The sequence below is a fragment of the Polypterus senegalus genome, chromosome 1 (genome assembly GCF_016835505.1).
Source record: "Polypterus senegalus isolate Bchr_013 chromosome 1, ASM1683550v1, whole genome shotgun sequence".
NCBI classification, from domain to species: domain Eukaryota; kingdom Metazoa; phylum Chordata; class Cladistia; order Polypteriformes; family Polypteridae; genus Polypterus; species Polypterus senegalus.
In genome coordinates, this window is record NC_053154.1 from 231,136,468 (window position 1) to 231,627,312 (window position 490,845).

General features: G+C 38.2%; 1 protein-coding gene and 1 long non-coding RNA gene across 2 annotated transcripts; one reads left to right on the forward strand and one right to left on the reverse strand.

Moving 5' to 3' along the window:
- Window positions 1–86,543: 86,543 nt before the first annotated feature.
- LOC120542303 (clarin-3) lies at window positions 86,544–200,585 on the reverse strand. Its single transcript, XM_039774699.1, has 3 exons — window positions 200,354–200,585; window positions 140,223–140,405; window positions 86,544–86,749 (listed from the first exon to the last, which is right to left on the reverse strand). The coding sequence occupies exons 1-3, from the start codon at window positions 200,583–200,585 to the stop codon at window positions 86,640–86,642; spliced, it is 525 nt and encodes a 174-aa protein (XP_039630633.1). The 3' UTR covers window positions 86,544–86,639.
- Window positions 200,586–241,090: 40,505 nt separating this feature from the next.
- Window positions 241,091–486,118, forward strand: LOC120539749. The gene is made up of 4 exons (XR_005635670.1): window positions 241,091–241,304; window positions 300,396–300,440; window positions 422,457–422,602; window positions 486,016–486,118. It is a non-coding gene; the product is annotated as an uncharacterized LOC120539749 (long non-coding RNA).
- Window positions 486,119–490,845: the final 4,727 nt, after the last annotated feature.

Here is a 490,845-nt window from a genome sequence, read left to right on the forward strand (position 1 = left end):
TATTTGAGCCACCCACCTTACCCAAGACAGGAGAGGGAGGAAGTAATCCCATTGGGCTGCTGGGCAGGTGATGTGAAAAATGTCCTCAGGCGTGCATGAAGAGGGGGAAGGGTGCAGCGCAGCCCCGCGTCCCTCTGTGCTGGGGCGACGGCACGCATGCCCACAGAGAGGGCTCTGCGTGCTCTATCTGGCACATGTGCCATAGGTTTGCTACCACTGATCTAGGGAAAGCTTGGGTTGCTGCTGGAAGAGGTGTTGGTGAGGCCAGCAGGGACTGCTTACCTTGTGGTCTGAATGTGGATTCAAATGCCTCAGTGCAGCGATGGGGACACTGTGCTGCAAAAATGGCACCATCCATCAGATGAGACATAAAACCGTGGTCCTGACTCCCTGTGGTCATAAAATATACAGGATACATCCCTATGTCCAGGCTAAATTGCCCACCAAGGCCGAGTCATTCTGGCCCCCCTAATCATCTCCTCTCTCTAATTGTCTCTTTCTCTATCTCACCACTTCATCACCTAACAGCTAATTTGTAGCGGAAAAATGGCTACAGTTGTATCATCCAGGTGGATGCTACATATTAGTGGTGGTTGAAATGGATCCCCACTTACTGAAGCACTTTGAGTAGTGAGAAAAGCTCTATATAAATGTAAATAATAATAATAACAATAATAATTATTATTAATAATAATTAGAACTTGTTTGTAACTTGACATGAACACATGTAGCCATCATGGATTTCCAAAGTCTTGATTTACTAGCTCTGAAATGCTGCTGTGCTACCAGTTCAAATCTAACTATTGCTCCACAGAATGACCAACAAGTTACTTAGTCTGCCTTTGCTGTCATCAAATGAGTAAGCATTTGTGTGAAAACAGCACTATTGTGTTCATAAGAATTATGTATGGAGGTTTTGAATTTTTTTTTTTCGTCTGGTGCCTCTTGATTCACCGATTCACAAATTACATATGATATATTATTTGACTCATCTTGATGTCTAGTTATGCAAGATATTCAGACCCCACCCCCCTATTTTTGGCCCTCTAGACCCAAAAGAATTAATTTTTTGGACCATGTTCTGTGCAGGATAATACACACTTATGATAAACAGGAAACCAGTATGTGTCTTCAGCAAAAATAATCATAGGATTTGAAGTTGTGCATGTCACCTGACCTGACCCCTGGGGTTCACACCTTAATAGGATATGAGTTGTCAAAGTTAATCCTTTCCACAAAACATTGAAAAAATGGGTATTGGTAATATAGGCATGTGGAGTGTCATTTTTTGTTATCTTGAGGTTGATGATCACAAATAGAATGTTTGTGATATTTGATTCTTTGCTGGTGGGCCTAGCCCTCCAAGAGACACTCCAAAAGGGTTTAAAATAACACATTGCAAACAAGCATCATTTTAGGCAATTTCAATGTCAGTGATTATGGATAGAATGTTATTTTTAAGTTTGGTCCTTTTCTAGAAATTTAGTCTTCTGTGGACCTCTATTAGAGGGTGAAAAATGACAAATTTCTCTTACAATAAAGAATATTTAGACTTTGAAATTGAAACACACGCTTTAATATTTCAACTGCTCTTGTTTATTATGTACATCTACCTCATGAAATAAATCATTGCATGTCTCAATATTAACGTTAATATTATACAAAATTATTGTCTGTCTATTATACCTTCATTGTTATCACTCTTTAATTTAATATTGTTCTTTATCAGTATGCTGCTGCTGGAGTATGTGAATTTCCCCTTGGGATTAATAAAGTATCTATCTATCTATCTATCTATCTATGAGCACCCCATTGCTTATGCTAACCCAGATTTGTTTGAAGGTTTAAGTCAAAGATATTATGTATCAATAAAAGACTAGTTGATATGAGACATTACTGAAATAAGTAAGCTTTTTTACACAGTCATTGGAATTCTAAAGTTTTTTTTTTTTGCTTGGTTTCTCTACCCAATTACCATTTGATGTTTTGGTTAATTTTTTACATTTTGTTTACAGAAAAGACAGACATACGGTCAGGGAGGCTGCCTTCTGTTTACATGTCAACACTTCACATACTGCTAAATTAAAAGAAACCACAGACTATAAAAACGTGATAGAATCCAAAGCAGAAGCATCAAACCTTTCCAGATTAAAGAGTTTATGTCTGCTATGGTTAATGTCTTACATCAAGATGCAGACAGCTTTGTATTTACATGGCCTGAGGCATTGATGCTTTAGTTGGAGCTGGTAATAATCATAAGCATCAATGAGGGTTTAATTAGCTCATTTTGAAAGTACACAACATTTAGCAGTAATTCAAATTGTTGGTTATACTTATTTTCTTTTTTTCTTTCCAAACACAGCTGATTGTCATTCTTAATCTCACCTATCCACTGGTAAACACACAGAGAAGTGAAGAAAGAAAGGACAAAACTGTAATTATATTCCAAAACCAAGATGAGTATCTACTGACAGCAGCACACATGTCTGAGCAGCGGAATCAGAGAATTTTTCACACTATGTTATTATTTTAGAGGAATTTACAGCTACTAGCAATGGACTTAATTGTAGTATGAGTTGAACAGGTGAAGGTGGCAGGTGGTGAGTCAGCAACAATCCACCAGCCATCTTTAAATGTCAACATTTCTTAAAACTAAAGGACAGACAGACAGACAGGCAGGCAGAAATAGAAATGAAATATGAAAAACTGCATAATTATTCCAAAACATTATTCAATAAATGACATGGTTAAATAATTACAAGCAATCCTATATGTCAATTAAATGAACTTATTTTTAGTTCCACTCTGAATAACATTTGCATATAATACTTTGGTCAATTAAACCTTTCCTATTCCTTTATCTATAAACTTGTATTTTGACTATCCCAATGTGTTCTCCTGAAAAAAAAACTTTCATATATAATTCTTGATAATCCTGTCTGTTTCCACCTTAATTCTTATCTTTGAATGTAACCAAAGTATAAAAATGGAAAATGCATGATTTGGGAAAACTAAAAAGGAAGGATTTTAATGGTCCACTAAAGTATTACAGATCAGACTCATGCACTTACTTCTTCTCACTCCAGGTCAGTTTAGATTAACCAAGTAGACCAACACATCAAAACCAGAGCTCCCAGAAAGGAACCCACACAGACATTGAATGCAGGATTTGGGAATTTTGGATCTATATCTTGAACTCTGGAGCTGTGATTCATTTTATTTTAAAATTTTACAGTCCCACAACAGGTTTTATTTTTTTTTTCTCCTGCCGTCTGGAGTTTTTTTTTTTTTTTTCTGTCCCCCCTGGCCATTGGACCTTACTCTTATTCTATGTTAATTAATGTTGACTTATTTTATTTTCTTACTGTGTCTCTTATTTTTCTATTCTTCATTATGTAAAGCACTTTGAGCTACATTTTTTTGTATGAAAATGTGCTATATAAATAAATGTTGTTGTTGTTGTTGTTGATGCCTGTGTGGCGTTCACACGACTCATCCGGAATTTCTTTCTGTATCACCTAACACATCCTATTTAAGTTAATTGGCGATTCTAAACTGACCATGAACGATTGTGTGTATGTATGTGTGTGTGTGTGTGTGTGTGTGTGTGTGTGTGTGAGCTATGCAATGGACAGACTAAAATGGTATTATATACTACATTATACTTACTTTGATGACCTTAAATCAAAGACAGTTTCAAATATATTCTAGTTAAAATAAAAGATACAAAACTGAATGTGTGTTCATTGAGTATACAGATCCGCACCATTCAACCTAACTCTGCAAAATTTTGCACAGATTCTGCATTTGTACATTGAAGACCCTAGGTTTTGGACCAAGATGTTTTTCTCCAGTGGAAACTTAATGGAACTTAACTATGGACTAACTTGGACTAACTCCACTCACTGGGGTAGTCCTAAATTCACAGTGGGTTTAGTCAGTGAAATTTTGGTTTTGGCCAAAAAATTGTTCTCCTGGGAAGCATCAGGTACCTCTCCTAGTAAAATATACTAAACTGTCCCAACAAAACAAACAGTAAAACACAAAAATAGCATGCTATGTATACATTTAAGGTAACATTCACAATACTGCTTATTCCAGCTCATGCTGCAGGGGGCTGGAGCTTATTTTTCAACTATTGGGCACAAGACTGGACAGGGTGTTGGGCCATTAACACTCAAGCACTGCCTATTTAGATCTGCCATTAAACCTAAGAAGGACATCTTCAAACATGTGTGGCTAGAGGGAAACCCACATAGACATCAAGACAACATACAAACTGCAGAGAGTGTTGAGACATGGGTTTCAAACCCAGGATCTATAAAGCTGTAGAACTAACCAGAGCACCACACCGACAGCTATGTACATACACATGCACATATTATTATACATGGGAATAACTACAGATGATGGATTCTTACCGCTCCTACATGTTATTTTGTAATCCAGTGTCTTCCATCCTTTTAAATCTTGCTTCATCCAGTTCTATCAGGCACAAGGCAAGAACCAACCAAGTGTGATTTCACATTAATAAGACATTTAGAAATATCTGCATTTTTGCTATAGGTTTAGATGCTTAATTATTTTTTGTTGTTTCACTTTTAATTTGCCTTTTTCTTGTGTAGTTTGATTGTGAGCAAATAATGACAATTAACAACAAACAGAGCAGACATCTGGGCAAATGACACCAAATATCAAGATACAGCTTCAAGTCCACTTATGTAATGTTACACATGGGCACCTGAGGATCATCTTTCGGAATCATTTTGATTGTTGTGATGCCACTCCAGAGTGAGACAGGGCTCTGTTGCTAAGATGATCATCTCCTTTTCCCTCTGTAGTACCAAGTAGATGCCCAGTGAGAGCAACTGAGACAAGCCTACAATATCCAGAGCATACCTGCACCTTCCAGTCAGGTCATATACATTCAGAGTATCTTGAAGGAATGGTCACATTTGGGAACCAGACACTTTATATGAAGGACTTCCCCGACCCTGACCTACTCGATAGAGCTTTGTCAGTTGAGAAGCCATGATGGCCTTACAGGCACTTGTGCCTTTTTACTTTTGGTATGCCCCTAAGCAGCTGGTTAAGTTTTGATTTTTTAGACCCTTACATTAAATGGGATGGCCAGGTTGGTCCTGCAACTATTCCTGCAGACTCCTCTGCTTGCTTGTCCCCTGACAGTGCTTATTAGCAAATAATATATTAAATAATTAGATCACAAGAAAAGTATAATTATAATCATGATGATGATGAAAATCTTAAAAACCAAGTTAAAAAAAATATGGAATTATCCCCATACACAAATGCCAGGCACATTGTAATGAAACTTTACCAAGACAGTTTTGTAATTTCTATAGACCCCAAAACATAGCAAAACAGTAACTAGCTTGATGAGACTAGGAGCCCAATTAAAAACAAGTCCTACAGTCACTTGGGGTCCCCAGGACTGAATTTGAGAATTACTGTTTTAGGTTCCAAGAAATCAATCTGTCTATGCAGTGAAGCTGGAAACACGACATATGTATTAAAATTCAAAATGGCTGGATGTTTTACACCTTACTAACATCTGTCATTTTAGTGGAATAGTATGAAGGTCTTTTCCTGCATTTGTCACTTTCACTCCCACTGTTCTGTTTTATAGGCACAGAGAAGAGTTTGAGAATTCTAAAAATCTTTATATATAATAAGCTACCGTGGCTGTTTGTCTGTCCAGGATTTTACATCACCTATAGCTCGCAAACCGTTTGAACTATTGACCTGAAATTTGGTACACATATACTACGTGACGTCTACTGTCTGGTTTCGGGATGATGATTGACCTCCATGGTTATTCCTCTTTTTATTTTTATTTTATTGTAGAATCAACTCTCGGCAGCGCCAGCAGGGCACCGTTCTCATCCCTACCACCTTCGCCGTCACTTCCCCTACCTCTTCATATCTTAAATCATTCTTGAGGCAGATTGAAGACTTAAGTGCCAGCTTAAATAAAAAATTAAAGACAACGTACTTAGTAATTGCAACACAAACACTGATTTAATCAGTTTTAATGCGAAAAAATACCGACGAAAGTAGAGAAGAAGGTTTAGACAACTGAAGAGCTGCTCAGGAAACATCATGCTCATCAACCTCTAAGCAAATGATTACTAAACGTACAGACAAAGAGTCTAAAAACTATGAATGCTCAAGTCAAGTGTATTCACTGCAGTGTGCCGTTACTGGTAAAATAATAATAACAGATTTAAATTATTACAGCAGTAATTAAACACAATTAAATATTAATCCAAACATGTTGGTAGCCTAAAATGTAAGATTAAGATGTGAAATTTATGCAAAGTAGAAATGAGAGATACAAGAAATGTTTATAGAAAAATGCTTTTTTACCGCCAACCCCCAAAAGCATATTCTTCCACAACTAGCACTGTATGGCAATATTGGTATAATCTCCTTTCACTTTGTTATAAAGTGCTATGGTGACTGAAGAAACTCATTTTAACCAAGGTCTTATCCAGAAGTTAAATATATAACTCTTCTAGTCCCCCTCTTTTTCATGTTTAAGAAATGTTATATATTCATGAATTCCTAATAGGAATGTATGAAAATATAATTAAATCACTTTAACACACATGTCTTGCACTCTGTGCCTTAAAATGTCATCTGATGATTATGAATAGACACTTTTGTGAATAAGGAGCCACTCCTTCACTTTGGATTCACCTGGTTGACCTGCTAATAAGAAATTACTCTTTAAAAAAAAGTCTTCATGACTTGTCTAGAAAATAGAAGAATGGAGTAAGCATTTTTAGTTCAGAGGAGGGTAATGCCTTGCATGCATGTAGTGAATGCTTGTCTCTTTATGTATAGCTGGAGCCATTAGAGTTTGTGCACAATGGGCCTAGCAGAGAGGAGCATAGGGCAGGGGCGGAGTGAAACCATTTGGAGTCTGTCATTTATCCCCTATTCTAGGACACTGCCAGGGGTGCTAAGGTCTGAGAGGTCACTGATCCTTTTCATGGGTCAGCTCTGCTCTTCTTCCCTCAAGCAGTGAACAACACCCACGTAGGGAGTGCTCCTGTCCTGTTGACAGTATGGCAGATCAAGCAGCACTAAATGCTGTGGTGCACCTGGGCTGTAAAGCCAAAGTTTAATCTGAGAGATGCACTCAAATTTTAGTCCACTAGGGCCATGCCTGGAAAATGATGACCTTTTTCAGTCAGGCTATATTATTAGCTTATTCTTTGCTTTCTTTGCTAACTATGGAATGAAACAGTGACTGAAGAAACCATTAAAATTCAAAAGATCATATGGTTCTGAAAAGACCATACACCTTTATAAAGAAGTAAATGATTTTGCTTCTTAGAAAAATTTAGATTAGTGCCTCACCTAATGTTAGCAGTGCTACTGTGGTCCTGTTATTGAATATTTATAAATTAAACAGGTGTCCTAATGCTGCTGTATTTCAAGGATTCTACTTGAGCAACACAACTTGGTAGTTTGTTCCAGATTCCCATACCTCCATATGTGACAAAATAATTCCTTATTGGAAGCCACTAGGTATAAGAGAAGCCTTCATCTACAGCTGGAGAGGTGTACACAACACCTATAATGGTGTTGTGTGACCTGGGACAACAAAGAACATGGACACCAGCTTGAGTGTGAGAGAGACAGAGAAACAGGGAGAGATAGTCAGAATGGAAGTATACAGTATAGTGCTCCTCGAGGACTGCAGTGGCCAGGTAGATTGTGACAGTTGCAGCAGGAAATGTCAGAGATGGCATTTGAAACCACTCAAGAACATCAAAGTGTCTAAAGCGCTTTGGACATGTGGCTCTTTAATCTGAAGGTTCACGGTGCAGGGATGTCAGAAACCACTTAAAGGAGTTGTAGCCTGGGTTCCAAGAAACAAATGAACATCCACTCTTAAACCCAGAAGTGACTTTTGAATGGAGTTTAACAACAACAACAATTTTTTTCTTGTATACCCTAAAAATAACTCAAGAAATCCCTCAATTCGCTTTAACAGGCCCCATTTTTGACAGCTCCCCAGCCTTGACTGCCTAAGAAGACAAGAGAAAAACTACCCACCCCCCACACCCCCCTTCCAAAAAAATGGAAGAAAACACCCTTCCAGGTCAGTTAGGTGTGCAGTGGGAGTTAAAAAATGGGGTAAATGCAACACACAAAACAGAACACAAGTGATCCCCTTCACAAAGCTAGAGGGCCAATCTATCGTTGCCACCACAGAAATACAATACAATGGTACAAACTACTTTGCTCTTATATAGCACTCCTCATCAAGTGCAGGTGCAAAGCACTGTAACAACTCTCTAGGCAAAATGCAAAAATAAATTAAATAGATTATACCCCTTACTAAATATAGAACTGTTACATATAAGCAAACTTTAATGCTGCCTCATGAAAAGAAGTTCTTTATTTGCATTATGGCTTTATTAAGTACGGACTATATTTCTTATATTATTTTTCACTTATTTCTTCATACTACAATTCTGTAATTTTTTTTAGTGGGGGCAACATTTTGTAATGTTTTATTCATGCATTTTGTTGTAAGTATTTCAGTTGCTTTGCTAAATGGAACTGGTTGTGCATCTCTAAAAACCTCAGATTGGATCATTTCTGCTCAGTGGTTGGACACTGGAAATGGCAGTGTGTGACATCACTTACAACTTAGTATTAAAGATGATGACACACTTCATGCAGTGTCCAGGTTTGTGGATGAATTTCTAAAACAACAACCCTTTCTTAGTAGTTAGGTTTATAATTCCTGTCTATTAGTTTAAACCACTTCCAAGTACTTTCCACCTCCGATCTGCGATAATCATTTTAGACTTTGGTGTTTTGGTATTCTGTGACTTTCTGGTTTTGACCAAAGTCTCTCCTGGACTCTCCTTCTTGCTCCTTAAAATCCTTATTCATAGTAACCATTTTTGCCCACCTTTTTATTTTTTTCCATTCTGGTAGCAGACTAGATGAAGAAACAGAAGGGGAAGTAGGAAAACTATCAGTTGGTGGGTCAGAGACCAGAATAAAGAGAGACAAGTAGATGGTAGGTGAGAAAATTAGTACTTAATTGTAGTACTGTAGTATACAGCTAAGCAAGCCACCCTGCTAGATGGTCAGAGGCTCCACAGCCATTAAGGCTGGCCTGAAGAGGATGTAGAATTTCCAGTATTTTTGATTATTTTCTATTTTTGCTCCTTCCTATGTTTGATTTCAATAAATGTGTAAAGTTGTTAAACTTGCAACAGCACAAAAGACATTTTGTAATATAAAAAGCTACACTTGTAGTGCTTTAGCCTCAAATTTTCTGGTTGATTGTTAGTCTTTTTTAAGACATTTGTAAAGAAAGTTTAATTATAAGCAATTGCAGCTGTTTTGTGTTTATTTTTAGGACAAAAATAAGAAGAAATTTCTCCACTGACAGCATGGAAAGAACTACAGTAGCTTTAACTTAGGAGTGATCTCTGGATTACTGTTTAACAAGTGATTGGTATCAACTTTGCTAAGAGTTATTTAAGATGCAGGCCTCTTTGATCCATCACTTTTTACTTGTTTCCTGGGCTGTGTTACTTGAAATCTTTGCTAGCAATAAAATAGACATTATAAAGCTTATAGAACATTACATGAATTGCTTGTAGTCGTTAAATCAGTCAGGGCTTTTACTTGGCTGTGAAGACAATAAACTACATAGGCTGGTCGCTTTAATGTACTTTAAATAAAGTAGCAAGAAAACATACCCAAGACATGTGAAGATATAAGATGAGAAAAGATACAATATATTAGAAGTACAGAACAAATTTACAGTATTTTAAATAAACATTACTAGTTTCAAGATTTAAAAAAATATAATAAGCTACTTAATAGAAGTGAACAAATATAATTGCTGTCAATTAAATTGAGTAAATGTCACTGATTCACATAACAGCAATTTAGCCCAATAACAGCCAGAAGCTCAAAGGTAAGTTTGACTGAGGGCTGTATCTTTAAACATGGTAAGGTTCATGAATGCGTTTGGAAGCAGTTGTCCATTTAAGTTCAGTTGGTTCAATTTAAATCCTCTCAAGATGCTATAATATCTGCTCTTCATTTGGCCCTGTTCCACCTGGCAAAAAAACACTTACAGTAAGCTAGAATGCTATCCATAGACTGCGGTTTACCATTTAACACCATCATCCCTCAGACTCCCATGGAGAAGTTGAGTCTGCTATGTTAAAACACATCCTTATGCAACTGGATTCTGGACTTCCAGACAAAGAGACTTGAGACAGTCCATGTCAGAAACGCCAACTCCAGCAGCATCACACTGAGCACTGGCTGCAAACTCAGCTCATTTCTGTTCACTCAGCTGACTCACAACTGTATGGCTGCATACAGAACTAACACCATCATTAAGTTTTCTGATAGCACAATGGTGGTGGGTCTCATCAGCAATGGGGATGAATTAGTGCACAGAATGGACATACTATGACTGGTGGACTGTGTGGAGCTCGGCCCGGACACAGACAGGCAGACATCGTTATAGTCACCCACACACGTTTATTTACACAACTATTATTTACAGTGAAGCACCCAACCCCAATCTCCCTCAAAAGTACTGGCCAACAATACAATGCCTCTTCCTCTTCAGGCCGCCTCCTTGCCTCTCCTCCCGAGCTCCGTCCTTCTCCACTCCCAACTCAAGTCAACGAACGGAGGGAGGTGGCCCCTTTTATGACCACCTGGATGTGCTCCAGGTGCCTCCCAACACTCTTCTGCCGGCACTCCCCAGTGTGGCAGAAGTGCCGGCTGCGCACCAGGATGCACTCCAGGTGTCCCTGATCCTCTTTCCCCCCAGCACTTCTGGGTGTGTCCAGGGCTCCATAGGCACCAGGGCCCCTACCACCGGCCCCTACAGGGTTGGGCTTCAAAGGTTTGTACCCATGGTCCCCATAGCCACCAGGGCGGTCGCCCACACATGGTCTGGGGGAGGCGTAAGCCCTCCTCTGGTCCTCTGGGGCGTCCCAGCTGGGTCGCCCCCCCAGCCACCTGTGACAACTGGTGCAAGTGGAACAATCTGCCTCTTAACATGGACACGGTGAAAAAGATGATTGTTGACTTCAGAACAAAACATGCTGTCCACATCCCACTGCACTGAGGTTGAATTGGTCAAGAGCACCAGAATCATTCATGTTCAACTTGCTGCTGACCTTATTTATTTGAATAAAACCACCTTCATAACCCAGAAAGAAGCAGCATCATCTCCACACCCTTCGGCAATAAGCCTACCTCACACCATTCTCACCACATTCTACAGAATCACAATTGAGGGAGTTCTGACCACTATATCACCATCTGGTTTGGGAACTGTGACGTCTCTGACAACATGGTCCTACAACAGATAATGCACATAACAAAAAAGATCATTGGAAACTCTATACCCTCTATGAAAGAGATCTTTATCAAATGTTGCATCTGAAAGCCTACGCATTGGGAAGGATTGCTCCCACGCTTCAGATGGTCTTTTTCTCCCACTTCCATCTTGCAAAAGGTACCGTGGCATCTAAATAAATTCTGCCATGTTCTGCAACAGCTTCTACAATTTAGCTGTCTGGTTTATGACATCCGTGCTTCCCACTGCCCTCAGATCTTCTCCTAGTAGTTTATTTATATACAGTACATTTGTTACTTCTGTGTTCTTTATTATTAGTTGTTATAATTACTAGTACACTACAGTTATCTACATGTCTTTCACTTGTCCAGTGTTTATGTATAGGTGGCACCGCATTCCTGGGGAGCATTCTTTTATGCCACTGTATGATGCAATACTGTATATGGATGGTATGACAATAAAGCCACTTGACACATGAGGTGCATTGTATTCTTCACTGAATGCAGACTCAGGAAGCTGTAATAAGTTTACAGATAATTGAAAGTATAACTTGCATAATGAGTATACATAAAAACACAGATTTGTTAAAACAAACAGGAAAACAAAGTAGTTTGAAGCTGACAGGTATAAATGGAACCCAACAATATCTGTCCAGTTACTAATTAACTATGGCCAGTTGAAACAAAAGGAGATGAAAGCAAATATTCCAGTCAGTAACATTCCTGGAAAAAATAAACTTCTTGGAAGTCCAAGGTCAGTTTTAAAAGACAAAGGCAGATATGGTCACAATCCTGTCTTTCCACTCCACTCCAAGTCTGTGGTGGTCATTTAAATTACAACCACTAAGCAGAAATTATCCAATCTGATGTTTGTAGAGATGCAACCAATTTCAACAGCCAGAAGTTCAAAAAGGTAGCAGACAGTAAAGCCTGGCCATAGGAGTGTACACTCATACCAGGCCACCTAGTGTTTACCAATTATTTTAACATGCACTTTGAAACATGGAAGGAAAATCCACACAATCATGAAAAAACATTCAGAGTGCACACAGAGAGTCCCAAAGCCTGGATTCAAGCTAGTCTGTGAGAGCAGTGAGGTAGCAGCATACACCACCACGCTGCCTATATACGATAAATACTGTTGATTACCTTGTTATATTTTAATTTGAAAAAGTCCATTTTCTGTGGCCAGGGCACTGAAACTTTTACCACAAGTTGTGCAGTCTCTTAGGATGTCACTTATCCTGTTTGTGCTCCAATTTTAAAAATAATTTGTTTTCATACAGCATCTTGGAGTCACATTTACAATAGAAAGCCACAGAAAAAAATAGAATGTTTGTTTGTATCCTAGTTATTAGGTAATTTTTGAAACTTTAATGATTATGTTTTTTAAAACCTACAACCCCAGTTCCAAAAAAACTGCCAGAGAGTGTAAAATGTAAGTAAAAACAGAATGTAATGATTTGCAAATCTCATAAACCAATATTTTATTGTCAATAGAACATAGAAAACATATCAAATGTTTAAACTGGGAAAATTTACCATTTTAAGAAAAGTATAAGGTCATTTTGAATTTGATGGCAGCAATACACCTCAAAAATGCCATGTTCACTACTGTGTAGGATTCCCTCTTCTCTTTAGCAACAATCTGTAAATGTCTGGGAATTGAGGAGATCGGTTGTTGGACTTTTGGGAGAGGAATGTTGTCTCATTCTTGTCTGATATTGGATTCTAGCTGCTCAACAGTCCTAGGTCTTCTTTGTCGTATTTATTGTTTCGTGATGCATCAAATGTTCTGAAATGGTGAAAGGTCTGGACTGTAGGCAGGCCAGTTCAGCACCCAGACTCTTCTGCTAAGAAGCCATGTTGCTGTAATAGATGTGGTATGTGGTTTAGCATTGTGTTGCTGAAATATGCAAAGATGGGAGCATATGTTGCGTTAAAACCTGTATATACCTTTTAGCATTGATGGTGCCTTTCCTGATGTGCAATCTGCTGCCCATTCCATAGGCACTAATGCATCCCCATACCATCAAAGATAGAAGGCTTTTGAAATGAGTGCTGATGAAAAAAACTGTATAGTTCCTCTCCTTTTTTGTCTGAAGGAAATTGCATCCATGTTTTCTAAAATAATTTCAAATTTCGATTCATCTAACCAGGTAACATTTTTTCACTTTAAATGAGCTTTGGCCCAGAAAAGTCGGTGGCATTTCTGGATCGTATTCACAAATGGCTTCTTCTTTGCATGACAGAGCTTAACCTGCATTTGTAGATGTCACAGTGACCTGTGTTCACAGACAATGATTTCTGAAAATGTTCCTGAGCACATGCAGTGATTTCCATGACAGAATCAGGCCTGTTTTTAATGCAGTGCTGATGGAGGGCCAGAAGATCACGAGCATCCAATATTGATTTTCAGCCTTGTCCTTGCACACAGAGATTTCTCCAGATTCTCAGAATCTTTTGACGATATTATGTACTCTAGATGATGAGATGTTCAAAGTCTTTGCAATTTTACATTGAGTAACATTATTCTGAAATTGTTCCGCAATTTGTAGACGCAGTTTTTTGGAGATTGCCTCTTTAATTAACGTAATTAGTTGTTCCTCCAGCCATTTCTTTTTACTATTGCTTACTTTTCCAGCCTTTTGTTGCCCCATCCCAACTTTTTTGAGATGTGTTTCTGCCATCAAATTCAAAATTAGCTAAAATTTTTCATGAAATAGTAAAGTGTCTTAATTTCAACATTTGATATGTTTCCTATGTTCTATTTGAAGTAAAATATTGAGTTTATGAGATCATTGTATTCTGTTTTTATTTACATTTTACACACTGTCCCAACGTTTTTTGAATTGGAATTGTATATTTTCTTTGTCTTACCAAGCAAACATTTACTTGTAAAACTTCTTTCCCCATTAATACCATTTGATATCTTGGGGAGCCGCAGTACCTGGAGCATGACAGAAATCGTCCCCTTTGATGGATCACTTGTATCTAACCAGACCAACACATCTGAAAAGAAGACTTTCAACAGGGAGATAAAACTAAAGCATTGAGAGCAAACACTTAGATAAGACCGTGCTGCCAAAAGTGGCTTACGTTTTTGTCAGTTTAATTCGCTTTCATGATCTAGAGTATCAGCTTACTTGCAGAAACACTATCTCCTAGGAAAAATATGAAAAGCACTTTGATATCCTAATAATTCCTTATTTGTTATCATTCCATCTCCTTCAGTTGCTTAACCAACCAATGCCTTCCCCAAATCTGAAGGGCACTAGACTACAGTGCACACGTCAAAATGAAATACAGATTCCATTTCAGAACTGTGGCTGTAGTAGCAGTGCTGCCTTGCAACAAATAGACTGAGGTTCATCTAGTCCTCCTTACATGGAGTTTGCAAGTTCTCCTTGTGTCTGCCTGTCTTTCCTCCAGGTGCTGGGGTTTCCTCCCACAGTCCAAAGACAAATAGGTGAGGAGGAAATTAAATTGGCGCTTGTGTGTGTGTGTGTGTGTGTATCTCTTTGCCTGTGTGTTTACTCTTTAATGGACTGGCACTCTGTCAAGGAATTGCTCCTGACTTGCGCCTTATGTTCACTGGGATAGGCCCCAGCTTCCTTAACACCCTGCCCAGATATAGTGGGTTTAGGAAATGAATTGATGGGTGGACCATAGAATAGTACGGTGGATCACAAGTGTGCTGGCAGTGGAGATACAGTGTTGAAATGTAAGTTGAAAGGTTGTTTATTCAATTCCAACAACTGACTTAGCTTCAAAGGCTGATCATTCAGTTTGCAATTGCCTGTATTCCGAGCATAGAAAGATGCCAACAGTTGCATTACCTGTAAAGTACCTTGTGATAGCATTCACTATGGAGGAACACTGAGTACACATTGCAAAATATACTTACTAATAATCATGACGCTGGAGAGGGAAAATAGGTTTTATGTTGATTAGCACAAGCAAGCAAGAATCAGTGTACTCTGTGACAATAAGGACCCTGTAACTTTGGCTCAGCTGACTGGCATGTCACATTGTACGTCCGAGTCACAGCAGCTATAGGTTTGTGTTTCGACCAGTCACTTACCAATGGCACATTTGTCCCAATAAATTAGTCATTTATGTTTCTTTTTTTTTCTATTTTCTTTGAAATACACCCTGTAACAAGCAAAGTGCTTTTCTTCTCTTTCTCTTGGGTGGGGGTTGATTTGAATTTAGTTTTGTCAAGTTTGACTTGTTTGTATGGAATGTTACTTGCTTTTAATAAATTCAATAAAAAAAGATTTCTAATACAGTATTTATATTACATACTTACACATAGGTATATATAGGTATTTGCTTTACCAGTGAAATAGCTTTGTTTAAACCTTCACGGAAAGTGTTTGTTATAAATAGCATTAGAAATTATTTTTGGACAGACAAAAATAGACAAGACTGAATATTACTCTGTAATTGTAAATACTGCAAAACAATATAGATTAGTAATAATCAACACATATCATTTATTTTGTTATGTTTGTGCAGTTATGATTGTGTACCTTATACTTTAATTCAAATATCATGTGAGAAAAGCTGTAATACTGATGCCAAAATTAACACCTTATTGCACTTGAAGATCAGGTTCAAGAAAGACGGCATTACTGACTCCCCAGCCCATCATCCTGACTGTTCAAAGTTCAGATGATAACAGCAATGTGCCAGCTAAGATGATCAAAAGAAAAAAAGGAAACAGCGGAAAAGAGCCATTTTTATTTTGCTCAAGGAATGAGGGCACTTTGCCAGTCACAGCATGATTGTTGGGCATGTAAAGAAACTATTAGTTTAATAGTAAATAATGGCAGAATGGTAGGGAGCATGTCTGAGGATATGAGATAATGCTGCAATTGTAATTGCCCAAACAAGTCATCTGCCTCTGGGGATTATCATATTTTCAATGTAAATTCTGAGCGTGAGCCAAACTAATGCCAGTTTGAAGAGTAGCTTTTTGGTTGCTGCAGCCTGGGTACAACTAGCTGCTTGCAAATGTGGATTTCGTGAAAGGCGGAAACCATAAGACTGTCCATGTCCACATTGCCAAAGTTATTAAAGTTTCAAATCACCTTTTATTGTATTTTGTTATGGCTTGTTATTTCTTGGTAGATAGTTTACTAGTATATCTTAAAAGAGTCACAGTTACTCTTCAAGATACTACTGGTAAAATGGAAGGGCAATTAAAGCAAGGAGGTAGGCAATGAGAGTTTGGTAGCACTAAGCCTGAAACCACTGCAGGCTGACAGGTTCCACATTTCCATCTCACGCCATTCTTATTAAGAATAGGTCAAGTGTAACCAACAAATAAGATGGTTCTCATGTATTGAGTGACATGGTTGCATGGTAATCACATTGAAGAAGGGGCTGAAGCTGATAACCAGCACATCTAATGAACAAGGATTATAAAGTCCTAATAGACTAACTTGCAAGTACAACGTAACTTTTTGGGGGGCATTTATTAAACTGAATTTTACAACATACAATATCTGTGAACATGAACGGCAAGACTGCAGAGAATATGTATGAGCTATATGGTCTCATCTGGAATAATGTGTAAAGCTTTGGTATTCTTATTTGAAAGAGTAAATAACAGTGCTAAAGTATATGCTGAGATGAGTGACCAGACAGAGCAGTATGAGCTATGGCAAAGATGTTACCAAGTAATGTGGTAGATAGTAAGACTTTAATGACCTTCAAAACTCAACTTCATGTCATATTGGAGAAATTAGCTGAATAGAATTGACAAGCTTGTTGTGCTAAATGGCCTGTTTTGTAAGCTTGGGGCAGTTAATTGTTCTCAGAACATCAAAGTTTATTAAGCCTGCTTAGTCCAAATTTTTTGTGTAATAGGAAATCACAGATTATCAGATAAGGACGGTAGCCAACACCTAAAGTGAAAGACACAATCACAGTGTGCACACGTCCACATTCACTCTCATCTGGCCAGTCACCAGTCAACTTACCAATTATGCCAAAGGTAAATGGGAGGAAATCAAAGAACACGGAGAAAAACTCTTACAGGCGGACATACTGTACATGCAAGCTGTACATAGAAGATGATTGGGCTAACCACTAAAAAAGGGGACAAAAGTAAATTATAGAGCTCAATTTTTAAGGATAAATTTCACAAAAATGTTGGTAAACACTTTACATAGAATATTTTTAATATAATGAATCAGTAATGTAGTATTCATTTTTTCTCTAATCAGTTCATTTAGCATAGTGCTCTTTGCTTCCCACAACCACAATATTTAACAGCAATCCTTCCCATATCTGTGTGGGTTTCCTCCCATAGTCCAAAGACATGCAGGTTAGGTGCATTAGCGATCCTAAATTGTCACTAGTGTGTGTTGGAGTGGGTGTGTGTGTGTGTATCCTGCAGTGGGCTGGCACCCTGCCCGGGGTTTGTTCCTGCCTTGCGCTCTGTGTTGGCTGAGATTGGCTCCAGCAGACCCCTGTGACCCTGCGTTAGGATATAGAGGGTTGGATAATGACTGACTGTTAAATCATAAAATTATATTTACAAAACACTCAAATTACATTCAATGCAAAGTAAAAACAGGGACATTTCAATATTATTAATATTAACAACTAAATCTAAAGTTAATGAACATTTTGAAGTAGAATATAAAGGATGAAAACTTTTAGTTCTATACTAATATCTATATATATATAATTCACTAAGGCAAGACACCCATGGAAAACACGCCAGAAGGGGTGTGGATTCACTAAACCACCGACAAGTAAGACACCTAAGGCACACGCAGGAAGGAGTCACGCCCTCTACTCCAAGAAGTAAGCAGTCTTTAAAAAACGAGTTTTCAGTTACGACCCACGACCGCGTGCACCATAGCAAGCTGTTTTACACGCTACATACAGCAATTCGGATCCGTGACAAACATGCGTCTTCTTAGATGCTCCTGCAGGAACACGGAAAGTCTACGTGACTCACAGGTGCATCTGGACTGTGAAAAGACAACAACAACTCAAGTGACGAGTTGGAGATGGGCACATGAGCGATCAGCGGTCCACCAGTTTTCAGTCACGGACGATTGTGTGTTGGTTTGTTCCATGCATTGTTACAATGTTGCTTTTCTTGCTGATTTATTACATTACCGATTTTTCAAATGTTAATTTTCTCCCTGTGCTTAAAAATCATTAATAAACCGGCCTGATTATGCGCCGCGGGTTGGCTAGTTGTTTATGTTTTGGAAGCACAAGCTGCATTACACTTGACAAGCTGTGTTTAGTTGGAGGGTCTCTTCACGCCAAAGCCTGTGGTCCCATAAACTCCCAGCCTTATTGTTGGCATTGTCGGTCACCTACATAAACAAATTATGATTAAATTAAAAGACCGCAGTGTTTTTTGGTCTTAGCCACACAATATAAGTCATAAATTGGAAGGCAAACGTGAAGGCGGCTAAGCATGAGTCAATACTTAATCAAAAATAATCACTCTGAATCAGAACTAGATGACTTTTAATAAATACTTTGGCTATCTAAATTGACACTTTAATTGCCAAGAATGAAGAGCTTCCCTATTATTTTCCTAAAACTTCAAATAACAGATTATACATTTTTATCCATTATCTTGAGCTCTTTTAAAATGAATGCCTTCTAGATCCAAGGCATACTTAAAATTTAATGACGAAGGAAGGCAGGGGCAATTTACGGTTAATAAAATGCAGACCTCTACAATAACTAGGAATTAAGTGAAAGGCAGCATTTGTAAAGGATTCTTTTACCAACATTTTTGATCTAGAGATAGGGGGTAGATTGAAATATAGGCCTGGTTAAAAAAAAAAAAAAATCAATAATTGACATTTGGGTTTCCCTATGAACAAAGTAAGAAAGTTTCCTTATTCTCAGACTTTTAATAATGTTAAGACAGGTGTTTTTTCCAAAGAGAGATTCCAAACTTTTCACTTCTCAGTCTGTTAAAGAGTTCACCATTTGGCAGTTTCTCATAAATAAATAAACACCAACTGATTCTTTTTCTGCCGTGGAATCAGGTTTTATTGTAAAGGTATGTTTATTGGTAAATAATGGCAGAACGGTAGGCAGCAGGTCTAGGGATGCGAAATAATGCGGTGATTGTAATTGCCCAAACAAGTCATCTGCATCTGGGGATTATCATATTTTCCATGTAAATTCTGAGCGTGGGCCAAACTAATGCCAGTTTTAGGATTAGCCTGGAGGTTCAGATGCCACAATTTTTTTTTTGTTTGAGGCAAATAGGCGCCAAAAAGTGCACACAATGAATCATTTGTCAAAGAGCCTGCAGCAAAGTCCACTTCTACCAAGATCATATATCGAGGGTTTCTCTGACGAAGCAATTGACACCCGCACTTCAAATCAAATGTCCATTTAATGATTTTAAAACACTGCTGAAATATGAACTGCTTTCATTAAAAAAGGACTGAAAAACAAACAAGAAATGTTCCTCAAAAATTGCCCCCTAATATTATTTAATTGCTTCTTATTGGCAGGTGTCTGAAGGTGTGTGACGCTTGCATTTATTTCTTTTGTCAGCGTAAAAATAGGGGACTTAAAATCTGGCAGCTTTAAAAGCATTCTTTCCTAATGGATTTAAGAAAGTGAAAACTGATTTCATAAGCAGATGGAATATTATGTGCTCAGAAGAGCAGCTAAATTGCCACCTTAGATCCACCTTTTGTAATAGACACACAAATAATTAAACTAGCGATGAAGCTCAGATTTTTCAAACACACACACTGAAAATGTACCTCAAGATTTTTGTAGAAAGCAAAAGTTTAAAAAGATGTTTTGTCTCTCCCCTTATAGTATGTATAACATAGTCCAGCTTTGACACCTACCATATCCATCTATCCATTATTCAACCCACTATATCCTAACTACAGGGTCACGAGGGTCTGCTGGAGCCAATCCCAGCCAACACAGGGCGCAAGGCAGGAAACAAACCCCGGGCAGGGTGCCAGCCCACCACAGGGCACACACATACACACCCACACACCAAGCACCCACTAGGGACAATTTAGGATCGCCAATGCACCTAACCTGCATATCTTTGGACTGTGGGAGGAAACCACAGCACCCGGAGGAAACCCATGCAGACACAGGGAGAGCATGCAAGCTCCACGCAGGGAGGACCCAGGAAGCAAACCCAAGTCTCCTAACTGTGAGGCAGCAGCGCTACCTACTGCACCCCCACCTACCATATAAAAAGAAAAAAATCTGTATTTTTCCTGCTTCTAGTGTTTATTAATTTTGGCAATACATAAATAATTCAGCAGAAGCCAAATATATGAAGATAGGTGTGTTTGTTTTTATAAAACACACAGGGCAGGGTCAGACAGAGCAAGAAATTGAGTGAAAAAAAAGGCAAAGCAAAACAAAGCACTAGCTAAAACAGCTCTTGAAAACTCTCTGTACCTGACAGAACAGCTCAGTCCTCCAGCAGCTCTACAGAAAATTGTCTTTCTTTTCAGGACCCTTGCTTCTTCCTCCCCAGCAGCAAACCTCTGCTACAACTACAGGGAGATTCTAATGGACGGGTCCCTGAGTTATGATGTGTTACTCATATAATAATGAAGTAATAGAAACAAAATAAATATAGTGCATACCTTGATAATGTAGATGTGTAAATGATCCATTCACATTCAGTGTTGGAAAGGGTCGCCTTCTTCTTCCAAACATAGCGACACAGCGCTCCATACTGACAAAGGCATCCGTAAGTATTGTAGAGGTAGTAATTTCCTGTTCAATGTTTCACTGTAATTGTTCCAGTGTACGAGGCTTGTTCTTGTATACTTTTCCTTTCAGCACTCCCCAAAAGAAGAAATCTGAAGGTGACAGGTCAGGGGAATAAGGTGGCCATTGTCCCTTTGAAATTACCCGATTTCCAAAAAACGATTCAATTTGTCCGAGCTGCAAGCTGACATGTGACAGGTTGCCCCATCTTGCTGGAAATAACCTTCACTAATCTCATGGTCATCCAAATCATTTACAAATAAGCCAAAAAGAGCGCCATGTCTCACTCTTTCGTAAATTTTTCCAGGAATACTGTGATCTTTATTTCATTTGGATTGCTACATTATTAAGACAGCCATACATCATAACTTGGGGCCTCATCCATTAGAATCACCCTGTGTTTTCTTGACTCTGAGCACATTTACACTCTGATCTTTGGCCACATAAAAACACACATTGGTTGTTTCTTACCAGACTTTAGGATATATTGTATGGCGAAGAGGAAAACAATTGTAGTCACAGGAACTCCAGGCTTGAACACTACCATGTGGCTCCAGGTCTTGATGGTCCATTAGGCTCCACGTAGACCCTAAATGATCAATCAATTAACTCTCAGCCTTCTTATTTTAATAGGAAACATGGTTTGATTTCAGGGTTATACACAATGCCAGGAGACTCGTTTTGAATCCCTGCCTAATTCCCTTGCCAGTTTTTCTTCAAACACAATGAAAGTGAGACTAACGGACAACTCTACCTTAATGTAGAATTAGTGAATGTTCAGCTTTCAAGATGTAAGTAAAGGTACTGCTTCTCTTTGATGATAAATTGAAATAAATAGGCTCAGAAAAGTGACTGAAACTTGGATTGAGGGTTCCATTATTCTAAGGTTAAGACTGTATGCGGCCACCTAGCAGGCTGAAGGTCAATGACAAGCCAGTCCTCCCACTCTTTCTTTGAAAATGAAACAAACACACTTTATATTAGTTATAGGGCCGCCTTTAAATTAATTACAGCATCACAGCTGTCCTTTCCTCTAAGAATACTCAGAGATGTAATGGCAGAACATCTAAGTTGGTTTCTCTCTGGCTTTAAATGCTTCTTACATTATTTCTGATTTTCTGTGACACTGTATTGCAAAACCATTTCAGCTGACGAGAAGGAAATGAATAAACAATGTTACCTTTGTCAAGATTACTTCTTAATCACATTAAATGATATTTAAATTACTATTTCATATCCATAGTGAAAATTATATCCATAATTTCCTGAACCCTTTTGGATATTCTCTAACTGGTTGCATGTGTTTTCTCCCAGTACGCTGACCTTCTTCCACATCCTAAAACATCCAGTACAAGTTAATTTAACTAGTGTCTCTAAACTGACCAGTGGGCCTGAACGTGGATGTGTGGGTGGGTGTGTTGGTTCCAGATTTGTGCTCAGTTTTTGTAGGGTCAGCTGTGCTCCCTTATGACTCTGTAACAGAACAGGGAACTTAAATAATATAATGAATTAATTATTACCATAAATGTTCGTACGTATTTAAGTGTTAATTTTTTCTTGGGAATTTGAACCATGATTTTAGCTTCACATTTATTTTGTTTCTCCATTTTGTTCTTGAACTAATTCTTTTATTTTAGTGTTATTATTTTTGTTACTATCCTATTGCTATTTTGCTTTCCCACAACGACCATCACAAGTCTGGAGCAGTGTCACAGAAAAAAAAAATCAAACTAACACTTTGTCTTCAAACATCTTAAAAAAACTTAAAAAAATAAACAAAAAACATTTCAATGTTACAGTAAGTAGCAGAAGTCATTAAGAAATAGTCTATCAATATGACATGGAGATTTATAATGATGAATAAATTAAATTAGCCAGCATATAGCAAATACCTTACAAATAATATACTCTTGTTGGCACCAAGACAAATCCTGAAGCATAATTAAAAAAGATTTCTCATAAAATCATCTTAAAGTAGAACAGGCAGAAGGTAATCATTGGTCAAACTTGCATGAAAAAATTTAAATGCATCTATAACTTGGAAAATGTTAGGACACCACACGGAAGGTATGTGTTTTTCAACATATTTGTATACTAGATACAAACTAAATATATTATTCTTTATTTCAACAATACTGATGGATAAAGGTTTTCTAATTTAACTAATAATAATAAAAATCATTTATTCAATAAAAGCTTAGAAAAGCAATGGTGTGTTGTGAAAAAATAATACCATCTTTAACGTCAATAGCTTGTGTTTCCTCCTTAGGTAGAAAACACATCTGTAACCATCTCTTGATGCTGTCTATTCATTTCTGACAGCAAGTTGGATATGGTTTTGCTAACTCCTAGATGTAGAACGCTATGAACTATAATATGTTTGAGAACTTTTTTTGCATATACAGTTCACTTCTACCCCATCAAAGCTTTTCAAAAGCGTTAATATCTGGGCTTTCACTTGGCCATTTCCATAACTCTCTATTTCATTTTTTGAGACTTTTCTGCATTGCTGAAGTATTTAGATCATTATCTTGTTGCAAGGTCTGCTTATGATAACCTTTTGATGGCCTTACCCTTTCTTTAAGTATTCTTTGGTACAATGTGGAATTCATGGTTGATTTGATAATGGCAAGCTGGCCAAGCCTTAAGACAGAAAGGCAGCCCCAAACCATAATGCTTCTACTACAATGCATTGTGATCATTGGGTCTCCTTGTATTAAATTTGTACATCTGTACTCTGTATGGTTATTCTTTAGAATTATTACTTTATAAATACCATTTTCAGTTGTCATGGGTGCCACCATTCTCTGTTGTTTATCTTCTTGCAGGGAGCCATGCTGTTTGAATTTGCTTGGCACGGATGCACATTTTGCACTTTGCCTTTTGTAATGTCTGACATCACAATGTCGGGCAGTTTCAAAAATGGTGAAGCCCTTGTTTTGCCAAGCAGCCTTACAAATACATTAAAAGCAAATGTTTTGTGTTTGATTTTCTGGTGAGGCATTTTATAGATTTATTGAGTTATATTTACTTGTATGTGCTAATCAACATTCAAAACACATTTGTCTGGCGCTCTCATTAGTTAGTATAACAGCCTTACTTCAAAAATTCTTTCTCCTTTAATCGAAAAATCTCAGAACATTTAGTCATTAACAGACAAAACGAATTCTGAACCTTCTGCAGTCATGGACCTCTGAAGTATTTTTAACGGGATTTTCTGTTATGCTAAATAAAAGATAATATCATTCCATCCTGAGTTTTAAAAAAGGATTTCATAACTAAATGCGGGTGTATTTAAAAAGATACGACTTTAAAAAAAATCATAAATGCTATTATTAAAAATAAAAATGCTATTACTGTTTAGTGATGGTAAGTGTTGCGATATCCAAATTTTATAAATGTTTTGTGTCAATTCTTATATACATCCCTTTCTTTGGGTCCTGCTTTTTTTCAGACTGGTTACCTATCAACAGCTGTTTAAATTATAATAATAATTAATGTACTATTATTCTTTATTATTTTGTTTTTATTATATGATAATGTTCCTTAAAAAAGGCATAACATATAAAAAGGGTGAACATCTGTGCCACTATCTTCAATATAATAATATTTTGTTACAATAAACTCAATATGTATCATAAATAAACTGATGGATGGGTGTGCCAGATTTCCAGTTTTCTTAATCGTACAACATGTGGAGCTACTTCAACAGACTTTATACAGTGCAAAATGAAGGTGACCTGATTAAATGTAGGTTACAATGCCATATTCAATGTCAAAATATATTGACAGTAAAAACAAAATGAAGCTCTTGTACCCGACATGTAGAAAGGCCATGGCAGGTGTTCATAGTGTTTTTAGTTGCTGAAAGATGAATGGAAAACAAATTTTCATGCCTAGTATTTACAGTAATCCAAATTGGACTGCCCATTCATGCCAAATGAATAGATTTGACTCAATAAACAATGTGAGAGAAATTGTAGGAACCCCGAGATATTGTGCTAAATACTGTTTTTGCCTTTTATTTGAATTTTTTTTCATCTTTTATTGAATTTATTAGAAGCATGTAATGTTCCATACAATCAAGTCATACTTAACAATTCAACCCCCACCCATGAGAAAGAGAGGTAGGCCAACAGCCAGAGTAATATTTTGAAAGTAGTAAAGAGAGAAAGAAGTCCTTCTCCCCAATATAAATGTTAATTCTAAAATGTTATTGATTAGATTTTGCTAGGTTTTAAAAAACACAGTTGTTAATGGATTGGGGGGGACTTTGACACCAAGCCTGTCTGATAGGCATTGAAATATTTTGGTCTAGAATGATGTTAATTTGGCACACGCCCAAAACATATGGCCCAATGAGGCTGGGGCTCGATTGCAAAGTTCGCAGGTTGGATCTTGCCCTGGAAACATTTAGGACAATTTTAAATGAGACAGATGTGCTCGGTAAAAGATTTTAAGTTTAATAATTGAACGCTTTGTGCATATGGAGCTAGAGTGAATTCTGTGTATGGCTACCTTCCACTATTTTTCTGAGATGTTGTGTGAGAGATCCTTTTCCCACTTTACTCTGGGATCTGAAAATGTCTTTATGCATTATACAAATTCTGTCTGAGTCTTCAAGACTGATCAGTATCTCTTCTGGAACAGAATTAGATTGGAGGTGAGGAAGATTGGGCAGATTTTGTTTAGCAAAGTTTCTAATTTGGAGATAGGAAAAAGAATTGTGCTGATGGAAAGTTAAATTTGGAGTGAAATTATTTGTAGGATGCAAAAACATTATTTATATACAAATCTCTAAATGATTTAATCCTGTACAATTTTCCGAACATTAAAAACTGTATAGGTTTGAGAGGGTGGAAAAAGGTGGTTTTCAAGTAAAGGTGCCACAGATAAAATATTCTCTAACTTGAAACGCATCCTAAATTGGTTCCCTATTCTGAGTGTTCTTCATTCTGAGAATGAAGGACAATTGGGTTGTTAGTATATTGACAACACCTTGTATTTACTGGTGTACAAAGCAAGGAATACAAAGAAGTGCTGCAGGATTTCATTTCTACTGCAGACAAAGCTAGTGTGTGTTCATCTATTTGTGTCAATGCCTAGGTTTTTATAGCTTGAATATTTGCCGCCCAGTAATAAAATTGAAAATTAGGTAGAGCCATGCTGCCTTATGATTTAGGTTGTTGTAGGGTCGCCCTTTGGTTGTGTGGATATTTCGAATTCCAAATAAATGAGGTTATGACTGAATCTAATTTCTTAAACAATCATTTGTTAATGCATTTGGGGATGCTTTGAAAAAAGAAACAGTGGCTTATGGAGAATATTCATCTTGATAGCATTAATTCTCCCTGCTAAAGTAAGATGTAGGGTAGACCATCTATGCACATCTTGTTAAAGTTTTTCCAAGCAGACAGCAAAATTTTGACCATAAAAATATAATGCTCACATTTTCAGATGTCTATAAATCCTTGTATTCTACTGAATTTAAAGAAGAGAAGACACAATCTAAGGCATTTCCAGATGCATTACAGATTCCACAAATAGATACTCTTGGTGCAGAGGAATTGGATAAACCTCTGGCACTATCAGAATTACTAGATGCTATAAACTCACTTCAGAATGGGAAAGCAGTAGGCCCTGATGGTTACCCTGTGGAATGTTATAAGAAATTCTCCACTCAGCTAGCTCCCCTCTTATTAGCAACATTTACAGAAGCTAGAGACAATCAAATTCTACCTCAAACTCTCCGTCAAGAATTAATCACTGTCTTTCCTAAACAAAGTAAGGACTTATTACAATGTGCATCATACAGACCAATTTCACTTCTGAATAATGATGTTAAGATACTCTCCAAAGTCCTAGCTAGAAGGATGGAAAAAGTGCTCCCTTCGGTAATATCACAAGACCAAACTGGATTTATTAAAGGCAGACACTTAGCTTCCAATCTTTGACACCTATTTAATGTAATATATTCACCCACAAAGTCAAATACCCCGGAGATATTATTATCGCTGGATGCAGAAAAAGCATTTGACATGGTTGAATGGAACTATCTTTTCACTAGATTGGGGAAATGTGGGTTTGGCCTGAACATTTGTGCAGGGATCAAACTACTGTTTACCAATCCAGAAGCTTCAGTTTGTATTAACAGCATTAATTTAGACTACTTTAAACTAAAATGTGGTACCAGACAAGGATTCCCCTTGTCACCACTACTTTTCGCAATTGCCATTGAGCCACTGGCAGTTCACTGTCAAAATGCTTATGAGTTAAAGGGGATTATCAGAGAAGGACTGGAACAGAAAATTTCTCTATATGCAGATGATATACTACTGTATATATCAGATCCACAAAATACTGTGCCTGCAGCCCTAACATCATTAATGGAATTTCAAAAGATTTCTGGTCTCAGGATTAATTTGAATAAAAGTGTGCGCTTTCCAGTGAATTCTCAAGCATACAATATTAGATTGGACACCTTCCCTTTTATCATCTCAGATCAGTTTAAATATTTAGGGGTAAACATTACAAGTAAACAAAGTTCTTTATCAACAAAATTTTGCTGTCTGTACGGAAAAAATTAAGCAAGACTTGAACAGATGTTCAACGCTTCATCTCACTTTAGCTGGAAGAATTAACATTGTTAAGATGAATATCCTTCCTAAGCTTCTCTTTTTATTTAAAAAAATTACAATATACATCAATAAATCATTTTTTAAGAAATTTGATGCAACCAAAATCTCATTTATTTGGAATTCAAACCATCTATGTATCTAAAGGGCGAACCTACAAAGACCTAAGGCGGAAGGTGGCTTGGTTCTACCGAACTTTCAATTTTATTACTGGGCAGCAAATACTGTATACAAGCTATAAAAACCTGGGCATGGACACAAATAGATGAACAGACACAGGTTTGGTCCGCAACAGAAATAAAATCCTGTAGCACTTGTTTATATTCCTTACTTTGTACCCCAATAAATACAAGTTATCGCCAATATACTAACAACCCAACTTCACTCACTCAGAATATGGAACCAATGTAGGAAGAATTTTCAGACAGAGAAGCTTTTATCTGTGGCACCTCTGCACGAGAACCACCTTTTTCCACCCTCTAAAACGTATGCAGTTTTTAATGTCTGGAAAACAATTGGGATTAAATCACTTAGATATCTGTACATAAACAACGTCTTTGCATCCTACAAACAATTACACTCCAAATTTAACTTTCCAGCAACACATTTCTTTCACTAGCTTCAAATTAAAAACTTTGTTAAACAGAACTTGCCCAATTTTCCTCACCTCCCAGCTACCTCTATTCCGGAAAAAAATATTGATCAGTCTTGAGGACTCAGCATTTCCATAATACATAAAACCATTTTACAGTCCCTCCCTTTCAAAGATCTAAGAGTACAGTGGGAAAAGGATCTCACTCAACATCTCAGAAAAGGAATGGAAGGTAGCAATGCACAGAATTCACTCGAGCTCCATATGCACAAAGTATATACAATTATTCAACTTAAAATTATATATCGAGCACATCTGTCTCACTTAATATTGTCCAAAATGTTTCCAGGGCAAGATCCAACCTGCGAACTTTGCAAACAAGCTCCAGCCTCACTGGGCCACATGTTTTGGGCCTGCACCAAGTTAACATCATTCTGGACCAGAATCTTTAAATGCCTTTCAGACAGCCTTGGTGTCACAATCTCTCCTAACCCATTAACAACTGTGTTTGATGTACTCCTAGATGGGCTTAAAGTAGAGAAGGACAAACAAATTGTAAGTGCCTTTAGTACACTATTGGCACGTACACTTATCTTGCTCAAGCTGAAGAATCTTAACTCTCCTATTCTAAGACAGTGGGTATCTGATGTTATTTACAATTTGAAATAGGAAAAAATCTAATTCGCACTTAGAAGATCTGTTCAGAACTTTTTTAAAACCTGGCAGGATCTAATCAATAACATATTAGAATAAGCATTTAAATTGAGGAAGCAGGTTCTCTCCCCTCTTTTACTCCATTTATCTTTATTCATTTATTAATTTATCTATTTATTTTTACTAGCTTAAAGTTTTACTCTGCTGGCTTAGCTCTCTTTCTAAGGGGTAGGGGTTGATTTGTTTCGAACAAATAAATTAAGTTTTACAAAAATATATGTGGAATGTTAATTGTTTTTAATAAAACCAATAAAAGAAAAAAAAAGAGCTTTATATTTACTTGTGATGTTTACCCCTAGGTTTTTAAACTGATCTGCAATGATAAAAGGGAAGGTGTCCAATCTAAAGTTGTGTGCTAGAGAATTCACTGGAAAAACACACTTTTGTTCAAATTAATTTTGAGTCCAGATATCTTTTGAAATTCTACTAGTGCTGTTAGGGCTCCAGGTACAGAATTGTGTGGGTCTGATATATACAGTACCATATCATCTGCATATAGTGATATGTTCTGTTTAAGTCTTTCTCTGACAATTCCCTTTATCTCTAATGCATTTCCAAAGTGAACAGCCAATGGCTCAATGGCGACTGCAAATAGCAGTGGTGACAATGGGCATCCTTGTCTAGTACCACATTCTAGTTTGAAGTAGTCTGAGATAAGTTTGTTAATACAAACTGAAGCTTCTGGACTGGTATACAGTGTTTTGATCCATGCACATATGTGAGGGCCAAACCCAAACTTATGCAAAGTGGTGAATAGGTAATCCCATTCAACTGTCTTAAATTCTAGCTAGAACTTTGTAGCATTGAACTGATATTTAACTACTGAATCAGACTATGCATTTAAAACTGATCATCTGGCAGATTGTTAGAATATAAAAACTTTACTTTGGAGTTTGCAGTCTATAACCTGTTGCAAATACTTTACATTTTATTTGTATTTGAAATGACTAATATAGACCTACAATCAAAGATAAATAAATAAATCCACTTTAATAAAAGGATAAGTGTCTGTGTGTCCTTCCGGTTGCTATATGTTCCTGTCATTCCAATAGATGGCATTTTCAAAACATTAATGTGGCTTTTACAAATCCCATATACCAAATGACATATAACAGAGACATATGCATTGTATGGTGCACTGCAAATGTTAACACTGAGGTCTACGTTGATTAGATTTCAACCCATCATAGACCAGTAGCACAGCTAGTAAATAAATAAACCGCAAAATTTCTATCCTTCCATTTAAAGGTTATAATGTTGTACCAGTGGCGCAGTGGTAGTGCTGCTGCCTCTCAGTTAGGACACCCGTGTTTGCTTCCCGGGTCCTCCATGTGTGGAGTTTGCATGTTCTCCCCGTGTCTGTGTAGGTTTCCTCCGGGTACTCCAGTTTCCTCCCACAGTCCAAAGACATGCAGGTTAGGTGATTTGGCGATTCTAAATTGGCCCTAGTGTGTGCTTGGTGTGTTTATGTGTGTCCTGCGGTGGGTTGGCACCCTGCCCAGGATTGGTTCCTGCCTTGTGCCCTGTGTTGGCTAGGATTGGCTCCAGCAGACCCCCGTGACCCTGTGTTTGGATTCAGCTGGTTAGAAAATGGATGGATGTTGTACTAGAGAAGCAAGGCAGGAGGCAACCGTGTGTAGAGTATGTTAGCTGAAGTGTGAGATTCCAACTTACTGTTGATCATCTAAATGACCAGCTTAGCTTACCTCAGGAGATAACAGTTTTTTTGGTTATTACATATTACATTGTTTCTTCTGGTTTAGGCAAATACAATACTTGTGCACTGCATATTAAACATATTACAGCTTTTTCCCAGTAACGCACTGTGGAACTATTCACAATAGGTGGAATTAGTCTTTAATTTTTGGAAACACAAATTGATGTTTTCTTCTCATCATTCTGTGAAATTAGGCTCCATGAGTGGAACTTAAAATATCAAGAAGCACGCATACTAGAATGTCAATACAGAAAGATCTGTTCTGAAATTCAGCAGTGCTGAAAGAGACTGAAAGAACTCAGAACCATCTCAGTTGATGGCAGCTTCCCATTATATGAAGCACTTACATTCCATAAAAATGGAGGGTAGTTAAAAACCTACACAAACTACTCCAGAAGTTAATTTTGCCCCAATTCCATAAAGCTTTCTAAAAGAATTACATAAATCCTTTCTTATAGGCTAAAACGAATCTCCTTAAACCTGTCAGAAGTATCTATCCATCCATTTGTAATTGACTTACCTTGTTTAGGCTAGTCGAAAATGTATCCTAACTGTTGCTTTACATGTTCTGGATATTTTTGAGCAAGCTAAAATAAACCTCATGTTAGTATGCTCTTTCTTTATTATCTGGATTTGTATTTCATATTTTCTTGCATTGACTAAACGGAAACCAAAATGATCTTATTTACTGTCCTTAAATAATATTACACACTTGAAATACTAATATTGTTTATAAGAAATCGCATACTAAACAATTTATGCTGAGCTAATCAGAGTGTTTTCTAATAATTTCAAAACAAAATTTTGCGCAATAACAACATTAATGTGTTTTACTTTGACAAGGTATGCAAACTGGGATTCATATTTCCCCTAATTGGGGACAAGACTTATATGCTGAAGTGTTAAACAGAACCACATTAAAGGAACAAGGAACTGGAATCAAAGTCAGACCGCCAAGCCTTCTGCTCGAACGAAGTCAAGATTGTGGTGATCAGAAAGTAGAGAAGGTGGAATATTACAAATATTCAGATGAGATCACTCTTCCTTTTTTGGTACTAAGACACACTCAGCAATGAACCGTAGACAGAGAGTTTCTAATGAGGATCACCAGAATTTATTAGCAGTGAACCAAAAAGAGTGAGATGATGTGCGTCTCATTGCAGAAGCTGATGAGAAAGCTTTAGACAGTGTTTAAGGGCTTCAGGAAAAACAACATCCTTTGTGATGTTTATTTTGATTTCAAACTCGTTTAAAGGAAAGCCAAAATACCCTTTGCTTGCAAAAGGCATATTATGAAAAATATGCTTAGTATCCGTAAATATAAATATTTAATGAGGAACATAAAACAAAAAATCACAACCAAATCAAAAAATGTAAGAAGACAAATAATGAGAACTGTTTCCGCCACCCAGCAGAGGAAAATGCAATCTATAAAATGAAACCAAAAAAAAGTTCCAGTTTGTGAATAAAATCATTTTACTTTAGAATAAACGAATGCAAGTCTGAATTGTGTCTGAACTGTCAGCTTTAATTCTGTGGAGCCATCCATTCAGTTCTGAACCCGCTTACAGGATGGTAAGGGCGTTATGGATCTGAAGACTGAAGCTCGTGAATCGTTAGACTGAAGGAAGCGCCATTCGGCCTTTTTTTTTTTCTTTTTTTAGAACACTGAAGGCGCATTTCTGTCGGTTAACTAAGCCGATCGTCATTTTTGACATCTTTCAAGTACTCTGAGTTTCTCCTTCGCGTGATCTGATTCTGGAAGCGTTCGTTTAAAATCTGACTTCACAGTTCTAAGACAAACATTGACCCCCACAAATCGTATACACGTTCGTCAGTCCGTTTGCTTATTTTCAGATAATTCTAAATGCTTAATATTTTAAAGGAATATTGAGCACTGGCAGTCGTACATTTGAAGCGACAGATTTCTTGTAAGATGGACAATGCTATGTTGTGAAATACTAATTCTCACTCTGTTCGCATTTTTAAAGAGGCATAACAACGGAAAAGTGTAGATCTTTGTTTTACTTGGTGAATGAACTTAATGAAAACATAGAAGGTCGGTTAAAATTACCTAAAACAGTTATTATACCATTTTCGCAATAGAATGTATATTTTTTGCCAGTTACCAATGAAACTGTATACAATGTGAAGGGAATAGAAACATAAATCTCCCAGTGACTGAGCAATATGTATTCATTCACTATAGTGCCATTCAACGTACTGTAGAACATCCACAGTGTAGGCTACTCGAGATGCAAAACGGCCAATAGAAATTGCAAATAGTCATTTATTTTAAAACATTGATTTCCATTCTGTTAGTATTTGCTAAAAACGAAAACTTCTAATGTGTTTGTAACAGGGAGGGGTACAGCATCAGTAGGTAGATCTTGTACAGTGTAAAATTGAATTGTTGTTTAGTAGGTATATTTGAAACATTAAAAACAAAAACCCGAACTGCAATATTCATTGCGTGTAACATACAGTATATGAAACAATTTCGTAAAGAAATAAATTAAAATTGGCATTAGGATTATTTGTCATCAGTTAACAGCTGACGTTAACGCTGACCACGGAAAAGTAATCAGGGTAAAGTCAGAATAAGAACAAAAATATTACGTTGGTTTTGTGGGTAGGAAGCCTTTAAAATCACATTTATGGAATCTAAAGTTCTAACTTTACACCTTAACTAGTTAAATATATTAACACGGTTCTTTAGAAACATTGACAATGAAACATGTCCTGATATAGAAAATCTGACAGATTTATCCCCTCAGATAAGTTTCCCATACCTCTCCAGTTTTACAGTGTTTTCAAGGAATTCCTCATACTGTGACTTGAAATTTACAGCTAGTGCTCGGCAGCTCCGTTGGTTACGCTTGTCAGCACTGCGGTTAGCGAGAGACGAGACGTGAACGCGCGACGCCTGCTGGCAGCATTACGCAACGGGAGAACTGCCAAGTATTACAATAGAAAATTGATATTAATTATTTACTTGCCTACATATAACGTAAAAGAATATTTTTAACATGTATTTAATATAGCGCATATGTAAATTTATATTGTGTAAAGGAGTGAAAAGAAAGCATCCATTTCCCAAGAAAATTAAATTACATTAAAATTTAAAAGGCAAAAGAAACTTTGAAGTGCTATATTCATATTTAATCCAGACCACATTTGTTTCCAAACGGCCATTTTTAAATATACAGTTTACTCAAACGTTGCTTGGGGTCAACTATTCCTCCAAATTCGTCTAGATATTTTTCCATTGCTCTTATTAAATTACACAAGCGTGAAATCCTTTTGATTGTCTTACGGTTAACAACCAGCGACCCATGTGTTATTTCACAGGCCATGAAGTCATTCAAAAAATCTCCATACAGAAATTAAAAACCTTGGGAACAGATACGGGACACTTAAGGTGTTCTCAGGTGCCCCGAAAAGGAGATGTTAAAGAAAATCAATCGCATTGCTCCCCAGGCAAGAAATACTTTCCGGGCTTAAGATGTTTTCCTAGCTTTCTGTAAAAACAAGTTCTAGTGCCATTCATACTTTCGTAGTAGGTCAAAGTCTCTGAAAGAAATTCCCTCCGCGCATTAGCATACTGCACGAGTGGTTAGTATTACATGTCAAGAAAATTAGGAGGCAATTTTCTCATAATGGGAGCAGACACAGCTCGGCCGGTGCGCATCATTAGTTCGTTAGACTTTTAAGCGCAGGCTGATTTTCTTTTTTTCAAGTGGGGCTCACATTCTATTTAAAAGCATGATTTGTTTTTTATTGCAATAACTTTTTCTTACATTCTTATGTAGAGAGCAGACTCGGCAAATTTAAAATAAAGTTCAAAAATTAGAATATTTCGTCTTTTTCCAATTTAATTAATAACCTTTAAGTATTTATCAAAAGAGTACGTTGTATAGAAAAGAAATGTACATAAATATTGTCAATCAAATGTCTTATTATTTTAGGGACCAAAGCTTACCCCTCCATCAGGCTCAAGGAAGGAAGGGCACCCATAAGGCACAGACTCGCGCAGCTCACAAAGCATCAGGCATTCATAAAGGGTTTGTTGAAAGCCATGAAATGAACTTCAAACCTCGCAAAGTGACAGAAATCGATCTCTGCTTTCTGGTATTATGATGCAGAATCGTGACTACAGAGCCTCCTCGCCTGCCACATTCACTCCTAACTCTCCTTCCAGTCCACCTTACCCAGGAGTCGGGGCATATCCGAAAAGGACGCAAGGAGCAAACCCATCGAAGGGCACAACCACTTTCAAACCGACGTTCACTCATACATGACTAGTTTATGGAGTCACTTTTTAATCTAATGTCGAAATCTTTGAGATGTAAGAGATAATCCGGTGTACAGGTAAAGGAAAGAGTCAAGCAAAAAACGCACAGATTTGCGGAGCAAATGCAAACTGCCCACCGACTATGGCCCGGGCACAATAGTTGAATCTGCAAGTAAAATTAACACCGAATCCTTAATTTAATAATAATAATACTAAATAATAATAATAATAATAATAATAATAATAATACGAGGGACGTTCAAAACGTTTCCGCACTTTTATGTTTTCGTTGGAAACGTTGAAGGCGGGAGGAGTAGTAGTTGGTCATCAAAAAGTTGGTACGACGCTGGGAAAATTGCATCTCAAATGAAAGAGACTATGTGGAAAAGTGACGTCATTTGTTTTTGAAATTCTTATTAAATAGAATAAACTTTTTGAACCTCCCTCTTAATAATAATAATAATAATAATAATAATAATAATAGGCCTAAGTCATTTTCCTAACTGGATCCATAAATATCTATTATTAGATTAGGGCAGATTTCTGAAATAGCAATGGATTCATGATTTTAAAAGAACTGTTCCTGCATACTGTAGGAACCTCTAGTCTAAATAACCAGTTTCATACGCACAGAACACTTTACAGAATTAACAAGTTTTGATTTTTTCTTACACGATGAATGCTGGCGAACCTCAGCGTGTAACAAAATGGAATGACTATTTTGTGAGTGGATTGATGTGTACTATAGTCTTATACCTCACCTTATTTTAAGGGCTAATTGGGCATTCCAAAACACAGCTTTATCTTTCCCTTCACTTTCGTGGCTTCAGACACTGACATTTGCACTGTGTCTTTTCAGATGTAACCCAAAGTTATTCCCGGTCTGAAGTGTTTCAGTGGCACACATTCAGTTATATCTGAACTTGAACCACAAATCCACACAGTCATGTGAAAGTTTGTCAGGTTGGGTGCTGCCAGTAGTGTGCTTTATGTGAAGAACGACATTCACATTATCCTTAAGACGCTAAATTGGATTATTGGATCGAAAATGGATGGTCGGACAGAGGAAATTAATTGTAAGTTAATAAGTAATGTTATACAGTTAATATCTTAATTGTACAGAATTAATATTACACAAATTACATTTTTAAATAGTAATCGTTTATAACACATTGATACAAAATCAAGTTTCTAATTTTCAGCGCTGCAGTAAAAAAATAAATAAATAAATAAATAAATAAAATAGCACCTCGCCATTGTAACGTTAGCGAAAGCTGCCGTAGAATATTATGAAGTGCTGCATATCTGCACAGGCATACTGTATGAAGAAGTAAAACGATTTGGAAGTAGACAGTGAAGCCGCGATTGAAAAAAATTCCAAAGTTCAATGTGCAATGGAAATTTTCGTTACAATATAATTTGAGGCTGCGGTGGGTTGGCACCCTGCCCGGGATTGGTTCCTGCCTTGTGCCCTGTGTTGGCTGGGATTGGCTCCAGCAGACCCCCGTGACCCCGTATCCGGAATCAGCGGATTGGAAAATCGATGGATGGATGGATGGATGGATAATTTGAGGAGCTTCATGTTAGGAAATAGAAAAAAAGTAACTGTTTTACATAGTGCGTTAACCTCTTATTAATTTTAAATGCTTACACGCTTTTTTAACAACTAGTTGTTCAGACATTTTACTGTGTCCCAAATATGTCTCATTGGAAATTTTAAACGCTATAATTTAAAGTTGTTAAAGAGTGTTTTAATCGAGATTACCAACACGTGCGTACTCCTCGGTCAGGCGTCGTTTGTAAAACTCAAGTGCTGATTATTTTTTTCTTGATATTATGGAAACTTTCATAGAGAAATGAAACCTGAAACATGGCCAAAATGATCTATTGCATGAACAGTACACATACATAAAACGCGATCTGTCTGTTAGGGTTAAATGAAGTTCAGATTTTTCTTTACGAAATAAGTGGGTTTTCATTTTATCGGTTTTTATTAATCAATAGTAAAGAAAGTATACATCTTTTAAAACTAAGCATTCACCTTCATACAATATTATACGAGTCATCGTTTTTAAGCGTCATATTTTGTATAATTTGCAAAATAATAAGGGAGATAAAATAAATAGTAGTATTTGTCTAAATTTGAAATTGCATTCTAATTATAATTTGTTAACTATATTCATATTACTATTTGTATATAAGGATATAAAATATAATCCAGTGATATTTTCTATGACCAAATGACGAAAGTTGAAATTTAAATAACTTTTTGAGTACTGCACATATTAAGCAGTTTACTTTTCTTTAAAAAGAGGATTTCAAGGCAGATGAAGGTTTATGCTAGATAATCTGAAGCAATCTTACTGTTTTGAAATGTATGTCATTTTGGGAAATTTTGGTCTGACTGCTCTGCAGAAATCATTACTATAGCCTTGTCCTTTCAGTCTGAAGTCAACATTTAAAAGAAAAAAATCTATAAACTTCATACAACAGGGCCTCCAGTCATAACTGAAAAATACTGGCCTAACATTGCAAAAGTGAAAATTGTCTTGCCACCTTGACATTCTCATATACAGAAAAACTAAAGAAATGTATTGCTTGAAGACAAATGGAAGGATACATAAATCAAGAAAGGAGTACAGAAATATATGGGTATGTTGTGAAATAAACAGTATTTGAAATTATGCTTTCATACGAGGAACAGTTAAAATGACCAGCTCCCGAGTTAATTACAATAATAACTAAACAATAATTATAAACCTCCTCACACTTACTCATTTGATTTTTTCTTTGTGTGTGTGTGTTTACAGGCTTATTTTTAAATTTACAATATGTTTTCTTAAAGTTAAGATCAAGTTTGTAAAATGTCCAGAGTTTCCTAAATCCTCCTTCTATGTGTTTCTGCTGTGTGACTGTGTGAGAGAGACGTATATACAACAAGACAGCTGGCTCCAAAAGCTTGAGCTCAGTTTCCAGGCCAGGCCGTGTCCATGTGCAGTCTTATGTCCTCTTTTGAGATTTATCTGGTACTCTAACTTCCTGACACATTCCCGACCAACACTTGTTTTTGCTACTTGTGACTGGCAGTGAAAGTGAGTCCATGGCTGGAGTCTCCTTTTTGCCTTATGATGATGAATCTGGACATCCTTTAATAGACAATCAACTGGTTTACAGCCTGGAAATGTACATTCATATGACACTATTATTTATTGGTTGCAAATCAGTTATTTGCTCCTTTGATTTTTATTTCCTGGGCTAATATAAGAGATACAAGAATAGAAAACTAACAGAAATACAAGCAAAAACAGAAGAAAATTGATTAGGAAATTGGGAAATCATGATATACTTAAGTAAAATGTTTACGTGTTAAACATAATGGGTTGTCCATATAACAAGGAACATGCATTGGTTATAGGAAAGCAAGTCTCAAATTAGCAGAGATAGGAAACATTTCAGAATAGGATCTCACAGATGTCAAACTGGACCTGAGATGCCTTGACAAAGCAAATCACTTAAAAATGTTAACTTTTCTCTCTCGCTTGTCATAGACATTCCCTTAAAAATAACTTTACCTATAACTACACAGAGATAAGGGGCTCTTAACGTGCCCCGAGGCCAAGAGTAGTTGACTGATTACTGTGAAATGACCTACCCAATTCAGACTTTTGTCTTTCTCCTTCAATAGCTTAGGCAGTGCAGTTGTAGCTTATTCACCCAATGCCCTCCTTTCCCTTCTCCATATAATTCATAATGAGGACTGCACTCGTTGGAAAGTTAAAAGGTCACTCTAATCTGGTAAATTTATGAAGTAAGGAGTTTATTAAAGGAGAGAAAGGGAGAAAACACTCTGGTGTATATTATTCTACAATGGAAGCAAGTTTAGCAATCAGCTGCATTTTTATTAATTCAGCTTAGTTTGTCACTTACGGTTTAGAATCAAATAAATTTGATTTGAATTTAATAAATGGATCAAAGGATCAAAGACATCTTTGGTAAGAATTGTTTTTGGATAAAACTTGAAATTTCTTGAATGCCCAGTAATGTCAAAATGTAAAAGTTATTTAAAGACTGTTCTTCAATTTATTAAAAAAACTCCGTAATACACAGAAATGCCAAAACAAAACGAAACTCAAGAATTAATGATTAAAGTAATTCAGCATATTAAAGCTCTGTCCATGTATAGCAAGTGGGCATGAAGGGCTCACCTGTCTTCCATGTCTGACAAATTGCTTTCTGTTTCCTCGGAAAGCTGAACTTACCTGCTAACTGTGCAATAATAGAAGGTGCAAAAGTGAAGACTTTATCCAACCAAGAATGTGCAGGAAATGAGATTCCTCCAGGCAAAATTGTTCATCAGCCTCAAAAGCAGCTGACAATGGGGCCCGGGTATGAGTGCCCCAGGTGCCGTCTGAAACCAGCTTGCTGACTTGGAAAGGATCACTAAGTGCATTAAATACAAGTTCCTTTCACAAAATGATCTGTCCTCATCCTTTCCTCCTGTTGAAAAATCACTGGGAATACAGCTATTAGGTGATAGATTGATGGAGTACGGTATAGAGCCTGGGAGGTCCTGATTCCCTGCTTCTTTCTATCCAATATAAACTTGTTTGTGCTATGCCCCATCTTGTTAATCAACTTATTCTGACACATTATGCAGCTTTGCAAAAGTTAAGGCTGTTCTTGTTTTTAGACAGAATCTAGCAGATAAATGATAATAAACATCAGTTTACTTCTATTAATGAATATCAATTTTTAATGAATATGTTTATATTTTAAATAATACACAGACAAACAATACTAATGAGCTATTTCTGTGTAGTGCCTGTGTTCTAGTATTTCAAACACTTAAAAACCTAAAAGATGTCTTTTCAAATCTAAATTACAGTACTATTCATTTGGTCATCACATCAAAATGAACTGTGCTAAAATAACACTTAATATATATATATATATATATATATATATATATATATATATATATATATATATATATATATATATATATATATATATATGTATGTATATATATACACTTTTACTATAATACCATATCAGGCGATTTTACACAGACACTTTGCATTGATGATACATTCACTTTGTTCAAGTATTGGGCTGTGGGGGATTGAAACCAATGTCGACAATACTTGGCACAGCACAGGAACCAATAAATTAAATTATTGTCTGCACTTTGTTGAACATTGTTAACTGCAGTTTTTATTCTCAGTAGGTAATCAGAAATGCGTCTTATTACACTGCATAGAAATAAAGGTGATGTGCATTAATCCAGGATGAAGTCTTTCATGCGGTTATTGACACTCTTTTCTTACTTTCCTCAATCCATCTTTTCATTGTTTCTGTTCTGCATTAGCTATTATGTCTATAAATTCATTGATTTTGCTTCTACTGCACCGGCAGGCGCTCCTTATAAGAAGACATTATAATATTGTAAATTGATTCCTATATGTATGGGTTATCCATCCATTATCCAACCCGCTATATCCTAACTACAGGGTCACAGGGGTCTGCTGGAGCCAATCCCAGCCAACACAGGGTGCAAGGCAGGAAACAAACCCCAGGCAGGGTGCCAGCCCACCACAGGGTGCGCACACACATACACACACACACCAAGCACACACTAGGGACAATTTAGAATCGCCAATGCATCTAACCTGCATGTCTTTGGACTGTGGGAGGAGACCGGAGCACCCAGAGGAAACCCACGCAGACACGGGGAGAACATGCAAACTCCACACAGGGAGGACCCGGGAAGCAAACCCGGGTGTCCTAACTGAGAGGCAGCAGCGCTACCACTGCGCCACCATGCCCCCCATGTATAGGTTAACATTGCTAATTTAATTCAATCATCACACTCATTGCAAAGCCTTTTTAAGAGCCCATAAACTAAGTGAAAGGGATGACAAAGTTAAATATAAACACTGCATTTTGAAAATAGCAGGCTACAATGGAATGTATTATAGATTGTAAGTGATATCTGTCTGCTTTGTAAAATAAAAGAAAATATGAATATAAACTACCGTATTTACTCGTGTACCACGCGGCCTCGTGTAAGACGTGCACCCTAATTTTTACAAAGAAAATCGCGAAAATCGTTTTGCCCCGTGTACGACGCGCGTGGTGATTGTATAGGAAGCGTTTAGAGCGAGAGAGAGAGCGCGAGCAAGCAAGCGAGTGCGAGCCCAAGCAGAAGAAGTAAATGTTACAGAATTACAATGTATGACATGCACCGGATTTTCTAATGCTAATTTTCGGAAAAAATATGTGTGCGTGGTACACGCATAAATGGTAGTTTGTGCTTCACATTCCACCTGTACAAAATATGCTAAACGAGAACTGTGGTTTCATCCTTAATTGTAATTCATTGTACTTGTAAGTGCAATGCATTCCATCAAACTTTCTACTACAAAATTTAGTAGTCGTCCAAAGCAGATGAGATTTCAATTTAACAGTCTAATATAATAAATCAGATTCTGTTCATACTTTTGATCATTTCTTTGATTGGTGCCTTTCACTGTGAACACCAACCCAGAGTTCTTTGCAAGTGCCTCATATTGTATTTATTAGAGAAATGTTACTATTTGTTGTCCGGATAGGGTTAAGTTGCTTACAGTCCAAAATTTAGATTGCTTCAAAATGTGAATGTGCACTGTGATATTTATATTCTTTTCAATGGTTTGTTTGGGAATTTCCCACTTGCTTCAGTTTCCACAGTTTAACAATATCGATTATTTAATAAAACACTAAGTTCTGTGTGCCCAGTCCCTCAGAGCAATCTGATTGGTCAGTGTAGCTTTGGTGTAATTGGTCTGTTTGGCTTTGGTGATGTGACAAAACAGAACATGCGAGTGTGAAGTGCAATATGGAGGAGTAAAGGCACAGGCTAAAAGAGTCATCTTCAAATATAGAAAGTATAAAACCAGATAGGAGGAGAGAAAGGTGCCTCAAAAATAATGCTGGAGTTGGAGAAACAGGCTTAATGGGAAAGCACTCAAGAAACGGAGCACAGGGGAAGAGACACTCATATACCCGCAGATATGAAGGAAAGTACACATAGGACAAGAGATAGCAAATATTTTTATATATATTAAAATATTTTTATATTAGTATCATGGCTAGTAATATGTAGTAAAATTTTAAGGCATGTTAAAAGGACTATTTATCTTTATATGGCAGGCTGATTCTCTGACGGTATGGGTATTGTACATCACATAGGGTGTAATGTTTTTTTATTCCGCACAGCTGTCATAAGTGGCTCTGGAGCCTCAATACTGTATGTTGAGGTATGGAAATGGAAGTGAAAGTGGAAGATTGGCATATTTTAGTATCCACAGTGCTGATGTGCACAAAAACATAATATGTTTGCCAAGTTTATCAAGTTCTTTGGCGTGATGGTGACATTTGTTCTTTTGTCTCTCTAGAATTTGAAATGTCTGCAGAGTAGAGTTTGAGCAGACTGGAAGTACTGCTGCTCTTCTTGTTGATACTAGGGATGCCTCAAGTAAATTGTAAGGTATACATTGCATCTAACCAGAAAGTGATTGACAGCTTCATTATAATTCCCTGCTAATCCTTTAGTGATGTTCAATAATAGCTACCTATTGCATTTTTCAATACACTTTGTGATCTAATATTGAGCTGAATTTCAAAAAGCATTTAACATTTGTCTGAGATATATTTCTTAAAACCAAAATTATAATACACACAAAAAATGGGTTTGTTTAACTTGTAAGCTATGAGCAAATTTTGAAGTAATTATTATTCTACAATCTAAGAATATTCTGCACATGTGTGAACTCCACAGATACTGTATTATGTTTTTACTCTTCTGTATGTATTTTCTGCGAATCTGGGGGGTATGGTGGTGCATTGGTAGGAGACCAGGTTTCACCTCCCAGGTTCTCCCTGCAGGGAGTTTGCATGTTCTTCCCTTGTCTGGGTGGGTTTCCTCCCACTGTCCAAAGACATGCAGGCTAGGTGGATTGGAGATGCTAAATTCGCCCTAGTGTGTGTTTTGGTGTGTGTCTGTTTGCCCAGTGATAGATGGACTTGTGTCCTGTCCAGGGTGTGTTCCTGACTTGTCTATATGCTACCTGGGACAGGCTCCAGTTACCCCTCTGACCCTGGTATCGATTAAGCATATTAGAGAATGACAACACGTAATTCTCTTTTTCCAAACATCCTATACAATTTTCCATAACTCTTCTTTTGTCTTTAGTTGCTTGCTGTTTACTTTCCTGGTCTAAGTGATCTCACACAGATTCAATTATGTTTGTGCTTCCGTGGTTGCCAATCTAATTTATTAACTTAAAATATAATCTTTATTTCTGCTAAATAAATTGTGAGTTTTAAGATAAGTGATACATTTTTAATTATACACAGTAAATAACCTAACTATATTTCAGATATCTAATGTAAAATAAAAAAAAGTTATATACTAAAGCGTTTCTTTCAATCTTAAGTGGCAACTGTAAAATTTCAAAAATAAAAGGCTTGTTAAATATGTGGCTTTTCCATAAATATTTTCTTTCTGCCTTCTGTTGACCAAATGAACACCTATAAAATTGTACTTTGTTATCACTTTCTTTGCTGACATCAGAAAATGTACTTTCCTATATTTGCAATGTAGGATCAGCTATAAAAAGAAATTCAGAAATGAAAACACATTTGTTTTTAACCTCCAGACAACATTAAATTCAAAATTAATGGGGTAGTAGTTAGCAAAATAGAATAATGATTTTATGCAGTGCATTTTTTTCAAATTATACTATGTGTCAAAGTAATATTTTATTTTGTGAAAGTAATCTCTTAAAAGTATTTCAGGTTGCCCTGTGATGGACTGGCATCCTGTCTTGAGTTGTTTCATATCTTCTGCACATGCTGTTATGGAGTGGTTCAAATTCTTGCTAACAAAGTTAACATACATATACCATTATTATCATCATTTTCTTTCCACATGTCCTAGTGAGGGTCAAAGTAGAAAAACATTGAGCTGAGATGACCAAGCACTCTGATCTCCATCAACGATCTTCAGACCTTCTGTGGAAAAAGTCTGAGGCTTAATGTGTCCAAACAGTCCTGTTTGTCCTTCCATCTTCTTCCAATAATCCGTCTCTTCTATATCTTTAAAAAAAGGCTCCTGGGGCATTATAACTACATGTCCAAACAACCTTATCTAGCTCCTCCCGATGTGAAGAAGAGGCATACCTCACTTTGTATGCTTGTATTCATTATTTCATTCTACCAAGGCCTGGTCACCATGAGAGACGATGGGTATGTAGTTTGACCAGTAAGTCAAAAGCATATAATCCAGACTTGGGTCCTGCTTCACCACTACCACGGTCTGGAACAATCTTTGTAAAACTGCATCCTCTGAACTACTTCAGTAATCAAACAAACAATCACCAGTGAATTTTTTCTACTCTGGACAGCTGCCTACTCCATAACTGCAGGGAACCTGGAACTGTATTTTTTTTTTTTTTTTTGGTTTAGGTGGTTTGGGGTTGGCATGATCTCAGCTTTACAGTTGTTCATACTCAGCTCAATCATGTAAGACTCAGTTAGCCATTCCATTGTACAAATTATGGTCTGATGTGAAGTTAAGAGGACATAATAATGTGCAAACTACAGAGATGCAGCTCTTAGGTTCCCAGAATCTATACCAACCAATCCTAAAATAAGACTTGATATCCTGTCCATGAAAATTATGAGCAGGAGAGGAAATAAGACATATCCTAAGTGGAGTGTAACACTCACCTCAACTGGATAACAAGCATGCAACCAGAACTTTTATGCTGTAACCACAGAGAATGAATGGCATGCAACTGTGGCCTGAAACTAGGTAATTTTATGGTAACTTCGACTAAGGTAATAGGTCATATGTCTTTATCAAGTCCACAAAGAACATGTATTGATGAAAGGACTGGAAGTCCTCAAAACTCCCATAACTGTAAAGTATCTGTGAAACCACAAAATGTTGGCCCACTGCTGCAAGACCTGGGGCCTCATGTATAAACGGTGAGTACGCACAGAAATGTTGCGTGCGAATGTTTCCACGCTCAAATCGCGATGTATAAAACCTAAACTTGGCATAAAGCCACGCACATTACCACGGTACCTAATACCCTGGCGTACGCAAGTTCTCCGCTCGGTTTTGCAGACTGGCGGCACCCAGCATCAAAGCAGTGCTACTGTTCCTGTGTGGTTATCCTTTCTTGTTCAGATCCACATCCCTAACGCGGCTTTATAAATACACTGAAATTAACCGCATATTGTTTATTAGTTTAATGCATCTGATTGTAATTAACCAGTAACAATATAATGGTCCACGGAATGGTCAAACTATTCTAAATACAATAGCTGCTTTAGGGTTGTTACTCTCACTGCACCTTCTTCTTCTTCTTTCAGCTGCTCCCATTAAGGGTTGCCACAGCAGATCATCTTTTTTCATATTACTCTCACTGCACCACTCAGAGTATTTATATCACTGTATCTGAGTGTGGAATCACAGCAGCAGCTGATCGGAAAGAGTATTATCGGTATACAGCATCAAGCACACACTGCCTCAGCCACGGCAAAACGTTTCAGAGCCTTTCCTGTACGGACCTCGTGGTTCTGAAACAGTTTCATCCCAAGAACTTTAAACACAGTCAATCAGTCCATCAAGTGCTCCTTGTAGAACTATTTGTACTTATAAGTACAATCACCTGACTGTAAACTTGCACTACAGTTATAATATTGCACAACCTGCGCCACTTTATAAAGCACATATTTACATATGATGACTATATCATTTTTAAGATAAAATGCAGCTCAATATATTGAATATATTATACAGATAAAACTTTAATTTCATTTAAATAATTTGTATTGTTAATAATTAAACATGTGAGGACACAGTGCCGCAGTGCTAGCTAGTTCACGGATTGATCCTACCTCATGCTGTATTCTTGCTGGGCTGGCGCGACGCTGGAAGGATAGATGGATAGAATAATTAAACACGTACTATGAAGATATTTCAATGTTACTTAAAGGTTTTGAAGAATCTGCATTCTAAGCTTACAGAAGACTTAACGTCTATTACAGAGCTGATTGCGTGGTGATTGGGTATTTGCAGAAAGAAAAGTAAGGACACGTTACTGTCCTTACAAGTAATTGGAGGTTAGTACGTTTGAAAGAGACAGTACTGTTACAATAAAGTATTTCATCAAAGGTCGTGCATGGCGCAGCAAGCATCTTGCGTGAGACATGAACCATCACTGCGCCACCATGATCCCATGTTTAATAACATGCTTTCATTCCTATAATCATGAAAAAGATATCACATAGTAACTAGTAAATTAAACGATTTTAAGATGAAGTTTATGATGTTCTACTTTAATGACAAAATAAACTACGTGATTAAAGTGGAAATTTTGAGATTAAAGTTGACATTTCGTGCTTTTTTCCCCACTGTGTGCCTATTTTTTTTTCTCTGTACCCTAATAAGCTTTCATATGACACTCAGACGGTGGGCTACTACTCACCTTTTCACGGCGACATTGATATGTAACTTCTTTTTTATTTCGGGCAATGTGTGACTTTGTGAACTTGAGCCTTCGAGTTTCTCCGACACTATGTCACTCAATCAACTTCCTTTTGTTGATTATGCCACTGTTTAAACCAACAAATAGTACATTTGTCCTTGCATCCACTTGGTATTCGCTGAAATTCTTATATTTTCCCCCATGCTTTTCCCATTGTCTTTTCACAGAAGGCTGAGCTTAAGGGCTATTTATATTGATTTTCATATTCAAAGAGGCGTAATTCTGGGAGGAGTTGGGGCGGGACACGTGCGTTACTTTTCATGCTGATTGGGATTTATGTAGCGGAAGAACGTGGAAGTTTGCATATGCATAGATTCCTGCATCTGGATTTTTCTGTGCATACACACATTCCTGCTTTTGTGCTTACGCCATGTTATAGTGCGAGTTCTACGCACGGCATTATACATGAGGCCCCTGCACTATTTCGGCATGCTAGTCCTGTAGCACAGTCTCTACCTTCCATGCCACACTGAAGAGGTGTGTCACTCCTAAAACCCCCATAATATCCAGTACTTTCAGTGGTTCTTATAGGATCTTATCCAGCCTTGTAACCTTTTTAATTATCATGGCAACTTCAGAAACAGAAGTTGACACAACCCCAACCATTGCTTCAAGTGACTGCCTTCAGTGAGGAGGGAGTACCCACAAGATTTACAAAATGTTCTATCTACCAGTTAACAATATGTCCTATCCTGGTCAAAATTTCCACCTTACTTAGAACACACTGAGTGATATCATGCCCACCCTTCCAGAGTTGTCAAATCATTTGACAGAAAGTCTTTTAAGTCAACCTAAAAGTCATTCTACATGGTGATGCTGAACTCCCCCAATGCCAGGGCTTGCAGACATTGTTGCACCTTCCAGCTTTTTGACTTGTTGGTACCTCTCAGTCAAATTTATTGTACATACACTGATATTTTATTTTCACCAACCTTGTTCCCTCCAGTCAGCATTTATTTGGTTAGGGTTTGTAATAATATAAGCTGCTGCCTTCAGCATAACTTCAGGTTCTTTCTGACGTTGCTGCTGTGTCAGATTCCACAACTCCCATCACCATAGAAGACCTTTACTTTTAGCCAGAACAAGGTCAGACAACCAGGAGTGGCAAGACGAAGCTATTCAAAGACACCCTTAAGGTATACCATAGACAAGAAAATGGGATTGATTAGAAAATGGAACGGACCTTAACAAAACTGAGAATGTCATTTCACAATGTCGTCTCCACTTTTCTCAATGCACATGTGCCACCTGCCTGGAAGTGCCTGGATTCCAGCAGAATAAAAAGTTTTGTCTTGTCCTCACAACCACTCGTGTTATTGTCAAACACTACATGCCGAGGGGCACTGGAGTCACTAGTGCAAGTTGCTGTGACTTGCTGGAGACCAATGTGAAGTCTGCAATTTAATCCAAGTGGCAGGGACTGCTGTCTCAAGGAATCCTTTTGCTGCAAGGCAATGCCTGTCCACACCCTGTTAAGAACATCAAGGCTTGTCTGGAGAAATTAAAATTTAAGGTATTGCCACATCTCTTTATTCACCAGATTTGGCACCATTTGATTTCCACCTTTTTGGACCATTAAAAAATATCTGGTTGGTTGTCAATTCAAGAAAGATGACAATGTGAAGAAAATGGAGCACGAGTGGTTGCAAGGACAAGACAAAGCCTTTTTGTTCTGTTGGAATCCAAGCACTTCCAGGCAGGTGGCGCAAGTGCATTGAGAAGGTGGAGACTACCTTCAGAAAAGACATCATCAGTTTTGTTAAGGTTCATTCCATTTTCTGATAAATCCCATTTTCTAACTTTAGCTTGACTCCCCCTCGTAAAAGGCCAGAACAATATAATTAGATGGACAACCCTAGCCATGGAACATTCATTTCTTCAAGAGGAACTTCAATTTCACACTTACTGCCTCTCTTATAAGGAGGACAAGACACAGGAGAAGGAAGAGGTTATAATTGGAAGCAGCCGCTCCAAAATGGGAGCTCCTGTCCTCATTGTGCAATGTTCTGTGGCTTGCAGATTAGGCAGTATTGATTTGTCTGAATGAATTTACACTAGGATTGAATGCCAAATTTTTCTGAAATGGAAAAGTATTCTTGACGACACAGTGGAGTACACAAGCCCAGTGAAAGGTTACAAAGCTGAGACTGCTGGAAGTGCATTTCCTTTGAAATGAGTCCTGCCCCATCTTGATGGTGCCCAATCAGCTGTACAAGACCTTAACAGTCTAAAGCAACACAAGAAGGTTAAGACTGTGGGCAAGGTGTATAATCGTGAATCCCCAACAGCAACAAAATAAAAGTTAGTCCACAAAGCCAATGTATGGGTGTCTTATGGAAGCCTGAGCACATTATTTGACAAAGTCCTAAGGAAGGAACACTAGAAAGAAGAATGGCTTTGCATTTGGTTGTAAAAACCTATGCTACAATTTAGACACGATGTGATGGGTATAGCTTGGGACTGGTAAGCCTCCTGAAGTGTTCTGTGCGAGGAAAAACGAGGGTGTAATGGGAGAGTTATTTTATGTCAAGTTGGATCTTTCCTTTCTTTGTTTCTGTAATGTTTGCATGTCTTTACAGGATTTTTATCCCCTCATCCACAACATTGGTTATTGGTTAGTTCTTTAATGGGTCTGCGTGAGTCTAGATATTTGTGTGCAACAGACTGACAGCCCATCCAGGGCTGCTTCTTTGTGATGCCATATAACAAAAACAAACATCTAAGCAAAGACATACTATACCGAATACAGAATAAAAAAAAAAATAAATAAAAACTCTTGTCTGTTGTACTGAAGCAGAAAACTGGATAAAAAAATAAAATCTGCAGGGGTTCAAGGCCACGAGACCGCCCAGCCCCCTCTAGGCATTCTACCTAACATAAATGACCTCAATCAGTCCTGATATAAGCTTTGGTTCTACTGACATTGAAGACTGAGAATGTTTAATTATTTAACCAAAGTGAAAATTCCAAAGGTATTAGTATTTGTTAAAGTGTATTAGGAAGATTGTAGACAAGACATAAATATTCAATCAGTACCATTTTAATATACGTTTTGGCATGGGGATAGCTGATATGAGTGATAAATGTTTTAGTCAATTGAGTCTGTCATCTACTAAAACAAAAAAAAAGAATCAATAAAAGTGAATGTAGAATTTAATATATAAATACTAGATAGGAAATTCCACATCAAGTTACACCTACATTTTTAATAATCTATGATATTCACTATAACACTGGCTCTGAAAGAGACAAAAAAAGAATCATATCATCCTATCCTTTTTTATTTTGCATCTTTGTATTGGCCCTCAGGAAGTTCCAGCATTATGTGATGGAGTATGCCTGATACACAACCAAAGGTTACTGTAGGAACAGCCTGGAGTCTCTGTTACAAGTGTTACTCTCAAGTAACATAAAAAACCAGAGTGCAGACCCATTTTTGAACCTGTCACTCTTGCATGACTTCAACTGCTCCACCATGCAATTGTCTGCAGTAAAGGCAACAATCCTTGTTGTTGCACAACTGATGACACAGCTATGGTTGAAGTGGCAAAAAAAAAAAATGATTATACCACGAAGCAGTGCTTGAATATGCATGAAAACTGACATGAAAGGTTAATATAGCAAAAAATGCACATGACTAGGTTTGCATATCTGTTTCAACTGCCTCTACAGGCCCTATAATAGGTTTGCCACAAAAAGACAAACAGCATTAGTTTGTAGTGATCTCACTCCTCTTAATAAGGCAGCAGCCATTTTCCATTTTAAACTCATTTTCTAGTCTTCGTTTGACAGTGTAATTGATGATATCCATGCTGCGATGATGCTGCCAGTCCATCTCACTCTCATAAATAGAGCAGAGTCATGCTATCAAAGCAGCCCTATTCTTGAAGGATGTTTGACTAAGATTGCCAAAGATGAGATGCGCCATTGTAACTGTATTTTGCATGTTTTTATTTTTTGGAGATTATTAATTAGGAAGATGCTAGTTGCTTCCCATTATTTAAGCCTTTGTTGAATTTGTGACTTACATGAGGACACACTCCATCGAGCAAATTCTCATGCTGTGTTTAAGGTGTCCTCATAAGCAGTGGATGTATGGCATGTTTTAGAAAACAAAAACAACAAAATATGCTGTAAATATTTTCACATGCAGGCAAACATAAAGACATCATTTATCTGGGGGCATGGTAGCACTGTGGTTAACGCTGCACTTGCAATTCTCCAAAGTTCTCATTTCAAATTTGGATTCAGTTTCTGTGTATGTTTTTCTCTGAGGACCGTGACTTCCCCTATATCCAAAAGATAAGCAGAGTGGCTCTAAGTATCCCATTGCAAGTTAATTTGAGTGTGTGGCCTTCAATGAGCAGTGCTCTGAACAGTGATAGTTCTTGCCATGGTGAAGATACTGCTAGTAAAAGCTTGCGTATTTTCTGACCCTGTATATTTTGGAAAATAAATGAATGAATTCATGTTTCTTCTGGAATTTCAAGGCTTACAGCAGTAAGACTTTATTAACATTCAACATCAATGGGCTAATGACACATTTTCCAGATTTCCCCAGGTTAGCTGGTTGCATGCCATATATTGTTTTTCCACTCTCCACAGTCCTCAGCATCGCTTGGAGCAAAATCCATTCTGTTCAAATCGTCTGACACCACCTCCAATCACGTCTTTGGCCTCATCCTGTCCATCTGCATCTTACTGAACCTCTTCACCAAGTCATCCTCTGCCTTTTACCTCTTGCATCACACCTTAATTTGTCGCTCCTCACCACCACTCTAAGTTTAACTCTTAACTTGCCATTCATCTTCCTCTCAGTCTATGACATTCCACATATCTGCTGGAATATTTTCATCTCGTTTCTTTCATGTTTCACCTTCATTGTCTTTGTCTCACTCTCATAGTCTATACTACTCCTCACAGAAATGCCATAAACTTTACCCTTCAATGACCTTTAGAGGCCAGAATGAAAGACAGCTCCTAGAATTTCTTCCACGCACCTCTCACTGTGGTTATCACTTGTCACGCACAGGCTTAAGCACCCGACGGGTGTCGTGACAAGCGATGCCGGGGGACAATGGCGGGGTACTAACCCCTCTTTTCTTGTTCCTTTAGGAAGACCGAAGCACCGCCGCCATAAACAAACCCGAAAGTCTTCTGCTACCACCTACTTCCGGGATCCTTTCTAACCTCCTGTCCCCCAAAGATGACATCACTCTCCCATCAACCATCACGACTTTCCCCATCATTTCATCACTTCCTGTTCCCCATTATAAATTGTCCGACCTGCTTTATTTTTTTGTCTGTTGTACTGAAGTAGAAAACACTGACATTCTTTCATTTGCTTTACAGTATATGGGGCCTAAAAACCCCAAACCTTTAAACATGTGTGTGCTTTTTCATTACTCACTATTCTGTCAGCACATCTGTTTCCATTTACTGTAACATCTCACCTAAGCAGTAGAACTTCCGTACTGTATCTAAAACAAGCACATTATTGATATTTGAATGAACTCTTATTACATTAGCATTTAGCAAACCTCTCACACAGTAAGGTCACACGTGCTGCCTACAGACTACCTACACTACTACAGTTACATTTCAGCCAGGGTTCCTCCCCTGGCTGATGTTCAAATTAATTTTTGATGTCTTTTTTGTTCATGTTTGATTAATTTGTTTGTGTTAATATTGCTATTTATGTAACTTATTTTCCTTTTGTATTAGTTTTGTGCATTATTTACTTTCTATGGGTCCATGTTTCTACTATGTTCCACGTATTTTGTGGGTGGTTCCCATAGAGACGGAGCCGCCTACCCATCTTTGCCAAAGCTCTGTGCCCTCAGCCCTATAAAGGCTGAGGAAACCCACAGTTCCTTGCGGTACATTGTATGCACTTCGTCTTGGCAAGTTCTATGCGATTTTTGCCATACCTTTTTGATTAATTTGGCTTTCACCTCTTTTGTTCTGTTTTTGACTTTTCACTAAATGTGTGCATTGAGACATGCTATCTACTGGATTGTATATTATTGAAAAGAACTCCCCTTTGGGCTCCTCTTGAGCTTCTTTTGTTACAGAGGATTTTAAGAAAAATAAATGTTTTATTTTATTAAGATTCTTTCTTTGCTCTTTGTTACACAAACAGAAGGCTGACAAACCCTTCATCATGTGGGTCTTTTTTGCAACAGATTTGGAGATTTCATTTACTCTGACAACATGAACTGTAGCAACATAGACTTGGGTATGTTTATGTTCTTCGAGCATTTAGCGATAACTATAAAGAAGAAACCTGCCATACATGTCACTAGTGTTTATCACCCACTTAAAATACAAATTATCTGAGCTGTAATCACTTGCATTTATAAATTTTGATTGCTTTATTGTTACTGGAAATTTTATTTTCATAGGGATGAAAACACCGATTCTGTGGCAAATGATTTTAAACATCTTTTATCTTGTTTTAATTTAGAAGAACATGTTTACAAACTCACACATGTGCATGGGCACACCTTAGACATTGTAATCTGACATGGTGATAAGCCAGTTGTATACTCAGTCAGAAAGTTTGAAATATCAGATCTTTTTTTTTTTTATTTTGATATATTTTGTTAATCCCAGAGGGGAAACTTTCTTTTCACATGACCCTTCTCAGCCATTGTACAGCACCCCTGGAGAAATTTTTAAGGTTAAGGGCCTTGTTCAAGGGCTCAACAGAGTAGGATACCTTCTGGAAACCGGCAGCTTTCCAGATAGCCACAGAGCCACCATTCCGCCTGCTTTGTGTGACAATTTTGTGGTGTTTTTTGAATTGACCATGACCTCTGAATGTATAACGTACAAAACAGAAATAATAAGGAGGCACAGAATGGATTCAGCTGTTTCAGACTTCTTAGACTATATTGAGGGAAAGTGTGGGAAACTGGTTGGCTCATCTATGAATGAACTTCTGTGTAATTTTAATACTGTGGCACAAAATGTACTAGATTCTGTCACCCCAGAACGAGTTCAAACATCTAAGCAAAGACGTACTATACCATGGAGATCTACAGAGATCTGTCAATTAAAAAGAGTCTGTAGGAAAGATGACCACAGGTGGAGGAAAACTAAGTTAAAGATACACCAAAATAGGTATGGAGAATATATCTCAAGGCATCAGATAGCCATACATAAAGCACGATAGAACAGACCCAGTTCCCACTAAATTATTTAAGTAAGCTTTTCAATTATTTTCATAATGGACCCACCACAATGTAAATACATCACTTTGAACAGGTACATTTCCTGATTCCTTTAAAATGTGATGTGGTTAAAATACTCCTGAAAAAGCCAGCGATAATACTGTTTTTAGTAATTTAAGGCCTATTTGAAATCTCCCATTTATGAGCAAAATTTTAGAGCAAGTTGCTTATCACCAGATTATGGAATTACTCTGTAATAATTATATATCTGAAAATTTCCAGTAACATTTTAGGACCCATCATAGCACTGGGATCACATTGTTGAAGGTAGAAAAATATCTCAGGCTCAACACAGATTCGATTAATGTAACCATTTTAATTTTAGTAGATTTAAGTGCTGCTTTTGACACGATTGATCATTCCATCCAGTTACACCATCTGGAATCAATAAGGTTCTCTGGTACTGTCCTAATCTGGTTCAAATCATACAGCAGGGAGAAACTTTCAGGTTAAACTAGATGACTTTTTATCATCACATTAACATCTTGGCTGTGAAATAGGACTAGGTAGCGTTCTTGATCCACTGATTTTATTTCTTTATATGATTCCATCCATCCAATCATCCATTATCCAAACCGCTATATCCTAACTAGGTCACGGGGGTCTGCTGGAGCCAATCCCACCCAGCACAAGGTGCAAGGCAGGAAACAAACCCCAGGCAGGGTGCCAGCCCACCGCAGGGCACACACACACACCAAGCACACACTAGGGACAATTTAGAATTGCCAATGCACCTAAACTGACAGACAGAAGAGATTGTTCCTCCCCAACACTATGCGACTCTTCAATTCCACCCGGGGGGATAAACGTTAACATTATACAAAGTTATTGTCTGTTATACCTGCATTTTTATCACTCTTTAATTTAATATTGTTTTTATCAGTATGCTGCTGCTGGTGTATGTGAATTTCCCCTTGGGATTAATAAATCCTGGACTGTGATCTGAATTTTAAAACTCTTATCCAATATGTTGCCAAAAGAGCTTTTATTCAATTGAGGAACATTGCTAAAATTAGACATTTTCTATCACCAAATGATGCTGAGAAGTTGATGCATGGTTTTATTACAAGGTATCTTGATTATTTTAATTCACTTTTTAAGGGTTCAAAATGCTGCAGCTGGAACACTTAAGAAAGCAAAATGAAATCAAATTGTGTTACATAATTTTTGCATGAACTTCATTGGCTAGTTATATCTTTAAGAATAGATATGAAAATGAATTTGCTCATTTACAAAGCACTGAATGACCTAGTGCCTTCATATATCACTAATGTTTACCTATTTTAAGTTCTCTAAGTTTTCCACATTCTTAGAGTTAACAAGAAATACAAGGATAGGAAGCATATAGTTGTTACACACAACAACTATAGAATACCCTGCCAATAGTGATTAGAGAAGCCAGATCACTACTTTAGTTTAAAAAGCTATTTAAGACATATCTTTTTTACCCTGGGTTTGTTTGTTTTTATTTATTTATATATTTATTTGTGGGGCATTATCTGCTCCTATTTCTTTTTTATAGATGCCTTTTACTGTACCTGTTATTGCATACTGTGTATGCTGCTGTTGTCTTTCTTTTTTGGTATTATTCTATATTTAAAGCACTTGGAGCTGCATTTCATGTATGAAAAGTGCAATATAAAGAAAGTTTAATTGATTCGTTCATTCATTTATTCATTCAGATGAATTTCCCAGTGCACCAGCTACATCTCTTATGCACCCTGACTGCTTGTGCATTGAAGTTCCTTCCAACAAATCTTTGGAGATGATTTAAGAATATAAATTGATATTTAGCACATAAAACATAAAGTTACATTATTTAAGGGGTAAAAAGGATGAAGAAAAAACATTTTTAAACCTATGCAATCTAGTTTAGATTAACTGGGGGATCAGACTTGTCCTATCAACATCTGGCACATAATCCACCCAGGACTGGGCATTGTAAGAGAATGGAAGTATCCTGTGAAAACCCCACATAGATACAAGGAGAATAAAGAAACCTCACATGGTGCTGGACACTGGAAGCTGTATCTGTAAGGTGGAAGCACCAATAGTTCATTAGCACAGATTAAACAATTAGTTTTAAATATAATGTTTACTTCAGGTAGTTGTGTACTTCCTTTACCATTTCTGTCAAAGTAATGAAAGCATTCATACCTCATGACAGATCCCATGGGAAAATCTTACTGCTCAAAGGTTGATCTTTGGAGGCTCATGAGACTTAAAAGAGATTGTCATTTATGTTTCATTTCTTTAGGAGAAATAGTTTCAAACAAAAAGGAGACATAAGATACGATTGAGGTAAAAAGAGCCAAAACTGAGAATCTGGTTTGAAAAGCATGGTATATTTTGTGAGATCTCTTTCTAGTCCTTTTTTATTCTCTTTCAAGACTTCATATTTTTACTTATTATTGGACTGATGCCTTGTGTGACTTAGAACATTTAAGATACAACTGGTGACATTTCTTTTGTTTTTCTAGTTTAAGCACAGGCAGGTGAAGTGACATTCTTGTGGTCACACAGTCTCAGTTGCAGGTTTGAGTTTGAAGTACAAAGCATTAACTGCTGTGCCACAATTCCTGCCTTTTCTTTTTGAATTTCTCTAATTGGAGCACAGTAATACAAATCAAAGCAACTTATTAGTATTAGTATTATTCAAAAGCAAAGACTACATTTTTATAATCATATTAAAGTGTTTTATTACCACAAACAACTGTCTATACGTTTCACCATATATTACTGAGCACAAAATGCAAATACTTTCAAATTACCAAAAAAATGTTGACACTTCTTGGAAAATCTGAGCCTGTTGTATGACTTTGCTGAAACTTAAGAGCAGGCACTCATGAGAATACCGAGGTGAGAATAATCTCAGAAGCATGACACAAAATAGCGCGTCTCCATTTTATTTCTTTCTGATCTCACTGTTGTCTTGGTGAAACCAAAATAAAAAATCAAGGTTATCTCTTTTTTGATGTTTCATTCTTATGGGATATTGACACCTAATGATACATGGACTTGAGTTCAGTGTTTTGCTGGTGAACCTTTTTCCTATTGGATATCCACAATTTCTCTCATAGTCCAGTTTAGTTTGGTTGCTATACTAGTCTGAATTCAGACAGGTGGAACTGCATGAAAGTTTGATCAGCTGTGAGCTAATTGGTGTTACCAGTTTTTGCCAGTTTCTTCAACCCTGATCTGGACACAAGTGCTTCAGAAATGGATAGCAGGTCAGAACTACAGTCATCATATATCTGTCCTAATTTGTGGCTTGTAATTTATTATCATTTAAAAGTTTACTTGTCCAGAGCCAAAAATATTGGTTTGTTTAAACATACTAATATCTTTTTTTGCTCTAATAAAATGGAATATTTCTTATTAATAGTTTAGCGATGATAGTTACTGTATTACATTTTGTGTGATTTTATTTTTTTAAGAATTCCCTATTTTGTTATTCACATTTTGCACTCCTACATTGGTGTTCTTCTGATTTGAACTTAACTCTGTTTTGGAAAAGATTTTCTAATTTGAAGTATTTTCTGTCACAGACTATATGTAGATTTATTTCTCCATTTCTTCACTTTTAATAGACACACTGCACTAATTAATACACCCAAATTGACAAGAGTGAAAAAATGGTGCCTCTACCTGCAAACGTTTTTTCCCCAATTGTCTCATCAGCTCCATCAGTCACTTGTGCCCTGCGTTGCAAATCATCCTCCATGCAACAGAAGAAGGCATCCTTGCAATGAACCAGAACCTGATTAAAAAGATAAAGAAAACAGATTTCAGCAAGTTGGGCCCTATTGTTTTCTAGAACTGGGGCAACAGGACTCCTCAAAAGTATTTAATGTGCTGGATAAAATATACACTCATTAACCTGTCGGTCTTGTCTAATAGAAGAATGGTGGCTTATGTCTGCTCCAGGAAGAAATTGTCGGCAAGTAAAGCAAATCAATCATCCAAATGTAGATTTCCTTGGGGCGGTTTAGCTCTGTTTTTGAAATTTTTATTAAAAAGTTAGAAGGATGACATATATTCTCATATTCTAGAATTTGTCCTGAATAAATTGGTTTTCATTTTTTCAAAGTTGAAAATTCTGAGCCATACATGTAGATTAATGTCTGTTTTAAACAGGGGTAATTAATGGTCAAAAAAGTAGATAGTTTAGTTTATAGTAATTGCTTTTTTACTAAAGGTGTTACTGTGAAGAAAAATAAAGGTTTGTAGTATTTGTTAATATATTGTGTATTTTTATTGTGAAATGCATAATTATCAATTACCTAGCAATAACAATTTCAATAAACTTCACGCAAACATTTTGAACAATGGGAAATTGGTTTGTTATAATGACAGGTTCTATAAATTGAGCGTTCTGTAGAATTCACAGGCTGCCAGACCTGAGATAACTCACAGCAGAACTAAGTAGAAGAATGACTGGAGGCGGTTTGGAGAAGATGTTATCACCCATTAACAGATGAAATGCTCGAAAATGGAAGGATGGAACTAAATTAGTGCTGAAACCTGCTGATTTGTGAAAGACAAATTAAGATTAATGAGTAACAGTGGCTCAGGTTTTTTCCTGCCTGTTTAGCACTTCAAGGCTTTCCTGTTCTGGTAGCTGAGAAATTGTGAGATGTAGATCTGAGCCTGTCTCATTCCTCTTAGTTGCACATCCAGGATTCGCCTAGCAATTCAAATTGTTTTCCTAAGATCTTAAATTCAGGTTTCCTGCTTCTTTGCCCAGACATTTGCAAATGCAGAAAGCATGATAAAATTCTTAAGGTCAACAATAAAAATAAGTCATATCTGCATGCATAAGAACTTGTACAGGAATACATAAATATTTATCTTTATCACCTTTCTTTTTCTAGTGCAGAATTAAAGGATGTTTTGAGTAAGGAAAGAACCAACTCTGCACATGGCACCAGTCCATCATAGGGTATAACAGAACTTTATGTCCATTTACCAAGAATGGTTCAAATAAGAAACACCCGTTTTTGAGATGTGGACAGAATCCCACATCGGCATGGGGAGAACATGAAAATGCCATGCAGTCAGTTACTAAGCCAAGAACTATGAGGCTGCATTTCATTGCCATTAAGGACACAAGATTTTTTTCATCTAAAATAAGAATACAAATGTAAATGTTTTAATAAGAACTAACCAACAATCAAACAAGGTTCTTTTTACTATTTTGGCCCTGTCAGCCTGCAGTAGATCCTTGTAGTGCTCCACAACCTGATAGCCAAAAGGAATTACAAGCACAAAGGTGGCAGAGTATTCCAAGTGCGCCAATGGCACAATGCAGGCAGAGGCAAACAAGCAAATTGCTTTGGCATAGTACCTAGAATGAAAGGTATGACAATAATAGAAATATAATAAATTTCACTGATACAGTTAATGGGATTCTTTAGAAAGGTATAGATGTCAGCAGTACAGAATGTGAATCTGCCAAGGCTCCACCTGAAGAAAATGCAAGAATCACGGGAAAAAAATAAAAACGGCAATCTGTTTTGGTCTTTTTTCTTGTTTTTGTGCTCTGATTCTGGTGTGTAGATTTAGTTTTGTCCCTTCTGGTTCAAAATTTCTTGTCTGTACCGTGACTACAGATCTACCAGTTCTTTAATGGTGCCTCCCTTCTCCTGGTTTTCTCTGCAGTAGTTAAAATTTCTAAATTCTTCAGAACAGTAGTGTGGTAATCACAGGTTTACTTTCAAAGTTAAAAAAAAAATAAAATGAGAAGTTCAAATTCACCATAACACAATTCCCTTCTGGATCTATTTTTTCTGTGTAAGACGTGTATTATAAAAAATGATCAAAATTTTCAGGTAGACGGAATATCATATGTATATTTTGGGCTCCAAATCACATTAGTCATACTCCTAATTATAGAGGGATCAGCGCTTAATGATGCATTGTATTTAATGGACAAGTTCAAGTATCTTGGGCATTAAGAAACTGAATGGGTCCTGTTGAAAATTTCATTCATTGAGATTACACAATCGATATGGCCAGATGGTAATGGAGAGGATGAAAGCAAACACTACAGTTGAGAGTGTTTCTGAAGAAAATAAACCTCTGGTTGTTCATCCTCCCTTGAAAAGAACAAAGTCAAAGTCTGAGTGGTCTACTTCTACTACTTGCTGAATACCTCCTCCCTCATTAAAGATGATGTAATGAATAATGGTGTTCATAATTATGCAATGGTCTGATGGTACATTTGTCAACGTAAATGGCAAAAGTTTCTAAACATGGCCAGAAGGAGCATTGTATCTTGGTCAAGGTAGCAGGAGCACCAAGTATCTATACTAATAAAAGGCAAAGCCCTCACTGACTCATCACTAATTCTCCAACTTCCCGTGTAGGTAGAAGGCTGAAACTTGGCAGGCTCATTCCTTACAGCTTACTTACAAAAGTTGGGCAGGTTTCATTTTCAAAATTCTACGCGTAATGGTCATAACTGGAAGCTATTTTTCTCCATATACTGTAATGGAGTTGAGCGCGATGGCCATGGGGGGCAGAGTTTCGTGTGACATCATCACGCCTCCCACGTAATCACGTGAACTGTCAACGCAGTACATAGAAAAGAAGGAAGAGCTCCAAAAAGTGCTGAAGAAAAATTGAGAAGGCAGCGAAACAATAAGAAGCGAGCGACTAACACATATAACCATATTCATGAGTGCAGCTACTTTGGAAACAAAGCACGGTGTAAACCTAAAGTTTAAATTAAGTTCATAGACAGGCTGCCGCTGGCGTTTGTCATGCCCACGGCTAATGCGGGATACAAGTTTAATGAGAGGACGCAGGATATAAACGAGAGTTTTTATCACTTTGTAACTAAGTTAAAATTGCTGTTGAAGGGCTGTGCTTATGCAAATTCCGAGAGACTGTCTTTGTGGGGGATTGACAGTTAAGGCGGGTGGAGGAGTCACGTCATCATCTCCCCTCCCATTCACCTCATTTCGCTGTGAGCTGAGCTCCACAGCTAACGCAGTCTTGCGGAACCAACTTTGTGACGCTGCCACCAAATACTCACAGAAAAATCCACAAGTTAATACACACGCTGTCTATTTTTCTCCCCACTCTGAATCCTCCAGGCACTACACACAAAAAGTTACATTGACAATCGTGTTACGTTATTTTTAAAATGTTTCCTTTTCTTAGCACAAGCACAGCTGAGAAGCTTTAATGCATGTGCTCCATAACGTGTTAAAAAATAACGCATTTAATCACACTTTGCATTCCAAGCAAAGGGGAACTTTTGTCAATGCATGATTTCCTGGTACACCGATTACATTGATCAGCGCCTTCCGATTCAAAGCATACAATGGACATGGTTTGAAGAAGAAATTTGATGTAAATGGTAAGACCAGTGGGGCACCTCATGCTAACAGGCCGATTGTTTCAAAGCTTGTGGGCCACTAAGTAAACTCTGCACTTAGGAATAGTGGTCTTACTTGTCTTGCAAGGCCTATATCTTCAGATAGCAATGTGCAATCTGCAGTAAAAACGTTCACATTTTAGAATAATGTCAAAATCATTATTGCATTTTGAAAAAAAGCTGCTTTTAAAACAAATATGATAAATGCTTTCATAATGTGTTTAAAAAAACTGTGACATTACAATACAGGGAAAAAAGGTGCAATCAGTTACACAACAGGAAAGAAGCTGGTTATTTCTGATACTAGAGAAGCCTCATAAGTCAATTTGTTGGTTCTAAATGTTTTCATAATCTTCAGTGTAGAATTAATATTTATCTGCTTTTCTGCTCTTTTTGTTTTTTTTCATTTCTATTTTAGCTCTATGTGATACTATAAAGTCAAAGATGCCAGACATTAATCTGCCTTCTTTGCAAAATATTACTTGAACTGTTTCACAGCATATAAAGATAAAGATCTGTTTACCTTTTGTGCTGTGTTTTCTGTAAACTGCAACTATCAATCAATCATCCAATCAATCAATCAATCAATCACTCAGTACACCAATCAATCAATTGTATATTACATTTTTAGGGGCACGTAACAAACAAGTAATGCTAAAGCACAAGATTGATTACCAACATGTTGGATGTACATCAATGATAAAGAGAGAAAAAGGAAGCAAAAGGGAAATAAAGGGGGTTCTCCGTACATACATGGAGAGAAGCAGATTGACTATTATGAGCTGTTGTATGTTTATTAAACCTGAGCACTGGGTAAAAAAAAATAAATAAATAAAAGCCAATGTATTCAAGACAGAATTCAGGAATATTTCACCTTGCCTTGTCATGAACAAACATCCTGCTGTTATTTAAGAATTTATAACATTAGATAGTGTGACAACTTAACAATAAAGTTAAGAGTGTCCTGTTTTTAACATTCCTGATACACTATTTAGATTTGTTTTTAATGCATTGTAACTGTTGTATCACTTTAGAACTGCCACTAGAGGGTGCCAGACATTCGATAGAATTGTTGTGCTTCATCATCCTCTTCTGTATCACAGCATGTTTTACTCACCTATTAGCAAAGAGTTCATGACAGGCCCAGATGTAGGCCCATAAAGGAGAACACATTGACTTAGTAAAGTTATTGGTCAAGTGAAGAAATGAATGCAGGACACTGGAGCAGTGAGGGAACACAACCGTGTGGCCCCTAAATAAAAATTGGGTTAAATACATAGCCATTACGTGGTGTCATTTTTAAATCGAAAGTGAAAACTTGCTAATGTACTGCATAATTAGAAAGTCCTTTAAAAGGCAACACATTCTTACTTTTAAACAAATTTTTGAACTTTTATGAATAAATAACATTCTTTTTCATTCTGACAACTGGGTATATTCAGTTAATAGGCAAAACCTGAAATGAAAAACTTATCTGCAACACTTGAGTATCTTCCTCTAATTAACACTGCAGATGATCAACTTACAGTCTTCCAGCCTTTATTGCCCATAGTTTGGAAGCCCAGACTGAAACTGCCACCTCCAATGCTAGGGCAGTACGGAGGGCTGAAGAAGGAGAAGGCTGTTTACCGTAAATCTAGCAGGAACAGCGAGGCAGAGGAGACTGGCACCTGAGGTTGAGACATCCATCTCTGTCCCTCAGTGTACAAGTAAAAGGAATAGGTTTTCAAATTAGGCCTTTTGAAAGTTGGTTTAAAAAGTGTTATTAAAGGTGTTCAGTTGAGGTGACCACTAACTTTGTGCATTCTAGAGTTAATGCAAAAAATTAGTTTAAAATGCTTAAAGGTTTCTCAAGACTATGAAACTGAAATCTGAAGGGGCAGGAGTTCAAAACTGGATCATAAATTTTAAGCTGATTAGTATGAATATGCATACTGTACCAAGTACTAGAGAAGTACATTATCACTTGTGTCTTATGTTTGCCCTTTTGCTTTCATGAAAACATTGCAGTGACTTACTATTGCTTGTATTCCTTTTAACCCATCTTATCGGAGTTCATCACACTGAATTAAAAATACTTTTTTAGTATCCAGGCCTGCGACAAGTGATAAGGCCGTCTTGAGGCACACAAGTGCTTTCTCAGCTTTATTATTAGCACTAAGTTAATACCCCCCTCTGCTGGTCATATTGAATATTTGCTCATTGCATTTATTTAAAGGTGTAATGTGTTTTTGCTAATCAACAGGTTCCATCAGTATTATTCTAAAGAATCCCCAGGATTCAATACCTTCAACTGAATTCAAGACAAGTCTGGCTGGCAGCAGACCTCAATTAAGGAGTCTTGTGGTACTATAAGAAGTGGAGTGCTCTTTGCCATCCTACTGTCATGACCCTAAACTTTGGAACACGTCTCCCCAACTGCTGCTACTTCGTAATTTGATGTGTAGTCTCCTGATGCTGCTCAGTATTTTTATGTAGACATTCCTCACCCATTCATTTCATCATGTTGACCAATCTGTGAAGTTTTATAGATTAGATTCTTGGACCTCAGTCTAACTTTGACCTCTTCCCTTCATTTTTCCTTGATCCATGCTCTGGAAATTTATGTCAAAGCCTTACTTTCTCCTGCTTTTAGGTTTTTGTCTGCAAATACTAAATTTAATCTTCATTTTATAAACTCAATAACAGCTCTTATCTCTATGCATTTGGAGGTGAACATCCATGTAAATCTGAAGACCCAATTGTATGTGAAGAGGAAGACATAGCCTAGGATGGCATTGTCAAGGAATCAGAGGTGTGGTACCTTCTCGGCTAATGCAGTGCTTTCTGGAAAAATATATAGAATTCATGCTACATTATTTTAATACAACTTTAATTATACTTATTGTTATGGTATATGAAGGCTTGGGCTAAGTGAGCATATAAAACATCCATGCATTTCAGAAAATGTTTAAATGAGTTCAGAGCTTATCCTGGCAGCATTTGGCAGAAGGCAGGAACAACACCAGGATGGGGTTTCAGTTGCTGGTATAATAAACAACTTAAAAGAGAGCTCACATATATTGAGTTACTGACATTCTTTCATCTATGCTACTTTTGGAGCACAGTACGTGTCAAATTTTGAAATCAAAAAGTTTTTGCTTTATATTGTCATTTTTAGGGGTGTTAAGATATAGTGCAAAAAGCACCTACTGTGGTTGCCATGTGTGTCTGTCTGCCTTTTGTCTGTCCACATTTTGTTGAATAGAGTGCGCTGTACAAAATTTTGAATTCTCAAAATGTCCCATTATAAAGCAGTGCCGAATTTATAAACTTGTCAATTTTAAAACAGAGAAACATTCTGTGCCACTTCAAATTAAGGATTACTGCATGTAATTTACTTTGACAGAGATCACTTCGACTGGTATATTTTATATAGTTTCCTCTTTTACTTGTTGACCTCTGCTCTGGACAGCAAAGCACATCTACCATACAAGTTCATTAGACAATGCAAGTCACTTGTACTCCAGTTCACTTCTCCTGCTTGCTTAAGGAAGTTAATCAATAACAGTAAAAAAAAATGTTAAGGCTTAAAGTAACCTATCTAGAATTTAATGTAAAAGAAAAGGAACTCTGTAAGCCTAACTTTGTAAGCATACAGTGAAGCAAATATATTGTATACTCACTATGCTCTTCTCAAACCAACTCATGGCAGCATTATTATCAGCATAGTCTAAAGATTCAGTATTTCTCTGACACTATATAAATTTATCAGCAAAGCTGAAGACTTGCTCCCTATCATTGTCAATTTTACCTTGAAACCTCAGAAAATGTAACCATTGTGGTGGACGGCCAGGACACCCTGATTATTGATGGACCGGTGGAGAGAGTATTTCCAGGACAACTTCTCCCCCGGACCGACAGAGGGCAGCCCCCTTGGTTTCCAGTGGGGCCACGGGTCATGAGCATGGGAGCTCAACCCTGCTTGGGCCAGAGGCCACCGCCAGGGGGTGCATGGACGTTTTCAGGGCCCTATTTGGCCGCACTTCCGCCAAACCCAGAAGTACAGCCGGAAGGAGCTCATTGAGCACCTGGAGTCCTTCCTGGTGCCCTATAAAAAGGGGCCAGTCGCCAGAAGTGAACACCCAAAGTCAGGAGGAAGAGGGCAAAGCCTGAGGAAGAGTGGAGGCAGAAGGACTGGCGGCAAAAGGGTCTGTGTTGCTGGATTGGATTAATAAACTGTGTGATGTGGGGTAAACCTGTGTCCTGCCTGTCTGTGTTGGGAATAGGGCGGCTGTACGTGCCCTTGTACATCATACAATCTATCAGATTCTCTTTAAAAAATGTTTGTACAAAAGTTTGAAGTTCATTTAGTCACAGACCCCCTACAGCCAACCGACAGCTGACATCACTACATCAATCTGTGCCATTTGTACATTACTTGACTTCAACTCTGCTGTCTAGGAAAGCTTTTTGGCCACCACAAGCCTATTTGGGCAATGCTTTTAACTACATTGCATTATAGAGTACTGTTAAAAAGCATGTATTAATGTAGTCTTCATATGCATGTAACTGCATTCTATTATTGCACACATTCACATAGTTACAAAAATATTTAATAAACAAAAACATGATAAATGTAACTCTTTGATGAAATAACTTAAAAAAACTAAAAATGCTCCAACTTACATATCCATTAACTGAATGGCTCCTGAATGTTATGCTAAGCAGACAATTTCTAACTTTTTATTTAGTTCAAAGAAAAAAAAAATTTTTTCTTTGTTTCTTTAGAATCAGGGAATATTCCACACCCTTGACTCTGACATATAGATAGAGTCGTGCCAGTGAACAAAGCACAGTGACCATATACTTAGGAATGGGCTTCGGTTCGTCCGTTACTTGCTGCCATGCCATTTCATTTTCGGAAGTGTGCACTTCATCCAGGGTTTAATCCTGCCTTGTGATAGTCTCTGGCTTCTCATCACACTTTACTAGAAAAGGCAGTTTGAGAGAAGTGGATGATTTGGGAGGAAGTCATTTGGCAGAGCTATCAGTAGATGTGGAATACCAGTGACTGGCTCTGGGACTGTTTTTGGTTTTGTGGAAAGTGTTATCATCTTTCGTCATAATGTCACCATGATTCTGCTTTGAGGAACTCAACAAACACGGGGTGCCATTTGTTAACAGGTTGTACACACGCACGAACACTAGAATAATTATGTAATGCGAGTCAGACTGGCAGATTGTAAAGAATTTTAGGTGGAGGGAATAATTTGGAACAAACTGAAGTATCATCAGGGATTTGGAGTTAAGCTGTCCAAACTAAAATGAACAAGCAATACTAGGCTCTGTGAAAAACTAATACTACTTCTACCCATTTCTGACAAGGAATATTTTACATTCACTTCTCTGTCAGAATAGTGTTCCTCACTGTTCCTGCTTACAAGACTGGACCTGTAAAAGATGACATGATCAACATCAAGTCTAAATAAATTGCTTTAGCTATGTTACCAAAAGTTTTTGAATGATTCGTGTAGCATGAGTTGGAGTAATTTGTCAGTCGGGATTTTTCTCAAACCATAATAAGGTTTCTTGAACATAACCAGAGGCAGCGTACAAGTAGACAGAAAAATGGGAAAAGTTAAGATGGCACTCAAGCTGAGCTATTTGTTTTCAGACAGCACTTCAGGTTTGAAAGACACAAACGAAGTTTGAAGTAGGGGTCATAATGAGTTACTTCAGGAGTTCAACATGGCTGATAAGTGTCTAAGGCAGTGGTTTTAGAGTTCCCCGCGGCTGTGGGTTTTTGTTCCAGTCATTGTTTAATTAGCTGGACTTTTTTTTCTTCTCTCATTCTGCATTTAGAAAAGAGCAGCAGTGTAAGATTTACAATGATAAGACATTTAGAAATATTTGTATTTTGCTGTTGTGTGATGATAACAAAAGAGAGTTAAGAAACTATGGCACAAATACAGAATGAATAGTTATACATTTCTAATGAATGTAAATTTCAGAATAAGAAAAAGAAAACACAAGACAAGCTTGGTAAAATAATGTAATTACAAGTAAAATAATTCACTAATTGGGAAACTATTTAGACAGAAAACCCGTGGCCTCAGGAGAATTGAAATTTAAAACCCCTGGTGTAAGGCCTTTTTGCCATCGTAGGATATTCTATGGCCCAGTATGAGATACTGCATATAACAGAGGGAACTGAATATCTAGCATAGCAAAGGAAAATAGATTAGCTGTTGGTTGACTTTAGTTGACGGCATTTCATGCTGTAGCTGTTCAGAAAAATCTTGCTTTGGATTCACCTCTTTGGTATACCAAAGGACAAGATGAGCATCTCATGTTTTAGGTGAGTTATGAGGTCAGACTGTTAATAATTTAAAAAAGGTTGCCTGTTTTCAACCGGTAGCTAATGAGTTCCAGTTTGTGTCCTAGTTAATAATAATAATAATAATGATAATAATAATAATTCATTTGTCACAGATGGCCAGGGTCCTTGTCCTGCTGAGATACCTCTTCACTGAGGGGACCAGGGGAGTAAGCGTTGACAAAACAGTACCTCCCCTGGGACGTTAGATGACAGCCCCCATGGGTCGCAGTGGTGCCTCGGATTCCCGCATTACCCGGATTACAGCCCTGTTGGGATCCAGGGGTGCCGCCAGGGGTTGCTGCAACAAATCCTGAGCCCTCTTGGGTGGGTTTTCCACCACACCCAGAAGTGCAGCCAGAAATAGGTCATCAAACACCTGGAGCACTTCCAGGTGGTCTTTAAAAGGGGCCAGCAGCCACCACTCTGAGAGCCAGAGTCAGGAGGATGGAGGAGGGAGACAAAGCTTGCTGAAGAGGAGTGGAGGAGAAAAGAGAAAAGTAGAAGAGTTATTTGTATTGTTGTGGTAGTGCTTATTGGGACTGTGTTGGGCTCTTGGGGATGGGGACGATGTTCCACACGAGCGAAGAAAAGAAGTAAAAACATTTCTTTGTTTTTATAAGTGTGCCTCCTGCGTCTGTCTGTGTTGGGTTATGCTCTGGTATAGTGCCAGCATTGTCACACATTACATTTATATAGCATTATCTCACCACTGAAAGAACTACCACACAGGAAGGATCCTGGATGCGAACCCATGATCCTCTTACTGCAAGGCAGTAGCGCTACCACTGTGCTATTTGGCAGTCACTTTTATGTAACACTTGCATGTTCTCCCCATATTTGGGGTGGCTTTTCCTAGTGGAATACTTTTTCCTTCTACATTCAAATGAAATAAAGCGTTGTTATCTAGTAACTGTAGGTTTCCCTGCATTTGAGTGAACATGAATTAAATTTACTTCAACACATTGTAACTATAAATAACAGTTCAAAGGAAAAAAAACTTTATACCACTGAGGCAGAAACATGCAGCATCAATACAAAAAATTAGTTTTGTGCACCAGTGGTGTTGTGGTCTATTAGTTAATCAATTTATTTTCATTTATAAAGTGCTCATTTAATAGCACAGAGTAGCACAATGCAGTTTATCTGGTATGCAAAAATGCAAAAAAGAATCATATTGGTGTTTTTTACAGTTGCTACCCTGCACTCGCCTCTACTAGAATTACCCCCCCCCAACTACCCACAACCAAGAACATTTTACTGAAACTACTTGAAGTACGCATAAATTAAATAAGGTATGTCAACATAACGTCAAGTACTGTCAAGTGGTGCTAACAAAAAGGACAGAACTGGGAAATTGACCACATTCAAGAGGGTGCCCATATATCAAAAAGTCACAACATGAAGCTATGCAGGGTCATTAATTGAAAAACTACTTGACAGGACAGTTTCGTACTTACAGTGGTATTGTCATATGTACAGAGTAAAGTGAAATTCTAATTTGCATGAGCAGTTCAAAACACATCAACACTCTCCAGTGACACAATAAGCAAGAATTAAAGTACATAACTGCAAATGATTTACCAGAAAATACAAAATCAAGTTATGTGACATAATTATATAGTGCTTTGCATCCTTACTAGCTGCTTTGTATCTCAGGACAGCCCCTGTTCAGCTCATTTACCCTACAACATAAACATACAAAATTTTAGAAAAACTGACATCATTCAGTTTACACATTGTCACAGTATCTAATTTAATGAACTCTTACATGCCAGCACACTGTGCATTTTTGAATAAACTCTGTGAATAATTCCTGGATTCTGTCAAGAACACATTAAAACTTGTAATTTCAACATATGCACAACAGCTCATTATAATAAAGTATGGAACTCATTTAGATCTCTTTCCTTGACTTTTTATTACCCATTTTATTGTTTATTTATAAGTTCAATGTATTTCAAAAAATTGACGGTCAATCATGCTGCAGTGTTACTTGTTTGGTTAGGTATGACCCAAAAATCCATCCATCCATTTTCCAACCTGCTGAATCCGAACACAGGGTCACGGGGGTCTGCTGGAGCCAATCCCAGCCAACACAGGGCACAAGGCAGGAACCAATCCCGGGCAGGGTGCCAACCCACCACAGGACACACAAAACACACTAGGGCAAATTTAGATTCGCTAATCCACCTAACCTGCATGGCTTTGGACTGTGGGAGGAAACCGGAGCACCTGGAGGAAACTCACGCAGACACGGGGAGAACATGCAAACTCCACGCAGGGAGGACCCGGGAAACCTAACTGCGAGGCAGCAGCACTACCACTGCGCCACCGTGCCACCCAATGTACAAATGACTGATGTTTATTGATTGACTCATTGATTGACTGATAGTTGCAGTGTACAGTCGCTGTTACCTCACAATTCTAAGGACTTGCCTTCTTTTCCCCACACTGTCCAAGTGGAGTCTTTAGGTTCTCCAGGTTTTGACCATTATGTGTTTTTGAGATACTTTACCTCTATACAAATATTCTAGTGTACATGTTAAGTCAATCTGTATTAGACCAGTGCGAGTGACAGTGTGTTTGTGAGTGGGTCCTGTAGAAAACTGGCAAGTCATACCTGGTTTGGTTTACGCCTGGCACCTACATTCCCTGATGACCCATACCTCCTGTTCTTCACCCTACATTAGTTGTCCACTTGTAAAAATAAGAAAAGACCACTTTATGGGGAACTCGTTTTACAGAGTATCCAGTGATCCTAACAAAAGGATCCAATCCACTACAAGTGATATATATTGAGACAAATGACAACAGAAAGGAGGCTATGTTGTGAAAATAAAATGAATGGATTTTTGATAAAGAAGCCTCCTGCAGGTCCTTGGAAGCCCTTTACAGTATTTTAACTTTACAATTTTTTTACCTGGACAGATAAGGACCAAGATAAAGTAATAGTATTTGTCAGGGGTTAGAGAATAATGGCAAAATTTGTTAACCAACATTTCAAACAGTGTAATTTTCTTCTTCTTGATTTTGGAGATGCTTTATTATCATTTTTAGTAGTATATGTGTTATCCTATGTGTAGAGAAATTCTTACAATTATTAGCACAGCGACACAGTTAAAGTCTTCAAAAGGAGCTCATATACTTCCAATGAAACACCCAAGGCAGAAATCTACAATTAGATCTAAAACCTGTGCTATTCTGACCCCAAGTGAAATGAAAAAGAGGAAGAGATTAGTAGATATTGTGATTTTGCTCAGCTTTTGTTGACAGTGTAAACGAAAGAGGATCAGCCCAATTGTCATTGAAATTCATTGAGTCCACGGTTCAGTTCAGAAGAGCAAAAGCACTAATCTTGGAGGACGGATAAAGTTTTCAGAAGGAGTCCCTTCTAATCTTGTCTATGTAATCAGGCTCCCATTACAGCCAAGGGGCTTCTCGACATTAAAACAGCAACCTGTTCTATGTGAGTAAGAGTATTTGTGATGGACTGCTGTATTTTTAAAATCTAGGCATCAACAGTGAATATCAAATTCATATCACTCTGTGAAAAGGTCAAAAGCCACCATGGAAGCAATAAATTATTTTTCCAGTGCATATTCCTTTTAACACTTATTTGAAAATTGACAAAGCCAACTGTCCAAGAACACCCATGGACCGGGAGAAGTTGTTACATTTGTCTAAAGAACTTAAACCCTGTTAATAGAATTGTGATCTCCCTTTATTGACAGTCATAGCCTCAATGTGTCTCTATAACACATGATTCCTAAAAGATGTGAGGCTATTGAAGTGTTTAGCTTCACTAATGAGCAGCTTATTGAAGAACTTTGCATGCAGTGTGCCTGTTTTCATAACAAATAACCAAGCAAATGCAAAAATAAGAATAATGTTGACTGAACATTAAGCCATACCTTAACTGCAAGATAAGCAACTCTGTTAATAATGTCTCTTCACTACGGAGCTTCTGACGTTGGACGTGCCATTCTCCATACAATCCAGGCATGTTAAGGGTACAGTTTGCTCTAACATGTCTGACTCACTACATCATGATAGGATGAGGAGGGTTAAGATGGACACAGTGTTTCCAGTTTCTACCTTCCAGCAGTTTCTTAATGAGGAGTTTGCTGTAATTCACAGGTCCTCAGGTTTGGTCCTGGACGGCCACAGTGAATGAAGGTTTTTGTTCCAACCCAATTTCTTAATTAGAAGCCAATATTTGCTGCCGTGTGAACTTATTTTTAAACTTTTTTTCCTTCCCAAGAAGATAATCCAAATGATTTATGGATCAGGACAGGTCAGTAGTTCTCAGTCCTTCATTTTTATCTCTTCTATTTCTGTCCAATTAATTTGATTAAAACAGATACTTCATGATGAGCACACAAAAGTGCAAATGAAACCAGTTTAGATGAATCCTTTGTCATTTGCATCTCATTGTTAATTGGCAGCTGCTTAAGAAAACAGCAAGCAATTAAAAATGTTGAGCACAGTTGTTTAAAACTAAAAGAAGAAAAAAAAAAACAATTAGGGGTCAGGAATCTTAACGAGCAAGTTAATTTCAAATGAAGCACAAAAATGTTGTGTGAGCCATAACTGCCTTGGCAGCAATAATTAGCTCCTATAAGAAATTCTGTTAAATTTAAAAATCTGCAGCCAATTCGGCCCTCTAGGATTGAAGCAGAGGACCCCTACCCTATGAAGCCTAAGTGTTGCAACTGAATTCAGATTTTTGGTTGTAAATTATATGTTTTAGGACTGACTAGCAACCTTGTTTTCTAACAGCATCACAGTCCTGTCATTCTGTGTTTGCAAGTTCTTTCCATTTCGGGCACTCTGGCTTCCTTCCACAACTCAAAGATGCAGCTGATTGGCAGCTCTAAGCACTCCTGGTGTTTGCTATTGAAAATACTAAAGTGGACTTGCACCCATTGTGGGTTTGGCTACCACCTTACAATTCACACTGTCAAGATAGCTGATCAGCTCCCCTGTGCTGCTTCAGAAAATGAGCGACTGAGCACATTAAAGGTGTGATCTTCACTTACTTAAAATGCTTTCATATAACTTTTTAAAAATATATTTATAACTGATGATTTACAGTGAACATACACAGGAACAAACAACACTGAGCTAATTGTCACTGAGGTAGCTAGCCTTTAATAAGGAGGTGATGTCAAATGTAAGACAACTAACATTAATACATGCATATCATTCTGAATTTAATACACAGCAAAACCTAAACTACTACTGACTGTTAAATGTTATCACGGAGATGAGCAAACAAGATATGCAGTCAAGCCTTCAAAAAATGGTTCTTTGTAAAGCAGACATATGAAACATTCAAAGAAGAACCACATCTCGCATATGGCCACACAGGCCTTGAAGGACACTTCTGTAATACTGTGTGAGGAAATGGAGAGCAAAAATAAAATTGTAGCAAACTTGGGTGTAGCTAGAGCTCTTTGTGTGCAAAGCAGAAATGTCAGGTCCTAGTTTAACCAATGTTAAAGACATCGAGTACTTTCATCTGGCCAGAGAAACCAGTGAAAGGAAAATGAGTTTTTTTTTTTTAAAGTTTATTGCTTCTTTTAGATGGCTTATCCAATAGATAGCAACATTAGAGCCAAGCTCTGGACAAGCCAATTTGACATGGAACAGAATGGATATCACTCCCTTAAAAGAAGGAAGGATCAGAGGTGTAATATGCCTAGAAGCTATTAGAAGACAGCTTTCATTGAGTGGTGGCCTCAGCAAAATGTATAAATGCAGGGTTGACCTGAAAATTAGTCACTGTAAGTGGTATAAACAGTTACACCCCAGCCAGTGCCCTTGTCTAAAGTCGAGACACGGTTAAGTAAGAAAACTCATAGCGAGGAAGGTTGCTTAGCAGAAAATGAAGTTAATTGAGTGAGAGAGAGAGAGAAGCATCAGGTGGAAATATGCAGATAATCTTATGATTAGCTAAGATGGCTGCTACATATTTTCTGGTCGGTACAGGTCACCTAGAACAAATGTGGTCTGGTACATAATGCAATGCTAATTCAAATTCAAAAAGCCACAGTTTCTGTCCTGGCAGCATTACACTTAAAGTAGGATGTATGGACAGAGTCCAAGTCCATACCAGTTTCAATCATGTCCATGCATTCAATGTGGAACCAGCTTAACAAAGACATTTTTAAAGATGGTGGAGAAACATCAGAATACCTGGAAGAAATTCAGAGACATGGAGAATATGCAGCTCTATATAGATAATAACCAGGCACAGTTTTTGAACCCAGGATGCTAAGTCCATGTGGTAACAGCATCAACCATTGTGTTGCCATGCTCTTCTCATTTTGTTCAGTTTATGACTTGAATTGAATTATGGGAAGAGGGATAAATATATTTAAATTATTGAGACACATGTACAGAGTCTGTGTATTCTACATGTGTACAGGGTTTCTCCACACACATTTACTCTTACATCAAGATAATGTTGTTGTGTGAAAATGTGCTTCTTATCCAGGGCTGAATTCCACTTTGTGCCCATTGTTGTCAGACGCTAGCTCCCTGCACTAGTGTAAAGGATGCAGAGTTTTTCAAAAATGGATAGAAATATACAATGAAAAAACAGTAATATACAGTACCGGACAAAGGTTTATGGCATCTATTTCAGTCTGTCAAAGGTCTTTAGGTAGTTCACAAAAATATTTTCATTGGATGGTTATTTTATATCTTTTGGGTTTAGTGTATCAACAGGTTTTTGAGTTCCAAACATTAGTTTTTACAGAAATTGAAGCAATACAATAAAATAGTTAAATATCTTTAAAGAAAGGAGCTAACATAGTAATAGACTTCTTTCCAGGTAAAAAAAACATGAGACCTTTGTAGGCATATCGCTCATTGCTTGATTAAGCAAATGAAACAGATAGGTGCTAATGGTATAATGTGTAGGTTGAACAAAGGGATGAACTGAAACAAACAAAAAGTGGTCTACACCAGAGATTTGCAACCAAAAAGTCATTCCTCCAAGGTGAAAATAAATCCAAAACACTCACTTACACATAACAACAACAACATTTATTTCTATAGTATGTTTCCATACATTTACAAGATAAAGAAAGAAAAAAATATAAAAATTAGGCAATACTAATTAACAAAGAATAAAGTAAGGTCCAATGGCCAGGGAGGACAGAAAAAACAACAACAAAAAAAAAGAGGGCCGGAGAAAAACGAATAAATCTGCAGGGGTCTCAAGGCCATGAGACCAAACAGCCCCCACTGGGCATTGAACCTAACATAAATGATCTCAATTAGTCCTCGTGGTTTTCAGGCTTCACGTGAAAGAATTAGATGATGATGGTCATGTGGATCTCTGGCCTTCAATTCATCAAAGTAGGTACTGCATGGTGCTTTGATCAGGTGGTGGTGGTGCAGACCTCCACCACAGAAAACCGGAAAGAGAAAAGCAGAGAAAGTAGGGGTTAGTACAGATTTTGGAGACATGAAAAAAAATGATAATTAAATGCATATACAGAATATGAGGATTACACTAAAATGAAGCTATGAAAAAGCCATGTTAAAGTAACTGGTTTTTAGCAGTTTTTTTTTTTAAATGCTCCACCATATTAGCCTGATGAATTCCTATTGATAAACTGTTCCAGATTTTAGGTGCATAACAGCAGAAGACTGCCTTACCACTTCTTTTAAGTTTAGCTCTTGGAATTTTAAGCAGACACTCATTTGAAGATCTAAGGTTATGATTTGGAGTGTAGGGTGATAAAGGAAAAAACATAAGAACTGGCAAACATGAAAAATGTCAGCAGGTTGTCTGGGCTGATGAGTCACAATTTGAATTTGTTGGCTTTAACAGTAATCAGTTTGTCCGCTGAAGGACTGGAAACAGTAAATGGATGTCTGCAGGCAACAGTGCAGAGCAGTGTAGCTTCCCTGTAGGTTTGGAGTTGCATTTCCTCAAAGCGAGTTTGTGATTTGATCAAAATTGACGGCTCCTCACTGCTGAGAAGTACAGGCAGTTTTTATGCATCATGCAATACCATCAGGGAGGCTTCTCATCAGTCCAAAATTCATTCTGCAGCATGCCAATGACCGTAAAAAACATGGCCACAATCATAAAAAAATATCTGCAATGAAAAGAGGATCAGGGAATGGTGCAGCAGATGGAGAGACAGAAGCAGTGGAACTGAAGAAAGTTCTCCCAGCAACCTGGAATAAAACCCTGTGGGGACCTACAGAAACGTCATGACAGTGGACATAAGAGACACATATTATTCATGTTTTTTTTCTTTTTACTACACTTTGTTGAAAGTTTATTGATTAATAACAACTATTCATGACATTATTTTTGAAATCATTCCCACTGTACAGCATTTCCTGACAAGTGCCTAAGACTTTGTGCAGTACATTACATATCTGTCCCAGGGGTTTATGGAGTTTTTTGTTTAAAAATATTACTTTTTTGAGCTATCTATAGAAAACTTTCTCTGAACTCTCTCACCTAAACATTCTAAATAAAATTGCAATAAATTTGCCAGGGTCCCACAAAAAGAAATCCAAGAAGCAAAATGTAAAGAAGCAATTACATATTTAGTATGAGGTCACTTTTCTAGGATGTACAATCTGAACTGATTTCAACCTCCTGGCTTATGTGTAATACTTCTGGGTTAGGTGTAGGTTCTCCTATCATCTTTTAAAATGGATGGACGAACATATAAATGGCATTACTTAAGAAAGTGTGAGTCACCAGAGAAGTCTATCAAAAACTAACACAACTAGTATGTGAAAATATACTCACTTATACACTTCTATAGTGCTGCTCGCATTAAACATTTACTAACATCTTCTGCATTTTACCTTTCCATTTGTTCATTTTTGATTATTGAAAACAAGCTATTTTAACACAGGGCCACAGAGCTAACCCAGAAGCATCAAACATGGATGAGAATTCAAATGATTCCAAGATGCGCACGTGCACATGCCAATACTTCACTAACCTTCCCATCTTTGTTAGGTAAGAGAGAAAGAAAGAGAAATCAGCACCGTTACAAGGAGGATGAATTAATTCCACATAAATACAGAATTTGAATAAGATGTGGTGTTTGTACCTTACTGACATGTAATTTACTCCTTGTTATCACATCCTTAAAATCAATAAAAATGCTTACTATAAAAATTTCACACAAACCGTGATTTGGCCAATATTTGAATATGTGACTGTGAAACTTGTAAGTAGTAGTACAAATCTCTATAACAAACGAAACTTAATTTGCAAGAAATATATACAGGGGCATTTTTTGTAGTTCGATTTATAATCATTTCATTTCATTTCAATTCAAACTTCTTTAATATATATGTGCATAGTTCGCAGTACAGAAATAAAAATATGACATTAAATTACAGCAAATAAACCCATAAAAATTATATTCAACAAAAGCACAAAAAATAATTTTGAAATACTATCAGAAGAAGATCATACAAAACGCCCAAAGAAATATGCATATTGTCACGCATGTGCACTTGGGAGAAGGTTGATAGGCTCAAATAATGATGTTTCTCAGCCAGACCAAGGGTTGGCGCTGCCATCTAACCATCTCTCCTTTTGTCTCTCTGCAAACCAGCGAAGAATCAACCAAATAGTCACATCACATCCAACCCACCCTCTGATGAGGTCACTTCCAACCTTTCCTGATGGCACCTTACTTCTCAGAACCCACCTATCAAGACATCACTTTCCCTTCCATCCCCTGGACCATCCCCTTCGTGTTTCAACCATATAAGTGCGTCTGTTTTCCTTTCTGCATTCAGTTCTGTTTTGAGCTTGATTGTAACTATGTGTTTTTATTCTGCGCATTTTTCAGTATATGGGGAGTCTTCTGCTCTCCTAATTGGCAATATATAAACAGTTTTTATGATCATGATGAAGACATATAAGGGCCAGTTTAGCATTGCCAATTCACCTAGCCTGCATGTCTTTGGAAATTGGAGGGGACCCCACGCAGACACAGGGAGAACATGCAAACTTCATGCAGGAGGACCCAGGGCTTAAACCCTTGTCTCCTTACTGTGAGGCCATAGCACTACCACTGCACTGTGATAGTGGTGTCATCAGCAAATTTAATGATAGACTTTGGATCTGTGTCTGGCTACACGGTCAGAGACGGACAAACGCGTCTGTGTTGAGGGTCAGCGTGGAGGGTGTGATGCTGCCAATCCAAGTTTGTTTTTTGCTTATTTATTCATTTTATTGTTCTTGAAATATTATTCATGTTATGTAGTATCTATGTAAAATTATGCTTTATTTTAATATATGTATTAGCTTTCTTTGTTTTCTGCCCTGTCACTTTTATGCAGAGCCTAATGGGGTGATCCTCCCTGATTACGCAGTTGAGGGATTGCACTCAGCAGTATAAATGGAGAAGCTGCTGTAAAATATGGCGTTGTGCTTGGTTTTTAAACGCTTGTCTTTTGGTTTTGCAATTTTTTTTGATGTTTGGATATCCCTGGCTTTTGACCCCTGCTAAAATTTGAAGTTACTGCTTTCCAGATTGTTATTTACTTGGATATTTAGGTTTAAGCAAAACCTATTTTTGTTTCTTTTTTCCTGCCTTGCCTTTTTGTGCTCTTTTCTTGAATTACTTTACTAATAAACTCTTGAAATATAAAGACATTTTGCTTTTGTTGTCCTTTGGATCACAGGTTCATGGTTTTCATCAAAATGTTTGTTTCTGGACATTTTAAGACTTTTGATACTGTATTTATTGGGCCTATCCGTGCCATTAAACTGTCATTTGAGTTTAGGACCAGTCTCTCTGTTTTGAGGCCTGTTCAGTTGGCTCAGACTTGCAAAGAGAGAAGGGCTGACTTTTGTTCAATTTGAGGTCTATATGTTATCACAATATCGACTTTCAATTATATTGAAAGCAATTTTGACAATTACGAAGAAAGACAAGTAACAATACCTGATTTGCCAACTAACTTCTCAAGAATTTCAGTAGTAACAAAACTAAGCTTCAAGTGAAAAATTGTAATAATATTGTAATTTTCTGCACCAGATGAGGTAAGAATATCATTTATAACACAAGTTAAATCTGAGAGTTCTGTTAAGAGACATTTTGAGCCTTTCCTTTGTTATTCACAAGAATAATATGTCTACATTCCGATCCATTTATATGTTAGATGCTTTCCAAACCTATTCAGTCTAGTGCATGGATAACCATGTAGCAGCAGGCACAAAGTAGGACGCAACATTGGATTCGACACCAGATCATCACTTAACCGCTTTGGATTGTCCTGGAAACTGACTTTACTTGTGGCACTGAAGTAAGTGATTGTTATCATGTTTACTTTAATTAATCCTAAGTATGTTAGTTAATCATGTGTCTTCCTTGACCAGGATCACGGGGATGGGTCAGAGCACAAAGCAGAAATAAAATGTGGGTAGAGAGTCAGTTCATTAGAAAAAACACAGCATATCCACTTAACTTCCATGTCTTCGGACTGTGTGAGGAAACCAGAGCACCCAAGGAAGCCCACACAGGCAAAGTGAGAACATGCAAATGCCACACAGGGAGTACCCAGGACGTGAATCTTGGTCTCCTTGTTGCAAGACAGTAGCACTACCATTGTGCCATAATGCCACCCTTAAAAGTCTATTATAATTTTTTTTTGAATATATAGACTGGAAACAAATAAAAATATATACTTCACAGAGTGAAATTAAAACAAATTAATATATTCATGACAAGTAGAAAGTATAGCATTTGCAAGTCTCAATAAAGCAGTGAATGCTCAAAACCCATAAGGAGTTTTTTTCTGCAGAGATTTGGTTGACAACTTCATGTTCTCAGTTCCGCAGTGGAAGAAAAACCATTCTAGGTAATATAAAACTACAAGTTAAATAAGTTGTCACAGAAAAATTAAGGATGTAAAGAATGATGGATTGACCTCATTCAAGAGTACCCTAAGAAGCTGCGGCATGTGTTTGGGTTGTGCATTTTAATGCAGTATGTTTTGAAAGGAAACTGGTTTTTCAGAGGATACCGGACCTGTCCACTTGTCTGTGACATTTTCTCCAGGGTTTCATGCTGGCTCAGAATTCTTCAGGTTTCCAATTCCCACCGAGACTCGAGTGTAGAGATGCAGGTATTGATACTGGAATTTGTATTCACCTTAAGGCTATGTGGGAAAATGCTGGCTGGATGACAAGATAAAGTAAGACACACACTGTTCTGTTTTCTGCAGCATGCTATTTTCATCTTTTTGCAATTTTGTTCAGTCTGGATGTCACTCTGAAATGATCCTAAATGAAGAGGTTGTATACCATAATTAAAACATAATAGTGTGATTTTGCTAATAACAATCTGTTTTTAATCGAGTTCAGTGTGGTTGTAGAGCAGTTGAAATTCCAAAAAATAAACAGTTATTATCAATTTATTAACCTATCTATTAGTCAATCAATCTGAGACTATTCCAGTAAAAGTAGGCATGAGGCAGGGTGGAGTACCTCACTGTCTAAAGATTTTCACACACACGCGCATACTTGGCAGTCAAAAGCATACATAACTCACACATGTTCAATATGTAGTAGAAATACTTGGAGAAAATGAATCTACGCACAGAGAGAGCATTCAATCTTTAAACTGACATTGATGGAGTCAACATTTAAATCTAGGTCACTGACACAGTGAGGCATCACCATGTGGTATATATAAAGTACACTTTCACTTTTAAACAACTTCAAAGTTTGTCTTTTTAATGGTGTTCCTAATGTTGTGAACACTACAGATATACAAACCTAATCATTAGTGTTCCTGGGAATGCTGATCTCCTATAAGACATTCATACAAACTGGACCACTGCCTCTGGATACAGCAATTCTCAAATACTCAGGCATGAGGTGTAATTAAGATGAAGGCAATAAAATATTGATCAAAATTTCCTGCTTTGTTGAGAGGTCCTTTACTCTCAGGCTTCCTAGGAAAATTTGAAAAACATACTGTTATAAATTTGAGACTCCAGGATAGCACACTTATGCTTATGGTCTCATTTTATAAATGCTGTTGAGAAACACTAAACAATTGCACCTCCTAATCAGCCCCCTCCAATAGTCATTAAAAACTCAGGTGCAGCCCACGGAATTTACTTATAAAAATATTTGGCCATCTTTCTTCTCCTTTTCCATTCAGTTATTGTAGCTTTTTTATTTTAAAAAAAATTCTGTGGTTGCTCATTGTTATCTGGAGTGAAAGATACTTTGGAAAAAGTGAAATGATACAGTGCTCAAAAACCTCAAGTAAACCTTTTTCACGTTGTCATTATGGGGTGTTGTGTGTAGAATTCTGAGGAAAAAAATGAATTTAATCCATTTTGGAATAAGGCTGTAACATAACAAAATGTAGAAAAAGTGATGCGCTGTGAATACTTTCCGGATGCCCTGTATCTGGCATTCAATATTACACATCAAGGACTCAATTCACATCCATGGACTGCATCTTTTTCTCCTGAGATATGGGAGTGTGAACATTTACTTTTGCACTGAACACAGAGACATTCTGTTTATGCCTGCCAAAAACTGGAATCACTCAAGTGCAGAATGTGGCCATCGGCAGTTCTGTTGGAGCAGTTACGCCACCCACGGAGTGAATTTTCTCGCTCTAGGCAGCCGAGTCAGTACGCTGTCTACAACTGTTGACAGAAAAATTGGTGGCAACCCGTGGACTTTTTCTCCAAAACATCCTGTGACAGCTACGTGTTTAATTGCTTTCACCTGACAAGGCAGCAGGAAGCTGCTGAACGCTAACAGGAGGTGAGTAGTGCAGTGTGGGGATGGGCTGAGAGAAGGATTAGCCTCCAACAGAGGAATAAAACTAAACAAATTATGAAGCTACTTTATTTTAAAATCTTTCATTTTTATCAGTCTTATTTAGATAAAATCTAACTCTGTTTAATTGTTACTCACATGCTTAAGGAGCAGCTCCTGCTTTAACATAATATATGCAGTGACCTCTTTTGTTGAATTAAACACAGACATTAGTGGCCACTCATCAAATCATAATTCAAATTCTTTTTTACGTGACTGCAGTCCATGTTTCTTTTTTAAACAACAAATGATCATGTAATGAAAAGTTTTAATAACTTGGATGTCTAACAAAGCACATTTACGGTATATATGCAACCTAATTTATCCATCCATCCATCCATCCATTATCCAACCTGCTATATTCTAACTACAGGGTCATGGGGGTCTGCTGGAGCCAATTCCAGCCAACACAGGGCACAAGGCAGGAAACAAACCCCAGGCAGTGTGCCAGCCCACCGCAGGGCACACACATACACACACACACCCACTCACCAAGCACACACTAAGGACAATTTAGGATCGACAATGCACCTAACCTGCATGTCTTTGGACTGTGAGAGGAAACTGGAGCACCGGGAGGAAACCTACGCAGACACAGGGAGAACATGCAAACTCCACGCAGGGAAGCAAACCCGGGTCTCCTAACTGTGAGGTGGCAGCACTACCCACTGCGCCACTGTGCCGCCGCCCTAATTTATCGCTTTAATAAAATTAGTGTTGCAATACTCTCATTGCATTACTTCCCACCCGGATAGGTTTTGTTTGTGCTTATTCAATATAACTAATGCAACACTTATACATAACATATTTTTCTTCTTTAACATTGTTAATGAATATTGTCTCTGTCCCGGGAGATGGTGACCAGTGTATCAACTAACCTTTGTTGGATTAATTAGCATGCTGCTAATTATAAATGTACATGGCTAAAACCATGGCCAAAAATTCTCTGTTCATTTTAATTTGGAAGAAAAATGCTTATTTGACTGCAGTGGGCTGGCGCCCTGCCTGGGGTTTGTTTCCTGCCTTCCGCCCGGTGTGGGCCCGGACTGGCGCCCTGTGTTGGCTGGGATTGCCTTGTGCCCTGTGTTGGCTGGGATTGGCTTCGGTCGACCCCCATGACCCTGTAGTTAGGATATAGCAGGTTGGATAATGAATGGATGGACGGATGCTTATTTGACTTCAATGACTGACCTTTAAAGCGTATCAAGTAGTATTACCTTAAAATAAGGTAGCAAGTAACAATAACCTGTCCATTCTTTCACTGGACCCACTAAATCCAATATTTCAGACAGGGGAGAACCATTTCAAGGCAAGAAATCCAGTCCTGGACTGGATTATAGCTTTTAGTATTGCATAATCCCTGGGGCTGGGGTACTGGGGCCATTCTGGTAAAAAAAAGTAAACCTAGTCTATGGTCTTTGGGGTACAGTTCCCTGCAGACATGTGACGAATTATCAGTCCCCACTGAGTTACCAATAGTTGGCAATGAATAATGATTTACACTGGAGATTTTTTAAAATGAACTAGCTTTTTAAACACAAATAGCTAATCAATTACTTTTAAACATTTGGAATTATTAAGCAGGATTTGAACATATGCAACTTTCAAACACACTTCTATGCTGTTTAACATGCTATTATAATCCCAAACCTGCTCACTAGAATTTAGAATCAGGCTTAATGCCAGCACTACAACCTTGAATGGGATAATGGGATGCCAGTCCATCACAGGGTCAACTCACACACACTCATAAGGGGACAATTTAGAATCTGCCTTTAATCTAACGAACATGTCAATGTGACAGGGTAAAAAAAAACAAAAAATTGGAGTACCCAGAGGAAGACACACGCAAACTTAGGCAGAGGTGAACTGTGTACAGACAATGACTTAAATTTTCTGTCCAACAATAGGCTTTGTAAATGTTTTCTCATCTGTACATTTGAAAATAAAACAAACAGAATAAATGAGTCCCAATTTATCACCCCCTCCACAATCACTTACAGAATATTACAAATTTATTTTGGTCTGAAGGTTTCTGTTACCATAAGTAAAAATCATGTGTTCTACAGATCCTGGTCACACCATACTTTAAAATTTACCCTACTAAACTGAATATATTATCTCTTCCAAATAAATTGTTTAGGTATTGTGACGTAAAGGAGATTTATAATAATAAAAAAATATGTGATGCAGTTTTCATTAATTGATTTCCCATCCTTGTAAAAGAAGCCTATTAGATAGAATGTTATTTGTCCCCAGGGTGAAATTTGGCTTTTTACAGAAGCTCTTTAAATAAATAAATAGATAAACACACACACTATGGTCTGAATACACACTGAAATGAATATAAAGCAAAAAAATTAAAAAAGAAGGGAAGTTCTGACTTGGCTGTCACAGTCATAGTGGGGGATTACGCAGACGTATTGCTGTTGGTATAAAGGCAGTGTAGTAGTGTTTCTTGACGCATTTCAGCGGAACAATTCCTTTAATTTTTTAAGATTTATTACTTAGTTAAGCATAGATATGTAATAAAGAAAATTAAACAAATCAAAGAAATAAACCTTGACAAAAAAAAAAAATCAATAATAGGTCAAAATGCTTTTAAGAAATAACACATAAGGGGAAGAATGACAAGGGCAACATACAATAGCAAAGACCTTAAACATCTCAAGACATCTGTAACAAAAGTTATTCAAAATGAGCACAAAACGTGAGAGAACCTGATAAAAAATAAATAAAAGTCACCAAAATCCTCAACAAGAATCAGTAGATCTCTTAACTAATGAAAACTAAACTATAACAGAATTACCACTATAAGCTCACTTTTAGAGAGGCAACAGAACAACCCAGGGAACCAAAGCCCAATGAACAGAGTCCTTAAACAGGGCAGCCTCAGATGGCTATCCCAGTGGCATAATTAGGGGGCCCTGCCTCTTGATCTCAATATCAGTGGGTGAAAATAAGAATCAAAAAAGAAAATTATAACAATTAGGAAACGAAAGAAAAACTAAGGCAAACAACATAATGAATATAAGTAATGAAAGATAATTCAACTGTAAAACATACCTTATCCAGTTCAGAGTGATGGATAACTGGAACCTATACAGGCAGCACTGGTTACATGGAAGGTGATCACAGAATATATACACAGTTACTAATATGTGGCTAATTTAGAGTCATCAATTAGCCTAATACAACTGCCTTGGTGATATAGGAAGAAAATTCGCACAGACATGGGAAGATCATGCGAATTCCATACAGGCAGGGCCTGGACCAACAGTTCAAATTCAGGAGGGAGGGTTGTGAGGACTTTTTATAGTCAAAGCACCTGGTCTGAAATGAAAATTGAACCAGTCAGCCACTCAGCATGTAAATGTGGTTGTGAACATAAATCAGTTTAAACAAAAAGATTATTTAAATGAGTAATTCAATTACAAATGCCTAAAACGTTAATCACTTTTGTTTTCCTGTCTGTTAAAATAAACCTGTGTCTTTAGTATGCTCATTATGTAATTGCAGTAGTCATTTGTAAAGTTCATATTTTTATCTACATATGACCTTGTCAGAGCTCTAGGCATGCACTCACTGAAGACCACCATACCAAAATAAACTAAATTGAATTGAAGCAAGTCAAAAAGAGGAAAGATTTAGTTAGCTCTGACTTCACAGACCTGACACTTTGGCTTCAAAGCCCCTTCTGATCAAATGGGATCCTGGAGGGTCCCTTTACTAGGCAGGTACACTTTGAGAGTAAGCTGTGTAAACAAAACTCTTACATGGCGATGAAACAGGGGATTAGACAACTGTCACATCCATCTAATCCACTTTGGTAGGTATAGTATCCGAGCTGATCGCAGTTAGAGGGTCTTGATTCTTATCTTAAATCATCTATCAGGTTTAAGGGGCCTTTAATCTTCTAGTAAATATTTAATGTACAACAAATTTTGGACAATCTAAGCTTTCCAAAGATGAGAAACAGTCTAAGCCCACACATAGAAGTCAACTGCCCCTTGAAATCTTCTTGTGTGATATGGACAGTAGCTTCAATCTGACTTGTTTGCAGTCCATTGTCCTACTGGATTTGTCAGAAATTAGAACTGTAGTTATGCTATGGGGTAACACATTGGCATAGTGTTAAATATTTACATCATGCAGCTTCCAAGTCTGTTTCAGGCCCTTGTCAGTTGTTATGTGGAGTTTGCACTTTCTTCAGGACTTTTCTCAGTTGGGTCTGTTTAAGGTAGTGTGGCCATTTGAGTAGGTCTGCCCTTTGGTGGGTTGGCACCTTATTCATCATAGGTTTGCTGATTTGCACCTAAAGCCACTTACTGTACCATAAGTAGTATGGAGTGTGGTAGCCGGCCCAGACACAGACAAGCGGACACATTGGCATCACCCAACACACGTTTATTTACAACCATTTTTACAAGTGCACAACCCCAAAAGTTCCCAAGTCCTCAAAGTCCTGGCAAACACAATAATGATTCACTTTCTCTTCACTTTTATAATCACCCAGATGTACTCCAGGTGTGTCCCGGCAATCTTCCACTGACACGCCCCTGTGTGGCGGAAGTGCCGGCTCCATCCCCAGAAGCACTCCGGGTGTCCCTGTTCCTCTTCCCCCCAGCACTTCCGGGTGTGGCAGAAGTGCTGAGGTCCAGGGCTCCAAAGGTATAGGGGTGCCCCCTGGCTTCAAAGCTCTGTACCCGTGGCCCCCAAAGGTACCAGGGCGGTCACCCCCACATGGACTGGGGAAGGCGTAAGCCCTCCTCCAGTCCTCCTGGGCATTCCGGTCGGGTCGCCCCCCCCCCGGGCATCTCTAACAGGAGCAATGTATGGCTAAATAAATGAACACTGCAATGAACCAAAAACACTTCCACAAAAGAAAAAGAGTTGGGAACCGTCCCTGTATAATATCCGAAGGACAAAAGAAAAACAAGCAGTCAAAATGATGGATCAAATACTTATTGCAGCAAATAACAAAATGTATTACAAGAGATGGTGTTTTATACAGTGACAAAATGGTGGACGGATACGACGTCGTCAAAAGTAACCAGAAGTGATGTGATGGAGGAAGTGACATCATCTTCTGGAGACCAGAAGTACCGTCATTGGATTGAGCCAGAAGCGTTGTCATCAGAGGATGCCGGAAGTGACATTTGAGCGGCCATCTTGGGATCCGGAAGTAAGGTATGGATATTATTTTTCTTCTTTTGGTCTGATGAAAGAGAGAGAGAGGAGTTAGTACTGCAAATCAACCCCTTGTCTCGCGATATTTCACTCACCTCCAGGCTTGTTGTGTGACAACATATTTTTTGAAACTTTAATTGCACTGGCCTTGGATTTTGCTGAAGTAATTTGTAATGCAGAAGTGTCCCACTCTGAATGGGATGTCCATGAGTGTGCCTGTAATAATGTGACTGGTTCCAGCCTTGCAATCAGTGCTCCAGCTCTCTGCAAACCTGCCCTGTTGAAAATGGATGCACTTGTGTATGTAGCTGTATAGGATAGTGCTGTGCTTAATCGCTTCAAAAGTAATTGTTGGGTCAGCTTATACTGTAACCAAATTTAATTAAATGAACATAAGGAGAAAGTAAGTTGTTGAGCTGACCTTGCTTGTAATGACTCATTGACCCTACCCAATACACGTATGCTAGACTTTCTGTTCCTCTGAAGGCAGCCATCTGCCAGCATTAATGAGTTTAGGAAGTTCATTACTGGCCAGTCTGAGAGTCAGAGGTTTCCTATTAAAGCAAATTGTAAATTCAACAATAAAGTACTGAATGTATTAAAATAGACTGGTTAAGTAATTCTGTCAGCCTGCTGTTAAATGAAATACCTACAGAGCACATGTTGTTTGAATAATTCATTTAACAGCTAGCTCCATTATCATTAGCCACTTCTAATATTGGTGGTGAACAGTCGATTTAAGAATCATTTCAAAGTATTTTTGACATTCAACAGAAAATTATGGTGTGTTTTGTTAACTTTTCACATTAAATAATCATTGTCTGCGGTGGGCTGGCGCCCTGCCCAGGGTTTGTTTCCTGCCTTGCGCCCTGTGTTGGCTGGGATTGGCTCCAACAGACCCCCGTGACTGTGTAGTTAGGATATAGTGGGTTGGATAATGAATGGATGGATGGATAATCATTGTACTGAGAGTTTTTTTTAAGTCTTACTAACTTATTCACCTTTGTCAGTCTGATATTCCATCCATGGAATATACATCTCTCAACAAATCTAATGAGTTACAGCAACTGCTTCTTCAAGGAAAGTTTCCATGATTTCCTTCAATTAGTAATAAGAACCACAAAAATCAACAGACTTTACACTGATCTGCCCTTTGTTCTGGAGGCATTGTACCAAAGTAAATGCAGTTGTATGTAAGGTGAATGAGTAGCAGAAAATTAACGTATTATGTTTTAGTGAATCAGAAAAGAAGCATAAGGGAGAATTTGGTGCTCAGTGCTTGGTAGATATTATTAACCAAGTAATTTACCAAAAATCATAGTCAAAATCCAAATGAAATCAAAACCAAAAAATGTTGCATTATATTTGTTTGACGATGCTCAAGAACTAGTCTTCTGTGCGTCTGTCAATAGTTTGGATTCCTTACCAATTTTTTATTACATAATGAGGTCACACTACATGCTGTAAGGACACTTCACTAGTCTTGGCTACTGTTGTCATAAAAAAATTGGTGACAGTCATGAAAAACAAGGCAGCGACCCACAGAAAAACAGACAATGTCAATGTAACAATCTCCTAAAGAACAAAAAAAAAATCAATGGCACAAATAACAGTAATTGCAAGTTGAAAATGTAAGCAAAGTCATTTCACCAGGTGCCTGACACCCTCTTCTGAGGATTCTCATGTTAAATTGTTAATGTCATTATAGAGGATCACTTTTATAAGTCACTTTTCAGCAACCACATACCAATTAATGTGGGAGTAAGGCTCGACAAGAGATGTGGTGGGGCTGTTACTCCTGCTGCCTAACACCTCTCAAGTCCTGAGACGAACAATGTCTGACTGTTTGGAATTTCTTCTTGTATATAGGTTGGTTTTCTCTGCCGAAGTCTTGCAAGGTGGGTTTATTGGTTTACCTTCCTGTGTTCCACCCAGTGAAGCCCACATCCCTAAACTGGGTTATGCAAGTTTGTGAATGGATGCAGATTTACAATGTAGCTACTCTAGTCTATTAATTTGAATCCATAGCTAATCTGTGTTCTTTATTGAAGTCATTGCTCAGTTGGACTCCTTGCTTCCTAGTTTCTGAATTTGAAATGAAGTATTGTCAATAACCATAAATTCCTTTCATGAATTTTAATTCATTCTGCTTTTTGATGTTCTGGCTATGCCGTATAATTTTAGAAAGGTTGAGCTCATTCCCAATAACAAGCTCTGTAGCACTCCTGTCTATTCTGTATCATGCTCAAGCCTGTTCAATCCAAACTTCTTTACATTTTGAACAAGAATAGTAATAAAATACTTAAAATTCACTAGAGAGTAAATGTACCTATATGCAAAAATTTGCTACACAGTTAATGCACATTTTTGTTTCATACTGCTGGTTGTTTCATAGAAAGTCAGACTAACAGCACTGTTCATTATCGTCCAGTTACAATAAAGAAGTAGCCTCTGAGTTAATGACTAGTTACAATGTAAACCAGCAGTCACCGGGACCCTCCAAGGTCATGGACCTAAATGGGTCAATATAGAATCACCATTTAGTCTACCATGTCATATGTGGACAGACTAGTCAGACATAGGTTCAAGTGTTAGGGAACTACCTTGGTAACCCTGTTTAAACTGCAGTAAATATAAGAAATTGCAACAAGTAAGATTGTTGACCTCTGCCATACAATAACAAAAGATCTTTCAATAAGAGAGGAACCTGTCTTCTCTCTGTCGCTTGGTCTCTCACCAGAATTACAGTAAGGACACCCACTACTGTATATTGGGTATCTGCCTTAATAAACAGATAAGTGTCTGTGCATATGTTTGTGTGTCCATCCAGTTGCGATGTCTCTGTCATTCCAATAGATGGTGCATCACAAACATTAACACTTGTAACGAGTAAGGGGTATTGCTGAGCGAACCTCTTACACAATCACACCCAGCACAATCATGAGTTCAAATATTGTCCCTTTTATTAATTACAGTACCTTAATAAACAGATAAACACAATCAATCAGTCTTCTGCTGGCAGCACCCTCTGGCAGTACCCATGGACTCCATCGAGCCTGCTTTTCAGAACTACAAGTTCCATGCAACCCTGTAGGTGTCCAACCTTGGGCCATGCCAAAGAAGCATTGCCACCTATTGTACTGGGAGATGAATTGTTTCTGGTAGATAAACACCCACTGTCCATCCATTAGTCTTTGTCCCTGACTGAGATTAGAATTAGAGATCATTCAGGTTGGGTTATACCTTCTTCCATGCTTTCCTTCCATTTTGGCCTTCCAGCTGGTAAGATGTTGTTCTTTGTCCCAACTGAGATACCAAATGGCCCCACTCACAATTTTGCCTAAGAACACAGCCATAAATAAAGAATGGTACCAAAACATCTTCCAAGAGCAACTTCTCTCAACCATCCAAGTCACCAATGGTGACTGTAAGACAAAAGTGATAACTAAGTGGCTCGAGAAACAAAACATTCGACATTTTGGATCCATGGCCAGGAAACTCCCCAGACCTTAATCCCATTAAGAATTTGTGGTTAATCCTCAAGAGGTGGGTGGACAAACAAAACCCCACAAATTCTGACAAACTCCAAGTATTGATTATGAAAGAATTGACTGCCATCAGTCAGGATTTGGCCCAGAGAGCATGCCAGGGCGAACTGCAGAGGTCTTGAAAAAGAAGGGCCAATACTGCAAATATTGACACTTTGCATAAACTTAATGTAACTGTTAATAAAAGCCTTTGAAACTTATGAAATGCTTGTAACAATACTTCAGTATACCATAGAAACATCTGACAAAATGATCTAAAAACACTGAAGCAGCTAACTTTGTGAAAAACAATACTTGTGTCATTCTCAAAACTTCTAGCCACGAATGTATAACAGGGACATATGCATTGCATATGACGCTGAAGTCTATGTCGATTATTTAGATTTCAACTTGTCTTGGACGGGTAGCACAAATAGTGCATAGTATAATGCTAAAAAAATAAATATACGTGCATTTTTTAAATGTTGATCCTTTTGCCATTGCTAGTGTGCCATTCATCATCTGCACTACCTCTCTATCAATGTTTCTACTCTCATGAATTGAGAATTTGTGGTTTTGTGTATGATTTTGTTCCATAATTGCCATAACTGCTTGCTGCGTAACAGGCTGCAACTGTGAATACTGTTTCTTTATAATTTTTCTTGTTTATTGTGGTTTCACGAAAAGATGTTTAAACCCACATTAATAAATTGGGATGGCATTTTGAACAATTGAATCAATGGACCCCGGATAGTATCTATGAGTGGTGGAGAAGGTTGGGTAGGAATTGATGTTCACTGACAACACTATAGGTTCTCATTATTACTACAGGATAGTGCACCAGTGTTGGTATTTGATAATGTTATAAAGGTGAGCAGCTTGAAAGATTGGCATGAAAGCCTTAAATTATAACTGCCAAATTAAGAATTCTACCATATTTTGAACTGCGAATTAGCATGGGCTAAAATGTTGCATTTCATTCTATCTCATCATGTCTTACCTTTGTTGCACTTACTGTAGTAGTGATACAGCAGAATTTACTTTTTCAAAAATGCAAGGTTTTGCTTTGATAAAACATGTAGTGCCATAAGTTAATTTAAAAATTATTGTCACATGTACACAGTGCAATGAAACTGTCTTCTTTACACCTGACCACTGAGCACCATGCCACCACTGTCCTTGGCTGAATCTCCCACCGTAGATTATCCATCCATCCATCTTCCAACCCGCTGAATCTGAACACAGGGTCACGGGGGTCTGCTGGAGCCAATCCCAGCCAGCACAGGGTACAAGGCAGGAACCAATCCTGGGCAGGGTGCCAACCCACCGCAGGACACACACACAAACACACACTAGGACCAATTTAGAATCGCCAATCCACCTATCCGGCATGTCTTTGGACTGTGGGAGGAAACCGGAGCACCTAGAGGAAACCCACGCAGACACGGGGAGAACATGCAAACTCCACACAGGGAAGACCCAGGAAGCGAACCCAGGTCCCCTAACTGCGAGGCAGCAGTGCTACCACTGCGCCACCGTGCCGCCCACCGTAGATTATGTAAGCTATAATATCACAAATGAATAGGTAGTGTTAAGTGAAGCGGCCAAGTTTCCTTTCGCATATAATTTTGCAAATTCATTTTGCATGCAATGTCACAACAACAAAATTCACTAAGAGGGGGGTTTGAAGTTTGAAAGGTTTTTGGGGGGTAGAAAGAAAGTAAAATTACTACTTGAGGATTTGGCCACACCGTACAAACCTTTTGACCTGTATATTTCTCGGAAATGTATCCAGGACAAAACAAATTAGGAAAACTGCCTATTATAAATTCAAACATGGCTAAATACACCACATGATAAGACAAATAGACGTACTATTAGACAAAAGCTGTGATTCAGCAAGACAATGAAATTGTGGTCCATATTAGTTGAGAAGAAGTGGCTGAACCTGCAGTCTTAGATGAAATCGTGCTTTGGCCGATACAAACCTTAGTACATGCTGATAAAGATATTTCTTCCATTAACCCCAATGTGCTCCTGCTGCCTGATGGGAATTGTAGTCCACATTTTGGCACTGGTTTTATTACAGTGCTTCTTTACAATACAACATATAGTCAGTATTTTAGGTTAATCCATTGGCAATGTAAACTGCAAAATTTCATGAAAACTGGTAAGGCTGTTCATGCGTGATTGGGAAACAAACATATTACAATTTTCTTTATATACTTTAGATGTGCTACAGCATTTTGTAGTTGGATATGAAAGAAGTATGTTACAGCATAAAATTAGGTTATCTATTTATTTTCTAAATATACTCTACTCATCATAAAGATAAATTAATCTGAAACCTAACCAAACAGTATTGAGCATACGTTCGTACGCTCATACCAGGTCACTTCAGAGTAACCACTTAATATAATCTCATCAGTACAGTAGACTGGTTTTTCATCCAGGGTTGGTTTCCACCTTGTGCCCAATACTACTGGTAAAGGCTTTGGCCTCCTGCAATCCTGAAGAGGATTAAGCAGTTCTGAGAATGTTAAAACCAGGGTACCCAGAAAATGGATGCCCATAAATGGGTAGAATGAAATGAAGTTCAGTCTCTGGAGCTGACAGGCAGCAGTCTAACACTGTACTGTCCAAATATATTTCAGATTTCTGTCTACATGGCATTCTAGAGGTGCTGCTCATATTATGGGACTATAGTCTCTAGCCTAATTAGTATTAAGCCCTCTTTTCAAAAGAAATATCGGTTTGCCTAAGGTTTATGCAGTAATCTCATGTCACTTTGATCGCCTGATTAGGATGTTTAAAGCATCATAGCTGAAACAATGTTGAAGCAAAACCACGCATTGTAAAAGCCAAATAACTGTCCTGCTAACTATTTTTGGATTTATAGATCTTTCTGTCCTGCGGTTTTGGGTCATTGTATAATGTATCATGAAGAAACAGACAGAAATGAAGGCTTGTGTGTTTACTCTGAACAGGCATCACCCACATTGTGCAATGAGAAGTGTAAGGGTGCAGTACCCAGCCAGACAGAGCAGAAGAGCACCTCCTCATAGAAGGAAGTGCCAACACTTTCTGTAGTACCTCACATCTTCTCTGTGGACTGCAGATAGACTTAAGATCACTTATATACGTAGTTATATTTAATTTAAAAAAATAAATTAAGAATTTTAGTTAAAAGCCAAGCTGTAGCAAATGCAGTTCATCACTGGTGATCATCCTAATCTTGGAACAGGGTGGACGCAGTTTCAATTTATGGGTTCAGCTTTCAAGGACTGAGCTAGAAAGAACAATGAATGGCTCTGTATAAAGGGAAATCCTCAAGGAAATCCTGCTAGAATCTGCAAAGGAACTTCAACTGTGTTAAGGTTTCACCAACCAAGCAAATGCAAACCTTCAGCTGAAAGGTAAAGCAAAGAGAGAATATAGAGGTGAGGATCCAGCAAAGTTCAGCATTAAATACCACTTGTGATTTGTGGAAGGGCTTAGAAAATTAAGTTACTTCAGCATTCTCCATTTGGCCCTAAAGGGAGTGGAACAAACCTAGAAAGTGAAATCTGCAATAAACTCCAAATCGAGATGTTCTACACTGCATATATACCCAGCAAGACTCCAAACTGTGGCTAAAGGAGCGTCTTCAAAATATTACTGTACAAATATAAATAGTTTAATCTGCCTGGTAAGGTTCAGAAAATAAAAGCAACTGCTTTGCAAGCAAAGTTATGTGAATAAATGCAATGAAGTGAGAAAAATAAATTAACAAAAAGAAGTCTTCACAAAGGACAACAACAAGTAAAGTAAGGAGACAGAGGCTTGTGTTGTTTGTCACGATTAAAGAATGACAAGATCTCATTCCAGTGAACTTGAACAGAATGGGGCATTTCAAATATTACTATTGATAGGGAGGCTTAACAGGTCATCTTGGACATTAGGAATGGTGACTGAGGCTCCATCAGGATAAAAAAATACAAATAACAAAAAGTTATTGTTGCAAATGCTCAAATATGTCCTTCATGCTTCCAGTTTATAAATCTGATAATCCAATTCAAGGTTGCGAGTGACAAACCTGTCCCAAGTAGAAGGTGGGAATTACAGGGCACACTCACACAAAGCCCACATTTACTGATACAGGGTATATCTCTGACTAAACCAACATGCATAGCTTCATGATGTGAGAGCTATCCCAGAGAACCCAGAGAAAAAGCCACACAATTATGCAAAATGAATACAGAAGAACTGGAAATCAAACCCAAAACTTAGGGTGTGTGACACTGTAATGCTAAGCAGGGTTAGTTTTATAGCTAGAGTTATTTACTTAAGCTGAATCATCCCGTTCAAGTTCACCAAAATGAAAGGGGACACGCTCTAAATATCTGCAGATATAAATGTTAATTTAGTTAAACCTTTCCAGTCTTATATAGGTGTACTTGGTAAAACACTGCATCATATGCTACCACAAATTATCAGTGTGCAACTTTACTCTAGAGAGCTGCCAGCAGAGAGCAGCATGGTCCTTTTTAAGTTCCTAGAAATGTTCATTGCTGCCCTCTTGTGGTTTAACTTTGAACTAAAATATGAATTTGAATTGTTCAAACTAGAGTCATTATTTTTATTTGAGCTTTAAAAAAATTAAGAAATACTCTTTAAACTCTGAAATTGGAGATTATTGCTGAACAAAATACTGTATAGGTCCTTGATACCACATGGGCTTTACACTTTCATAAAATGAATATTATTTTTAAAACATCAGTTTGACCTTTGGACTTTATAGCTGTAATAATAGTAATTTCCTAGCCAGAGAGGTTTTCTGTAAAGCACTTCCAGGACTACATTTCTACACATTCAAATTAATAGTTACTGTATGGCTAACATGCAGTAATCCATGGAGGTCGCTGTTAAGTGTAAAGAGGTGACCCACCCTTTCACTCTAGCGCAGACAATATGGACATTTAACTTTTAGTCTAGACCATTGGTACCTTCTTGTTTGTTTGGTTTTTTTCTGTATTCTGCCTTTTTCCCAGTGTCTTTACTTATGATTTCAATGATACTGAATGACTTCAGCAAATTCATTTTCTGTGCTTTGTGGAAACATTCAATACAGAGCATAAAATAAAGGTACAGTACACTAATTGTGGAAGAGTACATTGTTGAGCATTTAACTAGGACTCACACTGATTAGTACTGCTGCCTCATACCTCCAGAGGCCTAGATCTGAGCTCCAGCCAGGTTTCCTATCTTTATTTCATTTGCACATTCCTCCATGACTGACAGGGCCTTTTTTGCAGGAGCTTTGATTTTCGTCCCACATCCAAAAATGTGCAGGTTAAATGTGTGAGGTTAATTATAAATACTAAATATAAATGAGCATGAGTGTGTGTCTTATGGTGAACTGGTGCACTGTCTAATGTTGAGTCCTTTCTTTCGTCTTAAAATAGAAGAATAGATGAATCGTACATTGAATATTTGATTGTTATGCACATAGTAATTTGGACTTTGCATTTCTAAGACTGAGTGGCACTAATGTGTTACGTTTACATGTTTTTCGTGTGTCCAAGTGTGTTGTTTATGTGGCTTCCCTGTGTCCATGTGAGAGTTCTGTAGATTTCTTCAAATATTCCAAACATCTCCAGGGTAAGAAGAAGTTGACTAATGTGTGCGAGTGTGTCCTGTGATAACATACACCCTGAGCTGATGTGGGTTCTTCACAATTGCCAAAATGCATGTATTATTATTTTAAATTCTATTTGATAAGATCATAATTCATCTATAATTAACTAGATGTGGTTGTAGACATTATTTGGAACCTTCTTCTAATTATTGGTTTTCATTGTCATTTATTTATTAGATGATAACAATACATTGTACTTTAAAACTTCAAATTTATTTTTTGAGATTTGTTAAAAATATATGAAATTTGACAAGTGAATGGAGATCACTAAGTTCATCACTCTTATTTCATTACTTAATAGTTAATTTCTCCTGATATCTCTTCTAGGTTCTTTTTAAAGCTTGTTAATGTTTCTGCTTCAACTACACGTCTCAGTCGCTTGTTCCAGATTCTCACAACACTTTGTCTAAAGAAGTACTTCCTGGCTTCAGTTCTAAACGCACTTCCTCTTTATTTCCACTTGTCTCCTCGAGTATGTGATTCACCATTAGGCTGAAAGAATTCTGCTGGTTCTGTCTCATCACTGTCTTTGAGAATTTTGAAGACCTGGATTAAGTCTCCCCACAGTGTACTCTGAGACTAAACAGGTTTAATTTTCGGAGTCTGTCAGAGCACAACACATCCTTAAGTCCTGAAATGCACTAGGTTGCTTACCTCTGCAGAGCTTCAAGTGCTGCTATGTCTATCTTGTAGTGGGGTGACCAGAATTGCACACATATAGGTACAATGATTTTTCATGTAAAATTTAATGATGGATAAGTCATGGGGCTGTATTCTGAGTAAGGACTGATAAATGCAGCCTTTTCATTAAACAAGACATAGATTATTTAGATAAGTGTGGAGAACAAAAGGGCACTGATGTAAATAAATAAGTAAATACAATAAAAGAAGGAAATACATTACATTGTACAGTAAACCAGCAGCTAGTTTACTGTGGTATAGTGGTATAACAGGCCAATCTCAAAATTCCAAGTGAATAAAATCACCTCTCATTCCAGCTTAAGACATATGAGGCACATGACTAGCAGTAACCCAGAGGGGATGCCAGTTTGTCATGGGGCATACATATTTAAAATTTCAGCCACAAAGAGCAAGTTTAGATTCACCAGTTAGCTTAAGATAAGGGACGGATGTGGAAGATGAACAAGACTAAAGATAAACACCATGTGAATATTGAGAGGACACCACACAGCAAATAACAAATGGGCTTGGAATCAAACTCGGGTCTTTACAGCCATGATGCAGCAATGCTAACCACTCTGCTACCAAACATACCAAACCATTAAAGCTGAACCTGTTTAATTTAATTTACGGTTGTAGTGAGCTGTCATAAACATAGACGCTTCCCCATTCACTTGTAGGCCCTAGAGCAGCTATATTCACTGCTGTCTGGCAATCTTCTTTTTCCACTTTGATGCCTAATTGGTGCATACAAGTGCACTTAAATTTCTAAGCTGTGATCTTAATGTCAGAATTTCAAGGGTGGTAGTGACTGCAAGTTATGATATTTAGCCATTCTTTGATTGTTTCTGAGGTTTTGGAATTTTTTAACTTGTTTTATGAAATACATTTTTATTTATTACAAATGCTGCCTTATTGATGACTAGCTTTCCCCTGGAGCTTTGCCCGCGTAGAAAGGAAACAGGACGATGAGGTGGGCCCTGTCCAGTTCCCTACTCCTGACGTCATGCTTCCCCCTCTCCTCGGCCCACGGCCTCTGTCTCGGATTAGTGCAAATATATCACTCCTGCAAGCAAACTATAATTCTCATAGCGATGAGATAAGTCGAAAAATCAACTGGAATGTTTAAACAAATTCTCATTTGCTAGCTAAGCGGATATAATATACACCCTGAGGCCCCGCCTCCCTCCCCTTGGCCTGCTGTGTTTCTCTGAAATTCACACAAATAAATTGGTACCACAAGCAAATTATGATACTTAGTGCGATGAGAGAAGTTGCAAAATCAACCGAAATGTTCAAGCAAATTACAGAAAAAAACCTGATCTAAATCCATTAAGTAGTTCTCTTGTGAAAAGCAGTCAGGCATAAAGACAGATTGATGTTGGATTTTATATACAGGCAGTCCCCGGGTTACGTACGAGATCAGGACTGTAGATTTGTACTTAAATTGAATTTTTATGTAAGTCGGAACAGGTACATTATTATAATAAATGCTATTGTTGACCAACGGTAACCAAGTGCTGTGCCAATGAATGATGGAGTTTCACCTCCCTCTGACCTTTTTATTATTTCTACTTTATTTTCAATGGTGATGGTTTTTCTCTTCTTTGCTGTATCTCTAACACTTGCATCAGATTTGTGTTTCAGAGACATTCTTGAAGGGTGAAGACAAAAGGTTAAGATGAGCTCTTCTACACAACACTGTCCACGCTATCACAGCAGGAACGCACCCGTCAACATGTCTGATGTACTGACAAGAGACAACTTCCTGCTATGTGCGTAACAGTACAAGCAGGCTTGCTATTGAGAATGACCTGGGGGGGTCAGGGGGGGTTCATCACTCTCCCACCACACAGTCACCTCCACCACAGTATGCTGCCTGAACAAGCACGGTGCAGCCAAAGGCGGGTAGTGAATCGTCCAACCCCAATTCAACAGCCAACCATCTGAGACACACTACAATGCTACCACCACCGCCCCATTCACCCTCAATGGCCTCCATTCAGCCACAACCGGGTCAGCGCCTGCAGCATTACCAGCCATGTGTGCTGGGTGGGCAGTGAAATGCCTCCCTCTGCTCCATCTAGCCTGCGTCCAGTCTGGAGCAGTAGCTGCGGCGGTGTAGTGGGCGGGCAGCTAACCATCGTCCAGCAAACGAGCGATAGCTGTGGCCCCCATGACTATGGACCACGATTCACCGCTTGCCGCCTGGAGCCGCCCAAGGGACACTACACTGCACGAACAGCGAAATCGACCCCCTCCAGCCACCGCTTGCAGCATCCCCAGGCCGAAGGTGACATAGCGGCAGTTACTGAGGCGCATGCATCGCAGCTGTGGCCTCGTTCATAAGTTGTAGGCCGGATGTCCGTAACCTGGGGACTACCGGTATATAGAGAAGTAATTATGTTGTGTCATGATTTGCCTCAATGGCCAAGTGTTTAGATAAAATCTTATTTAAAGGTAAGAATTTACAGTACTCCTCTGAATTTTGTGCAAAAAATAAAGGAAACAATTAGCAAAAAAAATAAGAAGTACTGTTTTTGTTGAAAAATTACAGGTTTTGTCAGATTTTGTTCTATTAACCCTAACTCCCAATTCACCCAACTCAAAATAATTTTTTAATTTAATCCTTTTGGAACTGTCTACCTCTCAGATTAATAGAGTATCTTTACAATCCATTGAGATTTGGTCTACCTTGGCTTCAATAATGAAAACTTTATTTTCCTGTTCTACACATTTTGTCGATTTTGACTTTGCTGCTGGGCTCTTTTGGGGGAATGGCATTGTGGCAGGGATAATTGGCACCATTTGGAGTATGTAGTTGTCCTCTTGTTCAGTTGACTTACTTTATGTATATGTTAAACTCCTTAAATTGAAAAAAATCACAAAAAACTGGTTTCTTTTCCAGCACTCTTAACTACGATTTCTGGTTTTGTCCTAATAAAAAGTTTGATTGACCTTCATTTGACTTATGATTATAATTTTTGTTTTGTTCTGCCTACCATAAGTAAAAGAATGAAATTACTAGCAATAGCGGCTCTTGTTGGAAAGATGTTCTACTTGGTCACAGTCACCATCAATCTCTTAGCTCTTTAGCTCTTAGCTCTTTAATAGCTAAGTTTCAACTTAATAACAGTGGAGCCGGGTTTAGAGAAAATATTTTTTTGTTTTATAGGTGGTTAATTGTCATGTTTTTCATAGATGACTCTTTCATTTGCTCTAGCTGTAGTATCTTGCTTCTCTCCAAAGGATGTGCTGCTCTTGTGGCAGGTCGCTTTTCTTCACTGAAGGCCCCAGTGTCTTCCAGCAGTGGCCGGCACCGCTGTCTAATATCTCAAGAGACCTACTGTAGATTGAAATCCCAGCCTGGAAAATATCAGTTTTTGAAGTCTGCATATTCTGCCTGTGGATTTCTCCTAGATAATCCTCTAAGATGGGTTAAAGTGCAAATGTGCTCCATGTTCATTTGGGTCCCTTCTTGTGCTTTTTAATGCTTTTATTACATTGCGTTTAAACATTACAACTCTGAATATAGGTATTGATCAGGCATTCATTGTTACGACTATTGTGGATAAACTTTCTTCTGTTTTCAAAGAAGTCACTCACGGCGCCAGTTGAGAATGCAGAACAATTCTTTATCTGCAATAAAGATGCAGTATGCACAAATGTCTCAGTGCATGGAGTGAGTGATTAATTAAACAACTTGTTTTTGTGCTTTACTGTTACATTGCCTCATCTAATACATCACATCATCTGACACTTAATATCCATAATAAGCAGAACTTTATTATTCCATCCAATCAACAAGTGCCACCAGCATTTTCAGACTCCATTCGACTTTCCCATTTACTTGAAAGTTGCCTCGTTATAAGGGGAGTCCTGTGGACTTTGCTATTGACTTAGTGTCACTTCATAGGAAGGGTCTTTGGGCTTTTCCATTGGTTGATCCTCACTTTCTAAATGGGTGTTCATTACTCATTTACTTCATACTCTTTGGAAAATCAAGCCTGTGGGTTCTGTAAAATGAGGCAGACCTCACATGCTCAAGCTATAAGCCACATTTAGTTAACCCTTTAGTGACCTTCATCATTTTCCATATGTTTTAATTAATTCATTGTTACAGCTTGATTTAAGTATATACTTGTAGTAATTTGTAAAGATTACATAACTAAAAATTTCATATGATGCCTGCAACTAGTCGGAATACTGCTGCTTGTCAATTGACAGGCAAGAGTAATTGCATCTTACCAAGATTGACCTTGCTCCATTTGCTTCCGGTCGGCTAAAAAATAGATTTTAAAATCTTATTACTTGTTTTCAAATGTTTGAAAGGAATGGCCCACTCTTACCTTTTGGAAGTTCTTCACGTTTGCCAGGTGCTCTTAGAGTTGCCAAGGTGAATGTTGAAGCAAAGGGGCTTTTACGATGGCTGAGCCCTCTCTTTGGAATAGAGAGAGAGAGAGAGAGATTGGGAGCATACGCTAATGGTGTGTTGCTGTACCCACCACACAACAAACCACTAGGACTGGGACCCAAGTGCAGCGGGTGACACCTCAGCACCACACTGGAACAGAGTGAGGTTTTTTACGGTGGCTAGAGTGCCAGTCCTGCCATCAACCCCCAAGTTTTCCCTGCAAGTTGGAGGACCTTCTTGCAGGGTTGGATGCAGATTAACGTTATACCCAGGACAGAGCAATTACAGGTTAAAGACCTTACTCAAGGGCCCAACAGAGTAGAGTCACTTGTGGCATTTTCGGGATTCAAACCGGCAACCTTCGGATTGTCACTGTAGATCCCTTGCCTCAGAGCCACCACACCAACCAACAAACCAGAAGATGCCAGATGGTTAAGCACCTTCAGTAGCTTACATTATAATATTAGGTCTGCTCCAACATTAGTTACTTTTGGGTCATAATTAAGTTATTTTTTTTTTCTGACCTTTGACCCCATAACAGGTTCAATATTATGTTTGAATATGTTGATTAATGTACATTCATGATTATTTGTGTGTTTGTGGTTATTTTAAATGTATTCTTTATGTACAAGTTTTTGTCATGGTTATGGTTTTGTTATGTGTATATAGTGTAAGTTCTCAGAGGAAGGACAGGCATCCTACCCTGGGTGTAGCATGACTTCTTGCCTAGATGGGAAGCCATAGTGGAAAGATGGTGGGAGCTGAGACTTGACCTGACCAGAACTCCTTACATTCTTCATCCCAGCACAGAGAAAAGGGTGATAAGTATACTGGGTGAGTATGAGTGCTGAGAGCAGTCCATTCCCCCAGACGGCAGGCTAAACACAGTTGAGACACCTGCAGGGTGGCATGGGATTTAAAATCGAGAAATACAACACTGTTGGGGTCTTTGGGTGCTGCAAAGGGGAGTCAGAGTCAGGAGGCAGCAGGCGACTCTCAAATGGATTCAGAGGGAAGAAGAAAATCTGTTTTGGCTGGTGATTATTTGAAAAGTGTTGGTGGCAAATAAAAACCTTTTATTTGAACCTGGAATTGTGTTGGATAATATTGTGTCTGTGTTTTGGGACTCTGTGGTGCCTCATTGTGGTTACAGTTTTAATTGTTTCTTTAAACTTATCTTGTACAGCACTTTGGTTCAGTTTAGGCTGTTTTACATGTGCTTTATAAATAAAGTTTGACTTGACTAGACTTGTACCTGATGCTACCTTTAACACAGAACTTGAATAAGCAGGTTCAGAAATTGTAAGGGTGTTAAGCTTTTCACAGAGCATACCATTTTTTAGGAAAACGTTTAAAATGATAATGATTACACAGGTTTTTGTTGGTATAAAAAAGAAATTGGTGGCCGTTTGACAAAATGTAATGGCACTGAACTGAAGAGCCAAATTCAGGTTCATGAGCGAGCATAGCCTATCTTGGCAACATTGAGCATAAGCTGTGTACAGGGTGCCCATCCATCTCAGGATCATATTTGCACTCTCACTAAACCAACTGAGAGGTGCCTGTTAACCTAACAGACACAGTCATACAATTTGAACCCAGTGATAAACTTTCATGTGTCATAAATTTGAATTCGATATTAATTTATGTAAATTAACAGTGATGAAGTCTCAGGACCCCGGTTTCTTTTAACTTCATTTGAGTGAAGTTTATGTTGTGTATTAGGTCTTTGTGAGCACATACCATTCAAAGGAGATAATCTACGTGTAATCTGTTAAGAAAGTATTCACACTTTAAAAAAGCTTAAACCAGCAGATAAATATAGTAACAGTGTTGATAGTGAAGAAATTCTTAAATTGCACTATAGGAAAACTTTCTATTGTCTATAAATACAATACACTTGAAATATCTGTATTTAAAATTTTTTTATCTTAATAAATACATTTGATAAATTTGCAGCATGCCACTCGGAGAAGAGTAGTGAAATTAATGTGTTGGAGATAACTGTTGTCAAAATAATAAATTGTACCCATCCATTTTCTAAACCAGCATATCCAGAGCAGGGTAGGTGGAACTTATCCCAGCAAACAGTAGTAAAAATCCTAGGGCAGGTTATCAGCCCATTCGAGAGTGAAAACACACACACACATGGCCTATTTAGCAGTGCCAAAGCACCTAACCTGAATGTCTTTGGACTGGAAACTGGAGCACCAGGAGAAGATTCACACAGAAACAGGGTTAAGATGCGGACTCCATTAAAAAAACACAAGGAGAACATACAAACTCAACACAGGGAGCACCCAGGACTTGTATGCTGCTTTCTAGTTTGAAGACAGCTGCACCACCATACACTGCGCCCTAAACAATATTATAATAAATGTATATATGTTAGGTAATCCACAATTCATAATTGTGCTGTAGATTTCTGTCAAGGTCAGATTTATTCTCTTGAATAATCTGAGGACATGAATAATTTTCTATAAATAATATTTCTGACATATTAAAATGTTGCTCCATTTAATTAGTCATTTCTTGGAAAAAGCGATCTAACACTGCAAACATATGACAAATTAATATTCTAAAATTCATAATAAAAGTCTGCTGTTCCTGTCTGTCAGACAGCATTAGGGACAGATGAGGAAAACCTTAACAACATAATCATTTTAAAAAAATAATTTAATTTAAAAATAAAACAGCGTTGTATTCCTCATTAAGTATTTTTTTAACTTACATTGTCAGTCCTCTCTAATTCAATTTAACACAACACTATAAAACTTACTTAATCCGATTCAGGGTCACAAGGAGATGAAACCTAAAACAGCAGCAATGGTGCAAGACAGACGCCAACCCTGGCTGGGTTGACAGTTCTTTGCACTTTTAACACCTAAACAGAAAATTGTGGGTGGCGCTTTGACCTTTCAAAGAGTTCTAACAGAGTATTACTGAATGCCTGAACAGATTTATTTTTTAGGACCGAATGTGGAAGGAGAAAATGAAATGCATTTAAAAATAAACTGTTTCAGAAGAGGTCATATTATACAAGGAACATAATTTGCAGAAGTTTGTGGCCATTGTGAATAATTCTGAAGATCAGTCAATGCTTCATTTTCAGTTTAATCATTAAATCTGTCTTATTTTGTTTGTAAACTACTGTAAATTACATTCGAACATCACTTCTGCTAAAGAGTATTAATTTGCAATCATTTCAGATTGGATCATTCAACAATAACAAGAAAATTCCATTATTAGTGAACAATTCTGATCCAGTTCTGATTACGGTATATGGCAATATTCATTTATATAAAAGTTTGAATACACTGTAGAATTGCTAAAAGCAGAACAGCAAATATTTGGCCACAGTAGAATGTGTAAGAAATTATTTTAATGAATCTGGATTTACTATATAAATAAAAGTACAAAGGATCTTCAAGAAAGATTTCACATTAAAGTAAAATACGATGGATGATAGAACAAGCAGTGGGCACAAAAAACCCAGCAGCATAAAATTCTCAAACACGCTTAATCCAAGTCAGGCTTATGGGGTGCTGGAGCCCATCCATCCAAAAGACATGTAATCCAGTAATGTCCTAACATCACAAAACACCCTCAATATCAGCACATAACACATATCACATTAAACTATGGTTAATATTAGGCCCCCATTACACTGTGGTTAAGATTATGGTTGTGGGAGGGTTACCTGAATCGAAGAGCATTTTCTGACTGACGTTGTGGGCATTACCTGACCTTTTTCATAGGTATTACACACTACAGTTAGACCCTTCTCCTTCCAGTAGCGCTGAGTGCAAGGCATTAAGCAGTCCTGCAGAGGGCACCACAGAGCTGACTCATGCTCACTCACCCATGTGTGCATGTGACAGTGCTACAGCTGTTACAACTGCTAACCTAAACAACATGTTTTTAGGGACTGGGTCTGGAGAGAACTCATCAGACACAAGGAAAACGTGCACAACATGGTGGAGTACTTTTACTCAGAACACTGGATCTATAAGAAAGCAAACCACTGTGGCCCCTGTGTTTGCAATGCTTGATGATTTTCTTTTTCATTCACCTTATAACAAGATTAAAACTGGGATGATTATTGATAGAAAATCCTCACCCATTAGCTGAAAGCGTGTAACATGCCTTTACAAAGGAAATACATACCTTTACATATCTAAGAATTAAAATAATATTTTGGAATACATCCAAGATAATGGAAGAAGTTGTATGGGGATACTTTAACCTTTTCAACTGACAGATTTCAGGTAAATGATGGGTGCCTGAAAAACTTGTCAGACTGGGTAGGAGTGAAGTGTATTCTGGGAAAGCTGAAAATCAACTAAGGACCTTAGAATATTTTGTACAGCCAGTCTGTTTGATTCCCATGAGAATCAACCTGAAGTTTGTGTGTTTGTGTGTGTTTTGAGAAACTGTAAAAGTGTTAACTGCTTTGCTAGTGAAGAGTAATCCAGATGTGTGTGCTTAATTTGAGCAATACGCAGGGAGAGAAAGTGGCTGTCTTTTTATCAGACATTTAAAAAAAAAGAGTTCAGATTTTTCAGTTCTTCATTGAGTTCAGTTGATACTTTGTCACACTTATGTGACACTTTGAGAGAAGCCATGGACATTTAAATGAAACTTGCTAACTGCTTAGCTGGTGGACACATTTCAAGACCTCCAACAAGATATTTTTATTTTCACTTTTCGAATAAGAATATATAAGAATATTTAATCAATAATTAAGGAACTGGGCCATTTGGGGACTATCATCTAGCACAGAATGTAGACTGTGTGTAACTACCCATGTGGTTTAATTTTTTACATTCCTTGCAAATAAATATAATGTTAAGGTAAAAGCTTAAACTCAGTATCTCTGTCTGATTATTGATTAGTAGCCTTGCTAGTGGATGGATTGCCATTCCATGTCTATCTGCGTTTCCCAAAAGATACAAAAGACGCTTTGTAAAGTCCTCTATTGGTGGTAAACTGGGTTGAACTAAAAGAGTAAAAATAAAAGACAGTGCCCATCAGTGAGCAGCCCGCCATTAGAGTTCCCAAGGTTTGGATATATGGGGTACAATAATAGGGCAGTGAGACAGGTAAGAGGTTACAGATTACAGTTAGATAGCTGGATCTGAGGTTTCTTCCTAACCCAAATTAAGAAAAGAGCCCAGTTAATTAGTACTTTGTGTGATAAAGCAATCTGATAACATGATACAACAAAGATAAATGTGAAACTTTGAAATAAACTTTAACCATTGGCAATGCAGCTTGAAAAAAAGGAAAGTCTGAAACAATAATTTACATGAAAATAAATTCTTTTTACAAAACAGTTAAATCATGGAGAGTGCAGAATGTTTTAATACTTTTTGAGGATTACAGGAAAAGCAAAGAATGAGATGCTGTAAACAAAATATTAATTTACAATGATTTCATTTTAACGTTGCCTGTAAAAAAAACTAAATAAATATAGAAGGAAAAAGTGAATTCAATGCCTGTTATACTTTTAAGGATCCTCATCCAGTACATTGTAAAAACAAAGGATTTTTATTTTTTTTTATCAAGATGAGGAAGACATTACTGCTCCAACTCCTATACTTTTTTTGTTTTGATTTTTGCTTTCTGCAACATTAAATATCACATCTTCTTCCATCATTGCTCTCCTCAGATTACCAAGCATTTCTACCCCAGCACTGGAGTGTCAAGAAACAGTAACTGCTAAAGGGCAAAAAACAACATAAAAAAACAGTTCATGCTTTCAGGCACTCTGTACTTCATTTTTTATACTATTTATTTATTTACAAGAAGTTTTACAAGACTTTATTAAATTTACAAGAATCATTTGGAATATATATAACAGTAGTAAAGAAATAAAACAAGCAATTACAATGTAGAATACATTAAATTAAATAGCGCTCTATTGTTTGCATGGACATTTTAAGTTTACCTTTTTCTACTTCAAAAAATATACAGAACATATCGTGTTGTCATTTTCTTACAAAAATCTAATTCTCATAAAAACAAATATCCATTGAATTTAATATTTCATAGAAGTCCATGAAGTCACTTTACTGATATCAAATAATTTAATTAAATTAAGCTAAATGTTTCCTAATGCCTTTTCATAGGAGTGATCAAATATTTTTTCAGTTCAGCGCAACAGTGGATCGCAGCAGGTCACCATTCCGACAATCGTGCTTGATCCCCATGTCACTCTAACGAGTGTCCTCGATTCACCAAGGGGGATAACCCCACCCATTCTGATAATGAGGCTCGATTATGCAGGGGGAAACCCACACCTTGGTGGGTTGCAAAAACACTTATATGGGAAAATGTGGGTCGCAACATCAAAAAGGCTGAAAGCCACTGGTATGTTTAACAAATAAATTAAAAAGGGTGGTGCACTTAAAAATAGCCCCACGGACAATGAGGAGTCCCACTCTGGTGTAGAGCAGCAGCAAGCGTAGTCAGATGAAGCTAGCAGGAAATCCACAAACACATTTTGTTTAAGGGGAGACATACTATGTTCAGTAGGCAGTGTAGAACTTTACAGTTGCATATTTCTGATTATATTAAACTGACACATCATTGATTCATGAAATAATATCCTGCTGCGAGGACTGTTGTGATATGTACAATTCATCAATTGGTGAAAAAGTGGTATACTATTGGTCCTGTGAGCAATGCTCTAAAACCAAGAAAATCTTCAGTCCATATTCCATTGGTGGTCATTGACATTACAGACACACAGAAAGGAGTCTTAATTAGTCGATGGATGTCACAAAGGTCATGTCAGCATGTACTCAATGATTTGCAGTTTAATTTTTTCCTGTGCCACCAGGTTTTTATACAGTAATGTAACAAATGTCCATATAAACAAACATACAAATTACATATTTTAAGCAAATGTTACTTTTTGTTGCACCAGTTTTTTTTGAAGAGTCTGAAGGGTATTTATATGAATAATGGATCAACTTGAACGCAGTTAATAAATTAAAGTTTCAGAAACCATGCATTATTTTTATTTTCACATAATTATTTAAAGCAACATACAGGCTTAAGATTCTTTTCATTTTCTACAGTATTCATATATACAGATATATTTTAACATTTGGAGCTCAGTTGGGTTAACAGGTTTGCACAGTGGCTTAATGACAGAAATGAACCACTCAGCATTTACATTTCCCTGGCCACTAAACCATACTGTTATTTACTATAGAGATAACAGTGGGGTAGCACAGTTACCAATTTTATATACAATTTTTCTCAGATGCTTGTTTGCTATGTTGTGATGTTGTGACTCACATCGCGACATTTCATTCCTTTCAGTTCTTGTCCCACTTTTACTCATGCAATGGCAAGAATAGAGACAGGTAAAGTTTGACTCCTAACAGCAATTGACTGTTATGCCTCACTGGTATTTACTTTCTCCTCTCTGAACTCCAGATCTGTCTAGCTCTAAGTGCTATTACTGCAAGAAATATAATCATGAGTGCTCTCTATCTATAAAGAGTACCTGAAAGTTCAAAATCAGAGCTTGATCATAGTCAACTGGAGCATGATCACTCTTATGGAATCACTCTGACATCCAAAATGTGCATATATCAAACTCATAACTTCCTTACAAGACAGGTTACAAATGAATGCTCTTTCTCAGTTCATACTCCCAAGCTGTTTTTTTCATTTTCTCTTAGTTAAATGAAGTTCTGGTGCCTCAAGAAGACCCACCATTTCATGCAGCACTTTAGCATTGCCTAAACATTTTAATATCACTTTAATATGTACAGCTTATCCTGACCCTGTCACTGTTCCACTAGCACTGCTTTTATTACATTTATCTTCTGGCTTTAGGGCTACTTGCAGTGTTAAACATGTTGTGTCTAATTTAAATTTCTTGCTGTTTGAACTTTGTACTTTCTCACCAATTACTCTGATGTTTTGTACAGTATATATATATATATATACTCATATATATATATAAAGCAAAAAAGAAACGTCCCTTTTTCAGGACTGTGTATTTCAACAATAATGTTTTAAAAATCCAAATAACTTTACAGATCTTCATTGTAAAGGGTTTAAACAATGTTTTCCATGCATGTTCAATTAACCATAATCAATTAATTAACATGCACCTGTGGAATGGTCGTTAAGACCTTAACAGCTTACAGAAAGTAGGCATTTAAGGTCACAGTTCTAAAAACGCAGGACACTAAAGAGACTTGTCTACCGACTGTGAAAAACACCCAAAGAAAGATGCCCAGGGTCCCTGCTCATCTGCGTGAACGTGCATTAGGCATGCTGCAGGGAGGCATGAGGACTGCTGATGTGGCTAGGGCAATAAATTGCCATGTCCACACTGTGAGACGCCTAAGACAGCGCTACAGGGAGACAGGAAGGACAGCTGATCATCCTTACAGTGGAAGAGCCCGGATCTCAATCCCATTGAGCACGCCTGGGACCTGTTGGATTGCAGGGTGAGGGCTAGGGCCATTCCCCAGAAATGTCCAGGAACTTGCAGGTGCCTTGGTGGAAGAGTGGGGTAACATCTCACAGCAAGAACTGACAAATCTGGTCCAGTCCATGAGGAGGAGATGCACTGCAGTACTTCAAGCAGCTGGTGGCCACACCAGATACTGACTGGTACTTTTGATTTTGAGCCTCCCTTCATTCAGGGACACATTGTGAAACATTTTTAGTTTATGTCTTATGGTGTTGACTCTTTTAGTGTTCATACAAATATTTACACATTAAGTTTACTGAAAGTAAAACAGTTGAAAGTCAGAGGACGTTTCTTTTTTTGCTGAGTATATATATATATATATATATAATATGTCCGGACTAGTATTTGAACTCAAGTAATTGCTGCTGTGAGTCTGCAGTGCTATCCTTTACAATGCAAAATTCTGCTGATTTTTCTGGTGATCCCAAAATAAAATATAGATTTGTTGGTTGATTGACTATGAAAGTATTCAAAGCTTTGGGGTCCAGAGAATTTTCAACATTAAATAAAATGTTATAATTTTTTCTTTTTGGTTTGCTAGTAAGCCTGTATACACCAAGTGATATTTTAAGCTTGTTGAGTCAGAACATGGTAAATATATTGTCACACACGTGCAAGTAGGAGGCAGCTAAAGGGTCTGAGTAAGTGTAATAAAAGGGGGTGGTGTAGTGCGCTGACTGTCTTTCTCAGTTCCCTACAGACCTTTCCCAGGAAATCCTGCAAGGTTCCAGCGTCACTTCCGAAGCCATCCACTTTGATGACGTCACTTTTGGTTCTAGCCATTTTGATGACGTCAGTTCCTCTCCAGACCTTTAAAGCCTCTATCTTGGGCTATTATAGTCAGTTCTGTTTTGGACTCTGTAATATGCACATTGTGCTTCTGATTTAAAACCCTTTTGCAGCTAGGATAAACAATATATGGGTGGCTGCCCCAAACCTTTATGATGTCTTGGACTCTTAATTGTCACAATATATATACTGTATACAGTTGTGTTATTTAAATTTCTATACTTGATAAATAATTCCATATCAAGCCATGCAGGCTACTTCTTATACAAGACTACATAAATAAAATCATAATTTATTTGTCTGCTTGTTTGTTTGCCTGTCATGCCAAAACAAGTCCAATGATTTTCAAAAATTTTTGAATGTGTGTTGGCGTTGGTCCTACTTAAAATATGGGTTAAGTGGCGTATTGCTTGAAAGGCTATAATGGAAGTGGACAACCTAAAACCCAGTGCCAATTGGAAATTACAATCCCCATCAGGCAGCAAGAGAGAGCTGGGGTTGATGGGAGGACACTGTTATCAGCATACGCAAAGTTCTGCAATCTCATCTAAGACATCTGGTACAACATTTCTATTAAACTAACTTGGATAACAATTTTATTGTGTTGCCAGATTACAGTTTTTGTCTCATTGTAGATTGTGTTTCCAAATAACAGTTTTTTCATGTTTATTTTTATCTAGCCCCTCTAATGCCAAATGGGGTGTACAGTATGTGTTCCAAACCGCTTACAAAGCATTTTTAGTTTCTTTTAAACCCCAAAAAATGTTTAAAACTCCAAAAATCCATTTTAGTCAATTTTGCAATTGCAAAATTTCATGTGAAACAATGTTTAGCATCAGTTTCACAAAACTGTTTACAAAAGGAAATTCATCTGTTTCATTCACCACCACCTATTATTTTGTGTTGTTATATTATACATAAACAACAGATTTGGGCCTCCAAACAGATACAGTGGTGGCCTGCTCTGTGTTGGGCAAACATGCAGGTAGGTATATCATTGTCCTGTGTATACAAGACAATAACTCTGAAATGAACTGATGATACTACATTTATATCAAAGCAAAACCCTACATTTTTGAAAAATCAATGCTCTTGCACACCTGCATATTTCTACTAAGTATGATATAGATAAGCCAGAATGAAATATGATTTGTTACAGCATGCTAAGTCACTGTTAGGAATATGGTAGAATAATATCCGCCATAGTGTTAGTAACATCAACTGTTTTCTTGACGGTTGACATTTTTTCAAGTCAATTCTATGATGAGGCAGTTATATTTTTAGGTTTTGATGCCAATACAGTGATGTGATTTGCAGAAGTTTAAAATCAATTTTCAATGAATAAACTTTGAATCACCTTTACATAATCCAATACCATCACTGGTGATGTCTTCTTCAACAATATGGAGACCTACAGTGATGTCATTGAACCCCCGTCCTCTATTGCTCCTCTACTTTAGATGCTTTACCTGGTCAATGGATTCAGTTATTCAACAAGCTGACTGTCTTATTATAGTGGGATTTAACATCTGTTTCTGAAACCACACTAAACTAGAAAATACATAGAAGGAATGTTCATGGTTCTAACCCAGAAAAAAGTTACAGCGATTACAGAATCCAATCATACACAACAAGAATAATTCTCGACTCATGAGAACAGTGATATTGATAGTTAGCAAAGAGGTAGTGTAGAAGGCGGGTGGGACACTCCCATTTCAGGAAAAAATGATAAAAGGATTAACATTTGGACAATACATATTTTCTTTCTTACCTTAACTTGTTATACAAAAATATATATATATATATATATATACTTTGGCTAGTTTCCAATATAATTTCTATTTTTCTATTTTGAAATGTATACACACATATAACAACTGGTCTTTGCTAATAAGTTGATATTAATACAAAAAGGAGTGTCATGAAACATATCAAGATATAGGCTATGTTTATTACAGAAAGTGTTGCAACAGACATAAAGAAAAAAGATTCCATAAAGAGACTAGGATTATTGTTCACTTTGCTATTTATAAGACTTGATGTTTTCTCATAAAACATTTTAGTAAAGCATAAATATAAGAAAATCAAGCAGATTCTCAAACTCACTATTAAAGATCAGCATTTGTTTACACCAATACAAGTCAATTATCTGAAATGATATCCTTATTCCTCAGTTGTTCACCTGCAACAGTGTTCTTCAGAGAAAAGTTTTTAAATACTAGTCACTATTTACTTTTAGAGTAGGCAGTTTTGGATCAAAAAAACTCAGTTCATGATGCTGCATGATGTAAGTGTTTGCTTACATCTGAAACATGGTGCTACAAAATATTAGACTGTATACAGTAAATTAAAAGATAGTGAGGCATATCCAAGCTTGTCATTAATATCACCTTTTAGGAGGACTCGTGAAAGATATTTTAACAAATGCATACTTAATACATCATGACTTCTTTGGGAGCATTTTCTGTGGGACGCTGTTGTTCCTTTGTATATGTGTATTTGGCATGCTGGTAAATGCTGACTACAACAACAGAGACCACATTACAGATCACAGCAACAATAAGGATATAGTAAGAATACCCAAACACATTCTTCTTAACTTCGATCCCAGGGAGCCCATTTACACTTGTCTTGGCTACATCCAATGACAAATTATTCAGCTCTGCATTTGCCACAAAGAAAATGATAGCAAAAAAAAGAAGCACACCTGTAAAAGAGAAGAAAAAGTTATTTATTTTTTACCAAAATATGATGGATTGTACCTCTACAAATAGCATTATCTTATGATAAATATTCCTACAGGAACTTTTTGAAAAGTATTATATAATGAGGATCGCAGTGTGGTACAGCAGACAGCAATGCTTCTTCACAACTCTTTGACTCAAGTGGGTATGTTTTTTTTTTTTCCCACATCTATATTGTTTACTGTCATTTTTTCAACCACAGATCAAAGTCAGACATGGCACCTCAGGATCACTATCCGAATTCTATTAATAATGCCACCCCAGAATGAGAGGGGAAACAATTGCTAACCTTGTCATTTTTTTTTTTTGTCTCCATAGCACTTAGCGACTTCCTCTTGAAGACAACTGAACTCCACCCCCAGCATCCTAGAGGCCCCACCCATCTGGACTAAGACACTATAAAACCGAGACACTAAAAAAAAAAGATGTCTTACATCAGGGAGAAGCCTCTGTATGACGCAACTCCCTGTGACGGACCCCCTCAGATTAGTTCCTTTTTTCAAACATGCCTAGTTGGCTGATATGGCATTTAAGAAGCCTGATTTCTGTTGCGCCACAGAGAGTGAATTTGCATTCAGTTTATTTGACCATTGTATTAAAATGTGGTGGCCTTTGGGACTCCAGTTGTCCTTCCATTTATCACTCCTGATTTAAAAAAACAGGGTGAGAACAATAAATGGGTGGATAGTTTATAATAAAAAATGAACTGTGATGAAAACAGACTGAAAGTTATCTGAAAGAGAGTGACGAAAGGGAGCAGCTACTTCAGTGTCAGACACACTAGAGTGGTCAGGAAAATTGGAACTGAAATAATGATGATGATGATGAAAATTTTAAAACCAAGATAAAAGCCACTGTTTATACATTGTCACACACGTGTGCATGGGAAGCAGCTGAAGGGCTTAGACAATACTGTTTATACATCTGCCCAGGGGGGGGCGGGGTACGCTGACGCTCTTTCTGAGTTCTCTGCAGGTCTTACCCGGGAAATCCCACCAGGAGCCGCCATTTCCAGGAAGGACACATCACCTCCGGTTCCGGCCCCAAGAATGAGGTCACTTCCGGTTCCGGCCCCAAGGATGATGTCACTTCCAGTTCCGGCCCAGAGGACGACATCATTTCCGCCCTCTGTGCTATAAAGCTCACTGCCTTTGCTTAGGCAGGCAGTTCTGTTTTGGACTCTGTTGTGTAAACAACTGTTTGAAAATGCCTCAAATACTTTTGCAGCCGGGAAACCGCATTAAACGGGTGGCTGCCCCAAACCTTTCCACGCCTCTGGTCTCCAGTTCTTACAGTGGCGTAGCCGGCAGGATGGTGTCCCCGAAGAACCCGGGACACGGACTTTCAAGGAACCAGGTGGGTGAGTACCGGGCCGAGTTTCGGGGCAGGGAGTGCCGGAGGGTCAGGAAGGACGCGGTGCAGGCTCTGCTCCACGAGCATAACCCGGGGCTACCAACCCATCTCGTGGAGAAGGTAGAGGGGACCCACAGGCGTGGGCTGGCTTCTGGGGAAAACACACGAGTGGCTCAGTATGCTCTTCTGGGTAGGAAAGCCGGGCCGCCCATCGGGACCAAGGTCCCTGTTAACGATGGGCTGTCCCCAGGCCGGCAGGTGAAGAATATAATAGACTGGGAGTTTAACCCAACAAAGGGCTGTCAGAGCAGGCTATGGCTCTCTGGCAACAGGTGGGTGAGTGGCTACGCCATTTGATTGACCCCTTGCAAATAGTGCAGCAAGTGGCCTGTTTTTGCTGCTACAGCGGATACCCCAGGAATTTGCCCAGCCGGCCTGGGGCGAATTCCATTCCATGGACGAGCTGCTACAGCTCTTGCAACCCAGAGGCCGGCTGTGAAACCCGGGAAGGCAGAACAGCCGCTCTGTGGACTACCCGGGAGTTATGTCCTACAAAAGCAGTCCCTTCCACGCAATCCAGAGCCTGTTCCGAAGTCGCCGGGCCGTCTGGCTTGCGACCTGTCGGGAACAAGGCGGACCGTAGGGGACAATGGCGGGTTGTTTGTGTGCCCTTAGCAATCCCTGGCGGATAAACATACGGGAGAGCTTCTTATTAATGGACATATGATAACAGCGCTGTTTGATTCCGCAGTAACGTGTCTGTCGTTGCTCGCCGCTTTGTTCTACCGCAACAATGGATTAAAAAAGACCAGTCTAAAATGTATACACGGAGATATCCGCCGTACAATACCGCCCGGTGTTACGTATGTCTCGGAGGAACCCTTCGCGACTTACGAAGCGGTACACCGGATCCTCCGCTTCCGTAATCCTCGGGCGGACTGGTCTGACAGTAACGCGGTAGTTTAGAAAGCATTCCCGAAAAGCTTTTGGCCTCGTTATAGATGATAAAGATTCATCTCAAGCTGCTTCCACACCGTAATCAGCCGACAGGGAGTGGGGCGGTAGGCCAAGAGAGTGACGAAGACACTCCCGGACCGTCGCGGGCTACTACGCCATCCACTAGCGCCCGGCAGCGAGGAGGATTCTCCGCCCTTGAGGTCAGACCGACCCGCTCTCTGAGTTGCACTTTCAGTTTAGAGCGACCCGGCTTCTTTCAAGAGAGAACAGTGGAATGACGACTCTCTGAAGCACATAAAGAATGCAGTGGTTCTCGTTAACGGCCAACGCACGCATTTGCCCATGCCACAGGGACCTCACTTTGTCATAGATAATGAATTATTGTATCGGGTCGCTGAACATGAGGGGAAGGTCCGAAGTTGTTGCTAGTCCCGCGGACCTACCGGCGGCAGGTTTGCGAGTTAGCACACTCTCACCTTCTTGGAGGCCATCTCGGCCCGATAAAACATTAGAGCGCATTAAGCTCCGCTTTTTGGCCGGGATTAATGAGGAGGTTCGCCGCTTTTGCATTTCCTGTCCGGAGTGTCAACTGCGGCAAATTCCTAGGAAGGACCGTGCTCCTCTGATTCCCCTTCCCTTATTGACGTTCCTTTGACAGGATTGGGGTGGATATAGTAGGACCCTGGAGCCCTCAGCCCGAGGATATAAATATATACTCGTCCTCGTGGATTATGCAACCCGATTCCCTGAAGCCGTTCCATTGCGCCGCTACCACTAAAAATATTGCACGGAACTAGTAGGAGTCTTTTCACGTGGGCATTCCTAGAGAAGTCCTGACGGACCAAGGAACGCCTTTCACCTCGGAAACGCTCAAGGAGACTGCCAAGTTACTGAAAATAAAGCATTTAAAACCTCGTGTATCATCCTCAAACCGATGGGCTAGTGGAGAGATTTAATCAAACTCTCAAGCAAATGCTACGTAAGGTAGTCAGCAAGGATGGGAGGAATTGGGACCAACTCCTCCCCCTTGTCCTCTTTGCCTACCGGAAGTCCTCAAGCCTCTACGGGTTCTCTCCTTTGAATTACTATACGGAAGACAGCCCCGGGCTTATTAGATATTTTAAAAGAGGGCTGGGAAGGGGAGGCACAGCCCTCCACTAATATTTTGGAGTATATCGCCCAATTGCGCGATAGATTTGATGCAATAAGACCGATTCTAAAAAGTCATATCGAGGAGGCACAATCAGCACAGGCCCGCCTGTATGACCGTGGCACGACTCTCCGGAGTTCCAACCGGGGGATCGCGTCATGGTATTGGTTCCTACTTCACACTCTAAACTGCTCGCACATTGGCTAGGCCCCTACGAAATTAAGGAGAGGAAGGGATTGGTCGACTATTTGGTGAAACAGCCCAATCGCCGACCAGCTGAGCGAATATATCATGTAAACCTGCTGAAACCGTGGAAGGAGAGGGATCCCGATCCCTCCTCCGGACAGCCCTGCTCTCTCGCGGAAGTAAGTGCCCTTAATTTCGCGAACAGCTATCTCCCAGACAGAGACAGGAGCTCGAAGCAGCTATCCGCCGGTCCCAGAGGTGGTAAGTGAACAGCCAGGTCGGACCTCTCTGATTGCCCATGACATATTGACTGACCCGGGGGTGATCGTCCGTGAGCGACCCTACAGACTCCCGGAGGCAAAGAAAGTAGAAGTGGAACTGGAAATCAAGCGAATGCTGGCACTAGGAGTGATCGAGGAAAGTAGTAGTCCCTGGTCCAGTCCCATCGCCTTGATTGCTAAGCCTGACGGCAGTTGGAGGTTTTGCAATGACTTCCGCCGGCTCAACCAAGTTTCCGATTTGATGCTTATCCCATGCCTCGCGTGGACGACCTCCTCGAGACTGGGACCAGCCAAATTCTTGACTACACTTGACATGACAAAGGGGTACTGGCAGGGTCCTTTAACGGAGTCCGCGAAGGAAAAAACCGCGTTTAGCACTCCTAGCGGACACTGGCAGTATCGTGTCCTTCCATTCGGGTTACACGGGGCGCCTGCGACTTTTCAGCGCCTGGTGGACAAAGTGCTCCGCCCCATAACTCGCTCTGTGCTGCCTATCTGGATGACGTTGTCATCTATTCCAGCACCTGGAAGGAACACATACAGCAGGTCACAGCAGTATTACGGACATTGGGAGAGGCCGGGCTCCGCATCAACCCCAAGAAATGTTTCTTCGGATTGAGAGAAGCCAAATATTTGGGCTACCTAGTGGGCCGGGTACTGTGAGGCCACAGTGTTCCAAGTTGCAAGCCATAATGGCCTGGCCCGTCCGCAAACCAAGCGGCAAGTCCAATCCTTTCTCGGTTTGGCCGGGTACTACCGCCGGTTTGTGCCTCGTTTCTCCGAGAGCGGCGCCTTGACCGACTTGACAAAGAAAAGAGCTCCTAATACGGTGGTATGGTCTGATAAAGCGGGGCTGCATTCAGTGACTTAAAAGGGCTCTGACTTCAGCACCTATCTTAATCTCCCCTAACTCTCTCTCCCTTTTGTCCTCCAGACGGACGCCGGACACAGGCTTGGGAGCCGTGTTGAGCCAAAGCGTCGACGGTGTTGAACACCCCGTTATGTACCTGAGCCGGAAACTGTTGGACCGGGAGACCAGGTACGCGGCGGTGGAGAAAGAGGCTCTGGCGATCAAATGGGCGGTGACTCAGCTGCGGTACTACCTCTTGGGTCGCGTGTTCACTCTGGTGACGGATCATGCGCCTCTGAAGTGGATGGCCCTTCACAGGGAGTCGAATCCACGGGTCACGAGGTGGTTTCTTGACCTGCAGCAGTACAAATATACGCTCGTTCATCGTCAGGGGTCCCTTCATGCCAACGCCGATGCCCTCTCCCGGGCCCACGACCTCTCGGTGCAGGTCGCCCGACCCGACGGGTCTGGGCTGAGGGGGGAGTCTTGTCACACACGTGTGCATGGGAAGCAGCTGAAGGGCTTAGACAATACTGTTTATACATCTGCCCAGGGGCGGGGTACGCTGACGCTCTTTCTGAGTTCTCTGCAGGTCTTACCCGGGAAATCCCACCAGGAGCCGCCATTTCCAGGAAGGACACATCACCTCCGGTTCCGGCCCCAAGAATGAGGTCACTTCCGGTTCCGGCCCCAAGGATGATGTCACTTCCAGTTCCGGCCCAGAGGACGACATCATTTCCGCCCTCTGTGCTATAAAGCTCACTGCCTTTGCTTAGGCAGGCAGTTCTGTTTTGGACTCTGTTGTGTAAACAACTGTTTGAAAATGCCTCAAATACTTTTGCAGCCGGGAAACCGCATTAAACGGGTGGCTGCCCCAAACCTTTCCACGCCTCTGGTCTCCAGTTCTTACAACATATAAAAGGCAAAGCCCTCACTGACTCATCACTAATTCTCACACTTTGCATATAGGTGGGAAGCTGAAATTTTGCATGCTCATTTCTTTCGAGTGTACTTACAAAAGTTAGTTATGTTTCATGTCCTATTGCAACACCCAAGAGGGGGAAATGGGTGTACTCCCTAAACTGTATATATAGATAGGGGAAACCCCTCCTTACTATTTCTGCAACTTCCAATAAACGCAGGAAGCCCAAATTTCCTATGCTCATCCTTTAAACTGTACTTACAAACGTTAAGTATGTTTCATTTCACGCTGTGCCCCGTAATGAACTTTCGAAAATAACGTCTTCTTGTTAGAGGTTCTCACCATTATTCCGTAAGGAACTTTTAAAACTGAACTCTCCTTTTGGCGGTTTCATTCCTTGTTTCAATTAACAGAGGATTTATTTCATGGCAGAGATGCACAAGAGCTGCCCCTGGTCCTCCTTCCTTTTTCCACACAGCCGCTGTCCACGCACCTACCACATGGTTGGCTCCCTGCCTATATACATTAACGACATCCGGCGCTTATGTGCCTCCTCACTGTTCGTCATGCTCACTGCTCCCTTCTTCTTTACTCCACCACTTCAAAGGTAGAAGGACTGCTCATTCTTCTTTCAGGCTACCTCTAAACCTCACCCATACTGATTTCAATTTAAACGCCTCCAATTTCCAGAAACGGTCTGCTTCGCTATGACAATAAATAAGTCACAGGGCCAGACTCTAAAAAAGGTCGGCATTGACTTGACACAAGCTTGTTTCTCACATGGTCAACTGTACGTTGCATGCGCAAGAATAAGCTCAGCAGACAGCTTGGTCATTTTACAGAACTTCAAACGTTGTTTACAAAGAGATCCTTACATCCTAAAAATGTGCATTTCTCATACACAACATTTACAATCATAAATTAAACTCTTTACAATCATCAAAATCACTCTCAATACTAAAATAAGCCTACGACAATTACGTCCAGCCTTTCATAATGTCATTTGCCGCAATGTCCACTCTGGTCATAGATAATTGTCATTATTAAGACACAACTTAGGAAAGAAACTCCACAGAATAAAATAAATTAATATGAACATAATAATATTAATAATACATTTTATTTATATAATGCCATTCCCAAGCTCAAGGCGCTTCACAGAGTCTCACAAAGAAAATTGGATACAAGTATTTTCTGCATAAAACAGCAAAACATATAAATATAGGATATATTATACTTAAAAAACTAAAAGACAATAAACTAGAGTAAAATAATAAATTCAATACTACAAGAAAAGCCTGAACAAATAACATGATTTGTGACATAACACTAATTATGCTGAGCATCTAGACAGAGAAGGAAACGGAAACAAGGAGCAGAACGTTAGGTTAAGTTGATCGCCTTCCTGAATAGATGACTTTTAAGTTATTATTTAAAAGAATGAATTGAGTCAGCTAATCTAATTAATTTACGGAGGTCAATCCAAAGTCTGGGCGCTATAGAGCCAAAGGCCTTCTAATTCATAGAGTGCAGGTCAGTGTGAGGCACAACAAGATTGCCAGAATCATAGGACCTTATCATAGAACGTGGGCGAAGTGGATCATACTGATGGTGAAGGTCACTGCTATAGTACAGTGCAAGACCATGTAAAGCTTTGTAGGTTATTAATAGATTTTTTTAGACATTTCTGTAAGACACAGGGAGCCAGTGAAGGTGAGGCAGGATGGGTGTTATGTGCTCACTGTGACAGGTCTGTGTAAGGATTCTTGCAGCAGAGTTTGGAATCAACTGGAACTGTAATATGAAATTAGAAGGGACACCTGCCAGTATGGAGTTACAATAATCGATGTGGGATGTGATAAAAGCATGAACCTGTTTCTCAGTATTATAAAAGAAGAGAAATGAGTAAACATGGGATACGTTATGGAAGTGGAAGTAAGAATTTCTTAATTTGGTTTATGTGGATGGAATAAGAAAGGGAGGAATATAAAATGACACCAAGAATGAGTGAGAAGGAGCTCATTTTCTTGAGTTGCGCTTTAGTGCCATTTTGTTTGTGTTCAGTTTTGTTGCAATTTAATTTTAAACAGTTATGCTCCATCCAGATTTTAATTTCACAAACAGGTTGTGAGCTGAGAAAACTCTCATGTAGTTTCATTTTTAACATGGAAATATATTTGAGTATCACATGCATAAAAATGATAACCCAGTCCAAAGCTATGAATAATATGGCCAAGGGGAAGCATATAAATACAGAAAAGGTTGAGGACATAGCCCTGAGGAACTCCTTGTGTGTCTGGTGCTAAGCTTTTGTTGCCAAAACTAACAAACTCTTGCCTATCAGTATGGTAGGACTTAAACTACTGGAGGGCAATGCCAGAGATACACAGCATGTTTTCGATTCTGGACAGTAGAATGTCATGTCTGACAGTGTTAAATGTTGCACTAAGATCTAACAAAATTAATATGCTGGTTTGTCCAGAGTCTGCTGCCATAAGCAAATCATTAGTTACCCAAAGCTGAGCAGTTTCACAGCTGTGCTGTGCCCTGAAACCAGACTGAAAGAGTTCCATCAAATTATTAGAAGTTAAGTAACTGGTGAATTGGGAGGCTACAACACACTCAAGAACTTTTGACAGAAAAGGTAAATGAGAAATAGGCTGAAAATTTTTAAGATTTTCAGCATCAAGACCAGACTTTTTTAACATTGAGGTTACAGAAGCAATTTTAACACTAGAATCCCTGAAGCCTACAAAAAAACTCGTAATCCCAGGCCACCTTAAATTCGTTTGCACCTCTTCATTAGCAGCTTTTTTTTTTTGCAAATGTGTCAATCAGCACAAACAGCAAGCAGACTGCTGTCCCATCCCCCCCACCACTGCAGCTCAACTTGGAGGAAAAAGTTCTTCCAGCACAAGGCTCTTCATCTGGGCGTGAGGTGCCTAGAGTTGTATAGGGTAAATAATATATCGTTATTTTGAACACATGTATTTTATCTGATGTTGTATGTTCCCAAAAAAAGAAGTCTGACTTCATTCTCCATAGTTCATGTACTAAAGTGTCAACATGGCACTGCCAGATCTAAACACTAGCATGGAGAGTCGCTTGCGTACTGACATGTTTATAGCTGCAGGTGGAAGCTGCCATTGCACTTTTCATAACTGATCTTTTCCTGAATAAGTCATGGCATTGCACATGTACTTTGTCTGCATGCTGGTGTCGATGAAACACAGGAAGCTCTGCAGTCTACTTGTGACTTTATGCTGAAGGAATATAAATAAATAAATAAATATAGATAAACAACATTCAATGTGGCATTTGTATAAGTAACATATAAATGTTTTTCATATAAAGACCATCAAGAAACATAATCACAAACGGAACTTTGTACAATACTTTAGCAAGCTCTGTAAGCCCTGCTATTTTGTTGAAGGACATGCATTTGACAGATTCACTGGCAGGACGACGGCCAACCTGTTGCTGCATCCAAACGGTGCCATCTTTCACCTTTATGCCTGGTGCAGCTGCATTGTTCTTATGTGTGAGTGGATATTTCTTGTGGGGATGGCTTCTGTTCTTTTTCTCCGATGTAGAACTCTCATCCTCATCTGAGTTCACCTCTTTTATAGCACGTCTTTATTGTAAAACATCAGGGGGAGTGTGAACATAACTGAGAGAATAAAACTGAATAAAAAAAAAACACTAACCCTTACAAGTACCATAAATTTACACCGGCTGTTACAGACTCAAATCAGATGCATTTGTTTTTCGTTGGTTATATTCTTGACTAAAAGAACACTTGTTTTGTTATATGCCTACCTTTTGTGAAAGTGTTTATTTAATATTTGGACTTCAGTCTTCACAAATTATACACTTTATGTCAAAATTTTGTCATTAGTATTATGTGTTCAACATTTCTTGCATTTCCTGTCATCCTACATTTACATAGATTGTTGTAGACAGAGAACACATATGAAATGCATGTGTTTCAAATAATGATATATTATTTACCCTATACAGCTCCAGGCACCTCACACCCAGATGAAGTGCCTTGATCTGGGAGAACTTTTTCCCCCGAGTTGAGCTGCGGTGGTGGTTGGATGGGATAGCAGGCTGCTTGTGCTGATCGACACATTTAGAAATAAAAAGACGCTAATGGACAGGTGTGAAGGAATTTAAGTTGGCCCAGGATTACAAGTTTTTTTGTAGGCTTCAGGGATTGTAGTGTTAAAAGTAGCTGGCAGAAAGCCGGTGTTGAGGAATGTATTTATTGTTTTTGTAACAGTCAGGATTATCGAATGAAACATTAGAAAAGAGAGCACAGAGTTTAAAACTATGGCAAAATATGAATATTTTTAAATCCAGTATTATTTACCTTTCCTAAATGCAGAATAAATTAAGGGTAAAAAAGACCAGTTAAATAATGTAATCAGTCAGAGGTAAAATGACTCACTGTTGGTAAAAATGTGTTAGAAAAATAAGATGCAGCCTCAAGGACTGAGATTGGAAACCACTGGTGTAGAAAATATTGCTCTAGAAGTGCTCTGGTTCATTTAAATGCAAACCTAATCAATGCTGCCTTTTTTGTTTTGGGATAAGGGGCCTTCTCCTGGCTACTCTACCATGAAAACCATATTTTGTTTCGGCCTTTTTCTAATGGAAGAGTAATGATTGTAGTTTTTAAGGTAATTGAATTTGCTGTATCACCCACTTTTGGGTAAATTGACTAGTGTCCTGATTGTTTTTCCTTTGATTGCAGTCATTTTCACTGGAGAGTGATCAACTTCAAAATTTTAGGAAATAGCCTTTTCATCACAATAAGAATGATAAGTACCAACAATTGCTTTTCAGAGATTACTGCAGGTGTCTATTATTGACATGGAGTTATCACAGACCTGATTTCTCCATGCCGAGCTGCAAAATGTTTTGATATTGTGGTGGTAGCTGTTATGTTTCAGCCAGGGCTTGTTATTCTGCTTGTGTTTATTTTCCCTTGTTATTTCAATTATTTTGGATTAATATTTTTCATGATTTGTTTATTATGTCATTTTTGTCAATTTTTTTTTATTATAATCTAATTTTGTAATTATGTGTATACAGTGGTACCTCGGTATACATCCTTAATCCGTTCCAGATCCTTTGACTTATACCAAACAGGACGTATACCAAACTAATTTTTTCCATAAGAAATAAAGGGAAAATGATGAATCCATTCCCATGAAAAAAATGCTATTGTTATTGGCATATTATAAATTGATGGGGTTGTATAAAATAATTTAAACACTGCTTAATAATAAAATACATAAATACAAAAGCAATTAGATGAAATAAATGAAAATGTAACCTCAATTTACTTTTTAATAAAGTCTTTGTTTTTCACAATCTTAGATACCTTCGTTCTCGGCATACGGTATGCAGCAGCCACGTCCCGGATACGCATGCCACCTTCATACTTTTCAACAATCAATTCAAATTTACACGAAAAAACACAAAATCACGGGAAAATTCATAGAGAGTTATAGCGCGGGTTGTTCACTGAATGCTAGCAACTGGCGTACTGACGTTCATGGGCAGTTGTGGCTTTGTCTCGAGAGAGATAAACAAGGGTAGTGGAGTGTTCTCTAGATTGAAGTAGCGACACACTCAGAATAATGTTTCGAATGCTGATTATTTTGAACCATGTTTAACAAACTCTCCATACAGCGTGCCTTCTAAACCACACCCCTCCCTCCGGCAGTCATACATCTCAAAAGATGCAGACCTTAGCAATCAACACCTGAACATTAAGCAAGGGACAAAAGCATCAGTGAACAATCATATACAACAGGTAGCACGCGGGTTGTTCACTGAATGATAGCAACTGCCATAATGACGCTCGTGGGCAGTCATGGCTTTGTCTCGAAAGAGGTAAACAAGGGTAGCACGCGAGTCGTATTCCAAACAAAGGTCGTATACCAAGCAAAATATTTCATGTGCAAACAGGACGTATACTAAGTTGGATTTATCCAAAGCAGACGTATGCCAAGGTATCACTGTATTTGTGTCTTGGTGGTCTGTGTGTGGAGTTCAGTTAAATCACAGAAATGTTTGGTAACTTTGCCAAACTCAGCAAAATGCATTGTCATCACCAGGGAAGGGGAAACTGAGCTAGATCTGAGTGGATAATAATGTTGCAATGTTCCTGTGTACCTGAGGGTTAGGGAAACATCTAACAACTATGCTGGACCGATTATTGTGGCCAAAAATGTGACCTGAGCTGTGAGGTAGCAGTGCCAACCGTTGTGCCATCAAGCATTCCTGAGATAAAATTAATATAATTAAATATCACAACAGTAAATATTCCTTAAGACAGTTGCAAAGGAGCTAGAAACTTGAATTTATTGAGGCTTGGCCCCCACAAATTCAGTAGCTGGTACTAACCTCTGTCAAACTGAAAACTAGTTTTTTTTTTTCCCTGGCACTTTTGCTTACTCACTGCTGCTGCTTTCAAATAAGTGCAACTGTAAAGCATATGGTTTTTTTGCTTCTGCCTGTCTGTATCAACAGCACAGCACTCTGGGTAATATTATTAAAGAGGTACTGTACACTCATTTATTACACACAGATCACATACAAGTCCATACTAAAAAGATGTTACCTTTAAGACACAAATACAATGGCACATTTTCAGTTTCCTTCTGTGTGTACCTTTTGTGTTTTAAGTGTATTTGCATATTTTTAGACAACAACTGGGATCACCATTATATACTAGAGTGGGGGATGTCCATCCAGCATTGGCTGCTCTGTGGTGCACACTGGCCTTACAAAGCATCATGGGATGCTGGGAAGAAAGTTTTTGTAAGCTGGTAAAATGGCAAATTTCCAGGAAAATTTTCGACAAACAAGGTCACCGGCGGACACAGCACATTTGTTGCGGGAAATGCTGAATGACCACTCTTCACATTTTTTTTCAGGTAGAGGGGATGTTCCAGCAAACCATCATTGTCTGTTGTGGAGTGAGTTTCATTGTGAGTATTGTTTGGGATTTATTCTGATTTGTGGACTTTTGCTTCTGTTTTTGGATTTCGTTAATTGAATTATAGAGTAGTCTTGTTTAATTTTGTCTTGCCATTTTTTTATATTTTTATTTATTAGATTCTTTAACTATAAATTGACTTTGTTTTGTGTTTTGTTGTCCTAAATGACAGAGGTTTACAGTCTTCCTTTCCTTTTGTGTATTTGGGACACTGTAAAGTATTTTTAGTTTTGCCCTTTTAACACCAGTGCTCCATTTTGGGCCTGTGGCTGCTTGGGGTAAGGCCTGTTTTATGGCAGACTAGTAAAGTGCTGCTCTGGCCTTTTTTGTATATTTTGCAGCCTGCCTCCCCTTTCACCATCTTGTATGCTGCAATTTTCAACAGTAGTCTTTCCTGATCATCAACTAATCACGTACAGTTGATGAGCAGCACCTGGCTCTGGTTATCATCTTAAATGATATGAAAGTCATAAGGGAGCAAATACATTTTCAGACATGGTTTAGGAATGTTAGTTTATTAGATTTGCCTTTATAAAGCCATATCGTTATTAATTTGTGAATTTTGTCAAGGTTGTCAAGGCAAAAAGGGTGTGAGGCTTTTAAAAACATACAAGGAGGCAGGCCAGAATCCTAAGTGGTCTGCCCAGCAGAGAATCAGGTGAACTCAGCCAGGCCCCAATACTTACTGCTGGCGTTAGTTGAAGCAGGTCCAAGAATTAAGGGCAGGCAGAACAATTAGAAATATTCAAAAAAATAGACCAACAAGAGGAGGATATAAACAGGATATAAATATAATTGAAGGATTTATTTAACGAACATAGAAAAATGCAAAGAAAAGCTCAAGAGAATGAAAAAGAGGCACAGGAGTTGCCTTAAAAACAATCCTAAGTAAACAAGTCCCCAAAATGAAATCCAATCAACAGAATTCTTAAGCCAGAACAAGAATAATCATAAAACCAGAAAATCCAACCATAATAAATACCAATACTCATAAATCCTACAGTACACGAATGATCTTCTGCTCCTCATCCTTCTCAGCTCACTTACATATATAGCCAGACTGATGGCTCAGGAGCAGTGAAGTCAGAGTAGCCCCGCCTCCTGTGGCTCCACCCACAAAAGACAGCACAATAGTATAGAATGAAAAATGAAAACAATAGAAATAACATAAAATACATAAAAATAGTAGCTTAAAATTAACAAAAACAACAATAAAACAAAATTAAGCTGACACATACAGTAGCACTTTGTTTTGTACTAAGGAGATGTAATGCGTTTTTCATTCCAAGAGACAGCACCTCTGCAGAGATTCCAATTAAAATCCAGACACTATTGTTTAGTCTCCTGTTATATTTATCTTGCTTTAATTACAGTGTAATTTGGTTATTTGTCTTTTTGCAGACTCTGTTGTGTGCCTATTGTAATGCCTCCCTGATTTGTCTTCCCTTGAAAGCTAAGCTGGGATGTGTTCAGTTAGTACTTAGATTGGCGACTGACTTGGATCAACAAGTGCTATATGCATTCTCTAGCCAGAATGGGATGCCGTTTTCTTCGGAGAATAATTTTAAAAATTAACATTGGAAAAGCAATAAATTTAAAAAGCAACACATTAAAAGCCCATTTCTTTCCATGATAAATACATTTTAACAAAATTTTTATTAGTTCCTTCCTGTAAGCAATTAGCTGTCCTTATTTTAGAATCTGATTTGCTTGGAGCAATCTATATGAAAAATTTAAAATTCATCCAGTGATAACTTCAAAATCTAGGACTCAAAACTTGTTAAATCAAGCCTCAACATTTATGAAGTTTCACTGCTCTTGCTTTTACCTGCTATGATCTTTTTGTTTGCCTTTGTTTTCTGGCACGCCTTAGATGGTGTAACAATATGGTGTGGCCACTCCACCTAGGATTTAGGACCGAGGTGAATGAGAAAGGGTGGTGAGCACTGTATTCCTTATCATTATAATAAACGTTTGATGCAAAAAATGAAAAAGCAATATCACTACCTGCACAGAAGAATCACAGTGCTTCTCACTTTATTCTTATATAAAGGAGAAGTTAATTCTGTTCTTTTACATTCACACTAGGAAACTGCAGCTGTGGTTTGTACTGTTTGCTGACTCAGATTGCAGTACGTACAGGAAACATGAATAAATAGAAGATGAAATGAAGTAATCATGACCGGTTGGAGACTTTGTACTCAATAGGCCTACTGAGATTTGGAGACTGCTGACTGTCCTGAGGATTGCTGGTGAATGTGTGTGTGAGGCAAGTACAGGCATGGAGTTTGTCAATCAACCAAATCCACTGTGTCTTGCAAATGATTTCATGCTGCAGGCTCAACCTCATCAATATGCAAGTTTGTTGCCAGGTACCAGAATATAAAGCGGTTTACAGTATGTTTTTAGAATTTCTACTTATCACAAATGTGATTTGTATATATCAAAAATCATAATGCACAACTTGCAAATGAAAAGCACTAGTTAGAAACTGACAACCAAAGTATCAGAATAACAGAACCAAGCAAATCCTATTCTCACTAGTCTCACTATATACCCCTGCCCTTGTTTAAGAGCTGATATGGCATTTCTGACATTCCTATCACTTAAAACACCATGATGTAGACTGATTTTGCCATCAATATTTCTTTCTCCCTCCCTCTCCTAATCTCTACCAGTGAGTCTTCACCCCAGCTAATGTTTCAATCATAGACTCAAATGGCTCTGACAAGGATTGTTCTATTATACCATCACCTCTGACAACCTAAATGCCCGCAGTCTTGGCATTACCCATTTCCCGGGATATCAATAGTCATGTACCGAGATGGACTAGGATAATGGGGACACAAACAACAAGAACACAGTCCACTGTGTATTGTATTATTAAACAATTCCATACAGTCTACAAAAAGTGTGGCGCAGATCTTCAATAAATAAATAATCCTCAATAAAATGTCTCAATGGAGGTTAAAATCCATAAAGAAGTAACCTAGAAAACAACTAAAATAGATACAAAATGCATAAAAATGCAGTCAGAATTGGCTACTTTTTCCTTTCTCTCTTCTCCTAGTCATAGCACATCTTCTCTGCTCAACATGCTGGCCTGCTCATAACGAGATACCGACGTGAGCAGTCAACAATCTTCTGTTTTTCTCACAACCCCCATCCCACGGTGTACCTTAGGATCAAAAAGTCCTGCTCTCTTGTTCCACCACCATCCTTTGGTGCATGTGGAACAACCTCCCGAGCAAAAGGCTTCTCCTGCTCCTCTACAATGCTCAGCAGGGTCTACCCACCCCTGGAAACCTATTCCCTTCACTGCCTAGGGCTTCCTAACCGTCTTGCATCCTTTCCTCTGCACTGGCTCAAGTTTGATCCAGGCATTCCTTCACTTTCTATTAAGTTTCTTTCCTCAACACATTCAAACTTCTTATCATTCTTGATCTTTCTCCTGTCTCACTCTCTTTTTGTTTGCTATCAGACCCTTGTCAAAACCAGTGAGTGTAGTGCAGATGTGCCAAATGACACACAGAGTCTCTTTGAGGAGCATCTACACCAACTGCCTTGGAGCATATTACACACAATTAGCTAATTCCCTCATCAAGCCACATGGTCTTTCTCCTATCTACTCTCCCAGGATAGGAGCTGCCTCACTGTTTGACTAAAAACCTGGTACCACCACAGACTCTTGATGTGCTTTTCAATATCACCCTGGGGTTTACTTTTTGGTAATAACTTGAGGACTCAGGGATAGTTCTGTACAGATGTAGGACACCAGACCATACTACCCCATGATAGTCCCTGAAATTACTTTATCCTTCATAGTCTATTTTTAAAGTATCAGATATCCATAACAAGTATTGGGTGACTGTCAGTTCACTGTGGGGAGAAGAAGCTCATCTTCCCCAAGTTGTATAATTCTGCTTGAAGAGTTCTCCCTGTCTTGTCTAAGTGGTTTACTCCTGATGAAATCATTTCTAAGACACTAAAGTACTGTCATGGTTTATCTTTATCTTCCACAAATAATTCCATACATTGTGCATTGATCACACTGGCTGATATCTACAAACACTGAGTATTTTATTCCTGTAATTGTATTTATATAAAGTAATGACTCAGAAACTCATCTGAATAAATTAAATCTTCTTGCTCCCATAAGTGTACTGCTTGGGTCTTTCACTTGTAGCTTACAGCTTACTGCAGCAATGCCCAGAGGAGGCAATGCTATCAAACAAATAAGGCTTCTTTGACATTGAAAGTGGCAATCAAACAAATAGGAGCTGCACAGAATGTTGAAAAATATTCATGCCACATGAAAACTACAGAGATGAAATCCATTAATTATTGACAGTTTTCTCTGTCAATTCACTTATGTCTCAGCTGGATCGTTCAAAGAAAACAGATTCCAGTAGGCCCTCCTGTTGCTACACAAATGTTACACATTAAAGAAATATTAATGGCCTTGGGTTTTACTGGGAGTGTAAATTTAGATCCAATTCTACATCAAAATAAACAAGCTAATTCTGGTTCATTTTTATTTTTCTCATTAGATGTGTCTGATTTGCTCACAACCAGTTGTGACAGGAAAAATAACCAGTATGAATTATTGTAAGAATTTTACCTGAAATTCTAGCGGTACACATAGATCTCCCATCCTCAAATGATGTTTAATGGGAATGGAAAATGCAGTCAGAGGTAGTGCAATGTTTAAGTCCGAAAATGAAAAATGGTTTATTGAAAAAAAGAAAATAGTATGGAAAACACAAATTTCAAATAATGGCAGAATATGTTGAAGCATTAAAGCAAAAGGCTGAAAAGAAATACAGCTATACTGTATAAGACAATATTTGATGGCATTCATAAATGAAAAAATGTTTCCATAAATGACCCGAACAGCTAAATCAGGGCAATGAACAGTGTCTGGCATAGACTGGAGTTTGGCCATTGCATGGTGTAGTCCAGTAATGTAATGATAAACTTTATTTTGAATTGCTTAACATGTATACACCATGTGTGGGGGATTATCAATAGTGGCTCCCAAAGATAAGGAACTGTTGTTACTGTGTATGTGTTTCAGGTCGTTTCTTCTTGCACTTCCTGTGGAAGCTCTAATGTCTCTGAGTAAATGTGGTTGTTTACATAGAGTAATTAGTACTTTTCCAATTCAGCAACATAGTCTTTTGTTGTACTACTGAAATCATAGTGATCCACAGTGAGCACATAGCCATTCCAACTTTCCCAAGTAGTGTTCATCCAACAAGCATTGGTGTGAGGCTGTAAAAGCAATATTCATTTGTGGGCTAGAGTCCTGAGTACATGCCATTTCTCATCTTACAATGCTTTGGGGTTATCAAATTTGCTGTATCACTGGGTGATTCTGACATATTTCTATTGCACTTTTGTACTGTATTGAGGATTACTTGTGTTCTGTTCTGTGTATTGTACTGTATTTATCCCCTTTTTTGACACCCACCGCATGCCCAACCAACCTGGAAAGGGGTCTCTCTTGGAACCGCCTTTCCTAAGGTTTTTTCCATTTTTCACCCTACAAGGGTTTTTTTTGGGAGTTTTACCTTGTCTTCTTAGACAGTCAAGGCTGGGGGCTGTCAAAAGGTAAGTCCCATTAAAGTGCATTGTGGCACTTCTTGTGTGATTTTGGGCTATACAAAAAAATAAATTGTGTTGTATTGTGTTGTGTTGTATATCGATAGACCAGAGTGTCAAAACACTGTGCAACAGCTCTATATTTAGGCTTAAATTTTGCTTTCACATCTGCAGCAGTGTCTTATCTTCTTATATAATACACTACTGTGGTTGTCCGTTTGTCTGTCCTGGATTTGAAATCACCTGTAACTCACAAACCGTTTGAACTATTGACCTGAAATTTGGTACACATATACTACATGCTGTCTACTATCTGCTTTCGGAGTGATGATTGACCTCCATGGTTTTTCCTATTTTTATTTTATTTTATTGTAGAATCAACTCTCGGCTGCAGCCATCAGGACGGCCATGCAGCACATGAGTACGGGCACCATTCTCATCCCTATCACCTTCGCCGTCACTTTCCCTACCTCTTCATATCTTAAATCATTCTTGAGGCAAATTGAAGACTTAAGTGCCAGCTTAAGTGAAAAATTAAGGAAAACATACAAAGTAATTGCAACACCAATACTGATTTAATCAGTTTTATTGCAAAAATATGCCGACGAAAGAAAAGAAGAAGTGGGCCAACTAGGGTGGAGAAAAGAAGAGCTGCTCAGGAAGCAGCAAACGCATCAACCTCTGAGCAAACGAATTCTAAATGTACAGAGAAAGAGTATGAAAACTATGAATGTATTCATTGCATGTTATCGTGCAGTGTGCCGTTACTGGTCATCTAATATTTTCTTGTTGTTGTTCATCACTGAAGCACTTAAAGCATTTGGCATGATAGTGAGCAGTGATCATGAGTTTTGATTTTCATTGTGGCATACTGGTGTATATCACTTTCTCCGGCAATGCAGTGTGCATCTTGTAGTTGACAGTAAGCAGATGTCACTGCTATTCAACTTGTCATTGGAAAGATCAGCATGTCAAATGCACTTCAAAACAAGCACCTGGAAATGTGGCACCACAAGACAATGTGACCCAGGTCATCTGTCAAAGGTGCCATCACCCTTTTTTGTGAGCTAATGGTGTCTGGGAGTTTGTTTGGTTTGGGAGGGTCTGACTTACGTGACTATGATCAACTATCCTATTCAATGTCAAGTGTGTCATGTGAACACATGTCGCATCAGGAAGGGCAGGCACGAAATGTAGGACACCCAGAATATCGTTATGTTGCCAAGGCTGTTTTTATGCCAGACATGCAATGTGCTTGTTCGGCTGTTGTTTTTATTGTCAGGCATGTTGTGCCGTAAAAAGAAGTCAAAGCCCAAAATTGGGGTCACTCTGGCCTGCCCGTCCAATTCATGTATCGTGTTGCACATGTCATGGTACAAGCTGTCGAATCAGGCCAAGCTCAAACTACAAATGCCAGTGGTGGGCAAGTTTTTGCATGACAGACATCCTTTAGCATTTTATATGTATATTGTAGATACATGATAGGTGGACCAGAGAACTACAGGTGGCAAGAAGATGTACAAACCAGGAGCACAATTTAGTAAGGCCTTGGAGGAAGAATGAAAACAGGTGCTGGAGAGGAACAACAGACACTAATGAAGGTCCCATTTTTCAGGACTGTGCCATTTTAATGTCAGGCAAGACTGCCAAGAGTAATGACAGTTATGGGGAGCCAGACTTGTTTTGGCCTTCAGTTATTTTGAGGCCTATTTTTCTGTGTGGGAAATCACAACAGCAATGAATGCTTTTACCAACAGTATGGCATTTCCATACCCAAATAGAGGAAAATAGTATTATACAATTATCTATACTAATAAAAGGAAAAGCCCTCACTGACTGACTCACTCACTCACTCACTGACTCACTCTGAGTGTCTGACTAATTCTCCAACTTCCTGTGTAGGTAGAAGGCTGAAATTTGGCAGACTCATTCCTTACAGCTTACTTACAAAAGTTGGGCAGGTTTCTTTTCGATATTCTACACGTAATGGTCATAACTGGAACCTATTTTATCCATATACTGTATTAGACTGCAGCTCGATGGCCGTGGGAGGTGGAGTTGCTTCTCGCATCATCACGCCTCCCACATAATCACGTGAACTGACTGTGAACGCAGTACATAGAAAACAAGGAAGAGCTCCAAAGAGCACTGAAGAAAAAACGCATTACACAATTGAGAAGTGATGCATACAAGCATATTCATAAGTGCAGCTACTGCGGAAACAAAGCACAGTGTAAACCGTAAGTTTAAATTAAGTTCATAGACAGGCTGCCGCTAGCGTTTGTCATGCCCACGGGTAATGCGGGATACAAGTTTAATGAGAGGACGCAGGGTATAAACGAGAGTTTTGATCACTTTGTAACTAAGTTAAAATTGCTGGTGAAGGACTGTGCTTATGCAAATTCCGAGAGACTGTGTTTGTGGAGGGACTGACAGTTAAGGTGGGTGGGGGAGTCACGTCATCATCTCCCCTCCCATTCACCTCATTTCATTCACTTCATTTCGCTCCGAGCTGAGCTCCGCACCTGACGCAGTCTCACCATTTCCTTAGTGTTTAGTCCTCTCTCCTTTACTGATTTATATAAAGGAGAGTGGAGATCGTCAGAGATAGAATAATGTTTGGCTAAAAACTCAGCAAAAGTGCGGGAGAAACTTTTAATTGCCAGGTCTGAGCTAGCATTTAATAAAGCTGTGGACATCACAATCCGAGAGACTGTGTTTGTGGAGGGATTGACAGTTAAGGCGGGTGGGGAGTCACGTCATCATCTCCCCTCCCATTCACCTCATTTCATTCACTTCATTTTGCTCCGAGCTGAGCTCCGCACCTGACGCGGTCTTGCCGTTCTTTTTCCTTAATGTTTAGTCCTCTCTACTTTACTAATTTATATAAAGGAGAGTTGAGATTTGAGAGACAGTGTTTGTGGAGAGATTAAGAGTTAAGGCGGGTGGGGGAGTCACGTCATCATCTCCCCTCCCATTCACCTCATTTCATTCACTTCATTTCATTCCGAGCTGAGCTCCACATCTAACGTGGTCTTGTGGAAGCAACTTCGTCACGCTGCCACCAAATACTCACAGAAAAATCTCTATAGTTTCTCCACACTCTGAATGTATTCCTCGCATCCCCGTTATACCCTCTGATCTCCCATTTCAATTCAAATGCCTCCAATTTCCAGTAAGGCTCTGCTTCGCGATGACAATTACTAAGTCTCAGGGACAGACCCTACAAAAGGTTGCCATTGATTTGAGGCAACATTGCTTTTCTCCTGGACAACTATATGTTGCATTCTCAAAAGTAATCTCAGTGCACAGCTTGGTCATATTACAACCGGAGTGCTGAACTGACAACGTGGTATACAAAGAGATCTTTAACAAATAGTTATTGGTACATTTTTCCTCAGTTTAAAAAGGTTTTCTTTTCTTCTTAATAAAAATTTAAAAGCAGTACTTCGCCTCTGCGAAGCGTTCAGGATTTTGCTATATACAGTATATATATTTGGAGATATGTATATATATATATGTATATATATGTGTCTGTGTATATATATATATATGTGTGTGTGTGTGTGTGTGTGTATGTATGTATGTATGTATGTGTGTATATATATATATATGTATGTGTATGTGTGTATATATATGTATGTTTATGTACGTATGTGTATATGTTCCTGACTTGTGTCCTCACAAAACACAAAAACAAGTATGCGTGTATATGTGTGTGTGTGTGTGTATATATACATATATATATATATATGACAGCAACACTCATAATAGTGACAAAACAATTACATTGACAATCATGTTACGTTATTTTTAAAATGTTTCCTTTTTTTTTTCATAACTTCTTTAACACACTACTTCTCCACTTTGAAGCATGGGTATTTTGCTAGTGTAATTATATAATGGATTACAAGTGAAATCAAGGGCCTTTTGAACCAGAAGAAAAGGGCTTTTAAAGGCAGTGATCAGCATGAGCTCAAGCGCGTGCAGAAGGAACTCCGAGTCCAGCTCAGGGCGGCGAAGGAGCAATACAGGAGAAAGCTGGAGCAGAAGTTGCAGAATAACAGCATGAAGGAAGTGTGGGATGGGATGAAGATCATCACTGGCTGCAGCTTGAAGCAGGGTGCCACCATTGAGAGAGACGTGGAGAGAGCAAACCAAATGAACAACTTCTTTAACAGGTTTGACCACTCTAACTCACTCTCACCTCGGAGTACTGCATCCTCCAACCATCTTTCTGCTGATACCAGCATAGGTGAGACATCCCCACCCATAATTACAGCAGCACAGGTGAGCAGAGAGCTGAGGAGACTTCGTGCCAGCAAAGCAGCGGGTCCAGATGGAGTATCACCACGACTGCTGAAGGCCTGTGCGTTGGAACTGGGGAGTCCTCTACAGCGCATCTTCAACCTGAGCCTGGAACAGGGGAGAGTCCCGAGGCTTTGGATAACATCTTGTATCACCCCAGTCCCTAAGGTATCACGTCCTAGTGAGCTGAATGACCACCAGCCTGTTGCTCTGACGTCACATGTGATGAAGACCATGGAGCGGCTGCTGCTTCACCACCTGAGGCCACAGGTCCGCTACACCCTTGACCCTCTGCAGTTCACATACCAGGAGAAGGTGGGAGCGGAGGATGCCATCATCTATATGCTACACCGATCCCTCTCCCACCTGGACAGAGGCAGTGGTGCTGCAAGAATTATGTTTTTGGACTTCTCTAGCGTCTTCAACACCATCCAACCTCTGCTCCTTAGGGACAAGTTGACTGAGATGGGAGTAGACTCACACCTGGTGGCATGGTTCATGGACTATCTTACAGACAGACCTCAGTATGTGTGTCTCGGGAACTGCAGGTCTGACATTGTGGTCAGCAACACAGGAGCGCTGCAGGGGACTGTACTTTCTCCAGTCCTGTTCAGCCTATATACATCAGACTTCCAATACGACTCGGAGTCCTGCCACATGCAAAAGTTCGCTGATGACACTGCTATTGTGGGCTGCATCAGGAGTGGGCAGGAGGAGGAGTACAGGAAGCTAATCAAAGACTTTGTTAAATGGTGTGACTCAGACAACTTACACCTGAACACCAGCAAGACCAAGGAACTGGTGGTGGATTTTAGGAGGTCCAGGCCCCCGTGATCATCAGAGGTGATTGTGTGCAGAGGGTACTGACCTATAAATACCTGGGAGTGCATCTGGATGACAAATTGGACTGGTCTGCCAATACTGATGCTCTGTGTAAGAAAGGTCAGAGCCAACTATACCTTCTTAGAAGGTTGGCGTCCTTCAACATCTGCAATAAGATGCTGAAGATGTTCTACCAGACGGTTGTGGCGATTGCCCTCTTCTACACAGTGGTGTGCTGGAGAGGTAGCATAAAGAAGGACATCTCACGCCTGGACAAACTTGTTAGGAAGGCAGGCTCTATTGTAGGAATACATCTAGACAGTTTAACATCTGTAGCAGAGTGACAGGCACTAGCCATCTCCTGTCAGTCATGAAGAATCCACTTCATCCACTTAACAGTGTCATCTCCAGGCAGCGGAGTAGCTTCAGTGACAGACTTTTGGCACTGTCTTGCTCCACTGACAGACTGAGGAGATCTTCCTCCCCACACTATGCGACTCTTCAATTCCACCCGGGGGAGTAAATGCTAACATTATTCAAAGTTATTGTCTGTTTTTACATGCATTTTTATTACTCTTTAATTTTTTTTTTTTTTTGTATCAGTATACTGCTGCTGGATTATGTGAATTTCCCCTTGGGATTAATAAAGTATCTATCTATATAATAAATAAAATGGCAATGTATAAAATAATTAATAAAATGTTAAACAATAATAGCACAAAATATGCAATAAGCAAAATTTAAATATTTTAGATATGCAGACTATAAAATACTGTAAGTGCTCAGAGATGCAGGAACAGCAAGACCCACTAGGGGTGGTTACAGTCTCAAGTCCCAAGTGATGAAGACTGTTCTTGACTCCAGAATTAATAACAACGCTAGGTCAAAATTGTCCTTGTTGTGGTGTGTTAGTCACAAACATGACAAAAATATTGTGAGGTGTCCTAAAAGACCCATAAATGCTAGCCAGTATCTTCACTAGCCAGCCCAGATGAGCCATTTCTAGTTCAGCTTCATCCAGACAACAGCCACTGGCTTCAGCATGGCAAGGCCCAAAGTGGCAAAAACTTACTTAAAATTCAAAATATAAAGAAATGTCCCAAAATATATCTTCAAGGGAGAGGGCAACTTCAAACAAAAGAGCAAAAAGCATATACATAAAGGAAGAGTTTATTTAACAAAATTGTAAAAACAGAGCAAAATTATAATGTAAACAGCACAAAACAATCTGCCAAAATGGCAATCCACATCAGTCAAGTTCCAATACACAAATCCCAAAGGAAATTCTGAATAAACAGGCAAGAAATGCCAGTATCCAGAAAAACAAGAAATAATAATACTTACAAAAAAGTTGCCTCCTTGGGCACCACCCACAAAACACACAGAATGGAGGTGCATTTCAGAAATAACTACAAAACACATACAGACATGTAAATACATATCTGGTCCTGAGGTGGTAAGGCATTTTTTAAGTGTATTGTTAAAAGATGGTCAGAAAAAAAGTGCTAATGGAAGAAAGGAAAGCCTAGATCTGGGTTCAGATTCATAAAATTTGTGTATGCACAAAAAAGAGGCCTAAAAATCTGCACGTGCAACTTTCCATACAAAAGTCAGGATTTATAGAAGGAACCTTGACAGGAGAAATTCCATCCATACACAACACTTCAGAAAAAGTGGGAAATGATGACATCCATGGTAAATTAGAGATATACAGCCAAACCAGCTAAACAATAGCTCACATGCAAAATAATGATAAAACACTCTGTGGACAGTCCTTTTCAGTGCCAAAAGCAAAAATCTATCACAGAGACATGAAACACAGTTAACAGCATTCTATGAATAGCATGACCAGCTATATAAGTGTGACAAACATCTAAAACACTCACAACTTTTATACAGTAACATCGCAATGCACATACCAATTCAACCAGGCACACATTTAACTGGGGCACTGTGCAAGTGGAATTTAAGGCAGATACTAAGAGTGCCAGAGTGCTGGCTGAATCGTGGCTATCAAATGAAAATTTCATTAACAGACACTTGGACATGAACCCAGCATATGCAGGCTGAAAAAGAAGAACACCCAAATAATAAAGACTTTAAGAACAGCACTCTCTGAACCCCACCTTACTAATCCACCCCCTTTTACACCCACCTACCCCCTTCCTCATTTACTATATACTGCCTTTGATTCCTGTATGTCTAATCATTTTCCTCTGATGATGACACCTGCTAGATGTCATTTGTGGATTTCCAGCTTCAAAATAATTAATATTACCAGCTGTTATTGTAATGTGTGTTGATGTGACAGACATATTAAACCTTAAAAGAGATGAATATGATGTAGAAACCTTGTTTTATTTCCCATTAAAGAGGGCCAATGCTGCGTATTTCCACTGAAGAATCATTTTGGTTTTTCATCAGTTTATATAGGCTAACTCTTGCCACTTCTCAGGGAAATGACTGACAGGCCAGGAACTTCTCAGCCAAGTTTCATTCCATCATACCCACTATGCTGGAAGCTATTAGCTGACTGAGGAGGTGCTTCATTCAGTTTTCGTATGATATGCATACATAAACATAATATGTTTTTACCAACCTAGAAAAATTCCAACATAGAAAGGTGAATTGTAGCAGTGTTCAGTTTTACAAATGGAACCGGAGCACTTTACTGCACTCATATTGCAATAAGGGACACTAGTGTGAGTGATGCTGCTTATGTTAGCTGTAAGCAGTTACAGCCTATAGGTGCACAAGTCATCTGTGATGCCAAGATGAGATTGACAAACATTGCTCCTTGGTTGCCTATAATTCATTTATTTTGAGGTAAAGCAGCGTTGGCAGACAAGTTGGTGGTGGTGCCTAAATGATTACTGTCTTATTCACAAGGTAGCTGGGTGAACCCTCGTTTTTTTAAATGGACTATGCTATTCATTGTAACTGCAGTCATGCCATTACATGTGCCAGCTGGTAGTGGCTAACCACCCAGATGCTGGTGCCTTATGCCTTCCCTGACTCCCTTAACACAGTGGAAATGCACTATAATACAACACATGCTCTTGCACACTAAGTTATGGACTTCTCAAATGCCAGTGGTGGTGACTCGATGTGTCAGGTGAGAGGCTGCTCTGCTAGCCAATGAAGGTCTACAGCATTGTGATTGCATATGTATGAGGTTAATTTGCATAATCCATATATGGCTGTTTCAGTGGGCAGGGTTCAAGGCACATTTATGTATGGACATTTACAAGATGATTGTTATTTATAAAGGGTAAGTTACTTAGAAATATATGTATGCTAAGTTTTTAATTTTCAGATTTTTATTTGATATAAGCATTTTTATGTTTTTTGGGGTATGTTCAAATCCATGCAAAATTTTATGAAAGAGAGAGAGAGTTTTGTTGGGCTGAATGGCCTTTTCCCATCCAGATTGTTGTAATGTTCATACCAGGCTCATAATTTCCATGGTATATATTGTACTTTCTTGACTTTTTGTTTATTCATCCCTTATTTTTCTTCTTTAATGAAATACTCTTTTTTTTATTTCAACTTTCTTGTCACTTGTCAAAGTAAGAGGCTCTCTGCTAAAGGTCACCATGCTTTTCACAAATTTACATTATATTCTTATAATGTAATATGTCACATAAATAAAAAAAAATGATCCTTTAGTTTATCATTTTTAACTAAGCTTTCAAATCAGAATGAAATTATTACTTACCACTTATTGAGCTCCACACATAAACCCCTATGGGTCCTAAGTAAGTCTCATAAGGGTTGCTGAAGATATTGTATGCACTAGTCCCAAAACTGCACAATGAACAGAAGAGACTGACAGCCAAGAAGGTGACAACTAAGGCATGAAGGGGTCCCGAAGTGGTTCCTTTATTCACTACCTTTAATACTAGAAAAAAACAAGAAAAAAAAAAAGATTAGGATGCTAAAGTAATGTCTAAAGTCTCTACGGCTGTCCTCAAACTGCCAAGTTTATCAGACCCAATTTTGAGTTTTTGGCATATCTGACTCACATCAAAAATTTTCTTCTTACTGTGCAAACAGCAAAATTTCCCAGGAGACCAATACTTCAATTGGATGTGAATCTTCTTCACATATGGATGTCAAATACAATATACAGTAATATTAACTTTGAAACAGCCACGTATATGTGGACATACAGATTTGATTTTTGAAGCCAAAGTGATTATTTTACACGCCACTCTCTGAGCTATATAGCCTACTACTACCTACTTAACTTTTATCAACATTTATCTAATTCTATATTTATTGTTCTAGTATCAGAATGTAGTTTAAGTTAATTTGTTTTGGTTTCAACAGATGTTTTTTTCATATTTTTGATTCTTGTTTTCTTTTTTTCACATCTTCGCGCCCCGCTTTTTGTTACTGCACGCACCCACAGGTTGAGAACCACTGATATAGCTGATTAACTTCTTCAATGTTTGTGAAATAAACAACTACAGATGAAAGATGATTAAAATACACATTGCTGAAGTAAGGGGTGAGTAGCTGCCTCAAGTGTAAAAGCTCAAGTACTTTAAGGTCTTGTTCATGAGTTATCGTATATACGTTCTTGGTCATGACATTGACAGTTTTGGACCACTGTAGTGAAAAGGGATATAAGTTCTCAGATAAAACCTTTACTTTGCCAATCTTCATCCCCATCCTCACCTATCACTTTGAGTTCTGATTGAAAGAATAAGCTCTCAATGACAAGTGGTCAAGATGAGGTTCCTGCACTGAATTGCTGGGCTTATCCTCTCTGATAAGGTGTGCAGATCAGAAATATGGGAGGACCTCAGAGTAGAACCACCGCTTCTCTAGATCAAGGGTGCCAGATGAAGTGCTGTGGGTACGTAGCAATGATGCAACAAAGTACAAGACACATCCAACCTGAGAAGACCCAGGGGCAGGCCCATGATACATTGGAGGGATTCTTTTTCTTTACTGGCCTGAGAGCATCTGCAAATTTCCCAAGAGGAAACACCACCATGGCCCTCATCAGGGTAAACCGAGTGAAAGTTAAGCGAAGGTACAGGATAAGATGTCACTGTATATACAAAATAAGATCACTTTAGAACAAATACAACTTTTTGGAGAAAAATATGCTTGCATTGTGAAGAAAAACCACAGGTAGTCGAAGTGAAGAAATAAAAGGGCAGGAGAATACTTTCTCTTGCATCTATGTTATCATCTATGTTTACATCATTTTATTAACATAAACATGATGTTATCTGTCTAGGCTTTTATTTTTTAGTGCATGCTGGTCATTTAAAATCATTTCCTGCATAAATGCAAGAATAAGTATATAGTCTTCAAAAAAATCCAAACTGTGTTTTTAGCCCAGGAATGTAAACAATGCCTACAGTATACAAAGATTTAAAGATGTACAAGAAATCAATTACACGTTTTAGATTTAAATTCCTGTCCCCCCTTTTTATTTTACTTTTGTGCTTTACAGAACAGTGTACACTGCAGTCTATAACTAAAGTCAAGAGTCCATGTGGTATGTTATGCAAGAGCACTGCCTATCTGCTGAACTCCCGCTTTATCCTTATGCCTGGTATTTGGATAAACATGCTAAGTATTTTATTATCTGAAGTTCAGAAAGATATGGGACATTGTTCAAGCCACAATAGAAAATATCATGCTTGAAATGACAAGTTAAGTTTGAGCTACTTTACCAAAACAAATGTTTAGTTCATCTCTAAAAGCAGATCATAGCGCAGAATTATAATATTGTTAAAAATTATACCTAGGAAAATAACAAATATCAGTACTGTTTATCTGCATAAGGAAGTCAGTGAAAAACACAAACATTTGAGAATAATCAGTACTCCATCAGTTTTCTTTATAAAGGGCTAATATGAAAAAAGTGGTCAATGAGGAAAACCAGCATCTAAACATAAAATTGTAGAATAAATTGGCACCTTTGTAAGAGTAATTACAATTGATTTTTCTTGAGACTAACCATAAATACAGAAATCCCTAAAGAAAGCTATTATCAGAACAAGAACTTGCAGAGAGAGTACCAATCAATACAAAAATTATCACAAAATAGTAGAATAAATGTACTTTCCACCTGTCTTTCATAGATGTTTAAATAGAAAAACAGTATTATCTTTTTAAATAATTGACAAAAGCTGAGAAATTTTAATAGATAAATGACATAATAGCTTTTCAGTGATTTGGTCTTCAAGGAATAGATTTGTGAAATCTGCTCAATCTCCCTCACACAAAGCTTCATATCAGCTTTTTTTAATTTTGCCAGGAGAAAGCTAATAAGAAATTATATGTATTTCTTAGGAACAAATAGAATTTCAAACATATTCTAAAAGCCAATTTTGGGTATATTTACTTATTGATGCTTAAAATATTTCTCCCTGTCATAAATCCAGACATCATCATACAGTATGATCCTCTTCAGCCTGTTTCGTTCCTCAGACATCAGCGCCATTCTCTCACTGACCCTCACTCATTCAAGTTTCTGCTTACTGAAGAAAGTACCGCACATTGCATTAGCATGTGCACATCAATGCATGAAGGATGTGTCTGCATTGTTATAATTTATTATTTAGCAACACTTCTCTAGGTGGTACATTGCCTCCCTGGGTTGATTTTTTCCTGGTTGCCTACTGTGTGACATTTAGATGTCCTCTCTGTGCTCACATGAGTTTCCATCTGGGTCTCCAGTATATAAACAAAAACAATTACAGAAAACCAGGTACAGCAACCAAAAAATTGGAATAGCCATTTGATGAAGGTAAGTCTATGATAAATTTCATGTAGAAATTTCTCCAAGAGCATTTCAAAACAAGAAATGTATGCGGTAAACTAGCATGAAAATAAATTTGCTTTAGATGTATAATAGTGAAAAGATGTGCTAAGACATTCTTCATTGTGATTTTGGTAGCCACTTGAATATAAAGCAATTAAACCAGCTGTAAAATAATGCCTAATTATTTAGCAAATTTCAAGTACTCTGTGTTTGACTAACAAGAACTGTTTTTTGAACCAATGATTACATACATTTTTATAGTGGGACACTTTTTTGTTATAAATAACCTATGCAAGATATATGTTTAAAATCCAACAAAGCTTAGGAGTAAAAAAAATACCTAAAAAGGCCTCCAAATTAAAGAGTCAGGCAACTGATCACTTCTTTTCATGAAAACTTTGTTCTGTTTGATCTGAAATACACGGCTCAAGTGATGGTTACTCAGCTGTGGTTTGTAATATAACTTGTTGATGTTCATCAAGCTAAAAGTTTTCTCACACACCTACATAGATCCGAATAACAGCACAATTGTTTTCACTGCTTGTCATATGCAGACAAACTTCATAGAATTCCTCCAGCCTTACAGAATGAAACAGTTCTTGTGCTACTGGTTCATTGTCGAAAATCAGAAAAAAATTACGCTATTGCTAGAGACCTCTTAATTTTATCAGAGTCATTAAACTGATGCAAACAATTTCCATGGCAGTGTGAAAGAAGACTTTGTTCTTGACTAAGTGTCAATGTTGTTATGAGAACAAGGTGAGCGCAGTTCTAAAGGCATTAACATTTGAGTGCGGTTCTAGAACAAAACATTAAACTTGTACATGTGAGCGAAAATGTCCAAAACAAATGAAAAATTGCAGAGCCGGTCTGAATCTGTGAAATTAAGGAAATCCACATTTTTTTCCAGATTTTCCAAAAAATAGTTGATCTCCTCTCTTATTTATTACAGTCATTTAAATCCCTTTCTCATGCTGAACTAATCAACATTTGAATGACAGGGTTAGTCGAAATGATCTTCAAGAAAGTAAATGAGCAACCTTAAGCCAACTTGCACAAGTTCACAAGTTTTATCTTGTCATACAGGTTCAGGTTGTTTGTTGCTACTTTAATAAATTCCATTGATAGCTCTTCCATAATTTCAAAACTTTTCATTTATTCCATTGACAAAAAACAATATGTACATTTATTCAATAAAGCTGAATGAAATTTGAATTTCGACATTTTCTTGTTCAACTCACAAGCCATGTCTTCACCAATTATTTCAATCTAACAAGTAACTGCCCTATATAATATGCATTTTTTTCTCCAATTTGCTCTTATACCTGTGGTTTTTATCACAGACTTCTTCAAAAACTCTCCTTCAGAGAACTTCTTGCTTTATTTATCAAGTTGGTAGTTTGCCTTTGTGGTGACCTCTTGGACAGTATGAAAAATACATTTTGCTGCATTTTTGATTTAAAAATGGCAAATGAGATTACTCTATTTAAACAGTGCAACGTTTTATTTATGTTACGATCATGTACTGTTAAAATTTTTCTCATGTCTATCTTTATTATTTCCGATATATTTGGTTCCAATTTAGGTTTTTTATAGTGTTGATTTCCATTTTTTTTAATTTTTGCTTTCTAAATTTAAAAGTTAAAAATTGAATTTAAATATTTTCACATATTGTTTTTCTTATCCCATGGCATCATTTTGCTACCTATGGGATCTTTTTGTTGTCTAATTAGTGTGCAGCAGCTACCATGTTGTTCTGCAAAGATGACTAAAATGATATAAAGGACAGTGTTATAAATGTCCTGGTTGTCCAAAACTATCAATATTTGAACAAACCTTTGTATGTCATTTCATGACTTAGCGTTCTGGTTGGTTCTGGTTCTTTTACTTCTGACTTTCAGACACAAAATTATTTTAGGTGATTCAATATATTGTTCTGCTGGTATTGACTTTTGGCCTTTTTTTCCAACTACTTTTTATTTAGCAGCCCCTTTTTTTTTTTTTTTTTTATTTATTAATTTTATTACAATCAATACATAGCAATCAAGTTTTTACAAAAAAAAAGAATTATGCTAAGAACAGATCGATCCCCACCCTTGAGAGAGAGAGCAAGCCAAATGGTGTAAAATTTAAGGCTTGTAAAAATACCTAAATCAACAAATTCTCTGTGCTTTATAAACTCATTTCAAAATATTACTGATTAGATCCTGCCATGTTTTGAAAAAGTCTGCACAGATCCTCTAACTGAGTATTTGATTTTTTCCAATTTTAAATAATATAACACATCAGTTTCCCACTGACTTAAAAGAGGAGAGTTTGGGTTCTTCCAGTTTATCAGAATAAGTCTGCGTGCCAACAGTGTAGTGAATGCAATCACAATTTGTTTGTCTTTCTCCACTTTAAGACCCTCTGGAAGAACCCCAAACACAGCTGTTAATGGGTTAGGAGGGATTGTGAGTCCAAGACTGTCTGAGAGGTAATTAAAATTTTTGTCCAGAATAATGTTAATTTGGTGCAGGCCCAGAACATGTGACCTAGTGAGGCTGGGGCTTGGTTGCAACGTTCGCAGGTTGGATCATGCCCTGGAAACATTTTGAGAGTTTTAGTCGAGACAGATGTGCTCGATATATAATTTTGAGTTGTATAATTGTATGCTTTGCATATGGAGCTTGAGTGAATTCTCTGCATTGCTACTTTCCACTCCTTTTCTGATATATTAATTGAGAGGTCATTTTCCCAGTGTCCTCTTGGATCTTTGAAAGGAAGGGATTGTAAAAGGATTTTATATATTGTAGAGATGGAGTCTAACTCCTTGAAATTGAGCAATAATTTTTCCAGCGTGGATGAGGGTGCAAGATGAGGAAAATCTGGAAGGTTCTGTTTAACAAAGTTCCTGATTTGAAGATAGTGAAAGAAATTTGTAGCTGGAATGTTAAATTTGGAATGTAATTGTTCATAGGATGCAAAGACGTTGTCTATATAAAGATCTCTAAGCAAGTTAATTCCAAATTTTTTCCAGATATTAAAACTGCATATGTTTGTGAGGGTTGAAAGAGGTGGTTCTTTTGCAGGGTGCCACAGAAAGAAGCTTCTCCGTCTTAAAATGCTTTCTACATTGGTTCCAGATTCTAAGTGAGTGGAGCACAATTGGGTTATTAGTGTATTGCCGATAACGTGTGTTTATTGGAGCACAGAGCAAGGAATACAAAGAAGTACTGCAGGATTTTACTTCTATTGCGTCCATGCCTGTGTATGTTCTTCTATTTGTGTCCAGGTTCTTATCGACTGTATATTTGCGCCAGTAATAAAACTGGAAGTTAGGTAGAGCCATGCCGCCTTCTGCCTTTTGTCTTTGTAGGGTCGCTCTTTTGATGCGTGGATGTTTAGAATTCCAAATAAATGAGGTTATTGTTGAATCTAATTGCTTAAAGAACGATTTATTAATGTATATTGGTATGTTTTGAAATAAAAAGGAGCTTAGGAAGAATATTCATCTTAACAGTGTTAATTCTTCCAGCTAGTGTGAGATGAAGGGTTGACCATCTATGCAAGTCTTGTTTAATTTTTTCCATGCAGACGACAAATTTTGTTGATAAAGAGCTTTATGTTTACTTGTGATGTTTACCCCGAGGTATTTAAACTGTTCTGCAATGATAAAAGGAAGGGTGTCTAATCTAATATTATATGCTTGAGAATTCACGGAAAGAGTACACTTTTATTCAGATTAATTCTGAGACCAGAGAGCTTTTGAAATTCTGTGAGTGCTGCTAAGACTGCAGGCACAGAATTTTCTGGGTCCGATATATACAGTACCATGTCATCTGCATATAATGAGATTTTCTGTTCCAGTCCTTCTCTGCTAATCCCCTTTATCTGATCAGTATTTCGACAATGTATTGCCAGTGGTTCAATGGCAATTGCAAACAGCAGTGGTGACAAAGGGCATCCTTGTCTTGTGCCACGTTCTAGTTTAAAGTAGTCTGAGCAAATGTTATTGATGCAAACTGAAGCTTCTGGGTTAGTATACAGTAATTTAATCCATGCACAAATGTTCGGGCCAAACCCAAACTTCTCCAAAATAGTAAAAGGTATTTCCATTCAATCATGTCGAATGCTTTTTCTGCATCCAATGATAATAATATTTCTGGGGTGTTTGATTTAGTTGGTGAGTATATTACATTAAACAGGCGTGAAGATTTGAAGATAAGTGTCGGCCCCTAATAAATCCAGTTTGGTCTTGTGATATTACGAGGGGAGCACTTTCTCCATCCTTCTAGCTATGATTTTAGAGAGTATTTTAACGTCGTTATTCAGAAGTGAAATTGGTCTGTATGATGCACATTGTAATAAGTCCTTATTTTGTTTTGGAAAGACAGTGATTAGTGCTTGGCAAAAGGTTTGTGGAAGAGATTGGTTATCTCTGGCTTCTGTAAATGTTGCTAATAGGAGAGGAGCTAGCTGAGCGGAGAATTTCTTGTAAAACTCTGCAGGGTAGCCGTCAGGGCCTGCTGCTTTTCCACCTTGGAGTGACTTTATAGCATCCAGTAATTCTGATAATGACAGAGGTTTATCGAGTTCCTCCACACTAAAAGCGTCAATTTGTGGTATCTGTAATTTATCCAGAAATGCATTAGATTGTATATTGTCTTCTTTAAACTCAGTAGTATATAGGGATTTATAGTAGTCTCTAAAAGTGTACATTATATTTTTGTGTTCGATGATTTTATCTCCATTCGTGTTAGTAATTACGAGATTGCGTTATGTACATCTTGCTTGTGAATTTGTTGCTAAAAGCTTATTAGCTTTCTCCATGTTCATAATAATGATGTCTGGATTTGTAAATTAGTTGTTTGGTTTCTTTAGTTGTCAAGAGGTTTAATTCTGAATGTAGAGCCTGCCTCCTCTTATGTAGAGTCTCGCTTGGTAGTCTGGCATGTTCTTCATCTATTTTAGTAATTTCGCTTTTTAACTCTGCTACATTCTTCGCTTCGGATTTATTTCTGTGGGAGAGATATGAGATAATCTGTCCTCTTAAGAAGGCCTTAAGAGTTTCCCAGAGTATTCCTGCAGAGATCTCAGGGGATGTATTTGTCTCTAGAAAGAATTCAATTTGTTTGGATATAAATTCAGTACAATTCTCGTCAGCTAATAGAAGTGGATTGAGGCGCCATCTGCGGGGTGAGTGTATGGGGCCCCTTATTCTTTAATCTAGCCATGTACTTTATACCTCACATGTGTAGCCTTTGTTCCAAAATCGGTGAAAAAGGATATGTGGTCCATTCTTTCATAATCACTCTGAATTCTCTGTCATCTTTCTGTTTCTTCACTTTTTTCATTTTAGGGCTGTTATGTCAGTAAAATGGCTTGGAGAATAAATTAGTAACAGAAAAGGGTCAAAGGGACACAAGTGTCAAAGCCAAATCAAGAGACACCAAGGTCTAAAATACAGGGCAAAAAGGTCAGGACCAGGGAAAAAAAATAGAAAAGGCACTACAAAAAAGTTTTTTTGTGTCTGCAGCTCGGATAAAAAAGTAAATTCTCAGGTGACCTTTTATCTCGTAATGTCATTACCTGAAAGTTATCGCCTCTGCGGACGTGCTCCTAGCAACGGGTGTGGTGTTCCTGAAGTTGGGAAGAAAACTTAGCAAAAGTACTTATACTGTACAGTTGAAAACTAAAATGTAAAGAAAAAAACATATCCCAACAAGGTGAACTATGGTGAATATTCACAGTTAAAACTGTGTCAGAGCATAGTTTCCCCAACCTGGTCTAGCTAGTTTACTATTGCTCAAAGGTAATTATATTAGCATACCTTGTTACTTTTTCACTGCAAGAGATCAGTTTAATAGAAAAGAGCCACAAGAATGAATTGTAATAAAATCTGTACACATCTGTGACTTACTGGAACAAAATATGCACTTAATTTAAAACGGGAACTCTAAAACATTTTCTGTGATTTTATTTCCAATGTTGGTTTTATAGTTAAAGTGATGAGCAAATTAAAAGATACTGTAGATCATTTATAATAATAATTCATCATTCATAATAGTTAGCCAACCTAATAAATGTAAGCAGTAGTTTCGCTGAATTAGGGACAAATCACTTACAATTAGGTGGCAGTTTGAGAAGATCTACAACCAAATATGTTCAGAAGCAATGTTGCTATGAAACATTGAAATTTATATTCATATGATTTGGTAAACTATTATGTCTTAGACCTAACAAAGCTACTCCAGCTTGCTGTGCAAGTTCATAATAAAGATGACTTCTTACTGTATATATTCCTGTATAGATTCTATGGTTAGAAACTAAAATACGGTGATCAAACCAACTTCATCCAATATCCAGTTCTGAGCTGAAGGGGAGCAGAGTTTATCCTGGCAGCCCTGGATACAAATAATTATCACTGCCATTCGATAAAGGAGTGATAAAAGTGATGACCTGCACTGGAGTAAATTGTTATTTGCCAAGTCTGATAGTACAAGATTATAAAAAATGTCCAATGAAAATATCAAAACTAAAAAAAAATAAAATAAAATAAACTATAATCAAGCAATATCTTAAGTTAGAAATATATACAACAGTATATAATCAAAGAAAAAAACACAGTATAAAGTACAATTCCTTCACAAGTTTATTAGGGTAGACAGTCAACTCTTCTGGGGTGTATGAGCAATACTATTGTAAGTCTGAAGGGTATCCAAGATTTCTTTCAAGTAAAGAACGTAGTTCAAGAGGTGGCTGACATATTTCAGAGGAGTCACCCTCCTCTTCTGGGATTTTTGTACAAGCACTAATGTGTCTTTTATCAAGCATATAGCCAAACATCAAAACACACATGAAAAAAAAAAATAAGGAAAATGCAATAAAGATAATAAATAAAGCTATGATAATAATAAGAGGTTTTGTGATTTACCTGTGTAACAATTATCAAGTCTTTGATACTGTAAGATACATGAATGTAATGATGACTATCACTTCAAATCTTCACCCAAGAGATGAAATCAAACCAACTATAGTAAATATACACAGGGAAGCAGTGACCAAAGTCACATAATAACAGGAAAACTGCTACATAAACAATATAAAGTGTATATAAATATTTTATAAATAAAGACAAGTAATTTCTTTTATAATGAGGTTGGAATGCATTATGACAAACCGAATATCAGACAGGATGAAGCTGAGCTTATAATATTATTGAAATAACATAGAAAAAGCAAATGTTCTAAAATTGATTATTAACAGTAGACCCTGTCTTTGTACAAGTGAACAATGATCAACAAAAGAAAAAGAAGCTTCAACTTAGGGTTCATTGAAGAACTGTAGTAGTTGAGTTAGTGCTAGGATCTTTTCACTTGTCTCTCTCCAATATTTATTCTTGTTTCTTGTTTCTGCTTTGTTAACTTGGCATCTCTGATAACTTTCTAATTTTTAAATTGTGTCTGTGTCTAGAAAGTAGTTTATTCTTTTTATTTTGTTTTTATCTTTCGTTCTTTTCCCTTGCTGCTCTCACAGAGGAGAGAGGCTGGGAGCATGCACTGATGCAGGACATTGCTGTACCAACCACATCAGGATCCCAAATTAGGACCTGAGTGCAGCCATGCAGCAGGTGACACCTCAGCTCCATACTAGTTCAAATGGAATGGAACAGTGTAAGGTGTTTTTACAGTGACTTGAGTGCCAATCCTGTCACCAACCCCCGAGTTCTCCCTGCAAGTTGGAGGACCTACTTTCAGGGCTGGATACAGATTAACATCATACCCAGGATGGCACAATTGCAGGTTAAGTGTTTTGCTCAAGGGCCCAATGGATTGGAATCACTACTGGCATTTACAGGATTTAAGCCAGCAACCTTCCAATTACCAGCTCAGATCCTTAGCCTCAAAAGCACCACTCCACCTGATCTCACAGAGTTCATAATAATGTCTAAACGTCAAGATAGTATTTTTATAGGAGACTTACTTAATCAGCAAAGATCAGTTTCAGTAGCAAAGAGATTAGACTGGCCAAATATTCCACTCCTGCTATACAAAGAAAACTAGAGGTGTGGGAATCTCAATTCATAGAACGATTTCATTTTCATTATCAGACATAGTATCTGATCCTGAAGGGCAATATGTGATGGTGATGGTAATTTATTTAATTGTAAAGTGATTTTGATAAATATCTACACACCCAATGCGGATGATAGAGACTTCATCCAAAATGTGGTTGCATCCATTCCTAACTTGAACACTCACAAAATTATAATGGCTGGAGACTTTAATTGTGTTTTAAATCCAGACCTGGATAGGTCTTCAGCTACAGAGGCGATAACATCTAACTCTGCAAAAATAATCACACAGTTTCTAATTGATCATAACTTATCAGGCCCATGGAGATTTCTAAATCCCTCCTTAAGCGAATACTCCTTCTTCTCCCCAGCATATCATTGTTACTCAAGAATTGATTACTTTGTTTATTAGATAACAATTTCTTGCCCATGAGCAAATCTTGCAAATACAATGTTATTGTTATCTCCAACCATGCCCCTGTAATCATGGAGCTCACATCACTATGCCCCACATACTCATCTCAAAGCTGGTGTCTTAAATCCCTGTTATTAGCTGACGAGAACTGTACAGAATTTGTATCCAAGCAAATTGACTTTTTTAGAGGCAAATGCATCCTCACAGGTATCTGCATGAATACTGTGATAAACTCTGAAGGCATTTTAAAGAGGACAGATTATCTCATATCTCTCCCACAAAAATAAATAGGAAGCAAAGATGGGCACAGAATTAATCAGTGAAATTACCAATATAGATCAAGAACATCCCAGGTCTCAAAATGAGGCAGTTTTTAGGAAAAGACAGCCTTTGCAATCAGAACTCAACCTATTGACAACAAAAGAAACAGAACAACTAATTTTTAAATTGTGACATCATTACTATGAACACGGAGAGAAGGCTAATAAGATCTTTGCTCAACAAATCCACAAGCAGGAAGTTCAAAATGCAATATCAGTAATAACCAACACAGACAGAGGTAGAATTATTGGTCATAAAAATATAATGCACACATTTAGAGACTTCTATAAATCTTTATATTCTGCTCAGTTTAAAGAATACAACACACAATCTACTGTGTTTTTGATACATTATGGATACCACAGCTAAATACTCTCAGTGCAGAGGAATTGGATAAACCTCTGACACTATCAGAACGTCCTGGGTATGATGTTAAACTGCATCTGGCACTGCAAGCGGTCCTCCAACTTGCAGGGAAATCATGGGGGTTGCTGGCAGGATTGGCACTCCAGCCACCATAAAAAAAATTCACAAAGCTCTGAGACTACAGAAAGGACTCCTTTTTGCGCTCTGCAGGAGTAGCTCTGCTGCAGCCGCTCATAGGAAGGCTGCACGCATCATGAAGTGGATGGAGGAAAGCCCTGGGGAGCCCCATCCCCGGAAGAGACGAAACTGTTGGAGAGCCAATAGAGTCAGGTCTGTTGGGGATCGGAACTGGTGTGGTGCTGAGGCATCGCACGCTGCACGGCAGCACTCGGGTCCCAATTTGAGGTGGCCCATACGGGTGGGCTCATGGAACGTCTTGTCTTTCCAGCAAGATGATCATCTTCTTCTGCTGTCGGAGGAGCTGCGTAAACTCCGCATTTCAGTGGCGGCACTCTCTGAGGTGCGCAGACCGGGGACTGGCCAGATCTCTGTAGGTGGATAAACCTTTTATTGGTCTGGTCGGTCTGATGGCTGTCATACTCGCGGAGTTGCTGTTGCTGTAGCGGATTGGCTTCTTCCGATGGTGTCCGATGTCACTCCTTTCAACGAGCGTATTTTGAGACTCCGATTATGGCACTCTCTGGGTGCCTTTTCTGTTGTCTCAGTGTATGCTCCAACCGCGGTGAGTGATGCCTCGGCTAGGGAGGCATTTTATTCACAGCTTCGCTCAGTGGTTGATGGGTGCCCACGAGGTGACACTCCTCTGGTCATGGGTAACTTTAATGCAGCCACTGGCACTGACAGGGCTGCCTATGAGGATTGTCTCAGTCCCCATGGGTCTGGTGACTGTGGTGAAAGTGGCTCCATGTTCCTTGACTTTGCAAAAGGTCAGGGGCTGCGAATCGCTGGATCCTGGTTCCAGCACCCTGAACCACATCGTTGGACTTGGTATTCCAATACTGATGGTGCGGTGAAGGAAATCGATCACATCCTCGTGGGCAGACCCGGGAGGCTCTTGCAAAACTGCAGGGTCTACAGAAGTGCCCAGTTTGTGAATTCTGACTACAGACTTGTTGTTGCTACTCTTAGGATCCAGCTTAGGTCCAGTAGGTTATCCACCTACTAAGAAAATGAGCCTGGACATGGCCAGACTCCAAGACCAGGCTGTTTCTAATGAGTTTGCACGTAGTTTGTGTGAGGAACTTTCAGATTTGGGTATGACTGCCGATCCTAATGTGATGTGGGAGACCTTCCGTGACAATTCCCTGAAGGTTGCTGAGGTTTGTTTCATCTCGCAGGGGACCCTGGATATCATTGAGAGGAGTCACAGTGCACGGCTCAATAGCAATTCTGGTCTGTACCAGGAACTGAGAAGGACGGCTGCGAGGACTCTGAGGGCAGATAAAGAGGCGTTTGTTAGAGGAATCTGTGAGCAAGTGACACACCATCTGTGGTCTAGCGACCCATGTCGTGCTTACAGAGGAATCAAAGCATTATACACATCTGAATCTGTTCCTCAGAGAGTCGCAGTCAGGGCAGCTGATGGAACGGTCCTTACGAATGACACTGCAGTTGTGACCCGCTGGGCTAGCTACTTTGAGCAGTTGTTCAAAGCTGATCCTCCAGCTACTATGTTGGATATCTCTGGGTCCACGGTTCTTGAGGCTGATCCTCCAATTAGCTGTGAACCACCCAATCTCACTGAGATTGCACAGGTGGTGAACCAGCTGAGGTGGGGGGGAAGGCTGCAGGGATTTGTGGTATCCGGGGTGAACTTCTCCATGCTAGTGGTAAGGCTGTCCACCTGGCATTGCAAGCAATCTTTGCTTCCATTTGGGAGACTGACATCATCACAACTGACTGGAAAACATGACTTGTCATAACTATCTGGAAAGGGAAGGGTGATCGCCTGGATTGCAGCAACAACAGGGGGATAACACTGTTCTCGGTGCCGGGTAAGGTCCTTGCTAGGGTTGTCCTCAATAGGATTCGTGATCACTTGTTCACCTACCAGTGATCGGAACAGTCTGGTTTTATGCCTAAGAAGTCTACCATCGACCGCATCCTGGCACTGAGGGTTCTCACGCAGTGCAAAAAGTTTCTTTGCAGCCTTTGTCGATTTTCGCAAAGCGTTCGACTCAGTTGATCGAGCTGCCCTGTGCTGTCTTTGAGGTTGCTGGATATCATGGCTTACCTGTACACTGGTACTGTGAGTGCTGTGCAGAGTGGAGGCAAAACCTCTGCGTTTTTCCCAGTTGTTTCTGGGGTTCATCAGGGGTGTGTTCTTGCTCCTGATTTGTTCAATGCTTGTATGGACTGGGTGTTGGGCAAGGTCATGAGGTCCAGCGGCTGTGGGGCATCTGTTGGTGAAGAAAGGTTCACGGATCTTGACTTTGTTGTCAATGCTGTGATCTTTGCAGAGTCAATAGAGGCTCTGATTGGGGCGCTCGAGAGACTGAGCGAGGAGTTTGAGTGTCTGGGCTCCTGAGTGTCCCGGATAAAAACTAAGATCCAGGCCTTTAATGACCTCTTGGGCACAGCCATCAGCAGTGTGTCTGTTTGAGGACAGAGTGTTGACCTTGTTGAGAGGTTTACATACCTTGGCAGTGACATTCATGTCTCTGGTGACTCTTCCAATGGAGTCAGTAGACAGATTGGGAGAGCATGGGGGGGTCATGAGGTCACTGGAAAGGGGTGTGTGGCGCTCCCGATATCTACGCAAAAGGATGAAGGTCCAAGTCTTTAGAGTCCTGGTGCTTCCTGTCTTGCTATATGGTTGCGAGACATAGACACTATCCAGTGACCTGAGACGAAGACTGGACTCCTTTGGTACTGTGTCTCTCCAGAAAATCCTTGGGTACTGTTGGTTTGACTTTGTGTTGAATGAGCTGTTGCTCATGGAGTCCCGAATGAGGCACATTACCTGCATTGTGAGGGAGCGTCAGTTACCGAAACTATTAACTCTTCCTGGGCTGCAGGGGGGATGCAATTCATCATCCTGGCCCTGCAGTCCTTGTTTAAAGTCTTTCAGATCCTGCAGGAGTCGAAGGAGGGTCTTGAGAAGAAGCTCGGCAGCCCGTGAGGAGCCCTGGTCGAATGGCTTCGTGCACGCGGAACACCATCCTCCTACCGGCAGGACAGAGCGGTGCAGATGAGTGAGACCTGTGCCGGAGAGAAAAGGGGGCGAGACGCATTGGCAGTAGTGATGGTTAGTACTGCCTGCCAGGCAGCCCCGCCCACTACATGAGAGGCTGCTGCGATGGCCGACAGCTGGGCAGGCGAGCATGCAGGGAGGCAACAGGTGGAAGCTGGCTGCCAAACAACCCCGCCTCAACCGCCAGCGCCGGCCTTGCGGCAGTCCAAAGGGATGCCAATGGTGAGGGGCCCCTCCTTTTCCCATAGGGAGACACAAACCACCAGTGCATCCCAGAGAAAGAGGAGGGTCCGGAAGAGGAAACCGGAACCTCCTGACAAAACGCAGTGTAAGCCTGTCAGCTCGAGACCACAGCAGGGCTGCACTGCGGAGGGGCGGAAACGTCACAGGCCCTCCTCTAAGGGGGCGAAGGGGCAGGGGTTTCCTGCCTGCTTACGCTATCGCAAGGGTCGAACTGGATGGGGTCGGTTGTGCTTTAACTGCAGCCGCGGTGGCCATGTCTGGAGGTGTTGTCCAGAGAGGACATCTGAGTGGCAGGGGACGTCGGGGCAGCACCCCCAGACCTGTTTGTTGTATTTTCACAGGGCACACCCGCAGAACCAAGAATGCCGACTCCCTGTCCTAGAGAGGACCGGCCCTCGCTGGGCAGTCCGATGAGCCCCACAAGCCTCATCTGATGGAGGGGCACTGTGATGGATAGCTGAGTCCCATGCCCGGCCGGGACGCCCCTGCTGCATATGTTCCAGGGGAGCCACCATGGACAGCTCAATACTTCCCCCGGGATCCCTGGTCGATGTTCGTTTCCCAGTCTCCCGCGTGGCTCCATGGGACAATGAGTCCTCCACAGCCTGGTTGGGAGATGGGGTGGCCGCTAGGTAAAACATTTTCAATTAAGTTAGTTCCCCTTTTATTAGCAACATTTATAGAAGCCAGAGACGATAAACTTCTACCTCAAATGTTTCACCAAGCATTAATTACCATTTTTCCTAAGAAAAATAAGGACTTATTACAATGTGCATCGTACAGATCAATCTCACTTCTGAATAATGATGTTAAGATGCTCTCCAAAGTCCTAGCTAGAAGGATTGAGAGTGCTCCCTTCAGTAATATCACAAGACCGAATGGGATTTATTAAAGGTAGACCTTTGGCTTCCAATCCTTGATGCCTGTTTAATGCAATATATTCATCCATAAATCTAACACTCCAGAGATTTTATTATCTTTGGATGCAGAAAAGGCATCTGATATATTTGAATGGGATTACCCATTCCCCACTTTGCATAAATTTGGGTTTGGCCCCAACATATGTGCATGGATCAAACTTCTGTATAGCAGTCCAGAAGCTTCCGTTTGTATTAACAACATTATTTCAAGCGACTTTATACTAGAACACGGTACTAGACAATGATGCCCCTTGTAACCTTTGCTATTTGCAATCGCCATTGAGCCATTGGCTGCTCACTTTTGAAGTTCATCAGAGATAAAGGGAATTTTCAGAGAAGGGCTTGAACATCAAATATCACTATATGCCGATGATATGCTACTTTATATATTAGACCCACAAATTTCTGTGCCTGCAGCACTAACTGTACTAGCAGAATTTCAAAAGATATCTGGACTCAAAATTAATTTGAACAGAAGTATGCATTTTCCAGTGAACTCCTGGAAATTGGACTCCTTCCCTTTTATCATTGCAGATCAGTTTAAATATCTGGGGTAAACACAACAAGTAAATATAAAACTCTTTTTCAACAAAACTTTGGCTGTTTGTCTGGACAAAATTAAACAAGACATTCATAGATGGTCTACCCTCCATCTTACTTTAGCAGGGAGAATTAACGTCAAAATGATTATACCCCTAAGCTTCTGTTTCTATTTCAAAACATCCCCATATACATTAACAAATCATTTTTTAAGAAATCAGATTCACTCATAAGCTCATTTATTTGGAATTTGAAATATCCGCACATCTAAAGAGCAATACTTCAAAGACCTAAATCAGAAAGTTGCATTTCTCTACCTAATTTTCAGTTTTATTACTGAGTGGCAAACATACAATCTATAAAAACCTGGACACTGAAAAAAATTAGATGAATACACACTAACTTGATGTACAATAGAAATGAAATCCTGCAGTACCTCTTTATATTCCTTGCTTTGTACACCAGTAAATACAGAGTATCGTCAATATACTAACAACCCAATTGTCCTTCATTCACTCAGACTATGGAACCAATGTTGTAAGCACTTCAAGTTAGAGAATATTTTATCTGTGGCACCTCTACATGATGACCACCTTTTTCCACCCTCTCAAACTTACACAGTTTTTAATGTTTGGAAAACATATGGGATTAAATCATTTAGAGATTTGTGTATGAATAATGTCTTTGCATCCTACGAACAATTAAACTCTAAATTTAGTTTCCCATCAACACATTTTTTCCACTATCTTCAAATTAGAAATTGTGCTAAACAAAATCTGAAATATTGATCAGTCTTGAAGACTCAGACAGCATTTCTATAATATATAAAACCATTAGAAAGTTCCTTCCTTTTAAAGATTCCAGAGTACAGTGGGGAAAATGATCTCTTATTCAACATTTCAGAAAAGGAGTGCAAGGCAGCCTTGCACACTCGAGCTCCATATGCACAAAGCATTCAATTATTCAGCTTAAAATTTTTTATCAAGCACATCTATATTGTTTAAAATTGTCAAAAATGTTTCCAGGGCAAGATCCAACCTGCGAACGTTGCAATCAAGCTTCATTTTCACTAGGCCACATGTTTTGGGCATGTACCAAATTAACATCATTCTGGACAAAAACTTTTAAATACCCATCAGACAGCCTCGGTTTCAAAATCCCTCCTAATCAATTAACAACTGTGTTTGGTGTACTCCCAAATGGACTTAAAGTGGAGAAGGACAAACAAATTTTAATTTCTTTTACTTCACTATTAGCACATAGACTTATCTTGCTCATCTGAAAGAATCCTAACCCACCTCTGTTAAGTCAGTGGGTAACTGATGTTATATGCTATGCTATTTGAAATTGGAAAAAATCTAATTCTCTCTTAGGGGATCAGTTCAAAACATTTTTTAAAACCTGGCAGGATCAAATGAATAATATTTTGGAATAAGCATTTATATTGGGGAGAAAGATTCCTTTCTCTCTTTATTACTCTAAAAAGTTTTACTCTGGCTGTTGACCTTCCCCTCTTTCTCGTGGGTGGGGGTTAAATTGAATTTAGTTTTGTTAAATTTGACTTGATTGTATGGAATGTTGCATGCTTTTAATAAATTCAATAAAAGAAAAAATAAATAAACAGTAGTGAAAAATGTACATATCTTACATACCAAAGTCATGAGAAAAAACAGGTGTTCAAGTTTATGTCCAAACGTATTTCCACAGAGTCAATTTCTGCTATGTTTTATCTAACATTACTTCAGTTTTAGTATATCTGTATGAGACCAAGCTGTTTACGTATACCCTGCTTTTCCTATAAGAGCTACAGCAAACCAACCAACGATGTATCTTCTAGGTCCACCATATGTTCTGATGATCTTGGATGAGCTCTGGCAACCCTTAAACCACTAATGGAATGAAAAAAGTGGAAGAAATTAATGTTTATAAATTCTGTCTGGTGTCATTGACATGTTTCAGATTGTATGGTACAAACATATGTTGCCCTGTTTATTTGTTAAACATTTACCAGTTCACATAATTTTGCAGCTTTTCCTCTGAATACTTCAAATGTTGATTTGTACTCTTTTAAGCAGACAGCTGTTAATAAATAAGGGGCTACAATTTTTAAAAGTGGGAGCCACAACAAAGCCACAAGTGACCTAGCTGCCTTATAGCATTATTGCAATCAGATATTTGAAAAGGTGACACAGATGAAAACCAGAAACACAAAATGATAGCACCCAACAAACTTAAATGCAAAATAGTAAACAATAGTAACAATAAAAAATGATAAACACATTCCTGACAATCTTGCTCTTCCAAGATTTCAGTAGCCCCTAAAAGATCCATACTGCCCACTATTGAGAAGGGACAACCTTAATCCCTTTGGTGGGTGGAAGAAACAAAATTCTTCTTAAATCTTTAATCTACAACCGAGATCCAACTAGTGCCCATTCACTGCATCTTCTGCTAACCCTCCTCTGCCAGAATGGCCAGTCAACCTCAGTGGAGTGGGTCGGGCTCCCCCAGTATCTGCTGGGTTGAATGCCCTTGAGTTTCCACTTAAGCCACAGCATTCTGCATGCTGAAGTGGTTGCCTTTCTCACACCCTTTTTGTCGGACACTATAACTACACAGTTGTCACTCCCTTTCCACATTGGCATGTCTAAAAGCTCTTTACATGCCAGTACAGGTCTTTCACTCTCCTTCTCAACTGAAGGTTTGATCTGGGTCTGGCCTCTGTCTTTTACTGTCTGGGTGGTAACCTTGTCACTAGCAATTAACCTGCTAGTTGGTATGTCCTTCATAACTTACCCGAATTAAAAGCACTGAGTATGTAAATGATTAAGTATGCACAGAATATGTGCAATATTTCTCTATAGCTTATTCTGTGGTATCTAGGTACAGTATATATAAAGTAAAACTTCTTAATAACACACTACTGCAGTGAATCTGTTAATACACAATATATTCGCAAGTTTCTAATTTAATAAAAAAAAAAAACCAGCATGTATCCATTGTTTTCTTTCCTGAGCAAACTATAAATTATGATTCAATTTACAATAATATGGCAAGATACAGTATATAATAAATAAAATCATGTCTGAGACTGGTTCATGTATTATAGACTTTACTGCCTGGAACGGCTATAGCTACTGACAAATACGTTCTAGAAAAGTAGATTTAGAAAATAAAGAGATTGATTGATAATTTTCACCAGAGTAATAAAATCAAGGAAGGTAATAAAATCAAGGAAGCTTAAATATCTTTAAAATACATTACTATATCAAGAAGGCTTTTTAGTTTATCAGAAATTTGCTAAATAATGAATTTTACGTCCTTCTGCAGTATTGCAGACTACATAATAAATACTTTCTCTTACTGACTTAAATCAATTACTGGTGGCAGGAGAGCTATAGCCTATCCCAGCAGCACACAGTGCAGGACAAATTGCAAAAGTGAACAGAGTGCTATTTCATGGCAGGCAACACACAAGCACATACCTATGCTGATTTACATTGAGTGCCAGTTTCGAGTCACCAATTAACCAATTAACCTACCACACACATTTTCAAATTCAGAGCATCACAACAATAGACAGTTTAAAGTGCATAATTGAAGAGAATCCATCTGTATCTGTGTCTGTTTCACAAATATGCTGGAATTCTTTACAGTAGTAATAACAAAAGGATATACTGTAATCAGAAAGGTGCAGCGCACATGTTATTTACTGTATCTTAAATTTCAGAAAGATTTTGAATAGCAGTCAGATGAAAGGCTATGTGTCAAACTAAAATAAGTGGAAATGCTTGGTGCAGTGTTTAGATGGGTGCAAAATTGCCTCACTAGAAGCAAATTGTTATGTTGTGAGGAACATTATTAGAAGGTCATCTTGAGAGATCAGTGCTGGAGTTGCTGGCCTTTCAGTATATATATATATATATTGTGAAGGACAGCAGCCGGGTCCCATGCCCGGCAGGGACGCCCCTGCTGCTTATGTTCCGGGGGAGCCATCATGGGCAGTCCAATACCTCCCCCGGGACGCTTGGTGGCAGCCTCCCTGGCCGACGGTGACTCCCCAACCGCCCGCCCCATGGGAGATGGAGTCCTCCACAGCTTGGTTGGGGCCCGGCGTGGCCGCTAGGGGGAGCTGCCTGCTTCCCACAGCCCGGCTGGACGAGCTTTCAGCCCCACCCGGAGGTGCAATCGGGACCAGGTGGTTAATCACCTGGAACGCTTCCGGGTGGGCTATAAAAGGGCCCAGCCACCACCACTCGGTGAGCCAGAGTTGGGAGGAAGGAGACGAAGCTTGCCTGGGAGGAGTGGTGGAGAATTGTGGTCTGTTTTTGTGCTTTGTTTTGTACTTTGGGACTGTGTTTGGGCTGTGTGGCACGGGGAAGACGTGTCACACAGCTGAAGAAAAAAAAAAGCCTGTGTGTTTGTGTACACGTGCCTCTGCGTGGTCTGTGCCGGGTCGGCGCTATATAGCGCCTTTTACAATATATATATATATATATATATATATATATATATATATATTATGTGGAGCCGACCCGGACACAGACAGGCGGACATGTTGTTACTCACCACCACACATTTATTTACACAACTATTTACACAATAAAGTCACACAGATTCAGTCCATTTAGTGCACAAATACCCCAACACACAGTCCTGGCCTCACAAATGCCTTTTCTTCGGGCCGCCTCCACACTCCTCACGTGCCTTGTCCTACTTCCACCCGACTCCAGCCTTGAATGAAGGGAGACAGCCCCTTTTATATGCTCCCGGATGAGCTCCAGGTGGTTTCCGGCACTCCCCCGTTGGCCACGTCCCAGCGTGGCGGAAGTGCCGGCTGTTCTCCCGGCAGCTCACCGGGTGTCCTCCTTAATCTTCCCCCCAGCACTTCCTGGTGTGGTGGAAGTGCTGAGATAACAGGTCCCCAAGGCATTGGGGCGCCTCCTGGCAGTGACCACGGGCCCCTACAGGGTGGGGCTTCCATGCCCTCAACCCGTGGCCCCCAAAGCAATCAGGATGGGGGCACCGACTCGTGATCGAGGGTGGGCGCAGACCCACATCCGGTCCCTCATGGCGTCCCGGCCGGGTTGTTGCCCCTGGCATCCCTGATAGTGCCCCACAGCCAGCGAAGACCACTCGGGAAGAGCGACACGTCCCGTGAGGGCAGCACACCCCTGAAGCGGGTCCTACTCCTGGGTCGCCGAGGTCCGGCCCCGTTCTCCCAACAGGGATAGGGGCGGAGACGCCACCTGGACACCACCAGTTGGTGTCCCCCTGTGCCTCGCACAGGTTGCGCTCCCCCCTCTTACTGGCACCCCGACGCCCACTTGTTCGGCACCCCCTCCGAGGTTTCTGCGCCCCTTTGGTAGGAGTCACTCACTCCTCCGTGGCCTCCGGCAGCCGTGGCGGCACCCCCTCGCCAGCGGAGAGTCCTTCCCACAGATGGCCCGTCTCCTGAGGGCAGGGTCCCAACGAAGTGGGTCCTACTGCCAGTCCGGGGTCCGGTCCTGAAACAGACAGAAAGAGAGTGGCAGAACCGCTGCCTAGACACCCTTCCCTGGCATCTCTTCGTACCACACATATATATATATATATATAGTGGTATTTAGCGCTTTATTGCCGCCGACCTGACACAGACTGACACTAGAGGCACAGGCAAAATAAACAAAAAGTCTTTATTTTCTTCCCCTGTGGGTGCATGTCTTCCCCGTGTCCCACAGGCAGTACACAGTCCCAAACACAAAACCAGAGCAAATCACATTCTTCTTTCCTCCAGTCTTCCCAGGGCAGCTTCGTCCACCTCCTCTCAACTCTGGCGCCCTGAGTAGTGGCTGCAGGCTCTTCTTATAGCCCACCTGGAAGTGCTGCAGGTGCTCGTTGACCTACTTCTGGCTGCACTTCCGGGTGTGGCTACGCTCCTGCCCAGACGGGCGCATTAAGCCGTGCAGCTCTATGCAGCTCTATGCAGCTCTCCCAGGCAGAGGCCACAGACCCCATCCAAGATGAGCTCCGGTGTTCCACAAAAGTGGCCCCGACACAACCCGGTGGGGCTGCCAACAAAGGTTGCGAGGGACATAGCGTGGCTTCCATGGCTGCTCCCTCGGATCTAGTGACAAAGGGGCGTCCCAGCAGGGCATGGGTCCCGGCTGTCCACCACAAAATATATATATATATATATATATATATATATATATATATACAGCTCAAAAAAATTAAAGGAACACTTTTTAATCAGAGTATAGCATCAAGTCAATGAAACTTCTGGGATATTGATTTGGTCAGTTAAGTAGCACAGGGGGTTGTTAATCAGTTTCAGCTGCTTTGCTGTTACTGAAATTAACAACAGGTGCACTAGAGGGGCAACAATGAGATGACCCCCAAAACAGGAATGGTTTAACAGGTGGAAGCCACTGACATTTTTCCCTCCTCATCTTTTCTGACTGTTTTTTTCACTAGTTTTGCATTTCGCTATGGTCAGTGTAACTACTGGTAGCATGAGGCGAAACCTGGACCCTACAGAGGTTGCACAGGAAATCCAACTTCTCCAGGATGGCACATCAATGTGTGTCATTGCCAGAAGGTTTGCAGTGTCTCCCAGCACTGTCTCAAGAGCATGGAGGAGATTCCAGGAGACAGGCAGTTAGTCTAGGAGAGCTGGACAGGACCATAGAAGGTCCTTAACCCATCAGCAGGACTGGAATCTGCTCCTTTGGACAAGGACAAACAGGATGAGCATTTCCAGAGCTCTACAAAATGACCTCCAGCAGGCCACTGGTGTGAATGTCTCTGACCAAACAATCAGAAACAGACTTCTTGAGGGTGGTCTGAGGGCCCAACGTCCTCTAGTGGGCCCTGTGCTCACAACCCAGCGCAGTGGAGCTCGATCGGCATTTACCATAGAATACCAGAATTGTCAGGTCCACCAATTGCACCCTGTGTTTTTCATAGATGAGAGCAGGTTCACCCTAAGCACATTTGACAGACGTTGAAGGGTCTGCAGAAGCCATGGAGAATGTTATGCTGTCTGTAACATCATTCGGCATGACCAGTTTGGTGGTGGGTCAGTGATGGTCTGGGGAGGCATATCCATGGAGGGACGCACAGACTTCTACAAGCTAGACAAAGACACCTTGGCTGCCATTAGGTATCAGGATGAAATCCTTGGACCCATTGTCAGACCCTACGCTGGTGCAGTAGGTCCTGGTTTCCTCCTAATGCACGACAATGCCCGACCTCATGTGGCAAGAGTATGCAGGCAGTACCTGGAGGATGAAGAAATTGAAACAATTGAATGGCCTTCACGATCCCCTGACTTAAACCCAATAGAACATCTGTGGGACATTATGTTTCGGTCCATTAGGCACCGCCAGGTTGCTCCCCAGACTGTAAAACAGCTCTGGGATACCCTTATACAGATCTGGGAGGAAATGCCACAAGACACCATCCGTCGTCTCATTAGGAGCATGCCCCGACGTTGTCAAGCATGCATACAAGCTCGTGGGGGCCACACAAGATGCTGAAAAGCATTTTGAGTAGCAGAAATTAAGTTTTTGAAAAAATGGACTAGCCTGCCACATCTTCATTTCACTCTGATTTTAGGGTGTCTACACAATTGAGCCCTCTGTAGGCAGAAAACTTTTATTTCCATTAAAAGACTTGGCATCCTTTTGTTCCTAAGACATTGCCCTGTCGTTATTTGTATAGATATCCAACTTCATATTGAGATCTGATGTATCTAATGTGTTTCTTTAAAGTGTTCCTTTAATTTTTGTGAGCAGTGTATATATATATATATATATATATATAAACTGTGTATACTGTATATACTATATACTATACATATAGTATGTACATACAGGTATGTGCATGTATATATGCACTATAAATGTAGTGTATATATTTTTATGCACATGTGCATAGGAGACAGCATCTCTCTTGTAATGGTAATTCCCTGCCATTCCACGAGTTGGAAGATTCATGGTGTTAACATCAATGATGTTACTTCTGGTGTCTGACCACATGAACCCATCTCTTCCTCTCAGAAATACCTAAAAGTGAAGACATTGGCATCTTTAATCAGTCTCTTTTAGAATCCCATCTGAAAAGATATTTTCAACACTGTTTATATGGAGTTCGCCCCAAAACTCTCTCTGAAAAGAAGAAAAGAAACGCACATGCACGCGCCTGCTGTTCCGCCCCAACTCCTCCCAGAATTACACCTCTTTGAATATGCAAATCAACATAAATAGCCCTTAAGCTCAGCATTCTGTGAAAAGACAATGGCAAAAGCACAAGGAAAAATAGAAGAATTTCAGCGAATACCAAGTGGTGGCAAGGAAAAACGTAATATTTGTTGGTTTAAACAGTGGTATAAACGACAAAAGGAAATTGATCGTGTGACATAGCGTGTCAGAGAAACTCGAAAGCTCAAATTCATAAAGTCGCACAGTGCCCAAAATAAAAAAGAAGTTGTCACATATCAAAATCGCCATGAAAAGGCGAGTTGTAGCCTAATGTTTGAGTATCATATTAAAGCTTATTAGGGTACAGAGAAAAAAAAGGCACATAGTGGGAAAAAAGCACAAAATGTCAACTTTAATCTCTAAATTTCCACTTTAATCACGTACTTTATTTTGTCATTAAAGTAGAACATCATAAACTTCATCTTAAAATTGTTTAATTTACTAGTTTCTCAAATCCCATCGTAACTAAAGTAGCACATTAAATGCTTTGTTTTGTATTTGATCTTCTACTGTATGTGCTCTATGTGTGTGAATCACTACGTGCTTCCGGGCTTTCTCTTCCTCCGACAGGACACAGAATCCATTACATTTGTAATATTACAGCTCTCTGAAAATACTGAGATGGATACATGATATCATTTTCATGATGACAGGAGTTAAAGCATGTTATTAAACATGGGAAGACGGTGGCGCAGTGATTGTTCATGTCTCACACAAGATGTTTGTTGCGCCATGCGCGACCTTCGATAAAATAATTTATTGTAGCAGTACTGTCTCTGTCAAACGTACTAACCTCCAATTCCTGTCCTTACTTTTCTTTCTCCAAATACCCAATCGCCACACAATTAGCTCTGTAATAAATGTTAAGCCGTCTGTAAGTTAAACTTTCAAGGAACACTGAAATATCATCGTAGTACGTGTTTAATTATTCTATCCATCTATCTTTCCAGCGCGAAGCAGGAGCAATCCGTCAACGGCGCGCCAGCAGTTCGCTAGTGCATGTTTAATTATTAACAATATAGATTATTTAAATAAAGCTAAAGTTTTATCTGTATAATATAATAAACATTTTGCTGCATTTCATCTTAAATATGATATAGTCATCATATGTAAATACACGCTTTATAAAGTGGCTCAGGTTGTGCAATAATATAACTGCATCGGACGTTTACAGTGAGGTAATTGTACTTATAAGTACAAACAGTTCAACAAGGAGAACTTGATGGACTGATTGAGTGCGTTTGGAGTTCTTGGGATGAAACTGTTTCTGAAACGCGAGGAAAGGCTCTGAAGCGTTTGCCGTATGAGAGCAGTTCAACAGACAGCATGGCTGAGGCAGCGTGTGCTTGATGCTGTATACCGATAATTCTCTTTCCGATCAGCTGCTGTACAGCTGTGATTCACACTCAGATACAGTGATATAAATACTCCGAGTGGTGCATTGAGAGTAATATGGAAAAATATGATCTGATGTGGCAATCCCTAACGGGAGCAGCTGAAAGAAGAAGAAGAAGGTGCAGTGCGAGTAACAACGCTAAAGCAGTTATGGTATTTGGAATAGTTTGACCATTCTGTGGACCATTATATTGTTACAGATTAATTACAATTAGATGTATTAAACTAATAAACAATATGCGGTTAATTTCAGTGTATTTATAAAGACACATCAGGGATGTGGATCTAAAAAAGAAAGGGAAACCACACAGGAACAGTAGCACTGCTTGGACACTGTGTGCTGCCAGTCTGCAAAACCGAGCACAGATCTTGCGTCCGACAGGGTATGAGCTACCGTGGAAATGTGCGTAGCTTTATGCCAAGTTTAGGTTTTATACTTCGAGATTTGAACGTGGAAACGTTCTTACTCAACATTTTTGTGCATACGCACTGTTTATGCATGCGGTCCCAGGTGTTCTTCAATTAAGTTCTGACAGCACTTCCGGGTGTAGTGGAAGTGCTGTGTTTTAAATCCGGCTCCACTTCTAGCAGCACTTCCAGTTGAGGTGGAGGAGCTGCAGACCACGGCTCCGGACTTATCCCAGTGCACATTGGTGGTGGTCACATAACCCAACAGGCTTGGGCCCCACACTTGTGGCCCCGATGTAATCCAGGGTGGCTGTTCTTCCACGTCCCAGGGAATGGCTTGCCCTTTTATTGGTTCCCGGCTTTCCCAGGCTTCTTGTCAGGACACGATCACCTGCCGTCCATCACAATATATGTATAAATATATGATTATGAATATAAACCAGCTTGTCAGGTGGAAGGGAAGATAATGTATAATCAACTGAAATGTTACAGAGACTTGTTCAGAATACAGGCTTGAACTAAGACAGATCTACTATGAAACTAATGAAGTTTAAGCTTCAGGGCCCCTAATCCCAGGAATGGCCCAGAGAACACTTAAAAATGTTGGGTGTTTACTATATAATAAAAATTAATAGGTTATTAAAGTATCATATGGCAAAACATAGGTGTCTAAAATAAAAGATTTAATTGACTTTGGTCTTTTCTAAATTTTATTTCACCATTTTATTATGCAACATGCAAGTATATAACATTTCCCAAGGTACAGAAAATATGTATTCATTCAGTGATTTTGACATGTGAGATTATCTAGTACATAATTTTAAATGAAAATCTGATGGTTAAAATTTTGAAAACGTTGTAGTGATCTGTCATGGAACAACCCCATTGAGGAAGATAACAGTGGTTACTCAAGCTTCATTGCTGGTTGTGAAGAGGCCCCCATAATAGTTTAAACTTCACGGTCCCAAAAGGTAGGTCTAACGCTGGCTTGGATAGATTGTGGCAGATGAATTTTAATGTAAATAAACATAAAGTATTACACATAGGAAGAAGATATTTAAGGTTTGAATACACAATGAGAGGCTTGAAACTTGAAAGTACCACTTATGAGAAGGAGCTGGAGTCACAGTAGACTCATCACTGCCTACATCCAGAGAGTATGCAGAAGCCATTAAGAAGGCTAACAGGATGTTATATTATACAGTAAAAAGAGTAGAGCACAAGTCCAAAAATGTTATGCTTAAGCTAAACAACACACTGGTGAAGCCTCATCTGGAGTACTGCAAGGAGTTCTGGTCTCTTCATATTTTACAAAAAAGATGCTGGAAAATGTCCAGAGAATAGTGGCTAGACTGATTCCAGGACTGTGAGGAATGTGCTACGAGGAAAGATTGAAGGACTTGATCTTTTAAGTTTGACATGACATGATTGAAAATTTTTTTCAATTATGAAAGTAATTATGACACTGAACAAGAACACAGGGATACAGATGGAAACTCATGAAAGGTACAGTTTGCACAAATGTTAGAAAGACATGGACACTTGAAATAAATTAATACGTAGTGTGGACAAAAAACTTTAGGGACCTTCATGAGTCGACTCAATGTCATTTTTAGGGAAATTAGGATTAGGGAGCTTTGTTAGGCAGAATGCATTGTTCTTGTCAAAATTCTAAGAATATTTTAGTATCAAACCTTCACAACTAACAGGACACTATCTGCTACATTTACTATTACTGTAGGTGGCAGAATCCCTTTTGGAAGCAATGTCTGTGAATTCTCCCTCTCATTCTTTATTCCTTCTACCGACACCTCCTGATTGCACTGTTGTGGCCTATAATAGCCCCAGCATTTCATTTCTTGTTATCCAAGATATATAATGTTTAAAAACAGTAAACAAAAATGCATAAACTTTCAAAATGTGTTCAGACTTATGGAATAAGCAAACCTTAATTTTCAGAGACTCTTAGTACACTAATTATTGAGAAGAAAATATTACAAATCCACCATACATTTATTAAACATTATTAACTTCATATATTTGCCATTAGTCCATTTGCTAATTAACTAAGATGAGATAAAACACACTATTAGGTGGATACTTGTTCTGATCACTGGATTTTAATTCATTCCACTCTTGAAGACTCACTAGCCATGCCATCCAGATTTCCCAATTTGTGCAGTAAGACTTGAAGAATCTCTAGCTCCATTTTACAGTACAAAATGTGTAAGGTTCAATTCAGTAATACACAGTAGTAAATCTTTTTGTACTAAGTAGGTAAAGCAGGCAGGATTGCACCCTATGCAAATATAATAAACCATCTTCAGTCCAAAAGAACTGTAAATGAAGAAGCTGTATCATTGTAGTCCAGAGAACAAAAGCGACCTTTTGATTGTGTAATTCGACTTGATTTAAATATTAAACCTACCTCTCTTGTAATAACGCATTTCAGGAATGTTGCTTGATTATTCACCAAAAATATGGCTGCAATAATTTCTAGCACTGGTATGTTATAAATGAGTAAGATTTTGTCTCAGACTTTACCCTGTGAGTCATCAAAATGAATTGTGCAATTTGCCATGAGGAAATGAGATCCTCAGGTAATCAGGATAGATAAAATGCAAAAGGAAAATGAGCCACCAGAACATTGATAACAGGCAGTCAATAATTCCATACACACGGACAAAGTGCAATAACTACTTTAATAGCTTAATTTTGTTTAAGCCATAAATTTGCCTTACAGCACTGAGAAAGAAAAGCTTCAGGGTGTAGCACTGCAAGACCAAAGTATGAAATATCAAAGTAAGATTATCCAGACATTATATTACAGTATATACTAAATTATAAATAACACTCTACATTTGAGAGATTCATTTTATCTGCTCAACAAACTCTCAGCCATACCTTTGCTTCATATGCTTTAAACTTAACAAAAAATCACAGTGAAAAAAGGGTTCTAAAACCTTTTCTAATATGCTGACATTAAGGTTGCGAATTGATCAGACAGTATATTACCATAAATAAAACTGACAACAACTTTCAGCTAGCACAAGTCAATTTTCTGTGCCTTCAGCAGTTGAGTCAGCAACTTAGTTCTTGGCCTGAACCAGAACTGGAGTACACTTACACCTGTCTAATGAAAAGGACCAAATGCAATGTTAAATGGGTAGTACAGTTGATTATTGTAAAATATTACAATAAAGTATTGAATGTTCTGTCATTTTTAAATGGCATATTTAGAAATCAAAATATAAGATGGCTGTAGAATTCTCAGAAGTATCAAGCATTTCATTCACTTGACATGTTGTATTTTTTGCAATATTGTGATGCAATAATTTGTAAATGTTTTTGTATTTTTCAGTTGGTTGCATATCAAAACTTCATATTGCTTCACAAAATACTCCTTGTTGTATAAAATATATTGCTTGATTAGAGATACATCACTTAACAAAAAGTAATTACAATAATCAGTCTGTAAGTTTCCTAATATTATATACTGCATATATATATTATATTATAGAATATATTATATATTACATTTACTTATTTAACCAAGGCAACTTACAACATTTATGATACAATTGGTTACATTTCTTTAGATTTTCCAATTGGAGGCACAGGCAGGTCAAGTGACTTGCTCATGCTCACAACACCACAACCTCAGGGTTTGCAGTCCAAAGCCTTAACCACTGCACCACACTGCTTGTGGATCACCGGGGACATCAGGAATTTACTGGAGGTACACAGCAATGCATTTTTAAACTCTGACATAGAAACATACAAGAAATGCAGATATGAATTTAGAAAAGCAATTAAAGAGACTAAACATCAGTAAGGTAATAAACTAGAGACAGAATTTAGCAGATGTAAAAATGTGTGCAAACTTTGGCAAGGATTAGAGAATTTTATGGACTGCAAAGTCAAATCTAATCAAATTTCATCCACTTTGCCTGTCCCTGAGTTACTTAATACCTTTTATGCCCACTGATTACAATAACAAGCAGCTCACCATTCAATTGCCTACAGCCCTACATGAATTACCCTTCTTGATTCAGCATCACATCCTCTACATTGACCCTGAACACAAGAACTCCACTGGATATTATGCTAAGCCACCTTCTGTACTACATATTCACCTACAACTATGTGGCCAGATACAGCTCCATCTTAAATTTGCTGATGATACCTTAATCACAGACCTGATCAACAACAGCTTACAGAGAAAAGATTTACTTGCTGAAATAATAAAGTCAGCCTTAATTTCAGCCAACCAAGGAACTGGTAATAAATGTAAGGAAGCAAAAGGCAGACCACCCTTCCATCTATATCAGAGAGAATGGTGTAGAAGTGTAAGCACCTTTTTAATTTTTTGGAGTGACCATCAGTAATGAACTGAATTGGCACTACGTATTTCACTGCTGTTGTTCTAATTAACTTCTACAGATGCAAAGTGATGACCATCGTCACTGGCAGCATCACATCTAGGTACGGCACCTGTTTGGCACAAGATCGTAAAACCCTGAGGAGGATGTGACAGGATAGAATGTTACTGGAATTCAGTTGATTTTGTTTATAGAACATTTACTGTACTACAAAGGCAAACAGTACAATTAAAGAGTTCAGCTGCATTTCTTACTCCTTCTATTAGGGAAGCAGTACATGACTGTTGGTACTTGCATCAGTAGACTAAGGGACAGTTTCTATCCAAAAGGTTGTAAGGTTAGTGAATAGCCAGACTTAAAAACAAATATATAAAATTTAATTTAAAGTCAAACATAGAATAAGCAAAAACATGGAAGAAGGGTCACATGTCAATCAATTGTAAGCTCCTTTTTTGTGAGAATGAACAAGTGGCTTGATGGATAAACATATGCGCTTGATTAACACAAACATTTTTCAATCAATGGTTGTCAATGTCAGTTTTGAATAATGAGTAAGATGTTGGGCCAATTCAAGCTTGCAGGCAAGTTAAGAAGCCAGCCAGTGTACCTATTTTGGAAAAGCAGTAATTGAACAATTGTAGTAAGCCCTATTAAATTGTGAATGACATTGGATTAAGGAGGTAGGTGTGTAAGTAAATATGCTGCACTCTATTTTGCAAAGCCATAAACAGAAAAAAACTGCTAAAGAAATCAAAGAAATATTAAAATCTTAAACTAAGGTAATATAATATAACATAACGTAACATTCTCAAACTTGTCTTACCCGAATCAGGGCCAGAATAGCCAGAGCCCATACTGGCACAAGGACAAGACCCAACCCAAGTCCTGCTTATGTATAACTCACAGTCACGTAGAGCTAATTTAGAACTAGTCTGTAGGTAACATTCAAGTCTTTGGGATGTGTGAAGAAAACAGGAATACCCAAAGGAAATCCCACACAGACCTGCAGAATTTGAAACCAGACCTGCAGGGTATATTAGTCAGCAGAGCTTCCACACCTTCAAACTACAGTATGCTAGGCTATTTAGAAAGCACACAATATAACAGATAATAAGGTCAATGAAAGATGTTTATTAAGTAATTGGGATACAATACTAATGACCTTCCTTACGTTATGAAATTCAAAATGTAAATTGCACTGTTTCAGATGTTGAAATCAGAGAGCGCATTTGCAAGAGCAACTGCAGTTTCTACTTTGGTTTGCTTACGTTTCAGTCTGATTTTCATCATTTTAAGTAGAGTACATATTGAGCAATACCTTTTAGTCACATTTTAGCAATCTAAATCAGCAGAGGAATTGCCAACAGTAAGACGTGGAGGTGTGACCAGTCAGGAGCTAGACTGCAGGAAAGAGATCACCACAGGATAAGGGCAGAACTGTATATGGTCCTGATAGTATGAGAGAACATGGGTTTGGGCATATTAGTGCTTATCAGCATATAGATAGTATCCTCATTGCGGGATTTGCAGGAAAGAAAAATATGAAATTGGCAGTGGGTGACCAAAGTCCCCTAGTCCACTAGATGGTAGAAAGGAGGTGCTCTGTGTTGTACATGGAAACCTTGTTTTATATAAAGGAGGACAGTCCAGTTGGAGATTTGTCTGTGCCTTTAAATGATTGCTGGGGCTTAGTATTGAAGGTACCTGGTGTTGCTCCTGAGAGCTCTAGAAAGACAGACTTAACCCTAGAGGAGCCTAACTCTTCCTCCCTGGCCAGTTGAACATGGAAACCTGAGGTTAAGTCAAGGAGGAAGAGAGGCTAGAATTCAGACTGACAGAAAAGGAGAAAACGGAGGCAAAGGAGCTTGTTTGATGCAGAACTCATGAACTGGAGAATGTGGAATAGCAAGCCCTCAAGGAACAGGGGGACTGCATTTGAAAGGCACAGTGAGGCAATAGTGTTGGTGTTTGTTGTTTGCATCAGTACTGCAGGCTTCTTGATATACCCTTTTCTTACCTCCTTCTTGTTATTTATTATTTTCATAATAAATCTATTTTTATTATATAGTTTTGCCTCCAACTGCACACAAAGGATTTAAGGAGAAGCACTGGCAAATGTTACATAATGGCATTTTGATTGCTGCTGTCGCACACTTGCAATTGGGAGGCAAGTCTAAGTGCTTAACTAGGAGCAAAATGCAGAGGCAAGGGTTGGTGAAGAGTACTAATGCCTTTTCTCCCTCTTCCACAGACCACCAGAAGGAAAAAAATAGTTAAGGCACCACCCACTTCTGCTTCTTCATCACACCCTCCTGCAGACCTCATTTATGCCTGAGATCCCTCCCTTTCCTGTCCTCCACCCATAAAAAACCCAACCATTCATTCTGTTTTTCAATCTGTGTTGACTCAGTCTTTTGTTATTACTTGTTTTGTTGCTGAAGTTGATGTTGCATTATACGGGGTGGATTCCCCAACACTTCACGATCATTCTTTTTGCTTATTTGTTCACACTGTTTTTGTGTGCATACATGCTTCTTCCCAGCTATATTATATATAGATTCAGTTTTAGTTATCATAAAAACATAGGAAAATTGCCAGATAACAGCTACCATTTAGCACATCAAGCCTATTTGATGGACTGTCCCATTATCTTATCCAGATACTTGTATACGTATTTTCCCACCTTTCTCTCTGTGAGTTAAACAGAAGTAAAAAAAAAAAAAACAAAATCAATTGCATCTATATTTTCTGCTTCACTGCCGCATGTGACCTTTTTACTGACATTGAGTGAGTATGTTGAGTCTGATTAGACTAGCTTCAGCAGATTCTGAATGCACTTAGACAGACTGAGCATTACAATTATCCATCCATCCATTATAATCCAAGTTCAGGATCATGGGGATTTTTACAATTGCAAAACCTATAACCTTAATAGGTTATAAGATCCAAAAAGCTAGGTAGGTAGTAATGAATAATGAATTTCTTGTACCACAAAAGTCCCCAAATTTCTGGTCTTTTACTGTATTCATAGCCAGGCATATATATCATGCACTCTATTTTCAGAAGGAATCCCTCAAGATCCCTGCTCATATGTTTCTTTGTAACTTTTTCATATACTGTAGCAAGGACATATGGATAAGAAAGCACTGCAGAAATGCAGACTAGTGCTGCTAATAAAGCAATTGCGTGATTATAGGAGAAACAATCCAACATGCTAAAGTCACATACATGATCACAGTCACTCACAAACACACAGCCGATACTGCTGAAATAAGCTTTACATGTTAGTCTAAACAGTATTAAGAGAAATGATAGATGGATGATCCAACCCAAACTATTACAGTGTTAGATGGATGTTTAAGAGTATTTACATTACACATTTCTGTAATACACAGTATGATAATAATAATAATAATATTAACAGCTAATTGATTATTTAAAATCTGATTGATATTTATGGGGAGGGGTGTGTGTGTGTGAGTGTGCCCTGCAATGGACTATCCAAGATCATTTTATGTGTTGCGCCCAAGAGAGGCCACAGTTTGCTACAACAGGATAAAAGGGTTAAAAAATGATTGCTGGATGGATGACAACAATAATAATAATAATACAGTTTTACATTCTAAGGAAAAGCACGCAGTCCAAAAAAGAAAGATTAATAAACAACAGTACATGCAATCCAAATACATGAGGTATTAAAAGGTACTGTAAGTAAACAGATAAATCATTACAACTTCAGTTCTGAAATAACAAAAGAAAACAACAGGATTAAATACATTATGATAGAAATCAGCAAGGCGACCCATCAAAAAACAGTAATAAGAGATAAATAATAAGGACCTTGCCAGAAGAAGAACAACTGAAAATGAGTGTAAGAATTTTAACGCAAGTTAAATGCCTTGAATTGACGGTTTTTAGTTACCATTTAAAAGACATTTAATATCTTGAGAGAGGTTATTCCTAGTTTGGATGCAATAAAACCAATGGCTCTATCAACCATGAAATGTAGGTTAGTAGGGAGCATGACAAGGTTGCCAGAGTTAGTGGACCAAAAAAAGTAAGAATGTAATGACGCGAAAAGTTGCTGACGTAGTTTGGTGCAAGGCCAAGGAAAGCTGTTCTGGATTTTCAACAAGATTCTGAACTCAGTAAAAGAACTCCCAGTGAAGACTGAACAGGGCAGGTGTTGTTCATTCATTGTTAAGTCTAAGTGAATATTCTGCCATTAGACTTGTGAACCAAGTGAAGCTGAGAAGAGGGCCAGTGGAAGTCAATCCAAGATATGATAAATGCACTATAAAGAATCTCTGGGTTAGAAAATAATAGGGCAGTCGGTAATGTTGTAGACCTTGATGAATGAAACCTTATTGATTTTATTTAAGTGAGATGATTAAAAAAATGTTGAAATGACAGCAAGTCATTACAGTGAACCCCAGGACAGCTAAGTCATTATCTATATTGTTGAAATGCAAGACTATTTTAGCAGTTTAGTTTTGTGAGGTTTTCCTCCATTCATCAAGTTTCTGAACTGCCTGTATTTTATTTTAACGGTTGCTTGAGGAGGCCAAAAAGTTGATTTCAGTAACCTTGGTGACAGTGAGGAACCCTGGGTGCTACAGAGTGCCAGTACATTGCAGGGCACACAACCACAAACACCATCACCATTTCACACCACAGTCCGGTTTACTGTCACTAATGCTTTAAATGAATGTAACACAAGTCATGTGCTGAGAGACGTTTTATACGTACCAACATTCAACCTAAAAATAAAACTGAAAATCACCCACATAAAAATGATGACCCGAAGCTGTGCAGAGAAGAACAAAGTACATTCCAAGACTGTTTAGTCTCGAGTAGAGAAGATTGTATGGGAACCTAATCCAGGTCTTCAAACTCCTCAAAGGCATTGATGAAGTAAACCCAGCACAATTCTTTCAACTTAAGGGTGAATCACTCACTCTTTGGCACCAGTGGAAATTACAGGAAAGTTTTAGGACTGAAGCCAGGGAGCAATTTTTTACTAAAAGAGTTTTGAGCAGTCTAGAACAAAGTACCCGAGGAGTGTATTTAAAGCAGAAACCCTGACAACTCAACGGTATCTGGAAGAGATATTGCGAAACGGCTTGATGGACTAAATGGTCTCCTCTCGTTTGTCAATTTTCCTTATGTTCTTACGATAACTAAGACTGAATCTATGAGTAGTATAGCTTAGAAGAAGCATGTATGCACAGAAAAGCAGTAACCAAAGGACAGACTGTGACTAATTTTTAATGAGACTGGCACCATGCTGGACCTACTGTTGCCAAAACTAACTTGCTGATGCTTGAGACTGTGATATGACTTGAACTAGTCAAATGCCCAGGATTGCTTAAGGTTCACAGGACTATTTATTTTGAATAGTAAAACACCGAGATTAACTGTGTTTTAAAAGGCTGTTTCTGAGGTCAAAAAGAATTAAGATGGTTATGTGGCCTCAAGTAAATCATTAATTACTCTGGGCAAGGTGGTTTCACAGTAGTGTTGTGTACTGAGGCCAGACTGAAGTGATACAGTTAGTGTACTGGAGCTGGTGCCCAATTCTAGGTAGCTTTCTGCCTTACACTTGTTGCTAGAATAATCTCTGGACCCTCACAACCCAGAAATGAATTTAACCAGTTTGGAAATGGATGGGTGAACAGAGGTTTATTGGAGGATAAGCATTTCTTAAACTGAGGTGTCCTGAGATGTTTGACATTATAAAGAGAAAAGAGAGATGAGACATTTTATGCCAATTGTCCTGACCATACAACTGTGGCTATTCTTCTGCCATAGTCATCAACTAACTGCTTTCATAACCTGATGTTTACAGTTAGTAACAGGAGGAGGAACTGAAATTAGAAAGCCCTGCTTTATGGTTTGAAAGGCATAAATCAATGTTGTCCTGCCTACTAGCAGATAAGCTATATTGGCAAACTACGTTTAGTATATAAACAGTTCAGTGATATATAAATTCAGTGGTAGTTTTTAGTTGAGATCATCAATGAATATAATAAAGTCACCAAGAAGAGTAGCTGTCAAGGAAAGGAAGCTTATATCACTCCTTCATTCAGTCAGATTGCATAAGAAAGCCCCATAGTGCTTAGATACAGTACATAGACTGGAATTATAGCTTGTTATCAGACTGAGAACCCTATGTTTAAAAACAATGGATATTCAATAGGTGCCACTTTCATTATCAGAGCAGATCTGACAATTACAGCCATCCTTCAGCCTTTGCTTAAGCTGTGTTTAGCAGAAGAATAAACTGAGTCATAGACATAGAGGTACAATATTTATATGTTTCTATTACATTCAAATGTATATTACAGTTAAAGATCACAGATTATAATGAATTTAGCATCCGTTATTTACCATCAAGGATCTTGTGTTAAGTAACACAACAAGCAGTTTGTTGCAAACAGAAACATAAATGCAGTTTAACCCCAGGTAGCTTTAGTTTGATATTTGCTCAACTCCTTCACACTCAAAAGCTTTGAGAATAAGCAAGGCTGAAGACATTCCTATACACAGCTTCTTAATACTCCAATTCCACAGAAATATTGTGAATTTGGTAATATATTAATAAAAATTCATATTTTGGTAATATCAGAGTTTTTAAGCATGCTGTAGTCCAACCACTTCTAGTGCAGAAAACACTTAAGGTCATCATGGACATACTTCAGCATAGTAGAAATCCAATCTTTAGGCAGGATATATTGCGAAACTGTCCTGACCGGTGAATTATTTGCTTTTCCGGCATGTATGCAGCATTCAAACTGTACAAAGTGCAATTTAGATGCATACAGGTAAGTATGCAACTCTTCTGTGTCTGTGTTATTAGAATATGTTTGTCTTCTATGAGGAGTGATCATTCAGAAAATGAGGCATTATAGTGAGCAAGATCCAATCAGAGAAGTGCAATGTAACAAACAAACAAATCAGAGTGATTAGAAAGTGTTTTTAAAAATCAACGTTTTCACCTGTCTACACAACAATGAAGCAGCTGCGTTTTCAGAAGTATAAGACTCTGGAGAGTGTTTTAAAAAGTCTTTATTTTTTGAGGTGGAAAATGTCAGGATAGCGTGGATTAAAAGCAAAAATCAAAACTTGTGCATTTTTAAATAAAAATATATTAGTGTGGATGGAGCAGAAGAAATACAGTAACCAGGTCAGCAAGGAGGAGTAAACAGTCGGCATGTAATGATTCACCAATCACTAGGTGATATTGTGATGCTCTGGGTGCCAGCAGTGTGACTGTGCACAGGTCAACTCCACGCTACTCTTGAACCCACTAGCACTGATAATGTACCCATGGGAATAGCCTAGTAGACACAACACACAAAGCAAGAGGTAGTTGCGTAAAGGTGCCAAGTGCTTTTATTAAAAGCATCAAAAACCAAAACATTGCTCAAAAGTACAGAACAAAAGTTCAAATAATAAATAAACAATCCATAAAAAGAAGTGAATTAGTGGAGGTTAAAATCAGTCAAATTAATAATCCAATAAAAGAAAAGTTAAAGTTACTTATCTAGAAACTGTCTATAAAAACATGAACTCTGCTGCAACCCTTAGCAATCCTTGGCTTAATCCTAAGGGGGTCGTTGCAAGGAGGTGCATAACTGGTTCAGCCAACCTTCTATGCTGCTTCTAAGCTTGGGCACCTGTTGCCGTCTCTATCTCCCAGCAGGGAACCTTTCCCAAGGTTTCAACACCCACTACGAGGCTCATGTCCCTGCGGTCCATGGCTCCATCTGTAGGACTCCTCACTGAACCTTCCATTCCCCAGCAGCTGCACTGCCTCTCTATGGCTTCATGCGGCAAATCACTTCATCAGAGCTGTGCTTCACTCTTCAGCTCCCAGATTGCTTAGCCAGAGTGACCTCCTTTAGCCCCTGTGCATCAGCCACATGCTCCCCCTTGGGACTTCTTCCCAGCTGTCTGCCTTCCCTCTCTCTTGTCCAATTACACCAGCTCACTTTATCTCCTGCCTGCTCTCTCCTTTCTTTAACTTCCTTTCTTCTGATCTGTCTCTCTCTTTATTTCTTTTTCTCTTGATTCTCCTTTTCTCATGCCAGTTCTTTCTTATATGCCCCCGTGGAAAGCTTATGAAGCAACTGAGACAGACCACACCCTCATGTACAGGTTTTTCTTGCCCCAATTACTCCACAAACCCCCGGCAGCTGCTTGAGCACGCACACCCACAGAGATCGAGCCAGCCAATTACTTATTCATTAAAAATTGGCCTCTAATTCTTAAGCCGCGGACCTGCTGTCCACAAGCAGCCTTGCATCTTTCTGATCCCAGAACATCGATAGTTATCAACCGAGGATTGAGTACTACATTGAGGATACAAACAACAATTTGGTTCAAAAAGTGTGTGGTGAAGTTTATTTAAATTAGGCACTGTCAAATAGTGCAGAGCAATTCAATAAATACTCTAATTAATAAGCCATAAAACCAGTTTTTTGTTGTAGGTGTCCAAGTAATCAATAAAATCAAGACTAAAACTATTGAGTTAAAGTCGATTACCTTTCCCCTATTCTTCTGTGAGCCTCCTTGCATCTCTCTTCCTTCCACCAGCGAGAACAGTCCATCCATTAAAATAACTTTTGTCCCCACCATCTCAGTGAGTCACTGCTGGGACACACAAAGCCTGGCTAAACTGTCACACCACTATCCTTTGGCATCTGCGTGATATAGCGGGTCCGTGGCTCGGAAAGAATGGCCAGTTTTAAATAAATAAGTGAGTGTCAATGAAGAACAGCAGAACCGATCTTGCATGTCAACTAGTAATCAGCTAGTCTCCCCATTGCATATCCTATGGCCACATGGGTTTCCAGTAGGGATGTAACGGTATGAAAACTTCACGGTACGGTAATACCTCAGTATGAATGGCACGGTACGGTATTTATTGAATCATTTACAGGAAAAACAAAACTAATGAAGAGCCTCGAAAAAAGTGCCAGAAGTGTTTATTAAACAGTTTACATGAGCACTGAACATATCAATGGCATACAAATTAGCCATCTATCTGTAAACTTTGAAACAGGAACTTCAAATTTTCAATTTTAATAACAAAAAATTATTAAACCATGTAAAAAAATAAAGTTTCAATTTAGTATTCTTGAAAACTCAGAAAAAAATTAAAATAGCAGCCTACTTATTGCAGCTGGCCCATGTGCTGAATAAGTATTTGAGAACACTCACCTCATTCACTCACACACTCACTTATTCAGACAGAGACAAATTAGCATATCAACATTATCTGGTAAAAGCTGGGATCTCTGGGCATTTACAATGCCCCCTGCAGCAGAAAAAACCCTCTCACTTGGGACTGAGGTTGCTGGGACAGAGAGATATGACTTGACCAAGGTTGACAGCAGTGGGTACTGTTGTGCATTGTCTTTCCACCACTCGAGAGGACAAGCCATGAGTGAGATAGAGATCTCTTTGCGGTACAAGTCAATGTCTGCATCAATCTGAGCAGTGTGCTGTGTTCTGCTGTCCCCTTGACTAAAAGAATCCCCAAGGAGATCTTCAAGAGCCCTCCCACAGCATGTGCTTTTTGTGGCAGGTCAGTTTTTGAGTGTCCAGCTACAAGTTCATGGCTGCCTGGTGCTGCACCTTCCTCTTCACTAGGGTTCTGCAGAAGCAAGCAGAGTTACAAAAATTTTAAATGTTAGACACACACACATAATTTTTGTAAATATTGGGAACTCTAAAAAAGTCACACACACAAAGTATTTTTAAACAAATACCTGGTTCTGCATCTGTGTTGCTTTTAACTTGAGCCTGTTGAAAATTTCATCCCTTTCGCTGTTATTCAGATGGGGAGGGCCCGAACCGGGGGTCCAACGCACTGCTCTCATACAGAAACTCTGCTTGCTCCCCTTGGTAACGGTCTGCCAAATCATTCAGTATTGCTGCCTTCATTTGAGAGATGGTGTTTGAGTCTACATCGCACGGTGCCATGCTCACTTGAATCATGTGTTTGAGAGGCATGATAAGAGAGAATGTTGGTCGAGATTCGTCACACAGCACAGTCGTTGCTTTTTTCAAGGGTGTGAGAAGTTTAACGATGTCCTCAGCATCTGTGATGTCAACTGCGTCTAGAGTGTCTATTTCACGTGCATTGCTCCTGACCTCAGAACTCAGTAAGGCTGCAGCAATTGCCTGTTGTTGCTCCAGGTAGCGCTCAATCATGTCAAGTGAGCTCTTCCACCTAGTTACTACATCCATTATCAGTTTATGTACTGGCAGGTTTAACATTTGCTGCTTGGAGGTCAGCACAGCTGTTGCAGTTGAACTGCAGTGAAAAAACGCTGCTACACGCCTCACTCTGCCAAGAAGACGACTGACACGGTTTACCTTCAAACCTGCCTGGGACGCAAGGTTTAAGGTGTGAGCAAAACACTTTACACGTGGGGACAGACCAGCCTCTTTCACTGCTACACCCATGTTTCTTGTGTTGTCAGTAACCACAGCGATGCCCTGGTGATTGTTGTTGTAAATCATGTCAAGCTCCCACTCTGAAACAGCAGATTTTAACACCTCGCCTATGTTGTGTCCAGTGTGTGACTCAAAGAGTACCCGTGTCTGTAGGACAAAAGTTTTTATCTCCCATTCACTTGTCATAGCATGTGCTGTGATGGTAACATAGCTCTGAGTAGCTCGTGAAGTCCACCCATCTGTGGTGATTGAGATGCACTCTGCTTGCTTGAGGCTCTGTGCAACTTTCGCCCTTGTCTCTTTGTAAAGAGCTGGTAAAATAGTTTGACTAAAGTGTGGCCGCGACGGGATTTTATACTTTGGCTCCAGCATGTTTACTAACCTCTTAAAACCTTCATTATCCACCACCGAAAAGGGCCGTAGGTCTTTGGCTATATATTCACTAATGCATCTTATGATTTCTTGTGCTCTTGCACTGTTGTGGGGGAGTGAGGCTGTAAACGCTTCTTTTATAGTCTTTTGGCCCAACTGGATTTTGCTCCTCATATCTTCACGTAACTTTTCGGGGTGGTGATTTAACAAATGGCTCCTCATGTTAGTCGTATTCCCCGACTTGTATTTCACCACACTCTGACAGTGCCTGCATACCGTATTTTCTTTGTCTGTCACCTTTTCTCCTTTCTCGTTTCTTTTCAGAGAGAAACCGAAATGCTTCCACACATCCGATTTAAAACCCACTTTAGGTTCGGCCATTTCCATCTCTTTTCCTTCCCCGTTACTAGCAGCACCCGCCATTTCCGCATTACTGGATCTGTAGCGACAACAGACCACAAAGGATGATGGCCATGCCTGGGCTGATGGGAATTGTAGTTCCCGCTACCTCCCGTTCGCTCCATTCGCCTGAGCAAACTTTTCTCAGAAGACCTATCGTTTTATTGAGTCATGTGACCACGATAGTATTGAAAAAATTTGCTATTGCGGTACGACGGTATATACAATACCTTTACATCCCCAGTTTCCAGTGACATGCATCCAACCCACAAAACCTGAGCTACACTCTTTTTATTAAAAAATCTTTCACTGCCACAGACCACTTACTCGGTTCACCACATATATTGGCTGATTTTGGCATGACCAACTTACAGGTGATCATGAATATTTAAGCAGCTGTAAACACCTTCCCAAATGCTTTGTCATTTTTTTTCTAACTTTGTGTTTTGCAAAAAATTTGTTTCTATCTATTTCATATTGTCAATATTTTTAACTTCTAACTTTGTTTTTTCCTTTGTATACTGTCTCTGCCATTGTGTTTCTTTTTATATTTTTGCAGGCACTGTTTAGCAGTTTGTTGAGTTATAATTGTGCCTTCTGAGAATAAACCAAAATGTTTATACCATTTTACTAACTCTCTAGGTGCTGGTTCTGCTTGTTTCTGACCTCTGCTTCATGTAGTGCTGCAGCTAAAGCAACTTATCAAAATCTACTTCATCCTACCTATCTGTGGCACTGTAAGACCTTCCTCATTTGTTTATTTCTGCATGACAGAAAATCAATTCTGCTAGCCTTTAGGAACTTAGGATGCATTATTGAGGGGCAATAAGCAAGTGCAAATGTGATATACTGGCAGACTATTAAAACAAAGTAAAGTACGTTTATCAGTCAAATATTATAGTAACTATGGATTACTGAAGTTGCCTTCTAATCCATAGTATATATAGTACTGTACATTATGAGCTTTAAACATTTAATGCAGTCCAATCAGTCTCTATGATTCTATCCCTAAGCTAAGCTATTCAGTAATATTAATTTTTAAATCCTTGGCCAAAGTTATGCTTACGGTTCTCAACTTGATAAGCCACTAACTGCAAAGTGGTAGCTTTCTGTTTTGTTTTTTTTCTTGTATTCGGTATAAAAGGAAGGGTGTAAGCAATGGGCAGCACTGTAGCCTGAGTTCTGTCTTGCAGCCACTTTCTGGAAGTGTTCAAACCAGTAAGCGTGGAATTATACTGCATAACATTTCCACAACAAGGAAAGAAGTGTTCTGGATTTCACAAACAAAAAAGAGGCTTGTCTTATAAGAGATGCCTCTTCAGTCTTAGCAATTCAGGCTGAAGACTCAATACTTTAGTCTAGAATACCCTGACTAGAGCTGCTGAGTAGCTGTGCATACTGTATTTATGTTTGTTAGTGATTTGTGCAGAAATATAAATAATGCAATATGTATTAACCATTACTAATCCTCCTCTGTTCTCTTTCACTTCTCTGTATCTTGATGTGGAAGTTGGTGTTACTGCTCTACTGCTAGGCTGCTGTGCTGCATAAAGTAACATCATCTCAGATAAAAGAGTGCTGGGATCACATGTTTGAAAGATTCTCTCATCAGATCAGATGGTCAGCACAAATTCCACTTTAGAAAACAGAAGAAGGAGTAAGTGGCTAGTTGGCCGATGTCTCCAGGACTTTGACATTGTTTTTGACTTTCTCATTTACAATTTTAAACTCTTTTGTTGTCAACTGACCATAGTTCATCAATTAACGGCAGATATTGTTGGCTTCCATTTATGTTTATTCAGTTTCTATCTTGTTCTCTGTGTCTTTTAAAAAAATCTGTATTTTCACTTGTACCAGTTCTGTTTTTAGCAATTAGGTACAATCTATACTTGTATTTTAACTGAGAATTGTTCAAAATGGTCTGCATCTACACTTAGTGATGAGTGCTACACAACATTTTTTTGTTGTTTTGTTTACAATGTCTCATGTTTGCCATACCCCAACAGAATTAAAAAAAAAGTAAAAGAAAGTCTGAGATTGTGGCCCAACTTTTAATACCTAAAAAACATTTGTACAACCACAGTCAGGCAGCACAAGATAATTGGCTGTCAAAAAGTGGTGAGCCCACAATATTTAGGAAGTTTGAAGCTGTACTGAAAAGTCATGAGGAAGTGGTATAATCCACAACCCTTTTGAATTTTTAAAACAGTGACTCTGACATCCTCAAGGCAACTACATGCAGCCACTGCAGATGTTATGTATGACATACTCTCTGACTCAAAGTCATGTCATGTCACATCAGTCTTGGTGCACTGGTAATCCAAATGGAGGATTCAAATGAAATTCAAATCAAAAACGGGATTAATTGTACAGGTTAGGATCATGGAAAGTCAGAAGAGTTATCCTTCAGCAATAGTTTATAAATCACACAAAAAGGAAGTGAGATATGATTCTTCACTGAAGACAAACCTTGAAATCAAAGTATAAAGCACTATTATTTAAATGACAATGTTTGGAAATTAATTATTACTGCATCAGAATTAAGAGTTGTATCAATACAGCCTGCTACACACCTTATTTTAAATAATCCAAATGATGCAAGGAGTGGCAGTTGCCATCAGTCAATTTGCTAGGGGCCATTCTCCAGAATCATTTTAGGGAGTCATGGTGGCCTCCTGCAAATTCTTCATTCACTGCACAATAATTTTTCTAACTTCCTCTTTACCAACTGAAAGAGATAAAATATTCTACTGTATATCATAAAATTATTAGCAAGTTGAGATTTAACTTGCTTTTATAATCAAGTCAGCATGCTTGCTTTTAGTATAACTGTCATTTAAAAATTAATGCACTGAACAAAAAAGCATTAAAATCTCTACTGTCATTAAAGTTTCATCACAATTCTAATAATACATCTAATTATTGTGTCTATTTAAAGATTGATTATGAGTGGAATAGTGATGCATGAGTATCACAACTAGCAGACAGATACAAATAAATATTAATATACACAATATGTTGGTCTGAGCTACCACAAATTTGGGTGGAAACAGGGAGATAAACAAACAAAGCATCATGTGATGGTTGAAAGCCCAACCATCATAATTTTTTACCAGTTAAATGAATTCAAATGGTCCTGCATTTCCCTCACAAGATCCTTCACCCATCTGAGTTTTTTTTGTACCTAAAGTTATTTTTTATTTTATTAGCACATGCTTCTTGTATTTTAATTGTTTTTTCAGTTTAACATTGCAACAGTGACGCCATTATGACACCATTTTATGGTCATTTTAACCATAACGCATTTAATGGCTCTTCCTTAATTTGTTTAGTCATCTTGTTTGGAGCGATGACACCCATTGCTAGTTACTTAACAGACACTGTTATATGTGACGTCAGCATGTCATGTATATTTAAAAAGGCAGCACTGTTATTTATGGGCTGTAGCTTTGGGATTTAAACTGTGAAAATCACACTTTTTCTAAACAGTTTTGTTACTTTCAGGTCCTCTGGTTTTGTTTCATTGATTTTAATTTAGACTAATGATTGAGGATCTGTAGTTTTGAATTCCTTTTGATAAAACTTCTTTATCTGTCATCTTTTTTCCCATCACTGCCTCCTGGTACTTGCTTAATCTTAGCAAAAGCCTAACAGAGTCATTGTGAAAATCTGCTTGAAATAAAGCTTCAACCAGTAACCATTGTTTCTCTCTTTATTCCTTATATGTTTCTAATACTGTGGTGGGCTGGCGCCCTGCCTGCCTTTGTTTCCTGCCTTGCGCCCTGTGTTAGTTGGGATTGGCTCCAGCAGACCCCCGGGAACCTGTATTTGGGATATAGTGGGTTGGATAATAGATGAATGGATGTTTCTAATATTTTAGTTAGTTCTCCTGAGTAATTGTTCAATACAAAATTGGGTGGTAGACCTGATCCGAGAAGAGACCTCAGCTTAAAATATAGATTTTCCACTTAGTAAACATTCTTGTTGTTTGAAAAAGTTGAATTTTTGTGTGTACACCAGGTGTGAATGTTACTTTTTATACTCAATGTAGTGCCATATTTAAAGAAATAAAAGTAACTGTCTAGAAGAATCCTGGCATCTACAGTGCTGAACACTTTGACGTTTTATCGGTTCAGAGTCATTCAATAGGTCATGCATCTTCAAAATCCTGAAATCCAACCAGGAAAAGTGGTGTTTTCAGTTCATCTCTTATAAACTGGAGAAACAAGTGAAATTCCTCAAAGAGTAATATCTAGCTTTTTTAAAAGCCTTGCTGTAAAACTTTAGTTAATATTCGGTCAGTTTTATAGTGCCAGATGTTAGGAATATTCCCCCTTTCACATACTAACACACTTATTCCATATGAAAGAGTCATTGTGAAATATCTCTGTCCCTTTAGCTATTAAGCCTGTGATCTCGAGGTGTTTCCAAACATACAATAACATCAAAGCGGCCAAAAATTCCAGATTAAAATAATTATTGGAGAAATAATAGGAAATAGGTCACATGTGGCCTCTCTAGGCCTGACCAAACTGATTAACTCATGATCTTTAGGGTACATTCACACATACAGTACCTAACTCTGTATGAACCAATCACTCCCACAATCTCTTCCATCCTGTTCTTGCCCAAATCCTCACCATTCTTGCTCCGTCCAGCTGAGTACTTGCAATGACACATCTTCCAATTCCAGACTCACTCAAGTAATGGCCAGAATACCCTCTGGGGACTCTTAGGGTCATCCTGCTTAAGCTACCTCTAATGGCTCATGGTGTTTCTTCAGCAATGAGGTCCGGGCTTATTCTCAAAGGCAGTCTGTCCATCGTAACAGCAGGGGATGAGGCATAGAGCACAGGACTCCCTGCTGCTACCAATCAGGCTAGGGGAGTGTTAATCTGTTAGGAAAGGACCCTCATTGCTATTTTCCTATCTCCATGCCAGAAATAATTACTCCAGGATGCTCTCTTCCTAATTAGACTGTACCACCACCTGGCAATGTCCTCTGCCCTACCCTGGTATGACAGAAAACTGGAGCCTACGTTTCTCTTAGTATCAGGAACTTTTACAGCCCTGCCCCTTTCTTTTAATACTCTATTTTTAATGCCACCACATTCCCAGCTAGGCACCCCACTATGCCATTGTAAAAGATCATATTGATCTGTTAAATTTAATGTAGTGTCTGCATTTATTCCTGACTATTAAATCAGAAGTAGTGGACTTTATGAACCAAAACTGCTGCACACAATTATTTAAATGTCACATATGTCAATATTCATAGTAAATTATGTAAATTGCCATCTAATAAAGATATATTGGCAGTTTGTCTAGCACCATACAAGAATTATTTATGAAAGCTCCTGTTTTAAAGAAGCATAACAGAAGGTGAAAAAGAATATAGAAAAAGTGACAGGAGCCTGAGAATCAGATGACTTAATAGCTGTCGGCAGCTAACTAGGTGGCAGATTAAGTGTCACCGAGGACACATGGGCAGACACCTGGAAAATGTAAATTAATGAAGACAAGTGCAAAGTACAAAATGCAGGTGAAAGGAGCTGAAGAAATGCAAGATAGAAAGTGCTGACTTGCAGTACAACATCTAAGCTCTGATTTAAGTGACTGTAGTGACCCAATATTCTCATTTTCTTTGCAACATGCAGAAGCACAGAAAAGGCAACTAAAGAAAAATCTTAAGCTATGATGTACAGTTCACAAGGGTGAATCGTTCAGATCATCTAAGCTTTCTGACCAGTAATGAGGTATGCTGAAACAAGGTCACATGCCTCTTGCTGTGAGAGGGAAACATTGGCAAGTTTGGAAAATGGGCATTATATTACTAATCCCAAAGGTCCACTTTATATCATTTTTGAATGTTTCCTTTAAGATTACTCTGCCTTCTGTGATGGATGGCGGGGACTGACTGGCATCCTGGGCTGGATGAATCCCATCCCACCTCCTGGCAGAGAGGCCAGGATAGTGGATGGACAGGGGAGGGCAGTCTCTCAAGAGTGCATGCCCCCCTGACACTCTGGGTGGCAGCATTCCTGGGCAGGTAGGCCCATTCATGCCTTTGGGCATGCTGGGAATTGCTGTCCTTTAGGGCAGCCCTGTTGGTTTCCTTGGGTGGCACCAGGGGGAGCAGCAGGGAAGGGCTGTCCATACTTTTTGGAGCTCCTGATTGACCCAGATGTGTTTCCTCTTTATAATGACCTAAAACCAGAAGCACTACTGGGTCCAGCACAAAAGGGGCCACCTCCTATTCACTCTGGGAGTCAGAGTGGGGAGGCGGAGGACAATACTTGCCTGGGAGATGTGAAGGAAGAAAGGAAAAGAAAAGAACAACAGTGAGAATGTGGAGTGGTGAGTGCCTGTGTAAATAAAGCTCTCTTGTTTGCACCCAAAACTATTGTTACACTAATTGTGTGTAAGGTTTGGGGGTCAGTAACGCCCACTTGTGGCCTCACTAGGTTTTTCAAAGTGGTGCCTTTTTTCTTGTCCCCATCTGCTGGTATTTTTGCAGTATTTTGAAGCATGTTCAATAGAGACATGAACTTACAGCAAGAGCAGGATTAACTATTTTTAAAAGACAAGAATTTCTGTTCTGAGCCTATATAACATTTTTCTGCCATGATAAGGAGCTTTGAACTGAAGTGAGCACAACACAGTCTCTTGTCCAAAAAGGCTCACCAGTACCTCTACTTCCTCAGATGTTTGAGGACAGCTCACATGTCTCCTTCTCTTCTCACTTACAGGTTACAGGTATATAGTGGAGTCCATCCTCACTGACTACATCACATTCTGGAAAAGCACATGCTCAAATCAAGAACGTAAAGCCCTGCAGAGAATGGTGAGGTGGCACAGAATATTACCAACACCCAGCTGCTTTCTGTTTAGGACATTTAAAACACTCACTGCCTTAAAAAGGCAGACAGGATAATTAAAGAACTCTGCCATCTTGCACAGCCGACAAATGGTACAGGATCTTAGGGACTCGCACAAGTAGGATTAGGGACAGTTTCTATCACCAAGCTGTAATGTTACTGAACAATCAATTGCAATAATTCAAATATTGTAACATAATAGTATTTTTAAATATATAATACTTACAAATCCATATTGTATTTACTTTATATGATTATATATATACCATGCTTACTTTTTTATTATTTTTCTCAGTTGTTCTGAGGAAACATGCAAGCACAAATTTCATTGTTCTGTGTATACATAACAATAAACTTGACTTGAGGTTTGCCTCATTTCTTCATATTTTGTGTTATTAGATCCAAAGGTTCCCAATTATTGCGAGCAAAAAAAAGATGAAATGTGAAGCTGAAAATGTGGCCTGGGGTGAGCAGAGGTCAGAACCAAAAGGACAAACGAACAATGTGACAAAACTAAAGGGCAAGAGCAAAATTCAAAGTCAAGAACAAAACTGGAAACAAACCAAAGAATCCTAAAATGAGGCCTGCTTGGTAAAAAGCTAACTAATACTGTTTAAATACCATGAATATCTACTGTAACACTAGATGGCGCTATACCAGCACTTACCCCAACACACAGACACTGACAACACATTTTAAAAACACCAAGAAGCAGTTTAGTTTCTTCTTTTCAAGTAAATAGTGCCCAAAGAACCTCCACCACAATAAGGTAAATAATTACAGTATTAATCACACAATTCTCTCCTCCACACCTCCCAGCAAGCTCTGCCCTCCACCTCCCAACTCCGGCTCACTTGCTGGGTCTCCAACAGTCCTTTAAATAGTCCCTGACCCGGAAGTGCTTCTGTTCTTCCTCCCACGTGACTTGCCAACACTTCCTAGTCAGCTGGAGAATTCAGGTTTTAATCAGCCCGGACATACTTCCAGTCTAGGAGAGAATTTGTTCTCCCACCATCTTCGCACGGTGTACCCAGCAGGGCTGTAATGCCGAACTCCAAGTCCCATAGTGCCCTGCGGTCACCACTGCAGTCTAGGGAAACTGTAGGGAATCCAATCTCGGGAGCCCGGGATTCCCGAACATTTTTCATTCCCGTGTTCCCAGGAATGAAACTGCTGTGATTCCCAGGAAAACAGGAACGGCCAAGCTCGCATATATAGCGTGTAAAAGTGTAAAAATCGATCAAGAAATAACAGAGTTATAGTTGAAAATAATTAAGCGGCACGGTTTTTTAGCCCACGGTGTAGTGTATTGCTCATTAATTCATTCAACAACAGACCAGCAGCAGTCAGTCTCCCAGCTGACTGAGCACGGTGGACTGGGAGGAGTCCGCTCCGCACTCTGCAGCTCACGAATACCATTACGGGGCAGACTTCATCGATGTCTGTGGCATGTGCTGTTGACTGTACAGGCTGGAGTCAACTTTCCAAATGGAGCAGAACTCGGGTTCAGTCGGCAGTCAGAACATCAATTGTTTGTGTTGAAAGCCTCATAGAAATGGGCAAGTTTGTCGAGTTTAAAAACAACAGAGTTTGGCAGCATTTTTTGTGCGAAAAGCTAGGCCAGTCGGCTGAGTGTAAACTGTGTAAAACTATTTTGAAAACAGCTGGTGGCTTGACAAAGGGATTACATGAGCATCTGAGAAGAGTTCATCAAATAACTGTTATGAAACGAAAACCAGATGATGATGACGATACACCAACGACGTCCAAGCACATAGCAGTGGGGCCAATGACGAAATATCTGCAGAACAAGAACGAAAGTACATTGCAGGCAGTATTAGCCTGAATGACGGCTCAAGATGGACTTCCGTTACGAATATTCATTTCATCAGCTGATTTACGCAAAGCACTGTCTGCACTTGGTTTCGGAAATTTGCCGAATTCTGCTGAAACTGTGAAGCGTATGGTAATGGATCACGGTCAAACGATCCGATTGCTGGTAACAGAAAAGATGGCTAACAAGAAGAAGCAGGGTCAGCGCTTTAGTATAACGTTTGATGAATGGACTTCCACTAGAAATCGACGATATATGAATGTAAATGTCCATGAACAAGGTCCGAAGTATTGGAACCTTGGATTAATCAGAGTCCATGGCTCGATGCCGGCGGAGAAGTGCATTGACTTACTGCAGAATAAACTGGCAGAATTTGAGCTCAGTCTTACCAGTGACGTAGTAGGCATCTGTACAGACGGTGCCAGTGTCATGACAAAGGTCGGAAGACTACTGGAAATTGAGCATCATTTATGTTATGCGCACTGTATCCAGCTGGTAGTGCTAGATGTGCTGTATCGCCGCAGAGGTCGTGCTGCGATGACAGCTACAATGTTCTTGTGGAATTGTCAGATGAATTATATGACGATGTTGTTAACAAGGTTCGTAAAATCGCCAAGATTTTTAGACGATCACCAACGAAGAATGACAGCATACTTCAGCCGTATGTGAAGAGTGAATTCGGCAAAGAAATTGGTCTCCTGCTAGACTGCAGGACAAGGTGGAACAGTCTAGTTGATATGTTGAGCAGATTTCTGCAATTATGGGGTCCAATACAGAAGGCACTGATTGATCTGGGGCAACACTTACACTTAACTGACGCAGACTTCACAGTTATCAGTGAAATGGTGTCCTGTTTGGAACCGTTGAAGCTTGTAGTTAATGCACTGTGCAGGTGTGAAACAAATTTGATCAGTGCAGAAGCGGCTCTGAAGTTCTGCATTGTCCAGCTACAGAAGCAGAGCTCAGAACTTACAAAGACTCTGGCAGATGTTCTTGAGTCTAGAATAAACAACAGACGAGGATTACATGCAGCTGTTCTCCAGTATCTGTATACAGCTTCTGCACGAAAGACGGCTACTACAGACATGTTCTCGGTACCATCTAATGACATCATCCGAAGATTCGTTTGTCGTCTGGTAACATGACTTGAACAAACTGACAGCAGTAGTTCGGCAGCTTCCATAAAACTGGAAGAAGGTGGCACCATTGCTGCAGCTTGCACTTCATCAGACAACAGCTTTGAACAGCAACTTGAATTTGCAATGCGTCAGTCTGTTGCATTCGCATTATCTGTGCCAAGAAACTTGCCATCACAGAATGATGACAAGAAACTGGATGCATCAGTAAAAGCTGAAATGGCGGTGTTTCAATGCAGCAGCAAACACAGCCGTTGTTTAGAACAAGTCTACCAGTATCTGATGACTGTGCCGCCTACTTCAGTGGAGGCAGAGCGTGCTTTCTCACTGGCTGGCATACTCTGCACGAAGGTTTGCTCTCATTTGGACGACCGCACGCTGGACACATTGTGCTTTCTACACAGTTATTACCGCAACTAAAGATACATGTACTTGTATGACAGCATGAACTGCTTTTAAGGTTAGTCTGTTATTTGTGTCAACATATTGCAGTAGTTTTATTAAAAATAAGTGTCGTTCTAAAACCGTTCACATGTGAGATGCACTGTGTCATCCTAGGCGCCCGGGTTTCCCGGGAATGAAATGCGGGGTTCCCAATTTCCCGGGAATGGATTCCCTAGGAAGCTGCCATCTATCGTCTTGGGGAAGGCAGTGTCCTTGATAAGCTGCCTTCCCCCATTCTTCTACTACTGGGGCATCCTGGCCAGGATAAACTGCTGGCTGTCCCTTACACCACTAAAGGATTTTGGCCATGCTACATGCCACCATATTTAATTTAGAAATCCAATAACTTCATGCAACTTAAATTTACTGACGAATGGCAATGCATGGAAACCTAGATGCTGGCTTGTCTTGACTGCACTTCAAATGAGCTGTGAAATTGGGTGGATCTGCAAAGAAAACCTTAAGGCTGCTTTATGTTTGCAACACCTGAAAGCTTTAGAGACACAGAGAAAAAACAAGCAGGTTGTATTAGATACTCCCATAGTTAACTACTTTCCTGGCAATTGCTGTTTGTTCACAGATGGAGAGGGCAACATACTGGCACATGAGTAAAATAAAAAGGTTTTAGAAATAGTCTAATATCTATTTTAAAAGGAAATGTTCAATTGCTTTCAAATAACATGGATGAACTGTCTGTACTGAGGCATGAAGTATGCAAGCACAGTGGCATATTGTGCTTTATGAAGAGCTGGCTTAAACCTGATATACTGTACCTTATATACACTGTTTTAATGCTGGATAGATTTGATCTTATTCCAGCAGACAGAGGCCCAGTGCGGTGTCGTAAAAAGACAGGTGGGGAACTGGTCATCTATGTGAATGAGGAATGGTGTAAGAGGTAGCATACTACAGTTAAAACTGCAGTTTGTAATTCAGACATTAGTACTAGGGTGTTGTACCGTGTTAGTCATTATGAATGTAGAGAAAAGCCAAGCAAAATTACACCTTTTATTGGCTAACTAAAAAGATTACAATATGCAAGCTTTCGAGGCAACTCAGGCCCCTTCTTCAGGCAAGATGTAATCCAGATGTAATTCAGACATTGAAATTCAGACTGTCAGAATTCATCTCCATTATTTGCTCAGAGAGATAAATTCCATAATCTTTATTAATGTTTATATTCTTCTCTCCGCAAATGAGAGTTTGGCAATGGAACTGATTCACTCTGTAACCAATACTTTAATTATGACTCACTCTGACCTTGCAGTTATAATATGTGTTGACTTCACCCATGTAATTTTGGAAAGAACTATGACAGATTTCTATCAGTTTGTGACTTGCTCCTCTCAAGGAAATAACAAGGTGAACCTGCTGTATTCAAATGTTAAAGATGCCTTTAAATGTAAAATACTTGGCACCTTTAGGCATACCTGACCACAACCAATTAATCTTATTCACAGCTACAAGCCTGTTATTAGATGGCATCCTGATACCACCAGAATAATGAGGAAGCCGAACCTGGAGGCTGAAATGGCTCTGAATGACTACCTCCAAATAAAATACTGGAAAATGACATGCAAGTCACATGGGGGCAATATTGAGGGACTCAGTCACTGTATCACAGACTATATTAACGTCTATTTTGACACAGTGATACTCTCAAAGACAGTGTGTTGCTTTCCAAACAGCAAGACCTGGATTACTAAGGAACTAAAAGGTCTCCTGAATGAGAAAAAGTGAGCATTCATATCTGGTGGCAAAAAAGCTCTGAAGGACGTACAACTTTTGCTAACAAAGAAGTAATGGAAAGAAAGCTTACAAAGCTGAAATAGAAAACAAACTCACATAGAATATCATGAATAATGTCTGGATTAGACTCGGTATAATTACTGGTCTCAAACAATCTCGGGCTCAGGTACTAGAAGGAGATATGGACAAAGCTAACATCCTAAACCACTTTTTTAATAGATTTTCTCTCCCACTGTCACCTTTTTCCAATGACCAATCTACCCACACCACCCCTACTACATCAACAACTCCTACCACCTCAAATGAAATTGGCAAAAGTTGAGTCCACCACTAACCATCAGTGTGGGCTATCCATAACTAAAGGCCAAGTATGGGGATAACTGAGGAAGCTGCACACAGGAACCACAGCAGTCCTCGAGTTTTTAAGGCCTGTGCTGACCAACTTTGTGGTATCCTCTGTCACCTGTTTACTGTAGTCTGTCCATATGGCTCCAGGAAGTGCTGCTACTGTGGAAAACATCCAGCATTGTTCCTATTCCAAAGAAGGCAGGCACCTCTTCACTTATTGATTATAGGCCAGGGACACTTATGTCTCACATCATGAAGACCTTTGAGAAACACGTGCTGGACTATATGAGTCCTCTTGTGGTAGACTACCTGGACTCACTGCAGTTTGCATATCAGACAAAGATGTGTGTGGAGGATGCAGTTATCTACCTGCTCCACAAGGTTTATTCTAACCTGGCCAAAGGTGGTAGTACTGTGAGGATTATGTTTTTTGATTTCTCCAGTGCCCATTAACAGCTATCCCTGTTAAGGGGTCAACTCAGAGACTTGCATGGTGTTCTGGATAATGGATTATCAGTTGGGCATATTACAGTCTGTGAGGTTCAAGGACTGTGTTTCTGATACAGATGTGAGCGACAGTGGAGCACCACAAAGAGCAGTTCTGTCTCCTTTTCTCCCTACTGTGTACACTTCCGACTATAAATTTAACACCAGGTCATGTCCCTGTCAGATGATTCTGTACTTGTGGGGTGTATTGATAAAGGGGATGAAACAGAGTATAGAAGTGAGGTAGGGAACTTTGTTTCTTGGTGCAAAGAGAATTGTCTGCATCTTAACATCAGCAAAACCAATGAACTGATTATTAAATTTCCAAAGATCCTCTACGTCCTGTCACTATTTGGGAAGTGGATTTAGAGGTGGTCATCACCTGCAAGTACTTGGGGCTCCACATTAATGACAGGTTGAACAAATCTCCAAACACAGAGGAACTATATAACAAAGGGCAGAACAGGCTCTTTTTCCTCAGGAGGCTGTGTTATGCCCAGAGGGGACTGGGCGGTCTCATGGTCTGGAATACCTGCAGATTTTATTTTTTTCTCCAGCCGTCTGGAGTTTGTTTTTTGTTTTTCTGTCCTCCCTGGCCATCGGACCTTACTCTTATTCTATATTAATTAATGTTGACTTATCTTTCTTACTGTGTCTTTTATTTTTCTATTCTTCATTATGGAAAGCACTTTGAGCTACATTTTTTGTATGAAAATGTGCTATATAAATAAATGTTGTTGTTGCTGTTGTTCTTTTAATGTGATAAGTGACATCCTTGACATCTTCTACAACTCTGTGATGTCCAGCACATTTTTCTATGCTGTGGTGTGCTGGGCTGGAAACATCAATTCAAGAGAACCCCACTGAATCAACAAGCTAATTAGATGGGCAAGCTCAGTTATAAGATGTAGTCTGGATTCTCTGGAGGTAGTAGCAAAGGCAGGAATTAAAACAAAACTGAGTGCCAACTAACACTGAGGACATTCAGTCAACAAATTATTCAACAGATGTGCGTCAAGAAACGCTACTGGGGCTTCTTTATATCAACAGCAATATGTCTGCATAATGCCTAACTGTGACTACGACAGCCAAGTGAGAAGTTTTTCTTTTTAGTCATTCTGGTCATTTCCCCCAGGGACAATAAAGTTCTATCTATCTATCTATCTATCTATCTATCTATCTATCTATCTATCTATCTATCTATCTATCTATCTATCTATCTATCTATCTATCCTAACTGACACAGACTCACTCTATTACCAATATCTTATGAATGAATCATTTTGAATACTGGTGAGTTCAAACAAGGAAATAAATATCTATTAGCATGTTCCATTCATGGACACTACAAGCTGGGCCTGCTCTATTCAAGTGTTAATGACTTTAAATATACACCTACACTCTGATCAGATCTAACCTCATCTTGCTACCATCTACTACCCTCTTATTGACAGCAGCAACTCTCTATTATGCAAGCCGGAAGTTGTTGTGTGTGTTTAGTGCCTTATGATGGTTTCTTTGACATTCATTGGCACAACTCTTGTCCTCATATTAAACAATGACAACTACAGACTCCAAAGGTAGTCTATGGGTAAAAGCAAGCCTAGGTATGTTATGCTTGCACTAATGAAGCAATGAAACACACTTGTGTAATCGCAAACACCTGTGACACCAATTATCCCAAACATTATGGTGACCTAAAATGGAGGACATGTATAAAAAGTGTATTTTCTATTTGCTGTGACCGAAATGTATGCAAATGCCCTTAAATGAAAGTTTGCAGTATGCACTTTAATCACATCTGAATTATTTTATCTGTAATTATAAACTGTGGGGCAGAGGGGTAAATCAAGGAAAAATGTGTCCATGGACAGTGCTATGCAATGCAGCTACAAGAAAAAATAAGGAAGTGGATATTTTGGATCACACAAACAGCAGAGTAGCTTGTCTGGCAGATGTTTCGTGTTTTTGCAAAATGACAGAATGGAAAAAGGAATAACAAAGGGCTGTGACTTTGGGCAAAACTTGCCATATCTGGAAAGCATCCATATGGCCACCTGCACTATCAGGCAGTGTGTTAATTTGCCGTCAGAATGTGGTGAGCTTGTGATAGTTTGAAAATTGCAACTGTGCTGAAAAGTCATCACAGAGTTATTTAAAGCCAGTGGCACATTACAAGACTGTATCCCAATCTTTATGAACATTCATCCTACTTTTAGGGTTGCTGAGAGCCAACACTTATCTGGGCAACATGGGTGTAAAGTAGCAAACAAGCACAGAAGATTATTTCATCCATCCAAAGATGTGCAATTTTCTTTTCTTTGCCTGTTCCATAAATTTTCCCATTTAATTGTATTCTTTTGTTCAGTGCTTCTCAAAGTTGGTTCGACAACCTACTTGGATTGTTGCTTTATTAGTTTCAACAACTGTCTTTTTTGACTATAAATTTGTCGCTTTGTTCAGTTTGTCACAATTTTTTTGTTCTGTTTCTTTCCAGTCAGAAATGGGCCTGAGTACTTGACAACCACTTGTAGGAAATTTAAAATGCTTACTGTTATTTCATTGACGTATGTACTGAAAGGGGAAAGACGTCACAGCATTCAACTCATGGGAGACCCTTTCTAATTTGTAACTAAGTAAGGGTGCCACACAGCTTCAGGGATATGGGTTCAATTCCCAGCATAATATGTGTCTGTGTTTTCAATATGTTCACATAGGCACCACAGGGTACTGTGCATATTAGCGTAACTGGAGTCTTAAAATGATCCCAAAGTGAGCATGTGTGCCTGGTTATGTACTAGCATTTAATCCACTATTTGATTTCTAAAATTAGACTCAATGCTGCTGGGAATGCCTGAATGTCCCCACATACTGTAATTAAATTATATTGGCTTTAAGAAATGAATGAATGGAGAGACTTTCTTCTATGTTTTTTTTTTGTTTTATTTTCAGAATTTTCCATTCTGTTACCAGTTAGCTTGCTTCAATATTTAGAAATAAATGTCTATCTCCTTTTAAACCAGATAACACAGTTCAGGGTTATAGAGAACAAAGACATGGCTGCATCAAGCCCAAGATACTGGTGCCAAGACATCGTATGGCACACTCATTCACACGTCCATAAAGTACACAGCAAGGGATTATTTAGAAACAACAGTTAATGTATCCTGTACATCTTTGCAACTGGAGAGAAATGCTGAAAAGATACGCAGGGAGTCTGCAAACTGCATATAGACAGTGACCAAGTGCAGGATTCCAACCATGAACTAATGAGTATGAGGAAGCAGCAATATCTGCCATTTAATATTGAACTAATTACCTTTAAATGTGTCAAACAAATTGAAATGGGGTAGTTAAAAAATATAAGCAAACAGGAGCTGCTAATTTGGTTTTATTTGTACCGGTGTGCTCATCACAATGCACCCATTTTGCTCATTTTGAGAAAAATTGAAAAAACATTTACAATACAGTACTCTGGTTTTATGAATATATAGCTCCTTACAAAAGTAAAATTAGCAATGGATCTGTTTTTGGTGGGAAATAACATTACATTAAGTTGGGTATATAAGACACAAAGCATTTGTCTCTAGGTATAGAAAACTGAAACCTAAACCTACTACTTTTAAGAATCTTTCTAGAAACCACCATTTTATTGAATGAAAGAGGTTTGAAAGGTGTATAAGATCATTTTTAGTTGCATCATAAGCATCAAGGGTTCTGAATAATAAATTTTATTTATCTGGTTGACTAGACCACAGACGGAGAACTGCCGTATATATTCATAAATGAAGAGCTAACCACTCCTCATACAATTGATTTTTCTACAGACCTGTGTACTCAAAGGTAGTGTATTCTAATAGCTAAAGATACGCATGTGGCTGCAGGTTCAAATGCTATGTAAAAACAATTGAACACTTATTAGCCATCATATATTTCACCAACCACTGAAATGGTGTTACAGGTAATGGCTAACATTTTTTCATTTATTTATTCATTCATCCATTTTATTTCTCAAGTAATATTCTGTATTACTAGGTCATACGGGACAGGTTACCACAGAGTTAACATCAGGAGCAAATCAGAAATCATCCTTAGAATAGCCATTGAAACATCACAAAGCATACATTTACTTATTCTGGGTCAATTTAAAGTCCCTGTTAGCAGAATCAGTGTGACTTACAGTAGGATATCAGACTATGTGAAAAAAATCATAAAAGCCACTATGCAGTATAACAATTGTTTGATTGGAGAATTCATAGAAGTGACACTGAAGTCTACAATGCTAGCAACATTTTGAATTCTTGCTTCAAGATGTCTGTGCCTGGTTTGCTATCTACTGTTTTTATAGTCATGATAGCTAATGCAAAATATTTTCTTTTTAGATTTTATGCCTTTGAAAAGCTCTATAATTACAAAAAAAAAAGATAAAAATAAACATGGTACCTGAAATTGAAAATTTGTCAGCAAAATAAGGGCATGATGATCGCTCCCCATTGCCAGTAAAAAGTCCAAAGCTCATTTCCAATTTTCCAGTCCCAGGGTCGCTGTTGTTCTTGCAATCTATTTCACTTGCAATCCAATCTTGTGTAGCCAGAGATGAAGACACTATCAAAAGAGCAGCCAAGCTGCCCAGTGAACCTAAAAGGAACATCATTTGTTTTCTAGTAGAAGGCATTTTATATTTAACAAACCCAAAAACCAAGTGATTTTATCGGTCTCTTCTTTCTGAATGTTCCCGTCTGAAGTTGCTTTAAAAAAAGGCTCTCGTCATCTGATGACTGGTTAGTGCTGAATGTCTGATTACTTGGACTTTGCCTTTCTCAGCAGTTATAAAAGCTGAACATTAAACTAAGAGATTCAGCAGTAAAGTGTCAACTACAATATGTGCAAGAACTTTGGTTGGGTGTGTAATACTGTCTGAATAATTTAAATTAAGTGAAAGATCTTAAAATGCTTAATGACAATTACATTTAAATTCCCTTCAAGTTGATTAATAACTGGGAAATGTGCTATATTCCTATCATACATCATGGAATTACAAAAAACACTTCTTTCAACACCCCACAGTAGTCTACAATGCTTATAGCAATCATAACATCTTATTGGCATTTTACCCATTTCTGGCATTCTGACTATAATTTATCTCCAGATCTATTTTTTTTCATTCCTTTCCTCCAATGGTAAATTACTACTTCATGATCAGTCTATTTAAATAACTGTGCTGTAGGATCTTGTCTTGTACAACTGGGAGAACTGACCGTGTCACATTTGGAAAAGTATGTCCTCTTTTAATTAAAATGTGAAAAGATTATTTTTTGAGGAAGAGTTTAAACTTTTCTTCAGATCTGGCAAGCATTCATTAATGTTGCCCTCAATCATTTAACCAATGCTAATTATTTGAATTTCTCAGTACCAGTAAGTTTTACCTTCCATGAAATCCTATTCATTTTTCTGCTCTATACATGGGTGGAAGAAGGGATATCTATTCTTCTTCTTTCGGCTGCTCCCATTAGGGGTTGCCACAGCGGATCATCTTCTTCCATATCTTTCTGTCCTCTATATCTTGCTTTGTTACACCCATTACTTGCATATCCTCTCTCACCACATCCATAAACCTTCTCTTAGGCTTTCCTCTTTTTCTCTTTCCTGGCAGCTCTATCCTTAACATCCTTCTCCCAATATACCCAACATCTCTCCTCTGCACATGTCCAAACCAGACTTTGTCTCCCAACCGTCCAACTTGAGCCGACCCTAATGTCTAATGTACTCATTTCTAATACTGTCCATCCTCGTCACACCCAATGCAAATCTTAACATCATTAACTCTGCTACCTCCAGCTCTGTCTCCTGTTTTTTGATCAGTGCTACCATCTCCAACCCAAATAACATACTGTAGCTGGTCTCACTACCATCCTGTAGACCTTCATTTTTACTCTTGCTGATATCCATCTGTCACAAATGACTCCTGACACTCTTCTCCACTCTATTCCACCCTGCCTGCACTCTCATTTCCACCTCTCTTCCATAATCCCCATAATTCTGTACTGTTGATCCCAAGCATTTAAACTCATCCACCTTCGCCAACTCTAATCCATGCATACTCACCATTCCACTGACCACCCTCTCATTGATTTGTAATTTAATCATTATAATGAAATTATTAAACTGAATGAAAAAAAGAACTGTTCTGAAATATATTACCATTAAGGAGTAGGGTACTGAGCGGCATGGTGGAGCAGTGGTAGCGCCGCTGCCTCACAGTTAGGAGACCTGGGTTCGCTTCCCAGGTCCTCCCTGTGTGGAGTTTGCATGTTCTCTGCGTGGGTGTGCTCCGGTTTACTCCCACAGTCCAAAGACATGCTGGTCAGATACATTGGCGATTCTAAATTTTCCTTGGGGTGTGTGTGCCCTGCGGTGGGCTGGCGTCATGCCCAGGGTTTGTTTCATGCCTTGCGCCCTGTGTTGGCTGGGATTGGCTCTAGCAGACCCTGTGACCTTGTAGTTAGGATATAGCAGGTTGGATGATGGATGGATGTTTTACGTTTTACTTTTTTACTTCTATTCTTTACTGTGTTTTATTATTCATTGGTTTTTAAATAGACAGCTGTAGTGAAATACTCAAGTAACCGGGCGCTCCGGTTTTCTCCCGCAGTCCAAAGACATGCTGGTTAGGTGGATTGGCGATTCTAAATTGGCCCTAGTGTGTGGTTTGTGTGTGTCCTGCGGTGGGTTGGATTGGTTCCTGCCTTGTTGGCTGGGATTGGCTCCAGCAGACCCCTGTGTTCGGATTCAGCGGTTTGGAAAATGGATGGAGTAGGGTACTCATATACAAATAGTCTTTTCAGCATGCTTAATATGTAAAGCACTTTGAGCTACTGTTTGTATGAAAATGTGCTATATAAATAAATGTTGTTGTTGTTGTTGTTGATGTAAAATGCATCAACACATAAGGTTAAAGGTTAAAAAAATCATGGAAATGTACCAGGAAAATACTACAGTATTCTCAAATTTATTTACTCCATTTCAGAGTCACAGAAGGCTGGAGTCAAGTCACAACAACTTTCCTCGTAACTAAAAAAGAAACTGAAAATTGATGAGGTGTTTGTTTGAGGGCCAGTTTAGAGTGAACAGTGAATCCAGCTTGAAGCACTGGCCTTCCCAGTAACCAGAGCTCATTGATTCAATCACAGAGTATTCTGAAGTCCACAAAGGTCAGAACCACTGTGTCATAATTCTGATGCCTTGTCGAGCTCATGAATTAACATACTCAGACTTCTGAAAGCTAATGGTGGGTAATGTAACCATACAGTGAATCTTCAACAATGCAAACATGACTCAGGGGGCATTTAAATTCAAATGCTATGAGGCAGCAGTGACTGTTAAGCCAATGTACTGAATGCATGAAAAGAAATATTCCCAAAGAAAGATCTGCTTTTTGTTGTGAAAGTTCTTTTGGAGCTGATATGAATATACTCATTAGTGAATCCAACAGAGATTCTCAAAAAGATACCATCTATAATATTATTTCTATTTAAAAAATAAAAAAGCTAATATTTGCCTTTGTACAGGATTGTTTGTCTTTGCTGAAACAGGATATTGTTAACAGTTCGTTTCCAACCTAAACAAAAGGAGACTAGTTTATGATAGAATGCTAAAAATATAACTTACTATATGAAGCAGATAAGCATGTTTATCTGTATTTGAGAATCTTTGTGTTCCTATCCAGGTGGCACTGATTAAGGGTACAAAAGAATATAGAAAAGTACAAAAAATTATTTCAGAGAAACAAATAAAATAAATTATGGGCAAACTATACTGTTCTACGTTTTTAATATTTTTAATATTATGATATTTACAGGTTCTTCCCATTTCTTAAAGATATTGGACATACAGAGATTAATTAGCAAATCTAAACTGATGCTTTATGAGTGCGTGCAATAGAAGGCCCTTAAATGGACAAGCCGAGTTTGTTCATGCCTTGTGCCCAGTGCTGCCATGACAGCATTAATTCAATTTATAGTGAATGAAGTTAGGGTTTGAGGGTTTGATAATCAAAGGATGGATAGTCCATTCATCTTCTTTCTTAACCTGTTTAGTCCAAAATTTTGTCACCACCATATCTGCCCTATTATTATTATTAGTGTAATTTAATGTCTAGTCATTTTCAAACTCGCTTAATCAAGGTGAGTGTCACAGGTAACCAAAGCCTACATTGGCAGCACAGGGCCCCAAATACAAATATTTCTGCACATGGCACCAGTCCATTGCAGGGTATAACAGCACACACAACCTTTGAAATTGCCAGTCAACCTAGACAGAATTTATTAGGTGTTGTGTGAGTACCTGGAGGAAAATGCTACAAAAAAGACAATAGTGATCAGTTAAGAGCTCTTCACCTCTCTTATATCAGGTGTCCAGAACAAACTGCCACATATCAGACACCACAACTGCAAAGCCAAACATCTACATTTGTCTCACAGTATGCTGGTACCAAGTACACTTATGAGCAATATGGTGTTCATTATGGATGATCCATGACTAGTTCATAAATGCAGCAATAATACAGATCATGGAGGCCATTCCAAGAATCACAAACTTCCTTCACATGAGAAATTGCAAGTAGACCTTCAAAGTCAGTCAATCCTACTATTTAAGGCAATCAATTAAATGTTTCTAACAAGATGAGATAGTCAGAACAGTTGTTTGGTACGTATATGAAAATAACAAGTTGCAGTGAGGACACCCTCTTGTCCACTGAATTAATGTTCAGCTGCATAGCATTCAGCTAGTAGCTTGTGAGTATCCTCACACCTGCCTGGCACTTTTTTCTGTGGAGCAATTCCAGAGCAAGTGAGAGACCACCTCTTATTGAGAAGTTTCGTTAAAGAGACAATTTTGTGCATAGAAGTGTGTCTGACTATATCTAGCCTATATCTTTCAGCATACAGAGTTCCATAATAAGAGTCAGGTTTTCATTGGCAAGCTTATGCTTGTGTCTGTTCCATTTTTGACTTTTATCCAATTGGCTCTGCAGCTGAACTTCACTTTTAACTTTGTGTCTCCATCCAGTTTTTTTAGGATGAGCCTAATCAGGTTACAGGTGTCACCTGGAATGCATTGGGTATTCTGCTGCAAAAACCATTCCTAGATCTAACTTCTGGAGTGTATCCTGGTCTTCCGAGTCAGGTTCTTCTCACTTTAATAAGACCTTTCATGAGGTTCAGTTACAGATTGTTCTATGTTTGGCCCCACCCCTTATATTAATATTTCTTGGGAAACCATCACGGGTCACACACATCTATCTTTATATTTTTTATATTTATTTAGATCAGTCAGTTTGCCACGTGACACAAATCAAGTGTCTGTACTCCTGTACTCGTGCAAATCATAAAAGCCAGCCACCAAGCTGAGACACTGGCTTGAGTAAACAGAACTGGGCAGGGCTATCTGATTCTGCCAATTCAAACACTCCAGCTGGGGTAGTGTAGTGCAAATGAAAAGCAGGTGTTTACTACATGGTGTATTGTAACAGGAAGCCATCCCCTGGAGGCGAATACTCACTTGAAGCTAGTCCAGAAGTTTATTTTTCATAAGCTTGCAATTAGAAGGCAAAGTAAGCAAACGGAAAAAGCACCATTAAACCTCTAGGCTTTAGAATACCAATATGTGCTCTGTAATAAAGTGGGATTTCTAGCTGGCTAATGGGGCAACTAACTGGATTGTCATTCTTTCTAAAAATTCTTCAGGTCAACTCTTTGGAGCACATGTGATGTGCAGTGTATACAGAAGGAATTTCATGTAGTGTGTGCTGTCTGAATCATTAATAAAAAAAAGGGAGTTTTGTTTGTTCAATGCTGAAATAATACAAAATAATAACTAGAATTGAATGGCTTTTTAAAAACAGGGAAGAGAAAAAATAGGCATAAAGGTCATTTTATTTTCCAACCTGCTTAATCCGGACCAGGGTCATGGATCCCAACTAGCATAGTGCACAAGGCAGGACAGACCCTGAACCATGCATCAGTCCATCGCAGGGTGAACACACAGACACACACACACACACACACACCAAATACACACTAGTTCCACTTTAGCACCACCACCTTCATTTAACCTACATGTCTTTGGACTGTGGCAGGAAACTGGAGCACCTAGAGGAAACCCACACAGACACAGGAAGCCCAGGGACATAAAGCTTTGTCTCTTTACTGCAATGCTGCAGCATTTCCACTGCACCACCCAGACATAAAGGTAAGTAGGCATAATATTATTCAAATAAAATAAGCTATATAACATTCATCCATTTTTCAAACTTTTTCTTTCTTGCAGAGTCCATTCATGCAGCATTGAGTGCAAGGCAGGTCTATGTCTAAAACTCACATACCCATAATCCTTCATAATTTACAGTCAACAATCACCATAATTTACAGTCAACAATCACGTACCTTGTAAGTCTTTGGTGCTAATAACTATGGCCCTGTGCCACCCCACAACATAAGAGCAAACATAAATTAAGTGACACTGATGAAGGTCAAAAATTTTTAATTTATAAACTGCGTTTGTTTCCTATTGCTTTGAATCCCACAAGGGCATTCCCTGTGCACTAAATAAATGTAACATATAATTGAAATTCTTTCATTATATTCCATCATAGACACTACCATTGGGGGGTTGGGGGGGCAGGGTCATTGGATCAATTTCCCCAAAATCCTAAAGTTCAGAGGGAAAAAAGTCAGGCTGCTAAAGTTGGGTTTATAAGTTCATACCAGATGTGTGGCTAAAGGCTAGTTATTGTAGGACACGAATGGTCACCCCATGGGATGGTTTACTTCTCAGAAGGAAGGCCAGGAGGGAAAAAATGTTGAATTTGCTGATGGGTTTGAAATAAGCCTCTGTGACCAGCCATTTGAAGCTGGAGTTGGTTTGGGGTCCGTACCTGGACAGGACACCCATAATGTGCCTATTGTCTCCCCTTGTGCACTAGAAGGCAGCAGCCCTGGATATTGGTACCCATTCAGACAACCGCAAGGAATGTCGGGAATTCTCGTCCGTTAGTGCAGCCCTGCTGAGATCAGGAGGTGCCGCCAACTGGTGCAGCTGAGAATTACACTCCCTATTTTTTGGGGTTTCCGTATGACCTGGAAGTCCTTCCAATGGGCAAAGCTTTGATACCAGAAGTACTCCCAGGTGTTGCATAACAATAACCACACTGCCTTTTTCAGAGGGAGAACTGGGAGCGGAGATAGGCAACACTCAAATGGAGGAGTAGCAGTGTGGTGTAGATAGGGGGAGAGAGAGAAAGAAGAAGAAAGATACAGTATTTAATCATTGTACAAGATACTTGTGTAATAAAAACCATTTTGATTTGAACCCGAGACTGTGTTAATGTGTTCGTGCTTGGGGCTCTGTGGCATCCCCTAGCCCTCACATTATAAAACTATACCAGTTCCTGACCTGTCAATCCAACCAGTAGCCTATGAAATAAAGCTGAGTAGACACAATATGATCTAAAAAATGATGCAATCAAAATGTAATTCTCATCTTGAAATGTTACCAATATTTGTGTTTACTATGTCCATGCCAACAAATGCAGACAACACATATCACCTTCTGCACATTACATGACAACAGAGAGTTTGCCAAACCAAGAAGTCAATAAAGTTTTAGTGATCCAGAAGTATACATATATGAAGAGTGTTATTTATCAAGTCATTGATTGTAGTGAACAAAGGAGGGGTTATAATTTGCATTCAAAATACATTTTTTACAGCTTTGTTTCTCATTTCTTTCGACTCTTTTGTTCATTTAAGGGTTTTGAAGATTGCTGAATCTTATGTTATATTTTACAAAAAAATGTTTAGTTCTAGGTGTAAAATTTTATAAAAGCTGAATTTTTAGCAAACATATATTCAAAGGTCCACTTCTTGACAGAGATTTGTAGTGTGGGATCTTATAGCTTTCTTAGGGTCGTCAGATGGGTACCTATATTCACTGGCGTTTTGTTTAACAGCCAGCCAGAAATACCCCCATCCCAGACCCACACCCCAAGGCCTCACCTCCACTCATCTCTCCATTTTGCTGAGTGAGTTTGAGCATTCACAGCCAACTTGATTCTAACTTTGCTTACTTGATGTTAGCTACAAGATTCTTTAGGATTGAACCCTCAATTACCTAAATGAAAAAGGCTCACTGACTGATCTGGAAATTCCCTTGCAGCTTGTTTCCACTGGGAGATTCTAGGCATGCCATCCCTTTGCTGTAACTCCAGGATGAGTGCTTGGTACTTTCCATGATATTTTTCATGGGCTTCCTCCGTCTTCTCCTCCCACAGTACAGTCAGTTGTGTTGATCATACAGGTTTTTTTTTTTTGTTTTTTTAGGTGGTCTCACATATAATGTATGAAGCACCTATTGCAATAGTCCAAGTCTGTCTGTCCATATGAAACAACTTGGTCCCCTGTGGACCAATTTTGCTTAAATGTGGTATGCTTATTCTTCCAAGAAATGGGAAAGCATTGGCTATTCTGCAGACCCATTTATTTTAAAATGAAGAAACATTACAACTTCAGCTAAGAATTAATTTGATGTATCAATTTTATCTTGACAGCAGTTACACCAACTTGTGCATTTTCTATATTTTTCTATTTCTTATTCCCACTAGCTGGTATTGCTACAGAGTCCCAATAAAAGTTAATGAAACACCAGCACAGTGTGTATGTGGGTAGAAAGACACTGTCACTGGCTGATTGGGTGCACGCAGGACACGGCCTGACTGTGCGTGGCTTAAGCACAAGCAGAAGAAAATAAGGGCATTAGCATCTCAGTCCTCCCGACACGTTAACTTGTGACAGTAAGTTAAATGATCTTCCTTACTATAATAGTATAAAATGTAAATAAGGAAAACAAAAATGTTACTTAAATGTTACTAATGTTATATATGAATAAACGACCCTGTGGTGTGTAAGCTGTTATGCACAGAGTATGTAAACATTTACTCAGGATTAACTTTACACTGAACCAACCTCACACTTCCATTATCTGCAGATTATAATGATTAACTATTTTACTGGCACTATAATTTACTGGAGTGACCAGATGTGACAGTGACAGTCACAATTTCATGCTTTGTGCCCTGATTAAAAAAATGAAAAATATCAGAATGTCACAGTTTTAACCTGAAATCCATCTAATAGAGTTTTTCAGCACCATAAACACTGTTACAATTAATTTGCAACAGCACAACAAACTCCAAGAAGGAACCATGATTGATTAGGAACCGTTGTTTTATTTGAACAGCATCAGAGGAGGACCAAGAAGCACACAAAAACAGAGAGTATACTGCCATTTATTTGTTTCCACTTTAAAGGCTGTGTGTACTCAGGTGTTTACTTGTGAAAGTGTTTTTTTTTTCCTCTCTGAAGATGATGAGATGTGTTACAAATGAGGCTTTACATTTGGTCATGCTTGGTACTCAATTGTCCAAGTTTGGAAATTTGAAAACCTGATTACCCATTAATTTACAGTACAAGTGCCACACTACCCTGGTATCCATAACATTCAGCCACCATAATAAAGTTTACCTTCCACTTCTGGAATTCCTTAATATTTGTCATAATTGGAGCTTTGCAAATCCAATTTAATAATAATTACAACAGCCAGAAATGTTCAATCAAAGAAGGAGTTAATTATAGTTTTTTTTTTTATTTTGGCTATGTTAATTGGCAGTTGCATACTGTCAGTGTGTGTGAATATGGTGTGTGTGTGTGTGAGTGACAGTGGTCTCTCTGATGGGCTAGAGTCCTTTCCAGTCCTGTTTTCAACCGTTTCTCTAGTAATGGTGGTATAGTCTCTGGACCCAGCAACCCCGAAAAAGATTGAGAAGGTTGCATAAGCTACCCAATGAACTCAGTCCACTTGAGGGCTACAGTGCCTGCATAGCCCCCAAACGCACCTAAATATGACACCATCTGGATAATTTCTAACTTATTTTTGCTGTGCCTTTCTCTGCTATGCTACTCTAGTTAGATTATGATGATGATGATGATGATGATCTCTCCATTATATTAAAAAAGTTTTCCATCGTGTCCACATTATTCAACCTTGACCAATCACCCTCTGCACCACTCACCCAGTCATTACTCTTACTGCGCACATCCTCTCTCCGAACCACCCCTTGACACTCTCAATGCTAACTTGTCCTTCAACACAGTCGGTTATAATGGCAAGGCAGAACAGTAAAATCTCTGTTGAAGAACATCAAATTTTAGATTGCAATAGAAAAGAGTGGCAAGAGCTGATAAAGAACGCTGAAAAAAAAGAAAATGAACAAAAAAGATCTGCATATAATAAAAATCAACAACAAAGAGAATTGTCCCATAAACGAAAAAGAGAAAAATATCCTGAATAATATGCAAACAGAAATGCAAAAAGGCAACATTTATAGTTAGAGGATAATATAATAATCATATAGAATATAATAATCAAAATGTTATTTTTGACCATTATGTTAATGTAGTTTAATTTTTTATTTAATTTTTATTATGTTTATGTGGGCGGCACAGTGGTGCAGAGGGTGGCGCTGCTGCCTCACAGTTAGGAGACTTGGGTTCGCTTCCCGGGTCCTCCCTGCGTGGAGTTTGCATGTTCTCCCCGTGTCTGCGTGGGTTTCCTCCCACAGTCCAAAGACATGCTGGTTAGGTGCATTGACGATTCTAAATTTTCCCTGGTGTGTGGGGGTGTGTGTGCCCTGCGGTGGGCTGGCGCCGTGCCCAGGGTTTGTTTCCTGCCTTGCGCCCTGTGTTGGCTGGGATTGGCTCTAGCAGACCCTGTGACCTTGTAGTTAGGATATAGCAGGTTGGATAATGGATTGGTGGATGTTTTACGTTTTACTTTTTTACTTCTACTCTTTACTGTGTTTTATTATTCATTGGTTTTTAAAATAGACAGCTGTAGTGAAATACTCAAGTAACCGGTTTTCTGTCTATAATAACTAGGACCAATCTGTCTTCCACCCACTCTACTCTTCTGTACTCCCACTATACTCTTCTATATACTGTACTTCAAATACAATCGCTCTTTCTAATGGAAGGGTGCCAGGATGCCGTTCATGCTGCTCAGCCGCAAGATAACAGGCGCCACAGCGCTCACCTCTGAGGGATGGCAAGAGAAGCGAGCTCTTATTATTATTATTATTATTATATTTTTGTTGTTTTATGAAAAATAAAGCACAACAAATACACATCCGAACCAAAGAATTTAAATCAAATAAGTATTTCCTATAAATAAAAAAACCTAAAAACTCCAAAGAAGCCCACGTCTTTCAAAAAGTATTCAAAACCTCTCCTCTGCTACTAATCATAGACTTTTTATTGCTTTGTTTAAATAAAAGTATTACTATGGTACACTGTTGCTGAATCTTTAGATACAAATGACCAATCTCTAAACTTAAGCAATAGGTTTATGATAATATTTATGAAATGTCAGTGGCCATGTTTAGCAATTGCACTAAAAACAAATGTAAAGGCAGCAAATAAATTGTGTGTTTTAAGCTTTGAATAATAATAATATGTATTCTTCATATTTTGTGTAGTAAGTTTAATTAAATTGCTATTGTTATTATTACGTTACTTTGTCTTTCTTTCTTAATGCTAGTATAATCAGGGTATATTTCTGATATAATGAAAATGCCATAACAAGTGTTTGGAAAAAAATGCATAATATACAGCAGTTTAGTTATTTAATCTTATGCTGTTATAAACAGAAAAGAAAATAAGAAAAAGTTCACAAAAAGATATCATTTAGTCTGACACAGTGTGTTATTATTTCCTGTCATCTTCTGTACTTACACTAATGTCAACTCAAACTTCCAAGGTCCCAAGGAGTGTCCTTAAACTGTACTACAAGCTGTCGTGCTCATTTTATCTACAACTGTCAGTGTGGAGAAATATATTGTGAGGTTTGTGCAGATTTAATCTTACCCAGTATTCATATCAATCTCCATCCTTGCTAAAAAACTTGATAATGTTTTAATAACCATTATCAGACATACAGTATATCATGCCATTTACATATTTAAGTATTTATATCAAGTCCCTGTTTGGAGGTTGAAAATATAGCCCTCCTTCATTTCAACCTCATAATACATAACCTGCATCACCATGCAGAGAATTTGTCGATTATTAACTGTGGTCTCAAAAAACAAAATCGAGAAACAAAAATCCCATTCATTTAAGACTTATTTTAGTAACATAGTGCATCCTTGGAGAGACAAGGCACTCCTGGCCATACCTTAAACTCCCCACCCATCCATCCATCCATTATCCAACCTGCTATATCCTAACTACAGGGTCACGGGGGTCTGCTGGAGTCAATCCCAGCCAACACAGTGTGCAAGGCAGGAAACAAACCCCAGGCAGGGTGCCAGTCCACCGCAGAACTCCCCACCCACCGGTATCATTTAGATTCATGTGCTTGTCTGCCTACTTTGAACAAGGAAGCTAAACTCCCCCAAAACATAGTACCGGCAGTTATTTTCTTCCACTTTAAAGCCTAAATATGCAGCCGTAAAAGTCATTACTGTTTGTAATAAGTTAAACTAAAATGGAGGTGTGTTAGAACTTTATTGTCTGCCTGTGGCTATGACATAAAAAAATGCCAGGTAGCACAGCTGGTTAAGACTAAACCATTCCACGCTATCATTTGATATTTCCTGTGTTTGAGCCAAATGTGCACCCGTCTGCACATCATGCCTCGAATCCCTGCTTCTTGTAGTCTGATTATGAATCTGTCACGGAGCAATGTAGCTTAACGTGTCACAGAGAAAGATTAGGCAAGAATATTAATGGATAAGTAACAAAGAAAAAACAAATAAATCTATACAATCTTATAAAAAAGATATATAACTAAGTGTCCTTATATAAAATATCATGATGTAAGTCTCTAAAAATGAGCCTGGTGATAAGGTCAGATGGTTGGGAAGGCAAAAAAAAACCAACAAAATTTGCAGGGGTTCCAAGAACACCCAGCCCCACTGGGCATTCTACCTAACATAAATGTTCTTAAAACATTCTTTGTTTCCACCCTTCGTCACAGAGGATTTGATGCAGTTGTTCTTGTGGCCAGCAGAGGTACTCACCTTCATTCCAACATCACAGGTGGCTACACGGTGCCTTGACCAGGTGGTGGTGTTGGCCCAAAACACCACCACAGAAGAACCAGAAAAGAAAGCTGAGAAAAGCAGAGGATAGTAAAGAGTGCAAATCCTTAAAGAATATGATAATTCTGTGCCTATATAGTCTATTATGAGTACAACTAAAATATAGCTGCACAAAAGCCAAATTAAAAAAATTGAGCTTTTAAAATGTTCTACAATATTAGCTGCTGAATTTCTATAATTGTAGGTACAGAAAGACTGCCTCACCACTTCTTTTAAGCTTGGCTCTTGGAATTATAAACAGACTACCATTAGAAGACATAAGTCTATGATTGGAGGGTAGGAGGGTAGGTGTTCCAAGATATAGGAAGGAGCAAGACTATTTAAGGCTATATACACCATTAGTAGTATTTTAGAATCAATTCTAAATGACACAGGTAGCCAATGTAACAGTGCTAAAACTAGTGAGGTGTGCTCGGATTTTATTTTTCTAGTTAAGATTCTTTCTGATGCATTCTAAACTTTATGCAACCTTTTGATGTCTTTCTTTGGTAGTAAAGTTAGGAGTGCATCATAGTAATCTAGTTTAATAAAAACAAGAATGAATCAATTTTTTATCATCTTGTAATGTGATGAGGTCTAACTTTTACTGTATTCCTTAAGTGACAAAATGGAGTCCCAGTAATCTGGTTAATATGTGAATTAACATTTAGGGAAGAGTCCATGATTACCCCTAAAATCTTTACATGCACATTGACTTTTGAGCCTAGGAGATCAAGTTTATTTCTAATACCCTTGCTATTTGCCAATCACTAACATTTCTGTTTTTTCCTTATTTCGTCTGAGAAAGTTACTACACTGAAAAAAATGGTATGTCAGATTAAAATTAAAAACAATGTACATTGGTTGCACATAATGAAATTTTTATCAAAAATAATTTAATTAAGAATGCACTAAATTAATATATCCTGAAACAACACATTTATATATAAAATGAATGAGTTTTCCGTTCTCTGTTAAAATAATTATATTATGTAGAATGAACATGTCAATAAAGCATAATATTTTAACAATTATTTTATAAACATTTTAAAAAATGCACCTCACCTTAGCTATAACCTATTTAGGTTGCCAATTTTACTTGTTCCAATGTCATTTTATAGTTCATGTTCAAAGTTATTAATAAGAAATAAACAGGTTTGCTTATACCAAAACTAGTTTAATTTGGTAAAAACAATATCAACTAACAAAAATACAAAAGATTAGTATTCAAAAGCTGAAATGTACAACAGTTGTATAAGAACACTGCTTTTTTGGCTGTGCCAGAAATTCCATGATCAATGTATAACTAAAAAAGAACACAAAATACACCTTTAATAGAGTGTTATATTATAAAATGCATTTATTTATATTTATGTAACTGTATATACTGTATATATTATAGAATAAATGTTAAAATATAAAAAGTGCAAAAATTGCTGCATGGCACCTTCTTTCACAAAATAATTTTTATTTTTTTTTTATTTTCAAATGAGCAAATTCGGCAATTGCATTGTATTGTATTTGGGTGTATTATTTATTTGTCTGTATTAACAGTATTTATCTGGTTGAGCAATGTTATAATAATACTAATGAACAGCAATGCTGAAAGTAGTTGACCCATAACAAAAGTCAGAACTTTTTTTTTTCTCAAGTACTTTCTAAGCGAGTAAATCTAGACAACTTAATAGTACATTTACTGACTTGTGATGGCAGTTAGTGAGCATAGTTTGATAATACAAGGGAAAATGTAAAACAGAGTAACATTAGTCTGTGTGGTTAAGTGTTTTAAATGAATATCTGAATATTTCTTGTGTGTGTTTTATTTATTTATTTAAATTTAATTTCACTTTTGGTCTTAACTGACGACAATAACTCAAACCTACAATCTAATGCTTCTTTGAAAGTCACATGACTTTACCGCCAAGTTATCCAACTTCGGCTGACTTAATCCACCTTGCGCATTTTAATTTCTGGTGAGGACTAAATATAACTATTTTGACTTCTACCAAAATGACTGACATTAGAATATTGTACATTACACAAGATTCAATAAATTAAACATGATCGAGTTATGTTTGAAAATGGAACATAAACAATGCATGTAATATAAAGTAAATACATTTTTGTAAATGTAACAACCTGCCATCTCCCTTTTTTTCAGTGTACTCATCCATTCGGAAATACTGCTAAAACATTGGATTAGAGAACCAAGAGCATCAGGGTCATCAGGCGCTATCAACGAATACAGTTGTGTGTTATCTTTGTAACTGTGGTAGCTCATCTTGTGTTTTGAGATAATCTGGCCTAATGGAAGCATGTAGATTGAAAAAAGCAGCAAACCCAGAATGGATTCTTCTAGTACACCATATACAATATCATGGAAAGCACAATCACCACAACTAACAAAGAATTTCCTACCTTCTAAATAACACTGAAGCCAATTTAGAATACTGCTGCAGAGACCCACCCATTGTCTAAGGCAATTTATAAGAAAACTGTGGTCTATAGTGTCAAATGCTGCACTTAAGTCTAAGAGAACAGGAAAAGATGTATGGCCTCTGTCCACATTAACCTGCAAATTATTTACTACTTTAACCAGTGCAGTTTCTGTGCTATGATTTGTTTTAAAACCTGTGTTACCTTGTCAAGAATAAAATGTTTATTCAATTAATCATTTAACAGTTTAAAAACTGCCTTTTCTAGAATTTCACTTAAGAAAGGCAGGTTAGAATTTGGTCTGAAGTTGTCAAAGACAGAGGAGTCTTCATTATTTTTCTTGAGCAGGAGTTTGGCAACTGCAGTCTTTACACAGTCAGGGAAGACCCCCATATCTATCGATGAATTCATTATGTCAAGCACACTATCAAATAGCACATCAGAGACTTCTTTGAAAAAGCCTGTTGGTGCTGGGTCAAGGATCTAGGTGGAGGGTTTCAGCTGAGAAAATAGGAGATCCCTTGTATAAACCTTATGTCTTTTTTCTAATCACTCCATGTAATATTTTTATATTCACTTATGTCTGCTAACTGGCCTATAATTACCAGGATCATCACCTTTCTATCATTAGAGAATGGTCTAATGTTGGCTTGCTTCCAGGCCTTAGGAAATTCCCATTTGTAAAGAAAAACATATTCCCACATCAGAGCTTAACAAAATATGTATGTATCACAAAACAGTTTTAGGACATACAGTATACATAAGGCATCAGGCAGTATATTGTAGCAGTCACATGTATATTTAAGTGTAAAGTGAAGGAAATAATACTATAAAGTGTGTTGGCAAAAAGACAGTCCAAGTGTTGAAAGCATATATACTGTATACATGGACTTACTATTCCTTACACAACTGGCAAATTGACTTATGCAGTTGGCATGATTTCAGACAAGATAAAACAGGTGGTATTATTAGTATTTTACCTTGTAAAAGTTACCTATTGAATTCTGTTCAGTAGAGATCAAACATTCAAACAGTAAACTGTGAGTTTAGCAGTTATCACTGTGACCTGACACATAGGTGAGAAGGGAAAAAAAGCTCTCAGAAAATTCTTTGTAATTTAATTAATATCATTAATTTAAAAAAAATGAACATGTGTTTGTACAACAGAGTAAGATTTTATTAAATAATATGCTTGTTTTCACAATTTGATGCATATATTGATTTTACTTATAAATAAGCAAGTGTAATAATACAACAGGAATTTGACCCAAAGTTCCTTTTGTTGCCTCTGTGAGTGGTCATTTAGCTGACACTAGTCAAATCAACCACAAATATATACAAAATAACCATAGGCAACTAATTCATAACAACTCACTAAGCACTTGCCCAGTTTCAGAATAATCACATGCAATAATGCATGTATTGTCAATTGGCTTAAAGGGGTTAATTGAAGTATTTTTTATTGACATGTGCAAGCAGCCTCAACTGGAGCATAAAATTAAGATCCAGGCCAGCCGAAATAGGTCAGCATCATTTTTATCAGCTTAATAAGAAAGGGGAGACCACCAATGTGCAAAGTGTGAGCCTGAGCTTAATTTCCTCCTCGGTCACTTCTTTTTGTGAATAATTGATGTCACTCTTATCCAGAAAGCCTTCCCTTTGTGACCAAACAGTTGTTAGATGTAAGTACCAGCAGTCTAATCAGCTTCACGAGGCTGCAATTGTTACAGTATATGAACAAGGCACCAGGAGGAATTGACCAGTTACCAAATGTTAAGCTTTAAGAAACATGACTTCTTTCACCTTATGGAGCTTCATATTGTAGCCAAATCATCAAACATTTTGGTTCATGTAAGTCATATGAGAGTCATATGACAGGGGTTCTCAAACTCGGTTCTAGAGGACCCATTGTGGCTGCTGGTTTTTGTTCCAACCAGCTTCTGCTTTTAATTGGACTCCTGGGCTAATTAAATGAACCGTTACTTCCCAGATTCTGTGTTCTGGAGACAATATCGAAATTAGAAAACTAAGTTTGGTATGCACACATAAACTAAGCAGTTATATGAGAATGACATTTTTTTTTCTTTTTAACAATATTTTCATCTTGATTTTCAGTCTACTTTTCCAGGTGTTCTAATTATTTAATTAATCCATTACATACTAATTAGCAGGACTGACACTAAAGTAGCCTTTCACGATTCAGTGTTATTTGCCAGGGTGTCTGCTCTGCTCATTTTTAATTATCATTATTAAGATACAATAAAGGGAGCCAACTGCACAGAGAAAAGGGCAAAATATAATGAAATCAACAAAATTGCATTAGGCTTTTAAATCTATAGCAACAATACAAACATTTGTGTATGTCTTTTAAATGTAAAAATCATTCTGCTGTGCCTTTATGAATGTAGAATAAGAGTAGAGAAAATAGCTAATTAAATTAGATGAGTGCTATTTCTGCTATTAGCACACTGATTATGAATCTGGATGAAACAAAAACCTGAAGCCACAGTGGGGCTCTAGGGTTGACTTTGAGAACCCCTAATCTATACAATTTCTTAAAGCTACATAATAATATAAACTGCAACAAATTCTGGCTCTATTTATGTTTGGTCTCACCTTGTATCCACTGCTGCCATGAGATGCTTGAAAACCTACACAGAATGTCTAGAAGGGTTTAATTTACAGCATCAAGGAACCAAATTAACTAAGAGCAAACAGCTTAATTCTTGAATAGCTGGAATGCGGGAGTAAAAGCCTGCAAGACAGACATTTATACCCTAAGGTTCGTCTCTGACTTACTGCATGACCATAAGCAAGTCACTTACACTGGCCATACTCCAATAAACGTAAACAATGATGCTTTTTATCTATTCTTATAAAATGCCTTAGGATTTAATTATATAAACAGTATAATAAATAAAGGTTGATTGTTTTGTTTTTTTTTCATTAAAAATGAGTTTTAAAATTTCACAGCTTATGTAAAAAAAAGAAAAACCTCATTTAAATATAGTAGAGTTTAAGGTCACATACTCCATATCCTATTTTATCACGCCATCTGTTTTTTCCATTTGTTATGAAATTTCTTGGCACAACAGAAAATAAATGCTACTGGAAAACAACTAATTTATATCATAATAATAGGATGGAAAAGAGCTGGCATAAGCATAGACTTGGAACTTCTAATCCTGCATGCTTTTTGTTAACACATGTCTACACACTGTAAACACTATATCTACTAATAACAGCAGTAATGACGGCCTTAGTAAGGTCATGAATAGAGCTGCTCTGTCAGGGATCCAGTGTCCTGAGGCTGACCCATGCATGATACTTGTCTCTGTTGGTTGGTGTTTCTCACCATGTCCATATAGATTCTTCTCTGACCATTGTGGGTTTACTTCCACATTCAAAAAACATTAATGTAAGGCTAACTAGCAACTCCAAATTGGCACTGTGTGGGTTTGGGTGTGTGCTTCACTGTGCTCTGCAATGGACTAGCACCCCACCTGGACTGGTTCCTCTCTTGCATACAGTGCTGCTGAGATAGACACCAATATCCCATGACCCCAAGAAGATTTGAGAATTTTATGTTGCATTTTCACAAATATTACTAATAAAAAGAACTCTAATTTTCACCAGTATGAGTGTGTGTTGGTGTGTGAACTAGTGTACCTTATAACTGACAGGTATACCATACAGGAATGTTTCATAAAGTGCACCCAATGCCACCACAAACCATGCAGTAGAACTACATGGTGAAAAAATGAAAGTGTGATTGGATAATTTTATTAATAACCAGTTTATGAACTCATTTAATTGGACAGCTGATTAGATCCTGCCATGTTTTGAAAAAAGTCTGTACAGATCCTCTAACTGAGTATTTGATTTTTTCCAATTTTAAATAATATAATCAGTAATATTTTAAAATAAGTTTATAAAGCACAGAGAATTTATTAATTTAGGTATTTTTACAAGCCTTAAATTTTACACCGTTTGGCTTGCTCTCTCTCTCAAGGGTGGGGATCGATCTGTTCTTAACATAATTCTTTTTTTTGTAAAAACTTGATTGCTATGTATTGATTGTAATAAAATTAATAAATAAAAATTAAAAAAAAAATTAAAAATAATTGGACAGCTGGCAGCATCAACAGATGCTTTACCCATTTCAACAAAGTGATGCACACAAGAAATTCAGCTTTTCATTAGGCCTCCCATAATAACTAACTTTATGACAAAGACAATTTTCTTTTTTAGCTGACCTGATTTAGTTGCAGAGTAGATCACACTATAGCAAAGAAAACATGAACTTCTCAATTGCAGTTTGTTGCGAAAAAAGTTAACTATATATTAATGAAAAGTCTCCCTTGCAAGCATATTACCAAAGTGATGTTTATCATCTTCCACCTATGTTGGACCATCTTTAAAAGAGTGTGTTTTTGATCTGTCAGACCAACGTGTAAATAGTTAGTTTGCTGAACTGTGCAAACCAAAAAAGCAATTTGCATTGTAATTCAGTGGTGACTTCACAGACCCTTATGAGTCCACCAATGGTTTTGTTTTACTAAGACATTTGGCTAAACTACAATGAATTGTGTGTAAGTAAAAAGAGAAACCACTTAAAATAGGAACAGTGTTTTGTTTCAAACACACAGGTCAAAAGCAAAGTTTGCACCAGTGAGTATTTTTTTATTATAATATATGAACTTAAAATTTTGTTAAGAGTCAGGTTGTCCCAACAACGTACGCAACCATTTTTTAAAAGCCATATGAGTCTGGAAATGTAATTCAAGATTCTTTGTATGCATACAGTAACTTACTCCTAGTTTCTTTTCAGAATGCACTGCCCCTTAATTTCCCCTTGTGCCCTCTAGTATATGATTAACTACATTTGTATATAGCTGGGAGAAGCCTGCTATAGTGTGGCACGGAAGTGCAGTGGTTAGTGCTGCTGCCTCATGAATCCAGTATTGTAGGTCTGAATTCCATTCAAGGTGATGTAATAAAGGTGTAGGTTGCTCATTCTTCCTTCATCCTGGTTTTCTGTTTTTTTTCTTCACCATTCCAAATGTTGTGCTGATTAGGTTAACTGACATTTCCAAGCTGTCCCTGAAATGAGTGTTGGTGTGTGCAAAAGTGGGTCCAACAGTGCACCAACAAGCACACTCTGTCAAAGAATTTTCCTTGCTTTGTGGTAGATTCTGCTATGAGAAGCCCAAACCCACTGCATCTCTGAACCAGATAAAGTGCATTTTAGAATGTTAGGTTATGTTAGTTGTGATTGATGATGCTGTAAAAACTTTGAACAACTGGATTATCTCCTTGTAATTGAGGTTCAATTCCCATAGACTGTAAACCATGCCCTTTACTTTGTGCAACTCTTCAAGTTTCTGCTTCTGCTATGTCATTTATGGCATCGTTAGCAGAAGGAAATAATTTAGTTCAAGTTGAATAAAGAACAGTTCTTAATACCAAGAATATATCAGAGAATATTGTCTTTATCATATCATCCAAGCAGGGAAATTTGATCGCAGTAAAGCATTAACACAAATGTTTACAAACTTATATTGTAATGAAACTCAAATGCATTCAGGGCAAATTTAGAGAAGTAAAAAAAAAAACATTTACATTTTCAAACCTGCATAATCCATTTCAAGTATGCTTGAGGTAGGAAACTATGCCAAGTAAAAAAGTTGGTATGAGCCATGCAAAAGAATCAAATGTAAACAAGAAAGTAAAACAATATGTTTTCCTCCTTCTCTGTTAATAATTAATATTTTCACTTTAATAGTAGATTGACAAAATTATTCTTTGTTTTGAGCATTCTATGTCTTTTCAGTTTTTACACTAATATTAAAATGATTATTTAGAGATTACATTTTAATCTAATAAAAATGATCAAATTAGGAAAAGAAACAATCTGAAGTAGTGCTCTTCTGTCCAGATTTGATTCCTACCTTTGTGTCACATTGAAATCCAGCTAACTAATGCTGTTCAAATAGATTATGTGGATTTAGTAAATGGATGGATGGACTGTGTATAAGAGGTAAAAATACAGCACTGCTAAACCATCCTTACATTCCTCAATTTCTACAGGGTTGTGGGATGAAACAAATAAACCTATGATGACTGCACATCAAGAATTAAAAAAAGTAGGTCAGACTGCAACTGCAATGCATGCAAACTGTTCAATGTAAAATGCAGAATGCATGATTGTAACTGCCGGTTACAACATGTTCAGCATTACACAGCTTCTCCTGCATAATTCAATGGGACGTCTAAAGTGGAAATGATATTGCAGCTCCAAGCAACAATGAAGGCAAACTGACTTTGCTGTGAAAATACTCTTGTGTAAATAAATACATGAAATACCACAAGTGAAGCTTAGATAATTCACAGTTTATGATGTAAAGGTCTAACCTCTGTAGTGCAGCACTTTGAAAAACTAATCACACATGATTAATCATAAGAACATGGCCTGGTTTTGCTGGTTGTTCTCTTTACAGTCAGATGTGCTTTGTGCTATGGGAAATGTACAATAAACTGTGCACCTGCTGAACAAGTACTGTGTTAAAGTATTAAACCTTTGCAGAATTTCTGAATTCGTTAAGTAGCTGAAAGTTTCACCAAGAAGCTCGGTTTATAATTTTGTTTATGTTCTTCTCATTCTAGAGTGATGTCAAGATTTTCATAAAAATTGCAATATCCCCTGTTAAAGACAGGGTTTGCTCATGGTATACTGTAAACCGGTGTAAGCAAAGTCGTTCCTGAGGGACCATAGAGGTGGCAGGTTTTTTTTTCCACCTGTCAACCTGATTGTTTAAAGAGAAACCAATCCTAGACAATAACAGATCTTATTTATTGTATGGTTTGTTTGTATTTTCATTCTGCCACATCAGGTCATTCTTATATCATAGATTTTTTTTCCTTCCCAATGATATAATTCAAATGATTTGTGGACTGAATTTGATGAGTATTTCTCAGTCCTTCACTTTTTCTTATCCATTTTCTATTAAATATTTTATTAAAGTAGACAGTTCGCAATGAATACACACACAAATGGAAACAAGTTAAATGCTGGCCCAGATAAGATCCCAGGCAGGGTCTTGAAGGACTGCGCTCACTAGCTAAAAGGGGTGGTGAGAGACATTTTTAAAATCCCACTGTGCCTGACATCTGTACCAATGTGTCTTTATACCTCTGTTATCATTCGAGTCCTGAAGAGCTTCATCTTGTCTGAATGACTACCTATAATCTCAAAGTGCTTTGAGAGGCTGGTAATGGCAGAGATAACAACAAGACAATTGATGTAATAGTGGACTCCATCAATATCCTTATAGGAAGAACCGCTCAACTGCTGACATCAGCTCTTCTGTGATTCATCTGGCTCTCACCAACCTGAAGAGAAAGGACTCCTTTGTCAAATTACTCTTCTTGGATTTTACCTCTGTCTTTATCGCCATCATCCCTGAAATGCTGGTGAACAAACAGTTCCTACTTTGGTTAAACTCAGTACTTTGCAACTGAATTTTAGATTTTCTAACAAACATGTCCCAGTCAGTCAGATTCCACAACATTACATCTACCATCGTTCTCAACACCAGCACACCTAGAGGTGCCTTTTGAACCCCCTATTATATACTCTGATGACCTATGACTGCATATCTCATTATCTGAACAATCACAAAATGAAATTTTCAGATGACACAGCGGTGGTAGGACTTGTCACTCATAATGATGAGTCAGAATACAGGATGGAAGTGGCTATACTGGAGACTTGGTGTAAGGACAACAACCTTAGCATCAAAGTGAAGGAAAACAAGGTAATGATTGTGGATGTTTGGTGGACTGAGACTCTTCTTCCTCTCCCCTTTTACATCAATGGAGAAGAAATTCATGAAATTGGAACCTGCTTCAAATACATGGGTGTGCAAATTACAAATGACCTCTGTTGAAGCTACAATACAGCCTGTCTAATAAAAAAAGCCCAACAACGCGTCTACTTCTTGAGGAGGCTAAAGCGAGTTGTTCTGACCCCCTTTTACAAGTGTGTGGTGGAGAGCATTCTTACTTCCTGTATTACGATGTGGTACAGCAGTTGCTCAGCCACAGACAAGAGAGCACTGCAACTGGTGGTTCAGTCTGCACAGTAGATCATTGGCAGCAGCCTACCCAGTATTGAGGACATTTACACCAATAGGTGCTAAAGTGAAGTCTCCTCCATTATGGAAGATGTCACTCATCCTGCACATGGACTGTTTGCTCCCCTCCATTCGGGCAGGTGATTATGCAGCTTACGGGCAGGCACTATCAGGTTGATGAGCAGCTTCTTCTTATTTGCTATTAGATTAATGAATACAACATCACTAAATCTGAATGTACACTCTGTGTGATTTATACTGCACTTTATTTCAGTAGTCTCATGTACTAAACTATTGCTACTATCTTCTTTGCTTGCTGCTAATTACAAGGCATACTGCAATAATAGTTATTTTAGCCATAGTTATCTTATTGTATTTATGTATTAATGTTATTTTGTTCTATTAATCATCTATCTGTGATACCTTTATAATAAAGTCTATGGTGTTAAGGGCTACTTTCTATTATGATTTTTTTAATGGGGCTATCATGGGCACTGTTTAATTACCAGGACATGAGTTACGAATTTCATTTCTGCACATGGATGTTGGAATAACAAAAAAAGATCCTTGATCCTTGAAAAACTTTTGTTTTCTTTGCAATTTGCATCTAATTGTTATTAAGAAGCAACTAAAAACAATGAATGCAACTGTTTAAGATTAAATAAGCAATTAAGAATGGGGAATCTTAAAAAACATGAGACAACTAAAATGAAGCATTAAATACTTTAATAGCGAGAACTGACTATGCATTAAGAAACTGGCAATCACTATGGCCCTCAAGGACCAACTGCTTAACCCTGGGATAGGAAATATTGCTGATTGAATAGGTTGTGTCACTATGGCAGGGTGAATAGGTTGTGTCACTATGGCAGGGACACATAGATGCACAATGCAAACCATTTTATGCAGCTGTCTCTGCACTCTATGCACAGAATGAGTCTGTAAAATACAAAATTATACAATTATCTAAAGTTCACAACCTAGAAGGGGTGCATGTATGGAGTACTGACCCATGGTAATAATCAGTTAATAAAACTACACCCACTGTGAAGGTGACAAATGGTTTGTGCGGCCTGAGACAGATCTGTGTTTTTTGCAGCCAAACAGGTCTCAGCCTGAGAGTTTTAAAGTTGACGCCAAGAAGCAGAAAATTGAAAACACACAGTAATTTGGAGTTACCTTTAGTAGAAAGTCAGAGTCAGAATGAGAGAAGACAGTTCACTGATATAGAGAGGATCAGCAACAAGAACAAGAAATCAAAAGCAGAAGCATGAAACTGAAGTGGTAAATAAGGAAAGAGTTTAAAAATTCTGATGCATAAAAAGCTGAGAGTGCCAAAGGTGAAGCATCTTCAATGTTTCTACTATCAAAGGAGAGGAGGGGTTGCATGCCACTTGCAGAGCATGGACTAACATCAAATTTGGTATATAAAAAAAAAAGCTATCAGGGGACAAAAGCAAATTATGAAAAGTAGATTAAATTTTGGAGAAACTCCATAGCAAGACAAAAGTCCCTCATTTTCACTGAGATATTTACGACCATTACTGACAAAATCAGGCAGAAATACAGAATTACTGCTGTGCAATGTCAACAATTAGCCCTAAAAAATCTGACCCATATGTGCACAGACTCATGAGTTCCTTTCTAAAGACTCCAAAATACAGCCAGTGTATCTTTTAAGAGACATTTTTGTAGCTTTAACGTGTTGCTTTCTTCTTGCTTCATACAATTTCTACACAAGAACTGACTTCATTTCCATAGTGCCATTTTAGCAAAAGCCTGTTTACTTTTCTCTTTCCTACTATACAGTATATGACTGTTTTGAAGATTATGCATATTTACATTTTCATCCCACTATGTATTCTGTTTTTTTTCTTTTAGATCTACATTTGAATAGAGCACAAATCTATTCATAAGCAAATCTTACATACAAACTTAACATCCTGCTTGGTTCTCTGGATACTTGGAGTAACTGCTTTATCTTTAGTGCATTCCAAAATTTTACATTAGGTTGACATTTACTGTAACTCAATAACTAGGAGTTTTGTGTTTATTCACTCAGGAAATGGATGTTAAATAGTAATCAGTTCAATACATAAAGTTGGCAACCTCATCAAATGACGGTACAATTTGTTTTTTTACTAAAAGCTCACACAGAGACATAGGATATTTTAGCAAAAATGTGTGTCCACTTCAGTACACATTCCTGTCCACAAACGTATTCACCTGGCCCTCATATGCACATTTTCAGAATGTTTCACAAAGCCAAATTATCAGTAGAAAGGAACAATGGAGATTAAAGAATGTGCAAACTCCTCACAAAGAGAAGCCAGCCCAGAAAATGAATTCTGTCCACTGGAACTATGCATCACTAAGATATATAACTGTACAAGTAGTATAAATAAACAAGCAAAAACATGATACGCATGGCGCAGGAGTAATGCTTTATGTACACATTAATCACATCAGAGCATGAGGTAAACACAGACATTTTTCATGATTTATTGTAATGTGTTGTATAAGCAGGTGCCTTAATAGATAACCTTTTTCAGCTCACAGAACATTCTGTTTTAAATAGAGCTGGACACTCATAGACTGAAAGTGTATTTTTTTCTCTCACAGTTAAGCATGTGAATTTTTGAAAGTCAGTCCCCAGTAAGTAAAATATATCCAACTAATATGCAGCTATTGAATGATAAAGCAGTAATAGTTCAATTACTGTACTTTACAGTACTGTCATGTAAACTGAAGTGCTCTTTTGTTCTAATTCAAACTTTTCATGTTAACATAGTACAGTATATTAGACAATTTTATTTTTGTTAAAAGATTCATTTCCTTTGAATATTAAATACTATTTACTGTCAAAATATGCACATTAGATTTATTTAAATCTCACTAAATTAAAACTAGGCATGTCTAAACTGAATTTGAACTAAGAATTTTATTGACGTTACCCTTATTTAACATATACAGTTCATAAATAATTTATAAGCAAAAAAAGCTGCAACCACACTGGACCACCTTTCTCCGAAATATTGTGATGATAACTCTCTGAAAACATAAATAAAAATAATGAGTTAGATGTTACACAAAAACTAACAATATGTTTTTGTATCCTTATTTAAGGTGAAAGCATAAAAGGCATATGTGATTATATACAACAGAAACATATCTGCAACAACTAAAGCCAGCAGCATGTAACACGACTTTTATTCAGAGGGGATATTATACTTGACGACGTAGTTACTGATCTTGTTGACTGAGGATGTCAGTTAACATGACTAGAAATCACAGAGCATGACAAATTAAGCAAGTAGCACACTACGAAAAATTCTGGTCAGAGGGGATGTCAGACTTAACCACTGCAGTTACTGAACTTATTGTCTGAAGATAACAGACTACATGAGTAAAAATTGCAGGACACCACAAATTACATTACTTCATGATGACTTTCCAGTACTGTTTCACATTTCCAAATTATCACAAGCTCACCCATTTATCTGACAGCCAGTAATGTGCTCTCTACAGAGCTTGTGCTGTACACATTATTTCCAAGTACATCGAGTTCATCCATAATCCAGTCCCTTTTTATGTACTGTATTCCATTCTATCACAGCACATAAAACATGAGACATCTAACACATGTGCCTTTTTTCTGTTTGTGAGGTTCAAAACACCTATGTTCCTTGTTCCTTGCAGCTAAAATATATTTATCTTGCTTTCAAATGGATGCTTTTTGGTTAACTCTCCCACACACAGGGCCACAACTGAAGACACAATCAGACTGGTTGGACTAAGTTGTTGGGAGGTCAGACTACATGACTGCTCTTGACTCTCAAAGATTATGTAAACGTCTGCAACTGAAAATCTCTGGAAAAGTCAAGTGTAGGTAATAGGGTCTTAATCCAACACATGCCTAACAACTACAGCAAAAGTTCTAGTAATATACAGTAAATATAATAAGTGTAAATAGGAAAATAAGATTATCAGGCTCCTGGATTCTGTCTCTTTACTTAGTTGTCTGTTTTTTTGACTCTGTCTTATATTTTCAAGAATTATCAGTTGTGTGTAGTAAATTTATTAGCATTTCAATTCCTAGCTAAAAGCAATTATTAATAAGTTTTCTTCAGAGATCATTGAAGTAGTAGGGTGGTACAGTGGTTACTGGTGCTGTATCTTGGGCTCAAATTCTTCATCCTAGGATTTGTATTCTACCCTCTGGCAACTCTAATTTGGTTTGAGAATGTTTAATACTCTTATTATTATTGTATTTTATTGCAATTAAAAATTACAGACATTAAGTTTATCTATCTATTTATGTATCTATCTATCTATAAAATACCTGAAGTAGCTAGTGTTATCCAGGAATATTTGTAGATTGGGTTAAGGAAAGAAACCAAAGGTATATGAGTTTTTTTAGTGTCACCTTGTTGTTGTTGTCCTATTCATCATCTACACTCTCCCTCTATCAATGTCTCTGCTCTTAGTAGAGAATTTGTTCAGAATTGCAGTAACTAGGTTGTAACCTGTCTGTTATGTTGTTTACTAATACAAACAAATAAGAGATGATAAGGAGATCACTAACTAACCAATGAAGATGATAAAAAGAAAAATAAAAAAGATTACCCCAGTGAGCATGCCCTTATAAGTCTTATGCCCTGTTATTTTAGTGTCTCTTTCTTCTACCAGTGAGCCTCTTCACAGCTCATCTCTTTAGTTTGATCTAATTGTTACAGTTTTAATCTCCATCTGAGGATTCTTTTGTGGCCATATTCCAGTCTTGCTTATTTGTTGTGTCGTATACTACTTTTGACTAACTCAGGGAAAAATAAACTTATCACTGCTGCAATTTATTAATAAATTGTTCAGGAAGACCATTAAGAAATACATTGTAATTATGCAAGAAAAGAGGTGCAACAGAGCGGGAAACTGTAAACTCTGGCCATTCTTTTGTACTGCTTAACAGGAAAAATGTGGATATAAGATATACATAGTCGATGTATGTATATATATATATACTATATATATATATATAGTATATATATATATATACAGTATATATATAGTGTCAAATAAATGTCAATAAAGCACAAAAGATTATATAAAATCTTAAATTCTATTAAGATGAAATACATATACTTCATGTATGATTTTGAAAGAATACAATTTTGAAAGCCCTTATACTTACTGCAAATTAAACTTTAGTCCAAGGTTTTGATTCTTCAAAACTTAATGAAACTCTGTCCCTTTCTTACAAGTGCAAAATTGATTGGAGGTCCTTTATAACAATCAAATAGCACCGCTTTAGCAATGGGTGAATGGCTAGATATAATAGGCATAATGATTTTCCAGTTATTCTTAACAAATTGTAAATATAACCCCTCTTTAGAGATGATAATCATTATTTGCATGTTATTTTTAATACGTAAAAAAGGTTGGGGAATAAATTTACAACAAAAAAGAAAGTGTGATGTCTACTATTTTTGATAAACTCAGTGGTAATACGAAATACATAATTACTAGAAAGAAATTCATAGGAGTTTGGACAGGTGTATTTACCACAAGGATGCATGAAATAAAGGAAATAAAGCATTCACAAGGTCATTAAAAGGCACACCACATTTAAAATTGCCATAATGTTATACCCATAATCTCTCTAAAATCATTGAGACACAAAAGCCTCCAGTTACAGTTAAAAACATAAAAGTAAGATCAAAAAACAGTTTTTCTCTCCAAAATCTTGCAAGACATCCATGACTGACATGCAAACAAACCTAGGGTACATATTCTGCTGAAACAGTTTTTCAGAATCCTGATTTAATAATTTGCTCCTATTCTGATATATGGCAAATAAATTTCTGTTAGGTTGTGGAAGTTGGATCCTCATGGTTCATGCAGCTTCAAGTTATTTTTTTAACAAAAACCTGTGCTGTTTTCTCATTTGTTTTAATCTACATTGCATCTTTAGAAGCAAACCTAATTTATCCTCTCCTTTACTGGAGGTGTCAGAAGTATTAAAACCACAACCATATTTCAAATATGTACTGTTTAGCACTTATATGGCTGCCTAAGGTATTGGCCGTCTTTCTTACTAACCTGCTTAACACTTTAACATTTCACTGTCAAGTGTCTTACCTTTTTCACTGTAATAATTACTGAATATTTCTATAGAGCTGTTCTAACATTAAAAGAAGTTTCATTATTGAGTTTGTCTTTGATCTTAATCTGAAATCACCAAGATAATCCGCCATGCTTCACACCTAGGACAAACTGTGGTTATACAATCAACTATAAACTACCTGTGTTTTTAACTGTGTTAAGAGCTTCTTAATTCTAGACTTACATGACAAACATTCAAAGTAATATATTTATAATAGGGGCGGCATGGTGGCGCAGTTGCCTCGCAGTTAGGAGACCCGGGTTCACTTCCTGGGTCCTCCCTGTGTGGAGTTTGCATGTTCTCCCCGTGTCTGCATGGGTTTCCTTCCAAAGACATGCCGGTCAGGTGGATTGGTGATTCTAAATTGGCCCGGGTGTGTCCTGCGGTGGGTTGGCACCCTGCCTGGGATTGGTTCCTGCCTTGTGTTGGCTGGGATTGGCTCCAGCAGACCCCTGTGTTTGGATTTAGCGGGATGGATATTTATAATAATTTATTGTCATCCTGTTGAAAAAAGGTTACTATTAGCCTTGCTTTTATTTTTACTATTTGTGATGCACTGGTGTCCCATCCATTTTGGGTACCTGGAGATATTTGCTGTTGAGAAAATTCACTACCACACTGCAGGCAATGCCTCTGGGCATTCTTTACAGTATTCTGTTTGTTGCCTTGAGATTACTCTCTTGCTGCCATTTCATAGTTGCTGTAAACATTACTGCTATACTGAAGGGGACTGGTTCATGTTGTATTTGGAAGAATAAAATTGGTCACATCAGTTAAAAAAATAACTTTGTTAAGCACAGTTAGTGTGGGATATTAATTAGCAAGACTAAAGATATTTTGTGGCAATGATTTGCAACCTGCAAATTTAAAGGAAAGTTACACTATGGTCCTTTTTATTCTAAACCACTATAAAATTTGAAACAGATATGTTTAAGCTCAAGGAATGTTGTCCAGTGCTTTCAGTGGTTTCTACTTTAAAAAGGAGAAACAGAAATTATGAAGAAGACAGAAAAAAAAATTAAACAGATCCCTCTGACCATCATCCTAACTGACTGGAAAACAGGACTTGTCATTCCTATCTGGAAAGGAAAGTGTGATCGCCTGGATTATGGCAATGATGGGGGATAACACTGCTCTTACTGCCGGGTAAGGTCCTTGCTAGGGTCATCCTCAATAGGATCCATGATCACCTACTTACCTACCAGTGACCAGTTTTACACCTAAGAAGTCTACCACCATTGACCATATCCTGGCACTGAGGGTTCTCATGGAGCGCAAATACGAATATCAGCACAGTTTCTTTGCAACCATTATTGATTTTTGTAAAATGTTCGACTAATTTGATCGAGCTGCCCTATGGGACATCCTGAGACTTTGCGGGATCCCCTCAAAGTTGCTGGCCCGTACACTGGTACTATGAGTGTTGTGCAGAGTGGAGGCAGAAACTCTGCATTTTCATGTTCTTGCTCCTACTCTGTTCAATGCTTGCATGGACTGGGTGTTGGCCAAGGTTGTGGTGTCCAGAAGCTGTGGGACATCTGTCAGGGGGTGCGGGTATGGATCCCATTTCCGCAGTCCTGTGGCAGCCTACCCCCCAATTTTATTTGCACATTAAACACTTCCACAAACAACATTCCACACAAATGCACACTTAGGGCCTTGGGAGTGAGCACACTCAACGGCATCCAGTGGGTGGAAATTTCAGCCTCACTCCGAGTGCCGGTGCCCACTTCCAAGTTTAAACTGCACCTAGTCACGGAGGGTTTTGGGGGGGAGGTGGGGCTGTGTGTTGGCATCAGCTGGTGTAGACCACATTGCCCGCGTCCCCCCCAGCCACAAAATGCACCTTATCAACACACATCAATATTACATTGGAGCCGGCGGAGGGAGACTAGAGGTCTTATTACACCTCTGTTCTCGGTTAGCTGCCCGGGGCTGGAGGCTAGGAGTGGGAGCTGGCCGTCTGCCTGCGGTCTGGAGTGGTGGGTTGCTTTGCTCTGCGTTGGACTGGGGTGCCTGCTCATTATTACCCCAGCGGAACGGGGCTAACTCTGGCGTCCGGGAATGGTTGTGCCTCTGGTACGGCAGCACCGGGACTAGAGTTAGTAGGGTGTGTATGGGGAGTGTGAATGGGTGTCTGGCGTACATCCTTATAAGTCTTGGGTTGTATGTGTATGTGAGAGCATGAGGGAGGGAGTGTATGACTGTGTTTGTGTGTGACTGTATATGTCAGGTGGGGTTTTGGACTCCTCCCCTCTCCTGGGACATCTGACAATACTACAACATCTTCGCCTACCCTGCCCCTGCCACATATTTTTTTTTTTTTTTTTAAAGCATCTGTCTGGTCGCTCCCGGTGGCTGCCTGGTGGGATCTGGGTCCCTGGGCTCTGTTGGGTCCTCGGCGGGGTGGGTCGCCCTTGGGTCCCTGGCTGCTGGGTTCCGGGCCCAGCTGACTCGGGATGAGCGGCTGCGGGCAGGCTTGGGGGCTTGCCGTTGATATCTCCCGGGACTCTGCCGGTTGCTGGTTGTGGCCCCCCAGGGTGATCCTCTGCGCCTCTCGAGGGGGGGTTGGGGCTTCTCTGGTAACGGTTTCCCTGGGGTCTCCGTGCTCTGGGGTGACCTCCGGATCTCTGGGCTTGGAACTTCCTCCATCTTCCGCACGTTTTTGGGGCCAGGTCTGTGGCCCTTCACACACACTATTGGACGCTCCTATAGAGAAACCTTACACATACAAGCGTGTGTACGCACACAGGTTCTCACATGGTGCTTTCATAAGTATGACTTGAACATCTTCAGCACATGACCTAAGGCTGTGGTTGGCCCTAAATGCCTTAGTAATAATTACTGTGTGATTATCAGCAAACATTTTTACTTGTATATATCTTCATGTAGCTGATGCAGCAATGTTTTTGTCTTGTGGTTTTTTTTTTTTTTTTTGTATTTCCCCCCCTCTCTTTCTGCAGGTCTAGAAGCGGATTCTGGTTCATTTATTGTTTATTCTGTACGTAAACCCCCCCTTCCCCCTTTACCTCCATCTCTTCGTTTTCTCTCTTCTTTTTCTTTTACTTTTGTCTCCGTGTCCGGTTCGAATCTTAAAAATATCTGAAAATATTTCTAATAAAGTTTTGGTATCAGGCGTGACGTCAGCAGAAGCTGTAACGCTCCACCTGTGAGAAAAACTGTAAGGCTAGTCGCCAGCATTCAGACATCAATTCTGATTGCTTCACAGCCGAACAGGACACGGTAAAAAAAAAAGCTGTGGGACATCAGTTTGTGAAGAAAGATTCACTGATCTTGACTTTGCTGACAATGCTGTGATCTTCACTGAGTCAATGGAGGCTCTGATTGGGGCTCTTGAGAGACTGAGCAGGGGGTCTGAGTGTCTAGACTTGTGTGTATCCTGGATTAAAACCAAGATCCAGGCCTTTAATGACATCTTGGGCACAGTCAACAGCAGTGTGTCTGTCTGCAGGGAAAGTGTCGACCTTGTTGAGAGGTTTACTAACCTCGGAAAAGACATTCATGTCTCTGGTGTCTCTTCCTGTGAAGTCAGTAGACAGATTGGGAGAGCATGGGGAGTTCTTGAGGTCACTGGAAAGGGGTGTGTGGCACTCCTGATAAATTTGCAAAATGACGAAGGTCCAGGTCTTTAGAGTCCTAGTGCTTCCTGTTTTGCTATATTGTTGTTGAGATGAAGACTTGACTCCTTTGGTACTGTGTCTCTTTAGAGGAAATGGGTACTGCTAGTTTGGCTTTGTGTTGAATGAGCGGTTGCTCATGGAGTCCTGAATGAGGCACATTACCTGCATTGTGAGGGGGCGTCAGTTACAGCACTACCGCCATGAGGCGCAATTCCCCGAAGGGCTCGCAGGATCCACACTGTTAAGGACCCAAGTGGTTGGACCAGGCCAAGGGGACGCCCACGTAACACCTGACTACGGCAGATAGATGGTCATTTCTGGATGGTGGGACTGGACTGTGTGTCTGCCTGGGGGGTTGCCAACTGGGATCTGAGCTGTTTAATCATGTGGTGGGTGCGACAAAGCACTGTATCAGTTCATGGTCCCCAGCCTGACCTGACATGACCTCTGACCCAATTATAGTCAATTCAGTAGTGGCTAAAGTACTCTGCCAAATTTATGTTATGATGTCTAAAATGCGTTGTATGGACAAATTGTGCTGATGAAGCAAACTCAGTTAAACACCACATGGATGTCCCACATGACTGGAGAATACCAAATATTAATTACTTACTTATGAAACATAACATTTATGGGATGTAGTAAGACAAGTATTAAATAATATTAAAAAAAGACTACTAATGCATTAGCACATAATTACATATAGAACAATGATTGTACAATTTAACTAAGAGTCTAGTTAATATTTCAAACACTGTAGTAATGTTTAGACTTTTTACACCACACTGTAATCATAGTTTTTTGTATTTTTATTAACTACTGCTAATTGTTAATGGCTAAATGACAAAGAAACAGTTTGCTTGCATGTTAACATGCACAACATAGTTGCCAGCATACTGTTAGCAATCTGGAGCCAATCTGGCAATGTGTTGTCCAGTTTCAAATACTGTATTTCTGGATAAATGAAAGATCATTTTCAGGTAACTGTGCCAGAACTGAGGGATGGGATTTATTGTTAACCTGCATACTACCTAATCAATAATTATTAGCATCTTCTACAAATGTTGACCTTTTCAGTACTAAAGTAGTTAAGCTATTTAAATAAATGTAGATCATATCCAAATAAATAATACATGTTGAACAAAAGGTTTCCTGTGCTGTTGTGACCTGACCAGATGCTGACCACATTATGGAAAACATGACATATGTAGCATACTGTATAAAAGTGTTAAAAATACAACATAGACAGAGAGGAATTTATTTTGGTTTATTTGGGTTGCATAAATTAAACAATTTTATTGTATACTAATGGTAATGCCATTTTATTTATCTACTTTTTTATAGAACTGAAACGGAATGATTTACAAAAGCTTAATTTGTTTTAGTTGAGTGGAAAACTCTTAAGGATTAGGCAACTGAATTTATTTATCATAACTCAGAATCTTAAAAAAAGTATTTTTTTGATTGTATTGTATTGTTATTCCTTTAATTTCATTCTGCAGACTCCTCTTTACTCGGTGGTAAACTTACGCAATGTATGTGTAAATCTATCGAAGACAAAGGGGGGCTTTGTTCAAAGATATAACAGAAATGCCTGCTGGATATCCAGGCAATGTGGGCTATGCAGCAAACTGCCTGTGTTTTCATCTACTGTTCCATGACCTGAAGCAGAAAATCTGTGCAGATTTCTTTAGTGCAACCATATTTCTACTTTCATGTCTGTTGGCAATAAAAGGTGTGCAATGTAGGCAGCAAAAGCCCTGTGATGTCTCTGCCAGTTGACCAGAAAGCATTTTCTGCTTTTCTTTTATCCATCTACCCATACTGTACACTCAGTTCTTCCATTAAATGACTGCTGTGAGTAGGAGTCTGCCCTAGTAGCATTGAGGGTAAAGGAAGAATTAACCCTGAACTCTAACAAAGGCTTTACTCACACTGGAGTGATTTAGGGTGACCAATGTGTTGTGCTTCTATATTAATTGCATATAATATACATGCACTTACTACATACAATCAAGTTATTAAGACTCAACTGGTCATGTGCTTAAATACAAAAGTGAGTTCATGTTTTGTAAATATGACAGACATGATTATAGGAGAATTCTTGTTTTATAAATATCTGCATAAAAAACTCCTGTGAACATGGGGCAACATTCATACTCAACAAAGATAGTGAATGGGAGAGTGGCCCAAATTGAACTCCGGTCCCTCTGAGCTAATTAGGCCATCACAGTGCCACCACTATTCGTTTAAACACATATATAAATCATACATCATAAATCATCGTTACTGTTACTCTTCACTTAGTGAATGCTTTCAATTTAATGTGACTCTTTGGTTCAGTATGTACCAATGCTGAGTCATAACACAGTACCTTGATTAAGTTTCCAAATGAGGTACATCACATTCTCATTTTGCTAAGTTGGGTTTCTTCCAAGGTTTCCAAAGACCTGCTGTCAGGTTAATTAGCAACTCTACATATGACACAATATTCTTTCTGATTTGTCAGGCTTCCTGATTACAGTTGGTTACTACCCTGAAGGGATATATTCTGAGCTTCAGTAGAACTGACCAAGAAAACATAAGCCAGAAAATTTTAAATATAATATTGATTGATCGATTAAAAGCTAGACTGGAAAGGAAAACATTAGTTTTGGTGGCTCCCCATCTGACCACATCTGGTATAGCTGGTAAAATTATACTGCATCGTATTTTCTCTCAAGGGAGCAACTGAAGTAATCGGTTCTGTTAAATACTGTAAAGTGAAAGCAATTACTTTCTCTAATGGGAATTTGGGGGTTACTTTAAAACATTTGAATACTGATTTATTTTGCTGTGCAAATATGTGATAAACAGTTACATGCTATTAAAATCTTGCACAATAAATGACCGAACGTTTCTTCTAAAGCAATCAAATATTCACCAGAATTAAAAAAAAAAATCTATCATGATGTATATGTGCTAAAAACATACAAAAAACACAACACAATATTATTATTTCAGTCTCAATAAGTGCATCTGAGTATGCCATGTAAAATTTTAATATCATATAGTTAATCTTTTAACTCCATTTTAAGGTGAACATTTAAATGAGATTGAAATGCTGCAGACCCTTTTACTAGGTCAAACAGCATGTGGATAAAATATGCTAGGGTTCATCCATCCATCCATCTTCTTAATCTGCTCTTCCTGTGTAGGGCCACAGGGCAGCTGGAGCCAATTTCAGCAGTCATCGGGCACAAGGCAGAAACAAATAAATGTAATGCTTCAGTGTGAAGCAAAAATATCATATCACCAAAAAAGACCATTTATTTGCTTTGCAAGAAAACTCTCCACCCATGCATACATTTAATAAACCTGTTTAATCTAGAAGGAACAAATTCAAACATGTGTTTTCTCTTAGATAAAAATTTAAAACATACTGTTGGATTTTATGTGAAAAAAATAAATGGGTACAATGACTGGTTATCCCTCCTCCTTCTCGTTCTTTGTAATGTTTTGTTATACACATTAAAGAGGCTACAAATATGGCAAAACATCACACAATCTATCAATTAAAGGTGATTTATAAAGTTAAAAAAATAACAAAAGATGTCAAATTAAAAAAAATAAAGACAACATTCTCAAACCCAGTAAATCCAACTTACTACAATCCAATTTAATTGGACAGTTTGGCTGGTGATGTGATCTAAAGAGGAAGTGAGTGGATGAGACATGCAAGGATGGGTAAAGATATAGGAGACTTGCTGAGAGTCTCCTTCAAAGACGGAAAGTATAAAAGTGGACAGGAGGTGATCAAGGTGCCTACAAATGACAAAGTCCAAGAAGCAGGGTTTATGGAAAGGTGCTTGAGAGAGAGTGCACACTGACCAAGAGAGGTTCAGAAGAACAAGGATATCAAGGAAACCTGCTAAACGTGCCTGTAGGGCAAGAGAGATCACATATTTTTAAATTTATTATATTACCTGTCTTTGAGTGTCTGCTCATAATTCCAAGAGCTTAACTTAAAAGAAAGTGATGAGGCAGCCTTCTACTGTTATGCACCTAAAATCTGGTATAGCTTACTGATAGAAATTTGCCAGGCTAATACGGTGGAGCATTTTAAAAAATTGCTAAAAACTCATTATTTTAATATGGCTTTCTTATAGCTCCATTTTAGTGTAACACTGATATTCTGTATATGCATTTAATTATCATTTTTATCATGGCTCTGCAATAACCCCTACTTTCTCTGCGGTTTTATTTACGGTTTTCTGTGTTGGCGATCTGCACCACCACCACCTGATCAAAGCACCGTGATGTTCCTACTGTGGAAGACTGCCGGCTTTCCATGCTGGTCCTCACCCCCAGGCCGCCAGGAGAAGCTCTCCCGACAGCAGGATCGTGCCCCGAGGTCCAGCAGGGCCTTATGGACTTTGTAGTGTTTATACACAGCCCTGCTGGATACCTTGGGACCACCAGGAGTCGCTGTGGGGGGGTTTATGGGCTCTGTGATGCCGTATGACCCGGGAGTACGTCACGGTCATGTGACGGGAAGGAACGATGTGCTCCCGGGGTGAAGAAAAGGACTGTTTGCCCTGACCCGGAAGGAATAAAGAACTGTGGTCTGATTGGACAGGAACGCCTCCGGGTCAGGGGCTATAACAGGACTATGGGCCAGTCCAGACACTGAGCTGAGCTGGGAGGTAGGGTGGCTAAGTGTCTGGGCGAGGAGGAGAGAATAGTGTGCTATATTGGTTTAATATTGATGATTAGTGTGGAGGGTGCTTTGTGCACATTGTTGTTAAACAATAAAGAGTCTTGGACTTTTACCTGGGGTCTGGAGTTGTATCTGAGGGTTCAAGGGAGCACTAGTGCCCCCTACTGCCACACTACATTGATGGATTGAAGGCCAGAGGTCCACATGACCATCATCATCTAATTCTTCCATGTGAAACCTGAAAACCATAAGGACTGATTGAGATCATTTATGTTAGGTAGAGTGCACAGTGGGGTCTGGGCAGTCTCGTGGCCGCGGAACCCCCTCAGATTTTTTTTTTTTTTCTCCAGTCCTGTGGAGTTTTTTTCTTTGTTTTTTCTGTCCTCCTGGCCATCGAACCTTACTTTATTCATTGTTACTTAGTATTGCCTAATCTTATATTAATATTTTTCTTTTTCTTTCTTCATCTTGTAAAGCACTTTGAGCTACATTATTTGTATGAAAATGTGCTAAATAAATAAATGTTGTTGTTGCCTAGTAAGATGAAAGAAGAAAAAAGACAAAATATTTTAATACGCAAAGTAAGACATCTCCTAAACCATTCTGTAAAGTTCAACACATGAGCACAGGGTGCTATTATATATCTATGTTATGTACGCCCACATTGATTTAATTTTTTATCATTTATTCATCACTATTCTTACCTAATTTAAATTTGTTTTTTTTTCTTCTCTAGTAACTATTTCTTTGACATCTTGTAAAGCATTTTGAGCTACATTCTGAGCGTGAAAATATGCTATATAAATAAATGTTGCTGTTTTTATTGTTGTAGAGTCAACCGGTGTCAACCACGCAGTCACCCAAATTTGAAAAAAATAAAATTGAAAAAATATGTTTGTAAGAGTGAATTCAATTATTTTACATTCTATTGAAGTAAATTAAATTGTCCATCCATTCATTTACTGAACCATCTTACATTATGCTTGAAGCAATCAAAAACAGTGAAACTGAATTATTGTGTTTCAAGAGAATTTCCAAGAAAGATAAGTCAGGCAGGCTAAATCAGAAATCTAATTCATAAAAAAAAATCAGAATGATCAAAATTCATAAAATCTGACAAGAGATTAAAAATTAGAGATAAAACCTAATATGTCAAAAGAAAGTTGCTTCTAAAGCTAGTTTTTCTAGACAGACAAGTCTTGTCTTTGTAAACAGATTAAAACATTCTAAAAGTGTATGTTAAGCTTAATAATGACATTATGCGTACACCTCAGGTAACCACACTGATGTGTTGAATTCACCTTAACAACGCATGGATAAAAAAAGAACATACAGTAAAATGTGTCAACAGTTGATGTCACTTGCAAAATTATAACACAAAATAAAAAAAAAAAACTAATAGGCCCAAGTTAAGAGCAAAACCTGTAGAGGACATCAGCTCATCACCAGGCACACTCATTGACATACCCACAGCCCAGAGCCATTTCCCAATAGGACAGCTTTAGAATCACTAATCCACCTCAATTCAGTTTTGGTTTTCTTTTCAGTTTTGCTCTTTTACTGAATATAGGCTCAGAGTGTTTACACACATTTACATTTATTTAGTCCAAATGCAAAAAATGTAATGTAGCTGCACTTGACAACATTAACACAAATTAACATTTAAACAATGACAAACACACAGTGAAACAGCAAATTTAACACAAAGAATGTCTATATAAGGTCCATTATAATTAAGATGTGACCAGACAATGGAAAAAAAGGAAAACAATAACTCCAGTCAACAGCATCCTAAGAGAAAAGAAACCTCTGGGGAGGCCCACAGTCTGTTATGACAAACAAAGTTACAGTCAAAGTCAGGCAAAGTCACAGCTGTGGTGATGGTGGCCAACTGGCTGTCTTCCACCTCCTGGGCAGTCCACCACATAAACAAGTACTGTACATGCTGAACAGTGTAAAAAGAAGTTTCAATCATTTTAATGCTACAAGTGCATCTGCTTGGCAATGTAGCAGCAGCATGAAATGTCACGACAGAATACACAGAAGGGAAACTGCACTGAGGAGGGACAGTAATAGTTCCTGACTGTCACACTTGTGCAAATAACAGAGAGACTTAGTTGCAGTATGAACAGGTAGAGATCTAATTAGGGTATGCACTCAAGGCATGACCCATGACTTTTAGATTTAGGAAGAAAATATGGGTGCCAGGATGCATGGTGAAGACATGGGAAGAGCATTCAGTCTCCATGCAGAAGGGGATTTCCTAGAGTGGTGACTCAGCTGCACTAGCTACTGAACTAGCATACCACCCATTGCATCTCACTGTACTAAAGGAAACGTTTTGGAGCTTTCAGAATACAATCTGTTTCCTATTGAGTAAATACGGGCATGTGGACTAGCGCGTTCCATAATTTACTTCAGTTTCCTGTTATCCTATTTGGAATGAAGCACAATTACAGATTGGGCGGCTACGTATTTGACTATATTACTTATTCAGTATCTACAGCATATTATTAGGCGTGCATTGTTCATAAGAATAGCACCATCAGGTGCAGCTGTGAAGAACTCTACAAGGTCCGTTTCATTTTCCATAAACTCAGTTCTTTGCATTTTTCGCGCCCGTGAAACAGCTGGAGGGCTAACTTCTCACTGCAGTGTTAGCTACTATAACATATTTGAAGGATTCAGCAGAGTAATACAGAGTACATAAGGCAGCGTGGCAAGTGTGTGTTGTTCAAATATTGTATTTTCTCTAAAGCTGCCTTCTCCGCAGCTGTACCTTTTTGTTTCTCGGCTTCACAAATCGGTTACTTGCCACTGGTTCGCCTGAGCCGACCTGTACTCGCCAGCTTGTCATTTCCCGCAGCTGCGCCAGGCGGCTCTGTCTTTCCTTTTTTTTAAACGGGAAGCACTGGGGAGGAGGTGATTTTTGACAGCAGGGACCAGGCAAGAGCAACGCAAATTTCCTGCTTTCTTTTCCGATATGAAGACAAATCAGAAAGCCTGGTTTTAAAACTAGCAGATCCATCTACCGAGCCTTAGAAAACGCCGTGTCCGGAATTTCCTGAATGCACCAGTTTTAAGGGATTTGGGAGTTTTCAGTCCTGGCTTAATACGAAATTCGCTGCGGTAAGGATACACGAGTCTTTGCCTTTTATTATATGAAATAAACAATAAGCCTTTTTAAATGTTATTCATTCGAGCTCGCCGTTCAGTGGGTCAGACGGAGGTCTGTTTCAGGATCGCAGTTGACGAGAGACCGTAATTGTATTTAAATATTCGGGTGATTGGGGTTCTCAGGTGCGATGCCAGTTTTTTTTGGAAAGTGAGATGATGTGTCTTCCTAATGAATGCCTAATAATCTCCTGACGCATATTTTAAAGAAACTTGCTTTTTCCATTTCTGTAGACTCACAGTACGCTACGTGTTTACTACTGGCGCTACTACTCTGGGTCACAGACCGCGAGAGAGAGAGAGCGACAGAGATAAACATCGTTATGTTGTTTCTCCTCCCCTAAGGAAGTAATCATCTACACAGTGTGATTATTTATGTTTTTATCTGTAGAAAATAAATTGATGACTGGCCGATTCTACACACTGTACATTCTTTCAATTTTATAGGATGGCTGGTGGCTGAGCTGGTGTTCTTAATACTCAGTGCACTAGCGGATCGCTACCCATTGAAACAGCCTATTGGCTAAATACTAGCGGCGCATTGCCGGTTGACTTCGTCTTATTTCAAATTAGCACTGTGTGAGTGTATAAACACGCAGAGACTAGCAGTAGACAATGTTCTTAACTTTGATTGTGGAGGATCAGTTTTTGTATTACCGTTTGGCAGCTAGCTTAAAGTACGGTACAGCATAGCACCAATGCTTGCTTGCAAACTTACTTGTACTTATCAGAATCCTCATTGTACAGTGAAGTCCTTCCTTCAGAAATTCGTAAAGGCACTATTTATCTCTTTTCCTGCCACCCTTATAGTTCAGATTTTAGGTGAGCTGATGCCATCCCTGAAACAATGATGAGAAAACTGGTCAATCACAGGACATAAACCCAGGCTCCCCTATGTTGAGTAAATTTACATTTGTAGCTCAGACTGACAGCATGTCTTTGAATATGAGGGAACTAAGTTCCATTACATAAAAGAGGGAGAATATGCAACCAAAATAAAGCCCAAGTTGGGATCAAATGAGGGGCAGTCTTAGTTAATATTGAAGCTATCCACTGAGCTGCAGTCCACTCTACTTACAACATACGCACACACATACTTTTTAACATAACGCTCAAAGCATCCATACTGGTTCAATGACCCAAAAGTTTCATATCATAAACTTTATTTGCCATATAATTTGTCATTAGGTTATTGGGATTAATTTTCGTTCTCAGTATAGAAAGCAAGCACAGCTTTCAATACATATGATAGTCTGTTCAACATACACCATTTGCAAGTCACTCGATACCCCTTCAGTTATGATTTAGTAAGGTCCAGGAGCGGAGCACAGACTCCCTTTGTGATCCTGAATCTTATTTAACTGCAAAACCTAAGGTCCCAAAAACATCCAGCCTTCTATGCAGATGCCCAAAGATGTTGGAGAAATTAGCAGTTAAGGCACTAGGCGGGAAACCTCAAGATGGCAATTAAATTCCATCTCTGGCTCATTGCATGACCAGAGCAATTCACTTAACTAGTGTTTTTCTCAGCTTGTTAAGAACATAATACAGTAAAGCACTTTAGTATGGTGTGTGCCTTAAAAGAGGCTGTAAAACAGTAGTTGCAGAGAAAAGCCTATTTTATTGAACTGAAAATGTTTTTAAGTAAAAATAAAATGACATTCCTAAAAGACAGTAAAATGTAAATATATGACTGCAGCTGAAATAGGGCGGATTCTGCATTTGACTCTCAATGAGGTAAAAACAAGTTAGATCAAGAGGTCCTGTGGGTAACAAAAAGATGAGCAATGTTTGCAAGCAGTTTTGCACAAATAACCAGAATGCTGCTGAAGATTAGTAGAGCACTTGTAAATATTTGAGTTCATAAATTTAAATTTGAAAGACTGAGTTTGGAGACTGATAACAATGTATAAGGGAATTGTTTAAATTTGTGCTAATTTGACATGTCTATATTCTTTATTGTTTCACGTCTATATTCTTTAGTGTAGTTAGTGACCATATTAAATGTTTATTATTTTTTTTTTACTTTAGATGAATTTTGTTAACACATTCAAATTAAAATAAGTAAGAATTGAAAGAGCAGTGTGTAGGTGGGTACAAAATTGACTTAAAATAAGAAACAAAGTTTTATGGTGAGGGGAACCTTATCAGAATAAGTTATATATCACAATGTGCAGAGTACAAGTCAAAGGACATTATGGTTTGGTAAAGTTAAGCACTAGTGAGGCTTCACCTGGAGTACTGTGTATAGTTTTGGTCCAAGGGGTACAAAAAAGATGTAGCAATGCTAGAGAAACCCCAGAGGAGGGTGATGAGACTGATTCTGGGAATGAGATGTATGAATGATCAGGAGAAACTGATGGAGTTTAATTTTTTTAGGTTTAAGTTTTTAAGCATAAGCAAGCAGAGGATAAGAGGTGACATGACTGAAGTTTTTAAAATTATGAAATGAATAATTGGTAGCAGGGCGGCATGGTGGCGCAGTGGTAGCGCTGCTGCTTCACAGTAAGAAGACCTGGGTTCGCTTCCTGGGTCCTCCCTGCGTGGAGTTTGCATGTTCTCCTAATGTCTGCTTGGGTTTCCTCTGGGTGCTCCGGTTTCCCCCACAGTCCAACGACATGCAAGTTTGGTGCACTGGCGATCCTAAATTGTCCCTACTATGTGCTGTGTGTGCCCTGCGGTGGGATAGCGCCCTGTCCGGTATATGTTCCTGCCTTGTGCCCTGTGCTGGCTGGGATTGGCTCCAGCAGACCTCCGTGACCCTGTGTTAGTATATAGTGGGTTAGACAATGATTGACTGACTGATTAACTGGTAGCATTACAGCTTTAAATTTCAACAAGAATACAGGAACACAGTTGGGAACTTGTTAAGGGCAGATTTTGAACAAATGTAAAGTTTTTTTCTTCACACAAAGAACCATAGTTGCATTTAATAAATTAGCAAGTAGTGTAGGCGAAAGACTCGAGAGACTGAGGGAGGAGTCTGAGTGTCTGGGCTTGCAAGTGTCCTGGATAAAAAACAAGATCCAGGCTTTTATTGACCTCTTTTAGCACAGCCATCAGCAGTGTATCTGTCTGCGGAGGGAATGTCGACCTTGTCGACAGGTTTACTTATCTAGGCAGCAACATTCATGTCTCTGGTGACTCTTCCTATGAAGTCAATAGATGGATTGGGAGAGCATGGGGGGTCATGAGGTCACTGGAAAGGGGTGTGTGGCGCTCCCGATATCGTTGCAAAAGGACGAAAGTCTTAAGAGTGCTGGTGCTTCCTGTTTTGTTATATATTTGAGAGACTTGGACACTATCCAGTGACCTGAGATGAAGACTCGACTCCTTTGGTAGATTCTTCGGAGAATCCTTGGGTACCACTGGTTTGACTTTGTGTCGAACAAGCAGTTTCTCACAGAGCCCTGAATGAGGCACATTACTTGCATTGTGAGGTAATATCAGTTATGACAATGTGACGCGATTCCCTAATTGTGATCCCGCTCGCAGGATCCTCTGTGCTGAGCATCCATTGCTGGACCAGGCCAGGGGCGTCCATATAACACCTGGCTGCAGCAGATAGATGGCCATTTCTGGGAGGTGAGACTGGTTCGCGTGTCTGCCCTGGGGGGTTGTTAACCATGATCCTGCACTCTTTCGTCATCTGGTGGGTGTGGCAACGCACTGTACCAGTGCATGCTCCTCGACCTGACCTGACCTAACCTGTGGTAGAAAGTAGGACTTTAGGGAATTTCAGATCTTGACATTATGTTAGTTTAGACAATCAAGGTGAATAGGATGGATGGACTAGTTGGGCTGATTGGCCTGTTCTCATCTCAGTTGTTTTAATGTTCTGTTTTAAGTTAAACGAAATATTCATTACATGAGAGCATAGCCTTTTCAAAGAAAGATTTAAAAGTAATGTCAAAATTAAACTAAACCATCCATGAATTTTCTGTACTCGCTTTGCCCAATAGATATTTCATTACTTTAGGGTAATATTTTATGTAAATTGATGTCAGATGTTTTATCAAACAACAACAGGACCTGCACATAAGTACTATGACTTTGTTATTGCTTAGAATGTGTACTAAACCAGATTTAGCCTTAAAATGTGTAGTCATTTCTCCTAACTGGAGATGTAATCTTGTCTTCTCTCATACTAATCAAATATAATCGTTACATTTCAGTTGTGACTTTGGCTCTAAAAACTCCATTAACTATACTGTACAGTTTTAGTGTTTGCCCATTGAAGTATCCCATTTCAAAAGTCCTGCTCACTATATGTTTCAGCGATGATGTGCTTCTGTTAACACATTTGAGATCATAACATCTGAGTGGTCTGCTTTGTCCTTGTGCTGGAAAGTATTATTACGAACAGAAGCACTTGAATGTCTGGTCAATGTAGGACACTACAAAAATATATTTTTTTTGAATGAATATATTAAGCAGCTCATTTTGTCTCTTTTGTGCACTATCCATATGTACATTACACACCCAACCTACCTGGAAGGGGTTCTCTCTGAATTGCCTTTTCCAATACTTTTTCCATTTTTACCCCTACAAGGGCATTTTTGCCTTGAAAGCGTGGCATGATTTTATCTTGGAGGAAATTTTTAAAATTCATGATGAATTCTCTCATGTTTCTTGTGCATCCTGTTAACCTGAATTGGATGCCTGTCTTCTGCATGTGCCTGATTTTGTTGATGCCTGATATTCATAGATTCTAAACAATTTTAATAAAATAGAAAAAAATGTGTTATGTGAGTATAACAGTTTGGGGCCAACGAAAACTTGTACCTGGGCCATATTTGGCCTATGTGCCAACAATTGATTATTCAGTTTCTAGGGGTTCTAATACCAAACCAACACCCAGATCCTTGTAGGGATTCTAACAAACATGAATATGTCAATGATTATTTATCACATCAATATAAGCATAGTCTTATGGAACCTTCTTCATTCATCTAAGCATCACTGGTGGCTGCAGCATCCTTTGGTCAGGTGACTGTAATGCATCGTGCCACTACAAAATACTGGAAAAAGAAAACACACAAAGTTGTAATTACTAACTATAATATAAAAACAACAAAGAAAATGTATTTATGATAACAGTCAAACACTACTTATACACCCAGTGTGATGAAAAAATACATTTTGGAAAGGCCAAATTAAATAAATTTAAAAACAGCAGAAGAGACAAAAGTTGAAGGACTACATAACTTGATGTACTTAATTAGAACAAAAACTCTTTAATACATACACAATATGCTGTTTTATGTTATTTCATAAGTTCCTGTTCTTCATTTGTAAAACTTAGACAACACGTTGGGAGTACTGATACGACTGCACACAATGAAGAAAATGTTCACAGTTTATGGCACAATTTATTTTTATGTAGTGTTCCTGACAGATGTCTGGAAAATGTTACACAGACCACAAACTGTAAAAGCCACAGAGAGACCAAAACTGAAAATTACAAACGTGTGGCAAATGGCAAGGTGCAAATTCTTGGTGGAAATGGAGCACAGGAAAAGAAAAACTGGAGCATAGCATGACGTTTGGATAGAAGTAAACTTACTGCATTTCATATTAGTGGTGCCTGTGTAGTGTAAAATTGTGACACAGAAACATAGACACTTCCCTACCATTCAGGGCACACAGGTTCTTCTTCTATAAAGGTTTTTTTTTTTTTTTTTATATAAGAAGAGACACTTTAAAAGTCTAAAGTCTTACTTTTTTCTTTAGTTCATCCTCAACACATTTTGCTGTGATGCAGTCAGCCTTATTTTAAAATTATGTGTTTTAGTCTGTGCATAGTTGTATAACATCTCAGTAGTACAGACCAAAGCCCCATATTTTCATATAATGAGTAGTTTGGTGCTAGGTTAGTGCATGTACTTATTTGCTCACTGCAATGCTAATTTCTGTTTACTCATGGTCTCTCTAAACCTGTAAAGCAAATACATTTATCACTCAGCATGTATTAAAGTGTGCAGCATATTGACCCTTTCAACCATTTTGTAAAACTTTATTCTTCTTTGCCATGTAGTGGATAGCTAGAGCATATCCAGGTAGCTTTGGGTTCAAGTCAGGCAATAACTTTGGACGGTAAAGAAGTGTTTTTCTGGCCACAACCTCCCACCCAGTCGTTCTTAAAACAGAGCCAACAACTGCACCTCCATGGAAATTATAATCAATGCTGGGAGCCAAGTAGACTGTAGATGGAAATCAAAACAAGTGGAGTTATCCAAATGAACCCCAGGGTAAATAAAGGGTGTCAGCGGTGACGCTGACCTGACTCAGGAGCTGCACGCTGTAATTGGTACGCCATGGAGTATCCTCAAAAATAGAAGTATTAATGTTTGTAAAGTCAGGCATCAGGTAGTTTGTCTCTCTTGGGGTTAGTCGTTCTGAACAGCAAAGGATGCCACACAGTTACCTTTTTTAAATTCTGTGACATGACATAGCAATTCTGTTTGGTTTGGTGGTGGTTTACAAAGCTGTGCATAAAAATAATACTTGAAAATGTCTCAAAGTGATTTCCACCATGACAGCCCCTAGCTCCTAACGAAGAAAGTAAATTAGTAAGAAACTAAGTAACAAATACTTGTACTTCATTTGAATTAAATTGGTCTAAAAGTAATATCCCACAGTTCCCACCAGTGCTGGTCCATGTGAAAATAGACTCTTCTTTTCTGGTTATTGACTGATGTTAAACAGGTCATGTGAGTTCTGTTGCCATCAGAGCATAATTGTGATGTATTCTGTAACAATTTCCAGCATTAACGTTCCATTTTTTGTAGCAGATTGCTATATAATATAACAATAATAAAAGTTTAAAATGAACATAAACTGCTTTGGAATCTCTTGCTGTTAGCAGTTTTAATACTAAAGTAACACGCTCATGATGAACTAGCTATAAATTAATACTAATTGACTTTGGATGGATTCAAAATGGTTTATTTAACACTAGGTGTTGTTTTAGATCTATTTTAGGTTACAGAGTTATATACGGTGGCTTTTTGGGGTATCCTGCTCAATACTGAGTTTGCACATTTTACCCATTTGCTTGGATGTTCTCCTTATTTTACCCACTTAATCAAGTGACATGCATGGTATGCTAAGTATTGACTTGTTTATGGCTCAGTACAAGAGATGTCGGTGTTTGCATGCTTATGCTTTTCTATCAAATAGTGCCCCACCTAAGGCTGGTTCTGCCTTGTACCCAGCACTGCCAGTAACGGTACCAGCTCTTAACTTTATTAAGTATACTGTGTGCAGCTGTGCACATTCACAATCAGTATGTAAAATCATGACAGAAGCACCTTCATAAGATGTAGCTACTGGATGCATCCATGAGGTTTACTTGAAAACTATGAAAACTTACTATGAAATTGTCTCAGGAAAACTAAAGCATTTAGGTCACATATGGACATCTGAAATCATGTTTCAGGGCCATATCCTTCCAATGCTCCAAATAATGAGAGCTGAGAACTTTTTGCATCTCTTATTTAATGGTCATGGATGAAAACATGGTAGTCAATAAAGGCAGAGATGACCTGAGATAAAATATAGTTAGAATATGGGTCAGTGAATACCAATAATTTAAATGAGCATGTGTCTTAACCAAAACTAGTCAAAACTACAAAAGTAATTGTTTTTAACCAGAAGATCTAAAATAAAGCATTTGCAGAACATTTTCTATTGACTATCCACAAACTTCGCCAACGATGGTCACATGTGCCCCTAAAAATATCCTCACGTGGCATGAATTCTGATGGATTGTGGCATCATGACTCCGCAAAAATGGTGATGCCAGTTAAAAAGACAAAATGGCATCACAAAATAATTCAAAACAGGGCGGTAAGTAAATATCCTAGGTTTTAAACCAAAAAATAATTTAAAAATGAAAATAAAATTTGGATTCTAAATGATTCAGAACCTTAGTGAAAAAATTACTACATTGTACACAAAAATGTATAATGGCTCTTGAAAAGTTTCCAGAAATACCAGCATTCATAACACTTATATTCTGGAGGTCCATCTACAGACACATGAGGTGTTGCAAAAGTTCACAGCATCAGAACTCAAAAAATAACAGATAATTATATTGGATGAACCCTGTGAAGATCAAGACATAGACACAGTCGGTCTATTTTAAGTGGCCCAACTTGTGGACTTTTGTTTAAAGACCCACAAAAAGGGGACCTTTCTTCTGTTAGGGCAAGGTAAACTATAGATTATTTGCAAAGCCTCATGGTTTACTGCCAACACAAAATGTATCTGATATCTGAAAGCAAATGTTGTTATTTTTCATATTCCACAACGTCAGTAAACGATTTGGATTAGGAACTATGTAAACTCTGTTTAAAATGGTTGTGAATTATTTGTGTAATATACAGGACATTTCACAGAAGTTCAGTGGGCAGATTTTCACACGTACAAGTTGTAAGTGCTTTCCCTTCTTGAGTCTTGATTCATGTTTGTTTAATGGTATAGTTTGAACTTCATTTGGAATACTTTGAATTAAACAGTAAATATGTCCTGTTTGTTAAGCTGTGGGTGATTAGTTTTAAGTAATTAAATAATATGAACTTGAACTTGAGACTCTTTCCTTGCAGCTATTTTGCTTGCCAATAGAGTCCAACTTCAGCATGTTTTACTCCTCTGCTTAGGTGTGCAATAATATGGGTTGAATTGTCTCATCTAATATATTACAACGTACCTGTGTAAATTTAGATAAAAACAAATTTAATAACTTATTCCATATTATTACATGTAGCAGGACCTCTGTCCCTACCTCACTTAGTTCGCAATGCATGACTCATTTTGAAAACTGATGCTACTGTCATACATTTTCACTTTCACTTACCCTGTATAACCGTCCATGAAAAAAATAGCAGTGAGTAAAATTTAGTGGTCACTCTTGTGCTGTATAAAAGCATCACTAACTTAGATCATTTACTTCATCAGTATATTCATAATGCTTTATGCTTACAAAAACACATTGTGAATTAAACATGGTAGGTTAAATGAGTGATAGGTGTTCTATATATTTTATCATATTTTGTTAATTTGCTATTTTCATATATTTTTAAAAAAATCTCTTAAAATCTGTTGCAAAATCCCCTTATTCTGAACTGTACGTGCTAACACTTTGCGGAGTCATAGGGGAAATTGTGTTTTGTCTTTTTAAATTACCTGTTTTTGCGATCAAAAGTTTAATGAGCTGAGGGAATTGCTTCTGGTAGATTGAAGTGTATTGGAAGTAGGAAAGATCACTAAAAATTGGTGAGGAGCAATAACATTTCAGTAGACTGTTTTCTTTGGTTACATTAAAAACAATATTTCCTACAGTATAAAACCTGACAGTTTTTATCTATAGGGTGTTAATATTAAACTTACTAGTAGGAAAACAAATTTATTGTACGAAGTGACTATATGCCTAAACTGATTATGTGCTCATTTTTTTGAACATTTTACTAAATATCAAAATGCCAATAGGAATATGGTATGAAAAAATCCACCTTGAATTTGTACACAAAATTGAGTACTGCTGGGAAGGGGTACAGAATCTTGATTTTTGTTACTTTTTCCCATGAAGCTAAATGATGACAAACTTACAGTCTCTACACAAAGTACAGCTTCTAATACTCCACTGCATAAAGCAAAACCTCAGGGCTGAGTATCTATGACTATGTTTTGGAGCTGGCATTCCCTTGCACTGGGCATGCTGGAGAAATTATACATTTTGACCAGGAGAGGCCAAAAGAAGTTACTGGGGATAGGAAGGTCTCATCAGTTCAGCTCAGCATATTGTCACCATGATTCTTATTAGTTTAAGCAGAATGAAAGTTATGTTGAAAATGATGAATTACTTGAAAGGTTTTAGAAACACATACATTTGATGTTGTTAATACCTTATCTGTGTATACTGATGGAATATAAAAGTAGAAAATTTTCCAGAACAAGAAAACTACAGTTATAGCTTATGCATTTTGACAAAAAGTTGTCAACTTGTTTTACCCCCTGACCAGTAATACAGCTTGGCATGGCAGTTTATCAGTGAGGCATGGCAGTTTATCAAATGCACAAAACCACTTCTTCCCAATGATGCCCACATTGAGCAATGCCTTAATTCAAAGCTTGGATCACAGGAAGACAAAGGTGACACTTAGTCAGTTTCATCGTATTCCAAGATGCTTCCCAGAATCAAAGGAGAAAGCCATTGGCATGCTGCAGGCAAGCATGTCATGTGCCACTGTTGCCTGGCCCAATGAAATAAGTAGCTTCACTGTATCCTGACTACAAGCAAGTCATCAGTAGACCAGCAAGACAAATGACTCTATAAGATATGTTCAGCCTTAGGGCATCCACACCAAGCATATCAGACTGGTCCATCTGAGTAATCATTTGAGATCTGCCACATGTGCTGCTGCTGAAACTGTCAGTGGGCACAATGCACGCATCAGTGATAGGAAAGTGAGGGACTGTCTGCATCCTGCTGTCCTTAAAGCATGACAACCTATAAAAGGCTCCCTGCTTGCACACCCCAGACATCTGACAACACTGGAGGACAATGCCATGCCACACACAGCTCCTGTGGTCACAGCTGTCTTGAAGAATGAATGCTGGTGTGCAGGTTCTGCCTTGGCCTGTCAGATGTCCTGACCCCAACCCCATAAAGGATCCATGTGATCCAATGCCCAACAACCTTTTCAGGCCCTTCAGCAGGAATAGGATAACTCCCCACACTTGTAGATTCAGAAGCTCATTGGCTCTGGATGTTAAGCAGAGGTGGCTGCAAGACCATTATCATTTATTTTTTTATTATTTTAGCAATATAGTTTGAAATTTCAGTCCATCCATGACTTTTGCACTTTTTATACTATTATTTGTATCTTTTTACAGTAGCTTCAGGATATTGGTCATGAAAGCTGACCTGAGCATTGTGTGGATGTTTCCCCTATGTTTCCATTGCTCTTTCTCTGTGTAAGCTTCTGTTGATTACGTTTGCATGTTAGGTTAATAGGTGAGTCTGAACTGGCCTTGTAAAAGTGATGGTGACTGAATGTACCTTGCAATGGGCTAGCCTGTCGAGAGTTAGCTAACGTGAACTGGGTTCAATGATAGAGGTAAGTCTCAGTTCCTTGATAAATACTAATTGACTGAATTCCAGTGAGTTACCTGATTCACATAATGCATTGTTCTCAAATTATGAGGATTTCTGACAGTACTGTCATCTAAAAATGTCTATTTTATAAATTGAAAATTTTGTAAATTGAGCTTGATAGCATCCAGTCTTCCGTTGCAAGTTCCCTTTTTTCAGCGTGCTGCTTAAAATGAAAAATATGTCTAAAATGATTGAGCTAGACATGAAGTGGATTCTTTCTTTCTTTCTTTCTTTCTTTCTTGTGCTTTTCCCCATGGTTCTATTTTCAGCTTTTTTTTTAAACTTGTACCAATCCATGGAATCTTTAGGGGTGGCATTGACTTTGCGCATATCATCCTACATTTTTTAAGCAAGCATTTCTTTGACAGCTTTCCCTATTGGCTGAGGTGCAATGCTCTTCTTGCCACAACTAGTCTTCACTGTGGATCATGTATCATTTCCATCAGAGATGCATTATATTATAGGAATAGTTTAATTGATGGAAGATATTGAAGACAGCAATTAATAATAATAATAATAATAATAATAATAAAAGTCAGTCAGTTAGTCATCATCCAACCTGCTATATCCTAACACAGGATCACGGGGGTCTGCTGGAGCCAATCCTAGCCAACACAGGGTGCAAAGCAGGAACAAATTCCTGGGCAGGATTCCAGCCCACGGCAGGGCATACACACACACACACACACACACACACACACAGCACATACTAGGGACAATTTAGGATCACCAATGAACCTAACCTGCATGTCTTTGGACTGTGGGAGGAAACCGGAGCACCTGGAGGAAACCCACGCAGACATGGGGAGAACATGGAAACTCCACTCATGGTAGGACCCGGGAAGCAGTCTCCTTATTGCACGGCAGCAGCGCTACCACTGGGCCACCGTGCTGCCCATAATAAAAGTATTATTAATAATAATAATAACAGTACTATTGAGTGGCAAGGTGCTGCAGTGGTAGCACTACTGTCTTTCACCCAGGGATAGTTGCTCCCTGGTGTTCGACGCTTGCTAGGATAGGTTTCAGCTGCCCCACAACAATGCCCTAGATAAGCGAGTAGAAGGTGGATGAATGGATGGATGGATGCCTCTAATATCTGTTCAGCTCTTGTCACTTGATTGCATACTATACACAAGCTGAATATTCTCTCTTACTGAAACAGATGTGAGCATTATCAATCTAGCAGCAGATGGCAAGCTTTACAACATAAACAAATGACCTTTCATACACCGAAAGAATAAAAGTGATCATAAGTGTGCCTTTTTCAGTTATTATTGTCTAGTTATCTACAGAAGGGAGATATCAATTCACATCTTGGAATCAACATTCAGTAATGTCAGTAATGATGTTGATGAGTTTCTGAGATGAATCTACATCTCTGGGGCCCAGTACCTAATCCCTGTTTTGCAGGCTGCAGCGAGGACAGCCTCCTGGGGGCTGAAAGGGTACCATGGAAGAAGATGGATGGAATAGTTTGTGAAGTGACTTGCACTGCCGGTCATTTTTAAAAGGCTAAATCTCACAATGATGGTTTGCTTTTTAATTGTTTTACCTTCTTTAAATGACACTGATATGCTTTTTTATTTTGTGTCTGTAATCTCAACACAGGGATTAGCATTTTTGGCTTGAAAAATTGATGTATTTGGTAAGTTTTAAGGCTTTTCTTTATACCGGGACTTTGGGACCCTTCACCTCTATTATAATACTCAAGAGCGGACTAGTTATTTTTTAATATATATAATAGGCTTCATTTTTCAATGCAATTTCTTATGACAAATGAATATATACCATGATTGTGAAGAAGTAACTTCGACTTGAAAAGTAATGAGCTTATATTTTAATATCATTAAAGAAATGGAAAAAGTGTGGCACAGCTGTAAATCTGCCTACACCAGGATGATCGTGCAAGAAGAAGACTTATGAGTTTGTGATATCAGACCTATGAGAACTCTGAATGTGTTATAACCTGTGATGGCTGAGAGTGGAAAGACTGTGCTGGCAGCAACTGTTGCCCAGATGCTTCACCTATACTAGCTTTATAGAAGAGCAGCAAAGAGAAAGTCACTGATAAAAAAAACACCATTTAGAAGAATTCACATGACATCTCAGCAAGGGTTTGCCAGAAGGCACATCGGATACCCTGTGGTTTGAGGAGACCAGAATTGTGCTGTTTGACCTTTAGACTAAACACCACATTTGGCATAAGGCAAGCAATGCACATTATCAAAACCCCACAATCCCCAATGTGAAGCATGGTGATAGCAGCATCATGTTGTGGGGATGCTTCTCTGCAGCAGGTACTAGAAGGCTTGTGAGGCTAGAGGATAAAATGAGTGTAGCAAAACACAAGGAAATCCAGGAGGAAAACCTAATGCACTGCAAAAACCCTGCACCATGGGAAATTTGTTTTCCATCAGACAGTAATCCCACACATAATACCAAAGCTATACAGGAATAGCTTAAAAACAACAATGGTAATGTCCTGGAGTGTCCATTTGAGATTTTGTGGCTGGACTTGAAAATGGCTGTTCACTCATGATCCCCATGCAACTTGACAGAGCTTGAGCAGTTTTCCAAATAAGAATGGGGAGAAATTGCAAAGTCCAAATGTGTATTAGCTGATAGAGACCAAGTGGACAAGACCATTCTTCAGTTTTTTAGGTGCTACCCACAGATATTGTTAGATTGGATAAGCTGAAGTAATTAATAAATACAGCATAGACTGAATTTTAAAGAGAGCTACACCCTTTTAAAGTCTTTAAACTTCTTTAAAGAGTGCCTAGTGAAGCTAGTTTCAATACAAGTCCCTTTACACTTGAGTATTAAAAATGGGAATATAATGGGGATGAATATGCATTTTACTCTTTATTATTAACTTTTCTGAAAATACTTCAGTTATTATTCTAATAGAATTTAACAAATAGGACAAAGAATCAAGGCTGTCATGGCTGCCAAAGGTGCACCTAATAAATTCTGACTTGAAGGGGGTGAAGACTTACACAATAAGTTGTTTTTATCCATCCATTTTCCAACCCGCTGAATCCGAACACAGGGTCACAGGGGTCTGCTGGAGCCAATCCCAGCCAACACAGGGCACAAGGCAGGAACCAATCCAAGGCAGGGTGCCAACCCACCACAGATCAATTGTTTTGTGTTTTATATATGTTTTTAATTTTAGACCACTTTGCTGAGATCTATTTTTACTTTGACATTAAAGTGACTTTTTTCTGCTAAACAATGTAAAAAATGTGTTCACTGTGATTCAAGGTTGTAGAACAATAAAATATGAAAACTTCTAATGGCATGAATACTTTTTTAGTCACTGCATGTGATCTCATTGACATGTCATTACAGGAAAAAGTGCCTTAAGAGTTGGTGACCTCTTGATCAATATAAGTTTATAACTGAGCAATTACCATGTTCACAACTCAAAAAGAAAATGTTGACTGCTTTTTATACTTTTGCCAAAGAAACCAAACACAGTTTATTTCTTAATGTTTTTTTAGCTCCAAAGAAAGTTTACAATACAATAATTGATTTCTAGGTATATTAAGAAAACTGTAGTATTTTAACTGCATTTATAGCTGTCGCAAAATCAAATACAGTGATCCCTCGCTATATCGCGCTTCGACGTTCGCAGCTTCACTCTATCGCGAATTTTAAATGTGCGCATATCTAAATATGTATCATGGATTTCTCGCTGGTTCGTGGATTTCTGCGGACAATGGGTCTTTTAATGTATGGTACATGCTTCCTCAGTTTGTTTGCCCAGTTGATTTCATACAAGGGACGCTATTGGCGGATGGCTTAGAAGCTACCCAATCAGAGCACGTATTACATATTAACTTAAACTCCTCAATGATATGTGATGTGCTTCCTGAGCGGTGCTTGATTGTTTGCTTTTCTCAGACTCTCTCACTCTCTCTGACGTTCTCTGCCCCTGACGGAGGGGGTGTGAGCAGAGGGGCTGTTTGCACAGAGCCTGTTTGCCTAGAACATACAGACGCTACTCTAAAAATGCTGAAAGACTACCTTCCCATTGCTCCCTTCTGTTGCGGCTGCTTTATCTGGGTGTACAACAGCACGTATTGATTTTTTGATTGTTTGCTTTTCTGTCACTCTCTCTCTCTCTGACATTCTCTGCTCCTGACGGCGTTCCTTTGAAGAGAAGATATGTTTGCATTCTTTTAATTGTGAGAAAGAACTGTCATCTCTGTCTTGTAATGGAGCACAGTTTAAACGTTTGACTAAAGGGTGTTATTTCATGTCTAGAGGGCTCTAATAATTTTAACAGTGTGGGAGAGTTTATAAGGGCTTAAAATATATAAAAATAACCATACAAACATATTGTTTCTACTTCGCGGATTTTCACCTATCGCGGGGGGTTCTGGAAGCACACACTAGGGACAATTTAGAATCGCCAATGCACCTAACCTGCATGTCTTTGGACTGTGGGAGGAAACCGGAGTCCCCTCAGGAAACTCACACAGACATGGGGAGAACATGCAAACTCCACGCAGGGAGGACCTGTAATATAACATGTAATATTTCACTGGCATAAAATTCATTTAAGGTATACAAATTAATAATTACTTTGCATGTCATATCTGTATCTGTGTTGTGTTTTGTGTTTGTTCCTTTAAATGGATGTTTAAGCTACAAGCAGTGGTCCAAACAGAGGACATGGCTGTAGCCTTAAGGATGGGTTTCCAGTCCAGAAAAACAAAGCCCTCCACAAAGAAATAATGTTAGATTATGCCATGAATTAGACCTTTCCAAATGTCTTGGTAAAGGCTCAAAAGATGGAGCAGTCACATTTAGCATGCCTTGCTGTGGATCCCTTTTTTGATAGTCATTGCTCTAAATCATGGAACTTTAGGGACAAATGAATATCTTAAGGCAAGCCAAGCTATTTCACATTTCTCAGGTCAATTGGTTGCATCAAAAACTCCTTAAAAATGATAATGAATGATACAATTATTTATATAGCACATTTCATATTTTGAATAATGCTCACAAAAATATATAGGAAGGAATATATTTTATACATGCTGCTTGTTGGTAAGGATAGATAGAGCACATTCTGGGTGGCGGGCTCTTTAATAAAATATTAAGGCTCATTGTTATGTCAGAGAGTCTGGAGGGGTGATGGGCTGTCATGAATAAAGAACTTAGTTGTGGTTTCCAGGTACCCTTTAAAATGTTTTATCCCTACGCTACCAAGTCTTTCCAGGGAGCCTCTTGAACCCACTACTGCTGATAACGTATCGGAGGGATAAACCTGCAGATGAGGACACAACACAAAGCAAGGGGTTAGTGCGTAAAAGTGCACAAGTGCTTTTATTAAAGCCATCAAAACCTAGACAGTGTTCAATAATGCAGTAATGGCCCTCTTTTTCTGAGCCGCAGACCTGCTATATCACAGTTACGGTTATGCACAGGGTGCAAGGAGTATAACCTAGTGTGGTTTGGGACTTTTGAAGGAGGTAGGGAGTGTTTTGTGGTTGTGTTTTGCAGTGTTTAAGTGAGAAAAGAACATTAAGAATCAGTCATCTATCTATTCACCCCAACTTTTTTTTTTTTGTACACTGATTATCCACTATAGTTGTCTGTTTCTTTTGGCTACTTTTATTTTTGATAGAGCAACCTCTAAGAGATGTTCCATTAAAAATTTGTTCTATTCTATATGAAGTAAGTCTGACTACTCCAGGGTTTCTTTTACATCAGAGTAGGGAGATCAGAAAAGAAAAAAGTGGCAAAGTGGAGTGATGTGTTTTGAATTTGTTACCAGTACCCAACAGACCAGCCTGTGTTCCTAGCAACTTTTTGATGTGAGGGAAGAGCATTTCAGCTAATTTAGGTCCCATCTCATTCTTGTACCAATACCCAGTTCTGCCCAGTCCTACAACAATAGACACAGGCCCTCATGACAATGAACTAGATGGATAAGCAGACTCATGTTTTAGCTTTTATTTAATCTAAGGAAGCAATCATAGTAAACAGCGTCCAAAGAACAAATGTGAACTATTTGTAAATAAATGTTAATAGCAATAAATCATGTCTGCTGTCTTATCTTTAAATTATAGATACAAAGTGTAGATATATTATACTGTATTTTAACAGCTGTCATCATGGCAACTGGGGAAGATCATGATGTATAAATATTTCTCAGTTTTTTAACTTATATTAATGACTTGGATGCTGACCAGAAAATTTTTTTATTCATGCATCTCACTTAAAAACAGTTAAAGCGGCTTAGCCCAATTAAATGAAGTGTAGTAACTCGATATAACATTTAATAATTTAATAAAAGATATGTTTATAGTTATTGAGGTCAATTATAAATTATCATTATCGTCATTTTCATTTTAATTTTCCTGTTGAGGGTTTTGCAGGGCAAATCCATTTTAAACTAAATTCTCAGATTAACTATATAGGGTAACATTCCTTGCCATTGAGGGTTGCAGTGGAAATAAGTCAGAATCATCGCACATGAGTTGCTGATAGCATTGCTTCAAAGAATATTGAATTTCATTTGATTATAGGCAGTGGTGACCTATATATGAAGTGTGCTTCTTCAACATAAAATTCATTTTTGTTTCCTAATGAAGTCTGAGAACATGTCAGATAGGCTTAAAATGGGAAACTTCTTCAGCATGCAACTGTTTCAGGATGCCTTTCATGGATGAATTCAGCCTTAAACCCATGAATGTTATGTTTGACCTTGATGAGAATAAGTTTGCTGAAAAATAAGTCATTGGATTTATTATAGATATAAGTGCAATTCATTTCATTTTAGTATGATAAAGAAATATAATACAGTCATGCAGAAATAAGCCAAAGAATTACCTAATATTGCATTTGAAACTGCTTAACTGCAACGGATATGTAATAGTTAATTGCACTTTACATCATTCCGTTTGAAGTCTCGGATAATTGACTGGAATTGCTTGAGAAATAGCTGGGTGGTGGAAATAAAATATGCAGTTTAGCTTATTATATATCAGATTTACAGTAGCAAAAGGGTTTTTTATCAGTTTTGGAGATAGCACATGGAATGAAAGAGAACAAGTATAATAATGCTTTTAATTTAAAACATATTCATTCATTCAAGTCATTCAGTATTATAACCAGTGGCTGAAATCTGGTGTTGTTTTTGTGGCCTGCTGTTAACTAGTGGAGGCTCTCTTAAGGGTGTCATTTTAGCACTTTTTCTGTGATGTTGTGCATTACAGCATCTCCTGTAATAACCCAGAACACTCTGATGCTAGGAAAGCTTTGATATTTTTGTGTAAGAGAAGCCATCTAATTAATTAGCAGGCTTTTTCTTTTGAAGTTCTGCAAATTATTAGGAAAGCACCATAAGCCTTTTAAAATGTATTATTTACTATAATTAGGTGGCTGACTTCTTTTTTGCGGTTTGAGAATAACACCATTATAGAGTTTTATCTCTAGATCTTATGCTTTTGAAACATCAGGGATATCAAGAGATTTTTTAATTTTCAAGAAAAAAGCTATAGAACACCTTTTAGTTCCATGCGCTGTCTTTGCCCTGTGTGACTGCTGCATGTCATGATTGATTATCATATCAGACATTGTCTCTACAGGTTGACTTTTGCTCTGCCATGTCATCACTGCTGGGCAATATGTATTGTGAGCAGATCAATAGATAATGTGCTATGGTGAATCGGGCACAGTAAAAATATGGAGATTTTGATTAGTACAGTGTTTCTTATGTTCAGTCCTGAGGTCCGACTGTTTGTTCAAATGAAACCATAATCAGTAATCTCATGGTTTAATAGGATGGTCTTTTTTCTTCTCTGATGCTTCATTCAGAAAAACCAGTTAATTTGAGATTTAAATCTGTAAGAAAGTTAAGTAAATAAGTTTTCCCTATTAACTCAAGTATATTTTCATTATAGTCCCATTATTTTATCTGAGTAGCTATACTTTACATTGAGTGATTGAGTGGTGTAGACACTAAATAATGGAAGGCTACAGCTCCTTGACCTTTACAACCAGTAGAGTGTTCATTAGTAAATAATGTCTTAAATAACTACATCAGCTGGAAAAGTGGAATCAAAATTGTGGTGATTTAAAAATCTAATTAAAAGAACTGAATTAACCTCCTGTACAATACATCACTTCTTGATACGTTTTACTCAAAATTTAAAACAAAAAAAAAAGGCTTTGTAATTTCTGCATTGTCACCAAAACATTGAAACTTTGGAAATAACCTCTTGTGTAATTAAAGGAGGAGGAGTCTAGTTAAAAATGTACATTATTTGGGATGAAGATCTTCCACATTGGGACGCCAGAACAAAACTTGTGAACCATTAGATCAGAGGGTAACACAGTGACAGGGTGGTTAAAATTGCTCGTTCAGTCTTTCTACATTCACTCTTTATGTCTGTGACTTTTTCCTCGAGGCACCCTGTTTTGTCCCACATTCCATGTGCTATCAGGTTACTTGACATTGCTAGATGTTTCAGACTGACAGACGACTGAAGGTGTCAAGCTGAGATCCTGTCTTCTTGCTATTACTGCTGTTATAATCCATGACAGATGATGGGATAAATCTGTACATTAGTACTGCACTTTATTTTGACCACCTTCACTAGGGCTTGGAGTATTTATCTCTAAGAATTGAATTGAAGAAACAAGTATATACAATATCATTTTAAAAAAGAATGTTAAATTTGGTTGAGTGTTAATTATAATCAGCGGTGTGAAACCTCTTCTCTGTTACTGCTATTAAACTTATGCCTAGATGTATAGTGGTGCCAAAAAAAAAGAAACCGGTCAGTCCAGAACAGAAATTAATCAAATGCAGTTTGATTTTCTTTGATTCATATTTCAGTCCTTTTATTGTGCAGCACTGGCTTAGAAATTAAGATTTAAAGTTTAGCCCTGACTACTTTGAACAAAAAGGTATTTGTCTTTTCTGTTTTTCATCTAATATTATAGGCCAGAGAGGAGCATGGGAATATGGGGCATAACAAACATGAATGCAGTAGTTCAGTAAAAAAAAAAACATCTTTTCATATACAGCAAATCAAATGCTCTGCTTTTTTTCTGTCTGTGTGGTTAAATAGCAGATATTATTAATAGAATTTAGAATTTAAAAAGTAGCAATCTTCCTTTCTTTCCTAGGGATACTGTTCCATAAATATAATGTTATACTTGGCATAAGCTTTTTGAAATAGTGATCTTTCATGCATTTTATTTCACAATAATATGATGTGTAATGATAGAGGAATGCTTATGAGCTGAGAAACAATTCTACTACAAGAGGAACCACTGCACTCCCACAGGAACATTTAAGGGTAACATGCCATCGAATGGATGGTAAAAAGTGGCATTAAAAAACATGGGATTACAATACACACTTCACACAAAGGCATTCCAATTTGAGTACAAATCTATTATGAGTGATTTTTACCACTTGTGCTTCCTAACAGCTTTTGTGTGAACTTACATGGCAGTGCCTGACTTTTATGTGGGCTTCTGCAGGAAAGATCTGTTAAATCCCCTCACATTTATTAGATGAACTTTGTTAAAAGATTCCTTGTTTTTTTTAGTTTTTCACTTCTACACCTATTACAAAGGCTTAGATTTACATTTTTCTTTAACACCCATACCAACGATAGACATTAAATGCTGTTATATATCAAGGACTGCATGCGGAGTGTAGTTATAAATAATGACACTACTTTTTTCTAATTTAGTACAGATGCTGGTTGGAGATTTGCCTGAAACCATTGGGGTCCAGTTATTACACATGTAGTTCTTGCTTTTTGAAGAGCAGGGTCCATGACTTGTAGATTTCTGCATTTGTTTGACTCTGCTTTGTGTAAACTGCTGAAATTATTTTCATGCTACAGTTGTTAAGCTTTGCTTAAAATTTCAAATGAACGATGTTAACTAAAGTTAAAGAAGAATGTTGTTAACGCGTACTTGTTAAATATGTGACTTGTAAATGCTGTGTATCAAAATTTTGCATTTTAAATGAAAGGTGGAAGAATTTAAATTCTAGATAGTCATATCCATTAATTATTGTGTAAAGAACTTGGTGGGTAATGCTGCCTAGCTGTTCATTAAAAGAAACAGTTTAGTAAATGTTTGGAGCATGTTTCTTGGCTGAAGGATTTTTGTAGATGGTTTTAATGGAAAATGCAGTTACAGTCTTCTTAATTACTTCAGAATGAAAAAAAAATAAGATGACTTCATGTTAGAAAATGATACTCCTAACAAGAAATGAATGAAAACAGAATTGCTGCTGATTACTCTGGGGTCATCTGACATTTCATTTACTAGCAGAAATGAGCTGCTCAGACAGAGGGATAGACTGTATGCCTTCTTTGTTATGTGTTTGAGACTGAAACCTTTGTAATTAACGCTGATAAAAACACGCTAGCAAATGTGTCCTGTTAGTAAGGTCAAGGAATGTAAATTTTTCTTATTGAAACAATGCTGATATAGATTGGAATTATGGCTATCAATCATTAAAAACCCAAAAGAAAATTATAATTTATTATATAATTTATTACTATATTAGTATATAAGACCAGCCTGTTTGTTGCTATTAGCAAGATAATTAAACCTTTTGAACATTTTGTCTTTAGTATTAGTGAATGTGATCTTTTAATGGAAATGTTTAGAGTAATAACAAACTGAAATTCAGTAAAATGTGAATGTTTTATCTCTACCCATAAACAATAAAAGCAAGTAACTCAAACCTTACTATATATAGTATATATATATAAATATATTTATTCCATAAAAATAAAGTCTCTAAAAATATGTAACCTGAAAACAATGTATTTTTTATGACAAAAGTTATTCATTATGTTAAAATCAAGGAATAGTCACAAACGTTTTTGTTTTTAAGCTGAGACCATCATACTGTATGAAGACTGAATCTACTTTTCACTCACAGACTAGATAAAGTCTGTTTTTTCAAATGTGACTTGCACATAAATTCCCATCCTTATTTTTTCTTACTGTTTGTAATAATACACTATGCAAAATTCAAAATTTAGAGTAATCTGTCCACAAACACAATTTCTAACTTGTTTATCCAGTTCAGGGTTGCAGAAGCTGGATTCTATTCCAGTGACACTGAATGCCAGGCTGGAACCAACCCTGGACAGGATGGCAGTCCATCACAGTGCATGCAAAGGAACACACCCATCCATCCATCGATACTCTTCCGATTATCCGAGGTCGGGTCGCGGGGGCAGCAGCTTGAGCGGAGGAGCAGCGGCTCTACTCTGAGCCCCTCCCGGATGACTGAGCTTCTCACCCTCTCTTTAAGGGAAAGCCCAGACACCCTGCGGAGGAAACTCATTTCAGCCGCTTTTATGCGCGATCTCATCCTTTCGGTCACTACCTCATAGCTCATGATCATAGGTGAGGGTAGGAACGTAGATCGACTGGTACATTGAGAGCTTTACCTTACGGGTCAGCTCCTTTTTCACTTCGACAGACTGATGTAGAGCCCGCATCACTACGGAAGCCACACCGATCCGCCTGTCGATCTCATGCTCCATTCTTCCCTCACTCGTGAACAAGACCCCGAGATACTTGAACTCCTCCACTTGGGGCAGGATCTCTCTCCCAACCCTGAGAGGGCACTCCACCCTTTTCCGGCTCAGGACCATGGTCTCGGATTTGGAGGTGCTGAATCGCATCCCAGCCGCTTCACACTCAGCTGTGAACTGATTCAGAGAGAGCTGAAGATCACGGCCTGATGAAGCAAACAGGACAACATCATCTGCAAAAAGCAGTGACTCAATCCTGAGTCCACCAAACCGGACCCCCTCAACACCCTGGCTGCACCTAGAAATTCTGCCCATAAAAGTTATGAACAGAATCGGTGACAAAGGGCAGCCCTGGCGGAGTCCAACTCTCACTGGAAATGGGTTTGACTTACTGCCGGCAATGCGGACCAAGCTCTGACACCGGTTATACAGGGACTGAATAGCCCTTGTCAGGGGGTCCGGTACCCCATACTCCCGGAGCACCCCCACAGGATTCCCCGAGGTACACGGTCGAACGCCTTTTCCAAGTCCACAAAACACATGTAGACTGGTTGTGCAAACTCCCATGCACCCTCCAGGACCCTGCTAAGGGTGAAGAGCTGGTCCACTGTTCTGCGACCAGGACGAAAATCACACTGTTCCTCCTGAATCCAAGGTTTGACTATCCGATGGACCCTCCTCTCCAAAACCCCCGAAAAGACTTTTCCAGGGAGGCTGAGGAGTGTGATCCCTCTGTAGTTAGAACACACCCATGGCAATAAATTTTGAGATGTCGGAGGAAACCAAAAAATACAGGGAAAACCCAAGAGAAAGTGCAAAGTTGCTAACCAGGGAGGTTGTATATTGCTCTGATTTATTTTATTTGCTCAATACTTTTTCTTGGTAGACTATTCATTGTCCATTGTTGTAGTGACTTCTGGAAATGTAGAGCAGTAGTTGTATATAAGTGTATATGACATACAGTATTTTAACATATTCAGTTTAGCAGCTATTGACTTTTTGTGTTATATAAGGATAGGTGGATTGGCAATGCTAAATCAACCCTAGTGGCTGTGTAGTGTGTGTGTGTGTGTTACCTTGTAATGGACTGGCACATTGTCTAGGGGATTGTACTGGTATGATATAATGTAACTAATTCATTCTTTACAAAAAAACATCTTATCACTTGCTTGCTGTTTATCCATTATGAAAGTGGTTTATTTCTCAACTGCCCTACAGTACAAGGGCCTTCTAATCACAATGACTGGACAAGGAGCAATTTCCCATCATAAAGCAAGACATTGTATACCAAGAAAACAGAACAAAAACTCAACTACAAGTTCCTTACAACAGTAGCTTTCTTTGAGGACAACTAAGCAGATTTCCAGAAATGTCAGACAACATTTGTGAATTGCATGCCAAATGCTTGAGATCTGCCTCCCACTTTAGTTAGTTCAGCTAATTTTTTTGTCTGCACACTGTGAAGAGTATTCATTCATTTAAACTAGTGGGATAAGGAGAGTGGGTGAGTTGAATATCATTTGTATAACTTATGGAATTTAGTTTATTTTAAAACACCAATTTTAGTACTGTTTTAGTTGTACTTCTTGTTCTCTTTTGCATCTTCAGGTTTTCCATTATAAAATTAATATTAGTTCTGCCCTCTTGGGTTGGTTTTGTCACAATTTCTAAATGCACACTCTACTCACATTGAAGTGATCATGATGATTAGAGCAAAGTGAGGTAGACAAACACATCATTTGGGATGCAGTTTACTGCAGGATGTAGGCAGCATCAGAATGCAGCTTAATTATAGTTTGAATCATTTGTAATTAGTTTCAGATATACTGCTTATTGGCAATGCAGAATACATCAGTAAAGAACCTCAATGCCTGCAGGTTTTTTAAATTTAATCTCCTTATGTTGAAGCGTATATCTCATAAACAGTTTAGGAACATTACTTTGAAGGGGCTTTTGTAGCGTAGATGTAATGCATAGTTCAGATTGACTTTTTATGCCAGTCACCCCACATTTCCAGTTTTTGAGGTACATTTTAGCATTTTGAGACACAGTTACAATCAGTTGCAGGAGTAGGAGTGACAGAAGTAGTACTGGCATGTGTACCAAGTACAGTGAAATTATTGGTTGTATGCCTCCAGTTATTGGCACCATATAAACAAGACTGTATTAAATACCTAACTACATTTTATGTTATAACTAGCAAAATACCTGCGCTTCGCAGCGGATAAGTACTGTATTAAAGAAGTTATGAAAAAGAAAAGGAAACATTTTAAAAATAACGTAACATGATTGTCAATGTAATTGCTTTGTGACTGTTGTGAGTGTTGCTGTCATCAAGGATTTGATTATCATTATTTCTTTCAATCAGGTTCGTATTTGGAGGATGTGTTGTGTTCAGGTTATATTCCATGTTTGTCAACCATTGTAAAGATAACAGGTTTCATTCATCGAAGTGTTCACTACCCAAATCGGTACTCCTGAATTTAAGATGTTTAACAGGCATTCCCGGTATTAACTTGTGGATTTGCCTGCGAATATTTAATGGAAGCGTGTCTATGAACTTAATTTAAACTTAAGCTTTACACCTTGCTTTCCTATTGATATGTCTACAAAGGCTTGTTCAGATTCAGAGGGTTGTTCCTTTCTTACTGCATCAATAAACAGCTCGTCTTCCTCTTTATCTAAGACATCACACACTGCATGCACGGGTTAACCTTTCCCAGTCCTGCAAAGTCAGTTCACGTGAGCCACTCAGAGTACATGCATCGAAGGTTCGCAGCTGTGCTTGTGCTATCTTGTGCGATCTTGCGATGTCCACGGCTTTATTTAATGTTTGCTCAGACCCACCACTTAAAAGTTTCTCTCGCACTTTTGCTGAGTTTGTGCCAAACACTATTCTATCCCTCACCATCTCATCTTTGTTTGCATAAGCCCAGTCCTTCACCAGCAATTTTAACTTCATTACAGCAATTTTAACTCCGTTACAAAGTAATCAAAAGTGTCGTTTATACCCTGCGTCTTCTCATTAAACTTGTATCTCGTGAATATCGTATTCATCGTAGGCATGACACACGGCAGCAGCAGCGTGTCTATGAACTTAATTTAAACTTAAGGTTTACACCGTGCTTTGTTTCTGCAGTAGCCACACTTATGAATATGCTTGTATGCGTCACCTCATCTTCGTTTGCATAAGCAAAGTCCTTCACCCGCGAATATTTAGTGGCAGCGTGTCTATTGGATTGCTGCTGACGGACGGCCTTATATGGGCAGGCACTCGATTATGTGGGAGGCGTGACAATGAGGGATGCAACTCCGCCTCACATGGCGACCAAGCTTCAGGCTATGGCCGTATATATGTATGTAAGTAGGTTCCAGTTATGACCATTACGCGTAGAATTTCGAAATGAAACCTGCCTAACTTTTGTAAGTAAGCTGTAAGGAATGAGCGTGCCAAATTTCAGCCATCTACCTACACGGGAAGTTGGAGAATTAGTGATAAGTCAGTCAGTGAGTCAGTCAGTCAGTCAGTGAGGGCTTTGCTTTTTATTAGTATAGATTTAACGGTTATATCCGGTTGCATCTTATGCACTATTCACACCTTTGCCCATCTGTTTTACGATATTTTATAATATAATATCCCTCCACAAGGTAGCCATCTGACCAACTCTGTTCAGCTCAGAGTTTCAGGAATCCGGCACCTGTCGTGTCTAGTTCTGGTGTACAGCAAGAGCTAACCCTGGAGAGAAGTCTGTCACAGAGCAGACTCAAATACTCACCCACACTTAATCGTACTGGTCCAATTAGCTTAATGCACGTGGATATCTTTAGGATGTAGAAAGACAAATGAGGACCAAGTAAAACCCCAAGCAGATGTGTAGAGGACATACCAATAAAACCTCAGTTTTGGAATTGTGAGACAGCAGTGTTATTGTGCCAGCCAGACTACCTCTTTAGAACGATGAACTTATCAGCTTTTAAAGTTTATTAACCACCATTCTCCAAAATAATTTTTATGCACAATTTCAGATTTGTGTGATTTAGTAATACAAAGGTAAAAATGAACTGTAAAACTCTTAGTAAAGGATGTATATATTACTTTAGCCAAGTAAACTAAATGACACATTTGGATATAAGGACTAAACTCTAATGTATTGCAACAAATCAATATTACTATTTTTTGTGGCCCATAAAATAGTAATTCCTAATTTATTTCCAGCATATCCCACTTTTGACATAGTCAGAGAAACTTTAGTCCCCTCCAGAAGGGTGCCTTTAGCAATTTTGGAAGGGAAGGGAGTCGACCCTTACACTTCACCTCTGTTTCAGACAACTACAGAATGTGGGTGGGGGTTAAGATAATCTAATTTTATAATATAAAAAGGCAAACTATTACATGTTTCTTTTGCTGAAATAATTTTTAAAATGTTTAATACCTGCCATGTATATTTTGTATGTATAGTTCATTAGTTAAGGGTGATGTTTTTAGATGGATGCAGAATTGAGACAGACACAGGAAGCAGAGGGTGATGGTGCGAGGAACCTCATCAGAACTGGCCGATGTTAAGAGTGGTGTTCCACAGGGGTCAGTGCTAGGGCCACTGCTATTTTTAATATATATAAATGATTTAGATCAGAATATAAGTAACAATCTGGTTAAATTTGCAGATGATACAAAGATAGGTGGATTAGTAGATAATTTGGAATCCGTTATATCATTGCAGAAGGACTTGGATAGCATACAGGCTTGGGGAGATTTGTGGCAGATGAAATTTAATGTCAGTAAATGTTAAGTATTACACATAGGAAATAAAAATATTAGGTTTAAATACACAATGGGCGGTTGGAAAATCGACATTACACCTTATGAGAAGGATTTAGGAGTCATAGTGGACTCTAAGCTATCGACTTCCCGACAGTGTTCAGAAGCCATTAAGAAGGCTAACAGAACATTAGGTTATATAGCACGATGTGTGGAGTACAAGTCCAAGGAGGTTATGCTCAACCTTTATAATCCACTGGTGAGGCCTCATCTTGAGTACTGTGTGCATTTTTGGTCTCCAGGCTACAAAAAGGACATAGCAGCGTTAAAAAAGGTCTAGAGAAGAGCGACTAGGCTGATTCCAGGGCTACATGGGTTGAATTATGAGAAAAGATTAAAAGAGCTGAGCCTTTACAGTTTAAGCAAAAAAAGATTAAGAGGTGACATGATTGAAGTGTTTAAAATTATGAAGTGAATTAGTACAGTGGATCGAGACTGTTATTTTAAAACGAGTTCATCAAGAACACAGGGACACAGTTGGAAACTTGTTAAGGGTAAATTTCGCACAAACATTAGGAAGTTTTTCTTTACACAAAGAACGATAGACACTTGGAATAATAATACCAAGTAGTGTGATAGACAGTAAGACGTTAGGGACTTTCAAAACTCGACTGGATGTTTTTTTGGAAGAAATAAGTGGATAGGACTGGCGAGCTTTGTTGGGCTGAATGGCCTGTTCTCGTCTAGAGTGTTCTAATGTTCTAATTAACAAGTAACATTTATTGTTTACTAGCAAAATACCCGTGCTTCGCAGCGGAGAAGTAGTGTGTTAAAGAAGTTATGAAAAAGAAAAGGAAACATTTTAAAAATAACGTAACATGATTGTCAATGTAATTGTTTTGTCACTGTTATGAGTGTTGCTGTGATATATATAAACATATCTACATAAAAACATATCTACACATACACACACATATATATATATATATATATATATATATATATATATATATATATATATATATATATATATATATACATTGTAATAAGAAGAGACTTGAGGCATGGCAAGGTTTGGGCCAGCCACCCGTTTAATCCGGTTTCCTGGCTGGAAAAGCAATTGATTCATCAGAGTCAAGTTTACACAACAGAGTCCAAAACAGAACTGCCTCCCAGAGCAAAGGCAGGAGGCTTTTTAGGACGGAGGGCGGAAGTGAGGTCGTCCTCTGTGCCGGAACCGGAAGTGAGGTCGTCCTCTGTGCCGGAACCGGAAGTGAGGTCGTCCTCGGGATCGGAAGTGATGTGTCCCGCTTCGAGGTGGCGGCTCCTGGTGGGATTTCCTGGGAAAGACCTGTAGAGAACTCGGAAAGAGCGTTAGCGTACCCCGCCCCCCCGGGCAGATGTATAATCAGTCCTCTCTAAGCCCTTCAGCTGCCTCCCATGCACACATGTGTGACAACATATACACATCTACATATATATACATATATATACACATATCAACATATATATACACATACATATACATACATACACACACACACACACACATACATATACATATATATATATACTAGCAAAATACCCACGCTTCGCAGTGGAGAAGTAAATAGAAAAGGAAACACACACACACAGACACATATATAAACATATATACATCTATACACATATATATACATATACACACATACATATACAGTATATATACATATACATATATACACATACTGTATATACTGTATACACACACACACATATATATACACACTGTATATACACATATACATATCTATATATATATACTGTATATACACATATATATACAAATCTACATATATATATCTACATATATATATTAGGGGTGGGACTCGATTAAAAAAATTAATCCAATTAATTAGAGGCTGTGTAAGAATTAATCTTGATTAATCGTATGTAATCGCACACGTAAATTTGCCCCAAATCGCAAATGTTTTTTTTTAATTTAAAAGGGTTTTAGTGGGCTTACAGAATCAAATAATAGACATGGACATGAATATTGTAAACTGAAGCTGTTTTAATTTCTGAAAAAAAGCTTTTAAACTGCATTTGAATTCAAAACAGAAACAAAAATATCATCCCTGGTTAAAATTGGGCAGACTTAAAAATAAAGTGGTAGTTTAAGTACTTTAAGTACATTTTCAGAATAGTATTGTCTTTAAATAATAATAACCAAAATTTCAACATAAAGTGCAGTTTTTCTTCTTAAAAAAATAAGTCAGAAACATAAAAGGTAATTTGACCAACTTAATCTTTAAACTCTGAGTAACATTAGCCAAAATTATTTTGTACATTAGGCTAAAACATCATTGAACATTTTGTAATTAGATGTAATTAGAATTACTAACGGTCACGGAAGTCCAATGATCCCCAGTAAGAACCACAAACTCCGCTTTCTGTAGTGCATCTAATTTTGCTTGCTTTTCAGTGTGCACAAAACCATGCTTTTATCAAGGGTTCGCTCGGGTAGTCGAAATGATCAGTCATAGGAACGCGCTTTATTCCGACTCTAACATTTTTGTAGCTGTGATGTGTGCATCAGTGTAATGGATGTACCAGGAAATCATGCATTGACAAAAGTTCCCGTTTGCTTGGAATTGAAAGTGTGATTAAATGCGTTATTTTTAACGCTGCTATGGAGTACATGCATCGAAGCTTCTCAGCTGTGCTTGTGCTAAGAAAGGGAAACATTTTAAAAATAACGTAACATGATTCTGCGTTAACCGAATATTTTTCATACGTCCCAAACCAAGGAGATCGAAGGTAAAATGAATCGGTAGCGCGTACATACTCAGTGCATCCCTCTCGGGAATCGAACCTCAATGTCGGCGTTAGAGGCGAAGACTCTACAATTAGCCACAGCGTGTGGCTTGTCTATGCAGAGTATGTATGTAGATCGGGTATATATATACATTTATATATATACCGCGTATGCAGTGGAGAAGTAGAAGTTATGAAAAAGAAAAGGGAACATTTTAAAAATAACGTAACATGATTGTCAATATACAGTAATTGTTTTGTGAGTGTTATTGAATGTTGCTGTCATCAAGGATTTGATTATCATTATTTGTTTCAATCAGGTCGTATTTGTACGATGTGTTGTGTTCAAGTTACATTCCGTGTTTGTCAATCGTTGTAAAGATAAGAGGTTTCATTCATCAATTAGTTTCTTACTGCATCAATAAACAGCTCGTCTTCCTCTTTATCTGAGATGTGACAAACTGCATGCACAGGTTTTTTTTACACTGTCTTCCTTTAGCGGAACATTGACTTTTTCCACCGTGTGCTTTGTTTCCGCAGTAGCTGCACTTATGAATATGATTGTATGTATCAGACGCTTCATATTTTTTTGCTGCCTTCTCAATTGTGTAATTCGGTTTTTGTTCAGCACTCTTTGGAACTGTTGCTTTTTGTCTGTGCACTGCGTCAGTTCACGTGAGCCGCTTGGTGTTCTTGCATCGAAGGTTCCCAGCTGTGCTGGTGCCATCTCGTAATGTCAGCTAAGACCCGCACTTAAAAGTTTCTCTCGCAGTTTCAATGAGTTTGTGCCAAACACCACCCTGACCATCTCATCTTCCTCTGCATAAGCACAGTCCTTCACCCGTGAATATTTACCGGCAGTGTTTGTATTGGATTGCCGCTGATGGACGGCCTTATATGGGCAGGCACTAAATTACAAAAGCTAGTGGCAGCCTGTCTATGAACTTAATTTAATATAAACTTACGGTTCACGCCGTGCTTTGTTTCCGCAGTAGCTGTACTTATGAATATGCTTGTATGCATCATTTGCTTCATAATGTTTTTCTGCCTTCTCAATTGTGAAATGGCGTTTTGTGCTCATCGCTGTTTGGAGTTCTTCCTTGTTCTCTACGTACTTACGTAGGAGGCGTGATGATGTCACACGAAACTCCGCCCCCCACGCCATCTCCAACTCAACTCCATTACATTATATGGAGAAAAATAGCTTCCAGTTATGACCCTTACTCATAGACTTTCGAAATGAAACCTGCCCAACTTTTGTAAGTAAGCTGTAAGGAATAAGCCTGCCAAATTTCAGCCTTATACGTACACGGGAAGTTGGAGAATTAGTGATGAGTGAGTGAGTGAGTGAGTGAGTGAGTGAGTGAGTGAGGGCTTTGCCTTTTATTAGTATAGATATACACACACACACATAAACATATATATATACATATCCATACATATACACATATATATACACATATATATACACACACACATAGATACATACATATATACACATACATCCACATATATATACATATATATATATATATACATATCTACATATATACATATACACACACACACACACGCACACATATATATATATATATACACATATATATATATACACATATATATATATATACAGTATATATATAAAGTAAACGTTAAAAGAACAAACATTCAAATTTCTTTACTCTTATGTAATTTTATATAAAAAATAAACTTCAATTTTAAATATCCCAAAAGATTTTGCTCTCCATAAAAATATATCCTGTCAAAATTATACAAATTCAAATATGAACATGGTGCATAACAAAACCTGGAAATATAAATAAAATTTGTTCTTTTCAGCAATAACAAATCAAATCATTCAGTTGTCTTTGCTCTTGTGTCATTTTATCAGAGCTGGACGCCTGGCATCTTTTTTTGGCAACAAGTTCGTTTATGTTTGGTGTGAGGTTCTGTGTTATGGAGATTCTCAGGATGGACTGCAGGTGCTCATCAGTGAGGCGACTCCTGTGTGCTGTTTTGTTAGTCTTCATGACTGAGAAGATCTTTTCACACAGATATGTGGTACCAAACATACACAAGGTTCGAGCCGCATGTAGACGGAGCTGGAGCATTTGTGCGGGAATGGAGTGAATAAACTGTGCGGGCCGTGCAGTTTCGTACTTTGCCTTCAGTGTGCCATTACACTGCAGCTCAATCACCTCCATCTGAATCTGCACAGGTGCAGTTTCCACATCGACGGCAAATGGGTTGCGAAACAACTCAAAATTCTTTTTTTGTTCTTCAAAGTCACCAAAGCGCTGTGCACCGTGATGAAGCTGCGCGAGCTCACTCTTAAGAATGCAACGTATAGTTGTCCAGGAGAAAAGCAATCATGCCTGAAATCAATGGCATCCTTTTGTAGGGTCTGTCCCTGAGACTTATTACTTGTCATCGCGCATCAGAGCCTTACTGGAAATTGGAGGCATCTGAATTGAAATGGGAGATCAGAGGGTATAAAGGGGATGCGAGGAATACATTGAGTGTGAAGAAACTCTAGAGACAGTGTGGTATTAACTTGTGGATTTTTCTGTGAGTATTTGGTGGCAGCGTGATGAAGTTGCTTCCGCAAGACCACGTTAGCTGTGGAGCTCAGCTGGGAGCATATTCTTTTCCCACCTTGTCAATTGTGTAATGCGTTTTTTGAACAGGTTTGATGCATGAAAGTGATCACTCCTACTGCGTTCAGTCAGTTCACGTGAGCTGCTCTCTTGTGTGATGTTGCGATGTCCACAGCTTTATTTAATGTTAGCTAAGACCTGGCACTTAAACGTTTCTCGCTACAGCAATTTTAACTCCGTTACAAAGTGATCCGAAGTCTTGTTTATACCTTGTGTCTTCTCATTAAACTTGTATCTCGCGAATAAAGTATTCACGTTTTTCTTCAGCGCTCTTTGGGAGCTCTTCCTTCTTTTCTATGTACTGCGGTCACAGTCAGTTCACGTGATTACGTGGGAGGCGTGATGATGTCATACGCAGCTCTGCCCCCCCACAGCCATCGAGCTAACGTCCATTACAGTATATGGAGAAAAATAGATTCCAGTTATGACCATTACGCGTAGAATTTCTAAATGAAACCTGCCCAACTTTTGTAAGTAAGCTGTAAGGAATGAGCCTGCCAAATTTCAGCCTTCTACCTACACGGGAAGTTGGAGAATTAGTGATGAGTGAGTGAGTGAGTGAGTGAGTGAGTGAGTGAGTGAGTGAGTGAGTGAGTGAGTCAGTGAGGGCTTTGCCTTTTATTAGTATAGATCACCTGCAAAATATAATGTTTCTAAATATAACAGAAAAATTGGGAAGTTTGTGGTAATTTATTAAACTTAAGGGCACAAGACAATCCCAAACATAACAATGGAAAAATGTGTATCTGAATTTACTATATTTATGACATACATTTGTTTTCTGGTTACTCTTGTTTGAATGGGAAGCCTGTTTTGAGCAGTGGCATAGCTCCAATTTAAGTTTGTCTGGTAACAATTTAGCCAATATTATTTTTCTAAATGGCTTCATAGTACTTAGTACTTGGAGTTTTTGGAATATATTTTTCCAGTCTGACATAGTAGGCTGTGTGAGGTTTGTAAGTAGTCTCCAATTCACACCGGGTGAATTTCCTAGGGTTGTTTGAGCTCCGTCTCATTTCTTAGTAACATGCATTCTAGGTTGATTTTGATATTTAAATTGTCTTGATATAAACAAGCCTGAGTGGGCTTTTCATTGTAGTTTCTTCTCATTTTGTACCTGGGACAACTGGGAACTGCAACTGGGACAGGCTTTGGATTACTGTGTCCTACGAATCATAAAAGTGGGCTTCGTATTAGATAGATAGATAGATAGATAGATAATCCACTGCATCCACTTAACAGTGTCATCTCCAGACAGAGGAGTAGTTTCAGTGACAGACTTTTGTCACTGTACTGCTCCACTGACAGACTGAGGAGATCGTTCCTCCCCCACACTATGCGACTCTTCAATTCCACCCGGGGGAGTAAATGCTAACATTAATTTTATTTTAATTTTTTTCATTTTTATTACTATTTAATTTAATATTATTTCTGGGTTGTTTGTTTCATGTTTAACTAATTCTATTTTCAAAGTGCCATCAGAGGTTGCTTATCTTTTACTATTTAGTGGTGCTCATAAACAAATCATCAAATTGTCAGTAAGTAAGCCTGTATGACAAGCGGATTAACATTACATGCATTTTTTCATATCTTAAAATTATTTTATTACATTGTATGATTTTAAGATATCTATCTATTCATCCATCAATCCATCCATTTTCTGACGCTTGTCTGAGTTGTAGGGGCAGCAGTCTAAGCAAAGATGCTTAGACACCCCTTTTCTCCACCACTTTCTCGAACTCATTTTTGGGGTTATCAAGGCGTTCTCAGGCCAGCCGAGAGAGATAATCTTTCCAGTGTGTCTTGGTTCTGCCCCAGAGTATGCTCCTGGCTGGACATGCCCAAAACACCTCCCCATGGAGGCATTCAGGAGCCACTCTAGTCAGATGCCTGAACCACCTCAAATGGTTCCTTTCAATGTGAAGGAGCAACAGCTCTACTTTGAGCTCTACTTTGAGCTCCTCCTGAATATCTGTGCTTCTCATCCTATCTCTATGGCTGAGCCCAGACACACCGAGAAGATAAATTCTTCTGGCACTTGTATCTACAGTCTAGTTCTTTTGGTCACTACCCACATATTGTGACCATTGGTGAGGTTAGGAATGTAGATCAACCAGTAAATTGATAGCTTTGGATTTTGGCTGAGCTTCTTTTTCACCACAAGTGGGAAGTACAACATCTAAATGACATATTGAAGATGTTGCTTCAATTTGCTTGTCATCCTCCTGTTCCCTTCTTCCTTCACTTAAATCTTCCGCTTGAGGCAGCACCTCATGCCTAACCCAGAGGGTACCCTTTTCCGGCTGAGAACCATGATCTTGGGCTTGGGGGTGCTGATCCTTATCCTCATGAATATCAATTTCTGATATTTATAATACAATTCTAAATATCTCAAATACATTTCAAAATATCTTAAAATTGTTTTTATGTTATAATAGATTGGAAGTCTCACTGAAAAAAAAACGTTTTTGAAGTACCTCAAAAGGAATTTCATATATCCTAAAATACATGCATAGTCAATTTGAGGTCTTTCAAAATGTATTGCAGATATACTAAAATGTATATCTCTCAATGTTAATGCCATTTACTATAAACCCGAGGCTCCATAAAGCATGATACAGTAGATCAGAATACATTTTATAAAAATGTATTACAGTGGGATAAGGGTGATAGAAAGCAGTTAAGCTGAAGATTTGCTTGCTTGGTGCGTACTTGAGTATGAGGTTACAATCCTATGCAGATCAGTTTTACCTGGAATGATTATAACTAGACTATAGCAATCATCTACTGTAGATGTGCCCATTTTCTTGTAAAAATGTGTGACAAGCGTCACAGAGAGAGAGTGACTCTTACACATTCCTGATGCTTCTTTTGCTAAAGGGCTTGCGAGGCAAGCTGCAATGCATCCATTTTACTGAATATTGGAAATTTTCAAGTACAAGCATAAAATCTTTGGATGGCATAGTGACCAGAGGTCTGAGATTTATGGAGCGTTGAATCATGGAAAAAGTGTAATTATTTACCAAAAAAACAGGCTGATTAACAATTATTTATTATTTCATGTTGTACTTCCAAGGAAAATGTTATTTCTGTATATACAGTTGTAGAAACCTTGCGTGAGTTCATGGTATTCATATCCTATGTAAAACTACTTACATATGCAGAATATGCAGTGTACTTCAATGAGACGTTTTAAAAAGGAAGTGGTCCTTGGACATTAAACTGAATGTTGAGGAAGGTGACTGAAAGGAGAACAAGAAGGGAATGTAAGACCAAGTATCATGGAGAAGTTTGATAATTACCTCAGAGAAAGAAGATTGACTTGTGTTTTTTTAACTTGATTAATGTTTTCTGGTAAGTGTTTCAGGATGCAAAAAATAACCTGTCTTTGTATGTGCAAATACTACATTTCTTCATCTTTCTTTAAATGGCTATACTTCAGTCATTTGGCTTTTGTTTCCACTCTTTTATAATGTGCTGGTGCTTCTTACACTACAAGTAAGTACCACTGCCACCTCAGAATGTTTGGGTGTGGGATTGATTGAGGACAGGAGTCTTTCAATGAGGGAACAGCTAAATTAGATTAGACAGATAGATTAGATAGAACTGTATTTGTTCCCAGTGGCAAATTAGGCTTTTTACAGAATTTCTTTAAATAAATACATAAATAGGTGGATAAATAAATAAATATACACATACACTATGGTCTAAACACATAGCAGAATGACTAAAAAGCAAGAAAATTAAAAACAAAGAAAGAAAATGTCTGACTTGGCTGTCGCAGTCACAGTGAGACGTTAGGCAGCATATTGACACACTTCCACTGAATAATTTGTTTGCTGAAAGAACTTAGTGTTAGAGGGTCATAGAGAATGTGTGCAGCTTTGTTCATAATGGCACTCAGTTTTGTTTTAATTTTCCCCTTCACTACTACCTCCGGGGGTCCAGAGTGCATCCCTTAAGTGGACTTTCCCTTTTAATTATCATATTGATTCAGTGGGCCACTTTTGAATTGATGTTACCAGCCCAGCACAACATAGCATAAAAAATTTCACTGCCCACCACAGAGTTATAGGAGATGTGAAGGATGACATTTCCCACATTAAAGGATTAATGCATTCCCCTAATTAAGAACAGACTGCTCTGCCCTTTCTTACATAATTTCCCTGTGTTCAAGACCAGTCCAATCTGTCATTAATTTGGACCCCCAAGTACTTGTAGGAGTTGACCACCTCTACATCCACTCCCTGAACAGTGACCAGACATAGAGGCTCTTTGGTGCAGTGAAAGGCAATAACAGGTTCTTTGGTTTTGCTGATGTTAAGGTGTAGATAATTCTCTTTGCATCAAGAAACAAAGTTTGTCTTATCCCCTTTATCAATGCAACCAGTAAGTGCAGAATCATTTGAGAATGTCCTGATGTTATATTTATAGTCTGAGGTGTACAGAGAAAAGAGGAATGGAGACAGGCCTGTTCCTTGTGATGCTCCAGTGTTGCTCGCATCTGTATAAGAAACACAGTCTGTGAGTCTCATAAACTGCGGCGTGTCAGATATATAGTTTATTATCCATAGATCCTTCTGCTCATCTCTGAGTTTACCCATTAATGGGAATAGCTGGATGGTATTGAAGGCACTGGAGAAATAAAAAAAAATAATCCTCAACAGTGCTGCCAACTTTGTTCAGGTGAGAATAAACTTTATGGAGCAGATAGATAATTGCCGCCTCCATTTCAGTCTTTGTCTGATAGGCAAACAGCAGTGAGTCCAGGTGGTCCAGCCTCTCAAAGGTCTTCATAATATGAGACTTAAGTGCCACTGGTCTGTAGTCATTAGGTGAAGAGACACCAGCACTTTTTGTAACAGTAACAATGCAGGATGTTTTCCACAGCAGCAGCACACATTACATGTTGTGTCATTAAAGTGAATCACCTTGTGCTTCACACTTCACATTACGCATTGAGCCACACAAATTTATGGCCAATATGTAAGTTTTGAGACATTAACTAAATACATTTGATTTTGGAATTAATATATGGAGAAGCTCATTTTGCCACTGTTGTAGACTGATGTGAGGGTGTGTTCAAGGGAGGCACCCAGTCCAAACTTAGATTCTGTCTCATGTCCAGTGCCAGAGACCCTGAACTGGATAAGCTGGTTAGAAAACAGATATATGGTTGAACAGAAATGAATGCAAAGCCTCCATTTTTTTTATCTGGGGCTACATATGAAACTGCTTCAGTATTCTTCTACCATTTTAACTCACTCCAATGTGTGCCACTACAAGGTTAAACAATTGCAACCAGCTAATTCCATAATGGTATACAAGTGGCAATTATCAAAGACACTTTTTTGGCTTGAAAGTGTTGCAGGATTCTCCTGCTTTGTTAACTTAAACTATGCAAGATTTTTAAATAACAGGTTCGCGTGCAGTCCCACACAGTTCATGATGTCAATGTATGTGAGCAGAGTTAGCTTGTCGGGTTGCTTTGTCCGTTCCTTGGCTGGCAAGTCATGCAGATCTACATTGCTTATTAAGGTCAACTTTTTCAAACAGTGCTGCTTTGCATACTTCTCCCTTCCTTTCTTCATTTGCTTTTGCTTTCATAAAAACATTGTGTTTTTCTGCAGTATGTCACTGCTGCTGGTTTTCCTAATCCTCTAAAGATTGTGTCCTTGTCCAACAATGCAATGCAGTGTGTCATTTCCCATGGAAGCAGAGGTTCCTTTTGAAATCATCATTCATAACATTCAAGTGAAAAAATTCTGAACTTTTACTCATTTGGGCAATTACTGAATCTACTGGCCCTAATGTGTGATTAGGATGTGTGTGTGTGTGTGTTTACCCTGTGAATGCCTTGCACCCTATGCTAGTTCGGCTAGGCTCCAGTAGACCCCCGTGACCCTGTTCACGACTAAGCAGGTTAGAAAATGACTGACTTTTTTTTTTTTTTTTTGCTATTTTCTGTGCCTGAAAATTCATTGCATCCTTAGAAATGGGATGACAGGAAAAGTCAATTATCACAGGTCAAATAAATAAATCAACAGTTACACAAATGTAAATCATAAATGCAGTCTTTGATGTTATTCTTTACTGAGATAAAACATTTTTTAAAGAGAATTAAAGAAATTGAGGGTCAGAATACTCTACTTAACTGCTGTTACCAGGCAACAAATTCAAAATGATAATGTGAGAGACAAGATATTGTGGATTCACTGACATTTGAAGACTATGCATACTGTATTATATCAGCTAGTGATTTACTTTAAACTTTAAAGCACATGCAAAAAGAAAAATAAGTAAATAAATTGTGTTTAAAGTAAAATGTGTACAAGTTGTTCACAGGATAAATGTAGATCAAGAGATGATCGAGCACAAGGATGTGTTTTTTTAACTTGGCATGAATAATTGGGCTGAATGTCACCTTGCCTGAAGGAATGCTTTGGCCTCTTCCAGTAAATTCATAATTGGAAAGAGAGAGAAATCTAACATTTCTGAAGGCCCTGGGATTTGGGTAAATTCTCTACAGTACTTTTGTAAGCACAGGAAGAAGATTTTTCAAAGGAAGGCACAGCAGTCCAGAAGATAGCACAGATAGTTGTTTCATTGATGTAGTACTTTATGGACAATGTCACATTATATTGTTAGTTAGAAAAAATGAGCTATTTCAGGGGATAAGATGAGATCAAATACGTGTAAATTCACAATAATAGAAAATGGTAAATGCAGGCAATTTTAAATAGTATTTTAGAGTAACACCTTCATTTAAAAATAAGCTTTTATATAATAAGTTTTTATATATATTTTACAAAGACCCATCTGACTGAAATTTTGTTTTCTTTATTGTTAAGAAATTATGGAAAATTAGGGAATGTTTTTTTATCTTCTCTTTTCTTTATTCCTACATTATTTAAAGAGGTTCTGGATTCACAGCAACAGTTTTTTACAAATACTTCCTCTATTATACTTGTGCACACTGACTCCACTATACCTTCTATTGTTAATATACTGCTAAATATTATCAGTTTATAAACATTGTGCTTACTTTTGTAGGTCTTTCCCAGTGTTTACTTTCCTGTGTTGTATCTTGTACTTGAATTATCTTTTACTGCACTTTGCTGTCTTGTTGCTATGAACTGTGTTCTTCTATGCTTTATTAAATGCCTTCTGGTGATCTGCTCTGTGTAAAAGTAGTCTGTCTGATTGATCAATTGATTATGCAGTTTTCATTTTAAATGAAATATCTAATCTGAGTGTTGCTTAAAAGACAAGAAAGCAACTGCCCCAAGCACTGCAGTAAGCAATCAAAGGACAATTTTTATAATTTATTCTCAATAATACTTCAGTTTAGATTCTCTAAAAATGAATCTATTACTTATTTAGTCTTGAGTAACAAGATCTTAGCAAAGGCTATTTCTGGCATTAATAACACTTAAAATGCAACAGTAAATCTATGCAAGGTGACCTACTAAAATAACTTCACTTTGGAACCATCTGAGATGGCTTAAGTGAGACACATATTTCTCTTGATATTGCATACTTAATTATAAAACCTACGAATCCTTCATTTTTAAAAAGTAATTTTACCAGGAAATCAAAGGGTCTTATTATGCCATAATGCACAGAGACAAATAACAACAACAATTTATTTCTTGTATACCTCAAAATATCAAATGGATTTCTTCAATGGGCTTTAACAGGTCCTGGTTTTTGACAACCCCCAAGAAGACGAGAAAAAAGAAAACTCCCAAAAAACACTTGTAGGGAAAAAAAATGAAAGGTAATTCAGAGAGAGAAATAACTTATTCTTTAGTTGGCACCCCATTTGGCTTGCTTCCTGCCATATGCCCAGTGCTACTGGTTGGGCTCCTTTTGACCCTGAATTTGATGAATGAATGGGTGGATGGAAAGAGTATAGCTGAATACCCATGGTCTTGGAGATTAATTAGTTCACCCACTCTGTGCCTGACAACTGAACATTTATCATGACCCACTTTTAATACAAGATGAATAGCAGGGTAATGTGATGGAAGAAATAGCCGGAATTGTTGCTTTTTTTAGGGTCTGTTTCAAAGGCCTCATAATAATTCAAACAAGGAAGTCTTGATATTATACAGTAAACTAGCAATAACTGGCATACATCACCAGTCAAGCAAAATTACAAAATAACAATGAAATTCGGGAAAGAATAAAACTTAATATCAGTTTATTCACCTGGCTATTTTGATTCTTGTCAGTTTGGCAGAATGAATTCCGGCAACTCCAAAATTTCTGTTAGGAACGCTTGAGCCCACCCTTAATATGAAATCAACTTTTATACTACTAGCTGTCCCCCAGGACAAACTTTAAAAATTAATTAAAAAAATATAGTTATTTGTATTGAAAATAATTTATATTGATAGCTTTCTTATCTGAGGGCCTCTTGATATACAATATTTTTGGTTTTGCTATCAGGGGTTAGAATGTAGTTGTGATCTCTTTGCCAAAAATGTAAAAAGTTGGCAAGGTATCTCTGGCCAAGAGGAAGGTAGGTATGCTCCACCATCAAACGTTGGCACTGTATCTGATCATGTTCAGCTCTGATGGGAGAGCATCCCCTGCATGGGGAGAAAAGCATGTGGCTGTGATATCTCTGCAAATGAGCAGCTTCCCTCTAAAACACACGTAGCTAAGATCTTTCTCTCTCAAAAACGTCAAACATTACTCTTTAACAATCTCTAGATGATAATGTCTGCTGAACAAACAGATATCACTTGCTAAGTGGAGGCAAGGTACACTCCAACACATGGCAAGAGGTAGAGAGACTCAGATGGAGGTTGGCACGTGAGTCCCGCCTCCCCATCTCCTCGGCCCGCAGCTCGTCTCTCGGATTTGCGGGAATAAATTGGTGCTGCAAACGAACTATGATACTTAGCATGATGAGATAAGTTGCAAAATCAACTGGAATGTTCAAGCAAATTTTAGAAAAAATCCGATTTAAATCCGTTAAGTAGTTCTCTCATGAAAAGCGGACAGACACAGTCAGACAGACAGATGTTGGATTTTATATATATATATATATATATATATATATATATATATATATATATATATATATATATACAGACACATATATATATATATATATATATATATATATATATATATATATATATATATATATATATATATATATATAGAGAGAGAGAGAGAGAGAGATATAGGGGCATAATGACTAGCATTCTCCCTGTTATTCCCATTTTGTGTAGATTTTACATTGTAAAAACATGCATGTTGTCAACTCAAAATTTCCCTGAGTGTGTGAATGTGCCTAATAGTGGACAGGCAACCTGCCCACCACTGCTTTCTGCTTTGCACCTGATATAGCTAGAGTAGGAGATTCCCTCCTACAATTACCTGAAGAAAAAGATAAGTGCCAGTAGTTTCTGTTTTTGTTGTCTCCCTTGTTCTGTCAGATTTTACACAATTTCAGAATCAAGTGGTATGGTGGTATTTCACCTCAGAGTGTAGAGTACAATGATACACACAGATTTTATTGGACAGTGGTGTCCCCCTTGGATTTTCGATCACAGTGATTTATGTACTTTAGATCTGAGGGGGTACAGGGAGTTTTGAGTGCAATGATATAAATACATTTTCATCAAAGAGCAGGGAGTGTACTTTTCAATCACAATAACATGTGTACAGTTGACCATGTAGCGGAGAGTGGGTTTGTTCCCCTTTGAAGATCAGAGAAGGATGAGCCAGTTCACAACCATTTACTGCCAGTATACCATGGCGACAAACAGAATAAATCCATTGTGAAGGAGCCCACTTCAAACCCTGCCACCTATCACTCTAAAAGTGGACAATATGAATAATAAAATGGACAAATTGATTATATATAGTTTGCTCAGTTATTTATGAAGTAAAAATATTTAATAAATGGATTTTGGTTTATTACTTGGAGAAAGTTGTCACTTTTAAAAAGAGGTACAGTATTAGCCGACAGACTGTAATATAATAGAGATTCAAGACCCTTTTTCTAATAAAACATAGAAATTTCTGCTGGATAAGGAAATTTGTTAAGAGCAAATATGAGGTAGAGAAATTTTGTTGATTTAAAAGTTTAATTTAATTTATTATATGTTGTTTTCTTCTTGAAGTAAGTACAGTACCCCAGTCTGTGCATCATGGAGCTTTGATATTACGTAACACCAGCTGACTTTATAAGTATACAATTATAATTGCTATACATCAAACACTCTTCCAGTAGTATGTGTTGTGTGTAAATCAATAATTTACAGGTTTATTGTTTGAATGTTAAGTTAGTGTAAAAAAACTATGACATGACTCCTAGCAGACTGCACTTAGCTACACCTTTTATTAGTTTTATGATAATATTATTGGAAAAATTAAAGGGTAGATTAAAGTGAAAATTATTAGATACCAAAGCCATGTTGCAGGTGATACAGTTGGATCCTTTCTCCTTATCAAAATTTTGGAGGGTCTTTTTTGATTTTGATTTACATAATTGTATTTTATCATAATAGTCCATTCCACCTCTGTAATGAAGTGGTGTCCTGTACCTGGCTGGTTCCTAACTTGTCCATAATGATGTCACAATAGGAGTAGTGCCCCTTGATTCTGAATTCGATTAAGCAGGGTTAGGGCAATTAAAAACTGATGCTTTAAAAAGATAAAATTCATAAGGGTGGCACTGTATATTGTACATGCTTATTAACTTGTTATTCAAATCTTTAATATTTTTCATAAGTGTTTTTAATGTTATCTTAATTGTTGTTGATTTTTTTTTTATCACTCAGGTACAATATTAGGTTTGCCAGTTAGTCCAAAAAACTTACTTTCACAGTTGATTTTGCTTCACACAGTAATCATAGTCTCATTTTTAAGAGATATTTTGTATTTGCTGAATATCTTAATTAAAATCAAACTTTTGTCACTTTCAGTAACAATATTTTTTCAACTTAGCATTAGTGTGCTTTTTTCTCTTCTACTTGTTAGTTTGCTGTGAGAGTCCGCATGTCCAGCTCTGATCTACTAAGAGTCCTACCTTTTGCCTCTTCCTACTGATTAGGCTCACCTGTCCATGACTGGGGCTCTCTGTTTGTTTAATCCAATTAACAGGTTAAAAGAAATGGATGGAGAAACTTTTTTGTACTGGCTACAGGCTGATATAATGCTTAACCACTGCCTCACTGCACTATAGACATGGAGTTCCTTTGTCAGTTGCTGTATATGTGGAATGTTTGTGTTCCACCATCTTCATTTTGGGTTTTGCTTCAGTTATATAGGTCTTTCCCACATTTAAAATACATTCATGTTGGGTTAATTAATGACTTTAATTACTGAGTTTTCCTCTTCTGTAAGTGTGTTTTTTTTCCAGGATTCTCTGTCCTAGATTTCCCCGTTGATGGAAAATATAGTTTCAGGAGTAAATAGGAAGATTATTTAGACTTCCAGAAGACTATTTAAATAATTTATAATATGCTGAATGGTCCTAAATGATTCAGGAATATTTACATTGTGAACAGTTTTATTATTATATAATGTTAAATTAAGGCACACCTTTTTTTTTTAAGAGCAACAACAACAGCAGCAACATTTATTTATATAGCACATTTTCATACAAATAATGTAGCTCAAAGTACTTTACATGATGAAGAAAAAGACAAAATAAATAAGAATTAAAATTAGTTAAAACTAATTAACATAGAATAAAAGTAAGGTCAGATGGCCAGGGAGAACAGAAAAAACAAGAAAAACTCCAGACGGCTGGAGAAAAAAATAACATCTGCAGGGGTTCCTAGGCCATGAGACTGCCAGACATTACGAAATATAAGATGGAGCGAGATTATTTAAGGCTTTGTAAACCATAAGAAGTATTTTAAACTCAATTCTAAATGACACAGGTAACCAGTGTAGTGACATCAAAACTGGGGTGATGTGCTCAGATTTTCTTTTCCTAGTTAAGATTCTAGCAGCTGCATTCTACACTTGTTGCACTGTACTATACTATACTATATACTATACTATACTATACTATACTATACTATACTATACAATTAAATTATACTAAGAATGAATAAAAAGTATTTTAGCAAGTCTTTATCTTTAATTTCCTATATTCTGCCTCTTATTGGGTTTTTCCATTATTTAGACAGTTAAGATCACTGATTACTTTTAAAGACATCATCACTGGCATCTGTGTTGATCAAGGCAGTTTTATTATATAACATTCTAACAGATGGTGCATCATAAACATTTGTGTTAATAAAATCCATTACTACAAATATTTGTCATGTGCCATTTTTGGAATGACAAAGATATAGCAACTGAACTGACACACTGACACAAAGACACTTATGCTTATATTAAGGAGGATTCCATCATGCATTGATTTACTGTATTTCCCGAAAATAAGACCTACTCCGAAAATAAGCCTTAGCATGATTTTCAGTTGAAAAGTAAGGCGCCTAAGGCCAGGTTTATACTTTCACGCAATGCGATGCGTGTGCCTGAAACATCCATTAAATTCCGAGGACAACTTGCCACAATATCTCTGAAAAGGATGTTTAATGATTACATCCATCAATTCGGGGATGCGCCCATTCCAGCAGCATCAGCGCAAGACAGAAACAAAATCCCTGAATGGGGCATCAGCTCATCACAAAGTGAACACAAGCACACACATACATTGGCGTCATTGTAGCTTCACCAAATCCCCAAACCTTCATGTCTTTGGATGGAAAACAGAGCCTACTGTGGAAACCCACCAGGAAAACATGCAAACTGCAGGCAGGGATCACAAGGGACAGCAGTGCTACCACTCTGCCACCCCATATGTGTAATTATTAACAGTATTCATTATTTAAACAAAGCTAATGATTTATCTGTAAAATGTAACATCCATTTTTTAATGCATTTCATCATGAAAGTGATATCAAGTATAAATCTAAGAATTCTAAATGTGCAGAGAGCTGGAATATCATAAATTTAATGTGTTCTGTGTGGCAATGCTGCTTGCCGCTGCTGTCAGGTCAGAAGGAAGCCCCAGAAGCGCATAGCAATTTAACAACTGGGTCGGTTTTAAGATGATGTTTACGACGGTCTGCTTTAATGATAAAGTAAACTACGAGGTTAAAGTGGACATTTCGAGTTTAAAGCCGAAATTTCCACTTTAATCACTAAATAGACATTTTCATTATGTCCTTATTTTTTTTCTCTGTGGCTGAAATATGCCGCCATACATTCTTGATGGTATTGTAAGGTACAAAAAAAAAAGATGGCACAGAAGATGGTATGTGAGACTTTTAAAATGTATTGTGTCATTACTTTGGGGAATATGCAACGCTTGAATATCAAAACAACATGAATACATTTGTATGTTGGCATTTTGCTTCACCACATCGAACCATTCATCAAATATCGAGGCATGCACATCGATCCTGGAGGATCTTAAAAGCGGCTGGAGTACCAAGAAATTCAGGCTGGAATTTAGGGTTTGAATATGGACAGTTATGATGATATTCCAGAAGATGATGACATGAATGTATTTGGATAAATGTATATTATTTTACATGAATAAATATAAGAAATCCCCCTTAAATATGCCCTAGTGCATCTTTTGGAGCAAAAATTAATATAAGACGCGGTCTTGTTTTTGGGGAAACACGGTAGTATTATTTTTTGCTTTAAAATAACATAATAACAAAAAAACTAAAGAAAATAAATCTATCTGAATAATTTTTCTGTATGTGTTTGTTTATGCCTTAACTATTTTAGCTTCCAGTGTTTATCATGCTTAATAAATAGCCACATCATAGACATCAAACATGTAAGGCTATCAAAAAAGAAAAAAACATGCATTGTGAAACTAATGGGAGAAGTGTGTTTATTTCAGTTGCTTATCTATATTCGTCTTATTTCTAACTCACTAATCTATCACACTTATTCTTACTGAGTCAGTCTAGAGCTGCCAATTAACCTGACATGCGCATGTATTTGGGATGTATGGTTTTTGAAATAAGAATTTTGAAACATGTCATGACTATCCATGAGGATGGCTCTATACTGAAGGAACAGAAATAATCTGGATATTGAAAAGATTTTGTTGATCTGTTAATCCTTATATGGATGGAGATTTGAACTCCTTTTTGGGTCAGAATGATGTTGGAGAGGGTACTAGCTGATGTAAAGCACTTTGGGATTAAAGGCAGGATGATACAAAGAGCAACTCATTTCCTGATTACTTTTTCCCAAGGCTTAAATTAGAGGTGTGGCACAAATAATCGTTTGAATCAGTATGTATTTCAAAAGGTTTTAAATGCACATATTTTACCCTTTTAATCTGCAAGTTTAAATATAGAACAGAAAAGATATAAAAATATACAGTACATTGACAATAATGTGAATTTATTGTTTTAGTGATTTCAGCAAAAACATTATTCCTGTTTATGTCTGTTTGCCTAGTAACCTTTTGTTTTTATTGTAATGTCTTCTGTTTCTGTTTTAATTTATATTAATAAAACATTTTAATGACAGCACACCATTACAAAGCCTGCTGGTATAATTTTTTTTATAGTGTGACCTGTAGGGGGCACCACTGAGCACTCAAACCCTCAAACACACCAACAGCAACACAAGCCCTGGGTTCAGTTAATAAGTTATTTTAAGAAAACCTTCATAAGTCTTCTTTTTATAATTAATAGAATCACCCAAGCACGATTCTCTTCTCTCCCTCTCCTTCTTCTTCACCTTTGTTCTCCACCTCCTGACTCTGACTCCCTGAAGTGAGCCCTTTTATGCCAGACCTGGGAGTACTTCTGCTGTTACAGCACTGCACATTGGAAGTGCTTATATAAATTGTTTAATGTAGGGGCAGTCTGTCTCTGCAGCTCCTACTGGCAGCACCCAAGGGACCCAGTGGGGCTGTCTCAAATAACTAAAATTCCCAGCCTTCCCTGCGAGTATCCATGTAAGCCCTGTATCCAAGGGAGACTGCCACCTGTTGTATCGGGGGAGCAAATAGTCCATGCCACTGATCTCCCCCGTCCTTCCCATGTATCAGCATCCCGAGCCAAGTAAGTTACCTTGGACCATCCTGGCTGGTATGCCACCCCATGCTTGGTGCCCATTTCAGTAGATATTTTTGGCTTTTGTTCTTTTATACCTAACCTGTAGATTTAAATATGTTAAAATGATTATTTTAAAATGAATCAGCATAGTACATTTTGCCAAAATTATACATAAAATATACACTGAATAAGAAAGGAGTGGCACACTGGGAGAAAAACCAGACACATTAACACTGTATAAAATTTGTGCCCTCTTCCCTTGACATTTTGTGTTTCCTTTCAGTGCAGTGGTTTTCCCTAAACATTCCACAGACATGGCAGGTTAAACTGACTGTCGTCCTGTTAGACTTGATGAGGGTGTGTGTATAAAATTTCAGTGTGACAGATGAGTATTCCGTTCAGGGCTGGCACATGTCTTGCACCCAAGTGCTGCTTAAGAAACCTCAGTTCTCCTGAGTTGAAATAATTTGGTTCAGAAAATAAATAAATAAATAAATGTGCTGTTAAAAAATATATTATTTGAGGAAGTACATGCAATACATTTTACTGTTTAAACAAATAGCCATACAAAAATACATTTTACCATTTCCAGATAAATTGTAAATATTTTGAAATGTATTAAAATGCAAATGTCATGTCTTGTCCTTTTCTAGCCCGCTTAATCCAGACCAGGGTTGCAGAGTCGGGGTGGGGGGACTGTGGGACCTTTCCCTGCAAGCATAGGCAGGAATAAACTCTGGTTAGGGTGCCAGTTCATTATAGGAGAGCACAAACACACACACACACTCCCACCTACCAAATACACAATAGTAATATGAATAGTACACAAATGTAACATTGTCAGTTCACCTAATCTGCATGTTTTTGGACAGTGGGAGGAAACCAATGCACCTGAAAGAAACCCATGCAGACACAGGGAGAACAAAAAATGGAAAGGTACTGTATATGTTATTTTATGTTGGACAACACATTTTAATTGCTGGTATCAGACATGCATAGTAGTTTCTTAATCTGTACAATTACAGATTTTCCCTTTATATTTTTTGCTCAAACCTAGATGATTGGAGCTGTGATTCTCAGCTGCATCACCATGCTACCTTTTCAAAATATATCCTATTTCGTTATCTTTATATATATATATATATACATATTTATAGATTAATGTTTTCTGTAAGATTTATGATTTATTTACTTTGCTGGAAAAGATGGAAGTGGGCCGCCACACAATGAGAAACTGGTTATCTTTACCTTCTCATAGCTCCATCGCCACATGTTGGATTCCAAGCATGTCCGCTGTGTGGGTGCCTAAGTGTGTGGAGTTTGCATATTAACCCCTTATGAGTGGCTACGGCTTTCCTCCCACATCCCAAAGATGTGCATATTAACGTGTTAACTGGTGGCTCTAAATTGGCCCAGTGTGACTATCTTTATCCTACAGTGGACTGGCCTCCAGGCTAGGACCTGTTCTTAACTTATTCCCAGCTTTGTCAGGATAATCTCTGGCTCTTGTTGTTCTGGGTTTTACTAAGAAGGATAAGAAAATGAATGGTTGAAGAAGAAAAACTACATGAATTAGTAATGTATTATGTGCTGATATGTGTGTGTTTAATTCTTCACAGTTAAAGGAAAAAAGCAGAATTCATCAAATACTATTATGGAAGAAGCACCATTATGTTAAACATTTTATTAAAACAACTTTGTGCTACTATCATGTTTAGCATTTTTAATAGCAGGCTGCACAGCTCCAGTGACAATATACCTTATTTTTATAGAATTTGACTTAATTTTGGTATGAATAAAAACTTAGAGGAAAACCAAGCTTTCATATCCAAGCAAAATACAGCTGTGAACCTATCCCTTGAGAATGTTTCTTTTAGAAATGTTTGTTTTAGTTAACTTAAGATAGACCAGAATCTCTTGTTTTAGAATTTCATACTAGCAGTACATCATGAAACTCCATATTTTATATTAAATATACATTCTCTAAGAACAAAACACTGTTTGCTGTCAGGTTTGTCTTATTTTCCCAGGTGTATTAACTAAGGGAAAATGAAGTGCCCCAAAAAACTGTAGGGTCAATGTGACCCACTGTTGCCTTGCAGCTCCAGGGGCATGGATCCAAATCCCATTCTGGATGCCATATGAGTGAGCTTTGCACATCCTTATCATTTACTGTACATCAGCTTCTTTGGATTCATGCCAAAATGTGTATGTTTGTTTAACTGGCAACTCTAAATTCACTATGTGAGTGAGTGTGCCTTGTGATGGGTTGGCATCTTATCAAGGGCCCTATGACCATATATTGGATTGTGGAGAAAATGTATAGATAGGGTAGGTAAATATTTTTTAACAAGTAGTGACAGCATGGAGAGGATGTGAAGAACTAGTCATAATGGCACTCAGTTGTATTTTAATTCTTTCCTTTGCTGCTATCTCCAGTGCTCTAGAGTGTGTTCTATAACTGAGCCTGTCATTTTAGTTATTTTTATTGATTCAGTGGGCCTGCTTGACATGATATTACCAGCCCAGCACACCACGGTGTAGAAAAACACACCGGTTGTAAAACCCATAAAGGATGTCACTACCCACATTAAAGAAGTGTAGTCTTTTAAGAAATAAGATATAATTAAAAATAAAAATATATAATCTTGCCATGTTGTTTTTAACAATTACAATACAGATACAGTCACCTGATGTACAGAATCATTTTATATTGTATGTTGCTTTTTAACTGAACCAAAAGATAATTTGCCCATCATTCTAGAATGTCATGGAACAAAAGAACTGTCTAGTAGTGAGATTTAGGCTCCAGAAACAAAAAAAGAGTACATTTAAAGTAATTTTCAGTGATATCTTTTACAAGATATCCTTTAATCACATTGTGAAGGCTGCAGCAGATATGAGCTCATTTTTTTGTTTTGATTTACTTTAATATTTTGTTTCCCAAAAGTGCAGCCCTTAAAATGCATAAATGATATCTTTGTTTAGTGATTCATTATGAGATAATGTTCATTATCTGACAAGCTCACGGGAGCAAAACCCTATTTTGTCCATCACAGGTTACACTTACACATACACACGCCGTAAATTTACTATAATATTGTTGAGACAGTAGGTATTAGAACGTTTGATATAGTTGAAATTTTAAAAACACATTTCTCTATTAGTATCTTTGTTTTCCATCCTGCAGAATGAGCAATATAGTAATACATGGCATACCGATGCATATGTTTGAAAGTTTGTGTTGGGCCACTCAGGGTGCACATCCTGGAGTCAGTTGTAAAAATACAAACAAAGCATTACTGTTCACAATGGAGAAGTTTCATATGTAAAATTCCTTGAATAAGTGAATGCCTCGTGTGATCTGACTTCCTCAGTAGTCAGAATTGATGGTTCCATCAATTTTCTCAGGTCTAGTTTCTCCCACTGCTGTTGTTTTGCAAATAAATACAAGAGACTGGTCCTTTCGAAGATGCTCTTGTTAATTGTGTGATTGGATGGGAAACTGTACAGCATTCACGTTGTCTTTCCTTATGAACTTTCCTTTCTCTGCCTTTCAGGTAGAGCCATGCTTTTAAAAAAATAGAAAAACATTAGTGTGGTGTGGCATGATGGTGCTGTGGCCATTGCTCCTTTCCCTTGTGTGAGATTGCTGTCTGGATAACATTTGCATCTTCACCCCCTGTCTGGGCAGGTTTTCCTCTAGTTATTCCTGGTCTCCTTCTACATACCTAGAGATGTATTTGTCAGATGATTCAACACTGGCCCCTCTGGCAGCAGTACTAGCAATAGTTACCATTGTGAGTGCCGAGTGTTCATCCAGCGCTGTTCCTGCCTTGTGCCCAAAACTGCTAGACATCAGTGGCCCTGAATTGAATCAAGAAGGTTAGAGAATATTATGTTTTATGCCACCAGGGTAATAATTAAATAATGACGACACAATTTAATTAGTTTTCGACAATTCTATAAAAATACACACATTCTCTTAATTATGGAGGCATTTGAAGTAAACTTTATATTCTAAAATGCTACATTTCTTTATTTTATACAACAATATAACTACATTGGTTTCCACAATGCTTTCAGTGTTCAATAAGATAGAAAGCATGGAAACTTTAAGCAGTTTTAAACTGAAACTGATAATGAATCGTGTGTTTTACAATATATGTCAGCCTGTTGCTGCAACAGCCATTGTAATAGTGGATGGTTAAACTGTAGATAATGATTATTTTTTTTTTACATTCTGTAAATCTTAATGCTTTCTTGCAATAATATTTCATGGCTCTTAAACTTGATAATCTGCTAAAGCAGTAACTTTTTAAAAATAGTTTACCTTGATTAGTTCATGTGAAAAATGAGTACAGTTTTACTGTTAACAGCAGCAACTATGGCAATCAGTGTGTATGTTAATAACTCTTAATGATAAAACACTACAATTTACATCTGAATAAGTTTAAATCTACAGTTATTATTTTAACACGAGAGACGTGAATTCAGATAATTGTGTTTGACTGATTCAGATTAGCATTGACTATTGTCCTATTATTCCAAATTTAGCCTTGCAGTCCCATGTAATAGAGATATTTTTCAGTACCGTCAGATTGTTAATTGTTCATTAGAAGCTTCAGTATGAACTGTTTGAATTAAGAGAACAAAGCAAAGAACTATTTACCAATTCTTGTTTCACAATTTCTCAGGTAATTAATTAAAGATGGCCAGTGTCTGATTTTATAGATTAACTAAGATTCCGGCCATCTTTTTAAAACTAAACGTTTTCGCATGTGTAAGCATGTTAATGTGATTTTTCTTAGTGCTTTTGCAGATTCCCCTTCTCAAGAAACAGTGCAGGAGAATTCAATCATGCTTCAGGCAGTGACCATCACATTTATCTTTGGCTGTCAGTTGGTATCCCTGGAGTCAGCAAGTGTTTCTTACACTGCCCAGGTTTTTTAGTGTGCAATGCATGCTTTAGTTTTTTTTTTTTCTTTTCTTGGTGATTTATATAATACTATGCAGTCAAGTTATTGATCCACAGGAAAGCAAGGTACAGGTATATGTTTCATGAGTAAATGATGAAAAATGCTAATAAGTATCCTTCCATGCATGTTATAAACCAGCATAATTCAGAGTATGGAGTTGTGGTGCCAGAATCCTGATAGCTTGGAGCACAATATGGAACAAACACAGAGAGCAATATCTAATGGCTATTATTTTATAATTAATATGCTCATTGTTAAAAAGAAGACCCTTGTAAATTTAATTTTCAAATAACTGACATGTGGAATCAGCACTTTTGTTTGTAGATACTAGCTCTCATGGTGTGGTTATGTGTACTTTTCTATTAATATAAGGTCATTTTTCTTTCATGCAACAGGAGATAATGCCATATAACAAATTTGTTAAACACATATGAGACATGTTTTGAGAAAGATAGGTGTAGATGAATGGTTTTTGTTAGGATTTATAAATATAAAATCAAACAAAACAAAACAGAAACAAACAGAAAAATATTGACATGTTCTCTGTTTCTAAGAAGACCCTAAATATATAAGCATTACTCATCCAGACAGATGTTAATGAAGAAATAACTAAATGAATACATAAAGAAAAAAGAAACTTAAACATATTTCATGACAAATTTCCAAGATTTTTTTTTTATAATAGAGAGATATTCAAGCCCAATCACAAACAGAAGTACATGTTTTTCTTTTCATTTGCATATTTAACTTAAAAGAGCTGTGATCTAAATATCTTGCCCATTACAAGCTTGATTTATGCATGTTTTTGGTTTCACTTTAAGACTTCTTACATCACTAATGTTTGCAAGATTTCCTCTTCCACCAGCATCTAGTTTAAAGATTACAACAGTTCCATTGACAACTAGATGCGCTTTTCATGTATTAAATACTGTCCAGCAAAAGCTGTTTAAAAACACATTTTGCAAAAAGATTTCTACCCTTGAACTTTGTACATCTTTTTTCCAAAAGCTGAGCATTACTGTCATAGGTGGTGCTACATTGATGGCAGTGAAATAAAGTAATAGCTGCAGTTTCTGAATGTCGCTCTGTACCATGTTTCCTCACAACATCAACTGAGGCTCTTTGCTATTTGATAACTGCAATAAGAGCACCAGATTCAAATCTCTAAAGGAGTTTTTACACTAATAGTCCAATGCTTTAAGCCGAATCAGGACATGAATGTATCGTTTGTTTCAGTCTCCAGTTAGTTCAGATGCATTTCGTACAGCAACTTTCAAGTGAACCAAAAGTAACTATAAATAGCCCGTGGGTGTGTTGTGGAGTGTTTTTTTTCACTTCCTTTATTGGGCAGAAGTGATTTCGTTTCAGGAAAAATCATCTTAAAGGTTTGAGAAGAGCTGTGCTGATACAGTACACCACTAAATTTGTAATAACTATGTGTGTTGTTTACCAAATAAGGCTCTGTGAGCAGAATACCTATTATGCGATAACTAGCAGTGTTATCTGGCTTCATCTGGAAAACTGAATGATTGTGCCTTTGATTAATTAGGCTAATGTAATGGTCAGTCAGTGTGTTATAGTGTGTTTGGGGGTTCAAATCCTGCTACTGACACTTTGTGACCATGAGCAAGTCACTTCGCCTGCCTGTGCTATAACTGGAAATCAAAAAATGTATTTCAAATGTTGTAAACCGACTTGGATAAAGGCATAAGTCAAATAATAAATAATAATATTATTAGGTCACTGGAGCTGCTTACTCTTGAGCATACTGTTCCTGCATTAGATAAATGCCTGCCTTATCCTGCTTTTCCAAGTGACTTGGTTTTAGTTGATGGTCATTGCAAAATACAATTTTACAGGAAGCTGTATTTTTTTAACTGAAAGGGTTAATCAGTAGGACTACTGTGACATTTGAGTATATATTATTATCATTATTAGATGTTTGCGACATGTTTTTGGTCAGTTGTATATAATCTCTCTTTAAAATCACATCTAAATGTAGGTAGATACCCAATATGACTCATAAAAGAAATGCAGTTTTATATGATTACTAGCAAAATACCCACCTTTCACAGCCGTGAAGTACTGCCTTAAAATTTTTATTAAGTAGAAAATTAAACCTTTTTAAAATGAGGGAAAATATACCATTAATTATTTGTTAAAGATCTCTTTGTATACCACATTGTGAGTTCAGCCCTCCGGTTGTAATATGACCAAGCTGTGCGCTGAGCTTACTCTTGAGCATGCAACGTACAGTTGGCCATGTGAACAGTAATCTTGTTTCAAATCTCACAGCTTGGATTGCTGCTGTCATAATCGGTTTGAGTTTCATGGTTTGTTTCAATTACGACAGTATTTGTAGGACTTGTGTTGAAGAGACATTCGGCATCTGTCAAGCGTTGTAAGTATACAACCAGTTTCATCGATAACTTCACATCCAGCTTTTGAGAGTTTAAACATTCATAAACATCAAAGTGTCCACTACTGAAATCGTCACCTGTGAATCTAAGATGTTTAAGAGGCATTGGCGGTTGTCGAAAGATGTAAAATATTTGGCCATTTCGGTACACTTGAAAGCGACAACCGAACAATTCAGCGGCAGCCATCAACTCACATGCAGATCCATAAGTGAAGGGCTTAAGCATTTCACTCTTATAGTGCTCCTGTGCAATATAATTATCTCCTGTACCGTCATCAGTCCACACCATAAACCTGTCCCAGTCATTCAATACATAAGACACAATGTTCCTCCGGATATCAAGAGTGAGCCTGATATGGCCGTGCAATATGTAACAAAGAGAATGGAAAAGGTAGGTGCCATCTCCGGGCATGGAAACCACTCGGTAAGTGACAGTTCTTTAATCGATGGTGATCACCTTGATAGATATGTTAATGGGGGTATGGTTGGAACGATAAAGGAAATGGGTACCTGAACAATGTAAAGTAAGTCTAAAATACCTACACAATAACTATAATCGTAATAAACGAACAATAAAACTGCGGAGAAGCTGTGGATTAAATAAAAAGGCTGTAGTTATCAGCAGAGAGACGTGAATCCCGTGGTGAGGCAAGGAAGGGAATATAGAGACCGGAGCGATGGACGGCGTTATATAGGCAGGCAGCCAACAACATGGGAGACGTTGGGATGGGGGGCCCAACGCCGCCTCACACGGTGACCGAGCTGCAGGCTATGGACGATATATATGTACGTAAGTAGGATTCAGTTAGCATTGGGAACCCGCGTACCAAATTTCTTGAAGATGGGCCCATAAGTAACAAAGACCTTTGGAAAGTTCAATATGGCGGCCGACAGTGGCATCATACCACCGAAATAAGAACGTACATTGGTTTCGGTTAGCGCAGGGAAGCCACCTATCAAATTTCGTGAAGATGGAGTCAGCCTTCTACCTACATGGGAAGTTGGAGAATTAGAGACGTTGGAAAGTTCAACATGGCAGCCGACAGTGACATCATACCACCGAAATAAGTACGTACATCGGTTTTGGTTAGCGCAGGGAGGCTGCCTACCAAATTTCATGAAGATGGAGCCATAAATAAGAAACTTCAACATGGCGAACGTTGTCGACCGTTATGACCGTTATGTGTAGAATTTCTAAATGAAGCCTGCTTAACTTTTATAGGTAAACTGTAAGGAATGAGCCTGCCAAATTTCAGCCTTCTACCTACACGGGAAGTTGGAGAATTAGTGATGAGTGAGTGAGTGAGTGAGTGAGTGAGTGAGTCAGTCAGTCAGTCAGTCAGTGAGGGCTTTGCCTTTTATTAGTATAGATTAGGAATAAGCTTAATTAATTTATTTTTCTGTGTTTACAAGATTACAAGGATACAATAATATAAATGTTTTTTTTTACTGTTACAAGTTGCTTTTTTATAGATAGAATAGTGTCACAATGTAGAATATGACTGTAACATAGTTTCTTTACAAGTATGAAGAGAATGTAAAGGAGGTCCTTACTTTGTCAGATTGCATTGTTGCAACATATCACTTCTATGATAAAACATTCCTAAATTATTCAATTGGCAGTTTGGAACTTTTTAAATATAGTTCCATTGCTTTGGTTTCATTACAACCATTTCTGTGGTTTTACCTTTTGGCAGTAAAGTGTATTGTAAATGTTCTGTAGATATACTGCTGTTTTGATCATTGAAGTCTGTGATTTAATTTCATACACTTATTAAGCTGTCTCATGGAAAGTGTGGATTGTAAATTTTCAGATGAGCTCTGTGATAAAGCTGAGAACATATGTTCAGCTCCACTGATTTTCATTTAATTTTATACAGTAAAGACTTCATGGCCAGTCATATTCATAATTCTGATGTTTTGCTATTCATAACTCTAAAATGAAGTTTATCATTAAAATGTGGTGTGGATTATTTATACATTTGCCAACATAAATGAATACTAAAGCATTATTGTGGTTAATTTTTTTATGGTACTTGCATCAAGTTTTATAGCAATTGGTATAAAGAGTACAGGCTATATCTGAAATTTGTATGATATGCTGTCTCTGATAAAGCCATACTCTCCTGCAATTGCTATGCCTGAAGACTGAGTTGAAAGAGAAAAAATAATTGTTGACCTTAAAACAACTTTTTGCTGTGTCTATGATTAAATGTGGTTAAAGTAATATCTTGCTGTTTTTGTATTTTACAAAAAAGTTTGAAACATTGGCTTCACATTCCTGAACTTCGCACAGTGTGATGCTTCTTATGAAGAAGTTACTTTATTTTATATGCCCTTCCATTTGCTGAATCTGCCTAATGCAGTTTTCACGGCTGTGGGATCACTATGTATAACATTTTTAAATGCAAATAGTATCAGAGTCCTGTGTGGATTTAGTCACAGATTGTTATATTTAAGGGGCTCATATTCTGCATTTTTGGTGTGATTTAGATGTTTAAGGAACTTTTAAAAGCAAATTTTATTCTGCTTCTAAAAAAAAATGACTTTACTGTGAAAACACCCTTTGATTTTTATTTTCCCACTATATATATATATATATATATATATATATATATATATATATATATATATATATATATATATATATATATATATATTTATTGATGTTGCTTCCACTTATTTAAATGCATACTACAGGCATACAATTTATTGTGGTGTATTGGGAGAGAAAAGACTTTTTGAATGTATCTCAGTAGACACATTCATTCTTCCAGATACAAATCAGAATCTGTCATTTTTTTAAAACTTAAACCCCACACACTTACTGTGGAACTCATTTAGAAGCTGATCTCTAATAGCACTGGGAAAAATAAAGGCAACACTGTAGCCTCCAAAGAAATAAATCCTACAACACAAGGCAGGAGCAAAAAACAAATCTGCCAGTCTCTGCACTTTGCTTTAATTTCAGTTTGTACCTATATTCAGAAGATTTTCTACTTCTTTAGAACCTATTATTTAGTACTCATGTTTTTGTAGTGCTTACAAAATATAGAACATCTATCTGTCTGTCTACCCACCCATCCATTCATCTTCCTAACCCACTTATCCAGGATGTGGTCACAGGGCAGCTGGAGCCTATCCCAGCAATCACAGGGCACAATGCAGGAACATCCTCTGGACATGGCGTCAGCCCATTGCAAGTCTATGAGCCTAATTTTCTTTGTTGCCAATAAAAGCACTCCCCATTGTTATCCTCTGCTCAATAACTTATCTGTGTCTTTTTACTTCCTTAAGCAGTACAAAATATATTTAAGTAGCATTACACGATCAACAATTTGACTTTTTCATTGTTACATTTATTATTTTATTTATTTATTTATTATTATTTACAGTGTAACTTGTTTTTTTAAATTTCTTATTAGATCAAATGTATTCCATGTGATAGAAATTATTTATGGTTTATTGAATGGAGTAAAACTGCATCCATTGCTTAAAATTTTGACTATCCTCACATAAATTTTTTTATACTGTACTTTTTTATAAAATACAACCAAGACTGGTTTATTTTATTTGTTATTCTGTACAAGTAATTTCATGCTACAAAATTAACTTTAATCAAGCTAAAAGTCATTTATTTTTCCTTCCTTAGAATTGTCCTGACACATGAATGAGAACTTAATGGAAACCACTTTCAGTAAGTCCACGTGTTTTTTTTTTTGTGACTTAGTTTTTTTTCTCCTCATTTTCTAAAATGTAATGAAATAATTTATGATGAACACTACTGTTAATGTTATTGTCAAACAATCCTGCACTGTTCCTTACAAATTGTATTTTTTGTATTTAAGTATGGAAGTGAGGCAAACTTCATATGTGCAAATGGATCACAGCCCTCCACCTTCATCCCTTCTTGACTGTCTTCTTTTGTTGCTGTTAATTTTGTTTCATGCCTCTTTGTTATGGGCCTTTTATTGTGTTCACCTCTTTGCAGATTTATCTTCCTGTCCGTTGAAAAATAAGATACCTGTTGTATTTGACTTTTGCAGTATATTATTAGTTTCTAAAATGGGAAATAGTGATTCTAATAGAAATTTAAATGAGAGGGCATCAAAGCAATAGGTTTCAACATGACATACAGTATAATACTGTATGTCTGATTTTAAAAAGTTCCTATTAAATGGAAAAAAATCTGTTTTCTATATTATGGTTTTTCAAATAAAGTATTTTTATATTAATATTATAACAACAAGTTTAAGGTACTGTTGTGAACCACTTTACCGAGAATACCAATGAGAAGGACACAATGTGCAAATATGGTAAGACTGTACATTTATTAAATACTTAAACACAAGGGAGTGAGAAACAAAGTGGAGACAAGTACCAAATGAAACAGGACAAGAAACAAGATTACCAGTGCCCCCTAATATCCCTTCTCTCTTCTTGCTTCTGTTTTTCATTCTCTTGTTGGACTCTTTTTCTCCTGTCATTTCAACCCTTATGCCATCTTACTTCCAGTCTATTTTCCGCCACCCAGGGCTTAGAATTCCTTCCCAAATCAGAGCTGACCTTAGTTTTGCAATAGGAAAGGCCAGACAAACTTCTTCTAGAATTCCACCCACTCAGAGGTATTGCTGAACCCCTGATACTTTAGTTCACCTAAAGGGGCCAGATCGTCTGGGTATCCTGTCTCGCTGCCTGAGTTGTAAAAGCAGCAGCCTATTTTAAGTCAGTCAGAAGGTCCATGCCTCCATGTCTTCACTCTTGCACTATAGAAAGAGTCAGGAATCCTTAGCATGGGCTGGATTGCCTTTTGTGTAGCACCCTGGGGAAATATTACTCATTCCTACTTTTATTTATTTATTTAATTATTTTTGTTTTTTGGCCTATTTATCTTAGCAAAGTAGCAGGTGTCATAAATACATGACAAAATTAGTTATCTTCATTTATGCATTAAAATTATTGGTTACATTACTTATAAATCATTTCCCTCAAAGTTAAGTTTTTTAAATTAAATAAATATTTTATATGAATACCTTGATTATGTGACTTTTGTTTAATATACACTGATATGAGTGTAACCGTGGAGGCCTTGGAATTGTTTTCATGAGCATATAATGTACCCCAATATTCTGTACATTTAACCTCAAATATACATTTAACCTTAAACTCTGTTTAACCGATTTCTGCTTTTTTGGGCTGTAAACGTATATGTGAACTGCTACAGTTTTAACGATTCGTGGATGCAATGCAAAATAACTTACAGTCTGAAAGCTTTACAAGCAGGCTTTTGTATCTTTCATGAGGATTCACCATCTGGAGCAAATGGCTGTAGACTTTACTGTGTGATGTTCCGGTCTGCACTTTGAAGCACACTGTCTGCTCTATTCCATATACAACAGTCTGATTGTAGCTATTTCTTATTAGGATGTCGTTTAACAGATTTCTAGAGATGAGAATAGAGTTAGTTATTGTAATAATCTAGTTACTTAATATTGTGCTGTTTTCTGATTTTTGAGTACTACTCTGAGAACATCTCAATTTTACTTCTCCAATTCTCAATAATTGCAAGCTCCTCTGTTATTACTAAAGAACTGCATTTTCCTCCCCCAGCACTCTCCTTTCATAAGACTAGCCAGTTCTGTTCTCATTGTCCATTTATTACTATCACTGCTTTACTTTACTAAAACAGTAAACATTCCAGGTTTCATAAGTAAAGAACCAAAATGGAGTAGCAAAGTACTGATTTATAGCTTACTAGTCACTTCCAGTTACCTCCACCTCTATTTTATAAGTGCTGAACATCGATAACACTGTCTGTCTAGCCAGAATATACAGAATAAATATTCAGTACGCTCCTTGCACACTTTTTTAGTCTAATTCCCAAAAAACTCCCACATTAAGTAAAAACCCACTTCCCTTTTATCTTTATTTTACATTTTTTTCACCCTTATTTTTAAAATTAACTTTACCCATATTAAGTCTATTGTTATGTATACATTTGGCTCTTAGTATCTTTAGCTGGCTGTATCAAAGATTGAGATGAAGTTAACTGCACATTAAAGCATATACACAATATTAACAAAACCTAGGTTTGGCAGGTAAATCATAAACAATTTAGAATGGCAACCTAGTATGCAAGTTTTTGGGACGTGGGAGAAAAACTGAAGTAACTAGTGAAATACTGTTCTTGGGAGAACTTGCTGTGAGATTAGAACTCAAGATACAGGATCCATGAGGCAACAGTACTAATGATCATAACACCATTCCATCCGTGGATGTGTGGTTTAACCTTAAAGATCCACGTTCATGTGATAATATTTTAAGCCCCATGCTGTACATTTATAGTGTGTACTGTCTGTTTTAACTACTTACTCAGGGATCAATATTTGCAAAGGGTAAGCATGCTCAATATCACAATGTCCTTTGTAAACAAAACCACTGCTAAACATCTGAATCTTTTATCCCTACTCAAACTACAATGTAACCATAAAATAAGTCTTCTGCATTACAGTGGAAAAATTGCACTTACCTTGAAAATTTTAATGCTGGCTTACATTCCCAAAAAACACAAACATGAAGAAGGAACAGGATGCAGCATGGCATCTTAATTAGTTTCTGTGCGGTTCAGCAAAGTCTGAAATAAGCAGTCATCCTGTTCCTGTTTAGTTACTTAGACATCCTTACCAAGCAGAGTCTAGGCAGTATGATTCTGTTTGTATTGATCAATGTGAGACAAAGTTATGAAAGATGGATCAGAATAATCACGTGGATATATGACACAGAAATGATCAGGGATAGCATCTTAGAGAACAGTGCCAAGTATTTATAAGTTTGTGTGTTTATAAAAGTATGTCCAGTCTCGCACTCTCTTTATCTGTCTCTCTCATCTCATTGGATACAACCACATAACTAAATTATGTCTTTATGCAACCTACAACTTCTTCCACTTCCTCTGTTTGTCTCTGGAATCTTTCAAACAAAGTTGTGAAACCTTTTATTTAATCAAGCACACCTTTAGCATCTTACCTCAAATAACTTACTTATTTTTATAGTAAGCTTTCATGTATGGGAGACAGAGTGGCATGTTTGCTAGGATGGCTGCCACCAGCATCCAGGATTTGATTCAGATTTCTAGACATTGTCTTATGTGTTCTTCTCTTGCCTGCATGGATTTCTTTGTGGCCATTCAGGTTTAAGAAATGCTGCAATGCATAATATGTTAAGATGATTGGTGATTCCAAATTGGCGCCATGTGGATTTGTGCATTCATTGGCCCTATACTAGACTGGTGCCTATCCAGTGTTGGTTCCTGCTAGTATAGGTGAAGGCCCATTAACTTAAATGAATTTAATTGGGTTTGTGAATGTTGTGTTGTAATGATTATATGTGTTTTTATGTTAAATGTAAGATAGATATGCATACCTTTTATGGTCTAGTAGTCTGGAACATGTACATGCCTTGTGCCTTATGGAATATTCTTTTGCCAACAGTGACCATAAAGTTAGGAAATTAAGGAGGTTCAATAAATACATAAAAACATATAGAATTATTCTGCTATTTCGCAAACATCTTGCCAGATGTGACCGCTATCATCGTGCATGCTCATGCTCTGGTAGTCTAGTGACAGTTATTGACAGAACGATTAATCTGTGTAGCATGCAATCAAATGGCAAGATCTGAACAAAAAGTTATAGGCATACATTTAGTTTTCATAACATTAAAGTTTTGGAAGTTTAGTGCTGATGTTTAATATAGGCAGAGTAATAGTGCAGAAATCTATTCATTTATACAAACTATATGTATAACATCCATCCATCCATTATCCAACATGCTATATCCTAACTACAGGGTCACGAGGGTCTGTTGGAGCCAATCCTAGCCAACACAGGGCGCAAGGCAGGGAACAAACCCTGGGCAGGATGCCAACCCACCGCAGGGCATATGTATAACATAAACGTGCAAATCTGCAGTATGTTGACCTACCAATTTTCATTTATGAATGTTTTGTGATTGGGGCTCCAACGCCCATATGAAGGAGGTATTGATGGAATCGTGGGGAAAGCATTCTCATATTTTATTCCCTTTTCCAATTGTTTCAAGGGATTGTTTTTATCATCTTTTTTTTAACTTGCAAGGATGTCCAGCAAATGAGACCTTTAAAAGTGTTTTTGCACTGTATATGATTGAATGTGCATATATTATGTCGTTTACAAATAGAAAAGTCCTTGCTTTTTTTTTTTCTTTCAAAAATTGTGAAGTCTAACTGTCTAACTGGGTGGCTTGTGCAGGAGTCTTATACATGATGGGCCAAGGGCGTGGGGATATGGACAGGCCATGATTCAGCACATGGTCAACCATAGTTCCTGATATATCATGTAAGTGCCCTGAGGGATGGACTGGCACCCTGACTGGGATGAAGGGCAATTAGTTGCCCAGATGGGAGGCCATAATGGATGGTCACTATATATTGATATGCAACCAGGCCTGGATGCTGCTTGATTATTATGCCAATTGGGGTGGAAGATTAATGGAAGAACTGGGGGGTGTTGTCTTTTAAAAGCAGTTCCTTCCCCAGGCAGTGCTTCTCTGGCATGGACCTAGTCTGGACACCTACAGGGATCCATGGGATTCATAGTCCTGAGGGACAACTCTCTTGGGGTCCTTGGGTGCTGCTAGCCGGCGTGGCAGGGAGAAGAACTCCGTTTCCTTGGGCTTCTGTGTGACCTGGAAGTGCTTCCGCCATTCAGTGCTATGGCACTAGAAGTACTCATGGGTCTAACATTAAAGAAGCTGCTTGATCTCATCCACCTAACCCACGATTTACTATAAAACGAGACAAATGTTAATGAACAGAGATAAAAAAAAATATGTCATATATAAGCCCACAAATTTGCATGAAGTCTAAATGACATTTGTTATTGTCAGTTCAAGAGACTAGAGTGAGACAAGTAAAACAAGCATTTCCTGTACTGGATGAATGCAGAAAAGAAAATAAGCCAATCTTGGATTGTGGAATAGTATGTCTCCTTACCTTGTAACTTTTTGTTTTAAGTTCCTTGTTCAGTCTCCACATTTAATGCAAAGCTACGCCTCCAATTTATTATTATCATATTAAGCAATTTATACTTTCCATTTTTTAAACCTGGCTCACCTTTTTTGTTTATCAGTTGTGGTTTTTCTGTTTTCTGCATTTACGGTATTTTGACTGTATTCATACATTCTGTAATAGGTTTCAGTTATAAAATTTGGAGGTTGGTATGGTGACACAGTGATTAGCCCCGCTGCCTGAATGTTATGAAGCCTAGGTTTACATGCAAATCTATACATACTCTCCCTGTTATCTGCATGGGACATGCACATTAGGACAATTGTCTGCTCTAAACAATCCTGCCAGCTTGAGTTTATAGCATGTGCCAAATCCTGCCATAATAGAAACTGGATGCCCACGATTCTGCATTTGGTTACATGGGTTCTGTAGATGAGTAGATTGATGGATAGATGGTTTGGCAAAGCAAAAAAAAAGTGTTGGGATTGTTCTTATACAAACTATGACAAAATATGAATTGCTGGTCTCAAGCACAAGTGATACATTTATAAAAAAATATTTTAAATTAAACCTAAAAACAGTTTATTGTAGCTGGTATCACACACTTTTAGAGATAGGTCCGGGGGTAAAGCTCACAAAAGATGAGTGCTGATGTCATATAGGCATCCTGGCTACGTGGGGTAAAATTTGAATGTATGTACAGTATGGAACCTGCTTAATCCGTCTCTGGCTTGTGGAAGCCACAGCCTAAATCAGCAATTTCAGGTACAATGGAGGACCAATCCTAGATGGAACATCTGTCCATTACAGGGCACCTTCACACTCACCGATAAAGGGCCCTGATGGGATGACTTCCTAATCAAGGCTAGTGTTTGGTCTTGTGTTTAATGTTGACAGTCCTTCTGGATTATGCACTGGTGCTCTGTGACTTTGAACAAAATTACTGAAAAGGATGTGATTTCAAACCCCTTCATTCAGCTCAGGATTGAGGGGAATTTACCTCTGCCATCACAAGTGGGCATAAGGTAAGATCCAATATTGTAGAGGCAGTGCATGAATGATGTACATTATGAATTGAGTTGGCCATGTTACTGGACTAATGGTGTTTTTTATTTTAAAAATGTTAAATGAAGGGTTTCTTTACAATAAGTCTTTAAATTATATCTGTCATTAAATCACATCTATATCGTATCTTTGAATTTTAGTATTAACATTAATTTTATTAACGTTTATGATGTTACAAATAAAATATTCAGTTCAATAGGATTTGCAAATGCGTTATCAAACGTTTGTGATTAGATGTAAAAAAGTGAGCAGAGAAACAAATGAAGAGACAGAAGGCATCATACTAAATATACCAAATTCTTCATCATAGAGCTTGTTAGAAAATTGCTGATTATTTTGCATTCTGGCTCATCAGCTACTTGGTCTGTAATTATGGAACACAAACGGGAAAGATATTCTAATTAATACACTTACAATGTAAGAATAAATTTGAGAGTACTGTGTTCAACAATATATAATATTTCAGGAATTGTTAATTAGGCACATCAGAATCAATGAAATGCAAAAAAACCCTTAACGACTTAAACAATTATAATTATTTCTGTTTTCATATAACAGCCCTTTAAAGATTGCTGACCCAGTATTATTTATAGCCATTGCTTTGCACACTTTACCAATCTCATTTATTTTTATTTAAAAAAAATAACTCCGTAAGAAATTATGTGTAAAGAAGACAAGTCGGCACTTATAATTCAGGGGAAATTGAAACAGACTCATTTATTAGGTAATTTGAAGACACTATCAAATTTCGCTAAATTAGATTTTTTTTACTGTCAGGCTAAAACCCAGTTGTTAAGGCAGTGAAGGAAAACAATGCAGCCTGTATAGAATATTATTACTCCAAAATGAAATCCTCAGAAGCATTTGCCTTTGAACTTCATAATATGCTTCTGAAATGTCATAATTAAATACATATGCTTTACACTCCCAGGGCTGCATCATTCAGTTCAGGTTTGAAGTTTGTCTTGGTAGAGGACCAAGCAGGAACCAAGTCGATCGCAGACTGTCCTACTTTGGAGATAAAAAATATGGGATAGCTCTTGGTGAAATGGTGAAAGGTGAAGCTACTGTATATATTTACATGATTTTAATTGGAAATTATTATTATTGATATATTTAAAAAAAACATTATCAGTTTAAAAAAATCAATGATCTTAAATAAACAAGAGGCCACCATTTTTTATTAGGTGAACCTTTAATAGCTAATTTTCAATAAACATTATCCTCTGGTTCTTATTCAAGAATGAATCATCTGTGACCTCTCCTCAACCAACTATTCAATGAAGTTTAAATCTTAATATAATATAACCCTTTTTTCCTATTGATTTCAGTGCAAGGTCACATTGAACTGGAGCCTGTCACAGTATTTTTTTACACAAGGTGCAAGGAACACAGTGCTGGTCCATTCGGTTACATTCCCATACCAAATCATACTCAGACATTGTGAAATCACCAAACTACACATATTTGCAGTGTGCAAGAAAACAGTACATGAAGAGAAAACACAATTGAATGTACAAACTACACACATTCGAAGCTGCGGCAAGAACTCAAATCCCAAGAATCTGTTTGGCAGGTTGGGTACAGGCTGGTCATGCATTGCAGAGGTCATGCTTCCATTTTGTTCTCTGAATTTTGAGTTTTTCCACCAACTGAATTATCCCTAGCAGCCTCGGCACAAGGCATGACTGTGTTTGCAAGCCCATTACTCACATAAGCTCCTGCATATACTGAGCCAAACTGGAATTTCCCATTCACCTAATATGCAGTTCTTTCAGGATGTGGAAGGAAAACCTACACAGATAAGAGGAGAATCTCCAAAATCCATACAGACAATAACTGGGAGTGGGATTTTGAACCTAGGATGTTGCATCCACTATGTCACCCATTATTATAAGGTAAAATGGATGATGTTCTAAGGAAAGGAAAAATTACTCATATTGATAATGTTTGAGGTGTCAGAGTGAGTTCACTGCACTATTTATAGTAACATGTACCTTTAACAGACAGAATTGGCTTGAAAGTTTAAAATTATTTGTAGCAAAAAGCCATCATAGCCATCCAGCAGTTGAGTTTGAGACCCCTGGTCTAATTGTATTGAAATTAACAAATGCATTTACTACACCATAACTAGGGATTCTTTATTTGTTAAGTAGTTGTGTGAAGAGAAAGTGAAGTAATGACACAAATAAAAGCCTTGACCCAAGGAGGATGTCTTGTATAGAGAATGTATTTAGATCTTTAACACAAACAGCTGAGTTCTGTTTAATATAAATAATTTACATGTACATAGGATGTATTTTATTTTTTGTCTATCCACAGACATTTATAATTACAAATGAGATTCTTGAAACACCTAGAGAAAGTTGTCTGATGTAATAAGACTGGACAATGGGAGATATTATAATAGATTAAAATAAATGTCACTTTATTCTTTTAATCAGTGACCTACGGGGATGTACTACATTTTGCTTTCTGTGAAACCTTTATGTGAATAGCTCTGTCAAGTAAATTAAAACAATCAATTATGTAGTATAAGACTAAAAATACATAACAGTCATAATTGTTGCTAAGCTTTATCATACAAAGGGTCAGTGGATTATAAGCAATATTTACAAAACAAAAACAAATGTCTTTGCACAAAACGTGCTTGCCAATAATACAACTGAAAAGGTTGTTGAGAGTTAGTTGAAAGGATTTTTTAACATCTATATATATATATATATATATATGATTCACAAAGCAGCCGACCATGACACGCAAGACAGAGACCATGGGATATGCATGACAGAGCCACGTCTGCCAACTCACAGAGCTCCGCCCAGCAACTCTAAGACCATGGGATACGCACGACAGAGCCCCGCCCGCCAACTCTAACCCTCCTCCCGCGTCATGGGATACGCACGACAGAGCCCCTGCAGCTGCTACCTCACAAACTGTCCTTATTCCCCGAATTTCCCTGACCCCATCAGATTCAAATTTGCGTTTTACTTTTACACGCAATTTCCTGACCCCATCAGATTCAAATTTGCCTTTTACTTTTACACGCAAACAATTTCCTGTTAGATTGGCCTTTGCAATGACAATTAATAAGGCACATGGCCAAATTTTCAAAAAGATATGCCTGTATCTGCCAAAACCAGTTTTCAGTCACAGACAATTGTATGTTGCTCTCTTTTCATTCACTCACAGTCATATCCTCAAACCCACCCCATTTGGACAACTGTGTCTTTCAGGAAGTGTTCACCCATCAATAAATTATTATGCGGCGTATGCTACGCTGCGGGTTGGCTAGTTTTGCTATAATTCACTAAAGATCAAATTGTTTAGTGGCCTGCTTAGTGAACAAGCTGAGACTGCTGCATAGATTTACATACTGAAAACCATACACTGTATACTATACACTTACTGTATACCCATTCATTTATTCATTTTCCACTGCTTACCTGAAGCCGAGAAGTGAGGGTTAAAAGTCTTAACAATAAGGTCCATACATCCCTTTTCCGAGCCGTGCTAGCCAACTCATACTGTTGGACCCCAAGGTATTCCCAGGCCATCTGGGAGATATAATCCTCCCAGTGAGCCCTGGGTCTTCCCTGGCATCTCCTCTCTGCTTGTGGTGCCTGTAAAGCCTCCACTGTTATATATCTGGTAGGCATCTGTATGAGATGCCCCAATCACCTCAATTGGCGCCTCTCTATACTCTCCCCCGAGCCTCTCCTGGATGGCCCTTCACAATGGGAAAAATTCCAACAGTGACAAGGAGAGATAGAAAACGTTTGCTTAGACTAATTCATTTGAAGAGAAAATATTAAGTTTTACAAAAAGTAAAAAATCAGACAGCACTTAATACTCTTTCACCAGACCAGTTTTAACCCTAAAAAAATATAGTAGAGTCTCGCTTATCCAACATTCTGTATTATCCAATGTCCCACCGCAAAAAAAAAAAAAAAACATGCGAGCATGAGCGTAATCTATTTTTAGTTGCTAAGTTAATTTTTTCAGTTAAATTTTTCTGTTGTTTTGTAACATGATTACAGTGGATTATGTGGCCAGCCCTCTATGGGGTGTGTGTGTGTGTGCACCTGTGTCTCAAGGTAAAAATTAGTTTTTATAGTTGCTTTTTAGTCAGTAATGCAAGAAAAGATTTAAGATGAGCCTTTAGAGAGATTTTGTTTATTTTTTTGGAAAATCCGAACTCTTGCCCAATTCAATCATGAAATGTCCATTCACATAATGTTTTAGGTTCAGATCATCTAATTAGTGCTGACAATAATTTTCTATTTTGCTTGAATGTATAGGAGACCCTTCTACAACAATTCTAGTAACGCTGCCACTTATGACTAGCTAGCATCTTTAGCACCATTAAATATGATGCAACATGCTGGGAATCACAATAGACCTGAACATTGATGTATACAAAGATTAACTAATTTTTAACTTCTCAGTCACTCATTTTTGTAACAATGATGCTTCTTGTTCAGAATGCTCACTACTATTAGGACTGCAATAACTAAGGACATATTCAAAATGGCATATTTTCAACATAAATTGAGAAATTCACATTTTTTTCTGCCTGATTTCCATTGGGATCCTATTATAAAATATCTTTCTTACCAATTTTAAGTTAAGCATGTATTTTTAAAACTACATATGTGTAATATGTCATCATCAGAGTTTGTTATAGAACTTTCAAGACACACGTCTTTGCAAAGCATGAGGAAGAGGTGGAATTTAGACAGACCAAATCACTGACACTGTTTACCTTTTCAATATTGATTTGGTAGGCCACTTACACTCACATTTTGAGATGCTGTTTTGACTCCTTCCTATTACAGAATTTTGCTGTCTTCAACTCCATGTTTCCTTGTTCTTATACAATTTTTGCTTTTCCCTGTTTACCTTATCCAAATTGTATTATTGTTGTAGCATTTTGTATTCAATATGCTGCTTCCTTTTCTCCAAGATTGTAATGTTAATAAAAGTATTTTTCTAATCTTCTCTGATGGACTAATACCTCATGCGGGTTTGCTTGCTAATAGTGCTGGAATGGGCTCCAGCTCTGCACTATTTTAAAACTGGATTAAGTCAGATCAGTAAATGATTGGATATTTCTAATTTTCAGCATATTAAAGATACAATGAATTATAAAGCATTTTTATATAATTTATTCCCCTCTATCATTGATTATGTGACTCCATTCCCTAGTTCTTCAGCCCTCCCGTATTAATATCTAGTGAAAACTGTTATAGTGTTTTTTTAGTTTTGATAGAATGAATACCTGTGCGTGGTGGATAGTGTTAAGTAAAACAATTACTTTGTCATGATAAAGCCTGGGGCATGCACTGTGTTACTATAGATATATTTAATTATATTGTACAATTTATTTTACATATTGCAGCCTTTCATTTTAATTGCATTCTAGACATGTTATTTGTAGCCTCAAGAAAGTAATCACAATGTAAAAGCTAGGCATATACAAACCATAAAATATTAAACAGGTAGTAGTGATTGTGACCTTTTATGTTGTTAATTGTTTTGCTGAATGATTTTCTTGGCATTTTAGACCAAATTGTAAATTCATAGATTTTGCCATTATGTAGATCAGTGTTTCCCAACCTTGGTCCTGTGGCCCCCCTGTGGCTGCAGGTTTTTGTTCCAACCAGATTCCTAATCAGTAACAACACCTGATACCACTGATCTCATTTAATTAGCTGGTATTATTTTTCTTTTATTCTACATTCAGAAAAACACAGCAGCATGATTTTTAAATTTATAAGACTTTTAGAAATATTTCTGCTTTTGCTATAGATTTAAATGGTTAACTCTCTTTTGATTTCATTATATTTTCCCCTTTCTCTGTGCAGTTTTTCTCCTTGGTTTTATCTTATTAATGACAATTAAAAATGAGCAGAGCAGACACGCTGGCAAACAACACTGAATAATCAAAGGCTGCAACTACTTTAGCTTCAGACACACTAAATGTCCAAGGACATAGTGAGACATGCCCGGACACCACCAGACTGACACCACATCTTTACACAAAGCACACGTTTATTTAATATAGTCTCACACAACACACAGTGCTCCCAGCACCAAACACTCCTACCACGGGCCTTTCTCACACTGTCCTTGGACTGCCTTTTCCTCTCTCCACGGGAGCTTTGTCCTGCTCCCAATCCTGACTCTAGCTCCCTGATTGTATGGAGGCAGCCCCTTTTATTCCCACCCGGATGTGCTCCAGATGCTTGATGACGTCCTTCTGGCAGCAGTTTCTGGTGTGGCGGAAGTGCTGCCCTTGCACCTGGAAGCACTCAAGACGTCCCTGGAAGGATCTTCCTCCATCTTCCCGGGTGTGGCGGAAGTGAAAGTTTTCCAGTCTCCATGAGGCTTCTGGCGCCCACTGGTGGTGGCCATGGGCCTGAACAGGCTTGAGCCTCCTTGCTCCTCTCCTGTGGTCCTCTCCCGATCCAGGGTGGTTGCCCCCTCGTGGCCCAGAGGACGTATGTGTCACCTCCCAGTCCTTCCAGGCGTCCCAGCTGGTTCTGTCCTCCAGCCTCCTGTGACCGTACAGGTCTGTATATATGTATTTTTTTTTTACCAGACTTAGTTTTCTAATTTCTATATTGTTCCCAAAACTCAGAACTTGTGAAATAATAGTTCACTTAATTAGCCATGGGGTCCAATTAAAAACAAGCTTTGGTTGGAACAAAAACCTGCAGCCATAGTGTGCCGCCAGGTTGGGAAACACTGATGTAGACTAACCAGATTTTAATTCTAAAATGGAGCAGAACTTGTTAATCAAGTTATCAGGTATAGGTCAACAAATATTGTAGATGTATGTTAAATGTAAAAGAGGATTTTTCTTTGAAGTTTCATACACATTTATTAAATGACCAGCCTGTTAAAAATAGGATGTTTGGTTATCTTTCAGTGACTAAAGGAGACACAATGCATAAATACCTGATAACTACTTTAAGAACAACTGCAAGTTTTCTGTTTAGATTAAGCAGTGAACTGATGTGCACTCTTCACAATTTTCCTCACTTAGTACCAGATGTGCCATAATTCCGTTTAAAATGCTGTAACTTTATCTTAATCTAATAAATCACATCATGCCCAGGACTACACCCTATGTCTCAGAGTTACTTTCAAGTGCATACCTCCCTTGGCCACATGTCTTGATTACATCCAAGGCTTTTACACTATTAGATTTTTAGTTTTGTGTTCCCTGGGTGTACATCCTAACCCCAATCATTGTTAGTCAGGAGTTTCCACATTGTCCTTTATCTGTGTGGGTTTTTTTTCGCACATTATTAAATACATATATATACAGTATTAGATTTCTTGGTGTCTCTAAAATAACCTTTATGTGAATGCAAACATGGGTATGTACAAGACTGGGCTAGTGCCATCTGATCTAGATAGCGTACCTCCTTGACTCACTGAATGGTTTATCAGGACCTCTTTAAGAATACCAAAAAGTTTCCCTTTATTGCATAATGAAACACGTTCATTGCTGCTGGTTTTTTTTTAACCATACTGCCTTCATGAGCCATAGGAACTTACGATCAAATTTTAGACACCTTTCTCCTAATGTTTTCTCCTTATTAAATAAAAGGTTTTGTATTTATGAGCACTCATGGTCAAAGCCCATTGAATAGCCCATTGATAGTGTAGGGAAATCATATAAATGTGAAGTAGCAGTAGTGACCTCTGTGACACTATGCCATCCTATCTGGGCTGAAACAGCGTATCCAATCAGTGCTGGGTGCATGGCTGGACCCAACTTTGGGTTGGGGAATCAGTCCATTGCAATGTTCACTCAGCACACACTGCTACACGGGACAAAGTTAGAACTGACAGCTAATCTAACATGCACATCTTTGGGGATGTAGGAGGAGTAGAAGCGGATGCAGTAAAACTTTGGTTAACTCTACCATTAACAGCACATCAGTTGATGCCATTTTTACATTACTTCATTTGAAATCAGCTTTCTGTGAAAGGCATTTCAGCCACCACAAGTCTATTTGGGATTTGTTTTTAACTTTCTGATATTATACGGTTCTGTTCAGAAACACGTATCTTATATATTCAAATGCTGTAATACATGTAATTATATAATATTTTCACTGTTATTTTTGAATGTGACTTATTGTTACAAAAATATTTAAGAAACAAAAATGTGGCATCTCTGTCTTTGATGTAGCGACTCATCAAAAATTAAAAGTGCTCCACCTTTTAAAACAGTGACTTCCCTGAATACACCTAAATTGTATGCCATTTGTGCACATTTTGTAACTTGCTTAACTTTGTGCATGTACAAATAACAACGAATTGTTCTCAAGCTGAGACAGTATGTACGTAAGTAAAATTCAGAGTGCAGGCAGAAAATAGTCTTTCCATTGTCGTTGCCTGAAGTGACCGCCCGTCACAAATACTGGGGGAAATACTTGCCTTCTGCTGCATTTCATCATTCTTTCATCGACTTTTCTGAATAAACAAAAGATGATTTCCTTGCTCTTGCACTTCCTTTTTCCTTGCCTTCAGGAACATAGACTGTTCAGATTCTTCAGCATTCTAGCTAAGGAACTTAACTGTCAGACACTTAGTTTCTCTTGGATTTATCCAGTTTACTCTCCAAACTGAGCACTGCCTGTTCGCAGCATTTTTTGTTGGTTTTGTTAGCAGTTTAGTTTACATGCTGCAAAAATGCCATTTAATGCTATGTAGCGAGGCCTTAGAAAAGGCTTCTTTTGGTGTTAATGATATCTACAAAACATCAGTCCGATGTGGACTAGTAAAATACTTCACCTCAAAATGGTTAAAGGTGGCTTAACTGAGACATATTTCTCTTGAAATATGTGCATATTTCAGTATGAGATCTGGGAATCCTTCATATTCATAAGTCATTCTTCCAGTGTATCAAAGTCTCCTGATATGCCACACTGCACAGATATGAATAACCTATTTACTTATGCTTTATAAATGTAACTAAGACCAAAAGTAACCTTCGTTAAGGACTAACTACGTAAAGGAGTCATGGATGCATTTTTGCAGTACCTAAACTAAAGTATTTCCTTAGTTTTTCCTCTTACTTCTGGAAAGCTTTACATTTTCAACTCCTCATCAGGTGAACATTGTAGAATTCTTGACTTCTGAGAATAGCCTGTGAGTTTATGCAAGTATAAGTAGGACTTATTAGCAAACAAAATGCCCTGCTCCACATGTAATGTAAAGGTGTACAAGTTGCATCCAAATATGATTAAATAAGAAGTCAGTTAAATATAAATTAGTATTTAAATAATTAATCACAACAATAATTAGATTACAAATTCTTTTATATGTGGTAAAGTTTTAACTATACTGTACAGTGTATTTATAAAAGTATGACTTGACTATAAGCACATACAAACAGAATGAGCGCTGGATGGTGTTTATAACTTTCATCAATTACCATTTAAAAATGTCTAACCCTGAGTGGCATATGGAGTTGTGAAGTTTGGTTTATGAAAAATGTTTATGAAGTCTATTGTGATATCCAATGCTAATTACTTTGATCAGAGGTCTTGTTGGCATGTTATATGTATTGTGTTTTACCACTTCTGTAGCTTGTAGAGTTGTGAAAGAATAAGACAATGTTGTACCTTCTATGATTAAAAAGTGGCTTCAGCAAATAAACAATGTCCTGTGGTGGACATGATGTTGTCTTCTTGGGTTGGAAATGAATAAATGAACTGACAGATTTTTTTAGTCAATGAATAAATGAATAAATTTGACTGAGTTGTTGCAGCTGTACTACTAGTGGTAAAATAAAACTGGTTAAAAAAGATAATCAAAATTTACACTGACACTTTTGTTTAGATACTGCAAAAATGCATCTATTACTAATTTACTCTTATGCAACAAGACCTTAACAATGGGTCATTTTAGTCTTAGTTACAGTTATAAAGCATCAGTAAATAGGTTATTCACTTCTATGCAGTGTGGTTCTTGAAATGCTACTTATGAATAAGAAGGATTTGCTGGTCTTGTAATGAAATACACAATATCAAGAGACATATGTCTCACTTAAACCACCTCTGACCATTTCAAAGTTATTTAAGTAGGCCACATTGAACAGGTGAATAACCACCTTACTGTTGCATTGTACAACAACAACAACAACATTTATTTATATAGCACATTTTCATACAAACTGTAGCTCAAAGTGCTTTACATAATAAAGAATAGAAAAATAAAAGACACAATAAGAAAACAAAATAAATCAACATTAATTAACATCGAATAAGAGTAAGGTTCAATGGCCAGGGGACAGAAAAAATAAAAAAACTCCAGACGGCTGGAGAAAAATAAAGTTTGTAGGGATTCCAGACCATGATACCGCCCAGTCCCCTCTGGGCATTCTACCTAACATAAATGAAACAGTCCTCTTTGGATTTAGGGTTCTCAAAGAAGGACTTGATGAAGATGGTCACATAGAATTCTGCCTTTTAATCCATCCATCATTGTTGGAGCATCATGAAGCTTTGAGTAGGTGGAGGTGGCGCAGGCCACCACCACAAAGAAACCAGAAAAAGAAACAGAAAAGAGAGTAGGGGTCAGTACGGATTTTAGAGCCACCATGAATAGTTATTATGAGGAAATTGAACATATAGAGTATCAGGATTAAGTTAAATTAAGTTAAATTGAAGTTATAGAAAGGCCATGTTAAAGTAATGTGTTTTCAGCAGTGTTTTAAAGTGCTCTACTGTATCAGCCTGGCGAATTCCTATTGGCAGGCTATTCCAGATTTTAGGTGCATAGCAGCAGAAGGCCGCCTCACCACTTCTTTTAAGTTTTGTTCTTGGAATTCTAAGGAGACACTCATTTGAGGATCTGAGGTTACGATTTGGAATATAAGGTGTCAGACATTCCGATATATAAGATGGGGCGAGATTATTTAAGGCTTTATAAACCATAAGCAGAATTTTAAAGTCAATCCTGAATGACACAGGTAACCAGTGTAGTGACATTAAAACTGGAGAAATGTGTTGGATTTTCTTTTCCTAGTTAGGATTCTAGCAGCTGCATTCTGCACTAGTTGCAAACGATTTATGTCTTTTTTGGGTAGTCCTGGGAGGAGTGCGTTACAGTAATCTAGTCGACTGAAAACAAACGCGTGAACTAATTTCTCAGCATCTTTCAGTGATATAAGAGGTCTAACTTTACTTATGTTTCTTAAGTGAAAAAATGCTGTCCTAATGATCTGATTAATATGCGATTTAAAATTCAGATTACAGTCAACAATTCCCCTAAGCTTTTTACCTCCGTCTTGACTTTTAATCCTAATGTATCCAGTTTATTTCTAATAGCCTCATTGTATCCATTATTGCAATCACTAAGATTTCAGTTTTCTCTTTATTTAACTTGAGAAAGTTACTATTCATCCATTCTGAGATACAAGTCAGACATTGTGTTAGTGAATCAAGAGAATCGGGTCATCAGGTGCTATTGATAAGTACAGCTGTGTGTCATCAGCATAGCTGTGGTAGCTCACGTTGTGCCCTGAGATAATCTGACCTAACGGAAGCATGTAGATTGAGAATAACAGCGGACCCAGGATAGAGCCTTGTGGAACACCATATCGGATATCATGTGTCTTGAGTTGTAATTACCACAACTAACAAAAATATTTTCTCCCTGTCAGGTAGGATTCAAACCAATTTAAGACTGCCAGAGAGGCCCACCCATTGACTAAGGCGATTTCTAAGAATGTTGTGATCAATGGTGTCAAATGCAGCACTCAGATCTAAGAGGATGAGAACAGATAAATGGCCTCTGTCTGCATTCACTCGCAAATCATTTACTACTTTAACGAGTGCAGTTTCTGTGCTGTGATTTGTTCTAAAACCTGACTGAAATTTATCAAGAATAGCATGTTTATTGAGGTGGTCATTTAACTGCATAATGACTGCCTTCTCTAGAACTTTACTTAAGAAAGGCAGGTTAGAGATGGGTCTAAAATTTTCAAGAGCCGAGGGTCAAGATTATGTTTCTTAAGAAGGGGTTTAATTACAGCAGTCTTAAGACAGTCTGGGAAGACCCCCGTATCTAATGACGAATTTACTATGTCAAGAACATTATCAATTAGCACGCCTGATACTTCTTTGAAAAACCTTGTTGGTATTGGGTCAAGGACGCAGGTGGAGGATTTTAATTGAGATATTATTTTTTGTAAATCAGGTAAATCTATCCTAGTGAAAGAGTTTAATTTGTTTATAACAGGATGCTGGGGTTTAGGAGGATCCTTAGTGTTGGAGGGATATACTATGTTATTTCTAATATCATTAATTTTTTGATTGAAAAATACAGCAATAGCCTCACAGGTTTTACTGGAAGAACTTTGGAGGCATTCCTTTGAGTTACCTGGGTTTAGTAGGCGATCAATTGTAGAAAATAAGACTCTGTAGGTGTTATTAACAACAAAAGAAGCCATTGTTAAGATCTTGTTATATAGGGGTAGATACGTATTACACATTTTTGCTGTACCTAAACTAGTTTTACCAAATTTTCCGTTGATTTATTTCTAATTTCATTTTTGGGGACCACAACTACAAGTGTTACACCGTTTGTCATTTTGTTGATACTCATTTCTAGAACATAGTGACAAAACAAAACTTGATAGAGCCTGTCTGTTATATCTGTATTTTTCTTCATTCCTTTGAACTTTCTCATATACAATTCCCATTCAGCGATTACAATTTCAACATGGATGTTGCAATTCCAGTACTTCTCAAAAGAAACTGAGCTTTTCATTTCAAGGATATACAAACAGAATATGTGACTTTCTGCTTCATTTCCTGTCGTGTTGCATGTCTTTGGTTGTGAGAAGATGTCTCGTATGGTACTATGTTGATAACACGGCTACTTATAATTTATATAGTGGTTGCAGGCAGTCCATTGCAGATTAACTAGTTTTGTTGGCTTTTCTTGATAAACAGTGAGCAGTCTTAGTGGTGCACCCAACAATTAAGTACTGATCGTAAGCAGCACGTTTTTGTTCGTGATACACAGTCTGCAGATTGTAATGTAAATAATGGAACCTAAGTGTTTACTGTTTGCAATTTGTTAGTAGTTATCTTTAAAAAGCATGAACTTTATTGGTAGGTACAATTTTCATTCTATTTTTTCAGTCCTTGTGAATGTGAACTGTCCATTCAAATGTGCTCATTCTGTCACTAGTTAAAGTAATATAGAGTAGCAATGAACAAATGTATGCAATAAATTAAAGATTATGAAAATTTCTCATTTATGCTCCTGTGGAATCATAAAAACAACTGATAACCCTGGCCAATTTTTCTCACATCAGTAAACTGAAGTATTTTAATTTAGTAACATGGGGACATAGTAGAGCATATCCAAATACCCATACATTTGTTGAACTTACCTCTCATTCATGCATCAATTTTCTAATTAGTTCAACCAGTTCAGGGTCATTAGAAGCCAAAGCCTATCTCAGCAGCATCGGACCCAAGGTGGGAACTAATCCCGGACATTGTGCCAGTTTGTCATATTTAACTGAGCTCTCATAGGGCAGTAAGACACGAACAAAAATTGATGGGGGCCAGTTTATCAAAGGACTTGCTCATGAGGGCTAGGTCTATACTTGGAAGCAAAATCAGAGTATCCTTAGGAAACAATGCAAACGCCACACAGCCCTAACTCAGATTTACTTTAATGGATTTTTGTGTGAAAATAATTTTCCTCTTCTTAAAATTTGATGAAAATTAAATTAACTCTATAAGGGACAAATCCTTAAAGTAATTAAAGCAATAACTTGCCCTTCTAATTGTCTGTCTGTCTCTCTGTTGCCATGAAACAACTTGGTCCAAGTGGACTGATTTTGTTGACATTTGTCACTAGTATTATGGAAATTTGTTGGAACAGTTCAGTTTTCATTGAGATATCTTGAATTGTGCACACTGAACAAAATTTAGAAATTTCAGAAACTCCCATTGAAAATCATTGTCAAATCCAGTGGTTCTCAATCTGTGGCAAGATGTGAAAAAAGAAAACAAGAATCGAAAAGTAACAAAAAGGGTGGCGCGAAGATGTGAAAAAAGAAAACAAGAATTGAAGATATGAAAAATACATCTATTGAAACCAAAACAAATTAACTTAAACTACATTCTGATACTAGAAAAATAAATATAGAGTCAGATAAATGTCGATAAAAGTTAAGTAGGTATAATAAAATATGCATCTATGATATATCATTAATTAAAAAAGAACAAATTGGTATTAGTGGGCTCCTTTCAAAAAAACGTTAGGGGGGCACGATTAAAACTGCTATGAAAACTCGGGTCGCAAATACTTAAAGGTTGTGAAATGCCAGTCAAATGTGTCTTAAAACAGAAAAATTTTCTGTGAGACTTCAGTTACAAATTAGTTAACTGTTTACAGATTATGTAGAGAGGGGTTACTTCAATTTGCATATTTTCCTCTTTTACTCATCTGATAGTCACTCTAGATGACAGTACGGATCCATCCATCCATCCATTTATCCATCCATCCATCCATCCATCCATTCATTCATTCTTTCATTTTCCACATCTGCTTATCCTGAGCAGGGTCGCGGCGCATTTGGAGCCTATCTTTGCTAGCATAGGGCACAAGGTAGGAACAAACTTTTTACAGAGCTACAGTGCATTGAATGGAAAACATACACACATACCCACACACCAAACACACACTCTTGTCATTTTAGCATCATCAGTTCTCCTAACCTGCATGTCTTTGGACAGCGGGAGGAAGCTGGAGCACCTGGAGGAAACTAATGCAGACATGCATAGAACATGAAAACTCCACACAGTGAGGACCCAGGACATGAATCCTGGTCTCCTTACCATGAGGCAACAGCACTACCATTATGTCACTATGCAACACAACTGTCTTAATGGTTTCTTTAATTATGCATGAAATTATCAATATACACAAAGTAGTGGTAGCACTGTTGTCTCGAAGTAAGGAGACCTGGATTCACTTCCCAGGTCCTCCCTGCGTGGAGTTTGCATGTTCTCCCAATGTCTGTGTGGGTTACCTCCGGGTGCTTCGGTTGGCTGGGATTGGCTCCAGCAGACCCCCGTGACCCTGTGTTAGGATATAACGGTTTTTGGTTGGATGATGGATGGATGGTTGGATTTTGCAAAGTAAAATAAAATCACTTTAAAACGTATAATTAACATAATCAAAGATTCATGCCATTCATTGTTATGTAGTAAACTGTAAATGAGAATATTCAGACATTTGATATATAATTTGAATTCAAATATACTTCTTGTGATTATGCAGTCCTTATTAAAGTGGCACAATATTAAAAGCAAATTTTGTTCAATGTATTATTATTAACAGCACTGTAAAGATAAATGAATGATTTATGTACTCTTACATTACTGTGTATTAGATTAACTGGCTATTCTGATTTGGTCTCGTGTATGTGTGAGAGAGTGGCTGAGTATGTGATTGTGCCCTGTGGCGCCCTGGATAGGGTTAGTTCTTGCCTATGGAGGAATATTTCGGACAAAATGAAATAAATAAATAAATGCGTAAATAAATAAAAGTACTGTGAAATGTGAGCATAAATAAATAAATGTGTCACGAAATATGTTTTTCGTTGCTTATTTATTTATTTCATTTTGTCCGTAACATTCCTGCAAACCGTCATGAAATACGGCTTGAAATAAAACTGTCACTTTCACTCGTCAAAGTTGAGAGGGTGGGCTCTAACACGCCCTCTAGTTACTGATTGGTGAATCGATAGCACAAGAATTAATTAGAAAAATGCTTACTACTGCCGATGAAATGGATTCTGCCGAAGATATTACGTATTTCAGAGAGAGAATTGAAGATTTATCGGAAGAAATTACAATGTTGGTGGCCCTTTTAGACTCCGATATAGATGAAACTGTTTTTGAAATTATCGAAGAACAGATGGAACAGACTCTACTACACTCCAGTTCAGGTGATGCAGTACCCTGCTCTGGACGTCCATCCTTTCCCATTCCAGCTGAGTCAATAGAACACCTTCTGTTATGCGGTTTAAAAGTACAACAGATTGCAGATCTGTATGATGTATCAGAGAAGACGATCACAAGACGAATAAGCCAGTTTGATATACGGTAAGCTGCAACGGCTGTATTAGTTTAGGTACTTTGACATGGAATGCCCAAAGCAGCTCCACCTAATATTTTGAACTGAACAACTTTACCACTGATCAGAGCTGTACAGTTGTTTGAAAAAGTAGCTGCGAATATGCAACTGACTTTCTACTCGTAAAACAAGGGTCAAATACTCAGTTCTAAAAGGGCCGCCAACATTGTAATTTCTTCCGATAAATCTTCAATTCTCTCTCTGAAATACGTAATATCTTCGGCAGAATCCATTTCATCGGCAGTAGTAAGCATTTTTCAATTAATTCTTGTGCTATCGATTCACCAATCAGTAACTAGAGGGCGTGTTAGAGCCCAACCTCTCAACTTTGATGAGTGAAACTGACAGTTTTATTTCAAGCCGTATTTCATGACGCTTTGCAGGAATGTTACGGACAAAATGAAATAAATAAATAAGCAACGAAAAACATATTTCGTGACTATGGCGTTATTTCAGTGCCACTATTCTGGCGCGCGTAAAAAATATTGCAAGTGCAAGTGTTGCATTTGTATTTCAGTGTTTGCACTTATCCATATACACACACAATAGCACCCCTCTCGCTCAGTTTTTCATTTGCACTTGCTGCAATGTGTTGCTAGCGCTCACAACATTCTCTGCTGCGGCGCTCAACTCTCTGTACACCGTTATAAGTGTGCCACAAAACCAACCAATCACAGACTTGGTTTCAAAAATTCTGATTGGCTCTTACGGTCTCCAATCAGCTGCTGCTGCATTCGAGAAACAGTCCGAAATGTGGCTAAATCAACTAAACTCAATTAAACCCCAATTTTAAAATAAAATAATTAAAGATATTATCCGCAAATTGGGGTTTAATTGAGTTTAGTTGGATTTAGCTACATTTCGACTGTTTCCAGAATGCAGTAGCTAGCGAGCTGATTGGAGACCGTAAGAGCCAATCAGAATTTTTGAAACCAAGTCTGTGATTGGTTGGTTTTATGGCACACTTATAACGGTGTACAGAGAGTTGAGCGCCGCAGCAGAGAATGTTGTGAGCGCTAGCAACACATTGCAGCAAGCGCAAATGAAAAACTGAGCGAGAGGGGGTGCTATTGTGTGTGTGTATATGGATAAGCGCAAACACTGAAATACATTTTTGCACGCAGCAATGAATTTTGTTCACTCAAATTCAGGCCATGTTGTTTTATGCTTATCTTAAAAAAAAATACCTTAGTATAAGCTACAGTAATTTGAATTGTATTATAAAGGTTATGAAACCTTATAAAGATGCAACATGTATCAGAAGCTAAATTAAAAAGTCTGTACACTCTCAGGCTAAAAGACATGCATTCTTAAAATTTATGCTCATCTCTTGATAGGATCATGATGTGCATGTCATCTCAGAGCAGCAGAATGCTGATGCACAGATTCATATGTAAATCATGTTTGCAGATTCTCTGTAGCTCGGTGAAATGTAAATTTTTAAAGTTTAGTCTGGAGCAGGTCAGATCAGGCAAAATGACAGAGTTATGAAGTTTGTGTAGGAAGATAATGCCAGATTCTAGGGGTAGAGTAACAAAGCCACTTGTCATTTTTGCCAACAGGGCGCACATTAGCATTCTTTCCAACATTTTGAAGGTTTTAAATGAGTGACTTGTTCAAAAAATGTAAGGATTGTACAGTGGGATAGGGTGGGTCTATAAAATCAACATAATTTAAGAAGCACCGTAATGCATTCCTGTGTGTGGGCTCAATGCACTGAATAAGCTGCCAACACCCCAGGCAATACAGAGTGTGTAAAAGAACTATATTTGTGTTTCATTTTTTTTTTTTAACAGACAGACAGCCATGATTATCACACACACACACACACACACACACACACACACACAAGCAAATACAAAGCTGTATTCAAGCCTGTCAAGTATTTTACTCTTTTTATAAACACTGAATAGTTTTCTGTTCACCTGCTTATTGAAAGAAACCACAGCTGTAGTCCTCTTTATAGCCTAAGCACTGCTGTTTCAATCGGGAAGAGATGTTGCACAATTGAAAAAAAAGTTTCATTTTAATTAGCTTTAATTTTTCCTTTTCACATCTGCTTTTCACTATGCACTGTATAAAGAGTCACACCTTCTTCTTCTTCTTTTGATTCTGCCTTTAAATATGTTAGTTAATTATTACTGCATACTCCTTTCACTCTATAATCTAGTGATAAGCCGTCCGAGATTTTTTTTTCATTCCTTGAGTTATACATCAAAATGTGAAGAATGCAACAGCTAGTTCAGTTTGCACGTGGCAGAGTCAGACTTTAGATAGTATAAAGGGATGCCTGCCTAAGAAGTAGGTGCCAGGAACAAGGGCACCGACGAGGTGATGAAGAGCAGAAGAAAGTCTTAGAGGAGATGGACATGTGTAAGAGGGAAACTCATGTAGTCAGAAAGAAGGATTTTGCATACTGAAGTGGGGAAACAAAGGACCCTCTAGATAGGCAATAAGCCCTCTTTGTTTGCTAAATGCCATAGAAGGGCAACAGGTAGATGTTTTAGTCCAAAAATAAAGGGAATGAAGCCAGACGGGGATAGCCTGAGATTGCAGACTTTCTACCTGACAGGTAGCAACACACCGCCATTATCTTGAGTCTGGCATTAGGCTCCCCATTCCTGGAAAAACTCATAGCTGGCAGGCAAGGTGGCAGTACTCAACTAACTGGGAGCAACATAGGGTTGATTATTTCAGTAAATGGCTATGATGCCTACCTGAGAGACCCAGACCTGTAAGTGTAACTACTAGGTGACTGATAGAGGCAGTTCTACCTTGTTGAAAAAGTTGAGCTTTGGGGGCTTGGTGACCCCAAAAAGATGGTTTAGATATCAAAATATCTTTAAGTTTAGAATGTTGAGAAAAAGAAGTGGACAGGCTTAACAGATACAGAACGTTGAATGGCTAGGACAGAAGTTTTTTAATGGTGCTTGACGTTTTTTTCATCATGGATACCATTTGTGCATTTGTTTTGCACTTTTATTTAAATTTTTTTTTGTTGTTGTTATTTTAGGTAAAGTTTCATGTTCCACTGCAATTTTGTGTTTTTTTCAAATAGTCATGGTCATATTGTTGTAGGCAAAGGGATTGGTTGCTACCACAAGACAGCGAGAAGTATTAAATATTTAAACTGTTGTGCCCATTTTACTTATGATGGCAGTTTTAAATTCAAGTGTGAAAATCTTCTCTGTGTTTACCTAATCAAAAATCAATTTATAGAGTTAGAGCTTTGTGTCTTTCTGCTGCAGTGGTTTCTGGTTTACATATTGGACTTTAGTATATTCAACTCTTTGTGTTTTGGCTTTTTCCCGACTTCGTTTTTCTCTCATATCCTAGGCTATTTCTTTAATTCAGCTTTTGGACATAGTAAATATTAACATTTTATACAGGCAGTTGGGTAAGTGAGATAGCCGCTCCACTATAAAGACAAGGACACAGTATAGTCAGTCCCACAGTGAAAGCTATAGTAAAGCCCAGAATGGAAATCATTTTTATTTTCCATTATGGCTTCCTTTGTACTTTGTGTTCTTCATTTTATATATTGATCCCACTTATACTTATTGAATAAATGCATCTTTTTATATACATTTGACTTCCTTCGTAATATTCTGGTTGTTGAGAGTTGCCACAAGGGCCCCCGGCCATCACAATATTTAAGAACCATATTCACTAAAAGCAGCTAATGTCAAAAAAGCATTATAATTTAATATTTTGTATAAACATTATAATATTTTGGCTTGAAAAATATTTAGAATATGAAACGGAGGCAGACCGAAGCTTCAAACTGACCCCATTTTGAAATCACATCTGCACATAGATCAAAACAATTTAGAGTGTTGAAGATGCAATCCAAGACCCCAACCTGGGGATGCGTATATTGAAACACAGAAGTCCTTGAGCTGTCTCCAAACTCAGAATGATACTAAGGAAGTTAAAGCATTAAAAGAAAATTGACTATCATTATTAATTAAACAAAGGTGAAAATGAGATAAATAGTAATCGGGACAAAATTCTCCAAATACCGGTCTGGGCCTTTCTATAGTCTTGTTACCAACAGATGAATGCTTATCATAAGCTGTTCTCCTAGCCTTACAATAAACACTGCTGAAAGGCTGACATTGTACCCCTTTATGTGACTGTGTCTCCCTGAGCCATCCATGAGCCTTAAAGAGTCATTCCATCTTTTCATTGGATTGTTAGGTGAATGTGCCCTCTAGTGCCAACTTGTATCTCCAGTGTGTGCATTTCCAGAACCTTGTATTGCCTTTTCTCATACCTGCAATAAAAAAGAAAAGCAGGGAACTTCTGTCTCATATGCAGACTTAATCCAAATTATCTTTTATTTTATATATTGTAGCACCTTCACAATGAGCATTATCACAGGGTTTAAAATATTGTCCTCTAAATGATATTCAGTGGTTTGTGCTCACAGCAAATATCTTAAAAAAGTATTTAAAATATCTTTAACTTTAACTGCTCACCAGTGATCTGTTATTTTGTTTGATACAAGTATTTTACTAAACCACCATTTTCAAAATGCTTTGACTGTTACAAGATGTTTTTTTTATGCATAAAATGTAACACATGCAATGCTACTGAAGAATGCAGTGAGCACTTGCTGGTGGACTAATATAAGTACTCCAGATGGCCAAGATGCAAGCATAAAGTGATGCTGCCTGTTTAGCTCTTAGCGTTTCAGAGGAAGAATTTGTGATCTGAAGGCTTCAACTGTGCTAACTGAGGCAAGTGAGTTTTTAACTATAATATACACAAAAGCCTCCTGATGATGGTTAATTTGAGAGTGAGCTGACCTGGAGTAGTCAGTAGTTAGTATATGAGGGATAATTGCAATTGGACTGATTGTAGAAGCTGACATTTTTGTGAGAGATTAAACAAAAGCATAATCAGATATGCTGTCTGTGGCTTATCAGCGGTCCTCACCAGCTGGCTATATTTGAGCACATGTCGCCTTCTCACATGTTGTTCACTTAAAAATCAAAAATATTTGGGGATGGTTTGTATTTAGCACTATATGTGTTAAATTATACATATTTGCATAGCAGATATAAATGACTATATAAATTAAATTAAAAGGTGTAAATTAAGCTAACATTCTGTATTTTTTATCCTGTCTTTTAATGTAATCACCATTATAGTGTACTTTAAAGTATTTTTTACAGAAATGTGCGCAGTCTTTATACAGCTGGAGTGTAGATAGGTTACGTGGCATGCTCGCGGTTGCAAGATGAGGCAGTGGTGAGATTTCAGTATGCAACTTTGTAGTTCTCAATCTAATTTCTCAACCACTGAGCCCATACTATCAGCATAATGTGTGTGTGTTAGTTTTTAATTACATATATTTTGTATTGAACTGCAGTATGGAGTGCTCCTGACTCTCTTTGCTTCAGTCCTAATTTCAAAACCAACCTTTGACTGTTCTGTGGAATGCTTGTGTTCGTTCTGTTTTTCTATTCGTTTTGTCTGTTGAATTCAGATGACACACTGTCTGATTACATGTTTATTTACTGCTATCAATAAAGTAGATCAAAATAACAAATGGCTATCTATGTGCAGAAAGATGTGGGGTCGTTCAGGGATTGAATAAATAAGAAGTTGTTGATAATGTTGGCTTTACTTTCAAAAACAGTAGTGTCAATTAAATGAAGTGTGAAATTGGGTCATTTTCTTTAGTCCAGTTTCTTAATCTTCTTTTCTGTTGTCTTTACATAGAAATGTATTGTTTAGAGTGCTTCTTCTCAATAAATTCAAGATTAGATTAGATTAGATCTCACAGTTGTCTAAATGCTGAAAATTCTGGGATATTGTGTTCATAAATGATGAACTGTCAAAAATGGAGTATTTTTTTTAATCCAGGTCAGGATTGATCAAATATGTAAAAAAATGTGTTTGTCTGGTATGTAAATCCACAACTTTGAAGCAATGATGGCCAAACTTTGTGCAGATTCACCATTTGCATAGGGGAAGACCATAGTCTATGCTTCTTTATGAAATTTAATTGGTGCGGAGTACCCCTTTTGGTAGAAAAATGCATAACTGTTTACTACTTTTAGAAAACCTCGATTAACCAATTTCTGAATCAGTTAGATTTATCTTGTAAAACAAATATTGTACATATTGTGAATTAACAAAAATCACAATAGTTTATAATGTCTGTATTAAATATCATACCCTTTTGCATAAATGTATGTATGGTGTGCCTCAACTCATCAACAGCAGGTTTAATCTGAACAAGTCTGCTGTCAGACTCTTTGAATCTATCATTTACAAAAGAATAACCATTTCTCCATTCCGCCTTTTTCATGTGTAAGAAACAGACATTCAAATAGTCCTAGGGTTTGCATTTCTCTGTGTATAGTTATATTCATTGACTTCCTCTGTTCTGATTAATAATATATTAATCATTTTGTCCTTGTTCACTGGAAAATTATTTCAAAAAGGCCTAAAACTGACAAAACTAAATCCATCCATTAAATGTTAGGCCTTCTTTAGGCATTGTGATGAAAGGCGGAAATGGGCTGGCATCCCGACCAGGGTGAATAATCCCTTACCTGACCAGGAGGCTGTCATCAGGGACAAAAAATGTCAGAGAACAGGTGTCACGACATGGGTGGCTGGCATTCCTTTTCTCAGTTGGAATGCCTTAATGGGAGGATGGAAGGAGACTGCCTGTCAGGGCTGTGCGCTTCCCCCTTATGCCAGGTAGCACTATTTCTCTCTTGGGAATCCCATGTGTGCACCCTGAGGGCTGCCTGAATGCCACTGGAGGGACAGATGGGACAGGACATCCCTATTTTATAGAGTTTCTTTCTGACCCAAGCATAAAAGGAGCTGCTCCATCTCACCCAGGGAGTTGGAATCAGGAAATGAGGAGGACAAAGCTCGCCTGGGCAGGACTGGAGGAGAAATGAAGGGAAGAAAAGAATTGTGTCTGTGCTTGTGCAGATTTGAAGAAGATGCCAGTGACAGAGTATTTTGTTTAATAAAAATAAGCCTTTTAAATCAGGGACTTGTTAGTTGTGCCTGGGGTTTGGTGCACTGAGACAATACCTCAGTGGGGGTCTAAAGAAACATAGATATTTTAATATGCTTTATATTTGGCTATTTATGGTTTATTCATATTGTATATTTTATAATTTATATTAAGTTGGCCCTTAATACCTAACCTCCAGTGTCCTTGCCCACAACCACACCATAGCCCAGACAAAAAAGCGACCTAACTTTCTGCCCTTGAAACCATTTCAGACTTTTTGAATCTGCTACTTTGTGCTGAAGCACAAATGATTCTTATTTCTACTTATTATTTACTGTATTTCACCAGACAGTTTAGTATTTCTTTAATATTTGGGCATTGAACATGACAAAAGATCCACTATAAGTGTGTAATTTGCCAGTTATTTTTTTTTTTTTGGTTCCCTGCCTGGTTTAGAAAGAATATTATTTTCTTAAAAGTATTTTCCTTGTGCATCTAATTTGTGAAGTTATTTACTGGTCATCTTAATTTGTCTTTATAATGAGGGTAGAAGTGTGAAAAATAGCAGGTTTTGTGCAGTACTTTCACTTTCACATGGCTACTGGTGTTTCATGCTCATTTCCAAGAAAAAAATCCACCTCGATGTGCATATTTTTCTAAAGACAGTTACTTGATATTAAAAATGTCTATTCCCCCTCACCTACCCACTGCATTTTTCATTGCTTTTGTAATTATACATGCCTTCCTTGTGTAAGACGCTTCTTTTGATTAGTCTTTTAATCAGTCAGACTTCTGCTCAGTCTGAAGTGCTGTAAGGATAAGAAAAGCTAATTCTGCAAAAAGACAGGGTGCAGCTTCTTTTAATTTTGAATTTTTTTTTCTTCTCACTGCTGCTAAACAACAACCACAAAGCCACTTGCAGAACAGTTTAAAGGAAGTAATGTGTTCTCGTGTCCTGTTGGGTTTTGGAGCTTTTTCAGCAGAAAACTCCAAGGGAAACACACAGGACGTGAGCTCATGCTTGTCCGCTTTATCTGATAAGTGATTATCACATGTAAAACGTTAAGGAAATCGCCAACTGTACTTTACCAAGGAAGAACTTCTGTCAAAGTGGTCTGTATATCTTCTATCTATTCATTTTTTTTTCTTTTATAAAATCTTAACTGTTACTAGCTGATATGCTAAACAGTAAAATAAAAATAGTAAAACTTTATGCTTAGATCTAAGAAAATTTAAAATCAGTGGTCAGTCTTGGGTGTTGTGGAGGCTTTTCTTTGTACGAGTATAGTATTATGCAGGTAGAGTGAAAGACAAAGAAGGCACCAAGGCAATACTTGTTTTCAGAAGTTTGATTTTGTACTACCGTATGTAATAATAGCTAATCAAAGAAAGATAATTCAAATGATAGATTTTTACAATATTACCCAGCTAAAAAGATTACAGTACTTTAATATGTTTCTCTTAAGGATGACAATTTTTCCTGAGTGTCTTCAATTCTGACGCAAATTAAAATAAGAAAAGGGTTAATTAAAAACCGGGTGTTTCTGTGTTTATTACTTTTGTCTCACCACGTCAAAGCCCTGGGTTTAAGTCTCCTCTTGCCTATGCAGATTTCTCCTCTCTGTCTATTACTCCACCAGCTTTCCAACCACATCCCAAGCACATGCATGCTAGATTAATTGACATTTGGATGCAGTGAGAGTTTCCTGAAATGGGCCAGCCTCCTGCCTGAGAGAGGGTCCTACCTTGTGCAAAGTGTTGCTTGACTATCCTAGATAATGGATGTAGTGGTAATAGATTTTTTTGTTGCCCTTTTATGTAAAGTGTAAAGTGAAATGCTATGTAAAATATTAAATAAAGATTAAGGATTCATAAAGGGTTCTTACAGAACAATTATTTTTGATGGATAATTTCTATTCACCCATTCATGTATCCATTCAGTATATCCATTCGTTCATCCATTTTCCAGAAGCTAAAACCTAAAGTATCTCTGTAGCAATAGGCTTAAGACAGGAACCAACCCAGGGTGGGGTGACAGTGATTATTGTTATACATTGCTAATGTATGATTTAAATTGTTTAAATCAAACTCATTCATGACACACCAATTTTCAGATTGAACTGTTAATTTGTATTAATTTTAGAACCAATTGATCCTTATACAGAGTCATGAGATGCTGACGCCTGTCTTAGCAATACCAGAGGCAAGGAAGGGACCATCCCAAGACACGGCATCAGCCCATTTCAGCATACAACCCTTCAAGATGGGCTGATTTCCAATGTGTAATAAGCCGAACCTGCTTGCATTTGAGGACAAATTGTGCTCCTTTGAATTTTCATTTTTAATTTGCTCTTAATGTTCAGTAGGTTAAAAATTAGTCAGAAGATTATATATTATAGGACTGTATGGGTGCTTCATCATGAAAGAGAGCCATATTTAAGCTACAGAAATGTTGACAATCGTGCACACTAACACAACACAGCTATTCCACCAATCTAATATATGAAAACTGTTTTTTTAGCAGTCAGTGTGGTCTGTCACTTCCCTACGTCAATATGCAACTTTAAGGAAGTCACTTAACAACCTGTGTTAATATTTCAAAAAATAACAACTGTTACAGAGGTACTGTTATGCCGCTGTCTTCTAAATCTGTACCCATAAAGTGCTGTTAATGGTGCTCACTGTAGAATGAACTCTGCAAAAACAAAGGTTTGGGTGTGTTTCTTTTTTCAAAATATTTTAAAGAAATAAACAGCAGGGATAATAGTGAGACGAATTTATAAGCCCACCTTATTCAACAATATTAAAGAAAAATATTGTTTTTACTGACCTGTTCTTACATAATCAACGTTTTTGATTTATTGAGGTGTAATTTTAAACAGTTTTTTTAAATAAAGACACTCCTTAAACTGAAGTTTGGTTAGGAGTACAGAAGGTTTTACACAAATGTTATTAAAACTTCTCAAAAAGAAAATATGCACCAGTTACCTGACAGCTGGGTTCACGGTAATATTTGAAGACCTTTAAAATGCAACTTTATTTTAATAAGTTAATAATTTATTATTGTCACGTGTAGAGTATAGTGGAATTCTTGCTTGCATGCACTAATCAACATGCAGCAGATCAGTGTCCTGATTAGTGAGTACAACTACTTTACTTAATTTAAAAACATAAAGAAATATGAATGAATCATTATTTTTTATCAGAACTTTATGTTTTGGTAATATAAGTGTATTGTGGGTGCGCTAATATTGCAAGTAATGTGTATTCTTTTATTCTTAGTATGGCTATCTGTGCATAGTCTTACATTTAAGATGTTTGAATATTGCAAAGGCATTTCCTCATCCTTTCATCACTGTATGCTAAGAAAGACAATATTATAATAATTATAATGTCATCGTTGTGCATACATGTATGATTACTTAATGTGTCCATGCGCTTGTTATTGTGATCACTTTAACATTCATCCGTCCATTTTCTTTGTTCATAATTGGGTGACTAAGTGCCAGAGACTCTTTACCAACAGCACCAAATGCAAGACAGGAAACAACTGTGAACCAGCTTATCATGAGGCATACTCACTCACACACCCTTTTATATTCACAAGAAGTCAGTTTCACAGTTCCAGTCCACAAAGAGATAACTCTATACCCCAATAACAGCGCACACAGACACTAAGAAAGTTTATAGAGGTGTGATGAGGTTGCAGCTCAGCTTCTCCTGCATACTACTGTATGTAGTCATTTTAAGTAAATGTTTTTTTGTTTATGACAAAAAATAAACATTAGTTTATCAATTTTTAATTATTTTTAATTAAATTTTTGGAATACAAGTCCAAGGAGGTTACGCTCAAGCTTTATAATGCACTGGTGTGACCTCATCTAAAGTACTGTGTGCAGTTTTAGTCTCCAGGCTACAAAAAAGACATGATAATGCTGTCCAGAGAAGAGCGGCTAGGCTCATTCCAGGGCTACAGGGGTTGAATTATGAAGAAAGATTAAAAGAGCTGAGCATATTCAGTTTAAGCAAAAGAAGATTAAGAGGTGACATCGAGTGGAGCAGATCCAGACTTGCTCATCAAGAACACAGGGACAGAGTTGAAAATTTGTTAAGGGTAAGTTTTGCACAAACATTAGGAAGTTTTTCTTTAAACAGAGAACCATAGACACTTGGTTGCTACCAATTAGCATGGTAGGCAGTAAGACTTTAGGGACTTTCAAAACTAGACTTGATTTTTTTAAGCAGAATTAAGTGGATAGGACTGGCAGGCTTTGTTGGGCTGAATAGCCTGTTCTCATCTAGATTGTTCTAAAGTTCTAATGTTCTTATTCACTGCTTTTTTTAAAAACAATTCAGTATCTTGGTAGCAGCAGTCACGATTAATGATAAGTAAAGGTGTGTCAGGATTTTCAGATAGATTCTCATAAGGGAATACATTTTTTCTAGTTTCTGGATAAAGTGTTATTTTCTGCGATGAGGTGCATATTCATCAATGAAAGCTGCATGTGGCCATAATCACTTATAACATCTAGGCCTCTGTTCTGTACCTGTACTATTTCATCAACAGTATGCTTTCTTGGCATTAACATTTCTCATATATAAGGGCCCTTTCTTTATCCAGATGGTCTCAAGTTGCTCTCTGGATGCGGTGGCAAAGTTATAAGTCTCATTTATCTCTCAATGTAAATATGAATTAATTTTATGATGTCTTTCATAGTATCTGTTCTAATGGGTTTCACCTGTCAATTATAGGATTCACTCTTCTTGTACTGTGTTTACCCTGAGTGTTGTGATATTCTATAGGATCTTATTATCATATTTTTACCCTGATTATTTCTAAAAAGTGTGTGCAGATTTATGTAATGGATGTCAGTTGCAGAGCCTGCTTGTTAGATGCCAGCTTTTGCAGAGAAAAAGCTGAGCCACAGAACTGTAGCACTGTAAAATGCAGCTGGCAGCATGCCCCTTGGATTATGTGTAGATCTGGATTTGTTGATTCAAAGAGATGCATGATGTGAATATAAAAATCAGTAGCATTTATTAATTGTCTCTGTTATCCAAAAGAATATTCACATAGGCAGTCAGGGCTTGTAGAAAAATAGGAGACACATGAATGAGCAAAGGTACAAAACAACAAGAAGCACAAAATATATGAAGGCAGTTTGACAAGTAGATTTTGCAAATTAAAGGGTACATGATACTCGAGCATAGTTTCTCTTCCAAACTCCCCCTTTTATTTCCTGTGTCCTTCCCATCAAATGTCTGCTGCCTGATTAAAGCTGCAAGGCAGCAGCAACTGATAGGTGGGGCAAAAGCCAGCCAAATTCTGATCTTTTGTTGAGATCCTCCATGTTTATACCTTTTTGTGACAAAGCAAACAATGGAGGTCCTCCACAGTGCGCTTTTGGGTGTAGGGTTCCTGCATTTTACGCTAGACATTGCAGAGACACCACATCTGCAGCTTCTTAGCACAGGTACCCTTGAAGCTAATACTGGAGTGCTACAAAGTCTGATAAGTTACAGGCTGTCAACAGGCAGGTTTAGGATTTTTACCCTCTAAATCTACTGGAGTGCATTTATTTTAGGAGATAATATTTACTTTACTTGTTACTAACATTGGTTGCATCTGACCTCATACTCTTATGTGACAGTAGACCTCATTACAAAGCAAGGAGCCTAAGGTTAAGGCTCATAGAACAATGGTCGTTGCTGAGTTGGTAGTTTTTGGCCAGATGTTATGAAACATTGAGTTCATAATAAAGGACTGTAAGCATTTAACAGAAAATATTATCAAATGAATAGTGAGGTCCAAGGAGGCAATTTATGTTTTGTTTTGTAAAATATAGCATCGTTTTTTGCCTTTCCCTTATTTTTAGATAGATAGATAGATACACTGCATTTAACCATTCTGCTAGAAAATATAATTAAAATTAAGGATTTACCAGCATCTTTATCTGAATGTCAGTCACTGAAAGGTGGGGTGCTATTGTTTATGATTCATGGGATTGATCTTTTTTTACACAAATACTATCACTATCTCTGCAAAATTACGTATAAATCATGGGTCATAGTTTTAAATGTACCAATGATAGAGCCACATTCTCCAGATTGCTTGTACAGTTACTTATAAAATGTAAGTGAAATCACATATATATATCTATAGTAACAGAAGGCCAAGAATGGAAGGATGGGGAAAGGCAGCTGCTTTGAGACCACTGCCTCCCCCAAGATGCTAGATGGCACCTTCCTTGGACTGTAGCGGTGCCCCAGATTCCCGCAGGGCATCATAGGACATGGAGTTCGCTATCACAGCCCTGCTGGATACTGTGTGTGCCGTCATGGAACGTTGTGGGAGACAAGGTTCTCACCTAGCCTGGAAGTACTAGTAGGTCATGAGGATGGAAGCCCTGACGTACTTCCGGGCTGATTAAAAACTTGAGTTCTCCATCTGACCCAGAAGTGCTTGCAGGTCACGTAGACGGAAGAGCAGAAGCAGTTCCAGGTCGGGGACTATATAAAGGACTGCTGAAAACCCAGCAGGCGAGCCAGAGTGGGGTGGATGGTGGAAACAGCTTGTTGGGAGGCATGGAAGAGAAAGAGAGAAAAAAATTGTGTTTATTATTGCTTATTGTGCTTGTGGATTACTTGCCTGTTTATTGTGGCTGTGGTGCTTGGAGGATACTGTTTAAAGAAGAAAAGAATTAAAAACATCTTCTTGGTGCTTTTACCTTATGTCCTGCTTGTCAGTCTGTTGGGCTTAAGGGTAACAGTGACCCCTAGCATCAACAGTATCTACAGTATATATATATATAATTCACTAAGGCAAGACACCCGTGGAAAGCACGCTGGAAGGGGCGTGGATTCACTAAGCCGCCGACAAGTAAGACAACTATGGCGCACGCATGAAGGAGCCCCCCCGGAGGTGAATCGCCATATGCAGTGTAAAACGGTTTGCGAGGGGTATCCCATGGGATCCTTAAAACAATCCTTTACAACTGAGGTTAAAACACAATGAAGTAAGCAGTCTTTAAAAACCGAGTTTTCGGTTACGACGCATGACCGCGTGCACCATAGCAAATTGTTTTACACGCTACATACAGCAATTCGCATCCGCGACAAACATGCGTCTTCTTAGATGCTCTTGCAGGAACACAGAAAGTCTACGTGAGTCACAGGTGCATCTGGACTGTGAAAAGACAACAACGACTCAAGTGACGAGTTGGAGGTGGGCACATGAGCGATGGCGGTCCGCCAGTTTTCAGTCACAGACGATTGTGTGTTGGTTCGTTCTGTGCATTGTTACAATGTTGCTTTTCTTGTTGATTTATTACATTACCGATTTTTCAAATGTTAATTTTCTCCCTGTGCTTAAAAATCATTAAAAAAAACGGCCTGATTATGCTGCGTATGGTACGCCGCGGGTTGGCTAGTAGGGTTATATATTGTAAGAGACAACAGACTTTGGCTGGAGTCCCGAATGGAACAGGACATGGTTCATTACTCAGCTAGGAAGCCAATGTAATTCATTTGAAGGAGGAGACACTGTATTCGGCACAGCAAATCCAGACCAGGATTCCCACGCGGATACCAGCAAGGCATAATGGATCCCGGTTGGGGGCTGGGTTCCATGGTAGGGCCATGAGAGAGAACAGTCAGGATTAGAAATACTCATTTTACAAGACTTCTGATTAACCGGGAAGTTCTTCTTTCTTCATTCCTGGCATCAGTCGTAAAGCACGCCCTTTGTGCATGCATCCATCCGTTTTTGCACATCTTCCTGGGACTACAATTCCCATTATGCCTTGTGGGTATCCATCTGGGAATCATGGTCTGGGTGTGCAGCCATCTAGTATATCGGGGAAGCCACCACTCCAAATACAGTTTCTCCCATTTTTCCTTAATTACACTGGCCTCCTGGCCGAGTAATGAACCAGGTGGGATGCCAGCCCATGCCTATTTATGGATTATGTGAATTTCCCCTTGGGATTAATAAAGTATCTATCTATCTATCTATCTATCTATCTATCTATCTATCTATCTATCTATCTATCTATCTATCTATCTATCTATCTATCTATCTATCTATTTTTCTCTTACAATAGATATATATTCAGTAGTGGAGAATGTGAATAGTAATAGTAAAGTATTTCAAGTTTCAAGGAGAAGTGTAATTAAAAATTAAAATCCCTGTTGCTTTGTCCTTCATGCTTCTAATAAGAAAAAAAGACTTTTTAAAAGGTTTTTTTTTCCTAAAGCAGAGCAATGAAAAGATAAATAATTCAATAGCAGCAAGTGTTTATTTTCTGTTCCATGTAGCTATGAAGGTGAATGCTTGGGCCATTTAAAGTGTTACTCAGCACATTAGAGACTCTTGGAAATTCGTAATGTAAAGGTAAGCGAATATTCAATGTAAAAAAAAAACATGTAGTGGTAATATAAAAAAATGTGTACTTCAGATGTAGTCTTTAATCATAGAGAAAAATGCATTCATCCATGAATAACAATCCAGTTTACAGTTGTGATGAGCCAGAGATTACAGTAGCAGCAGTGGAGGCACAACAAGAACCAACCCTGGATAGAGCATCAGTCCTTCACAGAACACTCTCACATGCACATCCATGTCCACACTTACTCATACCTGTTAACCTTATACACGCACATCTTTGGTATGCTAGAGGAGATTACAAGTATGGAGAAAATAAAAATCACAGAATCGAAGAAAATGTGTAAACTTCACACAGGTACTTCCAAGTATGGGAACCAAACCCACAACTCTGAAGCTGTGAAGTGACAATGAATATATACAGTGGTGTTAAAAACTATTTGCCCCCTTCCTGATTTCTTATTCTTTTGCATGTTTGTCACACAAAATGTTTCTGATCATCAAACACATTTAACCATTAGTCAAATATAAGACAAGTAAACACAAAATGCAGTTTTTAAATGATGGTTTTTATTATTTAGGGAGAAAAAAAAATCCAAACCTACATGGCCCTGTGTGAAAAAGTAATTGCCCCCTGAACCTAATAACTGGTTGGGCCACCCTTAGCAGCAATAACTGCAATCAAGCGTTTGCGATAACTTGCAATGAGTCTTTTACAGCGCTCTGGAGGAATTTTGGCCCACTCATCTTTGCAGAATTGTTGTAATTCAGCTTTATTTGAGGGTTTTCTAGCATGAACCGCCTTTTTAAGGTCATGCCATAGCATCTCAATTGGATTCAGGTCAGGACTTTGACTAGGCCACTCCAAAGTCTTCATTTTGTTTTTCTTCAGCCATTCAGAGGTGGATTTGCTGGTGTGTTTTGGGTCATTGTCCTGTTGCAGCACCCAAGATCGCTTCAGCTTGAGTTGACGAACAGATGGCCGGACATTCTCCTTCAGGATTTTTTGGTAGACAGTAGAATTCATGGTTCCATCTATCACAGCAAGCCTTCCAGGTCCTGAAGCAACAAAACAACCCCAGACCATCACACTACCACCACCATATTTTACTGTTGGTATGATGTTCTTTTTCTGAAATGCTGTGTTCCTTTTACGCCAGATGTAACAGGACATTTGCCTTCCAAAAGTTCAACTTTTGTCTCATCAGTCCACAAGGTATTTTCCCAAAAGTCTTGGCAATCATTGAGATGTTTCTTAGCAAAATTGAGACGAGCCCTAATGTTCTTTTTGCTTAACAGTGGTTTGTGTCTTGGAAATCTGCCATGCAGGCCGTTTTTGCCCAGTCTCTTTCTTATGGTGGAGTCATGAACACTGACCTTAATTAAGGCAAGTGAGGCCTGCAGTTCTTTAGACGTTGTCCTGGGGTCTTTTGTGACCTCTCCGTTGAGTCGTCTCTGCGCTCCTGGGGTAATTTTGGTCGGCCGGCCACTCCTGGGAAGGTTCACCACTGTTCCATGTTTTTGCCATTTGTGGATAATGGCTCTCACTGTGGTTCGCTGGAGTCCCAAAGCTTTAGAAATGGCTTTATAACCTTTACCAGACTGATAGATCTCAATTACTTCTGTTCTCATTTGTTCCTGAATTTCTTTGGATCTTGGCATGATGTCTAGCTTTTGAGGTGCTTTTGGTCTACTTCTCTGTGTCAGGCAGCTCCTATTGAAGTGATTTCTTGATTGAAACAGGTATGGCAGTAATCAGGCCTGGGGGTGGCTACGAAAATTGAACACAGGTGTGATACACCACAGTTAGGTTATTTTTTAACAAGGGGGCAATTACTTTTTCACACAGGGCCATGTAGGTTTGGATTTTTTTTCTCCCTAAATAATAAAAACCATCATTTAAAAACTGCATTTTGTGTTTACTTGTGTTATATTTGACTAATGGTTAAATGTGTTTGATGATCAGAAACATTTTGTGTGACAAACATGCAAAAGAATAAGAAATCAGGAAGGGGGCAAATAGTTTTTCACACCGCTGTAAAATATGATTTGGTTAAATTTAAGTTACTTTTACTTGATATGAAATGATCTTATACTGGGATCCTACACCCTGCCCAGTCAGTTTTTAGTATTCATTACCTGCAAGGTATATATTGCAAGGAAGGCACTGCTGGGGGTTGCATGTTTAATTAGAGGAAGACCTGACTTCCTAGTGGCAAACCTGCAAACCTTCTCTTTTAAGTGTTATGGCCCAAAGTGTGTAATATGCGCAGGAACCTCAGAGTGGTGCCCCCAGCAGTCACTTAGTCCTGTGACTTTAAAATAAAACAATTAAACACCTTCAGGCTGGGATCTAGGAGTTTAAGGAAGTTAAACAATAGAAAAGAAAAGCAAAGCTGTTCTAGAGTGAGGGGTAATCTGCAATGTGGTGACAATGAACATCGTCTGGTTTCCGAAAGTGGTGAAATAGACATTCTGCTACTGATAGTACTATAAGTAGCATTCTAAATGTTAAAGGGAGTGATGTAGTATTAATGGTGGTAGCAATAGAGGATGTCATCTCCTATTCTGCTTCTGAAGCAATAAATGAATACAAAATCAGTGTTAGGTATGTCAGAAGTTGTTTGGTGTGTAAGAAAGAGATAACATTAATGAAGGAGTCGCATGAATTCCAGACAGAGTAGTTGGAAAGTCAAATGCATTTATGGCTTTACAAACATTAGTAGGATTACATGTAGACTTTGAGGGATAGGATTGGTGTGAAGGTGATAAGTCATACTGTATTCTGAAGAAAAAACAGCTGAGATATATTGAGCAAGTGGGGCCAAAGACAGAGAACAACCAGGTGAAGTGTTACTCCATAATGGGTGAGAGGAGAATAGAAGAAGGCTACCTTGAAAGGCTTGAACATAATTTCAAAAATATCATAGCAGCAGCAAAAATAACATAGTTGTAAGACCCAAGTAAAATATATTTACTATATTTTACCTAACAAGCTATAATTCTTGGCAGTCACAAATTATATTATAAAGATAAAATGCACATTCAGATATGTGTGCACGTTTGATTAATGGTGAAATATAGTGCATGAGCGTAATGTGCCTGTACATTTAAAAGTGACAGATGATTAGATCTAAAAAGAAGGAAATGAAATGTGGTATACACAGCCCTCTCTTTTCATCTGAGTGAGATTAGAGAATTAAATTATAAAGAAGGAAGACATCTTCCCCACTGCTCTAGTGATTGGGCAATGTTTCAATAGTTTAAGACAAATTGTGAGAAAACTACACTGCAATGAACACAAAATATTAAAAGCAACTAAATAAAAAAAATGGGACAAAAAAACTTGTCAACAAATGCTTGGATTTTCACAATTTTCACTAAGGTTGTGTGAAGTTTAAAATTTCATACCAATATGATTTCTCTGGAACAGAGCTTGGGGTTGTAAACTGTAGAGTAGTAATGACTGTAACTGTAAGTAAATTTATTAAAACAACTAAAAGTATATGCATCATGTGTAACCTTAGGCTTCATTTTTGTTCTTGCAATGAATATTTTACTATTACAAAAAATATACAGCTGATAAAGAAATAGCTTTGATAATAGCTAATAACTCTAGGGTAAACAGATTTTGCCAGAATTAATGTTTATGAATATGAGAAGAAAAGTAACCATATAGTTAGAAAAACAAACTTATTTATTTAAAAATCTACAGCATTTGCTCTACTCAGTCCCATCCCTTCTGCTACCAATAATGACTGATGTCTGCAGTTATGTTAAAATATGGTAATTAAATTAGATTATGGACAGATACACGTAGGATGGCATGGAGGCACAGTGGTTAACATTGCCACCTTATAGATCTAGTGTCCTAGATTTGAATCCTATGTCCTGTTTTTTTCTGTGGTGATTTTTAGATGCTCAGGTTTTCCTCAAAATCGAGTAATTTTGTCGGGTTTGAGACAGTTATTATTTATTACATATGTTTATTTATTTTCAATTATGTTGCATCTATCTATCTATCTATCTATCTATCTATCTATCTATCTATCTATCTATCTATCTATCTATCTATCTATCTAATTAATTAAAGAGCTTATGTAAAAAGCCAAATTGCTCCCTGGGAACAAATACAGTTCTCTGTCAAGTAAGAATTTTACTGTGCTCTGTATATGTGACAGTAATTGCCCTATAAACATTTAGAGTTTCTTTCACAAATATTAATAGACATTGCTTGCTCACTTTAATATAAAGTTTTACCCATTTTTTGTTACTATATGAAAATATATGCTTACTGAGGTGAATTCCATTACCTTATGTGGTACTGTATTTGTGGGATCCAACACCATTCCTCTACTAAAGCTTTACGTTTTAAGTCTAAAGTTTTAGTGTAGTGGTTGAAAACCCTGCCTTAGGCAGAGCTGCAGAATCTCCCATAGGTGCTCAATTGTTTTCAGATCTGAAGGTAAATACCTTTACATTCTTTAAACCTGTGTTTAACCATATGTGCCCTATGAATGAGAGCATTTTCTTTCTGAAAGATTCTACTTTCATCAGGATAAAATGTTTCACCTTTCAATAAACATAATCCCTCAGAACTGCCTAGTGTTTGTTAGCTTTTACCTCGCCCTCTAGGGTAGAAGTGATGCACCCAGATCATGGCAGGAGATTGCAATTCACATCATAGCAGAGCTACCAGAAACATTTACGGTGAAAATCGAGCACTTTGGCCTGTGGACTTCTATTTGTGTTTGCCACTTATTTGCTCATCTCATGAAGAACAAGGTAAACTTCAAATCCTTTGATCATATGACTTTTTTCTACGCTCAGTAGACCACTGCCTGTAATCACTGCAGCACTCTGTCTGAAAAAATACATTTTCGTGTGTAACAAAGGGTTTATGGACCTTGAGCAAGTCATAGAATATCTTTGTTGTTAATGAAACATCTTTCTTCCTGCCTTAGGTTGACATTTGCAGCAAAATGTTTCAGAGTTGTCTGATTTTTCATTAATTAGCTGATGATTATTTCTCTCAGAGTTACATTACAAAATCAGCTAAGCTGAGCAATCTTCATGACTGAAGTGACAGCCAAACAAGTCATAATAATCAATCCAACATAATGAACAACTTTTATATGGGATAATAAGCATGATGGAGTGTTTAAATGCTTAACTTAACAATCACATTTGAAACTTATTTCCTTTATTTTGTCAGCTACCTGTATTTAAATATGATATACAGCAAATAACTATATAACTAAAAATGCATAATTAATAAAGAAAAATGAAATATAACTGTTTTGTGTAAGTGAAATAAGTGGAGGAAAAGCTGAAAGGTGGAGACTGTTTAAGCTACAGAATATGTAACTTTATTTAAGTAACTTTGGCTATTTGAAGGAAGCATAGTGGCACAGTGGTTAGCCCTGCTGCCTTGTTGCAGATCCAGCATCCAGAGTTTGAATCGTAATCTTGGTTGTCATCCTTATGGAGTCTGCACGTACTTGTCATGTCTGTGATATTTTCATCTGGGAAGTCCAGTTTTCCTCTTATTTTCCCAATGGGGTGCATGTTAGGTTAATTCATTCATTTTGTAACCCGCTTTGTTCTGAACTGGGTCGCAGGGGGTGCTGGAACTTATCTCAGCCAGCATAGGGTGCAAGGCAGGAACAAACCCTAGACAGGGCAAACAAACTTACACACATACACACATAAATGCACCACACACAAGCACACTCCCCAAACACACACTAGGGCAAATTTAGTATCACCAATCCACCTAACCTGCATGTCTTTGAACATTGGGAAGAAATTGGAGCACCAAGAGGAAACCCACGTAGACACAGGAGAACCCTGGTCTTCTTAATGCGAGGCAGCAGCACTACCACTGTACCATTGTGCTGCCCATGTTAGGGAAGAATTTGGAATCATCAATTAATCTATGTGTTTGTGTGCATGTTTGAGTCGAGCCAGTGACAGACTGGTTTTCCGTTTAGGGCTGTTCCCTGCCTTGCACCCAGTGTTGCCAGCATAGACTTTAGCCCCCTTGCAATCCTAAAAATGGTTTAAGTAGGTTTGAGAATATTACATTACGGTTAAATAGCAAATTAGTCTTGTACACTGCTCAGTCATTTGGTAGGCATACAGTGAGCTGTGTTAAACACATTCTGTCTTCTTTCATCACTAACTTATACTCTAGTGAAGCTTACATTTTTATCCAGATTTAGAAAAGATCCTTTGCTGACACACTTTCTTATGCAGACTGAGATTTCTGTCTGCATCTTCATCCTCAATGGTTAGGGACTCACTTTTTTTTGGATGTATTTCATTTAACAAAGCTTCTTTGCTAGAGTTGTGTAAATATGGACATCGTTTAACAAAACAACATAGGGGGCAAAAATCACAGGAAAAAATATACTTGGCTAGATATACAATCAATAGGCCTCACACTGTGCAGAATTTGCAAACCAGAGCAACAATTGTAAATCCATGTCTCACTTTGAATTCATGCACTCAAAACAAGACAGAATTTGGTATGTATCACCTTTGTTTCTCTCACACAAGAAATAGACGCACACACAAGGTAGGAGCATCCAGAAATTTTTGTCTGGGTATTGATGATAAAAAGATGAAAAACTAGAAAGATGTTCTCTCATTGTAGAATCTAGTCATTGATGGTTTACAACAGTTCATTTAAGACTGATTTACGTCTTTATCTGTCTGTATTACTAGTCCTCACAAGCAAAATCTTTTTTTTCATTGACATCTACTAGAAGTATAAGTGCCCATTTTGTCTGTTCAAATTCTACAGCTACATGTAGAAAGGGAATATTTGGTGTCAGGGTAACTATGGGAGTGAGAGCATGAATAAAAGTGTGGGCTATGAATAAGTGACATTAAATCATTTTACATTGCTCCTTTCTCCTCAATACTCTATAAATTGAAGAAGAAAACTATATTCTGTTAAAAGTATGTATTTAAAATATGTGTTTATTTGAGAATGCATATTAATTGACACCTATTTTATAATACCTTTACATGGAGTTCATCAATTCACGCTTAACTTGCTTCATCCAGTTATTAGATCTGACAAGGTGGACATAAGAAAAAATTGTCTCTACAACATCAGTTGCATGGCAGGAATTTACCCCAGACAGAGCCCTGTGTATCATTGGGTCTGCTTGCACACAGGCCTGTGCTGTCAGAGTCAGAAGCAGTTATTGGGATACTGGAGTTGGGGGTCAATAAGAATGTGCCAAATCCAGCTATGACTAATTGTAAATTGTAATATAATGGGTTAAAATTTCCAATTTCACACGTACTGATTTGATTACACTGTTTTTTTCTTCTAGACTTCTGATAAAAGTATAGCTTCATTTTTAATCTTGTAAATTCAGTCTTATGTTTAATGTAACTCAGTGTTTGTAAGGCACACTTACATTGCTACAACCTCTTTTAGGGATGATTTTTTTCCCTTTTCTCCCAGGGATGAATATTTTTCCAGAAAAGCAGAATAGTTTTCTGAAAAGCAAAGCAATAGTTTCTCACATAAATGAACATAACACGTCTGTTGTTGGTTCTGTGGCCACTCTCGTTGTGTGTTTGCCATCTCTGGTGGCAGCAGCTGTCTGTGGCTGCGGTGGTAGTTGCAGTGTGACACAATCTAGTTTGTACCTCTTGTCACTGTAAGTGGTGGGCCTTCCATGCGAACATTGCCATAGGTGCATCAAAATTAGCTAATGCTGGTGCGTAACTTTTTTGTTTACAGTCTCCAGATCACTTGCACCAAAATCACAGTCCAACCAGAGTACAATTCAAAATAATAAAATGTACACAAAAACATCATCTATAGAGTATTTTATTTGTGCATTTGCTTCGCTCTCTCGCCAGATGTTGATGGCAATTTTGCAAGTGTTTGCTCGATGCTATTCACGTACATGCAGAGATTTGACATTAAGTCAAGTCTCACATTCCACCAAGCAAAGAGAGCCCACCTTTACCGTAATGGCAAGTTTTGTTGATACTTATAGCTGATTTTCCCCCTCAACGCCTCATATCAATAAAAGTCGACATCCGCCCTAAAAGAGTTAAACTTGAACTTTAAAAAGATAGAATGCTAAATAAAGTGCTAAAAGTGGCCTGATGATTCACGCTGGGAGTGATGGAATACCTTGCATCTTATGTATATGTTGTGTGCTTTTCATCAATGTAGTAAATATATTAGTGTAATTAAAAATGGAGGAGTTAGAGTTGGTGTCAGTGGTACCAGAAACTGAGGAGTCAGAGTCAAAGTCGGAGTTAGAGCTGAAGTCGAAGGTTATGTGTACCGACTCACCAACCCTTCTTGCACTCTTCCATCCTGGGCCACTTTACAGTCATTTGTTAACCTAACCTACACACTGTTGTAAGGAAAACCAGCATACACAGACAAAATCTCACACAACTGTGTAAAGAACATGTACATTCCATACAGACTGACATGTCTCAGTTTAAACACAATTTGCAGTAAGGCAGGACTGCTTAGCATTTTATAGTATATTTATTATATTCATAATTCTAGTTTGATTTGAACAGCTTTCCAGACAATCTAAATGCTACAGAAACCCAGAATACTATTTTTAGTGAATTTATAACTCAAAATATCAAATTAATGATACAGTAACAGATGTATTTTTATTGTTTTTCTGCAGGAAGATTAATTTCATTAGAAATATTGTTGATGCAGTCCTGCATGCTAGGTTGTAAAAGTAAAACCTGTTCCTTAGTAGTGTGCCGTGGATGGCGATTTTTATAATATCCACCTCAGGGGACCACATGTGTTGTAGATGAACACTTCAGATTAGTACATGTTTCAATATAACAGCATTGCACCCTACAAAGTGTGTAGGATAATAATTTAGGACACTTCCAGTGTCTTTCATTTGTGCTCGTAGTTGTTAACTTGTGGGTATGCTACAAATTTAAATCCCTTCTAAATAAACTCCTTTTCTAAATGCACATCTTTTGACACAAATACACATATTATAATATTGTAACTTGCTGAATTATTTCATTTATTCTGTATATATGTTACTCTATGCTGAAAAAAATCATACTTTATATATCCCACCTTTGTGTTGTTTTGTGTGTTCTATATTTGTTGTGTTTGACTTTGCAAACAAGTGGGGTTTAACATAATTTACTTTACCTCACACCACCCAATGTGTAGGTTTAATTACAATTGCAGTTAAGTAATTCAGTCTTCCGCACACCATGGTTAGACTTGCTGTATATTCAAATGTAATTTTAGTAATGGAGAAAAATGTAAAACATTACAATTTTTATCAAAATCCAAAGTCACTATTTTTTTTTTAAACTAAAGCAAAAAGCATTTATTTATTATGAAAGTGTTTTGAGTTAAGAAGTTAGGGGTGTTTTGAGCATTATAGTTTTATTTGTAAAACACAAAAGAAATAATGTCCATTAAAAAAAAAATAGTGTCATTTGTAACCCAGCGCTGCTGCCTCGCAATAAGTGGGTTCAAAGATGGTATGGTATCATTTACTGTAAACCTTAACCAAACCAGCACAGCTGATTGTTTAGAGTATCATAAAGTTCTTTATCCCATGCACTACAACTTTCTTCTAAATAATTTTTGGGAGAATGCTTTGTACCTCATTTTTACTTTCTCATATACAATGTATAGGGAAAGTATTGTAATCCTCCAAAAATTACATTTCGAGATTTTGATGAATCTTGGATGTTTTAGACCTAAATCCGAAAATTCCATTTTTGGAATTATCTCTGTGTGTGTGTGTATGTATGTAAACACGATAACTTGAGTACACTTTCACTTAGGTCAACCAAATTTGCATGCAACTATTAGGTACAAAATGTAGATTTCTGTCAATTTTTGGGCTATTTCCGCTAACTGCAGTGGTAATTTGATTGATTTATTCAACTTTACTTTTATAATTGTTCAATATACTGTATTATTCATTTGATTTGATTTGATTTGTTGTTGATGTAAAAATATAATCATTGTCTTGCTCTTGGGCGGCACAGTGGCGCAGTGGTAGCGCTGCTGCCTCGCAGTTAGGAGACCTGGGTTCGCTTCCCGGATTCTCCCTGCGTGGAGTTTGCATGTTCTCCCCGTGTCTGCGTGGGTTTCCTCCGGGCGCTCCGGTTTCCTCCCACAATCCAAAGACATGCAGGTTAGGTGGATTGGCGATTCTAAATTGGCCCTGGTGTGTGTTTGGTGTGTGGGTGTGTTTGTGTGTGTCCTGCGGTGGGTTGGCACCCTGCCCAGGATTGGTTCCTGCCTTGTGCCCTGTGTTGGCTGGGATTGGCTCCAGCAGACCCCCGTGACCCTGTATTCGGATTCAGCGGGTTAGAAAATGGATGGATGGATGGATGTCTTGCTCTTTACTCCTCAAATATCCATAGTCATATCTGAGTATACACGAAAGTCCAGGGGAGACCACTCCCGATTTTGTTTTTTTTAGTGAATTCTTCTGTGGGAATCTCATTATGTGTAAAAACAAATATGTATATAGTTTTTAATTATGCATTATGACATGGAAAAGCATAGCTGAATGTGGACCAACCAACTGTTTTTTGGTCTTTCCAGTCAGAGGGTGGGGTTCCTGTGTCTAATTATAGTTACCCCCTTCAGATGTTATACTGGGTGGTGAGTTCTCCTGGTTGCTAATTTTGATTGTCATTGATAGAGCACATCATATTCAAACTTGTACATGTAGGCTGCCAACTGTACAAAGCAGAGTGTTAACTAGTTATTTACATTCTTTTTTTTATTCTGAGGTAATTCTGAACTCTTCTACTACTTTTTCCAGATGTCTGTTTTATCAAGAATGCGGTCATTGTTTTTCTTGCTTGTAAAATATTAGCTATTTTTTTTAATGCTGTATTTACATCATTACTATTTTAATAGCAAGTTGTAAATCAAATTAATATTTAGGTTTCAGTGCCATGTTTGAGTATAATGAAATATTACTGTTGTACTGTGATTAAAATAGATTAATAATTTAAGCTTCAATAGCGCAGAGGTTAGTCGTCATAAAGATAAAAACAGCAAACTGTAGTCTGATCCATGGTGTTGCTGTTTGAGCAAGTGGGTTGTGTTAATGAATGAATCCACCCACACACAGCTGCAAAGAACTCCTTACACACACTCTACTGTATGTGTCTTTACTCCTTCTAGATTTTTGATCATGTGACCATAAATGTGTTGTCTTCTCTTTAGTATTTTAGCTAGCCTATTGTGATACCTTCTACTTTAAATGCCTGAAACATACAATTTATCTACCAATATTCCAGTATATGGCTATTTACTAAAAAGAAAAAACATCCATTCCCTTTTGTACCTGCTTATCAAGTACTGTACACAGTAACAGGTAGCTGGCAAGGCAACACCAGTTGATAATGGAAATAGCCACATAGATAGATAGATAGATACTTTATTAATCCCAAGGGGAAATTCACATAATCCAGCAGCAGTATACTGATACAAAGAAACAATATTAAATTAAATAGTAATAAAAATTAAAATAATTAAATAATTAAAATAAAATAAAATTAATGTTAGCATTTACTCCCCCAGGTGGAATTGAAGAGTCGCATAGTGTGGGGGAGGAACGATCTCCTCAGTCTGTCAGTGAAGCTACTCCTCTGCGTGGAGATGACACTGTTCAGTGGATGCAGTGGATTATTCATGATTGACAGTAGTTTGCTTAGTGCCCGTCGCTCTGCCACAGATGTTAAACTGTCCAACTTTACTCCTACAATACAGCCTGCCTTCTTAACAAGTTTGTCCAGGCGTGAGGCGTCTTTCATCTTTATGCTGCCACCCCAGCACACCAACTTGTAGAAGAGGGCACTCGCCACAACCGTCTGGTAGAACATCTGCAGCATCTTACTGCAGATGTTGAAGGATGCCAACCTTCTCAGAAAGTATAGTCTGCTCTGACCTTTCTTACATAGAGCATCAGTATTGGCAGTCCAGCCCAATTTGTCATCCAGCTGCACTCCCAGATATTTAAAGGTCTGCACCCTCTGCACACAGTCACCTCTGATGATCACAGGGTCCATAAGGGGCCTAGGCCTCTTAAAATCCACCACCAGCTCCTTGGTCTTGCTGGTGTTAAGGTGTAAGTGGTTTGAGTCGCACCATTTAACAAAGTCTTTGATTAGCTTCCTGTACTCCTCCTCCTGCCCACTCCTGATGCAGCCCACTATAGCAGTGTCATCAGCGAACTTTTGCACGTGGCAGGACTCCGAGACATATTGGAAGTCTGATGTGTATAGATTGAACAAGACCGGAGAAAGTACAGTCTCCTGCAGCGCCCCTGTATTGCTGAACACAATGTCAGACCTGCAGTTCCCAAGACGCACATATTGAGGTCTGTCTGTAAGATAGTCCACGATCCATGCCACCAGGTGTGAGTCTACTCCCATCTCAGTCAGCTTATCCCTAAGGAGCAGAGGTTGGATGGTGTTGAAGGCGCTAGAGAAGTCCAAAAACATAATTCTTACAGCACCACTGCCTCTGTCCAGGTGGGAGAGGGATCGTTGTAGCATATAGATGATTAACTACTACATCATTTTTTTTTTACCATTTTTCAGAATTTCTGGTATTTATGTTAAAATTAGATAAAATATTTATATTATTGAGTATCTTTGATAAAGTATAAATAAAACACAATATTGTACCGTTGAATATGATATTCCTGGAGGCATAATATTGCTACAGTATAACTGCTTCTGCAGTGACCAGCTGTTTAATTGTAATTAACTTGCAAGCCAGATTGAATATCAACATCACCAACCACAGGGACCCAAAACTCCACTGAAGTAACAGGTTATATAAAAGAGAGGACGAGTATACAAAACACTATTTTCTGGTAGTAATATTGTTAGAACATTTTTTCTTAAAGATGAAATTGTGTTTATAATATTTATGTATATGGGTCATTGGTAATTCTTTTGAAGAAGTGTTGAGACTTTGTTTTGGTTCCTCCTCAAGCAGGGCAAAGTTAGCAGTCTAGTCGTCTTAGTTTCTTGGGCTGTTCTGGAGTAAAATTTGTTTTTACTGTATCACAGGACAGGCGCAGGACCCTGCAAACCTGACAATTAGAGAGGTAAACATACACCAGTGGGGTGGTCACACATAATGCCAGTGCAAGAAGATGGAAAGTGCTAGACAAAATGTTCCCTATATGTGTACTGATCACCCCAGAAGGGCAAAAGGCTAGGGAAGCAGTGAAGATGGAAGAGTGAGGCGGAGAGAGAGAGAGAAAGATAGGTGAAATTGGATTATATTTCCCCAGGACACCAGTGGGAATAGCACGTAACAGGTGAATGACCCTCTTTCTAAAGTGAGAAATATGTCTTGGAGAGCTAGCAAGAAGTTGTAACACCTCCTGGGTGATAAAAGATGACACATAGTTCCAGATAACCTCTTTAAAATTAAAGATTTGGTCAAAGCCAGCAAATTCTCCTTGCCCATTAGGAGGCACTGCATAGTCTCAGAGCAGATGGAGAGGGAACCTTGTTCTACTTTTCAGAAAGACAGCTTAGTTGTTTCTGTAAAAGCCTGGCCCTTTCATGTTTGCACAAAATGCATAGATGACATGGTCTTGGGGGACTCCAAAGTGCACTGTGACTTCATAGACCCAGCCCTAAAGCCAGACGTCCTTTAAGTGTAGACTTGGGAGGGGAATTGCTGTTATTACTGGCTGGTCGGAGGAGAGTTCTGCTGGTAGATAATGTGTGAGAAAGAGGCGATGATTAAGAAGGCACTTTGAGGTAGGCAAGTGGGTCAGTCATACAGGAGCACGTACCGCTAAAGAAACATGTGCATGCTGTTGGAAAGACACTGGAAAATATTCAGAGTTTGGAAAACTGTTAAAAAAAAAAAATTGAATAATTAGCTCTGTTTGTAATCCTTTTTCTGGTTTATGTATCTATATTCAAATATACATAATCTGTTTGTCTGTTAGTTTGTTCTCAATTCACTTTAACAAAACCAATTTTAAAGAAATTTTGCGTTGTTTGTTGTTCCAACTTTAAATATAGGGTATATGGTGAATCAGGGAGTGGGGTGGTAATGGAGGTGCAACCCAAAGACCAGTGCAGATGTGGGGACTGCAATTACTATTATGCACCGGGGTCATGCTGGGACTGATGGAAGGACACTGTTATTCGCACGCACAAAGTTTTGTTCTGACCAAAACAGGGTTCAATCTAAGACTGCCAGTACAGAGTTTTCTTCTGAAATAATATGATTATTTTTATTCTCTTGCTGGAGTTGGAGTTGGGAAGTATAACAAGAAATTTATATCATGATATAATTAAAAATGATCATGGTTATGGTTCGTATTTTAGTATAATCTACATGCATATACTTTTAAGACTGAATCCAGTTTAGATGCTTCTGTTGGCCCAATGTTATAGGTTAGCAGTGGGTAGTTCTACTGTGATGTTTCTTTTCATAAGGATTATTTTAAGCAACTTAAGTAATAATACATTTTATCTATATAGCACCTTTCTTGTGCTCAATGTGCTTCACATAATTTTAGAATTAACAAAAACATAAAAAACAGAAAAAGGATCAAATACACAACATTGGATACGAATTAATATCAGCAGAAAATGCTAATTAAAGATAAATATGGGAAACACAAAACTTTGAATTCGAATAACAAAACAAATGCATGAGAATAAAATAAAAATACTATAAGAAAACCCTGAGCAAATAACATAATTTGAGATACAAATGTAAATCATTCTGATCACCTGAACCGAAAGGTAATGAAAGAAAGGGACAGAATGTCATTGTCAGAGTAAATTAAATATCTTTCTAAACATTATGAGTTTTCAGTTGGTTTTTAAATGAATGGCTTGAGTCAGGTGACCTAATTTATTTATACTCAACATTTCTTTAACGGGCAAAATAAAAAATAAGAACTGAACAAGAAATAAATAAAAAATCCATTTCACACACCATTAATAATACTCAAAATCTTTCAAAATGTATAGACTGTAGTTTAAAAAAAGAAACAAGATTGGCAATGCAGAATAAATGTTCAAAGAGCTATTCATCCCAATTCCTTTGTTTACTCCATTGAACAAAAGGAAGTAAGCCTAACTAGACTTTAATATTGCCATTCAAAATATCTTTATAAACATGAAGATAAATTTTATAAAGATCTCTGTTGACTGAATATTTCCTTAGCAGATGCTATCAAACCAAGCTCTACAATACAGCCTTCTAAATTAAGCTTTCACACTTAATGATTTTCAAAATTCTCTTCCTACAGAAATCGATGTTGGTGAACAATTTTTAAGAAGATATTCTAATGAAGAAACATCATTATTTGCACGAAACAAAGTGCTTCTCAAGTGTTTTTTTTAACTTTACAAATATACAGCATTTCAACATACAGTGTGTGGATCAAAAAATGTAAAAATGATACTTACGGTGGCCTACTTGTAACTTTATACGAGTTATAAAGTAATTCATTAAATTATTAGTTATTCATTAAATTCATTATATATATTAAATTATATTATTCATTAAATTATCTCCTACTTTTTTAAAAACTCTATGATGCTTCATTTCTCACGATTCCCTAAGCATGTACTTACTTTGCTTAATGGTTAGTCCAGGGCTGTCCTATTAGCATTTTAATCGGTTTTTGAAGTGAGACAAATAACCACAAGTTCTCTGTATTATTGGCTTCTTAGCAATATCTTCAGTGATCATGGGGGTGAGGGAATGGCCCTGTACAAAGTCCAAAGACATCATCAAATCTAAAAAAAACTTCAGGGAGTGAAAAGGGAAGGACGGGATTATCTTCCAAGTCCAAAGATACTATCGTAACTGATTTTAGAGGTGGGAGCTGGGGAACAGAGTCGTGGTTGTATGTTTGTGAGTTAACAAAACACCCGCTCCCCGCCACATGGAAAAAATGATAAACAAAAATTTTTTCCAGTTAACAAATTTCTACTGTTGTCTTGTTTTTACCGGTATATTGTATACCACTGTTTCTGTTTCCACCTCACTTTTTCCTGTTTTGAATGTCCTTATTCCTTGTTATCCACAGCTTTTTTTAATTCTTGATTTTTCATTGTACTCCTTTTCATCCACTAATTGAAACTGATTTCAGTGAGCTCTTCATCTGCTAAGTTCCTCCTGGCACCTCACTGGGAAAAAGCAAGACCAGTGTCTACTAAATTCTTGGAGGAGCTTATTTTATAACTTATTTCTTTTAGAATGTTCAGCTTCTAGTATTAATTTCTCTTCTCCATCCACAATATCATTCTTAGAAAAAGGAGTTGCACTTTTTAAAAATGGGCGGCACGCGGTGGCGCAGTGGTAGCGCTGCTGCTTTGCAGTAAGGAGACCTGGGTTCACTTCCCAGGTCCTCCCTGCGTGGAGTTTGCATGTTCCCCCCATGTCTGCGTGGGTTTCCTCCGACAGTCCAAAGAAATGCAGGTTAGGTGCATTGGCAGTCCTAAATTGTCCCGTGTGGGTGCATGTGTGTGTGCGCACCCTGCCGTGGACTGGCGCACTGCCCAGGGATTTGTTCCTGCCTTGCACCCTGTGCTAGCTGGGATTGGCTCCAGCAGACCCCTGTGACCCTGTGTTAGGATATATCAGGTTGGTAAATGACTGACTGTGTTTTTAAAAATGGCTTATTTTGTTCTAAGCATGATATGTAGTGCATGCTGCTAGCACTTTTTATAGTTTTTTTTATTTCAGCCAAATGGTGTGGGGGGTTTGAGGGGTCTGCCTGTTTTTTTACTCTCTTTTGATGTTGTATTTTTCCTATTGTTTTGTTTCCCTTTTTTCTCTCTTTAAAAAAGTAATACAAAAAAAGGAAGAAAGTGAACTTGAAGTATGACTCTTTGCTTATAATACATGCATCATAATGATGGAATTTACCTTTGCATTTGCCAGGGTAGCCAAAGAGGTATCTCCGCATGATGTTTGCATGTTCTTTTTATAAACAAACCTTTGATAACAAGGTCATAGTTCATTATAAACTGTCATATTGAAATTACACACTGTGTTATGCTTTCAAATTTGTATGATTATGAATAGATTAGTTTATTTATATCTTATTTCATTTGATTAAATGTTTATGACTTTTCAGATGAAGTGGATAATGAGAACAATTCTAAAAACCGTTTAGAGCATATTTTTTAGAATATCATTATATCCTTGTTAATTCATTAAGGAAATTGTGATTAAATAGCTTAAGGCACATTCAAAGAAGCAAAGAGTTAACCTTATATTGCAAAAAAATGTATTTCCTTTGGTAGAAAGGAATCTCTCTACATAGCTACAGCAAAACAAAACAAGGTTTCAGTTTATATATGTTAGGACTGAACAGAGATAAGCACTTCAGTTTATAGGTTTATCTTTCTTTCAGCTCTTATAAATTTCTTTATGAAAGGACTTACCATTACACATACTGTATAAACACAGAGCTATATATACAGTATGTTATATTATCATGTTGTAATTGTAGATCTGCTGCTAACCCACAGGAACACTGCATATGTACATGAGTTCATTGAAAAAAATGAAATCATTTTCAACTTTTTGTTTTTTCCTCTGGTAATCTCTCAGTTACACACATACACACACACATATATATATATATATATATAGTCCAGCCTCAACAGGAAACGACTTTGACTTATTACTTGCAATGCGGACCAAGCTCCTGCTCCTCTTATTAAACATAAATGAAAAAAAAGGTGTACAAGCTTCATTATTGAAACTTAATGTTTTCCTGCAGAATTTAACAGGAATACACTGCCTAAAACACATGTTTCTACTATCTAATGGTAAAAATAGCCAAGGAGGATATGCTGTTATAAAGTGAAATAAAAGACCAATGACATGGCACAACTATACACTGTTTGGAAAGATATGAGAAGCCCCTTCCTATAAATCAGGTCAAGAATGAAAGGACAGGACACAAGGTTAGCCCCAAGAGACATGTGTTTTGTATTTTAAAAAAAGAGCCCCGTGCTGAGGATTTATTGCTTGCTTGGCCTTTTTCAGACAACAGCTTCAGCCTGTGAGGTAGCCCCAACACCAGCCATTTGTACAGCATGGATTGCGTGCATCTGCATATTTTTTGCAAAACTTAAACCACATTACATTATTGTGATTAATGCTTTTCAGACAATGAAGATTTTCTTTTTTGCAAGTTATTTATCCATTAAGGAATTCACAAAGGCACAGTGGTTAGCTATACAGTCTCATAGATCCACCACTCTGCTAATAAGTAGCAGACCTGAATATTGTTTGTATGGAATGTGCACATTCTCCACATGTCTGTTTTGTTTTTCCTTAAGGTACTCTGGTATTCTTCCCACATCCCCAAAGATGTGTGTGTGTTAGTTCCAAATCAAATAACAGATAACTCCAAAACCCCTATCTTACTCCAGCCTCATTGGTCTGCTGCTGTGGTAATATGCTTAGCCAGGCATTACCAAGGAAAAGAAAAATTGCCTATAAAGTATCCTTTAAAGTCAGGAGAGGAGATAAGAAGAGAAAGAAAGCCATTTACCTTTTTCTTCAGCAGAAGTGAAGGCACGACTACGGTTTTGCTAGCTTTTTAGCACTACTGCAGCAGTGCAACATGGCAAGGCGCTACCTGTCCAGTGGTGGTATTGCAATGGAGGCCTATATAGCGTCACACATAGTTAAGTTTACAGCTGAAATGGTCCCAAAGGCTAACCTAAACAGAGGTTTAGAAAGTGAGGTATTAACTTACTTCCAGTATGGCACTGGAGAATATGGAGAGTGCTTGAACCCAATTTTTGTGCATGCTTTTGCAACCCTGCAATGCTGCTTATATTTTAATAGAGGCCTTGCAGAAGTGGTATGCAATGTGCATATACTGTATACCCACATCGCCAGCATCACCCGCGACTGGGCAGAGGGTGATATAGAGTTCTAGGATTTGTTAGCAAAACAACTTAGAGTGTAAAGTGCACTTCATGACTGCAGGAATCATCTTTCAATTGAGTCATAATGATGAATGCTTGGTGTTTCTCAGCCTTAAATGTACATTTTCTTTCAGTGTATGTATGTATGTTTGTATGTGTGTGTGTGTGTGTGTATATATATATATATATATATATATATATATATATATATATATATATATATATATATATATATATATACTAATAAAAGGCAAAGCCTCACTCACTCACTCACTCACTCACTCACTCACTCACTGACTCACTCACTCACTGACTCATCACTAATTCTCCAACTTCCCGTGGGTGGAAGGCTGAAATTTGGCAGGTTCATTCCTTACAGCTTCCTTACAAAAGTTGGGCAGGTTTTATATCGAAATTCTACGCGTAATGGTCATAACTGGAAGCAGTTTTTCCATTTACTGTAATGGAGATGAGCTTCAACGCCCGGGCTGAGTTTCGTGTGACATCATCACGCCTCCCACGTAATCACGCAGTACATAGAAAACCAGGAAGACCTCAAAAAGCGCTGAAGAAAACATGCATTATATAATTGAGAAAGCAGCGAAACAATAAGAAGCGAGCGAGTGACATATACAACCATATTCATGAGTTCTGCTACTGAAACAAAGCACATGTAAACCTACACTTTAAATTAAGTTCATAGACAGGCTACGCTGGCGCTTGTAATTTAGTGCCTGCCCATATAAGGTCGTCCCAGCGCAATCCAATAGCAAACTGCCACGGGTAAATATTCACGGGTGAAGGACTGTGCTTATGGAGAGGAAGATGAGATGGTCAGGGTGGTGTTTGACACAAACTCAGCGAAACTGCGAGAGAAAGTTTTAAGTGCCAGGACTAAGGTAACATTAAATACAGCCATGGACATAGCACGAGATGGCACCAGCACAGCTGGGAACCTTCGATGCATGTACACCGAGTGGCTCACGGAACTGACGAGTGCACAGATAAAAGCAACAGTTCCAAAGAGCGCTGAACAAAACCAATTACACAATTGAAAAGGCAGCAAAAATATGAAGCGCCTCATACATACAAGCATATTCATAAATCCAACTACTGCGGAAACAAAGCACACGTTGGAAAAAGTCAATGTCCCGCTAAAGGAAGACAGTGTAAAAACCCGTGCATGCAGTGTGTCAGGTCTCAGATAAAGAAGAAGACGAGCTGTTTATTGATGCAGTAAGAAACGAATCGATGAATGAAACCTGTCATCTTTACAACGATTGACAAACACGGAATGTAACTTGAACACAACACATCCTACAAATACGAACCTGATTGAAAGAAATAATGATAATCAAATCCTTGATGACAGCAACACTCAGTAACACTCACAAAACAAATACTGTATATTGACAGTCATGTTACGCTATTTTTAAAATGTTCCCTTTTCTTTTCTAGCTTTTTAACACACTACTTCTATGATACGCTCGCGGGTATATATATATGTATATATATATAACCCGATCTACATACTCGAATAATGGATACTTTATTCGCCATCAATGATTGTTTTGGTAAAGCCATACTCAGTGTATTCATTAGATGAACGGTAAAAAAGTAAGAGCGAAGGGAGGATGACTTATTGAGGCATGCAGGCTGTAGTGCGCCAACTCTATCTGAATTGCGCGATCACATTTGAAAAATATATCTTTTCAAGTTCTATTTAGTCCATATGTGTCAAACTCAAGGGCGCGGGCCACATCCGCCCGGCGTAATTATATCCGCCCCGAGATCATTTTATATACTGTATTATTGTTATTAAAGCCCGGTATATGAAGCGCTGGTAACACAATAAACTACAGATCCCATAATGCAGCGCTTCAGCTGCCTTGCCAACAGTTACCGTTAATCAAGTCTACCTTAAGATGCTGCAAGTTATTGCGAAGCTAGCTCACACGATGCTGAAGAGAAAAGTTGATTCTGAAAATAGAGCCTTTAAAACCGATGGGAGGCTGAGTATATGTTTACTGAACCCGTGTGTCTCATTTGTGGAGCTAATGTGGCTGTAATTACAGAATTTAATCTAAGACGGCACTATAAAACAAAACATCAGGGTAACCTGAAAGACCTGAATGCAATGCAGAAGATACAGAAAGCAGAAGAATTAAATAAGAATCTGACACTTCAGCGGACGTTTTACCGTGCACAATCACAAAGTGATTTCAATTGAAGCTGCTTTTATGGGAGACACAACCACTTGCCCCACTTTCCCTGTTGCCAAGTAATGTTAAACCAAGTCGTCACTACGGTGTTCCCAAACACGCACTTTGCTGATAAACTGAGCGCACTGAGTTTGCACGGCGCTTTGGTGACTTTGAAGAACAAAAAGTCCGTCTACATGCGGCTCGAACCTTGTGCATGTTTGGTAGCACATATCTGTGTGAGAAGCTCTTCTCAGTGATAAAGACTAACAAAACAGCACACAGGAGTCGCCTCACTGATGAGCACCTGCAATCCATCCTGAGAATCTCCACAACACAGAACCTCACACCAAACAGAAACGAACCTGGGCCAAAAAGATGCCAGGCGTCCAGCTCTAAAATGACATATGAGCAAAGACAACTGAATGATTTGATTTGTTATTGCTGAAAGGAACACATTTTATTTATATTTCCAGGTTTTGTTATGCAGCATGTTCATATTTGAATTTGTATAATTTTGACAGGATATATTTTTATGGAGAGCAAAATCTTTTGGGATATTTAAAATCTAAGTTTATTTTTATAAAATATAAAATTACATAAGAGTAAAGAAATTTGAATGTTTGTTCTTTTAATGTTTACTTTATTTCTAACTTGTATAATTTAGACAGGATATATTTTTATGGAGAGCAAAATATTATAAGTTGTTTAAGGTTTGAGTTGATTTATTCAGGAATAATATTCCTGTCTGTTTTACCATTCCTACCAAAGATATTTCTGTCGACTAAATAAAAATTCCTTCTATTTAAAATTTAAATAGAACTTGAACAAATACGATAGTTCATAATATCCACGCAGACTTGCACGTAAGAGCGGGTGTCATCCGTTTTAACAAACAGCGTATTGCACTGATACTGAAATAGCTGTGTGTGTATATATGTAGATATGTATGTATATGTATATATATGTTTATATATGTGTGTGTGTATGTATATATATATATGTATTTGTGTGTATATATGTGTGTGTATGTATGTGTGTATGTATATGTATGTGTATATGTATAGATATGTATATATATATGTTTGTGTGTGTGTGTAAATATATATATTTATTTATATTTATATTTATATATATATATATATATGACAACAACACTCATCACTCACAACAGTGACAAAACAATAACATTGACAATCATGTTACGTTATTTTCAAAATGTTTCCTTTTCTTTTCATTGCTTCTTTAACACACTACTTCTCTGTAAGCTGGTATTTTGCTAGTATATATATATATATATATATATATATATATATATATATATATATATATTGTGAACCCGCCCGACACAGACAGGCGGACATGTTGTTAAAACACCACCACGCGTTTATTTACACAGACTATTTACAATACTGGTCACAAAGACCCCAGTCCATTGGTCACTCAGACCCCAGTCACGTGCACAATTACCCCAATCACACACAGTCCTGGCCACAATGCCTTTTCTTCGGGCCGCCTCCTCAGCTCCTCTGAGCTTTGTCCTTCCGCCTCCCGACTCCAGCCTCGAATGAATGGAGACGGCCCCTTTTATATGGTTCCCGGATGAGCACCAGGTGTTCCCGGCATTCCTCCTCTGGCCACACTCCAGCGTGGCAGAAGTGCCAGCTGTCCTCCCGGCTGCTCTCCGGGCGCCATCCTAAATCTTCCCCCCAGCACTTCCGCCACACCAGGAAGTAACAGGTCCCCAAGGCATTGGGGCGCCTCCTGGCGGTGACCACAGGCCCCTACAGGGTGGAGCTTTCATGCCCTGTACCCGTGGCCCCCAAAGCAACCCGGAAGGCAACCCCCACATGATCCAGGGTGGGCACAGACCCACATCCGGTCCCTCATGACGCCCCGGCCGGGTCATGGCCCCTGGCATCCCTGACAATATATATATATATATATATATATATATATATATATATATATATATATATATATATATATATATATATATATATATATATATATATATATATATATATATATATGTATGTATGTATATCTCAACATATCTCCTTGTATAGTTTTTGGTGGACTTATTTATGTGAATTGGGTCTGTGGTATACTTTTTGTGATTTTGTATTTTTTTTTTCTTTGTAAATGTTTTGGTGAATCATCCTATTTGGGGAATAGTGTTTGTTGAAGAGTTTTTACCTGTCTGCATTTTTATTGAGGAAGACTGCCAATTTCTCTGTATATACATTTATTGTTCCTGTTTCTTTTTCATTTGGGGACTTGCTATGCAGTACTCACTGCAAAAATCATACAGTCTCACTATTTATTTTCTGGGAAATTACATCACTTCTTTGTGTTTTGTGTGTCAGTTGTGGTGTGTACTATGTAAAAAGCCCATGTGACACTGATTAATGTGCACCTGTAAATAAAAGCTCACTTTTGTTTTTGAAACCTAACCTTTTTGTGTCTGTGCCTCCCTGTCAAACATCCCTCATTTCCGTTCTCAAACTATAAGAGGCCCAGTGTGCAGTCTGGTGCCCTATTTCCCACTACACAGGGTGACACAGCCACAATTGCTTGCCTCCCTGGTGTGCTGTGCCATACCGCACACCACTTCCCTCTTTATAGCTGTAAAGTTCTGATTGTGTTGAAGCAATAAATAGAATGGTTTGGGTAGCTGGTCCCTTGTAAAGTTTTGATTGCCTCTAAGCATGTAGTTTTGTTTCGTTTTGTGAAGCCAATTAAACAGATGTTTTTCCACAACTGCAATAGGGAGAGTCAAGGAAGGGGGGTTGAGAGGAAAGTGGACGTTTACTTCCAGTACCAATAATCCAGAAATGCTGGTATTATACCCTTTTAAAAATTGGGTTTATTGGTCCTTTTCCATTATCACCATACCATGCAACACTATCTTGAGCTGGATTAGCTGATTTGGAAATATTCTATTTTTTAATCTATCAACCGTGTATAACTGAGGCAGCAGACATTACTTTTATGTATGTTTATGTGTATATAATATGTACACAAGGAACACCTTAAAATATGAATAATGTAGTAAAATTTGGGGTAGCCTACAGTCTCACTATTTGTTCTTTGGGGCATTTCTTTCATCCTCCTATTCTTGTCTTTGTACCTAGAATGAACAAGGTTCCACTAGAGGCCAATAGCTACTTTGAATATAACTAATAGTTCTAGAACAGGTTTTATAAAAATATCCAACAGTTGACAGTAATATGAGAGAAAAATAACCTGGTCTTAAAGAGAACAGAGCATTCATATACATATCCTGTTTATGAGGAAACCAGTACAGAATCAGCTAAAGGGGGTACAGAAATGCATAGAATCCTTGCAATTTTTTAAAGAATATTTGTACACTAGCTCTCCTGTGGTTATGACAATGGCCTGAAAATGAATACTGGTGCCCTGCTATCACTGGAGAAGTCTTAGCTGCAAAGCATTGATATGGACACTATAAGCGGCAGTACTGCAGATTTGCCACGAGTCTTTTGGGATGACTTTACAGCATTAAAATATCTTTAGCCCACTGCACAATGTGGCTGAGTAGGCATAGAAAAGGTAATGTGTCCTTGGTGGAACAAAGAGTTTACTGTCTCCAATAGGCTCCAAAAGACAGTAAGGTTTTAGAGAAAGGACCAGGGAAAAATGTAGTCAAGCCAAGATCTTTAAACAGAAATCCAAGCTTATCTTTCTTAAACTCCAAAGGCTAACCAAAACTCCATCCATCCATTAAACCATCCAGCTTTGTCTAAGAGTCAGAAGTTGACTTCCCCCAGAAATATATGACAAAGATTCACTTCACTTTGTTGAGATGTAATGGAATTTCTTACGTTGACCTGTATATGGTCACTCTAATGATGTCACATGCCATGCAACCCTGAGGACTTCAGGGAAATATTGCTATGGTAACTAATGCCAGAAATATTAAAAAAATGGTAGCAGCCACTGTAAAAATAAAATGTCATCGCAGGGTAATGTGAAAATTTTTATCCTTTTCCAAAATTACTTTTTCAATGAAATACATGCTAGAAATTAATTTAAAAAAAAAAAACACAATAGACATATACATTGTCACAAACATCAAGAATGTACATGTAAAAAGTAGAAACACCAGTCATAGCAAAGTGAGAAGTTGTGAGTGTCGAGATGCTGATCTGAATTTTTTTTTTTAATGTTTAATTATCTATTGTTCAGTTTCTTGTTTTAACTTTCCCTGTTTAAAGTATCCTTTGTTTAATATTGTATTATAATAGCATTTTTTTCTGTTTCTTAGCAAGAACTGGTTACTGTATTTTTTTTACTTATGTTAGATTATTTTAGATTTATAATTTGGCTCTAATTTTTTTTTTTCATTTTTACTTACCTGTGAAACATCAAACTTAGACGCCCACTGGACATTTAGTCACGATAGATTTGACAAAAGCAAATTAAAATACTTTGAGAAAACCTGGAACATAGAGAGAATATGAGGACAACACAAGGAAATCACTTCCAAAATGAAGCAGGGTTCGCGTACTGGGGGGGAACAAATCTTTCCATTGCAACTTTTTTGCCCAAACTATATGCACTGCTAATATTTGTGTGTGCTATTATATTGTTGTTATTGACTATTAGGCATTATTTTTTTTTTTTACATTTTATTGAATCTCTTAAAATCAACTAACATTTCATACAAGGAAGTCAAGTTTTACAAAACTAGGTTTGAAACAAATGAATCCCCACCCAAGACTAATAGGCATTAATTGATTAATTAAAAATGATTAATTGAATGCTTGATTGCACCATGAAGTTCCAACATAACATGGAATATCCTTCCTTTTCTTGTGTCAGCTGCTTTGAGCATAGGAATAGGAACACACTGACTTGATTCCTTGCCTCTAAATTTATAAAAAAAATTGCAAACATGTTGCCATATACGTCATTGGCCATTTGCTCGTGCATTCACCCTCAACTCACCTTGTCTAATTTAATAACAGAAGACTGCATGCACAGAGCCCCTCATCAGAGGTAGCAATGTTTCCAGACCCTGTATTGCTGGCATCTTACAACAGCAACATTAAGGTCTGCTGGCAGTCAGCCTAGCTTTGGAATCTCATAGGGCAGATCAAAACATGGTCTCACTTAAACTGCGTATGCCACTCCAGCAGTGTACTGGCCGCCCTCACAACTAAGGAGATACTACTTATACATAGAATATTTTATTATTTGATTGTTTAAAAAATCAGAAAGTTGTTCATAATGTTACCTTTCAATCCTTAATTTGTCAAAGCCACAGCATCTTGTTCAGGACCAGCAATCCACTCTGTGCACACCCTTCTGGATTGCCAAGAATAATGGAGATACAGTATCCAATGACAGGGCACATTTTTAAGGTTCCAGCCCAGTTTTGTACATTGTTTTGGACAGTGCTAAGGGGTGGCTGGAGGACTGCTTTACTTTTTTCTTACCACTCTTCATAATATACTGTAGCAATATTGATGGCTCTGAGTGCATAGACCTGCCATCACTGTCATGTTTACTAGGCAGTGGCTTTTTATATTCACATCAATAGACTATTAGGCATGGCTGCCTTCTGTCAGCTTTGTGACCAGGTCAGCAGTGGGCTTTCTGTGTCCTTGTGGGAATGCAACAGATCTACTACAATATAGACTGAGCTGGGATTTTTATTGTGATGATTTGCCTGTATAACACATAGTAACACACATGCCTGATTCAGAAGCACACTTCTAAACTCTAACGTTACTGTAAATTCGCTTCCCTTTCTCTGAAGCATCACATTTTTTGTTTTTATTGTCAACTTTACATTCTGTTGACAGTGACAAGTAACTTATTTAGCAGTGTAATTTTTGAGAAAGATACAGAATCAATTTGGCTCCCTATTATGATGGAACACTTGAGAATGTGCCTTTCATTGTTACTGGTTTCAGCCACCTTTCGGTATTGTTGCACTCCTCATATTTGTAATTTTCATCTCAGGAGACACAATGTTGAAATGGTAATATAATGGGCTTCCCAGATGTAGTCAGTGTCAAAGAGCTGTTATATAATTATTGTTTGGTCCCTCTTTGCTTGCTGCATTTTGAAAACACTGAGTTTCTCTATAATAGATTCTGATTCAGTTTCCCCTCTGCTTTGCACTTACCTTTTAATGTACTGCTCTGTTGACAGTGGCACAGGAGTAAAATATTAGGCATGGCTATCTCACAGATTTTGAATTCTTTCTTTAAGTCCAATTCCCAGTTGTTGCCTTTAAGATATTTGCACAATTACACATGTATCTGCATGGGTTTTCCTCTAGATACTCCAGTATTCCTCCCGGATGCTGAAGGCTGTGTGTGTTTAGTTAATTTGTGATTCTAAATTGGCCCAAAAGTGAGTGTGGGCATATGTGCATGAGTAGATCATGCAGTGGACTGTTTTTCCCTTCAGGGATGGTTCAGGCCTTGCACAAAAATCAGTGTAGATAGATTCTGGTGGCCCAAACTCATGATTGGATTAAATAGGTTTGAGAATGTCATGTCTTGCTTTCTATAAGAGAAGTAATAAGAAAACTAAATAAAATTGGGGTTTATGTTGGTAATTGTAGAGATGATTTTGTTTTTGTGCATGGACGCACAGTTCACAGTGACTCTAACACTTGGGCAGTTTATTTAAAATGTTTCCATCTAGGAGCATTTAAGTAGGAATGAGTTAGAGGTTGTATTATAAAGGGGGGTGGGCAGTGTTTGGACACAAAGGTGGGCAAGTAGGCAGTGTCAGGTTGAGTTTACTGATTTATATTTATGACAGCAACTCTTAACATGTGGGAGAAAAAAGACAGTGATACTATGGGAATCCTTCCTTGGGTTTAAATTTAGTTACAGTGGTGCTTGAAAGTTTGTGAACCCTTTAGAATTTTCTATATTTATGCATAAATATGACCTAAAACATCATCAGATTTTCACTCAAGTCCTAAAAGTAGATAAAGTGAAACCAGTTAAAAAGAAGAGACAAACATATTATACTCGGTCATTTATTTATTAAGGAAAATGATCGAATAATACATATACTCAGCAAAAAAAGAAACGTTCCTTTTTCCAGGACTGTGTATTTCAACAATAATGTTTTAAAAATCCAAATAACTTTACAGATCTTCATTGTAAAGGGTTTAAATAATGTTTTCAATGCATGTTCAATTAACCATAATCAATTAACATGCACCCGTGGAATGGTCGTTAAGACCTTAACAGCTTACAGAAAGTAGGCATTTAAGGTCACAGTTCTAAAAACGCAGGACACTAAAGAGACTTGTCTACCGACTGGTCCGGTCCATGAGGAGGAGATGTACTGCAGTACTTCAAGCAGCTGGTGGCCACACCAGATACTGACTGGTACTTTTGATTTTGAGCCTCCTTTCATTCAGGGGCACATTGTGAAACATTTTTAGTTTATGTCTTATGGTGTTGACTCTTTTACTGTTCATACAAATATTTACACATTAAGTTTACTGAAAGTAAAAACAGTTGAAAGTCAGAGGACGTTTCTTTTTTTGCTGAGTATATTTGTGAGTGGCAAAAGTATGTGAACCTTTGCTTTCAGTATCTGGTGTAACCCCCCTTTGTAGCAATAACTGCAACTAAATGTTTCCGGTAACTTTTGATCATTCCTGCACACCAGCTTGGAGGAATTTTAACCCATTCCTCCATACAGAACAGCTTCAACTCTGGGATGTTGGTGGGTTTCCTCACATTAACTGCTCGCTTCAGGTCCTTCCACAACATTTCGATTGGATTAAGGTCAGGACTTTGACTTGGCCATTCCAAAACATTAACTTTATTCTTCTTTAACCATTCTTTGGTAGAACGACTTGTGTGCTTAGGGTCATGTCTTGCTGCATGACCCACCTTCTCTTGAGATTCCTTTAGAATTCTCTGACATAATTCAGAATTCATTGTTCCATGAATGAAGGCAAGCCGTCCTGGCCCAGCTGCAGCAAAACAGGCCCAAACCATAATACTACCAACACCATGTTTCACAGATGGGATAAGGTTCTTATGCTGGAATGCAGTGTTTTCCTTTTTCCAAACATAACACTTTTCATTTAAACCAAGCCATTTTGGTCTCATCCGTCCACAAAAAATTCTTCCAATAGCCTTCTGGTTTGTCCATGTGATCTTTAGCAAACTGCAGATGAGCAGCAATTTTTTTTGGAGAGCAGTGGCTTTCTCCTTGCAACCCTGCCATGCACACCATTGTTATTCAGTGTTCTCCTGATGGTGGACTCATGAACATGAACATTAGCGAATGTGAGAGAGACCTTCAGTTGCTTAGAAGTTACCCTGGGGTCCTTTGTGACCTCGCCGACTATTACATGCCATGCTCTTGGAGTGATCTTTGTTGGTCGACCACTCCTGGGGAGGGTAACAATGGTCTTGAATTTCCTCCATCTGTACACAATCTGTCTGACTGTGGATAGCTGGAGTTCAAACTCCTTACAGATGGTTTTGTAACCTTTTCCAGTCTGATGAGCATCAATAACTCTTTTTCTGAGGTCCTCAGAAATCTCCGTTGTTCGTGCCATGATACACTTCCACAAACATGTGTTGTGAAGAGCAGACTTTGATAGATCCCTGTTCTTTAAATAACACAGAGTGCCCACTCCCACCTGATTGTCATCCCATTGATTGAAAACACCTGACTCTAATTTCATCTTCAAACTAACTGCTAATCCTAGAGGTTCACATACTTTTGCCACTCACAAATATGTAATATTCAATCATTTTCCTCAAAAAATAAATGACCAAGTATAATATTTTTGTCTCATTTGTTTAACTGGTTTCTCTTTATTTACTTTAAGAACTTGAGTGAAAAGCTGATGATGTTTTAGGTCATATTTATGCAGAAATATAGAAAAATCCTTCAAGCACCACTGTACTATACATTCAGCTGAATACTCACATTCCTGACATCTGTTAACGTTACCACCAACTTTCCCTACTTGAATGTGGTATATGCAATGCACTGTTTAATTTTGTTCTGTTTTGCTTTATATTTTAGTTTCCTTTGGTAATATTTTTGATGTTGATCACTTTGAAAGTCATTATGGAGCATTCATTGATTTAATATGATATTTAAATTATTGGATTTGAAAACTAATTCGGACTTAGATTTCTTTACAAAAGATAATAATAAGGTAATTAGATACATGACATTTTATCAAACAATACTTCACAAAACAAAATACTATACTACCAAGAAGAGAAGGAGCCTGCTTAGGCCTGGAGAAGAAATGTAAATACAACAGTTCCAGCTGTTATAGTATAGAGAGTGAAGTTTGGTTTTCTAGTAATTGAAAAGCTTTTCAAGGTTATCTAAGCCTTTGTATATTTGTAAATTACAGCATTTAAATTCGATTCAGTATACACTATGAATTTCTCACCTGTCCCTTGTTTTCATGTACATAGTGGACACATTCAGTAGACCGTTTATGTGTTTGCTGTATTGCAACCATCAGGTTAAGCCACATTTATCATGATACATTAGTCCCGCCTGATTTTTGCACAAACAAGCCTGTTCAGGAAATGAGATGCACTATTTAAAGAATTCTTTACAGACCTGCAAAGTCATTCAGTATCTTTGAGTCTGAATCTTCTGCTGATCTCAGCAGAGCAGAATCCCGAAGCCAAGTCTCAGGTCCTTCTGGATGTTTGGCAATGGAAGAATACATTTTTAGAACACATTTGTAAGAATGAAGGGGTTCACTTTAGATTCAATGAATTACAAGTACATATTGATGCATGGTGAGTAGCAGAAATTCAACTTTTGCAATACATATGGTATTTCAACAAATTTTCTTGATTTAAACATAAACAACGTACGGAAACTAAAGAGAAAAATTGGTTGAAGTAGTGTTTTCTTTTATATGTAATCATGTTTTGTAAATGAATCATAACAAAAAATAAAGCATTCATGAGAACAGGATGGACAAGACTACATTATATCCTCCTACTTCATGCTATAGAGTTAAAACAGAAGAATGCTGTTTGGATTGTACTAAGGTTCAGCTGTGTTCTTAATTATTGTCATTGTTTCATTTTAAAATCTAAAAATTACAGATCAGTTTGTAATACATTACATATGAGAGCACCAAGATACAATATATTAAATAAAACCTATTTTCTTAATATAATTAGAATTTGTTTACTCATAATGAAAAATGGGCGGCATGGTGGTGCAGTGGTAGCGCTGCTGCCTTGCAGTTAGGAGACCCGGGTTCGTTTCCCGGGTACTCCCTGCATGGAGTTCTCCCCGTGTCTGCGTGGGTTTCCTCCGGGCGCTCCAGTTTCCTCCCACAATCCATAGACGTGCAGGTTAGGTGGATTGGCGATTCTAAATTGGCCCTAGTGTGTGCTTGGTGTGTGGGTGTGTTTGTGTGTGTCCTGCAGTGGGTTGGCACCCTGCCCAGGATTGGTTCCTGCCTTGTGCCCTGTGTTTGCTGGGATTGGCTCCAGCAGACCCCCGTGACCCTGTATTCGGATTCAGCGGGTTAGAAAATGGATGGATGGATAATGGAAAATGTCTGTGTATATATTTGCTTTTCTTAGGTTTTGCATGTCCAGCATGAATTCAGCAACGGGACTGGGAGGCAATCTAAAACATTTGGTTGTCCAAATCAAACTCCACATTCAGTATGTCAGTCTTTTAATTTCAGTATAAGTAACCATAAACGTATGTTTATATACACGTACCGCAACATTTTCACGTGTGCAGGGTACAATTCAATTTTCACTTGCTTGTGCTTATAAACCTCCAACACGTTGGCACTTTCTGTTGCCATGACTATCTTCCTTAACTGAAATAACCACCTTACCTTGAAGCTTCTGTCTTCCATACATGAAAAATCACAGAACATGTTTGTTTTTAATTCCACTACTGCATATCAAAGTGAATTGGGACCGGTGCATAGTAAAAGTCACAGCAAATAATTCCCCTCACACTTTAAAGTAATTCCATAGCACATTTATGTATAATGTTATCTTTTAGCACAGGGTTTCTAAATTTTGGTTGATTGAGACCCATTCTTGCCCTTTTTCATTATAGTGATTCCTCCTCGATCGCGGAGGTTGCGTTCTAGAACCCCCCGCGAAAGGTGAAAATCCGCAAAGTAAAAACCATACGTTTATATTGTTATTTTTATATTATCACACTTGGGTCACAGATTTGCACAGAAACACAGGAGGTTGTAGAGAAAGGGACTTTAAAACACTACAAACACACATTTATCTCTTTTTCAAAAGATTAAACTGTGCTCCATGACAAGAGAGATGACAGTTCCTTCTCACAATTAAAAGAATGCAAACATATCTTCCTCTTCAAAGGAGTGTGCGTCAGGAGCAGAGAATGCCAGAGAGAGAGAGAGACAGAGAGAGAAAAGCAAACAATCAAAAATCAATTGGTGCTGTTCGGGCTTTTAAGTATGCGAAGCACTGCCCGACAAAGCAGCTGCAAGGAAGGGAGCAATGTGAAGATAGTCTTTCAGCATTTTTTAGAGGAGCATCCGTATCCTCTAGGCCAGTGTGCGAACAGCCCCTCTGCTCACACCCCCTCCATGAGGAGCACAGAATGTCAGAGAGAGACAGAGAGAGAGAGAGAGAAAATCAAACAATCAAGTATGCGATGCACCGTGCTGGAAGCATATCGTATATCAATGAGGAGTTTTATTTAATACATAATACGTGCTCTGATTGGGTAGCTTCTCAGCCATCGGACAATAGCGACCCTTGTATGAAATCAACTGGGCAAACCAACTGAGGAAGCATGTACCATACATTAAAAGACCCAAAGACCCTGCGAACCAGTGAAAAATCTGTGATATATATTTTGATATGCTTACATATAAAATCTGCGATGGAGTGAAGCCGCAAAAGTCTTCTTCAATTCGTGGGATGATCATTAGAGCTTTGTCGTGGATGATAAATGTTAGAGAGAAATGAGAAGTCTCTCTTGGAGAACTGTGGACCAAGGTCAGAGTGGGGATGGTTGGTAGGGTTCACCCACAATTATCAGGGCAAGGGGCAGAAGGTTTCCCTCTTGAAGAATCATGGACAATCTTCTGGGTAGATAATTGAGAATGTTCATAGAGGCTTAATCAATGAACCACAGTTCACTTCGTACATCATTTCAGAGACATTACCATTTAATACAACAGTAACTCACGACCTAATGGTGACAACCTGTGACCCATATTTTATGAAACCCTATTCTAGGGGATTTTGTTTCAGTGCTATCATTTCTGTTTTGAAATGTAAATTTTAATAAACTTAACCAAAGGAATTTAGGAGGGTTTAAAATTGTCAAAGTATTCAAAGCACATTTCATCTTACTTTCATACTACTTCTTGTGACTGGTAACCTGGACAACTTTTATAGTTTAGATTTTGCAAATATTTATGACTATAGTAATCATCCATCCATTATCCAACCCGCCAAATCCTAACTACAGGGTCACGGGGGTCTGCTGGAGCCAATCCCAGCCAACACAGGGTGCAAGGCAGGAAACAAACCCTGGGCAGGGGGCCAGCCCACTGCAGGACAAACACACACATACACACCAAGCACATACTAGGGACAATTTAGAATCGCCAATGCACCTAACCTGCATGTCTTTGGACTGTGGGAGGAAACCGGAGTACCCGGGAAACCCACGCAGACACGGGGAGAACATGCAAACTCCATGCAGGGAGGACCTGGGAAGCGAACATGGGTCTCCTAACTGTGAGGCGGCAGTGCTACCCACTGCGCCACCGTGTCACCCCTATAGTAATCAATAAAATGATAAAAGAACATACTTATTTCAAACATGGTATATTTCTGCTTAACATATCTATACTATCTACCTGTGTTGTAGGAGCTTTATGTAAAATGTGAAAGACAGTAGGAATGCTGGCTGAGCTACAACTCTTTGAAAAAAATATTAGGTTCATGTTTTATAATGAAAACCTTTTAATTTGTTCAACGAATGGGAAACACATACCAATGTCTAATAAACGGCTAAAAATATCCATCCATCCAAATTTCTGAATACGCATAATCCATGTCAATCTATGGTATGTCAAACAACTAAAATATTAGTGGCATAAATATACATTTACTCTTCCAGCTGTAGTACAAGGGTACTGTGTTAGCCATTTATGGATGTCGTAAGAAGTCAAGCAAAATGGTACCTTTTATTGGCTAACTAAAAGTGTACAATATGCAAGCTTTTGAGGCAACTCAGGCCCCTTCTGTAATCATTTAATAATCAATTACATCTTGCCTGAAGAAGGGGCCTAAGTTGCTTTGAAAGCCTGCATATTGTAATCTCTCTAGTTAGCCAATAAAAGGTGCCATTTTGCTTCACTCTTCCAGCTGCAAAAACAAGTACAAGGCTAAAAGCAAGAAAAAGAGAAGCAATGAAAACACATTATTAATGATGTAAATTAGATAACAGCAAAAAGCTTTAAATCATCAAGTGTTTTACTTTTCCATTTTCCACTTTAATTGTATAGGCACAGACTATAAATTTTTTTATCCATCCTTTACAGGGTCAAGTAAATGACTGATGTTAAATTTGCCTGAAGTCATCTCTGTGATTAAAAAAAAAAAGGTGATGCCGTAGGCAGAGGCCTAATGAGCATGACAGTGACATGGGAAATCATTATGGTCAGCTATGCAAATTATTAGTTTTCATATGTATAATGTTCACTAATCTTGTCATAGGTCTGTACTTTGAAATTGCCATAAAAAATGGTAAGCACGCAGATTTGTATCATACTGATACTAAAATGATTTCAAGAAAAAAAGTGTGGAAGAACATGCCTTTAGAAAGCTCACTGTTTGTAAGAGTGTTATGAAACGTCCATCCTTTATCCATTTTTTTTTCTTACGATCAGGGTGTTACCTGCTTGTGTTTTTAGATGCAACAAATTCATGTTGCCAATAGGAAAATTTCATTTACTACCAGGTGCATTCATTTTTTTGCAGATGCTCAAAATAATATATTAGTTTTTCAAAACTAACATTTTACTGCCTCTCAGAACCTCTAATCAGTTACTTCTCTCTCTGCTCCACACACACGCAGGCTGAGGAGTGTTCATGCAGTGTAGTGAAACAGCCTGCCTCTTAAAAATAAGATGGCTGCTTGAATTGATTATTTTAAGTCACAGTTAAAAACATTCTTTTATTCACTTGCTTTTAGGTCTTATTGACAGTCTAGTTAAGTAGTTAAGTGGTGTCCACCTGCAGTCCTGGAATGGCCAAAGTGGCTATAGGTTTCATTTTAACCATTCTCTTAATTAGTGACCAGTTTTTGCTGCTCATCTAATGTTCTTTGCCTTAATTTTAATTTGCTTGTTTTTTTAAGACACAGACCCTTTAATTGCTAATTTTTCCTTAATTAGCAGTAAAAAAAAAAAAAAAATGAGATGCAAAGTGAGCCAACACATGACCTGCTAATGTGTGTCCGTCATACAATATCTAAAAATTAAGAAAGGTAAAGGTCTCACCTGCTCTGGTCACCAAAATATTTTGACATTGCTCTTTCAAAAACAAAAAATAACCATTCTGGAAATGTCTGCTGTGGCAGAATGAGAGCACCAAAAAGCCATGGAATTGAGTAATGAGTTTAATTAACAACAAGAATCAGCTTCTAATTGAGAAACTAGTGGGAGTGAAATTGGTTTGAGTTTATTGGTCTAACTAGGTGGTTATCACTTCGCTTGCCTCCCATCTCATTTCTCTTTGGCTGCCATTTAAGGAAAAAAAGATGCAATTCAGAGTCTTACAAAACAAAGCAATTAAAATGAAGGATCTACTTTAATTGTATAATTTTAGCTTTTGTTTTATTCTCTAAATATATATGTATTTTTATGTTTGTTAACTGCCTGGCATTTTCTTAGTGTTGATTTGTATCCTTTATATTTTGTTCGAATGTGTTATGTTTCAGTCTGTTTTTTTCTTATCTGTTGTTGATTTTATTGTTATAAAGTACTTTGGTCTACTTTTAGTGGTTTCAAAAACACTGCATTAATAAATTTGACTTGGCTTGACTTGATTTTCAGCAGTGCTTCCTTAAACCTGGTGGGTTTTAATGTATCTATAGACATCAAACACAACTGCACAGGGGTTGATTATTTTCAATTTTATTACATTTTTTTTTTCTAACGTGATATTGCCTAAGCTTGGTTTCTGATGCTGCTTGACCATTAAAGACACCCAAGTCACCATTGTCTTACTACTTCTGCTTGATGCTATGAGCGGCAACAAAAAATGTAAATATCTGGTCCATACTATTTATTGTACCTAGTTTCCTAAAATAATTATGAGATAATCTGTTTATTTCCTTTTTCTGTTCTAAAGAATACCTGATTGTTTAGAATACACGTTTTCTGAACTCACTTATGGTAATGCAGGGTTATAGGTTGGCAGAGAATTGCCATCTTCATGCACATACATTCTAATCCAATTTAGTGTTTCCTATTATTGCGACATCTAATGTGTAGGGTGTGGATGGAAAAAGACCTACTTTCATATATCCTAAGTATCATAACAGGAATGATACAATTACCGTATCTATGTTCAATAATACTAGGGTGTTGTACCGTGTTAGCCATTATGAATGTAGAGAAAAGCCAAGCAAAATGATTACAATTGTAATCTTTTTAGTTAGTCAATAAAAGGTGTCATTTTGCTTGGTTTTTCTCTACATTCAATAATGAAACTGAAACAGAGCATGCACTGAGGTCCAGCTTTATTATGTCGCTCACTGAACAGAACTAACACACTCATATATTTGCATGCAGCAGCCTAGCAGAAATTCAAAATAATGTTATCCACAGATCATTCTAAATTGTTGTCTAATACAATTGACCCAACCCAAAAAGGTTATGTGGTTGCTGGAAGAATTTGCCTTTTCCACGCAGCAAGTGACCAGGCCAGAATTTGAACCTAGTGCTTTGAGATCTTATCACTGTTCTCCTATTTTGGCCTTGTTCAGGATAATATGCAATAACAATTTTAAATAACAATATCTGTGGATTCGTAAAATAAAATTATGTACAATTAAATTCTATTCCATCTTTCTTCTGCAGGGGGCGCACCAGCTCACCAAACCTGACACAGACAGACGCAGACACAATTTTGTTCATACACACAGGCTTTTATTCATTTGTGGGAAACTCTTCCCTTTAATTTCCCACTAGCCAGCACAGTACAATGTGATGGATTCTTACCTGGCTAGGATGCCTTTGTAACAGAAGGATCTGGGGAAGGAGCTTGCACGGGACAATATCTCAACAGAGGGCAGCCCCCCCTGGCTGACTGTGATGCCATGGGGTTGGAGCATGGAGTCTCAACAATCTAAGGACCCGTGGCCACTGACAGGGGTTGTATGGAGAATGGCTGAATCTTCCTCTGCAGGGCTTCCACCACACCCAGAATTGCAACCAGAAGGAGATTGTGGAACACCTGGAGCACTTCTGGGTGCTCTGTAAAAGGGGCCGCCTCACTCATTTTGGGGATCCAGAGTGAGGAGGAAGAAGGACAAAGCTTGCCAGAAGGAATGAAGGTGGAAGGGGACAGATAGAAGAAAGACAACGTACTGTGTGCTTGGGACTGTGTTTTACTGGGCTGTGCACTGTTGGTGGGAAATGATTGAAAAGTGCTTCCCACTGAAATAATAAAGCCTTGTGTTGTGCTGCACTTGTATCTGTGCCAGTTGTGTCGGGTGTTTGGGGAGCTGTCTGCCCTCTGGTGGTCATAACAACAAGCACAAATAATAAAGCACACAACACCTCTTCCCTCTGTCTCTTTTTCTCATCCCTCTTACTCACATCTCTGGTTCCAGGAGCAGTGGAAGTGGGCTTCTTTTAAAAATCCTGCACCTGGGAGTACTTCCGGGTGCCCATTAGCATAGTCCTGGTGAGGCGGAAGTCTGACAAAGTAGGGCTCTACATTCCCTGCAGCGGCACCCGTGGGCCAAGCATGGCTGTTGCGAAGTCCAACTCCCATGAAACTTTGCGGGAATCCAAGGCACCACTGCAACCCAGGGGGGCTATGTTCTCTCCCCAAGTCACTCCATTAAGAAGGCATCCGAAAAACATCATATACATCTTTAATCCAGCACATTTAATACATTCAAGTCTTCTAAATTTTTACTGAACCAGTTGTGTTTAGAATAAAGTTAACATAAAGGTACAATGTTAACAAGTATGTGGCAAAATACACTAAATGTCCAAGAAAAGTGCAATTGAGTGGACCTTGAGCATTTTATGTGTGAAAAAGTTTTACATTAAACCTGACACCATATTACCTGAGTTAACGCAAACAAGATCATATGGTGCATTAAAACAATCCATTGTAGAAGAAATTTTCACAGAAAAAGTGACAGGCTCTCATTGAAAAAACACATTAGATCTGTCTACAGGCAGATGATACTATCACTACATCAAATGTTCCTTCATCGCTTGCTCTACTTATTCTTGGGGTCAGTTTATCAGTTTTGTCATTTCCTAAACAATTTTTGAAAATAAACACATTATTTGTGCTCTTATTGAAATCATCAGCCATATAAGTCACTCATTGAAAAAAATGACATTGCAAAAACTGTCCTGAAATTTGCTGATTAGTTTTGATGGTACCAAACCATTGTTATACAAGAACAGGACATCCGGCCCATCTTACCTACATTTTTTATAGTGATATGATTTTGAAGGTCTTCATAGTTTTGACCAGCTGGTCATTTTTCCATATATCTAAATATTACCTAACATTCATGGAAAATACAGCTGCAATGTCTGTCTTGATGCTTCCTTTTTTGAAAGTATTATACTTGTAGCTGTCTGACTGAGCAAAGGTTGTGACAACTGGAAAATATTTGCGGTGCCAACACAGCCCTCCATGTTTACTTGCAGTCTTACACAAAAATAATGCTTGATGGCATAAACAAAGCAACAAAACTGATCGGCATGTAATAGGGGCGTCTTCTTATTAAATCAGCTCTGTCTTTGATTTGTCAGATTTGTAGTTCCTTCCTTCAAATTGTCTGCCTGATAAGGAATGCCTTTGGGCAGTCATCCTTTTGAAGCCGTGGGACCAGAAGGGGCAGAGTCAGTTGTCCTCAGTTGCACTCATTTCTTGGGACTGTGGAGGTATGAAATGACAAAGCAGTTAGCAGCAACACGCCCTCTCGGCCTGAGGTAGTATCACATATCTGGGATGAGTCTGGATGATGATCCTCAGTTGTGCACATGTGACACATGATTACCTGTTTTTTTGATAATTATTGGTCGTTTTCATATTGAGGAATGCAACTTGATATAGTAAATCATATCCCTCAGAAATAGTAAGTAGATTTACTGGCAAATAAAAACTGTGCTTTGGGAGTAAATGTGGTTGAGTGTGTGTGCGTTCTTGGTTACAAGTTTGCATGTTAGACTAAGTGTTAATTTTAAATTGGTCCCATGTGTGTACGAGTGTGGTATCATACTTTTTGGTGGGACAACATCATGTCCAGGGTTGGTTTTTGCTTTGCTAAAAAATGTGAGACAGATGTATGGAGGGATATTTACTTAAAATGTGATTCTTTTTGACTGTATGTTACCTTAAATAATCAAAAATGGCTTTAATATTAGTTGTATTATGTGAGTTCAGTATATGGATAGAAAGCTGAAAATGCATTTAGCATTTTAGACCATTTCTTTCCATTTCAAAAGGCGCATTATCAAATAACAAAAAAACATTTTGTAGCCTTTATAACACTTAAAATTCCTCATTTCTTTTTGTACAATATTTATTCTCAAAAATGAATTTTATTGGTCTTTACCATTATTAGCACAAGCAAACTCAGCAGAAGTACACTAGCACTGCTCTTAGAATACAGTGTACTATTATCTCTCAAGCCTTGGTCAGCACAACAACTTTCAAAAAATACTCCTGAATGTAACACCTTAGAAATCGTTAAGTAGATAGGCAGTACCACTCTAATACAGAAATGCACTCTTTATCCTGCATTCATTAGATATTTAGATGTGTAATATATATTTGTGAATATTTACTTAAAACAGGCTAGATTTTCTGGTAATTTGAATTCAATAGTAAGAGATGTTCAGGTATGTACATAAAAGTTAAATATGTCAGATATGACCTCTTCAACATGATGCATTTCATCTTTCACTTCATTAGGGTAATTAAATTGTAATATAATACAATGAAGAAAATAGCTGTCGCCAAATGGAATACTGTAGAGAGGGTATCGAGTCAGGGCAAGTGAGTCAGCTCTGACATCAAGTGTGAAGCTTGGAATATAGAATAGGGAATTATATGGCTCTTTTGTGAGCTAATATTACTTAGTACATATTCTGTTCAATGCTGTTTTCTTCAGACTGGGTTAGTGGCTTACTGTTAAGAAGGAAAACCCAATTAAACAAAACATTGTCTTATTCATTCATGAATTCCCAGAAGCTTTACTCCAGATATGAGTAAATTGCCAAATTCTGTATTTTTCCTGGCTTTACTTCTCAGTATATTTTTGTCTGTCCTCCTTCTTGTTCCATTTTGTAACTAGGGTTGCAGGAAGCCAAAGCCAAGTCTGGCAGAAACATGTATTAGAAGGTTTGCTGGTCTGTTTTGCAATCTGTATTTTCTGTTGCACAGTCAACTGTAGAAACCATTCAGGTTCAGTTTGGCTAATGTAGGAGGTACACAGTTGTGACTTGGAAATTCCAGGAGTGCTTGACTCTTCTTCAGAAGAAAGAGAAACTGGGGTCTATGAAGGGCTGATAAGTGGAAACAAGACAGCAGTGTCATTAAGGGGAAATCTGTAGCCAGGTTGCTTATTCAAAGAATGAGATCCGAAAAGATTGACTTGAGTCTAGTACTTTCCTCCCTACCTCCTAGGACAGCATAGTATCCCTAACCTAAAGGACAACAACCATGCTGCTGCTCCATTAAGGGATATAGGCAGCTGTGGAGCTACTGAAGGCTCAAGGATACATGAATATGAGGAACTGCAGGTGAAACTGCTAGCCTGGTGGTGCCCTTGTACCCAAAGAAGGGCCATCACTGGATTTCCTCAAAAAGTATTTCCAGGAGAGATTTTAACACTGCCTTTATCTAAATGAAGAATTTGAACTTGAATTATTAAGACAGTGAAATGAAGACTACCTGACAGCATAAATATAGAAGGTGTTTGATAAAGTGTTACACACTCAAATGGGATTGCAATTTTTTATGGTGGACAGAATCTTTAGAGGGAACTACAATTTGTGTTTTGTGTATTTTGTACTTTATGTTCTTCTTTGTTTATCCCTTCATTAATCTTCTTAACTAATCCAATCTGGGTTGCTGGAGCTCATCTTAGCAGTACTGGAAGCAACCAGTAGTGGACAGGACCAGCTCATGCACATACCCAAAACAAGGCCAGTTTAAATGTATGCTGTTTAGCATCATTTGATATTCATGCAAAATCGGAGTTCCTGGAGAAAAAAAAAAGTTTGACATAGGAAGACTCTGCAGCTCCATACAGACATTGCTTAGGAATTACAGTAATTCAGAATTCAGGATTCTGAAGGTGTGAGGCAGCAGATATAACTACCACCCTGGTCTTGCGGGACCAGGCATGATTCTCAAACAAGAACAACAAGTTAAAAAGTGTGTAGTGAATAGTGGTGAAATACTGTGCTAGAAAGGCTACACTCGAAGGGCTTCTTCCTTAAACACCCAGCCCCAGTTTCTCCAGTCCGTGCGTTTTTAAACTGCCACCAGGGTTTCAGAGAGAGAGAGCAAATGATACTGAATAAAAGACTTGATGCTGAGAGAAAATAAAAAGCTACAATTGCTGTTATCCATTCAGGAGCTCAGTTGTAATTGAAGCATAATAATTGTACATTGTAATGAGCGCTATGACAGTGCAGGCAGAGAGACACAAACAGACATACACAAATACAGACCACCATAGCTACTGGACTCCACATGTTTGAGGAGTGCCTCTGTCTGCTATGATATCTTTACTTCATTTCTTGCATCACTATATGACATAACAACAGCAAATAGAGTTTAGATAAGCATTGTGGTCTATGGATATACAAGTGTTAAAACACTGCAGCTATTTTGTCATTTTCAATTAGATGGTAATGTTAGATTACTTTAGTTATTTGTTTAGACATGCAGTCTAAAGAAGGTGGATGTTGCGTAGCCTCATCTGTGTATCTACTGGTGTTGTTAGGCAGATGTGTTGACTCTGATTTGAGTACTGAAAACTGCATCTTCATGATCAGCTCTCTTAATGGCAGTCCTTTTGTCAGAGTGTGACGCACCGTTTACCTCAAATGCATATTTTGCAGTTCATATTTTCATGAATATAGTTGCCAGTTCTTTAAAGCTTACATTAACTCCTACACTGTTTTCATAATGTTGAGCAACAGAGATCACACGCAGCTCCTTTGACAACATATTGTTCATGTTTACCACTTGCCCATTGATGTCATCGAAAGCATCAATCAAGGATAAGCATTCAATCTAATCTATGCCAATACCCGCACAGTGCCTTACCAGCACACATACCATTTTTCACTGATTTTTTCCAGCATTGTACCCTGACCATCAAAATACTTATTAGTATGTACAGCTGATTACCCTGCCTTTGATTTCCAGCATTTCTACTGTCAGTGTTAGTTCTGCACATTCTCCCCATTGTTATGTTTGCAATACAGTGGACCCTTGACTTACAAACTCAATTCGTTCACGAGGGCTGGTTGTAACTCAAGTTGGTTGTAAATCAAGACTATTTTTCCCATATGATATAATGGAAATACCCATAATGCGCTCCGAGCCTCCCACAGCAACACTTACTTAACCTTTTCATAATAAAAAAGGGTTGTATAATGTGCATAATTTACCAAAACACCAATACTTTTTCTAATGTACTAACCAAAAAGTTACAAAAAGTGCCTAGCCTACCAGAAACAACAATTTCATACTGTACTCACTCATCTTTGGGCTGCAGGGAGGGAGGAGGAGGAGAATGAAACAGAAGGTGGTTATTGTTTAGAAGGAGCCTCCTTATGCAAATCTTTTCTCTGTAAAATTGTCGAGATGGTGGATTTCAACATGCTGTACATATTAGCAAGATCTGTCACACGAACACCACTCTCATATTTCCGCACAATTTCCTTCTTTGTTTCGATTGTGATCACTGTTTCTCAAGTTAATAATGACAGTAGTCAAGCACTCAGTTCAAAGCTGGTCGTGTTTTTAACTGCTGTAATAATACACTCCAAAGCAGCCGGTGCTGACTCAGCCTGATGACATCATCATGTGCCGCACCAGCCCGTTAGCTAACATCCCTTAACAATCGCTTTCTTTACCTTCGTTACCTTCTCTTCCTTCCTTAGCAATTATGCATCTTGCTTGCCATGGTCTTATTGAATTATATATATAGATAGATATAGATATAGATCACTGACCGAAATTACGTCCACAAACACATGTATCTGGGCTCCGACTGACACTTACGAATGCTCTCGGCTGTTTGTTTACAATCGCACAAGCGGATACACGTGACCACATTCGGGTCATAACGCAAAATGTTGGTCATAAATCAAAACAAAAATTTTGGTCATAAATCAAGTTGTTCGCATGTCAGGCCGGTCGTATATCAAGGGTCGACTGTATGTACGTTTTCTGACAGTGTGTTCTTGTTCACCGTAAAGTGTTTGGGGATAGAGGGCGAGTTTCTGGCGGGGTTAGGGGTTCAGAAATAAGACAAACTGCACCTGTACACTCTCATATTGTATGCAACATTTTGGCGACAAGGATGGCTGAATTTTCACTTCCACCACCTTCTCACTTTCTTTCCCTGCCTGGAGAGCCTCCAGTGCCTTTGTCCTGCTGGCTGGAGTATTTTGAAACTTACCTCCTGGCTCTTGATTTGCAAAATGTAAGTGATGCGTGCAAGAGAGCTTTGCTCCTACACTGTCTGGGACCGGAGGGACAGCCCGTGTTTAAGATTTTGGGGAACACAGCCACATACTCCGCTGCTGTGATTCTCCTGGAGATGCACTTCTCCTGTTCGCAAAGTGTTATCCTCTGCTGAATCCTATTTCGTAAATGGCGACAGCAGGCAGGCGAATCGATTCACCAATACGTGGCCAACTTAAGGGGTTTTGCCAGTTTATGCAAGTTTGGAGACATGCCGGATGAATTTGTTAGGGATCAATTGGCTGAGAACACTAACAATCCAAACATCTGCGAAAAGCTCTTGCTAGAATCAGATGATTTAAGCCTATCACAGGCAATCCACATTGCATTTCAGATCGAGTATGCTGTGGAATTCGCCGCCAAAATCGACACATCTCCTGCTTCCTCAGCAGTGACAGGAGACGCAGTTCAAGTGCTGCAGTGCACAGAAGACTCGGACAACTGCAACGAGAATCCCAGTGTGCAGCTTACATGACAGCTTCCTGTGGCTTTAAATCACACTCTATGAGAGGGCAGAGCTGCCCTGCCAGGGGTCAGATATGCCAGCGCAGCAATTAAGCCAATCACTTCACGAATGTTTGCCATTCTGCTCCGGCATTGTCAAAGCCTGTGACAATTCATAATGAGACATCTATGCATACATCTTTTAAAACATGCACAGTAGAACCTGTGTGTCTTCCGCTTTTGCTAGATCCTCGGACAACAGTGTCTGTTAAATCTAAAGACAAAGAAGCAGTTTTTCCCAGATCTCCAGCCATCAGCTCCAGTCACCACTCTCTGTTGCTATGTCAGCTCTAAGATTGACTTTGTGGTTCAGTTGAGCTGTCAGTACTCTATGGTTCTAAGTTTTTTCCTCAACTCACATTCCATGTCTCCCGCCGTGGTGCCAACCTCTTAGGCCTGGATCTTTTTAACAGCCTTGGTTTTTGGTTCCTGCCTTGTGCCCTGTGTTGGCTGGGATTGGCTCCAGCAGACCCCCGTGACCCTGTGTTCGGATTCAGCGGGTTGGATAATGGATGGATGGATGGTTTTCCCCTTGTTGACACTACTGGATCTGTAATTTTTAATGTCTGCTCCCCTTGACAACAGAAGTGGCCATCACTTTTTGATGGACTTGGCTGTCTCTCTGTCTTTTATCACCAGCCTTTGCTAGATCCTATTGTGCCTCCTGTCATCCAGCCACCACGCCGCATCCCACTGACTTTCCGTGACAGGGTATCTGCTGAGCTGCAACGCCTCCTAGAGGCTGGAATTATAGAACCTATTAATGCTGCTCCATGGATTTCTAATTTGGTTGTTGCAAAAAAAAGTCAGGGGAACTACGAATCTGTGTCGATCTAAGAGCAGTAAACAAGACAGTCATTCCTGACAAATTACCTCTGCCAACATCAGAGGACCTAACTACACAATCTTGTTTCTTTACAAAGTTAGACCTCCAGCAAGGATATCTGCAGGTGCCACTCCGCCCCAGCAGTCAAGATCTGACTGCATTTGTCACTCACATTGGGGTTTTCTGATATACTAGAATTCCATCTGGATTCAGTTCAGGCCCAAGCTGCTTTCAGATGATAATGTCAACCATCTTGGCAGGGATTCCAGGGGTTGTCATTTATCTTGATGATATAGTTGTACATGGTCCCACAACCTCTACCCATGATGAGCGTCTATATGTAGATATATGTATTCAGCACTGGCCAGGCATAATCTCACTCTTAATGGTGATACTGTAAATGTGTGTTTTCTGCGCCTTCAATTGAATTTGTGAGTTTCTGACTATCTGTAGATGGTTTAACCCCACTCCAGTCTAACACGGAGGAAATTCAGAGAATTCCAGAGTCCACATCAGTAGCACAGGTTGCTTCATTTTTGGGTATTTGACTGCATAATATCTACATTTTGTGCTGAAATACTCCTCCACTACTGCGCCCTTATGTCAACTTTTGAAAAAAGATTCTCCCTGGGCATGGACTCTAGCCAGCACAGAGGCATTTCAATTACTAAAGGCTCAACTTATTTCACCACCTGTGCTGGCACACTTTGACCTCAATCCCACCTTAGTCACTTGTGATGCATCTGGAGTTGCTCTTGGGGCTGTACTGTCTCAGATTCAGGAGGGGACTGAGAAACCTTTGGCATTTGCTTCTAGAGCTCATAGCCCAGGTGAACAGAAATAGTCACTGAGCGAGAGGCACTGGCATGTATCTGGGCTTGCGAACGGTGGCACATGTATCTGTATGGCTGTGCATTTACACTCAGAACTGACCACCATGCACTGCTTTCTATATCCGCTTCTGGCCACAGGCCACTAAGATGTCACCGCTGGTCAGAGCGCCTTCAGCAGTACAATTTTAACCTCCAATATACTTCCGGGCACCACAATGTGGTGGCTGACCTACTGTCTCAGTTCTCAGCTCCTCCAGCCATGACTCCCTGCCCTGATTCTGCTGAGCCTGAACTTGTTTAGCTTCTTCACACACCTCTAGAGGCCACGGTGTCACTCCAGGAGCTGCAGCAGGCCTCAGAGCAAGACCCTGTGCTCACTCGGCTTCGTACTTTTATCAAGCAGGGGCGGCCTACTCAAGTATTGTCTGAGGTGACACCATTCCATAGTGTCAAGGATGAACTCACTTGCGGGAATGAAAGCGGTGTTGCTCGTAGTCTCTGCACTGTAGTTCCAAGGTCTCTCCAAGCACGTGTCCTGGCTATCTCACATGATGGCCATTTGGGTATTGTCCGTGTCAAGCAACAATGTCGTAATCTTGTCTGGTGGCCAGGGATTGAAGCTGATATTGAAGCTCTGGTCAAGGAATGGTCCTGCTTGCCTTGTTAGCGATAAAATGGGTCCTCCACCCACACCCCCATTGCAGCAAGTTCAGTGGCCTGTTAAGCCTTCAGAACACATACAGCTAGACATCTGCGGCAAGTTACATGACATTCCACATCATCAGCGTTTTCTTATTGTGGCATAAGACCTACATTCTAAGTGGCCAGAAGTAGCCTCAGTTGGATCAGTTACAACCAGAGCTGTGATTGAGTTTTGCTCGCAGGGTTGCCAGTGGCTGTTTCAACAGATAATGGTCCACAATTTACTTCCGTTGAATTTACAAGCTTTTTGATGAACAAAGGAATTCAACACCATCGCACAGCATTCTACCACCCTCAGACCAATGGGGGGGTAGAGTGTCTAAATAAAACTTTAAAAAAATGGCATTAGAGCACATTTGGCAGATGGATGCACATTTCTTTCGGTACTTCTCCAGACACTTCTTCACTACAGAGCTACACAGCACTCAACTACAGGCAGTTCATGTGCAGCTCTTATGATTGGTCGTAAACTTGTCTTCCGCTTCCACTGGATCATCTGCGTGCCCAACCAGCTTTGCCCACTGCAATGCATACACACAACAGTGTGTCCAAGAGCTAGGACAAAATGAAGCAACATATTGATAGGTCACACGGGTCAAAATGCCAGACATAACTGTATCAGATTGGGTCAGGGCCTGGAGGCCACATCGAGAACATATGTTGAAATCTTTTTGGTCTTCTCCTTTAAAAGTAATAAGCCAACTAGGATCTGTCACATTTTGTCTGGCTGATGGTTCCTGATGGCATGCAAGTCACCTCCGCAAGGTACAGTACCTGCACAACCAGTGCCGAGCTGTGACTCTTCAGGTTTTACAGCAGAGTGGCTCGATTCAGCTGCAGGATCATCGGTCCCTATGCAGACTGAGGACCCTGAGGTGTTGTAACCACCAATTGAAACCGTCTCCAGACCTGAACGCATCAGAACTCGGCCAGCCAGATTCAGAGATTTCCTTAATGATTTTCACAGTTAAGCAGACTTTAGAATGACATTTGGGTTTTGGAAGAGGCACACAAAAGATAAAAAATAAACTGTTCTGTACAATTTCAATTATTTCTGAAAGTTCAAGCCTTATGTTGTTCTTCTGGGAGTCACTGTATTTGGTGGGGAAGGGGGGAAATGTTATGTTTGCAATATGTACATTTTACGACAGTGTGTTCTTGTTTGCTGTAAAGTGTTTGGTGTTAGCGGGTGAGTTTCTGACAGGATTAGGGGTTCTGAAATAAACGCTTTTCTGAGACTAACTGCACCTGTATGCTCTCGTATTGTATGTAACACCCATGTCTTTATGGGTTCCCTTATGGCACTCCAATTTTTGTATATTTGGCAAAAATATGTTTTAAGTATGTGAGTTGAGCGTTTTCTGTGGAAAAATAGCACCCTCTCCAGAGTTATTTACTGCACAACACGTAATGCTGCTGGTCTAGGCTCTGACTCCCCTATTGTCTATAATTTAAAAATCCATCAGTAAAGAAATGTAACAACTAAAACCGGGATGTAACTTGTTTACCTTACATTTTTGTATATGAAAATACAATACAATACAATACAGTTTATTTTTGTATAGCCCAAAATCACACAGGAAGTGCCGCAATGGGCTTTAACAGGCCCTGCCTTTGACAGCCCCCCAGCCTTGACTCTCTGAGAAGACAAGGAAAAACTCCCAATAAAAACCTTGTAGGGAAAAATGGAAGAAACCTCGGGAAAGGCAGTTCAAAGAGAGACCCCTTTCCAGGTAGGTTGGGCGTGCAGTAGGTGTCAAAAGTAGGGGGTCAATACAATACAATATACACAACAGAACAATTCCTTAAGACAGCATAATAAAAATTTTAGAATTACGGTTTAACAGTAGATGATATGACATAATTAGGTTTCGATATTTTTAGAGTCCTGGAGACCTCATCCATCTAGCTGCATCTTCATTTGGCCATGCCACGGCTGAAACATTGCTCCGATGAAAGGACCTCTCTTTCCCATGATTCCTGTGATCCTCCATCAGGGATGACTTTACCATAGGCAGGCAAACAACTTGGCAGGTGGGCCGTGGCACCAATGGCCACATTTGAAAAAAGAAGTTAACTAAAAGTACAGTAGATGTATACTATATCTCATAATGACTAAAAAACAAAAACATTCCTTATGGTAAAAAAAACTTTTTTAAGCTAATACTTTACTAGGCTTCAGAAGTAAACTAAATGTTTGCTTTAAAATACAATACATATGCTGCCTTGTATATTATTAAAACGAAAATTCAAAGTATTGCTATATCATAAAGGTGAACTATGCCCCACACTGACACAAACAATGCCCCGTTTGCATGTAACGGTTGTCGACTTCACACTTCTAGCAATCAAACTAATACAATATTTATGGTTGTCACAAAAATGTTTGAAGAAATGGTAGTAACTATTTTTTTATAAGGAATGCTCAAATGTTATGCATCCAACAAAATGTCCCGATCAATAGATTTTGAACAATTTTATGAACCCTCCCAACAACAGAGCAACAACAACAACATTTATGTATATATCACATTTTCATACAAAAAAATGTAACTCAAAGTGCTTTACAAAATGAAGAATAGAAAAATAGAAGACACAATAAAAAATAAGTCAACATTAATTAACATAGAATAAGTAAGGTCCGATGGCCAGGGTGGACAGAAAAAACAAAAAAAAAACCTCCAGAGGCTGGAGAAAAAAATTAAATCTGTAGGGATTCCAGACCAAGAGACCGCCCAGTCCCCTCTGGGCAATCTACCTAACATAAATCAAACAGTCCTCTTTGTATTTAGGGTTCTCATGGAAGGACTTGATGATGATGGTCACGTAGACTTCTGGCTTTCAGTCCATCAATGTTGGAGCATCATGATGCTTTGAGTAGGTGGTGGTGGCGCCCAAAGAAACCGGAAAAAGAAATAGAAGAGAGAGTTGGGGTCAGTACGGATTTTGGAGCCACTATGAATAGTTATTATGGTGAATTATAATTATTAATAGCAAACGCAAGCTACTGAAAACCGCAAACAACGTTACACCACTGTGTGCTCTCCTACCCTTTCTCTCTCTCTCTCTCTCTCTCTGTCTCTCACTCTCGCTCACATATTACATCACAAAACAACAACAAATATATATATATACAGTATATATATATACTGTGTATATATATATATATATATATATATATATATACAGTATATATATATGTGACACATCAGTACTTACAGTAGATTTTCCTGATCAAAGCAAGTCCAAGCACATATTGTACAATGCATCAATCATGAGGTACCCTCCAAATAAGAGGAGTCACGAGGCAACCTTTGGCAAATTCCACCTCACATTTCCGGGTCATTAGCTCTGACTCAATTGGTCACACACTCACAAATTTTATATTATTGGTTGGCAGTGACTGTGACATTTTCAATGATACTTAGCTGAGGGAATGTATAATAATGAAATATACTATTTGAAACAGGAGCAAACATTGTAAATAGTTTCATGTAAATGTGTAGGTGGGGTAGGGGAATACTTGGGTGTAAGAGTGTATTAGAGGAAAAGGTTCAGAGTTTTTATATGATTAACTGTTTTATCTATACTAATAAAAGGCAAAGCCCTCACTGACTGACTCACTCACTCATCACTAATTCTCCAACTTCCTGTGTGGGTGGAAGGCTGAAATTTGGCAGGCTCATTCCTTACAGCTTACTTACAAACGTTGGGCAGGTTTCATTTAGAAATTCTATGTGTAATGGTCATAACTGGAACCTATTTTTATCTATATACTGTAATGAACTGCAGCTCGATGGCCGTGGGGGGCGGAGTTGCGAGTCGCATCATCACACCACCCACGTAATCACGTGAACTGACTGTGAACGCAGTACGTAGAAAACAAGGAAGAGCTCCAAAGAGCGCTGAAGAAAAAACGCATACAAGCATTTTCATAAGTGCAGCTACTGCGGAAACAAAGCACGGTGTAAACCGCAAGTTTAAATTAAGTTTATAGACACACTCCCGCTGCCGTTTGTCATGCCTTCGACGAATGCTTTATTCGCGAGATACAAGTTTAATGAGAAGACACGAGGTATAAATGAGACTTTGGATCACTTTGTAACGGAGTTAAAATTGCTGTAGCGAGAAACTTTTAAGTGCCGGGTCTTAGCTAACATTAAATAAAGCCGTGGACATTGCAACATCACACAAAAGAGCAGCTCACGTGAACTGACTGAACACAGTACAAGTGATCACTTCCATGCATCAAACCTGTTCAAAAAACGCATTGCAAAGAATATGCTCCGAGCTGAGTTCCACAGCTAACACGGTCTTGCGGAAGCAACTTCGTCACGCTGCCACCAAATACTCACAGAAAAATCCACAAGTTAATACACACGCTGTCTCTAGAGTTTCTCCACACTCAATGTATTCCTCGCATCCCCGTTATACCCTCTGATCTCCCATTTCAATTCAGATACCTCCAATTTCCAGTAAGGCTCTGCTGCGCGATGACAAGTAATAAGTCTCAGGGACAGACCCTACAAAAGGTTGCTGTTGATTTGAGGCTAGATTGCTTTTCTCCTGGACAACTATACATTGCATTCTCAAGAGTAAGCTTGCACAGCTTGGTCATATTACAACTGGAGTGCTGAACTGACAACGTGCTATATAAAGAGAACTATAACAATCGTAATAAACAAACAATAAAACAGCGGAGAACCCGTGGATTAAATAAAAAGGCAGCTTCCTTGGCGAAGCAAGGAAAAAGGATGGCCTTATATGTCGTTCATTTATAAAACAGCGGAGAAGATGTGTAAAGTCTGTTTCACAAAAAAACAGCGGAGCGCCTTATATGAGCAGGCAGTCAGCTAAAGAAGGGAATCAATAAATATCTATAATCGTAACAAACGAACAAAAAATAGCGTAGAAGCCGCGGATTAAATAAAGGAAATGGGTACCTGAACAGTAAAATATGTCTCAAATAGCTACACAATAACTGTAACAATCGTAATAAACGAACAATAAAACAGTACAGGACCGCGAAGCAAGGAGAAACGACGGCCTTCGTTTATAAAGCAGCGGAGAAGCTGTGTGAAGGCAGCTACACAAAAAAACAGCAGAGCGCCACACTCTGAAACACTCTGATCTCTCATTTCAATTCAAATGCCTCAAATTTCCAGTAAGGCTCTGCTTCGCGATGACAATTAATAAGTCTCAGGGACACACCCTACAAAAGGTTGCCATTGATTTGAAGGAAAATTGCTTTTCTCCTGGACAACTATACGTTGCATTCTCAAGAGTAATCTCAGTGCACAGCTTGGTCATATTACAACCGGAGTGCTGAACTGACAACGTGGTATACAAAGAGATCCTTAACAGATAGTTATTGGTATATTTTCCCTCAGTTTAAAAAGGTTTTCTGTTCTTCTTAATAAAAATTTAAAAGCAGTACTTCGTTGCTGCGAAGCGCGGGGATTTTGCTATATACAGTATATATATTTACAGTATATGCATATATATATATACAGTATATGTATGTATGTGTGCATATATATATATATATGTGTGGATATGTATATATATATATATATATATATATATATGTGTGTGTGTGTGTTATGTATGTGTATGTGTGTATATATATGTATATTTATGTGTATGTACTGTATGTATGTGTATATGTGTGTGTGTATATGTATGTGTTGTGGAGCCGACCCGGACACAGACAGGCGGACATGTTGTTAAAATACCACCACACGTTTATTTTACAATTATTATGTACAATAATGGTCACTCAGACCCAGTCAAATATGCACAATACCCCAACAATCTCAGTCCTGGCCACAATGCCTTCTTCTCGGGCCGCCTCCACTCTCCTCTCTTGCTTCGTCCTTCCTCCTCTCGACTCCAGCCTCGAATGAATGGAGACAGCCCCTTTTATTCAGTACCCGGATGAGCACCAGGTGTTCCCGGCATTCCTCCCTTGGCCACGCCCCAGCATGGCGGAAGTGCCGGCTGTCCTCCTGGCAGCTCTCCGGGTAACATCCAAAGTCTTCCCCCCAGCACTTCCTGGTGTGGAGGAAGTGCTGGGGTAACAGGTCCCCAAGGCATTGGGGCGCCTCCTGGCGGTGACCACGGGCCCCTACAGGGTGGAGCTTCCATGCCCTGTACCCGTGGCCCCAGAGCAACCCGGAAGGCAACCCCACGTGATCCAGGGTGGGCACAGACCCACATCCGGTCCCTCATGACGTCCCGGCCGGGTCATGGCCCCTGGCATCCCTGACAGTGTGTATATATATGTTGATATGTGTATATATGTATATATGTAGATGTGTATATGTATATATATGTATATATGTGTTGTCACGCACGAGCGATTAGGAGGCCGCGGACTGATTCGAGAACACCTGGGAAAACATTTGCCGCCAGGGAATGGCGGGTATTAACTTTCTCCCTCTGCTTCCTTGTAGAAAAAGAGACCTTCCAGCACCATAGGCCTGGTTTGACCGCAGTGCGGTACTTCCGCCCTTCCTCCGCCATCTTGCCCTGACGTCATCCTTCCCATCCTCCCTTGCGGTCCTTCCCAGCTGTCCTTCACTTCCGGCTCCACCCCTATAAAATGGCCGCGACGCCAGGAGACGGCGTCGCGTTATGAACTGTTTAGTTTATGCTTTTGACCTTTTTCTTTGTTGGAAAAATTACTGTACAATATACGGGGCCGGAAAACCCCAACCCTTATTGCTGTCTCCTCGGTCCTTTTACAGTGTATATGTAGATATGTATATATATGTATATGTGTTTATATGTGTGTGTGTGTGTGTGTATATATATATATATATATATATATATATATATATATATATATATATATATATATATATGACAGAAACACTCATAACAGTGACAAAACAATTACATTGACAATCATGTTAACGTTATTTTTAAAATGTTTCCTTTTCTTTTTCATAACTTCTTTAACACACTACTTCTCCTCTGCGAAGCGCGGGTATTTTGCTAGTGTGAAATAAAATTGTTATGAACCTAGATCCCCATTTGGAGAGATTTTTGGATAGAGAGGGGGACTCATGCTGCCAAATGTTCTATTTGTGTTATCAACCTAAAAATTTAAACAGGAACAGTTGACATGCCTGGGAGTGCCTCAGAAGTGAAAAACTGCCCTGGCATTACTTGTAAATGCGATACACTGTATCAGAAAACAACAATTGTAAAATCTTACTGTGAGTGCCTGGTTTTTTTTCCCTAGTTCAGCAGCAGTGCCAAAATAAAGGAATGGTTAAATTTGAGACAAAAACAGATTCTACCACATTTCAGAAGTTACCTGTCAGGTTTCCAGTGATACATTGACTGTGTTGTCTTTAATTTTTGAATAATAAGGCTTTATTTTTGGGGTTCCCCCACCCACCACAGGTGGAGATTGCTGAAAAATGTCCTCAGGGTGTAATATGTTGTGGTATCTGATTTTCTTCAAAGTATAAAAATGTGTACCGCACCTCACCCATTTTACAAGCTTAATTATTGTACTTTAGGAGAGCTTTGGGACGCAACACAGATCCCAGTTGTGGATGTGAAAGTATTTCCTTATAAAGACAAGCATTCAAGCACACCCCACTCTCACTTATGCAAGGCGAATTTAAAGATACTAAATTCAATTCACTTCAGTTTAGTTTATTTTTCTGTAATTTTTTTTGCTGAGTGCAGGCACAGAACTCTGTAACAATTTCACAAGTGAAATGCGCAGCAAAACAGCACAGTTCCAAGCTGCTTAATATAAATATAACCTAACAATATCTGCATTATCATTATTGTTGAACTATGAACCAAAAAACCTAACATGATAGTGGAAGAAAATAATACACAAAAAGCTACTAGGGAAGAATGTGCAATCTAAACACTGAGGGTGACAGGGCCAAGATTTGAACTGTGCTGCGTCTTGTCTTCAATATATAACTGTTCGCTTTAGGAGTATGTGCTAAATATTTATGCACTTTTCAATCAATTTTAAGATTAGAAAATGTCAAAGAGATGAAATCTGCTACAAATGAGAAGTTGTGCTTGCTTTTTAGTTAGATAGACAGATAAATATAGAAGATTTGACTAATCACGATAGATAGATAGATAGATAGATAGATAGATAGATAGATAGATAGATAGATAGATAGATAGATAGATAGATAGATAGATAGACTGTAAACTTTCTATCCAGTAGTGAGCAGGGGAAAATATTGTTTTGTCAGGTGTTTTTGAAAGCAGAGCTAGAATGCATTTTTCATTATTGAAATATAAGTTTGACTGGTTGTCTGTGCCTGTGACATTACGGGCATTACTGGTATGATATCGATTGCTGGATGGCACTGTGCAAGCAGTTTGTTGATGTCACAATGGAAAGGTTTCCTTAAGGTATCTGTTGTCATAAATGTCTGGTATGAAAACAGGGCCTTGCAGTGCAGCTACAACTTCAGACAGTGAGAGTGCTAGCCAGAATGCTCTTCATTGAGTATCTGTAGAAGTTAGTGAGAATCCAGGATGAAAGACTTTTTCAGCTGTCTCACAAAATGAGCCTTCTTAACAAGATTGATTTTGGCAAAAACATTACAAATCCCTTCGAGAAAGACCATAGCTGTTGCTGCTTTTCAGTCGAGCTGGGAAGTTGGAATTTCCTAGTTCCTAGTTGGAATTCTGACTATTTGTGTATCAGTTGTACAAACAGTACTGTCCAGTGTCCAGCCTGCCTCTGTATTGTGAATTAGCAAGCACAACAAAGGGTTTCCTGAAGGCGTTTGTATTGGTGTTTTTTTGGGTGTGATGTCATTCCCAGTTCCTACATCCAGCTCCAACATCAGACTTCCAAGATAAATGAAATGCAGCATACGTACAGTATGTCACTGGATAAAGTAGGAATGTCAAAGTGAGATCCTGGAGAGCCATAGTGGCTGCAGGTTTTTGATTCAAGCACTTTCTTAATTAATAGCCAGTTACAGCTGCCAATTGAACTTAATGTTATTTAACTTGCTTTTTATGATTCACAAGTGTTAATTGCTTGTTTTTTCAAAGAAAAAATGAAGACCTGAGTAATATTGATGTTCTCTTAAAACATTTGGATGGTAATGTCAGAACAAACAAAAGAAAAAAGTTTTTCAAAATGTCAATGAGAACACTAAGAAGCTAAAGAAATACAGTGGTGTGAAAAACTATTTGCCCCCTTCCTGATTTCTTATCCTTTTGCATGTTTGTCACACAAAATGTTACTGATCATCAAACACATTTAACCATTAGTCAAATATAACACAAGTAAACACAAAATGCAGTTTTAAATGATGGTTTTATTATTTAGGGAGAAAAAATCCAAACCTACATGGCCCTGTGTGAAAAAGTAATTGCCCCCTGAACCTAATAACTGGTTGGACCACCCTTAGCAGCAATAACTGCAATCAAGTGTTTGTGATAACTTGCAATGAGTCTTTTACAACGCTCTGGAGGGATTTTGGCCCACTCATCTTTACAGAATTGTTGTAATTCAGCTTTATTTGAGGGTTTTCTAGCATGAACCGCCTTTTTAAGGTCATGCCATAGCATCTCAATTGGATTCAGGTCAGGACTTTGACTAGGCCACTCCAAAGTCTTCATTTTGTTTTTCTTCAGCCATTCAGAGGTGGATTTGCTGGTGTGTTTTGGGTCATTGTCCTGTTGCAGCACCCAAGATCGCTTCAGCTTGAGTTGACGAACAGATGGCCGGACATTCTCCTTCAGGATTTTTTGGTAGACAGTAGAATTCATGGTTCCATCTATCACAGCAAGCCTTCCAGGTCCTGAAGCAGCAAAACAACCCCAGACCATCACACTACCACCACCATATTTTACTGTTGGTATGATGTTCTTTTTCTGAAATGCTGTGTTCCTTTTACGCCAGATGTAATGGGACATTTGCCTTCCAAAAAGTTCAACTTTTGTCTCATCAGTCCACAAGGTATTTTCCCAAAAGTCTTGGCAATCATTGAGATGTTTCTTAGCAAAATTGAGACGAGCCCTGATGTTCTTTTTGCTTAACAGTGGTTTGTGTCTTGGAAATCTGCCATGCAGGCCGTTTTTGCCCAGTCTCTTTCTTATGGTGGAGTCGTGAACACTGACCTTAATTGAGGCCAGTGAGGCCTGCAGTTCTTTAGACGTTGTCATGGGGTCTTTTGTGACCTGCGCTCTTGGGGTAATTTTGGTCGGCCGGCCACTCCTGGGAAGGTTCACCACTGTTCCATGTTTTTGCCATTTGTGGATAATGGCTCTCACTGTGGTTCGCTGGAGTCCCAAAGCTTTGGAAATGGCTTTATAACCTTTACCAGACTGATAGATCTCAATTACTTCTGTTCTCATTTGTTCCTGAATTTCTTTGGATCTTGGCATGATGTCTAGCTTTTGAGGTGCTTTGGTCAACTTCTCTGTGTCAGGCAGCTCCTATTGAAGTGATTTCTTGATTGAAACAGGTGTGGCAGTAATCAGGCCTGGGGGTGGCTATGGATATTGAACTCAGGTGTGATACACCACAGTTAGGTTATTTTTTAACAAGGGGGCAATTACTTTTTCACACAGGGCCATGTAGGTTTGGATTTTTTTTCTCCCTAAATAATAAAAACCATCATTTAAAAACTGCATTTTGCGTTTACTTGTGTTATATTTGACTGATGGTTAAATGTGTTTGATGATCAGAAACATTTTGTGTGACAAACATGCAAAAGAATAAGAAAACAGAAAGGGAGCAAATAGTTTTTCACACCGCTGTAAGTAATGTGTTTCACTAACAGCAAGAATTTGCTGCTAAAATTAGAGTCAAAATGCTGGCCCTCCAGGAACCAAATTTGATATCCCGATTTAGTTGGTTATCTGTTGTCTCACTTTGGATCTCATTATAGTTTGGTGTGTATTCCTGCTCAGGATTAAGCAGGCTTAGAAAATGGGATGTTATGCTATGGTATGGTATGGTATTTTTGGTGGCTGATTAAGAATAGAAGAAACAGTTAAGAATTCCTAATCTTATAATTCAATTAAAATGAAGTAATTGCCTACTAATTAGTAAAGTGTTTGGAACAAATACCTGCAGCAATTGTAACCCTCCATGATCGGAGTTTAACACCACTGTATTAAAGGAAATGCTTGCTTATGTCTGCCATTTTCTTCTACATTTCTGTCCAACTTTGATACAGCACATTTATGGACTGGGTAAGAAACATCAATGGAATCAATGTGTTAGATCTTGGTCACCTAGAGCAGCTGTATCTCTGCTGGCTATTTATGTGTTGTTTGACTCAAAATCTATGTCCACACTGCTACATGTTAATTTAAAAAGGATGTTTTAAATGAAACTTATTTCTTTCTAAACTAGCATTTTTACTTCATTTTTGTCCATACTAAAATGACAGAAAAGGCATATGACATAATTGTCTGCCAATACTGGTATATGCGCAAAGTATAGATGTCTTTAACCGGGCATACACTTTCAAGTCCAATTTGCAGTCCGTGACTGATTTTCTGAGTCAGCCCAAATTTCAGCTTAATTGGCCATTGTATCACATGTAGTATGAGAATAGTTACAGCGCCTAATTGCATCTTAGAGTTGGGCTGTAGCATGATGAGAAGAATTTCTGTCATATTTGAAAGTTCATGTGGCTGTCTTGTAGACTGAGAAGTTTCACAAGCCAGTTTTCTGATGTTGCTATCAAATTTCCCAAAATGCATTGTACAGTGACCGCAGTGAGTGTGCATTGCTCATGTATTTTCTGAACACCCATATTGTAACATGTCAATTGGCCAGGACTTGCCTGTGCAGTTTGAGCACATATAAGACTGGCAATTGCCATACATAGTGAGTATCTGAAACTCAATTTAGATACCTACTGGTAAGCATCACAACAAGTGCCATATACAGCAACTCTTCTGTTGATTTGAGGAAATTTACTGATCAGGAAATGAGGTATTGTAATGAGCAGGATCCAGTCGGGGGAGATTCAGCTTAATAAGCATAAAGCAACTAGAGTACAGTGGACTCTGCATTTTCAGAAATTTTCATTTTCATCCATCCACATTGAAACATCATACCAACTTTTTTAAAAGTATCCAGCTCTAGAAAACATTTGTTGAAATAGTGTGAATGAAAGGCGAAAATGGAGTCAAATGCGTCTGCATTGTTAAATGTAACTTAATAGCATGGATGGGACAAAAAGTGACCATAGAACATGTTCTACCCCTCTGGCAAGTTATTGCACAGCCAACTTTGCTCATGCAGTTGATGTTTCACAAGCGCTTTTTCTACGTTATTCCTGCAATGAATTTTGATCTTTGTTTTGTAGTTTAAATATCAGCTTTCTCCTGACTATAGTTAGTGCCTCCATTTCGCCAGAATGAAATGCTGGTTCTCTGAGCAGGGGATGGACTTTTACATTTCATTTCATAAGGCAGTATCTTTTTTTGTCTCTGGTGGTTGCATCACTTCTAAAGTATTCCTGATATAACCAGTTATTGAAGATGTATTAATTATCATACACTCAATGGTCACCTCTTTGAACACATTCAAGTCCGTATAATGAAAACTCTCCTGGAGCTTTTATTCTGCCCCATATTGTTGCCAACTTGAACGGATGGGTGAATACGTCTGCCATTTTTGTGACCTCCAGTTGAAAATATAGCATGTGTCAACATATAGTTGTCATCTCTTGCATGACTGAATGTTTTGCTCAGTACATATTACCCATACATTTCTTCAGTGTGTTCTATATTATTACTGTATATTTATATTGCCCACATATTGATACATATTACTATTCAGACTTTTCTATTGTCAGTTCTAGTTAGATCACACTGGTGATCACACCTTAATTGCACTCAACATTTTAGTGTTATTTCTATTTTTGAGTTTTCTTTCACAACTTTAATCTTTAACCCACCTTAAAACTTTTTTTTTCAATTCTGATCTCTATACATTGGCATACATTTCTCAGCTCACCAACTCTGTTCTCACAATAATTATGGGAAACAGCTTGTGTTTTTCATATACCTTATATTAAATGGAAACCTATGCATTTAATCCCATGGTTTCAGATAACTTAATATGAAAAGCCTCACATTTTTTTCAGCATGTACACTGTAGTTGTGTTTTTGTAGCACACAAATACACAGAGGCCATAAACATAGATATTAAGACAATGCAGTAAAGGCTTTTAACTAATCAATAATTAGGATGTATATAATTTATTTGTATTTTGCTTTTCTGCATTTTCATGCCTTATAATTAGCTGTAAAAAGGCATTGTTATTAGTGTCTGCCCATATCCCTCTCATCCTACAGAAATTGCAAGAGTGAATTTGTATGCTTTGCTTCCACCAGATATTGTATATTTCAGCTTCGATCATATCTGCATGTTTACTGTAGAAAGTGAAGTCAAAGTCAAAACAGAAAAAATGCTGCAGGGTTTTACTATCAGGCTGAATATATCTCTTTATTTTTACCTACACACCCCTCATATTCATGAGTAAACTAATCTACAAAGGACAGCATTTTAATGATAAGCATAAATAGCCACATCATCTTGCCTTTTCAAATAGTAAGAAATAAATGTATATTTAAAAGGAAATATATTGCAGCCAATTTTCGTTACTGTAATCTTTTGAGCAACCTTTTATTTTTTAATAAAGGATAACTTCAGCTTAGTTCTGTCCATTAAGCTATTACATGCCACCTTTAATGGAGAAAAATAATGTAATTTTACTAGGGTTAAAAGTAATAATTTAATTTTGTATTAAATTATATACTTAAACATTCACCATGTCTTTTTCTTTGTTAACATTATTAATAGTAATTGTACAGAATCACTGTTAGAAGGGCTATTTTGACTAATTGAATTTGTACTGACTAGCCATCATCCACTGTTTCATGTTAATGAGGCTTCAAGGTTATGTCTGCAAATGTTGCCTGATTCTAAAATTAACACTCTGCTTCAACAGTCACATCAACCACACGAGAAAATCTTAACCTAATTAAACAGAGAGAGCAGTTATTCTAGTTCAGACCTTCATGTCACCACTTGTTCTCTTCAAATTTTCATCAATCAAATGTTGCCTTTTTATGCAATAGTGAGGAAGAGTCTTTATTGTATGTCTGAATCCATCCATCCATTTTCAGAACCAAATTATTTTGTTCTTGAAAAAAACGTGGAAATAAATTAAATAAAATAATTGAGGCAAAACATACACACATACAGAAACCACCTAAAAAAGGGTACCCCACGGTAATGTATAATAAGGGCAATACTTCACTTTTGAAACTGCAGTAGACATACATGTCCAGGGTTGGGTCCTGCTTGATGTTTGATGATGCCAGGATAGTCTCTGGCTCATGAGATGCCTAACTGGTTGGGCATATAAGGAAAATGAATGGATGGGCTTTCAAATTTGAAGTGAGTTTGTTTATATATACAAGGTATAACATGATATATTAGGAAGTTTGCATATGCCAAAATACAATGAAAAATATCGACAAAAACTCACGGATAATATTAAAGGTTTGGAAGAATATTTTGTAATTGGAAAAATACTCAGTTTTGTTAGACAGCATTTTTCTAAGAATCAAAAAATAGCTTAGAGTTACACTATCAAAATTATCTTTCATTTAGAATTCAACTAAATATTTGTTTTGCCTGCTGGAGAAAAAAAAAACTGCAGTTTTTGGTGGCCCAGCATTTAATGTCTCCCTAAGCATCTTCTATCCTGGTGGCACCTTCCTCGTACATCTACATTCACTCATACTATGCCAGTTTAGAGTAATAAATGAATCTAATTCTCATATCTTTGGGATATAGGAGGAAAACAGAGAAAAGAGAGAAAACCCACAGACAGCAATTCTAACAAATCTGGTGCTGAAGAGTTGCTTCTAATTAAAGCAATGCTCAATCCAAAAATTATCTGATTATTTCGGAAGTATATACAGTGGACCACTGCGGTGCGTACAGCCGTCCTAACCACAGACAGGCTGAGACACAGATTCCTACACAGCACACCTTTATTTACACGCGGGTTCACTTCCTTCATTCGTCACAAGAGCACAATGTCCAGAGCAGGCACCACAGTATAAACCAGTAAAGCACAGTCCTTTTTGCCTCGACTCTTCCTCACAGGTTTTGTCTTTCTTCCTCCAGACTCTATGTAGTTGCAGCACTTCCTATCCAGGCACCCCCTGGTGGCGGCCACAGGCCCAAGCTCGGTTGAGTTTCCATGCTCCAATGACATGTGAATTATGCAACATAACAGAGATTTTTTTTTTCCTTTTTTTCCATTGGTGTTTTTTACATAGTTTGCCATTTACAAAGCAGTGGTCAATGCTAGCTCTATCTAGCTATCATTTTCCTTCCATTCATCCCTCTCTCTTCTGTACTGAACTTGCATTTTCCATTTCTAGATAGCTATGACATCAGAGATTTTCCTAAAGATGCAGGTAAAAACAGAAGTACTTAATAAAAACATATGCAGACTCTGGTAAGCCGTGCATACCTCTCACAGGCCAAATCCAAACTTTCCTCAGTCAGGAAACACTACTAGGTCTTTGGAACTGTGGCATCATCTACCACTGTGCCCATATGCTGACCTATACCATGTGATCTAAAATATACAGAATGATGTCTGAAGAAATGTTTTGAAATTTAATTTTTTTTTTTTTAAATATTCAGACTGAAAACAGTTCTAATGGTGTTTGATCTTATGCAGAACTGAAACTATAATGGTTAAAAAATACAGAATGTGACGCCTGATGTGGATAAAGACATAAGAGTACATCAAAGCAACTTTCTGAGAACTCAGCATTTACACAATGTCATTTGAAGTGGCACACATAAAGTAATAAGCACATACTATATATGGCATCTGTGGCTTGTAATAATGTCTCTAAAGAGCAAGAGAAATTAATCCACATCTCGGATTACTATTATTTGCCAGAATGCAATCAAACCTCTAATAACTGAAGACCAAGGTCACCTTCTCAGCATAAGCAGCACCAGTAAATTCCCATCAAAAGTGTATTGCTCAAGAAGAGGTTTTGACATTGAATTTAGTTCTCAATTTAGTATATTCACATATTGCATTTGTTTCAAAACCCAGGTTATATGTTTGGGAAAAATATCTATATAATCTAAACCCATTTCTGCCCTTCTGACATATCACTATGTTGAGTGTATTCAGCATTAATGTTTGCAGTGGGTCATTTACTGGAATGTACTTTGTAATGCATGTACTAATAAACTGCATTGCATTTTTTATTCCAATTGTTAGTACTGCTGTTGAGAATCCTGTACTAAACCCTGTAAACTTTGAAACAGGATGCAAGATGGGACAAGGACCAGTGTGGGCAGGGATGAATGTCAGGCCCTTCCCATATCAGTAATTCTCCCCTCACTGTGGAAAAGGGGATGGGGCAGGGTCCATTACGGGATGCAAGATGGAGTGTGGACTGATGTGGGATGTCAGACCCCTCTCATATTCAGTAATCTTGCCCTTGCTGCATGATGTTCAAGTATGATATTAGATCATTGGTTCATATGTTTGACAGTGTCTTACTTGTGTATTTATTTAATCAGCTTGTTAGCAATGATCCATCCATCCAGCCATCCATGCTCTTAATCTATTTATGCAGTGCAGGGTCTCGTGGCAGCTGGAGTATGTTCCAGCAATCATGGGGGTGCTTTGTGAGAATAAGATCCGGACTGGGCATCAGTCTATCAAAGGATGAACACCCACACATACATGCATACACATGTGTGTAAGTATCTTTTACTTTGTGTCATGTGTTTTGTGGGTGGTCCCACAACAGGCAAGACCACCTGGCCATCACCATCCCAACTGTTCCTTGCGGTTCATTGAATCTGCTAAATGATTGGTGAGTTCTCCTGTGCTTTTTAATTGTTTTGAATATTTTGGATCTTCTGGTTTCTTCTGGTATGTGACATTTTGATGTGTTTTTCTATGATTACCTTGGATTTTATATTGGGACTGTGTTTACTTTTGGGTTTTCTGTTTTGAGGGTATTATCCTCAGAGCTTATTTAGTGCCATAGAAAGTTTTTGTAAAAATATAATCCTTTTTATTTATAAAGATTCTATATTTGGCCATTTTGTGACTAGCCTGGGTTTGATAGTCCCCATCCCCCAGTGGGCATTTTTATTCATTGTAAGATCTTATTGTGCTGAGGAATCCCCAAGTTCACAACACAAAGTAAGCCAGGCTCCCAACTCGAGAAGCAGCCTTTGCAGCTTGCACAAAAAGCCAAGCTTGCATTTCATACAAAAAGGGTGAGGGGACTGTAAAACCTCTTGCTCACAATAACTACAGAAAGTTCCTTTGATATTTAAAGATTTTAATATAAAATATAAAAAAGAACAAAAATGTGAGCAAACCTCAATGCTAAAACTTAAAACTTACAAATCCAAGTCTGTGATTCAAAATTCAAATTCTAAAAACATACACAAAGGCTACATACTAGAGATTAATAAGAATATTATGGCTACCACAGGCTTATAAAGGTCTGGGCATGATCCACAGCTTTTGCATGAAAAAGACCCCTCCTCTCAAGCTCAAGAGAATAATATAACATAAACAAAATAATAAATAAATAAATATTATACAACCATGCAAAACTGATCGAATAATAACAAAATACAAACAAAGAAAAAGCAAAAGTATATTCAGTAACATTAACTACAACAAAATACAAAAAAAATAAATGAAATAAAGAGAAAACAGACTTTTGATTGAAGGATTCTGATGGGCTCCACCTCAACATTAGATTTACAGTATGTTCCAGCATAAATAAAATACAATTTCCTCATCTTTTAAGAGTTTAAGGAGTGAAGGCTAACCTCAGAAACATTAGGTATCATCTGTTTCTTAGCATTTGCAGGATAAAATGTGACTGTTGTGAAGGATTCTGCCAACAAGTGATTTCAAAATGCCATCATCTGGGTAAACAGTGGTGTGAAAAACTATTTGCCCCCTTCCTGATTTCTTATTCTTTTGCATGTTTGTCACACAAAATGTTTCTGATCATCAAACACATTTAACCATTAGTCAAATATAACACAAGTAAATACAAAATGCAGTTTTTAAATGATGGTTTTTATTATTTAGGGAGAAAAAAAAATCCAAACCTACATGGCCATGTGTGAAAAAGTAATTGCCCCCTTGTTAAAAAATAACCTAACTGTGGTGTATCACACCTGAGTTCAATTTCCGTAGCCACCCCAGGCCTAATTACTGCCACACCTGTTTCAATCAAGAAATCACTTAAATAGGAGCTGCCTGACACAGAGAAGTAGACCAAAAGCACCTCAAAAGCTAGACATCATGCCAAGATCCAAAGAAATTCAGGAACAAATGAGAACAGAAGTAATTGAGATCTATAAGTCTGGTAAAGGTTATAAAGCCATTTCTAAAGCTTTGGGACTCCAGCGAACCACAGTGAGAGCCATTATCCACAAATGGCAAAAACATGGAACAGTGGTGAACCTTCCCAGGAGTGGCCGGCCGACCAAAATTACCCCAAGAGCGCAGAGACGACTCATCCGAGAGGTCACAAAAGACCCCAGGACAACGTCTAAAGAACTGCAGGCCTCACTTGCCTCAATTAAGGTCAGTGTTCACGACTCCACCATAAGAAAGAGACTGGGCAAAAACGGCCTGCATGGCAGATTTCCAAGACGCAAACTACTGTTAAGCAAAAAGAACATTAGGGCTCGTCTCAATTTTGCTAAGAAACATCTCAATGATTGCCAAGACTTTTGGGAAAATACCTTGTGGACTAATGAGACAAAAGTTGAACTTTTTGGAAGGCAAATGTCCCATTACATCTGGCGTAAAAGGAACACAGCATTTCAGAAAAAGAACATCATACCAACAGTAAAATATGGTGGTGGTAGTGTGATGGTCTGGGGTTGTTTTGCTGCTTCAGGACCTGGAAGGCTTGCTGTGATAGATGGAACCATGAATTCTACTGTCTACCAAAAAATCCTGAAGGAGAATGTCCGGCCATCTGTTCGTCAACTCAAGCTGAAGCGATTTTGGGTGCTGCAACAGGACAATGACCCAAAACACACCAGCAAATCCACCTCTGAATGGCTGAAGAAAAACAAAATGAAGACTTTGGAGTGGCCTAGTCAAAGTCCTGACCTGAATCCAATTGAGATGCTATGGCATGACCTTAAAAAGGCGGTTCATGCTAGAAAACCCTCAAATAAAGCTAAATTACAACAACTCTGCAAAGATGAGTGGGCCAAAATTCCTCCAGAGCACTGTAAAAGACTCATTGCAAGTTATCGCAAACGCTTGATTGCAGTTATTGCTGCTAAGGGTGGCCCAACCAGTTATTAGGTTCAGGGGGCAATTACTTTTTCACACAGGGCCATGTAGGTTTCGATTTTTTTTTCTCCCTAAATAATAAAAACCATCATTTAAAAACTGCATTTTGTGTTTACTTGTGTTATATTTGACTAATGGGTAAATGTGTTTGATGATCAGAAAAATTTTGTGTGACAAACATTCAAAAGAATAAGAAATCAGGAAGGGGGCAAATAGTTTTTCACACCACAGTATATTAACTCATGAGTGCAGGTGGTGATGCTAAGTGGCAGCTGTGATTATCATTAGGTGAATGTTTAAAGCAAATTAAAAAACATGTTAATTAGGAGTATTGTGTGATCAAAGATCTGTGGTGAAGGTAGAGTTTTGAAGACAGTGGTAGTGGAAATGGCAAAAGAAGAAGAAGAAGAGTCAAGGTTTTTCCATTTTATACACAATGTTGGTCCACTTTCATTCTGAGGGGCTTAAAGTCCCCAGCTTTCTAGGACAGCCCAGCATGTCTGCCTCAATGGAGGTGTCCTAATTTATTCTTAAAAAAATCTTAATTTGTGATTCCTTAAAGATCTGAATATTTTTCTTTACCATTAATTAAACAAGACATTGAACTGTGCTACACCTTGCTAGCTAAATCAGCGCACCATGCTTAATTTCAACTCACGTCATTTCTGTTCAAAGTAAGAAGGATCTGACCAATTAGATGTCCTGTGATTGTGAAGCTCCCTGTCTTGGCAAAGTGTTATGTCAATGTGCTTGCTGTCTACATAGTTCTTATTATGTTTGAAGTAGGTTATTGAGAGTCTTATCAGGCAGGTTTTATTAACGAGGGGTAAAGAACAAAGGAGGTCTTTTTTTTAAAGGGCAAAGCAGGGAATAGTCATTAGGTAGGAACAATTCTCAAGTAGTTATATCATTCATCAAATTCTGGTGAGGACAAAAAATAAAATTAGAGTAACAAAAGATCACAAAATGAAAAAAACCTTTACGAAATTTGTTTTTGTATATTTCTTGAGTACTGAACTCTCACAAAGGGTTTCTTTTACCAAATAAAATTTGGATTCTGTGAGATGCATTTTTAATCATGACTGCTGACATGTCATATGTGCCATGACACATGCATCATGTGCCCAGTAAACACACTACACTAGCATCACACAGACCAAAAAATTTGAAAATGCAGGGCCTGTTAAAATAAACGCACAAAATGTTGTTGCCCAAAGGAAAAAAAGACATGCAAAACAAAAGTGAAATGCAATGAACAAATTAATGACGCATTTCTTAAAAAAATACAAATATTAGAAGTCGTTAGTGATGTTCTCCCTCTCTGCTAACCAACACCAATTACTCCATCCTCCACTTCTTCAGCTCTGCTCTCACACTGCATTGTCAACCTCCCTTTAACTCATTGAGGGCTGAATATTTTTTGCAAAAAATGATGGTTTCCCACAGAAATCAACATAAAACGTCTGTTGCTGCATGCTGTGTCTGCCAGTTTGCCAAGAAGGGTGCGGCATGTGTGCTGCCAGACTGTCTTCACGTGGCTGGGACAACAGCAGCGGCGGTCACAGTCGCAGTGCATCACAATTTGATTTCTACCTCTTATCATTGCTAAGTGGCAGTCCTCCCTGGGGAACATTGTCAATACCACGACTAGCTGGGGACCGATCAGCTGAAGCTGGAACCTCCCATTCGTTTTCGATCGCTTGCATCAAAATCTGAGTCTGACGAGTCATAGTCCAGTTCAGAGATAATATGCAAAATGTCATCGACAGAGTTTTTCACATTCGCTTTGATCTCTCGCGTGATGTCAGCACCATTTTTGCCGTTGCGTGCGCCTTGCTACTCACGTGATTGCAGGGAATCTCGGTCAAACCAATTAATCTAACTTTGCTTCTAGCAATGAGAGTCAATCGTAACGGCTGGTTTTGTCACAGTTTACAGTTGATTACCATTGTCAACTCCTCCTTTTGACAAAAGTTGACATCAGCCCTGAAAGAGTTAAAGTAGTCATCGATCAGGCCAGAAATCTGGCAACGTAAGGATAGAGCAGAAAGTTTTGTTAATAATAACCTCTCAAGAACTTCAATGGGAGAGTGAGCACTGTGGTCACATTCTAAAGCATAAGCATCCTGTTACACATTAAAGTGACTCAAAGTGTACAGTATAAACTGTGATGTTTTGCGCTGTTAAAACTTATCTAGTTAGATAGGACATCCTCAACAGTCAGGTAAACAAGTGTGTGGTACACTACAAGAGAAGTCCATACACCTGAATGTATGATTCTGATAGTGAAGATTTCTGGTAGTTTTGTTTTTGCAATGGATTCAGTGTAAAAGGCAAAATAAATGTTAATTAATCAGAAGGAATTCTACATGATCACTCCCATCCTTTTTTAAAACATTTCTGTCTTGATGGTTTTGTAATTCTCCAGGATGACAGTGCCTTAATCCATAAAAGAGGATTATTCAATCAATAGTTTGAAGAGCATGACAATCATATTAATCAGATAAAATTACCATCTCAGTTGCTCAGCCAAGCAACAAAACATTATTACTCTGACTTGGAGAGTGAGCCAAGTAGCCCTGCACAGGAAAATTAGTTTGACTGCTTCCACTTCTTTCAGTTAATACCTGAAGCTTGTGACCATAGATAAGAACTAAACTATGCATCAAAAACTTTGTTTAAAGGCTTAGCTCCTGCTTCACCACCACTGTCAAATATATATAGTGTTTGCCAAACAGTCTTTACGGCACCAATGTGTTGATCAGTCTCAAAATGTTGTGACTTTGGTTTCTTTAGTGCAGTAAGCCCCAAAATGACTCAGAATGCCTGCTAGAGGTGTGCACCATCAAAACCCAGGCCAAAAAATATATATTATCATACAAATGATCCGTGTCCCAAAAATAAGCTCCAAGGAGCAAAAGGGCAAAAGAAGTTGCTTGAAACAACAAGGCAATCCAGAAGTAAACACGTCTCAATTCATAAATCCCAAGAATGGTCAAAAAACAGCACAGAGGTGAAAAATCCAGAAACTCAATGAACACCAGAGTGTTCTGACTCGGCAGGAAAACAGAAAAAGAATTTCTTGAGAAAACCAGGCAAAATTCAGAGTCAAGTAACATGCAATAAGTCAAAAATCAGGCAAGACATGAAAAGTGTACGAGAAGTCAAATTGAAAAGAAGGATTTTTAACTACAGATCAGATAAGGCTCAGAGAAAAAATCAGACCTTTTATGCCGTTTGCTGATTAAGCCAAGGTCACGACCCCAGAGACCATGACTCTATAAATGTGGAATGTACCCCTGACAATAGTACAAATATAAGGAAAAGGCTACAAAACATCAATATTCAGCCTAAATCCTGACACAGATAACTCACCAATGCCAATGCATTTCATGAACTGCAAGGGACTGTGAGTTATTCTCAGCCTTTAAAGGACTGAGGGCAGTCCCTTGACTGAGATGGGCAGGTGGCTCTGCCTCTTGGGGGATCACCCACAAAACACATGGCACATAAAGCAAAGATACATAGACATCAAAAAACTAAATGATCAACAATGTTAACATAAAACAACAAGCAAAGCAGACATAGATGAGAACCTGAAACATAACACAACATCACCTTTCTCTGTACACATAGACAAGATTACAAAGTGACTTACAAAAGTATAATAGAGTAAATTGTCAGTCTGGTGGACTGTTGGGAACAAATGTTATAGAACAAGGTTACAAAATTGACTCCTTCACTTGGGGCTGCACCTCCCTAGTAATACTAATATTCGCTCTTTTCCTCTATCCATCTATCTGCCCGCTTAACAGCTAACTTCTGGGTTTACTCAGGATGGCTGGCTCCTACAATTATCCGGTTATTGAAACAGACATTTTTATAGCTAAATGCCCTTCCACAACAATCAAGAGGGATGGTGATGTTATTCTATCCATTGGTCATTTATTCAGTCAGTCAGTCATTTTCCAACCTGCTATATCCTAACACAGGGTCACGGGGGCCAGTTCCAGCACAGGGCGCAAGGCAGGAATGAATCCTGGGCAGGGTGCCAACCAACTGCAGGGCACACACACCAGGGACAATTTAGAATCACCAATGCACCTAATCTGCATGTCTTTGGACTGTGGGAGAAAACCGGAGCACCCGGAGGAAACCCACGCAGACATGGGGGGAACATGCAAACTCCATACAGGGAGGCCGCAGGAAGCGAACCTAGGTCTCTTTACTGCGAGGCAACAGCGCTAGCACTGCACCACCGTGCCGCCCTTGGTCATTTATTGATTCATTAAATTCAGGGTCTGAATGGCACATAAATGCATCCTAAAACCCCTACTCTCTGCCTCATGATATTATGGCAAGTTCACAAAACATATGTACTGTACATAGGACTAGCAAATGCCTGTGACCCCTCATTTCTGTGTGCCCATGATGAAATACCCATTGCTTCTCCTGAATCTGATGCTCAGCTGTCATAGAGTTTTCATTTCAGTATCTCCCACGCATGTTATGAATGTCTGTTGGGCACAGACTGGAACATTTCACAGAAATGCAAGAGTCACATTCCCTGATGTGTTATTTCTCATGTGGAGAGAGAGATCTTTGCAAATCGTATTTGAATATCAGCTGTATATGTAATTCAGCCTTAAAAATGAATGCTTTTTACATAGCCCATACAATTAGTACACTACAAACTCAGTACTTCTTCAATAAACCTAACAATAAATTGTTATATGGAGTGATGTGCTGTTCTAGTTCTGAGCCACAACCTCAACAAGTGCTTTTGGACCAAGTCTGTTGTATAAGGGATGACACACAATGTTGAAACGAACTTCAACACCGAGGGCGTTTGTTATACACTTAGGGGCCCTATTGTATTCAACATATTTTAATCTAACAGTATTAGACCAGAAAAGAATTCATATATCAATAGGGTAAAATGATAAGTTTTGTCACTGCTGTTTCTGGCAGTTAACACTATTGATTTTAATTAGGAGAGCTTAATAAATATAGACACTGTGAAAAAACATATTGTAAATTAATAATAGGAATTAGGCTGTTCATCTTTGTGTGTGCAAGGTGCTAAATTCTGTTGTGCTGAATATGCAGCAAGCTTTAAGCACTGAAAAACGGGCAGTGTCTGTGTAAGTATCTTTTTTTGCTCAGTCTGTGGTTTTCTAATTTATGGTATTAAAGGTTGCCTGAGGGCCTACCTTTCAGATATCCTCTGATAAAACATGTGCCTCCTTGTGGTGCTTTGCATCTTTATCATCTAGATCAAAAATACAAGTATACCTTGTCACTGAAGCTTTAATTTTGCTTCCAAAAGAGGAAAGGTTTTTCTTTTTTTAAACTTATTGACATTATGTCAACCTAGAATGAGTAATCCATATGAATGTTGTATAAGCAAGAATCCGTATGTACAATTTATAGATTAACGGGTGTACATTTATAAAAATGAACTAACAAGAAGCAATAACACTGCTGGAGAAAATGTACCATAAGGTCAAAAGGTTAATAATGAACTGCAAAGACATCAAAGGAACATGTAAGCAACCTGCCCAACACAGAATAACAAGAACAGATCGAACATATTGTGCTGCCAAGGGAAGGAGTTTGTAGGACTGTGTAAGGAAATTTAAAAAGTGCAAAGAGCATCAAAGACTTTATCAACTGAACAAAAAAGCACTACATCAAATATAACAAAATAATGCAAGGTTCAGTTCCAAACATTAGAAAGGAAGGCAAGCTGTTTCATGAGTAAAATAAAACTTGGATTCTGACAAACTGCAGATCATGAATGACAATATCTGTGAACGAATACTATAGTTTGCCAAGGAGCTTGTTCATAAGTTTTTGGAATTTTTATAATGCTTTTGAGACAATAAAGTCAGCCCACCATACACGAAAAGGACAAAATGAAAATTAAAGAAAGCTGTTGGCCGAGATATGCACAAATTAGACAGTGGTTGAACAAAAAAATGATGAACCTGCTGCAGCAAGATAAGGATGTTTGCTTTCAGCATTAATATAATTGATATTCTTAGAAATGATGACTGAGACAACAGAGGACACAGAGGAAAGAGAGTAGTCCGTGATCTACTGCAGGATATAAAGTGTACAAACAGGACACGATGGCAGATTATGAGGAAAAGCTTCAAAGACCAATGAACTTGTCGTGTCAGCCTAGAAGTATGACATAAAAACAAAAGGCATGAGAGTTATTAGGGAAGCTAACAAGTAAAGAGGAAATTATCAAGAAATCACAGCAGAGAAAGAGAATATAGGGCAGGTGGGGCAGTTTCTTTAGGGGCAGTTTCTTTATGTTTGTTTGTTTCAGACACTGAATAACTAAATGTGCATGTAAAGATCTGATTAGAGGGGTTTGAATCTTGCACTTAGTCACTGTCCAGATGGTGTTTGCATGTACTTCTCACATAATCCAAAAATGTGCATTTGATTCTAAATTGGTAGTGTGGATCTTGTGTGTTATTGAGGCGTTCAATAGACAGGCATGTTGTCCATGGCTGTTTTTTATCTGACAGTCAGTGTTGCCTATATAGGCCGAAGATAAAGATAAAAGCTGGAATTTCATTGCTAAAATATCTTTTCATGGAGGAGGCCTAAAATGAAGAAGAAAATTAAGACTGTGCGATGAGTGTTATTATTAAGTCCAGACCCATGGACACTGAACATGGAAGAAAAAATAGAATAGAATCCATTAGCTTGTATGTTCTTGCACTTTTCCTTCAGATATTGTATACCACTGTAATAACAATTAGTTAAAATAACAAAGCCCAATATTGAATACAATAGTGACAGCATTAATTCTAAGCAGGATATTTTGTGTGCTGTAGACATTTAGAGTAAAATCCCTCAAACCTTAAAATTCACCTAAATTTCATCACAAATTGGCCCATTCTGGGCAAAAAAAGGAAAAGATGAAAAGTGCCAATAGTCACCACACACTTGTTCAGCACAAATGACATAGAAAATATTTCAAAATTATAAAATTATGTAAAATTGTTCATATTCAGTATCTGGTTTTGATTATGCTTGTTTTTAATAGACAAAAATAAAACCAGATAGTAAATCATGTAGTGTATCCAAACCCGTTAAGTGTAAATTTCTGTGTGATATGTGACACAAAGCTAAACTTGTAGCTGTTTAACCATACTACGTATAATTACTAAAACTAAAACTAATATATGTATATAAATTAAGTGGTAATGTCTTTGTAAAATAAAAACTAAATTAAAACAAAAAATACACGATGAAGGAAAACTAAAACTAAACTGAATTTCCAAGTAAGATCAGAAATATTATAGAAATAAAAACTAATATAAAAAGGCAAAACTATAATAACCTTGGCACATGAGTGTACCCTCTAATTGGCTAGTATACTGATTGGGCTTTGTTCTTGCTTTGTAAACAGTGGTGCCAGGATGGCTTCCAGCCCCCACAACCCTAAACTGGGTTCACTAATAAGTGAGTGAATGTGTCTGAATTCTTCTATAAGACACTTTCCTATTTCTCATTTGAGTTTTCCATTACAGTGTTGAATAGAGTCACCACTATTCTCCCACTTGGTGGGAGACTGGATGACCTCAGTTTGGTGATCCCATTTACTTATTTTCCCTTCTCTTTTTCACTGCAGCAGTATTGACAGAACTGCACCTATTGCACATATTCTTGTGCCTCTTTTTTTCACTTTTTTCCTTTGTTCCATTCACAAGTTTAGATAGGGTTATGAGGTGAACATCATGGAGGCGTTTCTTCTCATGTATGTATATATTTTTTAATTTACATTCTTTTTAGAAGTACTGTTCAGAGTTCAGTCTGGTATGCATTATTATCTCATTTTTAATTTTAATAAATGTTTGGTCACTGAAAGAATTACTCCGTAGAGCCTGCCCTGGTAGCTTTGGTTGCAAGACACGAGCCTGTATTTGTCATCAGTCAATGTTAGGGCACAATCTCTCAGTCTCCTGCTCTCACTCATATCTCACCTATTTAGAGAAATAAGGAGTAGCTTCTGAATACTTAGGCAAGTAGCATATTTTAGTTTTAAGGTTTACTTATCTTACCTTACCCTCTAGTACTACAGCCATTGAATTGGCCTTGACTTCCCATATGATTCTCCACCATTCTCATCTATCGGCTGACATTCTTCTTCACATCCTCACACCTAACTTTGTAATGTCCACATAATCCATCTGCTTTTTATCTGGGTCATCCCAATTTTCTTTTTCTCTCTGGCTTTTGCATCTGTTTTGTAATATGACATTTGCCCTAAATGTCCTAGCTATCTTAATCTTAGAGACCAGTGGCCTCATGTATAAACGATGCGTACGCACAGAAATGTTACGTAAGAACTTTTCCGCATTCAAATCGCGATGTATAAAACCTACACTTGGCGTAAAGCCACGCACTTTTCCACAGTACCTCATACCTTGTCGTACGCAAGTTCTCAGCTCGGTTTTGCAGACTGGCGGCACCCAGCATCAAAGCAGTGCTACTGTTCCTGTGTGGTTACACCTTATTTTCCTGACGCGGCTTTATAAACATACTGAAACTAACCGCATATTGTTTATTATTGTAACGCATCTGATTGTAATTAACTTGTAAGAATATAATGGTCCAGGGAACAGCCATAGTATTCCAAATACCATAACTGCTTTAGCATTGTTACTCTCACTTCTTCTTCTTCTTCTTCTTCTTTCAGCTCTTCCCGTTAGGAGTTGCCACAGCGGATCATCTTTTTCCATATTACTCTCACTGCACCACTCGGAGTATTTATATCACTGTATCTGAGTGTGAATCACAGCAGTAGCTCATCGGAAAGAGAATTATCAGTATACAGCTTCAAGGACACGCTGTCTCAGCCACTGCAAAACTTTTTAAAGCCTTTCCTGTACAGACCCCGCGGTTCAGAACTTTAAATACACTGAATCAATTGCACCTTGTAGAACTGTTGGTACTTATAAGTACAATCACCCCACTGTAAACTTGCACTATAGTTATAATATCGCACAACCTGAGCCACTTTATAAAGCGCGTATTTACATATGATGACGATATCATTTTTAAGGTGAAACGCAGCAAAATATGTTTATTAAATTATACAGATAAAACTTTAACTTCATTTAAATAATCTATATTCTTCAATGGGAGTGTCGTGAAGGATAGAATAATTAAACATGTACTACGAAGATATTTAAATGTTCCTTAAACGTTTTTAAGAATCGGCGCTAAGCTTACAGATGGCTTAACTTCTAGTACAGAGCTGATTGTGTGGCGATCGGTTACTTGGGAAAAGAAAAGCAAGGACTGCAGTGGCGGCTACGCCAGTATATATTGAATATAAAACAGAAAGAGAAAACAACAACACACTGCAACGGACGTGGCCATCCACCGTGCATAAGCTACCTTACTGACATTGGCGGAAGGAGCCACCGAGTCTTCCTCTGCCCAGTGCCACCACAAGCCTAGAGCCGCCCCTGAGTACTGCTGCAATAAATTATTTCATCGAAGGTCGCACACAATCACTGCGCTGTGAAACTCATGTTTAATAACATGCTTTAACTCCTATCATCATAAAAATGATATCACGTATACATCTCAGTATTTTAGTTATTCAGAGAGCTGTAATATCACGAATGTAATGGATTCTGTGTCCAGTTGGAGGAAGAGAGCCGGTTTAAGAAGCAAGTAGTGATTCACACACACAGAGCACATAGAAGATCAAATACAAAACAAAGCATTTAACGTGCTACTTTAATTACGATGTGATTTGAGAAACTGGTTAATTAAACGATTTTAAGATGAAGTTTATGATGTTCTACTTTAATGACAGAATAAACTACGTGATTAAAGTGGAAATGTCGAGATTGAAGTTGACATTTTGTGCTTTTTCCCCACTGTGTGCCTTTTTTCTCTGTACCCTAATAAGCTTTCAAATGACACTCAGACAGTGGGCTATAACTCGCCTTTTCACGGCGACTTTGATATGTGGCTTCTTTTTTATTTCCGGCACTGTGCGATTTTGTGAACGTGAGCTTTCAAGTTTCTCCAACACGCTATGTCACTCGATCAACTTCCTTTTGTTGATTATACCACGGTTTATTTGAACAAATAGTATGTTTTTCCTTTGCCTCCACTTGGTATTCGCTAAAATTCTTATTTCCCCCCGTGCTTTTCCCATTGTCTTTTCACAGAAGGCTGAGCTTAAGGGCGATTTATATTGATTTGCACATTCAAAGAGGCGTAATTCTGGGAGGAGTTGGGGCGTTACATGAAGCGCGTGCACAAGCGTTACTTTTCACGCTGATCGGGATTTATGTATTGGAAGAACGTGGAAGTTGGAGTACGCACAGATTCCTGCATCTGGATTTTTCTGTGTGTAAGCACATTTCGGCTTTTGTGCTTACGCCATGTTATAGTGCGAGTTCTACGCATGGCGTTATACATGAGGCCCCAGGTCCATCTGCTGATATAAGTCATATATTTCCCAAATGGTTCTTATCCACCATTCTCCTTGGTCTTGTATTGGTCCGAAAATCTTTTGTCAGGATCTTTCTTTCACAGGCATTCAAGCTAATTTCCATCTATTGTAGTTAAGTCCCAGATTTTGTCTCTATACGTCACAGTTGGTCAGATAATAGTTCTAAATATTTGTAGTTTGTGTCTCCAGGAAATTAATGAGGCTCTTAAAGTTTTTGATAATCAAAATGGCACCTATTGAAAGCAGTAACCCTTGCATTAATCTCTATATGAATATCATTCATTTTGTTTAATTGTTGATCCACGGTATGTAAAACTGCCTACATTTTCAAGCTCATAGATTTATCATGGGATATATACAGTGGGTACGGAAAGTATTCAGACCCCTTTCAATTTTTCACCCTTTGTTATATTGCAGCCATTTGCTAAAATCATTTAAATTAATTTTTTTCCCTCATTAATGTACACACAGCACCCCATATTGACAGACAAAAAAAAGAATTTTTGCTCCTATTTAAGTGATTTCTTGATTGAAACAGGTGTGGCAGTAATCAGGCCTGGGGGTGGCTACGGAAATTGAACTCAGGTGTGATACACCACAGTTAGGTTATTTTTTAACAAGGGGGCAATTACTTTTTCACACAGGGCCATGTAAGTTTGGATTTTTTTTTCTCCCTAAATAATAAAAACCATCATTTAAAAACTGCATTTTGTGTTTACTTGTGTTATATTTGACTAATGGTTAAATGTGTTTGATGATCAGAAACATTTTGTGTGACAAACATGCAAAAGAATAAGAAATCAGGAAGGGAGCAAATAGTTTTTCACACCACTGTATATGTTTGTATATATATATATATATATATATATATATATATATATATATACACTGTGTGCACAATTATTAGGCAAGTGAGTATTTTGACCATATCATCATTTTTAATGCGTATATTCCAACTCCAAGCTGTATTAACTTGAATGCTTATTGGATTTAAGCACGTCAGGTGATGTGTATTTGTGTAATGAGGGAGGGTGTGGCCTAAGGAGATCAACACCCTATATCAAGGTGTGCAGAATTATTAGGCAGCTAGTTTTCCTCAGGCAAAATGGGCCAAAAAGAGATTTAACTGACTCTGAAAAGTCAAAAATTGTAAAAGTCTTTCAGAGGGATGCAGCACTTTTGGAATTGCTAAGATATTGGTGTGTGATCACAGAACCATCAAACATTTTGTTGCAAATAGTCAACAGGGTCGCAAGAAACGTGTTGAGAACAAAAGACAAATTAGCTGCCAAAGATTTGAGAAGAATCAAGCGTGAAGCTACCAGGAACCCATTATCCTCCAGTACTTTCATATTCCAGAGCTGCAACCTACCTGGAGTGCCCAGAAGTACAAGGTGTTCAGTGCTCAAAGACATGGCCAAGGTAAGGAGGGCTGAAACCCAACCACCACTGAACAAGAAACATAAGTTGAAACGTCAAAACTGGGCCAAGAAATATCTGACAGACAAAGGTTTTATGGACCGATGAGATGAGAGTGACTCTTGATGGACCAGATGGATGGACCTGTGGATCAGTAATGGGCACAGAGCTCCACTCCAACGTGGAGGTGGGGTACTGGTATGAGCTGGTATTTTTAAAGATGAGCTAGTTGGACCTTTTGCATTGAAGATGAACTCAAAATCAACTCCCAAACCTACTGCCAGTTTTTCAAGACACTTTCTTCAAACAGTGATACAGGAAAAGACCATGATTTTTATGCAGGCCAATGCTCCATCACTTGCATCGAAGTTCTCCACTGCGTGGCCAGCCAGTAAAGGACTTAAAGATGAAGGAATAATGACATGGCCCCTTCCTCATCTGACCTAAACCCTATCGAGAACTTGTGGGCACTTCTTAAACGCTAGATTTACGGGGAGAAAAACAATACACCTCTCTGAAGAGTGTCTGGGAGGCTGTAGTCACTGCTCCACAAAAGCTGATCGTCAACAGATCAAGAAACTGACAGACTCCATGAATGGAAAGGCTTATGACTGTTATTGGAAAGAAGGGTGGCTATATTGGTCATTGATTGATTGATTTATTTTTTGAAATGTCAGAGATGTTTATTTGTAAATTTTGAGGTGTTTGTTTATTATTCTCACTATAACAGATGAAAATAAACAAGTGAGATGGGAAAATTTTCATTTTTCCTTTAGTTGCATAATAAATCTGCACACTAATAGTTGCCTAATAATTGTGCACATATGTATTCCCCTGATGATGTTCACACTCACATTTCCGTTGTGAAACATTCAGGTTTATTAACATTTTGGATTGACTGATAGCACTGTGTTTGTTCCATATTAAAATTAATCCTCAAAAATACAACTTGCCTAATAATTCTGCACTCCTGTATATATATATATATATATATATATATATATATATATGTATGTATGTATGTATATGTATATATATATATATATATATATATATATATATACTGTATATATATATATTCTATATGTGTGTGTGTGTTTTTAATTGTTTGTAGTTTGTGGGCATTTGTTTTATTTTGGTGGTTAGTGGCTAACATTCCATCTGTATCTTTAGTTATTTAATTAGCACTGCTGCCTGACAGCTCAGATATCATTTTTGTCCACAGTATCAGTCCAGCATAGTTAGCAGATGCTTTCCTGGCCCTCCGGGACAATTAAAAGACCATTGCACCATTATAATCCACTTAAAACTAGTTTAGTTCCTCCTTTCTCATTGACTTCAGTGCATTTCATTTACTTCTGCGAAGTTCCCGAGCATTTCCATGACTTTGCCGGACTCACAGCAAAGCAAACTCTGCTGTATGCACTCATCAGTAACAGACACCAAGTATCTTTTCTGTATATGGTGTAAGTCTATAACCAAAGATCTTGGATAGTATTTTATATATTACATTAAGTAGGGATATGCCACAGTAATTCTGGCATTCCATTATGTCACGTTCTTTGTGGATAGCCTGGATAGTGACGAGTCCCCAATCCTTGGGCATTTCCTCCTTTTCCACTGTTCTTTCATCTGTGTGTGTAATACTGTTGTCAGCTTTAGGATGACAGCTGACATTTTTTATTTGTGTGTATGTGTTCACAAAACGTTCTTGTACCATTTGTAATCCAGGTAATTAAAAAAAATGTAAATGGTTTGAATGCTTTCTCATGGTGCTATATACTGTATAACTCCATAAAAGCAGTATTTCAAAGATCTAAATATGACAGGCACCTCATGCAGAATTGCCTTGCACCTTGAGAGCAGTTTCACCAGGATAGACATTCCACTACCCACGACAATGAGCTGAATAAGCAGATTATGTGGGAGAATGGATGGAAATAGTTAATGAGTATTGACATATGGGCCAGCTAATAGTGCCTGTTTATGCTCGATACCGTCAATATTATGCCATCAATATTAGTCTGAGTTTGTGGTTATGGTCAGTAAAAACACAAGCACAGTGTTATTTATTTTTTACTTTTATTAAAGGTAAACACATTTGTTTAGGATAATTCTCATTTATGCTCCACTAGGCATTACGGTGGCATATAGAAAATTTGAATTTTGTTAAACTATGGTCATATTGAAAAGTTACTTCATTCCTGTTATTTATTTATTATGTATTATATTTAAGTTTATGAAGATAAATCCAAATGGCTTGTGTCGGACAGAGGCAAGAAAAGTAAGAAAATGACATACCTAGATGATATATGCAGTAATGTGCCTTGTGAAGCCTGAGTGCTTTGGACATTTACAGTAATAGCCAGTCTGACATTCTGAAACGTTCCTCTGGATGTTCATTACCATTGCAGAAGAATGGCAGTGGAACATGTTATCAGCCCAGAGTATCACCATAGCAACTGCTTGAAATGCATGAGGTCCCCTTCCACAAAGCATTCACAGGTAGATAAATTGTGTTGGCCTTCATAAAGCCCTTCTTTTCATGAGATCTGACAAAAACAGAGATAACCAATTAATAAACTCACAGTGTCAGGGACATATAAAAAGGCAATTCACTAAAATGTCATCTTCTTTTCTAGAAAGAAACCAAAAATGTTTGATGTTGAAAAATGTATTGATATGTTTTTATGTCAAGTGTCAAATAGTACTTCATTGGCAAAGGATTTTTACATAAGTTCAAATGTTTAATAGTTAGTCATGTATTTTATAAATGAAGAAATATAGTTTAAAAAATGACAAGGTCCTACTAAACAAGAGAAAACTATGCAATTAACTGGCAAATATTTCTTTCATAATTGAATCCATCCATTTAATGGTTCTTGCTTCACAGTAGCGTATTACTTATACAAACTCATGAAACCTCTTTATGATATTTTCTTGCACCTTTTACTTTTGTAATTAATAAAATATATTAATTTTTAGGAGTTACTTATTTCATTGTGGTGTGAATAGCATGAAAAATATAAAACTGTGAGCTTCATCTACAGTATCTCTGCTGATTCAGATTGTATGCTCATGACAGCGAGTGATGCGATTGAATCGGCACACCAACAGAATGTGGTGCTAATTCTCCCAAGAATAAGAAATCTCCTTAGTGACTTGCATCGCTGTTTTCCCTGTTGCAGCCTTGCTGCATGTGTTTACCCACTTGTTTATTTAGGTGAAATTTGTGAATTTAAATGTAATTTTATAATAAAAGCAAAGCTTTAGAATCTAATACCAATTAAAATCAACTAATGACACTTGTAAATTATGTGGTGTCCCTACATGGCATTCAATAATTTTTCACTGCAGTGTGAGCCTTTCTTGGCCATGGTGGTAAGTTAGCTGGTGATTGGTATCCTTGTCTATAATTATTGTTTCATCATTTTGGTCTGTTGTATTTGATTTTGGTGTTCATTGAACTGTTTATGTAATTAGTTTTAAAAACAGGCAGGTTAGCTGGATTGGCGATTCTGAATTGACCCTAGTGTGTGCTTGGTGTGTGGGTGTGTTTGTGTGTGTCCTGCGGTGGGTTGGCACCCTGCCCAGGACTGGTTTTAGCCTTGTGCCCTGTGTTGGCTGGGATTGGCTCCAGCAGACCCCCGTGACCCTGTGTTCGGAATCAACAGGTTGGATGATGGATGGATGGATGGATGGATACAGCATAGTTAATTGAATCTTAAACCTTCCTGTAATAAAGGAGAAGGATGTGGCCTGCCAAAAGTGCTGTATAAGACTTATGTACACTCTTGACCTACACTGGCCTGGTCAGGATGAGGACTACTAAATAGAGCTATATAAAACTTAAAGACGGAGCTGCTATATCAAAAGAGTGTCCCAAAATGAATACTGGCTCCTGACAGGTATGACCGTATAACATATTTCCACCACCTGAATAGTGTATTTAACGAATAGTGTAAATGTAGCATTCACTAAACTTTTAATTTTCTATTTAACCTAAAGTCCCTGCGACATTAACATGACTTCCCCAGTGATTCTCAGTCACAGACTCTATTTGCATAATCTTTGCAAGTCAAAGGCAGTTGACAAGCAGCACGCTCCTGTGATTGACAGTCATGTAGTCTGATAACTTCAGTGACCCAGTCCATCCAGTAAATGACTAACACAGACACATTGAAACAGGTTTGATTTTGTCTTTGTTTAGAGAGGTATGTTGTGTGTATGTGAGAGTTAAGAAGCCATGAGCACTCAGCTTGTAATACAATTTATATACTGTATATACTCGCGGAGAAGTTCTCCCGCTAATAAGTCGGGACTTGGTTTTACCGTATAATTTCTGGTATTTTATAATGTCAGTCATATAAGTCGAATGCAGAAAACTCATGCTATTGTTCCAAGAAATTATGATATGCTAATACCCACCTGAGAGAGAAACCAAAAAGCACACTGCCTTTTTTTTTCTTTGTATTATGCCTACATGACCACATGGTAATACCCAAACTATTCCGAACCAAAGTTTGCACTGACTTGTGTTTTTTGTGTCTCACACCCTCATACACCTTTATTGTAAGAGCATCCCTTACCTACGATGGAGCATTCGATCAGAAGAAAATATGAAGCAGGTTTTAAATTAAACATCGTTGAAGTAGCGAAAGAAATTGGTAACTGCACTGCTGCAACAAAATTTGATGCATCTGAGAAACTTATGCGAGATTGGAGGAGCCAAGAAGATTTTAAATTTAAGTGTTGCATTTTTGAATGGGCATATAAGTCAGGGTCTGATTTTATGATCGATTTTTCAGGTTTCAAGACCCAATTTATACGAGAGTAATGCAGCTACGAGAAGTAAGGAACAAAGATGTTTTGGACTTTGCAAACAGAACAGGGGCTTGTCTGTCTGATGTGTCATATTTTACATACCAAAACAAAATGGAAAATATAGAAAAAAAGAGCAGACATATCTTGACATAACTCAAAAGCATTCATATGTCAGGCAGCACATTATTGCCTTAATGGGAATCTCTAGGAATAGCAATTTTTATAGGTATAGCATATTTGTCTTAACTCATTTTAAAGTTTATGAGTTTGGAAATTGCCACCGACTTAGGGAAACAGTCATCACAAATGTAAAATTTAAATTGAACCCCAAAGTGATTCATATGCAGGTATGCTGTCCAAGATCGATTCCCACCCCAATCTTTATATTGCCAGGGCAAGCATCATCTTCTCACAACCCTGAAACAGATTATGCAGATTAGAAAATGCACAGATTAGATTAGAAAATTCACAGATTAGATTATTATTTGCTCATCATACTGAAAGGGAGAGTTTGTGTACGGCTTTGTTAGCTTATTATCGTTTTTATGATTGCTTGTGATCTGAAAGGCTTTCGTGCTGTTATTTTGATTGAAAGATGCTCTGAGAAATGTGCAAAATGGGAATCGTAACAACTTTTGCCTTTGTGCTCCCATGTGCTTGCCATGCTTCCAGAATAGTAGTTTCACTTTTACATCACGCTAGCTGCCTCCTTTCAGTGTATCTTATTGAAAAGGTTGTGCTTGCTGAACTGTGAATGCCTTCTATGCTAGGGGTGGGTGGGCCATTGATCTGAGGAGATAGTAGTTCTTGTTATAAGTAGGCCTAATTTGGTGTTCAAATACTTTCTTCTTTATGATTTCTTCACAGGTGGCAACAAATCCCGTCTGCTAAGCTGAAGATTACAATGGCTTGTTGACTAAATTAGTAGCACTTGATTACGGTTGTCAAACCTTGGGAGCTGCTGTGACTCAAAAACTGCAGTGGCTGTATCTTGAAGATTAAGGAAAAAACACGTAAGAGCTTACCTGAATGATTTAATTCTAAGTGTTGATAGTACATCCTTGTATTTAATTTATATTCTCAGTTGCCTGTCATTAATAGACTTTTGCGTTTTTTATTATAAATGAAATAGAAGTGACATAGGGTTCAAATAGTATTCTGTGAAAATGAGAAATAATGCAGTGTAATGTAGATAAAATTAAAGAGTGCTTGTAAATACATTTTCCCCCTGCAGCAATTTTTCACACTGTAGAGTTTTTGATAGCACCAGTGGGGCTGAACACTGGCTGACTTGGACCATTCAGCTTGCATATGATGTAGTGTTATAAAATACTTTATAAAATTCATAGTACAGTATGCATTATTTAATGTAAATATTTCCCAAAGGCAGAGTTTATTGTAAAATGTTTAAAACAGTCAATGATACCATGCACAGTGTGTTTAAATATGTGCAGGTGTGTCTCTGTATTATAACATTCATACATATACAGTATGCCAACTGCAAGTGAAACATTGTGAATTGAACTACTGGTGCAAGGTGATGAAAACATATTTCTCAAGAAAGTTGTGCAATCCATGGAATGTTGAAATGTTGAAATCTTACTTAAAAATTTCCATGAGAAATGTGCTAGATAACCATGCCCCTGCTGTAACATCTACAAAGTGTCAGTTGCTGATTTACAGTAAACTTGACAAAACTTGATGATGCCTTGGTAGTTTTCATTTAGCTGAAGAATTATACACATGTTTCTTTCAACGTTCCTGAAATGACCAAACTCTTGCCGCTATATTTAGAACTTACACCATTACATATAATACGAATGTGCTAATTGATTTGCACTGACAACATCACTACAGTCTCAGAATTTCCTGACTGTGCCATGTATATACAGTATATGTATTGTCAGGGATGCCAGGGGCCATGACCCGGCTGGGACGTCATGAGGGACCGGATGTGGGTCTGTGCCCACCCTGGATCACGTGGGGGTTGCCTTCCGGGTTGCTCTGGGGGCCACGGGTATAGGGCATGGAAGCTCCACCCTGTAGGGGCCCGTGGTCACCAACATAACCAGGGCGGACACCCCCTCGTGGTCTGGTGGAGATACAGGCCCTCCTCCAGTCCTCCTGGGCATCCCGGCTGGGCTCCTGCCTCGGCCGGATGTGGCAGATGATGGTCTGGAAGTGGGGCGCCGCCTGGCGGTGACCACGGCCCTTACAGGGCTGGGCTTCTATGCCCTCTACCCGAGGCCACCAGCGTAACCAGGACGGACGCCGCCTCGCGGTCTGGAGGAGGTACAAGCCCTCCTCTGGTCCTCCTGGGCGTCCCGGCCGGGGTGCCACAGTATATTTATATTAATTGTGTTTGATAGTACTATATGAATGGATGGTGTTTCATAATACAGTTCTGACCAGAGTAAATTTTGCAATTAAACATTAAGAAAATGCATCCATTTTCTGAGCACCCTTATCCCATTGCAAGTTTACAGAAATCTTAGATTGTGCTGCTAGGATTAGGTACAAGACAAGAACAAACCCTAGATGGGACAAGTGTCCATCACTCACTCTTTCACTTTCTCAGGAAATACTCCTCTGTGATCACTCATAGACCCAAGACCAGTTACTAATTCATGCAAGCTGCACATCCGTGAGTTGTAGGAGGAAATGATAATACATAGGAAAAAGATGAAAACTCCACTGTTAGTAATTCTATATATATATAAAAGTCAAAGTGTGTATGTTCCAGCATCACGTCTGAACGGCTGGAGCGATTTTCATGAAACTTGTTCCTCATTGGTTGACTAAAAATACTGTAGGGTGAAATCAACCATAACCCACCCCCTTCTGGGTAGGGTGGCGGGTGATCTTGCAGTCTTGTATACATGTTATCATCCAGTTGACACTCGGAACGACCACCAGAGGGCTAACTAGAGGCGACTGCCACCATTTTTTATGTTTGAGCGCCACCACGCCCCTGTTGCTTTTCAAATTAAATAGAGTTCTATACGTGGAAGTGTGTGTGTTTGTCCGGCCCGGAAGGGAGACGTAGACTCGGGGTGAGGGCTCCAGCTCCAAGGATATGCAAGTGAGTCCAGTACACTGGCAAAAGGAAACCTCCTAAGAAAGACAGTCGCTTAGCTGCTAATGCACAAACGATGCAAACACTTTGGCAACATGAATTCTTCTAGCAGAGAGATGTCCAGAGTAGTTCTGACGATTTAAATACTTTCTAGGATCCTGTGCTATATATCAGGCGACTGCCAGCATTCTTTATTTTTGAGCAGCACTGCACCCCTGTTGCTTTTCAAATTAAATAGAGTTGGCCGGTTCCGAGCGTCAACTCGATGATAACATACATAAAACACCACAAGACAAGCACATTAGTGAGTCTTTATCGATCCATCCATTATCCAACCTTCTATATCCTAACAAAAGGGTCAAAGGGGTCTGCTGGAGTCAATCCCAGCCAACACAGGGCGCAAGGCGGGAAATAAACCCCAGGCAGGGCACCAGCCCACCGCAGAAAACCCACACAGACACAGGGAGAACAAACAAACTCCACGCTGGGAGGACCCGGGAAGCGAACCCAGGTTTATTGTTTGTTAACTTATTTTTATTTTTAAAGTTGTTTTTTTAATTATGTTTTTTTCAAACAATTAATAAAAAACTTTATTTTCCTCCCGGGCAACGCTGGGTATTTCAGCTACTGGTATATACAAACTGAGGTCTCAGAAGCTTTGAGACAATAGTGTTAATCACTGAAAGGACCAGAGGCTGAACTGCTTCTACATCTGACACTTCGGTTCAACATTATACATTATCAATTATTGTAAAAGTAATTAAAAACTGATCTCTTAATGAAAAACATGTGGTATATTGCAATAATGGCATTGTTGCTGTAATGCCTGCACCAGGGTGCAGCCAAATGTTATGAGCAGCATGAATGCAGGCAGAATGCTTAATCATTGCATTCAATAATGGTTGCAGATCCAAAAGATGAAAGCAATATGGCAAAAGGAAGCACTTTGTATTGTTCTGATTTAAATCAGCAGGGGATAAATGGTCTGCTTTTTCTTTCTTTATTATTTCACTGCTGGACTCTGATTTGTTTATGAATTTCATTACCTGCCATATGCTCTACTGCTGACATCAATAATTCAAAGGCATATGATACTGTCTCTGTGAGTCTACTTGTAGCTGTAAAATTTCCTTACAGTGCTTATACCACTTTCAAAGATTTTTTTTTTAAAATGTAGTTTATAAATAGACAGTGGACCTTGAAGCTTCATCATGTGAAGCATACGACCTTTTGTATGTTTGTATTATGTTAACATTTTTCAGCAGTGTGTTTTACAGTGATGTCTAAAGCATACTGTACATGGAACTACCTTCAAATATTGAAAGAATGACATTAGGGCATTATTGCCTATTTATTAAGATGATTGCGTATAACAGAACATAACAAGGACAGACAATTTATTTCACACAACAAACCTGTAAGAAAAAATGTGTGTATCTATGCCCTAATGACTACTGTCACCTTCAAAGTAATCTCCTTCCACAGCTACGCATTTAGTTATATGATGTAGCTATTGCTGTAAGCCTACCTTGATCTCAGTTTTTGGAATACCCTTGAGTTTCTTTGCAATGTTCCGCTGGATGTCAGAAATGTCTGAAAATATTTGTGCTTTTATGGCAGTTTTTACTTTTTGGGAAGAGCCAGAAATGACAAGGGGCTAAGTCAGGTGAATAGGGTGAATGTTCCAATCTGGTAATTGATTTCTTAGCCAGGAAGTTGAGAACACTGAACGTATCATGGATTATTGCATTGTCATGATGGATGATTGACTACATGCGTCGTTATTCACACCGTTTTGCCCTTCCTTAAATCACTTATGACATACAAACACACTTCACTTTTTTATAGCAACCTCCCCATATGCCACTTTAAACAGCTCCAACATTTCAGTAGCACTTTGTAGCATGGGCACAGTTACACAGTCGTTCTGGATATTAAATTGTCACACCTCAGCTGTCAGGAGTAGATTGGTCAGAAATAAGATAAATATGTGCATGTGTTAGTGAATGTGCACTGTGATAGACTCTCGTTCCATCCAGGATTGAAGCTTCCCTTGATCCAAATGTGGATGGGATATGTTTTGGCCTCCTAAGAATTTATTTATGACTAGAAGGTTCCAAAAATGGAATGGATGGATTAAATAACTCTTTTATGTACATTTTATAGGTATTTTCAAAGTTCCTGCCCTCTCTTATAATCTTACAATCTGTATACATATAGGAAAGGACAGAGAATTGAACGGAAGACATGGCATCAAATATCCTAGTATAATATGGTGACATCAGCATACAGTGGTGCCTCATGCTTTGAACTTAATTAATTTCAGGAGACTGTTTGAACTCTGAAATGTTTGAAGTCTGGATCAGTTTTCCCCATTAGAAAATAATGGAAAGTGAGTTAAACCTTTCCCAGACACTAAACAATACCCATTTCGATAAACCTAAACAGCAAATAGACAGAATTTTAAGTAAAAATAATATAATTAATGACCCAAATAATTAATTTAAACCTGAAAACAATAAATAAAATACTTAAATACTGTATAATAAAATGAAAATTGCATTTACTGTACCTTAGTGAGAAGTGCTGATGTCTGGTGGAGAGGAAGAAAATGGTTACTGTTAGGAAGGGGAGTCACCTCCCATAAACATGCTCTGTGATGAGTTAATAGATAGGAGTTGCATATAAAACCAAAAATGGTAAAATAAAGTGAAAAAAGCACTGAAAAACCACAAGCGTAACGCAGGAGATGCTTTCACAGCAAGAGAGAGAGAATACTTTGGCACACAACAGATGACGTTTACACTTGCTACGTAAGTGCCATCCGTTGTTGCATTTTTTCACTGCGCTCGCAGTTTGAATGTAGAGACATTGTTTGAACTCCGGATCGAATTTCTCTCGATATTTAGCAATCGAAATCTGGAGTGTTCGAAGTTAGAATCATTAGAAGAAAGAAGCACCACTGTACTTGCCTTTTTATTTTTCATTTCGTTGAACTTTACATACTCATGCTTTTTTTTTTGCACTCTCTTAAATAACCAGTTCATATTACTGTTGATCCATTGTCAGTCTAAAATGTGATGTTTTTACATTTTGTATACTGTGTTCAGATTTTCCTCCCTTATCCCAAGATATATATGTTGAGTTAATTGGCAAGATGAAATTGGCCCCTAATGAACGAGTCACTAACAGAAACCCAACAATGCTCCTCAGACCTAGGGCTTTTAGTCCTTGAGATAACGTATTTTGCTTGGATAATGTGGTTTGTTGGATTTCTCAGCTGCTATTTCATGGTATTTCTTTGCCATGCTCTGAAGTTTCTTAGGGATACCCTGACCTCCAGGTAAGTCCCAGCACCTTAGGTATGTGAGTATGTCACTTCAGTATCAATTGGGGAAAAAAGTGAATATGCTCAATTTCATCAAAATGAAAAAACGTGTACCATTTCAACAAGCTATTTTTGTTTAGCATCTCACAAACACTAAGAATAGTATGCGTTTAAATGTGGATTGACCCAGTTTTTTGTGCATACATACTGCTTCATCCAGGTGTTGTTGCCACCTACAGACTATCATGACGCACAGGAAATCCATACTAATGTCACTCTACCAATTCATCTGCACCAGTCTCTATCTATTTAAAAAACACTTCATGTTTATTAGGAGAAACTAATGACACAGTATAGGAAATTCCCTAAATAAGTATATTCAGTTAATCGTGTTCTCATTTTTGAATGGTTTAGCTGGTCATACTATCCAAATATGGGAATCTCCCAAAGTGAGGAAAGTCAGAGGGCACATGCAGAAATTCACTTGAGGTGACTTTAGTACTGAAGTGAGGCTCATCACACTTGCATAGTACTTGGGGAAATCTCAGCAACCTAAAAACAAGAAAGTTTCTAATTTAACAAAGATATTGAATACCTATGTATTTACATTATTAAGCACTTTTAAACCCAACACCAAAAGTTTTCAGTCACACTTTCTACAAGTTACCTGTGTATGACTGTAGAGCTTGTTCTTGATAAAATTAAGAAATTGGTAGCACATTTAACATTCGTGTTGACAGGCAATATTCAGCAACTCTTCTCTTGCAGTACTTGACATTTTAACTAGTTTTGGGACTGATGTTTGTATTTTCACATATAGGTCTGGAATTAGTAAACCAAATGTACCTTTCTTGTATTGTCTTGGTAGATATAATAGCTTTCCAATGTTTCACATGTACAGTATATTGCTTTTCAGTATTTTTTTTTTTCTGTTTTAAAATCTGCTCCAGTTATTGTGGTGTTTGTCTCAGAATACATGCAATGTTCTTTAGACTACTTAACCCTTTTATTAGTTTAAAATATATTCCTAAATTTGTCACATGCATTTTAGGAATATGAAATCCATATTGAGTAAGGGTCCTCAATGTCTGGGCATAAGTGTATATTTTAGTACACCATTAACAGAAATGTAACAAATGCAGAGACTTGTTACGATGGTCTGAGAAACAGCAGTCAATGTAGGGATACATTTTGTGGCCACAGCTGTGGAGATTTGTTTCAGCCCATTTGTAACCATAATATGTCTGTTTTCAAAAAAATGAATGGATACTTACTTAAAAAATTATTATTAGAAAAAATCCTGAGTAGACCAGCAAGAAATTTGTATGTAATAGAATATTTAAGTCTGCTCACAATTTGTTTAAAGTATCTAACATATTGCATTATAATACATCATTTTTTCTTATCTAGTAGAATTTGAAATCAACAAATCTCATTCCAATAGAATTAGTGTAAAACCTCTATTTTTATGTCTTGCTGTTTGTTAGATTTGGCAAAAAATAACCTTGGATTGAAATATGCTTGTCTTTCAGTATTTAGGATTACTTATTTATTTGTAACAAAGCTTGAGGTGTTCAAAGACCAATTGAAGCTTATAAAGGAAAGCAGGCACACTCAAGGTTATAAGAGACAGTATATATATTACAAATTTACCATTTCCTTAATGAAAGTGTACGTATGTATGCTTTACATTTTAACTGCTTCTTGTTATACCATACAAGATTGTGACCAGTAAGGGGTGCCCCAGACATAAGTACTAAAGGGTCCAAATAAAGTGTAATTTTATTATGCAATAAATACCTTTTGCAGGTTATTCCCGCAAACGTCAGATATCACAAGCACAATTCTGAAACACAAATCTAATCATCTCCCTCTGCAGTAAACTCAAACAGCCAAGCTTTGCCCCCTACCTCCCAACTCCCCAAGTGAAGCGGTAAAGCTCCATTTTGTTTTGGACCCGGAAGCACTTCCAGTACTATGGCATTTCTTGATAGAAGCACTTCTGGGCCACATGGAAGCTGCTCATAACAGAGAGTTTCTCTTCTGGCAGTGCCTACTACAAATCCCAGGCATCCCTGGAGGTGTTCCGTTCTGAAGAGCCCTGGCACCTCTCATTCTGGGGGATGAATTGCCTGTCCATTATTTGATCCTCCTGACTGCGACAGAAATGTAGGATAGGGAGTTGTCCTCAATCCCAGCCGGGATGCCAGTCCACCCACTCCTGCACTCACAGCATGTACAGCTATTTTTCTTATGAGCAAATCAGTAGTAAGAAATGAGCAAGTGTGCAACTCAGTAGTTTTATTTTCTTCCTCCAGAGCTGTGAGGTGTACTTAAGACTATAAAATTCAATTGAATGCTTATTTATTGTTAAACCTGCAGAGTTTCTATGAGTAAAAGAATCCATTGTTAATTAAAAAATATCAATTAGAAGCAAATAATTGCTGACAAAGTATTGTCTACTGATATATTCAAGTTCAAGTTTAAGGTCGTAAGTACAAAGAACAATTACATTCTTACTTTCCAGTCTGACCAAGTCACCGATCTCTGGCACCATGATGAACAAATATTACTAGTCAAACATGCACTTAACTTTGAAATTTCTGGATTCCTCGTCTACCAAAGCAATTTAGAATTGCAGAGTTTGAAAGTTAGCATTGGGAATTGTCCTGTTTAATTTTTAATGTGTCCCGCGCCATTTGCTCATTGTACCGTATTAGTATAATAATCATCCAGCATTTTTAAAAGTTCCATTCTTTTAAGAGAGATCATAGATGACAACGGAATTTATGGATAGAGGATTGATCACCAAACAAAAAGCAAATACTTTTTGCATGATTGTATCATTCAGATTTCATACTTTAAACTAAGCAGAAGCATTGCTTGCTCAGGCAACACAGGGCTGCAGAAGTTAGCACTGGTCCCTCAAGCTCCATGACCATTCATTTTTTGTTTGAAATGTACACATGTCTGTGTGAGGCTCTACTCCAGCTGCTGTTGTTTCTATTCACATCCTAAGGATGTGCATGTCATTTCAATTGCTGACTAGAAAACACTTTTGGCCCTTGAAGAAAAGTGGTTATGCGCTTCTTATGAAACACAGCACCCCAGGTCACTCAACCAAGGGTGCCACAGCCTTTGTCATGCTGATTGTCATGCATTTGCAATGTGCTTCATTGCCATCAGATATCACTGCAATTCTTTTTCTGATAGCCAAGTAGCATAAGCAGTGTCAAGTGGCTATGCCTCCACTTGCAGTGGAAAGGACCCGAATCCCACTGATGCAGGAAGTTTGCACCTCCAATTCTTTGGTCATGAATCACTTTTTGTTGTGCTCAGAGTGTATGACTTGCATTTGATTTCAATGATCAATTAGCCAGTGAAATGTGCTTCACTCTAAGCAGAGCTCACCACAGTTCTTCTCCCTTCAGCAATGCCCCATGCACACCTTGCTTTCTTTTCCTGTCAGCCAGGGCACATTCACACACCTATGCTTGCCACAAAAATGACCCAAAGCTTAAATACGTGGCCGAGGTAGCCCACACCTCCAATTCTTGGGTTGCATTACAAGCGTCATATCATAAGCTCTTGATTAAGACAAACCTCAAGGCCCAGTGGTTTCTGAGTTTTTGCATGTCTGACAGACAACCCTTAACTCTTTAAGGGCTGAATATTTTTTCCACCAATAGTTACAATAAACCCACCTGCAGTATTCTTCATTTTCATACACACAAAGGCACCAATCTGACTGGGAGAGTAAATCTTCCCCTGAGCCTCCACCCAAGCATCTCCATTTCACGCACAAATAGTCTTATAAGGTACATTTTTTTCTACTAACAGGACACAGGTGAATAGATAATGTTAATGTTTAAATCTTTAAGGGCTGAATATTTTTTCCAAAAAAATAGTTTTCTGAAAAGCACACAAAGCAATGCTTTCACACATAAATCCCCACAAAACGTCTGTTGCTATGTGCCGTGGCTGCTGTTGGTGCACATTTCGCATCTCTGGTGGCAGTGTCTGCACAGGGGTCAGCAGGAATGCACGGTGGGCCGGCTGCCTGGCTGTCTTCGCACAGAAGGTGGGTGGCTGTGCCGTTCGCAGTGTGACGCAATATGGTTTGTACCTCCTGTCATCATAAGTGGTGGTCCTCCCAGGCGAACATTGCTGTAGGTGCACCGGCTACACGAAAGTATTCAGCACCACGATCAGCTGGGGACTGATCAGATGATGCCAGTACCTCACTTTCGTTTTCTGATATCCATCACTTGCATCAAGCTCGGAGTCTGACAAGTCAGAGTCCTATTCCACGAAATTACGTAAAAAGTCCATGCTTTGCACATTCAATTTGGTCTCTCTCCAGATGTCGGTGCCATTTTGGCAGTTGTTTGCTCTTCGCTACTCATGCATGTATTTGGAATCGAGGTCAAATCAACAAAGCTATGTAACTTTCCTTTGAACTAAAATGTAAGGGTGAGTTCTGTTGCGACTTACAGCTGAACCCTCTACCCATGAATTTTGACAAAGACGACATTAGCCCTGAAAGAGTTAGCAATTTATATGTATAGGTGTTCAGTTGGAGCTGCATCAGAGTGCATGTGAGCAGGGCAAATTTGTTGTACTGATAAGCTAATTGGAGCCTGTCCTAGGAACACAGATTTAAAGTTTGTAACGACCACACTTCATAGACCATACTGGTATACCATCTCTGATACCCAGGCTTTTTTGGAGTCTCCACTTCCCCTAACTTGCACCTGTTTAGAATGTTGAAGAAGACTTGTGTTGGTGAAGAAGATCCATCATAGCACACAATCAGTGTACAAAATAGAGCCTCAGAGCTGGGAGGTAGCTAAACACTGCTTCACCATAACCCTTTAAGCTAATTTAAAATGGTTGTCTCTGATGCCCTCAATAGACATGTTGCTACAGTAGAAGCCAAAAACAGAATAAGCCAATAACATTGTTGAGTTGTAATCAGACCATAATTGCTTAAATAGTACTGTTGTGACAAGCACAAAAATGGAAAAACACCTCTCGTACCTTTACATTAAGTCATTTGTTCTTTTACATGAAGTCACTGAAACAATTGATTTGACAAAATGCTAACAGAACAACTTGTATTGAGCTTCCACACTGGTGGATGTTATGCTCAGGTATATTTTTTTCTCTGATACGCTATAGACAAAAGGTGCCAGTTCACATCACGAGTGAGAGTTGTTGATTTCAAGACAATCAGAAACAATACAAACTAAACTGAGTATCTCTAAAGTGCAGTGTTGGCAATGAAGGAGCATCATTGTGGAAAACCTGAGGGTGCCCAGTCAGCGATGTTGCTTGTCCTTTTATAGTACAGTGGAGAAAATGTGCCATTATTTTAAAAGTAGTTATTGCTGAACTGTATATTACCTTTATAGATAGCTGCCAGTACAGAGAGAGTGCAGTTCTGAATTAGATTCCATTTGAAAAGAAGACTGTTTGTTTCCCTGTTGAAACCATAAAAGTATTACGGTGAACCCAAGGCTATTGAGAGTTGGATTGATCTCCTTTCATTTTACATTTTAGATTTTCATCTAGCAACTTGCTCATTTATAGCCTTTTCTAATGGGAAATGATGCTCATTTCATTATCTGTAAAGCTTGCTCAATTAATGCAGTATTGACGTACAAGACCTCAGCATGCATACAAATGCACTAATAACAGGAAAATGTCATCATTGTCGTTTAACTGAATGCTGGAATTTGCGTGCTAGTATTACCACTTTTATCATTTACCTGATGCCATAAATATGTTAACATATTTTTAGCTTCAGATGAGTTTGAAAGGATCTAAAACAAGCAGTGAGCTACAAAACAAAAAATTACAGTTACCTCAACATCCACCACTCATGCCCAGGATAGCTGTAAAACATTTCTCTAATTCCTCTGCCACTTTAATTACCCTCTCATCTGAGACTCTCCATTCCAAAATGGCAACCACAAGACAGAGCCAAATGCAGTCAATCGCAAAATGATATAATGGTTCAAGAATTGACACCGTAGGGACAGAACTGACCCAATTAGCTGTTTGTAACTTAACCACTCCAATGAGGTGACTTTATATGAGGAATACAAAATGAAAATCACACCACGATAAATGATTTGTTCATTAACTGGGTACAGAGCCCCCTGACAAAGAAAATAAAATTTTGTTGAGTAACAAACAGTATGCTAGAACTACAAGGCCGAATGAAAGAAACAAGTGCTTAGACAGTTAATCCCCAAACTGCCCTACATACAGTTATATTAGCAGATGACAAGAGTCAAAAAGAGACCTTGCTGAATATATTAATCTGGAGCCTGTTCAGATTATCTTGAACATATTATCATAAAAAAAGAGAAAAATAGCACCCACATCAGATAGCAGGAAGTCTGTGTTTTTACAGTCCGTTTAAAACTCCAAGCACACAGGGGTGTCAGACTTTCATCCATATTATAAAGCAGGGGGATATCAAAACACATACAATTTTTATCATCTTTTTGTGCTCCGCTTTTCTTGTTGAGAGTCACATTGCCAACACACCAACCTAGACAGACCAGACCATCCTTATTTCCATTAACTTCCTCAAATCTTTGGCTGAGAAAGTCATTTTTTTTTAAATACATCCAAATAGGCCGTGTAAAATGTGTAGATTAGGTTAATTGGCAAGTAGAAGTATACATGATTTGGTCCTGTGATGGACTGGCACCCTTTCAAGGCTTTTTTCCTGCCTTGAGCCCAGTGCTACTGAGACAGTGAATTAGAGACACGAGATGAGTTATTCTAAGACTAACATTTGTCAGTACTTTAATTGCTTACATTTTGGAATAAAAGAGAGCTATAAAAATAAAACATAAATGCATCCATCAAATTTTAAGCATGCTTAATCCAGTTAAAGATCACAAGGAGTATGCAACCACTATTGGGAGTATTTTGTGCAATGCAAGTAACAACCCTATATAAGTAGCTGATCCATCACAGACCACACTCACTCATATATTGCCAATATAGAGTCTCAGATTAACCTAACGTGCGTGTAGAGGATCAGGGAGGAAAACTGATGCATGTACGGAAAAACTGTTGCAGTCAGTATCTGGGCCTGACTTTGATTCCTGGATTTTGAACCTCTGAGACAACACTAATATAACAGTATGCTACAAACTCGACAATTCCTAAGCACACAAAGTCCTGAAAATACACAAAATTCCCACTAGTTGTGGAAGTAACTGTCAAAAGTTGGCTTATAATGAAGCAAATTGTTTTCACAAAAATGCTCTGTGGCAAAAATAAGCTGCAAAGAGCACCAAAGGTATAGAAGAAAATGCCTTTAAAAGGCATTCCCAAAAACTAAATCCAAAGTCCAACAAGCGTTGTAAAAGGGGCACAGGTTCAAAAATTGTAGTAAATCACAAAAAGCAAACTAACAATAACCTTTAAAAGAACTCACAACCACCAAGACCACATTCTGAATGAACTGTACAGGAGGGCAGTTACTATGACAGTGATGGCCTTTTGGTGGGCCACACACAAACCAAATAGCACATAAGAAAAGATGTTTAAACATAAAGAAAGTAATTAATGAACAAAGTGAACATAAACAATTAACAAAACAGACAACCAGGAGACATTTTAATCCCAGCCAGGTTGGGAACTCTGGCTGAAACAAAAAACAGTAAACCAATGCAAATCAAAAGATATGTGTGTAAATACATGTATGTGTTTCAACCCAACATTGATTCCTACCTTACTTCCAATGCTGCAAAATATGGTTCACTCCTTGCTGCCCTAATACCTACTCTAGTTTGTTAAAAATAAATACACTCTGCCCATTAAAGTTACAAGGGGCGCAAGGAAATAGCAATTGGCAGTGATGGCTCATAAATCAGTTGCCCTGTTTTCAAATTCCATGCCTAGTTACTGTGCATTTTGCATGTTTGCCCATGTCTTTGTGGGTTTTCACCCTAATACTTCTCCCACATCCACTAATATGCACAGGTTAGGGTAATTCGAGACTCTAAATTGGCAAGGGTGAATATTGGTGGTGCATCTCACCGGCATTTTGCCACATTGCTGACATGGTCTCCAATGCTCATGACCTTAACTTTGATTAAGCAGGTTTGAAAATGTAGGCTTGTACATTGTAATTGATTGTAATTTCATTTGAGATGGTGGGACTAGGTTGTATGCTAATGTGCTTTTGTTCTAGTAGTATATTGGAAATGAACTTCTTTAAATTGTAAATTAGAAGAAACTTTAGAGACGAACATATTCCCTGGCGATGGAGATGTTTATTCAGATACAGTGAGAAGAAAGGCAAGTAATGATTGATTAGCATCATTTGTAGGCACAGATATGTCAGAGTGATTAAGGATTGGATCATTACACAAACATGTTGTTGCGTTTAAAATGAATATTGATATCCAAGATTTTTGGATATGTGCAGTGCAAACAAATTACAGTGATTAATTGGACAAGGTTATAGTCCTTGGGGTGTTTTAGTTGGGACAGCTGTATTTAAGGAAGCCTGACACCCCACAGAGAAGGGAATTGTGCCAATTTCTCAGCTGTGAAGACAGTGCGCATTGCTGCTGATGACTAACCTTGAGTTTGAGCTGAGGAAGAAATCTCGTCTGCCAGCAAAGTTAAATTTACAAGCTAAGTATATAAAATACATGACATAGACAAAGCAGTGAGTAAATAACTAAAATAATCTTGTAATCTGCAAAGAAATCTATTCTAGGTGATTATTCTATACTATGATTATACTGTACGGTCCTGGAGGGCTGCAGTGGCTGCAGATTTTCATTCTAACCCTTTTCCTAATTAGTGACCTGTTTTGCTGCTAATTAACTTCTTTTGAATTCTTTTCAATTGAATTATTTTTTAAGATTTGTTCCCCTGACTTTCTTCATCATTCCTTTGAATTGCTTCATTTCTTTTCTTAAATGACACCCAAACAGAAATGAAATGTAAAATGAGTGAGCCAACAGAAGACCAACTAAGTCAGGGCCTCAAACTCCAACCAATTTCACCCCAACCAGTTGCCTAATTAGGCTCTGATTCTTGTTGTTAATTAAACCCGTTTTTTTTATTCCATGGCTTGTTGCTGCTCACATTGTGCAATAGAATACATTTCTGACATTGCTGCTTTTCTCTTTTCTAAGAACATTGGGGACCTTCACCTTTCCTTATTTTCAGATATTGTATGATGAACACAATTTGCCGGTCATGTTTTGGCTCATTTTGTATCTCATTATTTTGTTGCAGCTAATTAAGGAGAAAGAAACGATTAAGAGATCTGAGTCTTCCAGATCTAGTCAATTAAAATTAATTCAGAAGAAGTTATTTAGAAGCAAAACAGGTCACTAATTAAGCAAAGGGTTAGAATGAAAACCTGCAGCCACCTTGGACCTCCAGGACCGGAGTTGGGGACCCCTGCTCTATACTATTCTACAGATTCTCAACTGTCCTCCTTCTTCTTCTTCTTCTTCTTTTGGCTGCTCCTGTTAGGGGTTGCCACAGTGGAAAAGTTATAACTGCAGTATAAAGCAGTCGAGTATAGACTTGCATCTTACCTATAAATGACACTTCAGTGTGCTGAATTCATGTTGCTTTTCAGTGAAATCAAATGAAACAAAATAAGGGAATTGAAATTAAATTAATTTATGCATTTTTATCAAAATGTATTTTTTTTAATTGCAAAACTTTTGAGTGGTTTAGTCCAGCTTATTTAAGAGTGGGTATATAAATATCATTCATTGATTTGTTTTTCAGTGTGGAAACTCAGTTAATTCTCATCAGGGTCACAGGAGCTGGAGTCTAATGTCTTAGCAGATTCATGCATAAGGCAGGAACCAACTCTAGAGAGAGCACTGGTCCATCAGAGGATACACTCATTAATACTGATTCTTCAAATTCACATTACTCTGTTTCTTCAAGCAGGTCACGGAGATAATTTTAACAATTATAACTTGTAATGCTCCCGAGACATAGGGACTGCAACCAATTACAAGTTTGCTTGCTGTGGGATCTCTCTTCTCCTCTTCTCTGAAACGCATACTATATAATCAGGTTGATAGTTAAAAACTGGAAAGAGGCAGTCAACTCATTTATAAGGTGTGTTTTCAAGTGGGGGAAAAAAAAACAAACTGATTTTTCAGTGATGATAGGAACCTTAGTCTTTCTCCTTGCTTGCTATCTCAAATACAGTAAATCTGAACGCCTCCCAGCTTTTTTGACTGACTTATGAGGATGAAATGAATCCTTTAAATTGTAGTGTCATGGTGATACCATTGTGCTCCTGGAGGTGGTACAAGATTATCTCCAGCCTGCAGCAGCCTCCATTTCTGCTGTGCAATTGAAATTCCTCCTCATCATAGTGAGTGTATGATTGTGGTCTTCTCAATGGGCATATCTCTCCACTGACTATATGAATCCACTGTGCCAGATGAAATTGAGAAATATTTTGTGTTCATAAGAATTACTTACAAAATCCTCCTAATCAGATACAAGGGGGTCAAAGTTTCCCCTTTTCTGAAAACTTTGAAAAAATGGGGATCGGTATTATAGGCCTGTGGAGTGTCTTTTTATGCTATGTCGTGGTTATTGGTCATAAATATGAGAATGTTTTTGATTCTTTTCCTCTAAGGAGTCTCTCCCAGAAGGTTAAAAATTACAAATTTCAAGTATAATCATGTGGAATATTATTTTCAAGGTTAGTGATTATGAATATGATGTTATTTTTGATTTTTGACCCTTTATTAGAGATCTAACCCTCTATAGACCTCTATCAGAAGGTGAAAAACAATACTTTTTTGTTACAATCAAGAATATTAAGACTGTACATATTTAAATTAAAGCACTCTTTTTAATATTTTAAATGTTTAACACAGCTGTTTTTCTTTATTATGTACTTCTACCGGGCGGCACGGTAGAGCATTGGTAGCGCTGCTGCCTCACAGTAGGGAGACCTGGGTTCACTTCGCGGGTGCTCCCTGTGTGGAGTTTGCATGTTCTCCCCATGTCTGCGTGGGTTTCCTCCAGGTGCTTCAGTTTCCTCCCACAGTCCAAAGACATGCTGGTTAGGTACACTGGCAATCCTAAATTGTCCCTAGTGTGTGCATGTGCCCTGTGGTGGGCTTGCGCCCTGCCCAGTGATTTATTCTTGCCTTGTGACCTGTGTTGGCTGGGATTGACTACATCAGACCCTTGTGACCCTTTGTTAGGATATATAGCAGGTTGGATAATGACTGACTGACTGTACTTCTACCTCATAAAGTAAATCATTACATTTCTTATGAACATTACAAATTTGGTTAATTTACACTAATTCAGACTTTTTCAGCGTTTTCCCATCTTGTGTCAGTTGTTTATAATAGACAATGTCTGCCACCACAGATGGGAAAAAGGTAATATACTGCTCAAAAAAATGAAAGGAACACTTTTTAATCAGAGTACAGCATTAAGTCAATTAAACTTCTGGGCTATTGATCTGGTCAGATAAGTAGCAGAGGGGGTTGTTAATCAGTTTCAGCTGCTTTGGTGTTAATGAAATCAACAACAGGTGCACTAGAGGGGCAACAATGAGACGACCCCCAAAACTGGAATAGTTTAACAGGTGGAGGTCAATGACATTTTTCCCTCCTCATCTTTACTGATTGTTTTTTAAATAGTTTTGCATTTGGCTACGGTCAGTGTCACTACTGGTAGCATGAGGTGATACCTGGACCCTACAGAGGTTGCACAGGTAGTCCAACTTCTGCAGGATAGCAATATCAATATGTGCCATTGCCAGAAGGTTTGCTGTGTCTCTCATAACAGTCTCAAGGGCATGGAGGAGATTCCAGGAGACAGGCAGTTACTTTAGGACAGCTGGACAGAGCTGTAGAAGGTCCTTAACTCATCAGCAGGGCCGGTGTCTGCTCCATTGGGCAAGAAGGTACTGGATGAGCACTGCCAGAGCCCTACAAAATGACCTCCAGCAGGCCACTGGTGTGAATGTCTCTGACCAAACATTTAGAAACTGACTTCATGAGGGTGGCCTGAGGGCTCAACGTTCTCTAGTGGGCCCTGTGCTTACTGCCCAGCACCTGGGGCTCGATTGGCATTTGCCAAAGAATACCAGAATTGGCAGGTCCACCACTGGTGCCCAGTGCTTTTCACAGATGAGAGCAGTTTCACCCTGAGTACATGTGACAGACGTGAAAGGGTCTGGAGAAGCTGTGGAGAATGTTATGCTGCCTGTAACATCGTTCAGCATGACCGGTTTGGTGGTGGGTCAGTGATGGTCTGGGGAGGCATATCCATGGAGGGACGCACAGACCTCTACAGGCTAGACAACGGCACCTTGACTGCCATTAGGTATCGGGATGAAATCCTTGGACACATTGTCGGACCCTATGCTGGTGCAGTGGGTCCTGGGTTTCTCCTGGTACACAACAATGCCTGGCCTCATGTGGTGAGAGTATGCAGGCAGTTCCTGGAGGATGAAGGAATTGATACCATTGACTGGCCCCCACACTCACCTGACCTAAATTCAATAGAACACCACTAGGACATTAAGTTTCGATCCATCCAACAGTGTCAGGTTGAACCTCAGACAGTCCAGGAGCTCAGTGATGACCTGGTCCAGATCTGGGAGGAGATCCCCTAGGACACCATCCATCGTCTCATTAGGGACATGCCCCGACGTTTTCAGGCATGCATAAAAGTACATGGGGGCCATATAAAGTACGATTTTGAGTTGCTGCAATGAAATGACAGCAAAATAAACTAGCCTGCCACAAGAGTTTTTCACTTTGATTTTCAGGGTGTCTTTAAATTCAGCCCTCTGTAGGTTGATAATTTTCATTTCCATCAAATGATGTGGCATCCTTTCGTTCCTAACACATTACCTAGTCCATATCAGTATAGATATCCAGCATGATTTTTTCCCCCATTGAGATCTGACTTGTTTTCAAAATGTTCCTTAATATTTTTTTTTTCATTTGGTGGCATATGTTTTAAGTTGATTAGTCATTGTAAATTGGAGGACTTGCATACTGTGCAAGGCTCATTTCTCAGCTCCTGCTTTGAATCAAATGCTGCCGGGGGCATCCTTTGGTTTAAAGTCCAGTGCCTTTGCCAGTGGGTGACACTGCATACGTATCAAGTATCCATTATGAATAGCATATATTTGTTAATAAATAAACTTATTTATACTTTAGGAACACACTTTTTTATGAACAAATGTTTTTAGTAGTCAAATTTTACTGTGGCTGTTTTTTGAAATCTCAGACTTGTTTGGTTGTTATAGAAATACAGTAATGCAAACTGTGGAAATGTTGTCTCGGCTTATGATCATGATGCTTCTTTGTCTTCTGATTGTGTTATTTTTGGACATCAAGGTGTCATCAGTACATTGAAAAATTAGCCTCTGTTAAAGCTTTCCATCCTAACTTAGGAAAAATATTTGAGTGTTTACTACAGTAAGTGATACTAGCATTATAAATGTGTCACACATTGACACATAGCCTGTACTTCAAAGCAGCACCAGCCTGTTTATGAAGCAAGTGCACAAGGAAAGCAGTAATTAAGTTGTTTTGACTCTACAGGCACTACTTTAGGTAGTATTCCCTGAGGTCTGATTATTCACAGTGATTTCAGTGGGGACCTGTTCTGGTTAGAAATGGAGATAAGATCTGAAATTAGGGCTAAACGTCTCAAAGAAAAGAAGAAACACAAACTAAAAACAAAAAAGAGCATAATGGAAATAGATGATGTGACAGCAGCCATTTTGCGCCAGTATGTTCGCCACACATTAGCTATTAGGTGGTTAAAGGGGTGAGAGAGATAATTAGCCAATTAGAGACATGGGATGGTTAGGGAGCCAGAATGACTAGGCCATGAAAGGCCTGAACATGGGGTTGCAGCCGGCTCTTTTTGAAGGATGCCCAGGAATCTTTAATGACCACAGAGAGTCAGGACCTTGGTTTTACAGTGTCCTCATCATTTCACTGGGGCAGGGGTCCTCAATCACGGTCCTGGAGAGCCGCAGTGGCTGCAGGTTTTTGCTCCAACCCAGTTGCTTAATAAAAAGCACTTATTGCTAAAGTAACACTTCTGCTTCACTTTAGTGATTTTGAGCCCTTATTGCTTAATTTTGTCTTAAATAGCTATTTTAATTGGTCCTTATTATCAATAACATGCAAATGACAAGAGAGAGCAGCATTTCTCCATTTAGCTTATTTACATTTACACCTGTGTGTATTTATCTGCACTATTGGGTTTAATCAAATACTTGGAAGAAAAATGAAGAGAAAAAAGTGAAGGACTGAGAATTACTCGTACATTTTAGACTTCAAATCATTTGCATGATAGAAAGGGAAAGAAAATCTAGGATATGAGAATGACCTGACATAGCAGAGTTAATTTAATTTCATAGCTTGTTAGTGCTTTATTGGCAAGAATTGCTTTCTAATTAAGCAACCAGGTCAGAACAAAAACCTGCAGCCACTGCGGCTCTCCAGGACTGGGATTGAGGACCCCTGCACTGGGGCATTAGGATCCACACACAGACTGCAGGGTAAGTGCCCCCTACTGTGCTCTCCATCACCTCTTCCAGCAGTAACTCAAGCTTTTCCTAAATGGTCTCCCATGTGAGTATTGTCCGGGCTTAAACATGTTAGGATTGCCTGCTCTGGTGCAACTGGTATGGCTGCTGGCCATCTTAGAGTGCAGACAATTCAGTTCAGCTCAGAAATCCAGTGTCTGTCTGCACAGAGTATTTCTAAAGTAAATTGTTAAAGGCCCCCAGTGTGCAGTTTTGAAGATCTCTACTATGTAACTGGCCCTAAATACTGTGTTAATTTAAAGCTTTTAAAGTTGAGACAGAGAGTGATCTTCATTCACATGTTTCTTATTTTATCAGTTTTAATTTTTAAAATACATAGTCTCACTTATTTAATATTTTTGTAATCTTCAGAAATGGGTGACTGGTGCACTTTTCATATTTTTGTTGAAGAGTAGTTGCATCCTGCTTGGGATCACATTTACTGTCCAAATGAAGGAGACTAGAAACAAGCATGTTTAGAATAGTAAAGAAAGTACTCCTACCATCTAATGCCTTCACATTGTGTTTCCCTCCACTAAACACCCCCATCCCTGGGGCACAAACACAGGTCCCACCCCCTGCAGTGCATTACAAAGAACAAATCTTTTAGCCAATCAAGCCAAAGGGGGACTTGTTTCATTCATATCATTATTCAGACGTGTGGATTCAAACACCCCAGTTTCAGTTTGCTCACTTCCCTTGCACCCTTTTGCTCTCATTGTGTCCCCTACTGGCTGAGACTGAAACAGCATCCAATAGCACTCATGGGATCAGTTTTATTTCTCAAAGCTGTAACTGAAGTGTTCTCTTTTTAGCTACATTTATAGAGCTGTCGTCAGTAGAAATTCCTGAGGTTTCTTGGGTTTCTTCTCATGGCAAAAGTGAAACATGACACTATTCAGTCAATGCTCAGCAAATTAATTTCTATTTTTAAATATTTTAAAAGCCATGCAGTGTGATAGCAGATAGTATATTATTCTGCAGCTTCAGTGTATTATCATATGAAATGCAGCAGATTTAGACCAATCTGTTGCATGTTTCAGTTCAATTTATTTTTGTATATAGCTCTTCATTGAGTACAGACACAGAGTGTTTGCATTATTTACATTTATAATGTATTAACATAAAATTGCAAACAATACCATATTTACAAGCATAAACACACAAATTATGTTAAACACACACTAAAACAGAAGCACTTAACAAAAACAAATCATGACAATATCAAGTCTATTAACATTATGATTGAAATATCTAGGGGACAAAACAAAAACTCCAGCCAGCCATTAAAAGAGAAAATACTTTTCGGAGGTCCTTGGCTGGGAATTACAAATAATGTCTCTGCCAATGTGAGACAAAACAACATATTCTAAGCCAACTAGCCACGCCCACACACACCTGGGCAGTTTTTATAAGTACATGCTGGACAGAAAATGAGCAGCAGATGAATTCTTTTTAGTTATGAATCACAGCTTCCATCACACATCTGGTGTCACTTTGCATGGGCAGGTACAGTACAGTGGCTTGGCTATTAATCTGCCTAAACTTTAATTGTAAGAATATGTGGATAATTTAATTATATAATAATTTTGTAAAGTGTTTAGTGGAGTTGGTACATAAGGCTGCATAAAAGCTCCATAAAGATTTGCCTATAGTTCTGTCAGCAGCAGGTGGAGCTACTATTTATATAGTACATTTTCATAGAAACTTTGTATCTCAAAGTGCTTTACAAGATGAAATAAAAAGGAAGTTAATATAAAGCATAACCAAACTAGGTTAGGCAATAATATTGCATAGTATGTAACAAAGAAAAAGATAAGATTGGATCTCCAGGAGGACAAAAGACCGCCTAGCCTCCACTGGGCATTCTACAGTACCTAACATAGATGATACAAATCAGTCCTTGTGGTTTTTAGGCTTCACATGGAAGAATTTGATGATGATGAGCATGGTACCTTGATCAGGTGGGGGTTGAGAAGATCACCACCAAAGAGAACCGGAAAAGAGAAGAATAGTAGAGATTAGTCTGGAATTGCAGAACCCAGAGGAAGATGATAATTCAGTGCCCATATAGACTAATAGGGATACAACTAAAATGTAGCTATGAAAAAGCCATTTTAAAATAATGCATCTTTAGCAGTTTTTTAAATTGTTCTACAGTATTAGCTTCTATTGGTAAAGTATTCCAAATGTTAGGTGCATAATAGCAAAAGGCTGCCCCACCACTTCCTTTCAGGTTGGCTATTGGAATTATAAACAGACCTTCATTTGAAGATCTGCTAACCCAAATATGAATCTAAAGGCCTGGATTCAAAAATTATCAGTCACGGTCTATGTAGAGTTTGGACATTGTACCTGTGTTCATGTGGGTTTACTGTGAGTACTGTGATTTCCTTTCACATAACAAAGACAAATAAAAGCTGATTACAAACTTTAAACTAATCCTCTATGGGCAAGAGTAAATGTAATCACGAATGTGCCCAACTATGAACCCATGCCCTATTTAGTCTTGATTAATGTCATATGCTTTTGCTGTAGCCTTTAACCCCATGGCAGAACAATTTCAGAAAATAAATAATTTGTGCATTTCAGTGTTATTTCTATTCTTAGTCTTGTAATGTCCATTGTCAGCAGAACACCATGAATTGCAGCCCTTTCCATAACACAGTGGGGAGCTTTGCCATATATCATTTTATTTTTGCACGTGAGAGCAAATGCAAATCCAGAGGGACAGAAATAAAAATAACATGAGCTAGGCTTGATGGAGAGGACTGGTAGCGCTGTGCTGCTCTTTTTTGTTTTAGCTCCCTTCTTTTTTCTTTTAGAATTTTTTTATTTCGAATGGATGAACCTTGGATTAGTTAGTGGCTAAGGTGTTAGGCTGAATTTAGACTTCCATGAATGCAAGAAACAGCAATTCTGACCTGTTTAAGAATTGTGAGTGACATTCTGGAGGGATGCCATATGAAACATCTTTATTCAATTATAAGTATTGACTACAGAAAACCATGTGTGAGAATTGAGTGGGTCGGTGGGTGCAGTAGAATCTGGTGCTGTACTGCATGGTGACCACATCATTTTAGAGGAGTCCTAATCCTGGACATGTGTGCAGTTGATTAGACAGTGACAGGATTGTAAACGATTCTCAGGGAATTGTTTGTGTTAACAGATAAACCATTCATTTTGCTATTAACAAAGTTGTCTTTTGTGTTAGTTCAGTCGAGTGTAGGGGATGTGTTTGCATATTTGTGGCGTTCCCCTACCTTTTATTGCTGCTGCTTTTGCAAATCTTTGCTACTCTTAATGTTAATTTCCTCCCTTCAATAAATTTCATGTGTATTTTAAGCTTGTTATTTAGATCTTTTTAAATGTATATTAAAGGTAAATCTCCCATTCTTTTCATTGAATTATACTTCTGTGTCTCAGTTCAGCTGTGAAGTGCAGGTATAGATTACATTTCCTTCCGAGTGGGCAGCAGGGTGTCCATGATTGAAAAAAATACAAAGTAAAAATTAAAGTGGAATTTTTGGAGTGCAGTTGGCTTGGTACAGATAATGATTTTCTAAACATAAAAATTGATTGTAAGGTCTGAATGTAGTCATTCGTACTGTTTATGAAATTTCCAATGCTGGATTGCATCATTGGGTTCTGCAAGGCTCTATACTTGGTCCTCTGCTATTTTCTTTGTATCTCCTGCCTCTTGGCTCTATTTTTAGAAAGCATAAAATTGCTTTCCATTTTTATGCAGACTATACTCAGGTTTATGTACCCCTCAAACTTAAGGATGCTTATTCCATACAAACTTTGGTTATGTGCCTAGAAGAGGTGAAAGCTTGGATGGCAGTGAACTCCTCAAATTTTAATGAAAATAAGAAAGAGGTTATAGTTTTTGGTCCTGGAGGTACTAGTGGGTCTATTTCTATTTTTGCTCCTGTGGATTTGGGTCCCCTAGCACAATATGGTATGCCTGTTATTACAAATTTGGTCAGATCAGTGCGGTGGTGAAATCTTGTTTTTTCCAGCTGAGACGTTTGGCAAAAATAAAAAACATTCTTTCTAAAGATCAATTCACAACAGTGATCCATGCCTTTATTACAACTCGGTTGGACTATTGTAATTCATTGTATGTTGGTGTTAGCCAGTCTACCCTGTCACGGCTCCAGCTGCTGCAAAATGCTACTGCACGTCTTCTAACTGGCATGCGAAAAAATGAGCATATTACACCTGTATTATCCTCACTGCACTGGCTGCCTGTTCACTTTAGAGTTAATTTTAAGATTCTTTTATTTGTTTTTAAGTCTTTAAATGGGCGTGCTCCACCCTACCTCGCTGAGCTGCTGCATACATGCTCTCTCCTTTTCGCTTACTCAGATCAGCTGGTGAGCCGTTTCTGGATGTGCCTAGGACTCAGCGAAAGCTCAGGGGGGATAGGGCTTTTTCCGTTGTGCCTCCAAGGCTCTGGAATTCATTGCCGATCTACATTAGACAGGCCTCCTCGCTGCCCATTTTTAAGTCTGCTCTTAAGACCTATCATTTTGGTTTGGCGTTTGATTCTGTGTGAGCAGTTGATGTTATTTGTTTTAACTCTGTTTAGTTGTTTAGTTGCATTTTATTATGTTGTAATTAGTTATTATTGTATTTTATTGATTGAGTTATTACTTTGTTTTGTTTAAATTTATTTAGTTTATGTACAGCACTTTGGTCAGCGGCTGTTGTATGTAAAGTGCTTTATAAATAAAGTTGACTTGACAAAAGTTCCTTGTTGCCGTCAATCTACTCATCACATCTGAACTTGAGAGATATTGAGAGTATTGTCAGAGCTACTTCCTTACCTCTCCAGGGGTCTGAGTTTAGATCTGTCTGGAAATTGTGTGCTCTCCCTTTGTTTGTGTTGGTGGTCCTCAGGCCTATGTTCTCATCAATTAATAAACTCTAAACAGGCCTGGTATGACAGTGGATAGACCTTGTTTTAGACGGGCCTCAATTTAGGCTCGGTTGTTGCTCTGCTCCCTGCTGTTCTGTAAAATAGAGTGGCACAGCCATACAGTGATTAGTTATGATCGTTTCTGTTAAATATTATTTGTGCAGTGTTTTTGTATTACTTTCACACAAATATTGGACATGGCATCATATCTTCTAATTTATATAATGACTTTCAGAAATGCATGCCTGTCGTTAATTGAGTACTATCTGAATATGATAAATAATCACAGGGAAGACTCTAATACATTTAATAAATACTAGCTGGTAGACTTGGGAAAAAAAAATAACCTAATAAGAGCATGTCGAAAAAAATGTTGCGTTCGATTTGGGTGTGGACTTCCATTAAGAGTAAAGAAAACCAAGATTAGTGAGTAATATGAAAGTATTAGAGTAGCTCTTTTGGAAGTGTATTAAGCATATTAAAGGTTGTGATAAGAATTGTTGAATATGTTAAAGCACATCCAGTTGCCATGAAGCTTCATCCTTATTAGCATTTAAACTGAATGAATATGCTTTGTGGAAACTTCAAAGTCTTTTATGATTTGAGTCAAGTGACAACAGTAAGGGCAAGACAGGCTGTAGTTTACCACAGCAAGCACAATATGCAGACATGTAGAACATTCCTTTTTAGACTTTTCAATTAACCCAGGGTACATATTTTTACACACACTCTGTGCCAGAATTGCCCTTCAATATATTTTTTTATTTTATCATTGTGCATGATTCAGGCATTTTTATTTCAGAAAGGTCTTGCTTTTAAAAGGACAAATCACATTATTTTTAATACATCCAAGGAAAGGTCCAGTTAATGATTCATTTGCTGCATTAAGGATACTGTTTCAGTTATAGGCCCCTCAGTCTGATGATGTTTGTCCCATGTAACACTCGGTGGTAAACTGAATCTTTTTATACCTCTTCCAGGAGTGGCTTTTTCTGAAACTATTCTATCCACACCCCTCAAGAGATTTTACTGGGGATCTCACCTTGGAAATGAATATAAAAGTCACAAAGTGCAGTATTCAAGAATGAGCTTATGTTAAGTCTTGCAAGCGAGGTTTGGTTTTACAGGTTTCTTGTCAGCTCGTTATTAGTTTATATTTTAGATGACACAAGCTGCAAAGTAGCTACTATGATTTTGTAACTTATTGTTAGCCCAGAAACACACACACACCTCACGCCAAATGGAGGATAATAAGACATTTAAGCAGTAAAGAAAAATGGAGTGGATAAGGAGCTTCGGAAAATGGCTGGATGGATGGATGAACGGATGGCTGGAACTGAGCTATTGTAGCAGCCTTGTATGTAGTTGACATCTTAACTGTTCAGCTGTGTCTAGGCAGCTTAGTTCAGAGAAGAGATCCAAATGTTTGATGAACTCTATGCTATAATCTAAATAGCATTTAGATATAAAATGGTTGTGAAAGAAAGAAAGAAAGAAAGAAAGAAAGAAAGAAAGAAAGAAAGAAAGAAAGAAAGAAAGTTAGTCCTTGAGTGAGTAAGCAAGCAATCAGCAGGCTGTTGTTTAGCAAAATGTTATTCAATTAGTATTTACAACTATTAGTCAAATTAACCATACAGTTCCACGTATGCCTTTTCTATCATTTCTCTGTATCATCAGAATTTTCTGTCTTGTTCTTAGTTATATCAGTAAAACATACTGAGCTCAACCTTGAGCTCTGTCTTGTTTTTATTTTGTCTATCTTGTTTTTCATTTTTTCGCATTTGAAAGTGGCCTTGCCTCACAGCTAATGTACAGTAGTAGTATGTAATATTTCTAGCATAAGTTAAAACACTTCTGTATGTGTGGTTAACTGTAAGGTAAATCTTGGTGTAAAATATGAAAATATAGCAAAATATCTCAGTTTTTTCTCTATTGATGTATACATCAATTTCTTTATAGTTATAAGATTATATATATACTGTATATAGTTGTAAACTGAAGCATGTAGCATATTAAGGCAGCAATTCCTGACTTGTTCATAATCCCCGTCTTTTATCTTTCTGTACCATTTCAACTTGTTTATTAGTTGTGAAGTATGTGTTGCACAACAGAGTTTCTGTTTTATTATTATTATTATGTAAGGTTCAAATATATGGTTTTCTGCCTTTTTTGACTTAAAGTGTGAAAAGCTTGTTATTCTGACATTTCAAACTAGACATGCTTGAGATCAGCCTTGTTACAAAGTGTTGAAAAAACCTTGAATAGGGTACTGTGGTGTAGCGGGTCCACAGCTCAAGTCAACAGGGCCACTTTTTAAATAAATAATCGCTGCACTCGCAGCTTAGAGAAGGGGCGTGGTAGTGTGGCTGGAGCGATTCCCGGGTGAATTCGTGATGGGGCTGGTCCTCACTTAAGTGCACAGGTGAGGAGTTGTCCGCATCTGTTATTGATGCCGGGAGCTGCTAATTGCCACATCTGATCCACGTCCCCATGATAAATAAGATAAGCGCGAGGCGGCTAGGGTAGAAGAAGAAAAAGACGAATGGAGGTTACAGGAGAAGAAGAAGAAGGCAGGAAGCAGGAAGGAGAAAGCCGGTGTGCGAGCGAGTGAATGTGCTCTCTGTAGAGAGAGAAAGGCAGCTGGACAGTGAGCCTCGTGGGGTGTTTAGCTGGCACCCCAGGAGCAGTCGGTAGTGGTCACCCCCGCTGAATGTTAGTGAGGAGTGGGAGTGACCGGAAAGGGGATGGCTCGCCGCATAAAGCCGAGAGGGCAGTGGGAGTCGGGACTTGGGAAATGAACCCCCCAGCGGGAGCGCCCTGGTCACTGGGAAGCCCATGTCACAGTCTGGTGAAGCCTACTGGAGCCAGGGATCGGCGAGGTGAACAGACCAGAAGGCGGCAGCAGAGAGAAGGTCAGCTGCAGATAGGGCGACTCCCCTGGTGCATAGCCTGGATGGGAGAAGCAGGGGAGTCACCAGTAGAAAGTCACCAGGATCTGTTTTTAAAAGGATATCTTCCAGCCATTATTTTAACCTTGGTTTTTAAAGGATTTTTTCTATTGTGTTTTTAACCTCCACCTTTCACTTGTTTTTATTGGATTATTTATTTGAAGGTTTTTTAAAGCACTGCACTATTTATTTGAACACTGTTTTGATTTTGTCGCTGGTTTTTAATAAAGGCACTTTGCACTCTTTGCATCATCCCCTTGCTTTGTTGTGCCTCACTGTCCAGCTCATCTGTGACATTACTGACGGTGTCGGGTTCAAGGGCTCCCAGAAGGAAGATGGGAGCATGGGGTAGAACCCGCATCATCACAGGTACCTGTAATATTTCTATCCCAGGAAGAGAAAACTCTGTCTTGACAGAATCGTCATTTCACACTTCTACAGTATATACAATCCATGATGAAAGAGGCACATGGAATTTTCAGGGTTTTGTGTTCAAGATGCAATATGTGCAGTTGTTTATATGATTTGTTTACTTTACTTTGCCTCTTCACAGACGGTGGTCATGCCTTCTGAAAACAACTTTTCATTTCTTTCCAGATTTTCAAACTGTTTTGGTATTTTTGACATTAAATATGGATAGAACCTTATGCTGGCCCTGTTGATGTATAACAACGACACCAGAAATTGTGGGTTTTTTTTCAGATATTTGTCCACGTCTGCATTCTTGTCCTGGTCCATCTGTAATGATTCTGCTGACTCTAGGGTGTCCAGCATTTTATCTAGTTTGGTATCATCTTCTAACTCAACCAACTTGTTATTTATAGTCTTAGCAAAACTTTAAATAGAGTCAGGGTTCTTTTCTCAAGGTTTCTGGCAATGGGAGCATATAGACAGGAGTAAAGTGTGAACCACAGAAACTGATTTGTGTTTTCTGTTAATTACAGTGAAGTCTTTTATTTTAATACTTTCCAAATTATCAATGAGCTGGAAACATGTTGCATGTTGGTTGAATTTGCTAGTAAATATTTCACTATACTGTGTACAAATCATAATACTACTGCTGCAGCTACAATTAGTACTACTGGATGCAAGTATGAAAAAAATTAATGCCCCCAAATCATGCTAATAGAAGATACGGAATATGTTGGTCCAGCTGTATTTCTTTAGTAGTCAGATAGGCCTGATTTGACCTAGCCATGCCTTATATAAAGTTTACAGACATTTTCTTTTATCAAAGATTTTTATTTTACCTAACCTGACAGTGTTTTGGTTTTGAATAAGAAATAGCAGCTGGAGATCACCCGTCCCTGTATATACACTTAATGAGGGAGCTGAGTGAAGTTTGATCCATGAGGAAGATCAGGGGGAAGATAAGAATCCATGGATTTAAGCCACTCTTCTAGTATGACACAACTGATTCATTTTGCCCCTGCAAATATTTTTTTAATGGTTTCAGATAGTAGTGTCAAACCTTGGTTCAAGTAATGATTTATTTAAAAATATACCAAGTACCAAGATCAGACAGTTTACAATGATAGATCACAGAATGTTTCTGTAAAATATATTTAATTTGACAGAGTTCTTTCTTTTGCTATGCAGATGTATTTTCCAAACTAAACAGAGAATATGGCTAATTATTGCATTAAGGAGACCTGGGTTTGTGGTCCAAGTCCTCCCTGCATGCTGCGTTTTCGCATGTCTGCATGGGTTTCTTCTGGATGGCTCTGGAAACTGGCTCTAGTATGTGTGTGTGTGTGTGTGTGTGTGTGTGTGTGTGTGTGTGTGTGTGTGTGTGTGCGCGCGCGCATTCATCCTGCGATGGACGGTACCCTATCCAGGGTTTGTTTTTGCCTTGCATCCTATGCCTTCTAAGATAGGCTCCAGCGCCACCTGTGAACCTAGTCTGGATTAAGCAGGTTAGAAAATACTTAATGTGGTCCTATATATAGTCTATATAGTGTATAATATAATCATATATTGTGGCCCCCAGGGGGCGCACCACCTCCCCAACCCCGACACAGACAGACGTTGGCAAAAGTTCAGCAAAAAACATTTTTCTTTTATTTCAGTGGGAAACTCTTTGGTTTTGTTTCCCACCAGCTCAGCACAGTTTCAAACACAACACATGGCACATATTAATATTTTCTCATTCTCTCTCTCTCTCTCTGCCTTTACTCCAACCTCCTCCCAGAAGCACACCAGGTGGCTCCTTAGCAAAGTCCTCCCAGGTGTGGCAGAAGCCAGACAAATTATGGCTCTGCAGCTCCCCCTGGCGGCACCCACACAACCCAATTCCAAGTCCCACCTTGCCCTGTGAGAATCTGAAGTACTGCTGCAACTTAGGGGGCCTGCCATTTAGCAGCCTGAGGGAGGTGCTGTCCTGTGAATGTTTTCTCCCCCGGTCCTTCCACTTTACAGGTGTCCCTGCCGTCCACCACAATATATAGCAAATATATAATATATAGCATGTAATAAAGCACAGACACATTCATAAAGGTTTGGGGTTTTGAGCCCCGTATACTGCAACAAAGAATTCTAGGTCCAATAATCATCAAAATCATAAGACAAATATGGAATGGGTAGATGGACAATATAAAGTGGCGGACCGGAAATTAAGCGTGAGGAATGCTGGGAAGTTGTGGTGGCGTTTGGGAGTTAGACGTCATTGCTGAGGGACCAGAGGGAAGAAAGGAACCCGTAAGTGCTGTTCTTTGGATTGTCAGGGCAGGCTTATGGCGGCAGTGCTTCGTCTTGACTATGGGGAAAGAGAGAGAGAAGTTAGTACGCTGCCTGTCCCCTGGCACGACTTGTCGCGGTGCGTGTCGGGTCCTTAAGCTCCTTCCGATGCGCTCGTGCGTGTCATGACCCCACCTTAGCCAAGACCCATCGGGTCGGTGGACCAAACCGAGAGGTCATGAACCCGGGAGAGAGCATCAGCGTTGGCCTGGAGGTTACCCTGGCGATAAGTGACAGTAAACTTGTAGGGCTGCAAGTCCAAAAATCACCTAGTGACCCGAGGGTTCGAGTCCCAATGCAGAGCCATCCACTGGAGGGCGGCATGGTCTGTCACCAGGGTGAACTCCCGACCCAAGAGGTAGTACCGCAGGTACATTACCGCCCATTTGAGTCCACGGGGACTCCTGTCTAATCTCGTCTGTCAACCTGTCCATCACCATTGCAAATAAGAAAGGGCTCAGAGCCGATCCCTGATGAAATCCAGTCACCTTTGAATTGTGAAAATATTTTTTTCGTTTAAAGCCCTTTTATTTTCAATCAGATAAATAATGAAATGTAAACCAAGCAATATCTTCTGTTATCTGAAAATGGAAGTCAAACTTAACTAAACCTGTATGCTACTGGTTTCTATCATCAAAATGAAAATCTCACTACAATGGCATCCCTGATGCCTATTAGCTTGGAAATCGTTCCAAAACCATTTATTGCTCTTTTGGACAGTAAGGGACAAACTCCTAAAATGAGAGTAATTGAACATACCACAGATTTCAATCCTGACCTGGTCCCTCCAAGAGTAAGTGCAGACTCATTCAGAAAGTCATAATAGACCCCAGAATAATATGTAGTGGTCCGCAGGCCTAAATTGCCTCAGCTAAAATCAGTGTTTCAGAACAACCATAAAATTACAATAATTGAAACAGTAGCAAGGCAGAGTCCATCACTGACTGAACAAAAAAATTTCTATTCCTCATCAAGTTTGTGAAAAAATCATATGGATGATTCTGAGCACTTCTAAGGAAATTGTTTGTTGGCAAAGCAGTCCAAACTTGAAGACTTCATTCCACTACCACCAAACTGTCAAGCTTGGTGGTGGAACTTTCATAGTGTGGATCTAGATAACTTGCCATCATTAAAGGAAAATGAATTCTGCTCTGTATTATCAGAGCCTTCTGACAAAGGATATCAAACCATCTCATCATTGGATGGAACTGAAGGAAGTGTGCAGAAGATAGATAGATAGATAGATGTTGACGCCGACCCGACACAGACTCACAACAGAGGCATGTGTAAAATAAGAAAAAAGATTTATTTTTTCTTCACCTTTTTTCTGGCGCCCAGATGGGCTCATTAAGCTGTGCAGCTCTATGCAGCTCCCCCTGGTGGAGGCCACAAAGCCCAACCAAGATGAGCTCAGGTGATCCATGAAAGTGGCCCGGACGCAACACGGGGGCTGCCAACAAAGGTTCCAAGGGACGTAGAATGGCTCCCATGGCTGCTCCCCTGGATCTAGTGACAAAGGGGCGTCACGGCTGTCCGCCACAGTGCCCCTCTCTCAGCTGAGCCCTGTGGGGCACAGTGGCTTGTCCCGCGAGGGCTGGTCTACTCCAGAATAGGGTGTCGGCGTCCTCCTGTCCATGCTCTGCCCTGCAATGACAAAAGCACAAGAGCGGGAGGTGCTACCCTGATGCCCGCGTCCTCCGGGCGTCCTCCATGGACAACACCTCCAGCTGTGGCCACAGTGGTTACATTCAAAGCAACACCGCTCCCCTCTGGTGCGATCCCTGCGGGATTGGAAACAGGACAGGAAGTCCTGCCCTGAAGTCCGCCCAACTCAGGGTGACTGGTGGTTCCACCCCTCCGCAGCTCAGCCCTCCGCTGTCTGTGAGCAAACTGGCTTACGCTGCACACTGTTTGAAGGCCCCTTCTTTTTCTGGGGTGTCCTCTTGTTCTGGCTGCACTTCCAGGTGTGGCTGTGCTCCCGAGAGGAAATAAAGAAAGAATAGAAATACTTTTAGTTGCTTCTTCAGTTTTTCTCTATCTATTACTTTGATAGATATAAAGATTTAATGAAATAACAGCAGCTGATAATAGGAACAAGATGTGGCCAGGAAAAGCAAGGATCAGAAAAATTAGATCACATACAGTATAATTGAGCTACAGAAAAACCACAGGAATAAGATGATACACAAATATCAAAGACATGGCCAAACTGAAACCAGAAACGCCAAAACCAAATCCTATCACTAGCGCCTACTTGAGAATAAGCTGCCTAGTACTGAAGATTTGCAAAGTTTTTTATCAGCTAAGGGATAATGTGTAGTGCATTCACTGCTTTGTCTGGATTTAAACTTTAAAAAAATCTAAAGACATTGAAATTGGCTGCACTGTTTTCATAAACATGCATGCCACACATTAATGCCCACATTTTATATAGATAGAAAGAGTATGTTACTGGTTTCCAAACAGCTCAAAAGCATTTGCTCCAGCTGAGGCTGCAGTAAATACAGGCTTACCAAAACTGGACAGTTGAAGACTAGAAACATGTAACTTGATTTGATGAATCTTGATTTATGCTGAGGCACAAAGATGGTAGTGTCTGAATTTGGTGCCAGCAACATGAATCCATGGAGTGGGGAGTGTTTTTGGCACACTTTGGGCATGAATACTATCAGTCATTACTTGAATACCATGGCATACTTGAGTATCATTGTTGACCATGTGTGTCCCTTAAACTTTATCTAATACTAGCAAAATACTCATGCTTCGCAGCGGCGAAGTACTGCCTTAAAATATTTATTAAGAAGAAAATTAAACCTTTTTAAACTGAGGTAAAATATACCAATAATTATTTGTTAAGGATCTCTTTGTATACCACATTGTAAGTTCAGCCCTCCGGTTGTAATATGACCAAGCTGTGCGCTGAGCTTACTCTTCAGCAACGTACAGTTGGCCATGTGAACAGTAATCTTGTTTCAAATCCCATAGCTTGGATTGCTGCTGTCATAATCGGTTTGAGTTTCATGGTTTGTTTCAATTACGAGAGTATTTGTAGGACTTGTGTTGAAGAGACATTCGGCAGCTGTCAAGCATTGTAAGTATACAACCAGTTTCATCGATAACTTCACATCCAGCTTTTGAGAGTTTAAACATTCATAAACATTAAAGTGTCCACTACTGAAATCGTCACCTGTGAATCTAAGATGTTTAAGAGGCATTGGCGGTTGTCGAAAGGTGTAAAATATTTGGCCATTTCGGTACACTTGAAAGCGACAACGAACAATTCAGCGGCAGCCATCAACTCACATGCAGATCCATAAGTGAAGGGCTTAAGCATTTCACTCTTCTAGTGCTCCTGTGTAATATAATTATCTCCTGTACCGTCATCAGTCCACACCTTGAGCCTGTCCCAGTCATTCAATACATAAGACACAATGTTCCTCCAGATATCAAGAGTGAGCCTGATATGGCCATGTAATATGTAACAAAGAGAACGGAAAAGGTAGGTGCCATCTCCCGACATGGAAACCACTCGGTAAGTGACAGTTTTTTGATTGATGGTGATCACCGCGATGGACATGTTAATGGGGGTACGGTTGGAATGATAAAGGAAATGGGTACCTGAACAATGTAAAGTAAGTCTAAAATACCTACACAATAACTATAATCGTAATAAATGAACAATAAAACAGCGGAGGAGCCGTGGATTAAATAAAAAGGCTGTAGTTATCAGCAGGGAGACGTGAATCCCGTGGCGAAGCAAGGAAGGAAATCTAGATACTGGAGCGACGGACGGCCTTATATAGGCAGGCAGCCAACAACGTGGGAGGCGTTGGGATGGGGGACCCAACGCCGCCTCACACAGTGACCGAGCTGCAGGCTATGGACGTATATATGTACTGTATGTAAGTAGGATTCAGTTAATGTTGGGAACCCGCGTACCAAATTTCTTGAAGATGGGCCCATAAGTAACAAAGACCGTTGAAAAGTTCAATATGGCGGCCGACAGTGGCATCATACCACCGAAATAAGTACGTACATCAGTTTTGGTTAGCGCAGGGAAGCCACCTATCAAATTTCGTGAAGATGGGGCCATAAATAAGAAAGTTCAACATGGCGGACGTTGTTGACCGTTATCGATCGTTTTGACCGTTACGTGTAGAATTTCGAAATGAAACCTGCTTAACTTTTGTAAGTAAGCAGTAAGGAATAAGCCTTCTACCTACACGGGAAGTTGGAGAATTAGTGATGAGTGAGTGAGTGAGTGAGTGAGGGCTTTGCCTTTTATTAGTATAGAAGATAATATAATATAATTCATGGGCACAAATAACACCTAATGGCTACCTCCAGCATGGTAATGCACCATGTCATAAAGCAACAGTCATCTCAAACTGGTTTCATGAACATGACAATGAGGTCATTGTTCTTCAATGGCCTTCCCAGTCCAGTAGAACAGATTTGGGATGTTATAGGATGTGATTTGCAGCAGGAATGTGCAGCTCACAAATCTGCTGATGTAAACATGTCAACATGGACCAGAATCTCAAAGAAATGTTTCCAACATCTTGTGCAATCCATGGCAAAATGAATCAAGGCTGTTTATAGAGCAAAAAGAGGTCCTACTCAGTATTACTATAGTTTTCATAATAGTTTGTTCAATAAGTGTGTAATTACCCTGTTCTGTCTATCTTTTTAATTACCCTGCTCTGTCTATCTTTTTTGTTCCTTTGAGACAGGAAGTGGAAGTAGTCTATTGTCATTGTGACTGCTGTGCAACAGAAAACCTTCAATGAATCCTTGGAAAACCTTTTGTTCCTGGTAATACGACTGCAGGTAGCTGACTTAGTGATTGTCAGTGGCTTCAGTGCATCCCATTAAAGTAATAACAGCAAAGACAAATTTAAACAGCACTCAGACCAGACACTTAGAACAAAGCTGGAAAGTAATTACTGTATCTACATTGCTTCTAACATTGTAATAGTAGGTTCATACACTCTATTGTTGGCTTTTTGATTGTGTAGAAGAAAATATGCCATGGAGAGCTTGTCTGTTCCGCCTTTGGAAACTGTAAGTCACCATTTATTTAGTTCTGCAGTAAAATTGCCTATCACTTCTATTAAAGACAAGGAAGATTAAAAAACTGCTAGCAAATTGATTATTTGAGTGGCATAGAGGTTTCAACAGTTAGTGATGCTAATACCACCATACAGCTCCTGGTGACTTGGTTTGAATCTAAGCCTAATCACTATATAGAGTTTGTACATTCTTGTCATGCTTGGATGGCTTTTTCTTCCAAGTAATGCTGCATCATAAAGACATGTCTGCTATGTGAACTGCTAAATCTTTTGGCCAATTGTGATCAGTCTAAGTGTATGAGTGATTGGCACATGAGATGGTTTACCACCTTTGGCTACTGAGCTAGGCTCCTGAGGCTTCATTTATAAAACTTTATGTGAATTTCCATCCATCCATTTTCCAACCTGCTGAATCCGAACACAGGGTCACGGGGGTCTGCTGGGGCCAATCCCAGCCAACACCAAAAAGCAGGAAAATGCCTATACGCACATTTGTACACAATTCACCCTTTAAAAGTCTCACATTTTGTAAATGTACTTACATGAGCATGCCTTGAACACCGCCCTGAAACATTCAAATATGGTGCATGCTAATCAGCCTCATTCATGTGCAATCACAATGCTGCAGAACTTCATTGGTTGGTAGGGCAGCTCCCACATGATGAGCCAAGATCCTATCACCTGCATTCAAGAGTATTAGGCTGTGCTGTGCAACTGAGAGCAAAAGAACATGTGTGGCATTATAGTGCCTCTCCAATGCACTTTGGGGATCTGGGAAAAGTGTAAGGCACCATAGTCCGAGTGGGCAGCCACTGTCACCTGATACATCTAATGACATGATTGCTGTTACAATAAGTAGTACAGGTCATATGAAACGCAGAAGGTTCAGTTACCTTACCAACAAGTCAGCCACCACGTACAGCACTGTCATGTCCGCCAAAGCTACTTTGAATCAAAATAAATGAATCACAGGTTGACCCAGGCCATCCAGACATGATGGGTGCCAGTCGTATCTTGGATGACTTGCACATTAATGAAATGTAACTGCTTATAATTAACAAAAATACTTTGTTGTTGCTAGGTGTCCTTATTGCATAAACTGCTCTTATTCCATTAGGAGAACTGGACACTGCTGCTAATTACCTTTTTATGCTGGCAGAAACCTTTTATGTTTTATGTATCTATACCCACATCATACAAAAAGTGGATGTAGTGGATGCCTCGCCAGTCTGTTAATGACTTCTGGCACAGTAGACGTGATGGAATGAAGCGTGGCAGAGATATCCCTAACCTGCTGGCCAGTTTCCATGAGAACAGGTAGTCGATATACACTGATAAGGAAACAATAAAGTTCTTCATTGCAAATACATAGCATTGGCCCTCTTAAAAGGCAAGAAATATACAGTCTGTAAATCATATTTATAGTTTTGGAGGTGTAATATGTTTGTCTCCTCAACGCACAAAATAATGAGTATGTACTGTATAGGAGTTCATTTTAAATTATTATGCATTCGAGGTATTATTTGGCTGGTTTGGCTGCATTTCTCGGCTTGATCAAGGAGGTCCTCATGTCCCAGTTCACCCGCAATGTTGTGTACGAATGCCCAGAATTGCCATAAACATGTGTATGATCCCCCATCAAGTTTTCTTTTTTAAATCCCAGCGTTTGTGTAGGAAGTTGTGTACACATATTTCGAGTCTTTTTGTGTGCATTCAAGCTTTATAAATGAGGCCCCAGTTCCTTGTGACCCTGAATTGGCTTAACAAAATGGATGGATGATGGCTGTTGTCTGGATGGTAAACTGACTCTCAATTACAAAGCACAATTCTAAAAAAGTTGCAACAGCAAGTGAAGTGCTTAAAAAACAGAAAGCTGTGTGTTTTTTAAATCCTTTTTGACTTGTATTAAGTTGAAAACAGGAAAATAACATAAAATATTTTCCTGTGACAGCTGTATTGATTTTTTTTTTTTTGTAATTACACTTTCATTCTGAATTGGTGCTTGCAACACATTGCAAAAAAGTAGGGACAGGAAAATATAAGACTAGCATCCAGAAAAGGTGATGCTGTTGTACATGGGTATTAAAGGAACATTGACATAAGTCTTATTTATTTATTTATTTAAGAGTTAAAGATGCTAAGACTTGCATTGGGTGTGACGAGGATGGACAGGACTAGAAATGAGTACATTACAGGGTCAGCTCAAGTTGAACAGTTGGAAGGAGACAAAGTCAGAGAGGCGAGATTGCGTTGGTTTGGACATCTGCAGAGGAGAGATGCTGAGTATATTAGGAGAAGGATGCTAAGGATGGAGCTGCTAGGCAAGAGAAAAAGTGGAAGGCCAAAGTGAAGGTTTATGGATGTGGTGAGAGAGGACATGCAGGTGATGTGTGTAACAGAACAAGATGCAGAGGACAGAAAGATATGGAAGAAGATGATCCGCTGTGGCGACCCCTAATGGGAGCAGCCGAAGGAAGAAGAAGAAGACATAAGGCTCATGGATTTACAATCAAGGATATGTTGAGGTACATCACTCTGCGAAAAGAAGTTCAAGAACAACGTTTCTCAATTCATAATTGCCAGGAATTTCGGGATTTCACCTTTCTCAGGGCATAATATTATTGAAAGATTCAGAGTCATCTGAGGAAATCTCCATTTGAAAACTAGTATTTGTTTTATTTACCAGACAGCTTTTTTCCAAGATTAGTTATAAAGCAACACTAAATGCCTGTGCTCTTAAGCCTTTCAGATGGCACGACATTAAAAACCAACATACATCTGTGTCTGGAATATTCTGAAAAGCCTTTGTCAATAAACATTGTCCATGGCTGCATCCAAAAATGCATATTAAGACTATGCACAGCAGAAACCATACATTAACAAAGTCCAGAACTTCACTTAGTGGTCTGAAGCACAGTAAAATGTGTGCAGTGGCCTGATACGTCAGCCTATCAAATTGTTTATGGAAGTAATGGATGTCGTGTTCCCTGGTGCCATCCTGATGGATATCAGCATCCAGTTCAGAAGTAGCATCTTGCATATTATGGACTTTGTGTTAGCGCCCATGGCATGGGTAAATTGACTATCTGTGAATTCATCATTAATGCTGAAGAGTATATAGTATATACTAATTCAGGAGCAGTATATGCTGCCATCTAGACAATGTCTTTTTATGAGATGTCCCTGTTTATTTCAACAATCCCAAGCTGCATTTTGCATGTGTTACAACAGTGTAGCTTCATAATCAGAGAGTGTGGGTGTTACACCGGCTTGCCTGCAGTCCAAACCTGCCACCCATTAAATAGAAATTCCACATTAGTAAACACTCATTATGACAATGTAGACTCTAGACATCTGAGCGACTAAATGCTTGCAGCGAGGAAAAATTGGCAAAAATTCAACATTCAAAACTAGAGAAATTGTTGTCCTCAGCTCCATATGACTACTAAGTGTCACTAAAAAGAAAGAAAACTTAACACAGTAAGTAACAAACACAAACCTCTGTCATAACTTTTTGGACTTTGCTCAACACACTGGCACTATAAGGTTGGGGTTTCTGGGGTCAGGCGTATTACATGCATGCCTTACCAGACAGAAGAAATCTTTATTTTTTCATCTTTGTATTTCACAGGTTTATCTTTAATTTAAGCTGTCAAATGTCAGCCTAAAGATTCAATTTCTAGTTTGTCACTATTTCTCCTCATTTAATGTACAGTATATATTTTACAGCAAGTTCTGAATATGTTTTTGGCTTTTAAAATATAGAAACTCTTTCTTCCATATTCTTCCACTAACTCTTGTCTCACAGCCTACCTAATGCTTGAACGTTTGATGGAATTATTTATTTGCGAGGGTTCTTGTCTTTTAAACTCCCACATACTCTTTGAAGATTAAAGTAGCTGAGGTATACATGTACTGCAATTTAAAACCTGGCTACAAAATCAACTATGAACTATGCGATACATCCAGAGAAGGAAATAAAACCCTTCTTCATATTTCCAGTCCAATAGTAAAAATAAATACTGTAGTACACTTAAAGTTGACTTAGTATCTGTCATTGCTACTTTTTTTTCATTTACATGAATGCTCAGCTCATTAGTGCTAATACTTACCAAGTCAGTATGCAATTTTGTGGTGGTGATCAATGACCAGGTAGGCTTCACTGACCTTGTTGCAACTTTCTCTCATTCTTGCAAGATTTATTCTGTACAAGTTCCACAAGGTCAGATCATATCTGACAGAGTATGAAGCACAATTCCAGGTCCAGACTTTGGTATTGTCAGGTCTGGACTACTGCAACTACTGTTATGTACTGGTAGGAGTACCTGCATGTGCTACCAAGATGCAGCAGATGATTCAAAATGCAGCAGTACATCCTGCATTCAACCCGCTGAGATGGACGCTTGCTATTCCTCTTTTCAGGTTGCTATACAGGATCCCTGTTCAGATCCTTGATGTTTGCTTACAGAGTAGTCAGTGGGTCAGCAGCTATGTATTTGGAGACACTCATGAGGTCCTACGCAGCTCAGATCTTCTGGTGAACAGTGTCTAGGTGGGATCAAATCTCAATCCAGACTCCTCACATGTAGCACAAAGGTGGTGGAATGAGTTGCTAACCTCTATCCACACTGCTGACTCCCTCAATGTGTTTAGGAAGGATTTGAAGACTGCTGTACTATAATTGATAATGGCTGTGATAGGTTCTTGTAACTAAACAAAGATTAACTAGTTTGTGTTTGGTTTAAAGCTCTTCACTTGCGATTATCAATTGTGTAACCTTGTCCAGTAACACTTGTTATTAAACAGTTCCCAGACTAATGTTTACTTGATTATGTTGACCTCTTTTGTAATAAGTCAGTTTGGATAAAAGTGTCTGCTAGGTGAATAAATATAAATAAATATAAATTTCAGAACTTGGTTAATTTAAGAATTGGAATACAACTTTTGATAAAAATGTTTCAGTTGTGTTTTTAGATCGATACCAAAGATTAAACGCTAAAGTGCATGTTTGTTTAAGAGCACATAATGGCCACATACTGTATCTGTCTGTACTAAAAAAGTGGAAAATAAGAAATCACTCTGTCTCTGCTGTGAAGCAAGAAAAACAATGTATTTCTTAAACTTCAAAGAAGCGCTGAGCGTATTGAACTGCATCAAGTGCTGATTTTAAAAGTACTTTTTACCTCAAGAATAACTTTCAGGAGTTCATTATTTAACCTTCAGAAGGTTAAGTGGAGTCCTGGCTGATCTCAACCAATTAAAAATTAGACCAAGTTATTGTGTCACAATAGGTCAGACAATTCGTTAAAAATGTTTTCTGGCAAGCTTGTTTTCAAGAACTTTTTAAGAAACAAAGCACTTCAAGTTATTTTTTTTTTCTTCTTCTACATATGAATAGTGATTGTGGCTATATTAAGAGCACTAGTTCATGCATGTAGAAAATCCATCTTCTGTAACATTTCAGCAGAGAGCAAAAAGTTATCTTGGCAGCATCACATGCAAGTGAAGAACCAGCTCTAGAGGATTCTAGTTAAACACACACCTCACTAAGGTCTGCTTCCACATTCACTTATACAGCACAGATCTAGATTCACCTCATCTGCATGTGTTTATGATGTAGAAGAAGAGCAAAGCAATTGAGCGCTTCTTAAACTGCATTCAGACCTCTGAATTTTCATTGTAAACATTTTTTTGTAGCAATGATGTTACATCATTTGGTGATTTTTTTTTTTGATTCAAGCGTTTATAAAGATGCCATTTTTATAAATTATTAATGTATTCTCTTTTATGTTCTTGTCCTTTATATAAAATACTTTTATATGTATCCTTAAACCAAAAATCTATCTATCTATCTATCTATCTATCTATCTATCTATCTATCTATCTATCTATCTATCTATCTATCTATCTATCTATCTATCTATCTATCTATCTATCTATCTATCTATCTATCTATCTATCTATCTATCTATCTATCTATCTATCTATCTATCTATCTATCTATCTATCTTGTGCACAATTTCTTCAGCTCCATCTAATGGAGAGATGGTCTGACATCCTGTGCCAGAAGGCTCTGATAATACAAAGCAGAATTAATTTTCCTTTAATGATGGCAAGTCATTCAGACCCACATTACGACAGTTCCACCACCAAGCTTGGCAGTTTGGTAGTGGTGGAATGAAGCCTTCGACTGACTAACTTACTCACTCACTCATGAATAAAAACACTATTTCCCATTTAGTTAAAAAGCTGAAGTTTGGCAGGATTTGTACATCTGTATGGTAGTACCTATCCACTAAGAAAGGACATTTCGATTTAGAGGTAAAAAAACTCACCTACAATAGAAATACTAAATACCACAAGATATCAAAAATGCTTTGATGGATTCGATTGAAATTTGGCGACATTATAGATAAAAGAAAAGTAGCCAATCCATGTATTTTTATTTGTTGATACATTTATTTGTCGTGTGGTGGACGGCCTTTGAAGGAGGACCACTTACAACTAACGAAAAACACAAAAACAATTCTTGAGTGACATGATGTAAGCAAGTAAAAATCGTACACATCTAATAATGATAATATATATTCAAATTTCACATTATTCCTAATGATTACCCATTTCAACTTAAAAGATTATATTTTTCTGTAAAATTGTGCTTTGCAATGACTATCAACAAAAGCCAAGTCATTACTAAAGTCAGAAATTGATCTAATGCTAGTATTTTTGTCTCACGACAATTGTGTATAGCATGTTTAAAAGTAAGCAGGTCCAGTGACCTGATAATATTATTATTATTATTTGCCTGACACCTTTACGCAAGGAAGCATACAACATTTAATATACAATTGATTATGTTTCATTTGTTTTTCAAAGTGCAGCACAGGCAAGTGAAGTGACTTGCCCATGGTCACATGGTGTTAGTAGCTGGATTGGAACCCACAGTCCCTGGGTTTGAAATCCAAGGTTTAAAGCTTTAACCGCTAAAAAAAATACAAATAAGTTGTACAAAAAAGTGCTCAGTTACGCAGTACTTCTGATACACCTGATTTACCAACAGCACTAAAATGGAGGCCCGTTGTCTGGGTAACGCAGCCAGTTAAAACATAGCTGTATTTTTTAAATTTCCTTTGAAAAAAAAAATAAAACCTTGAGAAACAGATTTTTCAGAAAATGTTTAATAAGTTAAAATCTACATGTGGTTAGGATTGTTTCTCATTCTAATTGTTATGAGAAATATATATTTCATATGACTTACATTTTCAAGTTACGTTTACAAAGCCAGTAAGTTGTAATAGAATTCAGAGATTGCTATTTTCCATTTGGAAATTTAGGCAGCAAGCATCACCCCCTACATTACCCAGTAATTGCCAAGCCTGCCGACTATTGTGTAGGTGCTAGAGAATCATGGGTCGCACAGCAATCATCTCAAGGACCCATTCTTTGGTGAATACAATATAAATTGCATTAATTTTAAAACAGTCACTTTTGGCATTTGTCAGTTTTTTTTTATAATAAAATGCATAGATGACAGTCTGGAAAGGAAAGGGAAATCAGAATAGTTGAGTGTGCTTTGCATATGATATGACTGACAAGCACTGAAGGCAAGTGCCATATCACAGTCCTCCTGAGCAGCTGTTTGACTGCAGCCGCAATGCAGAAGGTCTGATCCTTTAGGGTGTCTGATGGGCATGACAGGCCCTTAAGTGGGCTGTGTCTGAGTAATGAAGCTCCTTTTCAAGTTACAGTGACAGGAAATAAATGGAATTTCCTTTTCGTCAGAGCTCATTACTGTACAGATATGTTTCGGAAACACAAGGGTTGTGGTAGAAGAGCTTTTTTCATGGCAAATATGTAACTGTAGATCCAGATTAAGTCAGTGCAGCAACTTTTCTGGAAGTTGATTACTGGAGGATAGTACAGGTATAGGGAATTTTCTCTTAAACTTGGTCTTACGCTATGTCCAGTTGTCTCTTCAAGAATAATTAGTCATTTCTTTAGTTTTTGGAAAGCATTGTGACTGTTTGTAGTGATGTACATTCAAGCAGATACTGCTGATAGATTTTTTTTTATTACTCTTTAAAATTAAGTGTAACCTTTTACATTTTGTGCTTTAATAGTGCACAACTTTTTTGCATGCCACCAAAATTTAATATGAACTGTATGAAGACAACATGGCTGGCAGGAAACTATAGAGAACACAAGTCGCCAGTCATACTCTATAAATACATGCTGTTAAGGATTTCTTTTGCAGTTTTCATGCTTTTGTTTGACTGATGTATGTGATCATCATGTACAGTATGTATGAGTTGGGCTGATGTGTCCTTATTTTAGTCCCCAATTGTAAGTATTTAGATCGGTGGACAGTGCTTAACAGTGCAGCCTTCTTGAGAGTTTTGTTGTTTTCCCACACATGATACATACTGTAGCTGTGCCATTCCTTCAGACACTAACAGGAGTGCTATATAGAACAAAGGAACTGAATGGGCAGTAGGTAACTTCAGAAAGCATCATTAATTTGTCATAATGAATGAATTATGACTCTCACAGTATAAACTGTATGTACTAAATGTGCTACCCATCTAAGATGGGTTGAAATTTAAGTAATCAACATGGATCTCAATGTTAACATTTGTAGTGCACCATGTAATGTTTATGTCTCTGTTTATGGTATGGGGTCCGTAAAAGCAGTATTAAATGTTTGTGATGCACCATCTATTGGAATGATAAATGCATCGCATTCTATTATTAAAAATGTCTCTGATGTGCAATCTTTTGGATTGACAGAGACATAGAAACCAGACAGACACATGGAGAGACACACAGACACATATCTTTTTATTAAGGTGAATATACTTTATTCTGTTTCTGTGTTTATTTTTGACATTACACTTTGTGTTTATGTGCCACTTTTTATTTCATACTGTTTTTGTAATTAGTGTATAGTCCACTGTCTTTGAAAGGGGAGATGGACTTATCAAGAATAATTGAAACTGAATTTTTTTAAGCTTCTTAGCACATCAAAAGAGATAGCTAAAAATGTATCTGAACACTCTCATACATTTTATAAATAATATGTAAAAATAAATTAGAAGACAGTATGCTGTATAGAAGTTTAACAATACACAGTGTAAATAACATGCACTTTATAAAATACTAAGTGATATACAGTATGTATAGATAGTTGGAAAGAATGCTATGTTAAAAAAAGAGTTAGTCATGTTAATCAGTGGAAAAAAATCTATATAAACAGAAGAAGGCAACAATGGAGGAAAAGCAGACATCTGCAAAAATAAAATAGAAACTGTTATATATAAAAAAGAGATAAAAGCATCTGTTTAAAGTAAGTGTGGCATAGAAAAATATAAATCAGATATACATGAAATAAACAAATTTAGCAGCCATCTCACAGTAAAAAAGGAATCATTCATCTCCAAAAATGACTGATTTCCTTATTACTTCCTTGCATATTCAAATTTTAGAGCTTTTATGCTACAAATAAATACAGCAAACTGAATTAAGTTCCTTACCAGGTGAACTAAGACCACCTCTGAGAAACTTGACGAGTGTATCAGATCATTCCAAGCATTTACGTCATCATCAAAAAGAAAAGGAAACCACTTCGTTTGGAAAGCACTCAACAAAGGAAATGAGTCTGAAAGGCTCTTAGTAAATACAGTGTCTCGTTTGTTTTGGGCTAATTGACAACTCTACTACAGGATCAAGGATTAATTTAAGCATTGTTCACAAGGATATAGAAAAAATACAGGGGATTCACAAAGTATTTGGACTCTATTCCCTTTTTTTCACTTTTGTACTGAAATTATTTCAATTAATTTTGTCTCCACATCAATGACAAAGCGAAAACAGGATTTTAGAAATTTTGCAAAATTATTACAAATAAAAAACTGAAACATCACATTGACACAAGTATTCAGACGCTTTGCTGTGATACTTGAAATCTGTCTCATGTGCATCCCATTCTATCTATTAACATTGAGATGTTCCTACACCTTGTTTGGAATCTAGCTGTGGTCAATTCAATTGAAGGCAGAGGATTAGGAAAGGCACACTCCTGTCTTAAGAAGGTCCCACAGTTGCAGTGTTAAAGGTTCTCAAAAGCACAGCTTCCATCACAATGTCAAAATGGAAGGCGTTTGGAACAACCACAACTGTTCCACCTGGCCAAACTGAGCAATCATGGGAGAAGGGCCATGAGAAGAGAGGCTTCCAAGAACCCTATGGTAACTCTACCTAAGCTCCTGAGAACCTGTGTATCTATGAAAGAAATGTCCAGGTCAACTACCACTGCAACACTTGACCAATCTTGGCTTCAGGAAGAGTGGACAGACAGAACCCTCTCTTCATTTAAAGATAGAAGCCCGTTTGGGGTTTGCAAAAGCACCTAAGGGTCTCTCAGACTGTGAGAAAGAATATCCTCTGGTCTGAGGAAACTAAGGTTAGAGTAATTTCTGGAGGAAACCAGGCACTGCTTATTTTCTTTTTCAGTACAATTGCATCATCATGCTGTGGGGTTGTTTTTCAGCAGCAGGGATTGGGAGAATTGACAAGGTTAAAGAAAACCTAAAATAGAGCACAGTACAGAGATGGCCTTAAAGAAAACCTGCTCCACAGGGCTCTGATTAAGTTAAATTCACCATCCAGCAGAATAATGACCCTAAGTACAAAATCAAGACCAACACAGAAGTAGCTTAATAACAACTCCAGGAATGTCCTTGAGCTGCCAAGATTTGACCCCAATCGAACATCTCAGGATAGACCTGAAAACAGCTCTCCACCGATGGTCTCCATCCATCATGACAGAGTTTGAGAGGATGTGCTTAGAAGAACTGCAGAAAATATCCATATCCAGGTATGTGAAACTTGGCCTTAGCAGACCCAAGAAGTCTCCAGGCATGAATCGCTGCCAAAGGCGCTTCAACTAAGTACTGTGGAAAAGGTTTGAATACTTGTGTCAATGTGACATTTCAGCTTTTTATTTGTAATAAATTTGCAAAACATTCTATAATCCTGTTTTTACTTTTTCAATCTCATGTGTTGAGTATTGTTTAATGTGAAAACAAAATTAATATAAATGATTTTAGTACAATGATACGGTACAAAAAATATGAAAAAAGTGAAGGAATCTGAATACTTTGTGAATCCACTCTACATGCTGTGGACCACCAGGGCTCATACAGCCACCCTAACCTGACACAGACAAGCAGACAAAGGTTGTCACACAGCACACACGGTTTATTTACAGAGGGGAGCCACTTTCTTTCTCACCAGAATCACAGCCAATGCACCACAGTACAAGTCTCAGTCCTTTCATTTTATTCACTTCTCTCATCTGTCCGCCCAAATCCTGGCACTGTCTGTGGAGTTTGTACTGCCTCACTGTGCCTCTGTGGGCTTTCTCCAAACTGAGTGTGGGTGTTTGCAAGAGCTTCCTGGAGTTGACTGGCAGTTCATCCACAGAAAGAAAAAGAAAAGAAAAATCAGATTGGGAAAAGGGATGGGTATTGTATGTAACATGCATGTACAGTATAAACAAGCTTACCTACTAGTGACAACCACTATGTAAAATGAATTACCAGATGAGCGAAAATTACTACTATTTAAATCTAAACTGTTCTTGTTTTCCTTTTTCTCTGGTATCTTTAGAAGTTTAAAAAAATGTCATCTAGTTTTTTTACTCATAAAAAAAAAGTCTCAATTAACATTCATAATTCAAAACTATAGCATCCAAACTTGATGAACTTGATTTTTTTTACTCTTACTATATCATACTTTTTACATATTTTAATTTTTAATTATACAGTAATTACTTGTGTGAAAGAATATTTGTTAAACGTCTAGTGCATGTGGCAACAGCACTGTACTTAACACCCCTTGTCTGGCCAAGCATATGTGTAAAATAAGACATGTTCAAACCTGACCTAACAATTGCTATCACAAAGCCACACTGACGTAAATCTGAGATCAACAACAAAGTGCATTCAATTAAGAACTGTGAAATGAAGAACTAAAGAATGCTGTGTGCAACAGTAAGCACATCTAGACATCGGATTGGAAGAAATTCTCCCGAAAAGGATGTGAAGGACAAAGTGTACAAGTGAAAACTATTACAATTGCTGACCACTGTTGACTTATAGTATGTAGTGATGTGTATAATAAATACAGGGGTAGGCAAAAGTAAATTTGCAGTTGTTCATATGGAAAAAAAGACATGCAGGTTATGACTATTAAAATAGCTTTATTAATTTAAAAAATTGTGACATTGGCACAAAGCACTTAGGTATGATATCAGAAGTGCTCAAATTACTGGCCTTGCATACTCACACCTATAAACCTATGTTTGCATTCCCGTATATTTATTACACAACTAATTTCAGTGAAACCATGTATCTAGTCATATGGTTGACACGTTTCCATTTGAATTAAGTGACTGTTCGGTTTTCATAAAGAACAATCTTTGAGCACTCATTGTTATATAAGTTAAGTATCAGTGAATATTTTCTGGACAAATAGAATTTCTTGTCTATCTGCTTGGCAATTCAGTACTCACCCCCCACCACAGATTTTACCAAATTGTGTACCAGTTTTAGTGGTTTCAAAATGGCAAAACTTTGGAAATTACATTTTGCAGTCAAATTCTCTATGGAATGTTACTGCTTATGGTGATGTTTAAATTGACAATTCATTTTATATTCTGACAGAAGATTATGTCCAGTTTAAAGACAAAGCAATGTAAAATAAGGTTTCTTTTTGAAAGCCTTCATTTTATTTTATTCAGACTATTTGCTGAATCCTCATAAATTAATTACAGGATTGCCAGGAAACAGACTCCTTTCCAGCAACATCACATGCAGGTCAGGAGCCAATGTGGATAGAATGCTTTTCCACTGTTGGGTACTCTCAATCGTGCCAGATTACCATTTAAACTTGAAAATATGCATGCTGTGAAATGCAGAATACCCAAAGCATAATCCACTCAGACACAGCGTGAACACACAAACTCCACACTGACAGTAAGATCCAATCCCAGTCTTCTGGAGCAGTAAGGCAGAAGTGCTATTATGCCTCTCCATTGTATCCTCTTATGCTCAAATTGCTTGAGCTTTGGTTGATTTCAGATGTGTCAGTGTGAAGCGAAACTTGCGTTAGCTAAACGCCTGTCTTTCAGTAGGCTTTGCTTTATTTGTTTATTAACTTTTTGTCTGCCTTCAATACCCTTTTGAAATGCATTGAATGCTTAAGTGTTCATTATAATAGCAATATGGAAATGATAATCAGGCTGTGAGTGACCTCTAGTGTGCATTAGTAGTATTGCAGGTCTAAAGAATTGCTGTATGGCTACTGTTTAAACTGCAGTTAATATCCGGATCGTTTGAAGAAAAAAAATAAACAAATAAAACATAATAAACTGTTCCTTCAAATTTTCACTGTTGATCAGATGAATAAAACATCTTACTTGAGGAAGGGCTGATGGTTAGTATGACTCTGATGCGACGTAGAGTTTATTAGAAAAAAATGATAGTAATAGATTACAATTCCTCTGGTGGGATGGAGTGTGGCATTAATATGGGTCAAGAAACTGTCAACTGTTTGTGCTATTTTTGAAATGGAAGAAGGACTGTCACAACTGGTTGTTGTCCAAAAAAAGGTGCTTGTTAAAGTAAGAAGCTACTGGAGTGATATTCCAATATTTTTGAAATATATGCCCAGCTGGCATTCACTTGCTGAGAATGTACCAACACACAGGCAGGTTAATTGATGCTTTCAGCTAAGACTCTGTTTGCGTTTAAGTGGGGTTACATGTGTAAGTGAGCTCAGCAAAAGATTGGCACTAGACTGTCCAGACCACATTCCTGCCTTGTGCCAAATGCTGCCAAGATAGGCTCCGGCTGCCCACAGGCCTGAATTGGATTAAATGGGTTTAAGGAAGTTATGTGCAGCATTAACCCTGCAAAATCATTTCAGAATCATTAAAGGCCTTCTTGCAGCACATTTTTTTATTTGACATGCATTCTGTATGTATGCTATGATTTTTTTGAGTATGAATCAATAGCATTGATTTCTTTTAAAATAAATTTGCCATAATGGAATAAAAGATAACACATTGTTGTCCACTTTTGAGATATTTTCTGGTTTGAAACATTTCTTGACAGCTTAAACTGGTCATCACATACTGTTGAGTGCCCTCTAATGGTTTAAATAAGTATTGCTGTCAGTTCAAATTAATTTTACAAGCTCATGTGTACTGTACTCCCTAATGTAGCATGTCTCACCTCTGTAAAATAACAGACCTTATCCAAATCCTCCTTTGGTATGTTGAAATTAAGTATTCGATATTTTGAATTATTTCTGAATTGATTTCACAGAAAGGCTGTTCAATGTAACACTGTAAGAACTAAACATTGATGATCGAAGGAATATAATTTGAAAAAATTAACCATTTATTACACCACATTATATGTAATCTGCATGCACCGATAGTTTAAAGTTTATTTTTACAGGGTTTTTGAATGCTTTCAAGACCTCTGAAAAAAATCAGCTGGACAATAAATACTAGAGATTCATTTGATTTCAGCTAGGTTCAGTTTGTATTGGTTTTGTTCTTATTATCACTTGTTAGATCACAGCATTAGACAATAAATTCAACAAACAGAGAAATGTCATTCAAGTACATCTCTCTATCATAATAAAAAAATCCTGGGATGAGACGTGACTTTTTCGGAGAGGTACTTTCATGTCCCGCGAGACAAGGTTTTGACCAAGAGATTTAACCATGCCCAGGGCCGGAAATAAAAGACACAGAGTAGATGGCTGTAGAACATTGTAAAGAATTCTAAAATGTTGGCGTGATACACATGCAAGCAGGTTAGAGATAATGAAAATACTAAAATTCAAAAGTCTGAAAAAAGTGATAGTAAAGAAAAAGCAAAAACAGATTGAATATATTGTTTGGATTTAAACTTTAAGTCAGAAACTTGTAGATCATCTAATTCGCGTTGCCATCAGGGAAAAGCATGGAGTTTCTTCCCAATGAAGAGGCCTATCCTCGAGAATTAAAAGATTTGTTGTTTGGTGAAAGTGAAATCCACATATGCATAGCGCAGGCTTTGGTTGGCAAGCAGCTTTCACCAAGAATGTCGTGCAGCATTCACAAGTGGGCTGGAATGTCTAATAATCAAAGGTAACACAAACCACAAAGAAAGATGGATGTTAGAGTAGAATGTCTGATGAGTAAAAGCAACAAGATACACAAAGAAGTAGGTGTGTAAAGGCCAGCATATATGGTGAACAGAGGTTCCTAAATAGGACCTGATCAAAAACGATGGAGTTAGCATTGTATAATTGTGGATGTTTTATTAAATGGACATTTCAATGCGCTAGTATACATGTATATTGTCACACAGTTACATGGGAGGGTTCTCTTCCGGGCCCAGCTGATGTATGTCATACCACTTTAAAGCGAAAGGGGACGCTATCCCTAATCTTGTTACTTGTTTCCAAATACACTGCTCCGAAAAGACACCCAGTGAGGGCAACTGACTCGCTCCTTCTATGCCAAGTTCTATAAAGCCAGGCATCCCCATAAGAAGGGGTCTCATTTTGAGTCGAGTCATCCTGGAGGACAGAGCTGTGCAAAAACTCAAGACATACTCAGTTGAGTAACATGTTTAAAAAAAGAGAAGACTACTGCTTATATTTTCAGTTCTATTGCACCATTATGTGTTGTATGTATTGTTTTTCCTTGATAAGAGAATTCATCGGACAACCCGGTTGGTGTCCCAAAATTTCATCTTGAACCCGGTTTCACTACCCTTCATCCATTACATATGTGTAGTTGTTTCCTTTTGGTTGTATAAACAAACTCAACAGTTGTATTTAGTTAGAACAAGTCTATAAATAGGTCCATATTACTGGTAAAAATTATCCATCCATTTAATATACCTACTTATTATATCTAACACACCTACTTATTATATCTCTGGGTCACTGGGAACCACTGGGAAGTTTTTCCCCAGTCTTGCATCAGCTGTTAAGCAGGTACTAACCTTGAACTGTATATCATTCCATGATAGGGCACACTCACACACACACCATTACCTGACCAGTTTAGCATCACTAATTAACCTAACCTGGTTGTCTGGCGGCAGAACTAGCTACTTTGCTCCTCTTCAGTCAAATGTACTTTATTGAATGTATTTAACTTAGCAGAGGACAACAAGGTGCTTCACAGAAAAGAATACAGTTTAAAGCAGTAAGATTAGAGTGCAAAACAAGATACAGTGAAATGAAAGTTATTCAGCTCCTTCTAATTTTATGCATTACTGTATATTTTGAATTGCCTCAGATGGACCTGGGCAAAATTTGGATAAACTTGGGATAGTTACATTTTAATAAAAGTAAATGTAAAATATTACACATAAGAAGTACAAACTTGAGTGCAAAATGGGAGTTATAAAATGTGAAAGCTCACCTTATGAGAAGGATCTAGGAGTAGTATTAGATTCCTCACTGTCTGTATCCAGAAAGTGTAGAAAAAGCCGTCAAGATGGCTAAGAGCACTGATTCCCAAAGTGGTCTATATGGACCCCCAGGGGTCGATTTCGACTTACAGGGGTTCTGTGTCAGCGAGAAAAAAAATTGGGGGTGCACGAGATGTAAATGGTGGTCCACGTGAGCGGACACAAGTTTTCATATCAGCAGCAATGCATCGTATGCGTTTGCGCAGTCAACAACACTTGTCTAGACCTGTACCAAAGTTCCCCAACTTGTCAATGATAAACATCCAGGGTGATGACGCTTTGGTCTACGTTCAACATTTAAATGTCCTTCACACAGACTTTAAAACTAGGTTTGAGGATGTTTTGACTATGGAAATACCACAGTGGATTATCAATCCATAGGGTGACATTGAAGAATCGGATGTCATATTACAAGAAGAACTGATCGGAATAAGCACTAACGAAGAACTTAAGGTGCAGTTCAGAAAATATCAGCAGTTCTGGCTTCAGAAAGATATACCTGTTGCTTATCCTGCATTATGGACTATCACAAGAAAGTTTTTGATAGCTTTTCCATCTTCATACCTCGTGGAAAGGGGTTTTAGCGCGGTTGCCGATCTTCTTACGAAAAAAAGAAATCGATTGCAAATCATTGGACATGGAGATTTAAGACTATACCTCACTAATTTGAAGCCTAATATTGAACAATTGCTATCAGAGCATCAGGTTCATCCCTCTCATTAACAGCATTATTTGTGTATTAATTTTATGTAAGAATTTTACTAGGTTTTGATTTGTTTTGTTCCAAATCCAAATATTTACTTGCATTTTGTGTCTTTTCAATAAAGGTATGAATAAAAATTGTACATGTTTTTCTTTTTTTACAACGGTCCACTCTACAAAAAACCCTATCAAAGTAAGCAGCACTGTGTCAGTTGTCAAAAACACATTTGAAGTTAATAGGTTTAGGAAAATTCAATATTAGGCAGGCAGGGGGTCTATGGAAAACAAAAAAAATCGGTAAGCGGTCTACGGGGCAAAAAAATTTGGGAACCTCTGGCTAAGAGGATGGCTAAAAGTTTGTGGACACCTGACCATATAACCTATATGAGCTTGTTGGACATCCCGCTCCAAAACCATGAGCATGAATATGGCATTATCCTTCTTTGCAGTTAAAACAGGTTTCATTGTTCTGGGAAAGCATTCTACAGTCATGGCCAAAGGTTTTGAGAATGACACAAATATTAATTCTCAAAGTTTGCTGCTTCAGTTTTTATGATAGCAATTTGCATATACAGTGGTACCTTGGTATACGTCCACTTTGGAATAAGTCCAACTTGGTATGCGTCCTGTTTGGACGTGAAACATTTTGCTTGGTTATACGACCTTAGTTTGGAATAGGTCTCGTATGCTAGAACACCGCGGTACCCTTGTTTACCTCTCTCGAGACAAAACCACGACTGCCCACGTGCGTGAGTACGCCAGTTGCTAGCATTCAGTGATCAACCCGCGCTATAACTCTATGTGAATTTTTACATGATTTTGTGTTTTTTTCGCGTAAATTTGAATTGATTGTTTAAAAGTATGAAGGTGGCATGCGTATCCGGGACATTGCTGCTACATACCGTATGCCAAGAATGACGGTACCTACGATTGTGAAAAACAAAGACGTTATTAAAAAGTAAAGTGAGGTTAAATTTTCATTTATTTCATCTAATTGCTTTTGTATTTATGTATTTTAGTATTAAGCAGTGTTTAAATTATTTTATACAACCTCATCAATGTATAATATGCCAATAATAATAGGATTTTTTTTTCATGGGAACGGACTAATCATTTTCCCTTTATTTCTTATGGGATAAATTCATTTGGTATACTTCCTGTTTGGTATACATCAAAGGATCTGGAACAGATTAAGGACATATACCGAGGTACCACTGTACTCCAGAATGTTACGAAGAGTGATCAGATGAATTGCAATTATTATGGCTTAATCCCAAAAAACCCATTTCCACTGCATTTCAGCCCTACCACAACAGGACCTGCTGACATCATTTCAGTGATCCTCTCATTTACACGGGTGAGAGTGTTGACGAGGACAAGGCTGGAGATCACTCTGTTATGCTGACTGAGTGAGAATAGAGAGGTTGCGAAGAAGGCTTCAGTTCACCCAAGAAAGTCCAGAAAACGCCAGGACCATCTCCTAAAGTTGATTGAGCTGCGGGATCAGGGCACCACCCGTGCAGAGCTTGCTCAAGAATGGCAGCAGGCAGGTGTGAGGGCATCTGCATGTACAGTGAGGCAAAGTGTTTTGGAGGATGGCCTGTTGTCAAGAAGGGCAGAAAAGAAGCCTCTTCTCTCCAAGAAAAACATCAGAGACAGACTGATATTCTGCAAAAGGTACAGAAATTGGACTGCTGAGGACTTGGGTAAAGTCATTTTCTCTCATGAACCCCCTTTCCGATTGTTTGGGGCATCCAGAAAAAAGATTGCCCAGAGAAGAAAATGTGAGCGCTACCATCAATGCCAACAGTAAAGCATCCTGAGACCATTCATGTGTGGGGTTGCTTCTCAGCCAAGGAAGTGCGTTCACTCACAATTTTACCTAAGAACACAGCCACAAATAAAGAATGGTACCAAAACATCCTCCGAGATCAGCTTTTCCCAACAATCCAAGAACAGTGATGAACAATGCCTTTTCCAGCATGATGGAGCACCGTTTCATAAGGCAAAAGTGATAACTGAGTGGCTCGGGGAACAAAATACCAAAATTTTGGGTCCATGGCCATGAAACTCCCCAGACCCATTGAGAACTTGTGGTCAATCCTCAAGAGGCAAGTGGACAAACAAAAAGTCACAAATTCTGACAAACTCCAAGCATTGAATTATGCAAGGATGGGCTGCCATCAGTCAGGATTTGGCCCAGAAGTTGATTGACAGCATGCCAGGGCGAATTGCATTGGTCTTGAAAAAGAAGGGCCAAAACTGCAAACATTGACTCTTTGCATAAACTTAATGTAATTGTCAATAAAAGCCTTTGAAACTTATGAAATGCTTGTAATTATACTTCAGTATACCATAGAAACATCTGACAAAATTATCTAAAAACACTGAAGCAGCGAACCTTGTGAAAAACAATACTTGTGTCATTCTCAAAACCTTTGGCCATGACTGTACATTATTTTAAAGTGTGTGTGAGTCAATTTGTGCCTGTTCAATCTAAAGAGCATTTGTAAGGTTATTTGGAAATGTTGGATGAGAAGACCTGGCTCACAATCAGCGTTTCCAATTCATCCCAAATGTGTTCACTGTTGGTTGTAGTCAGTTTTCTGTGCAGACCTCTTGAGTTCTTCCGCACCAAGCTTGTCAAACTATGTTTTGTGGACCTGGATTTGTGCACAGGGGCACACTCATGCTAGGAAAGAAAAGGGCTTTCCCCAAAATATTGTAATAAAGTTGGAAGTGCACAGTTGTCTAAGATGTATACTGTAGCATTAACTGTACCCTCCTCTGGAACCTAGAGGCCTAGCCCAAACCTTAAAAACAGCCCTATACCATTATCCCTTCTCCACTAAACTTTACCGTAGGCACTATTCAGTCTGGAAGGCAGCATTCTTCTGGTAACTGCCCATCAGACTGCTGCATAGTGTTCGAAGCACCACCTTGACATGCGGTATGTGTTCTTCCCATGTGCTGGAATAAATGACTGCGTCATCTATGTAGGCAGCACTATAGGCTTTGTGGGGCCGGAGCACTTTGTCCACCTGACGCTGAAAGGTTGCGGGTGACCCATGGAAGTCAAATGAGAGAACACGATACTGCAGGTGCCCATTAGGGGTGCTGAACACAGACTCCATTAAAGGAATTTGCCAGTACTCCTTCATCAAGTCAAGTGTAGTCAAAAATTTGACCTCAAGGAGGTCATCAGCTCGTGGAATTGGATAGGCATCGAACTGGGAGACTCGATTAAGCAAGTGGAAGTCATTATAGAACTTCCAGGTTCCATATACAGAGACAACTGCATTGATAGTATTTTTCAGGGAGTCATCATTCCAGTGCTCCCATTTAAATGAACTTGGTGTTTGCCTAAATTGGAAGTGCAAACTTGTTAAGGGATCTGGGCTGCCCTCATGGGGTGTGGTTTCACGTTGTGAAGTCAAGTCCAAAATAGCTGTGGAAATCGATGGCATGTTGTCCAACACGTCACATTGGATTGCTGCCTTAGCCCTAGGCGCCAGAAGTAAACATGGCATGGAGGCAGGCTGGGATGCCTGTTGGGCGTCCATAACAAGGGCAATCGTCATAGCCAGAGTGATCACCTGGTTGTCGTTTTTAATTTTTGACCAGTCTCAGCCTAGTATCATGGGGAAAGGGGGTGTTAGGCATGACAGCCATCAGGAGGCTTTGGAGGCCATCTCTGATACTGATTGCGCAGGCAGCTCATGCTCCCTTCTCTCCCCATGAATACAGGTTGTACCAGTCTTTTCTTTCAGCCACTGTCATGACAAAATGAGTTGGTGAGCAAGAACTGAAATGTTACTGCTTGAGTCAAATAAAACAGTGACCTTGTGCCCATTAACAACAGCCACTCCTGTATGGGAGAGACACAGGGGGTTAACAAGTGCACAGTACCTGTCTCCGTGAGCTCTTTCGCAGCTCACCAGCTCATTCAGAAGGGGACACGCCGTTGTGATGTATCCGGGGTCCCCACATTTGAAGCAGCGGGGAAACCCCGGACTCTTCTCTTTGGGTCTAGTGGCATGCTCGTAGGGGTATGTGCTGGGGTCCGAAGGGATGGCCCACTTGACGCACCAGACACTTGAGCCTCACAACCCTATGCTATTCAATGACATTAGTGAGGGCCTCCATGTTTTTATATGGCTACCATTGGACTGGCTGGGTGAGGGATTCAGGTAGGCCATCTATTAAAGTGTTGCAGGCACTATTTTCCCGGCATTGTTTATTTCAGGTTTCAACCAATGCCAGGTCTTGCCCCAGATCTCAAATGCCTGTGCGTATGTCAGCCTCTCCAAGTCGAAGCACCAGTCACACCACTGCCTCACCTGCTCTTCCAGGGAAACACCAGATCTCTTGAGGACCTCGGCCATGAGCTTGTCATAGTCGGTGGCATCTTCCTCCAAGAAGTTGTAATACGGCTTTAAGCAATGGCACCAGGATATTGCCCCATTCGGATCGCAGCCACCGGTTGCGATTTGCCGTCCTTTCAAAGATAATAAAATATGTTTCTATATCATCTTCAGTGGTCAGTGGGATAAGTACCTGGGAGGAATTACTGAGCTGGTCTTGTTGCAAAGCCAGACAGGCTTCTGTCCGTGCCTTTGATTTCAACACCTGTAGCTTGACTTGTTGCAGTTCGGGTGCAAAGTTTGTGAGGATTGTGTTGAGGTTCTGCTCCTTGGACATCACAAAGCATGATCCTGCTAAGTATGCCACTGTAAAAGACAACAGAAGTCAGAAAATGAGTTGGGGAATCCAACTCATATATTATACACACTGCCAGGCAAACAAAATAATAGCACCAGAATAATAGCACCAGAGAACTGTCTGGTTCAGAATCCAAATAGGGAGAAAAATTGAAGGTAAGATGCTAGGCTTTTATAGTGTAGATTCCACATGGGCTGGCTTCCCGGCCAGAAGAGGGGATGGTTTCTTACCCGGACAGGAGACTCCTAACAGGCATATTGGCATCCCGGCCGGGGAGGAAGAAGGGATCAAACCCGGAAGGAAGCATGGAAAAGCATGGACGGAGAGCCCAATAAAAAGAAATATCGCTGGGGGGTTTTTACTCCCCCAGCACGCTAGATGGCAGCAGCCATGGATATCGGTGCCCTGTGGGAAACCAGCAGGGCATGCCAGGAGATATAGCCTGGCAGAGCAGCCCTGCTGGGTCAATGGGTGCCATATGAGGGTGCTGTAGGGAGACAAGCTCCCTGTTATAATTAATTTCTGTGTGTCCCGGAAGTACTTCCACCAGGCAGTTGCCCTGGCACCGGAAGTACTCCTGGGTCTGTAATAAAAGGGACCGCACTCCCTTATCCAGGCAAGTCAGAGCTGGGAGGAAGAAGGGCAACACTTGGCTGGAGGAGGGCAGTGCGGTGGCAAGAAGAATTGTGGCAAAAGACAGTAATTTTGGAAAGAGAAACCTGTGTTTTGTGCTTGTTGTAATGTAGTTGAGCTGATTTGGTTAATAAACCAACCTTTATTGGAACCCGGGACTGTGCTTGTGTGTTCGTGTTGAGGTTTGGGCTGTTGACGCCCTGGTTTCCATCACAATAGTTACAGGGGAGGAAGAGGCTGAAGTGAGGTGAACAGGAGGCATGGCTAGGAGGGAGTGCAGGAACTTGGAGGAATTTTAGGCAGGTCTCTGTTCATGTGATCTGCAGAAGAGGAAGAAGACAGGTTAGTGCACTTCGACCATCCCCTTCCTTGATTTCTGCCCTTGATTAAGCCCTTAGCCTGCCTCCCAAGCACACGTGTATGACTATATATATATATATATATATATATATATATATATATATATACTGCTCAAAAGAATTAAAGGAACACTTTTTAATCAGAGTATAGCATAAAGTCAATGAAACTTATGGGATATTAATCTGGTCAGTTAAGTAGCAGAGGGGTTGTTAATCAGTTTCAGCTGCTGTGGTGTTAATGAAATTAACAACAGATGCACTAGAGGGGCAACAATGAGATGACCCCCAAAACAGGAATGGTTTAACAGGTGGAGGCCACTGACATTTTTCCCTCCTCATCTTTTCTGACTGTTTCTTCACTAGTTTTGCATTTGGCTACAGTCAGTGTCACTACTGGTAGCATGAGGCGATACCTGGACCCTACAGAGGTTGCACAGGTAGTCCAACTTCTCCAGGATGGCACATCAATACGTGTCATTGCCAGAAGGTTTGCTGTGTCTCCTGCACAGTCTCAAGGGCATGGAGGAGATTCTAGGAGACAAGCAGTTACTCTAGGAGAGCTGGAGAGGGCCATAGAAGGTCCATAACCCATCAGCAGGACCAGTATCTGCTCCTTTGGGCAAGGAGGAACAGGATGAGCACTGCCAGAGCCCTACAAAATGACCTCCAGCAGGCCACTGGTGTGAATGTCTCTGACCAAACAACCAGAAAGACTTCATGAGGGTGACCCAAGGGCCCCATGTCCTCTAATGGGCCCTGAGCTCACTGCCCAGCAGCATGCAGCTCGATTGGCATTCGCCATAGAATACCAGAATTGGCAGATGCACCACTGGTGCCCTGTGCTTTTACAGATGAGAGCAGGTTCACCCTGAGCACATGACAGAAGTGAAAGGGTCTGGAGAAGCCATGGAGAACATTATGCTGCCTGTAACATCATTCAGCATGAGCAGTTTGGTGGTGGGTTAATGATTGTCTGGGGAGGCATATCCATGGAGGGTCACACAGACCGCTACAGGCTTGACAAAGGCACCTTGGCTGCCATTAGGTATCAGGATGAAATCCTTGGACCCATTGTCAGACCCTATGCTGGTACAGTGGCTCCTGGTGCACGACAATTCCTGGCCTCATGTGGTGAGAGTATGCAGGCAGTTCCTGGAGGATGAAGGAATTGATACCATTGACTGGCCACCACACTTTCCTGACCTAAATCCAATAGAACACCTCTGGGACATTATATTTTGGTCCATCCAATGCCACCAGGTTGCACCTCAGACTGTCCAGGAGCTCAGTGATGCCCTGGTCCAGATCTGGGAGGAGATCCCCCACAACACCATCTGTCATCTCATTAGAAGCATGCACCGATGTTGTCAGGCATGTATACAAGAACACAGGGGCCATACAAACTACTGCATACAATTTTGAGTTGCTGCAATTAAATTTTGGCAAAATGGACTAGCCTGCCACATAATTTTTTCACTCTGATTTTTGGGGCGTCTTTGAATTCAGGGCTCTGTAGGTTGATCATTTTCATTTCCATCAAACGATGTGGCATCCTTTCGTTCCTAACACATTACCCAGTCTATATCAGTATAGATATCCAGGAGGATTTCTTTTCCCATTGAGATCTGATGTGTTTTCAAAGTGTTCCTTTAATTTTTTGAGCAGTATATATATATATATATATATATATATATATATATATATATAATGCAAAGTTGATTGACTGACTGACCCACTCACTCACTCACTTAGTCAGTCACTTACTCATCAACAAAAACACTATATTTCCCGTTTAGCTAAAAAAAATGTTGTGATGTTGTAAAAAAAAAACACAACAGAAAAATTAATTACCCCAAAATCTCAAAAAATGGCTTAAGAAATTTGACGGAAAATTTAGTGACATTATAGTAAAGACAAAATTAGCTGAAAAATGTTTTTTAGTTATTGATATTTATCATTAATAATGTTCTATTGAGTGGGACATTCTAATGCACCTTGTTCCTCATTTCACCACAGTGTTGACAGCAGTCTCACAGAGAAATGGGCATGCCAGTTTATGTGCATGTAGTCCATCAGCAAAGAAGAAATGAAAGTAGCAAAGCTCGGTGAAGCTCAAAGAAGATGCATTTAGCAAGTGCTTGCCTGGCACTATGGCTGTGAGTGTAATCAATTTCACACAACTAATCCTAATCCATTAGGAAAGGCATTTAATATGCATTACCCCGCCCAACTCTTCATTTTTTCTGCAATCTTATTTAAATGCCAAAGTGGGGACTACAATTACTATCAGCCAGTGTGCTGCTCCAGACAATATCATCAGCAGAAGTTTAAATAAGTGCATTGACAAATGAGGCATGTCATCAAACTTAGCAACTACTGCATTTGTTACTTTAAACACTTTGGGATAACAATTTCTTTGTCTCACTGGATTACAGCATTTATCTCTTTTAGAGCAGTCATTTTAGGTACTATTCTACAGTATATGGCACAGTACAATTGACAAATCCAGTTTTGACCTCCAAAAAAATCAGAAACAGAGCTGTCAGATTTGGCAGCTCATTTGACTACCATCTCCTCTCAGAGCCCCTAGTAATAGTAATCGTAATAGTTAAGGTAATATTGTCACATGTCCAGAGTACAATGAAATTCGAGCTTGCATGTCCAACCAACATGCAATATGTCGCCATTCTCCAAAGTCATGATAAACATGAACATATTAAAACACATACTGTAACTCAATTTTATTCAACAGAGGAAAGAAATCACCTTAAATGATCTTCTCCTTATACCAGCTTTCACACCTAACTTGCTCATGTATGCTCTCAGTTCCTTATAACCATATGGAAAAATCCCTGTGAATCCCTGTCTGTTATACAAGGAGTTGGTTAGTTTTGCGTGTGTAGCAGTACATGAAGATTGTTGCATGAATGTATCCCAGAGAATAGTAAAAGCTGTCAAATATTTCAGAGAATGAATAGACCGCCATATAATTAATACGATGCAAGACCCGTACCATATCAGATGGTTAAATGAGGTAGTGCTGAAAACTTACTGTGAAAAAATGGAATTATGAGGCATGTGATTTATATCCTGTAGATTTCGATTCTGTAAGTACAAGGATTATTTTCTGTTTGGAATGGCTTTGCAGTTGTACCTTCCACTACATGTCTAATCCTGGGGTTCTTAAATTCATTCCTATTAGACCCCAGTACCTTCTGCTTTTTGTTTCAATAAATTTCTTAATGAGAAGTGAAAATCTGTCTTTAAGTGAAAGTGTAACCACAAGAAACATTTACTTTCTTAAGAAATTTACTGGATAGTTACAGGTTTCAGCACATTTGTTCTTCATTCAGATGCATCTCATTTCTAACCCTGCTTGTTCAATTACAGGGTTCACACAGACAAGCTGGAGCCCATCCAGGTAGCACTGCATACAAGGCAAGAAATAAACCTAAATAGCACAGCAGTCAACCACAGGGCACACTTAGTCAGAATTGCAACAATTAACCTGACATGCATGTGTTTGAAATGTGGGAAATAACCAAAATACCTGGGAAAGTAGTGCAAACTTGAGAAATAAATATTTAATAGCCTAATAAGGCTGCTACTCGGGGAAAAATCAAAAATGAAAAGGCCAAAAGAATGCAAGTGTTATCACATCAGAGTATAAACATGCTGAATAACACTTCAGAGTGAATTCTATTAATTGAGTGTACTCTCAGGTTTAGTTTCACCTTAGGGACATGAGGAAAGCCATTCCCCTTCAGCAACTTCAGTAGCAGGTTTGACAAATACAATGTGAAAATTGGGTAACTGAACAGTCCATTCATTCCATGGCAACATTTCTTTAGTTCTGGGGACAGTCAGTGAAATTCAGCGTGGTCTTCTTGTTTCCTCATTCAGTGTTGACTGTTCCTGGGAAAGATATATCGAAAAGCAAATGAGACAAAAGTCCTGTTCTTGGGCACGACGAAAGATTTCATGAGGCAAAATAAAGTAAAATGGCAGACTTTGTCTGACATTGTGGGTTTGCTTTGGTGGAGAAGTAGAATATTTGTAGAAAAATGACAAGACAAACTGAGAGTGATAAACTTTAAATGCTGTAGCATTGCTCGTTTTACATATATAAAAATAATGTACTATACATATGTATCACCCTGAATATTCAAAGGAAAAGCATATATGAATAATAATATCAAATGAAACTGTAAATTGTTTATTTAACACAAATTTCACATCACGTAAGAAAAAGAAATTTAAAATAATATGGCAGCTCTAATGTTATAGGATGACTTTTTCAATACCATTGTTAAGATATGTTTCATATTGTTTCAAATGTCATTTCATAATTCAGAGTTAAAAAGCTCAGTACATTTTCCTCTTTTATTCTAAATGCTTAACTGCTTTTAACAACCAAATGTGTGTTGCAACAGAATATGATATTTTAGTCCCTAGTGTGAATTCACACAGGACATCTTCACATTTTCCTGTTATGAGTTTTCTATGCAGTATAAAAATGTGACACAGAATTGTCCAGTACTATATATATGGTGTGTGTAAACTTATACTTAAGTTCTTAAGAGTCGCTGGACTCTCCTCCTTGGTTAAACCCTGCTTGAAGAAGTACATTTAATTTCTTGCATTACAGTGAATAGCATAGAAGTGGATATCTACATTTTTAAATGTTTGCTATTTGTGGGCAAGTGTACAATATTTTCTGCCGGCAACCTGAATACTTCACAAATCTTTAGAACTTTTCTTTTTTTAATCTCTTTTGTAGGGCACACAATGGATCTTGTTCATGTGCCAGTGTTGGTTTCCAGCTTCCTTTTCTCAGATGTATTAAGTGCTGCAGCAAATGACACAGACAGTATTTCACCACCAGGTAAGCTATAAAGTGTAATTGATTGTCTACCATCATAAATTCAATAGGAAAAGTAAGAGTAATGTTATGCTGAGGCAGGACAACAGACATTTCATACCAATGAAAGGGTAAAAGATCTATTGACGTCCCACTTAAGCATGGGTAACTGTTTTGTCAAGGTTATTGTCAACAACCTAGTGTTCAATACCTCCAAGACAATGGAAATGGTCATTGACTTTCACAAACAGCAGTTACAACCTCTCCCAGTAGATACTAATGATTCTGCAATTAATATGGTGGAATCCTTCACATTTTTGGGCACAACTATCACAAACTCTCTCAACTAGAACCTCAAAATAAACCACCACTAAAAAGGCACTAAAGAAATTAAATATTTCCCAGCCAATTCTAGTTCACTTCTACAAAGCCATAATTGAAAGTGTAATCACATTCTCCATTGTTGCCTGGTTTGGTTCAGCAACGGTACACTCCAAAAATAAATAAAAGTATGTTGTGAGGTCTGCTGAGAAAATAATTTGCTGTACCCTTCCATTTGTTGCAGACCTGTATACATCTCGTGTCACTAACCATGTCAAAAGGATCAACATGGACTCATCTCACCCCACTTATCACTTATTCCATAAACGCTTCAGGTCAATTAAAAATAAAACTAACAGACACCTCAATATTTTCTTTCCCAGAACCATAGCCCTCTCATATCAGCAACCTAGCCCGAGTTCTTTGTATATTCATGCATTCTGTCAGATACTGTATCTGTGTGTGTGTGTGTGTGTGTGTGTGTGTGTGTGTACAGTATATGTGCATATAGTATGTTTGTGCATGTGCATACACACTACACACTCACACTTTCACTTGCACATCTCCTTTATAATTGTACTATTCTGCAAACTTGTATTTTCTTTTGAAGTTATGCTATTTATATTATTTGAATGTGATGCTGTATTCTGTTGTATTCAGCTCCAAATCTACCAAATCGAATTCCTGTACCTTAAGTACTGGCAAATAAACATGATTCTGATTCTGAACGACCAATTTAAATTTAAAATTTGTACAATTTAACTATGTTAGCTGCTTTCACTACAGTTTTTTTCCCACCCTCCTTATTCCTGGGCGTCCTTTGGCGTAAGACATATTCCTTTCATATTTTTCAATACCACTACCAATTACATTGCCTTCACCCTCTCTTGGCTTCATGCCCCTTCACCTTCATCTTTGTGCACCTTTTAACTCAATCTTCCTCTGACATGTGCTCCATCTGTCCAAACTACCTTAGTCTGTTACTCCTCAACAAAATACCTCTTGCTTTCACAATGAGTCTTTCTCTTAACTTATCATTCGTCTTCCTCTCACTCTATAACACTTCACATAAACAACTAATCATTCTCATCTCCTTTCTTTCCAGCTTTGCTTCATGTTCTGCCCACATCAGCCATGTCTCTCTCCCATTGAGCATTCTGTTTCTTAACACTAGAATTACCAGAGCCTACTAAAAATTTCATAGATCCGCCCCACCTTAAATCGCTTCTCACCTCTCCGTCAGTGTCTTTTGTCCTTTAAATGTGTTGATAAGCAGCAAACAGCAAGTAGTCTGCTATCACATCCGCCACTGGCGCACAGTTTTCTCGGCACAAGTCTGTTTACCTGCGTGTCAGTTGCTTAGAGTTGTAGAGAGTGAGAAGTCAAGCAAAATCACACCTTTTATAAATACTATATCGTTATTTGGAACACATGCATTTCATGTGTTCCGTGTCTACAACAATCTATGTACAGTAAACACATAGTTAAAACAGAAACGTTTTTCATGTTTTAGTAACAATTGACAAAATGTAGACATGAAGTGTATAATGTGTTAAGCCTGATTTCCAAATATCAGATAAACACTTTCACAAAAGGTACAAATATAACAGAACAAGTGCGCTTTTATTCAAAAATATAACTGCAGAAAAACAACACGCGTTGGCTGGGTGAAAGGATAACTTTGTGCCAAGCCAGTATATATAGTGGATGGACCTACGGAAGCCGGAACTTGGGAGTGGTTCCATCCCACATGCACTAGGTGGCAGTGGTCCTCAGTCGAGACACCTGCAGGGGTGCTTAGGATATGGAGTCCAGTAGTGCAGCCCTGTCGGGGGCCCTACATTCCAACAGAGGGTGCTGTTGGGGGAGGATGTCACTACTTTAATTATGGCCCAGAAGTGCTTCCCAAAAGATATGGTGTGGCCCCAGAAGCATTCCTGGGTCCAGCATAAAATGAAGCCCACTGCCACACATGGACAAGTCAGAGTCGGGAGGCAGTAGGCAACACTCACCTGGAGGAGAGAAAGATGAATATTTGTAAGAATTGTTTCTTTTATTGTGTATTTGTGGCTTATTACTGGAAAGAGGATTTGGAAGAAGTGCTTAAGGGGAATAAAATGCCTTTACTTGATCCTAATAACATGTGGTGCTTTACCCTTTCTGTGGTTTGGGGCTTTCTGGTGCCCCCTGGTGTCCAAGGACCATTATAATCAAAACTTTATTTTCTAATGGCAGCATGTGCAGTGTGTTCAGAGACAGTTTTTTTTCCTCAGTTCTTCTTTTTAAAGTAAATTACTTTATTACTTTTCAAATGTGGTAATGCAACATTCCACTCAAGTCTTTAGAAATTAAAAAAGTAAAGAATGTGTACAAGAATGCTGAAAGACTGTAATGACTTTCCATTCTTCATCTATTACCTAACCTGCTTAAACTAATTATGTGTGGGATCAAAGTCTATCACAGTAGCATTGGATACAAGGCAGGAACCAGTCCTTCATGGGGCATCAGTCTGTTGCAGGGCACACTCATACACATTCCCACATTCACTTACACTAGGCCAAGTTAAAGACACCAATTAACCTGTAAAGGCAGGAACCAGTCCTGTGTGGGACGCTGTCCATTGCCATCATGTACCTTTAATTCAGTGGTTTCATATACTAATGTGTTTATACATTTTGAAAGTATCTACTTTAATTTCCTTTTCTACTAGTTTATTCCTTCTATATTTTTGATAAAATAGTAAAATTATTGATCGATCAATGCATGGTACAATGGTAGAAACAGTATAGTTTGTATTGTAGCTGTGTAAAAAAATGAACAGAAGTGAAACACATCATGTTCAGTGCAGAAAGGGAGTTTCATATACAGTAAATAGTCAAGTTTTCTTTGAAACATAACTTCTCCTGAACTTGAGTGTACCTGCAGTGGAGCACAGCAAAAACAGGGAACAAGAACAGAAAGCTGAACACCTGGTATTCTTTGGGGGCATCTCAGAGGGGTGCTAATATACTCAGGCGGGCTAGAAGTACTGTTGATTGTGAGTAGTAGTGCTGCCAAACGTGTAATGTGTTGGAAAGGCGAGCAGCATTAGCACAAATTTAACATACTTTATTGAGTAATTAAGTGTGGCTCATTTTGGCTTTAAAATGGAGTATAGGAAGTAGAGATGGTGAGTGAAGAAAAAGGAATTAGGAAAAGGAATGTGATGAGTCAATCGATCGACGAGGAACTGAGAGAGAGAGAGAGAAGATGAATTATTAGGATGAAATCAAGCGGCTGGAGAAATATGCAACATAAAAGAGGTGAAATCGCCTTCACTGAAAGCAGGGTAATTGCTGGCCTATTGCAGTGAAGTCCAGGGATGATGCCAGGCTGGTGCATGCTTTGCAGGTACCAACCTTTAAGGAATCTGGGTTTCTTGTGTTGTCTCGGCTGCACATGAGGTGCAGGGAAGACAGTAAGATGCCAGAGGGAGAATCACTAACTTATAAAAATGATGGCAAAGATGGCATGAGGAAGGAGTGGATGGGGCAAGAAATGAGTCACTGGTGGATTCATCAGTTGAGTGACGATAATGCGACAAGGTCTTAACCACAGACTGAGTGGTCTATATAGTTGACCGGATGGGGAGCAGCTTTTGGGAAGGACCATTTGGACTTTTCTCCTGTGGATTTTAACATCATTTTATTTATTGCTTTTATGGTTGGACACACTGATGATCTTTTGCTTTTAAGAATGCATTTATTTATTTAATTTTATTTATTTAATTATTTATTTATTTGCATCTTTTGCACAATTACACTATTGTTAATAAACTTACCACCTTTTTGTACTCTTCAGTCCTGTTGTGTTCTCTTCACTTGCCCTTGTCCATCCTCTGTTTATGCACTGGAAGACCATCAAAGAGTAGAAGGCAGGGGGCCAGGGTTCCGGGTGCCACACAGACAAGCAGAAAAGAAGGTTTTTTATCGTAGAAGTACTCCAGGCATGCATTAAAGTTGCATTGAACTTACACAGTTTAACTTCAGTGGCCAAAACACTCATGTCTAAGAAGTATGTTTCAACTGAAAATAGAAGAAGAATGAGTCACTTACACATATGTCAGTTTTTCTGCTTCTGCTTAGTGGAATTCAGTTATTTCATCTGTGTCAGTCATTATATACTTCTACTATCTATGCAGACGGGCAACTGACTCATCTGAGGAGGCTTTCTGTCATTCCTCTTCTCATCGGTGCAATGCCACATCTCATGTGACAGCTGTTTCTAGTATCTTCCAGTCTTTTCTGAAAATATGATGGGTATGCTACATTGTGCTGGAAATGTTGAATTCAGAAGCAGAAATAAATGAAAAGGAATAGACTAAAGTGAAATCCACTTAAGTTTATAACATCCAGAGATTTCAATATGTATCCACTTCCCCTTTGTGTT

Bases quoted from the DNA above. Each gene is read 5' to 3' on its own strand.
- LOC120542303 (XM_039774699.1), bottom strand. From the start codon at position 200,585: ATGCCTTCTACTAGAAAACAAATGATGTTCCTTTTAGGTTCACTGGGC. The intron at 140,406-200,353 runs GTACCATGTTTA...GTTTTTTTCTAG, and splicing joins TGACAAATTTTCAATTTCAG to TATTAAAGGTAGTGAATAAA. The intron at 86,750-140,222 runs GTAAGTAATAAT...CTCTTTCATCAG, and splicing joins TGTGTGGAGCTCAATAAGTG to ACCAAAAGAAGAAAAATAAT.